Raw genomic sequence first — 520171 nt, forward strand, 5'->3', positions numbered from 1 at the left:
AAAAGAGGTGTAGTTTGGCAGGAAGATGTGACCTGCAAAAGCCTCTCTAGGTGATTCTGGTATCAGAAGAGTAGACATAACTCCATTAAGTGTCACTATTGTAAATGAGATCTAAACTTAACCTAATGTAATATATTTTTTTTAAAAATCAAATATCATACAGTATGTAGTCAGCATTTGTTTTAAAAAAATGCATGTGCAATTGGATATACCCTGACACCTACCCACATATAGATATATTTTAGGGTTACATAAAAATCTGAAGGAAGGACACCAAAATATTGAGTGATTTCATTTTGAAGGCCAGATTATGGGTGATTTTATTTGATTTGTATCCTGTGTATTTCCCGCATCTTGCCTACAAATGTACTACTTTAAGAGGAAACAACACATTCTTGAATTTAAAAGAATGCAAAGAACTATGCAAAGGTGTGTGTGCCTGTGATCCCAGCTACCTATCTGGGAAGATTGGGTAGGAGGACTGCTGGAGCCCAGGAGTTTGAAGTCAGCCTGGGCAACATAGTGAGACCCTAGCTTAATAAACAAAAATAAATTTAAAATAGTAGATAATACTTTCTGAAGAGTAATCTTGGCAAAGGGGGGAAAAAAGAAAGAAGAAAATAAAAAGAAATAAATTTGAGTTGTTTATTACATGGCTTTGGTCTGTCAGTTATCCATAGATTGAGGAAAGCCTGCCTGCCTTTTTGTTTAAGATGGAGTCAGTTCTGAACATTATTTGCCCCTTCACAGTTGCTACCTGAATTTCAGGTTCTGTGTTTAAGACAGTCATCTAGAATATGACGACAAACAGTTTTCTTCCAAACAACTTTATATTCTGGTTGAATATTTTTGAAAGTCAAATAGTCCTCTAACAGGCAGGATTCTCTGGAACATTTGCAGGTGACATGTGTACAAATGTCATGGCAGGTGTATATGCCATGACCAGTGTGGAAAATTGGCTTTCCCTCACTTCTCTCTTGGCCTCTCAGACAATTTCCTAGGGACAGGGTTTTCTATGGGGTAGGATTGACAGTTGGAGGATAAGGGGTTGAAGCAGATCACCAGATGCAGAGACCAAATGTGGGGGTTCTAGGCCTGGCCCTAGTATTTGATCTCTTCTCCTTGTTGGTGGAATGAAGGTGGAGTGCCAGCTCTTCTGTTCCAGGATCTCTATAGGAATCGATGAGACAGAATTTGCAAGAGTATCATTAAATCTATAAAATATCACTTCTGAGTGGGGTGTCATTACTTTTCAATGATAAACCAGCCTGGATTTTTAATAGTCTGAGAGTTAATTGGCCTATTGATGGGCCAATACTCCTGTGGCTGACCCCTCTTTTGCCTTCTATGGAGTAATTTCTTCCTTAGTTAAAACCAGAGCTGGCAGGACAGGACAGGTCCAGCCACAGATCTCTCAGAACATGTACTTGGGCTTGTGCTGTTTCTGAGCTTTCACATGGTGCTTCCTGCTGCCAGGAGGACTTACCCCCTCCCTATCCTCATCTGACCCTGGAGCACTGCTTCTTAAAGTGTGGTCTTGCATCACCTGGTAACTTCCTAGGGAAAAAACCTTCCAGGGCCCTAACTTCAACTGATGTCAGAAACCCTGGGTGCAGGCCCCAGCAATCTGTGTTGCACAAGCCCTCCAGGAGAGTCTGATGGGTGCTCAGGTTTGAGGACCACTGCCCTATAGCAATGCTTCTCATTCTTGCTTATCTGGAAGCTTTAAAACTATAGGCCGCAGAACTATACTAAAGACCAATTAAATTGGACTTCTCCAGGGATGGGACCCAGTATTTTAAAATCTTCCCAGGTGGTTCCAATGTGCAGCCAAGTTGGAGAACCACAATGGAGGCTGCATAACCCGTTTGTCCTGGGCTCCCATAGCACCTTGCTTGTGTCTTCTGTAACACTCATGTCATAGACCCCATGGGGACAAAGAGTCCACTTTGTCACTAGGAGCTGCCACACTGTAGGCACCACTGAATGTTGACAGACTGAATCACAATGTGTTTTGATGAGAGGGTGTGTTAGAAGAATTAGTTTAAAAATACTAGTTCCAAAACTATCTCAATAAGGCCTCATCCAAAATAATCAGGGAAATAATGTGGGAATATTGCAATAGTTTTATGGCATTCAAGATGATGGAAGATACACATCCTTTATGTAGAGGGGAGTATAAATGTACAGGAACAAACCCTAGGAAACGTGACCCCTGAAAAACCACAGGCCTTGGTCTGTCTCTCACCCTTCAGCCATTCTTTCTCTGTGTGCCTATCACCCTGTGCATGCATGTGCATACCATAAAACAGGTGAATGAAGATTCACAGATTTGAAAAATCTCATACTGGATACATTGCTTGCTTTGTTTCTCATGGTAACTCTATTTGGGACAGATAATTAATCCAGAGGTCCTCCTCCTACCATTAAGACTTTTTTTTTAATAAAAAAGTCCCAGCTGATGACTTGTTAAGTTCTCATTGGACTTAGAGTGTCGTTTGAAATTGAAGGCTAAAACCCATGAAATGAAAATGTGGATATTAAAAATAGAGCAGAAAATGGATTATTTGGTCCTACTCAAAATGCATCTGTTTAGAGTAAAATGTAATAGGATGTTCTTTGGAAAAATTATTCAGGGAAAGAAACCCAAAAGTTAGCTCTTTCTCACCTTCCTTTGCAATTTTTCAGCCACTAGATGTCTGGTACTACATAAACGGATGAAGAACACTAAAAAGTTGAGCTGTAGTCATTTATTTAAAAATATTATAAAATGATTTACTAGGTTTGAAATTATGACTTTTGGCATAATGAAGAATGGAAAATTAAAGTCATTTCTGGATGTATGCTTACCTTCTGAAGCTCTTTTTATTTTAATTGTGTAGGTATGTGCCTATGCATACAATATGTAGGTATGTAGGCTCTTGGGAAATGACTCTTCTGCATACATTTCTTAGGTGTATTAATTACCTGTGTTATGTGGACAAATCACATTCATTCATTCGTTCATTCACTTATCCAGCCATTTATTTCTTTCAGCCTTTTATAGTCACATACTATGCTTGTTAGGTGTGGAGTATATAATAGTGAACTTGAGAGGTTTGGTCCTGCCTTCACATTGCTGACCATGTTGTGTTCCCCGTACTTGCAAAGGACATCTATGACAACATCCTTTTGCTTCTGGGTTCTTGAATCATTCCTGACTTGTGTGTGTGTGTGTGTATGTGTGTGTGTGTGTGTGTGTGTGTGTGTGTGTGTGCATGCGCTTGTGCACATGCTTGTCTTGTTATTGATATAAATTATCACTTTTTTTCTGCCACTCTTAGATAATCATTCTAAACAAGTTGCTTTCCAACCTTATTGTACACCTTGTGTATTGCTCTGCACAAGTGAACATCTCAGAATAAATAACTTGATGATTCTATAGTAACACAGATTCAGTGTTGTTTCCCCAAAATGTCTCATTAGAGAGAACAAATAATATATGACATGATTCATGAATTTGCAATCTTTATGGTGCTTTGGTAGTTAGCTCCATTAAAGATAGTAGCTTGAGCAAATTTAAAATTATAGATTTGCTTGTTGTTATTGTGAAGCTTGTTACATAAAAGAATTATGCAAATGGCTGTCAGGCTGCTGCTGCTGCTGTCACCCTGAGAATGCATTTTTAACTTCATTCTAACATGGAAATGCTTATTGGGAGCAGATCAGATGCTTAGCCCTTTGCAGGAGCATGTCCCTTTCTTCCCTTTGAGCTAATAAGTACTGTCAAGGTTGAGGAGAGAGGTGGGAAGGTGGTAAAGGAAGGTAGAATAAATTTCTGAGGCTCTATCCTCTGGAAGGGCCCAGGGCCAATCCCTGTAAAGACAATTTAGCCAGCCTAGCACTGCTGGGGCAGCTGGTATTTTTGCCCTACAGCCTAAGCAGGCTGTTAGTGACCTTCCAGATTGTACAGGCTTTAACTCCTTGCTGAAGTGGGATCCCACTGGCTTTCCTGTTCTGTTCTCGTCTGCAAAAACTGCTAGAGCAATCTTTCTTAAAGAAAATTTCCAAAATCACTCCATTCCTGGTGTGGCTTCCTATCACTTTTGAGATAAAATTTCCACCTTGGGGTTTCCTGAAAGCTCTACCATCAACTGACTCTTGCGTACTGATGCAATATGGTCTCTTGATCATGTCTATGATCCTTCTGGAACCAGACTGATCTTTTTAATATCCTGTTTATTTATTCTTTAATTTATTCACTCAGCAAATAGGATGGTCAATAAATTCAGTCCAACTCTAAGAGTCTAGGACATATACTGTACCTGTTGTATATAAACATTGTTGGGAATACTGGGATGTGTTTTTCCTCTTAAGAGTCTTAAAGATAGGGCAGGGGTTGTGGCTCAGTGGTAGAGTGCTCACCTAGCATGCATGAGGCACTGGGTTTGATCCTCAGCACCACATGAAAATAAAATAAAGATATTGTGTCTACTTAAAACTAAAAAACCCAAATATTAAAAGAAAAAGATTCTTAAAGACAGTAAATGGAAACACAAAAGGCCATTATTGACCAGCAGTGGTAATATCTTTGTTCTCTAAATGACATTCTTATTTTCTGCATCTTTTGCATACTCTTTCTTGGCTCTTGATTTCAACTTTTTGACTTTTTTTTTTTTTCAACACCATATCTAGATTCACCTGTTCCAGGAAGTTCTTCAACTAAGGTCTTGATCATGGGTTGAACCAATTCTTTTTCAGAATTCACAGATCTAGTGAATCAGCATTGTTCTGCCCTGGTTGCTGTGTTATAGTCTTCGGCTGTCTCACATGAGCCCATGAGTCATGTCACCCGCCAGAAGGGAAGCTCCCTGCAGACAAGCAGACCCTGCCTCCTGTACCTTGCTTTCCCCACTCCTCACACTCCAGTGCTCTGCACACAGCCTAGGGAGTCTGCTGAAGCTGTGGGACAGTCAGCTTTTCTTTTGTCAGGGATTCAGATCAGAAGCCCAGGTGTTCCCCCGGTGCACCTTCAGTTCAGAAGTGAACCCAAGCACAGTACATGCCATCAAGGAGCACTCCGCTCAGGGAAAAAAAAAAAAAAAAAGATTCACTTTGATAGTGCTGCATCAGAAACAAAGGGCCATTGCAACCTCTAGTTGGAAGAATGCAAAATTGGAACTGTGAAATGACATGCACATGGGACCTATGAGGATGGCTTGGACTGTGCTGCCTGTGCTGATAGGACTCACTAACTAGATCAGGTTCCCTCACTACCAATTAGCATCATGTTAATCTTGGCTAAAAGTGAAGCAAAGCTGCCAAGGATTTGGTGGATTTATCAGTCCCTCCCACATTGGTCATCTGAGACTAGCACCCCCTGGAACCTGGGTGGAGAAGAAAGTCCTTTCGTGACAATGTGGCATACGTTCTGGTCACTGCGCTCCTTAAAGTCACCATTTTTCTGGTCCTGCAGTGTTCTGCTATTTTTTTTTTTTTTGAAGGAATGAAAATTCAATCTCACTTAAGCCGGATTCAGAAAATAGGTCATCGATGTGAGTTGCAGTTATTTTCCTTCCAGCTTTCTTCTATGCTTGCTTTAGATTGCTTTTCTGCAAAGGGCAGATGCAGCTGCCCTGGCTGGTGGGCATTCAAGGGGGGTGGTGACAGGCATCACTCAGATTCCTGGGTCCTCATAGCTAGAGTTTGCTTTTTGTCTGGGCTGTTAAACTCCTGCTAAGGAACAGGAGAAATATCCTCCTTAAGCATTGTTTCTCTCTCTCTCTCTCTCTCTCTCTCTCTCTCTCTCTCTCACACACACACACACACACACACACACACACACACACAGCCCAGTTCATAGCCACTTGATTCACCACCCACAGTTTATAATAGAACCGATCCGTGGGGTTATAAACCACTTTATTTTTGCACAGAATTTCTCAGCTTGAGGCCAAGTTGAAGGGCATTAGTCATCAGTAATTTGCAGTTGCTTTTTTAAATGTATTTCACTTCGAGAAGGTTAAGACAGCTAAAGCTAAGATTTCCCCATGCTTTGGAAGGAAGTGAAAAATCTGATGATTTAGTTAATCATTGTCATAGCTGTGGGCATATGTTGTTCCTTAGCGACTGCCACATCATGGCTGATTTGTGAATGTGGTAACACATTGTTCTGCATTTTCTTTTGATTTCGAAAGAGATTAGATAGATTCCATTATGCCACATTTCTTTCTTTCTCTTAATATTTGTATATGTTTAAGATTTAAAATTCCTAGAACATGGGAGGAGGAAACTTAGAGATCAAGGTAGGGATCATTGGTATCTCTGGAGCTCCCTCAAGTGTCTCCTGGGTGTCTCCCGGGAGATTCAAGGTCAACAACCCTGAGTTGGAACAAACCCTGGGTTTGTCCTTGAGAAACAATGACTAGTTCAACCATCTCACTTTTCAAATGAGAAAACTGAGGCACAAGGAGGAGGTGAAGAGACTAGAAATTTGCCAAGATTGCAGAAGGACAATATTAGGATGCTGGCCTCTCTCTGGCTTCCTTGCCGCCTTGTCACAGGGGGATCCTGCATGCCACTCCCTTTCTCCTCCCCCCAACAGGCTATTCATGATAAACAAGATCGTTCTAGAAACATCCTCTGAGGATGAGATAGATAAGCAGACGTGTTATGACGAGGCTGTGCACCTTTTATGGGGCTATGTCTCCTTATAGTAGGGATGCCTTTCCTTAATTTGCCCAGTTGACTCCTTGAGGGCTTGCCGTGGCGCAGGGTACCAGTGATGACAGGTACTTGGATCAGGAACATATTTTTAGAGTAGAGCTGACAGGACTTACTATCTGCAAGAAGTGTTAATAAATTTGTGAAGTAATTTGGATGGGACTTGTTAGAATTCAGAAATCTTGTACATTTAAAAGAGTCCCCTCCTGTCCTTGCACAGGCTTCTGTGATCAAATCATCGTGCTTTCTCTTTTGATCTATGATATGGCTTGTGACGGTCCCGCCTGGAGCAGATATTTTCTCCACAGAAGATTGAATCGTTTCCCTAACTAGAATCAAGGATTTTGCAGAATGTGTTCTGTTTATTAATGCTTTTTTTTTTCCAATAATTTTTTTTCGGTAAAGTTTAGTCATTTCCACAAATGAAATCTATTTTTAGGTAGCTAAATGAGACTTTTTAATCTATAGAAGCTGTTTTGCAAAAGTTAGAGGCCAACGTGACAAACGGTTTTATTAACAGCCCATGAAAACTATGACTTCTCTCTGATTTTTCTGTTAAGTCTTAAAAAAAAAAATGTTCAGACCATACCCATTTATCTTTCCCTGCCAACTCTGTGAGCCCAGGAGGCCCTGCAGCTCAGGGCTGCACCCCAGGCTGAGCAACATGTGCTGGGGCCAGCCTGGTCTCCACCCACTTCCCTGGAGGCTCCTCAGGGATCTGGCTGCTCATGTTTTAAGCACTTCTTTTGAAGACAAAATTCCAGACTTTTCCTAACCCCTCCTCCTCCTTACCTGCCCAGGGGCATCAAGTCCCAGTGTCTGCTCTCTGTCTACTTGAAGCTCCCTGGCCTCATCCTGTCTGTTCTCTCCCTACCTCCCTGTCGGCCACTCCTCAGCTCCTCTTCCACATTCCTCATCCTCTCTGGATCTAAAGGCCTTGCAAGGTTCTATCCTTGCCAGCCCCTCGAGAGCCCCTCGGGGGCATGGGTAGCTGTGTCCTCTCTGCAGTATTCTTAGCTGGTCCTCCAGGCACCTTCTCCCTTCCAAGTTCCAGTTCTGCTTTCTTATAGCATCTCCTATTTTCCACTGGAACCTCCAACTCAGTGGGTCCCAAATTGAACTTAGAGTCTCCCCCAAGCTGTGCCTCCTCTGTGCCCCCATTTCAGACAGGCATCCAGTCTCAACATTTTGCCATTGATTTTGGTTCTGCATTTTCTTTTGATTTCAAAATTCTGTTTTGAACTGAATCAATAGATTTCACTGTTAATAATTTTTTCTCTGCAATATCACTCTCTCTTCTGAGGACTTGTGCCTTAGTTCAAGCCTTATAACTACCATAATCCCCAGTCTACTTCCTGATTAGTGAGTGGTCCTGAGTCTTGCTGGGGCTCTGCTTGCCAAGCTGTGTACCTTTCTTGGAGCCAAGTCCCCTTGCAGTAGAGATACCTTTTTCTAATTTGCCCAAATGGTTTCTTGAGAGCTTATGGCGGTCCTGGGTGGCCGTGGTGACAGGTGCTTGGATATGGAATGTATTTTTAGCTCATCCTTCTACACTTCTGCCAAGTGTAGGAGTTTCAGAAAAATATAAAAAATAAGAATATCTTCTCTAATACTATTTTCTCCATTTGTTCTATGGGTTGATAGAATAATCATTCAAACTTCTAAGCTTCTAAGACCCTATTCCTGGTTCACAGCAAACTCTCAGTAAATGCCTTGCTACCCTCCTTATGAGACATTTCTTACTTTCTACCTTGCAGAGCAGTGACTTGTATTTGAGTTGTGTCTTTTTGGGGGTGAAGTGAGTTGAATGACATAGGCATGTGACCTAGCACAAGACTACTATATAAGGTTACTTGATATAAACACTGCAATACTGACTGTCCATCTGATAGCTACTGCTAGGGGTGGATAGTGTATACAGTGTGGATACACTGGACAGAGAGATGATTGATGTCCCAAGTGAGATGGAGCAAGATGGCATGAGATTTCATTATGCTACTCAGAGTGGTGAATAGTTTAAAAGTTATTATTTATTTCTGGAATCTTCCATTTAATATTTTTGGACTGTAATTCACCAAGGGTAATTGCAACTGAATAGATAAAAAAAACTATAGATAAGGGAGGATTATTGTTATTTTGGGCAGGAACTTCGGAGAGGAAATAGTGCTGGAGAGAGGAAGTCACCTGTTAAGACATGATGGTGAAAGTCTTAGGTACAGTTGGCTCATTTGGAAGACAAGTGGAGAACTAAAGGCAGGGCTTTGATTGAGTGTCCACATTCATGGGGAGAATGGGGGTTGGCACAGGGGAGGCAGAAGAGGAACTAAGAAAGGAAGATGTAATGGAGACAAAGGTAAAGGAATATTCTGGAAAGATGGAGATAGCGAACAATGGCTAATGCTGTAGGGGCGATGACAAGGCTTGAGTATGTGCACTATGTTTATGATGGATACAAACCTTCAAAACATCAATTTAGTAGCGATTGGGCTGGGAATCAGATCTTCTGCCTTGTGAAACAAACCAACATATATATGACTGTATATGCATGCACACATGCGTGTCTAAAGAGATGTTTATCATTAGTGATTACATTTAGATGGTGAGATTTTATGTGTTGTAATAATTTTCTTATTTCTCTTTTTTTCTTAATATTCTATGAAATCACAACTTTTTTTTTCACTAGAAAACTATCATGGTTTTTAAACTTCTGGGTTTTATTGCTATACTGGACATTTATTGAGCACTTATAGAATGGATTTTGCCTATGAGAAAGAAAAAATTTACTAAGCCATGGCCTCTGTCCTCAGGGAACTCAGTGGTGGAAAAGACCAACATGTGAACAACGGAATGTCAGGCAAGGTGCTCGCTGCTAGGAAAGAGGACCTGTTAAGTGGGAGCATAAAGGAAAGGTCATTTCCAATGGGAACACTGGGAAAGGCTCCTAGGAGAGCTGACATCTGAGCCATACTCTCATCTGGGCCCTGTCTAGCATGCAGACAGCTTGTTTGTGAAGAAGATGGTTCCTACTCTGACCAGTCTTTACCATCACTTGCTTATATGTTGGTTTGGAATTATTCCCCACTTTTTCATAGTCATGTGGTTGTTTTCTTATTTTGTATATCTTTGGATATTTTTTAGTTTTTGTATTTAACATTTGTACAATTTTCCTATGCTTGGTTTTTACGACTTCTTTCTAAGAGCTGTTCTCTAGATTTGGAAGCATTCTTCAATGATTTGTTTACATATATACACACACATACACACATATATGTGTGTATACACACACACACACACGATTCATACTATATTATCTAAAAGAAACATTCTCAAAAAGCATCCTCAGAAATGGAAGTCTTGGTCATGAATTTTCTCCTGAGTATAAAATGTTGCTGGACAAGTTTCTATTTAAATCACACTTGATGGGCTTGACTGACTACAGGAGCTCTCAGAGTGCCGGCTACAGGTTGCTTCACTTTCAGCAAGGTAAGGCTGTTCCTCCATTAAGGACTAATTTAGGGAATTTAACAAGGCTGGGCCCATTTGGAGTTGTTGAGGAACTGATACAGGCTTGTGAGAAACCCAAATCAGCTTGTGATCAGGGGGCTTCTGAGAAGAGCACAGTAGGAAATCTTGTGGGATCCAAGGACTGACAAGAAAGCTCAGCAGACCTGAGAGGGCCAAAGAGAGAACTGGTTGTTGGTCTGCTCACCAGTCCTCTGTCTTGCTCCTTGCTATTTCTTGCTGTTTCTTCTAAGGATGGGCTTCTACTGTTTCATGTGTTTTCTGCTCTTCTACGACTTAACTTCTGTAGGCATCTGGCCAAAATAATCTCCTCCATAGAAGTCTCTTACTCACACGAAAGAAAAAACGATTTATCCTTTAAAGTAGAATAATGGCACATCATCAAAAATATGACCAGTACAGAAACATACACAAATTTTAATAATTATTTTATTTTTCCTGTTTCCAATGTCTCTGACTCCTGGTAACTCTCTCTAAAGTTTAAGAATTTCTCTGGGGGCTTGGGATGTAGTTCAGTGGTAGGGCATGTGCTTAGCATGCATGAGGTTCGATCCTCAGTACCAAAAAGACCAAAACAAAATAACAGAGTTTCCATGTAGCCTTCTGCAAATACATACACACACACACACACACACACACACACACACACAAATGGCTATGAATGCAAATTTTGTTTTGTTGGTTTTTGGCACTGGGGATTAAAACAGAGGTACTTAACCACTGAGCCACACCCCTAGCCCTTTTTATGTTTTATTTAGAGACAGGGCTTTGCTGAGTTGCTTAGGGTCTCTCTAAGTTGCTGAGGGTGATTTTGAACTTGCAATCCTGCTGCCTCAGTCTCTCTAGCTGCCGGGATTACAGGTGTGCATCACTGCGCCTGACACAAATATTCTTTTATTTACACAAAAGTTATCCTTATACACTATTCAACACTTAAAAAAAAGCTTTAATTGTATGTTTGGCATTCTTTCCAGACTGACACAACATTTTCCTTCTTTCCATTTAGTGGTTATGTGTGGCTAGATAGTATTTCCTTTTATGTAATTATTATAACTTGTTGGATAATTTAAGTTGTATCCAGTTTTCTATTGGAAAGAATGTTATAATAAGTATCCTTGTATATCTATTTCCTAGAAGTTCAAAGTTTTAGTTCTTACACTTGTTCTATTAACTTCAAGTTAATTTTTATATGTGGCATAAGGACATATTCTCATATTTCTATACAAGCTTCAGCATTGCTGAAAAGTTTCCTTTGTAAGATATATAAATATAATTGATTTTTAAATTTTAACTTTGTACCCTCTACTCATGATGAACTCATTAAATAGTTCCAGTAGTTTTTCAAATATATTGCATCAGATTTTTAAGACATATGTCATCTGCAAATAAAGTCAATTTTAATTTTTCCTCTTCACTCTGGATGCTTTTAATTTCCTTTTCTTGTTTGATTGCACTGGCTCCCACAATACTGAATAAAACCATGAGAGCAGGCATCCTCACTTTGTTCCTGATCTTAAAATGAATCATTCAGTTTTTCACCATTAAGTGTGGTGTTAACTCTAGGCTTTTCCTGGATGCTTGTGTTGGGTTAAAGAAATCCCTTCTATTTCTAGTGGATTGAGAGTGTTTTTTTTTTTTTTTTTTTTTTTTTTAACAATCCTGAGTGAACATTAAAGTTTTTCCAAGTGTTCTTGTTGCATTTATTGAGATGATCGAATGTTTTGTTTTGGTGTTTTTACAGTCTGTTTATATGTTGAATCTAGTGTGCTTTTTTTTGGTTGTGTGCATAGGGTAAACAACCATAGAATTGTGGAATTGCATAAGACAGAGGATATGGGCATTTGACAGATTTTGACCAGTTAATCCTCCAGGAAAGATAATGCCAATTTACAGTCTCCTTTATGTTGTTCTAGGGTGCTTATTTCTCCAGATTCTTCCCAATACTGATTATTATCAACTTTAAATATCTTGTCAGTTTGCTACAAGATAAATGGTTATCTCAATATTTTCATTTGCATTTTAACATTTCTGAGTAAGATTTGGCATCTTTTATACTTTACATTCCAATTTCTTATTCTATTAAGTTGTTCTTATTGTATGTACTTTTGATAAAATAAGAAAATTAACTTCTGATGCAGATATTTTTTCTTACTTTATTTTTCGCAAAGTTTTAGTACTTACACATTTTTTCCTTATGGCCTTTGGGTTTTATATTCTGCTTGGAAAGATCTTTTGCCTATGCCAATATTATAATATACTTACCCATTTATTTAAAATATACATTGTTTGATCCATTCTAATCTATTTGGGTGAAAGGAGTCAGGTAGGGTTCTGGCCTAACTACTTTCTAAATAGTTGGCCAGCAAATGAAGTCAGCACTATTTAGTGAATGGTTATTATTTAGTTCATTTTTTGCCCATTGATTCAAAATGTCATCCTCATCATAAACCTTCTCCCTGATGTATTGGAGTCTTCCTTTAGATTATATTCTGTTCTGTCGAATCTATTCCTGTAGCATAATGCTTTGAGCATTGCTGCAGTATAGTATGTCTTGATATCTGTTCAGATTATGCTGCCTGACCCCAGACTTTTTTCCAAATTTTTCATGTCTTCATGTATTGAATTTTCCAAATGAACTTTAATATCATTTTGTCAAACGATTGAATAGAATGTTTATTGATTTTATTTCTATTATTATTTGCTGGATAAAATGTTTAATGGTATGATTTTGCCTTGAGTCCAGCTTCCCAAAATTTTTTGTGAGGGTGTTAGTATGTTTATTATTGTCATTTAAAAAATATACAGATACTTTATAATTTCAGCTTTTACTTTTTCTTTTGCATCAAGATCTGAGAGTTAAAAGGTTTTTAGGTGGCTAGGTTTTTTCCTGTTAATGTTTATTTTTATTATAGTGTGGTCAGGGAAGATCATTATAATTCCATCTTCCTGGATGTTTTGAGGCTTTACTTTGTAGACTAATGTATTCTCTTTTTTTTTTTAAGAGAGAGAGAGAAATTTTTAATATTTATTTTTATGTGGTGCTGAGGATGGAACCCAGTGACCCGAGCATGCCATGTGAGTGCGCTACCACTTGAGCCACATCCCCAGCCAGCCTAATGTATTCTTTATTTTTTTAAATTAAAATATCCCACCAGTGCTTGAAAATGTGTTTTATGTTAGATAAGTATTTTGATATAGATTTACTGGGTTTAGTGATTATATTATATTTCTTAATACTTTGTCATCTTGTTCTATCCTAGCTAACAATGCCTGTTAGTATTATTACGTTTTGTTGACTTCTTCTAGAATTTTATATTTTTATGGATTTTGACAGTTTGGGGTGCTGAAAGATTTATAATACTTATAAACTCATTTTTGATGTAAACTCAGATCATTCTAACTGTGTAGAATAGTACTTGGGGCCTGGTAATTGCTATTATTGTTGAATATAAAACAACTCTTTTTTGTTGTTGTTGTTGACAGTTTTTTATTTGATTTTACTCTTTTCAGATATTATGATTCTTTCTGTTTTGTTACCATTTATTTGATGTGTATCATCTATCTATCCAACTATCTACATATACATACATACATACATATATTTTTAATCTTTCTGAGTCATAAGGAGACTATTGGACAGTTTTTAAAAATATTTTTATTAGTTGTTGATGAACCTTTATTTTATTTACTTATTTGCAGTGCTGAGAATTGAACCCAGTGCCTCACACATGCTAGGCAAGTGCTCTACCACTGAGGCACAACTCTGGCCCTTGGACAGTTGGTTTTAGCTTTGGAATCTAAAGATTAGTTTTTCTTTTATATTTTGGCCTTCTAAAAGAATCCTATATTTATTAATATAATATATATTTCCAATCTTAATGATTTTAATTTGTGTTTTCTGGTTTTAATGCTTTCTCCCTTTTCTCCTCCCAGCCCCTGCCATCTCCTGCCCTATGGGTTATCTTTTCTTTGGTTATGTCTGTATGCTTCCAGGGGTAAGCATGATTTTTCTTGTAATAATATCAAAGATTTATAATCTATTTTTAGGTCTTCTAGAGATTTCTTTAACAACTCTATATAGTGGCTTTAGCTTCTATTTATTAATTATCTATTGACTACTTATTGAGATGGAAAAGAAGATTGACACATATATTTTATTAATACCATCATTTTGCTTTGCTAACTTAATAATTTCAAGTAAGATAATAATTAAATCTCACTTTCTTTTTTAAATGTTTTTTTTAGATGTACAGTCCTTTATTTTATTCACTTACTTATATGTGGTGCTGAGAATCGAACCCAGTGCCTCACAAATGCTAGACAAGCGCTCTACCACTGAGCCACAGCCTCAGCCCCAAATCTCACTTTCTTAATTTCTTATCGTTAACAAGTCTAGAAATGTGAGAAAATTTCATCCTTATTTTCCCTTCTATCTTGCCTCAAATTGTTGGATGTGGTATGTTATTTTTTTTATTGTTGAAATGTATAACATTTCCCTTTTATAAACAATACTTCACACTGGTGATTGGCTTTATTTGTAAATATAAAAAGGTTTAGTTCTTTCTGTCAGGCTTTCTACTAGAACTCCACTTTAATATCTTGGTTTGCTAGATTTTAGACTTATGTGGTTCTTTAGGAAGGACCAATGGAGTCACTGAGCTTTTGCATGCCTGGGGGTGTCTGTTGTTTTTGTTCTTGAACAATTTGGGTAAATATAAAACTATTTGTCCATGCTCTCCCCACACAACATTATATGCATGGCTTACATAGTTTTCTGCTATTGTTAGTGTGGAAAGAAATCTGAGTTTTTGATCCTTTTTTCTTTTTTTTTGTGTGTGTGTGTTTGGTTTTGAGGTGTGTGTGTGTGTGTGTGTGTGTTCTACATAACTGAAAATTTCTTTTTCTGCCTTGACACTCAGTGGTTTTACAAGGAACTGCCTGTCTTCTGAAAACTGTTCATCCTCCCCTGAGATCTATGAGTTCTGGACATTAGTGGCAGCGTTAGTTGATAAGTATCAACTGTGCTCTTCTTTCTGAAATGTTGTTTAAAGTGCTGGGGTCATTCCACCCGGTGAGCGTGGCTTTGGAAATGTTCCTTGTTGTAGAAGTCAGCCTAGTTATTTCTTTAACTTACCTTTTAAGAGCTTAGTGTTGAGTAATGAATATAAAAGATTCTTATTGAATATGTAAATGAATGAGCCTGTACTTTTGCCAATGTCTTGGCTGGGCACAAAATCACGAGCCACTCACAGATTTGTAGATTCAAACAGCAATTCTTTATTCCCGAACTCACACCGGCCTCCACACACGTTCCGGGGAAATCTCAGTTCTGCAGCCGCCCAATTCACCTACTCCACAAGGCTTTTTTCCAAATACTTTTTGAATCTCACGAGAACTCAACGGGAACTCAACAGGAACTCAAGCAGCAGGAACACCCTATTCCCAGCAGCAATAATCTTCAACCTCGAACTTCCCTAAAACCCATATTGTCTTAAACCCGGAAAGCCTTAAACTTGTCTTAAACTGGGAACGCCCTAAACCCAAGGACGGGATACTCCCTAAAACCTGATCAGCTCTAAACCCGATCCGCCCTGGTCCTTGAGCAAGGTCACCTTACAAAAGCATACATGCAATGTCCCAGCGAATGTCCTCTAAGCAACATGGGGTACGCTGGCAAGGAAATTTCGATGCGTCAATCCTACTTGGCAATGGCCCTCAGCATACTTTTTCCCCTGCTGCTAACTCATCCTCTCTGCTTCTAAGTAGGGAAAGTTGCTGGGACTTTTTTCCACCCCTTTACTCTCTCCCAAACTCCACCACATTCTGGGACAAGAGAGAGAGCTGGTTTGGGCATAACAGTGACTCCTGGGATCTTCTAATCTCTCACTTCCCCTAAATGTTACTTTTTAAAGATTAGGGCATGACCTTATGTCCCTTCTTGTGATTGGTACCGCTAGTGCACTTTGTTTGTGTTGTTTGCTGGATTTCAAGTTTTTGTTACTAATGTTGTTCATTTATTTGGTTTTATGGAAAGGAGATTCCTGGCTTCACTTTGCTATCTTGCCCCAGAAGTCATAAGGATTTTCTAAACAAATTTGGAACCTTGGAAGCAGAACTTGCATTCTTCTTTCTAGTTATATTTCTTGTAAAACCCAGTAAAACTGAAGACAACTGATTTTTTTTTTGCCTTCTTACTGAATGCATAAATAATATTTGATGTTAATATTGGCTGATTTATAACCTGCTGTTGAAAGGATGGGAGAGGAAGTACCATCACCTTGGAGCAAGTATAGTTTTTGAGTCACTTGAAGAGGTGACAGGCAAAGCAGGAAGGAAACATCAGATTGTTGAAGAATAGGCCACACATCTGAAGGAGTGTGGTAATGCTCCCTGCAACCCTGGAAGAATTGGGCTCATGTACTGCTTTAGATCCAGTGTGGGAGATCAGCTCCCAGGGACTCTGAAGGGGCACAAGTAAACCAGTAGGGATTTATCAGGAGTACCTTCCTCCTTTGGGTTGATTTTCTTCCTTCATCACTAAGCAAATCAATTTTAAGGGTACTGTGTGAAATGTGTTTCTTAGATTCCTTTCATTGTTAAAGTGAAGGCTCATCTTAGACTATCCATTTTCTTCTTGAGCCTTTCACGGTCTGCTTAGAGGCTCTCCACCAGCTAGGTTCTCTTAAGTGGCTCTTGTTCAGCTTTGAGCACATTCACCTTCGGGCCCTTGGGCAGTTTCTTTTCAGGAACAAGATGAAAATGATTACAGTGCTTGGCGGTGATGAGTCTTTTTGATCTTCTCAGTTTCTGTGTATTGATGTTCTTTCTCTTTTCCTCCTTCAGGAAGAAAGAACAGGAGTCCAAAGGCAGAAGAAGGTCGCTTGCATTCTTCTCATTATTGATTTTCCTTGTGCCATTCAGCGGTTCATTAGTTTTTCCTAACTACAGCTCTGCATTTATCTGAGACATCAGGCCCAGTGAGGGACTGACGTACCCCAGTAGGCGAGGGGTGGAGAGGGAAGGTGACACTCTGACAGAAGGAGTGTGGGTGCTGGAACAGTCTTTCTTTTCCTTCTCATTCCCTAATACAGACTGAGGGTGAAAAAGAAGAGCAGAAATAGAAGCCCTGTGCCTGGGTGCTCTTTGTTGATATTCTTAGTGGCTTACTGTTCCCTGTGTGTAAGGTGCTTGCCCATACCAACTTTGACCCTTCTTGGAATTGTGCTGGGTGGTGGTGGGAAATACTTCAGGGAGATGGGATTTACCATGTGTATGAAAACCAGAATTGATGTATGTTACCTACACAGATTAAAAAAAACCTTTTTATTATAGAAATTATAAACCCCACAGAAGTAAACAGAATATCATCATGCATCCCCATGTATGCAACGTAATACTTATTGGCCCCTGTAACCAACCAGATTTCACATATGCCCCTCAGTATTTTCTCTTCTATATTATTCCAGACATAGAATTATTTCATTCATAAATATTTCAGAGTGTGTTACTAAAAGATAAGGAAGCTTTTTACATACACCACCACAAAAATAAAGATAACAACTAGAATATAATTAACACTGCTCCCCAACATTGTCAATTAGCTGGTCAGAGTTCTATGGACCTCATAAACATTACAGTTTTTTTTTTTAGCTTTTTGTATGAACCCACACTTTATTTCCCATTTGAAATGTATTTTAAACTTCTTTAATCCTAGAATTAATTTTCAATATATTTATTTTTATTTGCAACTCATTCGTTGAAGAAATGGGGTTTCCTTCATTCGTTGAAGAAATTGGGTTGTCTTGGAAAGTTTTTCACAATCTGGAACCAGCTTATCGTGCCTCTGTGGAGTTATTTAACATGCTCCCTGTCTTCTGTTATTTCTGTAAATTGGTCATCTGAAGCTTTGAAGCTTTGTCAGATTCAGGTTTACTTGTTCTGGCAACACGGTTTCTTAGGTAGTGGGTGTTCTTCCATCCCATAGCATAATGCTTTAACTTTCTTTTTGCAATGCTCAAAGTTTAGGAAATGGAAATTTTTATGGCATAATGTTTGTCAAAAGCTAACCATAGAATATATATTTTTTCATGTTTGTTTTTTAAAGGTATGTCCCCGGCTGATAATTGAAACCAAAACTCCCAGGAAGTCTTTAAACATTCAATCTTGATAAGATAAAGCAGTAGCTGTGCTGTTAGTTTATAGCCCTCTCCCAGTCCCATCATTGACACCCACTGTAAATGAATCCCTCCAGGTGGGTTCTGTTTGTTTCAGTGGAACAGAATTTTCTGGTTTTTTTTTTTTTTTTGGGGGGGGGGTCTGAGAGGTCACTTAGTCTCCATGGGACTGGGATATTTTCTCCAGTGTATTTTTCACATGTGGGCAAGTCACCGGTCTCTTGTGAGCTAGGTCTTGGTAGCCCAAGACTGACCTCCTTGCTGAGAGTTACAAACAGAGGTGTTTAATGCTTGTATTCTTTTCAATGGGAAGAATATTATTGAGTCTACTTTCTCAAATATCTTAAAAAGATATAATCTCTGCCTTTTAAGTTTGCTTTCTAAAAAGAAAAAAAAAGATAAGAAAAAAACAATTGTTCTTAATCTCCAAGGAACTCTGTTAGTCTTTTACTAAGTAAACAGCTGTCTATCTTTTTACACAATGGCTTAGGTAGTGAGAAGTTTGGCTATTTCCTAGGTATTTGGTTGATAATGATGTGTGGGAAAAGATTAAAAAAATATCATGCATTAATATCTATTTTATCCTTATTTACTGAACAGGAATAGCTTTCCTAGGTGAGGTCTTTTTGCCTTGCTGATACCTTGGCTGCTCCTGATAGTTCAAGGATGTGGATGCTACAGAAATGTGGGGAACAATGGAATATTTCTGAGTAATGACTTTGGTAAAAACCATTTGTGGTGTGGACTTACATCATCTTACTACATGCAAAAGCTAGACATGTTCATCAAGTTTTCACTTGGGAGCAGCTGCACACAGAGACACATCCAGGCCAATAAGGCTTCTGATTGGCTTGCAGGCTGTCTCCCCAAACCCCTACGTGGACAAATACCATCTTCTACTCTTCCTAGATAGACCTAAGTCCTTTATTTGTCTGTCAATGAATGTGACTTGTGTAACTTGAGTTTTCTAGCCTCCCAAGGTCACTCTTCCATATCATGTCCAAATAAATGCATGCAACCCCTATTTCTAGGACTGGTGTGGGGCCCTGCCTTTCAGGGTTCTGCAGAGGCCTGAAGTCCCAGGGGCATCCTTCTTACTACCCTTCCTTTGATCAAACCTGGCTACTTCCATGTTACCCTCGAGACTAGACAGCACTTTTGGCCCTAACTCTGCCATGCCCCAAACACAGATGTAGGCAAAGTGCAGTCTATCCTCAAGGTTAACATTCTGACCAGGAGTAGCTTTTGAGCTGTCAAAAGGGCTGCTCCAGCTACTCCTGGACCAGGGGATCAGTACCTTACAGGGGTGTATGAACTGCTGCTGTTTGGGCTGTTTAATCAGTAGCGTGAGAGTTTATAGAGTCAGGTATTGATTTTAAAAAGAGAAGACAGGTACTGCTGTCAGAATGCACTTGTACTGTTGCACCTTCATTTAGCCCTGTCTGTGAATGCTGAACAGGGAATGGAACTCAAGTCCTCTGCCTTCTGCTTCCCTAGCACTGGCGTTCACTGTAAATGAATCCTTCTGGGTGAGTTGTGCTTATTTTCAGGGAGCAGAATTTGCTGCTCATTAGGACCGTGAGGCACTTAGAGTCCAAGGTGATTGGAATATTTCCCTCACAGAATTTTTCAATATTTGGCACAGTGGGACAGAAAGAATGATCATTGTTAACCAGCTGAGTCCCTTCTATTCTGTGGAACAAAGGTCAGAGGATTGGACCTAGGGAAGCCTGGAATCCCATTCCTGCGCTGCCTCTGAACAGGGCACATCACCAAATGAGCTTCAATTTCTTCATTTGTAAAATAGGGGAACATTGGTTTGCTAGGGCTGCCAAAACCAAGTACCAGAGGCTGGTACTTGGCTTAAAAAACAGAATTATTTAACCAAGTGTCATGGTTCTGGAGGCTACCCAAGATCAAGGTGTCAGCAGAGTTCATCTCCTTGGAGGCCTCTCTCCTTGGCGTGTAGAGGTGTGTCTTCTCCCTGTGTCTTCCCTCTCTACTTGTCTGATCCCCAATCTCTTCATATGAGTCCACAGTCCTATTGTTCCCCTTTAAAGTTTCTATTTCCAAATACAATCACAATCGGAGGCACTAGGGGTTAGGACTCATTAATTGGGAGGGGTACAGTTCAGCCATCAGGTGGGTAAGATGATGAGGGCCTTAATCAATGGTTTTTCTATTAATTCTCTCAGGAGGTGAATGCTCTCAGAAGACTCTAGGGGCTGGGGTAACAAATTGTACTGGTTGCTCTGTTTTGAGAGATTTCCCAGGTTGTGGGACTTTACATACTAAAAACAGAGGCAGGGCTGGGGTTGTGGTTCAGATGGTAGAGTGCTTGCCTGGCATGTGTGAGGCACTGGGTTCGATTCTCAGCACCACGTATTAGTAAATAAATAAAGGTCAATCAACAACTAAAAAAAAATAATAATAATTAAAAAAAAGAAAAAGAAAAATAGAGGCAGCCCCAGTCCCTCAGGACAGTTGATCACCCTGTCAATTCCCATGAAGGGCACAGGGCAGGCACTTGGTTCTCCAGCTCACCTCAGTCAGAGCTATGCCCCTTCTCTCCGCCTCTGCATCAGCATCGTAAGTGAGACGAATTTCACACAAGTGTTTTGTAGCCAAAAATCATTAGAAAAGCACCTGTGTTGATGGCCCTAGTGCTTCTCTCTTGTTGCCACATTCTAATTCAAGGTCATTTGCCCACACCCAATTCCAGTCATTTGTCTGAAAACTAATAACGGATGGGAGCAAAAATTTATTTTGTTCTCATTTAGTTTGTGGTTGAAAATGAAATAAAACCGACTTGCAGGTTCTGAGGCAGACCGTGGTACTCTGCCATTGTGGTGACAGTGGACTCTTACTCAGCCTTCCAGATGCTCACTGCCTTCTGTTCTCATCTCCTAACTGGAACAGCAGCTCTGTGAGGTAGTTCGCCTCACACACCACAATGGCCACTGCCCCATAAGGCAGGTGAAGAAGCTGAGGTGCAAAGACGAGTCACTAGTTCATGTCTCACAGCTGGTCAGGGTCAGGATTGTGCCAGCTGTTGGGCTTGAGCATTCCTGGGTCCTAGTACTGAGCCCAGACACAGGTGTCTGTGCTTATGAGGAACAGAGACTTCTAGTTAGTGCAAGGAATGACATCTCTGCTGTTGGAATCTTATCTGGGCACCCTCCCCAGCCTGCCAGGCCACCCTCACCTGTTCCTTTTGTAGAAACCCACCCTAGAGCAATGTTTTCAGGTATCAGGGGTATGAAGATCTTTTAATAAAGAACATTGAATCACATAATAACAGAGTTATTTCCTTGCTAATGAATTCTCCTTCAGCTTTTCTGATGACATCAAGGGAAGTTTGTGCCAACCTTTAATTTCTCTCCATCCTTCAATGATCTCCCTTTTTAATGATCAGCCTTCAGCAGAAGCCCAGGGGCAGTGGCATTTGGCTACACTTAAACATCTATTGTTTTTATTGGAATCATCTTTTTGCAGTTAACTTGGATATGTGGCACATGATATTCGTTTTCTGTTTAGGGTAATGCTATAAAGTGCCTTTAGAGACATTCAAGGGAAAAAGCAAGTAATTTAAAAGTGTTTAGTAACTACAAGCACAGATGACGGACAGATATTGCAAAAATTGTGAACATCTGGTGAGAAAGATTGATTTTGTGAAACACTGGAAGGGAGGAGAGGTTGCAGTTTCCAAGAGTCTTGAAACCAGCACATGAAAGGCTTGTTTGAACAGTGGACCTTTCAGGGTCAGTGCCTCAGCCCAGGGAGGCTTAGTCTGGGCCCTTGCAGTATTGCTTGTGGGTACCTTGGAAAGGAGTGTGCTCTTTTTTTTTCCCCTAATTTTTATTTTTATTTTTTTAAGTTGGTTGTAGATGGACACAATACCTTTATTTTATTTGTTTTTTATGTGGTGCTGAGAATCGAACCCAGGGCCTTGCACAAGCTAAGTGATTGCTCTACCTCTGAGCCACAACCCCAGCCCTAGTGTGCCTTTTTAAAAAATGTTTTTTATTATTTTTGAAAATCCCCCATTAGACAAGGTGGGGAAAAGAAAAAACAAGCAAACAAACAAATAAACAAAAAACTCTGGTACCAGATGGAAGTTCTCAGTTTCTGGAAAATGCAGTCTAGAAAATCAAAGTTGGAAATCCATATGCAACAAAATGAAGTTAAGCCCCTATCTTTCACCAAGCACAAAACTGAACTCAAAATGGATCAAGGACTTAGTAATACAACCAGAGACTCTGCATCTAATAGGAGAAAAAATAGGCCCTAATCTTCATCATGTAGGATTAGGCCCCAACTTCCTTAATAAGACTCCTGTGGCACAAGAATTAAAACCAAGAATCAGTAAATGGGATGGAATCAAACTAAAAAGTTTCTTCTCAGCAAAAGAAACAATCTGTGAGATGAATAGAGAGCCTGCATCTTGGGAGCAAATCTTTACCCCTCACACATCAGATAGAGCACCAATCACTAGGCTATATAAAGAACTCAAAAAGCTAAACACCAAAAAATCAAATAACCCAATCAATAAATGGGCCAAGGACCTGAAGAGACACTTCAGAAGATGATGTACAATCAATCAACAAACAAATGAAAAAATGTTCATCATCACTAGCAATTAGAAAAATGCAAATCAAAACCACTCTAAGATTTCATCTCACTCCAGTCAGAATGGCAGCTATTATCCATACAAACAACAATAAGTGTTGGCGAGGATGTGGGGGGAAAAGCACACTCTTTCATTGCTGGTGGGACTGCAAATTGGTGCAGCCAATATGGAAAGCAGTATGGAGATTTCTTGGAAAATTGGGAATGGAACCACCATTTGACCCAGCTATCCCTCTCCTCGGTCTATACTCAAAGGACTTAAAAACAGCATACTGCAGTGATGCAGCCACATCAATGTTTATAGCAGCACAATTCACAATAGCTAAACTATGGAACCAATGCCCTTCTATAGATGAATAGATTTAAAAAATGTGGCATATGTACACAATGGAATATTACTCAGCAATAAAAGAGAATAAAATCATGGCATTTGATTAGAAAGAGAATAAAATCATGGCATTTGAGTTAGAAAAGATAATGCTAAGTGAAGTCAGCCAATCCCAAAAAACCAAATGCTGAGTGTTTTCTTTGATATAAGGAAGCTGATTCATAGTGGGATACGGAGAGGGAGCATGGGAGGAATAGACAAACTCTAGATAGGGCAGAGGGGTGGGAGGGGAAGGGAGGGGGCATGGGGTAATTAATGATGGTAGAATGTGATGATCATTATTATCCAAAGTACATAGGTGAAGACATGAATTGATGTGAATATACTATGTATACAACCAGAGATATGAAAAATTGAGCTCTATATATGTAATAAGAATTGTAATGCATACGGCTTTTATGTATAAATAAAAAATAAATTTAAAAAAGAGTTTGAAAGCAAAAAAAGAAAAGAAAAGAAAATCAAAGAAAAGTGGGGGTTGGTTGCCATGGCTCTTGCTATTGGAGCCTGGGGATCCTGCCCATGGGATCTAAAGGCAGACCAGACTTAAGACCCTCACCCAGCCTTAGAGCAAGAAAACTTGAAGGGTTTTTTCCACAGGCTATGTCTTGGGTGACTTTGCCTGTTGAGCTTGCTGTCGGTACTTAACTCTATGGAGCTATGTCCTTGGTAAACAGGGCACTGTCAACTAAGGCAGAGTGAATTGACATGCCCTGTGAACCCCTCCCTGTGATTCATACATGAGGCTCTTGCTGTATGAATGGGATCTGAGATTGGCTCATGTTCATAGGCCCAAAGACCTACCAGCAATGGGTGTTATGCGTGGATGTGTCTGGTACATCCAATAATTTTCTTTGACGTTGCACACAGAGGTTAGGCATTGGTTTCCAGTGGCCACCAGGGAACCCTGGTCAAGTTTACTGTATCCTCAGGACAAAGGTTTTTAGACTTGCAATTTTTACCTACTTTCCCGGGCAGCAGCCACCACTCACTGCCTAGCCAGACGACTGCCCGGTCGTGATCAGCACCTCCTCGTTGGAACTTTTACTCTCTTCTGTAGCAGGTAGATCATCTCTCCACTTTGAGAGCTGTATTTTTAGGGTGTGTCAGAGCATTCTTAAGAATGCTTCCTATTGTGCTTTCAGTCTACTTAAAATAGGAAAGGGAAATAGAAAAGAAAAAGTAACAAAAATCACTGGTTAAGAAACAAATACTAGTATTTTCAAAGCCCACTGGCTCTGATCCTGTAATCAATTGTCGGACATAACAAACTTTCTCTCCACCAGGAAACATCTATATGGATTATTTCATTACAACTCCATGATGCTTGGTCTTGAATCGCTTCCGGATCCCACAGACACCTGGGAAATTATAGAGACCATTGGTAAAGGCACATATGGCAAGGTCTACAAGGTCACTAATAAGAGAGATGGGAGCCTGGCTGCAGTGAAAATTCTGGACCCCATCAGTGTAAGTCACTGTACTAAGCTATAACCACAGTCTCGTGTTTCAGGCGTATAGAGCTTTCTACTGATTTTAGCGATAGTTTTCATGAAAGCTGACAGGAAATCTTAAAATGGGTCATGATTTGTCAGCTCTTCTGAAGGAAGGGACTCTTCTTGGAGTTAAACTTTACTTGACTTTTGTTTCTTTCTGTTTGACCATTGGTTTGGTTTTGGCCCTCTGGGCTCTTCAAAAATTACTCTCTTTGGAAAGAGTGGTGTATTTCACTCCTAGTTTCCCTGTAGGTGCCAAAGTGACCTGCCTGGACTTGTGATATTCGATCATCCTAGGTTGACATCTTATTTCAGAGCACTGGAGTTAGAATGCTCCATGCCTTTTTGCACATTGAACTTGTGTGTGACCTATCCTGTGTCAGGTCCCTTCAAGATACTTCTGCTTAACTGCTTTAAAAATTTAGACGTTTTTCAATAAAAAAGATATTTATAATAGTATCGTTAAGAAAAAGAGAATGTCATAAAGAAATATTAATGAATTAATAACTGCAAGATTTAAATCAGGATCTGAATCTCTGTTAGGTTTTTTGAAGATAAGATAATGATGACATTAAAAGTATATGTGTTTTATTAATCAATTCAGCATAATGCCGTACGTGGGCCTTTCTCTGCACTTTTGTCTTTATCCAATGTGTGTGTTTTTCTTACTTTGTTTAGGATATGGATGAAGAAATTGAGGCAGAATACAACATTCTGCGGTTTCTTCCGAATCACCCCAATGTTGTAAAGTTTTATGGGATGTATTACAAGGCGGATCACTGTGTGGGAGGACAGCTATGGCTGGTCCTGGAGGTAAGAGGCTCCTGTTGGGTAACCATTGATTCAAACAGAATGCCAGGGGCAAGCAGATACTTCAATAGTGTTTTACACACAGGAGCAGGTCTCTCCTGTGTGACACAGATACCTTACCTGATATGGAATTCTCTCCTGTTCTCACAGGTAGGCTGCATACTGAGAAAATTTTTATTCTTGTTTCTCTCCTCAAAAGTTTAATCATCTTTTCATCTGCTAGAGAGCAAATACAGGAATCCAATTGGAAAAGATTATTTTTGTCCCCTAGACTACAAACAATTCTTAGAATATTGTCCAATTAATTGCAACTCATTTTTAAAACTTATAAACCCAAGAGGTTCTTGGCTTACCATATTTGGATTGGCTCATCCGCATTCATTAGTCCTCCTCATAGATTGGATTTCCTGCAAAGTGACTCTGAGAGTTGCATATAGAAGGCTTACTTGGAGAGTTCTGGAAGAGGGATAGGTTTGGAAGAAATCGTGGAAAGCAGATGTGGCAAGATAGACATTGAACTGTGATGTGGTTGTAACTAAGGCCTCAGCAGATCCTCTGAGGAAGTGGAGAGCTGGGCCTTCGAAGAGTTGTCCTGAACTGTTATCTCTATGTTGGCCCGTCATTGGCTGCACCCTGCCCCTGGGAGGGAGCATGACCTTGGGGGAGGCAGTTAACTATACTTGGGGAGAATTTCTAGGAGGGGTGCATCTGGGAGCTGAGAGCAGGGAGCAGGAGATACTCCTACCAGCATCTGCTGTCAAGAGGGAATTTGAAGGGACAGCACTATAGCCCTCCATTTTCTCTCTTTTGTAGGCAGGAATGAATGTGTGTATCTGGATGCAAAAGGGTCAATTCCTCAAACTCCAATTCTCCATGGGACTAAAATAACAAGGACAATGGGACAGGCCTCTACCTCATTCTCACCAGGCCCACCCTGATTTGATATGTTGCAGTCATAGCACCTCAGGTGTGGCCAAAGTAGCCAGGAAGGACCTTGGCAGATGAGAAGGCACCGTGAGAGAGTGCCCTGTGCCGGTGCCTCCCTGCCAGCTTCCTCTTGTTTTTTTCAGGGTGACCACAGGCAGATAATGAGGCTGCCCTGAGACACTGAATTCGTTATACCTTAACAATATGGCATGCTGACATTTATGACTTTTGCTGGTTGTTTTGGCTCATCCCAGAGCTGATAGATGGGATGCTGAATGTCTTCAGTCTTTTCTGTCCCGTGATGGGCCCTATAATCAGGTTGCTGGATGGTTGGGTATACCCAGAACCTCTGAGTCTTATACAAACACAAGATTTCTGGACTTCCAACACAGGCAGGAGCCTCAGATTTTCTTCAGTTCAGTCCTTTGGTGTTCAGTTCAGGGACAGAGGCCCAGGGAGCAGAGCAACATGCCTACAGTCACATAACCAGTTAGATGCCAGAACTGGAGGGAAAGCCTCTGTGTTAGTCAGTTTTTTGTTACTATAACAAAAGACCTCAGATACAGAAGCTTAAAAGAGGATAGGTTTATTTGGTCCACAGTTGTAGAGGTTTTAGTCTATGGCTGATCGGCCAGTTGCTTTTGGGCCTGTGAAGAGGCAGTACCTCATGGTAGGAGCACATGGTGGAGGACGCTGCTCACCTATGGTTGCTGGGAAGAAAAAGAGAAAGAGGAAGGGCCATGGCCCCCAGTATCCCTTTGAGGGCATGCCTCCAACTAGGTCCCAGCTCCTACGGGTCCCACCAGCTCCAATAACACCAGCTGGTGACCAAGCTGTCAACATGTGGTTCTTTGGGGAAGGCTTCTCAGAACCATAGCACCACGCTCCAGCCTGCTCTGTCATCATACCCTGTGCTGTGTGTGATGTTGGGGGGTATGGAAACACAGAATTGGGGTCTTCAGTTGGGATCGTGACATTTCCTGACCACACACAGAGCTGCGTGACAGTGACAGGCCACAGAGAGCACCCTTGCTTGCTGTGTTGCTTCATTGCAGCTTTTTAAGGTGTGCTTTAGAAAATGCACACAACAAAATCACCATCTGTTAGTATTGTTCTTCTCATCCTGTGTATTGAGATTAAATTTATGTTGCCTTTGCTCTTTCCTTGCTGAATGTGGTGAAAGGACAGGTGAGAAGCTATTCTACACGGCAATTTTAGAGGATAGGAAAATGTTATTAATAACTCCCTTAAATCACCTTTACTCTGAAAACAAAAGCAAATAAAAATGTCATTTCTGAAATTCATTCCTAATTTGTTAGTAGAAAGCAAACAAAAGCTCCCTTTCATGATAGACATCATATATTAGAAAGGTATGGAGAGAAAACATACATAATGCTGTGGAAAATTTGCGAGTGTTTTATGTTAAGTGAATATTAAATTCTTAAACGTCTGCAAGTCCTATTGTCTCTCACCTTAATAAAATGTAATAAGGAATTAAACCTTTAAGCAAAACACAATACTCAGAAAGAATATCTAATATGTGCAAAGACATAAACTATATTTTCTCTTTCTCCTTTTAGAGTAATGCCTTGACAGGTAGAAGCTATTCATTTTAGCATGAATCAAATGTTTAACTTAAAAGGTTGAGAGTGCTGTAAATAAGACTGGAAAGAAAGAAAAGAAAAACTTTGTTTTTAAGCCTGGTTAAATAAATTAGTTCATAAAAATCTGCCCCCCTTTCCTGAAATATAAGTATAACCTCAGTATCTAGGTATGTAGAGTCAAAGCGGGGGTCTGTGTCTGTTCAGTGTTTGTTTTTACATATGGCCCTAGAAAGTCCAGTCTAGGCCTGAATATCATTGGAAGTGTTAGAAATCAAACCATTGTCACCCACTGATACAGTGACCTGGAAAGTCCAGAAGGTTAACAAATCAGGGTTTCAGCAGGATTCGAATGGGGGGAACAGAACTGGTAGGTTCTGATGGGCCAGAGACAGGAAGAACTAAAGTATTGAACCCCGACTTAGACAGTAGCTTCTGGCAAGTCTGGAATGAGAGTCATTGGAGATGGGGAGTCAAGATGATGGACAGAACACTTGGATGGATGAAATGCGACAGAGCAGCATCCTGCATGCATTTTCTCTATGTGCTCATAAAAGATGGCTAAGAAGCTGAGGTGTGGCAGTGATCCTGCTCACCCATGACTGTACCCTACGTGTGCCAATGGAGGCTGAGATGGGAGGTGGGAGCTTCAGAGCCAACCTACCTCTTGTGGTATGAGCATCTCCCTCTGATGCAACTCTGATGCAACTCTAGGGTGTCAAGTGACATGGTTTTCATTTGTCTGTTTGCAAGCCAGTGACTGGTACTCATGATCTATTCCCTCACAGGGGGAAAATGTGCTGCTCTGGACTGAGATCGAGATTGTGTCCAACATGACACTTCCTGAGTTATCTTCTAGGGTAGTTTTGACTCTGACGTTTGCTTTATGTTCTCTGTAGAACCTAATAGTCCTGAAAGACCTTGATCTTGACAGCCTAGTGAACAAAATAGCACTGAAAAGAAATTCTTTTTTTTTTTTCTGCCATCTGACTGAGTCACATCAAATGGGTAGGCACAGAAGCTGCTTGACAGTTGGAGCCTGGGCTGGGACACAAGTCTGGAGATTGTGTGCAAAAGAGAGTTGATGGCTTATTGAGCAAGGAATATTTTATTGCTTGAAATTATGACTGTCCTAACAAATGCATATACTGTGATTGAATCAATATTCAACGTGTTTTGGAAAATAGATGTGGAATGTAAATGATTTTTCTGTTTTTCTTGGTTTGGAGTAAAATGCTCATTAAATTCTAAATGCATCCAGCAGCCACATTTCTGAATGCTGAGGGTGTAGGGAGGAACCGCAGGGATGGAGACACACCTCTGTACTTGAATCTGATAGCTGGCAAAGTGGGTGGGAATGAAGGGCTTATGTGCCAACCCTCTGGGCTGGGGCAGGAGGCTTGGTTGCCTTCTTCCAACTCTAAAGGGATTTTTTTTTTATTTGGTGCATTTAAATATAATTCTTGTCATGTCCATTTCACTGAACACCTACTCTGGATAGATAATTATGAGTATGTACCTGCATACCTGCATTCTTTTTTTTTTTTTTTTTTAAATATCCAATTGGCCCAAGTGTTTTTTCTATAACCCGCAGGCTGCACTTTAAAAACCTTGCTGGTGGGCTTGTCAACTTCACAGGACAGCTTCCTTTAAAGGTGCCCTGAGCAGTTTAATTATACGTTTCTGTGGATTCTGGGAAGTCAGATAGCTCTTAAACTCTGACATTTAGTGAACAAAAGGCACTGCCTGAGTAAGATCCCTTTGTTGTTTTGAAATCCACAGCTGAGTTTTGATCCTGCTGACAAATAACTGCTCTGAATCCCTTCATGGGTTCTGAGGCTCTGAAGAAAGTTTGTAAGTTGGCGACCACCTAAAATATGGCTCAAAAGGCCCTAAGTGGCAAATTCAGCCACACATAGGGTAGGGAAGGAGAAAGGAGGTACAAGGGAAGATTATAGGCCTGTATTTAGCTTGGGTCTTTACCTAGCATTGAATTCAAATTTTCTCTTGGTAAAATTTCAAAAGTGCATTTGTAATTCAAGGAAGTGTGTGCCTCCCGGAGGTGGGAGTCAGGCTGGGGAGTGTCCTGACAAGGGCACTGTCCTGTCTTGCATTCCTGTTACTCCTTTGCCCTGGAGGAGGAAAGGGTGTTGAGATTTCTCTCAGTCTCGCAGCATCTGCAGACTCTTGTCTCTTCTTCACCTTCCACATCCAGTGGATCAGGAGTTTCTGTTCATTCCATCTCATAAGAGCCTCCCAAACCTGCCCTGTCCTTGTCATCCTCCTGACTTGACTTTTTGACCCTTCCTCCCTCGATGGCTTCAGCATCTCCTGATGGATACCCAGGTCTTTCTTCTTCCATCCATGCTCCAATCTACTGCCTGAGTCGTCTTTCTAGAATACAGATCTGAACATTAAGACCCTCTACCTAAAAGCTTAGTTTCCTTATCTAATGATATGTCATGCTATTAAAAATAGATCTAGAATAATAAAGCCCATAATCCTTAGAAGGGCATATCTGTCATTCATTCCTTTCCCCAACTTCTTTCCCTATCTCCCTAACCCAGGATCCTTGCACCCTTTGTCCCAAGAATAGCAGTGTTTAGAATTCATGAGCACATGCATGCACACGCACGCACCCCCACCCTCACCTCTTTCCTGTTTCCTTTATTTGTACGGGATGTTCCCAGACTTCTTTTCCTAGGGTACTCTTCTCTTTCTTACCCTTCTGCTCCAAATTCATTTGTCCTTCAGACTTACAAATGTTATGGCCTTCAGAAGAATTTCCCAGGCCAACCCCTTGTGGTCACCCCCTATCAGAGTTCAGTCTTCCCTCTTTGGTGCCAATACACTCCTACACTCCTAGGCACACCCTCAGCCCATACCCAGTTTCTCAGGTGTCCATTCCTAGGTGTCAAACCCTTTGAGGCTAGGGATTGTGTTGTATTTGTGATTGAGTAATAGTTTATAAACTGGCCAAACTATTGGGAATAAAGAGGTGCACATTGAATATTATTTGTCCTTTCAGAGTCATGGAAGGCAACTAGAATTGAAAGAATACAGAGTTCCTCAGAAGGTGGCGTTACACTGTATTTTTTTTTTGCCATTATAATAAAATACTTGAGAAAACTAACTTATAAAGAAAAAAGGTTTATTTGGGCTCACAGTTTTAGACGTTCCCGTCCATGATTAGCTAGACCCATTGCCTTTAGGTTTCTGGTGGGGATGCAGGTTAGCAATGTGAGGAGCAGGTGACAGAGCACACACCTCAAGTCATGGCTAAGGAAGCAAATGAGAAAGAGGAATGGAAAGGATCCTACAACCCCCCCCCCCCCCCGCACTTTCTCTGTGTGTGTGTGTGTGTGTATCTTTATCTTCACTGACCTTAGGGCCCTTCCTCCTAAAGGTTCCCAGCACCTCCCAATAGCACCACCCTGGGGACCAACCTTTAACATATGGGCTTTTGGGGGACATTCAACTTCTGTACGAATAGAGCAAAGATATGATGCAGGCACTCAACATTAGGGACATTAGAGGCATCCTGTTAGTCTGACATTGCTAGACAGTAGATTCTAAGATCACTTCCTCTAATCCCAAACTGGACTATCATAGTCTTTAATGCATTTCATTGCTTTTAGGATCCCTCCTAAATAATTCCCAAGAGATGATAATTTTATGTTTGTTTTAAAGATTCCCTAATTCTATATGAGATTTGTAGTCACGATATGTCACTTATGAGCAATTTATGATGGCTTGTGCCAAACCCAAACCTGCACATTGACTTCTAGGGTTAGCAAAAATTATCCTTGAAAAACTCTTAAATTGCTGAGAAAGTACAAGATACCTGCTTTCTGTACTCATACTTCACTGATATAAAACAAAGTCACAAAGTGAAATCTTATAGTGTTTTAAATTATAGGGACAGAGAGATGCTTAAAGTTGCTGGAAAAGCTAAAGTTGAATACGAGAAGGCCAAGCACCTATGACATAACTCTGCCCCCATAAACCTGACACGCATTGATTGGCACATCTAGAAAGAGCTACTGATCAGGCTTCTGATGTCTGCAGTGAATCACTGAAAATCACTGAAATTTATTTCCTGTTGGTTATCAAGGGCATCTATCTTGCCTCTTCCAGTCCTTCCTTATCCTCAAAATGCACATTTGAACAAAAAAAGAAAAAAGAATAATAGGCACGTCAGATGAAAAATATCCAGTAAGCCACCATGATTTCTTAATAAGCTTTGCCCGCAAAAATTCTAAATCATAATTTGTGCTTTCATGTTTTACTTGACAATTAAAAAAGTCAGCTTTTTTGGGTGAACACTTTGGCTCATAAATCCTTACCTTGAATAAAGAACACAAGTGCACACAGAGCTAGATTTGACTGGCTATTGAAAATTTGAAGTCTAATTACTCCAGGATGGAGTTTGTGATCGGCAATTTTACTATGTTGAGTGAGTAACCAGTGGGATTCCTTCCTAATTGACATTTCTTTCTTTCTTTTTTTTTCTACTCCTCCTTTCTGCCTGGCACCTCTCATCACAGCTGTGTAACGGGGGCTCTGTCACTGAGCTGGTCAAAGGCCTTCTCAGGTGCGGCCAGCGACTGGATGAAGCCATGATCTCCTACATCTTGTACGGGGCTCTCTTGGTAAGAATGTTCTTTGAGCTGGGGATGGCAGCTGATGGGACAAGTGGTCCATCATGGGGGGCCTCATTGTATCTTAATGACAGGGAAAGTGCCATTTAATATGCAAGGGATATTGACAAAAAGAAAGTGGAGTCAAATGTGGACTTTGATTAGACTTTGTAATAGTGGGGTAATTGCTTTAAAATAAGCGTGTAAATCTCCCCTTCCTCTCTCCTGGTGGCCTTGCAGGGCCTTCAGCATTTGCACAACAACCAGATCATCCACCGGGATGTGAAGGGGAACAACATTCTTCTGACGGCAGAAGGAGGAGTCAAGCTCGTTGACTTTGGTAATGACTGTGTGTCATTTGTTTTCTTGATGTGTGCAGTTTAGCCAAAGGGGACAATTTACTGCAATCTCAGAAGACTGACGCCTCTCTGCTACACCACAGGCTGAAGGACTTCTCCAGTCAAACGCAGGCTGGGGAGTGGGGGGCTTACCAGATGGATCACCCTAGGAGATGCTGTTTGTTAATCGATTTTCAGCTTTAGTAGCAATTTTATTAAAGATAGAAAATAAAAGTGTTGCAAAAAAATAAATAAAAAGAACTTGCTGGGATAGTTTTTGGTTTTCTGCTAAGAATTTCACATCTCAGGGCAATTGTTTATAATTTGCATTTTTTGTCCTCTCTTCTTTTGCATATGAAAAGAGAAAGCAGTTTGGTTTTTCAAAGGACTTTCACTAGCCTTAGGCATACTTATTCCCTGTGAGCAGAAGGTAGGATAGTCCTTTGGGCCTCAGAGCTAACATCTCTTTAAATTGTGATTATTGCTGCGACACATAAGGATGGTAGAACTGAAAACATTAAGGGGAAATGGAAGGATGGGAGGAAATGCAGACAATGTCACCTGAGGCCAGAGAACTGAAATATCTTTTCACAACATTTAGATGTTGATATTGGCAAACCAACAAACCATTTGGTTTTCCATTTTAGGTTTATGGGCTGGTTTATTCTTATAAATGAGTTCAATACTAGTTAGTTCCTTAGGGTCATTGCTACAAATGATGAAAAAAACATTTAGATAACATTTCAAAATGTTATCAATATCATCATAATAAAAACAAGACTAACAATTTTGAGTATTCATCATTTTATTGGTAAGAAAGAATTTGGCATAAAAATATGTCAGCGAATCATTTGCTTTTCAGAAGAAATTACTTAAAAGCAAATGAAGTTCTTCCAGGTGTATTCATCTGTTTACAAAACAAATAAGCAAAGAAAAATAGCAGGGGAATACTTTGTTCTTATGCTCCTCTTTGAATTGGAGGAATCGAGTTTCAACATTGCGCTGTGTGTGTAGCAGAGATATATTTTCCACGTGGTCCAGAGGGCAGTGCATATGTTGGGAGGGAAGTAGCCTGCAAGGAGGCAGTTAAGGATGAATACTGATTTATCCACTCACAGAACTTTGCGATTTGCCCAAGGGTAACTCTTCTCAGTTTCTCCAGTAGAAGGTTTTTAATGTCCAATTGTGGCAAAACAAATTTCTAGAAATTGAAACCAGAAAGCCATAGTGGTTACTACCAAAATTGTTGTGGCAGTCTTAGTAAAGTGGGAAATTATCTGTCACAAATAGAGTTAAAAGAGCCTTCTTGCTGGGAGCACTGGTGCATGCCTGGAGGCCCAGCTTCTTAGAGGCTGAAGCCAGAGGAAAAGGTGAGCCCAGGATTTCCAAGACCAACCTGGGCAATAAAGCAAGACCCCATCTTTTGGATATAGCAAGCAGCTATAAAAACAAACACCCACGGGTCCTTGGAAAATCTAGGCCTCCCCCTCAGGGCTGTATCCTTCACTAATGAATACAGTCCACGTTCTGTCAGTGGCATCCCTTGTCGTTCTGTTTAGGGCTGTGTTAGACGTCTGCTGGTATAAAATAATACCTGACCATTGTGAACACACTGCACAATGGTCCTCTTATTTGGTCTTAAGAAGAACATTCTACGTCAGGTGTATCTGTTTGTTGTCATTATCCTGCTTAAGGTTGAGACAACTGAGACTCAAGCTGAGGCAGTCACACCTCAGTAAAAGGCATAATTGGGATAGAAAACGGGTCTCCCAACTCCTGACTCGGTGTACCTTTAATTTCTACCTTATGGTGTAGAGAAGAGAGTTAGAGGACATTGGAATTATATTAAAATTCAGGTCCTCAGCATTGAGCTTCAGAAAATAATGTTACTGTCAATTTCTCTTTCCATTTGAAAAACATAACTTTCTTGCCAAGTTTCCAGGCTTCTAGGCAAGATAAAGCTCTGAAATCTTTTTATGTCTACACTGATGCTCTATTATAGATAATATATGCCAATCTTCTTCTTCCATAAAGTGAAGCACCTTATTAAGAAAGAAATCACCTGAACTGGGAAATATAATAGGAAGATATTTTGGGTTGATCCTAGATATTGATATTTTTCTTTTGATTCCAAATTTGCAATGATATGGTAGGAATATTCATTAGAAAAATGTCTGATGATTCTACCTAATGATAGTATGATAAATGCTCTAACCCAGGGCTTAGCAAACTATAGTTCATGGACAAATAGGACCTACCTCCTATTTTTTTGTATGGCCCATGAGCTAAGAATGACTTTTTATATTTTTAACTAATTGGAAAAAACCAAAAGAATATATTGAGATATAAAAATTTTTGAAATTCAATTTTCAGCATCCATAAATAAAATTTTATTGGAGTGAAGCCAAACTCACCCAGCTACGTGTTTTGTGTGGCTCTTTAGCCTTCTAACAGCAGAACTGAATAGTAGTGATAGAGGTCAGATGGCCCATCGAACCTAAAATATTTACTATCTGGTCCTTCAAGAAACAATTGTCAATGCCTAATCTGGAATCATCATCTACTCACTGCCAAATTCTGATACCCGTTTCTTTTAGGTGTCTCAGCTCAACTCACCAGCACACGATTAAGGAGAAACACATCAGTGGGCACCCCGTTCTGGATGGCCCCTGAGGTAAGCAAGGTGGATCTAGTTCTTTATGTTGTTGAGTGCCTGGATACTGTGGGTTTTTATGGGTGAGTTATATGTTCTCCAAAATTTTCAGGAAGAAGGAATTCATGTATCTTCATAAAGAGTTGTAGTAAGTTCTAGTATTTCTGGTAAGATTTCTGTTTTTGGTGAGTGATGCTGATAAGGCTTGATCTCAGAAGCAAGATTAAGTCACAGCTAGCTCACAAGGGACCTTCATGCAGTTAGAAGAAGGTGCCCCCTCCAGGAGATGCAGCCCGCTCCAGGGTCATTGCTGGGCAAGTCCATCTAATCTTTGTCTAAGAAAAGGTCACCTTCCCTGGATGGGAGCAGCCCCAGTGACCCATGGCTTGACAACAAGCCTCATTTCAGTGTCAACTAGTCTACGGAGCCCTAAGTAGTGGCCCTGGTTGTTTTCTGTTGCCAAGTACGTAGCAAATTCTCCTGTACTTTGTTAGTTCTCTGCACTAAAACATGGGATTTGGTCCTATCTCAGTTCTGGCCTCATCACAAAACTCTCTGGGAAATGACACAGGTGGAAGTTTGGGGAACCTTTGAGCTAGATAAGACACACCTTGAAATGCCGGTGCATTCTGCTTATGAGGTCAGTGTTTGATTCTAAAGTCCCCAGGCCTCCTCTGTGGAAGGAAGCAAAGGCTCTCTAAATACGAAGGTGCAGGCAGCCACCTCCCTAGATGTTTTTCCATCTCCTCTGTGCATTTGGACAGCCTTCTGTGTCACTGCCAAGGTGGTCTCCTCACTCAGGGATTGCTTCACACTGATCTCTGCTCAGATTCCTTCAGTGGTTCCCACTTGTCAGTGGCCTGTTTCAGGAGTGAGTAATGGGTCCAACCACCTGAAAAAGAAAACCCTGACATATTGCAGTGTTTATTACAATCTTCCATGTTTCTCAGATAGGCTAGCTTCTTGTCACATACCTACAGAACTATAAAACCCAAAGAAAAAAAGTATATTATGAAAAAACTACAAAGCCAGTGACATGACATTAATGAGACAAATGACACTGTTTGTAAATCTCTATTGTCTTTGACCATGTGATCGCCTTTCAGAGCAGGACCACATGGGCTGAGTCTGGCAGACCTACTGTGGTGACCAGCTGTGTTTAGCCAGTGTGATCTCTTTGTTCAAACTGCACCTCCTCTGACCTCCAACTGTTGCCAGATTAATAATAAACAATACAGGCACCAGAATTAAATGGCAAAGGATCTGGAGTGTGTTTTAACTCCTCCTCCCATTATCATTGTCAGTAGTAGTAGTAACATAATGACTACTAAAATAGAAGTGGAGTTTTCATAGGGACTTGTGGATTCCACTTGGAGACACACTGTGCAATGAAGTCCAAGACTGAGGCAGGAGGATCACAAGTTCAAAGCTAGCCTCAGCAATTTAGCGAGGCACCTAGCAACTCAGCAAGACCCTGTTTCTAAAGAAAAAAAAAAAAAAAATATATATATATATATAGGCTGGGAATGTGGCTCAGTGGTTAAGTGTTCCTGGGTTCAATCTCTGGTACCAAAACAATAATAACAACAACAAAACTTATTGGGATAGTAAACAAAGTCCTTCCTTCATATTCCAGCTCCTCTCTCTCTGTCCAGCTTCATGCTGAATTACTTTTCCCCAACTTATTTGTTCTTAATACTTCAGTAGCAGTGAACAACAGGCAATTCTCCAAATCCGTACTGATAAGTCATTCAGTTGAGCCCTGGTGTACTGTTACATCATCACCCAGAATGACCCTCAGAGCTCTGGAAAATTCTTCCTTAATCTCCAAGTCTCAACTCAAGTGCCAATTTTCCTAGGAAATCTCCCCTAATCCCTGGATAGGAGCCAACACTAAAGCCTTCCACCCTCCATTAGTACACTGTTACCATGGCCCATAGCAGCAGGTGGGTGGACTGTCCATCTGGACTTTAAGCTCTGGCAGAGATTTGGGATGCCCAATTCTCCACACAGAGTAGATGCTCATGTGAGGAGGGTTCCTCAGCTAGAGCATTAGTAAATTTCTCTGTAGATTTTGGTTGATTTGTTCTGAAAGGAAAGCTTAGCCGAGGTCACTCAGCTCATATTCAGATGGCATAACATGACAGACAGTTCTTATCCATAGCAGACTGGTTCTCAGGAACATAAGATGTAATCAAGAAAGGCCTGAGTCTAGCTTCATACATTTATGAGGAGGTCTTTGTGACTTTCTAGCTTCAGCTGGGTTGAACAACATGTGGAGTGCTTCTGTGAGGGGAAGTTGGGTGGTCCTCTGTGAGCTCCTGTTGCCCAGACTGCATGGAAGCAGTTCCCTTCTTGGCAGGGGAGAGCCAGCCACATCCTGCCTGCTGCAGTGAAGAGGAGGCAGTTCATGGTGTGGGGACCTTGCAGCACCTTTCAGAAGCAGGTGTCTGATCTCTTCCAGCAGGGTTCCGACAGGATGCATGCTCCTGTCCACTATGTTCAGGGACCCAGGCTTATATCATCCTCAGGTTTTTATTTTCCAAATGAAGAATTGCTCTTTCCAACAAAGTCTCTTTTTGCTCCATAATCCTCTGTTAGTCAGCATTCCGTATTGTGATACAATATTCTGAGAAAAACAGCTTAAAGGAGGAAAGATTTACTTTGGCTCACAGTTTCAGAGGTCTTAGTCTATGGTATGCTGCCTCTGACGTTTTGGGGCTATGGTGAGGCAGGACAACATGGTGGCAGGGTGTGGGGGGAGCAAAGCTGCTCACCTCATGGCAGCCAGGAAGCTGAAAGAGGGAGGGAGAGAGAGTGAGAGAGAGAAGGAGGGGGTCAGAGACAAGATAAAACCCTTCAAGGACATGTCCTCAGTGACCTACTTTCTCCAACTAGGTCCTACCTCCCAGTCTCTAGGACCTTCCAGTAGTCCACTCAGCTGTCAATGGATTTATCCACTGATGATGTCAGAGCCCCCATGATCCAATCACTCCCCAGAAGTCCCACCTCTGAACACTGCTGTATTGGGCAGCAAGCCTTCAACACATGAGGTTTTGGCAGACATTCCAGATCAAAACATCCACCATAGGAATGTCCACAGGAGAACCTTCCATTGGTCAGTGCAATTCAACAAATGTTCCATTGTGAGCCATGCTTGGGATCAAATGCAATCCTAGAAAGTATAATTCAAAATGGTTGAAATTAACTTTGTTTTCCTATGACAGCCTGCATAGTACATTGATCCGTAATACACATTCCCTTCTGTTTGTGTGAATAAGTGGATTTAGATTAAATGTAACAACAATGCATTAAATACCAATGCCAGTGGAATAAGCCCATTGCAGATGACCTGAGATTTTATTTTTAAGATGGAACTGAAAGATCCTTGATCTTGTTTTATTTTTGAGAAATTGAGCCACGTTTTTCTTTTTCCATTTTTATCCCCATTTTTATTTCACAAGCTTGAGTAGCCACAACAGTTAATTCAAATAGGCTGTACTACAACCCAGGTAGCTAATGAAATGTGACCACACCACAATCAAATGTTGACGAGCAGTCAAGATGCACAGTTCACTGGGGCAGCTCGAAGCTGCTGCACTAATCAACTGTCACATCCACATTCCCCACTCGTTTCCTCTCCCTGCCTGATTTGGACATTACTAAAGTTGAAAAATACTGGTGGAACAGTATCACCCTAACAAGGTAGGAGAAGAATAACTATGGGAGACCAACCTTGCACATGACTGAGTCACACTCCCTGGCTGGGTGCTGAGGCGCTCAGTCACAGAAATGTGGCAGAGCTTTCCCCACCCTTCTTGGGTTTAAGGAACGGTGTCTCGTGCATGGGTGTGTCTTCCTACAGCCCCATGGGTGAAGCTATGCTCACCTGTTCCTTTGTAATATAACCCCTTGCCCTGTTTAGGATAGAATCTTCCATGGAAGTGCCTTGTGTCTGTCCCCTTCTCTTACTGTGCCCTTGGGTGTGGCCTACCCAGGTGTCAGTCAACCTGTTGACAGTGGACATCATGAAGATAGACTCAGCCCCCTGAAACCTGACCCCTTGCCTCAGTTGAATAGCTTCTCCTCAATAAAAGGGGTCAGCGCGTGCTCTCCCTCTCTCTCTTTCTTCGGACCCTTAAGGTCAGAGGAGCCGTCACAGCGACCCCAAAGAAAAAGGTATTTGTGTCTCTTGTGTGGTTATTTCATGCAGCCCAGTTAGCCCAGTTTAACTGGAGTGACCCCTGAGCCTTTTAGTCTCGAGAGCAGAAACCTGGCAAATAACTATGGGGTACCCTTAGCATCTAGTATTTTGAAATGATATTATTGGGGAAATCAATTGTGTGGTAATCTAAAAATCAAGACCAGTACAATGTTTTATAAACGAAATATCTCAGCAACATACTGTGACGACAGGGAAAAATGTCTTAAAAAGGAAAGAAAGAAGTTCAACATAGAAACTAGGGTTTTAGCTGGGTGTGGTGGCACACACCTGTAATCTCAGTGGCTCAGAAGATTGAGACAGGAGGATTGAAAGTTTGAGGCCAGCCTGGGTGACTTAGTGAGACACTGTTTCAAAATAAAAAAAAATTAAAAGGGGTGTAGCTCAGTGATAAAGGGCACTTGAGTTCCATCCCTAGGACCAAAACAAAACAAAACTATGTGTTGAGAATATTACTATGAGAAAATATTTAAATAATAGAAAATTATGTTTCATATAATAGGAGCAGAGGGAGGTAGATCCAGAGGCTGTTGATTAAGCAGCCCAATAAAGTCTTCAAAAACTCAATTCTTGACCAGCTGCGGTGGTGCACACCCATAATCCCAGAAGCTTGGGAGGCTGAGACAGAATTGCGAGTTCAAAGCCAGCCTCAGCAATGGTGTGGCCCTAAGCAACTCTGTGAGACCCTGTCTTTAAATAAAAATATAAAAATAAAATAGGGCTGGGAATGGTTCAGTGACTGAGTGCCCCTAAATTTAATCCCTGGTATCCCTCTCAAAAAACCCTTCAAATTCTTAAATCAGAACCCAGATTCTTTTTTTAAAAAAATATTTATTTTTCATTTGTAGCTGGATACGATATCTTTAATTAATTAATTTATTTTTATGTGGTGCTGTGGATGGAACCCAGGGCCTCACCCATGCTAGGCTAGTACTCTACTGCTGACCACAACCCCAGCCCCCAGAACCCAGATTCTTCAACCTCTCTGGCTGTGACTGCTGAGAGTTGTGTGTTCATTGCTTAGGGACTATCTTAGGGACTATTGTGACCATGCTACCTGTGAATATCTGAGTGGCAGTAGTGGCTCTAGCATTCCAACAGCCACAGGAGGAAACGTTCAGGGTGTGATCACACAGAAGAAACCCGCCCACTGTTCCCACGGGACTGCTCTTGCAGCCAGTCACCATGTTAAATTGGAGTCTTCTCTTGTCCTGATCTGAAGCCTTGTCCACCCCTGTAACTTCCTTTGGATGCTCTAACCCAGTAGTAGAAACCTGGTGGCTTTAAACACAGAGATTCATCATCTCACAGTTCTGCAGGCTGGACATCAGGAGCAGGATGTTGGCAGGTCCTGCTTCCTCTGCAGGTCCCAGGGTCTTTCCTTGTCTCTTGCTGGCTGCTGGAGGTTTGCTGGCAGTCCTGGTGCTTGTTGGTGTGCAGCTGCCCAACTCCAGCCTCTGCCTGCCTAGTGTCTTGGTGTTCTGCCTGTGTGTCTCCATCCTCACATGGCCATCTTCTTAGAAGGAGTCCAGTCACGTTGGGTGAGGCATCCTTATAAGACTCCATTTTAACTAGTTTCAACAGCAACAACCCTATTTCCAGATAGGTTGACACACTGAGGTCCTGGGAAATAGGACTTCAACTTAATTCAACACAGAGTGACCCCCCAATACCTTCCTTTGTAGTAAATCATTCAACTTTCCAAGGTAATCAGTCAGCCACTTGGTACCTGCAGGGCTGCTGGTTACTGGTCCTCACTTAGAGTTCAGCTTTGCCTGTGCACATGAACGTATGTACATACTCTCTCTCTCTCTCTCTCTCTCTCTCTCTCTCTCACACACACACACACACACACACACACACACACACACACACACACACACACAGCTCACTCACTCTCTGCCTTAGGTGTTTGAGGCAAACACAGTTCTTTCTGGATGTGCCAGGCATACCAAATAGCTTTCCCATGTTGATTTCTCCACCTTCAGAGTTTTGTTCAGTCTACCTACATATTCTCATGGAGTATGTAGGTCATAGAGTGGCCAGTTTTATTTTTTTTTAATTATCTGCTTTCATGTTTTCCAAGTCATAGCCACTTCCTTCAACCTTCTGTTTATTTTCTGGAGCTGGGGACATAGCTCAGTGGTAGAGCATGTGCTTAGCATGTGGGAGGCCCTGGGTTTCAACCCTAGCAACACATACACACACACACACACACACACACCCACACACACACACATCCCTCTGGACTCCTGGCCTGTAGTGTTAACCTGTATCTTTTTTTTCAAAATAATCTTTCTGTTAACTATGTTTGTTTTCTTTTATCTCCTCCACTCTTTCTTGTAATAAATAATATGAATAATACTATCCCACATATGCATCGACTTTTTACATATATTATTTTGTAAGTACTCACAATTACCTGTGAGCATGCCAATTAGGATGATTACATCAATATTACAGATGAAGAATGCAAAAGGCGGCCAGTCTAAGTGTCCATGGACATGGAGTGGCTAGGTGGGCCATGGTGACTGGAATCCATATTTTGTGACTTACTGAACTAAAGCATTTCCAACATAACCTATGCCCACTGTCAATATTAGCATTGCTCCACTAATATTTGCATCAAGAATATGTCAGGTAATGCCCCAGTTGATAGCCAAAAGCAGCAGATGCCTATTTTGTGTTTATTAATGGTGATAATGAGGGTTAAGGAGAGTTGATACCTGATCTATCATTCCCACTATCACATAAGTGGTGGCCTCTGAGTGTCCATCATCGGGGAGGGGACAGATGAAATGAAGTTGGTCCCCACCTGGAATATTATCCCACCATGAGAAGCTCCAGATTACCAGGTGCACACACTTAAAGACAGCAGGCTGAAGGTTCAAACCCTTGAGAACACTGAAGTACTTTAGAAACACATGTGTGCCGAGCAGGAAGAGTCAAGGAGTATATATGTAGACTCTTAAAAAAATGCCTATATTTAGCTGGCATGTGCTGGTGAGTCCATGCTAATTATAAACATATAAACATTTCCCCATTCTGGATGGTAAATGGCTGCCTTCCAGAGCCCCTTGAGTGTTCCTTAGCCACCAGAAGTGCCTTGTCTCTTTATCCAGGACATCCCTGACCTCCTAATGGCCCAGCAACTTCAGGGGGTGAAGTCTGTCTGGCAGGCAGAGAGCCTTCAGGGCCAGCTCCAGTGGAGTTCCAAAGCCCAGTGGCCACATGCCTGCTGATGGTTAGATGTTTTGAATATGGTGGTTGCTAAGCAAATGTGCAGTGGACAGGAAGCCTGCACTTCCCGAGGACGGGCTCATCTACCAGGATAGGTGCCTTTTCATTTCATTCTTTTATTTCATTCTTAATAGTAGCTACCATTTCACCTTTTTGCCACTGAGAAAAGTGGGGCTTTCAGAAGAGTCAATTTCCTTACCTAATAGGTGTTAAAGCTGTTTGGCTTTTCAGAGAGCATGAGAATGCAAACCCCATTTTGCAGGTGAAGAAACAGAGAGAGGCAGGGAAAGATTTCTTGTACTTGTTCTCTTTACAGTGCATCCATGTAGGGTGCTCATGGTGGAAGGTGCGCTCCAGGCAGGTGTGTTAGCTCATACAACAGAGGCATCCAAAGATATGGTGGAAGGGTGCCCTGAAATTGGAATGAGAGGCTCATCATTTAAAAAGATATACATGAAGGAACTATCACCTATAATTTACAGCCTGACTACACTTTGCAATTCCAGCAATGCAAGAAAGCAGCTCTTGTAGTAAGGACCCTGTATACTTGAATCTTTTTAAAACAGCTAAAGGTCTGTTTCTGTACTGGAAAACAGACTTGTGGATAAAATAAACATTTGCTTCTTTTTAGAAAAATTTTTTTTTTCCCTTTTTACTTCCATCTGCTCGTTGTTGCAAACAACAGCTAATCAGTTGAGCAGAGAAACAGATGTGCTGTGACGGCTCCCAAAATTGGTCTCTCTCTGTCTGGCAAAGGGTCGTTGACAGGGGATGGTTGCCATAACAACCAGCTTACACCAATGCAGAAATATCGCAAGCTTTTTGCAACCACTCTTGAGTTCATTAATTATGCCATTCTTAGCTAAATGATATGATAATGCTATTTCTTTTGGCACTGACAGGAATAGAGATGAAAAATGAGATTTTTTTTGTTGATGAAGTGTTGAAAAAGCCAGAGAAACACTACCGTATTGAAATAGTATCATTGTCATTATTACCATTTATTCCCTGAGCTTTAGCTAATGAGTTTGATTCCCAATTAGGAGTTGGCATTTATTGAGCGCTTACTATGTGTCTGGCACTGAGTGCTTAAATGTAGTAACTGATCCATAATTCTCAAAAAATCCTCATAAAGTCAGTGATATTACTAATCCAATGTTTTAGGTTAAGTACGTAAGTCATAGACAGTACCTATTCCTGTCTTTGGACAAGTTATTAGGTGATGCCTCAGAATTTGAACTCAGATAATATAATTGGTTCTAAGATCCTCACTCTAAACCACTGTACTATAGCAAATTGTTGTTGTAACTACCCACATACTGGGTAAGCTGTGAATCTGTCTTCATTTTTTAAAAATTTATTTTTGATAAGAAATTATCCTTCCTAGTGTCAGTCTAAAATGAGTAATAGAGAAATGAGTCTTTGTAGAGTTTGTGCCAGAATATCAGATAACTTAAATTACAGATATGCATGTGTTTGAATGGGAGGGGTCCCCCTAAAGCTCATGTGTGAGAACATGCGAGAAAGTTCAGAGGAGAAATAATTGGGTTGTGAAAGTCTTAACCTAATCAGTGAATTAATCCCCTGATAGGTATGAACTGAGTGGTAACTGAAGTGGTAGGTTGTGGCTGAAGGAGGTGGGAGTTGGGGAGTGGCTTTGGATATATATATTTGTTTCTGGCAAGTAGAGCACTCTCTGCTTCTTGATCACGATGTGAGCTGCTTCCCTCTGCTACATTCTTCCGCCGTGTTGTTCAGCCTCACCTCGAGGCCCGAGGAATGGAGTCTCCTGTCTAAAGATGGAGACCTCTGAAATCATGAGTCCTCAAATAAACTTTTCTTCCCTAAAGTTGTTCTGGTCAGATCCTTTAGTCACAGCAGTGAAAAAGATGATGAAAACAGCAGCTACAGCAAATTATAGGCACAGCCAAAGAGTTTGGTACTAGGGGAAGCTTTACAGACAAAAGAAAAAAAAGTACACATAAAATGTTTTGAAACTATGAGACAGGGGCTTATCCCAGGAAGTGATGTCAGTCATTGGTGGAGATGGTGTGTGTCAGGCAAGTGTTCTTGTGCAAGTGACTCATTGTCCTTGTGTTAGCTGTCTCTGTGACTCATGTAGCAAGCTGCAGTTTGGAGAAAATGTCCTTTGGTGTCTGTGGGTCCAGGCATAATGCTGAGTGCCTCTTCTTCATGGCTCCATCTTACCGGGGTTAGACATAAGTGAGTTTGTTCTGGTATTGATAACCTTCACACTAGTATGTGGAGGAAAATGCAATATTTCAACACAGCACTGAAAGTCGGCACAAGTAAGGGCCAAGAGAAAAATCTAGAAAAAGAACATTCTTCAGGATTGAAATTAGGAGGCTTCAGTTTTTGTCTTAGCGCTGCCACTCATCTTTAAAGCACAGTTGTATGGCTCAGTTATTTTACTTTTGTCTTTTTAAATTGATTTTTATTTGTGCATTATAATTGTATATAATAGTGGGATTCATTATGACTTATTCATACATGCACAGAACATAATTTGGTCAGTTTCATTCCCCAGTGTTTCCCCTTCCCCTCCTCCCTCCCTCCCTCTGCTCCCCTTCCTCTACTTCTCTGTCTCCCTTCTAATTTCATGAGCTGCCCCCCGCCTTTTGTTCCCTTTTTTTTTCTTTAGTTTCTACATGAGAGAAAATAGATGACCCTTGACTTTCTGAGTCTGGCTTTTTTCACTTAACGTAATAATATGGATTCAGTTTAGATAAAAATACTTAAGTGTACAAATTGTGGAGCTTGATACATCTGGAAGCAAATTGTAGATACCTGCCTAGCCTTTTATTTTAACTTTTTTGGTACTGGGGATTGAATTCAGGGGCACTTAACCACTGAGGCACATCCCTATCCCAGCCTCATTTTGTATTTTATTTAGAGACAGGCTCTCACTGAGTTGCTTGGGGGCCTCACTAAGTTGCTGAGGCTGGCTTTGAACTCGTGATCCTCCTGTCTCAGCCTCCTGAGCCACTGGAATTTACAGGCATGCACTCTGATACCTGGCACTACTTAGCCTCTTAACCATTGACCAAGTTACTGAGTATTCCTAACCAGTTAAATGGAGAGACATTAAAAGGTAAAATGGGAATGGGGGACAATTGCCTCAAAACAAAGTAAAATAATGTATTAAAATCATTTGGGGCAGTACCTGGCCTAGTGCATGCTTTTAAAAAATGATGGCATTATTGCCCTAACTCTCACCCCTGCTGAACCTGTTCTTATCTTTTAAAAAAAGGGACTGACTTGGGTAGTTCTGCTCCAAGTTACCTTCTATTGGCAGTTTTTAGGGGAAAAGCCTTTTCCAGCTCTCATGTCCTGTGGCCCGGGAGTTCCTTGAATAATTAGGGTGGACCTCACCACGCTCTTGGGAAGATGAACCAGAGGCCAATGGCTCAATTTTGGGGTCCATGGTACCTGGTCCTTATATATTTTATTTAATTTAGTTGATTTTTCAGTGACAGAGATTAAACCCAGGACTTTGCACATGTTAGGCAAGTGCTCAACTACTGAGCTACACCCCACCCACCTGGTCCTCTTTAAAAAGAGTGGGCAGGGCTGGGGCGTAGCTCAGGGGTAGATCTGCCAGGTCCTGGGAGCTCAAGAGATTCAAGTGAGAGATCTTGAGATCTTTGAGACAGGGGTAGCGGCACACAGGCCTGTAATCCCAGCAGCTCTGGAGGCTGAAGCAGGAGGATTGCAAGATTAAGGCCAGCCTCAGCAATTTAGAGTGGCCCCAAGAAACTTAATGACACCCTGTCTCCAAATAAAAACTAAAAAAAAAAAAAAAAAAAAGTCTGGGGATGTGGCTTAGTGGTTAAGCATCCCTAGGTTCAATCCCCAGTAACAAAACAAAAACAAAAATAAAAAATCTTTAGATCTTTGGCCAAAACCCCTGTGGTTTCTCCAGCAGAATTCATCTCTAAGAACAGCTTTTGCTGTTCCCTGGTTCCCTCCAGGTGTCTTTTGACAGCCTGAGAGACAGATTCTTTCCCTTCTTGTTCTGGATCACAGAGCAGAAATCTCTGTCCTAAGAAACAGACAGATTCCCTCGCTTCTAGCTCTGAGGCTGGCCCTGCCTGCACTCACAGAGTGGCTCTGCCTTCTAAGGCCCAAGGTGCCACTTAGCACTGGTGTCCGGCTGGTGAAGGGCCCATGGCAGGTGTGGATGATGGGATGCAGCCCACCTTCCCTCCCCAGCTCCAGCGATGGCTTCCCTACGGCTGCAGCTCTACGGGGAAGTTGAGTCATAAATCACATGTCAGGGAGCGTGGAGGTGGGGGGCGGCCCTGTAGGCGGTGGTGACATGCCACCACCCTACTCCTGGCAGGTCTAAGTATAGGACCCCAGCTGAAGGCTTCAGGTCCCAGCTGGGCAGAAGCACGTGAGGCCCAGAGCAGAGGCCTGGCATCCTCTCCACCCTGGGCTTAGCAGGAGGAGCAGCTTCCATGAGCCCTTGGAACTTTCCAGGCGGTCCTCCCACTCTCTTCTGGGGAGGCAGGAGGGCCAAGGCATCTGCTGTTTACCTTTCTTCATTTTTTTTTTGTTTCCTTCAGAAGCAGAAGCATTTGCTGAAGGAACATCAGAGCTGGCCTCCACTGTCCCTGGGCTTTGAGTCCCAAATTACCTGGTCTAGTCCCTGGCTGCCCAGAGACTTCATGCCCAAGCAAACAGCGCCTCTGCTTCCTTGCCCAGTGATCTGTCAGGGGAAAGCCAAGGGGGGTGGCAGTCAGCGTTAGGAAGGGGACTCCAGAGCAGCCTTGGAGGAGGGCGACTCAGGAGCAGGTGGAGGTGGGGAGATGAGTGTGTGTGTGATGTTCTCCTCCTCTGTCCCAGGGATTTTCCACACCGTTTTTAGTTTTAGAAAATTAAACAGAATCACTCTCTGAGAGGAAAGAGCGACATTCCCAAGGGCATCTTTATTTGGTGAGGACAGGAATAAGAGACTACTTGCAGATGGAGAGGCATGCCCCAGCAGGGACATTCAGATATTCCGTCTAATTTGCTTTCCTTCCTGTTTTTCAGATGCATCATGGAGGACAAAAACAGAACAAAACATTTTTTTTTCCTTCTCACTAGCTTCTTGTCGTGAGCTCATGCTTCAGGTGTATTTGTCTCTCTGCTGTGTGACCTTGGACAGGTTCTCAACCTTTCTGAATCTGTCTTTTCACCTAAAGTAATAGTACCTGACCTAATAGGCCACACCGTGGCCTGAACTGGAGAGCCCCTCCTCACCCTGTCCTTGATGGTGTTTGGGTGGAGCTGGGCCATAACTGGCAGAGTCAGAGGGGGAGCAAAGAAGGAGGAGGGAAGGGCCAGAAAGTGAGCAGCAGCAGGAAATCCCTCTGCATAATGCTTACATGGACAGGCTCACAAGCTTGGAGTGTGGGAATTACTATGGCTGCATTTACCAAGGATTCAGTCTCTTTGGAGGTGGCTCCTGTGTTCATGATATAAGAATTCCAAGGACCAGGCTCTCTCCAGAAGGCCATGGGGAGCCATGGAATTTGCTTCTGCTCTGGTCTTGAATCAGCCGTGTGACTTTGCAACCAACTTTCCACTAAGAACCTCTGTCTCCTTTTCCTTAAAATAAAGGGATTGAATGAGTGAGTCCTGAGGTCTCTTCAGCATCCAATGAGGAGCTAATGGACCAGGGGAGGGCAGGGGAGGCACTGAGCCTCCAAGTGAATGTGCTACTTCTGGAGTCCATTAAGTCTCAGGGCAGGACACAAGTTTTGAGCCTGCTGGCTTACTTTTCACAGGGGAGGGTAGGGAGGATGGGAGTGAGTGTTGTCATAATTCTGAGAAGGACTTACCACACAAGGAAGGATGAATACTGTGTCCTCAGAGTTTTGGGGAATTTAGGTGCAGACATCAGCTGTATACTGGCCTCAAATCCAGAAAGAGTCCCCTGTACCCTCCCTTTGCTGCGGTGGGGGTCTGTGCTATGTGAGCTCACACCCTGTGTTTTTAATTTGAACCTGGGTTTATTTCTCTAAAGGCTTAAGCTGAATACTATGATCCTGGGGAAAAGACTTGTAGAACAGCACATTTTAATTAGAGACCCTTCATAAGAACACTCTAGTTTAAATTATTTCTGGCAATTTCTCTGTGTTCAGAATATAGATTCAATCCTATTCTTAATTTAAGTTTTATGAAAGAAACAACAACAAAAAAATCAATTCCAGTTCATTTAGTCCTCCTCCTTTTTGCAAAACAAACAAACAAACCCCCAAAGCTCGGATATATCCTCCCTTGAAGTTACATTTTGTTCTAGGGAAGAGATTTGGCTTGTTTATTCAAGTATCTTGGCTTATAGCAGTTGAAGATGTTTGCATCTAAAACTATGAAATATTTTTACCACTGGAATATTTATCACTGCAATTTTCGATTCCAGAGAAGTTCTATTTTAGAAATCTTTGCAATCAATAATATTTATCAATTATGCTGGGTGAATGGTGTAAGCAAAATTAAGAATCCCATTTACCTACCTACCTCAGCCCATCTTATTTGCCAGTCTATTGCCTGCACGTTGGGGCTCAAGGTCAGCCAAGGATTAATAGCATTAGGTCTATTTGCCTGGCCTCTTATTTAGCTGAATTTAGCTCTTGAGATAACAGCATTTTGCCTGTGTACTTGAATGAAATTTTAATCTCTATCTTTGGTTATTATTTTGCACTGCACAATCAATTCTAGTAAGGAGAGGAACAAGAATATAGAAGCCAAACTTAATTACATTTTAAATGACCTTTAGTAATATTAGTGGCAAAATAATAATATCTGAAAAGACCTTTTCTATTTTAAATTTGGTAAATTATTTTTTTAGGAGAGCAAAATGTATTATAATGTTATTTGTTTTGAAACATTGGTTAAAATCACATTATTGAAAGAGATTTTGGCCCAGCAGCTATTTGATATATAATTCGATGAATGATTTAAGTTAAATATCTTGGAGAAATCTAGGTTTCTGAACCCAGGACTATTTCTATTCCTTTTATTCCTAGTCAAAACCAGATGTCCATTTCAGATAGAGAGACCTTGAGATGACAGAGGCTCACGTCCTGAGAGCCCAAGGCTTTCTGTAAGAGGCAGAGGACACCTCGCACCCTGTCTTGGGGGGGCCTTGTTAGTAAGTCCTACTCTTGGTCAAGATTGAAATGCACAGCTAGGCACGGTGGTGCACGCCTGTAATACCAGCAGCTTGAGAGGCTGAGGCAGGAGGATTGGGAGTTCAAAACCAGCCTCAGCAAATATGAGGCCTTAAGTAACTCAGTGAGTCCCTGTCTCTAAATCAAATGCAAAACAGGGCTGGGGATGTGGCTCAGTGGTTGAGAGCCCCTGAGTTCAGTCCCCAGAACCCACCCACCCCCCGCCCCACAAAAATTGCTCCCTAAGCCTGTTTCGTGCAATAGAAAGTGTTCTCCCTGGGAAGGAAATTTCCAGCATTCTTCTTTTATCAATATCATGGGAACTTACTTTTATATCCACGGCACTTTAACCTGACAACTTATAAAGAATTTCAACAGTCAACAAATACCCCCAAAGAAGGAAACCCACCCTTGAAAGTCAAAGCAAACTTTTCAATATTTATACCCTTAAGATGAAAAATGAATGAAAACAAAACAACAAAAACAAAAAAAAAAACCAAACTTGCCCCTTTTTATCACTGAAATAGTTCATACTCCCTATAGACATTTTGGAAAATCCCAAAGATCCTCAAGAAGTAAATAAAATAAATATAATCCAGACACAAATGACCCCTGGATAAGGGGATACTTCAGACGAGGCTCATGAGAAGGGAGCTCTTAGTTGACATGAGAAGAGGAGGGACAGAGAGATGAAATATTTGGCCAAAAATCTCCCTGTGAGGAAAGCAGCAGAATCAAAAGGGAGTTGCATGGCTTCAGAATTTTCCTCCTCTGGCAGAGGAGCAAGTCTCTCTAGGCCCCAAGGGCTGCTGACAACTGGTGACTCAGGACAGAGCTCAGCTGACCATGCTGAGGGAGACAAGATGGTTTGTTTCAGCAGCTTTTATCCGTTGGTGCATCCCCCACCCCCATAAGTCCCTGCAGGAGGAACGAGAGGGGTCCCATCTGTGAGCAGTACAGAGCCACTGGGGGTGCATTCAGGAGTCTGCAGCATGGAGATCGTTAGAAGGCTGGAAAGAACGGTTCCCACCATCCGCGGAGAGGGACAGCTAGCCCTTGCTCCAAAGACCAGTTTGAGCTCAGTCATCAGGGAAAACTTGTTTCTTTCGTCCTCATTCCTCACCAGAAAGAAAAGTTTGGGGAAGCCAAAGTGGTTACGACCAACATTTGGGGAACCTAAGCCCACCTCTGGGGTAAAATAGCTATTGGCATTGGGCTTGAAGGCTGCCCACTGCATAGATATTGCTAGTAATCTCGGCTTTAGTGTCTTTTCTCTTCCTAAAATAAGCAACAGGGAAGTCTAAGTGCACCAGAAGAGCCATAAGTTCGAATTTTAAGGTAGGAGCTTGGACATGCTCCATTAAGCAGCATCTAAACAATTGCTCTGTCCCTGACGCTTGTCGTCTTTAACGGAGGCATTAGCACAGCAGCCGGCATCTTTTCATAGACCTTAAGACCTTCTGCAAAATATTGCACTAAAATCCCCTCGAGTGTCCATCCACCATTCGCTGTAGCTCATTTGCATGGAGATGTTAGCCTCTCGGTTTGAGATCCTTCCCCAAGATCTCTTACTTGGAAATTGTGAAGTCACTGAGTGTTTGTTAGAGCCCGAAGGGATGGCGGAGACCCTTGGTTCCCACCTTGCCATTCTGCAGATCAGGAGAGGTCCTGAGAACACAAGTGGTTTGTTTACACCTGCTTAGGGGGAGGTTCAGATCTTATCTGAACTACCTGGAAAACTGACTTTTTTTTTCCAACTTCCTTTTTGTAAATGGCACCATCATTGTCCTGGTCACCCAGGATTGACGTGTCCTCGCCTAACCTCCCCTGTTAAGTCACACTCCAGGTCCTGCTGGTCTTCTCTCAAACTCCCTCTCATGCCCTTTCTCTCCTTGCATCCCACGGCTGCCACCCCCTGTCACACTGCTGGGGTGGCAGCAAAGTCTCCAGGTCAGGGGCCTTGGGGGTGGAGGGAGAGAAAGGATGAGGTGTTTGGGTCCTGGCCTGGTGTCAACTCTATCTCAACCCATTTCTTTCCATCCCCCTAGTATGACTTCAGGGACCCGCAAAGTCTGGTCTCAAGGGAATGCCCCCGCATGCCGTCACTGCTTTCCTTTCTCCATGGAATCAAACGCCACTGGATGATCTCAGCATCCTTAACTCAGCTTTCCTTTACCTAGAGACCAAGAGGATGCTGAGCTAAGACGAACGATTATACTCTTCTCTGAAAGAGATAATTGCACTCTGTGGTGTTAGATTGACGGGGAATACAAATTCAGGATGTGCTGGCCGTCAGTCCCAGGTACTGACCTTCAGTCAGATGCATCCTCTTAAGAGTGCTTCTTCTAACCCCATCACACATGCTCCTTTGTCTACTCCTGGAAAGGAGCAGTCCTGACGGAGGAGTCTCCTCTGAGGAGATGACAAAATGTAGGTGACAAAACCCTCAAAAAAATGGCGTTAGATTAGTCAAAATATGAAAGCAAAGCTGATAATTTTAATGGAATAGCCCTTATGAGGTATATCACTTAATGCACAGTGATGACTTGCTCCTTAGTCCCTCGCCCTGCCTGGGTTCCAATCCCAGCATGACGATTCCTAGCTGCATGACTCTGGGTAAGCTGCTCAACATGGCTGTGCCTCAGTTTCCATAGTGACTAAAGGAGATAATAGCATCTCCTTCGTGAAATTATGATGGAGATTAAATTGCATGTGAGACTTCTCCCCTCAGGACTTACTACCATGCCTGCATGGTTACAAAAGAATTATTTGTGAATTATTCTATCAGTGTGATTTTCTGTAAACTTCCTTGGAAGGCTGAGCTTAAAGGATACATGATGAGCTGAGTTTTGGGAGAAGAATTTGCCTGACAAGTACTTTTCTATTAATCAGACTGAGCTGAAGATGGTGTTTTATTTGTACAGGGAAGTTGAAACCAGATAAATGCTTTGAATATTTTATGACAACATTCAAAGAGTGTTAGGATGTCTCCAGCCCCACATTTAATGTGTTCTTGGAATGCCCAACATGGCTAGATGTGGATTTGAACTTCTCCCTGGGAGTCGTACTGTGGATATTGGACATTTTCATTGGGGGTGCTTATCTGGAAGTGTCTCCCTTTAATTTCATGAGCATTTGAAGTCTGAATCCTTTATTGGACATGTTAGTACACACTGAGGACATTTATGGTTGTCATGGTCTGTCATTTAATTATTAGAGGTGCACTGTACATTCCAACTGGATGTAATGCCTGTTAGGAGAGGGGTAGAGTCTATTTCTCTTTCTCTCACAGGGCCCAATACAGTGTCATGAATGAGGACAGTGAACTGTCTGCTGATTGATAGCTCTAAAATGATGTTTGTCTCACACTTCTGAAAATGTCATTTCTGAAAGGGAAGGTGTTGAATAGCCTTATCTTGAGCTCTTTATAAATAGTGTAGGTTGTCACCTGATTGGGGTGAGAAAAGTAAGGTCTTTGGGGGCAATGAAATGGCCTCTGTTTCCAAAATTGGAATTACTTGAACTTTAGTTGGAATGCACACTTGAAAATTATGTGTTGAAAGTATGACAGGATATTCTATGATAGGGCGTTCTATTTGAACAGAGGGGTTGGGGCCAAGCCAAGAATGCCTGGATATGGAAAAACATTTTCCAGTTGAGAAGCCAGAAGAGAAGAAGAGTAGAGGGCAGTTGTGAGAGCAAGAGAACAAAGTCTAGGGCAAGATGGCCAACACGTTGCCCCAGGCCTTGCAAGTCCAAAGAACTGGATGGAAGACAGAAGGTGCACTAGTTTTCTCTCATTAACAATTCCCAAAATTTAGTGGCTTAAAACAACACACATCCCTTATTGTCTTAGTCCATTTTGTGCTGCATACCTATAAAGCAGAAAACTGTATTCCCACAGTCGGGAAATCCAAGATCAAGGTTCTGGCATATGCTTGGGCCTTTTTACTGTGTCTACACGTGGAGGAAAATGGAAGAGAGCTTTCCATTGCTGCAAGAGCTCTGTGTTTCATATTAATCCATTTATGAATGGAGCTTTGTCACCTAAACATTCCCCCAAAGGCCCTGCCTCCCAACTCTATTGCATGGGGACTGTTCCTAAAACATGAAGTTTTGGGTACACCTTTAGACCATAGGACTTATCTTCCAGTTCTCCAAGTCAGAAGTCCAGTATGAATCTTAACATCAACTTCTCCATTTGGACGTCTCCCATCTGGGAGACTCAGGCTTAAAGCTCCAGCTTTGCACCCCAAACCTGCTTCCTCTTTTCCCTTCCCCATCTCAGGAAAAGCCAATTCTGGAAGTTGCTCAGGTCAAACGCCTTGGAGTCATCCTCAACTCCTCTTTCTTATATGCCCCATTCTACCAATCCAGTTGGCTCTACCTTCAAAATTGCATCCCCAATCTGATAATTTGTCACCATGTCACACCTGGATTCCCGCAGCAGTCTTTTTAACTGGTTCTCATCTTCCTCTCATGTCCCACTTCAATCCACCTCCAACACAGCAGCCAGGGAAATCCCGCTGTCACATCTACGAGATCTGCCACTTCTCTGCTCACCATAGTCAACTGTCCGATCTCATTCAGAGCAAACGTCAAAGACATTTCAATGGGCTGAGAGGGAAGCCCTACCACCCTGGTCTACCAGATCACCACAATCAGTTGTGGGAAACTATAGTAAAGGGGGATTCTGGAAAGCAGATTTCTGGTCAAATGGGGGCACCCAGTCCCTCCATGTCCCTTGGTCAATCTCACTTTCTCCTAACCCTGCTGTAATAGTCTGAGTGTAGGGACTTTCTCTGTCTGACTCAGAGAGTTGAGAGAAACAGATTCCTCCACAGGAGGTCCATGCTCCCCAACCTAGTGATGATCTCAGGATCATTTTTTGGGTCTGCTACTTCTGTACCCAGTCAGACCCATAACTGCAGAGGCAGTTGCAAACCAGATGCTGGGGTTTGAAGAGGGGGCAGATATTTCTAGATAAAGGGAACAGGAACAGCGGGTTTGTTTCTGCTTTATATTAACCGTATCAGACACCCAGCATCTTCCCCTGAATGGTTTACCCTGCTGCAGATGTTGTACAGTAGTCAAGCATATTTGAGGACAACTGCTCCTTGTTGAATTCAGTAGCTGGTAAGGAAGTGGACATATTTCCCTTGAAGGATAACAGTGTGGCCATCCTGTGGAATCCATTCAGTGCTTCCCCTTGCACTGCTTTTTAGTACTTGGATGGTTCAATGCATGTTTCTTGAATTAAACTGATACATTTGAAAAGTTGACGGACATATCAGTTGACAAATCAGTCACAAAAATAAGCCTTAGAATACATACATCTTATTTTCACTGGAATTTAATGTCTGCAGCTAAGGAAACCAAGAAGGGAGCTGAACTAGCCAAGGGACATTTTAGGACATTGGAGGTGGCAGGGGTTGATCTATTTTTCCCTGATTTTGTCTTTTAGGTCATTGCTTGTGAGCAGCAGTATGACTCTTCCTATGATGCTCGCTGTGACGTCTGGTCCTTAGGGATCACAGCCATTGAACTGGGGGATGGAGACCCTCCCCTCTTTGACATGCATCCTGTGAAAACTCTCTTTAAGATTCCGAGGTAGGACACAAGATGGCGCTCTTGACTCATTAGTGCTTTGTGAAAGCATCATTAGAGGGATAATAAAGAGTTTTTACGCAATTTCTCTCCAAACCTGAGAAAGCCTGATTGCAAAATATATTTCCTTTTGGGAGAGAAGAAACCAGCGGGGGAGGGGGACACAGAGAGGATGTTTTTGAAAGATAACATAACCCAAGGAATGACAGGACCTTGTAACAATTGCGTTATTTTCAGCACTCTGATGTTTCTGAGATGTTCGTTTTTTTGTGTTTTGCTTGAGAAGAATACAAATGCAATTTAGGATTAAGTAATCTGTTGAAACTCTGGTGTTTTCTTTTTAATTTCATGCTTTTTATTTTTTTTTAATTTTAGAAATTTGGGGGGCTAAAAATGCATATTATATTGCTGTATCCACTCAGGTCAGCAATGAAATGCATCAGAAAAAAATGTTCTATCAGTCATATGTTTTATTATTCATCCCTTAATTTCTGACTCAGTGGGAAGTCATGCTGAAAGGAGGTCTGTTTAGAGGGTATTTAAATGCAAGTATATTTTCTCTTCTGTGTATTCATTAGGAGGTTTGGACAAGAGGTTTTGTTGTCTTTCACTGGATTGGGACTGATGGATGGCCACCTCAAGGTTCTAGTTAGGGAAAACTAAGTTATCCAGGGCTCCATCCGGGTCAGGGGGCAGATTAATAGATAATTTGTACTTTGCACATGTCCCATTCAAAGGCAGGCTCTGGGCAGGCTGGGGGGCATTAACTGATGTAACAATACAAGCATTGACCTTCCCTTATCTGCACAATCACACAGCTATCACAGCCTTTAAAAATTTCTCTTGATTGCAATTTGCATTTCTGATTAGTCCTATTTATATGCAGATGAGGCTCTCTGGCGTTCATCATCATAATGTTATCATTTTTAAACCTAATCCAGATGTGAACAAGCACCAACCACTATTCCAAAAATGGTTCCCACCCAAGTCCCGGTTAGTGTTTTTGTGTTTTCCAACATACAAAAACAGGTTATGATGACATGAGGAGCAGATGAAGCTCCCGACTTTTTAAATTAATAGTCTGGTGAGCATTCAAAGGGGTGTAAGAATGCAGGACCCAACGGCAGCATTGTGTACAGTAATATGTCAGGAAACCAGAAACAGGGTCTGAAATTATTTGTGTGTGGCTTGATTTGTTGCAAATGGATTACCTCTTGCTGTTTATTTACTGTGGCAACATAATTGCCCAAGTATCAGGGTTAAGGTGTGGCTTCTGATTAGCAAGATACGTATATGTGTATTTTTAATAAACGATCATTTACTTTGGTGTATATTTTTCTTTCCTGTTTTTAGTATGCATTTGTATACAGACCGACCATTCAAACGTTTTACAAGATGTTAAATGTGTGCACCGCGCATGTTTAAATAGACCCTTTATTTCTAATGACTCCACTTAGCTTGCTTCTGTGCCCAGCTAAGCCTCTGATCTCTAATCATCTCTATTCTTTTGCTCCACTCCTCTCTTCCGTTTTGGGAGAAGCCTCTAAATCTGGACACAAATAACTAAGCCCTTGCTCTCCTCCTCTGGTGGGAGGGTCCCAAGAGCAGGGCAATTTAGGCAGAAAAGGGTCCTTATCCCAATTTAGGCAGAGGCTGCTTTTCTCCTGGTGAACTCCTGCCCTTTTTCCACCTTTTGATTTCTGTGCAAAGTGATGGATCTGATGAAACCAGGGAATGTCGGCAATAATTGGTCAGCAGATTCTCAGTGCGATTGTGTGTGCTCAACATTTGCCATTGTCACAACCCTAATGGGCTGGCTTGACATTCTTGGACAGGAAGGAGGAAGATTTTTATATTTTTAGTTAGCATATTTGTACATACTGTTTATAGTGTCCCCTCACCCCAACAAGGGGAAAACATGTTGGGCTCACCAAGTAATTTGCTTAAAAATTATCCTGTCAATTAGATTTGCATGGTTCTCTTTGAAGGTTGTGAATTGTCCAAGTATGTGTGTGCACAAATATGTGTGTGATTGAGTGTGCATTCGTGAGTGTATTATTTTAATTTTGAATGCTAAAAATGTATCCCTCAGAAAAGCGCTTTGATGGAAAATGGAGATAATTAAGCATTTACATATTTTTAAAAGCCTCTCAGATGATTTATGCCGGGACACTCTCTCTCTCTCTCTCTCTCTCTCTCTCTCTCTCTCTCTCTCTCTCTCTCTCTCTCTCTCTCCCCTCTGTCCCCTCTTCCTCTTTTTTGTTTCCTAGTAGAGAAAAACAAATGACAAATAACGACAGAAATCTTTTGGTTTCATTTGGCTTCAGAATTATTTCTTTTCGTTTTGAATGTATTTTCAGTATTCTAGAATTCTTTTCAGTTAAACAATGGGGTCCATTTGGGGATATTCTGGGATCCAGAATCTGTGGTTTCCTTTTCTGGGTTTCCTCACTGGTCTCTTCACTGCAACCCTTTTCTTACAGGAAAAAAAAAATTGAGTATCACTTAAGGAGAAAAAAGAAAACCCTGATTGAGATAGGCAAGAAGTGACTTTCACAAGTTACAAAGGACTTAGGGGCTAATGAGGTGCCGGTTACCTGCAAGGCGAGAGCCTCAGATGTCAACAAAGCCAGCAATTACACAGTTCCCTGGGCAGTGCTGGGAAATAGGAAGCAAGACCTGCCTGGTTAATTTGCCTGCACACGGTCTCCTTGCTCATCCCCTCCCGCCTCCACCCGCCTCTCCTCTCCCCTGACCTTCACATTAGAAGATGACACACGAAGTAATCGTGACCTGTCTTTGAAATACTGTGTGACTCGCAATCTTTCCTCCGTTGCAAACACTCAGAAAGGATCTGCTGATTGGCACAGCCTTCAGTATTTGCTGAACCTGTCAGGATGTGTCATCTTGTCTAACGCCTTTGCTCCAAAAAAGTCACCCTCTCTGACTGCTGCTGCTCTGTCTGCTGCTGGTTTTCTCCAGGAGTTAGAAGAGAGGAAGAGAATGAAAACCATTTCTCTGAACATCAGTGGATTCGACTCTCTCATGACTCTGTTAAAATTCCAAAGGCTTAGGAGGGTCCTGCAATGACCCATGTACATTTTAATTTTTTATTTAAAAGGAGATATGTTTTATAGATAGATTTCTAGAACCTGTAGAGTTAGGAAAATATACAATTATGTGGGTCCCTTAACAACTAGGCATATTTCCTTCTCTTAGTCTTGGATAATGACTCCTCCTCCCTCACAGAGGGGTGCAGGAAGGCCGTGTGGACCATGTGGTTATGCATCCTGGATGGGCACTGAGCGCCTCCTGGCCTGCCCATTTTTTTAGTGCCAGATTGCAGCCAGGTTCTCATGGCACAATTACTGTTTCCCCTTCGTTCTTGGTGGGAAGATGCAGGCTATTTTCAAGATCCCCAGCAGACGCTCTTGGCTGGAACTGGATGGGATGGGCTCGCCTGACCTTTGCAGTCCCTAAAGTCAGCCATTGCACCTTGCTGAGCAGAACTTTCCCTGCAGTGCACAATCTAAGAAAAGGAGACGCGTGATGATCACCACTTCACATTTTGGCTTGTTTCCCCTCACTAAATCTAGGTTGTTCAGAGTCATCTGTCCCTGACTTGGTAATTTTCTTGCAGATTACCAAAAACCAGGAGTCTTAACACAACAGTTCTCTAGGCCAGAAGTCACAGTGCAGGGGTCAGCAGGGCCACACTCCCTCCAAAGCCTCTGAGGAAGAACCCTCCCTTCCTCACCCCTGCACCCTCCTGTGGCTCCTGGTGTTCCTGGGCCTGTGGCTCTGTTTTCACATGGCCTTCTTCCCTGGGTCTCTGGCTTTTCGTTTTTGTCTATTCTATGACTTTGGGTTTAGGGCCCATCCTAATCCAGAATGAATCATCTCCAAGGTCTTGCCTTAATCAATGACATCTGCAGGAGCCCTCATTCCACATGTGTGCAAATTCTCAGCTTCTGGGTAGATGTGTCTTCTGGGAGTTCCAATTCAAGTCACTATACCAACCAACTTTCATGCATGCCAGGTTCCCTGAGGAACTAATTTGGGGGCAAAATACTAGACAACTAGCTAAATGATGGTGGGGATACTAATAATAGTGCTACCTATGGCAGGTACAGTGCTCCGTGTTTCACTGATGGGAAAGCATTTCATCCCCACAGCATCTAGGAGGGAGGTGCTGTCCGTGGCCACTTTTCTAGGTGAGAGAACCTGAAGCCAATGGAGGTTCAGCAGCTGGCCCCTAGCCCTGCATCTAGGGAGGAAAAAATGATTTGGATCTGAGCAGTTTGACTCCAAAGCCCATACATTTTGATTCTATACTGAAAAGTTAAAACCCTTCCTTAAATTGTATTTATTAATTGGTGAATTATGTGCTGAGTACCGAGGGGACTGGAGTATATAGAGATGAATAGAACATAGACTGGCCTTGAGCAGCTACTCTCCTGTATCCTTCCCTGCTCCCCACTCTAAACTGCCACTGTCAATCTGAAGTTGGAATTTTTATTAGTATCAGTGGTTGTATCAGTCAGGGAACTGAGGCACAAAAATCAAGAGGGCCATCGTAGGTGAACATAGGATGTCCTTAGCTCAATTTATGACCCAGAACCCAGAAATTGTTTCCTTTTCCAAGTTCCCCTTCAAGCAACTGCCTTTTATTTCCTAATTTAGAACACTTAGGACAAGTGTTTGAATTAGAGATTTGCAGAACCTGTTACGTAAAAGCAGAGAGGTACTTCAGGGTAGTATTCTCAGACTCTAGACATTTCTGTCCATCTCATTCTCCTTGCAAACCCCTCCCTGCCAGGCCAGGGCTATTTCTCATCTTTCCAGCATTGACTCCCCCTTTGCCTTCCTCTGTTTGTTCAAGGCCAACACTCTGGGTGTTGGGGGAGGTGGAAGGCTGTTTCTGCCATCCTGAATGGGAATGCATTTTCTCAAGAAATAGCAATTTAATTGGCTGTTTAGGAGGAAGTGATATAATAGCTGATGTTCTCTACTTTGGGCGCATTATTGGATTTTTTTTTCTAGTCTAAAGTTTTGTAGCCCAGTCTGAGAATTTAAACTGTATTGGAACTTTATGCATATGGGAAAAAAGTAGCTTGGTAGCTTCCCAAGTTTTTAAGCTACCCATCTACAAAGTGCTCCGGAACACAATCCATTGGGAATTTGGGAGTGTCCACATTCTTTACTCTAGGACATCCTTAACTTTGCTTATCCTAACTCAGGCTTTGGTGAGGTGTGTGAGTTACAAAGATGAACAAGATAGGGTTTTTGCACATATGAGCACATAGTTCTACTGTACCTGCCCTCCTCCCCCATTCATGGCAAAGGTGAAAGGGGCAGGATTTGGATGGAGAAAAAGAGAGTAAATCAGACTTTGGGAATCCTCTTGGATTGCCTGGGTCCTGTGGGTGGGAGCTCAGATAGGCAAGTCACCCCTTGGAACATTTCTGAGCCTGTTTGAAAGGTCTCCTTAGGGATTCATGCCTATGATTAGCTCGCATTCGGAAGCAGGATCCTTGAGCTGAATTTCCATCTGAAGTAGGCTTTTTTTTTTTTTTTTTAAGGTAAAGATTCCTTTTGATTTTGATTTTCTTAATTCACAAACCAAATCATTCCTACATGGGAAGCGCAACCCTGCCTGCTCCTCAGCTGTAGAGCATGGAGAGGCAGCAGGGAGCCCTGAGTCACCAGTAATTGTCTTACTATTACAGGACATTTTCCCTCCAGGCTATGAAATACAAGGAAAAGAAATTAAAACTAAACTATTGTTGTGGAAGTGTAATGAGTGAGGGGTGGTGGGTGTTTAATGGCACAGTAAGGCTGGATCTGCCCTGGGGACTTTTGGTTTCTCTTCACCAACCTAGGTCACTTAGCTATTGGCCTTTTAAGCAATGAACCTACACAATCCCAGCTTCACTCATAAAGTAAGGAGTGCTAGGAGAATTAGCATCATTTAGCATTTATTGAGTGCCTAATAGCAAAAAAAAAAAGTTTTGAAATACTCTGATAGAAAAACAATTATCTTTTATGAGTCTTTTTCTTTGGGAGGAAGATTTCTAATTCCATTGTTAGCAGATTGTGGTCCACCTCCCTCAGGATGCCTTCAGAGTGAGTTTCTGCCCCCACCCCTTGAGCCCCCTTAGGATATATTCTGCACCAGGCCTTGACACTCCAATTCCTTGGGAGTTCCACTGATGGACTCCCCTGGCAGGAGTGCCCCGGAAGGCTTCCACTCTGTGGAACATGTTTCCAAATTCCTTTTTAATTTGAGTGGAGCATTTGGGGCTGTTAGTTCCTGTGGAGGTACAGCTTGCTGCCCCCCTGAGTCCTGACAGGCAGGGGCAGTTCAGTTTTGCATTTGGGGATCAGGTGGCAAAGCAGGAGCATGCCCTCAGGGACAGCCGGTCCCCATTGTTCTGAGCTAGAAGCCCAGCCTGCAAGAGGGGAAAGACCAAAGTTGCGAGGTGCTGACTTCCAGCACAATCCTGTTTCTCCCTCATTACCCTGTTTCCATTAGGTTGGCACCATGCACTTTGGCTAATTCCAGTTTAGCTTCTAGATGATGGAGAGATAGGCAAAGAGGATAGGCAAGGAAACAGAGCTCAAAAAGGACGAACGAGTTGAAGCACTCTGGTTTCTTTTCAAATCCAAAGTAAAAACTGAGGACTCAAGGTGAGGAATAGTTTGAATGCCTTTATGAGCTGATAGGGCTGGGGCAAGACAGTGATGGAGAGAAATGGGGTGGTACCCTCTAGAAAAGCCCTACACAGCAGGATCTGTCTATTCCTGGAGAATCCTGGAGTGTAGCGAAGCCAGTTGTCATCACAAGGAAAACAGGGTAGTGACCCAGCTTGTGTTTATACCAGTTTTCTATGGGTGCGTAACAAATTGCCCCCAAACTCAGTTGCTTGAAGCAGCAATCGTTGATGATTCCTCGTGGATCTGTGGGTTCTCTGGGTGGTTCTGAAGCTCTTGGCTGGGCTTGCTTGTACGTCTGTGGTCTGCTGGGGATTTGGCGGGGGCTGGCTGGGGTAGGTTGGCCTTGGATGGCATGACTTGGCTGCATTCCCTTGGTTTCTCATCTCCCAGCAGGCTAGCCAGGGTTGTTCTCATATTGGTGACAGGGTTCTGAGCATAGATAAAGGAAGGGGTAGGAAATTGGGCCAGTTTCATAATCGCTTTACTGCTGAGTTCCACAGTTGATCTGCCTGGGTTCAATCAGCAGCATTATATCTTCTAGCTGTGTGAGTTCAACCAAGTGACTTCATATCTCTGGGTCCCAGTGTCCTCCCCTAGGCAATGGGGATGTGAATAGTGTCAGCTTCATCGACTTGTTTTTTTTTTTTTTTTTTTTTTTTTAGTTTCTTTTTTTTTTTTTAAAGAGAGAGTGAGAGAGGAGAGAGAGAGAATTTTTAATATTTAATTTTTAGTTCTCGGCGGACACAACATCTTTGTTGGTATGTGGTGCTGTTGTGAAGAGTTAATGATCGTAAAGTTCCCAGAATAGCACAGAGGAAGCAGTTTTTGCTGGGAGATACCAAAGAAAAGAGCTCTAGGGTATATTTATGTTATAAGGAATTTTTGTATCTTAAGAATTGAAAGCTTCCATTCAAAAAGAGCCACCCATGAGATCAATCATTTGAAATTTCAGCTAATTGACTGATTGATGATCATATGGGGGAATTATGAAGGAGTGAGGTGGATTTTTCAATAAATCTTTACAACGTATCCTCCATCTGTCTGAAGGACTCTGCCATTAATATCCATGGTATCCAGAGAGATGGACACCTCCCTGCCCCCCACTTTCCACACTTGAATGTTGGGTCAGGTACTGTTCATTGGGAAGCAGGGCTGGCCTTAGTCCCCATCACATGCCTATAATATTATTCTCTGAAGGGGGGGTTCCTCTCAATTCTCTTCCGTGGTGGCTGTAGGCTTGGTTGATGAGTTATGTGATGAGCACTTGGCTCCCTCCTTCTACAGGGTCCTTTCTGGCCCCTTGGTAGGTTCAACCTCCTCCAGAGTTCTAGAAATTTCTCATCCCCGGGTAAAGGGGTAGGAGCAAGAGTCCTAGATACCACATTGCCGAGGAGGACACAGAAACCCTAGCCAGGTGAGAGGGTTGTAAGTCCTAGATACCACATTGCCGAGGAGGTCACAGAAACCCTAGCCAGGTGAGAGGGTTGTAAGATTGTTCCATTTGAGTTTAGGTTTCTTGTCTGGGAGGAGCAGCGCCCAGATGCTGAGGGAACACACAGGTGAGAACACTGACCTGCTGCTAGTGATCTTAGAAGAATTCTGGAGAATAGGACCAGAATTAGAGGAGGGGAGAAGGGAGAAGGTGTTCCAGTTCTTCGGAAGAGGGAAGAAGGCAGAATCTGCCAAGTACCATCTGGTGAGCTTAACTTTTATCCTGAGACAAGTACTAAGATCTCCCCTTAAATGGTTCGTAAATTCTCAGAAGAAAAACCTATGATCACTAGGAGTTATCATGGGTTCACAATAGAAACAAGCCATCTCAGACTCATTTTCTTATTGGGTGTGATTGTAAGACTGGTATGAATGGAGACTGTTTTTAAACATAATATATTTGGATTTTTAGCCTTATGTAAATTCTACTGTGACATCTTGATGGCCAAGATGGAGAAATGTGGACAGGAGAATGGTAGCTGTGAAAGATTCATATCCCAGGAGGATTGTATGAAGGCGGGCTAGGTGTTGGTGTCAACACACCAGGTGGGCAGCATCCTGGAGGCCTGAGTCAGGACACTATTGACTGCTCTGCCTGCTGAACATTTTCAAATATCTAATGAATTAGAGGACTTTGGTAGCCTGTCGGTCACTTTCATGGGAGGGGTAGTTGGTATTCTGGATGTCAGTCTTGGCATCCCAAAAGGTTGTAGTTGTCAAAGACAACGGGATTCTAACAAGCAAGTAGAACCCTCAGAAACTCTAGCAAACTGCACAGGCTTAGAGAACTAGGAGTTAATAGTCCACAGATGAAAAAAATGAGTTTAATTGTGGCTGTAGGCTCCATAGAGGTCAAACAGAAAGACAACTTTGCATGGTTAATAAGAGGTTTGAAAGAGCAAATATCTACCCCAACCCCAAACTGGCTATCTTAGTCACGGAGTACGATGACTTTGTCCTGGCGCCACACTCAAAATGCCATAAAGGGGCCTTCCTCCAGCAGAGCTCTACTGGATTCCAGCAGAATTGGCAGATATCAAACTGGGATTCAGACACCTAGGTACTGGTTCTGCTCCTGCTATGTCACTTCTTAGAGAACAAAAATGGCCACCACCACACACCTCCTGTATTAGTTTCCCATTGCTCTTGTAACAAAATTACCCCCAAATTTAGTGGTTATCTTATAGTTATGAAAGTCAGGTTTCCTTGAGCTGAAATCAAGGGGTTGCAGGGTTTTATGTTCCTTTCTGCACTTTCTGGGGAGAATCTCTTTTTTTTTTTTTCCTGATCCACCTTCTAGAGGCAGCCTGCATGCCCTGGTGCATGGCCCCTTCCGTCTTCAAAGCCAGCAATGGTGGGTAGAGTCTTTCTCACATTGCATCACTCTGACACTGACTCTTCAGACCAACCCAGGCAATCCAGTATAATATTCCTATTTTTAAGGTCAGTGGATTAATGACCATAACTCTTTGCTCTCTTGCTATGAAACATAACTTATTCACAGATGCTGGGGATTCAGATGCGGGCATCTTTGGACATCTTCCTATGATGGTGCCTCAAGTATTTCCCAGGAATCTTTAGAAATCAAGGATGTGTTCCTCATATGCCCATAGCCATTATGAGCCACCATCATTATATGACCTCTCTCCTGTTATTTCTCTCACATCTGACCCTTCTTCATCTGTATTTTCTGCCCATTCATTTACCCTCAGAATACTCTTCCGATGCCTGCTGGGGCTGCTGGTTCTAAGTACCCCCAAGCCTTCCAGTCCTAGGTGCCATGGTACTGAGTTCCAGTCAGAGGAAGGGAAGCAAACCTTCCCCTGAGCTCTGGGCTGTACTATACCACTGGGTCCCTAAACAATTTTTGTCCCCAAAGTCTCCCCATTATAGTCAGTTTCTGGCCTCTTCTCTTGATGGAGTAGCATCAATTCCTCTAGAAAAATAGGCTTTTCCATTTTAATGCCCATTCTTTAAATGACTCGGAGAGGAGGAAAACCTACCCTACTTCTTCTAGCCTCCTCCCTATTTCTTCTGCCCAGAACCTGACGCTTTGGGCCACCGTAGTTACTAAACAGGTGCTCTTATCATATCAACATACATTGAAGAGAGGAGAGGAATAAGAGCGGTGCTGATGGTTCCTATGGTCTCCAAAGTGGAAACATGAAACAATCCCTCAGAGGGCAGAGAGAAAATACTAGGACTTCTATAGTCATGTATAGGTCATCTAAAAAACCAGAGGCAAAATAGGCAAATATAAAGATGAGCCCTCCACGGCAGTGTTGGACGGTCCTGCCTGGGTTGGTTTACAGGTGGGTCACAGATCGGCAGCAGAGGGGGCTGAAGAAGGCCTGTGGATGGGTTTGGTTGTCAAGCCTTGGAAAACACTTTCACTTAAGTGTGCCTCTCCAAGTGACTCTATGGAAAATTCTGCTGAGTTTGAACTAAATAGATCTTGGCAAAATGGACAGGTGACTTTAAAAGGTTTCTACAAAGACTAAATCTAATTCTAATGTGAGCATCAGTAAGCAACCCCCAAAATGGCTGAGATAAGGACACTTCTCCTAGGACAAAGCTCTTCATATGCCACATGAGTTTGAGAGCAAAGGCAAACTAATCATATCTGCCAGGACATCATTAAAAATACAAATTACCATGAAGACAATTTGAGATGTGGATTTACATTCACTATTGTTAATGATGAGCCCTTTTCTCTTCCTGAGTGTACTTTGTGCGTGAAGTTATTCATATGACATCATCAAGATTCATCAGCATTCAGAAGATAAACCTGCACAAATGCAAAACATACTGTTTATTTCACTTTATTCAATTTTAAAATTTAGTCACACATTTATACAACCAATAAGGAAGGAAGTAGATTGTACATTCAAAAATTTCTTACAGGTAAAGTGTCACAATAGAAAATAAAACTCCTGTTCTACACCATGAGCTTTGGGCCCTAGTTCAGCCTGAATAGCTCTTTTACAATTGTTGGTCCCCTTACAATTTACAGTTACTGCTTTATACACAATGTCTTTGGGTCTCCACAGGAGACTTCACTTCATGTTAGAGTTGAGGACTCTACTCGGAGTCATGGTTTGCTCAAAGACACATCGTTAATAAAAGCTAGTGTCAGAGGGCAAGTTTCCAAGGGTCTATAAATTCCCCAAGATTGAATGCAAAACATACCATTAAAAAAAAGTAGCTGTTATAGGTTGAATTGTGTTTCTCAAGAATGATGTTGAACCACCAGAAACTCAGAATGTGACCTTGTTTGGAAATAAGGGTTTTGTAGAAGTGATCAAGTTAAAATGAGGCCATTTTGTCTGTGCCTTATGAAAGGGGTTTAATTTGGATACTGAGACAGACACATACAGAGGGAAGACAAGGACTCCATGGGCTGAGGGACACCTGGGCCACCAGAAGCTGGGGGAGGCAAGGAAGGTTTCAGAAGATGAGACCAGCCTCCGGAACTGTGAGACTACACATTTCTTCAGTTCAAAGCCCTCCAGGTTTTGGTACTTTATACAGTAGCCTGGGAAACAAGGGTCCATAGCTTTGTAAGGGGCCTATGACCTGAAGACATTTAAAACCACTGATATAATCCAGGGAAGCCCAGAGACTGGGAGTGAGGTGGGTTTTTTTTTTTTTTTTATCATTCCCATACATCCTGGCCCCCAAGTTCAAGGTCAAGGCAGGGGGAGTGAATGTGAGGAAACTGATGGGTCCCCCTCCTCACTGGATTTGGTGTTGGTCCTGCTGGGTGGTCCTCTTTGACCTGGCAGAGCTCACCACTTTTCCAGGGAATTCAAAGGAACAAATGGAAAATGTGTTGCATCTTCACCTTGATGAGATGCATAGGTACCTGGAGATCACGGTCCTCCTCCCGGCTCCGCCCTTCCTTCCAAAGTTCATTGGTTGGCAGTTCCGTGACTATTTAAATGGAAAGAAAACTACCCAAATTTAACTAAATATGTCTACCAACAGAGAAATAGTTCAGTGGCTTGATAATAATACGTTTTCCAAATGGAACTAGATTTTAAAAAATCAGTGCACCTGGTATAAAATTACAAGTAAGGAATGAATAACCCCAGGGACAAAAGTTTGCCAAATGAATTTGGCAAAAAGCAAGAACTTCCTAATTAAAATTATTTCAGTCCTTTAGGAGCATATGTGTGAATAGTGACCTACTTACAAATGGACTGTAGGTTGATGCTGGGAAGTAATTTTTTCCCAATCATCTGATAAATGTTTATCGGCATTTATTATGATCAGGCATTGTATCAGGTGCACAGTGAGCAAAACAAGGTCCCTGCCCTCATAGAGCTTATACTCCCGAGGGAGAGAAAAATAACATTTAAACATACAAACAAAAATCATAGGTGTTGTTAGGTGACTGAAGGAAAAGAAGGTGGGACATAGAGGAAACAGGGAAATAGTGGCTAATTTGCCCAGGCTTTGGTGTTGTATAAGGTTCTGAGGGAAGGCTTTGCTCACAAAGAGAGACTTCTCCTGGGGGGTGGGGGGGGTAAAGGATCAAGCCATTGTCTAGGGAAAAAGAACGTGTAAAGGCCCTGGGGTGGGAGTGAAGTGGGCCCATGGTGAGATTGTTTTAGAAATATCAAGGAAAGCAGGGTGGCTAGAGCACAGTGAGAGCCGGGGAGAGTGGTAGGAGATGATGCCAAAAGGGAGTGGGGGCAGATCATGTCGGGGCTTATAGGTCACTGTAATGATTTTGGATTTTTCGATGAATAAGATGGGAAGCTGGTTTGAAACAGAAAAAGTAACATGAAGTGATGTCTGTTTAAGGGAATTGTCTGGATGCTGGGTGGAAAATGGAATGCTAGAGAAGGTGCTGGTAAGAGTGGAAGCAGAGAGGCCTGTTGTAAGTGAGGAAGAATGGCCTCAGGGACTAAGGTGGAAGGGGTGAGAGGTAGTAGGATTATGGCTGTCATCGAAGAGCTGACTGGATTGCTTATGGATGAGATGTAGGGTATGAGAGGAGGAGGGGACCTGCTGAAAATCTCAGTTTTTGGCTCTAGTAACTGAGTTGGCCTTTTCCAAGTTGGGGCTGGTGGTGGGTGGCACTGACTTGGTAGGGTGCTCCAGGAATCAAGGGCTCCACTTTAGACAATGAGTTTGAGATGCAAATTTGTCATCAGAGTAGACTGAGTAGGCAGTTGACCCAGGAGTCTAGAGTTCAGCAGAGACATCTAGACTTGAGACGTAAGTGTGGGAGTCATCAGAGTCTAGGTGATATCGGCATCACGGATGAGTAGACTTCGCCTGTATCGTGGGTATAGAGAAAGAAGACAAAGTCTATTGAGGGCAACTCAGGCAAGAAAGGTGAAAGAAGGAAAAAAAGGAGTTTAAGGAATGGCCAAAGAGAAGAATTTAAAGAGGATCCTATTCTAGAAGCCAAGGAAGAAAGGGCTGAGGGCAAGACAATAATCAGGTGTATCCAATGCTGCTAATCGAGTAAGGAGACGACTGAGATCTGATGAGATACAGGAAACTAGTGACCTGGCCAGAGCTGTTTTGATGGAGCTACTGGGATAAAAACCAAATTGGAGAGAGTTCCAGGGTGCTGGCAAGATCTCATGCTCTAATCTCAGCTATTGAGAAGAACTGAAGCAGGAGGATGGCATGTTGCAGCCTGGGCAGCAAGACCCTGTCTGAAAATAAGACAGGCTAGGGATGGAGCTCAGTGGCATAGTACTTGTCTAGAATGTTCTAAGGCTAGGGCGAGCAGAGGTTCAATCCCCAGAACTTCCTAAAAAATAACTCTATTTCTTTTCCAGAGGAGTGGTTATCCTAGTGTTAGATGGTATGTGATACATTTTATAATAAAAAGGTTGAGGGATAAAACCAGGAACTTTGGATAGTGAGTGGAGACATGCTTATTAGGGAAGAAAAAGGGAATTGTAGCTGGAGGAGAAGATCAAGTATACATTTTCTAAGTTTCTGTGTGTATGAGTGTTTGTGTGTGTGTGTGTGTGTGTGTGTGTGTGTGTGTGTGTGTGTATGTGTGGTACAAGTAGAGGAGCCGCCAGCACATATTTATAATACCATGCTGTGTTGGGTGTGCACACACATGCAGTCTTATTATGAGGTGTCTGCAGGATAAAGATATTCTAGAGAAGCCTGCACGGTTGTGGCAGGTGCTGTGTTTGGTATTGTTCCATGCCACACAGGATGATTTGAAGCTGGTTCTTTTGGACCAAGTGTACAAATGTCTAAGACCAATACAGAATAGGCATGCTTCAGAAATGGTTCAAGGCAGATATATAAAGGGATAGGATGGGGTGTGTGTGTCTGGGCACCTGCAGTGTATGTATGCAGGGTGGCTCGAAGCTGGGGAGATGTAGAGATGGGTCAAGCAGAGCTTCTATCCTCTGGAGATCAGTTTATTTAAAATGCCATCATGTAACCAAGTGTACATAGAGGGCAGGTGCAAAGAAAGGGCGGGTGTAAAAGCAAAGGGAAAGTGGTTAATTTTGACCAAGGAGGTCCGGGAAGGCCTTGTACCTCATTGGAGCCCAATCTCCAAGGGTGTGGAATTTCCTAGCATGGAGGGGGATGGTAAGTGACCCCCCTCCAGAGCTGAAGCTGGGCCAAGGCGAGTCCAGGCCTGGTGTTGCTGGGGTGTGTGACAGGGTGGAAAATTCCCTGGAGAACAGGATGCTGAGTGTTTTGGTGGCCACCAGGAGCCATTGGTTGAGATTCTAGGAAACTGAAAGTCATTAGCCGCTTTTGAGAAAAATGACGAAAAATTTTACCTTTTAGAAAGGTCTCTCCAGAGACCGTGTGAGGGTAAATTGGAGGAAATGGAGGCAGGAGGCCAGGCGAGAGGGAGGAGGTCGGGGCAGGGGGAGGTGGTTGGGTGGACTTGGCCTCCAGTTGTGGGGCAGGGTCTGTGGGAGAAATTGAGGCAGAACTTGCTGTCATTAGGACGGGCAGGTTCCACCAACCATGCATTGAAGCCACTCTCTAAACCTGGGGTCTGGGTCAGGACCCCAGGCTGCACTCTTCCTGTTGGGGTTCCTACCCCAGTTTCCACTTTCGTGGGTCTGGGGCGTTTCTTATTTGATTTTCCCACCCCTAAGCGCAAAGGCCTCTGAGTGCTAGGACTAGATCTTTCTGAATCTTTTAATCTGTCATGACACCTAGTTAATGAATACTGTGTGGTCAGAATGTTTTTAAACTTAATGGATGATTTCGAGGTGATTGAGGATGGTTGTGTCCTTAAATAGGTGTTAAAATAGAGCTGTTAAGTTGGCTTATTGGAAATTAGTGAGGAGATGGTAAAAATCAGAGAGGCCAAGGGGTACCTGCTTTAAGCCTCAGACTTTGGAGGGCTAGCATGCACCCAGCCTTGGGTTCAATCTCCAGTATCGCAAATAATAATAGTAATTAAAAAAGAATTTTGGTTACTTCTTGATATGTAGCAAGCAACCCAAGTAGGGGCTGGAATGACAAACTGATTTTTGTGAGTTGTGGGTCAAGAATTGAGGCAGGCAGGGCTGGAGGGTTTTTCTGAACCTACATGAATATTAGTTGCATTCATCATCTCCTCGGCATTCATTAGCCAGTAATTAGGCTGGGCTGGAAGGTCCAAGAGGGTCTCATTACATGCCCAGGTGCTCATCTGTGGGCCTTCTCCTGGGCTGGGCTTCCTCACAGCACCTTGGGCTCTGGTAGGTAGTTGGACTTTGTTCCAGAGGCTGCTTCCAGGAGGGAGCTGCCCAGGGCAGAGTTGCGGATCTCTAAGGCCCAGCCTTGGAAATCACACACACCACTTCTGCCTCATCCCACTGATCGGAACCATCACAGGTTCAAGGGGGAAGAACGTGGACTCCACCTTTTCACCTGAGGAGTGGAGGACATTTGCCATCATCTTGCATCTACAGCCCTGGTATTCCTGAACTGGAATCCTGAATCCACCACATGCTGGGGGTGTGATTTGGAGCAAGTTATGTGAACTTTCCAAGTTGACCTAATATTATTGGGTGCTGTGAGGGAGAGACATGGCAAAGCAAAGTACCCTGGCATGTAGTAGGTGCTCAATAAATAATTGCTATGATTATTGCTACTGTCAAATGCACTGTAAGGATAAATGCAATGAAAATTGGAAAGAAGATGCTTTTTGGATTTGCATGTAAGAGACCTTTGATGACGGGCAACCTTTGGGACACAGTAATAGCAGAGTAAAGAGCAAGAGCTCAAGGCAAAAGTTAAGCTGTAAGTGGATTTGAGGGCAATGAGTGCAGGTTGGCCATGGAAGGGGGGAAACTGGCTGTCATGTAGGAAAGTCAGGTTAAGCAGAAGAGGCAAGTGGAAAATGAAGATGGGTGAGAAGAGATAATTGCTGAGGCTAGACCCCCACCCCTAAGGACTTGTTAAGATTTTATAGAATTCATGCTTTTATTATGGGACTTTTCTTACTTCCTGGTGATAAGCTTTCTGTTCCTCACTTCCCAGAGTCTTTCCCTGTCTCCCTTGGCTAGAGATGGACACTTTCAGCACATGTATCTCCTCTAGATTTGCAAGTCATGCTTGCTTTCAGGGCACCATGAATGCTCAGCTGCGAATCATGTGGCTGAGTGGAAGCAAGAGGTTGTGAAAGGATTTGGACATTTTTAGAATTTAAGAATTTAAAGATTCTTAAAGAAAGCACTTTTCTGTAGAACTTGGAGATAAATGTAAGTACCTAATCATCTGTGAATGTGGGGGGTAATCCTAACATGGCTAGGCCAACACCAGCACATCAGGGTTATGAGGAACACAGCCAGGGACCCAGTTCTCTTGCCAAGGTGTGGGTAGACATGGAGACGGAGGCAGTCAGTGTCAGGACAGCCAGGGGCCCAGGCCCCTGGCAGGCATGAGCCCTTGACAACAGTAAAGGAGCTGTCATGTCAGAGGGACTCAAAACCAGGAACTTCAAGATAGGCAGAGATAATGAAGTTGAAGGATGTTAGTTTCCAGGTTGAATTATAGTCCAGGTAAAACCAGATTCGCTGCTTGAAGCGGCTCTGTGGTCCTACAGAGAGTGTACTATTAGCATCCAATCCTACACCTTGATCTTCTCTTCTCTCTAGTTAGATATGTATCTCTCGTCACTTGGCTCATTCCTGAAAGTATTTAAAGCCACTTATAAAAGCACAGACTATAAACAAGGTGAAAACACACAAGGGAAGGAATTTTGCGTGTATAGAAAACAAAGCTGGAGAAAATTAAGTGAAAGGGAGGATGCCAAACCAAATGGACACCATGCTTTCCTATTCACTTGCTCCTGAGCTTTCTAGCTTCCAAGGCAAAAAGAAGAATATCCTGCAGTGTTCAGAGGATTAGCAACAAGCAGAATGCTCAGAATGGGTAACATAGTAAATGATGTGTTCAGTAGCATCTTTAAGTCAATCCAACAGTTTTTTCATATACTTTAATACTGTGACGACAAAGAAAAATTCAGTTCAACTTAATAAGATACTGTGGTCCTCAGGTGGAGCTCTCTGGTGGCTTGGCCTAACCTAAGATTAATATTTGGATTTTGTAGCGTAATAAAGTGAGTGCCCACCTTGGTCATAAAATAGAGCACATCTAAACTCAACAGAGCATCTCATTTTAATTTTAAAGCTAACTTCTTATCATTTCCTGGTATGCTTCCTAAGTTAAAAAGAAATGAATTTCAAGGTTACCTATCAAGGTGGTAGTTGTTGGTTTTAAGCTAATTATATTTTTGTAGGATATCTGACAGAAATTATACCTTTGGTTTTGGAAGACTCTGAAGTCGTCCTTTCTCTGGCTCATCTATTCCTTAACAGTTTGTGTTGAAAAGCTCAGAGCTCTGCGTACAGAAATGTGCCCATCAGCCTCTCCCTCTCAAGCCTGGGAGCAGGAGGATTCTGATACACTGAGAAGGAAATCCCAGCTTCTGTGTAGGTGTCAGAACCAGGAGTCTGTAATGAATCCCTGCCTCTTCATTCACCACCAATGCATGTCCATGGAGTCAGGAGTTGGTGGAAAGTCCAAAAACGCTGTAGACAGTCCTGTGTCATTGCTAACAGGTTCCTCTGAAAGTAGATGGCGGAGAAATGACTGTGCCTAGGCCCTCTGCTCTGCTTGGGGGATATCAGCTAAAAATGACTAAACTTGCAATTTTCCAGAATGGATATTGTTGTATATTTTATCATTTTAAAAACCTTTAAAAAGTGTACAATTCAAATGTATAAATAGATCAAATGGAGAAAAACCAAATACAACATCTGGTTAGTATCTTGGTATGTATTTCCTCAGATATTTTTCTAGGGATATATTTCTGTATCAGTTAGAGTCAGGAAAGCTGGTTCGAAATCCCCCAGTTCTCAGTGGTTCATCCGATCAAAGTTTCCTTTTTGTTCACAGAAAGCTCACACAGCAGCAGGGAGGGCAGGCTCTGTCTAACACAGTCTTCAGGGGACCCAGGCAGAGGAGGTGCTGGCATATTTCACAAGTGAACCTTCGCCTCCTAGGGCCTCCTAGTCCTCTCCTGATGCTCTGCATTGGACTAACAGACATAGGGAGAAAAAAAAATGAAGCATTCCACAACAATAGCATCCATTCCTTGCTGCAGTCTAGCTGGGCACAAATAACCGGGAGGTCACGAGCCACTTGTAGATTCAAGCAGGAACGAACTTTATTCCAGAACCCACTCGAACTCAATGGGAACTCAACGGGAACTCCGAGAGAACTCAAAAGTAACAGGCACCCGAGGTAGCAGGAACCGCCTATTGCCGGACAGCAGAGGTTTATATACACAACTGAATACACAGCTTGTTTCAATTTAGCATCATCCAGTTACAGCAATCAGTCATTATCTTAATAATTATACACAGCTTAACTTAATTATCGTCATCTTAATGGCTCACTGGCGCTACCCTTCAACCACTCCTTCTGGCAAAATGCCAGGCACCATCTTGACTTGGTTGTGGCTCTCAACAATTCCTGATGCTCAAATTCCATTGGTTAACAGTCTCAGGGTAACATCTACTTCTAAGGCTGGGAGACCAAACCCAGCTCTATGGGCAGGAGGAAAGGGAATTGGTTTGGTGAACAACAAGTTGGTCTTTTCCACTCCAACACACATCTGATCTTCAAAAAAAAAAAAAAATAGTAATTGTGCAGTAGATACAGTTATGTATCTGTTCTTACCATGGGGACAAGAGGTAGAGGTTGGATCCTTTCGCAGGCCTTGAACTCTGTAAAATTATCCATTTCAAAGGTTGGTGCTGACTTGAAGTGGGAATTCCAAGAAAATCTAATTATCTGTGCCTTTAATTATGTTTAAGAACACAGATGATGAAATTTGAAGGCTTGGCGTGGAGACCCAGAGTGAGAAGTCAGAGCCACGGAAAATCTTGTATTTAGATACCTAGTTGTGTAGGAGTTTAGGCTTCAAGAGAACCCAAGTTGGGGAGAAATGAATAAAGAAACTGCAGGATGCATAAAGAACTTTAAGGGAAAAAGAAAAACTCCAGAGAAAAAGGAAAACTCTGTAAGATTATCATCTTGTTGGTTGTGATGAAAACAAGCTGAAATGATTGAGAAAAATGTCAGATTGATTAGACTTAGCTTTTGTGTTGGCTGTGGTAGTCTGTGTACAAGAAAGGATGGGCTAAAGTGCAGGAGTAGTCTGATACCAGGAACCTAATTTTTTTATTAGTTTTTTATTTGTTCTTTTTAGATATACATGACAGGGGAGTATATTTTGACATATTATACATCCACGGAGCATAACTTATTCTAATTAGGATCCCATTCTTGCGGTTGTACATGATGTGGAGCTCCACTGGTCATCTATTCATATGTGAACACAGAAAAGTTATGTCTGGTTCATTCTACTGTCTTTCTTATTCCCATCTCTTCTCCCTTCCCTTCATTCCCCTTTGTCTAATCCAATGAACTTCTATTCTTCCCTCTCTACCCCTTTATTGTGTGTTAGCATCCACATATCAGAGAGAGAATTTGGCCTTTGTTTTTTTTTTTTTTTGAGATTGGTGTATTTTGCTTAGCATGATAGTCTCTAGTTCCATCCATTTATCAGCAAATGCCATAATTCCATTCTTTATGGCTGAGTAATATTCCATTGTATATATGTATCACTTTTTAAAAATCCATTCATCTCTTGAAGGGCACCTAGGTTGAAGAACCCGATTTAAAAATCTTAGAGGACAGAGTGATTGAAAGAAGGAATCCTAGTGGGAACGTGTCAAATTGTTAAATATTAAGTTATCTAGGCTTATGTGCTTACAACTTTGCTTTTCTATATAATTATTCAATTTATTGAACATTTTTGTCTGCATATAACTCTACTACAAACCTGTTGTCAGGAGGGGATGAGGAGATACATGTATACATGTGACCATCTTCATTGACTGTTAGTCTTCTAGTTGGAAAGATTATATAAAACAGGTCAATAACACAACTAATGATGTGAGTATAAAAAGGAGTACCCAGGAGCTACAGTACGACGGGAAGAACAAATTTGCAACACATGATAGAAAATTAGTATCCATGCTATATAAAGAGCTCATCAAATAAAAGATAGTCCTACTGAGAACAGGGCAAAGGAAAGAAATGAGTACTCAACAGAACTTACAAGGCCATTCAAAACATGAAAAATTGCTTAAACTGGTCAAATCGCTATATATAGAAATCAAGAAAATGTGAAAGAAAATAAAAGGACAAGCTTAAGCTGCATGATAGGTGCCTTCCAGTTATCTGAATTCAGACTAGTAGGGGGCCCAGGTGGGGAACCCTCTCAAACCTGAGCTGTGCCTCTCAGAATCCTCTCCTTAACCTGAGGGAGCCTGCCACACACAGGATGAGCCTGGTGGTTAAAGATGTGCACTGTTCATCAGTCAGTGCGCCTAAACATTTCATCCAGAGCTCCAGAGACAGCCTAGGGTTGTCCTTATTTGGAGTGGGAGTGTTGGTCACTGAAACAGCCTGTTTCTAAGGAATCTTCAAAGATGAGTTTTACTCTATGCGGTTTTCACCTTACCACTTTAGAATGTCCTAGGAGCATGAAATTATAATCCACCTTTTATTATTAGGCGTGGAAAGATTTCAAAAAAAACAGAGGTCCTCAAACTTTAGTGTGCCTCAGAATCATAGGCTGGGCTTGTTAAAACCCAGATTGCTGGACTCTACCGCCAGAGTGTCTGATTCAGTAGATGGGGGTGGAGGGTGGGGGGAGGGAGGGCAGAAAGAATTTGTAATTCTGAACAGGTCTCAGGTGATAATGATGCTGCTGGTCTGGGGTCCACGCATGGAGGACAATTGCTCCAAAACATGAAGCTCAATGAAAAAGAACAAGTTGCAGGTCGTTATATGCAGTATGGTCCTAGATTGTTATAAATCTCTGCAAATTTTAATAGACATAAACCCCTGGGAAAGTGCTCCAAAGGTGTGCACCAAACTGTTCACAGTGCTCCCCTTTGAGTGGGCAGGGCTTTTGCTTTTTTTGTACAGTGGTATCATTTACATCTTTTAAAACTGAGGGTGTATTTACATATTACTTGTGTTAAAAAGAGAAATGATGTTGGGTGTAGCGGCACACAATTGGAATCCCAGTGACGTGGGAGGATGAGGCAGGAGGATCTCAAGTTCAAGTCTGGGTTACTGAGCAAGACCCTGTCTCAAAATACAAAATCAAAAAGCCTGGGGATGCAGTTCAGTGGGAAAACATCTCTGGGTGCAATCCCTCATAATGCCAAAGTAAATCAATAAGTCAAAGTAAAAGAGAAATGGCAAAAAGAGAACAGAAAAATTGCAAATACCTTTCTCTGCGTCTCAGAACCCGTCTGTTTGGCAGTTGTAAGAGACACTGGACTGGAGAGTGCATTAGAAGAACTGAGCATGACAGGATGGTAAAACAACAGAATTTAATGTTTTCACTTAGAAATGTGTTCGTCTCTCAGACTCTGCACGCATAGCTGGCTTAGATCCAAGGTGGTCTTTATTTTTCTCTGAGTCTGTTCTCTCGGGTTTTGGGTTTGATTTTTTTAGCCTTAGCCCAAGGCTTTTAACCTTGTCCCATCCACCTCCTTGCAAGGTTCAGGCTCCTATCCTTGCTGGCCTGCCTTCTGGAAGCCCTCTATAGCAGGACAGCCACTGCTAGAGCCAGGCTGTGCTCTCACCTCCAATTGCTGCAAGGACCTCACAAAGGGGGGGGGGAGCTATGACCCCAGGGAAGGAGAGTACTTACTACCTGGGGAGTTGTAAGTCAAGGCTAGCCATCCCCCATCTTAGACCCTTGGTACAAGTCGTTGTTGATTTCATCAGCCATTCTGTGGATGAATTTGGTAAATGTGAGAGAAGAAAAAGAAAAATATTTTACTCCATCTACCACCCCTGCCAGTTTCTTGGCCATGGGCTGTGTAAGCCTTCCCCATTTACATGGTGTATCCATGCATAGTATCTCAGAGAATTCTCAGCCCCTGCAAGGAAATGATATACCCATTTCTCACACAGGGAAACTGAAGTCCATAAAGATGGCTACCAAGCAGCAACTTGAGCCTTCCCATCTGGGTTTTTAGCCTCAAAGGCAGTTGCCAAGATTCAGAAATGAGAAAGATTTCTTTCTTCTGTCTTCGGGGTGTTGCTTCAGTATTTGTTAATGGGGTAGAAAAATGGGCACAGGCAATGTAAAAGTGGTGAGCATGTTTTAGCTCTAAAACCTCTAATTGGAAAGTGGCATAATCTTAAAATAAATGTTATCATTTTGTTTCTCAATAATGCATACATTTCCTCTCCACAAAATGGAATCCTATAGGTAGCTCATAAATCTCTTGAATAGGGCCCTCTGGGGTCTCCAGATACAGATAAATCACACTGGGAGGACGCTGAAGCATGAAATGATTCTGTTAACATGTCATCTGTCTAGAATATATTTTCAAATCTCCAACAGAAGGGTCTAAATTATGAAGGGAGGTGGCCTACCAAAGTTGATGCCTGGATACCTGATATTCTAACCCCCTCCATCTGCTGCCTCTGCCTCAGTGTAGTGCCGGGCCCAGGACAAAGAGCGACGTGGCCTGAGGCTGAGAGTCTTGTAATTAGCCATTCTAGCAAATGCAGAACTTCCTTAAGCTGGATGATCATGGGAGAGGTGGTGTATCAGCACTGCTTGCCTGGTCTTATGAAGAGGTTTTGAAAATTGCAAATAGTCATAATGAGAATTTTAACTACAGAGAAGCCAAATTTAATGAGTTCTTGTTTTATGCCCAGTGCTGACTCTGAGACTACAATGAGACTTGGAAATTTTCCCTAAAATGGCTTTTGAACATAATCTCAGAATTTCAGGTAGAACCCGTAGGTTTCGTGGCCTGTTTGAACCTAAGTTTTAGTAGAAAGCAAGGTGAAAATAGCTTCCTGTGTCTAGTAATCTTGCAGACACCAGCCAATAGGTGAGGGGCTATTATTTTTCTACATTTTATCTTAGATCCTTAGTATAAGTGACATCACAAAATGGGGCAGGAGAGAAACGCGTGCGTCCTTTTTGACTTGGCCCATGGGGAAGGCTAGCCAATGGATCTCAAAAGCTAGGACCAGTAGAATTAGCGTGACTTAGGAACGTGCTAGAAATAATTCTCAGGCCCTACCACAAATTTACCGAGTTAGAAGTGCTGTGAGCAGGACCCAGTGTTCTGTGTTTGAATAGTCCTGTGGGTGATTCTGAGGCTCAATTAGGCTTGAGGACACTGGGCAGCTGACTCGTCCCTCATCAGCCCCTCACCAGGGCCATGGAAACAGCCCCCCACCTAGTCTCCTCTCTCCAGAATCGACCTCTCGGGTCCATTCTCCATAGCACTGTTGTCCTTCTTAACGAAACTTCAACTTCTAGTCACACCACCCTCTGAAGGAAGCCCACGTCCCCCCTTCACCTGGCTCACCCACAGAGCGTAGGCTGAGGCACCAGGTGCAGCGGCCTATAGTGGTGATTGGGGTGGGGTGGTAACCGTGAGGGGAAGGAGCACTGGGGGCACTGCTTGCTCTCTTTCTTTGATTCAGGGGTGGTGTGACTGTGTTTCCCTTGGGATTGGTTTTAAGATAAGAGGGCCAAGATTCAAACTTGGGTCTCCAGGAAGGATCCAAGGAGGGCACTGAGCCTGCTCTGGTAAGCCTGAGGGCTACCTGGAGTCAAGCTGAAAGGGACCTTCTGGGCCCAGTCTGGCCCACTTCACCCAAAGGCTGTGTGAGGGGCCGAATTCAAAACCTCAGCTGACCAGAGCGATTTCGCTGGGGACCACCCTTCTGTCCCTCTCTTACGAACTGGAGACAAAGGTGGCACCTGAGGATTCTGGGACCTGAGCTCTTGCTCTCTATTTTCCCAATAAGTCTAGCCCCTTCCTTTTTCCTCAAGTCCCTGAATGACCCACAGCTGTCCATAGAATGAAGTCCAGGTCTCTTGCTGCAGCCGACAGGCATTTCATGCTCTGGTTCCTACCGGTTTTCTCTGGACATTGCCCAGATGTCCTGCTCTCCAGCCGTGTCAAATGAAGTTCCCTTCACAAGACAAGTCTTCGTTGGTTCTTTCTAGTTTTCACATAGTCTCCTCAGCCTGAAATGCTCATCTTCTCTGCTCTCCCGAATTCCATCTTCTTCCTGGACCCCGTCACTCTCTACATGACGAAGGTCCTTCAAAACTCAGCTCATATGTCACTTCCTCTGTGAAACCTTCTTCAAACCCATGAAGCAGGATTGGACCCTTGTGTACATTTCATAAATCCGTTTCCTGCCTTATTCCTGGATTCAGACATCACCGGGTTCAAAAAGATCCCGATTTCCTAGGTCGTAACTGTTAACAGAGGCCTGGAGAGTCTACTTAAAATAGAAAGACAGGACAGCTAGGGATGCCATATATTATGGTGCTGGGCCAATATGATTTCCTCTCTTGGAAATTTTAGCTGAAACACAGAAGTTCAGCCAATTGGTAGTATGCATGTTAGCTGAGAGGTTGGAAAAAAAACTGGAGTTGAGATGGTCATGTTGGACCTATATCAGCATGGATACAAGCAATGTATGTGTGTGTGTGTGTGTGTGAGAGAGAGAGAGAGAGAGAGAGAGAGAGAGAGAGAGAGAGAGAGAGAGAGAGAGAGAGAATGAGAGATGAACTGAGACCAAGTTGACTTTAGAAGCTGGTGAGCCCATATGGTCCAGGCTATGATCAGTTTCCTGACTTGGTCCTTCCCTTCCCAGCCTGTTTCCTGAGGCCTGTTTGGATTTAATTTCGTGTTCTTAGATTCATCAAGGTTTGTTTCCTTAAAGAAAACTCCTTTTACTCCAGCTATTTGAAGCGAGTTTCTTTTCAATGCAACCAGGAGAGCTTTACCTAACATACCTTTGGGAGCCTTCCGAGAGAAGCCACAAGGCTTCTCTTTGTATCCCAGTGCCTGGTTTTAGTACACATTCAATAAATACTGGATGAGTGAACTGCAGAGGCACTAAGAATGCTGTAGAGGGAATTATCCTGCAGAATCAAGACCTGAAAGGCAGGGGGTGGGTGGGGGCTGACTACAAAGGAACAGGGGCAACTGCTTAGTGTAAGGGACACGTTCTATTTCTTGATTCTGGCAGTGATTACATGACTTCATATGTTTATCAAAATACATGGAATTAAACACCTCAAAAGGGTGAGTTTTACTGTATATAAGTGATAATTAAACAAACTTGACCTAAAAAAGAATCAATTAAAAAGGAGAAAAGCAAAGCAAATAAGATTTCTCTTCACAACATATTAATTACCTAAAAAAAAAGAATCTCAGCACTATTTTGTTGTTGTTTTTGTTGTGCTAGGGATCGAACCCAGGGCCTTGTGTTTGCTAGGCACATCCCTAGCCACTCAACATTTTTATAATGTATAGTTTTACCTAATTCTCTTTTTGAAAATTCTGACCTTAAGATTCAGGTAGTAGGATTCTGATCGTGGAACAGATTGCTTTTTGCCAAGCTCACCAAGAGAAGCCACTATTTCTCTACTTTCTAGTTTTAAAAAGTGATAGAAACATATTGTTCAAAGAGAAGTAAGTTCATACTCCTGAGCTCCAACTTCTACTAGGCTCTCATCTGATATTATTGCCTATTAACTATTTGATTTGGGAACTTTAAACAGTATTGATTATGCCGTCCTTAACAGGCTTCTCCCAGACTTAAACCCTGGTTTGCAGGATGTTTAAAGAGGCTCATTGAAAACCACACAACAACTTAAGAAGGTTGCAGGATCAAATGCATTTGGGAAATTCTGATTTTAACAAAGGAAACAGGCCTCTTTATTTCAGAACTTCCTGATATCTTAGAATAGACCCTGAGTTTCATCCACAATTTCCAGAGTTACCATTTTCTTTCCCATACCTTTGCTTTGGAACTTGATTTCATGAAATCATTACTGTTACTATGACATATTCCATACATACTATGTCCTGAATACTGGGTGGTTGGATTCATTTTATTTAATTTTATTTCAGAAAGACATGAAGCAAGGGCCTTTTGAACTTCTTATTTGTGTTTATGCCAAATACCACATACATTAGCTGCCCACCAGCTTACTTTAAAAATAAGTCTCTGGAACCTGTAAGAAAAACTCATTGTCAGAGCATGAATGGTTTCCCTGCCTTTTGTTTTGACTTCTAAGTCATGTTCCTTTATTAAGAAATTGTTTTATGCTTTGCAGAGAATACATAGTACCATAAAACCAGTAAAATCCATGCAGAAAAAAAAATTGAAGCAAAATAAATAGTTTAAATTACTTCCTTGGCATCCTGTGGGGTAAAGGAAGAATTTTTCACCTTAAATAATAGTGGCTTTGCTTTGTGTATGCAGGGGGGAACAAAGAAAAATCAGGCATCTCCAAGTGCTTCTGCATATAGTTACAGTGGTTGTGGACCTTTAAATCCTCTCTATCAGTTATGATTTTTTTTAACAGCAGAATTTTGTAAACTTTACTAAATCTGAGCTGCCCTTCTCTCTACAATGACCTTGGAGGTGCAGTTCTGTACTTTTCCATGCCAGCAAATGTCATTTCTTAGAAGGGATCATTCATAGATCATTTGTGAGGTTTACTTCTGGAATAGTGACAGTCACTCTAGACAAATGGAATCATGTAAAGGGCTGGTATAGATCTCCCACCTATACCTGCTGTCACTGAAAGAGACTTTCACCCAGGTCAGCAGTGGGTGATGTGGAAAGTGGGTTCCAATCCTGAGTGAATTATTCTTACAATGGCCCATTGAGATGGCAAATCAATGGGTCACTTAGGGAACCTTGGAGCAATATGAATGGATTCTCTGTTATTTATAGATTACTTATTCATAAACCTGATCCATATTCACCCTGATCTTGTGATGCTCTAAAGAATTTCCTAGTATAAAACCCATATGCTTAATTATTATCCAAGAGCTTCCAAAATCCACCTTGGTAAAATGAGGAAATATTCTATGCAGCAGGCAAACCTGTGGCTTAACAATCCTGTCATCTTAATTGTACACTTTGCTGCTATAATGAGGTTGTAAATTTGTGGTTAGGCACCATCTGACCAATTATTGGAAGCACAAAAATAAACCACTGGAACCTAAAACGATGTCCATCATGGAGGCCCGTAGGAATATTAAGTACTCTGTTCTTCACAGGTGGATAACGAAATGCCTGCCCAATAGAACCAATTGCCTTTCTTGTAAACATGATTCTTTGATCTCCATCATCTTTTGTAGCAGCAATTTCCAATGTAAATGTCACCAGCAGAAAAAGAATCAGGACCCTGTGGGACAAAGGGGGACTGTCTTTTGGCTTTAGAGTTTACTTATTTAGATTATAATTCTCATTTCTGGTCCCTGTGTATTCTAGTCTTCAAAGTTGAGGTGAGACTCCTCCAGATGTGGGCCATTTGTGGATTAGTGAGTGGCCTCCAAAGTTAAATTGTTATCATTCAAAACCAGCTGGTCAGGTGTGCAACGGGGCTGAGACACAGTGAGCATCGGCCCTGTTTTGCTACAGTGGAAAAGGTCGGGCTGACAAGGTCAATGGGGGGAGCCAGGGTCATCAAGCCGCACACCTGCACACCTGGGCAGGGCTGTCTGGAGGCGCCTGCGCGGTCTGCCCTCGGTCAAGTGTAGTATGAGATGAAGGGCTCCAGCTGCACCCAGAAGCCCAGTTTTGCAGTAGGAGTTCACAGACTCCATTCTAAAGACTGTTATTGTTAATCACATCATTACCACTTGTTTTTAGAGCATATTATGCTTTAAATAGAATTTCCCGAGCAGCTGAAATGCAGTGGTGGTTTTTTTTTTTTTTTTCATTGACCGCAGCTGTCTGGCAGCAATCTCTTGGGCAGTCAACATTCTACAGCTGATACAAGAGGTCATTAGATCAAAATACACCAATGGCTGGTTTGCAAAAAGCATCTTGCTTTTTGCATAATGTAACTTACGTAAGGACAACTGTATCGTAGCCCAGTGTGACTACACAAAGAACTTACTGGGCACTATTTTTGTGCACAAAGCAGGTCAGAGGGAAATGTGTCCTTAATCAATGGCTTCATCTGTGCATTTAGCTTCAGAAACCATTTCTCTTCTGATGATTTAAGGATAGTGCTGCTGAGGACAGGGATTTGTTTTTATCTGAACAATTTATTTGATTGCAAATTAACACAGACTGCAAAAAAGTCAAATATCATACAAATGTGTGTCTTCTGGAGAACGAAAACCCATGGAAACCCTCCTCCTCAGAGAGGACCACGGTCAACAGTTTGCTGCATGTTTATTTTCCATGCAGAATACATAAATGTAGGTTTCTGCAATTTGCTTCCCTCCCCCTAGCATTTTAGGGGAAATGCATTTTAGAAGGAAATTTTCTGATATATGATAGAAACTAACTTTTCTATATATTAGCTTTTTCAAATTATGTTTGTGTGCTTGGAATAGGTTGAGATAGAAGCATTTTCAGTGCCTATTTATCTTCATAATTATCCAAAGTCCCTGAGAGGCCATGGATGGTTTATTAGATAGATTTAGAAAGAATAACTGCAGTACTAAGCTCTTTGCTACAGAGTGGGCTTCCAATGCACAGAGCATTACAATTATTTGGAGACAATCTGTAGCCTTGGAAACAATATGGCAGTAGTGACATCAGCAGCAATTATGTGTAATTTTTATCCCCAGTTTATCACCAAGGTAACCAGAGCAGGTTTCCCTGCTTGAAATGTTAAGAATGCCCTAGTCCTATATACAGCAAGGATGTAGAGAAAGATTATTCTCAGAATCCCTTCTATAATTCATTCCATTTCCTTTATGAAACAGACTTTTGGAATTCAAATAGCACACATCTATTTTTGGAGAAAGCTGCCGGTTTTTGAAGCTATTAAAGACGGTTCCAAATACCCTCAATATGAAAAAGAATTTATTGTAGTGTTTACAAAATTTTATGATGCTCTTCCCTGTTAGCATATCTCCCTTTGCTTTGGAAAGTGATTATGGTACATACCCCTGTACAGAAAGGAAAGAAGGGAGACAAGTAGAACACTTGGGTCCTAGTAACACACTGTGGCTCATTCCTGCAACCAGCTAACCTAAAGCTACAATCCACCAACAATAACCTTTTTTTTTTTGTCTTATTATTCTTCCTGAGGTACTGGGGACTGAACCCAGGACCTTGCTCATGCTAGGCAAGTGCTCTACCACTGAGCCATGTCCCCAGCCCCCCACTAATGACAACCTTAATGGCCTCTTCTTGAATTGAAAGGTCTGGGGCAGTTCTGTGTGCAGGGTGAGATGTCAGAAGGCTGAAGGTAGGCAGTGGCACCTCCAGGTGGCACCCTGCCATTTTCACCTGGAGGTGCCACTGCCTACTTGTCTCCCTTCTTTCCTTTCTGTGAATCCACGGGTTGTTCCTGTTAAGGTGCATATTGATTCTGAGTGAATAAGTGGGTGAAGGAAATAAATGATGCAAAGACACACACCATTGTGCTCCTCAGATGTCCAAGCATCCTGTTTGCAGCTGAGCAGTTTTTGTGAGTTCTTCACTTACGTGTGCTACTTCTAGTCCCTTCTACAAGCAGAACTCTAAGAAACAAAGACAATAGCAATGACCACAGCACAGTTCTTTGCTGATCTGGGGTAGAGAAATACCTATGCCATTTATCTATCCTTTAAATCCATGAGAAAGAGACAAGAAAAGGTGCAGATGAAATTTCCATCTTCATGGGATCAGTTCTTCTCAATTCAGATGACCACTGAGCACCTATGAGTGCCAACCCTCTATAAGTGACTCAGATGGAAACACTTGGAGCACCCAGAGCCTGGGAGGAAAGACAGACATGTAAATGTGATTATTGGTTGAACTGTATGGCATCCCTGGGTTCAACTATTTTGACCTGCAAAAAAGCAGAGCTCTCTTGTGGGTGAGCCCCTTAGAGGTCAGTATAATAGCTGTGGTGACAGAGGCACACACATCCGATAGGTGCTCAGAGAAGGGAGGAGAAATAGGTAGAGTGAGGAGTCCAGGAATTTTTTTTTTTTCAGAGTAATTGGGGCTTGCAAAGAATTCTGTGAATGCTTGGAAAGATAGGGAAAATAGAAAAGAGAGAAAAAGAGACCCTGGGGAAGATGTTTGTGATAAAAGAATTCCCTGAAGAGAAGGACCCACTTTGTTAAATTGACTTTACTGTTTAATGCTGAATAGTTAAAACATATTGAAAGACTTAAAAAAATAAAATGACCTCTGTTGTGGTTTAGATATGAGATGTCCCCCAAAAGTTTATGTGTGAGAAAATGCAAGAAAGTTTAGAGGTGAAATAATTGGGCTAAGAGAGTCTTAACTCAATCAGTGCATTAATCCCCTGGTGGGGATTAAACTGGGTGGAAACTGTAGGCAGGTAGAGTGTGGCTGGAGGAGGTGGGCCATTGGGGCGTGTCTTTGGGGTTTATATTTTGTCTGAGGTATGGGGGAGTTTTCTTTTTCTCTGCTTCCTGATTGTCATGTCCTGAGCGGTTTTCTTCTTCTACACACTCTCACCATGATGCCCTTACCTGACCTCAGGTGCTGAAGAATGGAGTCAGACATCTGTGGACTGAGACCTTTGAAATCATGAGCCCCATATAAAGATCTCCTCCTCTAAAATTGTTCTTGTCAAGTCTTTGGTCACAGTAGTAGAAAAGCTGACTAAAACAACTTTCCATATATTCAAAATAATGTTTGGACTTCCACATTTGCTTCAATTTCTTTTTCATCCCCCACTCCAAAATATAATAATGGCAAAGCGCCTCTACCCATTTCATTTGTCTCTCTCCATTCATTGGAACAAAGTTTGTTCATTTTACCTGCTGGGTAAGTATTCCATTGTTGGACTATACACTACCTTATCTATCTATGTCCATATTGATAAGCATTTACATTGTTATTATTTGCCTTATTATGGATTTGTATGAGGATTTCTCTGGAGGACATACTTAAAACTACTATATCAGTTTAATCAGATATTACAAAATGATTCTAAACAGGATTTTGTTTTTGTCTTTTTAAATTTATAGGCACATTTATGTATTCTGGACACTAATTTTTAATTTTTTTAACTTGTTGCAAATATCTTCTCTTAGACTGTGCCATATCTTTTTCACTTGTTTAAAAGTAAAATCTTTTAATTTTAGTGTAATCAAGTTTCATTTTGGCTTTGGTTGTGCTTTTTTTTTAATGATTTAATGATTTTTTATTTATTCTATTTTGCTCAAAAATATTTTCTTTTCTTTTTTTATTGGTTGTTCAAAACATTACAAAGCTCATGACATATCATCTTCCATACATTTGATTCAAGTGGGTTATGAACTCCCATTTTTTACCCCAAATACAAGTTGTAGAATCACATCGGTTACACATCCACATTTTTACATAATACCATATTAATGACTGGGTTGCGCTTTTTGTATTGTAGAAATCATTACCTACTTAGAAGTTGTGAAGTTATTCTTCACTTTTTAAAAAATAAGTATTAAAGTTTTATTTTTCTTATTTAAGGTTTGATAATTCATCTATAATTAAAATTTGTGTATATGATATAAGGGAGAAATCATTCTTTTTTATATTTTTATAAAGCCAATTATTACAATATCATTTATCAATTAGTGTCTTACCTATTGTATCTACCATATAATTTAGATCTCATCTACATGTAGATCTATTTCTGATTCTGTTTTTGGTTTCATTGATTTATTTCAAAACTCCAGTGTGAATATCACTCAATTTGTCATTACACTTATTAATTTTTTTTTTTATACTGGGATTCAACCCAAGTGTGCTTACCTACTGAGCCACATCCCCAGCTCTTTTTATTTTTTATTTTGGACAGGGTCTTGCTAAGTTGCTCAGAGCCTCACTAAATTGCTGAAGCTGGCTTGAACTTGTGATCCTCCTGCCTCAGCCTCCCAATCTGGTGGTGTTACAGGCATGTGCCACCATGCCCAGCTGACTCATTATACTTTGAAATAATTCTTGATGTTGTAAAGCAAGCCCCCATTAATCAGCCAAATCATGGAGTCTGGACAGATGTGAGAATGGGTGAATTGAACTTTTGAAGCAGCTAATAAGTAATGCAAAAGAAATGGCTGGGCTCTTCAAATCTCAGTGAACTACATCTGAAGGTCGAAGTTCTTGGTAGCCCCTGCAGAGTTAGATGCTTTCTAGATCCGATGAACCTAAAACCATGGGTATGAATAAATGTCAGTAATTTTTCTACACCAGCCCTGGGGTCTTGCTGGTTCAGTACTGGGGCAATTGGTGTCCACCTATAAATGTACTGTGTGACCTATAACTGTACTATGTGCTCTCAGACATTTCCCGTTTGCTTTTACTTAGAGATTTTCCCAGATTGATCTAGTCATAACCATTATATTCTTTCTCTTTTTTCCTCCTCTTTCTCAAAAATTATCATGGCTATTCTTGGCCTTTTACTTTTTAATATGAAATGTAGGACAGTATGTCCAGTTTTATCCTATTGGGAATTTATTTGGACTTGCATAAAGAATAATCAGGAAGAATCAACTTCTTGAATATGTGAGTTTTACCATACATCAAAATGGCATAGCATTCCTTTAGTTTAGGTCTTTTATGTTCTCCAGTTAAATTTTATGCTTTTTCCATAAAAGTTTTACACATTAGAAAAAAAAAGATTTATTTTAGATGCTTATTTTTTGCTGTTACTATTACAATTGGTATATTTGCTTGTTAGTTCTAATACTTATTTTTATTAGTTCTTGTACTTATTTCTTGTGTTATGCTGAACAAAGCAGTGCTTGCCATTGTAAGAGAATGCTTTCCTATATTTGAGGGAGTAATATTCTATTAGGCTGTAGATCTTCATGTCCCACACCCCATCTCCATGAGCTGGTTTCCTGAAGTCCCCCCCTTTCAGCCTTCCAGCAAAAAAATTGGGGATTCATTTACCCAGCTCCATTACACACTTTCTATGACTGCACTTGTTATGTCAGGGGCCAAGTAGCTGCAGGATAGAGAAACCAGTGGGGGTTTACCCCACTGTTAGGGACACAGATCCTCCCGTCGCCTCCTTTAGAGTTTTAGGTGCCTATGGCTGCCAGGAAGCTCCTCTCAGTCTGAACTAAGGCATTCTCCTGGAGATTTCTGGGCTCAGGTTACCTTAAGGCCAGACTAGGGGATGTGGAAGAAAAAAATAATCACTATTGACTGGGCAGTACTCAGGATTTTGGTCTTTTGCTCTCATCTGTCTGTTCCCACTTACTTTTCAGAGTTCTCCATAATTGTTCTGTGCAATCTGTCCAGACTGAGCAGGTGCATTCAGTGGGAGAGAGGAAGCAGAGTGCATTTCCTTCATCTTGCCTAGAACTAGAACCTTCTGATTTTTTCAAGGAAACAACTTTTGGTTTGATCAATTTTATTCTTTCTTCGCCTCTACTTAACTGATATCTGTGCTTAAAAAACAAAAATCCATACATACTATTTTCTTGGGCTTATTTTGTGATTCCCCCACTTCACCCCCAATCTTAAATTGAAGACAGCCTAGTCTTTCTCTCCTTGTTCCATATATACATAGAAATAATGTTATAAAAATTTGAAACATTGGGGCTGGGGTTGTGGCTCAGCAGTAGAGTGCTCGCCTAGCATGTGTGAGGTGCTGGGTTCGATCCTCAGCACCACATTAAAAAAATAAATAAAATAAAGGTATAGTGTCCAACTACAACTAAAAAAATATTTTTAAAAAATATTAAAACATTCATTTTGGACAGGTTTATTTTCATGGTAAGTCCATTCTAAGTAGTTCCTAGTTTCTATGTTTATAATTTTCTTTGACTCAAATTAATTTATTTATTAGTTTCACTCTTTCAAGCAAATAGATTGCTATATTTTGGAAAATTGATTTCTAGTTGTTTTTCATTGATTGTACACTGTATAATTTTATAGATACAATTTAATATTATTTATCAAAAAACCTGTGATTCAGTTTATATTCAACTTTTAGATTCAAGGATCCTTAAAAGGAATGTGTGTTATTTAATTATGAGTGGCAAAATCCTACATATCATCATCAAATTAATCTTGCTAAACCTCTCACACTTGGTCAAACTACCCTGTGTAATAACATAAGGGTAGACACATTTCACTATAAGTTTGTCCAAACCCATAGAACATATGCCACCAAGAGTTAACTCTAAGTTAAACTTTGGGTAATAATGAAGCATCCTCGGTTCAATTGCACCTCTTTGGTTGGAGATATGTATATTGGGAGTAGAAGGTATTAGGAAATCTCCATATCTTCTCCCTAATTTTTTTGTGAAAATAAAATTACTGTAAAATATAAATTTATGAAATATTTTCATCACACTTATTATAGACTGATTACTTTCTTCTTATAATTGTTTATATTTTAACAATACAGAACTGGTATTTATTCCTGATTAATAGTTCCCTTTGTTGCTATGTGATCTCTTAGTTGTACCATAACAAATTTTTGCTAGTATCATCTTATATCTTATTAAGTCCTTTCAATTTTGTTGTGCCTTTATGCTTCAAGAATGTAAATAACATATAATTGAATTTTTAAAAAATTCAACCTGAGGCTTTTTAGTTGGCTAGGTTTTTTTTTTTCCTGTTATATCATGATTTCTGGTCTCTTTGGATTTATTTCTAACATTTCATTTTTTTATTTCTAGTGCTTTTTTTGTACATTGTATTGGTTGAATTTCTTTATTGCTTCCTTTTTCCCCTATCATTTGGAAATTGTACATTAGGTTTATATTATTTAGTGGATACCCTTAAATTCTTAATATACTATATTGATTTAACAAGGTCTAAATATATCTTATATCTTTACATATTTTGAATATAAAGAACTTAAAAGGCTTTAACTCTGTAAATCTCTTAATTCTTCCATATGTTCTGATTGCATCTTGTTTTTAACATCTTCTGCCCCCCAATTAGTCTTTACTATGATCATTAAAAAAAACACTCCATATTTGTCAAACATCTTTGTTCAATATAGCCTCTGGTATTCAATTTTTTTCATTCAGAATGAAAGGGATGAAAGTACAACTTTTAAAATTTCTTTCAGAGTCCTTGAGTGATAAATTCTCTATCTTTGACTTTCTGAAAATATTATTTCTTCTTCATTATAAAACGCCTTCACTTTTGATGAATAACTTAGCTGTTATAGAATTCTACACTCAGTTATTTTCTCTCAACGTGTTGAAGATGTGATTCTATGAAATGCTGGCATCCGCTTCAGATCTCCCCTATCTGAAGCCCACTCTGGATCTGCTAAGGCAGTTCACTTCATTTTCCCCCCCAAAGGAACCACAGGAGCCTGATGAAAATCATATAACTTTCTTCTAGAAAAATGGATAAAATGAATTTGGAGGCTCTGATACTCACTAAGGATTCCAGGTGACAAATAGTTATAATAGGACTTCCAAAGGTAGAAGGTCTTTCCAAGAAAGAGACAGGCCCTACATTTTTTTGGTGCAGAATTTGGCTCTAATGCTCTTTCTCTGATGAGCAGAGGACTAGACCATACATGGGCTGAGGGAGTTTCTTTTATCTCTCCAGCCTATGGCATGGCTAAAAGAGGTAGTAATAGAGAAAAGAAGCTGATTGAATGAAAAATGGATTGTGAAAGGGCTAACCATGTAGAAGCTGGAAACGAAATACAAGTTGCTAGGATGTTATTAGTCTGTATAAACGCTGGTGGCTAATGGTTAGCTATGCCCAATGGTACGTCATAAGAAGGGTGTCAGGGTGGATTCTCCACTCCAATAGGAACAAATTAGATTTATCCAAGTCAGTGCGGTCAATAGAAGGTTCTTATCATCTAGACATTGGAAACTACAAAATGACATGATGTGGGGTTAGAAGGAGGCTATAGAACTGAGCAAAGTCCTGCCATGGAGAGGCCATGAGCCTATTCTTTGTAGTCCAAAGGAGAACAAAATCTTTTTACCAGTTGATTCTTTCACATATTGAATAAGATATTTCTAGAAGAGAGTCAAGTGGAGTGGTGGTGGGGGATGGATTTGCAAGAAGATGCATAATTTCTTCTTTATCTTCATCTTCAACAAACTGTATGTAACCTCCATTGTGACTGAGGCATGTCGCTAGGTGCTGAAATGTAGAAATTCACTGCAGGAAAAGATTCTTTTTCCTACTCCCCCTGCCGCATTTTATAGGCCTGAGAAACAAAAATCCCCACTGCCACACACATCACATTGTTGCCACAGACTGTTAAGAATGTGTGGGTGTTCTCCTTCTACCTTTTTAAATGAATTGAGCTAAATTATAGCTTCCCATTTATGAAACAGTGGTAAGTCTAAAGCTGAAGAGTACAGAATTCAGACATTGCCATAGTAACTCTGCTTTTCTCAGGAAGTAATTGAAAAAAGGCACTTTTTATAAAAATAGAATATTGATGTTCATATCTATAAAGGAATTAATTTACTGACTGATAGAGGGGAAAGAAGAAAGATGAGCCATCGAGCTGCATTTTAATGTGATTGTGATTATCCCCAGGGTGGCAGGCAGCTTAAACTTGCTCTTTTATTTTTGCAGCAAAGAGCACTTTTCTTTTCAGCTTGGTTTGTGTATGGAAATAGTTTCCAGAAATATATAGAGTAATAAGGAATTAGAGAGCACATTTAGTAAAACATTGAAAGGCTCCAATTTGTTTCTTGCCATTATCAATTTGATGAATGTTAAAATTGCTTGCAGGATATTTAATCGCTGTTCGTGATTAGGACAGCAGCAATACTATAGGAATTGCTGTGAATGTACCATTAGTAATTAGGGAACACTTGCCTATCACAGGTGCTGTCGTGAGACCAAAGACACAAATATATATGAAGGAAAAAATGATTAGGCTAAGAAATAATAATGATGATAATCATATTCCAGAAGCACTACTTGGGGGGTTGTTAGAATTTTGATGAAGGCTTATATATGTGTATATTTATATATGTGCATATAAATATGTCATATTCTAGGGCTGCTTCTCTGGGAATTTTCTTCCAGAGAACCAGAATTATTCTCAACGTCATTTGTTTTATTTCCAAATAAGGTCCCAGCTGTCTAAGGAATGATCAAAATAAAGAAACATCAGATGTGAAATATTAGGCCCCATGGCAGGAACCAGGAGGAGAGCTGAAAGATATGGACCTCTCAAGGCACAAGACAGATCAGACCCCGGACCATGGGTCCTAGCTGGAAGTGATGAGAATAATGTGGTTCTTCTCTCAGGGCTATTTTAACAAGAGAGAGAAATTCTTAAATTAGAGGATTAGACCTTGAGAGTCTTAAGTCCAGACAAACTGGCATGGAGGTTTGGGATGGGTGGTGACTGGGGACTACCTTGGGCTCTCCTTTGGATTTATATCTATGATGATGTTCCTTATCCTTGGGATCACCATACTATTATGCCTGTGTCTCCCCTACTTGAATATGAGCTCATGGAGAAAGGTAGGGATCTTATCTTAATTATCTCTGGGTCATAGAGCTGGCCCAGTTCCTGGAAAAGGCAGAGAGTGGTAAATGAATGCCCAATTGATTGATTGATTAAATGAATGAATCTACTGAGGGAGGCTTACATCTCATTTTCTACAGTTATCCCTGCTCCCTAGATATTGCCATTGGCTTGGCTGACATCACAGTTATTTTCTCTGCTATCATAGCCCTTAAAATAATTTTCTAGTAAATTTCTTCTTTTTTTTTCCTGATAAGAAAAAAGCCAAAATTTGTTGGTACTTTCTATGACCTAGTATATTACTCTCTATATTTAATCTCTTCAAACACCCTGGGAAGGTAAATATTATTTATACCCCCACTTTGCAGAGAAGAAAACGGAGGTCCATAAAGAATAAGTAACTTGGCTGTGATTTTGAAACTCTCAAATGGAAAAGCCAGAATTAGAAACCAAACAATCTAGTTTCCTTTTTCCCCCTTTGTTTCCAGACATTGAGTACAAATGGAAATAAACCCAATTCTTGAGTCTCCGAAATTGGGACAAAGATCTTTTAATTGTGAGCAAAGATGGTAAGGGGAAAAGATTGCATTCCTAGGTCACAGAAAGAGTTATATGGGATCTTTGATGAGATTGACAAATCTGACATTTTCTGAGTATCAAGAAATGTTCATGCTTCTGTTGGGATGAGATTAAAACATCTTTGTGGGAAAGATTTTGAATATTCTCATTATTACTGTGGCATCTAGTAAAATAACTCAATATTGTCTAGGTCTTATAAAGAACTGTCACATTTGATCCTCACATCCTGAGGTAGGCAGGGACACTGTGACAATCAATAGAGCTGGTTAGCATTCTGGGTCCCTTCTTTGGGCACAGGGTGGATTGCACTTACCAGGTCCTTTGCATGGGTCTGACCTGTGAGCTGCTTTGGACAAGAAAATGAGAGCAGAGATAACAGGACGCTTTTGGGTAGAAGCCTTTGAAGATAATTCACCATGGCTAGCAAGATTGTTATTTTCTAAATCCTTGTCATGTGTGCATTTTCCTCTAGTCCCTGCCCCTAAATGTCCCTTTAAGAAGTAATGTGGAGTAGGTTGAAGTTGGTGTTGTAGCTCAGTGGTAGACTGCTTCCCTAGCATGTGAAAGGAACTAGGTTTAATTCTTAGCACCACATATAAAATACCATAAAGGTCCACTGACAACTAAAGAAACATAGAAGGAGAGGAGGAGAAGGAGAAGAAGAAATGTGGATAGCACTGGTCTCCCCGGGAAACTGGCAATCAGGTATAAGGGCACTTGGAGGCTGGAACAAGGTAGCAGAATAAAGAGTTTACTGATACAGATGCAAGAAAACCTACTTCTCTTTTTCTCTTCAAGTTTGGGATTTAAAATGAGAAGGGTCAAGGATGGAGAGCAAACCACAGCAGTGTCCAACCTAGAATCCTGGTGACTATCTTCATCTTAGCATATCCAGCCTACAAGTAGCTTCAACCACTCACTACTCATGAAATAGACATCAGTTCCTTCCTTCCTTCCTTCCTTCCTTCCTTCCTTCCTTCCTTCCTTCCTTCCTTCCTTCCTTCCTTCCTTCCTTCCTTCCTTCCTTCCTTCCTTCCTTCCTTCCTTCCTTCCTCTACCGGATTACATTACAAGTGACTTATTTAGTAAGCCTTACATTTAGGGTTTTAGGGTTTGTTTTATTATTCCCCATCTAAAAATTAGCTAAGCATGAAGATGAAAAAGATTTCTATGTACCAGATCTCTTGGAAGGTCTCTTGGAGATTAAAAGCAATCTCAGGAAGAGGTGCTGAATGATAAAGAGAGTTCTTTCAGTAAGTTGATGAATCACGGTGGGTGCCGGCTTGTGGACATTCCTGATTTTACAGGCTACAGCTGTGGAGGCCTCCGGGCTGGGGAAAGCTCCTCCACCAGAAGGAGGAGCCAAGCTCTGGCTGGGTGGCAGTGGGAGTCATTTCCTTGACTGTTAACCCAATCTACTAGTCCAGTGTGCTGATCATCCATTGAACAGGGAAGGCCGCAAGCTCCTTAGTTATCTGTACCAGCTGCCCAACCAGGTTTTATTTGGGTGTTCAAATCCTGGTTAAAAGTATCCTACATGATTAATGAAGATATTCTACACTGACATAAATAACTGTATCACAACAAATATATTCGTATGTTAAACCTGGAGAAGTTGATCATATTTTTGCTTACTTAGTACATCAAATGATTTACCTGAAATCAGGAAACAGCTACTTAGAATCATAGTACCTCAAATTGAATTAATGGTTATAGATCATTCTACTTTTACTTTTATTTCTGGGCACAGAACACAGTCAAAATAAGACAGGATGTTATAAAGATCTTTCTCTGCATTCAAACTCTTCTACTAAATTCAATTTTTGCTTAAAATAGCCGGAAGAGGACACAGGTAGAATCCTTTAAGGAGGATGCCCTTAGCCACACACCAGCATCCACCAGGTAAAACAAAACAATGATCAGGAGATGCTGAGGTGGCTTAATGACTAATTCTCCATAGCATATGTACAATGACAAATGATAGTTATTGTGAGTAATCATTTCCTGATGGTGACATAGGCAGGAGTGGGGACATGCTGGCCTCGTGTGCCAGGGCCTTTTTGTGTGCAGGGGCTGGTAAGATGAGAAAGCCCACAGGACATGGACATCCTAGAGCTGCCACAGAGGCAGAGTGGAGGTAGGCTGCCGGATTTCCCCTGTCAGGCACTGGCAAGATAATTAGAGCCAGCAGCAGGAGGCAGATTAAAGCTTCACTGGGAAATTCCAAATAGATAGGTGTTTGTGGGTTTTGGAGACTTCTCCAAAGCCTTGAAGCAAGACTGAAGTGCCGGAGCAGGCATCATCAAGTCTTCCCACCAAGCTGGGATGTATCCCTGAGAAGCTCTCAAAGTCCCTAAAATCCCTAATTCTGCCATAGGGAATGAGGTCTGCGTGACTTCTGGTTTTAGAAGGGGAGGGACGAAGTGAGTAATAACAGTTGAGTTGAAATTCCATGACTCAGATTTTAACCTTGTGTGTGATCTTGTATTTCTTTAACCCTTACTCCACAAGGCCCTTAGAATTAACACATAAATCAACCTAATTAATTACCTACTTATCGGGATTAGGAATTTTAAAGATAGAAACAAACCCACAACATTGAATGGAAGTATTTTTGTTAAAAATTTTGAGTGTATTTTTCTCTCTTCCAAAGTTGGGATGGATTTGGCTGGTGTTGAACTGTGCAAGCTAACTAAAGCATCATTGCCTACTTGTGATGTATTAGTCATCTTTGAATCTCTGTCACCAACATACCCCACAAGAACAACTTAGAGGAGAAAGAGTTTATTTTGGCTCATAGTTTCAGAGGTTCAGCCCATGATTGGCCAACTCCATAAATCTTGGTCCAAGGTGAAGCAGAACATCATGGTGGAGGAGAGCTGCTCAGTTCATGACAGCCAGGAAGCAGAGAGAGAAGGCTTGAGTGAAAGAAGTCAGGGATAATATAATCCCCAAGGGCATTCCCCCAGTGGCCTACTTCCTCCAGCCATGCCCTACCTGCCTAGAGTCACCACCCGTTAATCCATTCAAATGACCAATCCATCAACTGGATGAATTCACTCACTGATTAAGTTACAGCTCTCATAATTTAATCATTTCCCCTCTGAACACTCCTGCATTGTCTCACACATGAGCGTTCAGGGTATACCTTACATCCAAACCATAACAAGTGACAATGGCCTCCTCCTCATTTCCTCCTGCAGAGGCAATCCATTTCTGGATGAAGGAGCAACTAACTAGCCAGTTGTTAGAGCTGTGGGTCCAGCCTTCTTCATGTCAATAAACTCCTGAGGGCTATAACATATTCCTGTTAGAAGGAGAGACTTCCTGGATTTGGGAAGTTCATGCTAATTAATAAAAGCCTCCCTGTACCATTGAGGAGTGGGAGGGGAAGGAGCAGGTATGGCTTGACAAGTTTCACCTTCCTGCAATGAGATCACTGCTTTAGAGACTTGGTCCTGCAAAAACAACACACACGCTGGCTAATCTCTCTGGAGTTGAACATTTATTAGGAGAAAGAGCTGAAACATGGCGAGGATGTGGGGAAAAGGGTACACTTGTACATTGTTGGTGGGACTGCAAATTGGTGCAGCCAATTTGGAAAGCAGTATGGAGATTTCTTGGAAAGCTGGGAATGGAACCACCATTTGACCCAGCTATTCCCCTTCTGGGTCTATTCCCTAAAGACCTAAAAAGAGCATGCTACAGGGACAATGCTACATCTATGTTCATAGCAACACAATTCACAATAGCAAGACTGTGGAACCAACCTAGATGCCCTTCAATAGAAGAATGGATAAAAAAAATGTGGCATTTATACACAATGGAGTATTACTCTGCATTAAAAAATGACAAAATCATAGAATTTGGAGGGAAATGGATGGCATTAGAGCAGATTATGCTAAGTGAAGCTAGCCAATCCCTAAAAAACAAATGCCAAATGTCTTCTTTGAAATAAGGAGAGTAACTAAGAACAGAGTAGGGAAGAAGAGCATGAGAAGAAGACTAACATTAAACAGGGATGAGAGGTGGGAGGGAAAGGGAGAGAGAAGGGAAATTGCATGGAAATGGAAGGAGACCCTCAGGGTTATACAAAATTACATACAAGAGGAAGTGAGGGGAAAGGGAAAAATAATACAAGGGGGAGAAATGAATTACAGTAGAGGGGGCAGAGAGAGAAGAGGGAAGGGGAGGGGAGGGGAGGGGGGATAGTAGAGGATAGGAAAGGCAGCAGAATATAACAGACATGAGTATGTCAATATGTAAATCAATGGAAGTGTAACTGATGTGATTCTGCAATCTGTATACGGGGTAAAAATGGGAGTTCATAACCCATCTGAATCAAAGTGTGAAATATGATATATCAAGAACTATGTAATGTTTTGAACAACCAATAAAAAAAAAGAAAAAAAAAAGAGCTGAAACATGGAGGTATTGGCCATGAGGAAAGGTTACAGCTGCACAGAGAAGATGGTGTTTGGCTTGTCACTATTTCTTTTATGCCACTTTATGCTTTGACTAGTTTTTCTACTATAAAAGGACTGTGATAAGTTCTTGTTAGAAAAAAAAAAAAGATCACCCAATGCAAAATACTTTTAATCTCTCTTCATTACATGAAGCCAATAACTACAACTTGGTTTATATTTTCCCAGGCATTTTCTCTATTCTGGTATATGAATATATGGGTTTATGTACATTGTTTTTTCTTATGCACAGACTGACTTATGAATGCACGTACACACTCATTTGTAAATTTGCTCTTTTACCAAAATGTGATCATACCATCCATGTTTTGCTAATTCTCTTTATGTAGCAATTTTATTGAAGATATTGTTAATCATCAGTAATTATGCAGACCTACTTTATTCTTTTAAAAAGTATCTGGGCTATATTCTATTATAGACATTTCATGATGTACTTGACTATTCCCTTTTAGATGGGCCTTTGTTCTATCTCTTCATAGCTATTCTAAACAAAGCTCCATTGTGTGTATATTTATTTGTATCCCCATGTATTGGTGTGAATGTTTCTATAGTACAATTAGTAGAAAATTGGATTTATGAGTCAAAAGATATACTTATTTTTAATATTGACTCATATTGATAAGTTGTTCTAAAAAATACTTGTGCCATTTATATTTTCCTCCAACAGTGTAAGAGAGAACACCTGTTTCTCTACATTTTTTTCCCAATATTGGATATTAGTAATTTTAAAAAAGTAAATTTTAATGAGGCGGGTAAAACTGCATCTCATCTCCATCACTTTGATGTTGTTGGAGTAGAGCATTATTCTTTATCATTGTTGCAATTGCACCTCATCTAAGCAAATTGCTTGTTCATCTAGGGATGTTTTAATCTACTTTTCTCTTGGAATTTTTATACTTTCTTAGTAAGATATTTTGATTCTTAGCTCTTTGACTATATATATATATGTTCAAGTATTTTTTTTTCTGGCTTTCTTTTCACCTTCAATTTTGTTTAATGTATTATTTTCTGTATAGAATATGAAATTTTCATGCATTTAAACCTATCACCTTTTCCCTTTGATGTTTTTTGGGTTTGTATCATGCATACGAATCTCTTTCCACTCTCAAGGTTTCAAAAGTATCTTTTATTTTATCATTTGAAGATTTGTATTTACATAATAAAAATACTTAAAGATTTTTGTGGCTGGGCATGGTGGCTCACACCTGTAATCCCAGCTTCTCAGGAGGTTGAGGCAGGAGGATTGCAGTTTGAGATTAGCCTCAGCAACTTATCAAGACCCTGTCTCAAAATAAAAAATAAAAAGGGACTGAGGATGTAGTTCAGTGGTAAAATACATCTGGGTTCAATCGCCAGTATGGGAAACAAACAAACAACATCAATAATAACAAAACCCAACAAGAAACAACTAAAAATATTTTGGGTATTTAGATTTTTAGTCTATCTGGAACTTATTTTTCTGATTGATTCGAGGAGGAATATAATTAGACATTAAATTTGAATAACTTTTTATCCCAGTATCATAGGACACATCCTCCATTCTCCATCGCTGTAAGGGATAGTTCTTCCTTGTCTGGGGATTTGAATATCTATTAACCACACACTAAAATCTCACATATATGTGGGTACGTGGGTCTGTTTCTGCCCTTTTTGTTCTATTCTGATTAAAACAGATGGATGCTTTTCTTTGTTACTTTAAGGTGCATTTTCTTATCTGGAAGGATGAATCTTTTTTTTTTTTTAAATGTCTCTGGTTTTCCCTCATTTCCTCCTGCAGAGGCAATCCATTTCTGGTAGACAGTGATGGTCTCAGAGGTAGTTTCTCTGTGACTAGAAATAAACATTATTTAGTTGTGATGCAACCCTTACATGTCCAGTTTCCTGACCTGTTCCTAAGCATTTAAATCTTGAATAATAACAAGGAGAAAGAGATACAGGCTTTTCTTTGCTATAATTAATGCCTTTTCAGGACACTTCCCCCTGTGCTCATCACTCAAGTAGTCCTGAGACTCTGTAAATTTTGTTCTATGCGCCTATGGCTGCATGACAAACGATCCCAAAAGGTAGAGGGTTAAAACAACAAGAATTTGATCACATTTCATGATTTGGGGGTTGGGAATGTGAGCACTGCTTAGCCAGGTGATTCTTTTCTCTTATGTGATATGACCTGGGTCACCCAAAGCTAATCTTCTGGAAACCAACTGGACCAGTCTGCAGCACCCAGGTTGGCTTCTCTCCCATGCCTGGTGCCTCGGTGGGAATGATGAGAGGCCTGGGTTCAGGGGACACCCCTCTCTCTGCAGGTGGTTGTCCCCCGCAGGATAGTTGGATTCATGGTTGTTCAGGGCTCTAAGGGCAGGCCTTCCCAGAGGTGGAGGGTAGAGGCTGCCATTCTTCTAAGGTCAGAATTTCCCAGCTGGTGCCATTTTGCTTCTGCAAGATTCTGTTGCTCAGAACAGTCCCAGAACTGCCAAGATTCAAGGGGTGAGGGCATAAGCTCCACCTCTTAATGAGGAGTGTGTCAAATTTGCATGTGGCAGATTTTAGTGATTATTTTGAATCTGCTTCCCTAGCATGTAAAACCTAAAGTCTGAACCATGTGCAGTCTTTCTACATTGTTTAATGAGCTCTATAAAATGATGAGAGTGGTAGGGGTGGACATATGAGGAAATTTGAATTCAAACAACCTGATCCTTGAATGTAATTGGTCATCAGACAGTGACTGGCAACTGGTCATTAGTTTGACTTGTGGCTTTCAAAATGTTCTTTTCAAGTAGAGATTTCCATTGGTGGGAGCACTGTGTGTGAGAGCCCAAATCTAGAGCAACAGCTCCCATGCAAGACAGGAAGACTCCTGTAATTCTGGTCCCAGTTAGCCTGTCTACCATTACCTGTGTGGGTTCCAAATGACAACATATACAGATGAGTATTTTGAGGAAAAACAAAGCCAAGTCCTTCTGAAGCTGGGTCTGAGATGCCATTTTGGTGCATTAAAATCATTAGGTATGGATTATGCATATGAGTATTTTGTATAATTGAATACTCTAGTAGAAATCTGTTTTTTATTATTAATATCATTTACAAGCAGCTTTGTGTATTCTCTGGCAAATGGAAATGGGAGAAAACATTTCTTTCGCATGTTTTGCTCTTGTTCATCCAAAAGTGATAAAAATCTTTCTTTCATTTGAAAAATCTGTGATTCATCGGGTCTTTTATTTTAGGTTGATCACAAGATTCTCTTTTTGTCTCTACCATCGACTTAAAATGTACTTTCACCACAGAAAAGGTTCTCAGAAACAGATAGTGAACTGTACCTTTAACCTAAGAAAATTAAATTGCTCTACTCAGGGAGTCAAAGGTTTTCCGTGCACTTTTTTCACTATCGCAGTGTGACAGAAAATCTGCTGCCCGTCAGTCATGTATGTGACCCTGTTAAGCTGTTAAATTGCATCTTAGCTGAGCTTCCCCAGCCTCCCACATGGCCTTTAAAACAAAGGCAAGACCCTTTGTGGCACCCATGGAAGGGATGGTTTGTCTTGGCTGAGCATGGGAAGTCACTCTTTTTTGTGTCCCCCGTGTCTGGCCTGCTCTGGCTCACAGTCATCGCTCGATGCATATTTAGCCAGTGGATGGCAGGGCAATGATTTGAACGTGCAGCCTCCTACTTTCAGCCTTTTGTTTGCCTTGTTGAACCCCATTGTCTCAGAACACACTGTGATAATAGTCTGCTCTGGGTTTCTGAGCTGATGTGAATGCTTAGTTCTAGCGACTTTGCAAGCTGCTGTTGTAATTGCCCCACGCAGTGCCCTTTGGAGACCTTCCTGGCCCACAGAAGCCTGAAAGCAAAAATTAAAGACATCACTGTCTCGGGTGATTATTTTTGTAGCCACATTGCTGAGAGATTGTGACACATGCAAATCCTTTCCCTTTCTTGGCACAAGGGCACCCTGTGGGTCTGGAGGAAATAGATGGCAATATCCCCGAGGATTTTATCAATGAATATGAAAGTCACTGGTCCTCTGTACCAATCTCGATTTATAGGAGGATGCTGCTGCCACCTCTTCCATCTCAGAGTATCTAGTGCTGGGCACACTATTGGTGGCTGTGGGTCTCTGTGCTTTAAAATCCAAGAGGCTGGTTCCCTACTCATGTAGATTTCACTTCCCACCCTTCTCTCAGGAATTCTTTCATTTCTTGATATATTGAAAATACTAGCTGCATTCTGTATTACCAGAAAGATCCTTTCTCACATTCCTAAAGACATTCACCATTGAACTCAGCTCTTCTTATTCCCAGGCTCAAGAAAGATCACACCCTCTAACATGCTTGTTTTTTTTTTTTTTTTTTTTTTTTTTTTTTTTTTTGAGAAGGGAGCACAGAAATAAATGTAGTCAGAGGACAAACAGTAAAGAAAATGAGGGGAACATCTGAGTGAGAAATAAGACAATAGGAAGAGAAAGGGCCCAGGATTGGACTGAAGAGGTCAAGCCCTCTCTTTAAAGGCATTTGAGATTTTTTTTTTAATGCCATGTAGACTAAATATATACTACATATATCTTCTGCTAGATTTGAAGATGCACACTTAAATATATCCATCCCCCTACTCCCCCCCACCACCAGTTATTTATTTGACCATAATGGGGATTAAACCTAGGGGCAGTTTACCACTGAGCTACATTCCCAGCCCTTTTTATTCTTTATTTTGAGACAGCATCTTTTTTCATGCCCCAATGTGACAGACACAGCTGCAGTCTTCTGGAAAACTGAGGCAGCATGAAGATCCCCCCTCTTCAAACCCTGATTCTTGTGATCAAGTCAGAGAGATTTCAGACATGTCACTCCAGAGTAAAAATTATGAGTTTATTGAAGGGGGGATAGGAAAAGGGAAAGGGGACACTTTCAAGGGAGAGTGGGTCCTCTCAGAGAGGAGAGAGACAACGTGCCTCTCCTGCACTCCAGTTTTATTGGGGGTCCCAGGGAAGTCTTCCGAGAGTCCCGCCCAGGTCCATCTTTTGACTTTTGACTGACAGCAGGATGACATCAGACTTTCAGGTACCTATTGCCATCACAATGCTAGGTTCCCTTGGCCCTTGCTGAGCAGTTCTAATTGGATTCTTCATCATTTTTACAAGTTTTGTGGTTAGGGGGAATGATCCTTATCTTCCAAAATCTGATCTGTGAAAAGACCAAATATCTCTCTTTTCAAAATAACTTGGATTCCTCCTATCAATGTTATTTTCTGCCTGCATTTCCTTGCAGATGACAGGTAGTTTGCTGAGGAATGTGACATATCCTGTTCATTTAGCCCAAGCAGGGCTTGCAGGTAAATTGCTTTTTTGGCAAAGAAAGCATGTGGGGGTGAAGAAAGCAGATGAGAGTCAGCACAGTGGACCCATTTTATAGAATTATTCTCTTAACCTCATTTTCCCACCAGCCTCATCTGTCTGTGCCCTAACACCGAGGCCACCTCGAATTTATAATCTCCCTGCCTCATCCTCCCAAATTGCTGGGATTACAGGTGTGCACACTGCACCAGGCTCAGATTCATTCTATCTAGTTCATAATGAAGTAGGACAGAGGAGGCCAGATACCTGAGGGATTTTCAGGAAGCAGGTATACTGACTTCAGGGTCCAGAGAGGTCTAGCGCCTAAAATCCTCTGAACAAAGATTCTGGAAATTCTTTGAACTTTAGTGGGAGGAGGGGCTTACATGACAAACGCTTCTTGTTCCATCCTCTAGACCAGAGGTTTTACAAGTTTTCTTTCTGCAAACCTGGCATTTACAAAAAGAGTCAACTACCAACCACAATGCTCTCTGCAGAGGATTTTGCCGACAGCTGATATCCTATATCTGACAAGATGAGGAACTTATATGTTACAAATATGGTGGGGGTTTCTGATTAATTATGGAAAGGGTCTTCTGGGTGGGGGTCTCTGGCCTGCTTCAATAGGACACCAGATATTCTCACAGGGGACCCCTCTGAGAGCTTAACAATCATGCATACCACCATGGCATGTAATTTCCACCATAGAGACCACAAAGTGGGTGAAAATTTTAAGTGGCCCTTTGAACACTAAATGAAAATATGATAGTGAAAACAGCAATGTTAGGTAGGCCCACTGAGTTTATCAATTTGAATGAGTGTCTCTACATATTATAAAATACTGGGCATGAAAAATCAGGGATCTGCATGCAATAGTCCAAAGTACTACTGAAAAATCTTCCAAATGCCAAAGACAGCTGGCTTCTTTTTTTTTTTTTTTTTTTTTTGCCTCTGCCATTAGATATTTGCACACATTTCCATTCTCTTCCCACTGTCCTGAACCCTCTTTGCCCTCTTCACTTATTGCTCTAACTTCTCTTTTCTATTTAAGCTCTTATATCTAGTCTGTTGATGATTGATTTTGAATTAATTTTATATATGGCGTAAGTTATGGTTCCAACTTTATCTTTGGCCTGTGTATATCCAGTTTTCCTAGCATCATTTGTTACAGAGACTGTTCCTTCTCAGTTGGATGGTCTTGGCACCCTTGTTGAAAATCTATCTGTTACAGATAAATGGAGTTATTTCTAGAGTCTTAATTCTACTCCATGGATCTACATGTCTGTTCTTCAGCCAGTTCCATACTGCTTTGATTGTTATTGCTTTGTAGTAAGTTTTAGAATCAGGAAGTGTGAGTCTTTTACCTGTGTTCTTATTTGCCAATGCTGTTTTGGCTCTTGGGCACTTTCCTCTGTAGCTCACATTACCTTGTGCCCTCTGATGTGCTTTCTACTACTCAAGCAGTCACGTTTCCTGAGATGCATATTTCTTCAGTTTTTTTTTTTCCACAGTCACAAATGTTTTCAGAGAATAGTTGAGGTTTGCTGAGATTGCATATGGATTTCTCCAAGACAGCTCTGGGATAGGATGAACCAAAGGGGGTGCCAAAATCTGACACAAGCATCCTTTTGACCCATCCAGCTGAGACTCTAGACAGCATTTTTTTTTTTTACAGGTGCATTTACTGATCCATGAGCAATTAGAGTATGAGGAGGGCACCCTGAGTATTTAATACAGCCCTTGGCCGTCAGGAGGGTCTTACTCTGCATAGTTAGTATAGTACTCAACAAAGAGAGCCCTGACTAAATGTGGTAAAAAATTGTCTCATGCCTGTGGAAGGGAAGGGACTGGAATTGCTGCTGGTGATTAACAAACCAGTTCTTAGACTGTGAACAAAGTTTGACCTAAACCAATCATTAAATGCCATAGTGATCTCTGTGTGGAAGAGTAGTGGGAAGCAGTGGAAATGTTTATTTAGCTACAGATAAGGAAGACTTTTGCTTGGCCCTGGGCATCATGCTGCTAACCACTGTCTCAGGAGGTGAGAGGCATGTGTAAACACTTCCATCTGTTCACCAGGAAAAATGACACCTACTGCAACTTAGAGGTGGTGGTGCATTTACCTACAATTGTTCTGGCTGCATTTAATATAGTGAGCTTCTCACATGGAGTGGGGATTTTCCACCACATACCTGCAAATGTCTCCAGGTTACAAAGAGAGGAGCTCTATATTCCATTGATGATGTCACCCTTGCGTTTTCTTAACCACTATGGACATGCAGGATCTAGACCACTGTTTTAGACAAGAGTAACCCATATGTTGGCATTTCCCTTTCCTCCACTCTCAGCAATTGGCATTCTTGATTTCCAAATTTGTAGTTCTTCAGTTGTGTTAGGAAGGGAAACATTAAAAGACATTTTGTAAATTCATTAAAAATAAAATCTCTCATTGCACTTCAGCATCTTTGATGCCTAATTTGCTCCACCTCTCTTGCTTTGACATGCCATTTAGGAATGACTGGAGGAGACCTTAGGGACATACTGCATTTAGCTTGGCAAAGGGCCATTAGCCAGGGAAGAGGCATTGCCTTTCCCCTCTGCTGTGATTTGCAATTTCAATGTTTCCTAAAGGTCCACATGTCAAAGGCTTAGTCTCCCAGGTGGTATTATTGAGTGGTAGAACCTTTAGGAAGTGGTGTCCAGTGCGCGGCCTTTAGGTCATTAGGGCTGTGCCCCTGAAGGGGGTTGTAGGACCCACATCTCTTCCTCTTTCCATTTGCTTTCTGTTTCATGATGTACGTTCTTTTGTTCCACCACATGCTCCCACCAGGATATGCTGCCTTGCCATAGGCCTATAGTGATGGGATCAACCATGGTCTGCAACCTCTACACCTGTAAGCCAAAATAAACCTTTTCTCTTTATAAGTTAATTATCTCATGTATTTTGTCATAGTAATGGAAAACTGACTAACATATCTATTTTACCTGTAAGTTTGTGGTGATATAGATCTACTTGGACTATTTAAGGGAAGCTGGAAACAGGATAGAAATAAGGGGTTCTTGGTCAGGCCCCAGTGAACATGTGCTGGTTAGTCCCATAACTGGTAACTTACATACACACATACCAATTTGCCAGTTGAGCCAGCAGTTCCAAAGCAGGTGTTTTTTTTTTTTTTTTTTTAATCACTCTATTATCTATTTTCATGAGTAGAAGGCTAAAATACAGTTCTGTTAGGAGATATTCCAGGGAGTTTTAAGGGAGTTTGTGAGGTTAAACATGATTGGAGGAGTGTACGCCAATTTCTTACTCCTGTGCCCTGGTTTGTTAGAGACTGGAGACTCTCTGACTCTTTAAATAAATGTCACCTGAAAATATGTGTATGATATTTGTGTATTACATGACACTGTGGCTTAGACCGTGGAGCACACTCATGCTGTGCAGACAGGGTGCCCTTGCCCACCTTCTTTAAAAGTGTTTAAGCCATTGGGGCAGAATTGCTGGGGTCTAAAATGAATGTGTTTGAGACTAGGACAATAGCTGAGTTAGGGCTGGTGGAGGCAAGTCAGGAAGCTGATTTGCAGCTCAGCATTGCTGTTTTTTTTTTTTTTTTTTCTGGAGAGCTGTGCCCCCGTGACTCTCCCACTTGTGACTGTCCCCTGACCTCCTCATGCAGCTTCTGCCTCCCATCTTTCTGGGCCCTTCCCAGGCCATTCTCCAAGAACAATACCTGTGCACTGGGCCTCCCTTGTTCTCCTTGTTCCCAGGCAGGTGCCTGTTCTTGTGTCTCACACTGAGGCCAACTAATCCTTGATAATGGGATAATAGGTTTAACAATGGTTTTCAACGGCCTGTGAAGTCATAATTCAGAGTACCCTGTGACCAGATGGAGGCACAGCATGGCACTGTGGGTGGGACACTTTGACGGCCTGCCTGGGTTACTCACCCTGACACTTTACATCCTTGAGCTAGTTATTTCACCTCTCTGAACTTTGCTTTCCTCCTCTGTAAACTGAGGGTTCTGATCTTTCCCTTGTGATGTGTGTGTGTGTGTGTGTGTGTGTGTGTGTGTGTGTGTGTGTGTATGACAGTTATGGCCTAGGGCCAAGCATGTAGTGCTCAGTAAGTGAATGAGAGCCCTCTTCCTTTCCACCTGGGCAGAGTAGAAGGGAATTTAGAAATCATCTTATCTAACTGGTTAAAAAACATAATAACTTTAACATAGCAAAAGGATTCCAGATGAAGGAAGAAGAACATTGCAACTGAAAACCCTTTGCTTCAGGGCTGTGGGCTGTGCTCCTCCTCAAGGTCAGCCTTGGTCCAGTCTGATCTTGCTGCTGTCTGAGGCAGTGACCCTATCTTTGGACCTGAGCACCCAGGGTGTTCCTAAAAGGAACAGCTATGCAACCAGCTGCCTGGACCTGATTTAGTTTTGCCATCAGCAACTCTGGCCTTTTAGAAATACCCCTTTGAGAATATACTGAATCCATTTTGATGGTTTCCCTCTCCTGATAGAACCTCTCTTCCTCTCTCCACGCCCACCCCTTGGCCACCCTCTTATCCCAGCAGCTGCAAGAAGATTTCTCTCCAGCTGCCCATCAAGTCTTCAAAAGCCAGCCGCAATGTGATTGTCGTCTATTTTGCATCCCTCAATAGTGGTGGGTGAAGCACACACACACATACACACACACATGCACACACTCTGCTCAAAATTGCAGGGAGACAGGAGCCAGAGCTGCCTTGTGACTCACACAGAGCCCCACGTGGATAATTACGGCCATTCATTACTTGCCCAGGAAAGAAAACAAGGGTCTGGTTGGGTTTCAGTGAACCAGAAGCCTGACGAGTAAGGGGGGAGCGGGGGGAGCTGTGCTCCCCCCCTTCCTCACATGCCATTTCCAGAAAAATAGCATCCTGCTGGCTACTCTACCCCCAGCTCACATCTTCATTAGGCTTATGTAGTGTGCAGTTTAGAATCCTGGTGTGGTCGGATTTTGCCAAGCACCTCTTTCCAGAAAGCCTCTGTGACCTTGAACTTGATTTTCCTGCTTTCCTGGATGAGGGCAAAGAGGCTCAGTGGCATTGGTTCATGCATGTATTCAACCAGCAGCTATTGTGAGGTCACAGCAAGGAGCCATCTGTAGGAGATCCTGAAGGTGTTGTCACCCACAGGAAGGATATGCTTCCTGCCTAGTGTAACCCCTGCCTAGTGACACTTCTTGCAGGCAGGTTAAGGTGCCATTTATTGGCTTATCCCACTCAAGCATTCTCTCTCCCTCCTGGGCATTATCTTGGTTGTGTTGGTGTGTCATATTACCTTTCATTAGATCTTTAACTTGGTTAAGAAAGGGAGAATATATATATATATATATATATATATATATATATATATATATATATATATATATATATAAAACATGGTTAAGAAACGGGGAGTATATATAAAAACACATTGATATCAGTTCTCAGCACAGAGGTTTTTTTTTTAAATTATTGTTTGTAGCAAATTCAATTAAGTATTAGTGAGTGAATGTATTTTGAACCAATGTCTTAGGATGGCTGGTGGGGATGGGTTGACAAGTCCTAATGGAAGAGTAAGATTTGGATGCGTCCATAGAGATGGGTGGTCCTTCTAGATTGGGAATTGTCTGAAAAAAAGCATCTCTTGCTGGTGCTGGGATTTTCTCTCTGGAGTTAGAATATATAAAAGAATTCATTAAAGGTACGTTACCCAACATTGTGTTACTCGGCCTTATTCAAGTTTGTCCCCCCTGTGTTCCTCGAGGGTAGTTCTTCAATTAGGGCATTGGCCATTCTTTGCAGAAGCTCATTAACTGTATAGAAATTGTAATTAAGACCTTTACTGATACTTTGGAGACTGTCAAGTTTTGCTTCAGAATCACATGCATCTTATTCTTGGTTTTATTCTGTTATTTGGGGGTTCTCAAAAAGAAGAAAACCCCCCCTTTTCTTTTGCTTCTGAAAAGATAAACCTTCAGGAATTAAAAGTAGCATATAACTTATGATTCTGGTGAGTTTGCTTTATTTTGAAGACTGATTCCTTATAAAGTTTTCATACATTGTCAGGGATGACCTGGAGAATTAATGAAAGCGAAGAGACTCGTGATCTACTTACAGTTCTTGATAACAGGGACGATTTTAACTTATCCAATGTGTATTTCATGCTTGACATTGTGTTTAATGTTTTACACAAATCATTTTATTTAACATTCATTTGCTTTCTGTAAAAAAAATAGGTATCATTGTGATCCCATTTTATATACGATGAAACTGAGGCTTAAAGGAAGTAAGAAATGGTGTAGGCTTATGCAGATAGCAAGCAGTAGAACTGGGGACTGAACACAGGCAGTCTGAGCTCACATTCTCAGGCTCTTCCAGTGGTTGCTTCTTTCTGTGCCTAGGACCTTGATCTTAAGAGACAGCTGGAAAGACTGAATTCTTTTTCTCCTAGGATCTAAGCAGGTCAATGCAAATGTGATCTCAAAATGACAGATGATTCCAAAGCTTGCTTAGTGGGTTGTTTATAGGGTTACCACTGATTGTTACTGCATTTTTAGGTAAAATAATTTGCCAAGTACTCCATATTCATTATTCCTCAAGTGTTATTTTCTAAACTTCAGTCACATATGCAAATGTGTATGCACATCTATATATTCATATCGATCTCTTGAACTTTCTCCAAGGTACTCTGAAACCAAGTTATTCCTAGGAAAATCAATTGAAGTTCTTCAAATGATTTCTAAATGGATCATTGGCTCTTCCTGAACTTTTTTGTTGTTCCCAAGAAAAATCTTCCCTAAGTGCCTCTTTTGAAGACTCGGAAAATCTTCCTTCTGAAAGCTGTAAAGGTCATTTTTTGCCTACCCACCTGTGCCTGGGCAGGAAATCGTGGAGGGTCATATTTCTGTTTTGAATGGCCCATGGAGGATGCTGCACCACCTATTGGCAGCTTGCCTTTCCTAATAATCTAGATCCTCAGTAATTACTTCCTGGTGTGCAACCCAAAAGTCCCCCATGCTGCCTTGGCTCATTCCATTTGATTGTCATGGTACCGATGTTATCTTGCTCATGGTCTTTTTTCAAGACCAGGAAATCACAGCATTTATAACTGAGTCAATAGTTATGGTCACATTTCAATTTCCTTAAGTGCCTCCATCTTGAGCCACCCTCTGAATCCCAATTTCTGTAATGTGACCGAGGAGCTGTGAGAATACCATCTGTTTGCACGAATGGGGCCATTGGTCGCTGAACACTTGACTCTGAAGATGGAACTATTTGCTCAAATCAAGATCGGAGACCTATAAAAGCTGGCCCTGGACACCTAGATTAACTTTGACTTTGTAGGGAGAAGTGGCCATTTGAGGGTACTTGGATGGAAACGTAATCCTGGAGTGGCATTTGTGTGGCATTTTTGTTTATTGAGTATAACTGCTGTACTCAGCTGTGTATAAAGCATGGGAGTAATAGGATCAAATTAAGAAAAGCTACTTAGAAGGAATAGCAGGGAAGTTTCCCTAATGAAGAGATCTGATAGACCATGGAATAGTCTTCCCCAGGAAAGCTGGTCTCATTGAGATGTGGTTATTTACCGAGGAACCAAATAGTCCCCCACTGGATGCATCTTGGACCATTTTCATTTGAGTTTGAGACTTTGATTTAATTGGAAAAGTATCTCACATCTGTTGTTGACTACCTTAGGCTATGTTCCTCAAATTCTAGTCATATCAGAATCACTTAGTGAGATTGTTAAAGTGCAGATTCCCTGGTCCTATCCCCAGAGATTCTGTTTCCTTAGATCTGGCCATTGAGGCTGGTCATCTTCATGTTCTCCAAATTTCTTGAACATTATTCTGATGCAAATGTGCTGTAAACTCTGTACTGAAAAACACTATTAGAGCTACTTTGAGAAGGTTCCAGATCTTATAGTAAAGATATCTGTGTATTTTGATTTGTTCCTGCTTTGATCCATCACAAGTCCCTTTCTACCTGCATGCAGGAGGAGGTGTTTGGTGAAAAGCTGGAGGTTATCAGGAGAAGAGTTCTCCTCCAAGGAGCCTCTTCTTTATTCAACCTGGCATTCCTGGTGCATCCTATGAGGCGGTGTGATGTAGGACAGTGTTTTCCAAAATTCGAAGGCATGCTAACAGTTATTTTAAAAGGGGCAGGGGGTTCCGCGGTCAGATAAGCGTGGAAGACAAAGGCGACCAGGTTTATTTACTCCATGGGTCCTCAGAGTCTTCATCATGACAAAATCCTCACCATTTCCTGAATTCTTTGGTTATAGAATTTCTCATGAGACTACTGATTTGTGGAACACACGGAGAAACTCAGTGACTTGAAAGCAAGAAACATTTGTTTGCAAACTTAGCTCTTCACCAAATAGCTGAGTGACTTGGTTGTATTTCTTGTTCCTTGAATTTATTCCCCGTCTTTTAAATAGGAGTGATCCTGTCACCTAACCTAGGTCACAAGGTCATTTTGAGAATCATATGAAATACATTTGTGACATTGCTTTGTGAAGCAATGTTAGTTGTCATTGGAAAACTTATGAGTTGCATGCAAGTTTGAAGAATGGAGAGTGAGAGCTAGACAGTTTGTCTTCATCTTTGCTTAGACTTTCCTTAAATGGGACTGAAAAATCTGGTCTGCTTGGTTCACAAGGGTTTGTCTTAATCCCATGTTAATGGTTAACTGTGAATTCTCAAAACACCACTTTGTAAATCATTGCCAGGACACACTGATTTTACCGAATGTTATAGTCCTAGATTCTTTGCAGTCAATGCAGAACCAGGATTAGGAAGGCAAAACTGGCTCACAGTGAAGGAGACATTCAGAATCATGGGTCAATAGAAATGAATGACTGGGACTGGGAAGAACTAGGACCCAGGGTGCTGATGTGGTTGTACCCACAGGACAAGTGATTCCAGACAAAATTTCATTGTCTCAAGGAGTTTGGACAAAATTTAGCTCAAGGTAAGAGCCACATACAAGAAATTCAAGGTAGTGGATGGCAAGGGCAGAGCCACCCACTAACTTGTTTCAACGCAGAGAATGTGTTTATCATTCAGTAGGCAGAGTGTTGTGATTCTGAGTTGCTAGTGTGGGTTAGAGCTTAAGGATCACTAGCACCTACAGGCATGAGAATCAAGGTCCACATCTTCCAGGGAGGAGGTATATTAGCTTTCCATCATTATAATACATTCTGGAGATAAATCAGCTAATAAAGAGGAAAGGTTCATTTTGGCTCATAGTTTTGGAGGTTTCAGTCCATCATCAATTGACGTCATTGCCTTGGGCCTGTTGTAGCGTATCATGATGGGATCATGTGGCAGAGCAAAGCCATTCACCTCATGTCTTGGGCGTTAAAGAGAGAGAGAAAGGGAGGAGGCTGGTAATCTCTCTGTACCCTTCTAGGATATACCCCCAGTGACCAAGGACTTCCCACTAGGCACCACCTCCTGAAAGTCCCACTACCTCCCAATAGCGCCACAGGCTAGGACCAAACCTTTAACACATGGGCCTCTGGGGAACATTGTAGATCCAAACTCTGGCAAGAAGCTAGGAAAATCTACATCATGTGTCAAAAGCCCTCACCAAGTCAGCTTAGCATAGCCCTAGTGGTGTGGCTGGAGTATAATTTAGAGACAGCCAACGATACCAATGGAACAATGCAATTTGAGAAGAGAGGCTGGAAGGGTCACATTTGTGGGTCTTTTACACCAGTATTCAGATACAGGGTACAAAACCAACTCTAGTCCATATCTGCTAGTGATGACAAAATTTCTCTATCACCAGTCTTAATAGTATCAAAGAGTTATTGATTAGCTTGCTTGCTTTATGGAACTTTATTTTAAACACTTGACATATTACCTCAATTCTCAAGCTACCCATTGAATTAGGCACTATTGGTATTCCCATTTTATGGATGAGGAATTTAAGGTAGAGAGAAGCCAAGTAAATTGTTTCAGTGTGTGCAGTTGATAAATGGTGGTTGCAGACTTGAATTCATGAAGCTAAATTTCATGAGCTATGCCCTTTTCAGATGCTATGCTTTCTCCATCCCACCACAATAACAGTTAAAAGTACAATAATTAAAATGAAAAAAAAAAATTCACTCAAGAGCTCAGCAGATTTGAGGTGTTAAAAGAAAGACTTAAAGAACCTGAAAATAGATCTGTGGAAATTAACCAATCTGAAGAACATGGAGGAGAAAACAACAACAACAATACATTGAAGTGAAATGATCAGAGCTACAAAGACACATGAAACACAATCATGCATTCCAACACACAAATAAAGGGCCTCCCAGAGGAGATAAGAGGAAACACACACACACACACACATACACACACACACACAATGGGTGAAAACCACCCAAATTTGATTAAAAAAAAATCAGTCTATACAACTGAGAAGATCAACAAACCTAAAGTAGGATATGTATAAAGAGATTGACACCTGAACATATTATAGTCAACTGTTGAAAGAAGAAAAGAAAAACTTGAAATTGGCAAGGGAAAAGTACCTGGCCATGTATAAGGAGCATAAGTATGATTAATAGCCAACTTTTCATTTGAAAGATGGAAGTCAGAAGGCAGTGCAATGACATATTCAAACTGCTTGGGGGGGGTGGAGATTGTTAACTGAGAATTTTCCATCTAGCAAAACTATCCCTCAAAAAATGAAGGTACAATAAAGGCAATGTCAGATAAAGCAAATATGAATATGTTTTGTTGTTAGCTCAACTGTTGTACAAGAAATGCTAATGGTTTTCCATCAGGCTAAAAGGAAATGATGACAAAAGGTAACTTGAAGTCTATAGTAAAAAATCAAGAGAACAGGAAATGAGAAGCTTGTGGGTTAAGATAGTCCTTTAATACAGTCTTCTCATTTTTTTCTCAATTTCTTTAAAATATCCTGATTTTTTTTTTTTTTTTTTTTTTTTTTTTTTTTTATTGGTCGTTCATAACATTACATAGTTCTTAATACATCATATTACACGGTTTGATTCAAGTGGATTATGAACTCCCGCTTTTACCCCGTATACAAATTGCTGTATCACATCAGTTACCCTTCCATTGATTGACATATTGCCTTTCTAGTGTCTGATGTATTCTGCTGTCTGTCCTATTGTCTACTATCCCCCCTCCCCTCCCCTCCCCTCCCCTCCCCTTTTCTCTCTCTACCCTTTCTACTGTAAATCATGTCTTCCATTTGCATTCTCTTGACTTACCCCTCCTTACCTCTTATATGACATTTTGTATAACCCTGAGGATCGCCTTCCATTTCCATGCAATTTCCCTTCTCACTCCCTTTCCCTCCCACCTCTCATCCCTGTTTACTGTAAATATTCTTCTCAAGCTCTTCGTCCCTACCCTGTCCTTGTTTACACCACTTATATCAAAGGAGTCATTTGGTATTTGTTTTTTAAAGATTGACTAGCTTCACTTAGCATAATCTGCTCTAATGCCATCCATTTCCCTCCAAATTCTATAATTTTGTCATTTTTTAATGCAGAGTAATACTCCATAGTGTATAAATGCCACATTTTTTTTATCCATTCATCTATTGAAGGGCATCTAGGCTGGTTCCACAGTCTTGCTATCGTGAATTGAGCTGCTATGAACATCGATGTAGCAGTGTCCCTGTAGCATGCTCTTGTTAGGGCTTTAGGGAATAGACCGAGAAGGGGAATAGCTGGGTCAAATGGTGGTTCCATTCCCAGCTTTCCGAGAAATCTCCATACTGCTTTCCAAATTGGCTGCACCAATTTGCAGTCCCACCAGCAATGAACAAGAGTGCCCTTTTCCCCGCATCCTCTCCAGCACTTATTGTTGTTTGACTTCCTAAAGGCTGCCAGTCTTACTGGAGTGAGATGGTATCTTAGGGTAGTTTTGATTTGCATTTCTCTGACTGCTAGCGATGGTGAGCATTTTTTCATGTACTTGTTGATTGATTGTATGTCCTCCTCTGAGAAGTGTCTGTTCAGGTCCTTGGCCCATTTATTGATTGGGTTATTTGTTATCTTATTGTCTAATTTTTTGAGTTCTTTGTATATTCTGGTTATTAGGGCTCTATCTGAAGTGTGTGGAGTAAAGATTTGTTCCCAGGATGTAGGCTCCCTATTTATCTCTCTTATTGTTTCTTTTGCTGAGAAAAAACTTTTTAGTTTGAGTAAGTCCCATTTGTTGATTCTATTTGTTAACTCTAGCGCTATGGGTGTCCTATTGAGGAATTTGGAGCCCGATCCCACAGCGTGTAGATCATAACCAACTTTTTCTTCTATCAGATGCCGTGTCTCAGATTTAATATCAAGCTCCTTGATCCATTTTGAGTTAACTTTTGTGCAAGGCGAGAGATAGGGATTCAGATTCATTTTGGTGCAAATGGATTTCCAATTTTCCCAGCACCATTTGTTGAAGATGCTATCCTTCCTCCATTGCATGCTTTTAGCCCCTTTATCAAAAATAAGATAGTTGTAGTTTTGTGGATTGGTTGCTGTGTCCTCTATTCTGTACCATTGGTCCACCCGCCTGTTTTGGTACCAGTACCATGCTGTTTTTGTTACTATTGCTCTGTAGTATAGTTTGAAGTCTGGTATAGCTATACCGCCTGATTCACACTTCCTGCTTAGTATTGTTTTTGCTATTCTGGGTCTTTTATTATTCCATATGAATTTCATGATTCTTTTATCTATTTCTACAAGATATGCTGTTGGGATTTTGATTGGCATTGCATTGAACTTATAGAGAACTTTTGGTAATATCGCCATTTTGATGATGTTAGTTCTGCCTATCCATGAGCAGGGTATGTTTTTCCATCTTCTAAGGTCTTCTTCTATGTCTTTCTTTAGGGTTCTGTAATTTTCATTGTATAAATCTTTCACCTCTTTTGTTAGGTTGATTCCCAAGTATTTTATTTTTTGGGGGGATATTGTGAATGGAGTAGTTGTCCTCATTTCCGTTTCAGAGGATTTGTCGCTCATATACAGGAACGCCTTTGATTTATGCGTGTTGATCTTATATCCTGCCACTTTGCTGAATTCATTTATTAGCTCTAATAGCTTCTTTGTAGACCCTTTTGGGTCTGCTAGGTATAGAATCATATCATCTGCAAATAGTGATAATTTAAGTTCTTCTTTTCCTATTTTTATGCCTTTAATTTCTTTTGACTGTCTAATTGCTCTGGCCAGTGTTTCGAGGACTATGTTGAACAGAAGTGGTGAGAGAGGGCATCCCTGTCTTGTACCAGATCTTAGAGGGAATGCCTTCAATTTTTCTCCATTCAGAATGATGCTGGCCTGTGGCTTATCATATATTGCTTTTACAATGTTGAGGTATGATCCTGTTATCCCTAATTTTTCTAGCGTTTTGAACATAAAGGGATGCTGAACTTTGTCAAATGCTTTTTCTGCATCTATTGAGATGATCATATGGTTCTTATTTTTAAGTCTATTGATGTGGTGAATAACATTTATTGATTTCCGTATATTAAACCAGCCTTGCATCCCAGGGATGAATCCTACTTGATCATGATGTATAATTTTTTTGATATGTATTTGAATCCGATTCGCCAGAATCTTATTGAGGATTTTTGCGTCAAGGTTCATTAGAGATATTGGTCTGTAGTTTTCCTTCTTTGATGTGTCTTTGTCTGGTTTCGGAATCAGGGTGATGTTGGCCTCGTAGAATGAATTTGGAAGTTCTCCCTCTTTTTCTATTTCCTGAAATAGCTTGAAAAGTATTGGTGTTAGTTCCTCTTTAAAGGTTTTGTAAAACTCTGCTGTATACCCATCCGGTCCTGGGCTTTTCTTAGTTGGTAGTCTTTTGATGGTTTCTTCTATTTCCTCTATTGTTATTGGTCTGTTTAGGTTGTCTATATCCTCCTGGCTCAATCTGGGCAGATCATAGGACTCAAGGAATTTATCTATGCCTTCACTATCTTCTATTTTATTGGAGTATAAGGATTCAAAGTAATTTCTGATTATCTTCTGTATTTCTGAAGTGTCTGTTGTGATATTGTCTTTTTCATCCCGTATGCTAGTAATTTGGGTTCTCTCTCTTCTTCTCTTCGTTAGCATGGCTAAGGGTCTGTCAATTTTATTTATTTTTTCAAAGAACCAGCTTTTAGTTTTGTCAATTTTTTCAATTGTTTCTTTTGTTTCAATTTCATTAATTTCAGCTCTGATTTTAATTATTTCTTGCCTTCTACTTCTTTTGCTGTTGTTTTGCTCTTCTTTTTCTAGGATTTTGAGATGAAGTATGAGATCATTTATTTGTTGGTTTTTTCTTTTTTTGAGGAATGAACTCCAAGCAATGAATTTTCCTCTTAGAACTGCTTTCAATGTGTCCCATAGATTCCGATATGTTGTGTCTGTGTTTTCATTTAACTCTAGGAATTTTTTAATTTCCTCCTTGATGTCTTCTAAAACCCATTGATCACTCAGCAACCTATTGTTCATTCTCCAGGTGATGCTTGCTTTTTCCTTTCTTCTTTTATCATTGATTTTCAGTTTCATTCCATTATGATCAGATAAGATGCATGGTATTATCTCTACCCCTTTGTATTGTCTAAGAGTTGCCCTGTGACATAGTATATGGTCTATTTTTGAGAAGGTTCCATGTGCTGCTGAGAAAAAAGTGTAGCTACTTGATGTTGGGTGGTATAGTCTGTATATGTCAATTAAGTCTAGGTTGTTAATTGTGTTATTGAGTTCTATAGTTTCCTTATTTAACTTTTGTTTGGAAGATCTGTCCAGTGGTGAGAGAGGTGTGTTGAAGTCTCCCATGATTATTGTATGTTGGTCTATTAGACTCTTGAACTTGAGAAGAGTTTGCTTGATGAATACAGCTGCACCATTATTTGGGGCATATATATTTATGATTGTTATGTCTTGTTGGTGTATGGTTCCCTTGAGCAGTATGAAGTGTCCTTCTATATCCCTTTTGATTAGCTTTGGCTTGAAATCTATTTTATTAGATATGAGTATGGACACTCCTGCTTGTTTCCGCGGTCCATATGAGTGATATGATTTTTCCCAACCTTTCACCTTCAGTCTATGTATATCTTTTCCTATCAAATGCGTCTCCTGTAGACAGCATATTGTTGGGTCTTGTTTTTTGATCCATTCTACTAGCCTATGTCTCTTAATTGGTGAGTTTAAGCCATTAACATTTAGGGTTATTATTGAGATATGGTTTGTTCTTCTATCCATATTTGTTTATTGATGTTACTAAACCTGATTTGTTATCCTCTTTGACTACTTTCCCCCCTTTACTGTCCTACCTCCCATTGTTGGTTTTCAATGTTGTTTTCCATTTCCTCTTCCTGTAATGTTTTGCCAAGGATTTTTTGAAGAGATGGTTTTCTAGCTGCGAATTCTTTTAACTTTTGTTTATTGTGGAAGGTTTTAATTTCATCTTCTAACCTGAAGCTTAATTTCGCTGGATACACGATTCTTGGTTGGAGCCCATTGTCTTTCAGTGTTTGAAATATGTTATTCCAGGATCTTCTAGCTTTCAGAGTCTGTGTTGAGAGATCAGCTGTTATCCTGATTGGTTTACCCCTAAATGTAATCTGCTTTCTTTCTCTTGCAGCTTTTAAAATTCTCTCCTTATTCTGTATGTTGGACATCTTCATTATAATGTGTCTAGGTGTGGATCTCTTATGATTTTGCACATTCGGCGTCCTGTAGGCTTCTAGGATTTGGGATTCTGTCTCAATCTTCAATTCTGGGAAGTTTTCTCGTATTATTTCACTGAATAGACTGTTTATTCCTTTGGAATGGAGCTCTGTGCCTTCCTGTATCCCAATGACTCTTAAATTTGGTCTTTTGATATTGTCCCATAATTCTTGGATGTTCTGCTCATGGTTTCTTAGCAGACTTGCTGAGCTGTCTATGTTCTTTTCCAGTTGAAATACTTTGTCTTCATTGTCTGATGTTCTCTCTTCTAAGTGATCTACTCTGCTGGTAGTATTCTCAATTGAGTTTTTAAGTTGGTTTATTGTTTCCTGCATTTCTAGAATTTCAATTTGTTTGTTTTTTATTACCTCTATCTCCCTGTGAAATTGATCTTTTACTTCCTGGATTTGTTTGTCAATGTGATCTTTCATTGTCTGATTTTGCTGTCTCATGTCTTCCTTGAGACTCCAGATCATCTGAAGCATATATATCCTGAACTCTTTATCTGATATTCCATCTGTTGCAGCTATTACCTCTTCTAAAGTTGAGTTGACCTGCATTGCTTGTGGACCTTTCTTTCCTTGTCTTTTCATACTGCTCGCGTTTCTTTCTGCTTGGTGCAACTGTTGTGTTTTGAAATTTACCCCCTATTTATTTATGTTGCTCTTGTATACTTGAAAAGTCTCCCTTGCAGGTGCGGGCAGCGGCTGTGCCCCTACTCCAATTGGGGTGACGTGTCTACCACGCTGGCGGCTCTCTGGGCCTGTTCCGGGAGTGGAAGGCGGCTCTGCTCTGTCCCTATTCCAATTGGGGTATCGTGACTACAATGCTGGCAGATCGCTGGGCCTGTTCCGGGCGTGGGCGGTGGGCTTGGCTGGCGGGATTCCACCTAATGGCAGTCCCTAACCTCCCTGCTTGCTAATTAATGGCTTCTCTGAGGCGCCACGCCTTCTGTAGCTGCAGGGCAGGCCGCGCGAATCAGTTGGCCTGGATCTCCGGGGTCCTGCTGCTGGCTGTTTTGATGTTGCAAGCTGTTGGAGAGTGGTGGTGTATTCTTCAGCTTTCCCGGATGGTGTCCACTGACTGCCTGGATGGAGTGTCCGCTGTTTTGATGTTGCACTCTGAAGGAGAGTGGCGGTGTATCCTTCAGCTTTCCCGGATGCTGGCCGCTGACTGCCTCGGTGGAGTGTCCGCTGTGGGGGATGGGACTGTACCGCTTCCTTCCCCTTCTGAGAACCCGTGCTCGGCCCAAGGGTCCGTGTGGGCTTGGCTGGTGGGATTCCACCTAATGGCCTTCCCTACCCTCCCTGCTTGCCAATTAATGGCTTCACTGAGGCGCCACGCCTTCTGTAGCCGCAGGGCAGGCCACGCGAATCAGTTGGCCTGGCTCTCCGGGCCCTGCTGCAGGCTGCTGGGATCCCTGGCACTCTATCACTTTGATTTTTTCTGCTTGCCCCTCCCCCAGCGCTGGCTAGCCAGGTTTCCTTTTGGCTGCTACTGGGAGGAGGGGTTGGAGGTCAGGTGTCTCTGGATTCCCCCTGGCCTGTATGGAGGCTCAGCTTGATACTCCCTCTCCCGGCAAGCCTAGGAGAGATTTTATGCGAATTCCCGCTGTCTGTGGGGTGAGCTGAATGACACCGACCTGTTTTGATGTCGCACTCTGAAGGAGAGTGGCGGTGTATCCTTCAGCTTTCCCGGATGCTGGCCGCTGACTGTCTCGGCGGGGTGTCCGCTGTGGGGGATGGGACTGTACCGCTTCCTTCCCCTTCTGAGAACCCGTGCTCGGCCCAAGGGTCCGTGTGGGCTTGGCTGGTGGGATTCCACCTAATGGCCTTCCCTACCCTCCCTGCTTGCCAATTAATGGCTTCACTGAGGCGCCACGCCTTCTGTAGCCGCAGGGCAGGCCACGCGAATCAGTTGGCCTGGCTCTCCGGGCCCTGCTGCAGGCTGCTGGGATCCCTGGCACTCTATCACTTTGATTTTTTCTGCTTGCCCCTCCCCCAGCGCTGGCTAGCCAGGTTTCCTTTTGGCTGCTACTGGGAGGAGGGGTTGGAGGTCAGGTGTCTCTGGATTCCCCCTGGCCTGTATGGAGGCTCAGCTTGATACTCCCTCTCCCGGCAAGCCTAGGAGAGATTTTATGCGAATTCCCGCTGTCTGTGGGGTGAGCTGAATGACACCGACCTGTTTTGATGTCGCACTCTGAAGGAGAGTGGCGGTGTATCCTTCAGCTTTCCCGGATGCTGGCCGCTGACTGTCTCGGCGGGGTGTCCGCTGTGGGGGATGGGACTGTACCGCTTCCTTCCCCTTCTGAGAACCCGTGCTCGGCCCAAGGGTCCGTGTGGGCTTGGCTGGTGGGATTCCACCTAATGGCCTTCCCTACCCTCCCTGCTTGCCAATTAATGGCTTCACTGAGGCGCCACGCCTTCTGTAGCCGCAGGGCAGGCCACGCGAATCAGTTGGCCTGGCTCTCCGGGCCCTGCTGCAGGCTGCTGGGATCCCTGGCACTCTATCACTTTGATTTTTTCTGCTTGCCCCTCCCCCAGCGCTGGCTAGCCAGGTTTCCTTTTGGCTGCTACTGGGAGGAGGGGTTGGAGGTCAGGTGTCTCTGGATTCCCCCTGGCCTGTATGGAGGCTCAGCTTGATACTCCCTCTCCCGGCAAGCCTAGGAGAGATTTTATGCGAATTCCCGCTGTCTGTGGGGTGAGCTGAATGACACCGACCTGTTTTGATGTCGCACTCTGAAGGAGAGTGGCGGTGTATCCTTCAGCTTTCCCGGATGCTGGCCGCTGACTGTCTCGGCGGGGTGTCCGCTGTGGGGGATGGGACTGTACCGCTTCCTTCCCCTTCTGAGAACCCGTGCTCGGCCCAAGGGTCCGTGTGGGCTTGGCTGGTGGGATTCCACCTAATGGCCTTCCCTACCCTCCCTGCTTGTCAATTAATGGCTTCACTGAGGCGCCACGCCTTCTGTAGCCGCAGGGCAGGCCACGCGAATCAGTTGGCCTGGCTCTCCGGGCCCTGCTGCAGGCTGCTGGGATCCCTGGCACTCTATCACTTTGATTTTTTCTGCTTGCCCCTCCCCCAGCGCTGGCTAGCCAGGTTTCCTTTTGGCTGCTACTGGGAGGAGGGGTTGGAGGTCAGGTGTCTCTGGATTCCCCCTGGCCTGTATGGAGGCTCAGCTTGATACTCCCTCTCCCGGCAAGCCTAGGAGAGATTTTATGCGAATTCCCGCTGTCTGTGGGGTGAGCTGAATGACACCGACCTGTTTTGATGTCGCACTCTGATGGAGAGTGGCGGTGTATCCTTCAGCTTTCCCGGATGCTGGCCGCTGACTGTCTCGGCGGGGTGTCCGCTGTGGGGGATGGGACTGTACCGCTTCCTTCCCCTTCTGAGAACCCGTGCTCGGCCCAAGGGTCCGTGTGGGCTTGGCTGGTGGGATTCCACCTAATGGCCTTCCCTAACCTCCCTGCTTGCCAATTAATGGCTTCACTGAGGCGCCACGCCTTCTGTAGCCGCAGGGCAGGCCACGCGAATCAGTTGGCCTGGCTCTCCGGGCCCTGCTGCAGGCTGCTGGGATCCCTGGCACTCTATCACTTTGATTTTTTCTGCTTGCCCCTCCCCCAGCGCTGGCTAGCCAGGTTTCCTTTTGGCTGCTACTGGGAGGAGGGGTTGGAGGTCAGGTGTCTCTGGTTTCCCCCTGGCCTGTATGGAGGCTCAGCTTGATACTCCCTCTCCCGGCAAGCCTAGGAGAGATTTTATGCGAATTCCCGCTGTCTGTGGGGTGAGCTGAATGACACCGACCTGTTTTGATGTCGCACTCTGAAGGAGAGTGGCGGTGTATCCTTCAGCTTTCCCGGATGCTGGCCGCTGACTGCCTCGGCGGGGTGTCCGCTGTGGGGGATGGGACTGTACCGCTTCCTTCCCCTTCTGAGAACCCGTGCTCGGCCCAAGGGTCCGTGTGGGCTTGGCTGGTGGGATTCCACCTAATGGCCTTCCCTAACCTCCCTGCTTGCCAATTAATGGCTTCACTGAGGCGCCACGCCTTCTGTAGCCACAGGGCAGGCCACGCGAATCAGTTGGCCTGGCTCTCCGGGCCCTGCTGCAGGCTGCTGGGATCCCTGGCACTCTATCACTTTGATTTTTTCTGCTTGCCCCTCCCCCAGCGCTGGCTAGCCAGGTTTCCTTTTGGCTGCTACTGGGAGGAGGGGTTGGAGGTCAGGTGTCTCTGGATTCCCCCTGGCCTGTATGGAGTCTCAGCTTGATACTCCCTCTCCCGGCAAGCCTAGGAGAGATTTTATGCGAATTCCCGCTGTCTGGGGGGTGAGCTGAATGACACCGACCTGTTTTGATGTCGCACTCTGATGGAGAGTGGCGGTGTATCCTTCAGCTTTCCCGGATGCTGGCCGCTGACTGTCTCGGCGGGGTGTCCGCTGTGGGGGATGGGACTGTACCACTTCCTTCCCCTTCTGAGAACCCGTGCTCGGCCCAAGGGTCCGTGTGGGCTTGGCTGGTGGGATTCCACCTAATGGCCTTCCCTAACCTCCCTGCTTGCCAATTAATGGCTTCACTGAGGCGCCACGCCTTCTGTAGCCGCAGGGCAGGCCACGCGAATCAGTTGGCCTGGCTCTCCGGGCCCTGCTGCAGGCTGCTGGGCTATCCTGATTTTTATAAAGCAAAAATAGACAAATTTTTAACTAACCTAGTCCAGAAAAAAGGAGTAAATCTAAACATACAAAATAAGAAGAGGAAAGGAACGACAGTCAGGGGAAATTAAAAGAATTATAGAGGACCACTTAGTTTAATAGGTAATATTGAACTCATGACAAAAACATTTAGTCCAAGAAGATACTTTTTTATAGATGTTATTTTAAAATAAAGATGATGTCAGATGCATATCTGTTTGTGGTATCACATTCATAAAACAGAAATTTCAGAAAGTATGAAGAGATTCACATTGGCCGCAGAGTTCATTTAATGAACATATCACATTCCATGAGAGAGATATTTTAAACAATAGATTAAGAAAAGCAACAGTGTATGTTTTTGTTACTGTTTCATGGACACTTGGGAAGCACATTCTCTATTTTTAAGGGATAGAGTTTGTGATATCTATGTATCTATTATACTTGTTTTTATATAATTATATATTTACAAAGTATATTTACTATATATTACATATGAATATATTGCTTATGTTTAAATATGTTTTAAAGATCCGTGTAACTTATATACGTAAATATACATACAAGAGCTACAAAGCCTATAAAAACATTCTCAAATTCCAAATTTATACGTAGTGCCAACAAGATTCTCTGACCATAATGCAACAAAAATACAAACCAAAAATCCCACAGAAAGCAAAAAGTTCAGGCTAAGAAAATCTCAATGGAAACTGAGGTAGATAAATAGAAAATAGTAATGTTCAAAATATTGCATATCAGAATCAATACTGCACATTCAATTAATGGGAAATAGTTAAAGCAGAGATTAGAGGTAAATTCATAGTCCCAAACACTTGTATCAATAATCAATAACAAACAAGCATAAATGAATTAAGCTTCCAACTCAAGAAATTAGTTTTTTTTAAAGTAAAGCAAAATGAACAATTTAATAAAGTACAAGTGGAGATTAGTGAAACAATATAGAAAAAAACAAAACAGTAGAACCAACGTGTAAATCACGAACTTTTTTGGATAAAGATAATAAAATAGATAAAATTTTAACTAACCTAGCCCAGGGAGGAAAAGAGAGAGAGAGAGAGAGAGAGAGAGAGAGAGAGAGAGAGAGAGAGAGAGTTTAAACATATAAAATAAGAAGAGGAAAGGAACCACAATCATGGGAAATTAAAAGATTTGTAGAGGACCACTTAGCTTAATTCCTTGCAAATGAACTTGAACAACTGAATTGAAATGTCCTTTTTGCCGGACATGTAATTTACTGAAAGGAGTGGTGTCAGGCAGACAGGATGAAGGATGCAGTGGGAGAGCCTATAGGACTCCCTCAAGGCTGGTCTGAGACTTTCTTGACAGAGGATGATGAAATGGGCACTTCTTATACTCAACATGTTTCTCACAACTTGATGTTTATGTAGCTGACTAATATGCAATATCCCCTATGCTGAACCCGCTTGTGTAGCTGCACTTTCTGGCATTGTATATTCTTGCTATATTACAGCACAGCCCTGCCTTGCCTACCCTACTCCTGCCCTAGGAGAAGGCAACAGATTGATTTTTGGAATAGGAATCTAGGAAATAAATACAAATTCACTCATCTGTAAGTCTCCAGCATCCCTCTCCCATATTTCTGTCCCTTTAAAGGGTTGCTAGGCAACCAGGCAGAAAAATGGCCGAAACCCTTGTAAAGAGAAGACATGCTTATAATGTCAGAAAAATAAATGTGGGCTTCCTCACTTGGGTCCCCTTTGAAAATTGCCAGGGCTTGTGGAATAATCTATTCAGTAGCAATTATTGCAATTGACCTCATTGAGGCTGGGGAAAACAATCGGCCGGTAATCCGGCTCAGTGGAGTCATGACCCAAGCCACCCAGGGGTGAGAAGGGGTGCTGCTGGGGCATCTTTTGCCCTTGAAAGGAGATGAACATTCAGTGGTTCCTGCCAGGGCTGGTTTCTCTGCCCAAGTCTGCAATCCCATTCTTACATAGTTAGCACTGTTTCTACGAAGCCTTTTTAGAGCTCACTTTTGTTCATGCCCAGTCTTTCTTAGGAATTGCTGCTACATCTCCCCTGGCATTTCCTACATCCACCTAATTTTAAATGGAGCCTGCCTGCCTATGCTTCTGTGGGCATTGGCATGTGTGCTGTCTCTGGTGGCCCAGGCTCAGATTGCTCTAAGGAACTGCACAGCCGTCCTACCTGGTGTGTGTGCCAGGGTCTGCTCATGGTGACAGGTGTTGATGTTCAGCTGCTAATTTTCCCCATTAGAGACAATGTGGTAGGATCTGATGATACAATCTGTTCATCTGAGGTCTGCCCTGATTTTTCCTGCCTAGAATCTATTGCTAACTTTATGGAAACAATAAAAGAAGGAATAGACGTGCAATCTGCCCTTTAAATGGTTTTGCTTTGCTAGGGAAAAAAATCCATAGCAGTCGATTCCTTTTTGTCTATTATAAATTTATTAACAGGGTGTTATAATTAGGTGCATGGCTTTGCCTTAGAGGACAAATGGTGCTTGGTGAACTGTGACGTTGGTCTGATTGTGGTAAAATGATCCATTTGGTTTTACCAGCTGTGACTTTGGAGGGAGTTGAATGACAGAAAGCACATAAAACTTGACAGATGAAAATGTTCTTAGCTTATACTCCCTATTACTGATCATTCTGCATCCCAAATAAAATATGTGTTGGTGATCGAAGCGGATTACGAAATGTAACTTGATAGGAGGCCAGGAAGCTGACTGGCGTCCCACATCACATTCCTATTCCCATTTATATAGCACGAATTGCTCAATCTGAATCATGAATGGCATAATTTAAAGATGCTGTGCTATCTTGTTAACCAAGTGGGTGGGCTGGTGAGGTGGTTGCAAGTGAAGAGTTAGAGTTGGGTTGCCTGTATTTGAAGCCTGGCCATGATGTCACCAGACTCAGAATTTCTTGGATCTTGGTTTCCTTATCTATAAAATGGGGATTTTAAAAAACTGCTTCATAGAGTTCATTCTTCATGCAGTATTTACACAGAGTAAGCTCTCAAGACATGTTAACCAATGCTATTATCATCTCTCAGTCTCCAGAAATAATATTAAACTCTGCAGAGAAATGGTCCAGTATATAGGGAAGTCTTGGGTTCCTGATTGGCCTGAGAGAGTAGGAGAAAGAACCATGATCTGCTTCCCTCAGCCTACTTCCTGTCAACCCAGCACTCCACTGATGTGATGGGGAATTGGGGCCCAGAAGAAAGAGGAGTTCCCTTTCTGTGGCCACAATCCTATTGCAAGAGTTTTGAATCACAGATCTTTTTTTTTTCTTTTTGGTACCAGGGATTGCACTCAGAGATATTCAACCACCAAGCCACATCCCCAGCCCTATTTTGTATTTTATTTAGAGACAGGGACTCACAGAGTTGCTTAGCACCTTGCTGTTGTTTAGGCTTTGAACTCGAGATCCTCCTGCCTCAGCCTCAAGGTGCTGGGATTACAGGCATGTGCTATTGCGCCCGGCCTACTCAGACTTTCATTGACTTCTTTTGTCTTCCTATGATGGGATAAGTCTTAGAAACAGAGGAACGGAAAGAGTAAAAAGAGGTGCCATGCCACCTGACCCTTCTTTTTTTGGTGGGGGTAGGTACTGGGGACCAAACCTGGGGCAAAGGGGTTTACCACTGAACTACATTCCCAGCCCTTTATATTCTTGAATTTTGAGATAGGGTCTTGCTAATTTACCTAGACTGACCTGGGACTTGTGGTTCTTCTGCCTCACCCTCCCAATTAGCTGGGATGACAGGTGTGTGCCAATGTGCCTGACTCTAAGCCCCTTTTTTCTAAGTCCCTTTTTTCTTTTTTTTAATTTATTTTTTATTTGTTCTAATCAGTTATACATGACAGCAGAATGCTCTTCGATTCATTGTACACAAATGGAGCACAATTTTTCACTTCTCTGGTAAGTCTTCATTCTTGACTGTAATTTATCCCCAGGGACAGTTTTGGCCAGTAAAAGTTTATAATATGATACCTCCCAGAACATTCCCAATTGAATAAGGAACTTCCCAGATGGAAAGCAAGGAGTCATATTGAGGGCATTTCATGCTCCATGGCAGACACACTTCTTAGGTAGAAGAGGAGGGTTTTCACCATCTCCTCAATACCTCTCACAGATCTCCAGCAATTGTTCTTACGATGTCACAGGAGACTGGACTCATTCAATGGGTAACTTGAAGTTGTCAGCCTGAAATTGAAATTTCTTAAAATCTGATGTTTCATCTCTTAAAATAAAAAAAAAAGAGGGAGCATCACGACACCCCTGCCTCTGTCTTCTCAGTCACATCATTCCTGTGCCAGCCATCAGCCTTTGGATGCCACATCTACCCTTAGCTCTGCTCTGTGGGCTTGGTGAATCTGTCTCCTTTGCCCCGTGACAGATGCTAAATTTTGCCAGTAGAGGGCACTGGAAGGCCACTGTAGGAGGAAGGGACACTGGTGTTGGTGTGCTTTTTCCTTCTTGCTTCAGTGGCCTTTGTCTCCCAGTGGCATTTGGGACACACAAGGCACTTGCCCTGCTGCGTCCCCTCCCCTCCGGCTGGTTTTACTAGCTCAAAAGGTGGGCTTCCCAGTGAGTCTCAAAAAATATCCCAGCAGGTGATCTCCTGCTCCCCAGCCCTCCCAAGGGTTTTTCACCACCAAGTGACATTATTATTACATTCTTTCCAGTGAAGTCTGACTCTCAGCCTTGTGTTTGGGGGTAGGCGTGCTTTGATGTGCTGCCTCTTGGGGACTGTATCTCAGCTCATATCTGTTATTCCTGATTTCTTTAGTTCTCTTTATTCCTCAGTTTCTAATCCTCTGTCACAAGCTAATAATTTTTATATCAAATTTTCCCTACTATAATTACTGGTGTGGTATCTATCTTCTGATTGTACACACACTGACTGAATCCTAGTGTTACTGAAAGTTCGGTCCTTGTCCCTGATGCCAATTCATACCAAATTAATAATGAGGACATGATTTTGAGAAAGAGGAAAGAGAAGGTTTATTGCTTTGCTAGTTAAGGAGAAGCACAGGGGACTCCAGGCCCAGAGGCCTTGGTTCTGCCCATCAGGAAGAACTGGGGGATTTTCTAAAGAAACTCCTCCAATGTTGCATTCCTGGTGTGCTCTGTCCGGCAGGGGTCCCAGGGCGCCCAGTGGTGTGTTAGGATTCACTGGTTAATTTGGGAGATATTCACTTCCCAGATCCTCCAGCCACCTCCTTCCTGTGGTGGGTGTGTTCAAGGACAATTAACTAGGGGAAGAAAAGACAACACTGTCTCCCTAATCTTGTTAGGGAGAGGGAGAGGGGAGAAGAGAGAGAAAAAAAAAAAAAAAAAACAACATGTCTTTTAAAAACAAGCCTCAGAGCAATAGGGGCTATATTCAGAAGGTAAAGTGGACTCTAGAGGTTCAGAAGTGAGTTTGGGGAAGAAAAGCACAGGCACAGCCCAGCTGGTCCCCTTCTCCTTTTTCTGGGGAGTCCGACTGCGGCTTGATTGCTCTCGGCATAGGAAACTCAGTGGCCAAAGCTCTGCCCTTCATGAGGGGCCTGTGGTGGTCCAGGGTATTATTTTAGACCCTATCTGCTGACTATTTAATCTTGTTTCCAAATTACTGCAGGACCCAGGCAAAGAGAAGTTTGGATTTTTATTGTCAACGATGGCCCCTGCCTTCCCTAGTGATTTTCGTATAAAAATACTCTAAATCACTTATCACCAGAGGAAAGTGATGGAAGCTCCAGGAAATCACAGCCGTTCAACCCCTGCCTTTGCTGTCCTCTGATCATCTACTGTATCATTGTGATTTTCATACGCTACCTATAATTATTTTTTCCTTCATGATTTTTTTCCTTTATAATTAAAAAAAATTTTTCCTTTATAATTTTAAAATGCTAATCCAGGGCTGGGGTTGTGGCTCAGTGGTAGAGTGCTCGCCTAGCACGTGCGAGGCCCTGGGTTCGATTCTCAGCACCACATATAAATAAAAATATTGTGGTCAACTACAACTGAAAAATAAATATTGAGGAAAAAATGCTAATCCAGTTGCAGTGTTATTCTGTATCTCCCCAATGTTCAGACAAGCTAGAGTGATCATCCTAAAAGAGTACAATCCCAAAGATCTTGCATAAACGGTAATTTGATGATGGAGAAATATTTACAGAACATGATCTACTTGAAACATAGCTCTTTAAAGCCATGAAGTAAAGAAAAAAAAATCATGCATTTAAAAATGTGTGAAAAAGACAGGTTTGTAGTCTCCTCTCTGTGTGTGGAGGACCACAAAGGAAAAAGGTCATTAGTCAGCCCTGGGGCAAGGTCTACATCTTTGTCACATTAGACATTAACAGTTGGATTTGATGGTGCTTGTTCTTGTCAAGGGAGGGGATTAAGGAATGGCGCAGGGAGATGACCCTGTGGCTCAGGCAGAGAGCCACACATCCACTCATTCCTCCATCATCTCCACTGGCATGGCACCTTTTCTTGCCCTTGACTTTCTCCTGCACTCTGCATGCGTGGCTGAGCTGCTTATGAATCCTGCATGTTTGCATAAGGAGAGGACAGTGCAGGAAAGGTGCCCCTGTGCTGTAGAGACTTGAGGGAGTGTGACTCTTGCCTTTTGTGAACATTGAAGTGGTAGTGGCCAAGGATTGATGGTGCTTGATGACCCTCCCATCTTAGGTACAGGCCTGGGTAATAATAGCTGACATGGGGACACATGAGTTTGAGATCCTGCAATGACCTTTGAAGCTGATTCCTGCTGAGCTGAAAAGTCAGAGGAAGCGGAATACTTTGTCACTTACTGACTGTAAATGGTTAAGGATGGGTTTATTATGAGCCATGTCATTTGATGTAGTGACTTTACATCTTAATGATTAGAGACTGACATCGCAGGTGGCATTATATAAGTGACAGGATCAGAAAGATTAATCAGAATTAGAATCAAAAGAATCAACAAGCTTGAAGCTTAAGTATAAATCTTTGCTTTCTTCCTTATTGCCTTCTGTAATTTCTTCAGTTGTTGTGGAATAAAGTTCCCTAGGTATTGATCACAACCCTTTCCTTTCTTAGTGGCCATCAAAGGCTGAGATGTGACTTAGGTGCGTTTTGTTCTTGCATCCTTCCAGATACTTCCCTGTCTAGTGTCCTCCTTACAAATTTCTTCCTTTCCTGCTTTCCCCTACTTCAAAGGATTGACTCTGTTTGGAAGAAGCCTTTCTAATGGATGGAGCACGTAGCACAGGGTGCCTTTTACATGAAACAAGGGTGCAGTGAATAGCATCATGAAAGTGATTTCTATATTATTTTCATTTCATCTATTTTAGGATTTTAAAGAAATGTCTTCAGCTATTTCTTTGACTTTTTGAGATGTTTCCTCTTTGGCAGAATTGCGACATGTGTGTTCTGAATAGATCTTGGTCTGCATCATATATGTAAAGGTGATTGCTCCAAGATACCCACCACTGGGGCCAGATTCTTGCAAGTGGCTGAATGGGACCCAGCAGTGGGGTTCCATGCTTGACATGGGTGGAGTTGAACAACTCAAGGTCGCCATTCACAGTGTGTTCAGTGGAATTGTGGCCCAGGGATGCTATTCACAGCCCTGTGGGGCCATTTGCTATTCCTTCACTTCCTCCTGGGCTTCTCTCTGGGGTCCCCTCTGCTCTGAAATTGCTCAGGGAGCCATTTCAATCAATGGCCTGCTCTAGCTTTTAGGTTATTTGATAGAATCTGAAATGTTCTCTGGCAAGAGCTGTTTGACACCAAAGAAATCTTTTAAAAGTTAAAAATCACATATGATTTCTAGACATGTAGTCTGAAAAATAGAAACAACTGAATGCCTACCAATAGATGAATGGAAAAAAATAAGTACCAGGGTGCTAATGTGTGGTGTGGGATCTCACTTCTACTGCCCTAAACTGGAAAAGTTATATAAATTAATATGTTATAAAATTTATGTCTTACTTATTATATACTTAACAGCACAGAAAAACAGTATATGTATTATATGTTAATAGCAATTGGAACAAATGGGTATAAAAGGTCTGAAAGCACACATGCCATACTGACCTGGGAGGAGACCTGGGTTAGGTGTTGGAGTGAAGAGGAATCTTGCTTTTTACTCTGTGTTCCTGTACTGGGAAATTTTTTACACCAAAATGGAATCCCATATTACTAATAAATATAAACATGTCTTAAATGATTGAACAAGTAAGCTGTGACTTAGGAGAAAAGCCACTTTGGCTAGGCTGGGGCATGATACTAAGGGACAGGACACAAGCACATGCCTGTTCAACTTCATTAATGTGATCCACTAATTGCAATCAGAATGGCAGCTCTGTGGCTGTGGTTAATACTTTCCAAACAGATAATTACACTCAAATGTCTTGCTTTATTGCTTTTATGAGTAAATAAGTAGAATTTCTGTTGAACACACTCCGAAGTGTTAAACTGTAGTATGTTAATGGTTACTAATGAGTAGGCTTTGGTCTCTATATCTTCCTCTCAGTTTTCTTCCTCTCCTTCCCCCACACCCTCCTCCCCTTACCAACTGGTTTGTGTCCCCTCTGTTCAGGACCTGTCCCAGAGGCACAGCTTCCAGGGAGTCTCTCTTAATTAACTTAGAGTCCTGGAGAAAGCTTTGCTCACATCCCTTTGGTGAGTGCTGGCATGTTTGAAGACTTCATTTTGCACCTTCTTAAGGTGTTGCTTGCTAATTGGTTTCTGTTGTTTTTTATACAAAAGTGTTGTCTTAATTCATCTTCCAAAGAAATAGACTCTTCATGAGATTAACATAGAAAACAGGGACATGGGTGGAGATTGGAGAATGAAATATCTGAATTCAAAACCTGACTCTTCCACTTTTTGCTGGATGTTTTTGAGAATTTTTTTTCTTTTTAAGTTGCATTTTCACCATTCATGAAACTGGATTAAGTTCTTTAAAAAAAAAAAAAAATATATATATATATATATATATATATATATATAAAGCTATAGTTGGACACAATACCTTAATTTTATTTATTTATTTTTATGTGGTACTGAGGATCGAAACCAGTGCCTTGTACATGCTAGGCAAGCGCTCTACCACTGAACCACAACCCTAGCCCCAGGACTGAGTTCTTATTCCATAGGATTTCATAGGACTGTTGTGTGGGTTTTTGTTTTGTTTTGTTTTGTTTTGTACCAGGTATTAAACCCAGAGGTGCTTAACCACTGAGCCATGCTGCTGAGATGACAGGTGTGTTCCACTGTGCCCAGCTGTTGTGGGGTTTGGCCTGTATGTGAAGCACTTGGCATGGGGTTTGTGTAGGTAGTAAGTGCTCAACCTGTGACAGTTGTTGGTCTTCACCCCCTTCTATATCCAGCCTACCACATGTATATAATGTCCTGATTTCCAAGAAGGTCTATAATGAGGCTTAAATCATGATTTGTTTGCTTCTTTAACTATATACATTTTGGGGACATTTGGGCTTTCTAAGTAGAAGGATGAGGGTTATATTATCAAATCCAACCCAAGTCACCATTCCTTTGTTCCTCAAACCCTGCTTACTATGAATAATTTAGTTGGGATATACTCATATCCAAAAGAGCTATTCCATTTTTTATCTAATTTTTATGTTACATAGGAAGCCAAGTCATACTTGGTCCAGGCAACCTTTCTGACTTCCAACATGTTGTATGCTTCTGTGCATTAATTCATGTAGTCACTCAATTCAGCCAAAATTACTGAGTGCTGCCGTGCTTGGCACTATAGGTACAAGAAGCAGTAGCAGGAGTAGGAGCCTTCCCAGTGGATAAAGTGGGAAGAACACTCTAAACTGAAGGCATGTCATGTGCAAATACCTGAAACAAAAAGAGCAGAACAGTTTTAGGAACTACACTTTCTGTGCACTGTGGCTTTGGGTGAGCATGGGATATTGGGTGGACAGGTGGGCAAGACCATTCATATACCATGCAAAGGAGTTGGCATGTTATACAGATAGTATGGATCTGCTGAATTTTGAGCGAGGAAACAACAAGGTCATATTTGGTCATATATGTATGTTATAAAGAGCAGAGCAGGGAGGAAGAGCAGGAAGAAAAGATTAACATTAAACAGAGACATAAGATGGGAGGGAAAGGGAGAGAAAAGGGAAATTGCGTGGAAATGAAGGGAGACCCTCATTGCTATACAAAATTACATATAAGAGGTTGTGAGGGGAATGGGAAAATAAACAAGGAGAAAAATGAATTACAGTAGATGGGGTAGAGAGGGAAGATGTGAGGGAAGGGGAGGGGGGATAGTGGGGGATAGGAAAGGTAGCAGAATACAACAATTACTAATAGGGCATTATGCAAAATTGTGGATGTGTAACCGACGTGATTCTGCAATCTGCATTTGGGGTAAAATTGGGAGTTCATAACCCACTTCAATCTAATGTATGAAATATGATATGTCAAGAGCTTTGTAATGTTGTAAACAACCAATTAAAAAAAAAGAAATTCTAGCTAACCAGTGCAAAATGGATTGGGGGAGGGAGAAGAGGTGTAGAGAAGGAGAAAAATAAGGAGGCTGGGATGTGACAGTGTAATGACAGAGGGATTTAGGAAGTAGAATTGAGAGCACTTGGCCTTGATTGATGTATTTGCTCTCTATCATTGTCATAACAAATTGCCATGATTAGGGACTTAAAATAATACAAATTTCTCATCTTACATTTCTCTAGGTTAGAAATCTGACATGGCCTCACTGGGTAAAATCAAGGGGTTATCTGGGCTGTGCTCCTTTTTTAAGGCTTAATGGAGAATTTGTTCAATGCTCTTTCAGGTCCTTAGCAGAATGCAGTCCCACATGTTTGTAGAATTGAGGTCCCATTGTTGTTTGGTACACTTGAGGCTCAGCATCTTCCAGGTGCTGCCTGCATTCCTTGGCTCATGGCCCACCTCCATCTTCAAAGGCAGTGATGGAGGGTCCTGTTTTATTCATACTTTGAATCTTTCCTGCCTCTTGTGTTTTCTTTCTGCTCCCCTCTTCCACTTGAAAAGACTCAAGTGATTAAATCAGACCCATCCAGATCCCAGGATAACCTCTCCATCTCTAGGTCTTCCACCTTGACAGGTCAGCAAGGTCCCTGCTACCATGGACAGTAGCACAGTAACTGGTGCTGTGGGTTAGAAGGTGTATACCTTCAGGGCAGCCATTATATTTTCTCCAGTTGGTTGTGGGGTAAAAAGAGAATGTAGAATCCAGGTTTCTGACTTTGAGAACCAGGTTGAATGCAGTTTTAAGGAAGGAGATGACTCTTGGCCTTTTCTTGGACATTGTGAAGTGTGTACTTGATTTGGTTTCTCACTGTGTCTTCTCACAAGACTTTCAGGGTCAAAAACAAAAACTGGGCCAAAAACAAAAGCAAAATTGTCCCATTCCCCAGTGATTCAAATGAAAATTAGTAATAAAATCAGATACAACTCCAAGGGGAGGAACATCAAGCTGGCTCTAGAAGGATTTACACATTTATGCTGTATCAAGGTTATGCTCATCTTGTCATGTCAAGCTTAAAATGTCACCACTATCTGAACAGTTGAGAATATTTAACTAGGGATGTGATATTTCTTTAGTTATGAAGGTGCTATAGCACTGGTTTTGGTTGGTTGTGTATTAAATATGTAAAACTTCCAGAAAAAAATATTAGGGCTGGGGATCTACAGCTCAGTGGTAGAGGGCCTGCCTTGCATGCATGAGACCCTGGGTTTGATTCCCAGTACCTAGAAAGGAAGGAGTTGAGATTGTGAATATGTTGACTTTAAGATGTGCCCCAGGAACCAGCTAGGAAGTAGTCAGATGTACCACCTAGAAGACAGACAAGAAATCAAGGAGGGAGATGCTGGTCCGGCAGCTGTTAACATACAGCGAACCCTTGGTGAATGTGTGAAATGGGAAGAGAACAGGGCCACCAAAAGAACCCTGGGGCTGCTAATATCAGGTACACCAGAGGGAGAAGCACCTACCTGGTGTCTGTGCATTTGGGCAGGTTTCTTGCCTCCCCTTTACCCAGCCTGTTTTCTCCCCATGACTTGCGTCCAGCCTATGCATCATTTCTGCTGGATGCTGTGGCCTCTCTGTCTGCCTCTTCGGGGATATTTCGGTTTCCATTTATAAATAGCCTTATTCTGTCAGTATTTAAGGTTACTATATATATATATATATATATATATATATATATATATATATATATGAAAAAAAAAACCTTTGGAAGAGAATTGAGTGGTCCCAGCTTATCATACAGAGTCACACTGTGGCACAAGTCATCAGATTCAGTTAAATGACCTGAGACCAGGTGCCCTCTATGGTCCAATGGGCTATTTCTCTATTTCAGGGACTAGGATGAATCCAGACTGTTCCGGCTTTGGGGACAGGAGGGTTGACTTTACCTGCATTGTATTTGGGGAACACAGGATTATGTCAAAATGGAAAGATTATAGGTTCACCTCTCACTGCTAGCCTCACATGGCCCTGATGCTGTCTTGGGCAGGGGACCATCTTAATAGGAACTGAATTTTGGATCCCAACCACAGTTTTCCAGTCCAGGGGGGCAAAACTCACATGACTATAGTCGTCTTCCCTTAGGCTGACTGGCAGTCTCTGTGGTCTTGTGTTGCTCAACATGAGAGTTGGTCATTGGGCTGCGTGGGCCTTCCAGCCACTCATCCATCTGAAGGCCACCCTCATGCATGAGGAGTCCCTGGGTCACAGTCACTGGCTCTGGAAGTCAAGTCCGGCCTTCTCTTAAAGACAGACCCTCTGGGCAGGGCTGCACCTGCAGGGTTGGCAGAGCCAAGGAGGTGCCAGCATTACTACCTGGGGACCATCCTGGATTGTGAGAGAACTAGAAAGCACTGTCAAGTCTCCAAATTCCTATTGGGTTTCCTTATACACAGACAAGAATCTTTCACAAGATTGTGTTTTAAGAGCCACAGTGGGCTCCAGGAGAGGCAGGAATCCACAAGAGCCAATGGGCTTCTCTAACCCAAATCCAACGAAGCTCAGCTTCAGTGGAGATGTTTCCTTGTGTGGGTTCAGGAGAAGCCATGAGGGTGGGTGGGCTGAGTGGTGACCTGCTGCCGCTCTCCTGAAGCCAACACCTAGGTAGTGGCCCCTGTCCACCTTCCCTGCTGGGGAACAGGCAGAAAGCAGATAGGCGCGGTATTCCTGCGCCACAGTGGACCCTTGCCATTTACTGCTCACTGGACCCCTGCCAGGGCGTTCTCAGCTGTGGCTGAGAGATGCCCCTCCTTGCGTAACTGGACAAAGCAAAACAGCCAGAACAATGCCCCAAACACCAAGAGGCTCCTGAACAGAAAGGGAGACAGGCACATACTTGACCTAATTATTGGGAGACCCAGAGGGCGGCTGGCATTGAGCCCATAACGTTGTTGCAGTTGAGTCTGTCCAGTCTGCCCAGAAAGGACTTCGTGGTCATGTGAGATGCTTGGGGGTAGGTGAAGCTCTGAGCAGTGGGCTGCTCCTGCATCTCTCACCTGCAGAACTGACCTAGATGAGGATGGAGGGAGCAGAAGCCTGGAGACGATCGAGCAAACTACAAGTCTAACCTCAAAATTACTCATCTTCTTCAAACCTGCCAGACTCCTTAAATACCTGTGACTTGGTGCATGCTGCATTCTAACCCTGGAATGGCTTCCTTTGCCTTCTCTAACTTGAAAAATCCAACATAATCTTCAGGGTCCAGCTCAGGTTCATCTTTATAAAGTCTCTGGAACTCCCCACATTGCATAAGCAGCCCTTTGTTTTGCTTCTACACACCTTTGCACTTGTGCTTTTGTTACATGACTTCTCAAATTGTATTCTCAAATTGTATTCTAATCTTATGTAGGATAATATCCTGAAATAATATTTGGCTCAAAATTAGGCTCAGCCCTACAGAATGGGAGCAAATTTTTACCACACACATATCTGATAGAGCACTAATCTCTGGATGTACAAAGAACTCAAAAATCTTAACACCAAAAATAATAATCACTTAAAAACCAAATAATCCAACCAATAAATGGGCCAAGGGCCTGAACAGACACTTCTCAGAAGAGGATATAAAATCAATCAGCAAATATATGAAACTATGTTCAACATCTCTAGCAATTAGAGAAATGCAAATCAAAACTACTCTAAGATTTCATCTCTAGTCAGAATGGCAGTTATTAGAATACAAACAACAATAAGTGTTGGTGAGGATGTGGGGAGAAAGACACACTCATACACTGCTGGTGGGACTGCAAATTGGTGCAGCCAATATGGAAAGCAGTATGGAGATTCTTTGAAAGCTGGGAATGGAACCACCATTTGACCCAGCTATTGCCCTTCTCGGACTATACCCAAAAGACCTAAAAAGAGCATACTACAGGGACACAGCCACATCAATGTTTATAGCAGCACAATTCACAATAGCTAAACTGTGGAACCAACCTAGATGCCCTTCAGTAGATGAATGGATAAAGAAAATGTGAGATACACACACACACACACACACACATGCACGCACACACAATGGAATATTACTTAGCATTAAAGAGAAAATAAAATCATGGCACTTGCAGGTAAATGGATGGAGTTGGAAAATATAATGCTAAGTGAAGTAAGCCAATCCCCCAAACCCAAATGCTGAATGTCTTCTCTGACATAGGATGCTGATTCATAATGGGGATGGGGGCAGAGCATGGGAGGATTAGATGAACTCTAGATAGGGCAAAGGGGAGGGAGGGAAAGGGAGGGGGCATGGGGTAGGAAAGACGGTGGAATGAGACAGACATCATTACCCTAAGTACACGTATGAAAACACAAACGGTGTGACTCTACTTTGTGTACAACCAGAGACATGAAGAATTGTGCTCTATTTGTGTAATATGAATTGAATTACATTCTAGTTGTCATATATAACAAATTAGAATAAATAAAATTTAAAAATTAAAAAATATTAGGCTCAACTGTATATAACAACAGCTTAAAGAAGATAAAAGTTTATTCTTTCTCCTATTTAAGGAGGTAAAAGCAATCAAGAGCTGGTATGGAAACTTTGTAATGACATCATGAATCCAGTTTCCTCCCTATCTTCTCTGCCAAACTCAGCTCAGAGCTTTTATTTTCAAGTTTGTCTCATGTCTACAATGACTGCTGTAGCTCCAGCCATCACTTCCTTGCTCCAGAATGCAAGAAGAGGGAAGAAAAAGAATGAAATGTCTCTTTTCTTTTAAGGAGAGTTTCTGGAAATACTGCACAATAATTTTACTTCTATATTAGTCAGAACTCAGGTAGCCACATTTAGGGGCAAGCAACTAAAGAAATTATAGTCTTTATTATGACAGCAATGTGTCAAAAATAAAAACTGTGCCATAAAGAGACTCCAGGCATGGTGGTACATGCCTATAATTCCCGCTACTCAGAAGACTGAGGCAGAAGGATCACAAGTTTGAGCCAGCCTCAGCAACTTAGCAAGACTCTGTCTCAGAATGAAAAAAGGGCTGGGGATATAACTCAGTGGTAAAGTTCTCCTGGAATAAATTCCATCAACACACACACACACACACACACACACACACACACAAACACACACATACACAATATGAGAAGAAACTAGATTCTGAGAGGCAAATCGGAATCACACTATTCTGATGCAGTTTTTTTTTTTTCTTTTTTCTTTTTTGGTACTGAGCACATCCCTAGTCCTTTTTTGTATCTTATTTAGAGACAGGGTCTCATGAGTCGCTTACCGCCTCATTAAGTTGCTGAGGCTGGCTTTGAACTTGCGATCCTCTTGCCTCAGTCTCCTGAACCTCTGGGATTACAGGCGTGCACCACCATACCCGGCCTGATACAGATTTTGTTCTGGCAATTCTTGGTGCTAACCATTCCTTTGCCTGCTGAAGCTGAGCACTCTGAAGCTTTGGGAAGCAGTTAGAATCCAGGAGAAAACACAGATTACACATATAATGGTTTAAAACTTGCAGTCATAATTTAAGTGTGCAGAAATTTTCCTTTCTTTATTTACTGAACTTGACTTGTCCACAAGCTCCTATTTCCATTAATGGCTAGAAAAAAATATTATCAGTTAAAAGTCATGCAGTCACTTGTATTTTAAAATTAAATCTCTTTGGGGTAAATATTCAGCTATGTTCTGGGCTCTTCCTGTTTTCTGCTTTCTCACCAGGAGGTGGTCTGGTTACCTGAGGGTCTTCCTGCGGTCCTCTCATTCTCTGGGATCTCCAATAATTAGAAAAAGAATATGTCAGTCTCCCTTTCTACCCAGGAGCCTCTTGGAATCTGGGATGTTCTTTTAACTGATCTGCTTTCTCCAGGGCCTACTGCAGAAGTTGGCACAAGGAAATGGTTAAAAATGTGATGGATACATTTATGAGTATACTTTAGATGCATCCTATAATTAATTCAAATGGTTACCATAATGATCTGGAAATCCTGTACAATTAAAAGTCTATTTCTCTAAAGCCCCTAGCACTATGTTTATAGCTTTCTCGTGGCCCTGGTAATCCTCTCCGTTCTAATGGCTGGTGCGTCTGCCTCACCCCTCATTAGAGCGTCCGCTGCTGAAGAATGTTCCTGAGCTGTGTAACTCTCACAGGTGCCGAAAAAGAGGGGGACATGGAAATGAGTGACCACAGGAGCAGGTGCTGGTACTTGATATGTTACCGCTAATGAGTGACTCCCACCAGGGAAGAAACAGAAGATTTTATTGCAGCCATTTAGAAGGACATCAGTAAAGACAAGTTGACATCTTGCCTTTTGCTGAACTTTAACTTTTTAAAAATTGCTTTTGTTTTTCAGAAATCCTCCACCTACCTTACTGCATCCAGAAAAATGGTGTGAGGAATTCAACCACTTTATTTCACAGTGAGTATTTCTTCCTCTGAACATTGCTTATTTAGCAAGGCCTTGGACGGTGATTGGGGAAATCCAAGCTGTGGAATTTACTGAGTGCTAGAAGTGGCTATGCCTAAGAGCACATTGGGATGTAGGATTTGTTCCAGTGAGTGACAGAGGATGCCTCTGCAGGATCTGAAAAATAAGGAGCTCCATTTGACTCGGTTATAATCAGTCCCTTTGATGACATGGGTCACATCTATCTGAGAACCTGCTCTGTCATGAACCAAATATTATCACCATGTCATGTCCACTGAGGGAGGAGACTCAGCATCTAAAAATCTGATGTTCACCCTGGGACCAGGACCAGAGAGAAGACAGAGGTGACAGTCTCTAGCAAGTGTTGCTGCTTGGGTGTTGGGCTTGGCTCTAGGGTCTTGGACATCTAGTTTCCAAGATGATGGGGGGACAAAGTAGGAACTTGGGCCTGGGACAGCATAGTGAGTCTCTCCAATCCAGGCTCAGGTTATAGAGAGAGAACAGGATGAGAATTGATCCAATGGTGTGATATCAGCTATGCCACCAGGCAGGACTTCCTGAATCTAAGACACAGAACCTACAGTGACACCAGCAGGGTGACTCAATGCTGGGATCCTGGGCCTGGACTTAGAAGAGGACCACACTGGTTCCAAGTCTGCAGAAGATCCTAGGTCTGCTGAAGAGGTCCTAAGGTCCCAAGGTGGGGCCTGATGAATCGTGGGGTAGGAATCTGACCAATCTACTGCAAGCCATGCCCAGGTGCCCCCTGCTGGGAAGAGGCGCCCCAGAGCTTAGTGTATCAAGCAAGCTCTTCAGAGGTCATGGAGGAGGACAGAAGTGACCAAATAACTGATAAACATGAAGTAGGGAAGGCCAACACACATTTTTCTCATTGATGCCGACGTGCAGACTTAGCTTCCGTCAAGAATCTGGGCAACAAAACAAACTGGGTGTCTTCATCATCTTCCTTAATCACAGTGTAGGTCTGTAATCCCTTCTCCACAATCCCCAAATCCAAAGAGCTCCGAGAAACCAAATCGCTTTCACAGTTGAGTCATTTAGCAATAAAACCTGACCTTGTATGAACCGATTTGGTGGCAACACATGACCTGAACTGATGTGAGGCTATTTATAGTCATTATTTGTCTTACTTAGTGTGAATATTCATGTGTTTTGCTGCAGATATATTAGTATTTGATTACAGTGTGCTGCCCCAGATCCTGCTGGGGGTGTTATGTAATATACAGTAAAATGTACCCGTTTACTTATCTAAACTTTGATAAAATTTATTTGGCCCCAAAGGGTTTGGATAAGAGCTGTGGACCTGTATTTCATTTTCATTCCAAATGCAATACAGATCAGGGTCCCTGAAATTGTTGATTGTCTAATCCCTCCTGGATTTGGGCCACATTCTTCAGGAGAGGCGAGTGGAAAAGAACTCTACCAAGAGAGGCTCTGTGGGAATGTGACTGTGAAGGTCAAGGCCAGGGGTGGAGGACGTGCTCTTGTCCTCTAACCCCGCTCTGACATTTTTGCTCTGACTGCAGAAGGTACAGCCACAGTCAGGGTGGGAATACCAGGCCAGGGTGGGAGGGACATCAGATACCTGCAGTGGGGATGATGCTCTCCAGGAATAGAGGAAGGACACCTTCCTGAAGTTTGGGAGCCACAAGAGGAAGAGGGAATAGAGAGCTGAGGATATGCCCTGGGCTTGGGGGCCACATTTTTAGACCACCCCAAAGAAAGAAATCTGGGAGCTAAGGTTCCAATGATTTTGTTGGCAAGGACCGATCCAAACATTTTTCCTTTTCATTCCGTTGCTGTACACAGATACCCTTGATTGACCTTCCTAAGGTGTTGGCCTAGAAAAATCCATTACCCATTCACTGATGCACCTTCTCATTCCAAGTTTTCCTGATGCTTCTAAAATGTGATTTGACTCATAGAAATTTGGCTTCCGTATACTTTTTCAAGTGTAAGTTTGTGTTCTTAAAACAACCGTGGTATTGCTTGGATGGATTTGACAATAAAAGTACATCATTGACGACAGGGTTGGGGGCTTTTAGGGCTATACACAACATAGAAATTCTTCCCCACCCTGACATTTCCTTACGGCAAATCAAAATCTCCCTCTCCCTTTCCCTCTCTCCCTCCCCACTTCCCCCGCTCTTTCTCTCCTGTAGTATGGGGACTGAATTCAGGGGCACTCTAACACTGAGGTCCATCCTTTTTATTTATTATTTTGAGTTAGTCACTCAGGCTAGCTTTGAACCTGTGATCCTCCTGCCTTAGCCTCCTGAGTCACTGGGATAACAGGTGTGCACCACCATGCCTGGCTCAATCTTCTCTTTCTTGAATAAGTTGTTTTCATTTTTTTTTTATTAGTGAATATGTTATATATTTATAGATGTTCAGCTGCACAATCCTCTTTTTCCTATTAACATTTTAGATTTTTCAACCATGAATTCTCCTTCTAACAATATTTTTAGGAATTTTCAAGACTGGGGACTGATCATGACGTTTCATATCTTTAAGTCAAAAACCTGCCCACTATTTCCAAACAGTTATCCTTTGGTTTTGTAAATGAGGTGGCCTACCCTAAGCTGTAGTCACTCAACCTACCAAAAGTGATTTCGCTGTATTTATTCAATCCCCTAATTAAATATAAACAATGGCACTTCCTGGGTTTGAAATGTCTATTTAAAGAGAGAGCTTTGGTTTGCTTTTCTACTTACCTTGCTTGTACTGGAAAAGAAGGGTGGAGGATTAAGGTCTTCAGATTGTAAGCTTTCAATTATTGGAGGGACTCGGGCGGAGAAGATGATTGATTAACTGGTAATTTTAGGAAAATTGTTTCTAGCCCAAATTATTCAGATAATTGCTTCAGTTCCCTTTGTAGACCAAGTCACAGAGCATTGGATTCAGGTCAACAAAACTGATTGTCTCTAAAGAACAAATAGGACTGGAAATTTCTTAACAGTTTTAAAAACCTTGATACCTTGTCACCATGTAAACTGCAGACCCATTATCCATTTGGTCATTTAGGGCTTTCTCAATTCATGCTGGTCACTCCTCTCCAAAGGACCTGTGTGACATCTCATTGGCTGCAGGGGTCTGAATGGGTCAGGCTGGCTGCAGCCTAGTGATCACAGCAGTGTGGACAGGGGATAGGCTATGTGAGTGCAGGCGCACAGGCATCCAGGAGGGCCAGCAAGGCAAGGCGGCAGCAACCCTGGATGTGGCCAAGTGTTGTTCCGATTTGCTTCTCGCCTCCTTATTTGGAGACAGGAGATATATTTTTAAAGTCTAAAATCCTATTAGCAAACCTGTCTTGGGGTTTAAAAGGAAAGAAAAAAAAAGTTACCCTGTTTGGTTCTGAACCTTTGGTTGTTAGTGATAATTGACTCATTTATATGTGTTAGTTATGCATTTGTCAAAGCATGACTCCTGACAGCTTAGTTATGATAAATTAAACACGATGCTCACATAAATTCTGCACTGCTTTTATCCCTATGCTAGGACCCTGCCTGATGTTTTGTCACCTCTATAAATGTGCAGTTGGCTTTGTAGCAATTTCATTATCAGCCCTTTCCCCTATGGCTAAAGCTATTTGCATAACAAGTTTATCTGGTTCAAGTACCAGCCAGACTTCTGCTTCGTCTGGGGGCTCCATTCAGAAGTGGCCTTTTGATAAGATAACAATAATTTTCATTTGTAAACTCCAACTTGGTCCCAATTGCCCACCTGCCCCCAACCCCTTTGTTAACTTCAAACTCATTTTAGGCCTTTGGACTAAACTATAAAAATACTTTCCTAATCATTGGTCCAAAGGCAATGTGAGCTACACTCTGTTTTGCCTCCGAAACTTTTGGGGTTTTATTGAGAATTAGATTTAGGACTTCATCATCAATGGCTTTTGAGCTGATTATGGAGACAATAAAGATGGATTTCCCTTGGTCAAGGGCAAATCCAGCAAGAGCATCACTCCAGCTCAGCTTTGGATTTAAGGATGACACTATATGATCATCCACACATAAACTGCTTTCTTGGGCAGTGTAGAGGAGAAAAAGTGGTATCTTTTCCTCACCCCTTACAAGGTTCATGACTGATACCCCTATAACAAAAGACAGATTAACAAGAGAAAAGCCTAACAAATTTATTTATTGTAAGTTGGGTGACAAGGGAGCCTTCAGAAATGAGGGCCCAAGGACTTGGGGGGGGTGAGGGGGAACCTGTGTTATCATAGTCAGGTGTGATGAAGATTAGACAGTAGCACAGAGTATGACATAAAAAGGCTAATATACTGGGGAGAACTTGGCACGACCTGCCTGTTCAGTTGTCTCTGGAACTCACAGTTAAGATTAAGGGCACAACTTGTGTCACATGAGGCTCTTCCTCAGACAGCAGGTGGGAGGTCAGAGGGGTCTGCCTCTGCAGTTTTCTTGATTTCCTTCATCTTGAAGTACTCAGAGGAGCCCTGTGTGGGGGTAGTGTTCCCTGTGCTCTGTCTATGGCTGGTGCACAGGTCTCTCTGTCCCAGAGGGAGTTAGGTGAGTGCTGCAGTTAGTCACAAGATGTTGGGGCAGGCGTTCCTGTCCCTCCAGGTGACAACCACATGGGCCTAGACTTTGTGCTGAATTGTTAACCCAATGAGACCACTCTGAGCTGCAAACTTATGACATTTGCATGTGTTTATTCCTTAAAAATCCAAACCCAGCTCAGGCTGGAGCACTCGGGTTCTCTGTAGGACTGGTGCACCATTTGGGGCAACTATTTCTTTGACAAGGATTGTATTTCCCTCAAGGCAACACTCCTCAGCTCTGCTCCCCACTCTGTGTTTCAAGGCTGCTTGATGCCACGTGGGTCTATAAGGTCAGCAAACAACGGATTTGCACTGGTAAAAAAATCCTCACCCAGTCATTTATGAAGTCCCACAGATATTCTTGGCTTTTACGTCCTTCTGGGTTCTCAGGAGGCCATGCAAAGGGTTAATCCCTCCTGGAGTAGAAGAACACAATAACCTTTATTTACATTACCTCACAAATTGGTAATTTTAATTAAAATGAGCCGTGGTATCTCCAGTGACACACTCTCCATTTTAGATTTATTTAGCCAATGATTAGCTATTATGGCTTCTTGAATTAATTAGCATCTCTTGAGCTACAGGGAATTCGTGAATTAATAAAAACTCACAGAGAAGCTCAAAATTAAAAAAAAAAATCCTAAGTTCAAAACCCCCCAATTCTTCTTTCCCCTATGAACAGATATCGATCAGTACACTTATAAATGTAACTTGTCTCCTTTTTCATTTTTAAAAATTAGGATTTTTTTTCTCTCTCTTCATGAGGACAAATAAAGCAATGAGTTTCAAGGTTACACCTCCCAGAAGAGCATCTAATTTAGATGAACTCATGGATCATCTGACCCACTGAGGGCTGGGCATGATTTGATCTCATTTATACAGTCAAGAGAGTACGATGTGCTTTTCTCAGGGTGTAAACCAAGAAGTGACTCAGTACTACTTGAAGCTTATAATGGTGCAGTGTCCACATATTTCTAGAACATTCTGTCCTTTAAGGAACTGTAACATTGCCAGAGAAACAAGAGTTTTGGCCTCATCCAGAATACCTAAAAGAGTAAAATGAGGGCTTCGGACACCAGTCAGCACATTATTTGTTTCCTGGCAGGTGCTGGGTGGGGTCTTGTGAGAACCAGATCTGCAGCCCACGCAGATTTCACAGTAGTGTTCGCTGCTTGTTATGGTAGCTGACTTCTGTGGCTGTGCCGTGGGATCTGAAATGACATCGTGGACCATTTCCCCATACTGGTTTTTCTTTCTTCTTTTTTAAAAAATTGCACTTGATTTTTATAACGCACATCAGAAAGAGTCTGCATGGATATGAACAGTAGTGACCCGTGACCTCTGCACTGTCTGTGTTTGCACACACAGGCCTGGTGGTACATGTGCGGCCCTCGATAGAGTGCCACCTGGGTCACCATCAGGGAGAGGCCTCTGTGCAAGGGTGGAGCTGTGGCGTGTGGATCCTCCGTGCCTCTTTCCGGCTGTGCAACCCCGGGAGGGCTACTCAACCTCCTGATCCTCCAGTCCTCATTTGTCAACTTGGGGCTGAGAACAGGGTTGCTGTGGGGATTAAATGATATCAGAACCTGGCAACTAGCAATAGCATAAGTAACTTCCTGATGCCTGGTGCTGTTCTCTCCAGCCCCTACAAGTCACTGGGTTCTTACAAGTCCATGAGGTCCTTCTAATATTATCCCCATATGATATTAACTGTATCCCAAGCTCAGATCAAGTCTGTATGTGATAGAAAACCTCAAATAACAGTGGCATAAAATAGATTGGGTTTTATTTTTCTCTCACATAAAGTAAATAAGGTGTTAGGCCACATGTGGCCCACATAGCAGCCACTGGGCTCCTTCCGTCATGCTACAACACTCTAAATCTCCTTACTTGAAGACCCTCTGACAGTTTCACATAATGCATTATTGGCTACAACCTATCACTTACAGATGTGATCTTAATCCCAAGTGGCTATTACTATACATTTATTATTAGCCCCATTTTACAGATGAGAAAACTGAAGCTCAGAAAAGTTATGTAACTTGTTCAATGTCAAATATCTAAGAAGCACCAGGAGTGGTGGCACGTGCCTATAAACCCAGCTACTCATGAGGCTGAGGTAGGGGAATAGCAAGTTTGAGGCCAGCCTCAGCAACTTAGTGAGACCCTGTCTCAAAACAAAACATACGAAAGGCTTTTGGATGTAGCTCAGTAGTAGAGCACCCCTGGGTTTGATCCCTAGTACCATTAAAAAGAAATCTAAGTGACAGTCTAGAATACAGTCTGCTTCAGATCCTGTGCTCTGAATCTCTGCAGCATATATTCTCTGAAGAGCCTGAAATTGCTGGAGTTGGGTCTCACTCTTCCTCCTGGACCTCCCGTCTCTTTCCACAGTTCCCAGCTCTGGGTGACCTCCCTCCCAGGGTCCTGGCACCGTTTCCTTCCCCACTGCTGCAGACAGACAGCATTCTGATTCATGCCACTTGATGGGCGGGGTGGAGGGGCAAGAATTAAGTAAGTGACAGAGTAAGGGTCCAACAGATGTTCCGATGAACATTTTTTATGAAGTGGACATTCTCAAATGGTGATAATGACCAGCTCCCGATGGTGGAGCTATCCAAAAGAGACACGAGTAGGAAGGACAGCCTGGAGGGCCCACAGGGCGAAGAAGAGGGTCCTAATGAGGGGCCGTCATGATCCCCGCCAAGGATGACCCGTGGCCTGGGAGAGACTGGCAGTAAGGACAAGGTGGAGTGTCTGTGTAGACTTCTCTCCTGGGCTTCTCCCGAGAGCTATGATGTTCTCCTGTTTTCATGGGACACCCCAGTCCTCTGCTCCCTGACTGCTGGAGTTTCCCAGGCTGCTTCCACAGATTGTGGTGCAGAAGGAAATCTGGCCTTGGGTCAGTTAGAATTTCAATTAAAAATGAAAATGTTGGGCTGGGGTTGTGGCTCAGTGGTAGAGTGCTCACCTAGCATGCAAGAGGCACTGGGTTCAATCCTCAGCACCACGTAAATGTAAAATAAAGATATTGTGTCCACCTAAAACTAAAAAATAAATATTTAAAAAAAAATGAAAGTGTCAGCCCACATCACCAGTACTACATTCTTTCAGCCCACTGATCATTTATGGTAGAGATAAAAATATCAGTTATAACCCTTTGGCTCTAATAAAGAAAGGAGTGTGTGTGTGTGTGTGTGTGTGTGTGTGTGTGTGTGTGTGTGTTAGATTCAAAATTTACAACAGCAGTTTTAAAAATAATAAGATGACATAGAATCTCTTGGTCTTCCACTGACTTTTGGGTACGTGTGTGGTTTCTGTTCATTTCTTAGTCTTTTAATTCAGAATTTCATGAGGTCATTCAATGCATGATATTTTGCTCCCATGTCAGGTTAATGCATGGGAAAATCATCATTGATATTTTTTTATATGAAGGCTATAAATTTTTTTAAAAAAATTTTTGCTAAAAGGCAATATTTGAGTGAGTAATGGGAAATTCTTGCCTTTAAGAGAGTCTAGCAGTTTGAACCCTCAGGCTAAAACAATGTTTCACAAACAGTAAAGCATAGAAAGCCTGGTTTTGATCACCCAAGTTATGGTTTGAACTGGGGCCTCTTAAAAATTCATATCTGAAGATTTAATCCTCAGTCTCTCAGACTGTGACCTTATCTGGAAACAGGACCCTTGCAGATATAATTAGTTAAGATGATACTGGTGTAGGGTGGGTTCCAATCCTATATGACCGGTGTCCTGATAAAAGGGGAAATTTGGTGCAGAAACACAGAGAGAACATCATGTGATGACTATTGTCAGGATGTATCCATCCAAGGGACCACAAGCAGCTAGGAGAGAGGCCTTGGCAGACCTTCCCCACTGCTTTCAGAGGGAACATGCCCTGCTGACACCTAGATCTTGGACCTCCGGCCTCCAAACGCTCAGGTTGTGATAGATGATATGGCAGCCTAGGATCTCAGTACACGCATGACTGGGTGGTACAGCACCTTAAGTCATTAACTATTCCAAATCTTCTGTTTCCTCCACTGTAGGTGAGGATAATACCCACCTATCAGGGAGGCTCATACATACCTGTGAATGCTGTAGAGCTTCGGGGGAATATTAGGTAGTAGTATTGTACCTAAGGCCATTGTGTTCCTTCTTCCCATCCTTCTTTTCTTTTTTGTTTAAATATGTATACAATTTTAAAGGTTTATGCTAAATTCTCCCTTCAAAACATATTGCTCAATACTAAAATTGGGAAATTTCTGTCATGGCCAAAGATTTGCTGGCTTTAGAGAGGCTTCTATATGCTCACTACTGAGATTTATTGGTCATGTGTACCAATAAATATTCCAAGAGGAACAAATTATTATGGGGAGGTGGCAGATGGGTGTCATCTTGCAACCCCACTCTGACCATCAGACCCCCTTCCTGGAACGCTGTGTGGAGGATTCTGAATCTGTGTCTAAGGTAGAGTCCATGAGTTCCTGTGCTATTTGCGGTGGGCATAGTCTAGTGTCACTCAGTGATACCTGCCATGGACTAATGTAGCTCATGCTTTTGTGGATGTAGACTTCACATTTCTTTTTAATATTGACCAAGTTCTCTGAAATGTGAAAATTTATGACAAAACTCACTTAGCTAAAGAAAGCCAATTAGCTGAGATTCATCTAAATCAGGCATATCCTAAAAAATACTTGAGAGTTAAAATAAAAGTAGTTGAATAAATTTAGAGTTGTCTGTGAGGAGAATACAGATAATAATTTTAACAAGAAGCTTTTATTTTCCCCTCATGGCTCTGAGAATGGATCCAGGGCCTCATGCATGCTAGGTGAGCACTCTACCAGGCAGCTACATCGCAGATCTAACAATATGCCTTACTTAGAGCTGGTTGTTGGAGGTTGTGCATCTGACATAGTGAAATGCACTTTACTTGCATGATTTCAGTGAATTCAAGTCATATAAGGCAGGTTATTCCTCAGGATACTAAACTTATTAAAGGTTAGGTGACAGAGAGGCTTTAGGTCTCATAGCTGCATCCTGGCAGAGCTGGGATTCAAACCCAGGTCTGTGTCATATTGCAATATCTTTTCTTAGGCTCATGATGCTAGAATGTGTGTATGTGGGCTTAATTGAGGTGAAATTCACATAACATAATATTAACCTCTTTTTTTTTGGTACTGGGGATTGAACTCAGGGGCACTCACCCACTGAGCCACACCCCCAGCCCTGTTTTGTATTTTATTTAGAGACAGGATCTCACTGGGTTGCTTAGAGCCTTGCTTTTGCTGAGGCTGGCTTTGAACTTGCCATCTTCCAGTCTCAGCCTCCCATGCTGCTGGGATTACAGGTATGCACCATGGCTCCTGGCTAATATTAGCCTTTTAAAATGAACAATTCAGTGGCATTTCAACATTCACTATGTTATGCAACTGCCATTTCTGTCCAGTTCCAAAATATTTTCATCATTCCACACAGAAACCCCATACCTACCTAGGCAGTTTCTCTCCATTTCCCGTTCCCCTCTGGTCCCTGATCACCAGCCGATCTTCTTTCTGTCTCTTGAACTTCCCTGTTCTGTATATTTTATATAAATGGAGTAATACAATAGGAGACCTTTCATGTTTGACTCCTTTCATTTAGTACACAGTGTCCTGGTGATTTCAGGTAAAACTTCAGCTCTCTGCTCCAACTAGAGTAACAACTTCTATAATATCCCCCCAGCTCTGCAACTGCAGTCATTGCAAACCATCCTGCAAAACAGTCAGCATGATCTTTATTCCCAAACTGATCAAGTCCTCCTGGCTTGTAATCATTCTGTGGCTTTGTACTACTTATAGGATGTGCTAGGACTCAAACCACACAAGGTCATAAAGGATCTGGTCTCTGTGTCTATGCAGTGTCATGCTCTCCTCCAGGCTGCCTGCCCATCCCAGCAAACTGAACAGGTAGTGCTTCCTTTGACTGCCCCAGGAAGACTCAGGGGACCCTTCCCTCATGCTTTCATATCTGCATGGTGCCTTTTACAGGAGAGGAGAGGAGAGCAAACCATCCTGAAGCTGCTTGTTTGTGTCTCCCCACTCAAACTGTGATGTCCTTGAGAGCAGAGAATGCACCTGTTCTGCTTTGTACCTAGTACCTAGTTCCAGCATGTGGCAGAAGCTCAATAAACATCAGTGTCTTTTGAAGAACTGGAATTCTAGGAGGAAGTGACATCTTGCAACTTACGTACAGCATTTAATGGACCTGGTTAGAAATTGAATGTTAGAACATATGATTTTTGGACAATGACTCCTAACCACAAATACAAAATTGAAGAAGAGGAGGAGCTTTGCATACCCTGCCCCTCACCACCTTCCCAGAGCAAAAATGAACATAGAACTCCCAGAATCATCATAGGATTTAAAAAAAATGATTGATAAAAGCTGCAAGATTAGCTGTGGATTCTGTTTTAGTTCTTTGAATACATGGAAATGATGTCCAAACAATCCCCCCACCTCCCACCCCCCACCAATCTCCACGGTCATTCCTTTTTAACAACTCTGCCCACTTCTTTCCAATCCCCCACCTCCCACTTCCCTATTTTCGCCTTCCCCATCACCTTGTTTGGAGAGGGGCCACTTCTGAACTCAGGATTAAGAGAAACAGTTGTTCTCATGGCTCATGGTGTTTTAGGACCATGGTCACTGCCAGGACTCTACAAGATTGGTGTTTCCTTCTACCTTAATCATTGCCAGGCCAAGCCTGCTTTAGGATGGTGTGTAGTGTGATAGGTGGAAATCGAGGCGTGGAGAAGTTGGAGGTCATGACAAACTCTGCTTCCTTGCTATAGAAGGTCAACAGCACTTCTCATGGGTGCTAATCTTGGCCATATATATTAATAGTTTAAACACTCTTCATACCAACGGATGAAGAAACATACCAAAGAAAAATAATTTAGGATGATAGTAAGCAGACAAAATGACAAGATTGATTTTGAAGGAGTTTTGCCTTTATGTGCTTCCATACAGGAAATTCTCTGTCGAAAGGGCTTTTGGATGTATACTTTTCTGAACATATAACATTGACAAGCTCCTAGGTGAAAAGAAAAGGCAAAAATCATATTGCTAAGGAAGGAAGAAAGGAGAAAAACAAGGAAGGAATGGAGGAAAGGGACAGAGGGAAGGAACCTAAACTCTATGATGGATCAGAATGGAACAAAAACACAAAGTGCTCAACTAGACTGAGGCTGCCCGCAGGAGGAGGAGCAGGGCTGGGAGTTTAGCTTCATTTGATAAATGGGACGAGGGGCTCCAAGCAAGGCAGGGTCTGGAGCTGGACTCTGCTCAAGAGTCTGGGGTTGGTCTCCTGGGCTGATAAAAGAGGCTGGAGGAAAAAATAGGGTGGGGGAGGGGTCACATGAGCCCATGTTCTAAGCACCGAGGTTTCTTCCACTTTGTTCTCCATCACCTAGGCCAGTGCTGACCATCATCTGGGACTATGGCTTTGGGCTGCCTTCTGGATAGAAGGATTGATAAGCAACCAGAACTTTTGTTGTCACAGTGATGGGCTTGTCCATATACCTAAGAGAATAGGATTTTAAAAAATGCTATTCTAATACCTGGCTCTGTGCTAGAGCCCCAGAGAGCTGAGCAGACATAACTTTAAAATTATTACACTAGGAGAGTGGACACAGAGGAAGAGAGAGGAGAAGGAAAAAGACCCCTTCTTCCCCAAATGAGCCTGCCAAATGAAGTTTTGAAACACATTGAAGCTTCTAAGAAACTACCAAAAATAACAAGTGAAATATAAATTCATTTGAAATGAAGTTAATTTCATGGAACAGCCCGAAGGAGTGAAATAAGTAACTATTAATTGTAAAGAAGGAAAACAATTTGGGATAAGATATGTAAAAGCTAACACTAATCTTAAGCTTGGGGGAAAGGCACTGTTCAAGATGTGGTTTAAGCATGCATAGATTTCTGTGCTCATAAAAGGACAGAATCCAAAAAGGAAGTCCTCATTCTACAGCGATACACGCATACCCACGTTGATAGCAGTGCAATTCACAAAAGCCATGTTATGAAATCAGCCTAGGTGTCCATCCACAGATGAATGCATAAAGAAAATTGTATATATAAAATCAATGGAGTTTTACTCCGCCATAAAGAAGAACAAAATCATGTCATTTGCTGAAAACAGACGAGAGCATCATGCTGAGTGAGGTAATCCAGATTCAGAAGATCAAGGTTCATATATTTTCTTTCATATGGGGGAGCTAGAGAGAAAAAAGGAAAGACAAGGGACTTCATGAAAATAGAAAAGAGACCAGTAGAAAAAAGGCAATCAGAGGAGAGAGAAAGGAAGGAAGAAGGAAGATATAGGGAAATGAAGTAGAGCAATTGATACCAGGAGCATGTACAAATATATCACAAAGAATCCCAAGATTATGTATAATCATAATGCACCAATACAATAATTTATAAAAAGAAAGAGGGTAGAACTACTGGCAAATTTATAGTTCAGCATACATGTTAAGCCTGTAGGGCAATCCCCAACACTATAAAAAGCAATATGTAGGGCGCTGAGGCCTGGCCCAGCCCAGCCAAGATAGGGCGTGGGGCCGTGCGTAGGGTGGGGCTGGGTAGTGTGGCCTCATTGTTCCCCAGAGTCTCAGGGACAGGACTCAGGCCTCCGGCACCATGAAGATCTGGACCTCGGAGCTCCTCTTCGACCACCCAGGGGAAACTGTTACAACAGCTGCAATGCAGAAATACCCAAACCCTATGAACCCGAGTGTGGTTGGAGTTGATGTGCTGGACAGGCATACAGATCCCTCTGGAAAGCTGCACAGCCACAGACTTCTTAGCACAGAGTGGGGACTGCCTTCCATCATGAAGTCTCTTATTGGTTCAGCAAGCACCAAAACAAATGTGCAAGAACATTCTGTAGTTGATCCTGTAGAGAAAACAATGGAACTTAAATCATTAAAAACTTAATATTTCCTTTACAAATATGGATTCAGGGGATGAGAGACTTATCTACAAACCACATCTTCAAGACCCAGAAAAGACTATTTTGACTCAGGAAGCCATCATCTCTGTGCAAGGAGTCAGCCTTCGCAGTTACCTGGAAGGACTGATGGCCACCACGATATCTTCTAATGCTAGTAAAGGCCGAGAAGCAATGGAATGGGTAATGCATAAATTAAAGGCTGAGATTGAAGAGTTGGCGGCTTCAGCAAGAGGAAACATGAGGACACCCATGGCGGTGGCGGCATTTGTAGAAAAATGATGAAGCATTGGAACTGTACCTGACTTTGGTCCAACCCTAGAGCCAAGCAAGCTGAGCCTCTCCTCATACACACACACTCACCTTGCTAATACAGACTAGCACAGCCTGCATGGGGGAACTGACTCTAAAATGAGAATTTGTGTAGTTTTAAAAGACATTAAATTGTATAAAATAACTTGCTCTGCTAAAAGCCACAGTGTTTTGATTTGGTATTTAAATGATATTTTTGGAGTAAAAATCATCACTAAGTCTAATATATGACTCCAACATAAATAATATTTTATTGTATTATAGAGTACTGTGTTGATTTGCCAAAGTTTTGTAACTTAGTAAAGGTAATACCTTCCTTGGACTTGTACTTTATGATTTAGCATGCTGTACCGTGGGCTGGTTATGTTAACTAAAAAAATAAAGTCATTACCTGAGGGAAAAGAAAAAAAAAGAAAAACAATGTATAGTTTTTAAACCAACAGAAAGAAAAAAGGTCTGTGGAAAATTTTCATCCTTCCAACAGAAGGCAGAAAGTGAAAAAGGAAAAAAGAATTAGAGGTAATTGGTAGTAAAAGGAGATTTGTACTCCTATGGCTGTGCTTTGGAATGACCAAGCAGTCAGTTTTCCCTGAGATTTCCAGTACCCAAGCAGTGGTGTGCTCTGTAATATCCTCCTGGGCAGAGGCGGGGTGGGGTTGATTTATAGTGTTTACTGATTTCTGTGGTTTAAATATGCCCACCATGACCACCTTCCAGCTACCAATGTGATATCAGCTATTTCACAAAATTCCTGGAAAGGTAACAATGATACCCAGTGAGCTCGTGGCTGCTGGCTCTAACACATCACTGTTTGTTTGTTTGGGATGAACAGACCTTCCTCCATGGTCTTCATACTACCTGTAACTTTTTGGCAATAAAATTAAAATTAAACCAATGCAACAGCAGGGAGATATTACCATGAGAATGATCAAAATCTGAGACACTGACAATACCAGCTGCTGGCCAGGATGTGGAACAGCAGGAGCTCTTACTTATGGCTGGACAGAATGCAAAATGGTTCAGCCACTTAGGAAGATAGTTTGCAGTTTCTTACAAAATTAAATACGCTCTTACCATCCAACCCAGCAATCATACTCCTGGGCATTCCACTCAAAGGATGTGTGTTGGGGAAAAAAATCTACACACAGATGTTTATGAAATCTTTATAATTGCCAAAACTTGGAATCAAGAGACTGTGAATGAATAAGTAAACTGTAATACATCCATGCAATGGAATATTATTTAGCACTCAAAAGAAGAGGAGCTATCAAGCTGCAAAAAGACATGCGAGGACCTCAAATGCACATTGTTGAATGAAGGAAGCCAATGTGAAAAGGCTCCATATAGGATGATTACCATGTCAGAAGATAAAGAAGAAATTAGAGATGGCAGAAAGATCTGCAGTTGTCAGCAGGTGGGGTGGGGGTAGGGATGACTAGGCATAACAGGATTTAGGGCAGTGAAAATATGCAGATGATAACATAGTAGTAGATACATGTCATTATAAATTTTTCCAAACCTATAAAATGGATGACACCAAGAGTGAGCCGGTAAGCTGTGGACTTCAGATAGTTCTGATTTCTGATCTGACAGTGTAGGTTCACCAATTGTAATCAATGTCCTGCTGGGGGAGGTGATAATGGAGGAGCCTATGCCTGAGCAGGAGCTGGGGGTGGGAGGGGGCTCTCTGTCTCTTCCTCCTAATTTTGCTGTGAACCCAAAACTGCTCTAAAAATTAAAGTCTTTAATAAAATAAAATAAACACTGCATGTTTCTAACTGAAAAAATAAGGGAATTTATTGGGAAAACAGTCAGTGGCATTGTGTTATTAGAGTATTTATCATACGATTGTGGAAGGCTAGTAATTTATGATCCTTGCTAGCAAAGCCAGATCAATACAGAGATAAATGTCCTCAGCACAATAGAATTTATATCCTCCACATGATAATTGACTGTCGTGTCATACATTCAATCATTCATCTCATTATCTGATTCAACCAGCAGAAAGGCTGATGTGTATGTGATTTATTAAAGCACACCAAGGGAAACCCTCCACCCAGCTTACCTGTTACCTGTCCTTGGCAACATAGCATCCAGTTGTCTACCTCTAGCAGCAGAATCCCATAAAAGAATCAACCTGGTTCCATGCTAGGCATCTCTTGTTGAGTTAGAAGTGATCCCATTCACGCCCAAGCTAGCGACCCACACCCCCTCTTTTTACCCAGCTGTGGATTCTGCCTCCTTTTCTATTTTCACCAGAACACATGTGACCTGCCCTAGAGCAGATGTAGGTGTGTAAATGTTCTTTTTTTTAAAATTTATTTCTGTGTTCTCAATTCTATTGCCTATGTGTCTGTTGCTATACCAATAACTGATTATCTTGATTACATTTGCTTTTTAATAAGTTTTGTGCTTTGGAAGCATTAATTATCAAACTTTTTCTCATGTAGTTTTGTTTAATATTGTAGCTCTCATGAAGAAAGAGTATTGTCAAAGGTTAACTAATTCCTTACTGTGTCATGATGAACTTCTTGAGTACTTCTAATGTTTATTTCTTTTTGAGAAAGCTTTCTGTTCCCATTTTTTCCTATTCCTATTTTAAGACAGCAGAATAGTTGCAATATATTATTTTGGAGATAGAACTGATTTTTGACTTTTTTAAAAATATTTTTTTAGTTGTCCATGGTTTTTTTTTTATCATTTATTTATTTATTTATGTGCAGTGTTGAGGATCAAACCCAGGGCCTCACACATGCCAGGCAAGGGCTCCACTGTTGAGCCACAACTCCAGTCCTGGGTAAATGTTCTTAAAAGAGTCTTTATTGTCACTGATTTGCAGCTGTGGGTCTATTCTGTGACATGGAAGTTTCCACATCACCTATCTAAGCACGTCACCGAGTATGTGGCTGGCTTGAAGCTCAGGACACACTACAGTACCAGGGAAGGGAATCAGCATGCTGTAGGGAGAGAGAATGGGGAAATGGGGAAGGAAAGCAGAAAGCTAACCATTCAGAAAACCTAGGCTTAGCACTGGTTCCCTAACACTGCAGTGGAAACTGTTCCAAAGGCCTCCGCCTGCATTCTCAGCCCCTGGGAACATTTGTTGCCTGCAGTGCCTGTGCTTTGCTTTTCAAGGGTTAATCAGATGGCCTATTATTCAGCAAATTAATAGCTTGGCTGCCTGAGAGTTCCTTTCAGAGAGGATTAGGGCCTCTGATGAGGCTTTGATGTAATAGATGGAGCTGTACTGCTCCATCATGCTAATGGAGGAGTTTTAAGGACTCCCCAGACTCTCTTTGGCAGTCTGTGTCTTTATTCATTCCCTTGCCTAAAAAAGAAAAATATTGTATCTTACAAAATTTAGTGCTTGGACAAGGCACTGGATTGACATCCCTGGGGGGTGACGTATTCATTTCTCGGTCTAAAATCACACACAGAAGCAATACTCACAGGCTTCCTTGGGTGGCCACTTCCTCAGGAAGAGTTCTCCTTCCAAGGGGCAGCAGCAGTACCAATCTGGGCCTTGTAGTTCATTGTCCTTTGAAACTTTCTGACTCAGAAGGGGGATAACGAGTGACAAACACTGTGACAGTTTGTGTCCTCAGGAACATGAACCAAGACAGTCAGTCAGTAGCCGTGTATGATCCTGAGTTGCATAAAACATTCACAACTCCATGTGATCTGATGAGATTTTTTTTCCAGGTTTTTCAGGAGTGGTGAGATTGTTAGGAAAGTCTGGCTTGATTCATTGCCCCAGTTTGATGTTCATACCATCAACAATAGGCATGGAATTGGTGACCCACAGGGGAATGTTGAATCCACTTACATCTGTATCCAAAGAACACACATTGAGGGAAGGACACAAAGTGTGGGTGATAGCGACCCCAGGACACTTGTGAATCCCCTATCCCCACCATGGATTCCAGCTTGAAATTCTTGCTGGAACCATTATCAGCATCATTTAGGAGGCAAACTGACTGCCCTGTTGTTTCCACACCCACTTGGGATGCTCAGTCCTCTCCCCCTCCCCCAGCTCCCACAGTAGGAATAAAATTGCTCCTTCCTCTGGGCTGCTCTCAATTCAAGGAATAAACTTTCCCTGTAATCTTCTTCTTGGACTTTGTATGATCAGCACGTGTGCCTTGGCACCTGCCTTTCCTTCACTTGATGGTTGCCAGCGTGAGTGTTGCTTTCCACGCTATTAGGAATCAAGGGGCCTGAGCCTGAAAAGTTCACCACGTCTCTTGTAGGGTTAGCCCTGGATTAAGATCAGAGGTCTGTGCCTCTTTGTATTGGCCACCCAGGATGAATTTTTTGCTAGATGATTCTTTGGTATTAGGCATTAGTTAGGATTGAAGAGCACTCTAAGAAACAGCCCTATGAAAGGGACCAGGGGGAGGGAGGAGGAAAAGGAAAGGGGGAATACTGCAAAATGATATTGACCAAATTACACTGTTATATTGTGTGCATGTATGAATATGTAGCAACAAATCCCATCATCATGTACAACGACAATGCACCAATTTTAAAGGAGGAAAAAAAAATAGCTCTCTGACTGGAGATGTGGCTCAGTGGTTAGAGTGTTTGCCTAGAATGCGTGATGACCTGGGTTCAATCCCCAGCACTGCTGGAAAGAAAGAAAAAAAGAAAGAAAGGAAGGAAGAAAGAAAAAAAATACTCTATGGAACTCATGGCCATGTTTACTAGAGAGAAACAGTATCCATTACATTACTTGCAGTCCTTTCTGTGAAAACCCAGGAGAGCTTATCTTTAGTCTCATTATCAATTATCACTGTTCTCTAAGCAGCTAGTCTGTTTGTCTAGAATGGATTTTAAGAAATAAAGACAGACATTTTTCCTTCCACATTGTTTGCTTAGAAGACTAGAGCCAAATTTGTGGACCTCTCTGACAAAGTCATTTATTTAGCATTCCAAATTCTATTTTTCTTCCCAAATTTACCCTTTGCTTTATTTTTGTGTCATTACATATACCTTCATTGAAACACCTGTTATTGTAAGATGCCTGGAATTATTTCTGGAAAAGTTCAAAGTATTAAAAATCAATTGCATACCCTACTAGTTGGAATGTAAGACAACACAGCTGCTCTGGAAAACAGTCTGGTAGTTCTTCAAAAAGTAAACATAAAGCTATTCCACTCCTAGGAGTACATTCAGGAGAAATGAAAATATGTGCACACAAAAACACTGAAATGGGTATAACATTAATTTGTAATAGCTTAATAATAATCCCCCAAACCTATCAACTGATCAATGGATGAATAAAATGTGGTCTATCCATACAATGGAACATTTTTTAGTATTATAGAGGAATGAAATATTAACACATGCTCTGATAGAGATGAACCTTGAAAACATGCTAAGTGAAAAAAACCAGTCACAGAAATGCCCATATAAGAAATGTCCAAATTAGGCAAATCTATAAAAATAGAAAAATAGATTAGTAGTTTCCTGAGATGGAGAAGGTCAAAGGGACATGGGGTGGAGAGTGAGTGCAAAGAGGTACGGAGTTTCTTTTTGGAGTGATGAAAATGTTCTTAAGCTGATTGTGGTAAAGGTTGCACAACTGTGTAAATGGACAATGTGGAAGGAAAAATGTCTGTTCTTTATTTCTTAAAAAAGGGCTGTGAGCCAGCCTCAGCAAAAAGAGAGGCACTAAGCAACTCAGTGAGCTCCTGTTTCTAAATAAAATACCAAATCGGGCTGTGGATGTGGCTCAGTGGTCGAGTGCCCCTGAGTTCAATCAATCCCCAGTACCAAAAAAAAAAAAAAAAAGGCTTTGAATTTACATTTTAAATGGGTGAACTGTATGGTATGTGAATTAATATCGCATTAAAACTGTTATAAAGATCATTTGCAATAATTAATCAGTTGTGTTTACTCATTTTCTTACACTTGTAATTTTTACTTAGTGCCAAATACGCACTTTGAGTTAAACTCACTGGTTTTCAGTAGAATCTTCAGACTTGTTTGGGATTGTGAGTCCCCAAGGCTAGGGATGGCCTTCCCGGTGATATGCAAATTTCTTGAAGATTGGTTAGCATATTTGATCCATTGGGCAAATTGAGTGGTGGCCCAGAAGCACGTTCCAAGCCTGTGGACACAAACACTTTCTATTCTATGCTCACTGCTCCTTGTCTCTGCATACTGCATCTCCTCTGCCCTTGTCCTTTGCTCTACCCAGCAATGAAAATAAATGAGCAAGAGCGGTCAAGAAGTAAGAGAATGACTGAGAGATGGAGCATTGCTGCCGTCTAGGAAAGAAAATGTTCAAGAAAGCAGGGCAGCTCAACAGCGGCCATGAGCCAGGCCTGAGCAGAGCGCTTGAGCACAAAGAGAACTAAAAAGAGATCCTGGAATTGGTAACTTCAAGGTTTTGGGGTCCTTTGAGAGATGTTCCTGTGGATAGTGAAAGTGGAAGATGCATGTATACAAAGATGTAGCTGCAGGTTCATCTATTAAATTGAAATTTGCCTCAGATTCCATCAGCAACTTTTTCCTCTTCTCTTTCTGTGCTTTTGGCTTGTCTTCAGTTTCCAGAGCTACACCATCATCTTTCCCTCCCGGATCCTCTGTGCTGAATGGGTGTTTCCTAAAAGGACTCCCTCCCTTCCTCCATTTGACTCTGTAATTGGATGCCAGTTTTTTTAAAAAAACATTTATTTTTTAGTTGTAGGTGGACACAATGTCTTTATTTCATTTATATGGTGGTGCTGAGGATCGAACTCAGTGCCCCACACGTGCTAGGTGAACGCTCTACCACTGAGCCACAACCCCAGCCCCACCAGTTTGTTTTAAAGGAAGATCTAATTGTGTAATCTTTCTGCTTAAAAACTCCCTTTCAGTATGGCTAAGATTAAGAAAGCAAACCCAAGCTCATTGCATAAGGCCTTCTAGGTTCCAGAAAAAAGTTCCAAGGCAGATTCTTACTCTTATCTATTACATCTGCAGGATTCTGTTCTATTCTGTTCCCAGATTGAGTCTTGCATTTTATACCAATGGGCCTCCCCAAAAGTCTTCTGTACCCTTCACTTGAATGCTTCTCCCTGCACTTTCGATGTACCCTTTGTCCTTTAAGACCCAAGTATCATCTTTCCCATAAAATACTTGTTCTCCTAGCTAGTATACTTTACTTTGCCTGAATTATTCTAGTGCTTATTCATTTTATCCTTGAATTATGGTTATTTATGTCTGTGTCCGTTCTGCTACTTTTTCTAAATTCTGCGAGAGCCAGTGTCTTACTTCAGGCGTGTTTCTCCCAAGCACTTGGTATAGTGCCATTCACAGCAAATACCTAAGGTGTTTTTGAATGAATCAATAATTTCAATATCACCTTGTTCTCTAGATATTTTATATGTGTAAGTTCAGTATTACCCCATAAGATGCTAAGTTTCTCATGGCATGAGCCATTCCACTGAGCTGAGGCAGCCCCTGCTGTCCTGTCTCACTTGCCGTCATGTTGGAGAGCTTTTAGACGAGTCACTTAGAGTAGCGGCAAGAGTTTATTGAAGAGATAGGAAAGGGAAAAGGGGACACTCTTAAAAGAGAGGGTGGGTCATCTAAGAGAGATGAAAGATGCATACCCCTCCTGCCCTCCAGTTTTATTGGGGGGGTTTCTCAAGGAAGTTTCCAGAGTCCAACACATATCTACCTCTTATCTTTTGATTGACAGTAGGATGACATCAGACTTTCAAGTCCCCCCAGGCACGTGACAACTCGAGACCTGTTTTTACAGATTTTATGATTAGTAGAAATTATCCTTATGTTCTTGAGTTCTGGGATCAGGTCTGCGTAAGGGTCACAAAAGTCCCCCCACTTTAGGGTAACCTGTGTTCTTTTTGTCTGCATTTCGGGCCTATATTTCTCCTGCAGATAACAGATTGTTTGCTAAGGAATGTTACCTATCCTATTGAATTATGTCAGGCAGAGCTGCAGGTTATATATGTGTGTATGTGTGTAAAAACACACACACACACACATTTATAGTTTAAGAAAGCATATGGAGTAGCAAAGTGGGCCTAGTTTATAGAATTGTTCCCTTAACCTCATGTTCCCACCACTCGTGTCTGTGTGTTCCCTATCAATATCTTTGTTTGTTTTGCACTCTCCTGGCCCCCACCCCAGTCCTGGGGTGGTCTTGAGCATGTAACAGTCATGCACTGTGGAACTGGTTGTTCAGTTCTTATGAGGAATGGCTGGGTACCATCCATTTCTTCCCTCTGTAAGGAGAAAATGCATACAAATGAAAATTATGGATTTAATTCAGGGCAGAGTGGCAAGCAGGATCAAGGGGAAAGAATACAATTCGTATGTCCCTGGGCACTTAAGCCTGGACTAAGAAGCAGACCATGACTGTTTGTCAAAATGGAAATTGATTTTTGAATCAAAGAAATTAGCCAGACATTCAAAAACAAGAGTATCCAAAGGCTTGAACTTGAAAATTCTCAAGGTCTTTGTTTTTGCTGAATTGTCAGACCCCTCAAAGCCCCCCTCCCCAGACTCCCAGAACTTTGCAGAGTTTGATTAGGACATCTGTCAAACAGGAATTTTGTCCTTAGAGGTACGGATCCCACTGAGAGAAAGTGAATAATTTTTAAAATATTTTATTAGTTGTTGGTTGTCCTTTATTTATTTTTATGTGATGCTGAAAATCGAGCCCAGTGCCTCATACATGCTAGGCAAGTGCTCTACCACTGAGCCACAACCCCAGCCCCGAGAAAGTGAATAATTAACAGGTATAGTGTTATTCAAATCTAACTCAGGGAGCCATTGCATCTTTGTGTGTGTGTGTGTGTTAGTTATCAGTACTTTATTTATTTATTTATTTATTGAGCCATTGCATCTTGACATTGCTTTGTTGTGGTCTGACTGACCCCTCAGAAGTTCAGGTGCTGCCCATGTGCTATATTAGGCATATGGGCTATATTAGGAGGTGGGGCCTGCACAGAGCATTTAGTCAGGAGGGCTTCTCTCTCTCTCTCTCTCTCTCTCTCTCTCTCTCTCTGATTAGGTCCTCCTTTAACAGGGCTTAATGGAAGGAGTTCATTTCCTTTGTTCTTCCCCTCTCACCCAGTGAGGGCCCAACTTCCCCCCCTCAGGAAAAACCATTTTGGAAGCAGAGAACAGTCCTTACCACACAACTGCACCTGCTGGTATTTGATCTTGGGCTTCACAGTCTCTGCAACTGAGAAATTAATTTCTGCTCATTTAAAATGACCCAGTTCCAGATATTCTGTTATAGCCACACCAATGGACTAAGACCCTTGTATGGTTCTCATCCTGCTCACTGGGTTACGCCACAACTGTCTTCCTCTCAGGAGTTGATTTCTTGTATCCCCAGCACCTGATGCAGGGTTTGCCCATATAGTTGGCATTAGTAAGTGGTCACTATGTACCAAGTGATGTATGTAGATTACCTTATTAACTCCTTATAACAACCTTTATGACCATTTTATAGATAAGTTTGACGCTCAGTGAATTTAGGTAAAACTTGCCTTTCATCACATATGTCTAAGAGGAACTGCATTAGATATGTCTATAATTCTTTGCTCTTTTAAAAAAAATTTTTTTAGTTGTAGTTGGACATAATACATTTTATTTATTTATTTATTTATTTATGCGGTGCTGAGGATTGGACCCAGTGCCTCACATGTGCTAGGCGAGCACTCTACTGCTGAGCCACAACCCCAGTACTCCCCCCATACCTTGCTCTTACTTCCTGTGTATTATTGCCCCAATATTTTTAAAAATGAATGACTACATGTGTCATTTTTAGGAGAATAATGGTTTTGGTGATTGCTTATATTATTTAAATACATCAACAGACTATTTTAAGGATGATGTTTCTACAAAACAATTGTATCTTTAAAAAATGAATCTGCCACGGGGTGCTGTGGTACATGCCTGTAGTCCCAGTGGCTCAGGAGTCTGAGGCAGGAGGATCATGAGTTCAAAGCCAGCCTCAACAAATTAGCAAGGCCCTAAGCAACTTAGTGAGACGCTGTCTCAAAATAAGAAGTAAAAAGGCTGGGGATGTGACTTGGTGGTTAAGCATCCCTGAATTCACTTCCTGGTACCAAAAAAAAAAAAAAAAAAAAAAAAAAAAAGGATCTGCTAACTTCTGAATTATCTTGCCCCAACTCACACACATTTTCCATAACCACCATCCTCTGGATGCACCTATCACTTTGCCCTTTGGTGCTCCTTATCTTCCTGGGCTGCTTCATGCAAATATTTCTTTAATCTTTACCTTAAACAAAGATCTTTAAAAGAAGTCAAGGCTGATCTATGACCGATCTCATCCCTTGGAGAGGCCCAGGAGACAGTGGCTGGGGTGCTGCAGGAGATGCCTAGCTATGCCGGCAGTGGCAGTGCCTACCAGCTTCTGGGAAGCTGCCATACTGTGGACTGAGAGATCCAGCAATTGGCAGGATTCTGAGCTGCAATAATCACACCTTCCCCAGCCCTTGGAACTACAGGGTGGAACTTGATCAGACCAACATCTCGTAACCCAGCTGCTGGGGCTCCATCTTGAAGTACTGACACATGCTGTCTGGTGCCTTGACTGTTCCACGTGCCTGGAGTTGCCTTGGAGAAATACCTGTTTAACAGCCAAGTTGCTTTTCACAAAAACCCAACTAAGGAAGAGAAAAATGAAGAAAACAGGGGAAGTGTGAATCGGTGACTGGGGGCCACCAAGTACCATCCTGAAGACTGCCTAAGTACTAGGACACAAAAATCAGGATGTCCCTGGGCTGCTATCATGTCCAGCAGAAGGCATGCTTGTAACCAGTCTTACAAATGCCATGGGACACTTGGGAAGAACAGCTTAAGTCCCAACAACAAATGATAAAGCAATACCTCCACCCTCAGGTCTTCCCCTGGCTTCTCTTTGGACTTGCCTTGGACTCTCCCTGAACCTGTGCTTCATCTTCATCTTCACCTGCTGCTTGACTCAGAGCTATAGCATGTGAACTCTTCATCTCATTTGACTAACACTTCTACCTGGTCCCCTGTTTTCTCCAGACTGATGTCTGTGTATACTCTCCTTCCCATCTGTGGCCCTCAGGCTGTCCCCAGACAGGCGGTGCTTCAGGACCTAGAATTTGTATCACAGCTCCTTCTCTAGGGACACAACCAGTTAATCTGGGCTTTTCTAATTATTTACCATGGCCCAAGGGATCAGAAACAGTGTGAAAGGAGTGTCGCTAGGTTTCACTCAATCAGTACCACTGGGGCATTCTGGGGATACACAGTGCAGCTGTCTGCCTCAGCCAGGCCTCTAGCCCCTTCTAAGAATTCCAGCTCCATTGGTGCACATTTCTTTACTCTCAAGGGAGATTCTGTGCTATTTGCTCATAGATTTGGTTGTTGGGCTTCAAACCACACCACATTTTTTCTCTCCTACCTGCTTCACCTTCTTTGAGTCTTCTTTACTGGGTGTGAAAAATGGTTCTTGTCCATCTCCCAGTTTCTTCCTTTTCCATTTCCTTTTCATCTGAGCTCACTTTGGACCCACGGTGCCGACAGCTCTGCCTGCAGGTACTAAGTACTAAGTACCTAGTACTAAGCTGAGTTGCTCTTCTTCCCAACCCTGCATTCAGGCCTCCCTCCTTGGGATCTCAGGCAAAATGGTAACTACCCTTCCTCTCTCTCCTATTTTGCAGGACAGAAGCTGTTCCTATTACCACTTCAAAGGCAGGCTGAGTTTTCTGTTCTAAAAATTTTCCTCCTACCTTCTCAGGCCTTTTGTTGTTGTTGTTTTAAAGTAAGTAGCGTCTGTTCTTCTCTGATAACTGTAAAATTGCCTCATTGAGTATGTGCTCCAGATCTCATTTACCTGTTCCAGGTGAGGACCCCTACCCTGCCAACTCCCCACCCCAGGTGTGAAGTTACCATGGAATTTCAGACCTTAATACACCACTTCCAAATACCATATTTGTAAGTTTCAGGAAAACTGAAACATAGTTGCCTATTCCACCAGAGAAGTGGTGGTTTACTGAAATAACATAGGCAATGTCAAGATTCTCCGTCTGCCTTTTTATTTTCTTAAATTAAGGCATTAGTCATTTTGGGGGAAATGCCTGTGTTTGTCATAGTCTTGTCTTTCAGAATGGAAATTTTCTTCCAAGACAAAGTACCCCGGGCTCTGCTATTTAGCCTATAATTAGTCTATTCTCTGGAGGATTTTCTCCTCTTGATGTGAAGGCCTCTTTGTCAGTCAGGCTGCTGTTTGAGGATGATAGGAACCGCAGGGCAGCATGGTGAATCACAGGGCAGGGAAATGTTTGCTCAGATCAAAAACCATTTAGCTATTCTGTACCGATAGGGAACACTTAACTATCGGAGTAGCAAGCCTACAAGAAAATTGCAGAAAGTATGAAAGACAGAATGTTGATAAAGAAATGAGAAGAGACATAAATCCCAAGTTTTGATCTAGTGTTGCCCCGCTGTGTGGGACGAGATTGCCTTTCCTCACGCTTTTCTCATCAAGTTCACCAGTATTTTTAGTTTTTGCTTTTTCAGCTGCTCTATATCAAGAGCATTTATTCACGGGTAAACATCAGCCTGTGACTCTTGATAAATAGCTCCCCCTTGCAGCATCCGGATTTTTGGTTATGAAATGGCAGTTTATACAGCGACAGCGCATTATGGTCTGGAAGGAGGGGGGCCCTCAGGCGCCTTCAGCTCCACAGCCCAACCTTGCTTCTTGCTAAAAAAAATGTCCCTTTTGCCTGTTTTGGGCATAAGCCAGGCTGGGAGATAACTGCAAATGGTTGCAACAACCTGTGTTTAATGTGGTGACACTAATGAATTCTGAGAATTAATCTTCAGCCAAGAAAGCATGATGGAAAGTACTAGAATTTCAAATTAGGTAATGGATTGATTTCCTTCAAGGCTGAAATTTGCTCCTTTTTTCTTGTGGTGGATTTTTCTATCATATTCAAACCACCCACCATGGCCTTGTAAATGCAGGGTCTCTTACCTATGTCTGATAGCATAATGTGTTTTTCTATTCTGTTGTTTTGTCTCTTAGCACATAGAAACTGATCTAGACCTAAATTTTATAAAAAGAGATAAAAAATTCAGCAAATGAAAGATTTACTTATGATTTAGGGGGACAAAAGCAATTTCCCTAAAGATAGTTCCTGTTTAATTTTCTATTTAGAATGAAAAAACTCTGGGAGGAATTGAGCTTGAGGATGTGCTTCCCTGTTTGAGACATTGTCTCAAATAACCGACAAGATGTACCAATAACTAAGGGCTCTGTGCCTCTCCCCTTCTTCCACTGAACTGAAGGCTCATTTCTACCCCCATTCTAAAAGTACTCTACTAACTCTGGCTGCAGAGCTTCTAAGGATGTCATTTGCTAAACCCATTGATGAAAAAATAAAAAACAAGGTTCTGTGGTGGTCAAGTTTGAAACATGGTCTCAATCAAAATTAAGAGGCTTTTTTAACCTCAGTACTTGTGAGAACTTTTAAGATGCTTGTGTACATTATGAAACTCCAAACTCACTTTTTTCTTTTTCTTTTCTTTCTTTCTTTCTTTCTTTCTTTCTTTCTTTCTTTCTTTCTTTCTTTCTTTCTTTCTTTCTTTCTTTCTTTCTTTCTTTTCTTTCTTTCTTTCTTTCTTTCGAGGATCACCAATGTTTCTCAAACCCGTTTCCTGGTCTGTTTCTTTCTGTCTCTCTTTTTCTTTTGCTGAATGCCTTGTCCAGCTCGACTCACATGGGTTGGCACCCATTCCCACAACTTTTATTCGCCCTTTATTTTATTCATCCTTTTGTAAAAATTTGCTCAGCCCCTGGTTGGGGAAGATATTCTGCATCTGAAATTTGCAATTCGTGGCTTAATTAGCAATTTTGAAATGAATACACACACTCCACTTTGTTTCTTTTGCGTTTGTTCTCCAAATCAGGTGAGCGGTTTCTATCTTGTTTTTAAAAAATACAAGGAGGCTGTCCAGAGTTCTGATGATGCTGGTAGTCAGTTCTATCTTCATTCACTAAATCCCTGCCTGGAAGGAGAGTTAGATGCAAAGATGAACTGACACACTTAAACAGTAAGAGTTTGGGGCATCAAATTGCATAGTATTAAGCAATAAAGCAATAAAAAGTTGATAGAGGGACTAAAGCCAGTGATTACTCCTCGATGTTCCTAGGTGGCTGCATTGCTTTGTGCGATTCCTCCACTCTGACATGTCTTCTACCTTTTTTCCACCAATCTAATTTACATCAGTCCCCCGAGTCCTGGTTCCATTTTTTCCAGCCTGACTGGAGCTCCCCCGACACAGCTCCACCCCCATATTGCTTTGCAGAGCAAGAGGGGGTTCTCCCATGGGATTTGGAGCATTGGCTTCATCACTATCAGGACTTGACCTCAGTTCCTCACCTCTTGAAACAGAGGATTAGAATAGAATATCTTGGTCCCTGTGTCTCTGAAATCCTGTTTTCATGTTATTAGTTCTCATCCTAAATATGTAAGCAAACACTGGCTTTTTCTGTTTCCTATGCTTCTCTGATTCTTCTGTCTTTCCAATAAGATTATAGTTCCTTGAGGAAAAGGGTCATAATTTTTTTTAATGAATTAGTTTATTTTGACTAATTCTGGTGCTGTGGAATAAGTGTTTGCGGAGTAAATGAAGTAAAACAATGCTGTTATCTAGTATGACTTTCAGCCATATCTGCTCCAAGAGGAGAACTTTCCTCTGTTAGTACAATAGTAATTCCACTTCAGTCTGGCTCTTTGCCCCCAGGCGGAAAAAGTACTCAGGAGTGTCCTACCCTCAAGGCCTTCTTGCCCTTCCCCTAAAACCCTCCAGTGCAGTTGGATTGTCATACACTGCTTAGCGTTTGTCCCCCCACACACCAAGTTTCAGTTTTGCTGATTCCACGGTGTGACATTCAGCCCACTCTGTGCTTAGTAAGTAAGCATGGAGAACTGACAAATCCTCTTGATCATCCCTTCCAGTTTTTGGATCTCCACGAGACAACAGATTCACGTGTGGGTTTCTTCCTTGTCTGATTCTCTTTTCATTATTCACACATTTCTCTTTCTCTGTGATCCAGAGTTTCTCCAACAAGCCAAATGACCTGGCAACAGCATTGGAAGCCTTGCTTCTCCAGTGGGTGCTAATATTGTGAAACAAGATACACTACCTGCAGCTGCATCCCCAACCCAGCAGAGACCTATTCTCATAAGGCTGGGTGGAGTAGGGGATTCCTAGGTGCTCTCAAATTCTATTTAAGGAGTTTTCCTTATCAAAGTGCCTGGAAGGACCCGTCTTCAGTCCTCTCCTTGATGCTCCCAGGATGCCTGTCTCTGGAGGCTGCTTTGGTCCACTGTCCCCTTCACATGCTATGAATTTTTAAAAAAATGGCTACTTGTCTCCCCTTCAGCCCCAGCTCTCTGAGTTTGTTCATTTGAAATGCTGGACTAGGCACAGGGAAGGAGGCTGCCCCAGTCCTTTTGCTCTTTTTTCCCTTTTCAACAAGTACCTGCTGGTAGTTAGATGAAGCATCAAAGCTGATGCAGAAAGAAAGCAAAACCAGAAGTGTGAGTGAATGCTGTTATGAGAGCTTTCTGTCCCTGCCCATGGGGATACTCCAGTCTGGGAACCTGTTTGATGTGACCTGCCCACTGTCCCTGGCAGTTATAGCTGGGGATTCAGCAGATCCTGGGCTCCAGTTGTTCCTGCTGAGGCTCCAGGGGGTGTTGTGTAACCCCAGGTCTCTCTTCAGCAGAAACCCTCGGAGGACATGTGACCATTCTTATTTTAGAAGTTTTCATACACCATCTCTCCAGCCACGGAAACCAGCCATCATCCTTATCACTGATCAACTAGCTACCCCTGGGGTTCCTTCTCAGGAAACAGTGATTCACATTTATTTTCCTTCAGTGGTCACATAGACAGATGAATAGACATGGCATCAAGGGAAGACTGCTGATAAAAAAAGACAGGACCAGTCTTTTTTTAGGCCTGTGCATTGATTTTGTATTGTTGATAGGGAAAATAATAGGTTATTCAAAAGACTCTGAACCTATAAAAGTCAAATGATTGATTTTCTCTGATGGCAAGGTAGAGGTGGCATTTATAGTCCTGGAGGCAGAGGATGGGGATCCTCTAGGTGCTGTTTGCTCTTCTAGCTGCAAGCTCCAGCTGCAAGAGGCAGGGGGTCCTTGAGCCAATCCTCAGCCTGCTGGGAAAGTCACTGAATATCCTCCAGGACTAGAAGGTGAGGAATGTGAAAGAGTTTTGAAGTGAAAACTGCACAGATTAAAGTTCTTATTGTAAATCCCACGGTTGAGGATGGTTTTAGGAATCCTGCTTAAATGTTCTGAAAGGTGCTAGAGGGGATGCTGGACTTTTTGACCATTTGTGGATGCATTTAATTATTTAAAATATGTAGTGTTTTTAGATGTCACTGGCATGCCACATTTGGGTAAACTGAAGCTGTTTATTTCAAGGAGTAGGCAGAATGGCCTCCAGTATTTATCCTAAGCCTTCAAGGTGAGCTAAAGACTGTTAGCTTAACAGGGCGAATGTTGAAATTTCTTCTGCTCACCAAGGGCAGCTCCTCAGAATAGAAATGCGATGGTAATTGGAGAGGTATTCATCAGATTCCATTTCACGAGGAATTTTCTTGTGTCAAAATCATTTTCAGTAACAAAGAACACACAGCAAAATGCACTAAGTCATTGTTTTCTTTGAAAAGGGCACTGAGTCTGAAACAGAAAGTGGTCACACTGGTGCGGTTTTAACCAATTAACCGCAGAGTTCAAATGCAACCCAATTTTTACCATTTTGAATGGATGTTTTGTTCCCTGTTTGCACAATCCCATCCCAATTCATCTGAAGGATATGGTGGTCACTTCCTGTTCTGAGGTTGTTCTGCTTTTCAGAAGACGTTTGAAATCAAGCTGCTGGATTTTCTGTGTTTTAAGAGTCGTTCCCTGCCTTACAAAGCCCTTGATGCATTTCCCTATCACCGAATAATGGATGTTTCATGTTTTAAAATTTAATTGAGGTGATGGTATTTAATTCTATATGCTTCTAAAATAAAATATATAGATTAATCAACTTGACTCCATCGAAAACACTTTTCTATAATGAAAAATCAGACAGAATATTGTCTGACCAGTCTATTTTTTTTAATGTTTTGAACACTTCAAAGCAAATTGATGGCAAAATTTGTGCTTTTGATACGAATTTTAAACAATCTAAAATAGATTTCTGATATATCAATTAACTCAACTAATATGAGAATATTAGCTGTTTTTTTCTACTTTCTGGTCTACATTAATAAAGAAGGAGCTAGGTAAGGTCAGGGATTGACTTGTATAAATAAGGCCTTCTTGCCCCTTCCCTGCCACATTCACAGAGGAACAGAGTGTCTAACATTGTACTTTGGATTGTTTGTTGATTTTTACAAACAGGTGTCTTATTAAGGATTTTGAAAAGAGACCTTCCGTCACGCATCTCCTCGACCATCCATTTATTAAGGGAGCTCATGGGAAGGTTTTATTCCTGCAAAAACGGCTGGCCAGGGTGCTCCAGGAGCAGAAGCAGCTAAACTCTGCTGTTAAAATCAGGTATGGTACTTCATGTCATTCTGCATCCTCCCTCCCGTTATTTAGAAAAACGGCATGTGTTTTGATTTGCCCAGTGTTGTTATTGGTAATGATCACATCCCTGCATTTTGGAAAGTTTCATTTATGTGGCATTAAGCACTCCACGCCCAGTGGATGAGCAGGCAGGCTTGTGCTTTTGTGCTTGTGCTTTTGTGGCTAATTTCTCTCAAATAGCTGAAATCTCACTGCCCTCATGTTTGGTTTGCTCTCGCTAAAAACCAATAGATACATGTATATATTTGTATTTAATAAAAAGGCAAATTTTTCTTTTGACCAATAAAGGAAAGCAGCCATGTCTGAGATTATGTGGAAAAATCTTTACTTGGCTGTCATAGACTTGGGAACAGAAATATAGGCTATAAAGTGATTTTTGGAAATTTTACTCTTTAAATTCTAAACATTTTTTTCTTTAATGTGTTCTGAGACCTTTTCCCCTTTTGTTAAAGATCTCTTGGAGTGAATTGAGCATTTTAAAGTGATTTTTTAGCTAATGTTTATGTTATCAAAGTAACTGTGGTTCTCACCCCTCTTTCCCTCCCTTTTTTAAAGGGTAGATTTTTTTTTTAAATGTTATTTTCTGGGGCAAGTGCATAAAACAGTGTTCTTGGTGAGTCACTCAGAAATAGATCTTTAGTTTCTGTCCAGAGGGTGGCAGAATTTCTCTTTAAGGAAAAAAAAAATGCAAATAAACCTACTTCCTCTGCTCAGCAATTATTTGATTTTATAAAACCAGCCAGGGTACAGATAAGGTTCAATCCATTATTATTAAAAGACATCCGAAGTACTGGAGGTGAAGAAAATGAAATAGCATCAGTCACAAGTTCTAGAAATATTCATATATTCTGCAGAAAACTGTTTACAAATCGAAAAGTCAAACATTGGCAACAGCTAGCCAGAGGCAGAGTTTCAAGGTAACTATATTTTGCTGATTTCCTCCAGCTAACACCAGATTCCATTTTGGATAAATTTTTCCTACTCTTTCCTCTTTTCTCTGCCATTTCTATTTCTGTGGCTTGCCTCTGGATAGAGAAACACAGAACAATTCTTGTGCTTGGTGCCTTTTTGAAGCACTGGGAACTTGTGTTTAAGCCCCGGGGAACTGAAATCCTCTTTCTTCCCTCGCTTTTGTTCCTATACACCAGGAATGGCCCCCTACCACCCACCTTCACAGACACAGCACAACCACCCCAAAGGAAAATGAAATACAATAAAACATAAACCAAGCCCCAAACAAACCTAACACTTAAATACGGTAAGTCAAATCCAGGGTCTCCTCCTTGGCTTCCTGTTCTGAGATCTGCTGCAGAATAGTTTCTAAGACTCCTTTGGAAAGTTAACCAGTGTTGTGTGTTTGGGTGACTTGACCTGACCAGATCTATGTTCGCTTTTTAAAAACTCTTCTCCTTTCACCATAGAGAATTGTATCTCTCTCGTGCTCTCTCGTTTGCTTCCTCTAATTTATCTTTGTTAACTCCCTTTGATGTCCAAAGCCTCATAGGTGGCAGAAGCTTCTCATGGGGTCTTTATAATCTTGAGTTTCAGTCAGTAGTTTGGGTTTCTTTGAACAGTCACTTAAAAAAAATTACAACCTCACAAATAGGCATCAATACCTTAAACAGCCCTTTCCTTAGGAGGTAGAAAAATTAATTAATTCCACAGGAAGCACTATATGTGTAATTGACACTTACCCCGGCCACCTTTCCCACATGGTGACTTCCTTTTAGCAACTGGCAAGGAGTTAGCCAAATAGATGTTTTTATGAGTTCACCAGGAAAAAATGTCAGGCATCATTTAATGTTGATAAATTGATATATTTAAAGTTGTGAGTTTCCAGTAAAGGAGGAAAAACAAAGAATAATTAAGGTAACAGAATAATTAAGGAGAAAACAAAGAATAATTGCTGAGTGAAGCAAATGCCCATTAATTTTTTTTTTTTTTCTGCAAAAAGAGGGCCGTGCAGTAGGAAGATGTAGGAATCAAAACCACTAAGTCTGCCAGGCTTGAATCCCTGCTCACCCACTTCCTGGATAAGTTAATTTTTCTTTTCTGAAGTTTCTTCTATAAAATGGGGATTATTTTAAGGGTTGAATCTTCATGTAAAATGCTTAGAATATTGCTCAGAATAGAGTTAAATGTCAACAAATGTTAGTAGTAGGAGTAGTGCACATGGTCTATTTAATTCTTTTTAACACTAATTACCTCTTGCCCTTAATCCATGAAAAATTCATCTTTTTACCATATAAAATCATGACAATATATAGAACTCAGGTGTATCAAATGTTAAAGATATCAATTTCTATCTCTTATTCAAAATCTAATTTATTCATTTATTCTTTATAGAGACATTTATGTGTGTAGGCCCTGTGCTAAACATGGGTACTACAAAGGGAAATTTGATGCAGTTCCTGATAAAAAGCTAATAGCTGGTGTGTGATATGGATAGGAATCAGATAAGAGCAGCTTACATGAAAAATACCTGGATAAAGAATGCCTGGGGTGCCCCTAGAGCACCTGGGAAAAGACACCTAGCCAACCTGGGATAGGGATGCTTGGGGAAGGCCCCTGGAACCAGGGGAAGATGGTGCTTGCATTGTCCTGGAGAATGAATGGAAGGAAATTGGGGGAGGAGGTTTTTCTGGATTGAGGGGAAAGGATGAGCAAAGGGCAAAGAGCAAAGGAGAGAGAGCTGGAGAGAGGTTGGGCTTGGGGAATTTGGTGAACAATTGGTTGACATCACTGGATCTCAGTGTGGAACAGGTAGAAGGGGGAGCAGGTGGACCTCAGGACCTTGGACCTGTTCCTGAGGCAGGGGAGCCCCTGAAGAGTTCGAGCAAGGTTGTGTTTCAGAAGGGCGTTCTGACAGCAGCGTGCAGCAGGGACCAGGTGACTGGGTGAGCTGGCATGGTGGGTGTAAGTGGCAGAAGGTGTTAAGGTGACAGTATTATCAGGACTTCATGATGATTGGTTAAGGGAGAGTAGGGACTGAGGAAAGTACATCAGAGCCTATCCAAATGGAGCTGCTTTCCTGTCCTCGTTCACACTGCAATCAAATACAAATGGCCCAACACTAAGAGATAAGTCAAAAAGATTGCTCCCTCTCCCTATCCCATCAAAGGCAATGCCTAGTACTTACAGACATTACACACAGCTTCCAGCTCTCTGCCCACTGCAGGATTCCCCAAAGGTTCAAACAACCCTTCCCACGGCCCCTCTGCCAGAGTGAGTTAGATTTTGAGAAGGGATCCAGTGGAGTGAAACCTACAGCCCCATGGAAGGCTGCTCCCCCAAAGGCAAAGAAGGTCCTGACCACTTTTTGCACTTTCTCTAGGGGAGAGAAAAGCCTATAACTACAGGGAAGAAGGCAGGTTTAAAGGATGGGGAAGACTGCACAGGGGAAGGAAAAGGATCTTATGTAGACGGAGACACTGAGACAGAAGAGAGGAGATAACAGAGGAAGCAAGAGGGAGTGGATCAAGGGTCCAAGAGGAAGGTTGGTTGGCCTTAGAGAGAAAAACCTGTAAGTTGGGAACAATGAATAAAGGTTAGATAAAAAATTCTCGGAAAATTTGAGGAGATAAAGGAGATACTATGAGAAAGCTCAAGTTGTAAGGTCTTTATCTTTCCCAAACATGAAGCAAGGTGATCTCAGAATTGGGAGTGGGCTTTGGATTCCAGAAAGGTGTTAAACCTTTGAAATAGACATTATGAGGAATATAATAAAGAGTTCATTAATGATAGAGATAACGATTGCTCAGAGGTATAGAAACACAGGTGTGGTTGTGTGTGCTTGTAATCCTAACAGCTCAGGGAGCTCAGCAGGAGAATTGCAAGTTTGAGGCCAGCCTGGACAACTTAGTGAGACCCTGTCTCAGAATTAAAAAAAAATAAATCTAGAGGTGTAAACTCTGGTAAAGTGCCCCTAGGTTCAATCCCTAGTACTGAAAGAAAACAAGAACCAATGTGGAAGGCAATTGAATAGCATTCCAGTATAGTGAAGTTATCAGTGTTTAAGATGATGCATGCAGGACAGTATCGGACACTAGAAACTCTAAGAAAATGTACCATCGCCAACACCACCATTCCCCTCTGTCATCTGGGGTGACTTTTAGCAACAAGGAACAGGAATAGAGAAAGGGGTACTGCCTACATCCCGCAGGGGCGGTGGAATCGGGATCCCTCTGCAAGGTGTGGGCTGGCAACAAAAAGACCACACAGACATGGAAGTATTTTTTTCACAAAACGGGGGTGGTGGGTGGTGTGGTGAGATGGCTCTGTGACCTTGAGCTTCCTCATAGTATTTCCTTTATTTCCTCAAATTTTGTGAGTATTTTTTTTAATCTAACTTTTATGCATCTTTCCCAACTTACAGGTTTTTTCTCTCTAAGGCCAACCAACCTTCCTCTTGGACCCTTGATCCACTCCCTCTTGCTTCCTCTGTTATCTCCTCTCTTCTGTCTCAGTGTCTCCTTCTACATAAGATCTTTTTCCTTCCCCTGTGCAGTCTTCCCCATCCTGCTATCATGCTAGAAGGCAAGAGAGCAAAGATAAAGCATACACCGGGAATCCCTTTATTTATACGGAAATTAACAAAGAATTCTTAATAGAATGTTATTCACCAAATTAGGAAGGGAATGGGCTGGTCTAGCCCCAGTGGGTAATGCGTAGGTCCAGAGCCATGAAAAAGCAGACTTCTTTGTCAAGCAGAGGTGGAGGCCACCTGCATCATGCAGCCCACAGCATGCAATGCCAGACCAATACCCCCTTGGCTCAAGGCTGAGAGAGAATGCTTAGCATGGCTTATGGGTGGTCACCCACAAAGGGGATTGTGTGGTCTTCTCCAGGGTGGAGCTTGGCTTCAATGGACCTGATGGGTGGACAAAAGAAAGGCAGTCAAGCTGTTGTGGGGCAGGTCACTTAGAAAACACATCAAGTGCCAGTTTTGTCCACATTGAAGAGTCTTTATTTAGCCAGCCTGGGGGAGACTACTCCCTGCAGGACGCATAACTATCTCTGCAAGGAACAGCCCTGAGCCTTGAGCATTTTAGGATATTTAAAGGCAAATCTGCAAAAACCACATCCGGGTTGACATAGCTGCAAGCAAGCAGATACAGAAGCTAAAAAATCTGTTAGCAGAACAACTCAGTCAACTACATCTTGGGTCCGAGCAGGTGCTAGACCACCATCCAGCAGGTGGTCTGTGGGGGCGAGAATCTACTTCAAAGACATATAGGTCACCAAGACCACCATATCCTGGGATGAGTACATTTTATGGGGTACAAAGTACAGAAGACAATATATATATTTTTTTAATTTAGCGGAAAACAGCTTTCATTTTGTTTTCTCAGAAGTGGGTCCCCCAGCTGTCTCTTCACGGGAACAGTAACAGAAATATTAAGGTGGAGACTAGAACAGTTGAGATGGAGTCCCTACTGCCATACCTGCTTGCTTGTATGGCCATACATGCTTGCTCATGTAGCCATAGTGACTCTATTCTTGCTACTTCAGCAAGGAGGGAACTATTACAAGTGATCAGGAAGTTTTACCACAGCAATTGCTATTTTGTGTTGCCAAGTATGCTATGCTTGGTAACTATTAATGGGTACAGAGGTGTGGCTTTCCCATGGGAGAAGCATTTCTTACATGATATGGAGTCTCAGGGTAAAATGGAGTCTGTTTTGGTAACTACTCATATAGTCTGGCCCATAACAAAGCAAGGTTAGCAAACAATCCTTGTGGTCTCTAGAAGAACTTCGAAGAAGGCGAAGACAGGCTTATTGACTTTGAGGCCGAGCCCTGTCCTGGTACTTATGATTACCATGGAGACAAAGAGCCAAATCAGAGGTGGACGGTGAGAAATGGGAGAGTAGAACTGAGATCTTGGAAACTTTTGAGAGATACTTAGGAACTCGGCAAAGATGAATTTATAGACAGCTTCAGTATAGAAGAAATAAAAGTTTTTCAGGTGTTGACAAGTTGAGGAACCCTGAGATCAGAATGTGAGAAGAATGAACAAAGCTATTGGTGGGAGATGAGAAAACCAAGGGTTGGAGCAGGGGAGGGGTAGAGAAGGGAAACTTGGGGCCAGGTGCCAAAGAGGATGACCTCAGAGGGTGATGGGAACGTTTTAAAAGGGAGAGACTGGATAGGGAGGACAGTGGTAGGCAGCCAGAGCAGGAAATGTATGCCCCCTCAGTGAGCAAATGGGAGATAGTGCTAGACAGAAGCCAGATGGGAGATGGTGCTGGACAGTGTGGCCAATGAAATGCCATGAAATGGCACTCAAGAATACTCCAGACAGGGCTTGGAATCATGGGGAGTTTGAGCATGATACAGTAGAAGGTGCACCATGCCTGAAGGAAGGAGGGCTTGTCCTAAGGCCCCAGCTCACCTCTTCTCTGTCTAGGCTTTTCTGAGTATAGCAGCTTTTTGGAAAATCTGGCTGAGATTCATTCCTGTTTCACTACATGTGTATTATAGGTGTGTGTGTGTGTGTGTGTGTGTGTGTGTGTGTGTGTGTGTGACTCTATCTATGTAGCTCTATAGAGGCACCTATGGAAAAGTGATATTTGGCCATTCTCTGATGCTGATGATGGTATATGCATAACCCCACTGGAATTTAAATTTTTCTGGTAAATTTCATTTATTTGGTTTAGGTACAAGAAAGCAGTTATGGATCCAAGGCTTACTCTCTTCAAGGAGGTTAAAAAGCTTTAAAATTCTGTGAACAATACTTGGAGGTTACCTTGTTACTTAATCTGTTAGAGATGCTTTTAAACAATTTGGTCATTTCCTTGATGTCAGTTCCTATTTCCTTGACCTTCAAAAGGACTTCTTCCCCAAACTAGTTTTGCAAAACCCTGAATTCATTAATATTACCTGCTATATCATCTAACCATTAAAGTTTAGAGAAGCCGACTTGGAAACATGCATTTTATCATTTCATAAGAGTTCTTGAGAGAAGAGAAACCACTCTGTGGAATATGAATGGAGGCAGGGAAGGCCTGATTGGTTGTCATGACCATGAACTCAGCTGTGAGTCTCAGTAAAATGACAAGCATGTCATGCCCCTGCAGGTGACTTGGGGCTTGCTGGGACTGCAAATATTAAACCCTCAAATGCCAAGGGTCTACTGTAAGAATTACTTGGTAGAAGAATTGGTGCTTTTTTTTTTTTCCCCTGCTCTGTTTAATGGATTTTTGGTTCTGCCCTTGTAATTTGCCTGAGGCTGATTAAAACAATGACTTCAGTTATTTCTTTTCAACCTGCAGCAGTGACCTTTAAAAACAGATTTCTGACTGCTTACTTGCTGAGCTTTCCCCAATCAGTCTTGCTCACTCACTTGCGTCTACCTGCAAATGTGTGCACATGCACAGGGACACCCATGCATACATACACAAACATGCTATATTCTGTATGCTGAGGGTTACTGGGTTCCCATGTACATGAATGACTCCCAGATGATCGCTTCACGATGTGCTGAAGTTCAACACATAGGAAGTTAAAGATCCTCCTGTTGCCCCAACAGAGAAGAAATAAGTCTGTATCCTGATATGATTAGGATCTGCTCTTGCCGTCTTTAACTGAGAGAATTAATTGATATTTAATTTTCTTCTTGTCACTGACTTTTGCTTCCTAGAGAAGGTGGGTATATTATCAAATCCTGTTTAATATAATTGATGATAAAATGCTGATTTATCATAATTCTGGCTACAAATGTGCTTAGATGAAAAATGGTGTTACTATAATGATTTCTATTTTTATATCTCTGTATTATAATGTTTGAGAGATATGATCTTAAGTTTGGGGTTAAGATATAGCTATTGTAGTTAAAGATATCAGGGTGGTATTTCTGTCCATAGTTGACTGTCAGTAGCATAGTTACATGTAGATGGTCTGTCATTGTCATTTTCTTCCTAGGTCCACAAATAATTTGGAAGAAGTATTCAACATCACTTACTGGGGTAGCAACTTTCCTCTATGCTCATTTTTGGTGTTCTCCTTCTGTATGCTGGGATTACAGGGTTAAGGGAATGGTCCCTGGGCTCTGTCCATGGCCATGAGCCTTTGTCTTAGAATCTTGAGGGCTATCCCCACTGAGCCCGAACCTTCTTCCTCGTTTCCTCTCTTCTTTATGCCCCTTTTTGCTCCAGCCTCCATAGAGGTTACTTCTTCTGTATCTGTCATGTGGTGGGAGTATTAGTCATTGTATTAGTCAGCTTTCCTCACTGTGACCAAAATATTTCACTGAGTGGTTTGAAGGAGGGAAGGCTGATTTTGACTTAGGGTTTCAGAGGTTTTAGTTCATGTTCAGCCAGCTCCACTGCTCTGGGATGAGGCAGAGCATCATGGCGGAAGTGTGTGGTGGAGGAAATGCTCAGCTCATGGCAGCCAGGAAGTCGGGAGTTGGGGGGCAGGGGAGAGCAAAGGTCCAGAGAGAAGACAAACCCTTCCAGAGCACCCTTCTTCCTCTAACTAGGTCCCTGCCCCTAGTCCATTCAGCCATCCATGAATTAATCCACGGATGAGGTCAGAGCCCCCATGATTCCTTCACTTCCCCACAGGACCACCTCTGGACACGTGAGACTTGGGGACATTTCAGATCCAAACCATAACGGTCATTCTCCAGTCCTTCCAGTTCCACCTTTGGATGGAGGGGAGGGCTCTGAACCTGATTTGGAGCTTAGGCAGAGGTGACCTTCATGATCCTGCCACAGAGTGACTGCCTAAAAGACCACAGTGCGAAGAACAACTTCTCACTAGCATATGGCTTAGGTTGGAAGAATTTGTTTCCTTCCCCTTGTTGAGTAATGATTTAGAGCACTTCCTCCGTTGCTTTCTCCTCCATCATTGTTGGGGAAGGAGAATACCATGTCCTGTCTGCCCTGTGTGGAACTCTTGCAGCCCTGTTTGTTCCTGCCTATAAGGGCATCTCCACATAGGTGGCAGACAGGGAGAAGCTAAGGGGTAAGGAGTCACTTGGGAGCAAAATCATTTATAGGACCAGCAGCTGGAAAAAAATACTGCTGGGCCCTCTGATGGGTTGTTGGAGACATTCACATAGTATTGGTTTAACCATAGTGCAGGTGTAGAGATTGATCAATAGGGAAAGCTGCTGCACTTCAGGAATTCATTGCATGGAGTAGCTCCTCCAGTATTTGAACTAGTATGCTGCCCTCCAAAGCTCCTTTCCCACACATGGGCTGGGTCAAAGGCATTTTAGGAAAGACCCCCATCTCCTATGCCTGCTGTTATCTTAAGGGAACTCCAACTCTGGCTCTTTCTTCCCATTCTGTTCTTGCTCTCCACTCACTTCTTTGGATTTGATGTTTCATACTCACTTAGGCCATGGACTCAGACACCAGTTCCCCTTTTACTTGAGTCCTGAAACCTAAGTCAACCCCACTTTATACCCTGACCCGCCACTATTACAACAAACCCAAACTCCAGGTAACAGTCCAAGCCAGAGCTTACCCCCTAAGCTTCGACCCCCAAACTCCATTTATTCTAGAAGCTGGGATTGACAGTCAGTAGGACCTCATAAACACAAGTAGGAAAAGGCTATTGCCTGGAAATTGAAAATAACTTCGGAGCCATTAAAACTATAATGCCTTACCATATACTCTTGATTTAACAGAATGTCTTTTGATATTTATTTATCCATTTGTATATCCCTCTACATTTCTCCAAACTTTGAAATATTTAATCTAAGTATTTTTTTTTTTGTTGGTGCTCTATAATTTTTGCAATTTAAAGGAATTTCAGCAAAAGTCAGCAATAGATGCTATTCTCAAATAAGGCACTAGGTGGCGCATGTGAATTTTAAGGAAGATTTAAGTTTGTAGTTACCAGTGACAATACTAATGCAGGAAAAATTTTAAAATCTTTCAACTAAAAATAGAGAAATATAAGCAACATAACAGCTTTATAAATATATGTAAAGTACAAGATAAGGTTTTCCAAAAGAGATAAAAATTGGAATCAATAATGTTTTTTTCTTTTCTGTAGACCCTCCAAATCATAGAAGAAGGAAGAAAATTAAAGCTGGCAACAATTTTAGTGGGGACATCAGTTGTTGGTAAAGGCAGATAGGGATATATCTATATAGCTATATATATCTTTATATTTTATATGTATGTGTTCATATAGAGATAGATGAATTTTTTTTTTTCTGGTTGGAAAAGTAGTTGTCTGTCAGTCTGAAAATATCTTGCATCCTATATCAGTGTCTAGATTACCAGCTTCAACTTGGGGAACAAATAAGACTGAAGAATTTAACTTCCCATAAGCAGGGAAAGAGATCACACACTACTAAATCTGTGGGTAAAATATTTTAAATGCTATCTTTTATTTATAAAATATCATTGAGGAAGATTTTGGTGAGCATTGAGCTCAGATTTACAAAAAAGCATCTGCATGATTCTTGTAGTTATATTTGGCAGACAGACATAAAGATTGCTGTGGCACACAAATAATCTGCTATGGGCCTCAAGGAGACCAATTTTGATCATGGTGATATTGGATTGTGTATGTTCACACTGAAAATCAACTTTCTACTAGAGTATTTTTATCTGCAAGATTTCAGATGAGATTTTGTTAGTGCTTCCACTTTAGTTGGCTATAAAAATATCTTTCAACATGAAGCCTGACCTTCCTGCATGCAGTTCAGGCTGCCTTTAAGTACAGGTCAGTAGTGATGGGAGTGTTTTCCAAAACCCAGGGGTGTTTTCCAATGGTTCAGTGATATTTTGAATTTTGATTTCCTTTCTCAATCTGCCTGTTACTGTTTACCTCTGAGCAACCTGAGATGGCTGCTTCTTTATATTCCATCCAGGGTATTTATTTGCTCTTAGTGGAGAGATACATTAAGAGTGCCTACTCCATCTTGACTGGAACCAGATCTGTGGGCAATCTTTAAATTCCTATTTTTTTGGTCAAATTATATGCAAAATAAACTCTAACTTATTTCATATTTCTTAGCTTATTTCATATAATTATAAGATAAGAATTTATGAAGGAGATTAGCTAGCTGAATTTAATTTAATGCAAATTTAATCACTTCATTAATAAATATTGCATTATTTTGCTTTATGATGAAATTTATGCAAAAAAAGAACTCAAATTTATGTGGAGGAGAGTTTGGACAGAAATGTGCACTCTCCTGTTGTCCTGTTTAGCAAAATGGCTAGCTAGCTAGCAGCAGGAAGCAGCTCTGAATAATAGTGAAAATCTGTATTTAAAACCAATTTCGTTTCTCTTTATGTCACCAATATGCAAGGACATAGATCAATAAATTGTTCTGTTGATAATTTGAAAAATGCTTAGGTTATAAATTTGGTTTTATTAAACAAAATTGTCATTCTAATTTGTACCTTATATGAATTAGCAGTAAAAACGGTTCTAATAATAGAAGTGACTAATAGCATGATTCAAATATGCCTTCTTTAAATGTATCAGTAATGGGGATTGGAAATTAAGATTTAATTTAAGAGGCTAGAAAAGAAAAAATTCAATGTTCTATTTGCCCATTTTTATTGTGTTATAAGCCCAAGAGTCAATATGTAGAACTGATGAGTCTGCTTCTTCCTTTTTATTTTTTCCACCTACTTTTGTGAAATGCATGTAGCCAAGGGTGAGGTATATGTTCCCATTCCATGATTTCCATGTGGCACTTACAGTGAAACAAAGCCAGCTTCTGGGATCTGGCTAGATAAGATCATGTCCAAGGGTGACATCTTCTTATGCTGTGATGATGATGGGCATGAAAGTTGGTTGGAAAGAACCCGGCCATGATCCTTCTCTACTGGTGGGACATGGAAGTTATTTTACATGTAATTTTGCTTAATTAATGGTGTTCTGAGTAATGTGTGGAGTTATGCAAATTTATTCCATATTTTTGACAAGGATGTAAGAATAGGACTTGGTGCATTTTTTCAGCCTTTGTGCATCTTTTATATCCATGACTGGCTGTAACTGTTTTTACAGGAGAGAGAGAGAGAGAGAGAGAGAGAGAGAGAGAGAGAGAGAGAGAGAGAAGAGAAGAGAAACAAGTCATTAAGGGATTTGCTGAATATCCCACACTCGATTACTCTCAAGCCTGAGACTAGGACCCAGAGTTCTTAACCTCTAGGCCAGTGCTCCCCCCAACACCACATGGAGTAGTGATAAGTTTATGAAGGGAATTATGGGAAGGCCCAATTTAACACTGAATTAATTTTAAACCCTGAAAAACTATATTTTGATATGCCAGAGGCAATTGTTATTTATTACCAACCAAGTTTTTTAAATGCATGATGAACAATGGCCCCAAGAGAAAAATCCCAACATATACACAAAAGGACATATTTAAGGAACAAAACAAAACATATTTTGTTTCTGGTAGGAAACAAAACAAAACAAACAAAAAAACCTGGAATCAGCCTAAATATCGACTAATATAGGACTAGGTAAATGAGTTGGTATATATTTATATGATTAATGTGACTGACTAGGTAGATAGTTTTAAAAATCATCATGTTAAGTGAAAACAAGCCTGCAGAATGAAATCCACAATATGATATCATTTTTATAATGGAATAACAGAACCTATATATTACTCATGAGTACATATATAAATTTTACCAATATTTAGAAATAGACTGGGAAGATGTCTACCAAACAGTGGCCACCTCACTGCAATGGGACAAAGGTCATAAAGGGGTCTCAAATAAGCGAATAAGATAAAATGTAAACTGATCAATTCTTTGGTTTTTACTGTATTCTCAGAAGTTTGCTTTAGAAATATCTAAGTTGGGGGTGGTGGTGGCAGAACAGATGAAGGGACCTGGAAGGAAGGGAAGACTTATGATTGTACCCCAGTGAAACTCGATGCCTGAAATGAAAACAGGATGCAGAATGCCATTCGTGAAATTCCTTCCTATTAGCATCTCAGGATTTTCCATGACTTGGCTCTTTTTCTATGAAATATTGCACATGGGTTGATAGTGATCTTACCACACCAACCAGGAAAGGCATGTAGGAGTGGTTTATTCCTGGAAGTGCTGTGGTTAGATTTTAAGGAAAGTAAATATATGTGATGGGCGGCCATTTGGTAATGCTCCCCACTTAGCAGGAGCGAGACCCAGCTTAGGTGCTCACCTCCCACTGGTAGCTCCACCGGGAGAGCCTGGGCATCTGCACTTGGCTTGCATTTACTCTCTCCATCTCTGAAGTCTCTTCACGTGTCATGTGACAACATTGGGAACGAGCCATCCTCATTAAAACCTTCTGCTATGTTATTTACTGCCTGAATGCCAATACTCTCTTGATACATTTCTAGGCATGAGAGGATGCATACCAGGGGACCCTATCATGTGCAGGATGCTGAAAAATACTGCCTCGAGGATGATTTGGTCAATCTCGAGGTCCTGGATGAGGTACTGAATATTTAGTAGACAGTTCTCATTGGAAGTGTTTGTTGTATGTGAATGGTTTGACCTTTCTGTCGTAGACCATGTTCTTCTAAGGTCATTTGACAATTTAATTGTATAGCCATGGGGTGAAATTCAGGGAGCATTCGGTTGCTGTGACTATGTTCCTGTTTGTTTTCATTTAGAGCCCCTATAGTGATGAAGAGAAAGAATTTAGATTTTTCCTATAAAGCCCATTATATGATAGGGCTAAATGATGGATTCTATCCCTGAAATTATTTTCTGCCTAATAAAAAATGGCAATTAACCCTCAAGATAGTTGTTTGTTCTTCATTAAGAGGCGCTTCATTTAGGGAAATAGTGAAGTTAATATAGCTCACATTCTAAAGCTGAATACTGTGATAATCCTCATTTAAAATATGCACATTTAATAGAGCCATTAATTGTGCTGGACCTGCTTCTGCTGAGTCTAACTCTTGGGAGATTTAATTTCAACGACTGAATCACTAATGCATAATGTCAAAGTGTTCAATTCCATATTCCTACCACCTAGATTTTAAGTGCAATGCTTTGAGAAATGAAATTACTATTTTGTCTGTACTTTACCATAGGAGTAGCCTAACTAAATTCTAAGTAGAACATTTTGATTGGGTAAGACAAGTTTTTTTCCCAATAACAAATAAAATTTTTGTTGACTATTTCAATATCCTTTAACAAGTCCTAATTTTTTTCAGTATATCCCTATTTTTCTTCTTTGAAGACAAATATCTGTGCCATTTTAGTGACTTGAGATCAGTAGGATCATTGTATAATTTCAGTGAACTACTTCAATCTTTTAGAGAATAATATTCTTATAGGAATAAATTCGTTGTTATTTTTAGAATCTCTGGCTTGGTTGAATATAATGTCTACTGCTCTCAATACCTCTTTTTCGTTTCTCAGGAAACAATTATTCATCACTTGCAGAAGCGTTATGCAGACTCACTGATTTACACATATGTTGGAGATATTCTAATTGCCTTAAACCCCTTCCAGAATCTAAGCATCTACTCTCCACAGGTAAGGAATACTTTGAGAGCATGTGTTAGTCAGTTTTTTTTTTTTTTTCTGCTGTGACTAGAAGACCCACCAGAGCAATTGTAAAGGAGAAGATGTTTATTTGAGGGCTCACATTTTTTAGAGGTCTTGTTCCATAGACAGCAGGCTCCATTCCTTAGGGCTCAAGGTGAGACCAAATATGATGGCGGAAGAGTGTAGTGGAGGGAAACAACTCATATGATGATCAGAGAGCAGAGAGAGAAAGAGACTCTACTTGCCAGATACAAATATATGCCCCAAAGGCATACCCCTGGGACTCACTTTCTCTAGCCACATCCTACTGGTTTTCAGTTACCACTCAGTTAATCCATCAGGGGATTAATTTATTTATTCTATCAATTGGTCAATCAATCAAATTAATAATAAATAAAAATCACACAAGCAAATGGAAAGAAAGATGATGTGGTAATAAAATCAAGCCACCCTAGAGGTATATATACTCCAAACTGCAAATAATAATGCAACATACTAGAAAGGTATGGAGGGTAACTTTTTAAAGCAAGCTACAACAATAGCTAACAATTATCAAGTGCTTGTGACATGCCAGGCACTGGGTTGTGATCATTTCCCACAACTCTGTGACATAGGTGCTATTAGTAAGCCTGTCTGGCAGATGAGGAGACTTAGCACAAAGAAGTTAATGCCCTGGCATAGGCTCCCAAGAGCTGGAATTTGAACTCGGACCTGCAGACTGCAGAGCCTTCCTGAGACAGCAAGTTCCTACTTAAGTAATACAATCTTGGTTTCCTGGGCAGCAGATGGTGAAAGCATTAGATGGTCCACTGGACCCTTAGAAGTTTCCTTTAAATTAGTTACCGTTTTCTTCAGTTTTCCAGGCTCTATCACGGGGTGAAGCGCATCTCAAATCCCCCCCACATATTTGCATCAGCAGATGCTGCTTACCAGTGCTTGGTTACTTTCAGCAAAGACCAGGTAGGGACCCACCTTTCTTTCCTACCAGGTACGCTTCAGCTCCTGAGTCTTCCCGGAACCTTTCCCTTCTGCTGCAGGAAATGGGAAATGAAATCGCAGCTCAGGGCAGATGCAACACTGATAAGGCCACAATAGCAGGAGAAAGCAGAGCCCACTTGGAGAAATGTGAAGCATTCACACCAAGAGCACTCACCTCTCATAATAAGTAATAAAGTTTCTAATACAAATACTATATTTCACCACATAATCATTGAAGATTTATGCCAAGGTGTGTGTGTGTGTGTGTGTGTGTGTGTTATGTATGTGTGTTTTTCAAAAAGTTAGGATACAACCATTATGTGATTCTTTTTTTTAAAAAAAATTATGCCAGTATTACTCTAAATATAATTTATTATTAAACTGTCTTTCGTTTAAGATTAGGATGCACAGAATACTTGCAAATATACATTAAAATGGAATAGTCCAAATGGGTCATTTTTTCATGACAGTTTAATGAACATTTTTTTGTGTCTGGAAACAAAAGTTAACATTAATTGTTATTGATTTGTGCATTACAGTTGAAATATTACACTTGAGAAAATTTACTACAGCATTGCAGAATATAAACTTAGAAAATTTAATTATCTGTGTCTGAAGATTCTGCACCGCTATCACTGGTTAATCTGATACCTCAGCTTTGATATTGTTCATATAAGATGTGTTTACTGTGAGTACTGCAGTGCTCTAAACCAACCACACAAGTTGAAAGTCACCTTTCAGAAATATACTGACAATGTGCATGCACTGCCCCGAGAATCCCAGGCTTCAGGCTCGCAGTGCATGAGAAGACAAACATGCACCCATACACCACTGGTGAACACATTGCTCTCTTTACCTTTTAAACAACATGAGAAATAGAATTGTACCTCATGATGATTATGGAATGAAAGGTTCTAAAGCAGTTTTTTTTTTTTTTTTTTTTTTTTTTTTTGTACCAGGGATTGAGTTCAGGGGCATTCAAGCACTGAGCCACATCCCCAGCCCTATTTTGTAATTTATTTAGAGACAGGGTCTCACTGAGTTGCTTAGCTCCTCACCATTGCTGAGCCTGGCTTTGAACTCAAGATCCTCCTGCCTCAGCCTCCTGAACCATTGGGATTACAGGCACGTACCACCCATAAAACAGTTTTTAGACTGAAAAAATAGGTGCAACAGTTATGTGGTAGTGATGATCATGTGGTGAAAAATGGTATAGTGAGAACATGATTACATGACAACCATAATAATAGTATGTAGAAGGGCATAAATGAAATTCCTTCCTGTTCAGGTCTCAGAATTTTCATGACTTGGACCTTTTCACATGACATTTTGCACTTGGTTTGCCAGTGATCTTGCATCACACTGTTTAGCTGCTGAGAAATTGTGATGGGCTGGGCTAAGACTGAATGAGCTTTAAACTCAATGCCAGTTCACCACAGATTTTACTCACCCTTTAACCCTCCAGACTTCCCATTCATCGTAGTGATACATCCTACATTTGACCACTCCTTTACTCTCAACAGGTGTATTTTCTTTATTCTGTGTGAGATGTGATCTAATTTGGAGTGCAGATTTTATGAGAAAAATCACCATGTGTATATTTCCTAAGACCTGCAAAATCCGAACTTGGGGTTGTTGAGAAATAAATAAAATTACAACAACACAGGTTATAAAATGGAATGCATGGATTCACTGTAGGTTAGAAACTTGGTTTCTCCAGGTTCTTACTGCTCTCAGAGATTTGTGAAATGCCCATAGACTTGATGGAGAGGAAGTAAATGGAATGAGATAATGTAGTTTTCAAGTTAAGAAAAGTTATGCCCACTATTCTGTCTTTTTTTTCTTTTTTCCTGACACCAAATGTGTGTTTTCCAAACTAATCAGTTTTCCAGTTCTCTGATATCAACTGGGCATCCTACAATTCAATTCAATTCAATTCAATTCAGTTCTGACATTATCTGGATTTAGACTCTACAAGTTAAGGGCTCAATCTAACAAAACTGCCCTGATTCAGAAGCCAGCCACAAATGGAGTAAGTAGCCAGGCATCTTACAGTTCTACCAAACCAAATGCAAATTCAGGGGTCACCAGGACCCCCCTCAGGTTTGCTGATTCACTAGAACAATTCACAAGATTCAGGAAAATACTTAAGTTTACTGCTATATTATAAAGGGTACGACCTAGTACCAGACACATGGGAGAGATGCAGAGGGCAAGCTACCGGGGAGGCGCATCTGTTCTGGACAGCCCTCCCTATACTCCATGTGTTCACCATCTTAGAAGCTCATTGAAATCGTTGTTCAAGAGTCTTCATAACTCAATTTCCAACCTCGTTCCCCTTCCCGGAGTTTGGGAGGTAGGGCTGATGGTTCCCACCCTCTAATCACCTGCTTGGTCTTTCTGGTGACCAGTCCCCTCTAGAAGCAGCCTAGGTCCCTCACCTTGAACCACTTCATTAGTAAACTGAGGTGTGATTCAAAGGAGCTCCTTGTGAATAACAAAAATGCTCCTATCATTCCGGCCACTCAAGAGATTCCAAGGGTTTACGCCAGAAACCAGGGATGAAACCCAAACTTTTTATTATGCCACAGCCACTCATTTCCTTTATGCATGAAGAGTTCCTAGAAATGAATTATAAAAAGGTCAACAATGCAATAAAAAATAGGCAAAGGATATGGATAGGTTGTATAAGAAAAATACAAATGACCTTAAGCATATGGAGAGATGCCCAACATTAACTCTAATAAAAGAAATGCAGATTAAAATTGCACTGAGATTTCATTTTTTAACCTATCAGGATGGCAAAGATCCAATCTACTGTGTTAGTGAGGCTGTAGGAGGGCAGGCATTTTGATACATTGGTACAGTCCTTAAGAAAGCAATTTGGCAGTATCTATCAAATTTATAACGAATAACCCCACTTCTCAGCATTTATTCTGTAGATGAACCTGCATATAAATATAATGACCTGTGTATAGCATTAGTCATTGAAACATTGTTTGTAATGACAGAAGGAAAAAAAAAAACCCTCAAGTATATCAAGAAACAGATTAACGTATGTCTGTACATTGAAATGACAAGTAGCTGTGCCCAAGGTTGAAGAAGCTCTCCATGTACTGAAATGGAAAGATTTGTAGGATAGATTTATTGCTTGGTGAAAAATCGAAGTATACAACAGAGGATGTAATATGAAGACCACGGCTGAATGTACAAGTTGTTTCATGGCCCTGAATTCTTCTCTCTATACTCCATTTCCCATGTCAGTGCATTGTCATCAGTGGAGAAAGTGGCTCAGGGAAGACGGAAAGCGCCCACCTGATTGTTCAGCATCTGACTTTCTTGGGAAAGGTATTGACTGACCTGATTTGTGTATCATGGCTAGGAGTTCCTGCAGAGCAGCTGCCTGTTTCATAAGTGATGGTAGTACTGCTTTTTATTAGGGGTTACCTAAAAACATTCCATCTTTGTTACATTTGCCTCTTGGGAGCTCATCCTCTTAAGATGTCAGCATGCCAACCTTGTTTCACATTGGGAGGAAAATAATGAGAGTGCGAACTCGCCAGATTATTGGCCATTAATTTTTCATGTTTTCAGTGTAATAGAAACATGGAGCTATTAAATTGTAAAAGTGATTAAACACTATGAACAGATCAGGGAGAGCTGCTACGGGAATGGGAGGGATGGAAAATGAACATCTTTGGCAAAAGTTAAGGGAAATGAACGTTTAAGTTTGGTGAAGTGGACATTGAAGAAACAATTGCAGAATTAGCCTAGTGGTTGCTGATACTCAGAATTAATGTGTTATATAACTAAAGAATTTCAGGAATTTCAGGAATATATATATATATATTTAGTAGAAGAGGCTAAGTGAAGACTATAATGAATGACTGAGAAAAATTATGGCATATATCTATTTAAAGTTCTGTTTAAACTGTTTTGCATTTTACCTATCAAAGATTTTAAATGAGATACAGCAAGATTTAAAAGCTGCTGTCCTCACCTAGCCTAATCTGATTCATACCCACCTGGTGAGTTGCTCATTGGAGAAAGTGATGCAGGCAGTTGTTGCTAATCCCCCCAAATAGTGCTCTTTGGAAATAGTGTGAACTTTAGCAGCAAGAGAGGGCCCCCAGCAACTTTGCTGGAGTAATGTTTCTGAAGGCTTCTCTTGACTGTCCTCTGTCTGGCCCAGGCCAATAATCAGACCTTGCGAGAAAAAATTCTACAAGTCAACTCCCTGGTGGAAGCCTTTGGGAATGCATGCACGGCCATCAATGACAACTCAAGCCGTTTTGGAAAATATCTGGAAATGATGTTTACACCAACTGGAGCTGTGATGGGGGCAAGAATCTCTGAATATCTCCTTGAGAAATCCAGAGTTATAAAACAGGCAACGTGAGTGCACTACTTATCACTGTTTTCATTCTGCCATATAAATTTGGAGGCTTTGGGATTTTGTGTGTGTGTGTGTGTGTGTGTGTGTGTGTGTGTGTGCACATGTGTGCTGGGGATTGAACCCAGGGGCACTGTACCACTGAACTGCATCCCCAGCTCCTTTTTCTTTTTCCCCCCTCCCTTCCCTTCCTCCCTCCCTCCCTCCCTCCCTCCCTCCCTCCCTCCCTTCCTTCCTTCCTTCCTTCCTTCCTTCCTTCCTTCCTTCCTTCCTTCCTTCCTTCCTTCCTTCCTTCCTTCCCCTCCCTCCCTCCCTTCCCTCTCTCCCTCCTTCCTTCTTTTCCCTCCCCTCCCTCCACTCCCTCCCTCCCTTCTCTGTCTTTCTTTCTTTTGAGACAGGGTCTCACTAAGTTGCTGAGAGCTCCAGTTGCTGAGGTCAGCCTTAGATTTGTGATTCTCAGGCCTCAGCCACTTGAGTTGTTGGGATTATAGGATTACAGTGTGAGCCATAGTGCCCAGTAGCTTTGAGAATTTTAATGGTTCCATCTTCATCCTTGCTCTTTCCCATTTCCCAGCCTCCACAAGAGCAAGGAATTAATTGTTTAAGTAAAGGATCAGTGGTAATTTTTGACCAAAAATATACGAAGGGGCACAATACAAAGGGTTGGCGTTAAAGTGCTTTTGGAATAGGTGTACTTGCTTTTCCTAAGCTGGCTGTATCAGTAGAATTTAAGAGTATTGCAGACACTTTTAAAATTCATTAGATCTGGGCTGGAGATGTGGCTCAATGGTAGAGAGCTTGCCTTGCATGTGTGAGGTCCTGTGTTTAATTCTTGACACCACAAACATAATTTAAAAAAATCATTAGATCCCTTAAAGTTGAATTTGTCTATTTAAAAAAAAAAGCAGAGGATATTCCATATGTTCATTTTTTTCCTCTCCATGAGAGAAAAATATTCACAATTATTATGTCTTAATAAAAACAGTATTAATAGGTAATCGTAATTAGGGGCTGCGGTTATGGCTCAGTGGCAGAGGGCTTGCCGAGCATGTGTGAGCAACTGGGTTCAATTATTAGCATTGCATATAAAGAAATAAAATAAAAGTTCATTGACAACTAAAAAACATTTTAAAAAATGGGTAATTGTAATGGATAGCATGGGCTTTGTTCTGGGTTCAAATGCTAGTCCTGATACTGTGAGATCTTGGGCAAATCACAACCCTTTCTGTGCCTAATCTGTCAAATGAAGTTGCTATTACTGCCAACCTTAGGGTTTGCTGGGAGGATTAATGAGTTCATTTATATAAATTACTTTAAAGAATGTCTGATATGGTACATGCTCTCAGAGTGTTAGCCACTCTTGCCATTATTATCACTGCAGGACACCAGAGTTCCTCAGGAGTATAGCTTCATCTGGACATAGACATACACTATTGAATGCCTGCTGTATACCAGTGCTGTGTTCTTTCCTGGGGCTGTAAGAGTCAACAAGACAGACAAGATTGCTGAATTTATAGAGCTTGAAGTACTTAGAAGAGATGGGCAGATCTTGGTTCTTAAACAAATAAATGCAAATGTAGAGCAAATGTGATAATTGCCAGAAAGCAATGTAAGGTTCTGGGAAAGTGAAACAGGAGAAAGGAAGAACACATCAGCTAGTCCTGGAGGAAAGAAGAGCTCCCCATACCAGACATTGAATATGAGATCTGAGGATCACTAGGAGTTAGCCAACAAGGTGGGGATGGGAGCAGGAATCTAGAGAGTGGCAAAGATGAGACTGAGAGCAGTTTGTGCAGGGCTTTGGAGGCAGGCTGAGGACTTTGAACCTTTTTTGAAAACCACTCTTAGGCTGTGGAACATTTCCAAGAAGGGACTCACAAAACCCAACTTGCATCTTGAAATGCTAACGCTAGTTTCAATGAATCAATGGAGATGAGAGAAGGCTTGTGCTGAAGAGTCAGGGCTGTTGCTAAATCTACATAGAGAATGTCAGCCTGGATGAGGTGTAGAGAGAGGGACCTTCCCAGGGCTGCTAGGCAAGAAGAACCCACAGGCCTGGGTTTAGCCTAAGAACCCAAGCACAGGGGTGGGGGTGGGGTGGGGGTGGGGTGGGGGTGGGGTGGGGGGGTGCAGTGCTGGAGCACTTATCTGGCCTGGGCGGAGCCTGAGTAAATCCCTGGCACCATGGAAGACCAAAGCAAAACCTCAAGCGTCTTCCTCTACCATGCTCTTAGTTTCCTCACACAATGGAGGCTGGCGTGCACATTATTAAACAAGTGAACAGGAAATGGAGTGAGAAGCATTTATGTTTCTCTGTGGCTTCTTGATTTATTTTTATAAGGTTCCCTGCTTCTTTCTTTGTCCCCAAATTAGAATGATTTTAACCTGTAGGGAGCTACCTCTGACAGGATGGAGATTATCTTGTTCTGTGTTCACATGTAAAGTGCTCTTTTACAAAGCTAATGTGTGGAGTGTTCCTCTCACACCTGCATGGATTTCTGGGGAGTGTGGCTCCTCACTCTCCTCACCTGCAGCAAGGGCTTAATAATGCCAACTCCACAAGGCTCTTAGGAGAATTGAATGAGGTGAAGAGAAGGAAGAGCCTTACAAGTCCTGTTCATCCATGGTGGTTCTTATCACTTGTGGGCACTCTGTAGGATTCCCCTTCCTGGTCCCCGGGTTGCTGAGTGTAGTCTTATAGTCAGTTCTGGAAAATGGGCATTTACTGGTAACTCTCCAGAGGCTGGCAAAGAGTAAGATGGTGGCTGCCCCATGGGCTGGGCCACTCATAACTACAATGAACACAGCTTGACTGCTGATCCCCCATGGACAGGGACTCTGAGCAGAAAATAAGCCTTAGCTGAGATTAGGCACTAAGATCTCATGGTATTTACAATGGTGGCAAGACCTAGCCAATCCTGATAGATAAAGGGATGGAGATCAAACCGAATTAATGCTAGGGATGGATTTTGAGGGGAAACTTGAAAGAATTGAGAATCAGAGGTGTTTGCTAAACAACTGTAGGAAAATATAATCAAGATGGGTCAGCCAAAGCCTTCACATTTAATGGAAGGTTAAGGAACAAGTGGTATTTGTGCCAGGTGTACCTCCTCCAGACCCAGTGCAGCCCCCATCCCTCCATGCTCAAGGTAGAAACCAGGAGGCAGACCCCAGCTCCCATCCTCATTCCATCTATTAGGCTGTTCTTTTGGTTGTTTCTCCAAAGCATGTATTTAAGCCCACCCTCTCCATCACCTCTGCCATTCCTCTATCTAGGCCACATTGCTTTCTCACCTGGACCTCCCAATGCGTCTCTCTATATGCATTGTGGTTTCTTACAATCTAGTCCCATGCTGTGGCTGGACAGTACTTTCACTACGGATCTGTTCACGTCACGTACTTCTAGTGCCTCCCAAGTCCCTGTGTGGGCTGGTGCTGCCTGCCTGTCCACTCCTTCTCACTGGCACCCTTTTCAACCTTCATGGGTGTTGTGCTCAGAGCCCTTGTGTATGTGTTGCTCCCTGTTTAGAAGCCTTCTTTCCCCTTCTCTTTGTAGCTCCTTCCAGCCCCTCTCCAGACATTAGGGCTTCACGTTACCATGGTTTCCTCAGATAGGCCCTCCCCTGACTTGACACAGGTCATCCCTTTTCCCAGCACTCAACTCAGCCCCCTGCTCATTTCTTCCAAAGCCCTCATCTGGTGGGCATTTCTATTTGTTTCATCTAACCCATCTCTAGAAGGAATGCTCCAAAAGGCCATGAAGCTTCTTAGTCCTGTGTCCCTGACACCCCACAGCACGGTACCTGCCTTGATCAGTACTCAATACATTTATTAGTTGAATAGAAGCCTTTTTATTATGTGTCCATATCCCATAACATCATATCGTATACCTTAAATATACACAATACAATTTATTTTAAAAGATAAAGATTGATTTTTAAAATTATTGAGTGAACAAATGAGTGAGGAACGGCAGATAGGGACATCTGGGATACAGAGCAGTGATAAGAACATTTCTCCCATCATAAACTGACTCCAGCTCCCAGGCTGTGCACATATCTAAAAAGGCCCTGACCAAAGTGGCCTAAAAGGGGTAGACAGCAGAAGACCAGAGAGACTGAGGAATGACATTTCCAGTCGTACCTGAGAGTACACCAACTTGGGAGCCTGCAGACCTCAGTTCTGGGACTAATCCTTCTCTGTAGGACCTGCAAGGGACTTCCTGCCCGAGGTTCCAGGAAAGGAGGAGTTTGACTGATCTAAGTTGAACCTCACTGTCTCTGAAACAACAGGGGTTACTAACAGAAGGCATGTGACAGATGAATAGGTGTGGGGCTAGAAGTGAAAGAACTCTAAATATGTGTAACCTGAGCACCTACCTGTTCCCTTCTGTAAAACCTCCCTCTGCTCATAGTAAAGTGTGTTTAAATATGTAACATTGTGAGGATTACAGTATGAATCCTAACTCTATTACTATTCAGCAATTGGAGTGAAGTATATTTAATTAGCTAAGAATGAAAAATTACCATAGAATATTTTGCAACGAGAGAAAAATGATATAAATGACTTAGGATGGGGAATCCCAGAATATGGTATTAATAAAGTCTCTTTCTCTTTGTTTTAGGGGAGAGAAAAATTTTCACATATTTTACTATATTTATGCTGGTCTTTATCACCAAAAGAAACTTTCTGAGTTCAAACTTCCTGAGGAAAAACCTCCTAGGTAAGTATCAGGGATTTGGCTTGTTAATTTTGCATGAATGTACAATTAGCAACTGACAAATTCAGAAGTAAATGGATCTTCTTTCCTAACTGGAAACTCACAGCCTTTTTAACTTAAATACATAGGAGGAAGTGGCCATTTGCATTTTCTAGAATATTCAAAAGCTCAACTGCAGCCATTTTACTCAGCCTTGTACACCATTATTCCCCCACAGTGTTAGATGGTAAAGGAAATGATTTCCAAAGGAGCCAAAGTGGCACTTGTCCTGGAACCTGAGGTACCATTTTCCAAGTCAGTGCTCATGGTGTTTGGCCATATTCCATTTCATTTAGGTACATAGCTGATGAAACTGGAAGAGTCATGTATGACATAATTTCCAAGGAGTCTTACAGAAGCCAGTTTGAAGCAATTCAGCATTGTTTCAGGATTATTGGATTCTCTGAAAAGGTAAGTGATTGTCAGGAGAGAAACTCAAGTGTTACTATTCTTCAGTGACCATGAGTGAAGACATGGACGTTCTAGCTTGGGGCAGGATACTTTCCACATGCCACAGTGGTCATCTGAGAAGGTCTTGCTACTCCAAGTGTGGTCTGAGGAGCCAAACTGTCATCTCCTGAGAACTTATTCAAAATGCAGACTCTTGGGTCCATCCAAGAATGACTGAATCAGAATCTGCATTGTAGCAAGACACCCAGTGGACATAAAGAAGAGAAGCAGGATCATGTATCTATGAATTCTTATCACTATCATCAATTCACAATAGCTGAATAACAAGCACCAAGGCAAGAGTGTCCCTTTTTGAGTTGGAGTCATTCACCATGAAAGTGAATTGTGTCTAGAGTATAGGCATGCACCCATTACACCCAAGCTACAGAATTATTTTGATGAAGCGACTCTTTGTGCATGGAGACAAATTAATTAAAACCCTTTTAACTTTTTTGCTGTCATTTCCCTCTCCACGGCACACAGCTGTACATTTTTAACTAGAGTTTTAAGTATTGCACTACTCTTATCACACAGATAAAGGTTGTCTCTATTAAATACATGCTAGGAGTGATAGACAATATTTATAACCGTAGGCTCAAATATTATTCAGAGATACATTATGTCATAGCATCAATTTTGCAAAACATATAGTTTCTTTTGCTTTTCTAACAAAGGGAGTAAATGACTAGAAGGTAGGTAAGAGTGTTACATCTTAAGGAAATAGGTTACAAAACATTCCAGTCACCTTGGGACAGCCACTCGGAATAGATTGCTTCTATAATCCAGTGAGTTTGGCTAGCCCTTCCCTCCTCCCCAGCATGGTTGATTTTAGTCATAATAATACCTTTCTTTTTTCCATCCAGCTGCTAATTTTCTCTGTTGGCCTCCCACTGACTTTAAACTGACAGACAGTGGAAAATCCCAAAGGTCAGATAAAAATAGAAATATATTTCCCTTGGCTCCTTAGAGGAGAGCAATTAAACAGGTTTCAACATTGTTAAAGGAGCTTTATGTTATTAATTTAAAGAGCTGGTTTTTATCCAATAAGCATCACCAGAACACTCAAAGTGGAGTGGAGATGACAGCAGAGTCATTTCAAGTCACCTGGGTCATTCCAAAGTGTTTGGGGGCATATGTCCTTAAAAGCTACAGGAGCCATAGCAAAGTCAGCCCCTAAGGTTGATAGTATTTTACTCCTAGGGAATATACAGATGATTATAGAATGCTATGAAGAGACTGGCCCCAGCTCTAATAGAATGCATACAATAATGCTATTATAATAATCCTTTAAATACCCCTGATAATAATCAAACAGACGATGTTTTAAGGTAACAAAATTAAAAACAGAAGAAATTAAGTATATGTCCTTGAAGTAAGCCATCCCTAGCCCCTGTGTAAAGAAAAGTCCAGTAGAAATGAATCAATGAATGAATGTATAAATAAATATGAAAAGAATTTTAAAATATGTGAAAATTCTTAATTTGTGCCTGGTCTACACTGTTAAATGAATAACTGGAGTGTGATGGCATGTCTCTGTATCTTTCCCATGTTCAATATTAATTCATACTTGAAATAAACTAAATTATGTCAGTTAGTAACTGTGGAAATTTGAAGAAGAGGCTGGATCTTCTCTACCTGACATTAGATTTTGTGTTTATGTTTGTGCAGGCAACCTGTTTTGTTGGATTAACTCAGTTCACTTTGTGTTTATAAACTTACAGTAATGTGACTAAATTCAGAAAGATTCAGTTCAATGAAGTCAGGCAGCAGATGCCAAATGGCTGATGTAACAGAACTTTCTCTGAAGTTTTTTTGGCAGACATTTCTAGGCAGAACTTAAGTGAACTGGTCAATTCAATAAAAATTATGTTTCCTGTCCTTCTTGGAAGGTCATTAGTCCCCTGCAGAAATCCCTGAAGTTTTTCTCAAACCCTTAACAGCAAAATTATGAATAGCAAACCTTGGTGTGGACTCAGGAAGATGAATTTTAATTCTGGGACACTGGCCAAAAGTATTGCAAGGAACACTTGACTATGAGTTTATTGTAAAGAAACTTCTCTGGTGGAAGGAACTGTGTACTAATGATGATGGTGTCTTGCAAGGGTCTCAAGGGATTATTCCTAAAACCCTATCGTGAATACCAGTGCTTTCCAACTTTTACGTCTAGAGCCAAACCATACTGTTTTATGTTTAATATTATGCTTGTTTTGCTGGTATGGGAATTATCATAACATATTAAACACATGGAGTTTTAAAATATGTTTATATTTAATACCACATGAAAACTTTTGGGGCTGATGGACTAGGTGATGGTCAAGGTTAGATACATCCTGCTGATCCCTGGATGCAGAGGGTTAAGGAGAAGTCTTTGAGTTCAGAGCAGAATTTCTTCCCTTTATTCAAAATAGATACAAATCCAAAGAGTATTGATGAAGAGAGATTGAAGGGCTTTATGTTAAAATATAACTTGGGGGTCTTGAGATGGCCAATGTCTTAACTTAGACAATAGGGTACCATTGACTTTTAAGATGCCCACTTGTGAACCTCTGCCTAGGAGATGAGTAAGGTGCTGATAGAGCTTGTAGGGAGATGGCCCTGCAATGGTCCTAAGGCAGGGCTTGGTGCAGAACTGGTGAAAAACTAAAGGATTTATAGAAAAGAAAGAAGGCAAAGGAAGACTGATAGGAGGAATAAATTCCTAAGGAGGCACAGGAGGACAATTGCCTGAGAAGCCTGGGAGCCAGGTTGAGGGAGAGTCCAGTAAATCAGCGCTAGGTTCTTCTCAACTTTCAGCCTGGCCTCAGCTCTTTCCGGGGAATGCTTACATCAGTAAAGAAATGCCTTCTGAGAAAAAGGGAGAGGCAGCAGAGACCGTGCATCCACAGTGGGGCCTTGACTGAGGACACTGTCCCCACTTTGGCCAGCTGATTGATGGAGAGGCTGAGTTCACACTCATCCACAGTCCAGGAAGATGACCCAACTGGAGGACTTCTTAGTCTTCCTGATAACATTGCTTGTTCTCAGTGAAGTCATTTCATTTTTTTTTTCATATAGAAAGTTGGAACCTGATGGGAAATAAAAGAGAGAGCAGCGAGATAGAGACAGAAAAGACAGAGGTTCCAGAAAAAAGTGACATAGTTGGAGATGAGGCAAGAGAAAATGACATGAGAGAGGTGCAAAGGCTTCCCCAGGATGTCTGTGAGCAGAAATGAAGAGAACTCTGAACAAAGAGTGTGGGGGAAGGTGAAGTCATTTCACAGATGGACATACAACAGAATGAGCTTGCCATGACTGTATATGGGTGATGTTTGACGCAGATACAGTGGTGGATGTAGGTTCCTAGGTCATAAAGGAAGCATTGATTAATCCGCATGTAGGGCTAAAGGAGCCAAGAAGGGGAATAGCCCAGAAATGTGCATAGCGAGCACCCTAAGGCTAATAACCCCTTAGTAAGGGAGCCTTGGATACTCCTTCCCCACTTCCTTGAACCAAGGGAGGAGACTCAAGCTACCATTAACTCTGGTGAGTCACACACTGTTTGAACTTAAAAGTTTTCACTCAAGGTCATGGTAGCTTTCCACTTTTCTTGGCTGCCTGGGCATTGTGTCGAAGAGATGCTTGCCAGAGAAGCAACAGGGCGGGATGCTGGTGTCAAGGGCATGATCTTTGATAACCATTTTCTTTGGGAATCATCATCCCAGGGGTGAAACACCTAGAAGCTTTATTTGGGGAGGTTTTGAGCCTTGTACTACAACATATAAAAGGTAATAATGTTTAATTAGAGGAAGTACATTTTTCCTCTAAGAGTATTCCAAGTTTTAGATACCCTCCTGAGGTAACTGGATATAGAATAGCAGATGTAGTAGAATTCACTGCCTGAGACTCCTTCACCCCCTTGGATCTGCCTCTGAGGGAGTCAGGAGTCGCCTGATGCACTCAGCAAGCCTCACACTGTATTGATCAAGGTAATGAGGTGCTGTCATGTTAAATCCAAGCGAGTCCCAGAAAACCTATTTGGTAGGTGTTCTCCTTAGCCACTTTTAAGTCGTGTGATTAAACAGTGATTCTTGAAGTCAGAAACATGACATCTTGCCTTTGATTTAGAAGTTAGAAGAACAATATTTATCTGCGGGAGAAGCCAGCTTAGAGTCCTCATTTGTCTTTGTAGCATTATCAGGTATCCAGCAGATGTCACTGTTAAAGCCTGTGTTCAGTTTTTTTGGCTTTACTGAGTAATGTTTACAGGAAAGCTCAATTTGGGGGGCAATGCTTTATCAATGATGTAATGACAGTTTCTATTAGTTTGCTACTGTGTATAGTACTAAATCAAGTAACCTGCCTGCGTATTTTTGTGGAAGCATTTTTCTCCATCTATCAGCATAAAATGCAGAAATTTCCTAAGCATTTCATTGCTTCATATACAGAAAATGTAAATTCTAAAGTAAATAAATAAACTTTATTTTTAAAAACAAATAGTGCTACATAAATATTCAATTTTTAATATAAAAGATGACTGAAATCATCTGAATTGTTTTTACTCACATTTCTGACATCAAATATGTGAGGTCTTTCCCCCTACACACACACCAACTAATTCTCTGGCACCAGCTGCATGGCCTACAATTCAATTCAATTCTATGTACCTGAAATTACCATCAGATCCCTTAAGACTGCCCCCACTTCAGGCAACAATTGCAAGTCCCAGGATTCCCGTGGTTTTGACGGACTGGTTATAAATTAGGGGTTACCATGAACCTCTCCCATGTTTGATTTGCTGCAATGATTTTTAGAACTCAGGAAAACACTTTGCTTACTGTTACAGATTTAGAAGAAAGGATAAAACCCAGGAATAGCCAAAGGAAAAATGCAAAGGGAAACACTGGTATTAAAGGGCTCAGAGCTTCTGTGCCCTCTGGGCATGCCACTGTCCCTCACCTCCACGTAGTCACCAACTTGGAAGCTCTCAGAAGTCCATTTTTTAGGGGTTTCAATGGAAGTCCATTGCATATGCTTGATTGATGAAGTATTGGCCACTGTTGATAAACTCAATTTCTGGCCTTGCTCTCCTCCACAGTTTGGTGGGGTAGGGACTGAAAGTTCTAGCCTCTAGGCACATTCCTTGGCCAACCAGCCTCTACCCTGAGTCTATCTAGAGACAAACTAAGTCACCTTATTAGCATAAACTCAGGTATGGTGCCAAAAACAAGATTTCTGTCACCCAGTGTAAAGGATTCTAACAGCTCTTGTGCCAATAACTGGTGACAAGGGCCAACTATTTATTTATTATTATATTACAATAACAGATAATTCTAGTGAGTCCCAAAGTATTTCTTGATTTCACTCATAACCATATGCTACATCATGTAACTTTGAGATATTCTAGTGAGCTATCATGATGTGCTCCCAACTCTGTCATAAAAGCTACACTCAAAAGAAGTGAAAGGAACATCTCTTTTGATTTGATGACAGGACCATACCTGAATTTGGGAGCTGGCATTGGTTAGGGTACAAAGCTAAAAAGTGGCTTAAAGAACAAAGAAGGCAGTTCCCTCTTACACCACTATTCCAGGGAAAGAGGGTCAGGTTGCAGAGCAATTCTGTTCCACGTGATCCATCATTGGTCTAAAAGTGTTCTCAGTGGCATGGTTGAGGCTGGTTGCTGGGTGTTCCAGTCAGCAATAATGAGGAAGAAAGTGTGGAAGGTGCATGCTCACCCCTAGAGAGCCTGGTCCTAGAAGAGGGTCTCATGATTCTGCCCATTCCATTGTTACCATTTAGTTAATTTCACCTCTAACTGCAAAGGAGGTCTGGAAATTTGTGTCTGCCTAGGAAAGGGGTGGGGGATGATGGAAAACTAGCAGTTTCCACCAGAGAGCTAGTGACTCATTGGTTTGATTGGCAATGACCTTCAAATGCGATTCTCCATGTCCTTTTCAGGAGGTGCACTCCGTGTACAGAATTCTGGCTGGGATTTTGAATATCGGGAACATTGAATTTGCAGCTATTTCCTCTCAACACCAAACTGATAAAAGTGAGGTGCCCAATCCTGAAGCTTTGGAAAATGGTAATTATTTGATGCTTCTGTGCTATGTTGCCAAGCAATATTTCTTTCACTGTGGTAGTTTTCCAAAATCTGTAGAATAAAATGCAGCTGTAGCTGATTCTACTGGCTCTGGATGTTTTCACTAAGCAGCATTTCCCTAAGGATATCCTATGGAGTATCAGTGCTCCTTCCATAGACTGCAAATAGGTATTCCACAGAAAAAAATTCCATGGCCAGTAACTTTGGGCAGTGGTTCTCAACCTTGGCAGCATTTGAAAATTATCTACAAATGTTTTGGGGAAAAAAATGCAGGAATAATTTTTGGGAAAAAAAATGATACTTCTGAGTAAGGGCTTATGGGATTCTACTGCCTAAAACAAGGAGGAGATTAGTCCTTACTGTGAACCTACTGAATCAGCATCTGCAGGAGAGAAAGCAGGTACCAATTTATTTTTAAAGATCTGTGGGTAATTACGGTGGCACAAAGAATGAGAATTCTCAGTCATAAATAAGTGAGCTGATTTAAATACAGTTAAAAAAACTTTCTGTGTTAAACTGCAGCATTTTTTAGGGCCTTTAATATACTAGAGTACTTTGTGACTCTCTAAGAGAAGAGAATACAGTCTATGACATTCCCTCCAACCACACCCTCCCTATCCCCCTTTTTTCCATCAAAAACCTATTTAAAATTAAAAAAATATATATATTGTTGTCTAGATAAAAAAAATAAAATATAAAAACACCTTACTTTAGGTCTGGGAATGTAGCTCAGTGGTAGAGTGCTTGCCTACTATGCACCAAAAACAAACAAATAAACAAACAAAAAAAACGACATTAGTGTTACAGGTGATAACTGGAGTCCAAAGAAAGTGGCTCTCCCAGACACACAGGGAAGCCAGTGAAAGAGCTGAGAATATTATTCAAAAGTTCTAATTCCTGGCTGAGCTCTCTTTAAGTACACAGCCAGGCATCATTCCTCAGTGATACCATCAAGTATCCAACTTCTAGGCTTCGAGGTGGGTGGGCCCTCTCCTATCTCCAAATCAGTGTATCAGAGTAAAAGACTTGGGGTCTGCCTCTAGGGTTCATTAGCTGTTCAGTTTTAGTGTCATGAAAAGTATGGGTCCAGAGAAGGCTCAGAAAACCTCTGGATGTGTGCGCACATGCACCTGCCAGCCCTGAGGAGTGCAGAATCCTGACTATCAGGCTAACAGCAGCTGATAGACAGGTGGACCCTTTCTATCCCTTGAGAAATCTAGGAGCGTCCTCACATTTCCATTATTTTAAAAGTAGCATGGTGTTTTATGCATGAATATGAATTAGTAATTTGTCAGAGACTTCTCTGGTGCTGGCTGTCTGCCTTTTTCTTCTGAAACTGTATTCTCTACTGAAATGTTCTATTCCCCCTTTGCACATGCCTTGTCCACTCCGATTTAACACAAGACAATTCTTTGTGATGCTATGTCTTTGGAAGCCATGTGGAATTCTTCTCAGATAATCCGAAATAAAAACTCACAATGCAAAAACAAAACAACAACAAAATACTTATAAAGAGCCTTCAGATCAGTTTGAGAGCCACTGTATTCGTCTAAATGCTTCGTGGGGCTAGGGTCCCAGCTTGTTGATCTTGAACTACCTAGGATTCAGGCTTGTACCTAGAAGGTGTTGAATAAATGCTGACCGATCGACTGAATGAAGGGATGGCCACATTCCCCCGTGTCATCCTTACTTTTTGTTCCAGCTGCTTCTATTCTCTGCATCAGCCCCAAAGAGCTGCTGAAGGCCCTCACATCCCACTGTGTGGTCACAAGGGGCGAGACCATCGTCCGCGCCAACCCTGTGGACAGGGCCGCGGATGTTCGGGATGCCATGTCGAAAGCTCTGTATGGGAGGCTCTTCAGCTGGATTGTGAATCGCATCAATACACTCCTGCAGCCAGAGAAAAACATATGGCAAGTGCCCCCAGAACAAGCGAAGGCCTGGGAGAGCAGTCCTCAACCTGGTGGCTCTTGGGGTCTACAAGAGGAAGCATTTTGCCCTCTCTGGGGTTTTCTTTAGCAGAGCGTTCAGGCTTTCTCCTTTAAAAGACAAAATAGAATCCAAAAGAATCAGAGTGTTTATACCAGGGAGGTGAATGATTGATGGAGCCATTCAAGTGAGTAGGCTTGGCTGGGAGCTGGACAAACTGAGTTCACACAAGAGGTCTACAGCTTAATCAGCTCCATGTTCAAAGTCACAGTTTTCCCATCTGTAAGATGAGAATGATATATCCATCCTCCACACTATGTTTTTGGAATCACATGGACATTTACGAAAAGTTTTAACGTACAGCACCTTCCATTATTACTATGACAACCCCCTGCCCCCAAAGCATTGGCTATTAATTGGTTTCTTATATTGTGCCTCCACTGTCATTGTTTCCTCAATGACAATTTTGAATTCTGAACAGCACTCTTCTGAACAAGCTTTGTATAATGCATATGCAGAGGCTATAGCCCCTGCATTTATGTAATAGATGGAGCTTCTGAGTAGGGGCTTAAAGGATTCTAGTACCTAAAAAAAATTAAAAATAAAAAATACTGCTGAAAAACCTAATGAACCGATGGTTGATGACATAAACTGTCCCTGCCTTGGAGGTGGCAGCATGCAGCTTCTATCTGCATGTGGGTGGGCCCATGTGTTGATGGAAACTCGGGCACACATGTTCTCATGGTCATGAGATGAATGTTTCCTCCCTTGAAGGATTTTATTCATCTTTCTTGTGCAGTCATTCAGGTAATGGAATGAACGTGGGAATCTTGGACATTTTTGGATTTGAGAACTTTCAGAGAAATTCATTTGAGCAGCTCTGCATAAACATCGCCAATGAGCAAATCCAGTACTATTTCAATCAGCACGTCTTTGCTCTTGAGCAGGTAAGAGTGAACTCTGAAGTTACTAAACTCGATGGGAAAGGTATCTCCAAACTTCCCATGATTTGAAGCAAAAACCCTATTAGGCTAAATGGTAAAAGACTTAAAATCACTGATGAGATGGTCTTGTCAAAACAAACTACCTACATTTAGTATGAAAAAAAGAGATATTGATTTCTGTGGACACTCACATTTTCTCACTTGACTGGAGCTGGTGATAAGCCAATTACTTAAGTCTTGCTTCAAAATTCTTTCATGCATATTGCCTGAAATACTTTACTCTCTTCTGTTTGAACCCCAAATCTCTGATTGTGTCCAAAATGACATAAGGTGATCTTGAATTCAGGTCATAGGTTTTTTTAAAAAATATTTTTTATTTTTTAGTTGTGGGTGGATACAGTGTCTTTATTTTGCTTTATGTGGTGCTGAGAATTGAACCCAGTGTTCACGCATACTAAGCGTGTGCTCTACCTTTGAGCCAGCCCCAGGTCATAGGTTTTTAATAACTGCACTAGCCATCCTTATCTTCCATCTCCTCTGTACCAGATGCCTCAGTAACTGGAGGGAATTAAGGTCTGTTTGTGGATTTCTAGAAATAGAAGTCTTTCCTTTCTGAGCTCAGTGATAAGTTCCATAGGGTGAGAATCTTGTGGACCCAAGGGGTGCCCTTCTCCTGTAGCAACAGCCTGCATAGCAAAGCCTACTCCACACCAACCCTTACTTAAACCTCAAGCTTTCCTTTTGCATAAAAGAGACACAATAACAAATATTCTAAACAAGCCCTGTAAGTGCAGGGACAATTATTTTAATGCAACTATATGAGGACACATGAACTCTGCTGTAATTAGATAAATACAGAGACACCAAGTGAAAATACTGTGCCAATATTGGTTTTATCACAGCAGCTGGATAAATCTGCAGAGCATGCCTCACCAGCTCATCCTGCACACAAGTCAACTTGGCTTCCATCCATTTATCTCCCTGGGAAATCTGGAGTTTTTCTAGTTTTCTAGCCCAGAATGATTCCTTTTGTGTAGAATGTAGAAGTCTTCTTTCTTCCTGTTTTAAACCATATTTATCACCAAAATATTTTTTTTCCGGTTTTACTTTGTGCATAAGTATCTAAATTAGGAGCCCCCAAGTCTGTGTTTGAGAGACAACTTTTGCTGGCTTGAGCTGCCTGCCACAGGCCACCTATAAGCCACACATAAATGCACAGCTGCAACAGGCCGGTATTCAGAAGATTCCTTTACTGTACACATCCAACACATCCTGTTTTCCATATGCATTTAAGTTTGCCAAATCTGGAAAGTTCAGGCCAAAGTATCCTGGTGGTATTGAGACAAGTTTCTGGCTAGAGAGATTCACAGTCCGATTCCCTCCAGATGGAGTACAAGAATGAGGGCATTGATGCCATGCCTGTGGAGTATGAGGACAATCGCCCACTCCTGGACATGTTCCTCCAGAAGCCCCTGGGCCTGCTTGCACTTTTAGATGAGGAGAGTCGGTTTCCCCAAGCAAGGGACCAGACCCTGGTTGGTAGGTATCTTGTGGAAAAAAAATGGGCACATCTACTTCTAACAGAAATTGGTTTCATGACATCAAGTGAATGTGGGTTTTAAATTTTTTTTAAAATTTGCTTTAATTAGTTATACATGACAGTAGAATGCATTTATGCACTTTGATATATCATACATAGATGAGATATAATTTCTCATTTTTTCTGAGTGTACATGTTGCAGAATCATATTGGTCATGCAGTCACACACACACACACATACCACACACACATACACACACACACACACAGAGTAATAATATCTGTTTCATTCTGCTATCTTTCCTATCCCCACATTCCCTCCTCTTCCCTCCCATTACTTCCCTGTACTTAATCTAAGATAACACTATCCTTTTCTACTGCCTAGCCACCTTATTGTGAATTAGCATCCGCATACATTCAGTCTTTGGTTTTGTGGGATTGGCTTATTTTTCTTAGCATGATATTCTCCAGCTCCAACCATTGACTGGCAAATGCCATAATTTTACTCTTCTTTAAAGTTGAGTAATATTCCATTGAGTATATATACCACATTTTCTTTATCCATTCATCTATTGACTGACATCTAGGTTGATTCCATAGTCTAGCTATTGTGAATTGAGCTGCTACAAACATTGATGTGGCTACATCACTATAGTATGCTGATTTTAAGTCCTTTGGGTATAAACCAAGGAGTGGGATAGCTGGATCAAATGGTGATTCCATTTTCAATTTTCTGAGAATCGCCATACTGCTTTCTATAGTAGATGCACGAATTTTCAGTCCCACCAGCAGTGTACCTTTTCATCAGATCCTCACCGACATTTATTGTTGCTTGCATTCTTTTTTTTTATTGGTTGTTCAAAACCTTACAAAGCTCTTGACATATCATATTTCAAACATTAGTTTCAAGTGAGTTATGAACCCCCATTTTTACCCCAAAGTTGCTTGCATTCTTGATGATTGCCATTCTGAAGCTATATATGCTAAACTCAAGGCCAGCATCATTCTAAATGGAGAAAAATTGACAGCCTTCCCACTAAAAACTGGAACAAGATAAGGATGCCCTCTTTTACCACTTCTATTCAACATCAACCTTGAAACTCTAGCCAGAGCAATTAGACAAAAGAAAGAAATTCAAGGAATACAAATAGGTAGAGAAGATCTCAAACTATTACTATTTGCTGAGACATAATTCTGTATCTAGATAAAAAAATTCCATCAGGAAACTTCTAAAACTAATAAATGAATTCAGCAAAGTAGTAGGATATAAAATCAACTCCCATAAATCAAACGCATTCTTATACATCAGTGAAGAATCCACTGAAAGAGAAATTAGGAAAACTACTCCATTCACAATAGCTTAAAAAAATAAAATAAAATACCTGGGAACCAATCTAACAAAAGAGGTGAAAGACCTCTACAATGAAAACTACAGAACACTAAAGAAAGAAATTGAAGAAAACCTCAGAAGATGAAAGATCTCCCATGCTCCTGGATAGGCAGAATTAATACTGTCAAAATGGCCATACTACCAATGACATTCTTCATAGAAACAGAAAAAGCAATCGTGAAATTTATTTGGAAAAATAAGAGACCCAGAATAGCTAAAGCAATCTTTAGCAAGAAGAGTGAAGCAGGAGACATTACAATACAGACCTTAAACTCTATTACAGAGATATAGTACCAAAAACAGCATTTTGATATTGGCACCAAAATAAACTTGTAGACCAATGGGTATAGAATAAAGGACACAGAGAAAAACCCACATAAATATGGTATGTCATACTAGACAAAGGTGCCAAAAACATTCACTGGAGAAAAGGTAGCCTATTCAACAAATGGTGCTGGGAAAACTGGAAATCCGTATGTAGCAAAATGAAATTAAACCTCTATCTCTCACCCTGCACAAAAATCAACTCAAAATGGATCAAAGACTTAGGTACTAGAACAGAGGCCCTGTGCCTAACAGAAAAAAAAATAGGCCCAAATCTTCACCACATAGACCTAGGATCTGACTTCTTAACAAGATTCCTAGAGCGTAAGAAGTCAAATCAAGAATTAATAAATGGGATGGATTCAAATTAAAGAGTTTCTTCTCAGCAAAAGAAACAATAAAATGAGAAGAAAGCCTACAGATTGGGAGAAAATCTTTACCACATGCACCTCCGATAAAGTATTAATCTCTAGGACATATAAAACATATAAAGAACTCAAAAAACTTGACGCCAAAAAAACCCAAACAATCTAATCAATAAATGGGCTAAGGAACTGAACAGACACTTCACAGAAGAAGATATACAATCAATCAACAAATTTATGAATGTGCTTTAATGTGTATACCCTATGTATTTTGGCTACCTGGTGAGTTGTTAAAGTATTAACTCCATTTTTAATTGAGTTGTGATGTCCTGGTAGAATTTGTGTCTTAAAGGAAACTCATCACCATCCCTATACCCTCCTGCCTTCCTATTTCCCACCAACACAAATGCCATTACCTTTGCCCTCACTTACTCCCCTTCCTTTTTGTACCCCCATCTCATAGGTAGCACAGAAGCTTGTTCCAGACTCACACTTTCCCCTCCTGCCAGACAACCCGGCTCATTTCTAAAACCCCAGTTCCTTAAGCTGCTGGTGCCTACAGGTTGAAGATGGGGGCACTTCTTCCTGACAGCTAAGACCCTCTATTCTTTCAGCCTTTTCCTTTTGACCTCTTCCTTCTTCTGGAATCTTTGGTTTCACATGAGCTTCACTCCTCACTAGATGGTGAGATGCCTGGGGCCCCAGGCCCCCGGTGCCTGTGTGCCTTTGGTCCTGAGCACGCATCCTCCCACAGAGCAGGCTCCCAGCTGCAACCACACAATGCAAAGGTGCTTGTGAGGGAGGAACAGGAAGTTCAAGCCTTTTCCCCAGATGGAAAATTGATTTATGGGAGAGATTCACATCTAGAGGTTGAAATTTTCACCTCAGTGGTTTTCTTTTTTTTTTTCCCATAATACTGTCATAATTTGCCAAGATGAGTCTACCTGCCTTCCGTGGGCTATCTGCAGGGCTGACAGGCCTGGGATATCCTCAGCATGCATGCCAGAGCTCTTAGGGACTGCAGGAAAACATGCCATCTTAGGGCAGAGCCTGACACTAAACACAACACTAATCAAATAAGCAAGGGCAAGGCAGGAAATGCCCCTCATGTGGGTGATCCTTCTGCAGTCTTGTATATACAGTGGTAATATTGGGCTTGTCTGAAAGCCATTATTCTGGGTCTCTCGTGGCTTGGGGAACATGTTTTTGTTTGAAAGAACAAATAGTTCATATTGTGATTTTTCTACATGAAAATCCATGCAGATAAATTCGAAAATAATTTACGATGCAAGTATTTCTGGAGGCCCAAAGGAGCGGCGTTGTGCTTCGGCATTTGGCATTATGCTGGAAAGGTGAGTCTATACCTGAGTGTCACGGAAGGTAAGTGCCCATGTTACCCTGTCAGTGCCACTGCTGAAATTGCTTGCAGATTTCATCCTGCTTTTAATTCTTGAACCCCAAATTGTCATTCTCAGACTCTCCCAGTGGTGCCACTAACAGAAAGTTGCCTCTTGGCATAGAAGCAGTTTCTCGCTGGGGTGGCCCACAGAGCTGCCATCTGCTTCTCACCTGAAGGCTGGCCTAGGACTGACAGCTCTCCAGAGAGCAAACACATTACAGATTTCACAGTGTTTTGTAGTGAATGTTCACATTCTAAAGTCATTTGGAGACGCGTAGGTAGCGCAGGAGGGTTTATATCACAGTGGGGCTCAATTTTTAGCACTTTAAACATATGTCTACAGGCCACCAAAAAAGGTCCAGATGAAAGGGGAAATATTTCACTTCATCATCCAGATGTTAAGCTTTTACAACATTAACTGAAGTTTCCATTTCTCATATATTATGCCTGAGTCTCAATGTCAAGTTCCCGAAACAGATCAGTGACTGATTCGGGAAATTCTCCAGTCACGTAGCCAACAACTCATTGCTCATGTTACTTCCAAAGGAGCCAACTGAATTATGGCTAATTGGTTCCTGTGGGCTTCGTTGAGGCCCTGGATCCAGAAAATGGGTAGGAGTTCAATAAAAGGCATTTGGGATTATTTAGTTGATATAAAATGAATCAAAATTATCTTTCATATTCATATCATGACACTGAAACTAATTTTCCTGATTGGATATCGACCAAAAGGCAATTCTAATGCTAGGAGAGAGGACTGTGCTTTTCTCTATGTGGTCTTTTTATGCTGTCTTCTTTGGAACTCTGTTAGAAATTGTGGTTCAGTCTTTGCCCTTGAGTACTTCATTTACCTCCACACTGATGTCTGACTGCATATTAATGTCCTCTGAGTCTGAGATGCCAGCGTCAACCCAGATCCTCCTCCCCATCCTCTCTACCTCCTGTTCCTGTCCTCTTCCTGTCACCTCTTCTTTTTATCCACCTTTTCCATTTTCCCACTCTCCTTCCCCCTTTTTCCTCCTTTCCTTTCTAGGATCCTTTTCTCTCTGGGCTCTGTGTCCTTTGCTGAATTCAGTTACCATTCAAAGCTCATTCATAGACTAGGGATGCTCTGGAATATTCCTTAAAATTTCTCTGGCCTGGATCCCCTTTCCTCTGAAACCCAAGAACTGCTCAGTGTCCTTGAGTGACGACTCCTGTGAGTGCCTTGGGAGTCGGTGAGTGTGGTGGTTGTGAGCATGGAGACAAACTGCCCTAGTTTTTTTTTTGTTTCTGTATGTTTGGTACAAGGGGTTGAACTCAAGGCCTCACACATGCCAAGCAAGTGCTCTACCACTGAGCTGCAACCTGGCCTGCCTGGGTTCAGTGCCCGTCCCTTACTCATGTTATCCAACTACTTCACTCTCTGCTTGCTTACCAGTAGAATGCAGATAACAATAGTGTTTACCTCATAAGGTGGATGCTTTGCACAGTGACCAATATATTTTCATTTTTATTCTGATGTGATATATCTTTGATAGGACCTGTCTTTGGTCTTCAAAGTCACTGGACAAGAAGCTAGGATAAATTGACCTATCAAAATCACAACTTCCCCCCTTTATCTGGTGCTTAGGATTTAAAAGCCTGACTGTGTCAACAAGAGTTTCTATACGGAGGTCAATAAGGACTGACCAGACAGCTCATCCGTGTCTCCAGAGATGGACAGTGGCCTCGGCTAACTTCCCATTTGCTGTTGGTGTTGCAGGTACTATATGATGCTTCTGGGGTTCTTGAGAAAAACAGAGACACCCTCCCTGCTGACGTGGTTATAGTCCTGAGAACGTCAGAAAACAAGCTTCTTCAGCAACTCTTCTCCATCCCTTTGACCAAAACAGGTACCTGACACTCCCTGACAGCCCCAGTCCTTACACAAACCCAGACGTCATTTTCTAGTTAGTGTTCAAACACTGCCATGTCTACACAACTAACACTGAACCTCTTCAAACAGGGTTTATTGAAATTCAAGAAAAGAACATTGATTTTTTTCTTCCATAATTTAACCATATAGCAAAAGAATACATGTTCTCTCTCTCTCTTTCCCTCTCTCTCTCTCTCTTCTCTCTCTCTCTCTCTCTCTCTCTCTCTCTCTCTCTCTCTCTCTCTCTCTCTCTTCCATAACATCAACTCTTAGACTTCTCATTTTCTCTGCCTATCTTTTCTTGTTTGTGTGTTTGCAGTGCTGAGCATTGAACCCAGGGTCTTGCACGTGGCAAGTGAGTCCTGCTTCTTTTTAGTCTTCAAATCATAAAGCCATATATTACCATTCACTCATGTTAAGCTTTCTAGGATAGTCTCTGTTGACCTAGAATTATTGGGAAGATGATTGCAGTTCATGAGTGATTCTAGGTGAAAGGAGTGTGTTATATCAAAATCACTGATCATAGGATCCTCAGGGTTACACAGCCTAACTTGTAGCTCAGTCATCAATCCCACTCCACCATCCTCCTAATCAACTGGAAAGTACACGGCCTTGCTGACTGACAGTCAACTTCTGTTTAGTCTCTCAGTCAGCGCTCATGCCAAGAAGCAGGAAACCAGGGCCAAAGACAGGAACTCCCAGGTCTTTGCTGTTTTGCCAAATGGATTCTAACTGGATCAATTTGCTGGACCAATTTGATTTACCTGGGGTTTTCTGCCTTTGGCTGGGCAGCCAACAATCTTCTCACAGCTCTATTCTCAAGGGCTTTATGTTTATGAGGCTATGGAAATAGCTGAGGATATGCTTTTAAGAAAGAGAGGGAGAGACCTCTTAATCATTGCTCATCATTTCCTCTTCTTTCCATGTCCCTCTTAAAACTGTTGGCACTGTGTCTAGCTTGGGATGTTTATATGCTGAAAGAGAGTCGCTGCCAGGTCTGGGAAGGAAAAGCCTGGCTAAGGAGGAAAAAAAAAATGCTGCAGTAGTCTACAAAGTTTGCTTTATCTTCTCCATCTTAACTTGGGAGGAAAGTTGAAATCAGGCTTTTTCTTCAGACATTCTCCTATAATCAAAACTAGTAGCAGGGCGCCCTTCAGAAAGCTGCTCTCCAGCGTCCTCTGCAGAGCCTCCTTGAGTACAGCCAGGATTTAATTTATTGTAGGCTCCTGGGAACTCAGGGCAGGTGTGTGCAGGGCTGGCTAGACACAGTGGTGTAGCTTCCTTCTAAGGCGATTTCTCTGTAGAATCAAGGACATGGCCATTATTAATAGGGGACATATTCTCTGAAACAAAATCTATCCCAATGACTCTCAAATGTGAGTAACGACTTGTCAAATCTGTTCACAACTTTGGAATTTCTGATTTCTTAAACGTTTGGAAAAATGAAAACAAGTTCGCAGCCCTGGACGCTAGGGGGCGCTATTCAGAAAGTAAGGCTCCGCAGAGAGCCTCCTGCTCTTGCCTGGAATCCTTTAAATGTCGGGAGGCAAAGGAACAAAGAGACAGCCTTAATTATTGCTTTTCTTTTTTTTTTTTTTTTTCCTTTTCTTTTCTCCCAAAGAGCTTGTAGCATTTTCTGAATCTTGAATCTGCTTTCCTCATCACCTGGATGAAACAAAAATAGAAGAAAAAAAAAAGATTGGAAACAAACGTGATATTCTTTCAAGCGTCTTTGTATTCCTGACTTGCATATTATGCATAATAATTTCTTTTGAAATCCTAAGTTTGATTTTTCTCCATACTTTGAACATAATTAGGAAGCCACATACGAACATCACATCTAATAAGCATGATTCTATGTTCCTTTTCTGGAATTATTCATGTTAAAATGCATTCAACTAAACTCTGAACAACTTTTGGTGACAAGGCACTGATGGTCAACAAAGGGGGCTTCAGAGATAATATCACTGTGCCATAAAGCATATAAAACTTTCTTTTACCTTCACTTTCTGCCTAGAATTGGACCCTAAGTTATCACCTTATGAAATAGTTTTCCTTACATCTTAGTTCCCAAGTGATTGTGCACCCTCTATTGAATGCTAGCATGTTACGCTTTTGCACTTATAGCATCTATGGCTAAGTTTTTTGGTTTTATTATATTACAGACTTTGAAGGTGGGAAAAACTCACGAGACCAAAATAGGTTGTCCTGTTTTTGCTAAAATTGCAGATATCTGTTTCAGGCATATGCCTGCCCCTTATGAAGGGGAAAGTAGTTGTACATTCCTGCTGGAAGTAAGATCCCACACATCCTAGTGTTTTGAAAAGAAATATGCTAACATTGTCCATGCATGAGAAACCAACTTTTGGTCATTTTTATTTTATCATCCTGCTTCAGAATCTGAATTGTATTATTAAAAGTAAACTGGGCCAGGTGTGGTGGCTCATGCCTGTCATCCAGCAACTCCGGAGGCTGAGGCAGGAGGACCAAAAGTCTGAGGCCAGCTTCAGCAATTTAGCAAGACCCTATCTTAAAATAAAAAGGATTCAGGATGTAGCTCCGTGGTTAAGCACCCCTGGATTCAATCCCCAGGACCAAAAAGAAGTAAATTGAGCACTAGTTCAGTGAGCATAGATATTATGGGGAGTTAACTTTATAAGCCCCTTTGGAGAAGGAAAATATCAAAGTTGGAAGCTTTGGGGACTACTATCCCCAAACATAAAAAGAGGACAGTATTGGATTTCTCAATGTTGAGAGGAGAGATATCTGGTAAAAAGACTCATAAGGGATGTTGACAATGCTCTGATGCTCTGGCTCCTGATCTCAACAGTGTTTTCAAGGACATTTGCATTATAATAGTTATTATGCAGTATATTTATGCTTTGCATACTCTTTTGTGTGTGCATTCTGTTTCACAAAATCATGGGTGTTTTTCCACAAAATGAAAGGAAGGCCCCTTAAAATATAAACAATAACTTTAATTTCTTTATCAAAATTTTCCAGTTGAGATCTCCTAATATCTAGACTACTGCTGTCCTTTACTTTAAGCAGAGGCATCAGAGAACACTGGATTGACATTTCTACCTCTTCAAGTTAGCATCCTGCCTGGGCTACTAGGTGGGAAACACTCCTTTCATTAGTAGATATAAAAAAGTATTGAGGCTTGCTTTAATTTCTTATCAAGATTGAGACAATCAACTTGTATGTCATGTGCAATTTTATTAGTTAGCTTTCCTTTACTGTCACAACTACCTGAGATCATCAACTTATAAGGAGAAAAGATTTGTCTTATAGTTTTAGAGATTTCAGTCCATGAACAGTTGGCCTGTGGCGGCATATCATGGCAGGAGTGTGTGGCAGAGCAAAACCATTGACCTCAGTGCTGGAAAGTGAAAGAAAGAGGAAGAGACCAGGGTTCTCACTGTGAGGCCAAGCCCATGCCCCGAAGAGCTCCAACAGGCTCCAACTCTTAAAGGTTCTATCATCTCCCAGTAGTGCCAAGCTGGGGACCAATTCTTTAGCACATGGGCCTTTGGGGAACATTCCAGATCTAAACTGTAGCAGGAAGCATAATAGAAAATCAAAGAGAGTAATCTGTGTGGCTTTTCCTATTTCCTACCCACTCTTTCCTGCTTATGCTCTACATTCTAGATACTGAAATACTGCAGAGATTGAACATGTGAAGTGGCATTTGAGGCCCAGGTTTATAGGTTCCTGCAGCTCCCTCCCAGTGGCCCCTTCTGCTGGTACAAGCTACATCTAGTGTAGACATGCCAGAGCCTGAAGGGCACTCTCATTCCAAGGCTCTTGGTGACAACTGGGTAAATGGGGACAACTATTTAATATGGATGCTCTCTTTCTTCCCCTCCCATGCCAGCCCAACCATGCTTGTGCCTGCAGATAGGCCATTTCAGATTGATGAAGTTTTCTTTGCAATCCTTCCTATTGAGCAACAATTTTCAAGAGATTTTATGAATGAAAATTCAATATGGCACCATCACTACCATCTAACCCTGCAGCTGTGACTTTTCAATCTGAATGATGTAGATGTTACACCAAGGTTTCATGGCATATTTTCCTGTTTGAAGAATGTTCTACTTGCTCCTAGTAAGCTAAAGTAGTATTCAAAATGCTCAGGTGAGGGAGAAGAAGTTTCAAAAAGAACTTGGAAAATTCATCTCTGTCTTTGAATCATGAATTCTGACTTCCAAATAGTAGTTTGGCGGGGCCCGAGGATGGGCAGGGTAAAGGAGTTAGGAACTTGGGAGAAACTAGAAGGACTACATACAAGTAGCACCAGAGGGAATGTTCTCTGAACTTCCAAGTCTGGTTTCACTTTGAATCTAGAGCTGAGTTTTACCTCTGTTGCTTTGTGTCCAAGGACTCTCAGGTTTTTCCCTTGGAATTTGATTTGCAGTGAAAATCAATAGTAATGTCTCTCTTGACTTCCATTGTCTCCCCTTCTTATTTAGGGTAGGGGTGACAAGATGACACTGTATCTTATAATATCTTTAAAGCACTTTAACACCATCTCTGCTAAAGTCCTTGATGTCAGTGACCCCATTCCTGATTAATGTTCCTTAAGGGCATTAAGCCCTCAAAAGGGTATCTTTTGGTAATTATCTCTGAGAGTTTCCATTTTCTCTTTATGATTGTTCCAGTGTCCTGGCAATGTAGCAGAAGGGTCTGGTAGATGACATGAATCCAAGTGACAAAGTTTAGGGCTACAGACATGGACAGTACCCAGCTCTTTCTGAAATGAAGACTCAGATAACTCAATACCATCAGGGATCCTTGGAGAGTGAGTTTCTCTCCATATGAATCCTGCTTCTTTCTGTGTAAGAGTGTATCTCACTCAACAGATAATTATGTATTTGGTATCTGCTGAGATATGGTGCTGTGCATAGGTGTTTTATAGGAGCATAGAAGAAAGTCCTATCCAGAATGTTCAGAGACAAATATTGCCAAATCCAAAAACGCATAAAGGATAACAAAAAAACATAAATTCTGAATAAGTATATAAACTGATAGTGGGTCAATATAAACATTAGGTTTATGCAAGTAAAAATAGAAGGTAGTCAAGGAAATGTGATGGGTGAACACGGGGAAAGGCTTCTTGTAATGAAGAAAGCCTTCTTGGGGAATTTTTTGTTTCCTTTTAAGTAGGAGAGTAAAGACAATTGGGCATCCTAGAGTAATGCAGCATTCTAAGCCAGGATCTAAGCACTAGAAGGGAGGGGGAGGGGGAGGATGGAATGGAGAGGACACTAAGGAAGGGATTTCCAAAGCAGAGGGAGGGTGTGAGGAGGAAGCAAGATGGGAAGGAAATGGCAGGCTGTAGGCAGTCAGGTGGGCCTCTGAACAGAACAGCTTCAGGATAAGACAGGAACATTTGAGCAGGGGTGTTAAAGACCACCTAATGAGAGCCAGGGTGAACACAGGCCTCTGTGTGTATAGTTGCATGTGAATAGATGCTCAACAAATTTTTTACCTTCTAGATTTAGATATAGGGTCCAGTTTGAGTTAATTTTAGTATACAATGTGAGGTAGAGGGTCACTTCTTTCTCCATGTCTAGTTATTCCAAAATCATTTGTTGAAACAACTATTGCATTGGATTTGTACCTTTGTGAAAAAAGTAATTATTATATGTGATTATTATATGTTTCATTATCTATGTATCTGTCTCTTCACCAAAACTACACTTCCTTGGCAATTTTAGTTTTGTAGTAGGTCTTATAATCAAGTAGTATGATTCCCCCCCTCCTTTATTCTTTTTCAAAATTGTTTGGGTTATTCCTTTGCCCTTCCATGTAAATTTTAAATTCAGCTTATCTATATCTACAAAAATTTCTGCTTGGATTTGACTAAAATTACGTGGGATATATAGATCAATTTGGGAAGAATTGACATCATTGCCATGTTGAGTCTTTCAAGTCATGAACATGGTATATCTATTTATTTGGCTCTTCTTTGATTTCTTTAATCAGCATTTTGTATTTGCACATAAAAATTCATGTCTTCTTCAGTTCATATCTAAGTATACCAATTTTCAGAACCAGCATTCTTTTTTTTTTTTAATTTTATTTTTGCTGGACATGGTGGTGTAGGCCTGTAATCCTAGCAGCTTGGGAGGCTGAGGCAGGAGGATCATGAGTTCAAAGCCAGCCTCAGCAACAGTGAGGTGCAAAGCAACTCAGTGAGACGCTGTCTCTAAATAAAAAATACAAAATTGTGCTGGGGATGTGGCTCAGTGGTCAAGTGTCCCTATGTCTAATCCCCAGTATCCCCCTTAAAAAAATTATTTTCTATTGTTCATTGCTGGTATATAAAAATGTAATTGATTTCTGTGTGTTGACCTTATTTCCCACAATCTTGCTAAATTCACTTATTTGCTCTAGGAAAGGCTTATTTTATTTTTTTTGTTTTCATTTTTGTAGATTCTTTGGGTTTTATTTTGTTTGTTTGTTTGTTTTGTACCAGGGATTGAACTTAGAGGTACTTAACCACTGAGAATTCGGCATTTGGAATTTCCCTTGAGTCATATCCTCAGCCCTATTTTGTATTTTATTTAGATACAGAGTCTCACTGAATTCCTTAGCACCTCGCTTGTGCTGAGGCTGGCTTTGAACTTGCAGTCCTCTTGCTGCCTCAGTCTCCCGAGTGGCTGGGATTACAGGCGTGCACCACCACACCTGGCTCTTTGGGATTTTTTTTTTTTTATGTTGAACAATCATGTTGTCTGTAAATAAGGACTCTTTCATTTCTTCCTCTCCAATTTTATGCTTTATATGCCTTTATTCACTGTCTAGAATTTCAGTTACAATGTCAAATAGGTGGCACCAGACATACCTGCTTTGTTCCTGAACTTACTTGGAGGGTAGGGGGAACTTTCCATCTTTCAACACTAAGTAAGATGTTAGCTGTGGGTTTTTTAAACCTTCCTTTGCACTTGCTGTTTCCTCTATCTGGAACATTTCCCCTTAAAACATACCCATCGCTAATTTCTTTTTTTCCTTCAGGTTTTTTCTCAGTCTTTACCTTACCTGGCTACCCCCAAAATTTCAACTTTCTCAATATTTTATATCCCTGATGCTGTTAGTCTTAGTCCTTATTTTCCTAGTATTCTTCTCCTTAGCACTTATCACTACTTAATCTACTATCTGCATTTTACTTGTTTATTTTCAGTCAGTCTTTGCTATAATGGGAACTCCAAAAGGGTAGGGGATTTTTATCTGGTTTATCCATTATGAGTCCTTGCAACCTTGAACAATGCCTGGCATGTAGCAGGATCACCATTTGCTGAATAAATAAATAGAGGGGTAAATGAAATCTACCCATATCTGGATCAATTTCTTTTTTTCTCTCTCCCTTCTCATCTGAAGGACTGAACTGTCTCTGCTCTTACTACAGGACCGCTCTGTACTTATCTTCTTCATTCCTTCCTTTCACCTTCACATGGACTTTGATCCTGCAGTTCTCTTTTCTCTGGGCATAGTTATTTATTTCTCTCAAAGTGGTCATTCTCATCAATATAGAATCTTCCATCTTTTTTTTTTTAGCTTTGTTGGAGTTGAATTGTGTCCCCGCTATAAAAGGTATATTGAAGTTCTAACCCCCAGTAAGTCAGAATGTAGTCTCATTTGAAAATAGGGTATTTATAGAGGTAGGAAAGTTAAAATGAGGTCATTAGGTTGGTCCCATAATCCAATTTGATTAGTGTCCTTATAAAAAATGAAAATTTGGATCCACCCCCCACACACACACATACACACAGGAAAACCATGTGAAGGTGAAGATATAGTTCAGATGGTTAACCTACAGCCTCTCTCACCTGTACCTCCTCACTGGGCTCTGGTTGTCCTCTTGCCTCTGATAGTCTAACAACTAAACTGTAGTCTTTTTAAAACTACAAATCAGGTCAGGTCTCTCACCTATATAAAACTTCCAGTGGATCTTCATCACACCTAGAAGAGAATCTAACTCCTTCCTTGTCTCCAACTCCTGCATGGTCTGTCCCAGTCTCTCTGTTCTCCTTGAACTCTTCCAATTACTCTTTGTCCTCATTCTGCTCCTCAGATATTCCAAGCGCTTTCATGACTCTTGCCCAGCTACTTGCTCTGTCTGGAACATTCTTTCTCCAGATCCTTCTTTATCTTGTTATTCCGAATTTAGTTCAAATATCACCTCCAAAGAGGACCTTCTCTGTTTACCCAGTGGAAAGAAGCCCTGCACTTCCCCACTCTATCATATTACTTGTGTGTCTCCATCAGGATCTGACATGTGTCTCTCTCCATTGCTTATCTGCAGTATATATGCTAGTCTGCAGGCAACTTGATGGTAGAGTCCTTATGAGTCCTGTTTACTACTGTACATATTGAACTCAGAGCAGTGCCCACTGCATAAAAGTACTCAATAAATCACTGTTAAAGAACTCAATAATTTCTGTAAGATGAAAACCCACTCTTCACTCCTAATCTAAGGCCTGTATTAGTTTTCTAGGGCTGCCTTATCAAAGCACCACCAACCAAGGTTCAACAGCATGAACATATTTTCTTAGTCCAAGGGGAAGGCAGAGTTGGTTCCCTCTGGAGGGCTCTCAGGTTTGTTCCAGGCCGCTCTCCTAGCTTCCAGTGGTTTTCTGACAATCTTTAGCATTCCTTGGCTTCTGTACAACCCTTATATCTGCCTTCATCTTCTCGTGGTGGTCTTCCTATGAGTCTGTATCCAAGTTTCCCCTATTTATAAGGACATTAGTCATTATTGGATTAGAGGCCCACTTATTTCAACATGACCTCAACTAAATTATTGATCTGTAAAACCCCTCTTTCCAAATAAGGTCACATTCTGAAGTACTTGGGGCTAGGACTTCAACATATGAATCTTGGGGTAGCAGGGACACAATTCACCCCACTCATTCTGAGTAGTGGGTAGGAGGCTCAGAGAGTTTAGAGTCTTGGGTGCTAATGTTAGCAATCCAAGCCCCTTGTGCACCCTCTACCCCACAGAGTATTCCAATCACTGAAACAATAAATTCTCTAAAAAGTTAATTCACAAGGCAGTCAAGAGTAAAGAAATCTGCCCTGCTGGGTACAGGGTTTGGGTTTTTTATGGAGTTAGGCATGGGGAAGGGTGATTGGAGGTTAACTAAGAGCAGGTGAGGTGGGGTAAGTCTAGAGGGGTTTTTCAGAAACTAGCAGCAGGGTGTTGTTCAGGTCTTCCCATGGGTTTCACAGAGGCATCACCATGAAGGGAAGAGGGCAGCCAGTGGGCCTGGGTGGGCAAAGAAGCTCATGGGTTTGAATGGCTCAGCTGTGTGGGGGTGTGGCGGCTTTCATGAGGTCAGACCTTGGACCTTTATATCACAAGCAGGGTTTTACCCTGAGAGAATCCGGGTTGCCCTCACTTGGGCCAAAAGAGACAAGAGAGCCCTCTGTCCTTGACTGGGCATGGGGACTGTGTTCCTTTTCTACAGGGCAGAGGGGGCTTCCCTGCCCCACCACCAATATCTCTTTGGCCTCATATGTTATTTTCGGGTCTGGTAATGAAGCATGGTTGGTTGGTTTTTAAATAACTGTGCTATTGGGACACATCTTTTCATCACTAGAGGCATTACTGTATTAATATTCTCACCACGCACAGGCTTGGTCTGCCCACTGCTGCATGGCAGAAGCCGACTGGTTAAGAGGCCAGGCAGAGGTAGAGAAAGAACCTTATTACAATCAGTTAGCTGACGGGAAGATGAAGGACCATCTTGTTCTGAAGGGCCCTCTTGCTAGGAGGTTGATTTGGGGTGGTTTGTGTAGGACAGAGGTGATCGCAGACTGATGGGCACCTTCAAAGAGGCGAGGTTTGTGGCCAGATGACACACATCTTAATCGCCTAGTCATGAGATGTTTCTCAGTTCTGCAAATCTCAAGAACAAAGATCATTATTTTCTCAGGGCTTCTTGTCATGGATTTGCCTACTCAATGGGCAGGATAGAGGAGCTCACTGACCAAGCACCAAACTGAAAAACTCAGGTGTTCTCTCCAGAGTGAGTGTGAGCAGCAGGATAGAAACAGGGGCTTGACCACCTAGAAATAAAGTCCATGGGTGAAACGAGAAGTCCCTGCATCCTACATTCTCAGTTCTGAGAAGGGTTGTTGCAAGTTACCTTCATCCCCTGGCTCTCATGGGGGCAGAAGAAGACATGTTTTTCTCTCTCTCCGAATAGTGGTAAAAGGAATTCCCAAAAGAGTCATTAGGGAAACTTGGAGTCAATTATATATATATATATATATATATATATATATATATATATATATATAGAGAGAGAGAGAGAGAGAGAGAGAGAGAGAGAGAGAGAGAGTAAAATCTCATTCCTTTGCTGTGCACCTACTTGGCTAATAAAATGCAATTAGCCCTTTGTTGGGGGAAAAGCTAAGTGGAGAATGAATTAAATGATAATAGAAACTGCTCACCTTTGGGTTTTCCAGTTTTTCAGGAAAAAAAAAAACAACAGAAGGATTTTTCATGAACCCATGGGACGTGGGAGAAATTGAGATCAGAGAGCAGAAAGGCTAAGAGATACACATGTGATGTGAATGCAGTGTGAGTGTCCAGCTCAGGGTGGGCTGGGAGACGTGGTCTCATCTGGCAAGGGACCATGTACTAGTCAGGGCTGCCATAACAAGTTCACATTGATGGCTGGTTTAAGCAATAGATGTTTCTCCACAGTTCCAGGAAGTCCAGGATCAGGGTGTAGCAGACTTGGTTTCTTCGGTGGCCTCTTTCCTTGGCTTGCAGATAGCCCTCCTCACTGTGTTCTCACATGGTCACCCCTTGGCCATGTCATCTGTGTCCTAATCTCCTCTTTTAACAACAATCACATTGGATTAGGGTTCACTCTAACAGACTTATTTTAATTTTAAAGACCCTTTAAAATTAAAATAATTTCATTTCAATTTTAAAGACCCTTCATCCAAGTTGAGTCACAGTCTGAGGTACTCGGGGTTATAGAACTAAGACTTTTGAGAGGATACAACTCAGTCCTTAAAAGGTCACAAAGAGCTAGGTTAGCTGTTGAGTGTGAGTTCCTTAACTCTGGGCGGGGGGGGGGGGGTGTGCTACCAGCTCTCCATATGAAGCACAAGGATCCTGGTGAGGAGCCAGAAAGGGCCTGTAGGGTCCCCTATCAGGGAAGGAGAGTTCTGCCCTCTCCTCCCTCCTCTGTTCCCCACACCCCAGGAGCTGGTCCATAGAAGAGCCAGTCTACAAGCCACTAAAGCCAGTACATCCAGCCTAGGGGAGGGGAGAGTAGGAAAAAGAGCTTTAAAGACAAATACAGTGGCTCATGCCTATAATCTCAGTGACTTGGGTGGCTGAGATAGGAGGATCTCAAGTTCAAGGCCAGCTTGTGCAACTTACTGATAGCAACTTGTACAACTTGGTGTACATTTATATATAGTCTCTTGATGAAAAGGGGAGGGGATATAGCTCAGTGGTTGAGTGTCCTTGGGTTCAATCCCCAGTACAAAACAAAACAAAACAACAACAAAAACACCTTTGTGCTGATATATTAAAGGTTAAAAATAAGCAACAAGCCAGGTACAGTGGTGCACACCTGTAATCCCAGAAGCTCAGGAGGCTGAGGCAGGAGGATCAAAAGTTCAAAGTCAGCCTCAACAATTTAGCAAGTCCCTGAGCAACCTAGGGAGACCCTGTCTCAAAATAAAAAATAAAAAGGGCTGGGGACGTGTCTCAGTGATTATACCTGTAAATCTATGAAATGGGCCTGAGATATAGTTAAGGAGCTGCTCTTCTCACGGAAGTGGGAGAAATCAGAAACAACAGTGAAGCTGTTTCTTGTTTCTGTATTCTGATACCTGGGGATAAGCGTAGGTATCTGCAGTCACTGAGTTCATGTCCAAAGCACAGGCTGAGAACCAAAAAGTTTTCTGGGAGACTGGCAGTTTCCATCATTAGCTGAGGATTGTTTTTTTTTTTTTTTTTTTTTTTTTTTTTTTTTTTTTTTTTTTTTTTTTAGCACCTAGTCTACAGTGAGTAACAGTAAGATTCTTGTTTCAGGAAACAGGCAATGACACTGAGGGTCAGGTCACTTGTGAATAATGAAACAGCATATGTTAATTACACAGTATCCTCCTCTAAAACAATCTACAGCTGAACTTGTGCACCTCAGCACCTTGGTCTGCCCTGAGGTGCTGCGGTCTCATGTAACCATCTTATTTTCTGTCTGCTAAAATGGCAAGCTCTGATGGGAATAGAGGTGGTGTCTTCTACTGCATTTATACAGTACATCTGGCCAGTACTATCACATTGCTTCACAACTCCATACTAATTCTGTTCTCCAGAGTGACTTCTGCTACTCCCCTCCACATCACCACACTTTCCATACCTGTCCACTCCCTCAAAACTCAGCCCCAGCACCACCTCCTCCAAGAATTCTGGGTGGGGTGAAACTCCTGGCGCCTCTTCAATCTAAGTCCTGGAGCACAAGGATTTCATGACTGTAGTGGGCTCCTGTTTTCAGCTCCTAGAGAGGAGCTGGCATGTCGGAGGTGGTCCGTGGAGCCTGAGAGTGGTTTGTGAACAGAATCTCCCTGTAGTCCGGAGAGTTGCTTGAAGCACATCAGACATGTGGGCTGCAAGCCCTGCGGAGCCCGAGGTCTATTTTAACAAGCTGTGAACTTCAGAAGGAGCTCCAGACAGAACTCTGTATTCTGAATCTAGAGAGAGGAGGATGAGGTCCTCATTGGGACTCCTGCGGGGGACTGCAGCTGTGGCTTGCAGTGACTGCTGCCATCTGAAAGTGATTGCCGTCGCCTTCCCCAGGCGAGTGGGCGGGGTGGGCTTTCCCAGAAACAGCGTTACATTCTTCTGATTAAAGGACAGAAGGTGCGGGGAGCAGCTTCTCCCGCAGCCCTGAACCGGTGGACTCGGGGTGCATCCCGCCTCACTGCTCCAGCTGTGGGGCCCAAGTGGCTGGGGCTGGGGCTCCGTGGCTTCTGTAAATAGACCGAAGGAGCAGCAGCCCTGGCAGAAACCATGCTTTACTGGCTCCTTGGCCTCTTGTTAATGATTTTTGGCCCTTGTCCTTGAGACTCCCATTATCTTGACTAACTTGGTTAGGCTTGCTGAGGGCAGGATGATTGTGTGGGGTGGCACAGAGTGAAGAGGGCATCTTTTGAAATTTTCCTTGCTCCCCAACCCAAGACACACTCCAGGATGCCTTTAGGTTTTGAATTTGTACTCTACAAGTGCCGTTTTCTTTTTGGTCAGATAGAAGCAGTTGAAATGCTTCTTTGTTTGTAGAAGTTCTGTCTGCAGTTTCTCCTACCCCACCAGCTGGGGTGGAATACAGAGATCGCAGGCTGAGATCTACCTGAACTTGGCTCTGACCACCTTCTCCACCTTCCCCATCTATAGAGATCTATCTGAACTTGGCTCTGACCACCTTCCCCATCTATAAAGAAGGGTTTTAAGAAGAGTCTCCAGATAAGGGACCCCTAATAATCTCTAACTGAAATGTTGTTTTGAGTTGCAATGGTTTGAAATTTCTCAATTGGCTCTTTTTGAAGAACCTTAGAGTATAATGCTGCCCAGTTACCTACTGGCCATATTTTAAAAAGTGAAAAGAAACAGGTGAAATCAATGTCAATATTACATCTTTAACTCATCAAATATATTATAGTTTTTTGGGTTTTTTTCTTTTGGAACCGGGGATTGAACTCAAGAGCACTCAACCACTGAGCTACATCCCCAGCCCTATTTTGTATTTGATTTAGAGACAGGGTCTCACTGAGTTGCTTAGCTCCTTGCCATTGATGAGGCTGGCTTTTAACTCAAGATCCTACTGACTCAGTCTCCTGAGCCACTGGGATTATAGATGTGGGCCAGCTAAAATTTATTATCATTTAACATGTAGTTAACATAAAATTATTGAGATATTTTACATCTTCCGTACTGTCTTCAAAATCTGGTGTGTGCTTTATATTTAGGGAACTTCTCAATTCAGACGAGCCACGTTTCACTTACTAGTTGCTATATTGACCACTATGCAGAAATGTCATTATGCCCCTCATGATGGTCAACCCAAAGAGAATAACGCCAGGTGATAGGTGGATTCATCTCTTTCTTTCTTTTTTTTTCCTTTTTCTTTCTCTTCCTTCCTCCTTTCCTCTCTCATTGAACACTTGAGATTGAACCCAAGACAGCACTTTTTTGTCAATTTTATTTTGAAACCAGTTCCCACTAAGTTGTCCAGACTGACTTCAAACTTGCCATCCTCCTGCCTCAGCCTCTGGAGTAGCTGGGTTTAGAGTTGTGTCTCACCTTCTTAAACTAATGTTTTGTTACACGCAGGCTTAACTTCAGACTCTTCTCAGTGTGTGAGAGAAGTTGTTGTTCTAATGTTGCACAGCCCCAACACAAGCTTTTCTTCGGTTCCCTTGGCTCTTTGCAGCCACAGAAAAGCCTAGTATTTTCAGTATAGAACCATGTTTTCCACCATGTGTTTCAGGAAACACTAGTCTTGTGGGATGTGAAGAGATGTGAGGTGAATCATATTCTCATAATTGTCAAAAGGTAGGAGAATATTGATTCCGAAAGTCCAATAGATATCTTTACTGCAGAAATGCTAAGACATGGCTTTCATGTTCAGGCTTATGAAACTAGTGTAAGATCCTTTTTGTGAAAAACATCTTGAGGGTGGAGGATCATATGGGCCTCACGGAGGCACTGCAAATCCCAGGATTTTTCTCCTCAAGTCTTTCTCATCCAGAGAACCCTTCCAGGGTGGGGCTCAAATCCATTTCTCAAAGTTCCTCCTATTTTCCTAGCTCTAGGAGCTCTCTTGCTGCTTTGGCTTCAGGGAAAAAGAAAATAGATTTCAATAATGAGTTGTGGTAAAGAGTCTCATATTGGAAAAATTAGTATCTTGTAAATCAGATTCACTATCTCCCTCCAGCACATCTTAATAGTTCCTGCATAGCTCCTAAATATGATAACGACTGTGCATTTTATTTTTAAGTGGCAGTTCAGCTCTTTTGTTTTATTTCTTTAGTGATCCTGTCAAGTGTAGCAAATATAGCAGCTTTGATTTTCCCAATGGTCAGAAATGCAAGAAAATAGAGTCTACTTTTCTTTACCAGTATCCTTCTCATTTGTAGAAAAAGAAAATGTTCCTGTTTAAAATTAAAGGTTTTTTCATTCCCATATCATTTCATATTTCAATAGTTTCTATTGGAGAACTCTCAAAGCCATTTACAGTTTATTAATTTATGCCACTATGAAATCTATAATGGAATTTTCAGGTCATTCATACCCATTCTCTCTCTCTCTCTCTCTCTCTCTCTCTCTCTCTCTCTCTCTCTCGATAACTCTAGGAACTTTAAATCAAATAAATTAGAAACAAAGCCATTATAATTATGATCACTTTATTTAGAAGTGATCCAAACTTAATACTATTTTTCCCCCAGGAATTTGGATCATGTTAATAGAAACTATATTTTTCTCTTTAGAACAGCTCCTAATAGTCTGGTGCATATGTTTGAAGTATATAATAATCATTTGTTTTTGTGCCAACATGTTGTGCAAAGAGACACTGTAAACCACAGCTATGTGGAGCAACAATTTTGAACTTTATCCCACTGCACATGTGAGACATCAGTAAACTAAATTAAATATTGCCTAACTGAGCTGGAGAATTGGAGGTTGACAGACAGGACTGCTAAGATTTTATTAAGGTTTAATCTTAGTATAAGTTGTTTCATTCTTTGCTCTTCATAAGAGTAGTTCAAGTTATATAAAAACCACATCAACTGTTTTCCAGATTATTAGGTTTGGCTTAGCCCTAGCAATAGTGACAGCTGAGTAGTCAATGGGACCCCTATTCTGTTGACTTGCTTTGGTGTATAAATGATGAAAAAAAATCAGACCTCGTATAAAATCAATGGGGTTCAATCAGCTTGGTCAGTCAGCAACCTCATCAATCACTCAATGGTCTGCCTTGGGTAGTCTAAACATCTCTGAAACAACCACAGTTTAATTAGGGCATCTTGATGAGCTCTCTCAGCATATCTGCTTAGTGCTCTGACCTTGGGGAAGGGGCTTGAACATCATTTGCCTCAGTTTCCTTTCTTTGTGGACAGATGGCATGGCTCACAGTGTTGTTATATTAAGTAAGTAATTTTAAACACTTAGCATAGTATCTACTATATCATACATATTCAACAAATGTTAGTATCTATTCTGACCTGGAGCAGAGGAACAGATATGGGACAAAATAAATGGATTTCTACATTTATTTTCTTGATCTCTGATTTTTTTTAAAAGCAATAGATAAAATTATACATTACTATGGGTCACCTTCCCCCTTTTCTCTCACTCTTTGTTGAGATTTTATAATTTTCATGTCTTAATACCTTAAAAAGTCAGATATGGGGAGGTGCATACCTGTAATCCCAGCAACTCTGGAGGCTGAGGCAGGAGAATCAAAAGTTTGAGGCCAGCCTCAGCAACTTAGTAAACCTTTGTCTCAAAATAAAATTAAACAACAAAAATGGTGGGGGTTGGCTATGCAGCTTAGTGGCAAAGGATCACTGGGTTCAAAATCCCCAGGATCACAGTTTATTAATTTATTAATATCTTAAGAAGATAACCAGGAAAAAATAAAACAAACCCTCAAGCCTTAAATCCTCAAATTTATTTACTTTTCCCTCTAGTCATCCAAATCAACATTTAATGAGACTCTAGGCAATAGAAAATTGGATAAATCTGTAAAATCTCTGATTAACCAGAAACTTTAATCAATAGCAGTTTTTGTAAAGCCCAAAATATATGATGAAGGGATGGTCAGTAAGCAGAGTCAAGTGACTTAGCTTCAACTAGAATTCCTCCCAATCAAGAACTCCAGAGGTTCCACATGGCTCCAGGTAAATTCCCTGCACCATCAGCACCTGCATCTCCACTGCCACTGAAACTCTCTAACTATCAATTTAACAGAAACACTTGATTCCCCAAACTCAGTAAATATTCACCCAGCTCTCTGTGTCTGGGTGATGGAACCCAGTCAGTAAGAAGGCAAATAAGTTGTCCAGGACTTCCTAACAAGTGACAGAACTGAGACAAATCCAAGGTGTTTTGACTTCAAAATTCAAATTCTTTTTTTTTTAAATTTTTATTGTTGGTTGTTCAAAACATTACATAGTTCTTGATATATCATATTTCACACTTTGATTCAAGTGGGTTATGAACTCCCATTTTTACCCCGTATACAGATTGCAGAATCACATCGGCTACACATCCACTGATTTACATGTTGCTATACTAGTGTCTGATGTATTCTGCTGCCTTTCCTATCCTCTACTATCCCCCCTCTCCTCCCCTCCCCTCCCCTCCCCTCCCATCTTCTCTCTCTGCCCCATCTACTGTAATTCATTTCTCCCCCTTGTTTTTTTCCCTTTCCCCTCTCTTAGTCTTGTATGTAATTTTGTATAACCCTGAGGGTCTCCTTCCATTTCCATGCAATTTCCCTTCTCTCTCCCTTTCCCTCCCACCTCTTGTCCCTATTTAATGTTAATCTTCTTCTCATGCTCTTCCTCCCTACTCTGTTCTTAGTTACTCTGCTTATATCAAAGAAGACATTTGGCATTTGTTTTTTAGGGATTGGCTAGCTTCACTTAGCATAATCTGCTCTAATGCCATCCATTTCCCTCCAAATTCTATGATTTTGTCATTTTTTAATGCAGAGTAATACTCCATTGTGTATAAATACCACATTTTTTTATCCATTCGTCTATTGAAGGGCATCTAGGTTGGTTCCACAGTCTTGCTATTGTGAATTGTGCTGCTATGAACATCGATGTAGCAGTGTCCCTGTAGTATGCTCTTTTTAGGTTTTAAGGGAATAGACCCAGAAGGGGAATAGCTGGTCAAATGGTGGTTCCATTCCCAGCTTTCCAAGAAATCTCCATACTGCTTTCCAAATTGGCCGCACCAATTTGCAGTCCCACCAGCAATGTACAAGTGTACCCTTTTTCCCACATCCTCACCAGCACTTGTTGTTTGACTTCATAATGGCTGCCAATCTTACTGGAGTGAGATGGTATCTTAGGGTGGTTTTGATTTGCATTTCTCTGACTGCTAGAGATGGTGAGCATTTTTTTCATGTACTTGTTGATTGATTGTATGTCCTCCTCTGAGAAGTGTCTGTTCAGGTCCTTGGCCCATTTGTTGATTGGGTTATTTGTTTTCTTATTGCTTAATTTTTTGAGTTCTTTGTATACTCTGGATATTAAGGCTCTATCTGAAGTGTGAGGAGTAAAGATTTGTTCCCAGGATGTAGGCTCCCTATTTACCTCTCTTATTGTTTCTCTTGCTGAGAAAAAAACTTTTTAGTTTAAGTAAGTCCCATTTGTTGATTCTTGTTATTAACTCTTGTGCTATGGGTGTCCTATTGAGGAATTTGGAGCCTGACCCCACAGTATGTAGATCGTAGCCAACTTTTTCTTCTATCAGACGCCGTGTCTCTGATTTGATATCAAGCTCCTTGATCCATTTTGATTTAACTTTTGTGCATGGTGAGAGAAAGGGATTCAGTTTCATTTTGTTGCATAAGGATTTCCAGTTTTCCCAGCACCATTTGTTGAAGATGCTATCCTTCCTCCATTGAATGCTTTTAGCCCCTTTATCAAATATAAGAAAGTTGTAATTTTGTGGATTGGTTTCTGTGTCCTCTATTCTGTACCATTGGTCCACCTGCCTGTTTTGGTACCAGTACCACTCTGTTTTTATTACTATTGCTTTGTAGTACAGTTTGAACTCTGGTATCGCTATACCGCCTAATTCATACTTCCTGCTTAGAGTTGTTTTTGCTATTCTGGGTCTTTTATTTTTCCATTTGAATTTCATGATTGCTTTCTCTATTTCTACAAGAAATGCTGTTGGGATTTTGATTGGCATTGCATTAAACCTATAGAGAACTTTTGGTAATATCACCATTTTGATGATGTTAGTTCTGCCTATCTATGAACAGGGTATATTTTTCCATCTTCTAAGATCTTCTTCTATTTCTCTCTTTAGGGTTCTGTAGTTTTCATTGTATAAGTCTTTCACCTCTTTTGTTAGGTTGATTCCCAAGTATTTTATTTTTTTTTGAGGATATTGTGAATGAAGTGGTTGTCCTCATTTCCATTTCAGAGGATTTGTCACTGATATACAGGAATGCCTTTGATTTATGTGTGTTGATTTTATATCCTGCCACTTTGCTGAATTCATTTATTAGCTCTAATAGTTTCTTTGTAGACCCTTTTGGGTCTTCTAGGTAAAGGATCATATCATCCGCAAATAGTGATAATTTAAGTTCTTGTTTTCCTATTTTTATGCCTTTAATTTCTTTCGTCTGTCTAATTGCTCTGGCCCATGTTTCGAGAACAATGTTGAACAGAAGTGGTGAGAGAGGGCATCCCTGTCTTGTTCCAGATTTTAGAGGGAATGCCTTCAGTTTTTCTCCATTCAGAATGATGCTAGCCTGAGGCTTAGCATAGATAGCTTTTACAATATTGAGGTATGTTCCTGTTATCCCTAGTTTTTCTAGAGTTTTGAACATAAAGGGATGCTATACTTTGTCAAATGCTTTTTCTGCGACTATCGAGATGATCATATGGTTCTTATCTTTAAGTCTATTGATGTGGTGAATAACATTTATTGATTTCCATATATTGAACCAGCCTTGCATCCCAGGGATGAATCCTACTTGATCATGATGCACTATCTTTTTGATATGTTTTTGTATCCAAGTCGCCAGAATTTTATTGAGGATTTTTGCATCTAGGTTCATTAGAGATATTGTTCTGTATTTTTCTTTCTTTGAATGTCTTTGTCTGGTTTAGGAATCAGGGTGATGTTGGCCTCGTAGAATGAATTTGGAAGTTCTCCCTCTTTTTCTATTTCCTGAAATAGCTTGAAAAGTATTGGTATTAGTTCTTCTTTAAAGGTTTTGAAAAACTCTGCTGTATACCCATCTGGTCCTGGGCTTTTCTTAGTTGGTAATCTTTTGATGGCTTCTTCTATTTCCTCAATTGATATTGGTCTGTTTAGGTTGTGTATATCCTCCTGACTCAATCTGGGCAGATCATATGACTTAAGAAATTTATCGATGCCTTCACTATCTTCTATTTTAATGGAATATAAGGATTCAAAATAATTTCTAATTATCTTCTGTATTTCTGAAGTGTCTGTTGTGATATTGCCTTTTTCATCCCGTGTGCTAGTAATTTGAGTTCTCTCTCTTCTTCTCTTTGTTAGCGTGGCTAGTGGTCTATCAATCTTATTTATTTTTTCAAAGAACCAACTTTTAGTTTTGTCAATTTTTTCAATTGTTTCTTTTGTTTTGATTTCATTGATTTCAGCTCTGGTTTTAATTATTTCTTGCCTTCTACTTCTTTTGCTGTTGTTTTGCTCTTCTTTTTCTAGGATTTTGAGATGAAGTGTGAAATCATTTATTTGTTGTTTTCTTCTTTTTTTAAGGAATGAACTCCAAGCAATGAATTTTCCTCTTAGAACTACTTTCATTGTGTCCCATAGATTCTGATATGTTGTGTCTGTGTTTTCATTTATCTCTAAGAATTTTTTAATTTCCTCCTTGGTGTCTTATATAACCCATTGATCATTCAGTAACCTATTGTTTCATTCTCCAAGTGATGCATGATTTTTCCTTCCTTCTTTTATTGTTGATTTCCAGTTTTATTCCATTATGATCAGATTGGATGCATGGTATTATCTCTACTCCTTTATAATTTCTAAGAGTTGCCCTATGACATAATATATGATCTATTTTTGAGAAGGATCCATGTGCTGCTGAGAAAAAAATGTAACTGCTTGATGTTGTGTGGTATATTCTATATATGTCAATTAAGTCTAGGTTATTAATTGTATTATTGAGTTCTATAGTTTCTTTATTCAACTTTTGTTTGAAAGATGTGTCCAGTGGTGAGAGAGGTGTGATGAAGTCTCCCATAATTATTGTATGGTGGTCCATTAGACTCTTGAACTTGAGAAGAGTTTGTTTGATGAACATAGCTGCACCATTGTTTGGGGCATATATATTTATGATTGTTATATCTTGTTGGTGTATGGTTCCCTTGAGCAGTATGTAGTGTCCCTCTTTATCCCTTTTGATTAACTTTGGCTTGAAATCTGTTTTATTTGATATGAATACGGATACTCCTGCTTGTTTCTGAAATCTATATGAGTGATATGATTTATCCCAACCTTTCACCTTCAGTCTATGTATGTCTTTTCCTATCAAATGTGTGTCCCGTAGGCAGCATATTGTTGGTTCCTTTTTTTTGATCCATTCTACTAGCCTGTGTCTCTTAATTGGTGAGTTTAAGGCATTAACATTTAGGGTTATTATTGGGATATGGATTGTTCTTCCAGCCATATTTGTTTATTTATGTTACTTAACATGGTTTGTTTTTCCTCTTTGATTATTTTTTCCCTTTACTGTACTACCTCCCACTGTTGGTTTTCATTGTTATTTTCCATTTCCTCTTCCTGTAATGTTTTGCCGAGGATGTTTTGAAGAGATGGTTTTCTAGCTGCAAATTCTTTTAACTTTTGTTTATCGTGGAAGGTTTTAATTTCATCTTCTATCCTGAAGCTTAATTTTGCTGGATACACAATTCTTGATTGGAACCCATTTTCTTTCAGTGTTTGAAATATGTTGTTCCAGGATCTTCTAGCTTTCAGAGTCTGTGTTGAGAGATCAGCTGTTATCCTGATTGGTTTACCCCTAAATGTAATCTGCTTCCTTTCTCTTGTAGCTTTTAAAATTCTCTCCTTATTATGTATGTTGGGCATCTTCATTATAATGTGTCTAGGTGTGGATCTCTTATGATTTTGCACATTCCGCGTCCTATAGGCTTCTAGGATTTGGGATTCTGTCTCATTTTTCAAGTCTGGGAAGTTTTCTTGTATTATTTTGTTGAACAGATTGCTCATTCCTTTGGTTTGGACCTCTATACCTTCCTGTATCCCAATGACTCTTTATGTTATCCCATATTTCTTGGATGTTCTGCTCATGGTTTCTTAACAGTCTCGCTGAGCTCTCTATGTTCTTTTCAAGTTGAAATACTTTGTCTTCATTGTCTGATGTTCTGTCTTCTAAGTGTTCTACTCTGCTGGTAGTATTCTCATTTAAGTTTTTAAGTTGGTTTATTGCTTCCTGCATTTCTAGAATTTCTGTTTGTTTGTTTTTTTATAACCTCTATCTCCCTGTATAGTTGATCTTTTGCTTCTTGGATTTGTTTATGTAATTTATTGTCGAAGTGATCTTTCATTGTCTGATTTCGCTGTCTAATGTCTTCCTTGAGACTCCAGATCATCTGAAGCATGTATATCCTGAATTCTTTATCTGACATTCCATCTGCTGCAGATATTACCTCTTCTATAGTTGAGTTGACCTGCATTGCTGTGGTCCTTTCTTTCCTTGTCTTTTCATACTGCTCGCGTTTCTTTCTGCTTGGTGAAACTGTTGTGTTATTGAATTTCCCCCCTATATATTTATATTGCTCTTGTATAGTTGCAAAGTCTCCCTTGCAGGCGCGGGTGGCATCTGTGCTCCTCCTCCAATTGGGGTGATCTGTCTATCATGCCAGTGGGCCGCTGGGCCCCTTCTCAGGGTCTCACGATCTGCCTACCTTGCGGGCAACGGCTGGGCCCCTCCTCCAATAGGGGTGATCTATCTGCCGTGCTGGGCCCCTTCTCCAGGATGCGCGGTCTGCCTACCTTGCAGGCAGCAGCTGGGCCCTTCCTCCAATTGGGGTGATGTGTGTACCACTCCGGTGGGCCTCTGGGCCTGTTCTGCTGGTTGGTCGCAGGTCTGCCTACCTTGCAGGCACGGGCGGCGGCTCTCAAAATTCAAATTCTTAATCACTCACTGCCCCTCTGCAATGTAGGCATCAAATACCTTGAGCCAAGAGTCTGAACTATGAAAGAATCAGAGCATGCCTAGAGATCAACTAAGAATTTAGGAAACATGAAGAAAAATGAGGTAAGCTAGTGCCTGGTCCTAGAGAGCTTTGGATGTCATGTTAAATAAAAATATATTGCAACACAATTCATTGACTCTTATTTCTTGAATGCTTAGTACTAGGGACAGGTAAATAGAGTAGACTTAGTTCCTGTCCTTGGGACACTTAAGATCCAAGGGGGAGTCAAAGGCACAGTGTTAATAAGATTCATGGGTAGCTTTCAGTGTTGCATCATTTGGCTTTGATGAGACATTCTCTAGAAATATTTAAACCAGAAATGTATTACTCATCATGGTGTTGCACTAACTTTGCAAAATGGCTCACGATTGCTTAGCTTCTTGGAATAATGAGCCATAAGTGTTCTTGGATGACTGAACGAAGAATCTGTCATACTGAAGTTTGTGAAGAGCTGGTGGATATGATCCATTTCTAGGAGGCAAAGGTAGAAATAATTTTAAAGATTCTTGAGCATCATAGTGTCTTCAATGAACTTTTTATTCTTTAGTGTCATGTGTAGTGCACACTGCAAGTCTTATAGCAGGTGCTGAAAGTTTGTTTGTTTTTGGTGGTGCTAGAGATTGAACCCAGGGCCTCAAGGATATTAGGCAAGTGCTTTACCACTAAGCTACATTCCCAGCCCTGAAGAAATATTTTTTTAATTAATAAATGGGAAAATAAATAGATACTTGGTGCCTGGCTTCAAAGAGCTTGTGACTTCTAAAAGGAATCCATGTACCATTTAGAGGTGAATACCAATATAAGGTAGCTTGACTTGATAGGATCCAGACATTCGTGCATAGAGCTGCAGCTGGAGAATTATCAGACAGTTGTGGTGCTTGTAGAATACCTTCTTCAGATAAATAATTTTTGCTGGCCTCAATAGGTTCTAATCAGAGACCCATGCAGTGACATACACCTATAGTCCCAGCTACTTGGGAGGCTGAGACAGCAGGATCATTAAATTCATGGTCAGCCTATGCGTGATGTAAGATCCTGTCCCAAAATAAAATGGACTGGGGATATAGCTCAGAGGTGGAACACTTGCCTAGCATGCACAAGGCCCGAGGGGTGGAGGGAGGGGCAGAGACAGTAATTAATTACATCCTAAATCTGTAAGGTAAGACTTTAGGAAGTTTTAAAAATCGGCACCTGCTGTAAGACTTGTGCTCTATACATCCTACACTGCCAGAGGTTTTCTGGACAGCCATGCACACACATTTCTCATACCTTATAGATAAGGAGGGACAGAAGATAAGTTTTCTCGTATACTATATATATGTACAGAGTGCATGTGTGTATCTATTTATCGATATATCACCCAGAAAGAGAGGGAAAGAGAGAGAGAGAAGTGTGTGTTTGGGTTTTTTTGTTTGTTTACCAATTCACAAAGTACCCAGAAAGTCTTCTTTCACTGAATCTTGTAGGTATGTTAGTGAATGAAGTGCAAGCAATGGTGTAAGACTGTAAACCCAGCAACTTTGAGGCTGGAGCCAGAGGTTCACAAATTTGGGGCCAGCCTCAGCAACTTAGCAAGACTTAGTGAGACCTGTCTCAAAATGAAAAATAAAAAAGGACTGGGAATGTAGCTCAGTGATAAAATGCCCCTGGGTTCAATTCTCAGTACCCTATCTGTGCCCCCCCCACCAAAAAAAAGAAGAAGAAGAAAAAAAAAGGAAACCAAGTTAATGCAACTTTTTAAAAATATTTATTTTTATTTGTAGTTGGACACAATACTTTTCTTTTTATTTATTTATATGTGGTGCTGAGGATCGAACCCAGGGCCTCGCATGTGCTAGGCAAATGCTCTACCGCTGAGCTACAACCCTCAGCCCAAGTTAATGTAACTTTTAAAAAATAAAAGTTACATTATTTCTCAAGTATGGGCTCACTTTTTTGAGAACTTGGTTTTATAGAATTGTGATATAGTATTCAGAATAACTGTGTTTTAAAACTTTCTAAAGTCTTATCTTATGGACTTAGGTTGTAATAGATTTTTTTTTCCTCCTGGGCTTTGTGTATGCTAGACAAGTGTTCTAACTCTGAGCTATATCCCCAACCCTTTTTATTTTGAGACAGGGTCTTGCTAAGTTGCCTAGGCTGGCTATGAATTTAAAGATTCTCCTGCCTTAGCCTCCCAAGTAAATGGGAAAACCTCTGGCTTTGTAGCTATGAATGATGCTGTTAATTAGGCATGTTGCCAGTTTTGTTTTCCGTGGAATGCTGCCTTTCTCAGTATGCTACTTCTGACTTCTGGATTCTCAAGTTGCTGTAGTTTTTCTCAAGGATATATACCTGTATCTCATACTAGGCACTTTTATAAAGGAGTTAATGATAAGGAGTTGTCTTTCCTAGGTATGAAGCAGAAAAACTGATAAATGTTAAAATTCAACTTGATCTACAGATCAAAAGCTAATTTGGGCTGCTTTCAGGGATTCAGTAGAAAAAAGGGTCATATAATTGGCAGTTATCTTTGCATAAGTACCCAATTTTTAAAAATGGCTAATATTTGCTAATATCCAAATTGAAAGAGGCATAATTTTTACTAGGAGAATAGATACTATGAAGTATCTATTGTTGAAGATGCAAACCTTGAATTCATTTATCTTAAAAACATTTTTAAGAGGAAGCAAAAACTAAGCCTGTGTCCCCTTCCTCATGTGCTAAGGAACAGGAAAGACATAAAAATTAGAAAGCTGAATAAATTCATTTTAGTCACCATAGCAAAGTGAGGGACGAGGTATAATAGCCGGAGAGACCATAGAAACAGCATTACTGCTTGCTCCTGGTCAGCTGTGACGAGACCATTGACAAATCAAATATCCAGGCTTTGGTAAAACCATCTACATTTTCTCAGCAAAACCATTATCTAAGTTTTCTCAATTTATATAAGCCCCTCCCCTTCTGTCACCTATCTAAAGGCTAAGAAATAATACATTCTGCAGATTTTAGTTTAATTTTCTCTATTTTTTCTTATTACCCTCATCTCAGGGGTCTTTCAGAATATTTTTCACAACCATAGATAGAATTTCAGAGCTGAATAGAAGCCTATCATTACTCCATTACTCAACTTTTTTTTTTTTTAATTCCAATTTGCATCCACAATATTTGGGTTTTGTTAGTACTGGGGATGGAACCCCGGGTACTCTACCACTGAGCTACATATGCAGCCTCTTTTATTTTTATTTTTTTTTTTTTGTTTTGAGACAGGCTCTCACTAAATTGCCCAGGCTGGCCTTGAACTGTCAATCCCCGGTCTCAGCCTTGCTGGGATTATGCATGCACCACCGTGCCCTGCGGCACCAACAGTTATTACCCTCACTAGTTTGCTTGTTGTTCAGCATGTTGTTGCTTTTTAAGAAGTACTGTTTACTGCTCTAACTAACCCTCTCATTTACAACCAAGTAAAGCTCCCACATGTCCTGGCCTCAGATGTTACAAAATCTTTGTTTGGCAGCAGAATGACCTTATGTTGTCCCTTGAAGTTCCCGCTCACAGATTCCACCCTTCTGGACACCATACCCCCCAACCTTGATCTAGATGAATTTGTGCAGACCCAAAATGTGTGCACTCCGGCCACAAGGCAGAATGCTATGGTACATGAGCAGAAAACATTGATTTACTCAAACTCCCCTGTGACATGTTATACAAGCGGGACCTTAAGACGATGGCAGGACTGAGATAAGAATCTGTTTCTCAGTTTCAAGTCTAGGGTTCTTTCCATTGCTTCCATGCTAAAGATGGAGGTCCAAGATAGTGTTTACATTTCCAGGCACTGAATTGCCAACCTGCATAATGGGAAGCTAACACTATCTTGTTTTATGAAGCTTCATGTAGCTCTTGGTGTCTTAATTGAAAACATAGGATGCATAGGTGTTTGGGGGAGTCGTGGTATTCACCCCCCTCCCCCTATCAATAGGTAAGGTGAGTTAAGCAGAATTTTTAGGGATAGTTTTTTTTAATATATATATATATATATATATATATATCTTCAGTAATATTTATTCTCTCCTGCCTGGACATTTTATTTAGGATGCTAGTCTTAGGATATGAAATGTCGCTTTCTTTACGTTTAACTACCTAACTCACAAGATTCGACTGAAGACTTTAAAATCATTAGCACTGTATACAAATTAACTGGCACGAGTGCCCTAGTAGCTTGTAGACAAACCGCTTACCTCTAAATACACAATGAATGGACATTCTGCTTAAAGGCCACTGGAAGAGTGAAGCAAAGCTTTTGTTCATGGTTCCACAAGTGATTTATGATGCCTAAGCAAACTCTTCCTTTTCTGTGATTTCTTCCCCCGAAAACTGCCCACTATTTTCATTGATAAGGAATTGCTTGTGTTTATGCTTACCAGGGTAAAATAATGAATGTTTTAATGTTATTATTAAATGTCTAGTTTTAAAATGAGATGCTTCCTGGGATTTTGCCATACAACCTCTCTGGAACCTTCTGGAACTTCCAGATTGTCACTCTGCATCTTTCTTGCTCAGGTCTTTCAAATAAAATCTATTCCCTCTCCTGTCAAACTCCTGTTAAGTCTTCAAAGTGTAGCTTTGTAGTCCACTGCCAACTCTTCAAGGTCTTTTCTCATTCTCTCAGGAAATCTTACCTTCTGTTGTGTCATTTTATTTAGAGTTTTATTAGAATACTTTCTGCTCCAAATTGCAATGAATTGTTTTAAAGTCCTGTCTCCTTCCCTTAACAGTTTCTCTAGGCTATCTCTCCCTGGGAGGCGGGGGGGAACTATTTTATTCATCTTTGTAAGATCCACAGAAACAGCTGGGTGTGGTGATACACACTTATAATTCCAGCTTCTCAGGAGACTGAGACATGAGGATTGCAAGTTTGAGGCCAGCCTGGGCAACTTAGCAAGGATCTGTCTTAAGATTAAAAACAAAAACAAAAACAAAAAAAATTTAACTCAGTGGTAGAGTACCCCTAGGTTCAATTTCAGGAAAAAGAAGGACTCATAGGAGACCCTTAATATATTTTTTACAAATATTGTTGCTCTGACATTGGAATATGCCATTTGTGTACCTCAGTGACACGTGGATGCTGACAGATATGGATATATGGATTTCTTTTCATTTGTTGGAATGAGTCAGGTCTTCTGGGTAGATGTTAGGCAGATGTCAGCAGTCTAGGCTATAGTACATTTGTGATCATCCATTCTGTCCTGTGGCAGCCATGTTTTCCCAAGCAAACACCACCAAAATCAATCAATCAAGGGGATGATCTAGGCATGGTGGTGCATGCCTGTAATTCCATTGATTTGGGAGACTGAGGCAGGAGGATTTTAAGTTCAAGGCCAGCCTTAGCGATTAATAAAGTCCCAGTAAGACCCTAGCTCAAAACAAAAAATAAAAAGACTGGAAATGTAGCTCAGTGGTAAAATAACCCTGGTTCCAATAATAGATTAAAACTAAAAGTAAAATAAAACAAAACAATAAAATTAAAGAAGGGGATGAACATCCTTCATTTGGTTCTAAGAGGAAATTCTTGTCATTAAGGCAGACTGAACTGGCAACTTCTGCTGTTGTAGCAAAAAGATACAGAAAACAGCAATTCACTATTTACTGTGTCAGGAAAGAAAACCTGCTTACCTCCTGGTAACAGTCTGGGACTAGACCAATTGTTTGCTGGGCTGACATCCTATTTATAAGTTTTAAGGCTTAAGGAGGGAGGAAAAAAAATCACTAGTTTTTTTCCAGCTTTGTAATTTGAGATTTCTGGGTCTCAAATCTTTTAAGATATTATTTATTTTCTTAATAATAATAATAATCCTTCAAGCAGATAGTTTGGATGTGGTAATTACGCAGCAATTCCTTACAACTGCCAATTAGAAAGCAATACCAAAATGGAGAAGGTGTTTCTTTGGTCTTTAAATTTCCCACGTGCATGATAAAAGCAAAGTTATGTATTTAGAAAAGAATGGACTTGTTATCTGTGCATTTCTTCCTTTAATAGAACAGATGGGAGAAAGGGTTATTCCCCCTCCCCCACTGTGCTGAAGCTAGACCCCAGGACCCCTGGAACATGCCAGGCAAGCCTTCTACCACCAAGCTATATCACCAGCCCTCTTATGTATTCTTGATTCCTTCCTTCACAAAACCACAGCCCCCTTTTCTCTGTATAAATCATCCTTGTTCTTGTCATGAGAGATTAGGCTGTGTCCATGTGGACTGGGAACTCTTCCACCCGGCTCTGCCCACTTATTAATATTAACCCTTAGAGCCACAGATAAGTGTCAGGAGGAAAAGTAAACACGGCAAGACAGAACATACATTTTCTTCTAGTTGGCCTCCTGCAGCTCTGTCATATTTTATGGCTATCTTAAGTTTCTTTAATATCAAATCTGAGCAAGTCCTTGTTATAGATTTAGGATAGATGGTTATGTAAAGATGAACTAAAAATTTTTTTTAGCATGCAAAATTCTATAGGGTGATTTTGGTTTTTTTGGTTTTTTTTTTTTGGTACGGGAAATTGAACCAAGGGACACTTAACCCCTGAGCCACATCTCCAAGTCCTTTTAATATTTTATTTACAGACAGGGCTTTGCTAAATTGCTAAGGCTGGCTTTGAGCTCATGATCCTCCTGCCTTAGCTTCTGAGCTGCTGGGAACTGCCTGGCTCTATAATGTGTTTTAATAGAGCTATTGAATTAAACACCTTGCATTTTGCTAGCCACAATATTTCAACCACTGCAAGTATTATTATGGCATAGGTCTGTCCTAACCCAACCTCTCTATGAGACAAAGCACAGTTTTTTGCTTACAGAGGCGAGGGAGACCACCTCTCAGACTTTTGCCAGTGCCTTGGAGAAAGGAAGCCAAAGTCAGAATTTTTTGAGAAATAAAACTACATTACCAACTCTCTCATATTTTCTTGATTCCTTCCCTTCACAGCCCCTTTTGATTTAGGCAGGTCTTTCATAGTGAGCGCCTTTGATTAGGATTGGGTAAGGATCACACTATTGCAGTCCAGGATTGCTGGAATCAGGAAGGCAAGGGGTTTGAAAGAAGGATTCGTAGAACCACAGTGCATCAACTAACAGTTGACACTTTTTTTTTTTTTAATTTTAAGTCATAGATGACACTTTCTATGAAAGAGTTGTTGAGTCTTTCAGGAAGTGAATAATCATTGTTTGCCTGGGCAGGACACTCTCCCCCACCCCACGACGCACCCCCCCCCCCAAAAAAAAAGTTCATGCTAATGATGCTAATGGAGGCAGGAATAGTATTATAGTTATTATAATGTGGACAATAAGATATGATGTCCATTCTTGGTATCTAAGCTAACTGTGAGGTAAAAGTTTTAATCTTCCAGTCTACTTAGATGACTTAATCTTATAACATGACCTGAAGATTTGAATTTTTTTTACAACTCCTTGTATTTGTAGAAATTTGAAACATCTTTTTTTTGACATTTCAGCATTACTGTGCAATCATAAATTAGTATTTCTTGTTTGGAGAGAGAATAGGACTATTTCCCAAATGAATGTCTATCTACTCACCAGTGCCCTGCACCGAGTCAGGTCAGCCCAGAGGGGGCAGCAGAGGGAGACTAAAGTCAACCCTAGATTATTTAAAACAACAGTCCAACATTTGGGGGCAATTTTTAAGAAACAACTAAAGATGAAATGACGGTGCCAAGTGTTTCCCCAGAGATGAAAATCTTAGGAAGAAGGTGGGAAATTGCCATCTTTTAGAAGCACCAGCTCTGTCTTCAGATCCCCTATCTCTTTCCCTTTAAGATGGAAGCAGGGAAATCATGTGGGGTTGCCTGTAAGCTCCCTTTCAGATTCTCTCTTAACCCAGTTCCTTGCATAGGATGTAAATTCCACCAGAGGCCTCTGACTTCCGTGTTCTCTTTCCACAGATACAGTCACAATTTCTGAGAATTGTAGGAGGAGGGGGTTCTGGGCCAGGAGGAGTGCTTAGCCAGGAAGAGGCTATCTGGGGGTGAAGCAGGGAGGATGCTTAACATTTGAAAGGAGTGTGAACACTGTATTTACATTTAAATTAAAATGGAAACTTCTTATAGGTTATGTTTCTGGAAGGTGTGTGTGGCGCATCTGCTGAGGTCTATTGTTTATTCATGCTGTAAATCCTTTGAAATGTGTTAAAATGCTTCCCACTCATTATAGAGCTCCTGCCACCCCTGGATTACGACTTTGATGTCACCAATCCCGCTTCAAAGGGTTCTTTCTGGGCTATTAATCACAGTTTAGCCTCTGAAGATATCGCCAGAGAAAACATTTGGACATCTTTGTGCTAGACTCGCTAAAACTTTGTGCATCTTGCATATGCACAAATTGCAGCATTTCCTTTCTTTGACAACTTTTTATTTTGCTTCAGAATCAAATGACACTGTGGGTAAAAATGCAAACAAATCTCTTCACACACTTGGTCTGATAAAGGGTAGGTGGTAGCCAGGAGGGGAGAAGAGAGTCTGAGGACACTCTGAGCCTTCAAAGGTAAAAGCAGCAGCACCCTTCATTTATCTCTCTCTCTCTCTCTCTCTCTCTCTCTCTCTCTCTCTCTCTCTCTCTCTCTCTTCTTTTTTATTTGACTACTCGGTGAGATTCTCTGGCCTTCTCTTGCTTTCTATTCTTGCTTTGAGATCTATGTCAATTGTTCACAACAAATAGTTGTATATAGATTGAATATCCCTTATCCAAAATGCTTGGGACCAGACATGTTTAAGATTTTGAATGTTTATTTTTTAAATTTGTGAATATTTGCATATGCATAACGAGATACCTTGGGCATGGGACCCAAGTCTAAAGACAAAATTCATTCATGTTTCACAAAAACCTCATTCAAATGGTGTGGAGGTAATTTTATATTATGTATGTATATTTGTATGTCACATATACTTATATAATAATAAATTTATACTGATATATATGTAGGTATTAATATGAATGATATAAATATAGTGATCTATATGTATTCATGTCAATATACACATGATATAAATATTATAATGTAGAATATGTTTATATGTTTATGATAAATATTTTACATATGTATATGTATTTGTGTGTGTGTGTGAGTGTGTGTATGTGTGTGTGTGTGAGTGTATGGTACAAGGGATTGAACCCAGAGTCTTGCACATGCTAGGCAAACACTCTACCTTTTGAACTCCAACCCCACCCTCTTTTTTACACAATAAATTTAAATAATTTTGTGAATGGGGCTCAGTGGTAGAACCCATGCTTAACATTTGCCAGGCCCTGGTCTCAATCCCTAGCATCAGTAACAATAATAATAATCTCAACAACAACTTTGTGCATGGAACAAAGTTTAAGGGGGCAGATTCTCAACTTGTAGCATCAGATCAGTCTCAAAAATTTCAGGTTTAGGAGCATTTGAATTTTGGAATTTCAGATTAGGGATGTTTGACCTACACTATTAGAGCATATTCTTTTTTCTAGCATATTTCTTCACACTTTCTATTTCACTTCTTTATTAAGTCTCCCAGTGTTTTATAAAACTTATGTTACTTACATTTGCATGTTTGTCTTTTGTTCTGAGGGCCTCAGCCATGAAACTAGGATGGCTGAGGAGAAAAGTCTTTTTTCCTTCCCTACAGGACCCTTACTACTTCATCTGAGAATCAGTGCCCCTGTCTCAAATCTTCACAGTGGCCTTCCCTGTCAGTTTCTTAATGGGAAAATTCCCACCAGCATCTTTTTTCTCCATATTCATATTCATATTCATATTCATATGAGTAGCCAGGCTCTGTTTTTTTTTTTTGGTAGTAAAAATCACATAGCATGAAATCTCCCTTCCTAGAGTATTATTAAGTGTGCAATATCCTTAGCCACATGTGTGTTGTTGTAAGCAGGTCTCTAAAGCCTGCATGACTGTACTCTGTACTCAGCACACATCAATTCCCATTTCCTCTCGCCCTAGCCCCTGGCAGTCAGCATTCTATTCTCAGTTTTTGCGAGTTTGACGACCTCACATACCTCATCTGAGTGGAGTCATGAAATATTTGTTCTTCTGTGATGGGTTTATTTCACTGAAATAAATCTAAAGCTTTCAGATTTATCCATGTTTAACAGATGACAGTATTTCCTTCTTTTTTAAGGCTGAATAATATGCCATTGTATGTATATGCCACATTCATCTGATAAGGAACACTTATTTGTTTCCACCTCTGCATAATAGTGAATAATGGTGCAATGCATATGGAGTGTGAATCTGTCTTCAAGATCCTGTTCTCAATGATTTGAGATAAATATTCAAGTGAGGTTTCTGGATGATTTGGTAGATCTCTTATTAAATTTTGAAAAACTGCCATAGTATGTTTTCTAAACCAATAGTGTAAAAGGTTCATTTTTTTCCCACACCTTCAACATTTGTAATTTTCTACTTTTTAAGCTTTATTTTTATAACTGGCTATCTTAACAGCCACAATGTAATATTTCATTGTGAATTGATTTTAATTTCCCTAGTATTCAGATATTGAACATCTTTTCACATACCTTTGAGGCCATATATGCTTTCTGTGGAGATATGTCTATGCAATTCCTTTGCCCATATTTTAATTGGGTTACCTTTTTTTTTTGCTATTGAATTGTAGGTGTGCCTATGTCTTTTGAATATTTACCCCAATCTGATATGTGGCTTGCAAATGTTTTCTCCCACCCTGTAGATTTTGCTTTGGCTGCACAAAAGCATTGCTTTCATGTAGCCTAACTCGTCTATTGTTGCTTGCGCTGTTAGTGTCATACCCAAAATCTCATCGCCAAGATCAGTGTCATGAGGCCTCTCTTCTTTGTTTTCTTCTAGGAGTTTTATTGTGTCCAGCCTCATGCTTAAGTCTTTAATTCATTTTTAATTTATTTCTGTGTATAATATAAGAATTCATTTTCATTCCTTAGCATGCAGACTACAGTCTCAGCACCCTTGTCAAGGATCATAGATATGTGGTCATAGATATGTGAGTTTATTTCTGGGCACTCTGTTTCATTGGTCTATGTGTCTGTCTTTATGCTAGTACCATACTGTGTTGATTACTATAGCTTTGTAATGTGTTTTGAAGTCAGGAAATGTGAAGCCTCCAGTTTTTATCTTTCTCAAGATCATTTCAGCTTTTGAGACCCTTTGTGGTTCCAAACAAATTTTGGGATTTTTTTTCTCTATTTCTGCAAAAATATCATTGAAGTTTTGATAGGGATCATATTGAATTTGCAGTTTGATTAAATTTATGCTTAAGTATTATATTCTTTTTTATGTTATTGTAAATTTAATTATTTTCTTAATTTTTTCATTTAGTCTATTGTTATTGTAGAGCAATATGACTGATTTTTGTAGGCTGATTTTCTATAAAGCATATTTGTTAAATTCATTTATTAGTGCTGACATTATCTTCTTTTTTTTAAAGGTATTTCTGTCTCTGTTTTTTTTTTAATATCTTTATTTTATTTTTATGTGGTGTTGAGGACCGAACCCAGCACCCTGCGCATGCCAGGCGAGTGTGCTATACCGCGGGAGCCACATCCCCAGCCACATTATCTTCTTAATGTGGACTCTTCAGGGTTTCCATAAGATTATGTCATCTATGATGACATAATCTTGAATAATTTTACTTATTTTCTGATTTAGGTGATTTTCTTTCTTTTTCTTGCGTAATTCTTCTAGTTAGGACTTCTAGTATTTTGTTAAATAGAAGTAGTGAGTGTACTACTTAGACCTTCCTGATCTTAGAAGAAAAGCTGGCACTTTTTCACTGTTGAGCATGATATTAGGTGTAGGCTTTTCGTATTCTTTATTATGTTGAAGTAATTTCCTTCTATGTTTGTAAATTAGATACTTTTTGTTGCTTGTAAAACTCATGTAAATGCAATTTATTTTATAAATTATTTAAAATTACTTACAGTCTAAAGGTAATTATTGTAATTGATATAATTGATGTTACAAAATTCAAATTTTTTCAAATAGATCATTTGAAAAGTTTTTTTTTAATATTTATTTTTTAGTTCTCGGCGGACACAACATCTTTGTTGGTATGTGGTGCTGAGGATCGAACCCGGGCCGCACGCATGCCAGGCGAGCGCGCTACCGCTGAGCCACATCTCCAGCCCTGAAAAGTTTTTTTAAAAAGATAAAAACGCAAAGGGAGAATTCACTCATGATCAAGTTTTCTTAACTTTTCCTTTAATTTAAGTTTTTTATCTTTTTTTTTGCTCAGGTAATTTGGCCCAGTCAAGAGCCAAGATAATAGCAGCCTCAAGATCTTTGCCTCCACATTTCAGTTCTGGAAGAGCTAAGGTGAGCAGAAAATTCACACCAATGATGTGTGGGTGTGGGGGAGAGCGCTTGTTCCTACCCTGCAGAGAAAGCTGCTGTGGATGGCGTTAGTTCCCTTCATTCAGCCCACGGTCTGGGCGGTCTGGTTGTATGGTAGAGAGTTTGAATCTATATGGGAAATCAGGTATTAGGAAATTTGAAAAAAAAAAAAAAAAAAAAAAAGAACCTCATAGAATCTATACGATTCTGATTCTCAGAAAGACCACTTAAGATACAAGATAATCACAGTTGAAAATAAAATCCACCTTGAAAGAGATAAAACACATGTCCTTGAGACTATCATCAGCCTGCAGAGGAGGATCACAGAGATAAAATAAAATTGGCATGGAGGAAAAAAATCTAACTCCTTCCTATTGTTCTACTCTGCTCTCTGAAACATGAGTTGTATACTTTGGGTGTGTGTGTGTGTAAGGGGTTAGAGGGTTCATAAATATCCAGCTGTAAAGTATGTTTTTTTTTTTTTTTAACAATTCTGCCCTACCAGCTAATGGTTAGCCAGGATATCCAGGGCTGCCTGGTTGATATTCATTGCATATACAGTAATCCCCCTGATTTATGGTTTAGCTTTCCATGATTTCAGTTACTTTTAGTTAACCATGGTCAAAAAACATGAAATGGAGTATTCAGAAATGAACAATTCATAAGTGTTAAATTGTGCACCATTCTAAGCAGTAGGCCATCCCTCTTGGTTCTGCTCAGGATGTGAATCATCCCTTGGTCCAATGTTTCCATACAGTATATTCTACTTGCACATTAGGTACTTGGTAGTTACCTCGGTTGTCAGATCAACTGTCATGGTATCACAGTAATTGAATCAGGATTTGTGTTCAAGTAACCTTTATTTTAACCTAATAGCTCCAAAGCATGAGTAGTGGGATGTTTGTAATTTGAATATGCCCAGGAGAAGCTGTAAAATACTTCCTTTAAGTGAAAAGACAGGAGTAATCATTTTTTAAAGTATATTGTCATAATTACTCAATTTTATTATTAATTATGGGTTTGTTATGGTTTGGATATGAGGTATCCCCCCAAAGCTCATGTGTGAGACAATGCAAGAAGGTTCAGAGGAGAAATGGTTGGGTTATGAGAGCCTCAACCAATTAGTGAATTAATCACCTAATGGGATTAATTGGGTGGTAATTGAAAGCAGGTAGGGTGTGGCTGGAGGAGGTGAGCATTGGGGTCCTGGCTTTGGGGTATATATTTGTGTCTGGCAAATGGAGCTCTGGCTCTGCTTTCTGATCATCATGTGAGCTGCTTCCCTCTGCCACACTCTTCCACCATGATGTTCAGCTTCACCTTGAATCCTGAGGAATGGAGCCTGCTGTCCATGGACTGTGACTTCTGAAACTGTGAGCCCCTAATAAAACTTTTCCTCCTCTACAGTTATGCTGGTCAGATCTTTTAGTCACAGCAATGAAAAAGCCGACTAAAACAGGTTTAAATCTCTAAATGTGCCTAATAAATAAATTAAACTTAATCATAGTTTTGTATGTATAGGAAAAAGCATGATATATGGGTTGTGGTAATATCCACAGTTTCAGGCATTCATTGGGGGGGTCTTTGGATACATCCCCCAATGATCAGAGAAGACTATGTATTAGCCCCCAAAATAGTTACCTTGATAGAGAAATATACAGGTCACATCTCTGAATTTCCTTATTTTTCACATAAAATATTAATTTTAATAAAGAATAAGCAATTCAACCACACATAATACTGTTGAATATTCTCCCTAAATTAATATAGATATATTTACATATGTATATATTTATCCTTACTTTTCCTGAGAATAAAAGACTTACTTGCACATAGTAGAAAATCAAGAGATTTTTGTTAATAATAATTTTTGTACCCACATTGCTATTCTGATCCATTTTTATGTTCTACTTTTCAACCTTGCTACTTCATGAAAGAATATTATGTAACAGGGATTATGTGGACCCCTAGAAGGGACTTTCATAATTTGAGTCATATCCTGTGCAGGACCAAGAAGGATGGCAATCTATTTATAATGGTGCACAATTGAAAACTTGTGAATTGTTTATTTCTGGAACTTTCTATTTCATATTTTTGAAACATGGAGGGGTTCTCAGAGTCTCCTGATCTTACACTTAAACTTTTGTTTATATTAAATGCAGCCAATTCTTTGTATTTCTGAAAGTCTTAGTCTGTAAGTCACTGCAGTCACTGAATCAGCAAACACTGACCCCATTGCTCCTTGGAAAAATAGAGGGTGAGGTTCCTGAGAGACACTGGTCAGAGTCAACAGGTCAATGCATAATCTCATTTTCTATGTTTTGGTTTAATGCTACCTTCTTTACTATATATTTCTGGTAAATAATTAATCATATCCAGCATTTCTTTATGTAAAAGAGCACTTCTATTGCAGCATTTGTGTCATGGAACTCAGCCAACCGCACAAAAACTCATGCCCAAGTAAAGCTCAAGGAACGTGTACCTTCTCCATGAGGCAACGTGAAACCTTATTGGATTTAGGAATGATGAACAGGTGCTTCCGCATTATACCTGGGGGCCATTTCAAACAGCACCAACAAAACACAAATAAGTGCAAAAGTGAGGCAGTTAAATAGACATCAAAAATAGACATTTATAGGAGCAGAGCTGAAACATCACCCTCTTTGACTTTAGTTGGAAACTTGTGCATCTGGAGACTCAAAGTTTTCACTGCTTTGTGAGCATTGACTTATGGGGGTTACAAATAAATGTTAGCAAGGGGGAAAACTTGCAATTATAGAATGCACGAGAGATGAAGATGGACTGAAATGGGGTGGTTTTGTTTGTATGTTTATTTTGGAGTTATTGGCTGCCACCAGATTTTTAAAGAGATCATGACGCAAAAAGATTAAAGACTCCTGTACAGTATTTCTCTAGCCCAGATTCCCCTCTTTTCCCTTATTTGATTTTTGACTACAGGAGCCTGCCAGGACATTTCCCCTACCTTCCAAACCATCCAACTGTTGTTTTCTCTCTTCCTGCACTATCCGATGCTCTTCAGGCCCTGCCCAGATGAGAAACATGCCTTCTAGTATATTTACATCATTAAAATAATAATAACATGATTATTATGTATAGGTAAGATGAAAATGACCATAGATTCTTTTTTACTTGGAAAGGAAGTAAGTTGGAAGTTTAAATGAAGGCATCCCAAAATATGAAGGGCAACAATAATTTTGAAAACAACCTCCAATCGTCTTTGTCTTATCCTTATCCAAGATAAAAGAGCAAAAAGCAGCCCTCGATGAAGCTGTGCTCTGTAAGGGAGAAAAAGTAATATCTTTTCCTCATTCGTCATAAGGTACATAACTGAGACCCTCATGACAAAGACAGATTGCTGAGAAAAAAGCATGCGCATTTATTTAATGTGAGTTTTACATGACAGAGAGCCTTCAGAAATGAAGTCCCAAAGCAACAATCTGTGTGTTTTTACGGAAGTTGTGCAGAGGTATCATTGGAAGGCAAAAAGGTTGACTTGTGCTAATATACTAGGGGCAATTTATTTAGATCCTTCTTGGTGTCCCTGTGTGACATTGTTTCCTTCTGGTATAAGATGAGACACTGGTCATATGAAGGTCTTAGGGAAGACCTTGAGAGAGTGACCTTTATGGACTGCTTCAGAAAAGAAAAGCAAAAAACAAGGGGTAGCCTTCCTGTTTCTGCTCTTCCAAAGGCCAAGGTGCCATGTCCTGGTGGGGGAAGGGGTGTCCTGAGCCCAGCCAGCTCCAACACAGGCAGCATGACTGCTCAGGCCTGTTTGCAATACCAGGCTTGCTTTCCTGTTCAGGGCCACAGGGGCTTTTGAGAGGGGTGATGCTGTAGGCACCCTTCTTAAGGGATGAATATATCACTTGGTAGCAGTAAAAATTCTTGACAAAAGGCCTTGTCAGGAAGATAATAAGTCTAAGCACTTCTGAGGTTTCAGAATGCAAATAGTGAGCACTTACTGAGACCTGGAGAAATTTTTTCAGGTTTTCTTTTTTTTCTTTCTTTTTTTTTTTTTTTTTTTGCTGAGATCTGGATGATTTACGGGACATTTGGAGTCTATGTCTTTATCCTAGAGTAAATTCAGTTGACAGATGAGGCAAATCTTTTTAATAATACTATGCTTTAGACTTTGATTTTATAAGTTATATCAAACCACATAACTTGGTGGTATATAATGTTTAATGTTTGAGAAGTCACATTTAGGAATCAGAACTGCTAGGCTGCAAGACTCTGGAAAACTTACCCCAAATCTTGGAAATCTCTCAGTCTTCATTTTCTCATATGTAGAATGGGACTAATAGTAGAACTTACTTCAGATTTTCATTTTGAGAGTTCACTGACGTAATGTAGGTAAAGCGTTTAGTACAGGACAATGATCTCACACAGGGTTCACTCAATGCATGTTTTATTTCTCAAGTTTTGGTTGGCATCCCTGGAAACCTGCTCAGCTGTCATGGCTGGGGACCTGCAACACAATGTGCAAAGCTTATTCGTGGAACTTGAAGGCCAACGAGCTCCACTCACAAGGACTAGGCAGGACATTTGCCATCTGGGCTAAAAAGTGAGCTTGCTCAGTCAGCTCCAAATGATTTATGTTATTGTGTAAATCAGTTTTATAGGAGGAAAGTGTCCTGAGTTAGGCAGACAGTGGTTTTATCTAGAATATCCCTTCTACTGATTGTTTTAAGATTGGTTCCCTCTTTTGGATCCACTCTGTGTTCAGGAGAACCTTATGACTATGTAAGTATACGAGAGACCTTTCATCAACCCGAGACTTGTCTGAATTCTTAAATTAGAAAATATCTCAACGACTTATTATTTCTTCAGTAAAATACAGTGCTGAGTATGTAGGTGATGAATTACAGACAAACATTAGCATTTCCAGGTTGTAGGTAACCAAGAACAGGTTTTCCTTTCCTTTCCAAGAGTTACTCTATATGCGAAAGCAAGGACTGTCCTTTTGAAACAGAGTGCTGGGTGGTGAGACTCAGATCCTACTTGCTGGGGCTTCCCTCCTGTCCACACCAACAGTTTTACAACTTTAGAAGTGCAAATTGGTGCTGCATTCTGTTTTTTTCTTCCCCCCCCCTCCCCATTTTGCCTTAGGTTACAAATCTGTGCTGAGCTAGAAAATAATATCTGCAATTCCTTTTAAACTGTGTCCCAGTAGCTGGGCCTGGTGGCATACATCTGTAGTCCCAGTTAATCTGGAGGCTGAGGCAAGAGGATCACTTGAACCCACAAGTTCAAGGCCAGCCTGCTGGCCCAAACAAACAAGCTAACAAAATTGTGACTCGGCCATCAAGCATTTCTGGTCACTAAGCTCTTAAATTCTTGAATGCCAACCGGTCTGTTGTACCTTCTGAAGGGGGTAACAGGTCCACCCCTCACCACCTACGCAGGTTCAGGGAGGATCTCTAAATAAAAGGAAGTGGTTGGGGGCTGGGGATATAGCTCAGTAGATAGAGTGCCTGCTTCACATGCACAGGCCCTGGGTTCAATCCCCAGCACTACACAAACACACACACACACACACACACACACACACACACACACACACACACACGAAGTGGTTGGGGGAAATTCTAGAGAGAGAGAGAAAGAAAGAGAGAGAAAGGAAGAAATAGAGTGTGTGTAGGTCCGGTGACTGTCCTTAAATTCTCATACAGAATAACTCTTGGAAAGGAAATGAAAACCTGTTCTTGTGTGTAAGCAGGGTGAGGGGAGAAAATACAGAGGAAAAAATGTTGGAAAAAAATCTCTCTGAATTTACCATTCAGCAAAAGGCTGATCCCAGCCAAAATCTTCCCGTTTGTCCTAATTAGCTTACCCCAAACCTCACCAGCTCTGAGCTCTGTGCTCCAGTGGGGGTTGAGAGAGGGAAGAAACCCACAGTGTAGACCCACCAGTGTAGACCCATCTGAGCATGGTAGCATCTCCACAGGGGGCCCTGTGCCTTCCCTTTTTAGTATAGAGCATCCTCCCTTCCAAACACAGATGTTTTCCTTTCCTCCTTTTTTTCATTACAAATTTAAAAAGAAGACAGGCAGGTGAGTCGCTGTTACAGCTGCATGTGGATGGACTGCTGGCACCCAGAATGCAGCCCATAAAAGAGAAAGCTGCACAGCCCAGATGTGTCTTCACCTGGGTCATATTCCTGCTCCCTGTTTGGGTTGCTCTTCTAGTTTTTGATTACTCGTCCCTGTTTTTCCCCCTTCTTAAACAGACCTGTTTTCTTTTTCCAACCCAATTGAAGTGTTTCCTTCCATTTTTTCTCAGTGGCCTGAACACCCCTCCAGGTGTACCTCATTATTCTCCCCTCCTAGCGCCCCCCCCCCCCCGACTGCTTTTAGCATCCATTTGTTGATTTCCTTGAACAAGGCTGCAGATGTCCTCACCCCATGGCACGGGGAGGTGGCTGCCTGGACAGCGGTCCACCTTGCAGACCGTGCTGACATTTCCGCCTCATACCCTGGCCACCTGATCAGGGTAGATGGGAAACTGCCACTCATGGACTCCACCCACCAAAGAAGGATTTTTGTTGTTGAGTTACAGTAACGAAACACAGATGGCTTGTCATCCATTCCTTTTTTTTTTTCCATCCAGAAATTCCTTCCATCAACCCAGGTAGTTGAAGAGATAATTGGGAACATGTGTCACCCACTGGGTTCCCTGGTGATTTGGTTACCCAAGCTCCTGCCTGCAGTGAGCACTTGGGTACTGTGGGAGGCAGGAGCATGTTGGGCATCAGTGTCTGATGGCCTGGAGGGTGACTGGTGCTGGCCTCATTCCCTATGGTTGGGATCTGTGTCCTTATAATCACCCAGCCTCAGGGGTCTTTCCAGTATTCTTGAAAAATGCATGTCCTTTTTCTTCTTTTAAAGTTCTCCCCACAGTGTACGCTGTTGTATCTTAAATATCAGGTCCCTCAGGTATTTATCAAATAGCCTTTCAGATTTGGGAAAACCTGGAGAATGAAGGAAGTATCTGTATTCTCAAACCACTTCCCTCTCTCTGTGCTTCTAGGTGGACACCCTGGAGATGATGCGGCATCCGGAAGAAAGCACCAACATGAAGAGGCAAACCATGGCTTCTTACTTCCGGGTATGGGGTCTCGTTGATCTCTAGGAAGACTTTTTCCAGAAAGACCTTGCCAAGCCTTCCTACAAGAGGTTCAAAGTCATTGGAACAGGGCAAAGCTCAAAAGCCAGTTAAGAAAGTGGGGTGGTGGGAGTGGGGGCTGGGTAAGAGTGGAAGTGGCAGCAGAGAGAACATTGGCACTCAGCCCTGTACATTGGGCACCCTGATTCTGCTAGCCTTCTTGGCTTTGCAACTACAAGAGTCAGCCATTTCTTCAGCAAACAGTCATAGTTAATAAAATCCTCGAAGATAGCTTACCAAGTTCAGATACTGAGAAAAGTATGAGATTTATTGACCCATTGCAAAATCCATTTTCCTGAGCCTTATTATTTCCCACATCTGCCTCTTTTGGGTAAAAACATTTGTCTCTAGAAGGGCTCTGTTAAATGCCCATTATATAGCAAAGATAAGACACATGATCTCTTCCACCACTTTGCACAGATTCATTCATCTTCAAATTATTATAAAGCATTAGAACTGGAAGCCTGTTAGAGATCAAGAGTCCTCGGGAGCTAAGGTGGGTAGACATCTGGGTAGCTTCATGGTGGAGGTGCTCTTATGACAAAGTAGGAACCTGTCTCAGTGGGAGAAGAATAAGGTGGTATAACGGGGTTGACAGTGGAAGGGGTTCTACAGGGTTGGATGGTCAGGGATAGGATCTGGCTCAAGAGCTGAAGGTGCAGGTGGGCTGAAGGGCAGGACCTTCAGTGCTGAGAATGAGCTCTGTGGATAGAAGACTCCATGGAAGGCCAGTGGGTGCAAAAGGATCTAAGGCCACAAAGTCCAGCTGAAGCACTTGGGTTTCAGAGGCAGACTAAATTGAGCTCATGGTATGATCTTTCTCTCCAACACTCAACCCATGTGGTGATTCCTACATCTCTGGCAGATGGCTTTCAGTACCTGCTTGATCACTCTGGTGTTTGGACATTTCTAATTGTTACTTATTTCTTATCTTGAAACCCCACTCTGGTCCTGTCCTCTCTAGCAGCCATATAATCATTCCCCTCCTAACCCTTGCTATGTGTGTACATGCACGTGTACACGTGTGTATGTTTGCATGGGATCTGGAGGCTCTTTGACCATGGGAAATCACCCTCAGGATCCCAAGCAACCCACCCCCCGTTATTGGAGAAGCCTCTGGCTTATAGTTTTTCAGAATTATACCATGACAACAAGTTTGATGTCCTTAAAATATGGTCCCTCAAAACTAAACTTATCATGATACCTTGATAAGCTAGACACGACCAATTTTCATCAGTAATGGGTGATCATAAAAGCACAGAACTGATTTCCCATGTGGTTCTAATTGCCCCTGAAGGGTTGCCTGGAAGAGGAGTTCCAGCAGTGCTTGGCCTGAGGGACAGTGGCAGCCTCCTGGCACAAGTACCCCTCTGGTTTCACATCTCCTTTCCTCCTCTCTCTACCAAGTATATGTTAGTTGATCATCATAATCTTCTTTTTCTACAATTTTTCTTTGTGTGTGTTTTGTCTTTCTCTATTCTTTTTTGTTCCTCTTCCTTACTGCCATAAGGAATAGGTAGGATTCACTTAGACTCTCTGGTGGTTCTTAGGCTAAAGAAACAAACCTTTCCTTCAAAGTTGGGTATTTTATTTTATTTTTTGGTGGGGGAGGGAGTGCCAGGGATTGAACTCAGAGATACTTGACCACTGAGCCACAACCCCAGCCCTATCTTTGTATTTTATTTAGAGACAGGGTCTCACTGAATTGCTTAGTGCCTTGCTTTTGCTGAGACTGGATTTGAACGTGTGATCCTTCTGTCTCAGTCTCCTGAGCTGCTGGGATTACAGGCATGCACCACCCTTGGGTAATTTTTTTAGTATTTATTTTTTAGTTGAAGTTGGACATAATACCTTTATTTTATTTATTTTTATGTGGTGCTAAGGATCAAACCCAGGGCCTCCCACTTCCTAGTCGAGTGCTCTACCGCTGAGCTACAATCCCAGCTGCACCCCTGGGTATTTTAACTTATGGTTTATGGACATTCATTTTGGATACCTGAGGGTATTCCAACTAGAGCGTGTTCTTAGATAGGTTTCTGCCAGCGGGGATATTGCTTGGCACTAGGAGATGATTAAAGAATGCTTTTGAATCTTCAGTTAGCTCTAAGGAGAACTTATATTGCCATCTGCTATTATTGATTTCATGTTCTGCTTCAAAGGTCTGTGAGTCATTCACAAATCCCAGACTGCTCTTAGAGGCCCCTCTGGGTCCACGCTGGTGCTAACCTCATTTTGTGTGTGGTTTTCTCCCTGGTAGTATTCTCTGATGGACTTGCTCTCCAAAATGGTGATTGGACAGCCCCACTTTGTGCGTTGCATTAAACCCAATGATGACCGAGAGGCCCTGAAGTTCTCCCGAGAGAGGGTCCTCACCCAGCTCCGATCCACAGGCATCCTGGAGACCGTCAACATCAGAAGGCAGGGTTATTCCCACCGCATCCTCTTCGAGGAGTTTGTGAAAAGGTCAGTATGACATCTTTGGAAATGCATGTTATAGGGCTTGGGTGTAGCTCCGTGGTGGAGTGCTTGCCTAGCATGCATGAAGCCCTGGGTTCCACCCCCAGTCCTAGGGAGGGGAGGAGGAAATGTGTTTTGCAAATAAAGCTGTCCCTTGGTCATTCCTGTCCCCTGTGGTTGCTCCTCCTGCCCACTTCCCTCCAAACAGGTTACTGAATGGTTACCAGCTGACATGTACTTGCTGAAATGTTGTATTTTTATTGTGTTCCAACTAAGCGGCAGTGATCCAGAGGACAGAATAAGCTTCCTTCTGATCACATTAAAAATAAATATACATAAGCATTTTTCATGTTATAAATTCTTAGGTCTCTAATTATGCAGATATTTATGATGGATGTATCCCTTCATACATGGGCCATGATTCTGGAGGATATGAATGTACCCAAGCAGCCATTCCTCTTCTAGGGTCTGACGTGATATAGCAGTGATAATGAACACTTACCTGGCACCTAAAAGTTCCTAAGAGTACAGGACATTTTAGGGCACTATTCTCAACTGTAAAATCTCATTTGATCCACAGAACAATACTAGAAGCTAGGCTCTATTATTATTCTCATTTTACAGGTGAGGACATCAGCTCACACAAAGAATTTATTTTTTATTTGTTCTTTTTAGGTATATGTGACAGTAGAGTGTATTTTGACATATGATACATACATGGTATATAACTTATTCTAATTAGGATCCTATGCTTGTGGTTGTACATGATGTGGAGTTACATATTCATGAATTCATATATGAACATAGGAGAGTTATGTCTGACTCATTCTACTGTCTCTCCGGTTCCCATCCCCACTTCCATCCCTTCATTTGCCTTTGACTAATCCACTGAATTTCTCTTCCCCTCACCCGATTGTTGTGTGTTAGCATCCGCATATCAGAGAGAACATTTGACTTTTGGTTTTATGGGATTGGCTTATTTCACTTAGCATGATAGTCTCCAGTTCCATCCATTTGCCGGAAAAAGTCATAAAGTCATTCTTTTTTTATGCCTGAGTAATATGCCATTGAGGTGATACAAAGAATTTAAATGATTTTCCAAGGTCCCATGGTATAAACGATAGAGCCAGAACTTGAACCCAGTCTATTTTCAGCATCCACATAGTTAATCTGCATTTAATTGATGTTTATTGAACACATAAATTGCATAAATAGCTTTCTAAACCTAGAAACTGCCTTTGGATGCAGGGCTGCTCTTTTCTGGACAATTGCCACAGGGATGCCTTGTGTGTGCATATGGTTTCAGGTCGGATTTACAGAATGTTCTGTGAAGAAATAAGGAACAACAGTAATCGAAAATCACCTCTGAGAAAGAAGCACTACACTCTGAGCATGCCCAGAGGAGAATATTATAATCCATTTTAAAATCTGCTTGCTGGCCACCATTAGTGCTTTTTCACTCCCATTCTAAAACAGGTGCCCAAGGTCATTTTTTTTACCTTATTCTCAGGAGAGAATGGATTTTAAATATGGCAGCGCTTGCTTCATCAAGTCTTCCAAATTCTGCTAAATTCCATGGGGATGGGAGAAGGAAGGATGAAAGAGTTTCTTACATCAAGAGCTTTTAAATTAAAAATAAGAATGAGATGGCTTAAATGTCTTTAAGCCTCTGTTTTCTCTCTCTCTTAAATTTGGAGGTGGAGCAACAAAAAAAAATTAGCTCATAAATGTAACTAGTCAAGTATTTTTAGCCACAAAGTGTTAAATACAGAAAAATATTTAAGAAAACAGGTCAAATGCTAAACAGATTGGCACTTCTTTGTTCATAATCAGAAAGCCATTAGGCAAGTATGAACAAGAGTTTCAAAATGTCAGTAAATCTGAGGGTATCAAAGATTTCTGAGCCAGCAAGTTAATTGGTATTTTGATCCTTTTGAGCAACTTAACAACAAAATGGATGAGCGAGCAGTTTTCCCCCTTGATGTTATTCAACAAATAGGTGCTTCTTATCTTCCTGCTCAAGAGTGCTGTTTTGTAAACTCTTAGCAAGAAATATGCAGACAAAACAATCAAAGGCAGGGAACAAGCCATAGAGCCATTCAGGGTTTACCAAGCAGAGGCAAGTGCAAGGTAAAAGGCTGGTATGAGGTTGCTCTTTACCTTTTCCTGGTTTGTGGCATTCAGGACTGAAACCTGTAAGGTCGTGTTCTTGGGATTATATTGTCTCATCCAGAGTAGGGAAGAATTTCTCCAGTCCCCTGAGTCTGCAAACTTGACCACACCTCAAATGCTTCCTTGTTCTATTATCCTAGAATTTTCTTGCAAAATGACTTGGAAGTGCCCTTTCTTATGCTCTAGTCATGGGCCTTTGAGGAAAGGGGTGTCCTTTTGTCCCTTGCTCATCAACCATCAACACCTTCTCAATCAATGGGGCCAGGTGAACTAGAAGTCTTTTTCTGTTCACTAGTGCAAAAGAGGAACCCTGGTATGGCTGAGCAGGTATCGGAACCTCACCAAAGTCAGACTGTTGAGGGACATGATAAGAAAACCACTGTGAACATTCACTGTCTTCCTGGTCATTGGACTCTGAAGCAGGGTCCCTCGGAAAGTCTACACTAGGACTTCACGTATAACTGCATGTGTTGGGGTGTGTCCTAGCAAATGCCTAAAGGACAAGGACAAGGCTAATGTTTTGTTTAACTTTTATAGTCAATTGTGCAATTTAATAAGGAGACCTGGGTTCTAGTATCTTTTAGACTTAGTATTTGGCAAGTAACCCAATATTTCTGTAAAAGATGTTTCTGATCTGCATGACAAGAAGTCAGGCATGCACAGAGCCCACATCTTGAAAAATGTCAGTGATTTCATGCAGATTTCTGGACCTTACCTAGCCTCTAAGACTTCCAGAGATGCTTGCGGACTCCTAGTTGAGCTCATAGGATGTGAAACCTGCACCCAGTAGGACCCCATTCATCACAGTTGTTAAATCAGCCTCAGTTGATGGAAATGAAACTCTTCCCTCTTTTTTCCATCAGCATCTTCCATTCTTCTCATGATGGCCTGGAGAGCCATGGTGCTTTGGTATCGCCTGCATCGCATTCTCCCTTCTATTCCTCCACTTCCTCCCCATCAGAAATGAGGAGTCACTTTGACTTCTCTCTCCTTCACTTCCTTTAAACAGTACATGACGAGGCCCTGATGCTTGGACCTGTGAAAAGTTTCTCCAGAAAGTTTTCTTGAGATTCTCCCACCCTTTCTCCCAAGGCTTTAGTTCAGGCCTGTGTTATTGGGGTGGTTGTAATCAGCCTAATAAGTTATAACCAGGGTTCATGAGAGTCTACAGTTCGATGGTCTTTAGTATATTCATAAAGTTGTACACCACCAATATCACCTAATCGTAGGATATTTTATTACCTAAAAAGAAACCATAAACCCATTAGCAATCCTTCCCTTACCCTTCACCCCACCAGCCCTAGGAAACCAGTAATCATCTAACTTCTGTCTCCCTAGACCTACCTATTCTGAAAATTTCATATAAATGAATCATACAACATGTGGTCTTTTGTGTCTGGCATTTTTCCTTTGGCATAATGTTTTCAACCATCATTCATGATGTACAATGTATCAGTATTTTTCTTCCTTTTTATGGATGACTATTCCATTGTGTGGACATGCCATATTTTGTTTATTAACTCAGTTGGCAGCCTTTTGTATCACTTCTACTTCTCAGATAATGCTGTTGTGTATATTCATGTATAACTTTTGATGTAAACACTTTTTTTTCCACTTAATTTTGGGTATTACCTGTAGGTAGAATTTCTGGGTATGGTAGCCCTAGGTTCAAAGTGGCAATATCAGTTTATACTCTGATAAGTGATGTTATTTTTTTTTTTACTGGAAAATAGTAAAACAGTTTTTATTTATTTATTTAAATTTTATTTATTTTTTATTTATTTTTATTGGTTGTTCAAAGCATTACAAAGCTCTTGATATATCATATTTCATACATTTGATTCAAGTGGGTTATAAACTCCCATTTTTACCCCGTATACAGATTGCAGAATCACATCGGTTACACATCCATGTTTTTACATATTGCCCTATTAGTGACTGTTGTATTCTGCTACCTTTCCTATCCTCTACTATCCCCGCTCTCCTCCCCTCCCATCTTCTCTCTCTACCCCATCTACTGTAATTCATTTCTCTCCTTGTTTTTTTCCCCTTTCCCCTTACTTACTTTTATATGTAATTTTGTGTAACAATGAGGATCTCCTTCCATTTCCATGCAATTTCCCTTCTCTCTCCCTTTCCCTCCCACCTCTCAGCCCTGTTTAATGTTAATCTTTTTCTCATGCTCTTCCTCCCTGCTCTGTTCTTAGTTGCTCTCCTTATATCAAAGAAGACATTTGGCATTTGTTTTTTAGGGATTGGCTAGCTTCACTTAGCATAATCTGCTCTAATGCATCCATTTACCTGCAAATTCCATGATTTTGTCATTTTTTTAGTGCTGAGTAATACTCCATCATGTATAAATGCCACATTTTTTAAATCCATTCATCTATTGAAGGGCATCTGGGTTGATTCCACAGTCTAGCTATTGTGAATTATGCTGCTATAAACATCGATGTAGCAGTGTCCCTATAGTACGCTCTTTTAAGGTCCTCAGGGAATAGTCCGAGAAGGGCAATACCTGGGTCAAATGGTGGTTCCATTCCCAGCTTTCCCAGGAATCTCCATACTGCTTTCCAAATTGGCCGCACCAATTTGCAGCCCCACCAACAATGTACAAGAGTACCCTTTTCCCCACATCCTCGCCAGCACTTGTAGTTGTTTGACTTCATAGTGGCTGCCAATCTTACTGGAGTGAGATGGTATCTTAGGGTGGTTTTGATTTGCATTTCTCTGACTGCTAGAGATGGTGAGCATTTTTTCATGTACTTGTTGATTGATTGTATATCCTCCTCTGAGAAGTGTTTGTTCAGGTCCTTGGCCCATTTGTTGATTGGGTTATTTGTTTTCTTATTGCTTAATTTTTTGAGTTCTTTGTATACTCTGGATATTAGGGCTCTATCTGAAGTGTGAGGAGTAAAGATTTGTTCCCAGGATGTAGGCTCCCTATTTACCTCTCTTATTGTTTCTCTTGCTGAGAAAAAACCTTTTTAGTTTGAGTAAGTCCCATTTGTTGATTCTTGTTTTTAACTCTTGTGCTATGGTGTCCTATTAAGGAATTTGGAGCCCAACCCCACAATATGTAGATCATAGCCAACTTTTTCTTCTATCAGACGCAGAGTCTCTGATTTGATATCAAGCTCCTTGATCCATTTTGAGTTAACTTTTGTGCATGGTGAGAGAAAGGGATTCAGTTTCATTTTGTTGCATAAGGATTTCCAGTTTTCCCAGCACCATTTGTTGAAGATGCTATCCTTCTTCCAGTGAATGCTTTTAGCCCCTTTATCGAATATAAGATAGTTGTAATTTTGTGGATTGGTCTCTGTGTCCTCTATTCTGTACCATTGGTCCACCCGCCTGTTTTGGTACCAGTACCATGCTGTTTTTATTACTATTGCTCTGTAGTACAGTTTGAAATCTGGTGTCGCTAAACCTCCTGATTCACACTTCCTGCTTAGAATTGCTCTTCCTATTCTGGGTCTTTTATTTTTCCATATGAATTTCATGATTGCTTTATTTATTTCTACAAGAAATGCCGTTGGGATTTTGATTGGCATTGCATTGAACCTATATAGAACTTTTGGTAATATCGCCATTTTGATGATGTTAGTTCTGCCTATCCATGAACAAGATATATTTTTCCATCTTCTAAGATCTTCTTCTATTTCTCTCTTTAGGGTTCTGTAGTTTTCATTGTATAAATCTTTCACCTCTTTTGTTAGGTTGATTCCCAAGTATTTTATTTTTTTTGAGGATATTGTGAATGGGGTGGTTTTCCTCATTTCCAGTTTAGAAGATTTGTCGCTGATATACAGGAATGCCTTTGATTTATGTGTGTTGATTTTATATCCTGCTACTTTGCAGAATTCATTTATTAGTTCTAGTAGTTTCTTTGTAGACCCTTTTGTGTCTTCTAGGTAAAGGATCATATCATCCGCAAATAGTGATAATTTAAGTTCTTCTTTTCCTATCTTAATACCTTTAATTTCTTTTGTCTGTCTAATTGCTCTGGCCAGTATTTCGAGAACTATATTGAATAGAAGTGGTGAGAAAGGGCATCCCTGTCTTGTTCCAGATTTTAGAGGGAATGCCTTCAGTTTTTCTCCATTTAGAATGATGCTAGCCTGAGGCTTAGCATAGATAGCTTTTACAATGTTGAGGTAAGTTCCTGTTATCCCTAGTTTTTCTAGTGTTTTGAACATAAAGGGATGCTGTACTTTGTTGAATGCTTTTTCTGCATCTATGGAGATGATTATATGGTTCTTATCTTTAAGTCTATTGATGTGTTGAGTAACGTTTATTGATTTGTGTATATTGAACCAGCCTTGCATCCCAGGGATGAATCCTACTTGATCATGGACTATCTTTTTGATATGTTTTTGTATCTGATTTGCCAGAATTTTATAGAGGATTTTTGCATCTAAATTCATTAGGGATATTGATCTGTAGTTTTCTTTCTTTGAGGTGTCTTTATCTGGTTTGGGAATCAGGGTGATATTGGCCTCATAGAATGAATTTGGAAGTTCTCCCTCTTTTTCTATCTCCTGAAATAGATTGTGGAGTATTGGTATTAGTTCTTCTTTAAAGTTCTTGTAAAACTCTACTGTATATCCATCCGGTCCTGGGCTTTTCTTGGTTGATAGTCTCTTGATGGCTTCTTCTATTTCTTCACTTGATATTGGTCTGTTTAGGTTGTTTATATCATCCTGACTCAATCTGGGTAGTTCATGTGTTTTAAAGAATTTATCAATGCCTTCTATTTTATTAGAGTATAGGGTTTTAAAATAATTTCTGATTATCTTCTGGATTTCTGAATTGTCTATTGTGATGTTGCCTTTTTCATCCCATAAGCTAGTAATTTGGGTTCTCTCTCTTCTTCTCTTTGTTAGCGTGGCTAGTGGTCTATCAATCTTATTTATTTTTTCAAAGAACCAACTTTTAGTTTTGTCAATTTTTTTCGATTGTTTCTTTTGTTTCGATTTCATTGATTTCAGCTCTAATTTTAATTATTTCTTGCCTTCTACTGTATTTGCTGCTGATTTGTTCTTCTTTTTCTAAGGCTTCGAGGTATAGTGTGAGGTCATTTATTTGTTGGCTTTTCCTTCTTTTAAGGAATGAACTCCATGAAATGAATTTTCCTCTTAGTACTGCTTTCATAGTGTCCCAGAGATTTCGATATGTTGTGTCTGAGTTTTCATTTACCTCTAAGAATTTTTTAATTTCCTCTTTGATGTCTTCTGTAACCCTTTGTTCATTCAGTAGCATGTTGTTTAATCTCCATGTAATGTAGGATTTTTCCTTTCTCATTTTATTATTATTATTTTTTTTATTTTTAGTCCACGTTTACTTCTTTTTTTTTTATTGGTCGTTCATAACATTACATAGTTCTTAATACATCATATTACACGGTTTGATTCAAGTGGATTATGAACTCCCGCTTTTACCCCGTATACAAATTGCTGTATCACATCAGTTACCCTTCCATTGATTGACATATTGCCTTTCTAGTGTCTGATGTATTCTGCTGTCTGTCCTATTCTCTACTATCCCCCCTCCCCTCCCCTCCCCTCCCCTCCCCTTTTCTCTCTCTACCCCTTCTACTGTAAATCATTTCTTCCATTTGTATTATCTTGTCTTACCCCTCCTTTCCTCTTATATGACATTTTGTATAACCCTGAGGATCGCCTTCCATTTCCATGCAATTTCCCTTCTCACTCCCTTTCCCTCCCACCTCTCATACCTGTTTAATGTAAATATTCTTCTCAAGCTCTTCGTCCCTACCCTGTCCTTGTTAACTCCCCTTATATCAAAGGAGTCATTTGGTATTTGTTTTTTAAAGATTGACTAGCTTCACTTAGCATAATCTGCTCTAATGCCATCCATTTCCCTCCAAATTCTATGATTTTGTCATTTTTTAATGCAGAATAATACTCCATTGTATATAAATGCCACATTTTTTTTATCCATTCATCTATTGAAGGGCATCTAGGCTGGTTCCACAGTCTTGCTATCGTGAATTGAGCTGCTATGAACATCGATGTAGCAGTGTCCCTGTAGCATGCTCTTGTTAGGGCTTTAGGGAATAGACCAAGAAGGGGAATAGCTGGGTCAAATGGTGGTTCCATTCCCAGCTTTCCAAGAAATCTCCACACTGCTTTCCAAATTGGCTGCACCAATTTGCAGTCCCACCAGCAATGAACAAGAGTGCCCTTTTCCCTGCATCCTCTCCAGCACTTATTGTTGTTTGACTTCCTAATGGCTGCCAGTCTTACTGGAGTGAGATGGTATCTTAGGGTAGTTTTGATTTGCATTTCTCTGACTGCTAGCGATGGTGAGCATTTTTTCATGTACTTGTTGATTGATTGTATGTCCTCCTCTGAGAAGTGTCTGTTCAGGTCCTTGGCCCATTTATTGATTGGGTTATTTGTTATCTTATTGTCTAATTTTTTGAGTTCTTTGTATATTCTGGTTATTAGGGCTCTATCTGAAGTGTGTGGAGTAAAGATTTGTTCCCAGGATGTAGGCTCCCTGTTTATCTCTCTTATTGTTTCTTTTGCTGAGAAAAAACTTTTTAGTTTGAGTAAGTCCCATTTGTTGATTCTATTTGTTAACTCTAGCGCTATGGGTGTCCTATTGAGGAATTTGGAGCCTGATCCCACAGCGTGTAGATCATAACCAACTTTTTCTTCTATCAGATGCCGTGTCTCTGATTTAATATCAAGCTCCTTGATCCATTTTGAGTTAACTTTTGTGCACGGCGAGAGATAGGGATTCAGATTCATTTTGGTGCAAATGGATTTCCAGTTTTCCCAGCACCATTTGTTGAAGATGCTATCCTTCCTCCATTGCATGCTTTTAGCCCCTTTATCAAATATAAGATAATTGTAGTTTTGTGGATTGGTTACTGTGTCCTCTATTCTGTACCATTGGTCCACCCGCCTGTTTTGGTACCAGTACCATGCTGTTTTTGTTACTATTGCTCTGTAGTATAGTTTGAAGTCTGGTATCGCTATACCGCCTGATTCACACTTCCTGCTTAGTATTGTTTTTGCTATTCTGGGTCTTTTATTATTCCATATGAATTTCATGATTCTTTTATCTATTTCTACAAGATATGCTGTTGGGATTTTGATTGGCATTGCATTGAACTTATAGAGAACTTTTGGTAATATCGCCATTTTGATGATGTTAGTTCTGCCTATCCATGAACAAGATATATTTTTCCATCTTCTAAGGTCTTCTTCAATGTCTTTCTTTAGGGTTCTGTAATTTTCATTGTATAAATCTTTCACCTCTTTTGTTAGGTTGATTCCCAAGTATTTTATTTTTTGGGGGGATATTGTGAATGGAGTAGTTGTCCTCATTTCCGTTTCAGAGGATTTGTCGCTGATATACAGGAATGCCTTTGATTTATGCGTGTTGATCTTATATCCTGCCACTTTGCTGAATTCATTTATTAGCTCTAATAGCTTCTTTGTAGACCCTTTTGGGTCTGCTAGGTATAGAATCATATCATCTGCAAATAGTGATAATTTAAGTTCTTCTTTTCCTATTTTTATGCCTTTAATTTCTTTTGTCTGTCTAATTGCTCTAGCCAGTGTTTCGAGGACTATGTTGAACAGAAGTGGTGAGAGAGGGCATCCCTGTCTTGTACCAGATCTTAGAGGGAATGCCTTCAATTTTTCTCCATTCAGAATGATGCTGGCCTGTGGCTTATCATAGATAGCTTTTACAATGTTGAGGTATGATCCTGTTATCCCTAGTTTTTCTAGCTTTTTGAACATAAAGGGATGCTGTACTTTGTCGAATGCTTTTTCTGCATCTATTGAGATGATCATATGGTTCTTATTTTTAAGTCTATTGATGTGGTGAATAACATTTATTGATTTCCGTATATTAAACCAGCCTTGCATCCCAGGGATGAATCCTACTTGATCATGATGTATAATTTTTTTGATATGTATTTGAATCCGATTCGCCAGAATTTTATTGAGGATTTTTGCGTCAAGGTTCATTAGAGATATTGGTCTGTAGTTTTCCTTCTTTGAAGTGTCTTTGTCTGGTTTCAGAATCAGGGTGATGTTGGCCTCATAGAATGAATTTGGAAGTTCTCCCTCTTTTTCTATTTCCTGAAATAGCTTGAAAAGTATTGGTGTTAGTTCCTCTTTAAAGGTTTTGTAAAACTCTGCTGTAAACCCATCCGGTCCTGGGCTTTTCTTAGTTGGTAGTCTTTTGATGGTTTCTTCTATTTCCTCTATTGTTATTGGTCTGTTTAGGTTGTCTATATCCTCCTGGCTCAATCTGGGCAGATCATAGGACTCAAGGAATTTATCTATGCCTTCACTATCTTCTATTTTATTGGAGTATAAGGATTCAAAGTAATTTCTGATTATCTTCTGTATTTCTGAAGTGTCTGTTGTGATATTGCCTTTTTCATCCCGTATGCTAGTAATTTGGGTTCTCTCTCTTCTTCTCTTTGTTAGCATGGCTAAGGGTCTGTCAATTTTATTTATTTTTTCAAAGAACCAGCTTTTAGTTTTGTCAATTTTTTCAATTGTTTCTTTTGTTTCAATTTCATTAATTTCAGCTCTGATTTTAATTATTTCTTGCCTTCTACTTCTTTTGCTGTTGTTTTGCTCTTCTTTTTCTAGGATTTTGAGATGAAGTATGAGATCATTTATTTGTTGGTTTTTTCTTTTTTTGAGGAATGAACTGCAAGCAATGAATTTTCCTCTTAGAACTGCTTTCAATGTGTCCCATAGATTCCGATATGTTGTGTCTGTGTTTTCATTTAACTCTAGGAATTTTTTAATTTCCTCCTTGATGTCTTCTAAAACCCATTGATCACTCAGCAACCTATTGTTCATTCTCCAGGTGATGCTTGATTTTTCCTTTCTTCTTTTATCATTGATTTTCAGTTTCATTCCATTATGATCAGATAAGATGCATAGTATTATCTCTACCCCTTTGTATTGTCTAAGAGTTGCCCTGTGACATAGTATATGGTCTATTTTTGAGAAGGTTCCATGTGCTGCTGAGAAAAAAGTGTAGCTACTTGATGTTGGGTGGTATAGTCTATATATGTCAATTAAGTCTAGGTTGTTAATTGTGTTATTGAGTTCTATAGTTTCCTTATTTAACTTTTGTTTGGAAGATCTGTCCAGTGGTGAGAGAGGTGTGTTGAAGTCTCCCATGATTATTGTATGGTGGTCTATTAGACTCTTGAACTTGAGAAGAGTTTGCTTGATGAACACAGCTGCACCATTATTTGGGGCATATATATTTATGATTGTTATGTCTTGTTGGTGTATGGTTCCCTTGAGCAGTATGAAGTGTCCTTCTATATCCCTTTTGATTAGCTTTGGCTTGAAATCTATTTTATTAGATATGAGTATGGACACTCCTGCTTGTTTCCGCGGTCCATATGAGTGATATGATTTTTCCCAACCTTTCACCTTCAGTCTATGTATATCTTTTCCTATCAAATGCGTCTCCTGTAGACAGCATATTGTTGGGTCTTGTTTTTTGATCCATTCTACTAGCCTGTGTCTCTTAATTGGTGAGTTTAAGCCATTAACATTTAGGGTTATTATTGAGATATGGTTTGTTCTTCTATCCATATTTGTTTATTGATGTTACTAAACCTGATTTGTTATCCTCTTTGACTACTTTCCCCCCTTTACTGTCCTACCTCCCATTGTTGGTTTTCAATGTTATTTTCCATTTCCTCTTCCTGTAATGTTTTGCCAAGGATTTTTTGAAGAGATGGTTTTCTAGCTGCGAATTCTTTTAACTTTTGTTTATCGTGGAAGGTTTTAATTTCATCTTCTAATCTGAAGCTTAATTTCGCCGGATACACGATTCTTGGTTGGAACCCATTTTCTTTTAGTGTTTGAAATATGTTATTCCAGGATCTTCTAGCTTTCAGAGTCTGTGTTGAGAGATCAGCTGTTATCCTGATTGGTTTACCCCTAAATGTAATCTGCTTTCTTTCTCTTGCAGCTTTTAAAATTCTCTCCTTATTCTGTATGTTGGACATTTTCATTATAATGTGTCTAGGTGTGGATCTCTTAAGATTTTGCACATTCGGCGTCCTGTAGGCTTCTAGGATTTGGGATTCTGTCTCATTCTTCAAGTCTGGGAAGTTTTCTCGTATTATTTCACTGAAAAGACTTTTTATTCCTTTGGTTTGGAGCTCTGTGCCTTCCTGTATCCCAATGACTCTTAAATTTGGTCTTTTGATATTATCCCATAATTCTTGGATGTTCTGCTCATGGTTTCTTAGCAGACTTGCTGAGCTGTCTATGTTCTTTTCCAGTTGAAATACTTTGTCTTCATTGTCTGATGTTCTCTCTTCTAAGTGATCTACTCTGCTGGTAGTATTCTCAATTGAGTTTTTAAGTTGGTTTATAGCTTCCTGCATTTCTAGAATTTCTATTTGTTTGTTTTTTATTACCTCTATCTCCCTGTGAAATTGATCTTTTACTTCCTGGATTTGTTTGTCAATGTGATCTTTCATTGTCTGATTTTGCTGTCTCATGTCTTCCTTGAGACTCCAGATCATCTGAAGCATATAAATCCTGATGTCTTTATCTGACATTCCATCTGTTGCAGCTATTACCTCTTCTAAAGTTGAGTTGACCTGCATTGCTTGTGGTCCTTTCTTTCCTTGTCTTTTCATACTGCTGACGTTTCTTTCTGCTTGGTGCCACTGTTGTGTTTTTGAAATTTACCCCCTATTTATTTATGTTGCTCTTGTATAGTTGGGAAGTCTCCCTTGCAGGGCGGGTATTGGCTGTGCTCCTCCTCTAATTATGGTGGTCTGTCTACCCCGCTGATCGGTCGCAGGTCTGCCCCCGCTGCGGGCACGGGTGGTGGCTTTGCTCTGCCCCCACTCCAATTGTGGTAACGTAACTACCACGCCCTGGGATCGTTGGTCCCCCGCTCCAATTGGTGTGACGAGTCTACCACGCTGGCAGACCTCTAGGCCGGTGGGTCGCAGTTCTGCACGGCCCCCACTCCCAATGGGGGTACCTAACTACCTCTCCAACGGGTCGCTGAGCCCCCTCCGGACCCGGGCGACGACCCTGCTCCACCCCCACTCCAACCAGTGTGACGTGACTGCCTCGGTGTTACGTGTCCACCCCGCTGGCAAGCTACCTGGCCTGTCTTGCCAGTTGGCGGCAGGTCTGCCTGCCCTGCTTGCTCGGATGTCAGCTCCGCACAGCCCCTACTCCAAATGAGGTTACTTGGCTACTGCGCCGCGGAATCGCTGGTCCTATTCTAGGCGTGGGCGGCTGCTGTCTTCAGCCCCAGCTGCGTTTGGGGTGTCATGGCACCACGCCGGCGGGTCACTTGGCCTGCTCTGGGCGCAGGAGGAAGATCCACTCTGTCCCTACAACACCCCGCCGGACCCTGATTGAGAAGCAGTCACCGCCGGTTCCCTAGCCTTGGGCCAAAGCAGCTTAGGTAGCCGGAACCCCGCCTCTCCGATCTGATACACTCTCCGCTGGGAGCTGGCTCCAAGGAGCGACCCCCACGGGTTCCCCAGCCCCAGGCCAAAACTGTTCCAGGAGTTAGAACCCAGTCGCCCCAAGCTCAGCGCACGCTCCACTTGGAGCTGGCCTCTGCCGGCAGTCTCCGCAGTTTCCTCAGACCTGGGCCAGGTTAGCCCCGGGAACCCGAATCCAGCTGCTCAGTGCCCGGCGCACACCTTGCCAGGCATGAGCCTCTAGGAGTATTCTCCATAAGAACCCCCGCCCCGAGCCTGAGCAAGAAATCTGACTGCTAGACGCAGGCAAATACCAGCCTGATATCACCTGTTCGTAGTTGAATGGGCTGAGATCAGTAGAACACGGGGATGATTACATCATCTCTCCGAAATGGCGGCTGCTGTTCTCCACTGTGGTCCGACCGGTGTCTGGAGCCAAACTGGGCCTCTTCTCTCCTCTGTTTCAAAGCCGGAACTCAGCGCTAAGGGCTCCGATGTACCACTGGCGGGAGCCCCCCTGGATCCGTATCGCTGTTCCCCCGCTCCTGCACCCTGCCGCTCCCCGGCGCGCGCCACAGACTCCAGCCTCCGGGCGATCGCCTGTCAGGCTATGCGACCCTCCGTGCTGGGAAATGGAGCTCTCAGAGCCGAACTTCGCACGATGGAAATCTGTCCACTAGATTCTGGAGCACCTCAATTTCACTTGAACTTCCCAAAGATATCCTTCAGCCGTTTTGCATCGTCTTTCTCCCACTTAGTGACGCGGCGCCCTGGGGTGATGCAGTCCCTTCGCCGCCATCTTCTTTCCTCAGATCCCTCATTTTATTATTGATTTCCAATTTCATTCCATTATGATCAGGTAAAATTCATGGTAGTATCTCTACTCCTTTGTAATTGCTAAGATTTTCCCTGTGACATAATATATGGTCTATTTTTGAGAAGGATCCATGTGCTGCAGAGAAGAAAGTGTATCCGCTTGATGTTGGGTGGTATATTCTGTATATATCAATTAAGTCTAAATTATTAATTGTATTATTGTGCTCTATGGTTTCTTTATTCAACTTTTGTTTGGAGGATCTGTCCAGTGGTGAGAGAGGTGTGTTAAACTCTCCTATGATTATTGTGTTGTTGTCTATTTGACTCTTGAACTTGAGAAGAGTTTGTTTGATGAATGTAGCTGCACCATTGTTTGGGGCATATATATTAATGATCGTCAAGTCTTGTTGGTGTATGGTTCCCTTGAGCAGTATGTAGTGTCCTTGTTTATCCCTTTTGATTAACTTTGGCTTGAAGTCTATTTTATTTGATACAAGTATGAACACCCCTGCTTGCTTCTGGGGTCCGTATGAGTGATATGATTTTTCCCAACCTTTCACCTTCAGTCTGTGTATGTCTTTTCCTATCAGATGAGTCTCCTGTAGGCAGCATATTGTTGGATCTTTTTTTTTTTAATCCATTCTACTAGCCTATGTCTTTTGATTGGTGCATTTAAGCCATTAACATTTAGGGTTACTATTGAGATATGGTTTGTATTTCTAGCCAAATTTGATTATGTATGTTACTTAACATGATTTGTTTTTCCTCTATGATTAGTTTTTCCTTTACTGTACTAGTGATAAGTGATGTTATGAGAGTTCTAATTTTTCTACACCCTCATCAACACTTGTTATTGTCAGTCTTTTTATTTTAGCTAATCTAGTGGGTATGAAGTAGTATTTTATTGTAGTTTTGATTTGCATTTCTCCAATGACTAATAATGTTAGACAACTTTTCATGTATTTATTGGGCATTAGTGTATCTTAGAGAAATGTGTTTCTAAACTCTGACTACTTTTATTGTTGATTTTTATGTATTCTGGATACTAGTGCCTTATTGCAAATACTTTCTCTCATTCTGTGAGTTATTTTTTCAGTTTCTTGGTGGTGTTTTTTGAAGCACAACATTTTTAATTCTTCTGAAGCCCTAGGTTTTCTTTCATTGATTGTGCTTTGGATGTCCTATCTAAGCAAACATCACTTGATCCAAGGTCACAAAGATTTACTCCTATGTGTGTTGTATAATTATAGCTTTTGTATTTTACATCTATGATCCATTTTGCATTCATTTTTGTGTATGGTAGGTAGGAGTCTAGCTTCATTCCTTCCTACGTGGATATCCAGATGTCCCAGCACCATTTATTGAAAACATTTTCCCCATTGGACTGTCTTCGCATCTTTGGGAAAAATCACTTGACCATTGTAAGGGTTTATTTTGGATTCTGCATTTTATTCTATTCCATTGATCTATGACTGTTCTAGGCCTTTTAAAGCTATTTTGTCCACCTTCATGCCACAGCTTTTTTATTGGACTCAGTGACTGGGTAGGATTTATCTAAAATTCCCATCTGAGCCTGTTGCTTCCTTGATTAAAATAAGCATCCAAATGTGCACTGAGTAGGTTTCGGCCCCAGTAGGGGAGCTTCTTGATTTGGTCCTGTCTCCTTTTTCAGTCTCTTCTCTTATCTCCCACTTCTCAGGTCACACTTCAGCCAAAACTGAGCTAGCTCCAGCTCCCTAAACACCTCAGACTGTTCCAGTCTTCTGTGTCTTTGCTCACACTATGTTGTTTGGATCCCCCTTCTCTCACCTCAGTCTGCTGACTTAATCAAGCCAACCCCTGCCCATTTCCTTAGGACTTTGAATAGGCAGAATCTTCTCTGATGCCCTCTTTGACTTCCCCAGACTGGGCAAGGATCCCTCTGATGAGCTGCATTCTATAACACTGTATTGTACAGGAATGCTCTGCTTTTCACCTCAGCCTGAACTGTCTGGGAGGTGGGTTATTTTTCAGCCTATTTTATATCTATGTTGTCCAGGGCAGTGCCTGCTACAAGTGAGGGGGTGCTTAATAAACAGTGGTTGAGTTGAATCAACTCTTACCCTTTCTCCTTCATCTCCCTTTTCTTTTACCATCTCCTGACTCTGGTCCTTGCTCTTTTGAAGCTTATGACTGATCTTTGGAGCTGACTTTGTTGAGGTTAAGGTTCACTTGCACTATAATGGGCAACGTAGATTGACGGAGAGTAAGATTTCAGATAAGTCATGGTAACTCTTTATTAAGAAGAGGTGAAACAAATTTACCTTCCTTCTCTCTATAACTAAGAACAATTTTTCTGGGAATCCAATTTTTAAAAAGGCAAACTCAATAGGACAAGGGGCTCTGTTCTGGCTCCCATTGTAGCCTCTTCTCTTTCCTTTTCCCACCTCTCAGCTCACACTCCACAAAAAAAGGAATCTTGGAGCTCCCTCACATAGCATGGCTACCCCTTGTGAAGGCACTGTTCTGTGAAATAGGCTGCGTACTTGGCATACTTAAGTCAACTCAAACTAGTTGAAACAAAAATGAAAAGGGAGTGATGTCTTGGTTTATAAAGCTAGGAAGTCCAAACACTTGCTTGGATCCAGGACATCACACAAGTTCACCAAATCACTGGCTTTTTCCTTTGGTCTTCCTTGTTTTTCTCTCTTCTAATGAATTTCTTATCACTGGGCAGGCCTCCTTACGTATTGACAAAGACCACCTTGGGAAGTTTGCCACAGAGGGTTTCTGAGAGTTCTCACACCATGAACTCTCTGTTCCAGTGTGGATTACATGCCCACTCTTGAACCAATCATAGTGCCCAAGGTCATGACCTTGCATCAATTGCTAGGGGTAGAGTCAGAGCCACTTGGACCATTGGCCCCAAGAGCTCCAAGGAGTGGGTGTAGATAGGTTAAAACATCAGGCAGCTGCCTTTTATTTTGACCATTCTGTGCCCTAGAACCAACTGTAACTATAGAAAGGTCCTCCCTACCCAGGTATCTACCTACCTATAGGAGCCTTTTTTAAAAAAACATAGAAACATTTATTAAAAAGATGCAAAGAAAATTTAGCAAAAATCACTGTGAGACACATTAACCTACCTATATTAGCCCTGATGACTCAATTAACAAAAATACAAATTAGTATGTAAGAAATACACAGAACACAAAATAGGGGGTATAGGGATAGGAAAGATGGTGGAACGAGATGGACATCACTTCCCTAAGTACATGTATGAAGATACAAATTGTGTGACTCTATTTTGTGTACAACAAGAGATATGAAAAACTGTGCTCCATATGTATACTATAAATTGTAATGTATTCTGCTGTCACATATAACAAATCAGAATTTTTAAAAAGGAAATACATAAAATATAAAAATGAATCAGCTGGACATGGTGCTGCACACCTATAATCCTGCTCAGGATGCTGAGGTAGGAGGATTGCAACTTCAAAGTTGGCCTCAGCCACATAATGAGACTCTTTCTCAAAATAAAAAATAAAAAAGGCTGGGAAAGTAGCTCAGTGGTAAAACACACCTGGGTGCAATTTCCTAGTACACTAAATAAATAAGTATATATATATATATATATATATATATATATATATATATGTAAAAGTGCAAATTATTTGATCTCAATATAAAAAGTAAAAATCTTAGTAAGAAATGTTGGTCAAAAAGAACAACTTAAACTTCAAAAAAATTACCTCCCAACTAAGAAGTGGCTAAAGAGAAACAAACATCATAATTACAATTTAGAAAAAAAGTAAGGAAAAATGTAAGAAAACATTGAGAATCACCAAATCTTGGCAGCAGACTTCAAATTGACTAAAATCTATTAATCAGCTTCATCTTCATCTTTGGACATATGGAAATCCAAATAGCTGATTTATATCTCATTTTTTAAATATTTAATTGATTTTATTTTTAAAATACATGACAGTGGAATGCATTACATTTGTTATTACACATAAAGAGCACAACTTTTCATATCTGTACACAAAGTATGTTCACACCAATTTGTGTCTTTATACATGTACTTTGGATAATGATGTCTATCACATTCCACCATCAATGCTAACCCCCTGTCCTCCCTTCCCTATCTAGAATTCATCTATTCCTCCCATGCTCCCCCTCCCTACTCCATTTTGGGTCAGTCACCTTATATCACAGAAAACATTCAGCATTTGTTTTTTTTGGTGGGGGGGATTGACTAACTTCACTTAGCATTATTTTCTCCAACACCATCCATTTACCTGCAAATGCCATGATTTTATTCTCTTTTATTGCTGAGTAAAATTCCGTTGTGTATATATGCCATATTTTTAATCCATTCATCTACTGAAGGGCATCTAGGTTGGTAACTAGTTTAGCTATTGTGAATTGTGCTGCTATAAACATTGATGTGGCTGTGTCCCTGTAGTATGCTGTTTTTAAGTTCTTTGGGTATAGACCAAGGTGTGGGATAGCTGGATCAAATGATGGTTCCATTCCCAGTTTTCCAAGGAATCTCCATACTACTTTCCATATTGGTTGCACCAATTTGCAATCCCACAAGGAATGTATGAGTGTACCTTTTTCCCCACATCCTTGCCAACACTTATTATTGTTTGTGTTCATAATAGCTGCCATTCTGACTGGAGTGAGATGATATCTTAGAGTAGTTATGATTTCCATTTCTCTAATTGCGAGAGATGATGAACATTTTTTCATATATTTGTTAATGGATATAGGAGCCTTTTAATTTGGAATTTTCTAAGAACAAAAAAATTATTGATAACGATTGAATGTTAATTCCAGAAAGTAGTATATACAGTTTACTATATTATAACCTAATCATTGGTTTCTTACATACTATACAATGGGTTCTTGAAAACAGTTTCCAAATCTACTTAACTAAGGGGTTAGGGAAAACCCAGTCTGGCTGGGTTTTGAATTCTGTCCCTGTTTGAATTCATCGTCTTATAGTGGACATAATTCTCTGATCCTCTCAATGCAGTCCACGATGTTCCTGACCCATGATGTTCAAAAAACTTAAACTTCCACATGGGACTGTGTTGGATGTCACTTTCCTTTGTCAGGGTTTCTTTCCCAGACTCTGTTTGTGCTCTAAGCATAGTCTTTAATGGTTGCTATAGTCAAGGAGACATCTTTTTCCTGTTTATACTACAAATTTCTTACCATTACTTATAACGTGCTCCACAGAGCCTTCTTTTTGTTTCTGTGGGTCTGTAGTTTTTTCTTCTTCTTATACAATATCTGCATTAAGTTGTCGACCTGCTGTCTCTGGGTTCGGAATTCACCACCAGCTTTCTCCCCATTCCCTTTCACTTCATTGAGTCCTAAATGGGGTCCAAGTTGAATCATATTCTTCCTTTCGGCAGAGTTATAACCGTGTGGCACTCCTATGGCCACATCTTCCCTGGGTGTAGAAGCTCAAATAGAGCATCTGATGGCCAGCTTCTCAAATGAATGCAAAGTTCTCTCATGTTGATTCAATTCATGGACTGGTGTTTCCCTTCAGAAAATTCTGATAAACTAGTCTTCCACCTAGATCAGCTTCCAGAATTCTAGAGTCCAGTGAAAAAAGAAAGCTGGGAGTTTCAACGCTCAGTATGTAGAAGCATTCATCCACCCACTGTTTGGGTTTAGTATCACTCACCTCTGAGTGACTATAAACAGAAACCTTCTGTTCTAGAAAATCTTCCTCTATAACTGGGGAGGAAAATCTGGTGATAAGGCTGCTTCTTCATTACTTGTACTTATTTATCTATTTTTGATACTAGGGATTGAACTCAGGGGCACTTTGCCTCTGAGCTAGGCCTAGTCTGTTTTTGTTTTGTGGTTTTTTTTTTTTTTTTTAAGTACTAGGGATTGATCCCAGGGGTGCTTGATCACTGAGCCACATCTCCAGTCCCCCCAACCCTGTTTTTTAATTTTTATTTTGAGACAGGTTCTCACTAAGTTGCTTAGGACCTTTCTAAGTTGCTGAGGCTAGCCTTGAACTTTCAATCCTCCTGCCTCAGCCTCCCAAGTCACTAGGATTATAGGCACGCAACACTACGCCTGACCTTCTTCATTAATTTAAAAGAAATTTTCCTGTTTTAGATACTTCTTCTCCCAGACTTCCAGAGGTGTCTGGGTCTATAAATTTCTAAGTCTCTGCAAAGAGGGTGTGTGTGTGTGTGTTGCGGGGGATTCCTTTGGTACAAACCAGGTTGCCCTACAGCTGTCCTTGCTGCAGTTTAGGATTAATTTTCTTGCTAAATCTGTTACCGTTTCCCCATCTGCTTTCTTGTTACTAAAATCTTGTGATTATCTTTGCCCTCCCCCACCTTTGTCTTGAGGTATTGGGGCTTGAACCCAGAGGTGCTTTACCATAGAGCTACAACTCCAGACCTTTATAGTTTTTATTTGAAGACAGGGTCTCACTGAGTGGTCCAGCCTGGCCGTGAGCTTGCCATCCTCCTGCCTCAGCCTCCCAAGTTGCTGGGATTACAAGCAAGTGCCACTGTGGCTGCTTCTCACCCTTTTTAAACTTAACTTTTCTCTTTCTGCTCACAAAGGACTTATGCCTTTAAAATATCCCTTACTGTCATTTTTATTGGTATTTCAGGAGTAAGAAGAATAAATGTATGTACTCAATCCACCATTTTTACCTAGTCATGTTCTGAGTGTATTAGCTGTCTAAAATATGAATGAATAAAATTAAGCAGTAAGAAAAATAAATACAAAAATAAGTTATTCAATATATGCCTTCTTTCTTGCAACTCATGTGCAATTTTTTTAAGGTTTATTTTTACTTCCCTGACCCAGGACATCATAGTTTTACATATCACAATGTAGGAAATTTCTGAGAAAGATCACTTCTCCTTTATGTGAGTTTTTTTTTTAATCTGTAATTCTGAGACTAAATTGATATCTACTGAAGTGAATATGACCTTGATTTTTTTTTTCTTTTCAGTGGTTTAATATTTCTATTGTTCTTTTCCTATATCTTCCCTTTATGACTAAAAGGAAGTTAAGGAGGGTTATTATAGGCATGTACCACCATACCCGGCTCCAGTCCTATTATTATTGTTGTTGTTGTTATTATTATTATTATTATTATTATTTTATTTGTATTCCCTAGCAACATAAGGCCACATGCGATATAAAAGAGAAACTGCAAGTCTTTAGAGAAACTAGAGTCTAATTGTGTGGCTCCATGGAATGAACAGGAGTTTCTCATATTCTTTTGGTGGAGTAATTATCTCAGCAACTTCAGAAACCATACTTTTCTTCCAGTGGTCCTGCTGTCATTCAAAATATTTTTTTATTGTTTACTTGGATCTTTCTTCAGACCTATGCATACAATCATTTTATTTGACTCACAGAAATACTTGGTTTTACCATATTGTCTGTTAGAGTCAGCTCCAAATTTATTGTGGCTATTTAAAAGAATTAACACAAGATCCCCACAGTTGACCAACTGGTTTTCTTGGATTCTAGAATAATCCTTTGAGACCCAGATATTCTTGCCAGTAGAGGGTCTGGAATCACTTTGGACATCAGACATTTTTTCAAGCTATTATTTTTATTATTTATTTATTTATTTATTTTGGTATCAGTGATTGAACTCAGGGACACTGAACCACTGAGCCACATCCCTGGCCCTATCTTGTATTTTATTTAGAGACAGGGTCTCACTGAGTTTCTTAGCACCTTGCTGTTGCTGAGGCTGGCTTTGAACTTGCAATCTTCCTGCCTCAGCCTCCCAAGCTGCTAGGATTACAGGCGTGTGCCACTGTGCCTGGCTTGAGCTGACTATTATTTTTAAGGCCCTCATATTTGGACTTTTGATTGTTGGCTTTAACCTTCAGGCTTATCCCAGAGATGTCCCTATGGATGAATCCAAGATGCAGATGTAGGTATCTCACTACCAGATCAAGCCACCAACCTCAGGCCTTTTCGGTTCTTGATCATTGACACATCCTCCCTGTTAACAAGACAAAGTGTATAATGAGGCTCTGTCAATAAGGCAAGCCCTGTACTGAGGTGCTGAGAACACAAGGAGAGAGAAGCACATTCTTGCCTTTAATATCACTCAGCCAATAGAAAATCATATAGGAAGGACTATAGAGGAACCTGACAAAGAACATCCTAAACATTTTTTTCTCTTTTGACTATTCCCTACCATACCTTTGGAACACTAATATGTCTCTCAGTGGAATTTTTGCCTGGCCTTCAGGTGTACTTGGCATTCCTAACTCACTCATCTTTGCCCTGCCACGTGACTCTTTACACTGCCATCAGAGTGATGTTTATAAAACTTGTGGTTCTATCATCAACACAGAGCTGTGCCTATTCCTCATCACCTAGATGATAAGATCAGGGGGCAGGGCTTTCCATAACTGACCCCAATCTACTATTCTCATTTTTTCCCCTACTGCTTTCCCTCACCCACCCTAGACTAGTGCCTGCCTGACCTTGGGCCCTCCAGGCCATGCTCGATGGCCGTGCTTTGTCTTCTCCCTGGGAAGCCTTCTGCATATGGAGGTCTCCCTTCCTCTCCATCTCTAGCCCAGCACCTTCCTGTGAAGGCTGCCTGGACACCAAGCTGGAGGCTGCTCCATCCTCTGCGTCCACACTGAACCAACGTTGATCTGCCTGCAGTTGGAATGTTCTCTTATTTTTATCCTAACATGTCTGTCTGCCCCACTAGACTATAAACTTTGGAGGAAATAGTAGGCGTTACTTGTTGTTGTATTTCTAACATCTCAGATGCATGGTATCTGGCCCATAGGGTGTGTACCTTGTTTTCTAAATGAAGGACTCTATTAGCCAGAAATGCATTTAAATGTGAGTAGCAGAGAAAGAAAGATTTTTAGTGGCTTCAACCAGAATCTCTCAACCTTGCAACCTGATACTTGGATATTTTGGACCAGAGAATTCTTTATTTCTGGGACACTGTCCTACATCTTATAAGATATTTAGCAGCTTCTTGCCTGGCTTCTACCTGCTAGACAACAATACCCACCGCTCCTCACTGCCAGCTGTTGTGACAATCAAAAAATGTCTCTAGGGGGTTGGGGATAAAGCTCAGTGGTAGAATGCTTGCCTAGCATGTGTGATGCCCTGGTTTGATCCCTAACTCTGGAAAAAAAAAACTCTAGATCTTCAAATATCTTCTTGGGGACAACATTTTCCAAATTGATAACCACTGGCAAATGGGCTCATTGGTTTATTCTTTCATAACAAGGAATTTAGAGGTAAGCATGAGTTCAAGTACTAGCTAGAGATGGGAAGTCAACAGGGAATAAGGAATTAGGAAACTAATCCTTTGGGATAACCTGGGTCTTATTTCACCTGAAACTACATGGGTGAGAGTCTCACATAAACAGACCTCAATGTGCCATTTGGATAAGCTAGGATTTCTGTGGCAAGGTGAACAAAACCCTCAGTTCCCTGGAAATTGACTTCGATGGTAGTGAGGGACATGTTAAGAGACAGTACTTCAGGGGAAAATGGACAGCTGGAACACTGTGAGGAAATTTTGTCCATGCTTAAGTAAATAGTCCACAGGACCTTCTGGGGCAGCAGTCTCATGGTGGCCGGCTCTGGGATGAGAACTCTAACTGCTGTCCTTGCAGGCTGCTCTTCCTGCCTGCCTCCCTTTGGTTGTTAACCTCTCCAACTGTGTGTGTGTGTGTGTGGTGTGTGTGTGTGTGTGTGTGTGTGTGTGTGTGTGTGTTTTGATACCTTTTGGGTAGTTTATGTATTGAGTATCAGGGAGGTAGGACTTCAGATGACTTCTTTTAACAGTTATGTCACCATTATTCTAATCTTGCAATAAACAAGCAAAAAAATTTTTTATAAGTGCCTTCTAGAATCATCAAAAGACTCTGAGGGATGGTCTGGTATAACCTCACTGACAGATAGTCTGAGGCCAGAGAAGTGAAGTAGCTTTCCTGAGGTCCCATCTCTAGGAGGTGGTGATTTATCCGCCTCTCCAGGTTACTAAAGACTGAAGAGAATTTTTGTGACTACCTCCAGCCATTCTTTGGGGGCAGGATGAGTTCAAAGTGTCCTTGCTACTGCTGAAAGCTTCTCAGCTTACCTCAGGGTATAGACAATTCAAAACCCAAAACAAATCATTTTGCTCTGGTTGCTGACAGCTGCCTTCACTTATTCAATTATCAGCAAAATCATCTTTGTCATTGATAGCTCTGCAAATTTAGCCAGGAATTTGTAGTGGTAATTTGAAAAGTGGATGCAAGAAGTGATATCAATCACATAGTTCTTCAAAGATCCTGAGTGGTGGCGGTCAAAATACATTCAGGCTATCTTTCCTGATTTCCCTTATGTTCTGCATTATGAGCAGCTTCAGAAACTAACTCAGTCACAGAGAACAATCCACTTATCCAAAGAAACACAAGGACTCACTGCCCAGCTATGCAGTCAGTGTAAGAAGAAATATCAAAGGGGGGAAAAAAAGAAAAGATGTTGTGAAGGTATTGAACACTATCTATTCAGTTGAGAAGACTCACTCAGGACATTCAAATCAAATTTCCAGGCTACCCTATAAAAATCCATGACTGAACAGGCATGATGATCCACATCTGTAATCCTAGTGACTCCTGAGACTAAGTCAGGAGAATCACAAATTTGAGGCCAGCCTGAGCAACTTAGCAAGACCCTGTCTCAAAAATACAGCATCCCTGGATTTAACACCCAGTACTCACCCCATAGCAAAAAAATCAAAAGCAAAAGCTGAGTTCAAACTCTCTTTCCATTCCTGGGGATTCCTTAAGATAAATTTCAGTGAGACTAATATATGGTAGGTAGTGATAATAATGAAGCAGAAAAATGAATGAAGATAATAATGAACAAAAGGAAGAAAAGCGGGGAGAGGAGAAAGAATAAAAGGAAACCTTCCAGCCCAGGGAAGATAAATACCTGGCCTGTGGCAGCACTTTGCTGTCTAGACCCAGCTGTGCACCAGGCTCCTCAATCAAGGCCTTTTTCCTTCAGAACTTGAATGTGACTTTGGAATTCTTCCCAACGCCAGGCTCTGGGAAACTGCTGCCCAGACCATCAGCTGACCTGCATTGACCTCTACATTGACCTCTGCCTTATAGCTGAGCACCATGCTTTCAGGTTGACTCAAAGGAAAGATGCCTAGCTACTTTTCCTTACACATTTGGAAGAGGGAAGAGAAAAATGGATATTTGTCAAAGAAAGGAAGAGAAGAAGGGAGAGATGAATATTATATTGAGTATCTGCTTATGACAGGCTTCATGCTAGGGTTTTACATATATCATTGCAACTTTGGTATTAACCCTCCAAATAGATTAATATTATTCTGATTTTACAATTGAAGACAGTGGCTCAAAGTCACAGACAGTATGTGGTGGAGTCAAAAAGTGAAATGAGTTATTGAATTTCAAAGCCCATCTTCAAAGTAAATAGGACAGTTGTTGAAGTCAGTTTTTTCACATTTCCTCTAAAAATTTTAAGTATTATATAAAGACTATGATTTTTCCCACATTCTTAAAAAGACCCAAAAAGAATAATTTTAAAAGAGGAAAAGTTTATTTGGGGCACATGGTTTCAGACGTCTCAGTCCATATATGGCTGACTCCATTGCTTTGGGCCCAAGGTAAGGCAGAACATCATGGCAGAAGGGTGCAGCAGAGGAAAGCTGTTCAGGACATGGCAACAAAGAAGCAGCAAGCGAACTCAGCTCACCAGGGACAAAATGTATATCTCCAGTGGTCCACATCCTTTAGCTACACCATACCTCCTCTAACGACCCAGTGAATCCATTCAAATGGATTAATGCACTGGTTAGGTTAAGGGTATCAAAACCCAATCATTTCACCTCTAAACTTCCTTGCATTGTCTTACATATGAGCTTCTGGGGGACACCTTGTATCTAAACCATAACAACAATTGAACTCATCTGAATATTCACCGCCAAAGCAGTCTAAGGAACTCAGTCAGAAAACATGTCCATTGATAATTTTCTAATTGTAAAATAGAGTCAGCAGTTTGAAGTTTAGCTTTTTATTACAAATTGATTGGTGAATAAACCCAGCCTCAATTTCCAATTCCCAGTTTAATTGTGGTTTTCTTCCCTTTATGTTATTAAACTTATAATGCAATAGCAACAGAAATATTTATTAAATGCCTATTGTATACAAAATGCTGTAGTGAGTTGTACTGTATCAGAAGGAGTTTATAATCTCAGGACTTCCGCAATCTAATAGCACAGATCAGTGTGACTTCTTGTCCTAAGGCCCAAATTTAGGAGTCTTCCTAAGGGTACAATGAATATAATGGCTTTTTTCCTCCCTGGCAACAGATGGTGGCCAGCTGTTGTCTTTTTACTCAAGGCCAAACATGAAGGGAAAAAATTAAAATAAAAGGGCTTATGGTAAATATAAGAACTTAATAAACTAAATCTGGAATCTTAAATACATGAAGGGAAATGGGCAATTGGGTGTAATTATCAAATTATCCAGACCAAAATAGCTCTGCTACTTCCATTTTCTAAACAAGAGAAAATTATTTATATTGATTGAATTATTCAGATAATTGTCCAGTATTTGGGGTTTCTGAACAGACAGTCTGGGTGGTCACTGATGGAGAGTGCAAATCCCTCAATGAATATTTAAAACAGGAAAACAGTTAAAGCTCTTTACCACATGATAAGGGATATTCCTACTTAGATGCAAGTGATATTGGTTGAATTTTTTAAATCTATGCTTCTTTTGGCCAGGATTTGGGCCCATTATAATTAAACCATAATGATTTTTACCTAGTGTTTGAAATTAATTTTTATTTTTATTTTTATTTATTTTTTATTTATTTATTTTTATTTTTCGGCGGACACAACATCTCTGTTTGTATGTGGTGCTGAGGATCGAACCCGGGCTGCACGCATGCCAGGCGAGTGCGCTACCGCTTGAGCCACATCCCCAGTCCCCCAAGAAATTAATTTTTAAATACAAAAATAATGTATGAACACATTTCCTCTAAAAATTTTAAGTATTATATAAAGACTAGGAATTTTTTTCCCACATTCTTAAATTTATTTCCCAGCCTCTGCCCAATCACTGCCCCTCATTAGAGTTGCCACTGTTAGCTCTTTCAGGAGTTTTACTTTCAGAATACACACACACGGAACTAGAGAGAGAGAAAGGGAAAATAAAGCTCTATATTTTTTAGCTCAACTTGAATCACACGTCTTGTACCATTTGGCAACTTGTTTTTCTATTTAACAATGTGTATTAGATACAAATCCATGTTGTTCCATCACTCTCACATGTTCTTCTCAACTCTTTCATTGAAATCCATGATATGCTTTTAGCTATTCCTCTATTGGTGGACGCTGAAATTGTTTCCAATTGTTTGTCAGCGATGCTCAATGACAAATCCTAAATATTATACACATGTGAGAATTTCTTCAGGGTAGATTCTGAGCAATCAACCTTTTCCAAGGGAAAATGATGTTCTCCAGACACCCCATGTCATTGGAGTCTAACAAATAGAAAATATGACAGAGACCAGGCAGCCATTTTCTTTCTTGGCACCTGAGTGCCAGGGTTCTGTTTCTCTCAGTGGTTCTCCAGCTTTCTCACAGAGTCTCCTGAGGAGCTTATTAAAATGATTCCTGGGCCCAACCCCCACAGGTTCTGATTCAGTAGGGGTTGGGGAAAGAGTGAGAGAGAGAGAGAGAGAGGAGAAAATTTGCATTTTTCCCAAATTTCCAGTTGGTGGTGCTGCTGCTGACTGGGAGACTAGGCTGAGAACCAGGATTCTAGGTGGATGATGAGACTATCCTGTGAAAGACAGACCGTAGGTGAGCTTCTAAGAGCCCCTAACAGACAATCTAGGGAAACTAGGAATATTCCAATTTATTGTTCAAGTATAAAGCAGTAACTCAAGATTTGTTACCATAATAATATTGCATCAATGATAAACATCAGTTTTAAAATCACAGAAGCAATTCTTTGAGCCCAGGAAGAAGTCAACACAATGTCTTTGTTAGAAGGAATTTCAAAAGGTCATCAGGTCCAATTGCCTTACTAAAATACCTAGAAATCCTTTGGTAACGTTCTTAATCTTATGAACTTCCCACTGAATTTACTCCTTGGCCCCAAGACAGCCCATTCCATGTTTATAGATGTCTGATCACCACATGTCCTCCCTGCACCTGAACAAAATCATCCTGCAGAAGCTTCTAAACTTCCATCCCAGTTCTTTCCTCTGGGCTTTACTGAACAGATCGTCTCCCTTCTCCACTTGATGGCAGTCAATTATCATGTTCCCCTAAGCCAGAAGTTCTCAAACTAGAGTTGAATCTCCATATGAGCTTATTAAATTATAGATTCTTGAGGTCAACTCCAGAGACTCTGATTCTAAGAATCCTGTTTGGCTTAGGAATCCTCATCTTCTGTGAAGCCTCCAGGTGAATCTGATGCAGGTGGTGTGCACATGACTGTTGAAGAGCTCCTTCAGCAGCTCCACAGATGGCATGACTTGAATTCCCTTACTGTCCCGGTTGCTTATGGCTGCCTGTCAGAATACCACGAAATATACTGATTGAGTTTTCCCACCCCAATTTGTTATTCTTCACAGCACTTACCCCTACCTAAAATGATGTCCTTCATATTTTTGTTTAGTGTTTGTCTCCCCACTGGTATATAAGCTTCATGAGGAGAGGGAAATTGTCTACATTGCTCATTCACGTCATGTAGCACTTCTGCTCGTGCTTGGTACATTAGTAGGTCCTACATTGCATTAGTCAGCTTTTTCATTGCTATAGCAAAATACTTGAGGCACGTATGAAGAAAGGAGCTCATTTAGTTCACAGCTTTGGAAGTTCAAGGGCATGGTATGGCATTGGCTCAACTCTGGTGAGTGTTCTCTTTGGATGGGTCACATCCTGGCCATTGGACAATGGCGGGAACTTATATGTGAGAAAGAGATCATCTCCTGAAATAGGAAGACAGAGAGAGACTCAGGGGTCAGTTCTGGACTTTCATAACCACTCACTTTTCTAAGAACTCACTTCAGGAGACCAGAACTCCCTTCCAAGGGTAGTGACCCTAGGAAGATCCAAGGCCCTCTTGCCAATCTACCCCACTTAAAGTTTCCACACCTCCCAAAACACCAGCTTAGGGTTAAAGCCTCCAACACACAAACCTATGGGATAAAAACAACGACTAAGCCAGAGTATAAACTTTTATTTAAAGAACAAATGAATGGAGGTGAAAAGCCAGTTTAATATGGAAAGTAGTCAGGGGGGACAACATGGTTATACTCAAGCTCTTAAACTACCCAGAATGTATAATCCATCCTGAAAGAAGATGTTTGTTTAAAGATTTTAGAAATATGAAAATAAAAATGTTTTAGTCTATATAACAATCCTTGGAAAAAAATTCTTAACTTAGGCCTCTGCGAATCTTCATTTAGAGGTACAGATGTTTTATATGCACTCAAATTGGAGGTATGAAATCCAAGCAGAGCTCCTTCATTGTGGGTTAGAATTTCAAAAGCATTTTTAAAAGATACAAATCTTTCCCAAACAACGTAAAAATGCAGATGTAGAAGGATCAAGGTGAGAGGTGCAATTGAAAAGTGAGAGGGGTTCTAAAAAGTCAGTGCTCACCCATGTTAATTTTTTTATTTAAAATGAGTGATTCTTCTTTCTTTCCCTTCAGAAGTAAAAATAATCATTAGGAAAAAGTAGAGAAATTAATTTTTTGTGTGTGTGTATTGTTCATTGTCAGAGAATGCCATTGAGAACAAAAAGCCCAGCCTCACCAGTAATTAAGGAAATGCAAATTCAAACCACAATTCAGTAGTCAGCCTCTGAATCCATGGACTCTGCATAACCAAACTTGGACTGAAAATTTGAAAAACAAAACTGCAGTGATACTGAACATGCACAGACTTTTTAGTTGTCATGATTCCCTACAATACAATATTTATACAATAATTATTTATATGATATTTATTTTGCACTAGGTATTATAAGTAATGTAGAGTTAATTTAAAGTATATGGGAGGAAGTATGTAAGTTATATGCAAATACTACACCATTTTAAATAAGGAACTCATGTATCTGTGGAGTTTGATATCAATGAGGGTCCAGTGGATACCAAGGGACTACTCTACCATTTTACATCTTGCCTTTTTGGCAGTCAGTAAGTCTGATAATTCCTTAGACTCTCATGAACAGAGAGCAATCTCAGACTCTAGTGGTGAAGTTATGTCACTGGAAAATGGTTTGACTTTCTAAGTTCAACATGAACATATTCCATTAATAGTATTTTCCCTTCAAAAGTTGTAAGTAGAAAAGGGGCCCTATTTCTGAGCCCAGCAGGCCCTTTAGAACTGCTCGATAGGATCAGGTCTACCCTGGTAAGAAGACTTCTGCCTCCAGTGTGTATGCGTGCTCCTCTGGCCTGGATATTTGTACTTCTTTCTTTCTTTTGTTAAAAGATAACGTGCAGAAGCCAGACATGGTGGCCCATACCTGTGATCCCAGCAACTTGGGAGTCTGAAGACTACCAAGTTTGAGGCCAGCCTGGGCACCTTAGAGAAACCCTGACTCAAAATAAAAAAGTCTGAGGATGTAGGCTCAGTAGGGTTCTCCCCTAGTACCAAAACCCCAGTAAGGTTCTCTCCTAGTACCAAAAAGAAAAAAAAAAGTACAGAAGAAGATAAAAATCATGACTGGGAAACGGAATAAAGATTTATGTGGTATACATTAAAATAATTTATTCATGTGATATGAGAGAACCAGGCAGATGTTATAATCAGTTCAAAGGAAAAATCAAAACAGCACAGCTACAGCTTATATGAAACAAAGGAATGTTGAGATGCATAGTAAATGAAGACAAAACTGGTTTTCCACAGTGGGGAAGAAGTCAATTAAAATCATCACCAGGCTGGACAGAATTTATTTTTCTACCAGTTAACTTGTGTTTAGAAAGAGTTGCAAAACAGCTCAAAGAGGATGAACAGCACTAGAATGTGATCACCCAGAGTGTGCGCTAAAGACGGAGCATGTGGCTTTCCACTGAAAAACAAATGCCTACAGATGCCCCAGTCGGAGCAGAATGTTGGTTGGGTCCATCACACATGGTCAAGAAGATCGTGACAGCTGGTGCTCACATATAGGAAACCAACACTCCTAAGCCCAAAGCCTGAGATTCCAGATCCCTATAGACAATTGCAAGTTCCAATGAGGCGAGAAGGGGTGCGGCATCAAAGTCCCCCGTTAGGGAGGCAGGAGTACTACACGTGCCATGCTGGGGGGACAGCAAGAGTCCAGGGGTGAGGAGCCCAGAGGAGCCTGGCCTTGGAGCTGGAAGACTGGGTGAACCTCTCATCTTCCATTTACAAAATTCTAGACTTGAGCCAGATTTCTCTCTTCCTCCTCTGTTCAAAACTATATAAATAAACATATATGTGTGTATATATGTATATATGTACATAGGAGTGTGTGTGTGTGTGTGTGTGTGTGTGTGTGTGTATTTTTTTTTTTTAATCAATGATTCTAAGTTTCCTTCCAGACCTAAGTGTTTCTTAGAGGGACCAGCTGGTCTCTTGAGCAGAAAGCCTCGTGAGAATGCTCAGGTATGGAGTTTTGAAACTGGACAAGGAAGACATATTTACAAGCATGTAGAGGGATCAAGGTTCCTAGACCCCAAGTAGGTAAAACATCTGTGGGGAACCCCAAGGGAGAAGAAATGACAGAGGCGGGAGGAAGTTACCCAAAACAACCTTATGCCATCCCCTGGTTTTCACAGGACTTGCCTATTAACTCTCAGTGGTATTTTAAGAACTTCATCACCAAGGTTGTCTCTGTCTCCATTTGATGTCTAAACAACAGCAAAAGGGACCAGAGCTATATTAATCAGTGTTTTCTAGAGAACAGATAAGGGGTGTGTGTGTGTGTGTAAAGAAACTTCTGTTAATTGATACTGAAATCTACTTTGCCTTGTGTTGACACAGGTAGTCAGATTTTCATCTGACTAGTGTTGGCATGGTATATATCTTTTACTTTTAAATTATTTGTATCTGGGGCTGGGGATGTGGCTCAGGCGGTAGCGCGCTCGCCTGGCATGCGTGCGGCCTGGGTTCAATCCTCAGCACCACATACCAACAAAGATGATGTGTCCGCCGAAAACTAAAAAATAAATATTAAAATTCTCTCTCTCTCTCTCCCTCTCTCTCTCTCTCTCTCTCAAAAAAAAAAAAAGTTAAAAAAAATAAATAAATTTTTTGTATCTTTGTTCATTTTTTTTGTCAGCAGCATATTGATGTTTTACTCTTTCATGTAATCTGAAATTTTCTGTCTTTAAACTGGAGGTGTTTTGACCATTTACATTTAACATTGTTATTCTTATGGCTAGGTTTAATCTATTAATTTACTATTTGTTTTTTATTGGTTTCATGTGATCTTTTCCTCCTTTAAGATTTTTTGAGGATTTTCTATTTCATTTTACCTTTATTGACCTTCATTGACATAGGAATAGCGCTTTGTTTTGTTATTTTAGGAGTCACATTATGATTTATAGTATACATCTTTTACTTCTCCTAGCCTACCTTCAAATGATATTACACCCCTTTAGCTATAGTTAAGAATCTTAAAATAGTTCATTTCAATTAATTTTCTCCTGATCTTTCTGCTATTGTGGTACATTTAATTTCTCCATGAATTATAAACCCCATAATCAACTGCTGTTATTTTTGTTCAGTCAAGTGTATCTTGAAGATATTTAAATAACAACAACAACAACAACAACAACAACAAACATTTTGGCTGATGCAGTGGCACATCTATAATCTGAGCTATCTGGGAAGCTGAGGCAGGAGGATGGCAAGTTCCAGGCCAGCTTGGGCAACTTGGAAAGACACTGTCTGGGGATGTAGCTCAGAGGTAGAGTACCCTCAGATTCAATCACTAGTACTGCAAAAAAGAAAAAAAAAATTAAATATTTACTAACCAGTTCCCAGAAAGCATTCTTCATTCCTTCTTAGAAATACCTATTACCACCTTGTGTTATTGTCCTTCTGTGTGAAAGACTTCCTTGAACATTTCTTTTGGTATGAGTCTTCTGGTGAAAAATCCAGTTTTTGTGTATCTAGAAGTCTTTATTTTGCCTTTGTCTTTGAAAGGTATTTTCACTGGGTATAGAATTTACTTCTTTTAGTAGATTAAAGATTTTATTCTATTGTCTTCCCACTTACTTTGTTTCTATTGAGAAATCTGCTATCATATTTATCTTTGCTTCTCTGAATGTAACTTATTCCCATACCCCCCTTAGTTGTCTTCAAGGTTTTCTCTTTATCACTGTTTCTTGTTGTTGTTTGTTTGTTTGGTACCAGGGTACTTAACCACCAAGCCACATCTCTAGTCCCTTTTTATATTTTATTTTGAGACAGGGTCTCACTAAGTTGCTTAGGGCCTCACTAAGTTGCTGAGGCTGGCTTTGAACTTATGATCCTCCTGACTCAGGAGGCTGAGTCGCTGGGATTACATTGCATACCAGATTTTTATCCAGGTTTTAAGAAATTTGGATTAATTCCCTTTGGTGTGGTTATCTTTAACTTTTTTTGTGGTTGGAACTTTTTGAATCTGTTGTTTACAGTTTTCATCAAATTTGGAAACGTTTTAGTCACTAATTCTTTGAATATTTTTTTTCTACTCCCTTTATTCTTCCTCCCCTCTAAGGACTCCAGTTACATGTATTAAGGCCACTTGAAATTGCCCTACTGTTCACCAATGCTGTTTTTATTTTTTAAATTATTTTTCTATTTTATTTTTTGTAATTTTTTCTGTTGTCATGTCTTCAAGTTCACAAATCCTTGTTTCTGCAATCCCTCATCTGTTGCTGATTCTGTTATGTATATTTTTCATCTCAGACATCATGTAATTTTTATTTCTGAAAGTTCTTTTTAGATTTTTTTATACCTTCTGTTGTACACTTAACTTTTTAAATATTTGGAATATAGTTAAAATAGCTATGTTAATGTCCTTATCTATAAATTTTAATACCTGTGTCTCTTCTGGATCCATTTCAATTGGTTGATTTTTCTTCTCACAATGGGTCATGTTTTCTTGCAGGTCAGGAATCTTGATTTGATGCCAAAAATTGCCAATTTTATCTTTTTTGTATCCTTACAAATATCTTTGTGCTTTATTCTGGGATGCAATTAAATTGCGTGGAAATAATATTATTTGTTTTTTTTTCTTGCTTTTTAGATTTGTTAGGTGAAAACAGAGCTATGTTTATCACTAATATTTTCTCATTATTAAAGCAAAACCCTCCTGAGTACTTTCCGCATTGTCCTGTGAATTATGAGGTTAACTAAACTGGCAGGTAGAACAGGCACTATTGCCAGCCCTGTGTGAGCATTAGGCACAATTCCCTGTAATCCTTACTAATGGTTCTTTCCTCAGATTTGGTAGTTCCCTCCTGTGCCAATCAATAGTCTGATGAATACTTGAGGAGATCCTCCACAGATCTCCAGGGTTTTCTCTCTCTCTAGTTCTCTCTTAGTATTCTGTCCTGCAAATTCTAGGTGCCTTGGTTTTAGCACTAAATGCATGGAGGTAGAGGCTGAAGTCTGATCAGTTAAGTTTAAGTTCAATTCTGCCCACATTTCATCTAGAAGAGCTCAGGTCCAGCTCTTATAAGAAAAAAATAACCTTGTTGATAACTGATCAGAAACACCCAAAGATTCCAAAATTTCCAAACATTTCTCTTCCTTTGTAATTTAAGTTTCTTTTCAGTAGATATAGAGTCCATCTTGAATAGAGTCCAAGTCCAAGGGCACCTTCCCTCTTGGCTCCTTCTCCATGGCCCCTCAGTCTTTTCAACCTCCACCCAATCTTTAAAGTTCTATTCCCTCTAGGGGAAAGCTTAGAAGTTCTTGGGAACCTGATATTCTTTGTTCTGTCTCCATTCTGGAAGGTCAGTGTTTGGACATTAGAGGTTTTTATGTTCCTCACATTCTTATGAGTGGAACCATGATGAAGACCAAGAAGTCTTCCTCTTGCTGAGATGGACCAGGTCTCAGAGGACAACTTCAGAGAGTTTAACACAGTCTCTTTTTCTTTCCTCTGTCGTACCAAGGACTTTCTCCATTTGTACTAACTAACACAAGAAGGGAAAATGAGAAATAAAAGTTTCTTTCTCCTCAAAGGAAATATTCAAATTGATTAAATAGGCTTTGAAGTTTGGCCAAGAAATTTACCACCATTGATTTGGTAAGAGATGTCTACATTCCAAACAATTGCATTTTGTTGGGGCCTCTTTATAGACTGCATAATAAAATGTAATAGGATAAACAATGAAACTTTAAAAAATACCTCTTCTTTCCAAATTTTCCATTTTTTTTTCAATGTAGACAAATTTATCAGTCTTTTCTGGTGAGAAGCAGCATTTAATTTTACCTTTTTTTTTTTTTTGTATCTTTCCTTTGCATCAAGAATCAAACTTCAGTAGTCAGATTCATGTCAGTTCTTTTAAAAACTTAATACCTTAGAAGTCAGGCAACTTCAATAATAATTTAGCCTTTGTCATTTATTTTCTGTCACTTTGGGTAAGTTACTTCACTTAACTGAAGGTGATTTTTATCATCAATAGAAAGAAGACTTGACATTCTTGAGATCCTTTGTGGTAGTTTAAAAAATATGTTCACAAATTATTTGATTCTCCTCCCTTTAAATGGTAGAATTTAAATTCTCATTGAGTATAAGTTGCACTTAGTGACTCACTTGTGGTGAATAGAAGCATATGGAAGAACCGGGTTCTTATAACCAGGTTATAAACCTGGATTATAAAAGGCATTCCAAATTCCTCTTTGGGTCCCCTGTCTCTCCCATGGATCCCCTGATCTGAGGAAAGCCATATTCTATGCGGTGAAGGTACTCAGGAAGCCTTCTGGAGAGGCCCATGTGGCCAGGAACTGAGGCCTCCTACCAACAGCCAGTGAGGAACTGAGTTCTAACAACAAGCACAGAAGTGAGTCATCCTGGAAATGAATGCTCAAGTGCCAATCAAGCCTTTAGATGACTGCAGCCCTATGCAACATCCTGACTAAAATCTCATCAGAGACCCTGAGCCAAAATTACCTGATAAGCTACTGCTGAATTGTTGACTCTCGGAAATTGTGAGATCGGTTTTTAAAACAATGTTTTTTTGAAGCATTAAGTTTGAGGTAATTTGTTATGTAGTAATAGAACCTTGAACCTTACCAAACCTTCCAGTTTGTTTCCATAATTTTAACACAGGAGGATACATTACTCATATTTCACATGTTGCTTTGCCTATTATATTTTAAAACATTTCCTTGAACAGCTTGCATTTCATATAACAAAACATTTTAGAAAACTAAACAACATTTTGAATAGCAACATTTTTTTAGCTGAATAATTACTCTTTTGATGGCTTATATGTTTTAATAAAATGAGATGCTATGAAATTTATCACCTGCCAAAGGGTTCTAGAGCAGGAAGAACTCTTAGGTCCTTAGAGGGCCATCAAAAGGGATGTGAAGCTCTTGACATTATATACAATGTGTTATGTTAAGAGCATTTTCTAAGATAGATATCTGTATCTTGTCCCAGATATTCATAGTTTTAAGCCCCTCACTCACCATCTTAAAAAAAAAAAAGAATTAAGAACCACTAATTTGGTTCAGGAACACAAGTGAGTGATTTGCTCTTAGAAGTTGTCTGACTCTTAACTCAGTGCTCAGACTCCAGCCTATGAGGTCAATTCTACCTACAAGAGGCATCTTAGGGAAGAACTAGTTTTTATCAATGCTGTCATGTGTCAAGACCCTCAAAATAGACATGTACACTTAGTGTTTTCGCTACTGCCTACCCTCCTGCTTGTTCACTTGATCAACTGCTTCAGAAAGAAGGTGGAATGGATCTCCCCCAAAAGACCCTCTTCCTGGCAGGCCTCATAGATTGGTTCCTTTTGTGTAGCCTTGACATTGAAGCCCTCAGGAGCTCAAAGTACTGCTTCACCATGCTGGAATCTGAACTCACTCCATGGAAGAAACACATTATGCTTCTCTAACTTGATTACTGTACGTAAATCAGTTGTATCTACATTGGTTTTTGAAACTTCACCTCTTCGTAGTGTCGTTACTCATCTCTTTCTAAACTAAGTCAGATGTAAATATTATCAGCATAATAAATTAATAGATTTGATTTCAACAACTGAAAAATCCCAAAGTTAAGTCTATTTATGTTACTTCAGGATACATTCTCCCTGTTTAAAAATTAGCAGTTGCTAAGTAACATTCACAGATGCCTGAAAACTAAGTATAAATCCTTGGTTGGAGAACAGGAACATAACTTGCATTCCTCTTGCATGTTTCACAGTGCTAGTTATTCTTTAGTTTCTCTTTATTTTATTTTTTATCTTGTACCGAGCATTGAACTCAGAGGCACTCGACCACTGAGCCACATCCCCAGCCCTATTTTTGTATTTTATTTAGAGATAGGGTCTCACTGAGTTGCTTAGGGCCCTGCCATTACTGAGGCTGGCTTTGAACTAGTAATCCTCCTGTCACTGGGATTACAGGCATGTGCCACCATGCCCAGCTCATTAGGTTCTCTTTAAATACCTCATCACCAATGGCGCTGAGTACTCACAGTGCCCAAAACTGGGCTGCTAGAAGCTGAGGGAGCCCATGTGACAAGTGGCCAGGGAGGGAAGTGCAGGAAATCCTGGTTTTACCACCGTCTGTTACAGCTTAAGCGCTCTGTACATCAGCTTTACCACGACCTCATACAAACCTTCCATCCATCCCATCAGCCTCATGAACACCAGGACAATCTTTTTGCTATGACCAAAGATAAGCCAGAGAAACCATGATGAAATTACAGTCCTGGAGAGAGTCAGGCTGAGGAATCTGTGCCATTGTCGTGAGCTGCCCACTTAGGCCCAGGCTGGGCTCCTCCCACTGAGCTCTGGAGGACATCAGCTGTTAGCAGATCCTGGGCCAAAGGATCCACCAGCATTATCCGCTCCAGCCACTATCCTGGGTCTAAGGACACTTCTCCGACTCAAAGGGTGGGAACCCAAACTCAGAGCCATGGAAACGGTCCCAGGATCTCTGAACGCAGAAGTATCCAGCAAATCCAGCCCTGTAGCCTAACTTATAAAACAATTTGTAGCACAAAAATAAAATTGACTCAAGTACTGGTCAGGTATATTGATTTTTCCATAAACCAAAAGATATGAGTCCTTTTGACAAGAAGAGGGGACATGTTTCCTATGTTGATGTTATTTTTTACGAAAATAAAAACAGTCATATATTTAAAAGTGATTTCAAACTAGCAGATTAACCTTGTCAGATGAAGAAGGAAAAAAAATCCTTTGACAAAGGAATAAAGTTTAAGCTTTCAGGAGGTTGAATTTAATAATAGATGGCAGCAAAGAGCAGAAAAAAGATCCTTGAAAGTTTTCTAAAGAAAAACTAAGGTAAGATTTTCTAAAGGGATAGTATATATAGCAGGTTATTTATTTTTAAAAACAGGGAGACTGAAGAAGAAAGGAGGGGCTAGGGGGATATAGCTCTGTCGTAGAGTATGTGCTTAGCATGTGCAAGGGCCTGGGTTCAATCCTCAGCACCACCATGCCCTTAATCACCACCCCCTACCCCCAAAACAAAAAGTGATGTCATTCAGGACATGCCACCCTAAAGCATGGTACCTTGTCATCTGAGAAAACCTCAGAGGCAGGAAGGTCACTCTGACCTTGTGTCCTGAGGCAGGTCACAAAACCTTGGGGGGATTTTCTGACTTTCCCTGAAACAAGTCATAGACTCTTATGTGAGAGAGATCTTCCCTATGCCCAGAGAAAAGGAAGGCTCTCATCTCTAAGAATGCTGGAACATACAGAAGAATCTGAAGAAATCCATAGGCCTTGGCAAATGCACCCCATTCACTGCCTCCCCAGTTCACTACCATTTGTCCATACCCTTTGGTCCAATCATAATATCCACTTCTTCATCAAACCTGCATAAAAATACACCAGAATAACTATTTCTGAGGGTCTTTGTGTCCTTATGAAGGAAAGCTTCTTTGTCACATAAAACTTACTTTAAATAAAATTTGAATTCTTTTCTCTTGTTAATCTGTCTTCTGTTATAAGGACCTCAGCCGTGAACTTAGGATGGGCTAGGAAAAGATCTTTTTCCTCCTCTACCGTGGTGTTCTTTGAATCTACCCAGAAACCCTTTCATCTGAAAGTTTAGAAGTTCACTAAAATGATGTCATTTAAGAAAACAAATGTGGTTTTGGTGATCACATCAAGAAAACATGCCTACTTTAGTCCTTGATCAACACATGCAGCTCTGCCCAGAATTGGTTGTGTCAGGCTATGATCATTTGCTCGCCACAGATCACTTTAGAGGGGACTTTTTAAAGCAGAATCAAAATATGTACAATGGGATTTAAATTGTTTTTATAATAGGAATGCCAATGTTTAAAATTCTGAATTTCAATAGGAGATCCAAATGTCAGCTTTCTTAAATGATTAAGTATCTTGATTTTGCATGCAAAACACACCAAGTATTCATTGAATGTGAATTAACAAAGCAAAATTAAAAGGAAAATCTACACCACAGAAAATGTGAAAGAGCCAAGTTAGCAAATATAAATAGTGCATCTTTCACTATTGACTTTGCTATTCTTGTTCTCAAGACATAGTTACTATTAAAAAAACACTGCTGGCCAGTGAGTCCACAGCAACTCTACTAAATCAAATAATGACTAAAAATGCTTCATTTTCCTCTTTTATTCGGTAGGTATTATTACTTGGCATTCAGAGCACATCAAACGCCTCCTGCTAGTAAAGAGAGCTGTGCTGCTATCTTGGAAAAGTCCAAATTGGATCACTGGGTACTGGGGAAAACAAAGGTAGTTCTTTCTTTATTGTTCACATCATCCCTGTGTGCTGCTTTCCGGTGTGCCTGTATTTCTTGTTGCTGGTATCTCTGGCAAGAAGAGCTGTGTAAGAGGTGTAGCTTAGCAGGCAAAACCCCAACCTAAAAAGGGTCTTTGCTGCTCTTGAGTCAGGAGCCCAGGCACCCTAGAGGCCAGAGGAGGAAAGTTGCCTCCTCTGTTCTGCATGTAATTTGAGAGTCACTTAGCATTTCTAGACTGACATCTTTGAGCTCCCTTTCAAATGTCCCCTTTTCAAGACTTTGTATTCTAGCACACGTGCAAATATACAAATCATATTAATGGCAGTGATGAGTTTCCTTTGGAGTTCTGTTCATTTTTTCATTAGACTCATGTTGTGCTATTTATTGCCTACCCTGTTTATTAGTTTCATCGTGTGTAGGTTTTCATTTGGGAGAACATCACGCCCTTGCAGGACCCCAGGATTTTATGGCCCATCCAGAATTGCCCTTCAAAGCCAGCTTTAGCCCAAGAGATCATAGCAGCACCGTGGTCCTCAGCAGAAATTAGATCAGTGTGGGTCATGCAGGTCCCTCTCCCTCTGACTTCCTCCATGGGCCAATGGTCGGTCCTGTTGGTGGTACCTCCACTAGAGGCTGTGGGGAACAAGGAGAGAGAGCTCAGGCTGAGAAAGTGGAACTTCTGACTGACACAGGGCAGGCTGGTGAGCACCTGGGACCCATGACACCTTATAACATCATCATCTGTTTATATCAAGAACCAAGGCTTGGCTCAGCTTGAGAAGGAGACTTGTATTTGCCCCCAAGAAGTCAGTGACGTGAGAATGTGTCAAATCACTGTAAACGTTAATTTACAGTGATTACCTTAGTAATCACCTTAAGAATATATTGGGGTACAGTGGATTTCTGTTGGAAAGCCCATATGTAATGCTAAAATTAATATATCCTTTCAGGTTTTTCTCAAATACTACCATGTCGAGCAATTAAATCTGCTACTGCAAGAAGTCATAGGCAGAGTGGTGATCCTACAGGCATATACCAAGGGGTGGCTTGGAGCCAGGAGATACAAAAGAGTCAGAGAGAAGAGAGAGAAGGGTGCCATCACCATCCAGTCAGGTAAATGACTTGTTTTCATACAGTCTTCCGAGTGCTCACCTTCTATTAGTACTGGGGCTTACCACCTGTACCAGGTGATAGGGATGTAGCCTTGAGAAAAATGCCACAGTTCCTGAGTTTGCAGATGAGCACACAAGTCATTGTGACAAGACAGAGGCCGTATGAGGGGCCCAATGGTGTCACATCCCAACACACCCACACGTGCCCCGTCTCCCAGAATGACTAGTGCGACATACACTCAGGACCATGCATTCACATCACCCCATCAGAGGCTGGCTGGCTTTGCTAGCCCACCTGGAATGTGTAGACTAAGAAAACCGACCATCAGGCTCCTTCCCCTCTGCCTGGCCCTGTGAGTGTCTCCATGCACTTGTAGGAGTCACTGTACTATTAACAGCAGCTGAGCTTCTGTGCTATGGACAAGTGGTTGTAAAAACACCAGATCTTTTTCTTTTTCCTTTTTAAAAATTTGTTCTTTTTAGATATACATAACAGTAGAATGTATTTTGACATATTATACATACATAGAGTATGATTTATTCTAATTAGGATCCCACTCTTATGGTTGTATATGTTGTGGAGTTACACTGGTTATGTGGTCATATATAAAGATAGGAAATTACGTCCAATTCATTCTACTGTCTTTCCTATTCCCATTCCCCCTCCCTCTCCTTCATTCCCCTTTGTAATGAACTCTATTCTTCCCGCCCTGACCTTCCCTTGTTACAGATTAGCATCCACAGAGAGAATATTCAGCCTTTGGATTTGGGGGACTGGCTTATTTCACTTAGCATGATATTCTCCAGTTTCATCCATTTACCAGCAGATGCCATAATTTCATTCTTCTCTATGGCTGAGTAATATTCCATTGTGGATATATACCATATTTTCTTTATCCATTCATCTGTTTTAGGGCACCTAGGTTGGTTCCCTAGCTTGGCTTTTGTGAATTGAGCTGCTACAAACATTGATGTGGCTGTGTCACTGTAGTATGCTGATTTTAAGTCCTTTGGGTATAGACCAAGGAGTGGGATAGCTGGGTCAAATGGTGGTTCCATTCCAAGTTTTCTAAGGAATTTGCTGCCTTCCATAGTAGTTGCACCAATTTGCAGTCCCACCAGCAATGTAAGAGTGTGCCTTTTCCCCCAACATCCTTGCCAACATTTATTGTTACTTGTATTCTTGATAATTGCCATTCTGACTAGAGTGAGATGGAATTTCACTGTTGTTTTAATCTGCATTTCTCCTATTGCTAGAGATGTTGAACATTTTTTCGTATTTTTTTGGACCATTTGTATTTCTTCTGTGAAGTGCCTGTTCAGTTTCTTTGCCTATTTATTGATTGTTGTTTTGTTGTTGTTGTTGTTGTTTTGTTTTGGTATTAAGTTTTTTGAGTTCTTTGTATATCCTGGAGAGTAATGCTCTATCTGAGGTAAAGGCGGTAAAGATTTTTTCCTATTCTGTAGGCTCTCTCTTCACATTGTTGATTGTTTCCTTTCCTGTGAAAAAGCTTTTTAGTGTGATACCATCCCATTTATTGATTCTTGATTTTACTTCTTACGTTTCAGGAGTCTTGTTGAGGAAGTTGGTTCCTAAGCCAACATGGTGGAGAGTTGGACCTACTTTTTCTTCCAGTAGGAGCAGGGTCTCTGGTCTAATGCCTAGGTCCTTGATCCACTTTGAGTTGAGTTTTTGTGCAGGGGTGAGAGATAGGGGTTCATCTTCATTCTACTACCTATGGATTTCCAGTTTTCCCAGCACCATTGGTTGAAGAAGCTATCTTTTCTCCATTATATGTTTTTGGCGCCTTTGTCTAGTAGGAGATCACTGTATGTAAGTGGGTTTGTCTCTGGGTCTTTTATTCTGTTCCATTGGTCTTCATGTCTGCTTTTGAAAGCACCAGATCTTGACCATGGTGGATGACCTCCTGCCTGCTCTCAGAACCCAGGACCACCATGTACAGAAGAGTTACGATGCTCAGGCTGAGGTCGGGTAACAAAGAAGAGCTACTGCTGCTGCTATTGCTGGGTGGCTTCCTGCTTCAGTCTGCATCGGAAAGACTCACCCAGCCCCTTCCTCTGTCCTGTCCTCTTCAGCTGTCTTCCTTGCCTTTCCCCTTCCATGGCCACTTCCCCTCCCTGAGCACCCTCTTGCAGAGTGCTCATTATTTCCCTGGACTCCCCTCTTTTCTCTCTCTCTCTCTCTCTCTCTCTCTCTCTGACTTTCATGTTTATATCTTTCTCCTAAATACAAAATATTAAAAGGACCACTCTATTTCAGTTCTTCCACCACCCCTCCAGCCCCAGTTTCCCACCATCCTCTCCATGACCCCAAGTCCCGAAGACAGGTTTTCCCCATGGATTGGAATGACAGGGAACCATCGCACCTGGTGTAGCTGACCCAAGTGATTCCTAAGCAGAACTCAGTATGCTGCGGAAACTCACTGATTAAACAAACCAAAAATAAATGCCTCCTCAGAAGCATCTTGGAAGCCAAGCTGCCAGCACAGAGAGGTCCCGCTTCCCCACCAGAGCTCACGTAGCTCTACTCATTTTGTTCAGTGAGAAAGCAAGAGGGAGGAGGAGAGGCATAATAGATTGGAGGGGGAAACAGCTTATATCAATTCTCTGGCACATTCTTAAATTAATGTCATTCCTAGCACATGGTTTTATATTTTTAGCCTGGAGAGGATATGAAGCTCGGAGCAAATTTAAGAAAATAAGCAACAGAAGGAGTGAGTCTGCTGCTCATATTCAAGCAGGTAATTCAAACATCATTTTAACAGTGTCCACTTGAAAATATTCACATGCAAATATGTGTAGAAAGGCTGGAAAGCTAATAATAGAAGCCCTGGGGTAAACCAATGGTTCCAGTAGTGGGGGGGTCCTCATGTTTGTTCCGACACCCCCACCCTCATGGGTCACAGTGAGCATTTGTAAGTGCCAGGCTTGACTAAGGAGGCTCTGATAGTCCTGATTTTCTAGAGGAAGAAACTGAGGCACAGAGAGGTGAAGTTACTTGTCCACCATCTCACAGCTGGTAGATGGCATTTGAACCCAGGCATACTGCCAGCTGGACAAATCTCTTTCCCTCTTGGAGTCACAAGTCCCTCATCTGTGCAACCCTAACACTGGTTTTGAAGGCCTCTGATTATTTGCAAGACCTGTCTGTCTCTCAGCATTGCAGAGAAAGAATTTCACTCAGCCAACTTTCCCAGCCATCAGAGTTTCCCCAATCCAGGCCTGTATATAGCTCGTGTGGTCCTCTGGGCCCCACGGGGTGAGCACATGGTGGCTCTTATGGCTCAGCTGGCCCTTGGCAGCCTGAGAACCACGTGCTCTGGTTACTGGCTCATCTGTCCCCTCCCTGGCTCTCAGGTCACTCTGCTCTTCTGCAAATGGCATGTCCACTGTGGCTGCTGGGCCAATCTCCCTTCCTCATTTGAAGCTGGAAAATTTATTCCTAATTGAGGATCTGGAAGAAACAAGCTCCTATGTGTGCCAGGAGCTTCAAGAGCACAAGAAATTGGAGATGGAGTGAGAGAGTCAAGGCCAGTGAGCTCAGCAATGGGGAGCGAGATAGGGTTTCAGAAAAATGCCAAGCTGGAAGCAAATTCTTGAATAAGACAGCTGCAACCTTTCAAATAGGTCCCTACACAGAACTCAGCTCCCAGGATACTTCTCCAAACTGTCTTAGACCCCAGTGGAGGCCTGAAATCTTCATTCAGAATGAAAATATTTTGGAAGCCATTTAAATGCAAATGTATAACTTTTTAATATCATCCAGTACAATTCTAAGCTCAAGAACCTCAAAGTCTCAGGAAGAGAACAATTCACCTTGCAGCTTTTGTCTGCTTCCCCAACACACATCACACAACACACACATACGCACACACACACACACACACAGTCTCCCATCAAAAGAGGATACCAGGCTGATTTCAGATCTTATGCTTTGGCCCAAATCTCGACACATTTAAAAATATAAACTTGGAGCTTGTACATTGGTTAACACAGAGTCCAGTATGTAAAGATCATAAATCCAGTTTTCCTTCTCTGAATATCATCTTGAGAGGCTCGCTGTTTTGCACTGTGTAATGCCAAATGAATGCTGCATCAAAGCAGAGACAGTTCTGCTGCATCATCATGGTCTCAGGAAAGTGACCATCACATCCGCTCCGTGTAGCACCGGCAGGCTGGGTGCCTTGTGGAACTGGACAGGACTCATTTCTTTAAAGTGCCTCCTCTTTTTTTTATTCCCCAAAGCTTTGCAAACACCCCTCTTCCTTAGCCTCAGAGCCAGTGATCCCAACTATCCAGTGATGTGGGGACACACAGTAACCAACTCTGCAGGGTCTTAGGCAGGCATGAAGGTGGCACCAATGCCACCACTTCCCTGGTGGCAGCCAAAGGGAAAGCAAACAATGTCTCTGCCCTTCAGCCAATTCCACAACAGGACCGGTGTGCTGGTTTTGCATTCCAGAAATAGGATGGCAACATTTGCGATTTCATAGGCAGAATATTTGACTTAAGAATGTTTTCCTCAATAAGCTTAGATTCGAAGGCATTGTTATATTTACCTGAAAAGCAAAGCAACACATTTGGACTTTGTTTGGGGTCCGGATTTCCCAAAGCACGATCTTCTCATTACAAGCCCCTCCTGTTGCCACTAGGACATTTCCAAGTGGAACAAGACCCCAACACAGCAGTCGCCTCAGTTTTGAAACCTACAGGGAAAGGCTCAGGAATACCTTAGCATAGCCACCTCTCATTATTTTCTAAGATTAACCTCTAATTGATTATTTTTTCAATAAATCATTTTATTTGGAATTTAAATTCTGTGAAATGCATTTGTTGGTATTTCTAGTTCTGGATCATATAGTCATTTTTTAAAAAATGTTGTCACTAAGATATATTTTTTTTAAAAGAGCAGCCCTTGAAATTTAGGAAGCATTTGGCCTACATGTTGCTGCAGAGCAGCGCATATTGAAATTTGTTTTCCTTTCATCTCCTTCCCAATAAAGCAGCCGCGTGGCTGATCCCTTCAGCTTCCTCAGAACTTCCTCTCAGAATTCCCGATCTATTACTGCACATTCACATACCAGCAACAAGCTGCCTTTTCATGCTGTCAACCTTTTTCATCTGAAATGTAAATTAATTCTTTCTGGTATGCCTTGACAGAGATCAAAGTCCGTATTAACCTTCCCGGGCTTTCTCCCTGTGAGGACTGGGCAGCCACTGGTAGGAGCCAGTGTCCCCACCATGGGGCCCTCCTCCAGGCAGCCCTCAGAGGAGGAACCTCTGTTTCAAAGGCTCAGGGTCCTTTTGTAAGTGGCTTCTTCAGGGCTTTAAATTGGGGGTAAAACGATCCGCCTGGCTGATTCTTGAGAGATGAGCCTGCTCGGTTTAATTGTGGGCCCTTCCCTCGGATTCCCAGGCTTAGGTTAAGTGGAGTGATCTTGGTGTGATGGAGGGAGGGTCCGGGCTTCAGTCTGGAAGCCTCTCCCCGAGCTCAGTGGGTCACTTCTTGCCTGTCAGTCTTTGAGGTAGGCCGTATTTGCATTTTCAAAATAAACAGATGCCTTTTAAATACATGAGCTGGTGGTCTGGAGATCTCTGTGGGCCCAAACAGTTCACCAGCCGGTGATCAAATGCTGGAAGAGAAAACATGTGGATAAAACACCCCGGGTACATGAGGGCACATTTCCTATGTGTCTAACCGTGCAGGTCATGAAGGGCCTTTGTGAGCTGTGGGGAGACCTGGGGTGAGGGAGCGTGGGCTCCTGTGCCACTGGGTTGTTCACCAGTTTCCTTGGGGGGCTGGGGGAACGACTTTGAATGTCACCTTGGCAAAAGTGGTATTTTTTTTTTAATTATCGGTGAAGTTTGATAATACTCTCTTGTCATAGGAAAATGCATTCCTTTTAAATGCCAAAGAATTAAAAGAATGTCCTTTTTAAAAATTGGTAAATAGATGAGTTATTCTAAGTAAAAATTAAGTTGTATTTACTCCATTACTAATCTATTATTTTTTAAAATCAGCTGTTACGTTTCACAGAGTGAATTTAACTACATTCATCTAACTAAAAAAAAGTGCATATTCCTCAGTGAATACTATCAAAACAAACTACCTACAGGGAATTTCTAAAAGATCTATATTGTCTCATTCTTTGATTTTTTTTTAATACCACTGACTTTAAAATCGCCCTCTAATTCAGGATTCATTCTTTTTAAAGAGCAAAGTAGTGGACAATGCCCTCTGAGTAGGTGACCGTGGAGCCCTAAGAGCTGGGAACAGAATTTCAAAGAGTGTCTCCCAGAAGGAGACACACACACACACACACACACACACACACACACACAGGCAGGAGAGCCACTGGTTTACAGCACCTTTTCATCTCCTTGCTTCTGTAGAAACTGTTCTCCTCTCTCCGATTGCTCACTGCCTACCCCCCTCCTGGGCCCTGCCAACAATACAGCCCTCACCAGAAAATAACAATAGTGCCCACATCAATGGCATTTCTCCTCTGATGCCCTCTGGAGGAATGCTTTTCTGGGTGTCAGCAGTGACACTGCAGAGGCCAAGGGGGCGCCTTGAGTCTGTGGTCAGGCATTTTTAAACGGCCTGTGATTGGAACCCTGAGTGCTTTCAATGCTGCTTCTGGGAGGGAAAGCAAGCTCCACATGGAGATGGCCTGACTCTGCCAAAGTTTTTTTTTTTTTTTTTTTTTTTGTATTTGTAACTGTCTCAATGTTTAAGCTCTTTCAGGGTAGGGCTTTCTGCTAGCCTTTTCTAGCTTTAAAGTTAGCTTATTTCCTTCAGCATGTTTGGTGGATTGGTAAAAACTAGGTGAACGCAACAATTTCCTGGAATCAGATTTCTGCAAGTATCTGTAGGCGTCCTGGACAACTTCATTTTAATCTGGGCATTTCTTTCATTCATTCATTTATTCAACTGGGCTTCATTTAAGCATAAGCTGTATGCTGGGGCCATTATGGTAAACAATAGGATTTGTTTGGGGGCTTCAAATTTTCTAACTCCAATGTAGAGAACTCTAAAATATGCTCTCCCTCAAGGGACCCTGTTTGAATAAATGAGAAATCTCTATTGTGTCAATAGACATTTTAAAGAAGTTCTATAAAATCTAAAACAATGCAAAGGCAAGACCCATTTTATAACACAGCCCTGGTTATGCATTGAGATCGCTCATGCAGGTCGGAGATGATCATGTAGATATTTTTCCATTTTGATGAAGTTGTGCATATGTGGGTTGTTGATCACAAACCAAACAGGAGGAGTGCAAGAGGGACGTTGAGAGAAAGGTCCACATGGAACAAACCAGGGGCACAAGCATGGCTCTGTCCCTTCTTTCTGTGTCTCCTTTTGTTGTTCTACATCCACTCTGTTTTTTCTTTACTCCATTTCTCTTTCTTAGAAAGATTCTTATTCAATTTTCACAAAAACTTAATTCTTCAAGCTTGAGTCCTTGTCAGAGGAAGCACAGGTGTGGGCGAAGACAAGTTCCAAATGCTTCTTGGCCACAGGGCAGGAGGCGGCCACCTCCCCTTTCCTGGCATTTCTGGCTAGAATTCTCACATTAGCAAAGAAACATCTGGAGGAAAAAATTATGTAGTACACCTGGGCTTGAGAGGAGTTGCGAATTGCAAACTAGCTCCCCTGTATTAAAACCTTTGCTTCCCCGATGATAAGGTGCCCTTCAGGCTGAGGCCAGGGGTCCTGCTCAGTCCACTGTCATGCTGTTTTTGTCTCTCCAGCTCTTAGTCAGTGAAGAGCTGGGGCTGATTTCTGACAGCTGTAGGCTTAACATTTTGGAGGGGGAAATGTCTGGAGGGGGGGCAAGCATCATGATTCACTTTGAGAAAACGTGCCTGCTGTGAGCATGGGCAGGACCCACAAAGAGCCACCAGAAGTGTGGCTCATAGCGAGTGGTTTACAGCAGGGAAAAGACCAGGCCTGTGGCTTCAGGGTATCTGTCAAGAAATGAGCCTTGCCAAATCTCTCTTTGGCACAAACAACAGAATTCTTTTCATGGCTTGGTTTGGAATGCAGAAGAATGTCCTTTACTGTGTAACAAAATTATTGCTATGTTAGGATGGCACAAGCCAGAGGATAGACAGGGTGTTTCCCATCCACCTAGTATATACACAGAAAGCTGCAAAGTCAATGTGGGCTGGAGGCTTCATATGCTTGTCATTGACATGGCAGGGAAATGTGCTTACCATGGAACTCTGGTGTAGCATCTGGCATCCCCAGGATTTGAGATTAAAAGTTCAGGATGGGCCGACCTGTAAACTCAGCTACTCAGGAAACTGAGGCAGGAGGATTACAAGTTGGAGGCCAACTTCAGAACCTTTTGAGACCCTGTCTCAAAATAAAAATTTTTTTAAAAAGGAGGGAGAAGCTGGAGGATGTAGCCCAGAGGGAGAGTACTCTTGGGTTCAATCCTAAGTACCTATACCCAAACACAAAACAAACAAAACTTCAGAGGAAGTCAGTGGTCAGAGCCTCTTTAGTTCAGAATCTGTTCTCTCTGTTATGACCCTCAGATAGAAGGTCTTTGGGGGATAAAAAGACCGTGCCCAGATGCTACCCACCTATTGCCATATTATATCCGAGTTGGGTTCACAAACTCTGGACTACTTCAATAACTGAAGAAAATGGTGAAAAAAAAGCACACAACACACAGAAGTACCCTTACAAAATCCAGGCACGGCTCTCGACCTTAGGGGTCCGTTGGAAAGAGAGTCACTTGAATCATTTATTCTTATATAGGGGACACACAAGGGGAAGTTCCATGGAACATTCTATCCATAAAAGGTCAGGGGTAGTATTACAAAGGAACAAGAAAGCAGCCCACTCCATTGGGTGATGCCCACTCCCAAAGCTTTGCTCCTCTGCTGAGTGGAGATGGGGATTCACCTGCTTCCTGGTCAGGAAAGCCAGTCTCCACATTTCCATCACTCAAAGCTAGGGGGCGCTCAGCTCCTATGTGGCAGCTCCAGACACCCACACCCCCCACACCCCACCCCAGGGCATGGAATGGCAGGCAGCACTGCAAACTTTAAGCCATGCCTTCCATTTGTTACAGGAGAAGAATAAAACATGTTATTATATTTTGTAGCTTATTAGTTCTCTAAGCTTCAACCACACAATAGTGAAGAAACACCTAGAGGAAAAATTAACTGTTCTGTGGCAATAAAGATCAGCCTTCTCTTCAAAAGACTCTTGTGAATAGAAGACATCGCGCCTTCACAGAGGAGACAGAAACACAGAGTTCCAATATATTATCTCCCCTTATGTATCCTGTGAGTTTAAGCATTCATTCAGAGACTTTTTCCAGTAGACCAGACTGTGCCATTGGTGGTCATCTTGGGCACGGACATAAGATACCAATCAAAGCTTTGGGAGGAGTTAATATTGCTATCCCACGCATGTGGAGTTTGAAGTCAAAATAATGGGCTTTCAATCCTGGCTATGCCACCATTTGCCATATAGTTTTAGGGGAAACTGCTTAACTTCTCAGCCTAAGTCTTGACAGCTGATTCAATTGTGTGGATAATTTTTTTTTTTTTAAATTCAAAGCTGCTAAGACTTAAATGATAAATGATTGACACCATTTCCCCCCTCACTAGTTGGAGGCCCTTTTGCAACTTGTTCTGGAAGATAGCAAGTCTGTTCCTTTGCCCACGAAGCCAGAAATTCTAAAGTCCAGGAACTAAATATCACCCAGAGTTGTTGCTTGCTGGTGTGGAAAGAAAGTGGCCTTTTAGATTTCTGAGAAGTCTTTCTTCCATGGCCTTTTAGATTTCTGAGAAGTTGGAAGATCTTGGTGTGCCTATCAAGTTTAACCCACAGTGACGGGTGATTGGCAGCATAACAGCTGAGCTGCAGCCATTTGGCCAAGAGTTCAAACCCCAACACGAAGAGCCATAGCAGGATCTCAGTTTGATTTGCTGTGGCCATGAAGTCTGAATGGCCAAGTACAGAGGAGGAGGCAAGGGTGACAGCTGGTAGCCATTCTCGTCAATAAAGTTGTGACGGTTGAAAGGTGCAAGCAACCAGAGCCTGCTAATTTCATAGACTCTGAGCCAAGTGCTTAGTGTCAAAACCAGCTAGGGTCACTGCTGCAAATGGTTGTGAAGGGTCCCCATCCACAGCAAGGCCCTCCCTTCATACCCTCTCCTGATGGGTGAGAGGCAGATTGGCCCTGCTTCCCAGGAATAGGCCCAGTTTGAAGAGAAGGAACCCTTTTTGTTATATTTTTTCAAATTCAAGTAACTTTTTAAAAGTCAGGTTTAAAGGTATGATTTGCATACAATACAATTCAGGTACTTTGATCAGATTGGTCCAACAGGTTCTACCAGGTAACCTCCCTTCACAACTTTCCAAAAAGTTCCCTTATGGACCTCCTCCCTTACCCTCAGCCCCTAGTGACCACTGATGGGTTTTCTGTACCTATAGTTTTGGCTTTTCCAGAGAGTTCTATAAATGGAGTCATACAGTAGGTAGTCTGGCTCCTTGCACTTAGCATAATGCTTTGGAGATTCATCTGCATTGCTGTGTTTATCAGTAATTCATTCCTTTTCATTACTTAGCAGAATTCCAGTGTATGGATATACCATAATTTTATCATTTGGGTTGTTTTTCTTTCTTGGTGATTATGAATAAAGCCACTATAAACAATCATAACTTTATCTTTTTAAGTAAAAGTTATAGGAAAATAAGTGACTTGCTTGGTAGGAAACCAGAACTCTCTGAGCAACAACAATTATAGAGAGTCAGGGATGTAGCTCAGTAGTACAGTACTTGCCTAGCATATGTGAGGATCTGGGTTCAATTCCTAGCACCAGAAAAAATAAAAATGATCCAACAGGTAGGAGTTCTTTCTTGGTTAGTTGTTACTTTCCTACATCTTATACTTTTCCTAACATCTTATACTCTGCAATTTACAGTGAAAGCTCTTTTATACAAAGAGCTTTCCCTTGATTTGCTTGCAATAATTATCATCATAGTAACCTTGAGAAGTAGGCTAGGAATTCTACCATTTTACTTATGGTAACAGGAACCTTCCTGTAATCAAGATTTCCTAACTCCCAATCTGCTGTTCTCCTCCCCATTTTCTCAACATTCTGTCGGTGCAAAACATTCTGCTAGGTGCTTTTGGGGTGGTCACAAAAACAACATTAAAATTGTTTCCCCATCAAATGGGTACAGTTTCATGTGGAACCAACTGCCATCTGTGCCCCAGGCTTGCAAGGGGTACTGTAATGGCCAATGAACAGAGCCTCAAGGAGCACAGGCTGTACGAAGCTACCTCTAATCCCATTTTGGAAGCAGGCAGGGCATAAATTACAAAAAAATAAATCCAGCTGGAGGCTGAATGAGAACACAGTGAATGGAATGACAGCCCCTAAATGTTCAGAGTGAAGGAACTTCCGCAGACAAGCAAGAAACTGATTCCTAGGATAAGGGGAAACCTCTCTCCTTCACTTCCAAATTGGGGAAAGCAATTATCAGGCAAGATTTTCTTTGAACTCTGTGAAAGTTTAACTGGGATAATAACTGGAATTAAGTACTAGAGAATCAAAGTGGAAAATGCTCTCCTCAGCCTGAAAATTATTGCACTTGCCCTGTGTGTTGGAGATAGAGGCCAGGATTTTAAATACGGTGTAGGAAGAAAAAAAAAATTGTTCACGAGACCCTATTCTTCAAGAAAAGAATTTGACTTTCTCGGTGTTGCTTTTGGTGGCATTTGCTTGTCAGACCTCCCACGAGTTGGGCTCTTCATGTTCTGATAGGATGGCTGCTGACCAGCTGTCACTTCGGCCAGAAACCACCCTGGCTCCTTATGAAATCTGCCAGCGGTGGTTAGAAGGGGAAGGCTGGGCTTTGGAGCCTCATCTTTATGCACTTTCTCTGCCAGGGCCATTAGGGGGACAGGAAAGTTTACTCAGCCCAGATCACCAACTGGGAACCCTACCAAGACTCTGTCCCAGCTGAAACAGTGCTTGAGTCTTATCCTCTGGGTGGTCACCAAGCACTAGGCCAGGCCAGAAGTTCTGCCTGCAGCCGCTGACCTGTGGGAACTTCAGAGCTCCAGGAACATGAAAGAATTTGGGAAAGCCATATATAAAGGGGAAGGAGAGGGTGGGGGAGGGGAAGGAGGGAGAAAGAGAGAGAGAGAGAGAGAGGATTAAGTAGGGATTATAATTTTAAATGTTTAAGTAAGTGGGGCTGCACTATATAATATTTAGGGATTCAGACTTTGGGGCAAAAGTATGTGAGTTTGAACCCTCATTCTGCCATTTTCCAGCTATGTGGCACTGGGCAAGTCATTTAATCCGCCTTTGCCTCAATTTTCTCAGCTGCAAAATGCGAATAATAATGGTCTGTACCTTTTAGGGTTACTTTGAGGCTTAAATGAGTTAACTTTTGTTAAGGGTTAAGGCAACACGCAGAACATAATCATCCATACATTAATGTTTGTTTTAAAAAAAATGGAGCTTTCCCTATGTCTAATTTTTCTTCCCCAGCAGCCAAATCAAGTTGAATGTAGATTCCTGATCTTTTTTTTCTGTTTCTTTCTTCTAGTAATTTTAGTCCTTAACACCTGTCATGCCACCCCAATCCCCACACTAGTTTCCTAGGGCAGCCATAGCAAATCATCACAGACTCTATAGCTTCAAACAACAGAAAGTTATTCTCTCACAGTTCTGGAGACCAGAAGTCCAAAATCAAGGTGTCGATGAGGCTGGTTTTAATGGACGCTCTGGGGACCTTCTGTCCCGTGTCTCTCTTTTAGCTTCCTGAGGTTCTGCCCAGGTCCTCTGCAGGTGTTGTGAGGATCTTTAAGTGGGAAGGGCATTCTCTCATTCACTGCAGGCCTCCCCATTCCCCATCCTCCACCTGGTTTCCTGGGTGGATCCCAAAGCATTTGAATTTGCAACCCCCACTAAGGGAGTTTTCTTTTCTTCCCCTGACCACCAAGCAAACACTGGCCCATCTTATTTCAAAACAGTCTAGTGAAGACTCAGCTCATTTTTTTTTTTCTGGAAAATATGAATAGCTTCTATTCTATAAGCTCTAAGATATAATATATATCTCTATAGTCAGATATGGGAAGGGCTCCAACTCCTCTGGAGAACTCTACACCCCATTTTGCTTTACTTCTTGAAACCAGAAATCTTAGCCATCAACCTTCCCATCTCTGGAGAAGCCTCTATGGCCCCTGCTGGACATTCCCCAAGTTTGGCATTTTATGGGCATTTCTGCCATTTAAGGTTAGAGTTTTATTTTTTAATCATGTGGCTGGCCTAAGTCCTTGAACCCCACCCATTCACTTAAAAGGAGTGACCTTGTTTCTTTTGTTTCGTTCTCCATATCTCTCTTTCTCTAATCTCCTTGTGCAGTGATTAATTTCCCTAGAGGGACGCTAGGTGATTCCAACTGTCACCAGGACACACTTACAAGTACTTGACAATTTTTGGATCCTGCTTTGAACTCAATGGATTGATAATCTCAATTTACTTAAGTTTATCTTTTTAGTCTGACCTAAATCCCTCTCCCTGCTCTTCAGGCAAAGCTGGGGGATGGAGGCACAGACTTCCTCTAAGCTTTATGAAGAATATTCTGTAAGTTTTCTGTTTGGTTTTTGTACTTCAAATAACTCTTAAAAATCAATATTTTGATGACTGAAGTGTAAATGAATAAGAAACATGGAATAAGTTTTCCCTTCAATTACATGAACAGAAATCCTATGTGTTTTTATTGGAAATGAAAACCAAGTAACTGGGGGTATTCTCTGAGCTCCAGGTAAAGATGTTGCTCCTTCCTCTTTTTCTGGTCTTGAATTCTCCCTCATACGGAGAGTCCCATACCAAAAAGGGCTTTCTTTGTGCTTTTTACCTGTTTGGATTGCCATTGAACACTATTTTTCTTTTCTTTTTAAACTAAGGGTCTTGGAGTAGGTACAGACAAAAGCCTGCAGTCTCAGCCTTCCACAGGGGCAGTACCATTTGGGCTTTGATCAGTGGTAGCTCTTGGTGCTGCTGAATTGGGCCAGAAAACTAGGTTACAAATTAGTTGTGGCAATTTTCCTTCTTAATAAGGAAACAAAAATATTTGTGTCCCTGGAGTGGGCTCTTCTTCTTTTCCTCTTCTATCAGCTTTTGCTTTTATGTTGCTTATCACAACAACAAGTGAGCTGAGGCCGAACAATCAAGAGGGAGAAAGAAGACCGGCCTGGTGCTTTAACTGGAGTTTATCAATCATTAGACGGCAGGAGGGGGAGGTAGGGAATCAGCTAATGATATTCTGAAAGGCTGAGGCTGCCTTTCTAGCCTTTTCTTTCTTTTTTTTTTCCAATTTTGTTTTCATTGCTGGTTATAATGCTTTTGGTATAATAATAAAAACATAATAATGTTCCATTAACATTTTTTCTTTATCCTTTTGGTGTCTAAAGCAATAATAGCAACAACAGATGGCTTGATCTACCACTAATAGCTTAAGGGATTACATTTCTTCTACACAGAGATATTTAGGTTTAAGGAACCAAAATAACACTTCAAAATCAGAGTATACGTTTCCCAAAACAGACAACCTCAAACCATTGATTGCTACATTTTTTTCTTCTGCTATACTTCTTTTCATATGTTCTATCATGATAATATTCAACTTTTTACATTACGAATTATGTCACAGTCGCCAAGTCTATAGATTATCTTTGTAGCTTATACTTTGGTTTAGTCAATTCTAGACTATCTAAAATTAGGATGGTGAATAGGTGTGGACTCTCTTTCCTACCCCAACTAACTGGTAGTGACTACTTAGAACTATGGTTCTAATCTCAGTGACTTGGGAGGCAGAGGAAGATTGCAAGTTCAAGGACAGGCTGGGCAAATTAGATCTTGCCTTAAAAAGAGCACCATTGGGGGCTGGGGATGTGGCTCAGCGGTAGCGCGCTCGCCTGGCATGCGTGCGGCCCGGGTTCGATCCTCAGCACCACATACCAACAAAGATGTTGTGTCCGCCGAGAACTAAAAAATAAATATTAAAATTTCTCTCTCTCTGTCTCTCCTCTCTCACTAAAAAAAAAAAAAAAAAAAAAAAGAGCACCATTGGGTTTAACCCCCAGTACTGCCCCCCCAAAAAAAATCACCTGGGGAGCTTTTACTAATATCAATTAGCAAAAGCCAGGTCAATTTAAGAATCTCTAGTGGTTGGGCTCAGGCATGTTAAAAATCATCCTGGGTGATTTTGATGTGATATCAGGATTAAGAATCATTGATCTGAGAACACTGTCTCTTACACTTCAACAGGGATGGGGTCACCTGGAAAACTTATTAAAAACAGGGATCCAACTAGAGGTATGAAAAGTTGTGCTCTATATGTGTAATAGGAATTGTAATGCATTCTGCTGTCATATATAACAAATTAGAATAAAAACTAGTAGGTCGAATGCTCTAGAAAAAAATGAACATGCCTGACAGAACAAATTAATAAACAAATACATCATTTTACTTTATTAAATTGAGAAAAAAAAAAAAAACAGGGATAGCCAGGCTCACCCCCAGGGTTTCTTCTCATGCACTAGGTCCAGTGTAGGTCTCAAAAATTTGCATTTCCAACAAGTTTCCTGGTGATGCCGATGCTGCTAGCTGAGGGTCCATGCTTTGACAACCATTGATGTGTCATGTTGAGGAACTTGAAGCTGAATTAAGATTCAGAGGACAAGAGGGCCATGATTAATTAGTCATGGCAGACATAGTCGCCCAAAGAAACAATTGTATTTGTTGCCATCTCTCTTGAAAAGCTCATCAGTAAATTACCCTCAGTAACAATTTAGAAGCCAGGTACAGTGGCACACGCCTGTAATCCCAGCTACTCAGAAGGCTGAGGCAAGTTGGAGACTAGCTTCAGCAACTTAGCAAGACTCTGTCACATAATAAAATTCAAAAAGGACTAGGGATGTAGCTCAGTGGCAGAGTGCAATCCCCAATACAAAAAAGAAAAATATGTAGAAATGGGTTACTTCTGAGATGATGATGCCCTACTACAGCTAATCCTACCACATTGTGAGAATTCATTCCTCCACCTCCTGCCCACATCAGTAGGCAGCCCAGACAGGACTAGCAGTGCTCTTCCAACTATTGCATGCTGCTTCTGCTGGGCCTGCCTCACCTAGAGGTCTCTAATCTCTGTCCACTATTTATATCCATCACCAGAGAGAAGTCGCATGAGTTATTTTATCCAACATGCTAGCTGGGACCTGGCATTGAGCAAGACCTGGAGTTCCAGCATAGGTCAGGATTTGTTTGTTTTTTTTTTTTTTTTTTTTTGGTTTGTTTTGTTTTTGCAGTCCTGGGGATTGAACACAGGTCAATTTTGATGACATATCCTAGAAAAAAGGTTCCAGATGGTCAGGGAGTGGCATGAGAGCAGGGAGAGAGGAGCTTTAAGGTGCAGATGGCAATGAAATATAAACTCTCTGCTTCTGAACTTAGCTTTAAACCTCTAAGCACTCATTTGTTTTCTCTCAGGTCTGAGGGTTGCTCCTGATCTGAAAAGCCACCCAGAAGTAGACTATGACTATTCAGAGACTTCAAGCTACTTTCCTGATGTCACTAAGAAAACTTGGTGAGTACTCTCCATCCACACCAGTTTCCTGTTGTGAACTCAGGTGATCCACTCTAACTCTTTACATTTTAGTGTCTCCCATATTATGTCACAATTGCCAAGTCTATGGATTATCTTTGTCGTTATACTTTGGTTGGGTCACTTCTAGATTTTCTAAAAATTAGGATGGTGAACACTAACTGGCAGTACAGCATTCCTACCCCTGTCCTGTTGGTGAATTGAAGAGAGTAGAGTCAAAACGTGTTTCCCATCCGATTCTCACATATCATTATCCTGTGAGCACAAGTCTTGATTCTACAAGGGCAACCTGAACACTGTCCTGTTTGGGGGGTTCTTGTCTAGTACTTGACTGCATTAGATCACAGCAGTGCTTTTCAATTGGGGGCAACCCATCCCTTGGTCCCACCACCAGCCATCTGGTACTGTCTGAAGCCATTGTTGGTGGTTAGTCACACCTGTGAAAGGAAGGGTCGTGGTAGAGGCATCTAGAAGGTAGCGACACTGCTAAGCATCCTGCAGCACATGTCAACAAACCTGGCATGGACTCTAGCTTCCTATTTACCCACAAGTATTTGTTAAAGCTAACTCAAAAGGAGTGGAGCCAGCCTGCCCAGGGCTCTAGTGCACTATTTTCAGCACTCGTCTGAGCCACTAAGGTTACAGAAGTAACCTAATGGTTACTGTGAGCTCAGGTCATGACACCAAGCCTTGGAAACCTAAGGAACTCTTAGGCCTGTTCTTCTGGGAAAAGAGCTAACTGACCTTCTCCCAGAAGAGGTTCCCAGGTCACCAGGAGGAGGACACAGCTTCAGGAAAAGAGTGGACTATGGAAAAGGGAAGGTCCAAAGGGAGAAGGAAGCTTGTCTTTTGTATTTTGCCCCAAATTGATTGTGGGAAACTTGATGAAGAGTTTAGTAAAGGATTTGTTGAAAGAAGTAGGTCATTACAGAGTTCTTTGCTTCTTTTCACAATGGAAAGAGAAGCTGTCATGGGTCACTTTTTTTTTTAAGAGAGAGAGAGAGAGAGAGAATTTTTTAATATTTATTTTTCAGTTTTCGGTGGACACAACATCTTTATTTTTATATTTATATGGTGCTGAGGATCGAACCCAGCGCTCCATGCATGCCAGGTGAGCTCACTACCGCTTGAGCCATGTCCCCAGCCCGGTTCACATTTTTTTTTAAAAAAAAATCTTAATTTTTGGAGACTTTTTAGTAGTTTAGAGACTTGAAAAGTTAAACTCTCAACCCAGTCCTTCCCTAGTGGTCTCAAATTGCCATTGGACTACTTTTTGAAGTAGACTACTCTAGCTACTTGTCCAAATAGAATGGCTCAATCAAGGGTAGTTGAGGAAAACACTTAACAGTACCTATTAGAATAACAAAATTTAGAATTCCCATGTGGCAGAATGATCACTGAATTTGGTAGGTGGAAGACTTGGGTTCTGATCTTAGTGCTAACATTTTTGCATTTGTTTGACCTTGGACGAGTCAGTGAACCAATTTTGAAAACAACTTCAACCCCAGCTTAACTCCCCTCAGGCTGATAACAGATAACTTCACTGAGCATATCTGAGCTCTTTGCACTGCCCTTGCCTGCACCGTATGATCTTTCCTTTCCTTCAGCCATCCTTTGTTCCCATTTCCCAGACCACAAATCTTTCTGGCACTGTGTCCCTGCCCTTGAGATCAGCACTATAGGAAAATTCAGACCTGCCCTCTGAATGTACAATAACAGTCTAATGCAAATAAATGGGCAACAGACAGATAACCAGGAGAAAAGGCATACAAATTTATTAACATGCATGTGTGTGGGGGAGCCACACAAAATACGAAATGCAAAGAAAGCACAGATGCTTGAGACTTAAATACCCTCTTTGTGCAGGAGAGGGGACAGGGTCATTGGGCTGTGGGCAATTTTAGAAGAAGAATAAAGGATTCTTAGGGGAGAGGATAAGCCCAGAGTACAGACAGCGGCCTGAGTTGAAGTTCTTCTGGGTTCTAGGTGGGATATTTGAATTATCCATCTCTCCCTCTGATATATACGACTAATGAAATTTCAAGAAGATTGGAGGCAATTGTGTTCCTCTTTGGTGGGTCCAGTCTTTAGGCAGATAGGCAACTGCAGAGAAATCTCTTATTGCATTTGCAGCTTCCCAGGTACTCCCAGTTAGAAGTCTAAGAGACATATTTGGGGTCCTGTTTGCTGAGCTCCAGCTGCACTCACCTTGCTTCTGGATCTTTCTGCTCTACTAGCTCTTTCCCTTTTGCTTAGGTCTGCTCCCACTCTAACAAAACCTCCTCTCAGCCCCGCCCCTCCCTTTTCCTACTTTTACCAGTGGACTTCAGGAGACTGACACCCAGATCTGCTGCATCATCCTTCACCAAACGGAGCCCTTGTTCCTTAATCCTGAAATCTGATTGGTGCCCCCACATCCCTGAAACCAGCCTCGGGAAGCTCTGCTCCCAGTTGCTAGAGCTTCATCTTCACTGACCCCTTGCAGCATTTAGCTCCATGAGCCAGATTTGCTTTGAATTGTCCTCTTCCACGTGAGTCTGCAGTATCGTATTCTTCAGGTTCTTCCTCAGAGACATCCCCAGTCTCTGCTTTCTCTGGCTCCATCCTCCTTCTTCTACCTACCATTGGAAGGCAGGCAGTTCTCCAGGTCCTGGGATCTCCTGTTTCTCTACTTGTCACCTGAGTGATGTCATCTCTTGATGCTATATTGTAGTATCAGGTCTCAGCTATGTGAGTTTGAGTCCCAGATCTCTATTCTCACCTCCACAGTGCCACACCCCACTCCTGCCAGACATGTATTCTTTTTAGTTGTAGATGGACACATACCTTTATTTTATTTTTATGTGGTGCTGAGGGTCAAACCCCATGCCTCACATGTACTAGGCAAGTGCTCTCCCATTGAGCCACAACCCCAGCCCAGACGTGTATTCTTAATTCCTGCACACCAGGCCTCAGTAGAAAGCCCCCACAAAAGCACCTACTCCTCCAGACCTTCCCACTTCTATGAGAGGCAAAAACACTGTCTTGTGATCTGGCCTTGAAACTTGACACTGTTTTCTTTTTGATCCCTACCTCTTACTTTACCCCACCTCCAACATCTTCTAAGCATCCTTCCCTGGTTCAGGTCTGCTATTACCTCTCATTCTTCCCTCTTTATGGACAAGCTTTCATTTCTGACATCTGATCAATTGTCCTACAACATATCCTGATTTGTTCAAAGAACTTTAATGGCTTCCCATTTTAGACCAAAAGAGGTTCAGACTTCCCAGTCTGTGGTGCCACACCTCTCACTTCCGACTCCAATTCATCCTCTGGGCTCACCTCCAATTTCTCCTCACATCCACTCTAGGGCTAACTGGAGTCAGTCTTACTGTTCTATCAACGCACCTGCTTCATTTCTCTCTGCCCATTCTTTTCTGTTCAACTCTTACCTTCTCATCCAAGTACATTGTCATGTCCTTTTTTCTTCCATGAAGACCTTACTTCTCTTTAATACTCCTTGAACTATAGCCAGCCTTTGGCTGAACTTGTGCCAAGTTAAATCAATCCACTGCCTTCTCCACCAACAAACCTTTGCTACAAAAAAAATCAGCTCAACTAAACAATAAACTTAGTGATGAATTGATTTATGTTGGGCATGAGCTCCTTACGTCATTGTGAGTGGCGGCAGTTCAAAGACCGGCTTCAGAACACTTTGGTTTGTCTCTCTCTCTGGCGCTGTTCATATTTTGTCCAGCGTTGTGATTAACCATGTGATAAAAATTTAACTTTTCAAGGGCAATGATTGAATTTTATCCTTCCTTATATCCAATATCAGTATACACAGTAGGTACTCAGTAAGTTTATTGAATTGACTTCCAAGGCCATTCCTTATTTATTAGGAAAATGTTCTTCTTGCTCAATACAAGGGTGGTGGCAGCGACAAGAAGGTCCAGAATAGTTCATCGGATAGTGTGTTATGGCATCCCCACCCCAGGGGCAGGGTCCCCTCTGTTTGATCACTAACTCAGTGTTCTGTGGATCAACGTGAGAGTTAATGGGAAGGAATTCTTAGGCCAGGATAGAGGGCTCAGAGGGTAGGTAGGATAAGACAGCTGACTTATCCTAATGATGATGTCCTCGGTGGCAAGTAACACACTTCCAACCAAAGATTTAAGGACATGATCTCTGAAGACAGAAGTTCTGGGGCTGGCTTGCTTGGCCACTCAGGGATGTCGTCTAGGACACACGCCCCTTGCATCTCTGTTTTGCTGCTCTCTGCATGTCAGCAGTGCCCCTACTTACATCCACAAGGTGACTGAACCAACACTAAGCAGACTTCCTCACATGTCAGTGTCTGACAAGGGGAGGAAAAGCTGAATGGGAAAGAGGCTCTCCTCAGGAGCCTCTTTCTGGACTTTTCTACAAGTCCCCCAGGAGACTCTCATTGCATGTCACTAGCCAGAATTTGCAATGGTGGCCTTGCAGGGAGCTGCAGTGGAGTCCAGGAAAGAGAGTATTGGCATTTTCAGTGTCTACAGGAGAGAGTAGGCAAAGAGGAAGGGGATTAGAGAAGCAACGAACGATATGTGTTGTCAGAGTCCTGAGGGTACAGTGATGGGGCTGGACAGGTACCAGGGTAAGATGGAGGGAAGGGAAATCAGAGGAAGACTCAGCAAGGCAGACCCAGATATGACGAGGACTGCTGAGAATAGGAACAGGGGAGTGCTGAGGCCAACATTCAGATTCACCCAACCTTTATGGCTAGGCCAGGTCTTTTTCCAAGTTACCTCACATAATTCCTACACCAGTCTTTGGGTTGGCATTACCCACTCCATGTTATAGATGTGGAAACTGAACTTGGGGAGCTAACTAGCTCCCAGGTGCCCAGCAACAGAATGTGCGTGGCCTTATGTTCATTCAACACTCAGGATGCAACAAAAGGAAGGAAGGAAGGAAGGAAATGGGGTAGTGCTGGGTTGGATGTGTCAGGTTTACCAAGTGCTGCCTCCCGATCAGCTAGTCTGTACCTCCCGGGATCATACAGTATCATGCAGAGATAAATGGCAGGTCTGGGGTTTGAATCCAGATCTTCCCTCTCCAACAATAATAACAGGAGCTAATACTTGATGTCCGTTAACAACTTCCTGGGCCCTGTGATAAGCATCGTATGTGCATTAAAGTATCTCATCTGTGGGAGATGAACCCGTTCTATAATTACTGACATTCAGAGATTACAAGTAACTTTCTAATGTCATTTAGTAAAGCGACAAGAGTTAGGATATGGGTACAGGCCTTTCTGCTCCAGCACCCACGCTTTTAACTGGGACATTCTGCTGCTTCTGTAGGCTCCACATGGTTAGTGCAGGCCTGTTTCTGCTCCATCCGTGTGGTCCCCATCATAACTTAAATCTTAAGTCATAATCAGCTAAGAAATGTGCCCCCATTGGCATAAAATTGTTTCCCTGTGATTGATGGAGGACAGTCCAGCATGCAGTCCTTGGGAGAAAGCCTACAGCCTCATAGGAGAGCTGCTCCCATCTGTGTGTGATGAAGTGGGGTCACTTGGCTGGGGGGACGCCAGCCTCAGGATGAAAGCAGAAGGCAGTGGTTGGGGTGACTGGTGCCCACTTCAATTCCTACGTGAGCCTGTGACCATGTACAGTGGGTGACGGCATGGAAATAGTCTTTTTGTGTTGTGGGGCTTTGCTTCCATGATGGTAATCCTCCATTTTAATGCTGATAAGTACAATGGTGAGGATTAGGCCCCTTAATTTAATTTGGCCTGCATATGGCAAAGCTCTCGCCAGGCTTTTTATGTGACATTCTCTAGCACAGCCAGCCTGTTGTTGTAAAAGGAGCCCATACGAAGGAGGCAAGAGATTGATAATCCTGGTGCAGATGTTTTCACACAGCAGTTTATAACCCATCCCCAGAGAAGCTACTTCCTAGGGGCTTGGTCAGTGAGGGTTCAGCCTCAGAGGGATGGGGACATGCATGACTCAGGTGACTTGAGGAGAGCTGGCACCTCACAAGAGGGGAAAGTGAGCACATATTTCTCCTGTGTGTCACCCTTGTGGCTGTGGGGCTTGGAGCCAATTGGGCTAACCTCAGAATTGATGAGCCAGAGAAACAATCTCCCAGTCAGCAGGGCCGACTGTGGGCCAGATTTTCATGTGGGCTGTGAAGTACAGATTGCCACGTATCTCGACAGACACTCTGTGGAGAGGCACTGCCGAAACACGTGGTGGTGCTGAGATGACACAACAGAACAAATCCTCTAGAAAACTCCCTACTTTGTGGTCCTGGGGATCGAATCCAGGGCTTCATGTTTGCTAGGCAAGTACTCTACTACTGAGCTACATCCCCAGCCCTTTTTATTTTCTTTTGAGGCAGGGTCTCATTAAGTTGCCCAGGCTATCCTTAAACTTGTGATCCTCCTGTCTCCTGAGGAGCTAGGACTGCAGGCCAGGTGCTTATGAGATGGTAGACACTCCGTGTGTTATCTCACTGGGGTGGAAAAGGGATGGACTTTGGAGACAGACCTGGGTTTAAATCTTAGTTCAACTGCTTACAGATTGAAATATTGGGCAAGTTCCTCCCTCTGCTGAACCCTAGTATCCTAGACTGCAAAAAGGGAATAATTTGGATGATTGGAGATAATCTATACCAATGAGCTAGCATAGTTCCCAACATATAATAAGTGCTCAATGAGAGACAATGGGGAGTTGTTGTCATGGTGTGCATCAGTCAGCTTTGCTTCACTGTGATTAAAATACCTGGCAAGAACAACTTAGAGGAGGAGAAGGTCATTTTGGCTTACCATTTCAGAGGTCTCATATCCATTGCTCTGAGCCTGAGGTGAGGCAGAACATCATGGCAGAAGGTCAGGCAGAGGACAGCTGCTCACCTATGGTGGCCAGAATATGGGGCAGGATGGGGGGGGGGAGGATCCAGGGGACAAGATATAATCTACAAAGGCATGTCCCCTGTGCACATTTCCTCCGGCCATTCCCCACCTGCCTATGTTTAGTCTCTTCAAATTATTAATCTATCATATGAATTAAGCTATTGCTTAGGTTACAGCTCTCATAATATAATCATTTCACCTCCTGCATTAACACAGGAGCTTTTTGGAGACACCTAATATCCAAAGTATAAAATGGTAATAAAAGTAGTAGTAGTTACGTTAGTCATGGGTAGTGGTATCTAAAAGTTTCCTATAAACCAACCTAGGTGCCCTTCAACAGATGAATGGATAAAGAAAATGTGGTATATATACACAATATTACTCAGCCATAAAGAAGAATGAAATTATGGCATTTGCTGATAAATGGATGGAACTGGAGAATATCACGCTAAGCGAAATAAGCCAATCCCAAGGAACCAAAGGCTGAATGTTTTCTCTGATATGCAGATGCTAATTCACAAGAAAGGAGGGGGACTAGAGAAAAATAGAAGAACTTTGGATTAGACAGAGGGGAGTAAAAGAAGCAGAGGGGGTGTTGGGTTAGGAAGGATAGTAAAATGAATCAGACATTATTACCCTATATGTATATATGATTACAGGACCAGTATAACTCTCCATCATGTACAACTAGAAGAATGAGAAGTTATACTCCATTTATGTATGATGTGTCAAAATGAATTCTACTGTCATGTATGACTAATTAGAACAAATAAAATAAAATAAAAAGTTCCTAAAAAGCTAAATTCATAGTAAAGATCCAGATCTCTCTAGTTTAGGTCTAGAAATGTACACTAGAATAAATATTTTTGAAAACTTAGAAATGCTGCATAATGTTAAGTCTCTGCTTTAACATGAGAGCTGAATTTTCCCTTGTGTTTCTGGCTCTTATCTTGGGTAAGTCTGAGGTGGGCTTTGGGCCCCAGACTCACCATTACCAACGTCTCCAGGGTGCCACCAGCATACCCTCAGAGGACCACCTTCAGAGCTCAGTTGGTTGTTAGAGACTTCTTAGACTTCCTAGATTTTTAGACTATTAATTGGTCACATTTATTTTCAAGACCTTTTTGAAGCCAGAAACCTTATCACCAGTTAAAAGGAGCTTCAAGGAAAAATCTGTTTTGAGTTACAGTTTTCCTTGTGGATTTGCTTATGGCTGTACATAAATATTTATCTGAACTATTTCAACAAACCTTAAATCATCAGTGATCCTTATGCAAAGGACCCTTTTAGAAGATTTGTGTGTGTCAAGAATGTCAGCAATCTCTTTATAGTACCAGATTCTAAGGACCAGAGTTCTCTTTTCAAGTACTTGAAGCTGTTTGGTGGTTTTCAACATGTCTTTTGTTTTCCAATTTCTATATATCTCTTCCTTCTGTTCCTTCTGGATAAAATTCCCTGACCAGTCCTTTCTTGACCTGCTGATGTTCTACCCACCCTTCCAGGTCCCACTCCTGTGGTGTCTCCCATAGAGCCCTGAGGCAGACAGGGCAGGAGGAGTGCTGCATCCCAGACTGAGCTGCACCCTGCAGTGAGATGTACAGGGACCAGTCTGTGGAGGGGGAGCTGCCCAGGAGGAGGAAGGCCAAGGGGGAAAGAAGTGAGGAAGGATAAAGCAGATGGGAGCCATGATATGGGAGACCCTAAGAACTGCATGAAATGTTTTAGATATTTTCTATAGACCAAAAGATGAAAAAAAATTTTTTTTTGGTATAATATGGTCTGCAGACAAATTCTGTTTGGCCTGTACACTATTTTTTTTTAACATTTCTTGATTGGTTTTTTAATTAATTAAAATAAAAAGATTCCACATGACAACTGAAATTCTGGTAGCTCTTGAAAAATTCCAGTATCTGGTAGCCATATCCTAGACTAAGTAGGAGCCATCCTCCAAAGATCCCTGCTGGCTCACCTGCTTAAATCATGGGCCTGGGCCTGCCAGCATCTGGGTTTGAATCCTGCTGTCTCTGTGTGCAGGGGTAACATCCAGTCTACAGTCTGTAGACTCTGGAGCCAGACTTTCTCTGTTCTAGGCTCAGGTCTCTGTCCAATCCGCTCAATGATCTGAGGCAAGTATGTTTCTCATAATGGTAACTACTTGATATGGCAATAGTGAGAATAAACCATAAAAAAAAATGAAGACTACCGACCATGTAGTTAAGTGAACAAAAATGTTAGCTGTTGGGATAATAAACTTGAGGGCTGAAACTGGTACTCATTTCTATATCACCCACAGAACCTAGAATCTAGAATCTTTGGCCCATTATAATACAAAATAGTTAATGAGTGAATACTATCCTTGTGACTCTTGAATTTTCATTTCTGTCCAAATGAAATGCTTTCTATTTTTCTTGGGTTTGATTTGGGTTTAATTTTCCATAAAGTTAGGAAGCTGCTGACTTTCTCAGAAAGCAAGGGATAACTAATGAAGTAAGCAAAGGGAGGGAGATGCGTTGACACTGTCATTTTCCCATCACAGATCTAATCCTTTCTAAAAAATAAATCCCATACTTGGGAAGATGCTTGACTGTCTCCTTTAGGAAATTCAGTTATTGGCCAGTAGTGTCTATCCTTAGTATTTCAGTTAAGGGTCAGTTGCCAGGAAGTAGGACCCAGAAAACTTCAGCAGAAATGATGCTGGACTGCATATTTGACTTTCTAATCCCCTATTCCCCCATGATATCCACACTTCAGGACAGTGTTTTTGCCTGGTTCCTAAGACAAAGATGATCCATTAGCACAAGAACCAATTTTAGATTTTCCAACACATGTTATAAAGCTGAAGTCACAGCACCATCCCTCCAAGACCTGGTTATGTTAATCTATCACCAAACACCTTTACTATTGGCAGAGTTGCTCAGCAAAGTTGACCTGCAGGATTAGATTCACTTTCTTTCTAAAATATGTACACATTTACATAGCCACATTTAATTCTACGTAGATGAACAGCACCTAAAACTGAAAGATGTTTTGAAGATTCAAAAAATTTGCTCTTTCATTTTGTTTAAGATGTCAGATGGCCCTATTCTTTTTTATAAAAAAAATCATTTTAAGGTAAAAGTACCTCTACATTTTCTAAAGAAATCTCAATCTCTCTTTAGCCCTCTTCTCTTCCTGTCTTCTTCTCTCTCTCTTTAGCCCTCTTCTCTTCCTGTCTTCTTCTCTCTCCTCTCCCTCTCTCTCTCCTTACACAATTAATTCCCTATGTCTCTAAAATTCTGGTCTGTAATTTAAAAGGCAAATTTAAAATAATGACAAAATCTGTTAAGTTCTTGGACCATTTCTCCATCTCTTATCATGTTCCTCCATTACCCATTTCATAAGTGTAGGAAATTCTAGAAAGATAGCACATTGCTGATGTCTGATTTATCTGTCTTCGTCAAGACCTTTACAGTATTCAGGCTCAGAATAAATTTCTGCCCCAAATACCATTGCATATTGAGTCAGTCTATTTTGAAGAGTTCAAGAAAAGAAAACATATTCAAGTGGACAGTATTACAGGAAACAATATTTTTCCCTTGTGTAAATACGAATTTTATATAAGAGTGTTCAACACTTCAATATATCTATAGGATAACCTTATAGGTTGAAAAAAGATTGACTTCATACATTCCCACAATTTTACTAACTTTATTTCATTTTCTTTTTTGGACTATCAGAAAAGAATATCAATACTTTATTACCGGGTCTGTTTTGTGAATTAAATAGCAGCTGACTCCTACCTGTAGGATGCAAATACATCAATATATTTTCTATTAGCATTGCCTTAGTCACTTTAAATTAAGGAGGAATCCGAGCAAGTGTTTGCTATCAAAGCTGTTAACAGCAGCAATGTCACCGTCTCTGTGTGTGCATCACAGTAACTTCTCAGACTTGTCTCCTTGATCAGTAGACAAAACAGGGGGAGGAGTGGATTTGTTCCTTTCATCTGAGTGATAGAGGTTGGGAAGACAGAGCAATAGAGAACTCTGGCCAAACAGAGCTCTCACGACTGCTGGGATTGGGAAATTAGATAATAAACACTCCCTGATACCAAGATTCTAGTGGCCCAAGATCAACACAGTCTGGAGACACAGACAGGAGTGGCCTTCCGTGCTCCACTCCCGGGCCCTCCCCAGAGAGCCCTTTGTGTCAACAAGAACAGCCAGCGCTCCTGGCAGGCTCCCAGGACTCAGAGTGGGGCTATCATTTTTGTTTGCTTTGCAAATATCTTAATGGGAAGTGGCTCAACACCACCTATGGGTTAATCTGAAGGGCTCTGCCTGGCAGCTGTTGGCTCTGGGAACCACATGGCCACTCTCGCGGAGGGAGTCAGTCTGGCGTTAACTACCCAGCGCCAGGCGGAGGCATCCTCTTTGCTTATTGGATTTACCAACTGACAGGAAGCACCTTGTTGTCTTATTTTTAGTTTGTTCCTCCTGGGAGGGTAAGGATGTTCTTAGCAGATCCAACTGAGCTTTTTCCTTTAAGGCAGGGCACTTGTTTAAATTATTTTCACCAGCATGAAGCATCCTCTTCCACCTAAACTCATTTTTGGAGAAGCTGAAATTTGGTATTAAGGTGCAGTGATGGTGTGGGTGATGCTCTTGCTGGAGGAAGGTTCTAGTCTGTTAGCTTGCAGAGAGGACAATGGGAGCTACAGCCCTGTCTTCACCTGGGCTCTCAAGAGTTGAGTGGATGGAGTTTCTTCAGAGTTCTTAATCTTCTCTTCTCTTAGTGTCCCCTTTCCACCACCACCATGGCTACCCAAATGTGGCTTTCACGTGTCCTGACCCTGAGTCAAGAATGCTCCCTGGGTGATGTGACCATGTCGTGCCTTTCTGGATCTGTCTGTGGACACTGACACAGATGATCTCGTGATCTGGGCTTTCCTCACTGGATTTTTGGGAAGGGCTGGACAGTTTCCACAAAGCAGGTTAGGGACATCTCTGGAGTGATGTCAAGCTTGCAGGTCCCTTCCAAATGCTGCGTTTGTAAGAATGCAAAAAGTTCAGATTGGGAAAAATGACCAGCTACTCTCAGGAACAGTGCAGCCCTGTTTCCAAAGCCTTGGGGTTTTGTTGGTTTTTTGTTTGTTCTGTTTTTATTTTATGGTACTAGGGATTGAACCCAGGGATGCTCTACCACTGAGCTCTATCCCCCAGGTCTTTTTATTTTTTGTTTTGACATAAGATCTTGCTAAATTGTCCAGACTGGCCTTGAACTTGAGATCCTCCTGCTTCAGCCTCCTGAATAGCTGGGATTACAGGAGTGTGCTACCATACCCAGCAAGCCTTGTTCTTTCCTGTTCTTCTCATGGTTGAGAGCAGGGGTCCTGGAGGCCACTTAGACTAGCTATTAGTAAGGGTAAGAACTTCCTGAACCCAGTCTTTTTCTCAGGGCCTCAGTTTTCTTCATGTTTAAATGAAAGATCAAATGGCATAATATCTTTCTCACCAAGTCCTGAAGGTTAAATGAGATAGCAGAGTACATAGCATCTCATCTGACACATTAAAAACACCCTTGAATAGCAGTAATAAGAACAGTTATTGTCATCTCAGAGCCACCTACTTTTCTTTATGTAATCCTTACCATTGTGTATTTTTCTCAAGTGCTTTTCTGGAGTACATTATTTCCAGCCTTTTAAAATTAAGTCAGTGCCAAATTGAGAACAATTTGAGTATCAAAGTAAATAATGATGACAAAATTCAATTCATTGACTAACCTAAGAATTCATGAGTCCACATTAATGGTAGGAAAGAAGGGATCGAGGAAGAGAGGAAGGAATGAAGGAGGAAAGAAAGGAAGACCTTTCTTGAAATTAAAGTGTTAAATATTAAATGCAGATGAAATGATGGAAACAGAAAAATCACCTGATCCCTTTCCATACACACCTGAGCATCTATCCACATGTAATCCACTAATAATTGTTTCAGGCAAGAATAGTAGTCAAAAATTTAAGAATTAAGAAGTTCTTTTCTTTATTTATTTTTTGGTACTGAGGATTGAACCCAGGGGCACATAACCACTGCGCTACATCCCCAGTCCTTTTTTTTTTTTTTGGATTTTATTTAGAGACAGGATCTCACTGAATTGCTTAGGGCCTCAGTAAGTTGCTGAGGCTGGGTTCGAACTCGAAATCCTCCTGCCTCATCCTCCTATGCTGCTGCGATTACAGGCATGAGCCACCGTGTCCACCTAAGAAGTAATTTTCACAGTCTCAGAGTAAATACCCATAGGAAACTTATTAATTATGGAAAGCATGGAGGAACCTGGCAGAAGTTCTAAGAACCAAGGTCATCACCTTATCCAAGTGATGACCATCAGCATCACCAGTCACTGAGCGGACAGGCAGCACATGCCTCCTGAGGTGATACACCGGGAAGAAAGCAACCTTGCTTCTGTGCATTTCCTGCCAAATGTGCGTATCCTGAAATTAACTTGAGGAAACAGCAGACAAACCCAAAAGGAGGGGTCTTTTGCAAAATGACTGGCCTGTAGGCTTTAAAGTGAAACAGTGGAGGGCCAAGAAACATGATAGCAATGACAGCTGAATGCCATGTGTGATCCAGGGTTTCTTCTGCTACAGAAGGCATCACTGAAACATTAGGCAGAATCAGATACAGTCTTTAAACTGGAAAATATTTACACTAATACTATTAATTCTTGATTTTGATCATGAACAAAAATGCCCTTCCATTTAAGAAACAGATCCTGAAGTACTTAGAGGTAAAGGTGTATCAGGTTTGCAATAACTCTCAAATGGTCCAGAGGGGGAAAAAATGTGTGTTTGTGTGCATAGATACATACTTATGTATGTCAGTACCTAGAGAAAGAGAGAGGACAAAGCATATATGTAAAATGTTAAGAGTTAGAGAGTCTGTGGAGAAACAAACGGAATTTCTTAGGCTCTTCTTGCATCTTATCTATAAATATGAATTAAATCAAAGTAAAAATTACAACAAAAATATAAAGTCAGTCCCACGTGCTGTCCTTGGCACAGGACAATCAAGCTGCCACTTTCTCTTTAGATTCCTGATCCCTTTCCATACACACCTGAGCATCTATCCACATCATCTTTGCCCTACTTGTTGACTGTCCTAAAGTTTCTCTGCTGTGACATTGCTGAATAGTCACCAGCCATTGCACACAACCTTGTTTAGGCTTTTCATGTTTATAAATTCCCTGAAACATCCCTCTGTGCTCTCACACCCCTTCCTCACCTGTTTTTGGGCCCTGTCATTGAAGGCCACATCATTGAAGGCCACGCACATGATACACTTCATTTTAGCATCTCTTCACTTTCCTTTCCCCAAACTGAGCACAGCTTGCAGAATTAAAGGAGGAAAATTAGGTTCGATGCTATCTTTGGGGGGTGTGGTTTTTTAAAAGATCATCACCCAAGGAAGGTGGATGTTAGATTCATCTTTCTCTGGCTCATTCAGACAAGCCACATGACCCCTCTGGGCCTCAGTTTCTCCAGTTATAGCAAGACAAAGATATAGTAAATGGTCTCTGAAGTCTTCTTAGCTCCACAGTCTATGCCATGGTCTGATTCAGTCTTAAGCTGAGTGTTAAAACTATAACTAAAAAGCGGCTTGACCCACAAGTTACCTTAAGAGCCCTCCCAGGTTGGGCTCAGTGGCATGACCCTGTGGTCCCAGCTACTCAGGTGCCTAAAACATGAGGATCACTTGAGGATCACTTGAGGAGTTTGAAGCCAACCTGGGCAATATAGTGAGATCCTGGCTCAAAAAAAAAAAAAAAAAAAAAAGAAAGAAAAGAAAAAGCCCAACCAAAGAGAAAAACAGAGATTATAGAAAGGAAGCCACTTGGACACCTCGTCACTGTCTTCTAAAGTCTCCATGTTTAGGGATTTGTCTTTTGGAAGTGCAAAGTCTTAATAAGTCTCATACTTTTGTTAAGTTTTTATTTTATTTCTAACCCTGACCCATTTACATCTCTTGATTTAATCCTTTTAGAATCCAATTTTTATTTTGTTCCGTCTGAAAGAACAAATGTTATCCTTTTCTACTAGCTCAGAAGTGGAGGTACTGATTTGCCCAAGTTAGAGTTATCCTAGTTGGTAAGTAAAAATGCAGGATACCCACTTAGATTTGAATTTTATATGAACAACAAATAAGATTTTTCATGTGTATCCTGTGAAATATTTGAAAATTCTTTTTTTTTAATTTTCTATTTTATTTTATTTTGGTACCAGGGATTGAACCCAGAGACACTTAACCACTGAGCTACATCCCCAACCCTTTTTTAAAAAATATTTTTTTTTAGTTGTAGATAGACACAATACCTTTATTTATATTTATGTGGTGCTGAGGATCAAACCCAGTGCTTCACACATTCAAGGTACATGCCCTTCCACTGAGCCACAACCTCAGCCCCCAGCCCCAGCCCTTTTTTATATTTTATTTAGAGACAGGGTTTTGCTGAGTTGCTTAGGGCTTCTCTAAGTTGCTGAGGCTGGCTTTGAACTCATGATCCTCTTGCTTCAGCCTCCATAGTTGCTAGCATTATAGGCATGCGCCATGGTACCTAGCTGAAAATTCTTGTACAGAAGAATTATTTGTTGTTTATCTGAAATTCAAATTTTACTGAGCATCCTGTGTTTTATCTGACAACTCTAGCCCAAGTTCTTTGGAACTAACATAACATAAATATGTATGTTTATAGCATCTTTCAACATTTTACAAAGCGTTTACAGTGCTCCTCTGACCTCTACCTGCCATAACTGCTCGTTTTGACCTTTAGGAACTTTTGAAAACACATTCAAAAATATCAATTATTGATTTAGTAAGGCAAGATCACTTTCTATAGCTCCTTAATCTAAAACTTTTTAGATCCTGCTTTGAACACTTTTTTTTATCAGCTTTCTCTGCTTTAACTTTCTTCTTTGTCACTTCCTCTATTTAATATGCTAAATTTTAACATATTTGTTTCAATTATTGTGGGCCACTAGAGTGGAGTTCCCTAGCAGAAGACTCTCAGTCTCCTTGTTCACTGCTCTAATCTGATGCCTCTAAGACAAATTTAAAGTTGTGGGAAGAATGAATGATATTTGGGAGGCTATAGGGGAACTTAGATTGCACATTTCATACACATTGTTCTTATAATCATTCAGAATTTTAAGAAATCTTGCCACTAAATTAGAACTTGGAATGTGTTGCAGTGTGTGAATCTTCATATTGATCCGTAGACACAAGGTAGTCACAGATCAGCAGGGATCTAGAGTACCTTGAGATGTAGTAGGACTTCATTCAATCTTCCTCCTGCAAATTTTCTAGAACTAAATATTTGTCACCCCAGGTGTCATACATTAAGATCCCAGCTATGATTGTGTGATTAACTGGAAGAGTTGGTGGAAAATGGCTCTGGAGGTGAGAGCACAGCCCAGTGTCAGTCAGATTGAGTTGGATCTGGGTGTGACCTGCCAGGGCTACTCAAACAGCCCAAGCTTCTGCTTCCTGGTCTATGAAATGGGGACACGCGGGGGACCTAGCATACTAGACTGAGATTAAATAGGATGATCTGGCCATGTCCTCAGCTCAGTGCTTGGCACTAAGGAAGCCGTTTCCACTGCTGCCCCCAGGGACACTCCACCCAATTCCACTGAAGCCAAGATGCCACTGTGTCCTTTGTCATTGCTGTTTCTTTCATCCCATCCTGGGCCTGAAGCCAGACTTTCTATCAGCTCTCTAGGTTACTGACAAAGAGCTGAAGGAAGCTTCGTAAGTGGCTCTCAGTGGAGTGTCCCTTTTTCTAATAATATGGCAAGCATTCTCAGCAGAATGAGAAAAAGCCTTCTGCTCCTCAGATTTTCCCAGGGACGGCTGCCTGCAGTAAAGCAGTGAGGGAGGGGGAAAGTGAAGTGAAATGAAAATGCAAGATCTGGCAAATTAAGACTGGGCTCTCGGTTGGGGAAAAGCAATGAGGCAAACAAATATGATCAAATTTAAAGGGCTCCGTGGGATTTGGGAAATTAACATAAGTACATAAATCTAGTACTAACTTAGAGCAATGGCCTTATGAAACATTTATCAGCCTTTTTGAGCCCTTCTGATGAATTTGACCTTGAGCCATGTTCTAAAACTTAAAATAATTGTGTGTTTTAGAGGAAACATATATCCATCTATTTAAGTATAACTCGCATATGCAACTCATTTAGCCACGATACTGATTGGGGTGGGACATGGGATCTGCATTCAAAATTGTTATAAAGGTTACCAAGTATCTAAAACTAACAAGGAAAAACATTAAAGCTGTGATGCTCGCTCTTGCTCATTTCCCCTTTTTCTGCAATAATGGTGAACTTCTTTTGCACTCTTCTTGGTTTTTCTTCTCCTGTGTTCTTTGTATTTCCTTCATACCATACATTACAGCCCAGGAATAATGTGGGCCCTCTTTTGAAATCAAGAGATGCCAATTAAAAAAAAAAATGAAACCCTACAGTTTTTTTTTTGGCCAAAGATTAAAAAGATTGATAATACCCAGTGTATATTTTAGGAAATAGATCTTTTTATATGTTTGTGGCTATGACTATTCCTTTTTGTTCATTTTAGAGGAGAATTTAATGATATAATTTAAAAACTTTTAAATAGGAAAAAGATTTTCCTCCTTTTTAACCTAACAGCCTTACCCCAATGAGATACATTATGGAAATAACTAGATAAGTATCCATAAGGATACACACTAAATATTTAAGGATCCCTTATTTATGGTGTGAAAAAATTGAAAATAATTTAAATATTAAAAAATAAGTGATTATTGAAATCACAATAATCACTCAATGAAATACTATATGGCCATAAATATGATAATATACGTATACACTTGCATATGTATGTATTACACACTCACTTGCATATATGAAAAGATCCTCATATAAGGGAAGGTTAAAATGATAAACATGTCATGGGTCATTATTTTTTAAATGTATGTTATATCTGGGCACTGTGGTGCATGCCTGTAATCCCAGTGACTCTAGAGGCTAAGGCAGGAGAATCACAAGTTTGAGGCCAGTCTCAGCAGATGAGCAAGACCCTACCTCAAAACAAAAAAGTAAAAAGGGCTATGGATTATAGTGCAGCATAGAATGCTTGCCTAGCATGTGCAAGGTTCTGGGTTCGACCCCCAGTACCACAAAAAGAAAGTAAAAATAATTTGTGCACAGAGAAGTGTCTGAAAAGACGTACATCAAGATAACTAATTATATCTGGGTGTGGAAGTTATTCCTGACCTATGTAGTGAATATATATTATTTTTATAAAAAATAATTTGAATTGGGGAAAAAAAAAGAGAAAGGGGGCAAATTTGCTGCCAGGTATTTTAAACACTTATTTTGGAGATAAAGGATGGTATTACATTTTCATTGATTAGTAACTGGTGAATATTTAGATGACTTGAGAATTTGGAGCATGTTCATCTTCTGAAAAATAAAGAAAACCAATGAGCACAGCAATAAGGGCTCTGATGCTTCAAAACTTGAGCTTTTCCCTTTGATTGAAATTCCACAAAGCTCACCTGCAGCAGGTGATGTGCAGACACTTAATTGATCAGTATGTGGCACCAGAAAAATCCATTGCAGAATCAAATTTTCTGTGTGCTTATTCTCAGTCTATTGTGTGAATGAGGCAGACTTCCTCCAACTCTGTGTAGAGTGGAAGAGGTAGAGGATGAATATAGAGGCTGGGGCTTGAAAGACTTTTCAGAAGAGTTGATGCCTGAGCCAATGGATAAGAATGCAGTGGTCAGGTGGACAAGACAGGAGACAGCATGCAAAAGCATCTGGGAGACTTGGTGGATGCTTGACAAATGTTCATTGGCTGTGGCTGTGGTGATAGTGAATTGGAAACAAAGCATTATGGAAATGCTAGATTTCTGGGTTTTGTAATAAATGATTCATTAACATACATTTTGGGTGCCTTTGAACTTAACACGAAAATTTGTGTTCTTCTGAAACCATTTTAATACCTTCTACTTCTGTGTCTTCAAAGCTACTTACATAAATACATCAGTAAGGAGAATATGCAGTAACAGCTAGCTGATGCAAATCAGGGACATGCTGGGGGATTCAGGTCTGGCCTTCTCCACATTTGTACTCTCAGCCTTAAAATGTTCCGATTTCACGTAAGAACTAATAGGAATGCTGGTGTTGCCAACGAGGGCTCAACCTGTAGCCAGTTCACTTGGAAATAAGGTTAATGCTAGAGTCAGCACAAGTTCTTCAACAAAGTGCAGGCTTTTGTCTGATGTTGTTCCCTGAACATCTTCATTTACCTTTGAGTTTGTATATCTTAAAACTATTTCTCTCATGGCAATAACTTCCATAAGGAAAGTTAAGATGGATTTTTTTTTTTTGTCTGAAACTTGCCTCCCTCAAGGTTCTTGGGGCCCTACTATGTTCAAATATTCTGGTCTCAGCACATCTTCTGCAAGACAGTTTGAATGCTACTTCTAGAGAAGCAAGAAATGGACCTCTTATTAAGAGCTCTAGGTATAAAAGATTATTTGCTCAAAGTTACTGAAGAAGCAGAAACAAATTTAATTGGTCATGCTGATTAGCCTTTCTTCCAGGGCTACCAAGTGAGGCATAAACTTATGACAAGAAATACTCCCAAAATTTAGAAACAGCAGGACACTAAGGAAAAAAAAATCAAACCATGATGAATTTACTACATATTCTAATTTGAAATTAGAATATGCTTTCAAGTGTGAAGTGCTAATGGCTTTCTCGGTTTGTCTGGAAGTCATTCTAAGTTGTAATTGATAAAAGATAAGACATAATCTTAGAAACATAATCAAAATTAATAAAAAGTACACAAAGAAGGTAATTTACATGAAGCTTAGAAAATGGTGAATTGGAGGACAGCGGTGTGTCTCCACTCCTCACCTAAGAAAAAAGTTACCAATTCTACCCCCAGTTACCAGAACAGACCAGTTACCAGACAAGCTTGATAGATCAGATACATCCTCAAAGAGCACCCTTCTTCCTCTGCTCTAACTCTATATGACATTTGGTCTCCAGAGTATATCAGCCACCTAGAGAGAGAACAGGAATGGTACAGATCATACGGCTCCTTTTAACTCCAACACTAGCATTCTGGTTTTCAAACGTGACTCTTCTGAGTTTGGTTAGTATAACTCAACTCCCCCCCAAATTATCCTTCCTCAGTGAACTGACAAATTGAATTTTGGAGCCTGTGAAGCTGAGGCCCAGTCTCTGGACCACAGCAACTTCACCCAGTGCTGCCAGCACCGCATGACAGAGCCAGCTGGCCTGGGGTCCTCTGCTGCAGAAGAAGGGAGGTGCTGGCCAGCACTCAGAGGCAGCCTGAACCCTGCCCCTTGACCCGTCACATGGGGATGATAGTTTATGAGGGAATTAGGTGCAAGTTTTCCTTGCAGATTTTTTCAAGGCAGATGCCTAGCATAAGGGTTCTCAATGGTGACCGAGAGTTTCCGGCTCCCCTAGAAGGCACAATTCAGTGAACTGGCTGCCGTGGAGCAGCTGAGCCCTGGAGGCAATCTGCTTGAGACTTTAGTTATGCTTTGGAGACACCAGTGAGCCCTAGAAATGTGCAATGAATTATACAGAGAGCGACAGCTACCTCCTATTCTCCTCCCTTTGATAACCAGATTCACTGCTTCTGCCATTTAGCATGTGATTCCTCACAGAGGCTCAGGACAGTGCTATTTCTTAAAGATTTCCTGCATATTTCAAAAACTATGTCACACTTTATAGAGAGGGAGGACATCTTAATATCTAATACCAATTCACAGTCAAATTTTCCCAGTTTTTCTAAGAATATCCTTCGCACCATTGACCAACCTAGGATGTTATATTGTACCAGGTTGTTATGGCCCTAAATCTCTTATTATAGAAGAATCCTTGTTTTTTTAAAAGATCCAGCCAATTACCCCATAAAATAACTCACCTTCTGTATTGATGTACCTGCTTACTTAAGGTCCCATTTATCTTGTGGCTTGTGTTTTGTGTTTTGTGCACACCCTAAAGCCTCAATTAGATTCAAGTCCAAAGGGGGGAAAAATATATATATATATATATATAGGGAGCGATGTTGAATACTTTGTGTTGTCTTGCATCCCAAGACAATGTTGTCCTGGCATCAATGGTACTAAGTCTGAGCACTGGATTAAAATGGTGATCTTCTGATTTCCCCCATGGACACTGCTCCTCTTGTGACCTGCAATAAGGAGTCTGTATGGTAGTGCCCTGGTCCCCATCAAGAATTCATCTATTTTATCAGCAGTCGCTAATCCTTGCCCCAATCAGAAATTTCCCTCTAGCATCTCCTTTCCCACAGTCAGCAGGTCTTATGCTGCATGCTCTCCAGTTATGATATGAAGCAAGACATTAGCTTCTTGATCCTAATTTCCTCGTCAGTAAAAACGAGGCTGGTCATGGCACCATCACACAGGATAACTCTGTATACAGGTTTTGCCTGGAGCCTGGTACCACAGATGCTTAAATCAGCATTTCCCAAGGTGTGCTCTAAGAATTAATGGTCCCTCAGTGTTCTCTACAGAAGAAAGGTCCACTGTTAAAATGATGTCTAGGAAACATTTGTGCATATTATCTGATTAAAGTTTCTGGAAGTTTTCTCAGGAAAGAAATCTGCTTCCCTTTGTTTAATCAAGTGCTTTCTAATTTATTTTGTACTCCTTCTCCCCAACCCTGCTTTTTAAAGCCAAGTAATACATATGAACTTTACATTAAATTGCCTTAAATTCTTCCAAAAGCTTCAACGGGGAGAGCGTCAAACTGATGAGCCAGCCACCTGTGGAGTGTTGAAAAGTGACTATACTGGCCTTTGAGTCCTGAAAAGCCACTCAAGTTAGAAGAGTTCTTAGGAGATTTAAATTTCTTTGTTGTGGCAAGAAAGGCAGAAATTGGGAACTGGGCAGTAATTCCAGAGACAAGATGTTTTCCCTAGATTTCCGCCAAAGCTCACCAGGACTTCTACAGGAGCTCAGAATGCTCCTGTCTTATAAGTGTCCCATAGCCACTAGGACTTGCCTAGGCTAACCATGAGTGAGTCCCTTGGACCAATACCCAGAGACTGGAGTGCAAAGAGGGCATCTTGGTTCAGTGGAAGAGCAGAGGATCTGGAGCCAGAACAAGTGTAAATGGTCTTAGATCTTCCAGGTATTCACCATGAAACCTGGGAAAATCCCTTAATCTCCCTGAACCTCAGTTTCTTCATCTATGTAATTGGTGCAATTAAACTGTTTAGCTTAATGGTTATGAAGCTGTCATTAGATACCATTAGCATTTTTAAAACTATGAAGTGCTAGTAAGTCGAATTTCAATGTTGAGATTATTCTTACTGATCCATTTTCTGGGTCCTCTCACCTCATCTAATATTTTTTGAACACTTACTATATACCAAGCACTGGGGTAGGTGCCTATACAGAATATAGAATAAAGCAGCTCTAGACCCTGAATTCATGGAGCTCACACTTCATGATGGGAGTCAGAGGATAAATACACACACAAATGTTTCAATAATTATAGTCCCTTCCTCCCAGTTACTGATGTGATATTTTTTGAATGTGCATCTCACTTACAATCCACTGTAAGTAGATGCATTTCAAAGGTAATATTCACAGACAGTTCTCATATATTAAATGAATTTGTCAGTTTCAGTAAAGAATAAGGAATTTACCCATAATGATATTGTGTGTTTGTGTGTGTGTGTGTGGGTGGGTGGGTGTGTGTGTGCAGTGTGTGACCAGAGGTATTGAGGCAGGGTCAGAAAGCAGACTTCTCTTCCCTGTTCAGAGCCTCCCTCTTGCTGGGTTCCATCTGAAAAGCATCATCAGAGTGCTCCTGTTTTAATCATGTGTTATAATCACATATGTAATGGAGCACAATTGATTCTCCCAAACTTTGTTCCATGAAAAATTAAAATTTCACTAGATGTCAATAAGTCATCACTTTAAGCTTCTTGGTCTGATTACTTTAGGAACCCTGCACCAGCCCCCGTCTCCACTTTAGAGATCCAAAAATATATATTGTGATTGTTAAAACATTATTCCTACAGTGAGGAAACCCTGTGAACTCATACCACCTGGCATTTCCCAAACTACAGAATTCTTTTAAATTCTTGAACAGTGAATGTGAATGTGCTGAATGGAAAGTGCAGCCTTACCATTAACTTGATTTTCTTCTTGCTAAAGTTTGTGAAAGCCTGGTAGTGCTCATTAACCCAAATTCAACCATGCAACTTTTTTAAAAAGCAGCTTCCTGGGCTTTAGGGCCTCAGGCAGACCCTGGATGTGTTGTGTTGTTTTGTGTAGGGGCAACAGCTAGTGGGATGTGTTTCCTTAAGCTGACCATGTCCTTTTAACCAGGGACCAGCATGGAAACAATAGAAGCTTAACGAATATGTTTCCATACCTCTTTGGAGGAAAACAATCCTCTTTATTTTTTTTATGATCATTTTTCAAACCTTCTAAAAATTATTGTTGTTTTTATTTCTTTAGGCATTCACAGGCCCAGAGTTCTCCAAACGGGTATGATGTCTTCCAAAGACCTGCGAATAAGGTAGCTGGACATTTTGATTCTGCAATAACTGCATGTCCTTCCTTCAGACTCGACCAAGTCCATGGGCAGGAGACCTGTCCGAGGCTGCTTGGCTGGGCCATCCAAACATGAAACTCTTAATGATATTTTGAAGTCTTTGAGACAAAAGCCCAGCCTGCTAAAGAACTTTGGTTCAGTAGAGAGACAGGGAGGTACAGGCAAGAGAGAATCAAAAGCCTGGAAATTCGCTGCTGAGAATAAATGCTCACTGCTCCCTGAGGTGATTTGTCTGAGCACTCCACTCTACAGATGGTAGAGCCTCTTTCTGAGTAAGGACCCGAGGTTCTTTGGTAGCACTTTGATATCCTGCTCGAATTCAATATGTGAAATGGAGGCGTCTCTCTGTGACTTGGAGCCCACAGCAGGCTTTGAAGTCTGATCCAATTTTTGCTGCCTACTATTTGATGTTGAAAGGATGAAATGAAGAAAATGTACAGTTTTTGCCAGTAACTCTGCTGAGCATATGTAAGATTAAAAAAACAAAATCCTTTGGATGATGTACTTAGAAATGTTAAGTAGATTAATACCTTCCTATAGGTTTTCTTGTTTCTTTCTTAAGGATAAAAATTAAGTAAAGGTGAAAATCAGCACATAGCTGTTTTTCTGTTCTGGACTATAATTAATTTAAGAAGGGGGCTAGGTTGACTTGTGCAGAAGACACACTAAATTAATGAAGAAAAAGCATTGAGACTTTGCTTCTAATTGCCCCTAGGAGGGGACCTTCACTCAATTCTGTGCAAGACAGGGACAGCTTACAAATAGCACCAATATACTTAGTTTCTTCCCACGACGGTCAGGGTTAAGGGTCCCTTAGTTTAATGGAAGCCATGTCCTTTATCAGAAGATTAAAAAATAATGTTTCTCTCACTGGGTCTTTCTGAAGAATTCAATGGCTGGGACTAATGCACTGACTTCTTGGACACATCGTGCTACCCCAGATCACCAAGAACTGAGTCCCTGTGAAGCTCCTTGGAAACCTGGTAAGAAGGATATTTCAACTGCATGTTTCTCCTACCATCTGCATGTTTGTGTACTTCTTAGTGAGTTGTTTGTGCAGGACTTTCTACAAGGCAGGACTCGATTGGATGTTCTAATGACCTATTGTTAGAAAGTTCAGGTTTGGGAGGCTGTAAAGTCTGAAGTCAAAAACCCTATTAAAGGTGGAAGTTTAGTGCCTCCTCCTGCCACCCTACAGTTACATTTCCCAGGGAAGATAATGAATATCTAAGGCCATACTTTTCCCTTTACTTGCAAGAATCTCAAATTAGGAAACTTCCCCAACTTCACCTTGTTCAAGGAAAGAAACTAACAGCCTTCAGTGGAGTAGGTAGGTCCTTCAGGGTCACAATCTGGAGCCTGGGAAAGGATGTGGATTTCGGCAGCACTTCTACACTTTGGGGAAACACAACCATTCTTTCAGCAAGAAGACAGACATCTTGTCACATGCCTTTGAGAAATGACATATGTGATCCCTTTTCTAAATTCCTTGCTACTCAATACAGTAGAAGTCAGTTTTAGGCTTGTAGGTGAGTATGATCAGTACTTCTGGAAGATAAAATATAGAAATCAATTATAAAGAACATCTCTGAAACAGAAAATACGTACTCAGGATAATATGGGTCCTTCCAAATGAAAAACCTTTGTCAACTTAAGATATCCATGTTACTTAATGTCAGCCTCATCCATGTTTTGGAAAGATCCAGTAATTTCTCAGGACTCTCCAAATTTTTTCTTACTCTGTTTTTCTGTGACAAAACAGTGCAACGTGAAGTAGGAAATACATAATAAATGTGCTATGAACTTCAGTCCAAATGGAATTTAGACTCTTATAGAGAGACAAGAGAAGATGAGTCCATTATAGCAGAAACTTTTACAGGAAGTGATAAACCTGTCAAAGGCAATGTTACCCTAATAGTCAGATGGTGTTCAGGAATAAGGCCACAGTGAGGTAGGAGCAGGGCAACACAAAGAGGAGGATTTAGAGGAAAGACAGTGTGGTGGAGCAGAATCCCTTATGCAAGAATTTGGTTGATATTTTTTCTCTATCCACATTGACAATCTCTACCTTTTAATTGGGGTGTGTAGCCCATTTATACTTAATGCAATGATTGACACATTTTGGCTTAAATCTATCACCCTCTGTGTATTTCTATTTGTCCCATCTGGTCTTTGTTCTATTTTGACATCATAAAACAAAAATTAAAGTATGGTTGGATAGCTAAAGGCACAGGTCTGGAGCCTCATGTGTGCAGGACCCTAGGTTTGGTACCCAGCACTGGACTCAAATCTCAGCCCTCCTGTGTAGCATCAGAGAAGTTACATAACAGCTTCCTGCCTGAGTACCAGTACTTAGAAACTACAGGAAACAGTAGTTTTCTCTGGGAGGGTTGTATCAGGATCAAGTGAACTAATACAGAGAAGGACACAGACTGGTACCTGCTTCATCAAAAGGGCTCAATAAATGTTGGCTGCTGCTGTGGTGGTTATTGTTAGTGCATATTATCACAAAATTAATCTATGAGTATGAACAGGTCAAGAAATAATGCCCTTATTTGTTGTAAGGCACTGGGTTGTGGTAGAAGAGTTCAGGGGGGTAAAAAAATATACTGTGTTTTGAATTAATGGAATTAATTTGAATTAATTGAATTAAACAGAAAGACTTCTGGATCACAATCATTTTTTTTTCAGTCTTTGGAAAAATATCCCCCAGATCAAACTTAGTATGAATTACAAATCTGTTTTTGTTTTTTGATACCAGGGATTGAACCCAGGGGTGCTTAACCACTGAGCCACATCCAGCCCTTTGTTGTATTTTATTAGAGACAGGGTCTCACTGAGTTGCTTAGGGCCTCGATAAGTTGCTGAGGCTGGGTTTGAACTTGTGATCCTCCTGCCTCAGCCTCCTGAGTGGCTTGGATTACAGGAGTGCACCACCTTGCCTGGCTATGAGTTACAAATCTGTTTGGCTGTAAATGGCTCTTATGTGTTTTCCTTTCAAAACTGTCCCTTTTAATCTGAATAACCTTCTAGGGTGTCTATCACTCTTGCAGTCTTATAAGCCACCCTAAGTGGTTTCCCTGCCTCCATTCGTTTCCTCCTTCATCCTCACTTATGCACAGAAGCCTAAGGAGCTTTTCTAAAGCACAACCCTCATTGCAAGCTCCCTTCCTCCATACTCTTCAATGGCTCTCCAGGACCCCAGCACCAACTAGAAGCCTTTTGACATGACATTCAGGCTTTCTCTGCTCTATGGTCTCAATCTTCCTTTCTAGCTCTAATTTCCACTGATGACTCTCATTCTATGTTCGGCATCTAAACTGAACATGCCCGATGTATTCTTTCCCTCCTTTGTGATTTTTGTCATGCTGTCCCCTCTATGTTCCTTTCCCCTCCCTCTCCATCCTCCAAGGTCCCAGACTCCCAATCCTGTGCCCTTTGTACTTATTTTCAAGCATTTAGATTTAAACTCCCTGGGATCGTGTCTATGCCTTTAAAGATTCTCTCTGCATAACTCAGCCTCACATTTGCCTGTGCCCCACCACTGGGCTATACCCCAGCCCCTGCTCTGGTTCTTGAATTAAATTCTCCATCATCCAAAATCATAATGAAATATAGTGGAAGTGGAAATGAAATGAAACTCTACTTGAGTAAGTGAGAAATAAGTGCTTAAAGATATTTTTAATAATCCTGGAATAAATTTAATGTCTTCCAGTTATCGCCAAACAGAAATGACATACTGGGAAAACAAGTTAAAATCATCCAAGTTGTTTCACTTTGCTGCTAATATTTTAGACAGGGCAAGAATGTTCTGGCTAGAAAAAGCATTATATATAAATCAAATTTCCCTTATCCTTAGCAAGCAATAAGGATGAATCAAAGAACAAAAAATTTACAGTTTTGTTTATAGTAGCAGTTGCAGGAATGAGAGCATATCTTCAAAAGGCAGTTTAACAAATTATACCTACATATTTAAATATACCTTTATATTCTTTGCCTTAAATGACTTACTCTTTCAACCCATGTTTTTGTGGTTGGCTGAATAAAAATACTGTAACCTTTTTAGTTTAAAAAGTAGCATTCAACAGCATCCAACTTGCATCAAGGACAGACTTCATTGCTCTGACAGGCTGGGGGTCCATCTAAAGCTCCTGATCCCAAGCTCTGCCACACAGAGAAGCCTGTAAAGGTGGGTCTAGGCCAAAGCTGTCCCTTAGTGAGAGAATCTAAGAAATGTCACCAACTGGCCCATGTGCTCACATGGACAGAAAATCACAACACACCCAGAAAACATATAATACAAATCACTTTGCCACTAATCCAAACAGTTAAATTATTTAATGGGACCTACAGGAATGTATACAGACTTAATCTGATTTTCCTACATAAACATTTATTAAATATTCCTTAGGAATAAATGTTCTCCTCTTTGTTTATTCATTTATTTATTAAAAAATAATTATTAATACTCATTAAATGCCAGAGACTGTCCTTAGCCAGTACTTCTCAAATTGTTTTGAAAGACCACTTTTCCCAATCATTTTCCAATTTGCAGTCTGATACTTTTATGAGACACAACAAAAATAAATCACCAGAAAAACAGTCATGCACTTGGATATTGTGCCAACAGCAAATTGGTCTCAACTTCTCTAAATCTCTGACTCTACACCAATTCGCTCTTTACTGAACTTTCTTTACTAATCTTGGTGGGGACCAGTAACAGGAGCCAGCCTGCCGACCACATGACCACAAGTCAGTGAGCAACACAGGCACATTCCTGTTCACAAGATGCCATAGGCTAGCAGAGAGAAACAGGAAACAGCAAGCAGGATTAAAAAATGAAATAAAATAAAGAAGTCAGTGGAGTACTGGGGTAAGCACAGCAAGGGTGGCGAGGAGAAGCCCAAGTATGCAGGGTGGGGCTGGGGGTGGTTGGGCCTTAAATAGATGGTCTGGGTGGCTTCACTGCAGATTCCAGGTTTGAAGGCTTGAAGCTGGCAAGCCAGTGGCCTCTAGAAGAGCTCCAGGCAGGGAAACAGCCCAGGCAAAGCCCTGAGAGAGCAGGCAGGAGGGGTAGAGAGGCGCCTCTGTGATTGGAGCTGAGAGAGGAGAGGAGAGGAGAGTTGTAGGAAATGAGGAGCCAGACCACAGAGGGCAGCTCTTCAGAATCTTAGCCCCACCCTGGGAATCTGGTTAAAATGAAGTCTCTGAATCTGCAGCTCTGCGGGGCCTCTGACATTCTGTAACTCTCAGGAGCTTCTGTGGGCTGCCTTTTTGGTCCCTGGCCCACATTTTGAGTTGTGAGGGTGTCATCTCAGGGAAGGGGCTAGGCAGCACTTCCAGCACAGGAGGAGAATCGTCTCAATTGTGTTTTGCTTTTGTTTTTGTTTAACTTAAAAAACAAACAAAAAAAAACCCTTCTTCTTCTTCTTAGTTATATACACCAGGATCACAAAAGCGGGGAACAGAACCTGCTCCAATTCCAACCCCAGCACCCACCCTTCCCACTCCTCCACTGATCCCTCTTGAATCCATTTACAGTTTACTTTTTTTTTTTTTTAAATTAGCGTTCTGTGCACACACCTGATCCAGGACCCACCACACCACATCCACGCATGCTCATGAGAAAACTTGCTCAGATTCATTCCACTGTTTTCCCTGTCTCTTCTTTGTCCCCTTCAAATCCAATACTGATCTTTCCTCTCCTTTGATGAAATTCCCTCTCTCTTTTTTGTCCGGTCTCTCTTTCTTTATTTTTGTTGTTGTTTTCTGGTTTTGTTTTGTTTTAAGCAAGCCCTCCAGCTTTGGGCTTAAGGATCAGTGGTAGATGTCATCAAGGAATGAGACAGTCTGCATGAGAGCCTTTTCCAGACAAAGAAACTTTCTAAAACCTGTAACGGCTTTCACACTGAGTGTACCAAACACCATTCTCAGTGTCTCAGGACCTGATTATTAACAATTATCACACTGGGCCGTGATGCAGAGAGTTGGCCAGAGACCATCATGAAATGGGGCCACCTGCCCTTAAATTAAATGACCCTCAGTCCTTATGATTTTTAGTTAATGTGCTGATTCCATCTTTTCTTTCTTCTCTCTCAACACAAAGCCGATTGTTAATGTGCTTTTCTTCCCTTCTTTCTTCTTTGAGTTTCTTTGCTGTGGTCTAAAAAACAGGGTTGAACCATTTTGTTTTTCCTTCTGCAGTAAGATAAATGGGTGTGAGTGGAGGATCTGAGGAAATCCGGCAGGAGTAGGGCCTCCCACACAGGAGGGACCTGCTGCAGGCACTAGGGACTTTGCTCCCATTTGCAGGCTTTAGTTTAATTCTGGGGACTCTGCCCACCCAGGTTCCCTGTGTACCTCACTTGTGGAAAATGTTCTCTTGCTATCTTCTCATCTACAGGGAATCTATTTTAATTGTAGTTCTTTTTAAGGTCACAAGATCATTGTACCTGTTAGGAGTAACTGCAATGCCATCACACCTTCAATTTTATTATTATTTTTTAATTTTTAGTTGTAGATAGACACTTCCTTTGTTTGTTTTTATGTGATTGAACCCAGTGCCTCACATGTGCTAGGCAAGCACTCAGCCACTGAGCCATAACTCCAGCCCACACCTTCAATTTTTAGGGTGCTGAGGAGCACATGGCACTGTGCCAGCCTACAGGGGTGTAGGTGGCAGTGTGCAGCCTTGAGTTCTAGTAGAGCTACCAGAGAGCATCCAGGGCCTGGCCTCGGTCTTTGGTGATCTGATTTCAGAGCTTCCCTGGCCTGTCCACTGAACAGCTGCCAAGGAAATCACTCACGTTATTTCCCCAGCTTCTCCCTTAGCACCAGCTACTTCATTATTTTTCTTTACCTTTCTGGTTGCTTAACACTGAATATTTCTCACCCTTGGCAGCATTTCAGCTACCAGGAAGCAAAAAAGCAAACTTGAGCTTCATTTTATCCCTAAAGCCCTTAATCCTTAGGGTAATCAAACATCTCAATTTTCCTGGGACTGAAGGATTCTAAGATACGGAGTCCCAGGTAAGGGACAGCGCCAGGCAAACTGGGACAAGTTGGTCACGCTATGATGATACTGGAAATTAAGCTTGGTTTGGGCAGGAACTTTTTTCTAAAATTAGATCCTCCTATCTGCCTTAGATCCACACTACAGAGTCACCCACCCTGGCTCCTATGCATGGAAGGGGCTGCGAGCAGCTTGCTAGACAACACTGTACTCATCAAAGGCTCAGATGTCTCTGTTTGACAGGGAGAGTATGTCCCCACGACTTTGTCTCAGAGACCACATAATCTCTCTCGGGAAAGCACAAAGAAACCAGACCCCGAGTGAGGAAAGCCTTCTGGACCTTTCTGTCCCATACCCACTTCCATTCCTGAATGCCACACACAAGTCAGCAAGCCCACTGTGTCTTCAGTTATGGGTCATCGATGCAGTTCTGAATTCTTGTTCTTTTTGGCATTGTTGGGCTAAGAACATCTTTTCTTTTTACCAGAACAACATTGAATTCACCTTAAACCCTCATCAGTAAGACTTGGTAATATTGGAGTGAGGCTCAGTGGTAGAGTGTGTGTGTTTGAGTGGATAAGGCCCTGGGTTCCCTCCCCAGCACCAAAAAGAAAACATATACACGTGCATATGTGTGCACACACATATATTAAACAAACAAACACATCAAATTTGGTAAAGTCTCAGTGTCAGAGTTTTCTCAGTGAGATGGCAAAGGAAGGACAGGAATTGGATTCTGACTTTTAGCATGCACAGTGGGAAAAATGTCCCTTCTAAAAGGATCTTTTAAGACCAGTGTTTCTCAACCATCAGCAGAAACCGTAATCACCCAAAGGATGTGTTTGATTGCTGAATTCAGCTCATAGTTTCTGACCTGCAGGGTTGGGGAGGGATCTGCATTTTTGTCAAGTTCCACAGAGACTTTCCGTTGAGAACTCTGAGTGTTCCATCTGTATGAGACTACATTGACTCAAAGTAGGCATTACACATGTGGTTTTCTACTCAATCATTCAACAAACATTTATCGAGCACCTACTCTATATGTCAACCACAGAGCCAGAAAGTGAAAGAAGACACTTAGGAGACAAATGGTATTCAAATATGTTGTCTTTGCCACTGTTATTTTCTAGACCAGGTTTGAAGACTCACTGAGTATCTTCACTTATTTTAAGAGGTCACATTAAATTCTCAGGAAGTTGTCAAGGATAGGGTTACATTTACTTATAACTTTACATACTGGAGGCAGAATGGAGTATTCTTCATTCCCTTCTAAGAAGTTGATATTCAATTTCTAAAACTATTAGAAATTATCACCTTTAAAGGTTATTTTGAGTTTATAAACTGTAGCATCTGTGCTAACCTGGCCACTGTGTCTTCTCCTGCATGGCAAAATTCCTCTAAAACTCACCTCTCTGAATTTTTTCATGAACCTCTAACATAGGCATCATTGCCATGATGCTTGTGCTCTGGATATTTTGCAAAAGAAAGGAACAAGGCTAGCATAGGGAAGTACACTTCAGAGCTCATGGCCATGAGGGGAAAGGATGGAAGGAGGAGGAAGAGAGGGGAGTTCTACAAGTACCAGATTCAATTTAGCCCCATTTCTATTAATCATGCACCTTTCCTATTTTGCTTAAGACTTTTCTCATTTTTACTAGATCCGGGGTTTTTCATTTGTCTGATTCTGTTTTGCTTTATTTTGTAATAGTGAGGGACACCAGCAGAATGCTTGGGACATCAGTTGTCATCCTGGTAGCTAATTCCAACCTAGGACACTGCCTAAAACTAGGGCTCTTTAGATGCCCACCAAGAGGAAAAGATTCATCATGTGTTTTTGTAGTCTTTGAAATTTGAGGGGCATTTTCTGTGAAGGTTGGGGCTGCACCCACCGGCTCCTCAGTCAGCTGAGCTGATAGGGAGATGCTAACTCTGGAGAAGGAATTGGAGGCTAGAAGGAGAAGTGTCCACAGCTGTGGCAGTTAGAAGGCACAGAGGAAAGTCCTATGCCAGGCCACTATTCCTGAGGCCACATACCTCGGGAAAATCCGTTTGCAGCCTGTTCTCATTCCTGCAACTCATTAAAGCACATGACAGAGTTGGTTTTTTTGTGACATCATCTCTGCTTAGATTGTTCCCGCAAACATGTCAAAGAGAAGTTCCTGCTGAACTTTTCCAGGGCTTTCCTGCATACATTAGGTTGAGATGCACTTTTTGCTGCCTCCAAGTTAGGTTCTGGCAGGGACCCAGGACATCAGGAGCGCAGCTGCCGGACAACACTAGGCGGGGCTGTGTGAGCCAAGTTATGTATTTGGCTTCCAGAATAGGATGTCGATGGCATGACTGTAAAATGTGCCTAGGGAAACTTTATTTTTAAATTATTTTCTTATTTGAAGTAATTGAAACAGTATCTGCTCTAGAGACTGCCCTGTTAACCTTAGTGGTCCAGTTCACTTCATTTTAAAGGATTCTTTCAACTTTAAAAATAAACATACTGTTATTTCATGAGAAGAGTGGAGTGCTTTTTTTTCCTTCTTTTGACTTTTATTTGTTTTCCAAGATTGAGCATATTAAAATTTATTTTTATTTTTTTCCATTAGACTTTGAGTAGATTTGGGTTCCCAGAAATATTGAGAGGAAAGTATAGAATTCTCATATTATTAATATCATGCAGGGGATGAGTTTCAGCTCCATGTAGTGTGGGCTCAGCATGCAGGAGGCCCCGTGTTCAATCCCCTGCACAAAAGAAGAAAAAATCTTGCATTCCTGTGGCCCATTTGTTAGAATTGATAAGCCAATATTGATCCATTATTATTAACCAAAGCTCCTATTTTACTTTACTGTTGTGCAGTCTATGAGTTTTGACAAATATGTAATAACATGCATCCTCCAATGTAGTATGAAATAGAACCGTTTAATCGACCTAAAACCCCCCTCTGTCCCCACCTATTCCCTCCTCCCTTTTCCCCAAGATTCTAGCAACCACTTATTTTTACATTTTTTTTTACTGTCTCTGTCATTTTGCCTTTTGCAGAATGTCATATTGTTGGAATCACATAGGATATGGCTTTTTAAATTGGCTTCTTTCACTTAATAATATATATTTAAGATGCCTCCGTGTCTTTTCATGGCTTAATAGCTCATTTCCTTTTAGAGTTGAATAATATTGCATTGTATGGATGTATCACAGTTTGTTTATCCATTCATCTATTGAAAGACATCTTGAATGTTTCCAAGTTTGGGCAATTATGAACAAAGATGTTATAAATGTTTGTGGACAGGTTTTGGTATAGATGTAGGTTTTCATCTCATTTGGGTTAATATGCCTGATTGTGTCTTAAGAGTCTATTTTGTAAGAAACTACCAAATTGTCTTCCAAAGGGACTTATTTCAGCAATGAATTGGAGTTCCTGTTGCTCCACATTCTCTCCAGCATTTGATGCTTGTTGATGTTTAGGATTTTTGTCATTTTAACAGGTGCATAGTAGCATCTCATGATTACAAGTCCCTGATGACATATGATATTGGAGATTTTATCATTTACTCATTTGCCGTCAACATATCAGCTTTGGTGAGGTGTCTATTCAGAGCTGCTGATTTTTAAAATTGTGTTGTTTTCTTATTCTTGAATTTTAAGGGTTCTTGATATATTTTGGATACCAATCCATGTCAGATATGTGTTTTGTGTATATTTTCTTTCAGTCTCTGGTTTTTAATTCTCTCTTCTTTTTGGGGGATGGAGAGAGGGTACTGGGGAATGAACTCAGGGACACTCAGCCATCACCAGCCCTATATTGCATTTTATTTAGAGACAGGGTCTCACTGAACTGCTAAGCACCTCGCTATTGCTGAGTCTGGCTTTGAACTCACAATTCTCCTGTCTCAGCCACCCAAGCCTCTGGGATTACAGGCGTGCACCACCATACCTGACTCTTTTCATCTTTTAACTGTCTTTTGCAGAGCGATAATGATTTTTTTCATGAATGTAATTAATCAGGGAAAAAATGTTTTTAAATAAACCAGACTCCCACTTTGGCTTGGCACCTACTACCTACCCAAGAAAATAAGAACAGCTGAGAGGATCAGGGTAGTTAGTTGGCTGCATGGTAGCTGATAGATGAGAACCATGGCATAAGCAGGATTTCTCAATTGGATGTAAGCATTTTAACTGATGTAGGGAGAGCAAATAGATGTGACCCACAAATTAAATAATTTTTTAAAAAAGAAACTTGATTGTAGAGCTATGTGTAGAACCCTAGAAAGATTTTTCTTTCAATTTTTAATTTTTTTTAATCCTCTTGCTGTCCTGTCTATTTATGCCTCTTAAGTAAGAAGAAATCCCTGGGATGACTGGGAATCTCTGGTGTTGATTTCTTCCACTAAATACAAGATTTAGCAAGAGAGAAATTATTGCTTTAAATTCAAGGAGGGTTGGCAGTGTTTGATGACTGACTCACTTGGGTATCCATCCCACAGGTGTTTATTGAGCATGACAAGCTCTGTGTTTATTGCAGGTGATACACAGGGAACAAATCCAGGCTTGCTCTTGTGAAGTTTATATTTCAAGGGAGAAATGGACAAATAAGTCTGAAATCAAATCTCTTTGACCAGGGTATCACAGAGCTCTAGGAAATACATAATGTATTTGGTGCTCCAGGGAGAAGAGTAGAGTCCCCAAAGCTTATTCCAGAGCTAAGACCTGCAAGAGAAGGGTCAGGAATTGGCCAGGCAAAGAGTAAATAAAGAAAGATGTTTCCAGCCCTCTGCATATTGCCTTTCCATACTGGGAAAATCTCACATGTGAGAGATACCAGGTAAAGATTGTTTCTGACTTTTAAAAAAAATTCTTAAAATGTAACATGCCTACAGGAAAAAAAATGTTTAAAAGAGAGATGGACAGCATAATGAATTATCATAATATAAGTACCCAGGCAAGCACAACCAAGATGTCCAGACAGAACTCACCCACAGCAGGAGCCTCATGTGCCCCGTTAGGATTGGGACTCTCATTCTTCTTCCTGCAGTAGCCACCTAGGCATACAGCCCTAAATACCATAATTTAATTTTGATTCTTCTTCTGTTTTTTCCCCCTTTAGTATTATATTGTTAAGATTTTTCAGGCTGAAGTTGTGGTTCAGTGGTGGAGTGCTCACCTAGCACTTGTGAGGCCCTGGGTTCAATCCTCAGTACTACGTAAAAATAAATAAAATAAAGGTATTAACAACTACAAGTAAAAAATAAATATTTTTTAAAGATTTTTCACCATCCCATTTTAGAAACAGACCACCCTTCACAAATCCATCCTTCTCTTGATGGGCATCTGTTTTGTTCTCTTCTGTTGATGGGCCGCTGGAGCTCTTGAAAAGAACAAATGGTCCCATACCCTTGGCAGTGTGGCATAGCAGTCTTTGGAGTCAAGCTTAATTTATGCCCCCAGCGTGCCACTCTAACAGCTTTGTGACTTTGGGTAAGTTGCTTAACTTTCCTGTGCCTCTCTTTCTTAATGTCTGAAATAGGAATGATAAAAAGCACCTCCATTACAGGCTGTGCATAGAAAATGCTTAACACAGTACTCTTCATTTATAGTAAGCATTTGACAAAAAAAATTGGTGACTGTGGGCTTCTGTTTATTACTCATGGGAATATTTCATTGTTCTTTGAGTAAATTCTTCTCTACCAAGTACATATGGCCTAGCCTTCCAGATTTTAGATCATAGACTTTGAGATCCTTTGGTTCAACTCATTTGGTAAATGAGGAAATTCCATCCTAGTAGGTCACCCAAGAGCTAACTGAATCCAGGCTGGGTTCTCAGGAGACCTAGAGGAAGGGATGCCTCTGGACTGGCCCAGGCTATTCTTGTGAGTCCTTTGGAAGGTCATCTTAGCTTGTTAAGTGTATTTTCCTCTTTGCTTTATAAAGGAACTGGGAGAATAAAGGCCTCAACGTGTTGACCTGCTAGTTCTATGTTTATCTGTAGACTGTGAATTCTGCTATATTTGTATCCAAGTTATTTGATTGCTTCTTCATTGGTCACAAGATTTCAGGTGCTCTATCCCAATAAGGCTCCAAGGTGAGAGAACAAAATAAGGGACATAAAGCCATTGGGGGTGGGTCAGATTATTGGCTTTAGGTAGAAGCATGTGTTTAGTTTGGATTGTGGTTAGATTTAGAGTAACATTAATTGCAATGTTAAAAACCATATATTTCTGTGCATATTATTGGGGCAAAGGCAGGAGGGAGAAATCCAGTGTAAACAAAGGGTATTAAATGAGCCTATATTTTTTCTCCCAACCAAGAGCAATTCACAGGCTAGGGATATAGCTCATCGGTAGGGTGTTTGCTTAGTAAGCACTAAGCTCTGGGTTTAATTCTCATTACTATCAATATATATATATATATATATATATATATGTATGTATATATATATATATATATATATATATATATATATATATATATATATATATATATGTATATATATATATCATGCTGACTTCCTGGAATTCCACTTCAAGTCACACACTCAGTCCCAGGCCCAAGCTTTGCTTAAGCCTTTCCCACTACTGCCATCCACAAATCCCTCCAGTGCCACATCTTCCTTCTTTGTATTACAGTAAAATTCTCTGTTCCTGGATCTATGTTCCTAGGTTGAGAGAGAGAGAGAGAGAGAGAGAGAGAGAGTGTTAGTTTATGTGCATGTGTGATGTTGTAGCATCTCCAAGAGGGCACTGGGTCAGGACTGTCCTTCAAAACTAAGGCTCCAGATGAGGGCTCACTGCAAGTTGATTAGAACCTGGTCCACAGTGAGCATCTAATAATGTTCAGCTGCTGCCTCTGCTATTTCTCACTCCTCTAATGAGAATCACATTTGTTTGGTTTTTGTTTTTCTTTTTGGTACCAAGGATTGAACCCAGGGGCCCTTAACATCCGCAGCCCTTTTTCATATTTTATTTAGAGATAGGGTCTCACTGAGTTTCCTTAGGGCCTCGCAAAGTTGCTGAGGCTGGTTTTGAACTTGTGATCCTCCTGCCTCAGCCTCCCAAGCCGCTGGGATTAAAGGCATGCTCTATCACGCCCCTTGAGAATCACTTTGGAGAGTAGCTAATTTCTAAATTAGCAGCCCCTTCTTCATTCCATCCAAATGGCCAAGCGTTCTGGCGTGTGCTAGGATTTCTTTCTACTTGATTTTGCCTCCATGTCCCCACGGGTGTCACCTTAAACCTTTTCTACACTGAAGAGTGGGATTGATTTGTGTAAGGGAAGGAGTTGTGTCGTATTAATCCACCTAAATGGCACAGGGTACATTTAGAGCCTCCACCGACTCCATCCCCATTCGAACTCACAGCAAGCAGTTGGAACAGCCAGCCTAACCAGCCGTCAGGCCAGAGCGTCTGACCTAATATACATGAAGACACAGCGTTCCCAGGGGGACTCTCCCTTTTTAAAAGGAAGAAACCAGTGATATCCCTTTTCATTCCATTGGTGCCAGGTATTTTCCCTAAGCAGCCTCTTTAAAAGAACAAATTCAAACAGGCCCGAGAAATAAATGCAAGAGATCTACAAAGCTCTTGGTGGATGAGTTTACACAGTATCCTAATTTCAGAGGAGACGTTTTTATGCCAGGGCACAATGGCTGGGTTCTCCCAGTGGGCACGCATCCACTTTAAATGTCCAGTTCTGCATTTGTGCAGAAATCAGATAAATGCAAAGAGCTCTAGGTTAGTTTCTGCTCTTAACTGATTGGTCCTCCAAAGGACAGTTTCCATGCTAACTCACTCCACAAGGTTGGAATGTTTGGGGTACCAGTGGGGGACAGAGCAAGCAAGGATCTATTCCAAATCTCCAAGGGTCGAATTACAAAGTGTCCCTTCTCTTTGTTCTTCACAGCTGCATTTACCGATGCACAGGGCAGTTCAGCTCAGAGCACCACACTATACTCTGCCTTCTGATTTTCATCTTGGCTGGCCATTTGGGGACCAGGGGACTTCCCATCTCTTGTAGTCTGCTCATTCTTTGCTCCAGACTTGCATCCTTTCATTTACTCCATTAGTGGAGGCCTCACTTCAAGGAGCAGTTTCTGTTTAACGCTGTGGGAAAGCACTGGGGGAAAAAGGACATCACATTTCCTCTCCCCTTGAGAGGGGAGTTAGCATAGATATCCCCTCTAACCCACGGCCCCGAGCAAATTGCCCATCGGAACCTAGTTGACAACTGGAAATAACTCCTAAGTTAGAGGATTGGAGGATCGAACACATACAACATAAAGGTTTTGCTCATGAGGGATCTTGACCTGGAGAATTCTAAACATTGACCTTAGGTGATTATCTTCCCTTGGGCACCCTGACGGAAAGGTCAGCCAGGCTGATTTCACACCTCCTTTTGCAAACCATCTCACACCAGGAGCCCCTCTAGGAAGCCAGTGGCATCCATGCATGCACGAATATTCACCAGCAACCTGCTGATAGTGATGCCAAGGACTTCCTTAGCACTTCGCCTTCCCATCTGGGTCTGCATCCCGGTTAGGACTCCCAAGACCAATGAGAGGAACTGATTATTTTGAAGATGTTTAGTTTCATGGTTAGAAAGCTTGATGGATGGATAGATATTTCTTCCTGCTTCCCACAGCTGAACAATTTTAAAATGGCTGTTTCTTTTTTCATGTGGAAAATCTTCAAATATTTGTACATTGCTATGGCTTTTTCAGGTAGATTCTTCTTTGGGGGCTTTGTCTCTAAAAGTCATCAAATGACATGTAAGATGTGCCCAATCACCAAAGCATCAGATACACAGCTTCTCAAAAGTGCCAAGACAGGCAGGTGGCTTCGGTATTTTTCTTCATTAAAAAAAAAAAAAAAGGAGGAGGAGGAGAGGAGGAGGAGGAGGAGGAGGAGGGAGAGGAGGGAGAGGAGGAGGAGGAGGGAGAGGAGGAGGAGGGAGGGGAGGAGGAGGAGCAGGAGGAGGAGGAGGAAGAAAGAAAGAAAGTTAGTTGTCCCTTACCAAAAAAAAAAAACAAACCCAGGAGTCTTCAAAAGACTAAAACATTGAGGAGGAGGAGGAGGAGGAGGAGGAGGGGAGGGAGGGAAGGAGGAGGGAGGGGAGAAGAAGAAGGAGGAGGAGGAGGGGGAGGGAAGGGGAGGAGGAGAGAGGGGAGGAGGAGAGGAGGAGAGAGGGGAGGAGGAGAGAGGGGAGGAGGAGGGAGAGAAGAAGGAGGAGGAGGAGGGGGAGGGGAGGGGAGGAGGAGGAAGAAGGAGGAGCAGGAGGAGGAGGAGGAAGAAAGAAAGAAAGTTAGTTAGTTGTCCCTTACCAAAAAAAAAAAAAAAACAGGAGTCTTCAAAAGACTAAAACATTGAGGAGGAGGAGGAGGAGGAAGAGGAGGAGGAGGAGGAGGAGGAGGGGAGGGAGGGAAGGAGGAGGGAGGGGAGAAGAAGGAGGAGGGGGAGGGAAGGGGAGGAGGAGAGAGGGGAGGAGGAGAGAGGGGAGGAGGAGAGAGGGGAGGAGGAGAGAGGGGAGGAGGAGGGAGAGAAGAAGAAGGAGGAGGAGGAGGGGGAGGGGAGGGGAGGGGAGGAGGAGGGGGAGGGGGAGGGGAGGGGAGGAGGAGGGGGAGGGGAGGAGGAGGAGGAGGAAGAAGGAGAAGCAGGAGGAGGAGGAGGAAGAAAGAAAGTAAATAAGTTAGTTGTCCCTTACAAAAAAACAAAAAACAAAACAGGAGTCTTCAAAAGACTAAAACATGGAGCCCTATGTTTATTTTTTTCATCACTTTTTTTTTGTTGTTGTTGTTCTAGGGATTAAACCTGGGGGGCACTTAACCACTGAGCCAACCCTTTTTTAATGATTTTTATCATTAAAAAATTTAATGTGCACATTGTGCACATCTTATCCCCAACCCTTTTTTAATGATTTTTAATTTTGAGACAGGGTCTTACTGAGTTGCTTAGGACCTCACTTAGTTGGTGAGGCCTCAAACTTGATCCTCCTGCTTCAGCTTCCCAAGTCATTGGGATTAAGGGTATGCACCACCCCATCTAGCATCGCTCCTTTTTTAATTCAAATTGTTGCTTAACTCTTGCTCAGTTTTCCATATTCAAATAAAGAAGGAGAATTCTTAGTGGAATTCTAGACTGAAAGTTAGAACATAAAGCTTGAGATAATGTCACTTTACATTTTACTTTGAACTCCCTACAAAGTGGGGTTAATGTTTTCTGAGCCACTTTTATATGCTAAGATAATATATGCACAACATAAATTAGTGTTGTTGCTGTCCTTGAAAGCAGTTTTTCCCTGGTTCTCATTACTATCAGTTAGATGTTAACCCTATTTTGACTTCATAGGCCACTAATTTTATCAGAGTAATAATGGTCCTGGAGATCTCATATTTGGTGTTTTGGAGTTTTGACACTGTCTGTAGGTTTTCTTTCATTAAATTACCATGAGGTAAAATATAGAGAAGAATCAAGCTATAGGGAAAAAAACTCACAAAAAATAAAATAACAAAAGCTATATTAAAAGTCTAGAGGTGAGGTGTTTACACTTGGTTTGAGGTAGTCAGTTAACTCTCCATGAAAACCAGGTAGATGGACCCCAGAGTTCCCTGGAGTTCCATGACTTTTTCTGGGAAAGATGCTGGGGTCAGGACCGAAGTCCTGTGTTTCAACAGATACTTAGTCATCCTTCTGTCTTCTGAAAAATGACTACAGTTTCTGTACTTACAAAAGCCACATCTGGAACCCAGAAGGAAAGAGTATGTGGGAACAGGAGTCTTAAGAAGAGAGATGACCTTCAGGCAAGGACACAGTCAACTCAAGACGACTCCAAGGGAAGGAGAATATCATTCCTCCTTCTGTTCTTACTCTCTTCCTTTCCTCTGATCTGCTCAGGCTCTCCATTGGCCCAAATCGTGGAAAGTCAGAGTAGCCCATACAAGTCAGCCTCTGGGTCCAGAGGGAGGTAAAAAATGGATGAAGAGAGGACGTAGAAAGAAGGAACGCTACTTCTTTTAAAAGGACTCCATTTAACCCCAGTTACTCGTACAAGGCTCTCATCCTCTCCCCCAAAGTTGAAAAACACATCTTTGGAAGAAATTTTTTAAACTAGTGCTTTAGGTAGTAGGAATTGTTCTCTGCTTCAGGAAGCATGTTTTGACGGGGCTTGGTGACATACACCAAGAAATGTGCAATCCCAGTGGCTTGGGAGGCTGAGGGAGGAGGTGCTCAAGTTCCAAGCTAGCCTCCGCAACTTAGCAAGGACCTAAGCAACTTAGGGAGACCCTGTCTCAAAATAAAAAATAAAAAGCGTCTGGGGATATGGCTCAGTGGTTTAACGCCCCTGAATTCAATCCCTGGTGCAAAGAAAAGAAACTTGTACTAGAATACCACTTTAACAGATAAATATTTATTTTTCTCATGTCACCAGAAGTCCAGGGATGGGCAATTTTCTGGCACTGGTTTAAAAGATCAAAAAATAACAAGCAAGGCCAATTCCTGCAATTTTCTTTATTTTCCTTGCATGCTCCCAAGACCAATAAAAATAGCGACTGCTAAATCTCCAGCTAACAAGGCTAGATATGTGTATGTGTATATATATCTTTTTTTTTTTCCAAAAGAGCTAGAACAATTTTCCTGGAAGTCCCACCCAGTGAATTCTGTTCACATTTCAAGGGTTTCTTTTATCTGAGAAGCTGGGAGACATATCTGAGTTGATTACATTTGCTGCCTTCCGCGTTGCGTGGACAGGCAGTGATGTCTACTCAAGGTAGCGTTTAACCAGTGGAGGTACATGGGCTCAGGGCATGGCACTGTTTCATGTCCATTTCCAAACTTGAGAATTTCCAAGTCATATGAATCAGACCTTCCCTCTTGAATCATCAGATTTCCCATCAGGACCTCTTTCATGGAATATTGAGAATTGCAGGCAAGAAAAAGTCCACTTATATGCAAAAATCATAAAATCCCAAGGCAAATATTTAAGGCCTTGTGGAAACAGTTTGTGCCAATAAAATGCAGCTACTTCTGGTATAGTCTAGAAATAGAGCAAAAGAAAAAAATAGAAAAGACTTATTTTGGGAGTATGCTGGCAGAAGTGTAAAGGATATGATTTGTTGCTCAAGAATATTTCACAGTATGTATTGAGAATCTTTAAAAAAAAGTTTAGATCCTTTATCCTGATAATTTACTCAGAATCTCTTTTTTTAAAGTCTAGAAAAAATTAAGAAAGCAATAAAAGGAATTTGGTACTGCCACATGTTAGAATAAGATGTAACTATTAAAATTGACATTCATGAAGCATTTCAGGTAGTAAGGGAGAACTGTTTTATTTTCACAATAACCTTAGGTTCTGCTACAGCATTACATGAATAGTCCATTTCTCTAATGTCTCCCTCTCCTTAAATACCCAAATGATATTTGGCTTGAGCCTCCATCCCACTCAACAGTAGGACTTCTACTCTATTCTTTGAGGTACTGTCACCCTCTTTCAGGAAAAAAACCCAAACACTTTTTTAGAAAGGCATGGACAAAGAACTTTAAAGAATGATTCATAAAAGGAAATACAAATTGGCCTATGACTGCATGCAAAAATGTTAAATCTCAAAATTTAATGAGAAATGAAAATCATGGTTTTGTATATTTTAGACAAGAACAGAGCAAAAAGATAAATATGTAGGCTGTCAAAAATATAAGGAAATCATATGGTAGGCACACCGTAATCCCAGCCTCTTAGGAGGCTGAGGCAGGAGGATGGCAAATTTGAGACTATCTTGGGCAATTTAGCAAGAACTTCTTTTAAAAAATAAAAAAAAATAAAAAGGGCTAGGGATGTGACTCAGTGATAGAGCACTTGCATAACATGCAGAAGGCCCCAGGTTCAATCCCCAATACTGTTTTTTTGTTTTTAAGAAAATGTGCATTTGTAATACTGTTTGTGGTGGAGCAGCAAAGATTTTGGAAAACAGTCTGTCAGTCTATCATTCGACCCAGCAATCTCTGCTGTATAAATTTATCTTCCACACATAATTAGATTAAGTTGTGCATGATATTTTTATTACTGGTTGTTTTGAAGTATGGAAAGAACTCAATGGTGTTAATTATAGGTCACTGAGAATGATGGTTGATAAACAGAGAAACAAGGAAGTGCTTGACATGGTACCTAGTACACAGTAGGCACTACATAAGTATTTACTGAGTGATGAACTAATGAACTAATTCAGGGAGGTAGTGCAATGGTTTGAACTAGTGTCAATAAAAGACCAATTTGTTAAAAGCTTGGTCTACAGAGTGATGCTAATGGGAATGCAATGAGCTTCTAATTGGAGGTCTTAAGTCCTTGGGGGTGTGAACAATTTTCTCTGCCATGCGCTCCCTGCTATTGCTATCTGCTATCCTCACCAGAGACCCAAAGCAATGGGGCTACCCAATCCCAATCTTGGACTGGAATCTCCAATACATGAGTTAAAAAAATTTTTTTCTCTTTATAAGTTAATTGCCTCAGGTACTTCATTATAGTAATGAGAAGCTGACTACTACAGGTAGTCCAAATGGTAAAATCAATTTCATTTCAAACATCATTTGCCAGATGTGAGATACTGTTTGAAATTAAACATTTGTGGTCACTGGTTGTAGTCATGGGAGTGGAGCTTAGGAAATGGGTCACATTCATCTACTTGAATAGTAGGAGACTCTAAGGAATGGCATTTCTATTTGTCAGTTTGTTTGTTTTGTACACATCCTTTATGAAAATGAATGAGGTCTCTAAGAAAGAATGGAAAAGGAGATTAACAGTGGGCCTTGGAAAAGTTTGTAAGGGTCAGGTTTGCTCTGTGGTTTATTTTGCTATATACAATTATTTGGTTGAGAAAAAGTAAGTGGGTTATCTGATTAAGCATAACCATTTTAGATACATTTGCATAGTCTAGAGGGAAGGTCTCAAGACCTTCTGAAAGGGGAGTGTAGTTTGCTTTCAAGTCTTTTCTCCTCCTCTCCTTACACTTCCCATAACACACCTCAAAAAATCCCCAAACCTGTATTGCAAAAGAGTCTGGCACACAGTGAGATGACAACTTCAAATATTGGTCTTGATATCAGCGGGGAATAACATATTAAAATGCACTTGGATTTTAAAGATGAAGATATGTTGAATTTAAAATGATTATTATTTTCTTAGTAATTCCCAATAGATTGTATTCAAATCACTTAATGTAAGAAAAGATCTAAAACAGGAGCTGAAGAGACTTATTCCTAACCCTGTACCTTATAAAGGGAAGGATGAAGTCATATTGAAGGTCTCTTTGAGTTGAAAGTGAAGATTAGGTACATGGTGACATAGAGGAACAATGAGTTCTAAAATATGACTAACCCATTATGATTCATTGATAGTAACCCCTCAGACTTTTTACCATGTGAACTGTGTAGGTGATAATGTTAAAATGGAGTCTATACTTAAGTCTCACTTTGAACATGCATTGCAGCTAGAATTCTGTCACCTGAGTTTCTCTGTGTTCCACTCACCCTAGCAACTAACAGGTATTTTTGATCTTGTACAGGGAGTTATGAGTGGCCAGTGGGAAAAATTCTAATTTTTTCAACAGCATTTTCACTGATCAACTTATTAAAATTATCCACACTAAACTTATTAAAATATTGAAATCTCTGGTTATGAGATCATGCTGGTAGAAGATAGTTCAAATTATGCAGCAAGTGTGAAAGCCTTCTGCAGTTTGAAGAGGGCGTCACTCTCAGTAAGTAAATCTTCTCTGCATAAATCTGAAGTTCAAATGTTTCTGATTAGTGCCCTGCTGTCTTCTGGTACCTCCTGCAAGGCAACAAGATTAGTGGAGTGTGTGAGTTCCTCATATCTTGTCATGATTGGGTCCAGGTTTAAGAACAGAGCAAGAGCACTAAGAAAGAACCACCATATTTTATGCCCAAGTCATAGACTCGACCCTTAGGGCTTGAACATCGGTGTTTGTCAATCATCTAACCTAGAAAAATTTTCACATTTTTAAATAAGACAACTAACAAAAGTGGCATGTGAGAAACAGGTTGTAGAATTTTTATAAGCAATCTCTAGTTTAAACAATAACTTGAGCTATATCAATTGCAAACATTGTCACAAAGATCATTTCCTCTTGTCTTGCCAGTCTATGCCCTAAGAGCAAAAATCAAATAATACAGTAGAAGAAAAGGAGGAAGTGATTGAGTCATAAACTTGATGCCTAAAGTAATAATGTGTTTGACTGAAACTGTCCTTCTCATCCAAAATTATAACTAGATGAATGTTAATGAAATGAACAAGGACATCAATGAGGTCTTTGTGAGCGTAAGATTCCCAACTGACTGGTATGAATTTTACCCTAAAATTTTAAGGGATGCTAATGAAAGTTGTGAGAGATCCAAAACAAAGGACTTACAGAATATTCAAAGCTCCCTTTGGACCTGAGAGTATGACATTACTTTCTATTATTATTCTTAAAAAAAAAACTATAATGAAATGTTTAAGAAGTTAATAGGAACAGTTCCAACCAGAGCAGCAAAGAACAAAACTCTGCTTTGCATCCAGTCTACAGGAGATGGTTTGTTTGGCCTTTGGCTGAGGTTTGAAAAAGAGATGACCAATGAGAAGCTCTTCCCAAAATGTTGAGGCTCCAGGCAGGAGGCCCAATGGGGAAAAATAAAACACAGTGAGAATGACAAACTGAACATCACCTTGAGGAAAGCCACACCTCCTGTCGCTTCTCACAAGGACCAGAAATAACTACAAGTGTTTGGAAAGTTGCATCTCTAGTGATCTTAACACAGTCCCCCTCCCACCTGCCAAAAAACAGCTTGATGAGAATTAGGGTGGGGTGACCAAGAGTCATGCATATTTTTTGATGTCCTTTTAAGTAAAATTTCCGTCTAGCAACTTTTTAAGGAAGTAATAGTTTTAACATCACCAAGGAAACACATGCATTTTACCATGAGCTTCACATGGTTACCAAGGACCAATGATGAATTGTGGCTAGGTTATGGGTTGTGCCGAAGTATTGATGCTCTGGGCTCTCAGAGCAGCCAAGCAAGACAGGCATCAAACAGGCATCAGGAACAGCCTGTTTACCTGGTGTCTGTTTACCAGTTCATATACATAGCATCACTTCTCTGTGTGCCATGACATGGCAAAGCCTGAAAAACCCTACTCTGTGGTCATACTTTGCAAAATATCTGAATTCCATAGGAAGGGATGTGTAAAATTATGAGTAAATAAATGAAGGCAGAAGAACGTGGAAGGAGGCCAGGACTTCAGGTCTGGGTACTGCTGCCTCCTTTGTTTGACCACACTGACTCTCTAACAATAAATAACTCAGAAATGTTCTAGCAAATGTTCAAGAGAAAGGGCATATGGAGCGTTTGATTTTGTTTGTGTTTAAAATATGATTTCCACGCAGATGGCATTGGTTTAGCTATTGCATGACTTTGTTTGGATCTTCTTTTGCTCAAGTAAGAGACGAGAAGCATAGCTCTTTGAAACCCAAGCTCCCAGGGTTGAATCCTGCAGTTTGCCTTATTATGTTCTACAGAGGTGCTGGTTCTTGTGCCTAAGATACTTTGCTTATCAGTGACAGCCCAGTGACTTTCCATAGTGGTTTCAGTTGGCTCTTGGAATATTAAAGTTAAGATGTAAAAAAAAAAGCCATGGAAATTGGACAGACATTCATTGCAGGTGTTGAGATATTTATATTCCTGAGTGTGGTTACTGTAGCAGGAATTGGGCCACAATTCTAGGATTGACAAGCATTTTTTTTAAAGGCTGAATAATCTTCTTTAAAAATGTTCAAGGACAAAGTCTACAAAAATGAAGCTGGGGACATATGCCCTATTAGATAAATTGGTATTTCTTATCCAAAGATATCTAGACATCCAGTCTCCCATTTTCCCCTTCTAACCTTGTTGGCTAGGGTGAGTGGGAAGAGAGAAAAACAAAGCGAAGTAACACCTGAAAATTCATAAGACTGGGACTGGGGCTGGGTTTGTAGCTCAGTGGTAGAACGCTTGCCTAATATGATGGGGCACTGGGTTTGATTCTCACATATAAATAAATAAATAAATGTCCATTAACAACTAAAAAAAATTTTTTTTAAATCATAAGACCGTGAAGGTCTTATTTTTTTTTTTAATTTTAATTTTTTTGGTTTATCATCCTGCCTTACCTTTACCTGCAGCCCCAGTACTTCTCCGGGGACCACCAGAGTGCCAGCTTTGTTTCTTCTTCACTGTATTGGTCTTTTCTTAGGTGCATGCTTCATTCCTTGTCCCAAAAGTTAGCGGAAGTCAGTGTCTCACTCTTGCATTTCCCTAGGGCAAGGGGATACAGGCGACTTCCAAAGCGACTCAAGCGTCATGGTCTTCTCTTCACGCTAGTGTGGTATCCTCAGTTATAACTAGAGTAAGATGCCTGATCAGTCACCAACAACCTCAGGAATCCATGAACCTTCCCTTGAATTGTGTCCTCATCCAAAGACAGAAGAGTCATTTCCTTCCTGGAACCTTATGTGAGAGAGAGACTGTGAAATCAGACAGTTATCTTCTCAAGCTTTATGTTTTGAGCTGCGATCCCTAGAAAACTGGGAATCCTGTTTAATAGGAGTTGCTCTCTTATTCCCTAAATCCTAGAATTCAGATATTCTTTGCTGGCGCCTTCTGCAGGACCCGGTTCTTTCCACAAGGTCCTCATTATAAGGCAATATGGATTATTTGAACATGAAGGCATTTTCTCTACCTAAACCTAATTTAACTAGTTTGGAAGATGATTAAGGAGACTCAGACACTGGTATGGTTCTGGGGGAAGATCCAAGATTAAACTACCAACTTGCCAAAATTGTCATTTCAAATGTTGTGAAATCAGATTTAGATCTTATACAAAAGTTCCTGACTAAAGAAAAAGAATTTCCAATTTGGAGAGAAAACCAACCTCTCCCAGCAGCTGTAACAGGGTCAGGCAAGTGGTGTTTAAAGGAAAAAAAGAACTGAATATAAATCACCATCAGGATTGGATGGGGTTGGGCTGTTTGGTCTATTTTTTATTTAGGTCCTTCTCTTAAGTTAGTCTTATGTGGGCTGGGGATGTGGCTCAAGCGGTAGCGCGCTTGCCTGGCATGCGTGCGACCCGGGTTCGATCCTCAGCACCACATACCAACAAAGATGTTGTGTCCGCCGAGAACTAAAAAAAATAAATATTAAAAATTCTCTCTCTCTCTCTCTCTCTCTCTCTCTCTCTCTCTCTCTCTCTCCTCTCTCACTCTCTCTTAAAAAAAAAGTTAGTCTTATGTTACAAAACATATAATTAATTTTTTTTTTAATATTGGATCTTTGTGAACAAAATATCTCTATTTCGCATTGTCCACACTTATCTAGCCAGAAAGTGTCAAGGTGAGATTCAACCCAGGCTTTCCTTGCTCCATAGCCTGGGCTCTGGACCACTGTGTTGTTATTTTCCATGCAAACACATGCTACTCTTCTCAGTGGTATTAGACACCTAACCCTGCTTTTGGATGGTTTTCCTTAATCATTGTAAGACTCAGAGGGCTGATTTTATTTAGCAAATAACCATTCTGATTATTTGTTCTTGGAAAATGGCCATTTGTAGATTATTCCACTCTTGTTTTTGGATTTGGCTGAACTTTTTCTCAGTGTGTTGTTGATCTCCAGGTTATTTTCAATTGCACAAATATCAAAATACTTATTCTACCAATTAATGTGATCCCACCAACCCCATCTGCAAATGTTAGGCAGAGCCTTTGAAATTCCTCTGGCCTTTTCCTTGGCCCTCTTGCTATCATTGTTGCTTGTGTGGTGTAGAAATAAAGGTAGGTGCCCTGGTTTAGATAAGTATCCCCCAGAGGTCCTCTGTGTTAATAAAGACTTGGTCCCCTGGGTGGTGCTAGTGGGGAAATGGTAGAACTCTTAGGAGATGGGACTTAGTGGGAAGTCCTTTCCTCTTTCTCTTTGTCCCCTGACCATGAAGTGAGCAGTTTGCTGTGCCACACACTCCCTGCCATTTCCATCTGGCTAACCTACCACAGAGGCTTAAAGCAATGGGCCTGCCCAGCCACAGACCTTCAAAACTGTGATCCAAAATAAACCTTTTATCTTTGTAAGTTATTCTCAGGTATTTTGTTACAGTGGCAGAAAGCTAACCAGCACAATGGGATTCATTCTTTATGAGATAAATTAATCTATTCCATCATTCTAAAAGACTCAACAATAGTATCTCTTGGTGATTTAAGAATTACTTCTTCAAAGCACGCTGTTAAAAAACTTATGTTTCCTGAGTTAGACAGCATTTATGTAGATTTAATTCATCAGACTTGCTGGCTTTTACCTAGCAATGAGTGATTTCTGAAGGAGTAGGAGATATTAGTGGATGTTTTTGAGCAATAGCAACTAAAGTGGTTCTTTTTTATTCTTTGAATAGACATTCATTTGTTATTTGCTATGATGTATGACACTGAAATAGAAATGTGAATATGGTTCTGTACCTGTCCTCAGGTAGGATGATTGTTATTATGTTGTTATACACAAGATCAAACGGGAGCCCAACATAAGGACATTTAATGTGGACTCAGGACTTAGGGAAAACTTCCAGGAGAAGATGGGCCTATGATGGTTCTTACAGGATTAGAGGACTGGGAGTTTGTGGTGTTGGAGCAGAGGCCGAGCTCTGAGTAGATGATAAGCTGAAGTGGTAAGGGATGTCAGATCAGGAAGGGCCTTGTGTGCCGAGCTGGACTGCCATCTGTCCTGAACATTATGGAGAGCCCTTGAAGATGTTAAGCAGAGGAATGACATGCTCATCTAGACAGTGACCTCTGAGTTCCTTGGGGAGAGTAGGGATGATAGAGGCAAAACTAGAGATGAGATTGGCAGAGAGGTCATCAATCCAGTCCAGGCCAGAGGATAAAAGTGGGGCATGCCAGACGTGGGGACTGATGTCTGGTGGGAAGGGCAGAAGCAGGGATCTAGAATGAGGTGCTCATGTTTCTGATGTGAGTTCTCCCTAAACAGAATTCAGAAAAGCAATGCCTTCTCAACAATTTTTCAAGGCCCTGAGTCTCCATGATAGCTGTGAGAATTATGATGGAATGACCCTAGAGACATAAGTGTGAAAACCAGGGTCAGCCTTTCAACGTGCTGATTGAAATATCAGTGGTTGGGCAGAAGAGGCGGCCTAAGGTCAGCAGCTCTTCCTCCTGCCCACCACACAGCCCCATCCTCAAGGCCAAGGCTGGCCCCTTTGGATATGATGCATGTCTTGTTCAACGTGGCAGGTGTTCTGCTGGGCTCTACTCTTTTTGAAATGATTTCAACAACAAAATATATATATTTATAAATATATTTCACTTAATTTGAGAAACAAACTCACAATGCAAAATGTGTCACAAATCTATACCTGGTTTCTCATTTATTCTAGTCCAATCTATTATGAGAAATAACCTATGTCATGCCTGTTTTTCCTCTGGGTATTCCTGAACCTCTTATCACTTCAGTAACCTGTCATATAAACTCCAATCTCCCGTGCTTGATATTTTGGCTGGGCCTTATAGTTTGTCTCTGTTTTAGTAATTGGGGTAGGGCTCCAATAATAGATATGTTTGTGTATATACACACACACACACATATTCACACATACACACACATATTCACACACACACACACACATATATATCTTTTTAAAATACATATACATATATTTTAATTACATGTAATCTCTCTATGGGAGAATTCTGTTATTCTAGAAATTGGACTGCTTCCAAGAGACACTCTCTATTCTATGTTGTGTCAGCAAATTTAACTGAATTTAAAATCAGACTGCATCGAATCTAGTAATGAGTAGGATGTAAGGTGCTTGTGAGTCAAAGCATAAGAAGACAGTAGAGTGGCTACCTATATGAATTAAAAATGAGTTCTCTCCAAAAGAACTGTATGTAGGTGTAAGAGCATAAGCCTATGGTCCAAAGATGGCTATTAACCTCATTGGAAAGTCTGGGTAGCTGTTTATTTTCCAAAGTAGAATGTATAACTGACAAAATACAAGTACTCTTATAAATAAAAGGAATAATTGTGGCATTTAGTGGCATGCAAATGCTACTTTAATTGACTAAAAATTTTCCTAAAATTTTGTACCATTATCGGAAAAGCTCTAATGGGAGGGAATGACTATTCCAGCACAAACTTGAAGAATTTCAAATTAAGAGGTAAAAACATAATGCTAATAAAAATTTCACAATACAATTTTAAGAAAAAGAGAAAAGAGTTTTTTATAAGACTGAATTGGGTTGTAAATAGAACATATAAATGGTCCAGTTCAAGATTAATTTTTATCAATCAATCATAGCTGCTCTTTTCCTTGTCTATTCACTCCTGAGTTGATTATTAACTAAAATCCCTGTTAATAAAGTTCCCTAAAAAGGTGTTCTCGTTATTCTTTCTTGTTAGTGCTTGGAACTACAATATCACCTGCTTAATCTACCCATTTTGTAGGTAAGAAAGCTAAGGAACAAGAATGCACAATGACTTGCACCATCTCAAAGTAAATAAAAAAGACAACCCTCCTCCGGCCCACCATACACGCACACCCTGCTCCCACCACTGAAGTGTTTCTTCTGAATTGTTGGCATTCACCAATCAGAAAAGCTTAATGTGTCCTATTTACACAAGTTGAGTGGATCACAAAGTCTTAGCTAGTTTTGCCCAGAAATGTGCCTATGACACAACATGGGCACATTATTTTGCAGGCATGGTGGGCCCTGCTGAACCTCTGTCAGGTTTAAGAAATACTGCATTCTAATTGGCTTTATTTGCAGCTGGCCATTATTTTATTTGTTGAGATTGACCAGTGTAATATATGGTTTTCAGGATTTCCACACATTTGGGGGATTTTTTGCAATGCAGATATTTTCCTTTTGCCCAAGGCAATAATAGACAGGGATGCAAACACTGCTTTAAAGAGGGTGTCTGCTGATTTACATATTTTAAAAGTATTAAGATCAAAGGTAATGAGAATCTAATCCATATGGCATGTAGAAGATAAATAAGAATATTAATACTGTATCAAATACTAATTAAAAGAAACACATGGATCTAATTTTAAGAATGTAACTCAAGGGTGAAATACTCTTTGTGAAGTTAAGACCTGATTCTCTTGTAAAAAGGACAGTTACAGTACAACTGGATTTTCCCCCCACAGGGGTGAGAACTGGCTGATATATACACACACACCACACATAAACACACACACACACACACACACACACGCACACACACACACACATATTCACACAGAGAGGGAGAACGTGTACTTTTACAGAATCAGGATAATTATGAGCACAGTTACTATACTGTAATAGTCAAGAGGTGCTTTTATATCTTTTTTTTTTTGATACTCAAAGCAAACCTGCTGTTTTGTTATTTATTTATTTTGCAGTACTGAGGATCAAACCCAGCACCTTGAGCATGCACTTGAGCAAGTCCTCCACCACTGAGTTACATCCCCCAGCCCCAAATCACTTAGTTCCTAGAACTCTTACCCCCATTTCATTGAAAAGGAAATACACTCATAGAAGCAAACGAACATGCACTTAATCAGCCTCAATCTTAGTCTCCTTCTCCTTCTTCCTCTCTTCTTTCTCTCCTTCCCCTCCCCATCCCCTTAATCATAATTACTCATATGGGTACAGGGAGATGAATACTGTCATTCACTTCGAATAATGGGAGTGCAAATTGGTGCAGTATTTTTAGTGTATCTATAGCTGTTCATATACTTTCTGATATTATCTCACTTCTAGGAATCTTAAGAAATAACCAAATATATAAATACTTATTCCTAAAGATTTTTGCAGCATTTCTAAGTGAAAACTTTTAATAAACCAAATACCTAACAAAAGAAGAATGTTTAAGTTATAACATATCTTAAAGGACATTACATTAGGGCACTATTGAAGCATAATTTTAAAAAATTTACAGTTACCATCAAGTGTTTGTACTTAAATGTTAAGAGAAAATAGTAGAATAAAAAATATATAATGTAATTTTTCATACATACTCATTTTTATTTATTTTATCAGGGGTCAACAAAAACTTTTAGTAAGGAATCAGGTATAAGTAGTTCAGGCTTTGTGGCCCTAAGGTTTCTGGTGCCATTGGAGGGTAAAGAGGCACAGGCAGATGTAAATAAATAAGCATGACTGTGTTCCAATAAAACTTTATTGATGCACATTGAACTTTGAATTTAGGTAATTTTTATGGGCCACAAAATATTATTTTTATTTTGGATTTTTTTCAACCATTTAAAAATGTAAAAACCATTCCCAGATCATAGGCTTTATGAAAAAAAAAAAAACAGTTGTATAGTTGTCTGTCAACCCCTGATCTGTATTATGAACAGAAATACACTGAAATAATCAGTAACCTCTGGATGATAGGAATGAGCAGTCCTTATCTTCTTCCTTAATATGCTTACCTATATTTTCTACATTTTCTCTCATATACATTATATTCTTTAAAAACAGGAAGAAAATACTAAGCTTGTCTAAGATACGGTAAATGGCAGGACCAGGAGCAGGTTTTGAGTAGAAAAGTCCCTTTGGACCACGCCCATTGCCACCTGGGTCTCACAGCTGGAATGGTCTTTCCAGATCTCTGAAAATTCTGATGCTTTGTTTTACAAAAGGAAATGAAAACTTCAAAACAAGTTACTTACCCCCAAATCACCCCCAATTAGGGACAGAGTCCCAGCCAGCCCCAGTGCCCCCAATTCTCTGTCTAGTGCCCTTGTCACTTTCTCCCAGGGCTTCATTACATACATATAAGATCCACAGAGCTCACCTTTTCTTTTTTTTTTTTTTAACTCCAAATTAATTCTATTTTATATGTTCCCTTCCATTCGTGGTTTCCTTCTTTGTGTCCCCACAGCCAATTTCCTTAGGCTCATGTATGAAAACACCAGAAGCCTAGAGAGGGTCCCCTGTGTGGCTGGAAGGGGAGAAAAATGGCAGGATAGTCAGCTTTGAAAGGAAGAGTCCACTTGTGAAGGTGTAGTTAGGTGGCAAACTGTCCCTGAGCAGCCCTCTCCCGGCAAACGTCCCTGCTCCCTGATGCCTTCCGGGACCTTCTAGCCTCCTCTCACAGCCTCCCCCTGCAGCTTTATATCAGGGAAAGAGCACGGAACGGGAGTCACAAATTCTTAGTTCCTGTCCTAACTTCTGTCCCTCAGGTCTAAAGCCCCAGCAATGTTGGAAAGTCACTCTGCTGGCGAGCTCTCGTCTTTCACTTTTCTTCATTAACCAACATCTACTGAGTATTAATAATGATGTTAACAGCACATTGCTAGGCTGGTCTGGGGACAGTGACAGCCCTAACCCTCTGGGAGTGTCACTAAATGGCCATACCTCCCTTGCCTATGTCCCAGGGGGCTGGGTATCCAATTTAAACCATCTGTGTAAATTATTTTGAAAAATCTACAAATGTGAGAAGGGATTTTTGTTATTGGTCTCTTTGTTCCTTGCTACAAAATCAAAGGAGAAAAGCATGGGCATTCACGCCATTCAGTTGGAGAACAGGCAGAGGCAGCCTCTGTGAGGGTCTCTGGATATAAAACAGTCCACCCACCAGTCCATTGCTCCTGCCTGGCCTACCCCCTACCAGCATAAGGAGGGCAAGGTAAAGTTGAGGGAAGTCAAGTCGCGTACAAACCCTAATTAATCTGAACTTAACGTGTGCTAGATGGATCTGAATTCATATTTTCAGGATATTAAAACTACCAATTGAAAAATGTAAAACAGACAGATGCCTATATCCTTATGATTGCAAAGAACAAATTTAGGAAAACTGTTCCTATTCAGATAAAGGATTCTGGCCTTTTCAAGGCACAGAGGAGAAACTGTGTAAAAGGTGAATCTAGCTGAAGGGTCCAAAGTGAGGGAACTAGTCCTTTCCCCATCCTCATGGTGCACACCTCACATGGGAGATGCATTGTAGAGGAGGAAAGGTAGGACCTACCTGGTCCTCACCTGTTGCCCAGCTCATGGCCTGAGGCCCCTATAACAAAAGACACGTTACCCAGAGAAAGTCATGAATTTATTTAATATAGATTTTAGGTGACACAGAACCTTCTAAATGAAGAACCAAAGAAACAGGAAAACCTGTGTGTTTTATGCTAGGTCTAATGAAGAAGTGAACAGTTATAGAAAAGCATGATTTGACAAAAATGTGTGTGATTTAATGGCAATAAGCTGGAGGAACTTAGCTGGGCCTGTTTAAGATGCTTCTCTGTGTCTCCGAGTCTTTAGCTCCTTTTCTCCTGGTCTAGGCATCTGTTTCAAGGGAAGGTCAGAGAATTCTTTCATGTTCTGCTTCAGGGGAGAATGGCAGAGAAGGTCAGAGAGACCTTCCTGCTTCTGCTGTTTCCAAACACCACGGTGCCATATTTTGAGATAGTGTGTCCTGAACCCCATCAATGTTCTATGACTGATTAATTTACGTGTACAATAATGCTGTCTCTTAATATAAAACAGCATGGCCTTTATAATAAGTTTGGTGACTTTATTATAAGTCTTTTGCTGGCAAGTAATTGCACACCCAACTCAAACCAGCTAAAACAATAAAGAAGATTTATTGACTCACTTAATTGCAATGTCCTGAGTACATGAGGCATGACTTCATCAGGACTTCACACTCTGTCCTTTACAATTCCCACAACTCTGTCATCCTGCAGGATTAGCTTCACCCTCATTTTGGTTCCCCATTTAGTGGCTAAATGGCTGGAGCAGTTCTAGACTTTATATCTAAGCAAAACACTGTTCACAAGGAGCTGGAGCTTCCATGTCTCAGAACTGAATTAGACCTCCCCTAATTGAGCCTTCCAGCCAGGGGGATTCTATGGGCCATTTCAATGATGCCTGGGTTATCTGAACCAATCCCTTGTAAGAAAAGGAATGGAGTTACCCTGACTTAGGCCTACCAAGATCCATCTCTGGATCTGCCGGTGGACTCGATCTCTTCAAATGCATGACTGCTATGCACTGTGGAAGGAATAAGATGGGTAGTGGGAAGACAAGTGTTCATTTTATCAGTCAAGACCCAAATCAAGAAACAGAAACCATGCCAATTATTTTCGCAGAGAGAATTTAACAATTCCTTTTTTTGTTTTGGTTTTTGATACCAGAGATTGAACCCAGGAGTGCTTAACCACTGAGCCACATCCCCAGCCCTTTTTATTGCTGAAGATGGCTTTGAACCATCCTTCTGCTTCAGCCTCCCGAGATGCTGGGATTTCAGGCATGCACCCCAGACCTGGCAAGATTTTAATAATTCTTTAACTATTAATCAATATTAAACAATTGAGCTGGGTATGGTGGCTCAGACCTATAATCCCAGCAGTTCTGGAGGCTGAGGCAGGAGGATTGCAAGTTCAAAGCCAGCCTCAGCAAAAGCAAGGCACTAAGCAACTCAGTGAGACCCTGTCTCTAAATAAAATACAATGTTGGGCTGGGGATATGGCTCAGTGTTTGAGTGCCCCCGAGTTCAATCCCCAGTTACCACCCCCACCCCCACACCACCACCACCAACACCCCCCCCAAAAAAAAAAAAAACAATTGAAAGGGCAAAAGGGAGACAGAGCAATGTCCCAGAGACACACTTTAAGAAGTGTCTACCACTCCTAAAACTTGAAGAACAAAAAGATGTGATTGTTAGCTTGTAGCCTTGAAAGGGGCCTTATAAAATTGAAACTCAGACTTCTCAGTAATGTCACTGTCCAGCAAGTGATCTGAGGGGACCAATGTGGCTGGTTCTCATAGTGTGGGGACACTGAAAACTGGAACTCACTGCTACTGCTATAATCACCTGTTGCTGTAAGGAAGAAGACCTGCTATCATGTGACATATAAAAGACGCAGCAGCCCCTCCTTCCCTATGCTGCCTTGCAATCTCCCCCTAGCTCCCCCTGTTGACAGAGTCTAGCAGGGTGTCATGCGGCAAAGGAGATAAAGGATTTGCAAGATCCTATTCCATCATCACAGAGTGTGAAGCTGAGAGTAATAGTAATAACATTAGGACAAGAATGGAAGAATAAAGAAGTTAGCGTGCCTGTGTATACATGCTTGTGCATTTTTTAAAAAGCAAGAAGAAAATGTGCATGGCTGCTGTAATCCTTGTGAGTGGAAATGAAATGGTCACAAAGCCATAAAGTAGATGGTTATGGTTTCCTCATTCCACACTCTATGATCTCTCAGCAAGAACCTCAGCTGGCTGAGCTGCTTTTCCTGACAAGGCAACCCAAACCTCATAAGGATCTGATTCTTCAGTGGTTCTGCATATTTCTGCTGTTGTAGTTTTCATTAACTTTTACCATTAAACTTACAAGTGTTGAGAGATACCCAGAGAATCCTCTGGGTTGCAGACACACTCCTCTTTTCTCCCATTGTGTAAGTCCAGCTCCTAGCTGAAAGGGACCAATACGTCCTGTAGAGCAATCTCTTTTCTTTGCCTCTTGGTTCAGTAGCATGAAGAGCCCCAAAATGCCAACTGGCAATCTTGTTTTCTAATTCGTGCAACCATTGTTGTGTCCCCTGTTGGAAGCATTCTTTTCTTGAATACCAAAACCTTCACTTGAACTCAAAACTATGGGAACAAAGTGCAAAATTTCTATATAAAACTATTTTAATTATTCAAACCAATAAAATTTCAGAGTAAACCCATTATCTTTGATTTATCACTTTCCTGAAAATATATTTTTACCTTTGACTTGAATCTCCTTCGGGGCAAAGTCTGAAGCTACCCATCTACCTGCCCAGTGGGCCTTATTATAGCACCTGTTACCTACCTGGCAGATGAATGTTGGTAGAATGTACCCAGTAACCCCTAGGTTGATGGGTAGCTAGATATGGGCTAACTGGTTAGGATTGGAAGGCATCTATATTAGAAAAATATCTGTTTTTATTTTCATTTTCCTTGGTATCTCACACATGAAAGCTGGGTTTCTTTGGTCTCTTGCCTTAGGAATAAACTCTAGTAATCTGTGACTCAGCAATTCCATTGATGAGCCTTTGGTTGATGATTTCAAGTATATAAATTCCTTGGAGGAGCTGGTGGGTCCCTACTTCCCTTTAGAGTATTCTAGCTTTGGGGTAGTGTTTAATCTTACTGTGCACTTTAAAATAGAATATCTCCCACTTTAGAAGATTCATTTTCCCATGACTTTAACCAGGGAAACATTTCATTAGCTGCTCTTCCCACATCCCGAGGAGCTTCTAAAATGGAAGCCAACTTGTCTTGCACTGCCTGGAGCTCCTTCCCAACATCAAACGCCTAATGAAAGTGTTTTCCTCTGACCTCAAGCACTTCCAAATATTAAATGTGAAGAGGAAAGATTTTGCTTAAACTGCAAAGTGTTCTAGAAATTCAGGGGATGTAAGATTATGTGTGTACGTGTGCTTGCGTGTGTCTGCCCACACATGTGTGTTTTTCCTGTTTAATATTTTGGAAATAAATATAATAGTATGCCAAACCTCTCTAAATGAGGTTGTATTAATAAACTTATACCATTTTGACTTTATTGGTCCCCAGTTTTTAACCTCCATGTTCATTAGGAAGAAGTAGGAGGGGCATAGGCTCATTCCACAACTCAGAAGAGCTGTCGGCCTGAGGGAAACAGGGCTCCCACAGACACCCAGTGGCAGACCCGGGCTCTGGGCATTGTGATGTCTGGGGACATGAAACTTAAGGAGGGTTGCTTGGAGGGAAGAGGCAGGGGTAGACAAAAGAGGGACAAGGCACATTAATTGTGATTATATCCTGGTACTGAAGTAGTTTTAGGGATGACCTGGACTTAAAACCAAGCAGCTGTTCCATATTAGAAGTGTTCCCCTCTCCTGAGCAGCCGTGAAGAATCTTTGTTTTTAAATAAATATCAAAAGTAGTTCCCAGGGAAGAGGTATTAGAAACTTAGTGTTTGCTTTCTGGTGAAACATTTTAAAATCATCCTCAGATAAACACATGGGCATTCTTAACTATTGCTCAAATTTGCATTTTGCATAATTTACGCTTTGTTAAAAGTGTGTTAAGTATCCTAGGCTGTTAATATATTCATTATATTATCCACAATTTGCAATCATTTCTCTGAGCTAACACCTAGTTTATGTGTGAACCTTGCTGAGATGAGTAGATACTGTGTTCTGTGTGACCAGAGCCCCCAGGAATCCTGCCATTTCCAGCCCGTGACAGCCTTACGTGGCAGGCCTGAGCCCCTCACCCAAGCTTAACTTTTCAGCAGTTGCCCAAAAATGCTCAGCATTGTCTTAGAGAAATTAGTTGGTTTCCAAAAATTCTATACAGTGTGGGAATCAACAAGTTATTGTTTTTAAGAAATCCACGTTCTAATTAGTCTCTAGATCCCAGGCAAAGTAAAAGTCATGAATTGGATTTAATTTCAAAGCATGTTTGTGGAACACATCACTACCTATAGTTGCTTCTAAGTAACCATTCATATAAAGGTATAAAAATATACTTCTTGATTCTATAACTAGTAAAATGGAAAACTATGGCCCGAAAAGAACTGGGGAATCAGATTTACCACATGTAAAGATTCATGTTCTGTAAACAATATACTTCTTTGGATGAGACCTTTTAACATGAACAGTGCTATCAGTTAGACTTTGTTTTTATTTTTAAAAATAATGATAAAATATTTCAATAACACATTAGAAAAGAAAAAATACAAAAATTACCCACAAATTTTAAAATTAAAATTTTACATTTTAAATTGGACATTTCAGATTTCTGACCTCAAGAATTATAACATAGGGGTGTTAGTGTTAAGGTTCTGGGATCAATCCCCATCACAGGGGGTGGGGGAGGATTGTCATAAATCTTTTGTTGCTTTTAGCTACTAAGTTAGTGGTCATTCGTTGCAGCAGCACTCAGAAACTAGAACAATCTATAATAGAGATGGTTTAGAGATCAGGAGGGAAAGGATACAATAAGCAGAGTGGGACCAATCGGTTATCCATAGAGAAAGAAAAAAGAAAATTAGATCACACACACACACACACACACACACACACACACATATATATCATATACACAAAAAATTTTAAAAATTCCAAATCCCATCTTACCCTCTTAAAATCCCATCTTAACTTGTCCCAACCCTGTTTTTCTCTGAACCCTGTAGTAATCACTGTCCTGAATTCTCTTTTCATTCCCTTGTATTTACTTTTACTAAAAGTGTTGGTGGAGCCAGTTTTTCCTGAAGATAAGGAACCTTGGGCTGCATGGCTCAGAAACTGCAAAGCCAGTGGCCAGGTAGGAGCCCTCACCATGGGTTGCAGCCTCAAGTGCCACTCTAGTTGGGGGGCAGTTCCAGGCCTGGAGTGGATGGCCCAGGCACTGCCAGCTCTACCTCCACAACCTTCCAGTACCTAAGGAGAACTACCCCTGGTAGATGCTCTGTGCCTCGATTCCCAAGCTCAACCATTCGAGAAGGATCCGCTCCTTGCTCAGAGCCTACAGCCCAGCTGCCCTGAGAGGTCAGACAACCAACCTGTAGTGAAAGAAGGGCAGAACTTACAGAGTTTTGATGCTTCAAGGTTCTTTTCTAAAGACCCATTTTCCCATTTTCTTGATTAATCATGCTAGAGAAAAGAGAGACGTCTCCTTTAACTCTCTATAGAAAAGTTTATTACAACACTGGAATCAAAAGGAATGCAGCCAACAAATGTAAGAACCATGGTGTTATAAAGGTATGTCTAATCATTAATCAGAGTATTACATTGTTTTTCTGGATTTTATTTTTTGTGGCATTTGTCAGCTTTAATTTATAATGTGTTGTGATTATTTTCTTATTCAAAATTAATATTCACATTTGCACTCAATTTAAAAATATAGCTTTATATTCTTTTTCTTAGTACCTGAAATTGTATAAGCTTTGGTCCTACAAAACCCTACATACATGAAAGCACAAACAGTATGTTTTAAAACTTTGTATAGATGCAGAATGTATTTGTCATTCTGTAGACCTACTTTTTTTTTCCTTAAAATATTTTCAATATTTATACATTTTGATGCAAGTAGAACTTGCTCATCAACTGTAAGAGCACAACACAATTCTGCTTTTCCATTGACGTATAGGTTTTTCAAGATTTACAGTATTATAAATGATGCTGAGGGGCTGGGGTTGTAGCTCAGCAGTAGAGCACTTGCCTCATATGTGTGAGGCATTGCGTTCAATTGCCAGCACCACATATAAATAAGCAAAATAAAATAAAGGTCCATCTACAACTAAAAAAGTTATTTAAAATAAATGAGGTTCTTATACTTGCTTCCTCGTATATAAGGGCAAGAGATTCCTAGAAAGGAATTGCTCAGCCACCAGAATGTACACCTTCCACTGTTCAGAATATTCCTCTTTACAAAGACAATAAGGATTTGTACCCTCACCTGCAGACTAAGAGCCTTTTATTCCCTCTGTGTTCTCACCAACTCCTGGAATGTTCAGATTTAAAAAAAAAAAGTCAGAAACATAATGATATAGCAAAAACAAGTGATAAGAGAGATAAGTACTTTATAATATGCTAACTATTTGAATTTCTTCATATATAATATATATTGTAATATATATTAATATATAATATATAATTTCTTCATATATTATATATAATATAATTTTTTTTCTATGGATAACCAATTGGCCTACTCTGCTTATTGCATCCTTTCCCTCCTGATTTGTAAACCATCTCTATTGCAGATTGTTCTTGTTTCTGATTGCTGCTGTAACAAATGACCGCTAACTTAGTAGCTAAAAGCAACACAAATTTACGACAATTCTCCTCCCCACATACCCCTTCCTCTGGTGCTGAGAATTGAACCCAGAACCTTAAACTAACACCCCTATGTTATAATTCTTGAGATCAGAAATCTGAAATGTCCAAAAAGGTGTTTTTAGGGCTGCATTCCTTCCAGAAGCCCTAGCAGAGAATCATTTCTTTGCTTTCTCCAGTTTTTAGACGCCTCCTGCATTCCTTGGCTCCATCTTCAAAATCAGCAGTGGTAGGCTAAGTCCTTCTCCCGAGGCTGTATTTTCAACACTTCTATCTCCATTTCCTATTTTAAGGGCTCATTGATTCCATTGATCCCACCTGGGTTACTTGGGCCCACCACCCTCCAGGCGAGGCTCCATATTCTAAGGTTAAGTCAGCTGACTGGCAACAGACATTCCATCTGGAACATCAATTCCCTTTCACTGTGTAACCTAACATACTCATAGATCCTAAGGGCAAGGATGTGAATGTCTTTCCAGGGAAGAGGGAAGTGGCCTTATTCTGCCCACCACATGGATGAAGATTCTTAATCCACTACTGGACTTCCTTCTTATTATATTCCATTGATTTGTCTGTCTATCTCTGTGCCAATGTCACACTGTCTTAATTATAGTAGCTGCATAATGAATTTTATATCTGGAAGACAAATCTCATCCCTTTCCACGTATGTGGCATTCTTCATTTTTTTCCCCTCAATATCCCTGCTCTTGTGACCTTCCATATGAATTTTAGGATTCACTCATCAAGTTGCATAGGAAGTAGGTTTGGATTTTGCCCTAGATGTGTAGTTTAAATTGTTAATGTTTTTTTAAATGTTTTTCTTATGTCTTTCATAAATCTTTATTAATTTCTGTTAAAATTATTTATTTATTGCTGCAATACCACCCCCAAAACTTCGTGGTTAAGAAAAACAGACATTTATTATTTCTCAGTTTCTAAGGGCCAGAAGTTCAGAAGCAGCTGAACTGTGTGATCCTAGCTTGGGATCCTTCCTGAGACAACCAGGGCTGCAGTCATCTGAAGGCCCAACTACAGTCAGGGGACCCAATTCCAATTCAACTATTGGAAGGAAGCCTCAGTTCCTAACTAGCCGTTGGCAAGAGGCCTCAGTTCTTCACCCTGTGGGCCTCTGCTTCAGGTTGCTTCTGTGTCCTCATGACATGGTGGCTGCTTCTACCCACAAGATCCAAGAGAGAGACCAAAGCCATAATATCTTATATGACCCAACCTTGTAAATCACACACAGTTATTTCTGTGATCCCATTGATTACACATATCCGTCATATCAAATACAGGAGAGGAGTACAGAAGTACTCCAGTGCCAAGAAGGTGGTGGGAGTAGGAGCGTCATTGGGGATCACCTTGGAGACTAGTTACTCTGCTTACATTTTCTAGTGTGATTATAAATGGTTTTTTATTATATATTTAAACTGGTCATTGCTGGGATATAGAAACATTATTGGGTTTTGTATGCTTTTTTTTTCCCCTGGGGATTGAACCCAGGAATGCTTTACTGTTTATACCCTTGAGTTACATCCCCACCCCTTTGTTATTTTTGTATTGAGACAGGGTCTTGCTAAGTTACTTAGGCCTCACTAAGATGCTGAGACTGGCTTCAAGTTTGCCATTCTTGTGCTTCAGCCTCCCAGGTCACTGGGATTGTAGGCATGCACCACCATGCCCATTATTGTATGTTGATTTTATTTTTTAACATCAACTTTCTAGACTCTTAGTTTCATTGTAGATTGTCTCAGATTTCCTATATAGCCTATCATACTGTTACATAGAAATATGTATTTCTTTGTTTCCAATTATGCTCTTCTTATTTCTTGCTTTATCACATTGTCTAGAAGTATCAATACAACATTGAATATAAGCAAAATTAATGAGAATGGCTATTCAGCTCCTGATCTTAATTTAAAAAAAAAAGACTTTAAATTTTCACCATTAAATATGATTTTTTTCTTGTAAAGCTTCAACAAATTAATTGTATAAGATAAAGTATGTTATCCTCTATTTCTTGTTTGATAATTCTTAAGAGCATTATATAATGTCAGAAGCTATTTCTGCATCTATTTAGATGAATGAACCACAAGACTAAAGTTTTACTTTAGACCTTATGGTTTTTTCTTTAACTTTCCAGTAGTGTGGCATATTAGTATTTATACATTAGTAGACTTTTTAATATTTATTTTTTAGTTCTCGGCGGACACAACATCTTTGTTGGTATGTGGTGCTGAGGATCGAACCCGGGCCGCACGCATGCCAGGCGAGTGCACTACCGCTTGAGCCACATCCCCAGCCCTTAGTAGACTTTTTAAAACATATATTTCTACATTTCCATCTGTCTCTCCCTGTTTGTACTTTTGTATTTCCCTATGAGATTGCTGCCTTTTTTTCTCTATTGAGCAGAGTCAGTCATCTGACTTTCCTGCAAGGAGTTCTGGAATTTTCCAGGAATGGCCAGACCTCCCTTTCTCTGCCTATTAGAGCTGTAGCACCAGTATGAGGGACTCTGGGCACAGTTATAAGGCCTTGATTATTGATGAGGACTTGAGCGAGCTTCAGTATGTGGAACCTACTTTACAGGAAGTAGGATTTCCTCATAGAAGACCTTAGCAGGTGGAGGTCTGAACCCAGAGAGGGAAGCAGACTGGCAAGGGAGGTTAGATGCCAGTCTTTGGTTCCTCTACCCTTTCTTTTTTAGGTATTTTGTGATACTGGAGATTGAATCCAGGGACACTCTACTACTGAGCTACATTCCCAGCCCTTTTTATTTTACTTTGACACAGGTTCTCACTAAGTTGCTGAGGCTGGCCTTGAACTTGCAATCCTCCTCCTTCCTGAGTCGCTGGGACTACAGGCGTGGCTACCATCCCCACATCAGTAGACTTTTTTTTTAAAAAGTTGAACCATCCTTTATATTCTGAAATAAATTCTACTGAATCAAAATGTATTTTTTAGACCCTTCTGAATTTTACTTACGAATGATTTCCATAGTTTCTTTCCCCAGAGCTCAGCACAGTTCTGTAGCATCAGAGACTTCAGTAAATATTTTACAGATTTTGTCTGTAGAACCCTGGCGGGCAGAGCTCTTGGGTTCTCTTTCACTCTGGTGCTTTCTTTCTGCCACAGCTAATGTTACTACTTCACTTAGTTATAACACCTTGAATAATTTGTCTATGCAGGAAAAACTGAAAAATAAAAAGTAAGCTTGATCTATGTATTAGTCAGCTCTGTATCACTGTGAACAAAATACCCCCCCCCCAAAAAAAAAAAAAAAAAACAACAACTTAGAGGGGGAAAAGTTTATTTTGGCTCACAGTTTCAGAAGTTCAGTCCATCATGGTCCATTGCTTTGTACCCAAGAGGAGGCAGAACACCATGGTGGAAGGGTGTGGTGGAGGAACACGGAGGCCAGAACGCAGAGAGACAGGAAGGGGCAACCCACCTCCTCCAGCCACACCCCACCTGCCTACAGTTACCACCCAGTTAGTCCATTCAAATTAGGATGGACTAATTAGCTTGCATTTCTCATCAACCAATCGTTTTACCTCAGAATATTCCTGCATTGACACAGGAACTTGTGAGGAACACCTCATATTCAAAGGATAACAAGCTATATAGTGTAACCAGTAGCAAGTACTCAGAGACTGTGATTTTTTTACTCCTTCTCAGGGACAGGGGCTAAATATCTGCAACAGTAGCAATTAACATGACTAGAGATTTAAACCCACATGATATTCAGTATTAGGAAAATCAAAAACTGGCAAGTCTTGGTTTGAGGGGTGTGTGTGTTGTTTGGTTTAAATTTGGGGTACTTACATATGCACACATGCCAAATGCCAATGTCTTGGCTTGGCACAGAATCACGAGCCACCACACAGCTTTGTAGGTTCAAACAGCAATTCTTTATTCCGGATCTCACACCGGCCTCCACACACGTTCAGGGGCAATCCACAATCTGCCCGTCCCCAAATCCTACTCCACGAGGCTTTTTCCAAATCCCATCTTAATCTCAGGAGAACTCCACGGGAACAAGCAGCAGGAACACCCTAATCCCAGCAGCCATAATCTTCAACCTCTAACTTCCCTAAAACTCCTATTGTCACTCCCTAAACCCAAGGACGGGGATACTTCCTGCAGGAATACACCCTAATCCTGGATCCACCCTGGTGATTGAGCAGAGTCACCTTTCTCAAACACACAAACAAGGTCACAGCAGATTTCCAAGGCAAGTCCATTTAACATGGGGTACACTGGCAAGGATTACGATGCGTCAATACCTACTTGGTAATGGCCCTCAGCACACACACAGCTATTCAGTGGTCTCTATTATAAGATAATAGAGTGCCCTCCTACTATAGGATACATTATAGATCATTCTAAAAACTAAAAAGGAAACAAATATTATGTTAGGCATGAAGTATTAGGCTATTTGAGACATACTCTGTAAATGAGATAGAAATAGTCTCTGCTCTCATGAAATGAGGAAAGGCTTTTAAGCCATGGTAATCATGAAAGGAGTGGCTTAAAAGGGGAAGTTTAGATTGCTACAGGAACATATAGCAAGGGAACATAGCCTGATCCCAGGACTCAGGAAGAGTGTCCTAGGAAAATCATAATGAAGTTCTATTATAATGAAGACTTGAAGGATGATTAGAAATTATTCTTATTCTTTACAGTGGGAAGTGTGTTCCAGGTTGAGGGATAGGTCCAGAAGCTATAACAAAAAAGCCAGTAGGGAATATACAAGGAAGTAGAAGTCCATCTGATATATAGTGTACCATATGCTTAGGAAGATAGGCTAGGGACAGAACTACCAACAGGCTAAGGATTTTGGATCTCATACTAAAGGCATTTTCCATGACACCTTAAAAGAACTTGTTAAAGTAAATATATTCAGTGATACTTGTTAAAGCATGGTAAATAAGACTTTATTCAGGATTATCACAATAGATATAGATACCACTGCAACAGGGTCATGCAATGAGGGAGAGAGAAAGGGCTCCACCCTGAATACAGCATAGGTGAGTGAGAATTTATAGCCAAGGAGCTGAGTGGGGTCAGTGGAGGGAAATTACTAAGGGGAAATATCAGGGGTGAGGGGGATTCTGGCTCAAGACAGGTCAGATGATCAGAAATCATCTGAAGATGAGGAACCAGGGCAGATGTCAGGATGGGAGGGTCTGGCTAAACTGACTTATCAGGGTTCTTTTCCTTTAACTGGATGTTTTTAAAGGAAGCACACAAATGGGCCTCGTAGAAGGATTGGAAGCCCAAATTCGGACAAGCAAAGAATCCTTGTCAGGCTCCTTGCTCACGGGTGGAAACCAATGTTTATTGAATGATTCCAAACAAAAGTCAAATGGAGGTCTTTCTCTCTTATGTGTCTCCTCAGTCAGTGGAAAACTCCAAACACTGCTTCTCTACTAGCTGTGGGTGGTACCGACTCCAGAATCCCCACACAAACAGATGTTGGGGACTATGGCCTGGGGGGAAAAGTGCAGGAAGGCTGTCCTCGGAGCTGACACCACAGGCCACTGCTTTTCCTGAGACTGTGTGTTTATTTGGGGGGCCATGGAAGGGGTGCGGGTACTGATTATGAGAAGAGGTCCCAACAGTTTGGTATAGCTGCACCGAACCCACTGTGCCTTTTTCCTGGCTGCAGCCTTTTGTGCAAATTTGGCTCTTGCTCAACCCTCCCAGCTAATCAACTTCCTCTATCTAATCTATTACAAAAGGTAATATTTACAATAATGCATACAACAGTAATGTTATCCTTATGGTGATGGTAATGTAGACTAATGAGCTATCTTTTCAGGTAAGAATATTTTATGGCAGTTTTAACAAAATGTTTTTTTTAAAGTGCAATGGAAAAGAACCAAAAAGTGTGTGTTACTTTTCTTAATTTTTTGATTTGTTCTAATTAGTTATACATAACAGTAGAATATATTTTAACACATTGTACACAAATGAAGCACAACTTCTCATTCCCCGGGCAGAACATGGTGCAGAGTCACACTGGTCATGTAATCATACACATACGTAGGGTAATAAGGTTTGTCTCTTTCCACGATCTTTCCCACCCCCACACCCCCTTCCCTCCCTTCACTCCCCTCTGCCTGATCCAAAGTTCCTCTATTCTTCCCTACCCCCTTCCATTATGGATCAACATCTGCTCATCACAGAAAACATTCAAACTTTGTTTTGGGGGGTTTGGCTTATTTTGCTTAGCATGTTATTCTCTAGAACCATCTGTTTACCTGCAAATGCCATAATTTCATTCTTCTTTTAGGCTGAGTAATATTCAATTGTGTATATACACCACTTATTTTTTATCCATTCATCTGTTGAAGGAGTTTGTTATTATTAACAAATAAAAACCACCCCAAAAGTTGAGGGTCATCTTAATCTAATGTAAACTATACCCCAAGATTGGACAGGCCAATAATTGGAATGCAGCATGTTAATTAATCTATTACTTTCTACCCATTTTTCAAGAAAAGGTAAAATCTTTGCAGGGGCAAATAATTTTCCTTTAATATAACTCTGTGAAGAAGTAGTTCTAGGATCATTATTAGATTCAAGTTCATGATAGATGAAGATGCCTTACCAGTAGGTCTAGAAAATTCCCTGGAAATGGGGGACTAGAGCTTCTGGGTTTTGATGTCACTCTGAGAAGCAGTTTGGGAAGGGTTTCAGGTGGAGAGATGAAGTTCTTGTGAAGAAAACAGAATATAGACATTAGGGGCAAATGTGTGGAGGTAGAGTCAGGCTGTAGAGGAGCAGCACAGATTTTGAGGGAAGATGACCTCTGCCCTCCTGTCCTATTCTGAGCTCAGTGCCAGTATTGCACATCCAACCTTACGTCTCTAGTGAGGGGCAGGCATCCTGCATGGTCACCAAGGAGGAAGCTCTGATGGGGCAGCCCCAATCTACCAGTACCCAGAAAGGACTTGCTCTCCCTCAAGCCCAGGAAGAAACCCAGTTTCCTTAAGTGACCCCTAATTTCCCCTCCCTCACTTTGCCCCCTGCCTTCCTCTGCCCCCCCCACCCTGCTTTTTCTTTCAAAGTGAAAAAAAAAAAAATCCCAGCAGGACTTATGGCTCCTTGGTTCCCCTGAATAGTGAAATAAGTACTCAGCAACAGGCATTAAGTATTTAAACCTTTGTTAATTGGTTAAGAAAAACAATTGTCACCGTGGCCTTGCTCCTCTAGAGGCTAGGGAGAGAAACAATGGGGTGTTCTCTCACCCTCCCACAGAAGCCCCTCAGGAGACCTCTTTGGGGAGCGTAAGATTCTTTCCAACAAGGTCACTTCAAAGGGTGTAAAATCAGCAGCTGGGCTCAAGAGACACCACAGAACCTAGCCAAGTGCCCCTTGCCTCTGCTTTGGCCGCCCCTGTCCCTGGATTACTGCCACACTGAGTCCAGGCCCTGTATCCTCAGAGAACTCCATTGGACTTTAATTTTTTTAAGGGTATGGGTTGTATGTGTACATGTGCCTCACACCTGCATCCCTTAACACACTGAGTCACCTAGAGAGCAGGGACCTACACTAGTTCCACCTCTGACCTGAGTGCTGATGCAGAGCAGGTGCTCAGGGAAGAGATCTCAACCTCCCTCACCTGCTCTCTAGGCAGAGGTTGGGCCTCTTCTGGCTGAGCCTTCTCCTCCAGGCCTTTGGGAGCACTTTTTCATTTCTGAGTTTGTCTCCGCCATTCCATTGGCCACAGAGTCTCCATGAGAGATGGGGATGTCAGGTCAAGGCCAGAGTAGTTTTTCTAAATTTCCATTTTGCCTGAGGCCACTTGTCTCAATGCAGCTGTGAGCCCAAGCCTTTGCACTAAGGGACTCATTTACACTAGCATTGTGTTTCTCAGTAGAAAAATCCATACTGGGGCTAGAATTGTCCATGCATAGTAAATAACAGCAATAATCACACATATTTCTTGAGCATTTTACTCTGTTCCTGCATCTGGGTTAAGTTGGGTTTTGTTGTTATTATTATTATTTTTGTTTTGTTTTGTTTTATACAATATGGTATTTAATCCTAACAACCTCCTAGTAAGTAGGTACCATTCGTATTCCTTGATGAGGACACAGGTTTAGCACCTTGCCCACACATAGCTGACCTGCAGATCAGCTGACTTCATGATGATGTTGGAGGCAGAAATAAGTTTTCTATACTGAAGATGTTGTTTTTCATATCTAGCAGTAATCTTTGGAAAAAACTAATTCTCAGCAATCAAAATAATTTACAAAAGACCTTTTCTATTTTCGAGGTATCCTGGCAAAGAGCTGGGATTTGACCTCTCCTGTCTTGTTTTCTTCTCCTCTTCCTATGGTTATGCCAAACTAATGGATCAAAACAAAAACCTGGTAACACACAAATTTAGAACATCTTATGTACATGCTACTAGGCATCTAGCTAATTAAATGAATCTGAATTTTTTATTTGATTTTAAACTTTTCATCCAAGATTGTGGTCTCTCTGTAGGGCTCTATGTGTATGGCTTATCTCCCTCCAAAAAAAAAAAAAGTAATATATTTTAAAATCGAACTGGATGAAGTATAAGCATCTGTACTAAAGCTATTTATCTAGCTTCCCCTCACCCCCTGCCTCCCATCCCCCCACCCCACTTTAAAAAGAAAAACAGAATCTGTACACCCGTCACCATTTTCATAAAGTATTTATTTACCAATTAGTCAGCACTGTGAACTGGTTGATTTAATGATCTCTCATATGATTTATGCATAACTTTTATTAATTGAGCCTGTGGAGATGAAGGGCAGATATAAATTAAAGTGGAAAATGTATCACTTGTGGTTCCTTTAAGGAAATTCAGTTCTCTTCAACCATCTGTGCCCTTTTGGTGGCGGTGGTAGATTTTTTCCCCCATTAAAGGGTTTCTTGGATTTCAGGTAACAGGGTTAAGTAAGTACCAGAGAATACCCACACAGGGTGGGCATTGGTTTGGACATTTCCCACTTGTTAATATAATTAAAAAGAACTTTCATTGACCTGTAACTTGATTCTTGATAGTTACAGTATTTTAAAGAGAGAAGGCAATAAGCTTAAAAGGCAGCTTAGACTCTCCAGCCTTACAATCAGCCAGGCAAACTGCTGCTATTTTTAGGCCATATCTGCCTTTGATTCAGACCCTTAGGAGGAAAACTGAAATAAGTTCTCGGCAGACATTAGGTCGTTACCCTACATACCTAGAACTCTTTTCAATAAATGCTCGTACCTGAAACTGCTTCCACCCTTCTGCACTCAGCTCCTGAGACCAAGGTCTGTAGTACTGACAAATTAGTCCTCCATGCTGTGGTTCTTTACCTTGGCTGGCTGCACATTGAAGTTTCCAAGGGAGCTGTAAAAAAGAAAAAAAAAAAAAGTTGATCTGCTTGGGTCTCACCTCCAGAGATCCTGAGTAATTGTTCTGGGCTGTGGCCTGGCCATTGGGATTATTTTAAGGTTTCCCAGATGACTCTAATGTATAGCCAAGGTTAAAAATGACTGCTCTAGGGACATGCACAAAAAAGAAAACTGGTAATAAGTCACACAAATAAATTCCAACATCTCCTCCATTTTCAAATATTTCTACTAGCCTGAATAATGTATCCCAGGTGAATAATGTATTCCTAGTGCTTCTTTGTTTCAAGAATCCCTTGAGCTGTGTTTCTCTTATGGGGGGTGGGGGTGGGGGCAAAAGAATATCTGTTTCTACCCTGGCTCACGTCTGAAAAACCAGAACATTGTGGGAGGCTGAGTCCTATCACCTCTGAGCCCTGCCTACAGGATGAAGCCTGAGATCTCACAGAGCAATGTTCACGTTTTAGTCAGCTTTTTCCCAGCTCTGATTAAAAGACCCAACTAGAACAGCTGTAGAAGAGTAAAAGTTTATTTGAGGGCTCACAATTTCAGAGGTCTTAGTCCACAGAAAGCTGGCTCCATTCCTTGGGGCTCAAAGTGAGGCAGAACATCATGGTGGAAGAGTGTGGCAGAGGGAAGCAGCTCACATGGTGATCAGCAAAGAGAGAGAGAGACTCCATTCTCCAGATAACAAAAAATATATCCCATAGCCACGTCCCCAATGAACCACTTTCTCCAACCACATCCCACCTGCTTCCAGTCACCTTTCAATTAATCCCATCAGGGAATTAACCACTGATTAGATTAAAGCTATTACCCAATCATTTCTCCTCCAAATCATCTGGCATTCTCTCACACCTGAGCTTTTGGGGGCCACCACAACCAAACCACAACACCTCAGTAGTGCATACCCCTTTGTGATTTTCCAGGAATTAACATGGAATCACACTGGTACTTCTCAGGCTAACCCCCTTGTAACATCTGTGAGATAACCAGCCAGCAACAGGGGCACCATTTGTGGGCAATGGAACAGTCCAGGTGCCACAGTTTGAGTGTGTCCCCCCAGTGTTCATGTGCTGGAAACTTAATCCCCTAATTCCTGTGTATTTGGAGATAGAACTTATGGGAGGTTATTACAAACAGATAAAGTCATAAGGGAGGGACCCAGTGGTGACTTTATAAGAAATGGAAGCTTTATAACTAAAGAAAGCAACTCCTGAGCTTAGAATTCTTTCTCTGTCTCACTATGTGATACCTCATCAGGTGCCAAGCAGAAGCGGCACCACACTTTGACTTCCCAGCCTCTAGGACTGTGAGCCAAATAAACTATCTTTATATATTACCCTGCCTCGAGTACTTTGTTATAGCAACAGACAACAGACTAAGACACCAGGGGATCAGAAAAATTTGGAGCTGAAAGAAATAAGTAGTCACACCTCTTGGAGTTGGGAATCACGTCAAGAAACTACACAGTGTTTGTTCAAGAAGAAAAGGTTTTATTGTCTTCAGTTAGATAAGTGGCTCCTTTGGGGAATGAGTTTTCTAACCTGTGAACTGAAAACTAGGAACTAGAATACAAGTCATCCTCTAGTAAAGGCTCTATTTTTACCCAGGGGCACATCTCTACTCCTGTGTTTGGACTTAGGTTGTGGCCTGTAGTCACTTGTGTTGCTTGCCTTACCTTGTGACCTAAAGTTCACAGACCTAGTCCTTTTGCAATTCCTCTACACCAGACTCAACAGAAACATGAGGCTGAGAGCAGTAATTTTCACAGCAGCCTGGGCCTCACCAACGTGATTTATGTGTTTTGACTTGAAGACTATATTTTAATGCTGAGATTTTTCTGATTATCTTTTTGTGTGCACCCGCTCACCACATGGGCTCTTAATTTAGAAAATATTCAGCAATTACATGTGGAATTGATACTTTACATAAAAGCAAAAATGGTGCCTCTTATGTATGTTACTGAAAAAATTTTGATGTCTTTTATTTTTCTGGCAACAGAGATACATGACCCAAAGAAATGGCTCGTTATTTTTCCTTTTCTGTGAGATGAAATGTTCTTAATTCAAAAGTGGATCTGCCCCCTGAATGAAGGGCACATGGTGAAAGTTTGGGGTTCACGCTGTCCTGAAACCTTAATTGATGAACTTCCATTACTGACGGCTCTGAATCAAATCTGAATCAGACTTAAACTAAATCTAAAATTTTGTGAAATTAATTTGGATGTCAAAATCAGATATCTTGGCAGCTTCATAGAGCATGATTCTTCCAGGAATCACTACTTTGACAATTGATTACCTAAATATTTAGCAGTTTGTATAAACAACACTCTAGTAAAAGCTTTGGAACTCAATTTGGATGGATTTTAAAAAAAATGAATGGGTATGTTGATTTCTTCTCTTGCCAAGTTTGTCTGATGCCAACAAAGCAAGAATTTTGGCATTTTTGCTAAACGGCCACTTTGTGATACAGAAAAGTAATGTCAACCAACTATAACAGAAAGGGTCGATATAACTTTTTACATCTGCCTTTGCAACTCTATGCACCCTGGGTTTTTAGGAGTGTTTTGTTGAATTCACACTAACACAGGTACAGGAAGGAAAACAATATTCTAAAACATGAAACCATGGGGGATTTACATCTTTATGATCTTGGTGAAAATATATCTCAAACTTGTCACTTTCAATAGTTAATTTTTTTATTACAACCATTGTCCAAATTATGTACATACACATGTTCATATATAATAGGTATATATTCAAAGTCATTTATTTCCAATGTCCTTTGTGTGTGTATATTTTATGTGTGCTTAACAAAAATTAGAAATATATGTGTATGTGTGAACGTATATACAGATATATACGCACTGTTTTATGGGCTGCTAGAAGAAAAAAGGTCATGACACCACATTTGTTCTCCACATTTAAAAGTGAACTCTATCAAACTGGGCCTTTGGATACTTTATTACTTCTCCCTCCCTATTTGGAATCTTTTTTTTTCCAGTAGCCTCAGGCATAGATAATTTTTTCTTTCTTTAGGAAAATCTATTGACATAATTATTAATTTAGGTTTTTGATTGCTCTCCTTTGAGCACCACCAGACTCCTGTGGACTTAAGAGCTTGTACAGTATCAATATGTGCCTGCAATTTTAGACCTTCACAGAGGCTCATCTCATTCCCAGGAAGCCTAGAACTCTTGAGTCCTGTGTTAAAGGTACAGAGGGCTTGTATCTCTCATGATTGTGCTAAATGAGTTCAAACCACTTTCTCTGAGATCAAAAATTTTAAAAATCAAAGCAATGCCGGGTTGTAAACCACGCCCTTTCATATTTCAGTGGACGAAAGAGATTTTCTATGAAAACATGAGGTTAGTTATAACAAAGGGTGGATAACATATTTGTCATTTGGCAGGCCTGATGTGGCACTGGAAGGAGAGGCAGAGCATAACAAAGACATTCTCTCTCTCTCTCTCTCTCTCTGTGTGTATGTGTGTGTGTGTGTGTGTGTGTATCATGGGGAATTGAACCCAGTGACTTGCACATGCTAGGCAAGCTTTCCACCACTAAGCCAAAAATCTAACCCCATTTTTTTTCTTTTGGCAAATTCTCCCACAGATATTCTGACCCAGAATCATAGAACTTGAGGATTTAAAAAGATGTCTTAGAGACCATTTAGTTCAGCCCTCTTGTTCTGCAGGTGAGCAACTAAAGCCCAGAGCATGCATTTGGCCCTAGGCCATCATACTTGCAGGTTAACTTTCTTCAGGTCTCTTCCCCAGCGTTCGGCTAGAATAGTAACATAACTACAAATTGCACTAATGGTTATGTGTTGGAGTTTTTAAAAATACTTGAGTCTGATGGTAGAAATCTGGAACCAGCTGCAGGTGATTTCCTTCCTCACGTCTACTATTTGCAATGAGCATGCAGTTATCTTTCAACTCAAGGCATATGATCTCTAATGTATGTGGTAAAACTGCCCTTATATGTGTCCTTCTGTTGGTAGAAGTGCTTTCTGAAGATATTTCAGGTGGAACAAGGGAACTATCCCTAATATGCTTCATAATGGATTGATGGTGCAGGGTCAGCTTGGCAGGAATACTGAGATTCTCTTTAACAAGCCCATTCCCCATGCCCTAGGTGACAAGGGGTGGGAACCAAAAATCTGCAGAATTTTAGACAAAGAGGGAACATTAAAAAGTCTCTCCAAACCCCTAAATCAACCCACAAGAACAATGAGGTTCAGAGGAATGAAAAGGCAGACCATCGTTTCTGCAATTTTAGAATTGCAGAAAATTTATAATTTTAGGTCAAGGTGAGTGTTTCAGTTCATTTAAGCTGTTATCACAGAGTATCTTGGACTTGGTATAATTACTTGGTAATTTATAATAGACAGTAATTTATTGTTCACAGTTCTGGAGGCCAGGAAGTCCAAGATAAGGCATCAGCAGATCTGGTATCCCATGATAACCTGTTTGTTATAGATGGCAGCTTCTGTGTGTTAAAGGGGGTGGGGTGGGGACAGTCCTCAAGATCTTTCAGGGCACTAATCCTGTTTTCATGATATCATCACCTCCTGACCTAATCACCTCCCAAGAGTTCCTCTCTTGACATCATCACCTTGGGCATTAGGTGTCAAAGGGACACAAACATTCAGATTATAGAAATGAGTGAATGAATTGGCAGAGAAAGAAAAGAGAAGGCAAGGGCTGGGGTTGTGGCTCAGTGGTAGAGCACTTGCCTCACGTGTGTGAGGCAAAGGTTCAATTCTCAGCACCACATGTAAATAAATGAATAAGATTAAGATCCATCAACAACTAAAAAAATTTTAAAGAAAGAAAAGGGAAGGCAATTTATATTCATTGAGCACTTCCTGAGTACTTGGCTCTGGGCCAGGTGCTTTTTGAATATCTTATCCTTTCACCGGTCTCCCTCACAGACCATAAGGGTCACAAGGGTAGGATCATGTCCACACTGTTTCATGTTGCATCCTTGGCGGGTGTCCCACCGCCGTGGCAGATGCTCAGTAAATATGTCTGACTGTTTGAATACATTGAATGAGTGAATCCCTCACCAGCTTTAGGAGAGTTAGCATCTTAGCATCTCCACTTTGGAAATGATAAAACTGAGGTGCAGTGACCCAAAGAGCTTAATCAGGATCACAGAGTTGACCAAAGTCATCTGACTCCAAACCCCACAACCCTTTGTACCCATTAGTACAGAAAAGGTATTTCACTAATCAGATCCTGAATTCTGACTTTTACTGACTCGTTCTCATCATCTCTTTGCAAGAACTGGAAAACAGTGACTTGAGTGAGATCTGTTATTCCTAACACATTATTATTCTCACAGAACACACTGAGATCCACTTACAGTATGCTGTGAAGTATCATAAGTAATTAAAAGAGAACTGCACATCTTAAAATAAATGAGCTCCATACACTTGAACGTGATGCACCCTTGGCTTTCCCTTGCTTTGTCTCCAGCTGTCTCTGATGTGCACCCTGGTAGTCATTAGTCAAGAGCATCTGTAAGATTTTCCTCTATCGTGAAACATCTGACCCTTTTTCGATGAGAATCCTTATTGTTTCATGAAGCTAAGTGATGCTGTACAACCTGATGTGCATGGTGATACTGCCATGAGATTCTGATAGAGCTCGCAGGCAAATTACACTGAACCCTGGCCTGCTCCATCAGAATCATTTATTCCCCTGGTCTCTGTGGTCGGGGGTGGAGTAAATACCTCATGTGGCCTATCTGAGGTTTATATATGACTCCCTCTCATCCTATCCCCACGCAAACCACATCCTCCTGCCCTACCACAGCCACGGCCACCTCCACAGCCAGAGAGAGAGAAAAGCTGTAGAGAGCACACTGTGCAGGGAAGGAAGAGCTGAGAGATGGGGAGAGGAGAGATGGTGGGGTACAGGGATGAAGGAGAAGGGAAACCCAGGCTAAATGGTTTTAGTCCCTAGAATACCTGAGGCCAGATTCGCAGATTGCTGAACCAGATTTGCACACCTTCATGTGTCACTTTGTTGTCTACTTTCCTGAAGGCCACGTAGTACTGGGCAGTGATGGTGATTATTAAATCCTTATTGGCTGCACATGGCCTAACTAAGAGGGTGCTGTGGAGCCAGCCTAAAGACAGGGTCGTATTGCAGGTTCCACAGAACCTGTACAGGAGAACAAGCCAGAAAGGACATAGGCTCTGTCGTAGACTAGCCATGAGATGTTAGGCAAGTCCCTTATCCTCCCAGAATCTAAGTTTCAGTCTCTGCAAAGTAGGAAAAATAACCATCATTTTGTGGTTGTGGTGCAGAGTAAAGATAGTGTATGCCATTCATAAGGACAGTCCTTTACAAGCAGAACACGTCCAAAAACAGTACTAGTTCTTTCCTGATAGCCTTAACTAAAGATGGCCAGATGGTTAGAGGGGAAAATCTTACGGCCACTAGGGAGATGAATTGCCTGGTACAACTTTGGGACAGGCAAGACTAAATTATGATGAGGTAGAAGCCACTACATCTCTGCCACCTCTTAATTTTGTCCCTCTGCTCCTTATGTATCATTCCTAAGTGTTAAGGGTGTTCCCAGATATCCAGGGCCCCCATTGCCAAAGAACATGCCATCTGAGCCTTTGTAGGGTTCCCTTCTTACTCTTATCTTAACACATCCTGTAAATCACTCCACTAATCCAGATAATAAATGAGGCTTCTATAGTAATTTTTGCTTTGAATCCATTTCTAATACAACTACATAATTATTAGGGGACTTTTGCAGTCAAAATGCCTGAATCTAGATGTTTCCCACATTTTTGCCACCTATAAGACCTTTATTCTTCTTGCAGATGCTGCATTTTGACACTTAAATCTTTTCCCAAGATTATAATTATTTTGTTCTAATTAGCCTGACTGTGATTCTGGCTGGATTTGTTGGGATATTACAAATAATCCCAGAAGCCTTATCACAATCTTTTGGAAGGGCAACCCTCCACTAAGCACTCCAAATGCTGTCATTTCCGGTACCAGGCCTGAGAGAGGGATGGCCCATGAGCCCCTCACATCTCATTCTGTAGGGCCTTCTGTTCACATTTACCATTTCCAGTCCCTCTGCCTTCTCTTACTCCAGCAGGCATTTACCTAAGTTCAGCTGGCCTCTGAGTGCAACATAAATCGTGCAGAACGGCGTTTTTAAGTGTTCCACATACCTAAGCATTACCACACATTCCTAATTGGACTTGATTTGGCCATGAAATTCCTTAATTCTGACTGTATGTTTTCTCCTACCCATAGGGTTCATAGGGGGAAGAACACTTTTAAATAAGCATCTGTTTCTCTATTTTTTTTCCATCTTCTGCCCCCACCACCACTACCCCACACACCTCACTACCTTCCAGGGTCCAGAGCAGGCCCTGGGAAGGCGTAAGGCCAACTGTATGCTGATTAGGCTTGAGAAGCCATCGATCTCACTGCACACAGGCCTACAAGCTTTGAGTCCTTCAGAACCAAGTCCCTTCTCTTGGTGGTTCCTGCTAACTAGGTGCTGGGCACTACTTCACCTCCCTTTGACCTGCCTGGGGTTGGTTTACTGTCTGCATATTTTTCTGCTTAGTCAGGAAAACATGGCTGAGCCAGGGGCTCTATTTTAAGAGTATGGCAGAGGATCTTTGGCATTCCCGTGATTCACTTTCAGCCATCCCATCTCTCTCAGAGGGATCTCCTCACTGTCCAGGCAGGATGTAGAGGCCATCCATCCCTCTTCTACTGCAGAGTCACCTCTGCCATGCTGCTTCTCCTCCCAGATTCATGAGCCAAACCAGGAAGGATATGAGGAGGTTAGAGCACAGCAGTGGGCAGGCCTGTCTTGGTTACCTGACCTTCCAGAGTGCCCCTGGATCCGGCCTATTGTCCAAACTGGGTTCTCTACCATCAATCCTGTGAGTCCCTGATTCCCTCCCTTGAGTTCCCTTATTATTTAAGATGATCCCAGTTGGTTTCTGGTGACTACAACCAAGAACCTTCCCTGATTCTAGTATCAACCTCCAGGTGAATGAATCTTCTGGCCAAGTAGATATAATAGCATCTATTACTGGTGGTTCACTGGCCAACACTTCCAGTTCTGTTGTTCAGCTGTTTGTAGCTCGTGTAACTAAAAGGTTGCATTCTAACACAGTGAATTAGAATAAGATGGCCAGAGAAATATCAGGACAACATTGGATCAGGGAACAAACAATTCTAAACGGGTCCAGTTGTGCAACCTATTTCTTAACATAGCATCTAAAATTCGTAATCGTAACATTTGGGGACATCTAAAATGACTGATTTTGCAGAAAATATTCGTTGTTTAATTACAGGATCATATGGGTCTTTTGGCAACCAACAGATGCCAAAACAGACTTTAAGCACCATCTTGGGAAACTTGTGATTTGCTTAGTGTGCTTTTAATTTAAAGCATATGGTTCCACATTCAACTGCAGTGTCCAAAATGAAGACATTAGCAATGAATCACTCTATTGGAGAAAACGCAGCGCTCCTGGACCAGGTCTTCTGGTCTGTGTACTCAAATGGTTCTGTTTAGAGGGATAAACACAAAGCTGCCTCTCCCTGCCTCCACCCCGTGTTCCTGGGATGCATGTGACATCAAAGGGCCTCACGAATAAATTCCCCGGCAATGTACAGTGCTTGGCACCACGGCCCCCTCCATCTGAATAAACAGAGCGCAGTCTGGTCACTGGAAAGTAGGATTAGAGTGATCAGAAGGCTGAAAACATCATTTATTTTGTGGCAGCTCTTCCTTTTTCAGTCTCTTGGTCCCCTAGTCTAGCCTGATGCTTCACGGCCCCAGGAGAACCAGCCATCCTATGTGGAAACTCTGAACTGCAGTCTTTTGGCTAAGCCACACTCGTGGCTGCAAGCTGTGGGCCTGGGCCCCTCAAGGCCACATGCAGTGTGCCTGCTGGCAAGGGATGTCCAGTGGGTACAGCGGTGTGGTTAAGGATATGAGCCCTGGAGTTAAATGGCCCAAATTTTAATCACCCAGCCATTTCCTAGCTATGTAAACCTGGGTAAAGCGGTCTTGAGCCTCAGTTTCTGGATGTATAAAATGGGGATTATACAACTCTTCCAGCATTACTGTGGGAATTCAATGAAATTACCAATGTCCAGAGGGGAACTGAGACTCTGGTACCTGATAAGCTAGCTATGCTGCTCCATTTTACTATTGTGTTATTAAATACAGGACCCATTCCACCTCCACCTCTTGGCCTCAAGTGCTTTCATGCCTCTTAAACTCAGTGACATTTACTCAAGTGCCAACTGTAGTTTGGGTTCTAGATGGTAAATGCTTTTAAGCCCCTGTGTGTTGAGGGACTACAAAAATACTTTCTTATTTCTCTCTTCCTTTTCTTCTACATCCTGCCTGTACAAGATCACTGTAAAGACATTTCCCCTCACACCCTGGTCATGTCTTAGCCACCTCTGTCTCCTCACTACCCAGGAGACTGGCCTAGATCAAGCGAAGGCACAGAATTCTATAAGGACTGGTACCACCTGTTTGGCCATTCTCTGGGCAGCTACATCAAAGGAGACAAGAATTCCAGAAAAGAGCTCTGGTAGAAAATCTCCTCTCCTCTCAATGATTTGTGAGCTCTTTACATATTAGACATGGTGTTCTGTTGTTTCATGTGACTCTTACAAATATTTTTTTCACTCCATCACTTGCCTTTTAACATTGCTTTTAGGTTCTTTTTGTTGTTGTTTGCCTGCTTGTTGGCACTGTTAAAGGGGTGTTTGGGTTTGGCATGTGGGTTTTTTTTTATTTTAATGTAGTCAGCTCCACATTTTAAAGTGCCTACCTTTGGTCTCATGCTTAGAGAGTTCATTCCTGCCCCTACGATTTTATATACAACTGTATTTCTTTTCTATTTATTTATTTTTGCAACGCTGGGGATCAAATCTTTTTTATCATTTCAAAACTGTTTTTCATGTTGAAATTGAAGAATCCTTGAAATGTTAATCATGAAGTGATTTAGAATGTCCTTGCTCATATTATAAAGTTCGTAAGTCAAGAATCATTGTTGATCATTGTCCCCACTTGGAGGTCTTGCAGTGCCGCTTTGCCACAGGCATGGCTCATGGAAGTCACCAGTGACCATGCGTGAAGACTGTTCCTTGAACGCAAGCCACCAGAGAGTCCTGAAGACAATCTCTTGGTTATATATAGTTGAATGACTTGTTGCGATTCACTTTAATGGTTTAGTCTTTTAATTTGGCTTTTCTGTTGCATTGCTAACAAAGTTTGGATAGAGTGGATCACTGCTGGTTAATGGGATTTGTCTTACTTCTCAAGGGCGTTAGGGCAGAAGAAAGGTCAAATTCACTCTCGGGTCCTTTTCACTGTCTCTGCTGTTCCTACTCCAGCCAGCAATTTCATCATCTCAACCTGGACCACGGCAATGTCCTTTCTGGTCCTCTCCCTTTTACAGCTTCTCTAATTTATTCTAGATGCCACTGTCAATTTCTATATGCCATTCTTCTGATCAGAGGCCTCAATGACTCCCCAGGGCCCCTGGGATAAAAGACAATATCTTTAAAAATTCACATTCACATTTTATTTCATCTTCAGCATAACATCACCACCTCCCCAGGTATACACGTACCTGTGGCTAGCCAGCGCTCAAGCCTCTGATTTTTATGGGTAGCTTCTAGGGAAACTTAGTCACCTCCAGGATTTTTCATCGTCTCTCCTTAATAATTAATTCAGGCTTCTCCTTTTTTCCTCCTCTTCTCTTAGCCTCTTCTTTGCCATATTTTAAAGCACTTTGAGACTGTACCTACTGTCTGTATTTCCTCTCCTGCAGAATCTTCTTAGCACCCCTCACACCTGAAACACATTGTCAGGGTCACTATAGATCCACCAGGCCTTCTCTATCCTTTTCTTATTCCACCTGTCAGCAAGCAGCATGTGAGGAGGCTGACCTCTGTGGTCTTTTTAAACTGCATTCTTTTCTCATCTTCTGTGGAGACTCACCCTGCTGGCTCCCCACAAAATATCATAGCTTCTCCCTATTTTCTATCAAATCCTCTAAACCCTGGAATGGAATTCTCCAGACATGAGAGAACCCCCACCCTCACCCCATCCACTCCCCAAACTAAAGTTCCCTTGATGTGCTGATAACTCCCCAGTGCATGCACGCAGCCAGCTGGGTTCCCTGAATTCCAGAACTGCCCAGGGAATGTCCCACCCCACATCTCTTCTCAGATGTTTCCCAGGCATCCATACTTTGCTTGTCCAGAACTGAACACGATCTCCTCACATCTCAGGAACCTCAATCCTCCCTTGGTCTCCCCTGTTTCAGTAAATGGCATCACCACCAACCAAGAATCCAAGACAGAATTCTGGAAGTCATTCTTCTTATTTTTTAATCTTTTTTTAAAATTCGTTCTTTTTAGATATACATGACAGTAGAGTGTATTTTGACTAACACGTAGGTATACTTTGACACATGTATTTTATATATACATGGAGTATAACTTATACCTTCTAATTAGGATCCCATTCTTGTGGTTGTGCATGATGTGGAGTTACACTATTCATGCGTTCATATATGAATATAGGATAGTTATGTCCAATTCATTCTACTATCTTTCCTATTCCCATTCCCCATCTCTCTCTCCTCCATTCCCCTTTGTCTAATCAATAAACTTCTATTCTCCCCACCCCCAACTTGTTGTGTGTTAACATCCATAAATCATTTGGCCTTTGGTTTTTTGAAATTGGCTTATTTCACGTAGCCTGATAGTCTCCAGATCCATCCATTTACTAGCAAAAGTCATAAAGTCATTCTTTTTTTGGCTGAGTAATACTCCATTGTGTATATGTACCATATTTTCTGTATCCATTCATCTGTGAAGGGCACCTAGGTTGGTTCCATAGCTTAGCTATTATGAGTTGAGCTTCTATAAACATTGATGTGGCTGTGTCACTGTAGTATTCCTATTTTAAGTCCTTTAGGAATATGCCAAGGAGTGGGATAACTGGGTCAAATGACAGTTCCATTCCAAGTTTTCTGAGGAATCTCCATACTGCTTTCCAGAGTGGTAGTACCAATTTGCAGCCCCACCAGCAATGAATGAGCATACTTTTCCCCAACATCCTCGCCAACATTTATTGTTACTTGTATTCTTGATAATTGCCATTCTGGAGTGAGATGGAATCTCAATTTAACCCCTAACTCTCACACTGCACAAAACTCAACTCAAAGAGGATCAAGGTCCTAGACATTAGACCAGAGACCCTGAGCTCACTAGAAGAAAATGTAGGCCCAAATTCCCATCATGTTAGCTTAGGAACCTACTTCCTCAACACAACTCCTAAAGCACAAGAAGTAAAATCAAGAATCAATAAATGGGATAGAATATAACTAAAAAGCTTCTTCACAGCAACGGAAACGATCAAGCACACAAAGAGAGAGCCTACAGAATGGGAGAAAATTTTTGCCACCTGCACCTCAGAGCATTAATCTCCAGGATAGATAAAGAACTCAAAAAACTTAACACCAAAAAATAAAAAAATAAAAAATAACGTAATCAATAAATGGACAAAGGAACTTAACAGGCACTTCACAGAAGAAGAAATACAATCAATCAACAAATACATGAAGAAATGTTCAATATCTCTAGCTGTTAGAGAAATGGAAATCATTCTTAATCGTTCCTTTCCCCTCACATTGCACATCCATTCCATCAAGTTCTGTTTTGACCTTCTGCACACATCTTGATTTTGTTCACCTCTCTGCACTGCCACCACCCTGGTCCAGATGACCATCACCTCTAAATTGCAGTCACCTCCTCACTCAACTCACTTCTGTTCTTGTTCACTGCATCTGTGGGATTCCCATCAGACAGAGTGATCTGTGTTTTTAAAAAAATTAATTCCTTAATGGCTTATTTTTCCTATTCTCCTTCAATAGCTTCCCATTGACTTAAAATAAAATCCAAAGCCAGGCACAGTGGTGCATGCCTGTAATCCCAGCAGCTTGGGAGGCTGAGACAGGAGAATCACAAGTTCAAATCGAGCAAAAGCAGGATGCTAAGTCACTCAGTGAGACCCTGTCTCTAAATAAAATACAAACTAGGGCTGGGGATATGGCTCAGTGGTAGAGTGTTCCTGAATTCAATCCCCAGTACCACCCCCAAAAAATAAATAATTAATTAATTAAATCTAAACTTCCTATGTGGCTATTAGAGCCCTAAGTGACATGTCCACAACCTTTCTCATGACTTCCTTGTTCACTACAGCCCAGCGACACTGCTCAGGCCTGATCTTCCTCAATGTCATAGAAGTGCTATGTGCATACTCGGTTCCCTCAGCCTGGAATGCACCTATATGCCCATGTCTGCCTCTCTTTATGTGACCAGATTCATCTCCTACCAACATTTCCTTTAGTTCCCTTTGCTCTATAATTCTGACTTAAAACAACCTATTTGTTTCCTTTTCTGTGTAAATGTCATAATTTGTAATGATTGACCTGCTTATCGTTGAACTCCATTCAACACTAGGATGATTGAAATCTCTATGAAAGTCTGAGTCACGTGTGTCTTGCTCCCAGAGCAGCCCTAGAAACTGACTCATGGAAGACAAGCTATGATGAGTATGGCTCCGGGCTTAGTAGTGTGGGGCTGAGGTTGGGGGGTGTTTTCCAACCTAACTCTTCTGTAATCTTCCTTTAAAAAAAAGAAAAGTCATAGTAAGTATTCTTTTCTCTTAATAAGCAATTATAGCTGGAAAGGAAAAGTATTCGTGAGTAGAAATTTATATTCCTACTTTTCTAAATTATAATAAGTTGAATTATATGATATTGTTGCTTTTAGTTTGTTAATATCCAATAATAATTTCTAGGTGCAAAGTAAAAACTAGTTCAAGAAAGTCTAAACATATAGTTGAAGCTACTGTCTCAGAATAAATACAATGATAATGCAGAAGCAATGCCCACAACTCACTGGCTTAAAACCATAGAGGTCTCTTTCTTCCTAGTGCTAGAGTTCATGGGCTGGCTATGGCTCTGCTCTGTCGCCTTCCCTCCCGGTCCCAGCTCTGTTGGAGCAGTTTCTAGCCATATCCTCACTATGGCCAAGACTTGGCTAATAATATTCTAGTTTTAGCTTAGAAACGCCTACACCCTTTCACTGACTAAAGGAAGTCACATGAGCTCAGAGCTCAACAGGGTGGGGATATGAATTTTTCTTCTGGGAGAAGCACTTGGGGAGTAGAACAGATATATTTAGCATAGCCAAGTATGGTAGTGGTGCATACCTGTAATCCCAGCAACTCAGGAACCTGAGGCAGGAGGATCTAAGTTCTAAATTCAAGGTCACCTAGGCAACTTAGCAATACCCTTAACTGTCTCAAAATAAAAATAAAAAGGGCTGGGGATGTAGCTCAGTGCTAAAGCACCCGTGGGTTCAATCTCCCAAAAAAGGAAGGAAGAAATATTTAGTGTAAAAGGAAGAATAAAGTCTATCCTAGTTATCTTGAACAGCTACTGCTTTCACTGGATAGTAGTAGCAATGTACATTTTAAATCTGTATCCCAGCATACATGGGACTAGGCTTATGCCATTTAGCCTATTTATATGTGCAATATTATAAAAATATCAACATATGGGCTGGGGATGTGGCTCAAGTGGTAGCGCGCTCGCCTGGCATGCATGCAGCCCGGGTTCGATCCTCAGCACCACATACAAACAAAGATGTTGTGTCCGCCGAAAACTAAAAAATAAATATTAAAATTCTCTCTCTCTCTCTCTCTCTCTCTCTCTCTCTCTCTCTCTTTCTTTAAAAAAATATATCAACATATGTTCTGACCTGTATTTAACATTTTACAAGTAATTGTAGGCTTTTAAAAAATTTATTAGAACCTCTAGTAAACAAAAATTATAGAAATCAGGAATTCTAAAAAGTGACATATTTCTCTACTTTGCTGATTCAAAATACTTGTTTTGTAAAGAGTAAATAATATCTTTAGAGTTCACTGACTTTTGGTGTTCTGATTCAAACCTGTTTACTTTTAAAGTTACCTAAAGTTAAAATTCAAGGATGATTTAGGTTGCCTAAAATTTAGGCATCAGGGCATTTCTAGAGGATTACTATTCTACTAAGCTAATCTCATGAGGTAAAGAATAGTCACAGACATTAGGGAGGTTTGGGTACATATGGGTTCTGGGCTAATTTCATCATTTATTTACTTAACGTACTTTATCTTTCTATGAGATACTGATACTTATAATGTGCAAGCGTCATAGACTTCTCAGTACAGTTAGAGACCACAAAAGAATTGGCAATCAGTTAATAGATAGGAAAAGGGGGGCATTTTGTAAATTTTACTTTGACTTTCTAATGGAATCCAAAACCCACCAAGAGAATCGTCCATCACTGCTAAACAGCATTTCTCATACCATCTCCTTTGCTTCTCCAGAATCAGTACTTCAGATTCTTATTGTCAAAATGTCCTTTAAGTGGAAGCTTTCAGGACATAACTCACAGTGAACAGCACAAAACTTTCCTTTTGGTCCCAGTGTGTTCCAACTGGCCCATTCAAGCCTGAAGACTGTGTGTGTGTGTGTGTGTGTGTGTGTGTGTGTGTGTGAGAGAGAGAGAGAGAGAGAGAGAGAGAGAGAGAGAGAGAGAGAGATTTTTTCAAGCATTGCTAAGGCTCTCATGAAATTAACCATTGATCTGAAAGTCAGAGATGCAAATCCTGAGAAAACTGGAAGCATTCCAGGGCCCACAATGAAAAGTTAATTACCTAAGGAAAACTACAAGAAAGACTTTTGTTTTCCACCAAAATCTCCTCCCCAGGCTGTTAGCTATGTCGTACATGGGCCCAATCGATATATAAGCGCTTGAGAACCAAAGTCCCTTGGAATAAATTAATCTGTCAGGGAAAGAAATAAACAAAGAACAAATTAACATGTTTTAAGACATTGCTTAAATTTTCATAAATATAGACCTTGAGATGGGATGATGAGTTCCCAGGAGCCAGAGCTAATATTTGGTTGTAATTAAGAGTTGCTCTTTCATGTTTCCTCTGATGTAGGTGGGAAATCACCCACGTGTTTGCTGAGTTCCTGGCTCATGCTTCCTCACAAATGCCACTGTTTACTTCCTTAATATTAAAACAATAAAACGCTACACACATACACATACCGTACAAACAGATCCTCCTTCAGGAACCTCATTCCTTACCTTATTAGTGGCTCAAAAGGACCAAATGACCTAATATGTTATAGACTAGCCCACTCTAAGGGGCATTGCTGACAAAGGTCTCTGGCATGCCCCATACCACACTCCACAGTGTGCATATATGGAGTGTCATCGCTGATGATTAGCAAGAAGGGCAATAATGATGGAAGTTACTCATTTTGTAAGGATGCATTTAGAAACAAGAACCAGAAACCCATTTCAAACTAGCTTAAGCCAAAATGCAATTGGGGAGGGCTCCAGCAACATTGCTAGGCTGCCATCTTGCTCTCCTCGTCACTCAGCACTGACTCTCAGCACCTGGCATCTTGAATGCTTATCAAGTGGCCCCCAAGAGCTCTGAGCCCAAACCACAAGGTAGAACTCAAGATCCCAAAGAACAAGGGGTCCTCTCTATTTTAATATGCTGGGCCCTCTGCCTACTCCTGAGCTAACCACTTGCAGGCTAGGAACAGGGCCAGGCCTGGGGCTGTGTTAAGACTGACTTGTGGGGAGCAGAGGGAAGGATCGGCCATATCCAAATACCAAATCCCTTTGGTAAACAGGAGACTCTCTTACAATAGCCAAGGGATGGAGAGGTTAGGCCAAAACAGCAACATCCACCTGAAAAACTTATTTCCAGCATATTCATTGTGCTCAACTGCTGAGTGCAGCTAATTCATGGAAGGGGAGGCCGAGACAGTGGCCTGGTGCACACAGTCAATCCAACTTGGTTGACAAAACTGATCCCCTCTACCAGGTGGTCGAGTAATTTTCTATTAAGGTCTAAACATACACTCCCTGTGGGTCTTGAATAGCAAAACTAAGAGGCCTAGTACATTCCTTCCCCCAGCTTTGGTAGCACTCTCAAATCCAAACAACTTCCTTCCTACTTCCCACTACTTTCTACTTTGTGGAATGCATTTGTGCTCAATATCTTATCACTTGCTATTACTAAGACATACTCAGGAAAAATAAACAGAGCACAGTACTTCTTATCAGTTGAGAACTTTTAAAATGCTAATTTCTGTGTTTGAACAATTTCATCACTCAGCACTCTGGAGGACGGTGCATTTGGGTAGTGGATAAAATCTGAATTGCATATTTTGATGTGAGATGCATGTTCTAATTAATGAGCAATTTATATATTGTGGAGTGAGGTTATAGATCTTTCACTATGTGAGACAGAGCTGAAAACACACACTCTGAAGCTATATTATCACAGAAAAGAGACTCAAGTCTCTGAACCAAATAGGGGTGGATCTGGGAGGCCCAAGGAGTTCCTGAGTCTCGTAGCTTTGTGGGGTAGCCCATACAACCATGGCTTGTGCTTTATAAACCTCCATGGAAGATTGCAGATCCACCCCAAGTAACAGCATGGCAAATTCATCAGGACTACAAACAAACCATGTTCTGGAATGGATAGAATTAGCAGGCTAGCCTGAGGCAACTGGAAGGGTACCACCTAGATCCTTAGCAGGCAGAGATCTGGCTGATTAAAAACACTCCACTCATAATTACTTACATGACACTGCATAGAAGAAGTGCATTTAACCCACGGCTGGGATAGCCTGTTTCAATAGAGATTCTGTCAGCAAGTGATAAGTCTTGAATGATTCGAGGGGTTCATTCATTTATTTGTTTTAGAGCAAGGACCAGAGTCATTTAGCAAACTGATATCCCCAACAATGTGCCCCTAAAATAATGCTTATTGCAGCAATTTATAAGAAATGTATGTGAAAATAAAAACTGCACAAAACAGGGGTATTGGGGAACAGTGGAACCTCTGGGAACTTTACATGGGATTAGGAATTAGGAATAGTTCTCTATTTTTTTACTTAAAGGTTACATTCCTGGGGATAGGAGAGGACAAGGCAGGAGAATTCAAAAGCCTCCTCCTGCTGCATTTGATAAAATAAATAAAAGACAGCATGTGGAAGAGACTAGCAATAACATGAGACAAATCTTTGAAAATCGCAATTACAGGTATAGCACAATTAATATCCATAACCCACCCCTTGTTCATAGGATGTCAAGTCCTCCCTCCCTGCAGCTTCAAGAAGGGTTTACAGATTTATTTTCCTGTGCTACAGAGAACATGCAGACCGAATTGGGGCTTCCCTCCTGTGTGTGGATCCCCAATCAAATGTGTGAATTTCATAAGTCAATTTTTGAATCCACTACCTCCTTGGCCCAAGAATTCTTTTGGAAAAGTCTAAAATATGCTTAGCATCCTAGTGGGTCTCTAGGCCAGCTTTTAAGGACACTGGGTCTCACTGGTGCAGCAGCAGAGGGCTGCTGGGTCTCACCACCACTCTACACCTGGGCAGGACAGGAGAGCCTGGGATGGGCCCTTTTCCCTACGAAGCTGCACTTGTGCCCATCAGCATGAAGAAATGCATTGTCTTGTCTGCCGCCCACTTTGATCCAGCCCCCATGAACCTAAATGTTTTCCAGAGAAGAACATAGGACTGTCCAGGCCCAGCTGGTGGAGCAAGGGCCATACCTGGCATATGTTTGCAGCAAAGGGTTTGTGTTAGTGTCCCCAGGCCTTGAGAAGGAAATCCAGCAGTGCTGGTGCTCAGCACCTTAGGGACAGTGGGGCTAGTCCTGGTGCCCTGCCCTACTCTTCTTCCTTTTTTATTTATTTTTTTTATTTTTTCAATCATCTCCATCGATTTCTAATTTATTAAATTTCACATGCATTTTCCTTGTTGCTTATTGTATCTCGCCCCAGTGGCTGGTAAAGTTGTTAAGGGCAGAGACCTTTGCTCACTGCCACATCCCCAGTGTGTAGAATGAGGCCTGGTTCAGAGGAGCACTGAATAAAATCCAATACACAATAAGGGACAGATTGTACCATCAGAAAGAAAAGGAGTCTGTGGCGCTGACCCATACACTGCCATGGAGCCAGGGAGGCTCTGTTCTGGGTACCATGGGCTGGTCCCATGTCACCCAGCCTGGGGTAGATCGGGGGTAGCAGGGGAGGAAGAGCCATGTTGGTGAAGCAGGCAAGAGGCCTTGTTAACCTCCTCAACCCCCCAGGCCACCAGCAGCCTTCCTCAGCAGAGCAGGACACAAGGCAGAATTCTTCTCACTTAAGAGAGAGAACTCAAATTACCAGCATACGGGATGAAAGAGGCAATATCACAACAGACACTTCAGAAATACAGAAGATAATCAGAAATTATTTTGAATCCTTATACTCCAATAAAATAGAAGATAGTGAAGGCATCGATAAATTTCTTAAGTCATATAATCTGCCCAGATTGAGTCAGGAGGATATAGACAACCTAAACAGACCAATATCAATTGAGGAAATAGAAGAAACCATCAAAAGACTACCATCTAAGAAAAGCCCAGGACCGGACGGGTATACAGCAGAGTTTTACAAAACCTTTAAAGAGGAACTAATACCAATACTTTTCAAGCTATTTAAGGAAATAGAAAAAGAGGGAGAACTACCAAATTCATTCTACGAGGCTAACATCACCCTGATTCCGAAACCAGACAAAGACACTTCAAAGAAAGAAAACTACAGACCAATATCTCTAATGAACCTAGATGCAAAAATCCTCAATAAAATTCTGGCGAATCGGATACAAAAACATATCAAAAAAATTGTGCACCATGATCAAGTAGGATTCATCCCTGGTATGCAAGGTTGGTTCAATATACGGAAATCAATAAATGTTATTCACCACATCAATAGACTTAAAAATAAGAACCATATGATCATCTCGATAGATGCGGAAAAAGCATTCGACAAAGTACAGCATCCCTTTATGTTCAAAACTCTTGAAAAACTAGGGATAACAGGAACATACCTCAACATTGTAAAAGCAATTTATGCTAAGCCTCAGGCTAGCATCATTCTGAATGGAGAAAAATTGAAGGCATTCCCACTAAGATCGGGTACAAGACAGGGATGCCCTCTCTCACCACTTCTGTTCAACATAGTCCTCGAAACACTGGCCAGAGCAATTAGACAGACGAAAGAAATTAAAGGCATAAAAATAGGAAAAGAAGAACTTAAATTATCACTATTTGCAGATGACATGATTCTATACCTAGCAGACCCAAAAGGGTTTACAAAGAAACTATTAGAGATAATAAATGAATTCAGCAAAGTGGCAGGTTATAAAATCAACACGCATAAATCAAAGGCATTCCTGTATATCAGCGACAAATCCTCTGAAATGGAAACGAGGACAATCACGCCGTTCACAATATCCTCAAAAAGAATAAAATACTTGGGAATCAACCTAACAAAAGAGGTGAAAGACTTATACAATGAAAACTACAGAACCCTAAAAAGAGAAATTGAAGAAGACCTTAGAAGATGGAAAAACATACCCTGTTCATGGATAGGCAGAACTAACATCATCAAAATGGCGATATTACCAAAAGTTCTCTATAGGTTTAATGCAATGCCAATCAAAATCCCAACGGCATTTCTTGTAGAAATGGAGAAAGCAATCATGAAATTCATATGGAAGAATAAAAGACCCAGAATAGCAAAAACAATACTAAGCAGGAAGTGTGAATCAAGTGGTATAGCGATTCCAGATCTCAAACTATACTACAGAGCAATAGTAACAAAAACAGCATGGTACTGGTACCAAAACAGGCGGGTGGACCAATGGTACAGAATAGAGGACACAGAAACCAACCCACAAAACTACAACTTTCTTATATTTGATAAAGGGGCTAAAAGCATGCAATGGAGGAAGGATAGCATCTTCAACAAATGGTGCTGGGAAAACTGGAAATCCATATGCAACAAAATGAATCTGAATCCCTTTCTCTCGCCAAGCACAAAAGTTAACTCAAAATGGATCAAGGAGCTTGATATCAAATCAGAGACAAGGCATCTGATAGAAGAAAAAGTTGGCTACGACCTACATGCTGTGGGGTCGGGCTCCAAATTCCTCAATAGGACACCCATAGCACAAGAGTTAACATCTAGAATCAACAAATGGGACTTACTTAAACTAAAAAGTTTTTTCTCAGCAAAAGAAACAATAAGAGAGGTAAATAGGGAGCCTACATCATGGGAACAAATCTTTACTCCTCACACTTCAGATAGAGCCCTAATATCCAGAATATATAAAGAACTCAGAAAATTAGACAATAAGATAACAAATAACCCAATCAACAAATGGGCCAAGGACTTGAATAGACACTTCTCAGAGGAGGACATACAATCAATCAATAAGTACATGAAAAAATGCTCACCATCTCTAGCAGTCAGAGAAATGCAAATCAAAACCACCCTAAGATACCATCTCACTCCAGTAAGATTGGCAGCCATTATGAAGTCGAACAACAATAAGTGCTGGCGAGGTTGTGGGGAAAAGGGTACACTTGTACATTGTTGGTGGGACTGCAAATTGGTGCAGCCAATTTGGAAAGCGGTATGGAGATTTCTTGGAAAGCTGGGAATGGAACCACCATTTGACCCAGCCATTCCCCTTCTCGGTCTATTCCCTAAAGACCTAAAAAGAGCATGCTACAGGGACATTGCTACATCAATGTTCATAGCAGCACAATTCACAATAGCAAGACTGTGGAATCAACCTAGATGCCCTTCAATAGACGAATGGATTAAAAAAATGTGGCATTTATACACAATGGAGTATTACTCTGCAGTAAAAAATGACAAAATCATAGAATTTGGAGGGAAATGGATGGCATTAGAGCAGATTATGCTAAGCGAAGCTAGCCAAGCCCTAAAAAACAAATGCCAAATGTCTCCTTTGATATAAGGAGAGTAACTAAGAACAGACTAGGGAAGAAGAGCACGAGAAGAAGACCAACATTAAACAAGGATGAGAGGTGGGAGGGAAAGGGAGAGAGAAGGGAAATTGCATGGAAATGGAAGGAGACCCTCAGGGTTATACAAAATTACATACAAGAGGAAGTGAGGGGAAAGGGAAAAACAGTACAAGGGGGAGGAATGAATTACAGTAGTGGGGGTAGAGAGAGAAGAGGGGAGGGGAGGGGAGGGGAGGGGGGATAGTAGAGGATAGGAAAGGCAGCAGAATACAACAGACATGAGTTTATCAATATGTAAAGCAATGAAGTGTAACTGATGTGATTCTGCAAGCTGTATACGGGGTAAAATGGGAGTTCATAACCCGCTTGAATCAAAATGTGAAATATGATATATCAAGAACTATGTAATGTTTTGAACAACCAACATTAAAAAAATAAATTAAAAAAAATAAAATAAAATCTGTCTTTCCCAATTAAAAAAAAAAAAGAATTCTTCTCACTTTAACAAAAAACTCAAACACAATCTTTTTAAGGACAGCTAGCCTCCATGGGCTGGAGCATCAGAAGGGATGTATCCTCTGGATGGGGAGAGGCCCAGGCAGAGCAGTTGGGACGAGGTCAGTTCTAGCCTAGTGGACTGACCAGCAGAGCAGGTGACTCTGGCAAAGGGGGAAAAAAGGCTACAAACCAGCATCTGCCCTTCTACCTGGACCCCTTCAGTCACTTCCCAGCTGCCCTCCAACTCTCAGTACTAGTCTAGACACCAACACCAGAGGGTCTCTATTAACCCCGCCCCACCTTTAGTTTGGAGCACTGAACACCATCCAGCCCACTAGCCCCTGGCTCCCACACCTGCTGGGGATCTGAGTTCACACTGGCTCAGAGGGTCTCCCAGCAGAGGTGGTTCCACTGGATACTTTAAGCAACCTTCAACTCCGCCACCCACCTCAGGCCTTCCACCTGCTACCCAGAACACCAAGCTCAGGTTAATCCTTCCTCCTCTCCTCCTGCCCCTGAGCTCCCACAAGCTGTGGCTAAAAAGCACGTCAGTGCAGGGCAGGGGCCGGGGCTCAGTGGTAGAGCACTTGCCTGGTATGTGTGAGGCACTGAGTTCGATTATCAGCACCTCATATAAATAAATAAAATAAAGGTCTATCAACAACTAAATATATATATGTATATATACACATACACATATATATGTATGTTATGTATATACATACATAATAGTATATATGCATTATATATACATATATTATATATACATTATATACATATGTATATATGCATATGTGTGTATATATATGTATATTTTTATACATATGTTGTTAAAAATGCCTATTTCACCAACATATGTGTATATATATATACACACACACATATATATATATACGTATATTATGTGTATATGTGTGTGTGTGTGTGTGTGTATAGCACATCAGTGCAGATGGATACCCTCAAAATGATCACCTCCCATCCCAGATGGGCCTGTAGCATCCTCCCAATAGCTAGTCCCAAGTACCTCCCCCATTCCCTTTGGCATTGATTTTAATCTTCTTCATCCTCTTCAGTCCTCTTTCTCTTCCACTTCTCCTACCCTTGTTGTGCAAGGGAAATAATAGAGCATAACAGAAAGGGGGTGGGCTTGGGTAGCAAATGAATCATGGCTTCTGCTCTGTGCTTCTTAGTTGAGTAAACCTGAGTGGTTTATCCTCTCTACAAAATGAGGATAATCATTCTCACCTTGTTGGAGGACTAAATGAGATCATTTGCACAAGACAGGGTACCCCACCTGAGATGGCAGCTCGGTACCCAACAGCTGTGTACTTGGTGCTCTTCATCAGAGCCAGCTGACTCACTGCCCTCCTGTATTCTCTTTGGAGTGAAGAGAGGTCACTAGGCAGGATCTCCCCTTGCTTCCTGCAGGGATTTCTAGCTGTTGGGTCCAGCTGCACCCATCATGAGCTGCCCCTCCCATTTTCACAGAGGAGTTGCACCTCCTCATCCCACCAGCACTTCTCTGGGCTCTAGACCAGAGTTTCTCAAAAACAAGCTAGAACCTTAATATTCAGATTCTGGTTCAGGGTGTGCCAGACAGGGTATGCCAGGCCGAGATTCCCTATTCCCAACAAGCTTCCAGGTAATGCCGATGCTTCTGATTCACGGCTCACGTTTTAAGTAGAAGATTCCACATTGTATTCCCTCCTGGTGCACAGGGGAGACTCGGGCTCAGTCTCATACCTTTACAAGGTCCCCTCCCAACACCAACCCTTCACCTCTTTGTTCTTGTCCCTGCTCCTCAAAGCCAACCTCCTTGGCAGAGTTGCTCATGCTCCTGGCCCTCGTTCACCTCCTACTCACTCCTTTTCTCACCCATTTGGCTCTGTCTCCCACACATTCTTGAAACTGCTGTTAGTAAATATCACAGTCCCTTTCTGGTTCTCGACTTGCCTCTGCCTCTCTATAGCATTCATGGCTGTGGAGCTGTTCTTTGATTTTGAAACCCACCCTCCCCTCACCACGTTTTTCTGTACTCCCACCTCAAAGATCCCATTCGCACTTGTTTCTGAACTTGCAACTCCCACAGGAACCCAAATCCAGAAATCCTGTTCCTGACTCATCTCCTTCCCTTCCCCACACATAAATGTTTACTCAGTGCTTGCAAGATGCCACACACAGTTCTAGACAATGTGGGGGCGAGTTGTGAACCAAACAGGCAAAAATCCCTGCCCCTGGGGAGCTGACAGTGGAGGGAGAGAGACAGAAAATAAAATAACTTGTATATGAGAAGGTGGAAAATTATGCCACAAATCAGGAACACCAGACAGGGTGTGCCAGAAGCACAAAGATCTCTGAGGGAAGAGCTTTCTATGAAGAGGGAATAGCCAGTGCAAAGGTCCTGAGGTGAGAACAAAGCTATTACATTCAAGAAACAGCAGGGGAGTCAGTATAGACTGAGGGAAGTGAATAAGGAGAGGAATAGTGAATAAGTTATACCAAACCTTACTGGCTTAAAACAGAACATATTTATTATATCAGTTTCTGTTTTGAGAATCTGGGAAAAGCCTAGCTGGGTACTTCTGGCTCATGGTCATGAGGTTGCAGCCAAGCTGCTGGCCACAGCTGAAGTCTTATCTAAAGTCTCAGGAGAGGAGCTGGGACCCCCTCCAAAGCTCACTCCCAATGCATCCTCTCACCACCACGGGCCTCTTCACAGCTGATTTACAAAATGGCAACTGTCCTTCCCCAGAGAGAGAGAGAGAGAAAGCACACAAGGCAGAAACCACAGTCTTTTTGAAACCTAATCTCTGCCCATCACTTCTGCCATATCCTATTCATTAGAAATAGGGTGCTGGGCCCAAGGAGAGAGAATTTGTATGACACTAGGAGGTGGAACTCATTAGAGGGCCTCCTTAAAGGCTGTCCCCAGAATAGGAGGTGAGGCTTGTAAGGACTCTGTTATTTTCTCCAAGTGAAATGAGAAATCTCTGGAGAGCTTCAAACAACCACACAATATGGTTTCTTTTGCTTTTGCCAAACCAAAGAGCAATTCTTCATAAGAATTTCGTACCAACACCTCATTCTAACATTCAGGCAAGACTCCAGTTTGCTTCTTTGGACTGTACGTCTGTGATCCCACCACACATAACTCAGGCGGAGGCTGATTCATTGTAACTCATTCTAGAGCTAGCATCTGAGTTGGAGTCTCAGCTCCTCTTCCCTTCATGAACTCTGTTAGGCAAGCCACCAAACTTCTCTCTGCCCGTTTCTCACTCTGTAAGATGGGAACTGCAAAGGGTCCCAGATTTGTCCTGCTTACAGGCTAACAAATCAGCCTGCCATATTTTCTTAGAAATTGGCAAATGCCATGAAACTCTTAGGTCAGACACCAAGGACTTTATTACTAAGGACACCAGAGCATCACCACTTCATGATCACGCTCATTCTCCTTGTCCCAAGTCCCATGTAGTAGATGGGAAATGGCCCAGGCGGATGTCATGCACACACAGGTGGATTTTGTCACGGGGAAGGCACTCTGAGCTTCAAAATGCCCAAGCTCATAAAGAGATGCTGGCACACCTCCCCTACCTTTGGCCTAGAGGGACACACTTTCTTGATTTCCCTAGTCAAGAAATAACTCTGCACTAGAGGAAACACATCTCTGTTCTTGCAGGGTGTTTGCCATACAAATAGTTTTGAAAAGATAATCACCAAATGTTGTCACCAATGGGTAGAAAGTCAAGGAGAACTGCTCCCAGGTAAGTTATTTCAATAAGGGGGCTGGGGTGGAGCTCAGTAGTAGAACATGTGCTTAGCATGCCTGAAGCCCTGGGTTTGTTCCCTAGCACACACACAAAGAAGCAGTACATAAGTTAATCTGTGTTGAGTATCTGGTACCTAATAAGAGTTCAATATTCATTTTTTTTCTTATACTGGGGATTAAATCCAAAGGTTCTTTGCCACTGAGCCACATCCCCAGCCTTTTATTATTTTCATTTTGAGACAGTGCCTCACTAAGTTGCTTAGGGCTTCGCTAAACTGCTGTGGCTAGCCTTGAACTTACCATCCTCATTCCTCAGCCTCCCGAGTTGCCAGGATTACAGGTGTGTGCCCTTCTGGTATAACACCTTCTCTCAGTCGAGGGTTTGACTTATAAGTTGCCTATTTCTCCCACCTTGTACATATCCTCCAGGCTCCATCTTAAAATCACCTTTTATGTGAAACCTTTACTGATTCACTTACTAGAATTGACCTTTCTCACCTGAATCTTGTACCTGTCTTGAGGTGCACACCACATTATGCCTTCTATTATTTATTTACTTATGCCACCCATTCCCTAGATGTCAAATTCCTTGTATTTGCATTCAGGTGACCCTCAGGAAGTAGTCTTGGAACTTGAAATGGATAGACCTTGGTCTTAATTCCAAAAACCAACTAGGCCAATATTTCTAACTTTAAATTGGTCCTATACTTTTGAATACCCATAATCTGATTTTCATTTTCTTTCCTGGCATAGTTCTCAAAAGAAAATGCCCACATTTCAACATGCATATAAGAAAGCTTGTTCAGAAAATCAGTAATTTTTAGTGTTTCAGTGATAACTGATAAGGTTTCTGATCCTAATCTATCCTTATAATCCAGAGGCTAAAGATGATGCCTTAGTCCTTATAAAGTGACTTACTTTAAAATATCCTCAATCAATGTTTAATTGAATTAGAAAAGAATCAACATGCCTTTTTTGGCCTGAAAAGAATCATTTTTTAAACATATAATTAACTTATTTTTATCATGTAATTATTTTATTAGTACTATAATTAATGTTTTTTTCTTTTATTTTAATTTTTAATTTTTTATTGTTATTTTTAGTTATACATGACAGTAGGCTTCATTTTGATATATTTGTACAAGCATGGAACATAGAATCACTTTTAAGTATCATGTACAGTGTGGCTGGGGACATAGCTCAGGGGTAGAGCCCTTGGTCAGCATGTGCAAGGACCTGGGTTTGATCCCCAGCACTGCAGAGGGCAAAAAAGTCAGTATCATGTACAGAGATACATGTACATGTGTAAAAAGCAAACAAAAATCTCAAATTTAACAAAAAAAAGGAATACAGTGAAAACTACAATTCTTTCACAAGCCTTCCCCAAGTCCCTATTAACAGTTTCTTGTACTATTAATACACAAGAAAATACACATCTATATTCATATATTCCTGTAAATCACATCCAAAGATTATAAAATCTATAGTCACTGCAGGTATTAAAGCCATCCTAGAAGTTCCTTTTACCAATGATCATCCACACTAACAGAAATCTTCAAATTTGAATATTTTTATTAAACAGCATAGTGAATGCAAAATAAACAAGGAACCCCTTAACTCTAATCATTGATGAGTTTCCATTTTACTTAAAACTCATGTTCATATAGTCCTATTTATATCCCAGGGTAACTGAAAGTTTCCATGAGAACCACGAAAATGAGAGGAAACCTCAAGGACAGAATCTGTGCCTTTTATTATGGCCACAGTGTTCCCTCTCTGAGACTTGGCATGTCTCTTTAAACAAGCTCTGTTCTTTATAACTGGACCTTTAATTAATATGCTATCTCTGACAGGCTGCCCAATTATGGATATAAATTGGGAAACAGTTAGCATAGGATGATTAAAAATGATCCAACTTCAACCCTCAGAATCTTGGGTTTCTGCTGGTTTGCAGCTACCTTGAGCATTCTGCCAAGCAGGGGCCCCAGTACCAGTGGATCAGCAGCCAGTAGCGCCTGACCCAACCTCTCTGGGATCCTGTATCTCAGAATAGTGTCCATAGCCTTTCCTGTTACTCCTCCCCTATCCCAGCCATCTAGAACCTTCCTAAAGCTTCCTAAGGGTAATCACAGCAATAGCAGAAAAGTACTTTCCCATCTAAAAACAAATACAACCTGGAGTCCTCTCCCTTACTCTGGCTGCTTTAACATCAGAACAAAAGATACACTGAGGACTAATGTTAAACCACGCTACAAGGAATTGGAATGCAAATTCTTTTTTATGAATTCAGCTATAATATTAGTTATTCTCACAATGAGGTTAGAAGCTTGTCTAAATAAGCTGTGTGATATTAGCTTAAGGATCACCTTATAAGTCATTTCCATTCTCTGTCTATGACAAAGAAATAAAATCCTGTATTCTAATACCTTTTTTGCTTTCCTACATGTTTATAGATAATAGGAATGGGAGAGGAGACCCAAAAGTCTAAAAGAAAAAAGAGAAAGCACTGGGGGTGATGGCACATGCTTATAATCCCAGTGACCTGGGAGGCTGAGGCAGGAAGATTGCAAGTTCAAGGCCAGCCTCAGCAACTTAAGTGAAGCTTTAAGAAATTTAGCAAGACCCCATTTCAAAATAAAAAATAAAAAGGACAAGGGATGTGGTTCAGTGGTAATGGTAAAGCAGCTCTGGGTTCGATCACCAGTGCCAAAAAGAAAAGAGAAGAAAAGAAAAAAGAGAAAGCAATTTAATCAGTAATGTAAACCAAGCCCATGATCAGATACACGTGACATGCGACACCCTGACTACCATCTCCTCATACAGATCACCTTGGATTTACCTGAGGAAATGAACAGCCTCTTACTTGTTTTGAAATTTTCAATGCATCAAAAATGATCCACTTAGACACAGCCTAAGTAAAGTTGTCTGGCTTTTTTCTTTTTGGTCCCAATGGTATTGTTGTGTGGGGTATAGTTAAGTATGTTTCTTTGTAGGAGCCCTGCCCACACTTCAGTCCTCACACATGCAGGTTACCTGGGTATTCAGTATGTGTGTTATGACCACTAACTACCAACACTAGCCACTGGCAAAGACTTAGGAGTTTCCTGACCAAACACTTGGTCCTGGGCTGGTCCTAACCCAGTAACTGGTTTATCATGGCCTGGGACTGACTTGAACATGTGGCTGATTGTCCCTACTCTCAAAAATAGACAACTCACTGGGCATAGTGGCACACACCTGTAATCCCAGCAGCTTGGGAGTCTGAGGCAGGAGGATAGGGAGTTCAAAGCCAGCCTCAGCAAAAGTGAGACCCTGTCTCTAAATAAAATACAAAGTAGGGCTGAGGATGTGGCTCAGTGATCGAGTGTCCCTGAGTTCAATTCCCGGTACCTCCCTCCCCCCAAAAACAGACCACTCTGAAAATAATATAACTTTCAGTGAGGGACTTGTATTGGAAATGACAAGTGCTCATGTTTATATCTCTACACAGGGGCTTCCTTGAAGTCCTTTTTATGTTTTTTTTTTTTTTTTCCTCTCTCTCTCTTAAGCCAGTGTCCATCCTCCAGATGGTGCCTGGAATTGAGCCTGTCAGAGACCCTTAGTCTCCTGCTGCCTTTTAATGCTGGTCCTTGATTGCTAGTGACCCCTGGCTGGACTGGCTCCTCAACCCACTTAACCCCTCCCTGCTGGGTCCCTCTCTCACACAGGATGAGGCTGTAAGAACTGGAGGTGAGACACTGCCAAGTCAGCCAGGGCTTCCCACCCCGTCAGAGCTGGTGGCCCATTTCCCAGTGTTGTCACTGATGTCCAAGATCACTCCAGTGGAGAGCTCTTGTGAATACAATTTTCTCTTTATTGTCAGATAAATGATACCAGGCTTCTGGTTGTTAATATTTTACTTGACGAAGTCAAGACAAACAAGTCCCTAAGAGAATGTTTCCTTTGGAATCAGAGCCACTCTTTGGAACCTCCTGAAATAGGTTCCTTTGGAAACCTTAAATTGCACTGGAACTGTCTTTGAGTCTGGTCAAACTTAGCGACCAGAGCATTTCATGGAGTGTCCATATACAAAGTCAGGGCAAAGAAGCCTGAGGGAAGGCAATGATTAATGTCCTTGTCAAGGGCTACATGACTTGTCTAACACAGAAGATACCCAAGTATCCAAGTACACAGAGACTGGTAACAGCTGCAGTATTCCCTATGGTTAAGCTTGGCTTGTTTTGGGAAACAAAAACAGTGGAACATGCTTATCACTATATTGATCAGGTAAATGACTCAGAGAAAAAGGCTGATGACATTCATTTGTTGAGAATATTGAGTCGAGGGGAGAGGCTCAGGACTCACTAACTTCCTCAGTACACGGAGGTCAGGGAGGCCAGGTTTTTGTGCGTTGCTTCCATCATGATTTTCATTAACTTCCTATCAGATGGTGAGAGAAAGATGCAAAGGAATTTAGGAGGTCAGTGTGACCCTGAAGAAATGAAGTCTAAATTCTTTGTTGGAGCAGAGAACTAAATGATCTGTACCCACTCTTTAAATGTTTACCAGAGAGTTGGACAAAATTGAATTTTATAATGTACTGAGGAAATTTGTCCCAACAGTCAGCCCAAGATAGGAAAATAATCCAATAACTATTTTCTATTTAACTCCCCCACCACCCAAAGACTATTTTCTTGGCTTTGAGATTAAGACTGAAAGAAGTACAATAATGGGACTTTTCACTCCCAATTTTTTTTAATGATTTCACTTGTGCATCTCATTTATGCAAAATGAAAAGCACACCTGTGATTCCATTTGGGTCTATCAGTCACATTCTTTTCTATTTCAGATCAAGCGCTCTTTCTCTCTCTCTCTTTTTCACACACACACACACACACACACACACACACACACACCTGCTAGTCATTTGTGTGCATAACCTCCCCCAAGCCCTCATTCATACTAATGACTGCCCTTCCTTATGTGTGAAATAGTTAAGAATTTATGGACCTGGGTGGGTGTTTGTACAGCTGTGAGGTATTAACCTGTACACAGCAGTCTTTGCTCACAGCTGGGCAAAGGCTGAGTAGGTAAGATTATCATGAGGACTTTTAGTCCATCAGTAACCAAATGACCTGGAAAGGGGTTCAGAGGAGCCCACTTTGTGCAGCGTGCTTGTTGAATGAGTGACTCATGTTAGAAGGATATTCTGTTGTATTTGTGAAGAACATTTCCTTCTGAAGCCTGAACAAAGTTTGATTCATTGTCTTTAAATTCCAGCAAGCTGAGGGTCAAAAACATTGATGTCCGTTTCACAGATGGGGCCCCACGAGGTTAAGTAGCTATTACTGTGCAATTACAGCAACCTAAAATTGGAAGGGACTTTTTAAAAGCCTCTCGGCTAATGGTTCTCTCCCTTTTCCCACCTTCACACACTTCTAGCAACAGATCTCCACCAGACGTGCCTCTCATAGCTCACAGACCTCACACACCAAAAAGGAGCAAGACTCCAATGAGAACAGCTTAGGATCTCCAGATGAGAATGTGTAATTTGCCACATCACCATCCTTTGTTAAAAAAAAAAAAAAATCACTATACCACCAGTTCAACTCCCCTTGTTTTGCAGGCAACCCATGAGGAATAAGGGATTTGCCTGAAGTCATATACCAGTAAATGCCAAAACTTGAACTTGTATACTCAGGTCTTCTGACCACCCCCTCCACCCTGCCACCATGGCCTATGCTTTCACAACAGCTGACCAGGCTTTGCACACTATCAGCAGGAACCCAAACCAGGACAGTGAGGCAGAGCTGGGGATGAGGGCCCCAGAGTCCCCAGCCTTGGGGAATCAAAGACCCAGGCACAATTAGTTTAGTAAAACCAGCACTATCTAGTGTTCCATACCCTCAAGCATTTAAAATGTCATTCCAGCCTTCAAAGAGATTCTTTCATTCCATTTTTATCAGCTTTTACCCAGGACATTGTTTCTCAGCTCCTCCATAGTTCACTAGGTGATTTGCATCTCATTAGGAGATCTAGAAATGACACCTCCCAGATTGCTGCCTATTATGGGTCCACTAAGCATCAGACTCAGGTCTCAGAGTTTTCATGTTGACATTTTTCAAAAAGCTGAGTTAATGCTCTTTTCTTGCTGGGCACAGTTCGGGCTCCTTTTTCTCCTTAAATCCTGCCCTTCCTGTGACTGAGGTTAGGGAACAACCATCATCAAAGAAGGCACAGATGATGTGGGTCATCACCAAGTGGAAGCACCTGATATAAGGGAACGTGGCAAGGAAGGTCTCAGAATAAGCAATTTTAAAACTCCTAAAATAAAAGGTGTGACATGATGCAAATATTCTGAGTGCTATGCAAAAACAAAACAAAAAAAGAGGACCCAAAGCAAAACATGGCTGGCACCTGATTCTGATTGTCTTTTAAAACTTAGCTGGTTCTAACCTTCCTGAGACCCTCGACTTTTGCCCTAAATTTATATTTCACTGTGAAGAGTCTTTCTAAGTCAGAATGACTTTTCAGCTTTGTTCTGATTCACTACTACAACTTCCAGAAGAGCCCCCTGGGAGGGGGAACAGATAAGGAAAATGTCCATTGAAACCTAATCAAGCAAAACTAATACGGTAATCTGAGATGAGGAAATAAGGGAAGAGGATACAGATCTTGCCTTGAAAGGTACTGCTGATTCTCCTCAGCACCCACCCCACCACATCTCTTTGCTTTTGAAACTATAATGGGTGTTAAGTCCCACAGGCTCCAAAAGCAAGGTTTAAAGCGCGACCTTAAAGGAATTGAGCTGCACTTCAAAATAACTACAATATTTTTCCAATTTATACCAACAGAAATCCAGAGAACATGTGTGGAAATGGACAATAAGGATGTGGCATAATTGTGGAAGGAATATAGAGTTGGCTTGGGTTGAATTTATTGATATGGGGCCATGAAGCAGAGATTCTAGATTCAAGGCTGTAACTCAAAAGATTAGAAAGGGCTCTAACAGTCAGGCTGGTTGGCTGAAACATGGGCAAAATGGTAGACTAAATAAAGGTGAAATGCCAGCAGTACTTTGGTGTACTATGGAGAAAAGTATCCATAGATGTTAAGCTGGATTTATCACATGAAGCCTGTGAGAAATAGACAAATTTGTCTATTTCTGTGAGAAATAGACAAACCAGCATCCTTGAAGAGCTCTGTGGTCTGTCTCTATAGATCAGGGACTACAGTGGAAACTGCTGTCATCAAACTGAGATTCGGAAGAGAATCAGATAATTAGATCCCAGGGGGCAAGACCAAGTGATAGCATTTAATCATCAAAGACACAATGGGTGTGGTTACCATGAGACTGAAGAGTCAAACAGTACTAAGAATAGTCTGACTCAGAGATCTGGAACACTGGCTAGAATGATCAAGGTGTCCCTAGATCTTCTTTAAGAAGCACAGAACCACCAGGCATGGTGGCACACTTCTGTAATCCCAGTAGCTCTGGAAGCTAAGGCAGGAGAATTGCCAGGTTTGAAGCTAGCCTCAACAAGTTAGCGAGGCTATAGGCAATTTAGTTAGACCTTTTCTCAAAATTAAAAACAAAAAAGGCTAGAAATATGGCTAAGTGATAAAGTGCCCCTGGGTTCATTCCCTAGTACCCCCCCCCCACACACACACACACAAAAAAAAAAAAAAAAAAAAAAAAGGAAGAAGAAGCCCAGAACTTTCTACAGGAATATTACATAGGCACAGTGATATTGTTTTGTTTTCATTTTATTTACTATGTGCTTGACTTCTAACTATGGCAAATAACTGAGGTGAATTTATAGAGATTCATAAAGTTTCATTTTAAAAGAAGCATATTTAACTAAAGAGGAAATTAGCTGGTATCAAAAATAATAATAATAATAATACAGGGAATGTTGAATAAAGTAAAAAACTGTTTGAGAGGTAGATTGATGACAGTGTACTCACCTACAACATGCTAATTTTTAAAATATCAATACCAGTTAGCCAAGGAGGCCACTCATCTATCATCCCACCACATAGGCAATGACCTGTTCCACCCACAGCCAACACTTATGAAGTTTGCTGCTGCTTGCTCCTAGCTTCAGAGGAACCCTAGATCACAAATGGTTAATAAATGTGATGGGCAGGGAATATTCAGCCTCTCAAGTCATCAATGAAAAGCAAATAAAAATATAAACATGTTGCTATTTTTGTAGCTACTGAATTACTAGATTTCTTTATATAGATCTGTCCCATGCTGGTGAGGACTGTCAAAACAGGTCATCTTAAAAGCAAGAGGCAGAATAATATTTTGCTACATACTTTCTGGATGACAAATGGAAAAACAAATCAAAAGTTTTAAATATATGCATCTTTCTTGGTCAATAGTTTTGCTTTTAGAAATTTATCTTAAGAAAGAATGTAGGTTTGTCAAAGATCAAACTATAAATACATTCCTCAAAGCATTATTTATTTTAGAAAAATATTGGAAACAACTTCTATACCCAAAACAGGAAATTATATAAATCAATTATGATTCATCCATTAAACGAAATACCAATGAACCATTAGAAATTATGACATTTAAACTCTTTCTAGAAGACGTGAGAAACTTGTCCCAGCAGTTGCTACTATTTTGAAAAGAGAATCAGAGGGTCAAAAACATTGGACTTTTCATACTTCATTTATTTGAACATCATGTTCATTTATTATGGTAAAAAATAAAATTCTAAAAGATACTATTTTTAAAGAAGGCTAATAGCATGGAAAAATATTCATGACTTTATCATTAAGTGGGGGCAAAAGTTGTAACCCAGATTAAATGGATGGCTGATTTTTTTAGTTCAAAATTGAATACATAGTCCAGAAAAATACCAAATAGACCCTTTAAAAAAAAACTAAATATCTTTGCTTTTAAAAGGCTGATTTTATTTCCCTCTTTGGTATACTGCAAGTTCCTAAGGTGTCCCAGGATAGGAAAGGCCCTTTTCCTAATAGAAGCCTTGACAACAACATCCTGAGTCTGAGAATCAAAGGGTAGGCTGCAATAAATGGAAGAGATCTAAAGAAAAACGGGGAATAGTCACCATTCATTCATTTATTCATTCAATCATTCTTTGTTGAATGGGTACCAAGCCCTGAGCTATGAAACGGTTTTCTGAGAAAGTTCTTGCCACCTCCCTAACTAATAAGTAGAAAATTCCACATTGACAGTTTATAACTCCAGCATCTTCCACAGGCACTAATTTAACTCAGGATTGTTTTCTTTGTAGCAATGCTGCAATTTTGAAGAAGATTGTTCATGACATAACATGGCAACTGGGAAAATTTGTAGCTTTCCTTTCATCTTAGAAAGCAAGATCTGAATTACATGCACCCCAAGAGAAAATCTGTCTTTCTGGTTGTGTGTGTATGTTTGTGTGTGTGTGTGTGTTTTCCAGAAGCCCATTGAACAAACTCCTTAGTCCCCTGTGAAGTTAGACTTGGTGAGGTGAAAACTTCTGAGAAAGTCTCAGTAAAACAATATGCATTATAACAGAGGCATAGATCAGAGTTTTGAATCAGGAATCATGAGCTCTAGCCCTGTCTTTGATGGGAGAAATGGAGGGACCTAAGCTTCCTAGTCCTCTTGTCCCTCCACAATGAAAGCAAGGGGCCAAACCCCAGAGGCTTATTCTCCCTATGTCATGACTTAAATTTAGAAATCTGATAATTCCCCCTCATCCTCCCTGTGAGGGCTCTGAAATAGCCCATGCCTCAAGGCCTATCAGAAACAAGTCGTGTTGCAACACATTGGAAAGATCCTTCCTTAGACTGCATTTGTAAAGTAGTATAGATTAGCACTGACTTTCTGCCAATGTGGTACTTATTGAGAAGGAAAGATTTAATATGGTCAACTACCATCATTCTCAACTCTGGTTGCCCATGAGAAGCACCTAAAGAGATTTTTTTAATATAAAAATGTTGTTGTCCAAGCTTTGATCTGGGCATTGGTATGTTAAAAGTTGAGTAACTGGTATAGTATAAAAGAAATCCTCCATTCAGATATTGAGAAACCTGAATTCCTAGTTGAGCTTTGCCTCTAACTTCTGTGTAATCTCTCAATCTCCTTATGCCTCTGTTATCTCAGGTTATTTGCCCTTCCCAAAATGAGATGAAGTAAAGAAAAAGATTCTTTACAAAACATGATTTGCTACCTCAAGACAAAATGATAGGGGAAAGAGGTACAGAGCCAGAAAAGACAGATCATCTGGAAGCTACTGGTGGAATCCTCTGGAGAACCATGTAGCATGGGCTGCTTTTAGGGGGTGCAGGGGGGAGCCCAGCTGACAGCTGGGTTATTGTCACCTTCAAATGCCCTGAGAACCAGGGTCAGAGAAATTATGCACCTCCCTTTATGCAGAATCGGCAGAGCTCTGTGAATCAATTGTGTAACACTAATCTCATTTAATGCCCCAGGAGTATATCTGGTAACCCCTTATGGGATTTGCCATATGTAAATCTAGAACACTGAACACTCTGTTTGCTTCAAGGAGATGTTTTGCTTGGCAGGTGACCCTGGGAATGCCTCATCCACAAAGTGGCAATCAGATCAGCAGTTACACTATCCAGAAGATATGCATGCCGATTGAGGACCCACAGCGGGTGCTAGGGATGGTGGCCCTCCCAGGGGTTCTCTCCTGCATCCCAGGACTCCTACTCACTACCTACTCATTTCTCAGAGACCAAGAACCCATACCGTCCCACCAAGCCAGGGAATGTTGGGCTGCATGTCCCATCCTGCTCGTCCTTATGACCTCTTGTACCTGCAATCTTGCTAGGAAACTTACCAAAACTGGTATATCTGTGCCAAGTAAAACATTCAGTTTTAGAGGACAGTGTAGGGGAGAGTACCTGTAGCCAAAATAGCTGTAACTCAGCAGTCAAAATGGAGCAGTGGAAGTCATTTTCTTAGGATCGTAGGAGAGAACAAAAAGCCTGATTTGTGGCTTAAAATTGTGCCTTTCAAGGTGCCAAATTTCTAGGTCTGAACCTTAGAAAAACAACCAATCCTTTTTTTTTTAACATAAGTATATCTCAAATATGGCATGGGACATATTAAGACTATTTAAAAAGCATTGTTTGCTACCAAATTTAACTGGGTGACCTGTGTTTTAAGTGGCAACTCTAGCTTGGATCTACCTGCATGTCCAATACAGAGAAAAGAAATATGGAAGTTCCAAACCCATTGCTTGAAGTTATATAACAAATTGACTGAATTCAGTTATTTATCTCTCACCAAGGCTTAGACAAGAGTGCAGTCACACAGTGTGAGGATTTGGGGTTTGGGAGTAGGGAGTATGAGTTACTCAGTGCTCTGAAATGCTGTTCAGGATTTTTTTGCTTTTCTGGCAGTTTAGCTTTAGTTTTATTGTAAAAATCTATAACTCAGAAAAGAAGGATATGTTGAAGATTTCAAATATGAATTCAAAAGGCACAGGGATTCTTGAAAAAAAATAGACCTATATTAAGTACAAACTGAGATTCATGACATAATAAACTTTAAAAAGCTCAGTAGGGATGCAGCTACCTATGTATTACAAACTGGAGAGTTTGTTTTGGCTGAAAGACACTTATGAGAGATGGACAAGTTGCTTAGCTCTTGATATTTGTTGTGAAGTGTCACTTGAGGAGGGATGAAATCTGTGAATTCATGACTCACTGTTTACTGAGACCCCTACCCCATTGTCTTTTGAACTTTGGAGTCATTAATAGAGAAGTAGTTGTAATTGTTTTCATTCAGTTCTTTTTGGGGTCACTGAACATCATTCAGTATCTCATTTCCTAACTATAACTCAACATACAGTTATCCCTTGGCATCTGTGGGGGACTTCACTAAGACCCAACAAAAACTAAGTTCTGAGGATGCTCAAGTCATTTATATAAAATGCCATAGTATTTGCATATAACCTATGCAAGTCTTCCCGTACACCTTAAAGCATCTCTAGATTACTTATAACACCTAATCCAACATTAACTGCTTCTTAAATAGTTGTTATGCTATTTAGAGATTACTGCCAAGAAAAAAGTCTGTAAATGTTTAGTAGAGACATAATCTTTTTTTTTCAAATGTTTTTGAGGTTTTGGGTATAGCTAAGTGGTAGAGCCTATGGACAAGTGTGTGCTTAGCATAAGATCCTGGATTCAATCTCCAGTACCAAATATATGTCATATTATGTATATGGTATGTATTATATATTTCATATTTATATATATATATATATATAATATATTATGTGTAGAACATATTATATTTGGTTCTGGGAATTGAACCCAGGGCTTCTCACACACACACACACACACACACACACACAAAACAAACACATATATTTGTGATTCATGTTTATGAAATCTGCAGATACAGAGATGATTATAAATGTTTCTCTGTCTCTTTTTTCAGACCATCTATATTATGGATTTAGACTTTTCTGTGTATTTATTTTAATTGTTTTTATCTTTCTGTTGCATTTCCTTTTATTTTGGTTGTACAACTGTTCATCATCTGGAATATTTGACTTTATATAATTGAACCCATCCTTTTCACTAATATCTCCTTCCACAGTGGAAATAAATAGTCTTTCTTTCTTTCTAAAGTTTATATGGGAATGTCTGAAATGTTTAACTGTGGAGCTCATCTGAAATTTTTTGCAGCATGTAAAAATCAAGAGGTTCGTTGAGAAAAATAAAGATTTAGAATTTTTTAAACAACTAATGTGGGTTCAGCAGCACTAGCTGCTACCTTCTCAAGACTCGAGGTCCTCTACTAGAGTGAAAGCAGGGACTTTGTCTTATTTCCCTTTGTCTTCCCCCACGACATTCAGCAAAGTACCTTGCATATAGGATTAAGTGTTATCATATCTGAATTTAATTTATGTATTTTTCATACCAATATCAAATTGTTCCAAAAGTATTTACTCTTTTAATTAATTTATTTTAATTTTATTTATTTATCTATTTATTTTTGGTACAGGGAATTGAACCCAGAGGCACTTTAATCTACTGAGCCACATCCCCAGCACTTTTTATATTTTTATTTTGAGACAGGGTCTCACTAAGTTACGTAGGACTTCATTGAGTTGCTGAGGCTGGCCTTAAGCTTGCAATCCTCCTGCCTCAACCTCCCAGGTTGCTGGGATTATAGGTGTGCACCACCAAGCCAAGCCCAACAGTATTTATTACATAATAACTTTTTTCCAATTATTTATTTGGTTGCTTAAAATTGGTCATGTATCAATGACACTTAGATTTTTTTTTCCCAATGGCAAAGCACCTAGAAGTTGCAGCACTCCTTGCAGAATGTCGTGCCATGGAGATATTGAACTTAAAAAAAATTAAAATTAAAATCCAGTGCTAAACTAGGCAATCAGTTTTGCCAGATTCTAGTATAGTGTAAATGCCATATGATCACAATAGTTCTTTTTAATATATGTGAGATGTCTTAGAATTGATAAAATTCTAGCCAATAACTTAATTCCTTCCAACAATCAGGAGAATACTAGCCCATGGGAAGAGTAAAGTCATCCAGAGCAAAAGTTGAGAACCACATCTTATATTCAACTTTGCCACTTGAAAGAATATAAATAAAAACCTCTGATCAAGTGTAAACATTATATAAAGTCCAGCTGAACTGGGCTGAACTCCAGCTGAACCCAAAAACTATTTTGGATCAGTCTTTTGAATTGCCATGGATAGAATTCCAGCAATATTGGAAGGTCTAAGAAAGAGCAGATGTCAGACCTCTAGTGCCTGTTCACACCAGCAACCCGACCTCTGGAGACTTCTGTTCATTAATCTATAAATCAGAAAGGAGACGACACAAGGGTTCTCACACCTATTCCCACACTACCACCCTTCAGAATATGAATGTTGCAAAGCTAACAGGAAATAGATGTGTTGGAACCATTAAAAGGAACCCATATTAGTTCTGACAAAGACTTCAACAGACCGGGCTCTGCATCGTGTTCCTGAAATGTTTGTGAAAGCTGTGGAAACTCTGGGAAAGCAAGGGGGGTTTGCTATGTTAATTAATATGTTTTCATGGAGCTTCTGTTTAGACTTTTGGCTTTAAAAGTTTCTTGTAAGACAATAGGCTGAGGTTAAACACACACACACACACACACACACACACACACACACACACACAAACACATACATGAGGTGTAAGAGATCTAGGGTTGGGTCTTCACCTTGCCACTTGATCTAAAATGAGTCATTCAACATTTATGAGCCTCAGTCTTTCTGTCGAAAAAGAAAATGAGTAGTCAGATGAACAGCTTTTAAAATCTGTTGTCTTTTCCAGACACAGATATGTTCAAATTCAAGAAAATCAAGGATTAATGTTGTCCAAATATATATATAATTATGTATATTATATATAATTGTATGTTCCTTACACACACACACACACACACTCTTATACAATTCAAGAAAAATCAAGATACAAAACTTTATACTAACCTGGCATGGTAGTGCATGTCTGTAATCCCTGTGGCTTGGGAGGCTGAGGCAGGAGATCACAAGTTCAAAGCCTACCTCAGCAACAGCAAGGTGCTAAGCAACTCAGTGAGACCCTGTCTCTAAATAAAATACAAAATAGGGCTGGGGATGTGGCTCATACTCAGTGATTGAGTGCCTCTGAGTTTAATCTCCATACCCCCCCCAAAAAAAAACTTCACTTAGAAAATAGATAATTTGCTATTTCCTATGGTCCTTGCCTAATAGCTCTCTATTTAAAAAATTCCCCCAAACATGAAAACAATGCTTCAGGACAGTGGAATGTGCAATGATTTTTTGAATAAAACTCTAGGAAGAAAAAAAAGCAAAAATAGACAAATGAGATTAAGCAAACTAAAAAGCTACAGTTCAACAAAGGAAACAATCAGCCAAGCAAAGATACCACCTACCGAATGGGAAAAAATACTGGCAAACTATACATCTGACAAGGGATTAGTGTCTGAAATATATAAGGAACTCAAAACACTCAATAGCAAAAAAAAAAAAAAAAAAAAAAAAAAAAAAAAAAAAAAAAAAACCACCTCACAAACCCGATTTTAAAATGGGCAATAGACTCAAATAGACATTTCTCAAAAGAAGATATAGAAAAGGTCACCAGGTATATAAAAAACTAAATCAACATTACCAATCATAAGAGAAATGCAAATTAAAACCACAATGAGATATCACTTCATTCAAGTAAGAATGGTTATTCTTTGAGATTTTTATTATGTTTTGGTTTTGGGTTTGGGTTTTTTGGCAATACTGAGATTGAGCCCAGGGGTGCTCTAACACTGAGTACACATCCACAGCCCTTTTTATTTATTTATTTTTTATTTTTTAAGCAAGGTCTCACTAAGTTGCTGAAACTGGCCTTGAACTTGTGATCCTCCTGCTTCAAGCCTCCCCAAACTCTAGGATTACAAGCATGTGTTTCTGCCCTGCCAAGAATGGCTCTTCCTAAAAAGATAACAAGTGCTGTTGAGGATGTGGGAAGAAAGAAACACTAATACATTATTTGTAGGAATATAAATTAATGTGGTCATTTTGGAAAAGAGTATGGAGGTTCCTCAAAAAATTAAAAATAGAACTACCATGTGATTCAGTAATCCTATTATTTACCCAAAAGAAGTGGAATGAGTATGTGGAAGAGACATCTACCCTCCCATGTTCATGGTAACACTATTCATTAAGCCAAGAAACGGAAACAACCTGAGCATCTCACCAACTGATGATTAGATAAAGAAGATGTGGAGGCCAGGTACCAGGGCTCATAATTGTAATCCCAGCAACTCAGGAGGCCGAGGCAGGAGGATTGCAAATTCAAGATCAGAGAACAACTTAGACCCTGTCTCAAAATAAAAAAGGGCTGCAGATGTAGCTCGGTAGTAGAGCAGTTATCTAGTATGTGAAAGGTCCTTTTTTCAATCTCCAAGAAAAGAAGGGATAAAAGGAAGAGGAAGGAGAGGTACATAGTCACCTTGGAATACTGTTTAGTCATAACAAAGAATGAAATTCTGTCATTTGCAACAACACAGATGCAACTGGAGATGATTGTGCTAAGTGAAATAAGTCAGGAAGAGAAAGACAGGTACTGCATGATCTCACTCATATGCAGAATATAAAAATGTTGATCTCATTGAAGCTGAGAGTAGAATCTTGGTTACCAGAGGCTGGGAAGAATAGCAGGGAGTCAAAGATGGTAAAAGGTTGATCAATGGGTACTGAGTTATAGTTAGGAGTAAGATGTTCTGATTTGCCATCCCACAGTTGGAGGACTATAGGTAACAGTAATCTACTGTACATTTCATAAAGCTAGAAGAAACAAAGTTGACTCTTTACACCATAAAGAAAAAGAAATGATAAATGAAGAGATAGATATGTTTAACCAGATGGAAACATTACATGGTGTATATGCAAGTACGGAAACAGCCCATGGTACCCCATTAATATATAAATTTTAATGGTTTTTTTGTAACTATTAAAAATAAATTTAAATTCCAAAACAGAGTATGTAAAATGTACAGGGAAAAGAATCCCCCAGAATTTCCTTCAGGAATGAAAATCTCTATTGAAGCTTAAAAGAAGATTCAAAATACAGATCTCTAACTCTTTTTGATGAACAATTAGTTCATCATAAACACCCTGTTCAGGAAACACTCTCTTCCTTACCGCGCTAGGATGCCCGCAGACAATGTTCTGTGACAGTAGCTGTGAGTGTGAGTGTTGCTGGATCTGGATTCAGATATACGACCAAAAGGGCAGCAGAGTCCACAAAACTCATTCCCTTGGGAGGGGAATAAATCAGAAGTTCATCTGACACGTGGTTTCCTAATCTCCAGTGCACTCTTGGTCCAGGGTTCTTAAATCAAGACTAACAGGGAGAGGCTGCTCCATGACATGGGATCACCCTCCTTCCCCTCCTAGACACATTCTACAGAAACTGCATGGATCAGTGGTAGTGTTCAAAGCACTTTGGTAAATACTAGCTCAAGCTATTTTCCCCCAAAGTGTATCCCACCAAAAGATTTGCTTCTCATCTTCCCAAGAGTATGTGTGCTCCAGATGTCTTTGAACTCTCACTGTAGGATGTGTTGCAAACAATCCCAGATTGCCTTGGTCGTCCTAATGGAGTTATCGCACCCAAGGCGCTCTCCTTGGCAGAGGCTGACCACCAACCTCTCCCTCACCAGTAAGGACACACCAATTTGCTTTCTGTCACGCCAGACTGCTGATTCAGATCAGAAATATGAAGGCAAAGTTACAGACTGCAGCCCGTGTTTACACTTAGCGATTCCTGAGCGTGTGCTTTTCAGATGACATTTCTCCTAGTTGTTGCAAAGCTCCCCGCACCCATTAAAACAGGTCTCGGCTCCTCCTGAGTGCATTTGTCTGAAAAGCCATTTTTCACTTAATTCTCCCCACACCTGGGACGGCTTACAGTCAAATGTTGCTGTCTGATTGCAGGTTCAGAAGATGGTCTTGCACAGAAGCAGCGAACACCTCGCCGACGCTATCAGCAGCCCAAAATGTTGAGTAGCCCTGAGGACACCATGTACTATAACCAGTTAAATGTGAGTTCAAAGTGGCCATAAAGCTGCTTCGCTGGCTTTGTTTCCAGTTAATAATTCTGTTATTAATACCTGTTCCAGCCCCTCCAGCCCCACCCCCACTCTCTTATGCTCTCCTCGTGAACATGTGCTTAGGCTCTTTATCTGTTGCTTTCATGTCAGGATGTCTGCCTTCACGGTGAATAATTGATGTGGTTTATCAAAGACGAGCAAGATGCATGCTTCATCAGGCTCACTTGAGCCCTTTGATCAAAAAAATTATGCTGTGACTTCTGATATTATCAGCATCTGCTTGCATTCAACACAAAATCACTTTGAATTAAAAATTAACGACTTGCTGCTTTGCTTTGACTGTGTGTTCTTGGCCCTCTCCACAGGGAACTCTAGAATATCAAGGGAGCAAGAGGAAGCCAAGAAAACTTGGGTAAATATCTGTCTTCTTAGTTCTAAGCAACTGTAAACAGAAGGGGTCCTTTGTGATATTACAGAAAAGGCAAAACTTTCCAGAGAGGCTTCTAAAAATATTCAATCCGGATATTGCCACTGTTATTGACATTGGAAATGACTTTTCACAGTAGCAAGTATACAAAACTTGAATCTATTTTGTCCGGAAAGGCTGAGATTGTCACCTAAGGGCAAATGTTATTTCTCCTAATTATTCTAGGGAATTGTGCTTTCTTCATAATTGAAGACAGGTAGCGGGTTGTATTAAATTCTCTTTCCACAAATAAGAGGATTCTTCTGAGTGCAAATGGGCTGCTTCCTGCTCGCATTATCCTACCCTGGGCCTTAAAACATGCACAAAAGAAAATTTCCCCCAATGGAGAAAGAGAGGACAGTAAGAAGTTAGCTTGTAGCTCATCTGTTGTTAGCATCTCTACTGAGAATCGCAGGGAAGTAGATAACCGGTACTGTTTTGAGAACTGGGTGAGATCAGGAGGAGAATTTTTTCATCTAGAAGAAACCAGATGAAAATAAGCAATTTAATTACATAAATCAAGTTTCAAGATGATCACAACATCTAGATAATACTAAAATGGACCCCTTGTCAGTATGTGACCCAGAAACAGAGCCCCCTACCTCTGTGCTGTGAGACCTTGTGATACCTAAGTGCCCTCCCCTCCAGTGTCGGAACCCAATCCCATTCCAACTTCTCACACAACTTTGCTGCCCCCAGGAAGACTATGCCATTTGTTTGCTTTTTCTGATGAAAAATCCTCTTCATTTCTTTGTTGCAGCCATCTCAAAGTGCTGGATGGGGAAGACGAATACTACAAGTCTCTGTCCCCAGTGGCTGGTATCCCTGAGAACATCGCAGCCCACCTTTTCTTTTTTTCTTCATCCTCAAAGGGAAATTATTTTGCTCAACACTGAGTTGCACTTCCTGGCCCCAAATCTGCCCAAGGTAAAAAGAGTCGATAATTTATTGTTACCGAACGTGAAGGCTTCTTTGGATGCACAGTCTGTGCTGAGCCTCGCTGAACCATTCGCATTCCTAAATATCTCCTTCTGTCTTTATGGTTCTCTCACATCTGTTGTGCAGCCTGAGCTGGGCAGTCCCTCCTTTTCTCATCCCGTGGGTCCCTGTGGGATGCTGTGAACACTTGCACCACAGTAATGACAGTTCATGTCCCCAGCATCTAAGAAGGTAGCAAAGTCTTAAAGTAGGCCGATCATGCAGATAAGCTGCCTTTGATTTTTTCCCACCAAGTCACCTTTCAATCCATGTAGAATCCACCCCTATAGAGGTCTAGGAGTCCCCTTCCTGCTCCTGTCTCTGCCCGCCGCCCCCACGGGGCTTTTCCACTCCTCGTGCCTCCCCTGGGGTCAGCGCTCCACTTCTGAGGGCCCCACATCCTGGAGGAGTTCCCTGAGGTCTCCTAGCACAGAATGATTTTCTGTGTTTCAGCACAAAGGCCTAAATCAGATTCTTTCTACGAGGTAAATGAACACCTCTCTTGCTAATTGTTGTGTTGAAAAGCCTTCAACTCTATTCCTCAATGCCAAGACACCCCCAACACTCAAATAGTGAAAGGGAAAGAAAACTTAGACCTGTCCAAGTCCGGGGCACATCATTTTGTAACTCCACTCACTGGTCAGCTGTCTCCACTTGGCTGGAGTGGCTTCGGGGGGGAGGGATCTTGTCCATCTTTGTGGGCATAGGAACCCAGCACAGTGTGTGGCAGAATAGACACCAGTGCATACAGAATAGATGGAAAGACTTCATTTGGTCACACAAACACATCTGACAGAACAGTTACTTTTAATTATATGGTATATGTGATTGATCAGTCTTACATCATAAGCTGTTCTTTTCACTCAGGGTTGAGCTACTCCTATTATAATGATATCATATGATATATTCTAATACTTAATATGATTCAGTATGACATGCTTTTTTGACCTCCTCTATGTGAAATAATATATAAGATTGCTGTGTGATAAAAAAAAAAAACCTATAGGATCCTTTCTCAGAGGTTCTTAGCTCTAAAATACTTAGCAGATAGTATGCATTGGGGTATCTAGATTTTGAGGGGAAAAAAAGAAACCCTGAAAGATATAGAAAAATTGTTTTCAGAGTTTTTTAAAGAGAGGGTATTAATAAACATTTTATGAACAGAAATAGTGAAATGCCTTTTAAAGATCTCAGAAATTATAGTTTTAAAAGGAAAAGAAGTTATAGTCAATTTTTCAATAGCTAAATTTTACATTTAAAAGATGACTCTTGGATTTTTTTTTTCAGCTCTTCACCCAAAAGGCAATGTTTATAAGAAACAAAGCTACCTTTATTTCATTGTTTAAGAAATAATGCCTCAGGCAGGGTAATAAATGAATGCTTTTAGAAATTTCACTTTTAGCATTGAGTAGTCTATTTGTGGGGGATACTGGAGATTGAACTCAGGGCACTTAACCACCGAACCACAGCCCCAGGCTCCTCCCCTGCCCCTTCATTTTTTTGTATTTTATTTAGAGATAGGGTCTCACCAAGTTGCTTAGGGCCCCACTAAAGTGGTGAGGCTGACTTTGAACTTGCAATCCTCCTGCGTCAGCCTCCCAAGCCACTGGGATAAAGTGTGCACCACCATGCCTGGTGACTGATTAGTCTACTTTCAATTTGATAAAACTAGTTGTTTTTCAGATGTTCATAACTTTCCACTTGTCCGTGGAATGTACAATGTAACTGTAAACCTGCTTGTTTCTAATTAAAATGTCTCTATAAATAAAGTTAAGAAGAAAGTAATTATAAGAAAGTAATTATAAAATCATAATTGAGAAGCTCTGTAATAATTAAGCAGTGATACAGCTATAATTCCTGTGAGTAATTTGGAAACAGTGGTCACTATCAGCTGCAGCATAGATAAGACAGACTGTAGACATTATTCTTGGGTTATTCATAATGCCACAAACTCAAAAAGCAATTCCTAATTCAAGTAGATGAGAATAATACATCCTGGAAGCTCATAACTGTCTTACTAGATTTTTCAAAGTAATTCACACAAAAAGCAAAGGAACTAGTGGAAAGCAGTCTTCTCCACATTCCTCACCAGAAGCCCCCATTTAAAAGATCATTTCTAATTTTTCTAATGGTTTCCACCATATCTCTAAATGCAGTTATGTGCCACGTAATGACATTTTGGTCAACAATGGACTGTGCGCACCCCTGTGGGACAATAGGCTATACCATAGAGCCTGGGTGTGCAGTAGGCTAGACCATCTAGGTTTGTATAAACACACTCAATGACATTCACACAACAAAATCAACTTATGACACATTTCTAAGAATATATCCCATTGTTAAATGACATGCAACTATAATTTGCTTCTACTTTCTTGTTTCATCATTAAATAACATTAATTCTCCCTCTTATGAATAATGTAGATTTTATTTCAGCCTCCCCTTATTTCTCCCAGTACTAATAATTTTAAATTGTTTTTGACTTTGACCTCTTAAACTTTAACTATATAATTAATATTTATGTTTTTGTGCTGTCAACTTTCAATGGTATCTCTGTGAGGATACCTAACATGAAGAAAGTCAGCAGGCTGCAAGACCACTCAGCTCACACAAATAATTCTGGACATAGAACATTTTTTAAAAGCTTCACTGCAGACCCTTTGGTGCTCATGTTCTGAGCTACCCTTTTGTCCATTTGGCTCATCTGCAGATACACTTCCATCCACTTTCATCTAAGTTTCTTTTAAAATATAATAAATATACCAAAAAAAGGGTGGGGGGCACAAATCCTAAGATTCGGCTCCATGAATTATTACAGAGTGAGCATCTGTGTAACAGCCCCTCCAGTCTAGAATAGACCACTCTGAGCACGCTAGAAGTCTTCCTGCTGATTTTTCCCAAACATTATTCCACACCTCCCTCAAGGTAACCATTCTCCTGGCTTTAAGTGTAAACACTTCCTTGATTTTTCACACATACGTGCAGCTCTAAACACTATTTAGGTTTTGCCTCTTATAGTTAGGTTTTCAGGACTTCAGACAAATGAAATCATGCAGTGAAAGATTTTGTTAGTTCTTCTTTCTTTCATTCAATGTACTATTGGTGAAGTCCATCTATGTTGTGAAATGTAAATGTATTTCTTGTATTGTTCTAGACTATGAATATGAAAATTGATTTAGCTATTCTGCTTTTTTAAATAATTTTACCTCTTTTTCTTTGGTTTTTAATGCAGATCTCTGCAGTACAGCGTAATTTTTCTTTTTCTTTATTTTGTTCTCTTTTTAATTAGCTATTCTGCTTTTAATGAGGAAATGGTAATTGGTAATTGGTAATTGGTAATTTGGGGCTATTTTGGAAATTACTTCCATAAGCATTATGTTTGTCTCTTAGTATTGGCATGGTTTTCTGTTGGCTACATACCTGGAATTAGAATTGCAGAATATAAGGTATGTGTTTCCCTACTTCAGTAGATAATGTCAAACTGTGTTCCAAAGTAACCCCACCAATGTATAATCCCACCAGTTCTGTAAGAGTCCAATCACTGATCCGCATTCTCCCCAGTTCTTGCTATGACAAGTCCTTTTTATCAAAGCACTCCGATGAGTATTTAGTCAAATCTCACTGATTCTAGCTTACATATCCCTCATTAAGAGTGATATTGAGGGCATTTCATGGCCAGTTCAGATTACTTCTTTTGTCACATGTCTATTTTTAATTGGATTGACAATTATTTTTAATTAGAAGCAAGTATTTTATATTCTCAGTTATGCATATTGCAAATATTGTCTCTACTAGATAGACTGCCCTTTCAGTTTCTTAAAAAGTGTCATTGATTTAAAAAAAGTGTGTGTGATTTTAAAATAATGCAGTTTATCAATCATCTCCTTTTTGATTCGTGCTTTTTTATGGCCAGTTAAGAAATCTTACTCTACCCCAATATCACAAAGATATTTTCCAATTCCAGAAGATCCTAAAGCAAAATATCTTTGGGATCTTCAACTTACCTAGATTGATTTTGTGAATGGTGTGCAATAAGGGTCAATTTTCATATTTTCTATATTCAACTATTCAGCCCCATTTAATGAGATTAATGTGATTCTATTCTACTGTTTTAAAATTCCATCATTAAATAAATCAAGTGTTCATTCTCTTCTTTTTTTTAATATTTATTTTTTAGTTTTCGGCGGACACAACATCTTTGTTTGTATGTGGTGCTGAGGATCCAACCCGGGCCGCACGCATGCCAGGCGAGCGCACTACCGCTTGAGCCACATCCCCAGCCCCAAGTGTTCATTCTCAATTCTCTATTTTATTCTGTTCTCAATTTAGTCTGTTCTCAATTCTCCATTTTATTCCACTGATTTCTTTTTTATCCTTGACTTAATTTCTATGCTCTTGTAATATAGGCCTCAGAATATGGCCCAGCAAGTGCCCCATCATTTTTGTTTTTGTTTTCTTCTCTAAGAAAGAGACTTTAAATATTATAGAATCAAAATAATGAAAAAAAAAAAGCTGTTGGAATTTCTTTGGTATTATCTTTCCAGTAATGCCTGGAAAGTCCATGAATATGGTATATCCTTCCATTTGTTTACTCCTTCTCTTCTCCCAAAAATGATTTATAAATTGAAGAGATTCTGTTAGTTTCATTCCATGTACCACATGTAACTTGATATTATTTAAAATGTTTTTAAAAGACTTTTATTTTCTCTTTTTTGCTGTTAATATGGAAATGCAATTGATATTTTCCATTTGAGATCCAGCAATTTTGCTAAATTAATTAATTCAAATAATATATCCATAGATAATGTTAGATTTATATATACAATTATGCCATATTTAATAACTATGGGTTTTTTCTTCCTTTCCAATCTTTATACCTGTTTCTTCTTCTTCTTCTTCTTCTTCTTCTTCTTCTTCTTCTTCTTCTTCTTCTTCTTCTTCTTCTTCTTCTTCTTCTTCTGTAATGGGGATCTAACTCAGGGCCTTGTGTATACAATGCAAGCACTCTACCAACTGAGCTATAACCCCAGACTATACCTGTTTCTTCTTGACTTACTGCCTGTATCAGTTAGCTATTGTTGCTAGGTTGGATGAATATTTCTGCTAATTTTAGCTAATATAGCCAAGGCTCACTTTTGTGTCTGCAATTAGGTCAGCTCTGCTGCTTTGATGACTCTAGCTGATTCCTCTCATGTCTGGGGCCATAGCAGAGATAACTTAGCTAACTTGATTCTATTCTACTTGGTCTTATCCTCCAACTTGCTCTTTTACCCATGGCAGTGGCAGAATCTCCTCAAGAAAAGGGGTGGCGTGGAGAGGGAGAGAAGAGTTGTCTCTTGAGGATCAGAGCTAATACATTGTCAATTCTAGTACATTCTTTATTTAACTTTTTAAATTTTTTTTAGATGTTGATGGGCCTTATTTATTTGACTGATTTATTTTTATGTGGTGCTGAGAATCTAACCCAGTGCCTGACACATTCTAGGCAAGTGCTCTACCACTGAGCCACAACTCCAGCCCTCTAGTACATTCTTTAATCAAAGCAAATCACAAAGCCAGCCCAGATTCAAGAGGTGGACAAATAGAATTCATTTCTTGAGGGGAGGAAATGCAAAATCAGTTATATTGCAAAGAGCAGGAATACAGGGAAAGACAGAGCATTGGGACCATCATTGTAATCAATCTTGCACACCTACCTGGGTATGATTTCCAGTACACAGTTGATTGGGAAGGTTGATAGAAGACACTTTTGTCTTTTTCCCAGTCTCAAAGGTAAAACTTTCAATATTGTACTAATAATTATGATATTTGGTTTTGTTTTCTATTCTTAAAAGGGTTTTCTCCTTAAGAGTCATTGAATTTTATGAAATACTGTTCTCTATATACTCAAATAATCCTATTATTTTCTCATTTATTTTGTTATTGTAGTGAGTTACATTGAACTAACCTTGCATTCTTGCAATAAATCCAACTTTTTCATGTTTTATTATCCCTTTATAAATCATTGGAGTTATCTATGCTCATGATGAGATTAACATATAAATTTATTTAATCTCTTATCTCAACTCATATCCCAATTTGTCTTTTGCTGGAAAAGTTTGTATAAAAATGACATTAATCCTTTCTTGAATTTTTTTAATTACTTGGGGAGTGATATGTGACTTCCTTTTTAAAAGGCAGTGTTTTAATTATGATTAACAAATAACATTTAATAAGTTAAGATTTAATGTTCAGATTTCATCTTACTAAGATTTCATGTTTACTATTTCTTCTTCTATTTGTTTTGATAAGTTTAATTTTTCCAGAAATATTTCCATTTTGTCTACATTTTCAAGTTTGTTTAGAATTATTTGAAATATCTCTTATGATATTTTTAACATTGTAGAACCTGTAGTGAGGTGCCCTTTTTAATTTGTGATACTGATTATCTCTTATCTTTTTGTTGTTCAGGTCTACCTTAAATGTCTATGGCCAGAAAACAAATTCAGTATGATTTTAAGCATTTGAAATTTGTTGAGATGACAGAGCAAATCATATAATAAACTTTGTATACCCTACATAGTTAAAAATTAATTGTATTCTTCAGTCATCTACTACTAATATGTAGTAGGTTTATTGGCATCTCTATGCTTACTAGTTTTTGATTGCTTTTTCTATAAATCTCTTATTAAGAGAAGCATTTTGTTGTTGTTTGTATGTTTTGTAGTCCTGAGGATCAAAACCAGGGTCTCACACAGGCTAAACAGGTGCTTCACTGCTTAGCTAAATCCCCAGCCCAAGAGAGGTTGTTTAAATTTCTAATAGTGATTATAAATATGTCTATTTCTCCTTTTGTTCTGTCAGTTTTTCTTTCATGTATTTTAAGGCTACATTATTAGATTTATACTTGTATCATTCTCTCACGGCTATGTGTATGCTTGAAAATTTAATATTAGTTGGTACTTCTACTATCTTGCTAAACAATTAAAGAATCAGCACTATTTCTATGTTTTCGTGTGTGTGTGTGTGTGTGTTTGTGTGTGTGTGTGTGGTGCTGGGGATTGAATCCAGGGCCTTGCACATGTGAGGCAAGCACTCTACCAACTGAGCAATATCCGTAGCCCAATTGTGTTATATTTTAATTTTAAACAGATTTAAAATTTTACAAGAAATTATGATTACCATTTTCATTGTTCTCATTTCTTCTCACATCTCTGACTCCTATTCTGGGATCTGTTTTCTTCTGCCTACAGAGTGCTCTTTAGTGTTTCCTTTAGCATGGGTATGCTGCTCTAAATTTTTGTTTAATGAAAATATCTTTATTCAACCTTCATTCTTGAAAGATATTTTTGATTTTTCAGAATTCTATATTGGCAGTTATTTCTCTTAGAAAGTCAAAGGTAGTACTTCATTATCTACTGGTTCTCATTATTTCTGTTGAAAGATGAGTTGTAAATCAACTTGTTATGTCTTTGAATATAATTTGTCTTTTTCCCTACCTTTTAAGGTTTTGTTTTTAGTAGTTTGACTACACTGTTGCGCTCTCTCGCGCGCTCTCTCTCTCTCTCTCTCTCTCTCTCTCTCTCTCTCTCTCTCGTCTTTTCATTCCCTTGGTTATTTATTTATTGCATGTGGCAATTATATCTGCAAAATTATTTGTAAAAAAAAAATAATTGGAGGCCCAGGATAACGGTCCTTTTCTCCATAAAACAGTTATATATGCCAGGGGAATAAGTAAGTGGGACCACTTTCATCCAGTGTCAGAGCTGGTGATGGGTTGAAATTGGCCTGCAGGGGCTGGGGGTGGGGCTCAGTGGTAGAGCACTTGCCTAGCATATGTGAGGTACTGGGTTCAATTCTCAGCACCACATACATACGTACATACATGCATACATACATAATATTGTGTCCATCTATAGCTAAAAAATATAAGAAAGGAAGGAAGGAAGGGAGGGAAGAAGGAGGAGGGAGGGAGGGAGGAAGAGAGGAAGGAAGGAAGGAAGGAAGGAAGGAAGGAAGCAAGCAAGCAAGCAAGCAATTGGCCTGCAGTACCTGTTAGGGCAGTCTGTGTTTGGTTCACTCTCTCCCAGAAAGCAGCACTTCATGATCCCTAGTCAAAATGTGTGTGTGTGTGTGTGTGTGTGTGTGTGTGTGTGTTAAGAGACAGGTGTGTAAAACTCACAATATTTGTTCCCTCAGCCCCACATGTCTCAGCCTCACAGCTTCTCCATGACCTCTTAGTTTTGGCTGGATGAAAAGTTGTTGCAAATGCTAAATTCTCCTCTCTGAATTCAGTCCTTCTCTTTGACCTTGGTCTAGAGTGTTTCTTTACTCTCTCATAGCTCTCCAGTGCCTTCAATCAGGCAAGTTTAATTTTTATCCTAATTTCCTATTTTAGCATAAGGGGAGGGCAGTTTGAATTACCCAAAGCGATTATCTTCTTCCATCGTATTTTATCTTCCAGAAATATGTTAAAATCTCTCCTTCCTTATTGATTCCCTCTTGTAGTTTCATTGCCACTGAGCCTACTCTCTTTAATCTTTTTTTACTGTCATTTAAATAAGGTTTTAGGAAATAGTAGAAACAAATGCGAGTGAGTGTGTCATATCTTGTCTTTGTAGCAGGTCCTGCCTAAAATTATTTTTAAATAAATCATTTACAAATACAAGCATTTGAACTATTTATAATAGTTTTATTGAGATATAATTCACATACCATACAATTCCCCTTTTTAAACTGAATAAGTCAATGTACTTGAACTATAATAAAGAGTAAATTATTTGTGCCACACCTGATGACAAATCTCCAGATACCACTGGTTTAAGATACTATTGTTGGGCTCCTCTTGAGCTGACAACATTGAAGGGGAGAAGTGAGACACAGGTAGATTTTTACTATAGGAAATGCAAAGTAAGATTAGAGGAGGGCACGGGAAGGAATATTTCATGAAAACATTAGTGTTTAACCAAAATCTTGAGTGGTCAGTAGAGTGGAAATGGACTGAGATAGGACAAACTGACAGCCTACCATGTGGGTGACAGAACTGTTGGTGTCATGCTAGACACAGGGCCCTTGGTATGGTTTAGAGATGGTGCCCCTTCCCCCACATTTCAAGCACCCTGGTGCAACCAGGCAACCAAAAGTGTTCTGATGGGCCCAATCAGACTGAAGCAGAAAATTCTGGCCCTGTTCTGGTTTGATTGAAGTTCATACCTTAAATAAAAGGTAAAACTGGAGAAGTAGATTGTGGAGGAGTTTTAATTCTGTGCTAAGGAGTTGGGACTCTGCAGTAGGCAATGAGAAATCTCTAGGATTTTGTACAGAGGCTTACCATGAACAGAGCTGGGATTCGGAAAGAGCCTGTTGGCAGTAGTGTAAAGGAGAGTAGCAAGAGGCCAGGAGATTCACTGGAAGATTCACGTGATAGTTAAGCAAAAGGTAAGGAAAGGCTGAACTGGAGTGAAAGAACAGAGAGGGCACAAAGCCAATGCATCCTGGGAAAATATTCTTTACACATCAGGGTGCCAGGGCTGGGGAAGGGAGGTGGATGAACGACACATTAGGGTTGTCCCAGGCAAAAGATACGGGTTAAGATCTGGCTCCACATTTTATTAACTAGGTGTTTGGCTCAGTCACTTCAGTTTCCTACAGCAGAAGACTACTGCTCCAGAAATTTGGAGGTAAAAGAAAGGAAAGGGGTAGAAAGGCAATCCAAGGGGGTTGCAGGATTGGCCAAATTTTTAGGATGGAAATGAACAGAGATTAAATAAAAGGATCAGGATTAAGATTTAAACTGCAATCTGGGTGCCGTAGTGCACACCTGTAATCCCAGCAGCTCTGGAAGCTGAGGCAGGAGGATCACAAGTGCCAGGCCAGCCTCTGCCACTTAGTAAAGGCCCCATCTCAAGATAAAAAAGACTTTGAGAATGAGAGGAACTAGGTTTTTTTTTCTATTTTTAATGAAGTAGATAGCATTCAAAAGTGAAAAATTAGTCTACTAGCTGGGCATTGGATTCTTGTTAATCATTAGTCATTGAAAGGTGGCTTGCTCAGGGCCATGTTTGCTAATGTTGATTCGTGCTAATGTTGATTCGTGGGATATCGTAAGGTATTTATTACCAGTTTCCTAGTGACCGTTAACATAACCTCCAATATAAAAGGATTGTCCTATCACCTACACCATTTTATAGACATTTCAAAGTTCAGAGACTATTTCTAAAGTAAATGTTTGGGGACTTCTTTTTTGTATTTATATAGGGTGCCCCCTTTCTGTGTAGAATAGACAGAATTGTATTCGTTTTTTATCCCAAATTAAATTCTATGTAAAGTGGAAATGTTAAAAGGTTGTTGAGATTTTCTCCTAATTTTTTTTCTTGTTTGTATCATGACTCACACACCATACCATATCTACTCACACCCAGTAGTTTGAGTCATTTGATTCATTGAGGACCTCTCAATAATGCCACAGAGTAGTTATTGACCAAGTCAATTGGTTGAATGACTGAAAAGGTCATCAGCTCAAGATTGTCAATGTGTCAAAACCTTGGGACTGTTTGTCCTGTAGGCCCAGCCAGCTCAGGGGTTTGGGATGCTCATGTTGAAAATAGAGAAGAGTTTCTATGCATATAACATGTCTGTGTGATTTAATAACTTTTCTTAGCCAATTCACATCTTTTCCCCAATACTAACACATACAAGTTATGATAAGAAACCATTTTCTCAAGCACCACAGGATCCCCAACTTCTCAAAGACCTCAGCAGATATTCTTAACAACTAACACAGACACTTGTATGGTTTTGGCGCAGCCAACCATTGTGCTTGCAACTCAGTGCTTATAGATTCTTTCCAATCATGTGACTAAATATCAATCCAACTGAGAGTTTAAAAACTGTCAGAGCTCTCTTAAAAAGTGTGATAGACATTATCTGTGTATCTCATATTTTATATTATATAGCTTGAAATGGAGCTTGGATCTGTTAAAAAAATTCATTTACTCAATAAGTATGTATAGAATGCCTATGTCTATGCCAGAGATTGGATTAAACTCATATCTCCACTATACATGGAACCCTTATATTATTTTATGTTTCTTTTCTTTCTGCATTCTTGCTATAAATAAGCCACACTAGACAATTCTCCGATTCTGCTGATAAATGCTGAGCTGTCCACTTGATAAGGTTTTCACACAAAGATCACAGGGAAAAAATCACTTCCTGCAAGGACCTCAGGGGTATTACCCACTTTCTCTTGATGGTTTTGGCTCCAGGGGGTCATATTGTCACATCACATTTAACCAATCCCATTATCTCAGTGATAGTGCCCACTTTTTCCCATTCCATTTTTAGCTGGAAAGGAGCCTGCTATTTTCAGCTTTTAGGATATACAGGAAAGAACCAAAGGGGTTGAGGTCACAGAAGTCTGTCTGTCCCACTCAATTCCATAGGGCTGAGAGAGGTCTTGCGGGCAAGAGCCACCTCCTCTTCTTCAAAAGATGAGACAGGTGAAACAAGATTCTGAGGCCTGCCCCAGCCCAGGACAGGTCAAGATAGTGACAGCTAAACCAGTGTTTGTCCAAGAGCCTCCTCATGGTGTACCAGAGCCACCAGTCCTGCTTGGTGGAGACCTTTGCCCAGCCTACCATACGTCGTTGGCAATCAGAGCTCAGGAGGTAGGTAAGGGATCACCCCTCTCTTAGTGATTCCCTTGCACAACAGGTTTGAGAATTTCTGTTGCAAATCTTCATGGATAAATTTACACATCTTTAACTTTTAATGGACTAAAACATTGATTTAAGTACTGTGGGAAACACTGGGGTGGAGTTTATTAAAACTCAAGACCTTAAACTATCATGTTGAGTGCCAAAAATTTACCTTGGAGTGGGTCTCTGAATTTCTCTCTTCCCAAATTCTTCTCTCCAGCTCCCCTTTCTCTGGACAAAGGAATGGTCCCTTAGGGCTAAAAATTAATAGCAGCAGCAGTAAAGACTGCGGGTTAGATGCAGAGCAGGACTAGGCATTCGATCTAAGAAACTGTCCTTGAAAAGATCAAAGCAGAAGGCAAAATATTGAAGTTTCTGTTGTAAACATTTCCTCTCTATCTATCTATCTAAATCACCTATAATCTGTAGAGATTAACAAAACTGGAAAATTTAGCCCTGAAATAAGAATTTCCTTCTAAATTGTTCTGAAGTTAAGCTTCTTTATTTTTACTTATTTATTTTTATACTACTAGAGATTGAATCCTTTTAATTTTTTTTATTTATTATTTTGAGACAGGGTCTCACTAAATTGCCCAGGTTGGCCTTGAACTTGCAGTCCTTCTGCCTCAGCCTCCCAAATCACTGAGATTACACGGTTGCATCACTGCACACTCCTAAACATCTTGAGGAGACTACAGATATGGCTGCTGTTTTCCCTATTACAAGAAGTAGGATTTTTCCTCAGTCTCTCTCTGCCACTTCTGGGAGCTGCCTAAACAGAGAACTCTGTGTTATCTTTTCTCCTCCTCCTGACTTTTGTCCCATATTAGCGACCCCACCATCATTGGCCAGGCTTACTAGCTTACCTCTGATCCCTACGCTCCTTCCATACGCTCTGCCTGGATCTAGACACAGAGATGAATGTCCTTGCCCTCCAGCTTCGTGCCATCTGCAGGGGACAGCAGTTAAAGACATCTAAACCCCCTGTCTATTTCCAGCGGGATCCTCTTGGCCATGCCTCAGTGCCTTCTCTTTCTCCTCTCTGCCCACCGTGAACTCTGCAGTTTTTCTCCTGGGCCCTTTACTGTTTTCTGGGCACTGTTTTTCCCCACACATTACTGAAAACATTTTGCAAAGGAGAAAGAGCTTCTTTGGTGGGGCATTAGATTAAAGAAAAGACATTTGATGAAGAAATCCTTTTAAATAAATTTTTAAACTATGTACAAGTTTTACTTCGACTTTGAAGAAAAAATATTGTTGGCTTCATGGTATTATTTTGAAGTAACTAAGGTAGCTTTTAATTACACAAAAATAAAGGGAGGACTAGGTGCGGTAGCACATGCCTGTAATCCCAGTGGCTCCAGAGGCTGAGGCAGGAGGATTTCGAGTTCAAATCCAGCCTCAGCAAAAATGAGACACTAAGTAATTCAGTGAGACCCTGTCTCTAAATAAAATACAGAATAGGGCTGGGGATGTGGCTCAGTGGCCAAGTACCCCTGAGTTGAATTCCTGGTACCAAAAAACTAAAAATACAAAAGGGGAGAGATAAATAAGAGAACAATGTTAGAGTAGATATTTACCTGTCTCTGTTTTCTGGCACCAAACAGCTAAAGCACAGTCTTACCTAGTTCCCTCCTGTACTAGAAAATACATGTTTGTGTTAAACCAGTTATATACATGTATATATAACTGTATAGTAAAGTGAGAAAATTAAGTAGAGATTATGTAGGAACTAATTGAGCATGAACTATTGGTTAATATCTGAGAGGGGAAATATTAGGAAGAAAATGAAATTAGACCATGCAGGAAAGCTGTCTTTAATTAATGTTTTAACTCATTCCCACCTCCAAAAAAACTACATGAAAAAATATTAAAATGTAAATAGAAAATTTTGCCTACTGAAAAGAGAAAACAGCCCTCCAGATGGACAGAAAGGACATACAAAGCCTAAACATGGAATATTACTCCAGAGTAAATCAGTCCCCTTTTACTATCCTTGTGAAGGAAAATAGCAACACCATTTCTGCTAATATGGCCAGAGTGGCCACACCAAAAAAAAAAAAAAATAGTCTTAGTGTGAGACCTTGGAATATATGTGAGTCATTTATTTTATTTATTTGGTACTAGGGATTGAACCCAGGGGCACTTTACCACTGAACTAAATCTATAGTCCTTTTTATTTTTATTCTAAGACAGGGTCTTACTAAACTCCATAGGGCCTTGCTAAGTTGCTGAGGCTGGCCTCAAACTTGCCATCCTTCTGCCTTAGCCTCCTGAGTCACTGAAATTACACATGTTGCTAAATCATTCATTTTAACAAGGATAGGTGATCTGTCCTGGAAATTCCCCAGATTTTAAACCAGATCATCAATTAACCAGGAAATATTTAACATGTTGTTGCTATGTGTGGAACATGTAACACAGTGCCTTGGCATGGCAAAGACTTGGCACTGTACGTGTAATTTAGAACATTCCATCACATTTATCATCTTTTCCAAAATGATTTTTTTCCTCTTAGTCATTCAATGTCATACATTTTTTAGGGTATCTAGTCCTACAACAACAGTAGATTTTATGTCCAATCTATCAGCAGGCACTGGTTTTAAAAAGCCATAGCACTAAGACATTTATAGAATCAGGTTGCAAATGAGTCAAATTCAGTATGCCCTAGTCTTGAGCTTTCCCTTTGATTGCTTTATTATTATAGCGAAGACATAGAGGCACATACTAGGTGTTCAGGACTTCAAAAGTATCAGAATGAAAAGTAAAATATTTAACCCATTATTGTCTCTTGTACTCCAGACTGGCTTTTTCCAAATGATGTCCACAGGTCCACCAAGTATTGGGAGGACAGAGGAAGCAGACAGATCTCTACCTGTTATTCTTATGTGTCATAACTTAACACCATAACTCAGAGAAAAGAGGAAAAAGCCTTTAGTAAATAAGATAAAACCTGCTAAACTAGAATTCTTTAATTAGACAGAGCACATAAGACTTTCAGTGGTTTTTAAATAAAATTCCCTCTGAATCGTCTTGATCAATTCATGTGGTGATGGGCGGGGGGGTAGCTCGTTGGTAGAGTGCTTGCCTAGCAAAAGCAAGGCCTGGTCCTCAGCAACACACACACACACACACACACACACACACACACACAAAATCTTATTCATGAAGTCTGATAAACTTTCTCAGTTTTTCCAAATTAAGTTATCAGGAAAAACAAGACCTGACCTCAGAGGCTGAGTCTAGCAATTCATTCTCATAAAGGGGTATATTTACTAGTTTGTAATTTAAGTCTACTATGAACTAAAACATTTTTATTAATCACTTAACTTCTTACTAGTGTTCATTTTATATCAGATGATATAATTTTGATTAAATAAAGTATGCTTTTCTTTTTAAAAATTATTTGCCAGGTGCTGTGGCACATACCTGTAATCTCAGCAACTCAGGAAACTGAGGCAGGAGGACTGCAAATTCAAAGCCAGCCCTAAGGGCCTTAGTGAGGTCCTAAGCCACTCACTGAGACCCTGAGTTCAATCTCTAGTATCAAAAAAATAAAACATAAAAATAAAAAGTATATTACTTAGGCCTTAAACAATGTCAGACTAACTGTCTACAGAGCACATACACACATTCTAAAATAATGGACTTCAACTAACCAGCATCGTTATAAAAGGTAGTACAAAATAACACAGGTGTTTTAGCAAGTATTTCATTAAAATCTGTCCATGGAAAATCTGAGAAAAAAAAAGAAAATGGGTGTCTGTCCCTAATTCCCAACAGTGAGTGTCCTTCCTTTTGGATCTGTCTGTGTTATTAGATGAGAAGAGAGAGTACAAGGTGAAAATAACAAGGAATAGTACCATCAAGGATGAAATGACAGAAAGTTTGCCAACCACCTGCCAGGTGGGAAAATCCTGACAGTTCATCCACTTCCGAAATGCCCAAGGTATTCTTTGCACAAAGACATACACAGAAGTTGTACATAGATGATAAATTGCCCGAGTCTCTGATTCACAAAATCTCTACGACCACCTAATGTTATTTTTAAAAATGTGTGAATACATACATCTCCATTTTTACTTTATAATCTGAGCTAGAGAAAATTTACTGCAGCATTATCATCCAGGCCTCATTACCTCATGGTTAATTAGCTAACATTTGTAAAGCGCTTTGAAGATGAAAAGCATCATATAAATGCTAAGAATTATTAAATAATATGAGAGGAAAATCATAAAATAGATACATTGTTAACATTAATTTGTATTTTATCTTTGCTTATTATCTTTCCCCTAGTATCTGTCATTTAGGGCTGAACTATATATAAAGGCCGGGGGAAGTTTCCCTGTCTACCTCAATTGTGACTCAGTATTGTGCTGGCCCCAAATTAATACTTGCCAAAAAACAAGTTCTCAGACTGAAACGAATTAACTGTCCACAGAGATCCTCACTTATACTAGGAAAAATGTTAAACTAGTTAAACAATTCACTCCCCCCACACACACACACACACATACAGATAAAAGATGTATCAATTCAGAAGCAATTAACAAGCATTTCTGTTTTGTTCAAGACAATGCAAAATACACTAGCAAGATTAGCTGAATCATTTGGGTGAGAAACATATGATTCTACTTTGCTCCCACAGTATGGTTGCAGATCCAGCTGCTGAATAGGTTAGGACAGTATATTATGTGGTGTTGACTGTTCCCTACATTTTGCTGTCATCAAAGCAAGTTAAACAAACTTTTCTGAAGCCCTGTCATCCCGCCTCCTCCTCCCCCAATCCTAAGTGGACAGAAGGACAGACAAGCAAACCTGCTTAAAAAAAAAAAAAAAAATCTTTGGCAGCTTGCCAGGGATGACACAGGGAAGAGAAGAAAAGGCAGTGGTAAAATATTCTTAAAATAAGTTCATGATGAAGGCTTTCAATGAAACAGGAAATAACAGATCAAGTGCATTCAAAGTATTTGCAAACTGTTTAATTGGGTAAAGGCAAGTCACCCTTTTCTGATCACAGCAATGTCTTTATTGTGAAGCGCTCTTCAGCGATACTAAAGTTAATCCCAAGTCCTGTTACAGGAAACTCATCCTTATTAAAGTAACATTAAGTGCTCCTTTTTTATTGATCTTCCCCTTCAGCTTAATGATAGAAACTTACTGATGTTTTAATAATAACCTCACAAGCTTTATCTCATTTTACTTTGCCTTGGTACTAAAAGATGCAGTGGAAACTAACTTAGCATAAACATTTTGCAGATGTCTTTAAAGGCCAGGGGGAGGTGGGGGGAAAAGATTCAATTGAGCTGCGTGTTAACAAAGATGGCTGAAAAACTAAAAGATAAAAGGGAGGCTCCAGTGTGAACATCAAAGAATTGTTAATGACAAGAAATACCATTAGGGTTAGCATCTCTTTTGTTTCAACCCTTTCACACCTGCAGCGTGTGGTGAGCTAAGCCTTTGTTCCAAAATCTGAATTACCTCCATTAGCACTTATAGAAAAAAATGGTTGCAAAACAACAGAAACGTACTTTTGGCTCTCCCCTTTGGCTTGAAAAGTCAGAAATTAGTTAGGTATCTGTGGATTTCCTTCTAGTCACTGGTGTAACTATAGAGATTATAGAAGGGTAAGGTAATAGGTTGCAAATGAGTCGGGTTGAAATGTGAGAATAGCTTTGTAACTCAAAAAAGAGAGGTAATGTAAGCAATGTGGAGAAGCACGCATAAGAAGCTCCAACATTAGCAATAGCAAAATCAGAGCGTGAAATTCAGATTAGCCCTCCCCAGGCTGTGAGAGGAAGGGGGTATCACAAGACTTGGCATGGCGAAAGGTGTAACCTGTTTTATTTGGCCCCTGAAAAATTTTAACAGATGGTAGGACCAGCTGTCTTTTTCAGCCATTTAATAAACTCTTCGGTGGTAACAGTTTGGAAAGTGGGGGTTTTTCGTTTTAGGCCAGAGGAGAAAATAAAGAAATCTGTCCCAAGTTGTGTTTGCCAAGTAGTAAGGCCTGGAAACGGAAACGTTAGGAAAAGTTAAAAGTGGGAAGAATCTAGTCGACCATATTATAATTGTGTCTTTTTAGAGAGCAGCAACAAAAACAAATCCCTCCCTGCCAAATGAGGTGACTAACTACTGGCAAAACGTGTTTTGTCTCACCATCTTTATCTGGGATTTTAATTTTGGTCTTTCAAAAAGAGATGCCTGGTTATTTGTTTAATGCTCATTGACAAAGCACTGTAAGGCAGCAGTTACAAAAGGAAACAAACTAAAGCTTCATTAGAATTTAGTACTCACAGAAGGGAAATACTTTGTTATAAAGAATGAAAGGGTAAATTCCTTCCAATTTACATAATTAGTCTAAAATGGCATAGAACCTTCCTAATCATGTCCTGTAAATTACAGAGCTCTGCTCCAGACCTCAGGGAATGGGAGAAATGCTCATGTCAAGTTATTTTCAGAAGAGGATCTAAGAGGTTTTGCTTTTGTGCCTAAAATGTTTCATAAAATTGGCAATGTTTTCCCACCAGTAAAATGGCAACCCTTGGTTATGGGAGAAAGAGAAAGAATTTATTTGCAAAAATTCTCCCCATGGCTACAAACACAACTCTTCCTTTTGAAAATGCCCTTAATTCCTGGTTGAGTGACAGCCACTTTCCTTTGACAAAGCTTTGTTCTGTCCACAGGCCCATTGTAGATATCAGATCTGTATCACTGCAAGTAAATTACAATACTAATATGTAAACTCTTTTTAAATTAGATTAGACCATCTTTTTAGAGAACTAAAGCATATGCAGCTTTCATTATATCTCGTGAATCCCTTTTTTTTCTTAGTTCTAGCCTCCCTCCTTTCTGGACTGTTGGTAATGTTTTGGCTCCTTAAAAAGGTAGCAAAGAAACCAGGCAAGGTGTCGCATGCCTGTAATCCCAACAACTCAAAAGGATTGTAGGTTCAAAGTCAGCCTCTGCAACCTGGGAAGCCCCTGAACAGCTTAGCAAGACCCGGTCTCAAAATAAAATATATATTTTTAAAAAGGGCTGGGGATGGGACTCAGTGGTTCAGAACCCCAGGGTTAAATCCCTGGTACCAGAAAAATAAAAATAAAAAAGATAGCAAAGTGTAGGTGGTCATAGAAGCATAAGGAATAATTCTACCTGGATTAAGTTAGTTCAGTCATCAAGGCTAGTTACCAAAATTAACAGAATGCCATTTCTAATTCTTTAATTACTATGATTTGTGACATGCCTTAGACAAATTACAGTCCTTCCTTCAGGGTATTTTTTCCAGTCTGTAACGAGGGAACACCATTCATTCAACACGTCCTTAATGAGTACCTACTCCACTCCAAGTACTGTGCCAAGAGCTGGAATAGCAAAGGGATAAAGATCCCTATTCCTTTGGAGCTTATATAGCCTCACATTGTCACTGGATAAACATTAGAGAAAGTTTACAAACATAAAACATCCACAGCAGAATGTTTAAGCTCCATCTATGCAACTTCAAAATTACCCACATGATGCAGATGGCTTTGACAATTAAATCTGGGGCAAGGGGACTTCCACGCTCAAGAATAAGGAAGCAACTTCAAAATTCATCCTGGCAACCCTTGGCAAAGAGTTGGTTTTTTGATGTGAATGTTTCTTTTCCAGTCACTGGTTTCAGAGATCACAAGCTCCTCACTAAAATGTGATTATCTAGAAGTTATATGTATCTAGAAATTACATGTATTTTTTATCACACATGACAAAGTACTTTACTAAATTTGGAGAATAAATAGTTTCGATTAGAAAAAATAAAGACATGGAGCCTTTATAGAAAGACTTTATAGAAAGAGAAGTATTAAAACTACCTGAAAACTTGGTTTATCTTGTGCCTGGAAGATAGAAACTTTCAACTAAGTCTAGTCCCACCTCCAATATTTCAATACCTTCATTTCTGTATGAAGCACTTTCAGATTACCCGAGTCAAATTAAATACTGACACAAATTCTATCCAATTTCCCAGAATGTGAAAGTACAGTTCACCCTGAATACAAGAGAGAAATTAGAAATTCATGCAAAACCCAGATGAAACTGGCCAGGTAATTCATTGTTTCTCTACAGAATAGTAGGCCACTCTCAAGGGTGGCTGGCCATTTCACCTTCCCAGCCAAGGCCCCTGCCCAAGCTAAATAGCTCTCAGGGAAGGGCACCAAAAGCAGAAGCCCCTAGGAATAAAGTCAGTGATACTTAAGTACAGTTGTGGCAGTAGACTAGGTCCAAACACTTATGCTGCTTCCTAATGCACTCTCATAAAAAAAAAAAATGCTATATTTGACTTTTTGTTGTTGTTTTACTAGACTCCCCTTAGACAGTGAACTGCAACATTCCTAGCAAAGACAAAACACTAGTTTACACTCATGAAAATAAGGAGTGATAAAATAGTAAAGACCATAAAAAGGTGACAAATATTGACCTGTAACTCACCTTAGGATTGTTGGGAAATATTACTTTCAGAATTCTCCAAATATCCAGGAAACTCTGAAATAAGAGAAATGATATAAGAACCCTCATATCAGGCATTTTCTAATAGGATAAAATAATTTTTTTGATCCAAGTGTATTTTATCTCTGAGCTATATCCCAGCCCTTTTTTTTTTTTTTTTTTTTTTTTTTGAGAGACAGCTTGCTAAGTTGCTAAGGCTAGCCTCTGACTTGCAATTCTCCTACCTCAACCTCCCCAGTCACTGGAATTGTAGGCATGTGCCATCATACCTGACTAAATTATTTTCTTAAATTCGTAGCTCATGAGAAATCAAATTATTTCCAGTTTCATTGCTATAATGAATATAATTGCAAACATCGAAAAGGAACTATTTCTCAATCTCATTAATATCACTCAAAGAATATTTATTGAATGTTCACTATGTGCCAGATACCTTTCTTCTGATGCAAAGAGCCCCAAAATATTACAGGGACAGGAAGAGGGAAAAAAGAAGAAATAAGGTGAAGGAAAATAAAGAAGAAACTATTTACTGGATGTTAAAATGTACTATAAAATTTATATATATATATATATATATATATATATATATATATATATTACTATCTCCAGAGTAGACAAATAGAATAACAAAATAGATACAAAATAACCACAAGTATATCTAAATTATTCTCTTAATTTTTATTTTAAATTGTAATTTTGTCTTTTTTCAAAATACCTTCATTTTGTTTATTTATTTATTTGGTGTTGAGTATAAAATCCAGTGTCTCACATGTGCTAGGCAAGCACTCAACTACTGAGTTATACCCCCAGCCCTCATATCTAAGTGTTTCTTTATGATCCAGGTGAAATTTCAAATCAGTCAAGAAATGATTTGAAAATTAATTGAATTTTTGGAAAAAAAAATTCAGTGTCATTCTTAAGATCTATGAACTACCTGCTTGCAAACCCCCAAGTTTGTCTGCCATTGGCTCACAGCAGAAGGCACAAAGTTCCCGGGTCTCAGACCACCGCAGCAGCAGTAGTAGCCAGAGAGTCAGCATTTGCACCTTTCTTCCAATCTTCCATTCCCACAGACTGAAGCTGGGGGCCAGCTGCTGCCTGCATGCAGTGCCGGGGATACAGGAGAGGTACCCCAAGCTTAAGAAATCTAGTCTTTTTGTAATGGGCAGTAAGCCTGCCTGATCTTTGCCCCAGATGGAGGTATTATCTTTATTAATATTGCACAACCAAAAACCTGCCCCCTGCTCTTAAGGGGACATTGTCTCTACTTTCCAAGTCTGTTCACCACATAAACATCCTTGAAAAGTTAGCGGAGGATAATGGCAGTCTGCTCATGAGACATGCAGCAACATGACAGATATAGGAGAATGGTCTCCCAACAGGCATTAACTTTTGCTTGATTTTTAAAGAAATCTGGATAAAGAAAGGGATCAACGTAAAAAAAAAAAAGAAAGAAAGAAAAGAAAAAAGAAAACAAGAAGAAATTATAACAAAGTAGGAGAAAATATATACGAATGTTTTCATACTTTTTAGGTAGGGAGACCTTTCCACACATAATGTTAAAGACAACCTAATGGAAAAAGAATAATGGATTTACAATTTTTGTAGTTTTACGTATCAGTTAAAAATTACATTTAATTTTTAAAAGATGGGTGTCACTACTTATGATTTTAAATTATAATCAAATTGCACTGGGGAAATAAAGCTATTTTCCATATGTACTGAATTTCTGTTTGGGAAGATGGTAAAGTTCTGGAGGTGGATTGTGGCAATGGTTACACAACAACGTAAATGTATTGAATGCCAATGAATTGTACAGCTAAAAATGTTTAAATGGTAAATTTTGTGATGTATATTTTAAAATATTAGGTTGCAAATATAATCTGAAAGATGACATTTGTGGCATAAAAACAATATTTTCACTTAATCCGTATGTATTGATTTCTATGATGCACTAAGAATATATGAAGATCAAAATGTTACAGTCTTATCTTCATGGAGAGTAGTGAGTTCCTACAAACTATTAAGAAAAAGAAAATCATCCCAATAAAGACAGACAGCTCACACAAGTTGATAAATTATGAAAAAGTGTTAGACCTCACTAAAAATAAACTAGAAATTATAAATAGAGTATCATTTTTTACTTTCAGAATGGCAATGTTTTCTTAATTGAAGTGTTATTTGTGAGCATATTAGAAAATGGGTACTCTCAAACTCTACTCTTAGGGATATACATTGGCATCAAATCCCTGCCTGCAACTCCAGATATATCAGGAGCCTTAAAATTATGCTTACTTTTTGCTCAGCTGTTCCCCCAAAAGGGATATATCCTGAGAGACCAGTCTGAGATATGTACAAAATATTGTTCTTTGCAGCATTGTATGTAATAGCAAAAACAATGAAACAAAACCCCATTGGAAGTCATTTAAATATTCACAAGTAGGGCATTGTAGTGTAACCATATAATGGAATACAATTAGTCTTAAAATAGCTCAAAAAGGAGGAAAAAGAAGCCTGGTTATTAAAACTGCAAAAAAAATTATAGCATACTCTTAAAAACAGTATAAATACTATTTTCAATTTTCAAACAGGCCTATGTAACCATGAAAACTATTAGGAAGACTTATACTAAAAGGTTGGCAATGTTGGTATTCCAGCACTGAATATTTAGTAGTCATTATTAGTCATTATTAGGTAAGAAATATTAAAGGGAAGAGAGTAGCTGACCCTTTTCCCTTCATTAGAGGTATATTATTTATATTTGAAGAAACCTAACTATAATTTAATTCATTCTTGAATGTAGAATACTTTTCCATGTAATCTTTTTAACAGTATCTAATCCTGTTTTAAATCTTTCTGTTTCTTGTTAAAAGGTTCTAGGAATGGACTTGCCACCAATCCTCCTGAGGAAAGGCCTTACAAACTGCATTTTTAGTCAATGAATAAATTTTGGCACATCATAATAATGGATTATTGAATAACTGTTAGAAATTAGGATTTCATTAACTGTGTAAAACCAGGGAGAAATCTTTATGGTAAAAGAATATAAAAGGCTGTGCATGATGTACACTCTGGTTTCCATAGTTCAAGGACAGGTGTGGAGCGTGGCAGGTAATGAATCGACTTCCCACGGCGAGAAGATGGATTCCAACTCTTCTGTTTTCATTGGAACTTCTGAAAATTACAAAAAACAAGGGCTGTGTGAGACTTGAGAGTGGACTGATGTGAGAGAGAAGCAAGAAGATTTAGACCAGAACACGTGGGGGCCTGTGCCTTTGTAGGGTGACCACCTTACCCACAGCACAGCCTCAGCCTGGCACGCTTCAGGACTCAATTTCTTCAGCCTATCATGTGATATTCTGGCTCTGGAGGATTGATCAGTGCAATCTAAAAGTTTTCATCATGTTTTAAGTCAAAATCTTTTTCTTACTGTGCATTGTGAGGAAAGCTCGGGAGAAAGTCTGTGAAACAGTTCTGCAGGGCCGAGCTGCTCCCATGGATTCTTCAACCCCTGATCCCTGAGACACCTCTGCTGCCCTCCTGAGTTTTTAGGAGAGCTGAAACCTTTCTTTCTAATCTTTCAGATGATGAATGAATAAAACAGAAAGGGAATTTATTGTCAGTAGGAAAATCTAACCACACTCCAAGTTAGGATGAGTGTTTGGAGAGGCTGAAGTCCATGAGGTAGAGGAGCCATAGGAAGGTTCTCAAAGTGCTGGCTGGAGGCTCTGCATTACAGCCACCCAGGCCATGCATCGAAATGTTGAGTCCCAAGCCATTAGCCATGCTGACTGATCAGTGTTCAAGGTGGGCGCAGGCCTCTGCACTCTCAAGGGGCCCTGTCTGAAGTGAGCCAGTGTGCAGTTAGGATAACTGGGCATCATCTCCATTGACAGCTCTCTGCCCAGGGGAGTTTTCCTGAAGACAGAGAAAACCCTGCCTCAGTCAGGCCAGCTGAGCATCATCTGCCGGTGACTGACAAATACTCCATCCTTCAAAATTCTTGCCCATTCTCTACCTCCATCACCACAATCCTCTGACCTTACAACAGTGTCTTAGGAAAAGCAAAACACCACTAATTAGAATCCTGTTCATCCTAGTTAGTCTTATCAGTCACATTTGCAAATCATTTCTTATGGCAGTTTGAGAAATTTCCAAAGATACAACCATTTCATAAATATTTATATTTCAATTTCAGAGGAACTTACTTTCTTATTATGTTCCCAATTTTGCCTATATGCTCTACTTGAGTTCTGAAAAATCTCTATATATTAATAAAAATCAATAAAGTCAAAATTGAACTGCTCCTGGGCATGGTGACACATGCTTGTAGTCCCAGCAGCTTGGGAGGATCACAAGTTCAAAGCCAGCCTCAGCAACGGAAGGTGCTAAGCAACTCAGTGAGACCCTGTCTCTAAATAAAATACAAAATAGAGCTGGGGATGTGGCCCAGTGGTCAAATGCCCCTGAGTTCAATCCCTAGTACTCCGCCCTCCCCCCAAAAAAAGAGATTGAATTCCTAATAGAAAACAAGAATAAAATACTTCAAAATTCCTTTCTTTTCTGGTATTCTCTTTTCTAACTCACATCAAAACTTCTAAGGAAAGGTAATGACCATGGTACTGATTTTTTATTTTGCTTCTGACAGTTAAATTCAGGGCCTAAAATTTTGCATTAATTACATTATTCTTTTGATAATAAGAGAGATGCGGCTGATTCTTTGAAACAGTTGTGGCCAGATGGAAGTATAACGCGAATATGACAGTATTTATGAAAGTCGTTGGATTGACTGCTCTGGGGACCAGAACTTGAGATTTCTCTGCAGAACAGAACATAAGCAAATGAAGGTTTTAGCTGTGGTTGCCCACACTCTGTCACTGAGCCTCAGCCCTGTCCTGCTGGGGCCACCAGCACCAGGTGGAAGAGCAATTTGGTCTCCTCTCGACTTAATCCGCGCCTGTCTGTGGAGACCTCACCGAGGTGCCAACTGTAAGATGGCTCTGGGTTTCAAACACCTGTCCACTAGGAGCTGGACTTCTACCCCCAACTTCCTTTCAAGCAGCCACAAGGCAGACATCAGATGGTGGCAACTTCTGGTCCCTCCTGAGAGGATTGGTTCCATGGTGTCCCACGGCTCCTTGCTACAGCTTCACCATTTTCTGGGTATTTATTCGAGTGTGTAATTTTGAATGTAGACTAAAAGCGCGAGCGAAATCTTCTTCGGAAAGCCATACAGAATCATATGGACAACAGGGCTGCGCTTTCCTTCTCTCTGATCCCCACAGCCATCCTTTAACCTCTTGTATTTGGGTGGGTTTTTTCTTTAATTTGATTAATATTAATTCTGTGCATCATCCTAAATATTTATGAACTATTTTAATCCTCATAACCGTAGAAAGTAAGTACTGTGATAACACACATCTTAAGAGATGAAAAAATGAGGCATGGGGAGGTTAAGTGTCCAAAGTCATAAAGTAGTTAAGTGGAGCAGCTGGCAGCCAGGCATTCTGACCCCAGAGTCTGGGCCGAAGGTATTCTTTTCCACATTTTCCAGATAAATACTCCAAGGGGCGAGAAAGTACTTGGTCTACCACTTCACACTCTTGTCTCTTCTAATTGTGAGTCCTAATTTATTCGCTTTTACAGACTTCAGGATGACATGTGGCTGCCCTTGTTTGCATCCTCCCAGCCTGTGGTGTCTTACTCAGATAGAGCTGAGCAAGCTCCTGAGGAAACTAAGGGCCTTGCAACTCCCAGCAGGAGCAAGTCAGGGACTGACCCTGGGCTCCGCCTTCTGCAGAGGCTTCCTGAGCTTCACCACCCTGAATAAGCAGCAGATCAGGACCTCCCCCGGGACTCACCAGGCTTTAAATCCTTTCCTGCTACACACACTAACAGGACTCTGGTTTATTCATTTGTTCAACATATATTTAATGAAGACCAAAAAGTACCATGCTAGGTACTAGAGATGCAGCGGCAAGCAAGACACCAAGCCCCTGCCTTTAAGGAGCTCTCAAGTATAAACAGATGGAGGCAAACATATAAAAAGGCAATTCCATGTCCAGGAGAACTGGCATAACAGCAATGGGCATAACAGGCAAGCTAGCGTGTTGAGAAGCATAGGGAAGGGGCAAAACCAGTAGAATGTTTTCAGGAGAAAGTGCCACCCATCCTTAGACCTTAGCACCATAGTAAGTCATCAACACAAGTTCATGTAGGCTTATGTGTAGGATCTAGACATCCATTGTAATAGTCATTGAGGAGTTTTAAGCCAAGAATTGGCAATATCCAGTGTGATAATAAGCACCAATTTATTGAGCTGTGTATTAATCCTCTACGTGTCTTATGCATTCATTACATAATACATGTTAAAACACTGTGAGGTTGGTGTCACTGCCCCATTTTATAGATGAGATACTGAGGCATAGTAAGGTTAAGCCATTAAGTGGCAGGGCCAGGATTTGAGGCCAGGCAGCCTGACTCTGGCATCTGTGTTCTTATGCATTCTGATACACAACCAACCTTGTCACAAAGAGGATTTAATAAATAGTTGAGACATTTGGTAGCCACTTTTTTATTTTCCCCTAGTCCAAGGGTTGCTAGCCTTGATTCTCATGGGAGTCACCTAGGAAGCTCTTATAAAAGTGAAATAAATGAAAAAATACACACACACACACACACACACACAAAGTACAAATATTTATAGAGACCTAATTTGTAATAGCCCCAAACTGGAAATAATCAAAAAGTCCTTTATTGGGTGAATCAATAAATAATGGTGTGTCCATACAATGGAATGCTAAGCAGCAATAAAAAGGAGCAACTAATACACACAACAATTTGAATGGCTCTCAAGGGGATTATTTTTAGTGGAAAAAAAAAGCCGGTGTCAAAAGGTTACATATTATACAATTTCATTTCCATAACATTCTCAAAATGATAAAATTGGAGAGATGAACAGATTAATGATTGCCAGGGGTTGGTGATAGAATGTGAAGTGTAGATTTGACTATAAAGGGGTAATAGGAAGGAATCTTGCAATAAAGCAATATTTCTGTGTCTTTATTTCAGCAGTGGTTACAAAAATCTACACATGTGATAAAATGACCTAGACTATCCACATATATTAATGTCAATTTCCTGATTTTGATATTCACCTATAGTTAGATGTGATCATTGGGGGAGGTTGGATGAGGGTACTTGGGACATGTCTGTATTTTATAACTTCCTGTGTATCTGTAATCACTTTAATGTAAGAGGTTGTTTTTGTGTGGGTGGTGCTGGGGATCAAACCCAGGGTCTTTGCATATTAAACTTACACTCTACCACGAAGGAAACCTCCCAGACCTTCAATGTAAAAGTTTTAAAAGAAAAGAAAAAAAAAAAGCAGTGCCTAGGCCTCACAGATTGTGATTTTCTTAGTATAAATGAAGCCTGGATTATTGATACGTTTGAAATCTCCCCAGTGATTTTCACCTGCAGCCAGATCTAAGCACCTCTGAGCCAGTGCCCAGAACCCTTAGGGTTGGAGGCACTCTTGGAGAGTCCTAGCTGCCAACTGGCAGAGGACAGGTCCCTGAGAGGCCAGGACACCAGACATATCCTCTACTTATGGACAGTGGGGACTGATCTTAGGTATTCGTTCAACAAACAGCAGCCTAAATTCTCAAGTTGCTTGCTTCATTGGGCTCCTCGCAGGTTTTACTTCTGGAATGCTGGGCCCATTTGCCCACAGATGGATTCCAGCTCCTGCCTGAGGACATATTTCCCTTCTGGAGGGCCGAGTTACTACGTCCAGTTTCAGGGCATATTTATTTCATCTTTTACCATGGCCTCATTGGAAGGGGACTGAATCCCAGATGGTCAACAACAATTTACCCTGGCTGGATAAACTGTCCCCAGGACAGGTCTCATATAGAAAGGTGCCAAGAATGTTTTTAACACCTTGCACCCCAGTGTACATTTCCAAGCGAGTTATTAAATCGATATCAATTAAGAGCAGGTCGAGAGTATTCTGCTCATACCTAGCAGTTGGCAGGCTCATGTTTCAGCTGAGAGTCTCCAAAACCTACAGAAAGGTTTCAGATCAAGGAAGGAAATAGCAATTGGGTGACTGAAGCCCCCCAGTTTCCCTGGGACCACTAGCGAGATGGGTGCCATGTGTGCCCCTAAGTTAACTCAGTGGCCACCCATGGAGCCTCTGGGCAGGCAGGGAGCAAGCCCTGGAATGTATTTTCTAGTAGCTGCGCGGGCTAAGTGGCAGACTTCCTGGTTGCGCCTCCCTCTCCCCCCCCCTCTCTCTCTGTAGCTTTCTGGCTGTCAGTATGCAGAGATGTTCAGGCAGCTGGGGACCTGCCTTTGGGGTCAGAGTCCTGAGGAACAGCTTTGTTCTCTTAAACACTATTGTCATCTGACTCACCTATTTCTGTGAATAATTTGCTAATTTTGGCCATAAAAACAAGTTCTTAGACAATCTGCAGTAATGTGTCTTTTTATGTGGATCAGGGGAGTATTTTTCTGCCTCCTCTTTGTTTGATATGGAAATGAGGCTGATAGCTTTATAGCCAGCCAGGAATTGGAGCATGGGAGAAAAAGAAAATTGTGTCCACCATAAAGGTGGCTTAGCTCTCTTCGATAAGTCTTTGAAGAATTAGTTCTTGGAAAACAGAGTCTCTTGAAATAAATGAACATCAAATTAGAGTTCCCGTGGGTGGCAGGAATACATTCTGGGTGCCTATAAAACATACACATTATGTAATGTTTTGCCTGATACCACTATTAATGAATCATCTGAGACAAAACTTCTGGTGTAAGAAAAAATTAACTGGGTTGAGAAAGAAAAATCATCATAAATCAGGAGACTGTAGGAATTCACAGTCAGACTGTTCTGGTCAAGGCAGATTAAACACCAAATACCCAAGTCCACAACTGCAGACAAATGAGGCCAAGATCAAGCAGAGGAGCACATGCATGAATCCCTCTTCTGGGTTTCCTTCCTGCTTCTGTTCTCTTCTGAGTATCACCCCTTACAGCCACCCCAGCAACCCAAGTGTTCTATCCCAAACAGGAAAGTTCCTGATGAAATGGCATCACACTTGTCAGAGTGTTGATTATGGTTTAATGGGCCAGAGTGTCAATCTGTTTCCCCAAGGAGGCATTTGCAAGCTAGGATTTTTCTCCGGGTGGCCTTAATGTCTTTGTCCTATTTTCAGGTATGCCAAGCATCTGTGGACAGGTGAGGGGGATCACTGAGAACTCCATGATTTCTTCACTAAACTTAGTGGAGGAGGTAGGCAAGAAAAATACTTGATTTAGCTCCTAAAGGGTGGAGTTATTTGCATGTTTTTATTCGCTAGCACCTTTCAAAGCCTGGTTCCTCCACCAAGGCTCAGTTCTCAGTGCCTGACCTGCCTTTCTCCTCCTGTGTTGCCTTCCCCTTCCCCATACTATTCTTCCATCCCTCCACCCCCACCTCAACATCCCACACCCCAACCCCAGCTGGGTCTGCCCTGCATTCCAGGTCCCTGTGTCCTGCAGCCATAGCTGTTTCCCATCTACCTCTTGTTATTTAAACCTGGTGACTCTTCTTAGAATTCTCCTGATGCAGCCCCAGCACTTCCTGTGGTAGAGGACTTGCATTTCCCAGAACCTGGGCTCTGACCCAAATTCCTCACCAACCTGCAGGATGAGCTCCTGTGAGTCACTTACCTTCTTTGGGCTTCAACCTCCACTGTGAAAATAATAGATTGGATTTCAAGGCCTGTTCTATCCTAAAACGTTACAATCCTAGCTACCTTCAGAAATAAGTTTTCTTTTCCTTTTCCTTTGTTTTCCTTTCTCTTTTCTTCCTTCCTTCCTTCCTTCCTTCCTTCCTTCCTTCCTTCCTTCCTTCCTTCCTTAGGGTCATCACTTCAGCCTTAAAAAGGAAGGAGATTCTTACTTATGCTACTTCGTGGATGAACCTTGAAGACATTATGGTCTGTGAAAGTAAGCCAGACAGAAAAGAATAAATACACATGATTCCATGTATATGAGAGATCTGGCAAAATGTTGCCTGTCAGGGGCTGGGGTTGAGGGGAAAATAGGGAGATATGATTTAATGAGAGTTTCAGTTTTGCAAGATGTGAAGATTATGCAATACTCTGAATATACTTAACCACTACTCAAATGGTTAAGATGGTCAATTTCATTCTTTACCAAAATTAAAATTTTTTAAAAGGGGAAAAAATCTTCTCCAATGTAACATATCAAAAACAAACAAAAAAGCAGTGTTACTGTGTTGTTGGAATACAGAAAGGAAAAAAAAAAGAGTGAGAATTAGTTCCTTGAGTGAAGAAAATTAGGCCCAGAATGGTTAAGAACCTTGCCTATAGACCACACAGCTATGACTGTGTACATGCACAGACTGGGTTCCTTAATGTTTGGATAGTTAAAAATAGGAACATGAGTAGGTGGTGAACTCAGTAGTAGAACACAAGTTTAACATGTGCCAGGCCTTGGGTTCAATCCCCAGCATCAAAAAAGAGGTAAATAAATAAATAGGGGAGAGTAATTGTAAAACTCTGTAGTTTCCCTATACTGCTTGTAGAATAAAATTGTGTAACCCTTCATGTTTTGCCCAGAGAGCAGAGCAACTTATATTTTTGTCAATTATTAATTAGACTAATAAAGAATAATATACATAGATATTTTACATAGATTTATATTGTAAGCCATCATATTCAAGTTGTTGGAGTCTGAAGAGTGATGTTGTCATTAAGGCATATGACACTCATCCTGGGATGAGTGTCCAGGGCACCACTGACTTGGCAGAGACTCCCAGGTAAAGACAGACAATGAAGGCACCCTGAGAAGGCACAAGGGGGCCTGGAGGTAGATTGGGGGCTATGGCTGACCTGCTTGAGCTACACTGAGATGCCCCAGGCTCAGACTTTGCCTCAGCCCCAAAAGCATTTCACTAAAATGCTTCATAATAATGATGAGACTTGAAAAGACCTTTCTAAAATATCAAGAAAAGTTCATGCTATCTGCATCTTAAAACTCATTCTAGGGTTGGGTTTGTAGCTCAGTGGTAGAGTGCTTGCCTAGAATGTGTGAGGCACTGTGTTCTACTCTCAGCAGCACATATAAATAATAAATAAATAAAATAAAGGTCCATCAGTGTCTAATATATATATATATATATATATATATATATATATATATATATATATATATATAAAACTCATTCTAACTAAATAAGGACCAGATGTTGCCCTTGTGATTGAAATGATAATTATTCTAAAGGGATAGCTGGGCTGAGGATGTAGCTCGGTGGTAGAGCTTGGCTTAGCATGCTTGAGGCCCTGGGTTCAATCCCCAGCACTCCAAAAAGAAAAAAAAAAAAAGTATCTAAAGGGACAGCTAAGTTAGGCATGTAGCCCAAAATTATTCAAAAGTCATTGACTCTAAACCCAAAGTGCAATGCCCTAATTTTCAGCATTTCTTCCAGAAAAAGGTAAACAGATTCCCATTTATCATTGTCAAAACTGTCAAATAAGAGCAAAGTTATTGAGTAACTGAAAAGGGGCTTTTGGTACAGAGTCCAGGATTTATGTTTAAAATAGAATGTTTAGATTAAATAAATATTAACCTCAAAAATGTCTCATTTTAATAGGAGTTTCACTCAGTGGTTAAGAGTGAAGGGAAATGATAACAATAAACACTGTAACAGGAATATGGTGTCATGTAGAAACATCATCAAAGGGCACCTCTTTTATGAGGCTTGTAGAAGGCTGTGTCTGTGATTTACATGTCTAATAACTGTGCTTTACTATACAAGTAAAATTTAGATGGTTAACGTTAGAATGATTAATTTTCCCTCTTTCATCCCTCTCTCTGTATACACACACACACACACACACACACACACACACACACCAAAGTAGTCTTGTAACATACTACATGATTTTAGAGCTTAGTTTCATGTTCTTTATTTACATAAACTTAATAATTTAAAGATAAATAATACCCTTTTCTTAAACTGGACATTTAAGAAAATGTCAGTTCAATAATGGACTATCCCCATGTCCTGCTTGGTCAGAGGAGGGACAGTGAGGATAGTGGACAGTGAGAAGAAAATTCCTCCTTAGCTTGATGCCACGTCAAGTTGGCAGGTGTTAAGATGTCATGACAACTAGGCAAAACTTGGCCTACTTTGAGAGTCTCTCTCTCTCTCTCTCTCTCTCTCTCTCTCTCTCTCTCTCTCTCTCTCTCCCCTAAAACAGGAAAGGCTACACTGGATGCCCTTCTCCAAAGACCCTCCTCCCAAATCATTAGTCAGCTCAGACCTAGCTTTCCTGGGAGAATATATTTTAGTGGAAAGATTCTAAGAGGTCATTTAATTCCTTAATACAGAGACTCCTCATTGCTTCCCAGCAACTTAATAAGTGTTGGAGCCACCTACAATTTACCAAGCAACACTCCAAGAGAATAGAAAGCCAAGATGCAGCTGTAATTTTACGACATTGGGTTATTATGAATTTCAACTTATCATTCAGATCAAAATTGATAAAAAGGCATTTTTAAAGTTGTGTGGAAGAGATTGGTTGAAAAGGGAAAGCACAAAAGACAGTGCTGTCCAGGGTGATGTGACTTCTGAGTCTGGTAATGTGGCCAGTGACACTGAGGAACTAAATTTTCGATTTAAATAGCCACATGTGGATCCTGGCTACTGGCTACCACACCCTCATTAAGGGGTACTAGCTGGCTACTTGCAGAGTCTTGGAGTGTTTGTGGAAGTTCATGGAGGTAGGAAAGTGTCACTTATCACCAGGTAAAAATCTAATAACTCATAAGATTGAAATGAAAGGTGAGTAGTGGGTGGAAGTGAAAGATAAGGTAGAAGGATTCAAGATGAGGCATCTTGAATGAAAATCTGAAGAAGATACAACTAATTCCATGCTCCCTGGGGAGCCATTTAAGGTTTCTGAGCAGGGTGAAAATATGAGTTGCTTGGGTTTTGGGAAGAGAGTCATTAGATAATGGGCAACATAAGTGTGGGGGCTGTTTTGATTCCCTCTGGCTATATAACAAACCATCCTACACTTAGTGTAGGAAAATCAGAGTTCTTTTACTGTACTCATGGATGTTCTGGGTCAAGGGTTTGGACACAGCATAGAGAGGATGGCTCATCTCAGCTCCATGATGTCTGGCACCTCAGCCAGAGTGTCTCAATCAGCTGGAAGTAGAATCACTTAAAGGCTTCTTTGCTCACATGTTGGCTCCTGGGCTAGGATAGCTTGAAGGTTGAGTTCTGTTGGGACTCTTGGCCAAAGCACTGACAGATAGCCTCTTATGTGGTTTGGGTTTCTCCCACTAGATTCCAAGACAGAGTGTCCCTGGGAGAGCATCTGGAGAGTAAGCATTCCAGGAACACCAGGTAGAGAAGCCACTTGCCTTTACTGCCTCCAAAGTCACCTCTGTTGCATTGTATTAATTAGAAATGAGTCACTGAAGCTAGGCTAATTATGGGATGGGAGATACTATGGTCATCCCTGGGAAATACAGTCTGCCACAAGGACCTTGAAATGGGAGCTGAGAGATAACGAAGGTTTCCACCACGATAATGGAAGTGGGGGAACAAAGAAGCAAGAACTGAACAATCAAATGGAAGTAGAATTAGCAGTGATGGAAGTAGAGAGGGAAGAAGGAGGAAGCTCAGAGGAGTTTAACCTGAGCCAAGTTAAAATATCAATCAGAAACCTGGAGGAAATGAGGTGGTTTGGGAAATGGGAAGAGGGAACATGTTTCCTGGGATTGTACATGTTTTGTTTTGTTTCTTTGGGTTTGTGTTTGTTTGGAGGATACTGGGGATTGAACCCCAGGGGCACTTTACCACTGAGCTACATCCCACTTCCTATTTATTAATTGATTAATTAATTTTATTTTGAGATGGGAACTAGCTAAGTTGCTGAGGGTCTCACTGAATTGCTGAGGATGGCCTCAAACTTTCAATCCTCCTGCCTCAGTCTTCTGACTGGGATTACAGTTATGCGCCACTGTACCTGCTGGGATGTACATATTTTGAAGATTTGATGCGGGTGTCCTGAGGCCATATCAGAGAGCTAGTAATTCAAGGCTGAAACTCTAGAGAAGGGTCAAGGTTAAAACCAGAAGCAACCTATGACCAAGGGGATGCACATGGTAGAAACTCAATAAAACATTGATTGGGTGGCACAACCCCACTGAGGCTAGGTATATTAGAGTGTTATCACTGCAACCAAAATACCTGACTGCAACCAAAATACCTGGGGTTGTAGCTCAATGGTAGAGCACTTGCCTAGCACATGTGAGGCACTAGGTTTGATCCTTAGCATCACATAAAAATAAATAAATAAAATAAAGGCATACAGTCCATCTATAACTACAAAAAAAAATTTTTTAAATACCTGACAAGAACAACTTATAGAAAAAAATATTTACTTTGGCTCACAGTTTCAGAGATTCAGACCATGGTGGTTCAACTCCACTGCAGAAACATCATGGCAGAAGGATATGGTGAAGGAAAGCTGTTTAGCCAGCTCATGGCAACCAGGAAGGAAAGAGAGAGACTAGGAAAAGATACACTCTTCCAGGACATGCCCCCAGTGACCTACTTCCTCCAACGAGGTCACAACTCCCAGTACTCTGTTGAATGAATTAATCCACTGAGAAGGTCAGATCTAATCACCTTACCTCCTAATATTGCTGCATTGCCCAACACATGAGTTTTGTGGGAATATTCCAGATCTAAACCATAACACTGAACCATGATTTTTGTAATGAAAAGAAAGAACAGTTGGTTCTGGGGCAACTCCTTGGAGGAGAAGTAAGGGTCTAGGAATGGAAGCTAGGAATTAAAGTGAGCAACTGCATAGTCAGAAAACATAGCAGATACTTGGATTGGCTCATTTAATCACTATTTCAATCTCTAGGGCTTTTCTCTTTCTTTTCTAGAAAGCTAAAAATTATTTCCCAGATTCACTTGCAGCTAGCAAGGATTCCAGATATATGATTAGATTGTCTCGACCAGACATAGCATACCAAGTCTGGAAGGCAGAAGTAAATGCAGGAGTTCTTCATTTGCTGTTCCTACTAGTCATCATGGTAGTGGTACTCTTTGTATGACCACTATAACAGAAGTCCAAGTTCCTGCCCAATAGTCAGAGTTATCAAGAGACAAGATACAGATCATGGTAGAGGTGGCATGATTCTGAAGTTGGGCAGCTGTCAATGTGGCTTTCCAACAGGCAGGCAGCTCTGTTACTCCACAGCTCCTGATCTTGGCAGGAGCAGTGGCCCCTTGTCAACCTAGGTCTGTGGCATGACTTGGGCAATCATTTCCAAAAGCTCAGTTGAGACTGTGTTTCTTCAGTCATTCGCCAGGAGATTGAATACCTTGTAATGGATCCCTTTTTTACTTCAATTGGGTAGGGTGAATCCTGTTCACTGTAACTGAATGCTAATGGAGATCCTGATCTAGATCTTGGGGACTTTTGCATCAGCCACATAGAATAACTTTTAAAAAATTACAAATGAGCAAGATGTCAAGAGGGAGAACAATTAAAGAAGGGGGATGGATGGTGGTACCCTGAAAGGGAGGACAAAATCTGAGTGATTTTGCAGAGAAAGACACAGGCTAAAGAAAACAGGTCTAACTCGAAACTAAACCCAATACTGGACCCAAATAAAAGGATAATGGCTTCCTCAAGACCAAAAGGCCCAAGGGTGAACTCTTGCCCATTCTAGAGGAAGGAAAGATTAACTTTTAAATGGAAAAGGGGACAGATAAAGACCTGATGCTTATATTAATCTGTCCCCAGTGTACCCCTAAAAGTACTGAACTAATACTTACCTATCTCCTTAAAATTGGTACCTTAAAACTTTCAAGGTAAATACTGTAGCTGATTCTGTGTGCCCCCTGGTGGCATGGGGCAGGGGTAAAGAGGAAAAAGAAGACTCCAGAAATGAAAGGAAAAGTCATGGATTGAGACTATAATATTTGAGGTCAAGACCCATATTTCCCCTTAGGTAAATCCAGACAACTCACATAGGGTTGACATTTTTACCACCCAGCAAATAATAACCTGTAACGTGGCCAATTCATTATCCCAGACTCCCTATTTAATAGTGTTGCATCACACACGTGAAATTGTTTTTCCCATAATAGGAAGAAATTTGCATTCACCCAGGGAGGCATTCTACTGTGATGGTTAAAAAGTGCCTCTGGAGTAACATTACCTGGACTTGATCCAAATAACACAATGTGGGACCTTGACAAATTTACATAACCACTCTGTGCTACACTTTCCCCCAACTACAACACAGGGTAGAAGAGAAGATTCTGCAAGATCCCACATTGTTGTGATGGGCAGTAACATCATGGCCCTCCAGCCACATGGTCACATAAGCACATTATGTGTGAAAGTTCCTGTGTGCGAACACGGAGAGTATTAAGTGTGGCCACCCAGCGGATTACTACCAGAAACCAGAGAAAACCATGACATCACCAGCACCCCTTTCCCCAACCTGATTTAGCCAACTCCACCCCTCCCACCCAGGGGTGCTCAGCTTAAAGGGTTACAAACGGAAGACTCGGAATTTATTTGTATTTCTTGACACATGGACAGAATGTTTTTCATTAAAGGTTTATTAGGCTTGTACCCAAAGTAATTTTCCTACATATTAATGCATGTTTTTATTTTATTGCTATATCCAGACCAAGTTTCAAGAAAAAATTTTTTTTATCTTTAAAGTCATTACTTAGCTTCAAAGAACGACTAATCACTTTCAACTCTTTTCAGGGAATAAATGCCACCACAAATGGGTAATAGGACATGGAGAATCTTTTCCTTGATAAGGAACAAGATTTCCTTTATCATCATTTATTTATTTATCAAGATTTCCTTTATCAGAAAAACATTGTATTTATACCTCAGTTCTTTGTGCTTGGTAATTTCAGGAAGCCTCCTCACTTCTTTGGGTCTCAGTTTGTTCCTCAATCAAAGATGATTGACAAGGCCCTTCCCGCCCTCAGTATTCTACCCATGATCCTAGGACCCAATGGCTCCCTACAACCTCAATTTTCCTCAGGACTGGATTATCAATTCTGAAGCCAGGGTGTGTCCCCCTTTTATCATGGTCTCTGCAATGCTCAATGGGCATATCCACACTGTACCCAGTAAAGATTTGGTTCCTTGCGCCAAGAAAGACAGACAGAAGAGAGAACCACACAGTGATGACACTTTGAGCTTCTGCAGTCTCCTGCCATGACCTCCAGTCTGTGGATTTCTCAGTGCCTTTATTTCTTCTGGCATCACATGACACTTTGCACAAGGTTACTTTACTTACATGGTAATGGTTGACTAAACTAAGTAGAAAATGATATGCTTAACATAAGAACTTTGGTACCATCTTTTCCTGAGGTACGTCTTTTGGAACATGGCCTTAGCAGTGCTGTTGAAAGTACTTTCAACACCTGCATCGGGAGGGAGGTAGCACCCCAGGGCTCTTCTCCCTGCCACACTGCACTGCCTCACAGCAGAACATTAATGCTGCCCCTCTCCTTGCCTTTCTGTCTAAGGGAACCAAATGGGAGCAAAGTGGAATAGAAGACAGGACTTACCTGCAAATGCCATCGACTTCAACGGCAAGGACAAAATTAACTTAAGTAGGCATAAGCATCCTCATCTGCCACCAGCTTCCTACCTTTTACTTTTTTTTCTTTATCTCTCTCTCCCTTTCCCTCTTTCTTTTTCTTTTGAGACTGAGTGTCCCTAAATTGCAGTGCCTTGAACTTGCAGCCTCCTGCCTCAGCCTCCTCAAGAGTAGTGGGGATTACAGCTGATGTGCTTCTCCTTTTAATATGTGGCCACCTGTTTCACTCTCAGCAGTGACTGTACCTCATACTTTCAAAGAAAGTTCCCCCTGAGCTTTGTTTGGCATTCCCCAAGTCAGAAGTTCCCTCCTGCAGAGACTCCCCTCCTCACCGAAGAAAACTCACACCTCCACTGCAAATTCCCCTTATCTAGAATCTCACCTACAACTGCCCCCTTTCTTAAAAAATATATATATTTGGAATCATGTAGCTTCCAGTGATTAGAATTTAGTCGTGTCTCCGAAGGAAGACAGTGACTAGCAAGTTCCAGCCTTATAAGAGACATCTAAGTACTACACTTAGGATGACTAATGTTAAGGATTTATATATAATACAGTGTTCCTTAGAGGAAACAATTTTACTTCCTAAGAAACATTCACTGATTTTAATGGCTGTACACTGTGTACCTCTGTGCCATACTTAGGACAAGTAAAGTACATTTCAAGTAAGAAACTACTCTTAACACAGTAATAACAGAAGATGTGTTCACATCCTTTGCTGTGAGGCATGGTAGGCCACTCTCCCCATAGAGAACATTCTTTGCCACTGGTAGCTAATGTACTGTCACTATTAGAAGCACCAGTAAGAGGGATATACCTTGAAGACAACTTGGCTTTCAATTTTTGGATATTGATAAGTGGCAAGAGAAAAATTAGAAACTCAGCAAAACAACATGGGAGAAGCTGCCTATTCAGGTACTCAAAGCCAACTTCATGGGTATTTTGGCGCCTGCAAAATACAGAATGAATCAACTGCCCTCTTTCTGACATTTCCTTTTTACTTCAGCCTAAAACACAACAAAACTTTCTTCCTTTCCCCTGCTATCTGTTCTTGCTTCTGCTTAAACTCAGGACTCGCCTTCTGTTCCCACCTCGCTTCTGAAGGTGGCTGCTCAAAGCTCCCTGCAGAGGCAAACTTACTCTTCCTGTTTGTCACAGCCTGAGACCTCTCACCCTGAGACCCTCCCCAGCCCTGGACATGCCAGTGGCCTTGTTTGCTCTCCCCTACTTCTACTTTGTTTCTTCCTGCCTCTCTTTTCCTTTTGTTGTTTTGATGGCTCATCTTCCTCTGTTTATCTTCTACTTGTGGTTTTCCTGTAAATTCTGTTGGAGCTTTTCTCTACCTGCATGATCTCCACTCACTCCTAGGAGCCCACTTATTATTCAGCATCCCTACTTAGTGAAAGTTCAGAATTCTTCTCTCTAGCCCTATCCTTTGCATGCATTGCCTACTCCCCCACATTCTCAGCTTTCTGCAGGCATCTCCCCATAAGCAGCAAGGCAAAATCTCTGACTCAAGAGCCCAAACCCAATTCAGCCTTCTCTTTAATGTTAAACAGTCTCCTTTCCTTATTCTCCCACTTTTAAATATATATATATATATATATATATATATATATATATATATATATATATATATATATATTTAGTTATAGGTGGTCACAATATCCTTATTTCATTTTTTAAAATTTTTTATTTGTTTTAATTAGTTATACTCTTTATTTCATTTTTATGTGGTGCTGAGGATCGAACCCAGTGCCTCAAGCGTGCTAGGCAAGCACTCTACCTCTGAGCCACAACCTCAGCCCCGTGTTCTCCCACTTTTGTCAGCAACTGAGTTGTTTATTCTTGTGCCTTGGGCCAAAACCTAAGGGTCCTTTTGATATTTTAAATAACAGCTTTATTGAGATATAATCACATATCATACAATTAATGTATTCCAAGTGTATGTTTCAGTGTTTTTTAGTACATTCACAGTTATGCAACTATCATCCCAATTTGAGAAAATGTTTCTCTCTACCAAAAAGCCTTTGAAGGTCAATTGGTTTTACTCTCCGCAGTGACTATGCCTTATACTTTTCAATGCATAAAGAGCTTCCCCTTGAGCTTTGTTTGGCATCTTCCAAGTCAGAAGTTCTCTCTGAAAGAGACTCCCCTCCTCACTAAATACCCACAGCTCCTTGCCCCCGTGTCACAAATAGGTATGAGCATTCTCATCTGCCCTCTTTTTTCAGACATTTTTAAGTAGCTGGTAACCACTAATGTGCTTTGTCTCTGGATCTTTCCATGCTCAACATTTTATGTAAATAGAAACACATGTGATCTTTTGTGATGAGCTTCCTTCACTTAGCACAGGGTTTTAAGGGCTCCTCATGTTATAGTTGTATTTAAGACTTTATTCTTTTTTATGGATGAATAATATTTCATTGCATAGAAATATCACATTTGATCTGTTCATCATTTGATGGACATTTAGGTTGTTTCTATCCTTTGGCTATTATGAATAATGCTGCTATTGAACATTCATGTAAAAACTTTTGTGCAGATGTATGTTTTCACTGTTCTTTGGTATACACCTCGGAATGGAATTATAATTCTATGTTTAAATATCATTTTGAGGAATTGCCAAATTGTTTTCCAAAAAGGCTATACCATTTTACTTTCCCACCAGCACTGCATGAGGGTTTCCATTTCTCCACATTCTATCCAATGCTTGTTATTATCTTTTTTTCTAATCTAGCCATCCTAGTAGGTATGAAGTCTTTCCTCATTGTGCATTTCAGGGGTACCTAATGATGTGGAGCATTTTCTCATATGCCTATTGGCCACCTACATATCTTCTTTAGAGAAATGAAATCCTTTGTCCCTTTTTAAATTGAGTACTTTGTCTATTGTTGAGCTGTAAGACTTCTTTATGTACATGAATACAAGTCCCTTGTTAGTAATTTGCAAATTATTTCTCCCATTCTGTGAATTGTGTTTTTCTGTTTTCTTAATGTCATCCCTTGAAACACAAAAGTTGTAAATTTTGGCAAAATTCAATGTATGTATTTTTCTTCTGTCATTCAAGCTTTTGGTGTCTGGTTTAGTCAGCTTTTTCTGTTGCTGTGACATAAAGACCCAACCAGTACAATTGTAGAGGAAGAAAAGTTTATTCAAGGGCTTACAGTTTCAGAGGCCTTAGTTCATAGAAAGGGGCTGCATTCTTCAGGGCCCAAGGTGAGGTTGAGCATCACGGTGGGAGAGTGTAGTGGAGGCAAGCAGCTCACATCAAGAAGCAGAGAGAGAGAGACTCTACTTGCCAGATACAAATATATACCCCAAAGCCATGCCTCAATTTCCACCCCTCCAGCCACACCCTACCACTTCAGTTACCATTCAATTAATCCCATCAGAGATCTGATCGCTGATTAGGTTAAGACTCACAACTCTCCTCTGAACCTTCTAGCATTGTCTCACACCTGAGCTTTTGGGGGACACCTCATATCCAAATCATAACAGTGTCATACCTAAGGAGTCTTTGTATAATCTAAGGTCCTAAAGATTGACTTCTAAGAGTTTTAGAGTTTGACTCATATTAAGAACTATGATCAACTTGTGGTTAATTTTTCCTGTAAGGAAAAGGTCTCACCTTATCCTTTCTTTAAGCTTATAAATGATAGAAAATTTTAAATTGATAGTCATTGTATTTATTTAGGTACTGGGCATTGAACCCAGGGCCACTTTACCACTGAATTACTGAGTTACATTCAGCCCTTTTTTTTTTTTTTCTTGAGATAGGGTCTCACTAAATTGTTGAGGGTTTTGCTAAATTGATGAGGCTGGCTTTGAACTTGTGACCTTCCTCCCTCAGTCTCCCAAGTCCCTGGGATTACAGGCATGTGTAAATTATGAGGTACAGTGTGATATTTTGATATATGTATATGGTATGTAGTGATCAAGCCAGAATAAGTAACATATTCATCATCTCACTTATTATTTCTTTGTTTTGGGAACATCCAAAGTCTTCGAGGTATTTTGAGATATACAATAAATTATTGTTGACTATAGTCTCTCTACTGTGCTACAGAACAGGGCTTATTCCTTCTCTAACTGTAATTTTATACCCATTATTCAACCTCTCTTTATTCTTCCTCCACCCTACCCTTCACAGCTTCTGATAACTCTCTGAATCTATGAAATCCACTTTTTAGCTTCCACAGATGGGAAAGGACATGAGGTATTAGCTCTGTGGCACCAATCGTGATACAAGTGACATTGGAACACACAATTCCACTCTACCACCCACTACCAATAAGCATTTATTGAATATCAACTGAAGTTCACAGCACAAAATCATGCAAATGCTTTTCCCCCTTGCCATCAAATGAAGTAGAATTAGACGAGATAATGCAGCACTCCTAGTTTTATGTCACTTACATAGTGATTATTTCAGCTTAAGCTTACAGTGAACTCAAGGTTTCTGGTTGGGGAAATATACCCCTTTCCTTGGAAGAAAAAGTTTCCAAGGGAAAACTTGATTGCCAAGCCAGGTTCCCAGTGTGACAACTGCCTGCCACTGAATTCTCCATCGTATTAATGTTAAAGAGCCCCCACGTCAGTCAGAGGCTTTGGGGCATCTGTGATTTGGTCTGCAGCTTAAACAGGGAGACAGCTCTAAATCCTCCAAGTTAACTTAGTATCAGATTGCAATCCCTCCACCCAACCGCCATTTAAAAGAAAAAAAAAAATCTTTCAAATTGAAGAGGCAAAGTTTGATCCCTTCCATGTTGAGAGCTGAGAACAATAGAAGCTTTCTGCTATAGCACGACTTCAAAAGGCTGCCGAGGGACTGCTCTGAGAACGCTTGGTTGTAGATGACTAAAGAACGTATAGGCATCCCCCGGCGGCTCAGAGCCCCATTAATGCACGAAGAAAAATCTTTCCCCTTCCCTCCCAGCACCTTTAATAAAGCAAGGACTGGTACTAACTAGGCAGATACAGGCAATTGGAAAGCTGGCAGGAGGGGGCCAGAACACTGCTCTCTGTAAAAGGCCAGTGAGTGAAGACTTTGTTGAGATAACCTAAATAATGTACAGATTTAAAAAAAAAAAATTAAGTAGAGTGTATGGTTGGAGGTGTGGGTGTCCAGTTGCTGAAAGGAAACGCTCGAGGCAAAGTACCAGGCTTGGGCGCGAAGTAGCACCCACAGAGGTGATCCCACAGGGGATCCTACAGCGAGCAGAGCAGGGCCGCCCCTTACACAAGTGCCCTGGCACCAGCGCCCCTGCAGGTTCACCTACCCGCCTCTTTTCCCAGATTGCACCTGGTCGGCTCTTGCCGCCTGCCTGCCTGCGGAGAAACTGAGATGCAAACTTCCCAGCCTCGGAACCCCGCTGCTTGGAGAGCTGCTTGGAGAGCCACTCTGCTGTGCCCGAGGCCGCCGGGAGACTGGTATTCAACCTCCCCGCCCCCGCCGCCGCGAAAGTTTGCTCCGGATTCGCCGCTCCCCCACCTCCGCCCCTAGGCGGGAGGACCGCATAGGAGTTCCTGGGTCCGCGGTGCACAAATACACCCACCAACAAAGGAAAGCCCATTAAATCTTCCCTCCTGTGAACTCACGCCCCAGCGGATACCTCTTTGAACTGACCCCCGCCCCCGCAGCCTCCGCGCTGTTTGGGGCTCTCCTAGCCCTCCCGGGCTCGCTCCCTCCCTCCCGGCTGCGCACTTTTGCAGCGCGCTTGGTCTTTGATGTCTCTTTACATTATGGCAGAGCAGCCACACTCTCTTCCCCTGCGCCGGGCTTTGTGTAACGGAACTGACATTTGGCCTTGATACCTGCATCTCTTGGTGATTGCAACAAATTTCTAAAATAAATATTGTACTTTGATCTCCCAGCATTGCATTTTTAATGGACGCTCCAAACATTACTTCATTAGGAAGAAGTTTTTCTGGAGCTCCGGGTGCGAAGGGAGGGAGGTTAAACAAGCAGTTCAGCAAAATCTCTCTTCAAACTTCAGTTAGGGCCTGGGAGGGCGGGACTCCCCCGAGAGTTTTCACGAAGAAGAGCAACGACTGCGAACGCTCCAGAATGGTCCTACTGTGAGCCTGGGCACTGTCCTAAAGATACAGTGGCTCTTTTAAGCTCAAAATTACTCTACAGAGGCAGCACATTTACAGATGGGTAAACTGAGGCACTATAAGACTTATTAACATTAAGATCCCCAACTAGAAAGTGGCAAGGTGGGGAAAACCTGGCTTCAGACTGAGCTTTCAATCATCTAGCCACCGCTCTTTCGCCACTAATGGTGACTTAATTGTCTAATGGGGTATCTTGGAAGAAAAGTTAACAGCTATAACTAAGGAGATGTGAGTTGGTTCTTCTAGCCTTTTTGGTAAAATAGCTAACAGAAAGGAGGATGTTCTCAAGCCTGTTTAGCCCAACCTACCCACTTCCTGGATAAGGTGAACAGTTCCAAGGAGCAAGAGAAAAAAAAAAAAAAACAACTAAAGAATCAAACCGACTTCAAGGGTGTGGGCAATTGGAAAGCTGTCAGGAGGGGGCCAGAACACTGCTGTCTGTAAAAGGCCAGTGAGTGAAGACTTTGTTGAGATAACCTAAATAATATACGGATTTGGAAAAAAAAAAAAAAGTAGAGTGTATGGTTGGACGTGTGGGTGTCCAGTTGCTGAAAGGAAACACTCCAGGCAAAATACCAGGCTTGGGCGGGAAGAAGCAACCACAGAGTGCCAGTGTGGGTGCGCATCACAGGGCTCCCTGACCTCTGGCTTGCAGCCTATAAAGGGCTCCCACGGGTACCAGGTTTCTCAGGGACTCGATACCTTTCTTGGCCTGACTTGTGAAGGAAGGGGAAGGCCTGCCAAGCCCCAGGGCAAAACCACTAAGCCCTCTCCCCTTCCGTTTCCAGAACACCCAGACATCATGTTCAGGAGGAGCAAGGCCGTGTTTCCGAGCTTAGAGTGATTGCTCACAGTTTCAGAAATGAGGTCTCCTTGGGGAAAAGGAAAAGAGGGTTCATCGTATTCGGGCCACAAAAGGCAGTAAGATCTTTCTAGTTCCCTGGCTCTCTGGGCGTGGGGGAATGTGGCTTTCCCGATGGCAAAGAGTCTACACACTTGATGGAATTGTGAAGGGTACCAATATACAGTCCAGACTTGGAGTTAAGCTAACCTCTGGCACTGCACGGGGAGTAAGGCTAGTTGGTCCTCGAAGGCCAGTCCTGGTGGCACTGTGGTCCCCAGAGGACAACACGCCGAAAGGCCGAGTGCCAGCTGCTCTGGTTCGGGTTTTCCCCAGGAGCTGGAGACTTTGGGGAGAGGAAACTGTCCTCCAGCTGGAGGATCAGGATATGCCAAAGCCCAGGCGGCCCACGTTGTTGTACAGGCACGTGAAACGTGGTTCCGAGGCCTCAGAGGCGGTTCCTGGCGCCCAATAACACCGCTGCGGCGAGAACCCCGCAGGACCCCGCCAGCCTCTCCCTCTTTTGGCTTTCCGAGACCCCAGTGTGTCGGATCTGGGTGTCCACCCCAGGAAGATGCACCCTGCGCCTCAAGGGAGGCAGGCAGCCCGCCAATTGTACCTCCCTTGCTGGACCTCGGTAGGTAGAAACGTTGCGGGGGGGGGGGGGGGGGAGATGTCCCAAAGAGCGCTTCTCTGCACCAGGGAGGGAGAAGCACGCCCCGCACCTGAAAAACTTTCTTTTTTCCCACAAATGGAAGGAACAAGAGTTTGTATTGACTTTTCTTTCCCCTCCAGGGGTGTCCCTTGTATGATTTGTGATTTTTTGAACCACCACCACCACAACAAAAAGGCTTTCTTGGCTGTGCCTTTTTCCGAGTACTTGATCTCCTTAGTCTGCCCAGCTTTCAACAACGTGTACTCTCTTGGAGAAGCACGGGGAGAAATTGCTAGCATTGCTGTGGACTCACGGTGGGGCCTAATAACGGTCCGAAGCAGCCCAGACCTCCTCAGCATCCAGGGCAGCCTGCCTGGAGAGAGCGGGATGGTAAAGCGGAGTTGGTCTGGAGTCCTGCCAAACCCAGCTCTGCTAGTAAAGCGCGGCGCGGATTTTTTTTTCCCAAGCTCACTCTTTGCAAAAGTTGTGGCCTGAGGAAAACTTCCAGGTCGCCAGCAGTAACGTCATGAGAGAGCAAGTCTGGCTGGCGGCCCTGGAGCGTGCGCGCCACCCACTGCCGCCCTCGGCAGCTGCCTGGCCCCGCCCCGGGTCACGGCCCTGCCTGCGGCGGTCGCGGGGACACGCGGCCGACCGAGTGCGGTCGGTCCCACGCCCTGCCCCGGGAGTTCGCTCCGGTCCGCGGCAGGCGCGGGCGGGTGAGTGTGTTGTGCTGGTTCGGGCTAATTACCAGGAAGAGTTATCCTCATCCCGGTCTCAGAGTCCCGCGCCTGAAAGTTGAAGGCAGATTTTTCTAGAGATAACAAAGACACTTTGTCACTTTGGGCGCTGCCTCGGTGCAAATCTTTAATTGCAAGTGGGGGGCGGGGTGATCGAGTGTCTAGAGCAACCCAAGCGCGAGTCTCCAGGCGGCAAGGCCCCCTTTGATCAGGAAAATCCAATTATTTGTGTATATACATTTCCCACATAGTGATTACTTCATTAATTGTCCCGCCTTTATCTCCTCCCTTCCCATCCCCCCTAATAATCAGTTCTTTTATCCAGACCAACAAACACACCATAGGAGCTTTGTGGATTCAAAGGATTTGCTTTCGCTTCTGAAAGAGCCGCTATTCTTTGATGATTGGGTAGCGGCAAACTTCAAAGCCATAAATCTTCCCTCTGACTGGCTGGCGGCCCAGCAAAGTCCTTATCAAATTCTTGGAGGTGATCCTGAAGCGCTCAGACCGCGCGCGGGGCGAGCGAGCTGGCGCGGGCGGGGAGGGCCCCGGCACGCAAAGCGGACGCCGGGGAGGCACGCTGGGCGGCCGTTCGTCCTCGCCTTCGGGTGTCCATGCCTCGGCGGTGGCGCCCCGCTCCACAGCGAGCGGCCTCCAAGCTGTAGCCATGGCCGCCGTGGCTGTCCTCCGGAACGACTCGCTGCAGGCCTTCCTCCAGGTCAGGGACGGGCCGGGAGAGCGCGGGGACAGGTGGGAAGTGCCTTGCCCACCTTTCGGGATATTCTGTGCACCCTGAATCTCAAAGGGAGTCCCATCGGAGGGTGCACCTGGAGTCAGACCTAGAGATGCCCACATCAACTTCACACCTAACCTGGTGTCAAGAATGTGGCTGGTGGGGGGGAGGCACGTGAATCTAGGGGTCCGGAGGTGCGCGAGTGACTGAGAACTGGGCCTCAGTTCACCCTGCTGGGCCCTCCTGCTGATTTCAGCCTAGGGCGGGCAGAGGAGGAGCGCCAGGGTAGCGCCAAAAAGAAAGCTCAAAAGATGCGAGAGCGGGAGGATGGGCCGCGGGACTGTGGGTGTTCCCAGACTCTTACTGACCCAGGAGCCGGGAGCCGCCCGTCGGATCCCTCCGCCTCCTTATTTGCGCCTTCCTTAAAGGCTGGATGGCGTCTCTTTGCACCAAGTAGTTTAGCAGGAAGCGCTCGCGAGCCCCGCGTTCAGGTAGCGCAGGTACTAAAAGTTTCCCGGGACCGGTGGGTGTGCGCGTAAGGTACGGGGGAGGGTCGGCCGGACGGAGGAGGGGCGGAGGTATAATAGCCCGGGTGGGGGTGGCGGGCCGGCCCAGAGTCCAGCGCTAAGAGCGCTAACCTTTTGTCTCTTCTCTGCCCTCCCCCGCCACCGCCGCCCATGCAGGACCGCACCCCCAGCGCCTCCCCGGACCTGGGCAAGCACTCGCCCCTGGCGCTGCTGGCCGCCACCTGTAGCCGGATCGGCCAGCCAGGCACGGCAGCGGCCCCGGACTTCCTGCAGGTGCCCTACGACCCAGCGCTGGGCTCACCCTCCAGGCTCTTCCACCCCTGGACCGCGGACATGCCGGCGCATTCACCGGGAGCGCTGCCTCCCCCGCATCCCAGCCTGGGGCTGACGCCACAGAAAACGCACCTGCAGCCTTCTTTTGGGGCTGCACACGAGCTACCACTCACACCCCCAGCTGACCCCTCGTATCCCTACGAGTTCTCGCCGGTCAAGATGCTGCCCTCGAGCATGGCAGGTCTGCCTGCCAGCTGTGCACCGGCCTACGTGCCCTACGCTACGCAGGCTGCCCTACCGCCGGGGTACTCCAACCTCCTACCCCCGCCGCCGCCACCGCCTCCGCCGCCCACCTGCCGCCAGTTGTCCCCCAACCCGGCCCCCGACGACCTCCCGTGGTGGAGCATTCCTCAGTCGGGCGCTGGGCCAGGGGCCTCCGCGGTTCCGGGGGGCGGCCTCTCCAGCGCCTGTGCCGGGCCCCCCCATGCTCCGCGCTTCCCTTCCTCTGCTGCCGCTGCCGCTGCTGCGGCCGCCGCCTTGCAAAGGGGCCTGGTGTTAGGCCCGTCGGACTTTGCGCAATACCAGAGCCAGATCGCCGCGTTGTTGCAGACCAAGGCCCCCCTGGCGGCCACGGCCAGGAGGTGCCGCCGCTGCCGTTGCCCCAACTGCCAGGCGGCGGGCGGCGCCCCTGAGGCGGAGCCGGGCAAAAAGAAGCAACACGTGTGCCACGTGCCGGGCTGCGGCAAGGTGTACGGGAAGACGTCGCACCTGAAAGCGCATCTGCGTTGGCACACGGGTGAGCGGCCCTTCGTGTGCAACTGGCTTTTTTGCGGCAAGAGCTTTACGCGCTCAGACGAGTTGCAGCGGCACCTGCGGACTCACACCGGCGAGAAACGCTTCGCCTGTCCCGAGTGTGGCAAGCGCTTCATGCGGAGCGACCACCTTGCCAAGCACGTCAAGACGCACCAAAATAAGAAGCTCAAAGTTGCTGAGACCGGGGTTAAGCGGGAGAACCCGCGGGACCTGTGAGCCCATCCTGGGGTGCCCCGAGGTCACTCCCGCCTCAGACCCCCTTCCCAGTACCTCTTACGGAGGTCCCGGGGTCTGTGGGCAGCAGGCGCAAGAGACTTAGTAGATGAACTTCAGTTGTCCGCCTCCCAAAGTAGAGCCGGGCTCCCACTTTCCTTAGCCCTAGAATAGAGGGACGGTTGGGATCTGGGACTTGTTGGGTCATGGTTGGGATCTTGAGATACCCCAGGAGTGGTTCTAAACTTTGAATCATTTCCACCATCTGGGAGACCTACAGTTGGGACGTAACACCCAGAGCTGGCCTTGTATATAGGAAACGCTGCTGAATGAAAGCGAAAGGCCCTTGGGAGATTTTAAATATTGCTCGGGTTTTCGCTAGGACCCATTCGGGCTTTGTACAGATTATTTAATAGCTTTGTTAAAGAATAATTATAATAATTATAACATTAATAAAATGTTTTCTTTGTCCTCAGCTACACGCAGAGCTACAGCATGATATGTCTCTGTAAAGCGACCATCAGTTGCAGCGTGAAAATAAATACGTTAGGGTCACCTTAGGAAGACCCCGCAGAGTAGATCTCATTTGATCTTTTCTTCTTCCGGGAGGCTTTACAAAGTGGTCAGGTTTCACTGGGAATTTGATGGCTCCTGTGTGCTGCATGTGTCGGCGGCTTCTTTGGCTTGCGAAGTCATGGCAAGCATTGGGTGCATGGATAGAAGTAGGGCAAGGTCAGATTTGTAGTAGAGGCTAGGGTAAGATTTTCCCGTCAGTTTGAGTTTGTCCTGCGGCTTTAGGATTTCGCTGTCAGGGTTGTGTTTGCAGAAACCTGCGCAAATAACAATAACCATTCTTTTTCTTAAGTGGCGAATTCCCTGAGGCTTTCCATTTGTTGGTACTCTCAGGACAGGTCACACACAGGTGCTCTATCTCCCTGGAGTTTGGTTGTACTGGGGTCAGGGAGACAGATTGTAAGAATAGATAGATGTAAGAATCTGTTCACAGGGTGAGATTTTTGGAGTTAAAGGGAACAGAGAAACTGGGGACCCTAGTTATGGTTGTTCCTTGCCTGGAAGAGAACCAAAAATATAACCATTCCCAGGTGTCACTTCCATATTTCAGCCCAGTCAACATTTACAACTACTGTCTTGCTTGCTTCTTAATCTTTTTGCTATGGAAATATTAACAAGTCTTGTATCAAAGTAACTAACTAGAAATATCTGGTTAGGCCAGGACATTTAATTCCATTTTGTATCTTGGGATTTTATTTTGTTTTTTAATCATCAGAGTAGACTAAGATTATTCTCAGGGAGGACCTTACAGCTTGGAAATGTGGAAACAGGATATTTTTTATCTCAACTTCTCATCTTTCTCTGAAATTTGAAATTTTAAAGTTTATAGTGTGTTTTTCAAGCGTCTCAACTAACTTACTGGTGTTTGCTAATATTTGAACTTTTATGCCTGAAACTTGAATCTTAATGAGCAGTTAAACCTTTTGGTTTAGAATTAGCAAGAAGAGATAAAACAGAAAGGAAATGGCTTAAATTTTTTTAATATTTTAACATCATAAATGACAAATTTCAATAGACAATCTTTTCATAATAGAGGTGTACGTAAATGGATAATATTTCACAACTTACAAATTACTGCTACCTTTGTATTTTGTTTGAAATCAAAGAGTAAATGCTTAAAAGTTAACAGGGTTGGTCTTAAGACTTGCATTAAATAATGTTCCAACATGAACATAATTGAAAATTACTTTGATACTCCTAAGAAATAGAATTTTACTATATAATGGACAAGATAACAAATGAATATTAGATTCTTTGTGGAAGTATGCCTTGGAGCCATTTACTTTCATTTTAGATTTTGGAACTATTTAATGACAGGAATGTGAGTGGTTCTGTTTCTTCACCTAGGAGAGGCAATTTAAGCTTAATTTTCAAGGGTGTGGCAGTTTTGCAAGCAATAAGAATAAAGTTGCTGAATAGTAATAGTAATATACATGTAAATGTGTATTCTTCATCTAGACCTATCCTAGTTAATCAGTTTAATCTTGATTTAGATGGAGAGTACACATTTACTTGTACAACTCAATGTGAGGAGTTACAGAAACTCCCATTCCATGAAGTTACAGAAATTCTCACACCTGAAACATGCCCTAAGATCAACTTCAGAATCAGAAAAGGTTTCTTGGCAGGTGATGGGGAAAGGAATCCTTGTGAGAGAGTGAAAAGACCAAGGGCTTTGAACTCAGGAAATTTGAAGTGATTATCACATATGAGAGAATGCCTTTGGTAGAAAAGAAAAACAGCAATTTTGAAATGAGTCTAATGGCTATTACTGACAGGTATGATTTATATAGTGAATACTTTGAATAAAGGGATGAAGTGTTGAAAATAAAGTTCAGTGAAAATAGCTATAAAGTGTGGAATTTAAAATCTAAACCGATGAGGTATTGAAGATAGTTTTCTTATAACCATGTGTTTGTTTAAAGGACAAGGTAAAAGGTATGGAATTTACCAAAAATAAGGCACATACAATTTTAAAGCAAAACAAAGTCATTTATGGCAATAACTTTTTTTCTTATGGTTGAGCTTAATAGAACCTACAAATATTTTTAACTACAGTAAAATTCGTCTTTAACTTGATATAGCTAAAAACATGTTGCTCATTTACCACTGCAAATCTATGCTCTAGTTACTTCAGAAAAAATTATGCCATTTTCCAAGTGGAAATCAAGAAGCCATAATAATGTGATATTACTATCCAAGCATAGTAAGGAATTTCATGTTGATACTGAAAATAAGCTATTAAATGCTCAAATGCAAGTTTGAAATGTATTAGTTTACAAGCTGTTAAAATTTGAACTGCTGCTGTATACTTTTTCAGAAAACTGCAATCAGAGTACAATTTAAGGCATGAAAATTATTTTTAAACATACCAGTATGCAAGAATTAATACTATACATAACATGCATAAGTATCATTGGAGCAGAAAAATTTAATGAAATTTAAATGAGAATTTTGGTAGCAAGCTACTATTAAATACGACTAAATTTTTAAAATTGGGGTTTGCCAGCATCCAAAAACCAAGTTTAATTCACCAACTTTATTTGAGGCTTCACATAAAGATAGCACACAATTCAATTAAGTGTTAAAAATTAATTGAATATGCTAATGATTGCCTAAAATGTCACTAGACTTTTTAGATTTTTAAAAGCAACTGTTTTGGTAGCATGCCAAATAAAATATAGAATGCCATATTTTAGAAAAATCTAAAAGTGGTGATATATTATTTTAAACTTTACACTCGTGAACCAGTGAAATCTTTTGGTCAACAACATGGAAACAGAAATTGAGTTGCCAGCAAATTAGCTAATTTGGAATGGTGTATTTATGAGCTTAACAGAGTTTTTTGCTTTTCTCAAGGGAAAATTATGTAAATATACCTTTCGCTAACCACTAATTTTTAGTAGTTCTGGTAATGAATGAAAGTAAATTATGTTAAGGAAAATATAACTGTTATTCACCTCTATGTTAATCTTTTCTAGATTTATCTAGAGTTTAAATCTTTTTTGAGATGCTGAAGGTCAAACCCAGAGCCACGAGCATGCTAGGTAAGCACCAAGCTACATCCCCAACCCCTAGAGTTTAAATCTATAACTATGTGGCTTATATTGTTTGTTTGCCTTAAGTTAAACAAGACATGTCAATTAAAATATTAATCTTGCTGAAGCATGATTCTTGCAGAAACCTATTTCAAACAATGGCATTTATAGAAAAAGCAGTTTCGACCTCAGATTGCACTGTTTTGTAATACTATAGGTTTTTAAATCATCATTTTAAAGCAGCAGCATTTTTCATTTATTTTGGTTCTGTTGTGAGAGTTTCACAGAATGTTACAACAGAAGTAGCTAAGACTTCAAATTCACGCAAATACCTACCAAGTTATATAGGTTCTAAAATTGCAAATCTCTTTAACTTGCTTTAGCTCATCACATTACATAATGGCAAAGTTGACAGTGTCTCCTTAAGAAATGGTTTGTATTAAGGAATTAAATTCATACTTTAAGTAAATGTAACTATAGTTTAATTCCCAATTAAATATCATTACCTTCCTCCAGCTTAAATGACCCCCCTCCCCCATTACTGGGAATTGAACCCAAGGGTACTCTACCACTAAGCTACATCCCAAGTTCTTTTTTAGTGTGATACAGTGTCTTGCTCAGTTGCCAAAGGTGCTCTTGAACTGTGAACCTCCTACCTCAGCTCCCAAGTAACGAGTAGAGGAGAATTTTAAAGGAATTATGATAAAAAAGGAAAAAAGAGAAAGAACATAAGAACTAGGGCAGTTTTTAAAGTCTACAGGCCCATCATGGTTTGATAAAGTAGGAAAAATAAGGAAAATATCTGCATAGTTGCATGTTGGTAATGAGATATATATGTGTATGTGTGTATGTGTGGGTGTATGTATAAAAATACACATATACAAAATAAATTTTTTTAAAATTGGGGTTTTCCAGCATCCAAAAACCATAAATATTTTATATATTTGTGTGTGTATATATACATATACATATATATGTGTGTGTGTTTAGATTAGTACAGCAAAAGGACATGTTTCATTACTAGGTCACTATAACCATGACCTGATTAAGGTAGCATTCAATATATGTAATTTAAACAGCAAATTCTTCTCTAGTGTTGTTCAGACTCTCTTTTCATAAAGATCTTGATGTGAATTGCTTATCCCCTGATTTTTCTTAAAGAATCTGATGTTAGCAGAGACAACAATCTTTCAAGTCAATTTAGACTTTGTAAAATAATTTATATGATGTCCCTATTATAAAATCATATTTGTTCAACAAAGATAAGTCACATAGCTATGGACCATGACAACTTTTTTGGTTTGTCTCATAGTTGTTTTACTATTACAACTTATTACCGATTTGCACATTTATGATTGATATAGTATAATTCCATGCTGACATTTTAATTATTTCCCTTTCTAGACTTTTCCTTCTATATCTTTAATGATTATATAAAGCATTATTTTCATTGACGATTCATAATTCAGCCCATGCACATGAACTGCAGTAGTTTCTACACAATACGTAATAAACTACATTAACTATTTTTTTTTTTTTTTGGTGCTGGGGATTGAACCCAGGGTCTTGTGCATGCTAGGCAAGCACTCTACCAACTGAGCTATATCCCCAGCCCAACTAATATTTTTTATTGTTTACCTAATACCAACATTCACCCCAAGGAAAATAAGTCTTTTGTTAAGTTTGATATCATATGGGAAATCTGCAGTTTTTACCCTTCAGAAAGTTGTTTCTGGGTTATGAAGGTTGAGTTTGCATATTATAAAATAAAAAATTTATTTTACAGTAAAACTTTTTTACTAGTTAAAATTTTGACATAAAAAATACATTAAAATTTTCTAAAGTCTAAGATGGTAGGTTATCTTCATGTCATCTGATTCTTTAAATATGTTAAACTGCTTCATCATCTAGGTGTTTTCTAATGATTTTGTATTCAACATAATCTAAAATATAGATGGAAAACATCTGGTTCTCAGCTTAATGTCATCCAATTCACAAGGCAAGTATCTAGAGCTAACTCTTCATTTTTGCTTATGGTTGGAAAAATATGTCCTAATTTTAAAAGTATTTGGCAACAGTTTTATAAGAGGCTACATAAGATACTATGAAAACTTATTTTTATGTGAATTTTGTGTTTGTATTCTGTGTACTGCTTTTCCCATTCGGTGTGTCTCTTGTGGATGTCATATTCTATCTGTCCATGTCCATCTCTTGAATGAGAATTGTTTCGTGTGCCTTTCTTTCTCAAAGTACTTATGCCTGTTATTTGATGTGGCTCCCTGTGATACAGAACTCCATAGGCTTCTGAACTGCAGTTAGGGGTGGGGATATAGCTTGCCTTGTGTGCATGAGACCCTAACCACTCACATACACACACATACACACACACACATACATATCATTATTTTAAATCTGATGTATTTTTTACATTTGTATTTCTTGGTCTTAATTTTAGAATGGGGTAAATTCAATGTATAATTTGTAGATTCAAGTCATGTTTTACTTATGTTCTTGCCTGATGTTTCCTGTGGATTTATGAACATTAACAGTTAGAATCACCATTGAAATGGGAGAATACCACAATTGAAAGTAAAATTGTAACTAAGACTTTGGTTTCAGATAATCCCAGCTTGGATAGATTTTAATTAATAAAAACTATACTAAAGGAAGTAGATTACCCAAATCTATAAATATAGCCCTTTACATGTTGAGCGGAAATTTTAATGAGGGAGATGTGGACTAACTAATATTTAGCTATTTTTTGGTCTTATAGAGTTTATTATATTTGATGGAGACGTTTCTCTCACAGCCTTTATTCTCCTGTTGATCCTTAAGGAAATCCATCCCACTTCTTGATAGTACACAGACAACTGCTAAGAAAGTCATCATTGGTAACAAATTTTGTACTGAGCCTGGGTTTGAAGTATGAAGTTGCTATGCTGTTCTCTGAGGAGAAAGCAGTCCCTCAATTACAGTTCAGACTTGTCGAGAGCAAGCATGTACGTCTGTCTGGAACGGCCAGGAACCGGAAGTTGTGAGGCTTGAGCCACCCCATTTCTTCTCTTCCAGGTAGATCTAAAAATGAGGGAAAGGAAAACAAATCCTTGGGAATAAGAGACATGGGGAATATTCTGTCTACACAGAATATTGAAAGGGATTCATATAAAACCATTAGGTAGAAAACTGAAAGGCAAGGTTTGAACACCTTCTCAAACTTAGAATGGACCCCTAGGGAGGAAGGTGCTTCCCTCACCCCCAAGTTTAAGGGTTGTTTTATTTGTTTACTTTCTGTTTTGTTTTAAACCAAAGGTGAGTATGACTGGGCTGTAGAGGAGCTGTGGGCTTTGACTGAGGACCTTTGGACCTGCATGATCTTTATGGTCTCCTCCAAAGCTGAAATGCTTCAAACCTAAAATCTGTAAATGAGAAAGTTCAAAATAAATGATGACAGCTACTCACAATGCAACAGCTTGGCACTCTGGCATCTGATTTCAGAAGTCTCGTTTTTAAAAAGTATAGTTCTTAGTCAAAGGCATTAAATGGGAACAAAAGTAATTTAGGATAAATCAGTGTCTCACAAGTATATTGAGAGTTACCTATACTTTACTGACAAGTAGGTTTAATTAGCACAGTGAGTGCCACCAGGATGGCTGAGTAGAGGTGTGAGACCTTGCCACAGAGAACAATTAGGGCAACAAAGAAAAACTATTTTGAGAGTGATTAAGGGAGAACTCTGGAAATCAGCAAGATGGGGATCAGAATCCTAAACAGCAAGGAGAGAAGGAAAGAACTGTTACCAAGCAAGGGCTTCTTGCTGTCCACTGATAACACCATGGTATCAGGTTTTGCAAAAGGAAAAGACTTTATTACACAATCAACAAACAAGGTGACCAGGAGTTCAGATCTGCCTCCCTGATCAGTCCTCGGTAGCAGGGGAATATATGGGTAAGAGGGAGAAGCTGCTTGTTGTTTGGGTGCTTGCTTCTTTATAGTCATGTGCTTTTCAGGAGTGAGTTATATTCTGCCTGGGGGTTTGAGCTTGTGATGTCATTGACAGACAGTTGGCTGCTACTACTTTTGTCCATACTTGAAAAACTGGTTCCAAACTATAAGAATTGTTAGTGGACAATCTGGATGCTTTTCCTGAAAGAGAAGTTTACTATTTAAGGAATTTATGTCTGGGTGTGACCAGCCCCCCCCCTTCTTTGGGGGCCAGGGAATATTTGCTTTAAATGTTTCTTGTTAAACCATGTAATATGGGGTCTAAGTTTTGAAATGAGGAATGAGTCCCTTGGTTAGAGGAAGAATCATTAGTGGAAGGCCACCATCATATCTGGGCTATCAGTTACCTAGACTAAGAAACATTATAAACTAGGACTGAACATAGAAAGAAACTCAGCCCAATGGGAAGCTAAGATATCTGAAAATGGAAAGAGGGCCCAATCTAAAGTGCCAGGGAATGGGGATTCCCTTCAGTGACTTTGCGAGCTTTAAAATCTTGTATATTTCTAATTCTACCTGTGGATGTGTTAATACATATGCAACAGCTAGTATTTACTATAGCATAGTCTCCACTTGAGGGGCCAGTTAAAAAATAATAATAAAGCAAGTCTAGGGCAATTCTATTCAAGGATACACAGACCAGAGGTTCCATCATGACCTTGCGGGCCTTTTTATTTTCAGGACTGTTATGCCAACTGCATATTGGACCTCACTTTTGCCAGTTGTCAGGCTCAGTAGTCAGTGTGGATCAAGACTTTCCAGAAAATATGGACAGAGTGGGAAGCTTGTTCTTATTTTTCCTAAAATTTGCCTAAAAAGTAACTTAAGATCAGTTAACAGTTCACAAGAATATTTAAAATGAGATCACTTTCCATTTTCCATAACTATCAGCCAGGTTTTACTTTTCCCCAAGTGTTAATGTAAGTACAGTAAGTAGTACATATGACTGTGCGTATTCTTCCTTGCTTGGTTAGTAGGTAGTTGAGAATAACCTGGTTATTCAAGAACTACATGGAGAAAGGAAGACTTTACAGACAAAAGTGAGGATTATATCAGATATTCCAAACAATAATCCCTGGCCCAGTGATTCATGAATGGTGTCAATCCAAGGTCGAACAATTACTGAGCAGATATACCTGTAGAATAATTTTCTGCATAAGGTTGTAGTGGCCTCTGCAAACTTGTGGTCTTGCAGAATCTTTCATGATAGTTATTATCAGATAATCACATGTAAGAACCTTCCTTCGTCACTTTCTGGATTTATTTACTTTTTGGTAGGGATACATAAGCAACTCCATTTTGATTCTGACAACTTTCACATACTGCCTCTTTTGTTCTCTTAAAGGTTTGCTGATTGACCATCCTATAGTTAGATTTTGATTGTCCCTCGGTGCTGGGATGGACCTGTCCCTCCTATGGTTCCATGTAAGAGGGAAAATGGTTGATGACTGGGAGTTAGTGTCATGACTCTTAGCCACACTGGAGCAGCAAAGAGTAAAGGCATGATCCTCAGGCTTAGCTTACCTGGAATTCATTATGAACTATCTATTCTGTAGATAATGCACTTCATTTCAAAGCACTGGGCCAGTACAAATTTATTAGAAATTATACTTCTACAGGATTTTGACAGGCAATAACTACAAAAGTCTGAAAAGGAAAATATAAAACAAAAGAGGACAAGCAAAACAAATCCAGTTTGTATTACAGTTAACAAGCATAATTTTCTACAGTCATGCCGTTTTATCAAAGACAATCAAAGAAAAATTTGATTATGAAATGAATTTTATCAGAAAACTATATTTACAAGTACCTGATCACCCATCATAGTGGCACAGACCTGCAGTCCCAGCAACTTAGGAGACTTAGGCAGGAGGATTGCAGGTTCCAGGACATCCTGGGCAACTTAGCACTGCCCTATTTCAAAACAAACAGACTTTGGTGTAGTTTAGTGGTAAAGAACCTTTGGGCTCAATCCCTGGGACCAATAACAAACCATAAATCTGATTGCATATGCTTTAGAGAAAAAAATGGATAACAGTTTCAGATAGCCATGCTGAAATTTTTTTAAATTATTTTAAGTTGTAGATGGACACAATACCTTTATTTATTTTTATTTAGCACTGAGGATCAAACCCAGCATCTCACCTGTGCTAGGCAAGCACTCTACCACTGAGCTTCAACCCAAACCCCATGCTGAGAATTTTGATGAGACTTCAGCAGTTCTCTCATACACACACACACAAACAACCCCGCATACAGCATTTTAAGCTAACAATCATTAACTGATAACATTATACAAGAATCATCAGACTTTTACAAATTTTATTAAGAACAGGTCAATATTTTTAAGAAATCCTTGTTGCCTTAAATGTAGAAAATTGGATTCTGATTTTATATCCACATATAATGTGCAAATTTTTAAAAATATAATTTTTAAATTATATTTTCTGTGTGTTACTTGGAGTACATGATAGTGTCCATATGATAAAATATCCCAAGGAATTCTATTCAGGTTGGTTTATGATAGATGAGCACAAACTACTACCATACATTTCTAACTTGGTCACACACATTTTCTAAGATTTGCCTTTTATAAACCTCTGACCTGCTCAGGTTCTCTATGATTTGCTTAAACCTCTAGTCTTGCCTTTTCATTTTCTTTCCATCTGAAACAATCCAGTCATTTTATTTTAAAAATATTTTTAATTGTAGACGGACACAGTACCTTTATTTTATTTATTTATTTTTAGTTGGTGCTGAGGATTGAACCCCAGTGCCTCACACATGCTAGGCAAGAGCTCTACCACTGAGTTCAACCAGTCATTTAATTCTAAGATAAAAATTTTTATGCCACACCAAATCCCTTTTCATCTTAAATAATTTTTTATTCAACAAAATAATATATTTTATTCTTTCTTAGTTTATTATTAAAACACATTATTTGTGTGTCCTTTGCATATAGAATTACATATGTTAATTAGAATTAAACTCTTAGTAACTTTCATTAAGTCCTATGAAGAAAACAATCTTTCTTTGCCATTCACCAAAAACTTATGAAAACACATTTATGGTCCATATGTATTATCCTGTTTTATAAAACTTAAGCAGTGAGGAAATGCTTAAACTTATATCTAATAATTGGTATTTCAGTACATTAACTTATTTAGAAGTGATTCAAATGTTTTATATTTATTAATATCTAACCAAGATAAATATAACACTATCCCACTAGCAAACCCAGGTAAAAATGTATGCTAATAACTTTGAACTAAAGACATTTGGATAATAGTTGTTTATGTACATTCACTTATCTAAAAACCTGTTTGAATACAGGGAGATTTTAATCATGTAGACACTATATAACATGTACTCAAAGGTAACACACAGAAACATATATACAAATAAAAGTTTTACAGCTTTCATTTTAGTCATGAGATAAATGTAGTAACAAATTTACCAGTTTATAAAAAGAGGTGAATCTAAATTATATTCATGACAAAATGAAACAAGTTCTTATGGCAAAAATTTAAGTTAGCTTTGACCAAATTGTTCAGGTAAATAAATACCCCTAGCTTCTTATTTAAAACAACAGCAGCAAAAAGAACTTTACCTTTTCTTCCTCTTCTCAGTCCTCAAATGAGTCTAGAAGTTAACTCTTAGATGTTTACGTTTTAGGTAGGACTGGCTGAAACTTCCAGACAACCTTGAATAATCAACACATTTAAAATAGGCAGAGAGGTGCTGGGGTTGTGGCTCAGTGGTAGAGCGTTTGCCTAGCATGCAAGAGGCACTGGGTTTGATCCTCAGCACCACATAAAGGTAAAATAAAGATATTGTGTCCACCTAAAACTAAAAAATAAGCATTTTTTTAAAAAATAGGCAGAGAAAAAGAAAATGCTAAAAGCCTTTACATATTTAACATTACAATTGCAGTTTAAAAATGATCTTCAATTTTTTATCCATGAGATTTACCATGAGCTCAGTGAATTTAAAAGTACAAGAGAGTTTTCAATTAGGCATGCCACTCAAAACATTAGACTAGGTGTGCAGAACCGAAAGTGAATTCACTTTTTTATAAAAAGGCCATAAGATTTACCATGGGCTCAATGATGTTAAAAATACAAGAGAAAACTCTGCCAAAAAGAAGAGAGCCACCATGAGAACCCCTGCAAAAGCTATTCCCAAGAATTCTGGGGAAGTTTACCTTGAAGTATTTGAGTTAAATTCTGCCCAGTACCATCTCAGTGTCTCAGGACCCTTTTGTGAGAGGCTTCCAAGAGCCAGTGCTCAGGCAATGTTTTGGGTTGGTAATGTGCTGCTTCAGGGTCTTCCTTCCTAGAGTCATCAATGGGCTGGATATTCTTTTTTATGCATCTTTTTAAAAATACTTTTATTTTATTTATTTTTTATCTGAGGATCCAACCCAGGGCCTCACACCTGCTAGGCGAGCGCTCAATCACTGAGCCACAACCCCAGTCCCCTTTTATGCATCTTAGCCCCAAACACTAAGGGGTGTAGGGTAGCACAAGGTACAGGATGACCACTCCCTTATTGTACCTCCTAGATGGGATGTTCTTCTGAGATGGTTTCTTGTAAGACCACTTCACATCCTAGATAAGTTACTGACATCTTTGTAGAGTTTCTGGACACCTAAGGGATCCCAGATGGGATGGAGGGGACATTTGTCTCTTTTTTAGTGTCCAAAAGACCCACCTGCAGATAGATTTCTAATAGGACTATTGCCAAAGCCACCAAATTTCTTAGCTTCTATCAATCCAATTATAAACAGACCAAGAAAACAGATTAACTATAGACAAAAGAATGCATAAAATAATAATTATATTAAATAAGAGTGCACTCCCAGATCAGAGCATATGACAGGTGAGCAGCCCCTGGGTGAAACATTCTGCCTCAAAACCCAAATCCCAGAGACCAGAATATAGCTGGTTTCCTAAAGGGATTATTTTACCCCCAAAATCAAAACCAGAGAGGCAGTTCAAGCAAAATCACCCTTAATAGGCTCACCCAAAGACATTTTGTTCTTGCGGCAGTGTCTTGTAGCAGTTTCTTTTTACAAAAAAGAAGTTGGAGCCAAGGGCCAGCAGCACAGCAGCAGGTTCAGAGTAACATCAGTCCAGGTAGCCACTGAAGGTCAGCATCCAGAGCCACTTCCTGCCAAGGGTGTCACAGAGAAACCAAGGACTCAAAATCCCATCTGAGTTGCCAGAGTTGATACTGTGCAATCATTTGGTGCCCAATGCACATAGAAGCCAATACACATGGCATCAGGATTTTGCAAAAACAAGAGGTTTGGGGCTAGGGTTGTGGCTCAGTAGCAGAATGCTTGCCTCACACATGTGAGGCACTGGGTTCAATCCTCAGCACCACATAAAAATAAATAAAATAAAGATATTGTGTCTATCTATAACTAAAAAATTTTTAAAAATAAGAGGCTTTATTGCACAGCCAACCAGTAAGCAGACCAGGAGCTAGAAGCTCAGATCTGCCTCGCCAATCAGTTGATACCAGGGGAATTTATGGGAAGGGAGAGGGGAGGAGAAGTTACTTGCTTGGATGGCATACCTCTGCACAGTTACTTTTTTTCCTCATGAGAAGTTATGTTCTGTGCTCAGAGGTTTGAGCTTATGATGTCATTGACCAGATGATCTGACTTCTCATGTCCACTCTTGAAAAACTGGTTCCAAACTGTAAGAATCATTAGCAAGGCCTGGATGCTTTTCCTGAAAGACTATTTAAGGAATTTATGTCTGGGTGTATCCAAACCTTGACTGATTTCACAACTTAGAGAAATGAGCAAAGCAAATTCCAATTTCAACCCAGGTCCCTGGCTAGAAGTGAGGTACTCCACATTTCCAGCTTGCTCCACATGATGGAGGGACATTTCCAGCCATATCCTGCAGGTAAGCAGGTAAGTGACAGCAACTCCCATCATGGCAGCAGATTGGCAGTCCTTACTGCTGAGAACACCACAGGTCCTTACTGACTTTAAATTCAGTTTGGGGAGAGGGCTGATCTGAGTGATTGCTGTACTCCAAAAGAGGAAATCACTTTGGGCCTTCTGAGCTCCCAGAATCAAAATTCCTACAACAGCCACTACTAGTTGCCCAATTGCTTTAGGGTTCAAGAGATGGTCTGATGCTGCCAGAGCCTTACACTGGTATGTGCCGCCCTGGATAGAAGACACCCCACTAGGAATTCTACAGCTTCAGAACCAATGTCTGTAACAGTCACAAGTCCAAATCCTACCAGTATCTGTCCATTGGGAACTAGGGAAGATCTTGTCCCCAGTCCACAACCTTGGGACTGTAGTTACTATTGCAGTCTCAGCTTTACCTACACCTGTTCTTTAGGAGCTGGGAAAGATCTTCAGATTGCTCCAGGAGTATGGCTACTGATAGCCCCAACCACCACCACCACCACCATCTGCACTTGCCCTTTGGGAAGTAAGGAAGGTCTCTTCCTCATTCCATAGCCCCAAGACTACAGGTGCAAAGTAGGAAAAGTCTCCTCCCTAATGCACAGCCTTGGGGCTATATCTCTTGGTGTGAAAACCCTGGCATCACCCAGGTTTGTACCTGGGAGCCTGGGAAAGGACTCATCTGTGTCCTGCAACTCCAGGACTGGGGCTGCGAAGGCCACAAGCTTTGCCCCCAAGGTGCAGCTTGCTCCACATGATCGAGGGACATTTCCAGCCATACCCTGCACCTCCAAAACCATAAGATATCAAAGCCACAAGACCTAGCATCATCCTTGCCCAACTCATGAAGGTCTCCTCCATTTCTTTCACCTCCAGCAGCATGAACACCAGCACCATAAGCCCAAGCATTGCATGCATAAGCCCTAGGGGACTCAAGGAAGGTATTTTACACAGCCTTTGGACTTGGAACCTTATCTATTGGTGTCAAAAGCCCTGTTACCATTTGTACTTATCACCTGGGTCACACAGCTCCACAACAGCTGCTAATAGCATTACAAGTAGGAGTAACAACTGCAATCACCCATGGGACCTAAGGAAGACCTGCTTTGTTCTACAACTCTGAGTCTGTGATTACCAATGCCATAGTCCCCAGAACACCTGTGTTCAACCCATGGGACCTGGGGAAGGCCCCATCCCACCCTGTGGTTCTAGAACTGTGGCTGCTCATGCCACAGGCCCAGGTATCTCCCACATTCATCCTGAGAGTCTGGAGTAAGGTCTTCTTTACATCCTGCAGCTTGGGGACTATGGCTGCTAATGCCACTATCCTTGATGGGGTCTAGGGACAGTTCTCTCTTTGTCCTACACCAAGAGTGTGACAACAGCCACCAGTGTCATTACTGCTCAACTCTGTTGAGCTTGAAGACACATACCTTTGGGGGCCTACTCCCTCTGCAAAGTCATCCAAGTACCTTCCTGAACCTCCGTGTCTCCTTGTTGGAGGCACCAGACACTGCTGACATGAACAATGAAAGGCATCATGGTACCCTTTTGAGCTCCCCATAACCAAACCCAGCTGCTTCAGGTAACAGTGATGAACTGTTTCATTCCACAAATGGGCATTCTGCTTTCAAAAACAATCCACAAACTGCATCTGCAGTATTCAGAATCCAATTGGATTTTCACACAGAGCTGATGGTAAAGGAAAGCAGGTCCTCAGATCAGCAGCATCAGCATCACTTGAGATCACTTGTTAGAAATCCAAATTGTGAGCTCAACCCCTAGACTGACTGAGAAACTCAGGGGGCCTAGAAGTCTGTCTTAGGTCTTCCAGGTATTCCAAGACACCCTACAGTTTGAGAACCACTGGCTTAAGACATTGCTTATTCTGATCATGTGTGAGATGGAAAATAAGCAAATCTAGCCTGAAACATTTCTTACAAGTTACTTTGGGGAAATAGAAATGGAGAAGCCATTTAACCAACATGCCCTCCAAATAAGAAAATTGGGCTCTAACTCCCAATAAGAAGACAATAATCATCTTATTAAAGATTTATTTTATTTATTTTTTGTGGTTCTGCATATGAAACCCGAAGCCTTGCACATGCTAGGCAAGTGCTCTACCATGAGCCATATCCCTGGCCCTTACAAAGTGATTCGTAACATGGATGTTATACAATAATGGAGACAGTGTCCTTTTATAGTATTTAATAGCAATGGAAGATTTACATTTTAAACAAAAATTTTAGTTGTAGATAGACACAATACCTTTATTTTTATGTGGTGCTAAAGATCGAACCCAGGCCTTACATAGGCTAGGCAAGTGCTCTACCACTGAGCCATAACCCCAGCCCAAAGATTTACATTTTTTAATTATAAATCACATTTTTCTCTTTATTTTTAAAAATAAATCACATTTTACATGTTAGTGGATTTTTTTCTCATAAATTAGAACAGTGACTTCTTAGCAACATCTGTTTTCTTAAAAGAAATATTTGGCTAACTCATCCAGCTCAGTGTCACTGGATGATTAATAACTAAATATCATAGGGCACGTATAAACTCCACCAGTAAAATATACAAGTACACCCTGTGCTGCAGAAATGCCACAGTGGCACTTCTAAAAGACAAGCACAGTTACAACAACCTCTCCTTTGCTTTTTAAAAACCTTTGTAAAACTCCCCAAGGGAGCTGCTGAGGCCTGGGGCTTTTCGGGAGCACGGCAAAAACTTAGGAGGTTGTAGATATTGATCTAATTTCAGACTTTTCCTTTGGTTTCATCTCAGTCATTAGCCTACTCTCCACTCTTTTCCATGAGACATTTCTTGTTCAAGATGCATCTCAGATGTTTCTCAGAAAAGAATGTGATTTGAGTAAAATAGGCTGTTGAAAAACAGCTTCTGATCTTGGGAGTTATAGAAAGCTGCTGAGGAATTATCAGGCCTAGGGAAGTTTCTAACAAATAACACCAAAGGTTTTTTTGTTTGTTTGTTTTGTAAATGGGCCCCTCTCTCTGTGTTCCTAAGTTAAAACTATCCAATCACCATTGCTCAGGGGTCCTTTAGGAGGATCCCTAGTGAATAATAAGAAGGTAGGTTGATGCTGTCTATAGCATTTTCCCAAAATGTCCTGGAAACATTGGGAGATCAAAGGTGTTCTTGAAGACTAGATAAGTTCTATTACTATAAATTCTAGTTGGGAAGATTTAACATGCAGGAGTTAGAGAACTTAAAAACCATCTAGAGTGATCCCTCATTTTACAGAGGAGAAAACAGAGAGCATCCTGGATCAAATGAAACAAGTATCATTACAATGCACTAAAGAACAAGCACACCCATAGAACCCCAGCAGCCTAGAAAAGGGAGAAGTGGTTGGAGATCCTGGAGACCTGAAGAAGACTCATGGAAGCAGTATTAAGTTTGGCTTCCTTAGTAGCTGAAGGACTGCAAACAGAGGCTCTCAACTTTTTATGTGTATGGATTTTTTTTTTTGTACCAGGGATTGAACCCAGGGACACTTAACCACTGAGCCACATCCTCATCCCTTTTTTTAAATTTTATTTAGAGATAGAGTTTCACTGAGTTGCTTAGGGCCTTCACTAAGTTGCTAAGGCTGGCTTTGGAACTCGCAATCCTCCTGCCTTGCTGAAAGCCATAGCCAAGTAGGAATGACGCATGGCAATTTCCTTGTCAGCCTACCCAATGTTGCTTAGAGAGAGGACTCTCCATTGTGGAAATGGGCTTGCCTTGGACGCAGGTCATTTGCAGTGACATTGCATGAAAGGTGACCTTGCTCAGGGATTAGGGCAGATCCGGGTTTAGGGCAATCCGGGTTTAGGGTGGATCCTGCTGGGAATAGGGCGTATCCTGCTGCCTCAGGCACCCACTCCTTGAGTTCCCTTGAGTTCCCGGGGGATTCAGAGGGTATTTGGTATGCAGAACCCGGTGGAGGGTGTGTATTTTCCCCAGAACGTGCGTGTAGAGTGCCGGTGAGAGTTCAGGAATAAAGAATTGCTGTTGGAATCTACAAGGCTTGTGTGGTGGCTCAGTGATTTTGTGCCCAGCCAGACTGCGGCATTTGGTGGCCCGTACGGGGAACGTCTGAAGCTTGGAGACAGACTGTGGCATTGCCTCAGCCTCTGTGCCTCTGGGATTACAAGCATGCGCCACCACACCCAGCTTGGGATGCTTATTTAAATGCAGAATCCTGAGTTACATCCCTAGAACTGCTGATTCATTAAGTCCAGAGTGAGGCTCAGGAAGCTACCTTCATTATAACCATTTCTGCAATCTCCATAAAATAGGTGATTAGAAGACCATTATAAGAGAAACACTTCCTTACAAGAAAAAAATCCAAGTGGGTGGAGAAATTTCTGAGCATTTTGATGATGGCAAGTCCTCAAAAAATAAAACTATATCTTGCTGTGACAATTCAGAATCAAAGACTCATAAAAGTTTACAACCAAATGATCTTGGTTTACCCAATCAACCTCTTCATTGTACATATGAAGCAACCAATACCAATATCTGCAAAAGATAAACCAGCCAAGAGCCAGCAGCCCAGGGTTCTCAGATGGAGCCTGCCACCTGTGTAATCCCACTGGTCTCCCAGCCGTGATGATTTACTTATTTTAATAGCAACATAGAACTCTTTTTAAAAATATTTTGGTAGCTATAGATGGACACAATGTCTTTATTTTATTTGTTTATATTTAGGTGGTGCTGGAGATCAAACCCAGTGCCTCACACATACTAGGCAAGCGCTCTGCCACTGAGCTACAGCCCCAGCCCACATAGAACTCTTTTTTTTTTTTTAAAGAGAGAGTGAGAGAGGAGAGAAAGAGAGAGATAATTTTTAATATTTATTTTTTAGTTCTCGGCGGACACAACATCTTTGTTGGTATGTGGTGCTGAGGATCGAACCCGGGCCGCACGCATGCCAGGCGAGCGCACTACCGCTTGAGCCACATCCCCAGCCCCCCACATAGAACTCTTAAAGGAAGAAATAATATAAGCATTTTAGGTTACCTTTGGAAATCTACTCTCTGAAAGTGGATATTTGCTTCTTCAGCATCAATCTGTGGAGTGCCTCCTAGGTGCCAGGCACTGTTTTGGACATAGGAGATATATAGTAGTCAACAAAACAAAACTCCAGTCCTCATAGAATTTGCACCCTAATGATACCACAATATTGTAATGCTTACTCTCTCCCTTGATGTGTTAGCTCCTTATTCTCATTTCCATTCATGTTCATTTATTCCATAAATATCTATTAAATTTCTACAGATGGCAAAGATAATGACCATCTACAATGAAAGTTACACAAAGTCCTTGTCCTCATGGGACCTACAATCTAGTAGAAGGTACATAAAGTCAATAGGGAGTGCCCTGGAGCACAAAGACAGCAGAGGCTATTCACTACTGCTTACCAGAGCCTAATATAGTACCTGGTATATAGTATATACTCAATAAATAATTTTGTGTGAATGTAAGATTGTATGGTAAGTAAGGTCAGAATAGTAAGGATGCCATAGGTTTAACTGATATTATCTCTTCCTATCAGCACTTAACAATAAAAGTCTTAGGGTTAAAGATCAATGTCTCTTTCTGCCTTTGGCTGTTTGGGTTGGGGTACCATGGTGGTTCTAGGAAGCTGCTAATTATGTTCCTTTACCCTTTCCCTAATCCTGGGTTTGATGGCTTCTCTGAGGCAATCTCTACTTCCCAGTTATTAGTTACTCCCTCGCATTCCCCAAGTCACATTACTGCAGCTTTTAGAGACATCCCCTATCACCTCGTTCCAATTGTTATCAAAATCTAATTTACTTAGAAGATTATAGGATATGACCATTCAGAGGCAAAATTCCACAAAAGCAGGAGGATTTGGGGAATAAACTAGAGCTAAGGAGAGAATCTTTGGGGAGGTATGGTGCTATGGAGGGTATCGTGTGGAAGATGGAAGACCATATCTCAGAAAGGACAGGTATGGTTCTCCTAAAAAGGGTACACTCAAAGCACTTAGCAGGTCCCCACAAAACTCCTATGTATCATTTATTTTTTGTTGAACAAATTACCACAAACTTATAGGCTCATAACAACAACCAAAAAAAAAAAAAAAAAACTACCATCACCACCACCACCACCAAAAAAAAAAACAGTACCTCACGAGTACTGTGCATCAGCAATCCAGTCACAACTCAGTTGTAACCTCTGCTTCTGGGTCAAGGTGTTGCAGGGATGAGGTGTAATCTAACAGCCTGACTGGTGAAGTATCCATTTCCAAATTCAGTGAATGTTGGCAGGATGCAGTTCTTTGTGGGCTATTGGACTGCGAGCCTCCGTTCTTTCCTGAGTGTTGTCTGGAGACTGACCTCAGTTTCTTGCCATGTGAGCCTCTCCAACATGGCTGCTTCATCAAAGCATGCAAGCTGGGAAGGCAACAGAGTCAGCTAGCAAGATGGGAGGATGTTTTTAATAATCCAATAACAAGTGACAGCCTACCAACATTCTATTCACTTGAAGGAAGTTGTTCAAGAAGACGACGCAAGGGCTTGAATACCTGGAGGCAGGAGTTATTATGAAGCTTTCAGTGGCTGCCTCCCACAGCCTGTGACACAGGTTGTCAAAAATAATGAGTCATATGTAGACCAGAAAGGCCTGGACAAAGTTTCTCAGCATCAGCCATGATGCTTCCTCACTGGTGAGAGACTACCAATTATCTGTCTTTCCCTTCTTCAGTTTAATAGTAGTAATCCCCAAGTTCAGAGATGCACCTGGATATATATCCATCTACAGACATGTCCCAGTCTCCCTGTGGTTAGGTGTGGCCACATGACTTCATTATCACCACTGGGATGTGAGCCTAAGATGAATGTCACTTCTATGTAACATCCTCAAACGAAAGTTTAAGAGACAGGGCTATGGCTCAGGGGTGGAGCACTTGCCTAGCATGTGCAAAACCCTGAGTTTGACTCCTAGCACTATGAAGAAAGAGAAAGATAAAGTCACATGCATTCTTTTTTTTTCCTCCTTTGAGGCTGAAATGAAGATGTGATAGTAGCCTCCAACTCAACCATGAGAATGACAATGCCCTGGAAGACTACAGAACAGCAAAACAGATGCTCTGCCCAAGCTTCTGCCTGAAGCAGAGCAGCCCAATATTCCTGGGCGATCAGTTAGACTTTTACATATGCCTGCCTTGTTTAAGTCATTATTCGGTGTCTATAATAGTTACTAGATAAATATCCTGATAGATCACATAATACTTCTGAGACACTTATTAGCAGTGCTCCTGTGTGAATTGCATTCCTTTCAGAGTCCCTGAGAAAGCAAGCCTGTGTGACATCACCTGGTATCACCTTTTTAGCTCTTCCTAGGCTGCATCTGATGGTGTCCTAAAATTAGCTCTCACCTCATGGACTACGCCTTCCTAGGATGCTGCTTTCTACCTTTGCCATGCTTGAGTACTCAGAGAACTTCATTCAACTCTTCACTTCTTTGGCTATTTATGGGGCTCTTATATAGTGGTTACTGTTTTAGGCACCAGGGAAACAGCAAACATAAGCTAAATGTTTGCAGGAAGCTGATATTGTAGGGCAGGAAAGTCACAGTAAACAAAATAAATTCAGGGGATTAAAAAAAAAAAGCAAACAGGTGTTGGGAGTACAGCTCAGTGGCAAAGTACATGCTCAGGCATAGGCCCTGGATTCAATCCCCAGCACTATCCCCCCAGCAAAAAAAGTTCATCTCCATATGTCCTACATAACCACACAAACTGAGTCTTTTTTTTTTTTTTTTTTTTGGTACCAGGGATTGAACTCAGGGGCACTCTACCACTGAGTCACATCCCCAGCTCTTTTTTTTTATTATTTTATTTAGAGACAGGGGCTCACTAAGTTGCTTAGTGTGTCACTTTGAACTGGCTTTGAACTCGAGATCCTCCTGCTTTCACCTCCAGAGCTGCTGGGATTACAGGTATGCACCCCTGCATCCAGCCTAATTTTTAAATCCTTTCAATAATATTCTGTTTCCATTACAAAATGTAAATAAAGTTCATCACTTTAACTGTTTTATCCATTATCTGGATTTATCCTATATTTAGCCCAGAGATTCACAGATATGAGGTTCATGAATGAGCACTGGATGCTGTTACAGACTGAATGTTTGTATTCCCCTAAAATTCCTTTGTTGAAACCTTGTGCCCAGTGATGGGAGGAAAAGGAACTCTTAGGAGATAATAAGATCACGAAAGTACAGCTCTCAAAAATGGGATTAGCTTCTGGGTTAGGAGACCCAGAGAGCTCTCTCTTGCCCTCTTTCCACTATGTCAGGCTATAACAAGTAGTTGGCAGTCTGAAACCCAGAAGTACACCCTCACTAAAACCCAACCATATTGTTACCCTGATCTTGACTTGCAGCTCCAAGCCTGGAAGGAATAAATTTGTTTATAAACCCAATTTATTGTATTTTGCTATTGCAGCCCAAGACTGATTAGGAAATATGAAAATTCTTTAATGTATGCATTTTTAAAAGTCTTTTTAGTTGTAAATGGACACATATCTTTTTATGTATTTATTTTTTAATGTGGGGCTGAGGATCGAACCCAGTGCCTCGCACTTTACCACTGAGCTACAGCCTTAGCCCTAACGTATGTATTTTTCTGGATCTAAAATGTAATTGAATTCTAAAAGAATTTACAATCCAAAGGTAGTTAAGAAAATGATTTAAATGAACTAATCCTTGATCTTAATCAGATTAATTAATTTCACCTTCGTTCTCTTATGTCTTCATCTCTGTGTTAGTTATATCATCTCTTTGTCTGTTCTGAAAGTTTTCTATAAAACAAACAAAAACAGAAACATAGAACTCCAACAAACAGTATTACTGGGTTTAGAATGAAAGGCTCCAGCTTTGTTCCAGAATGTACCTCCAGCTCCTCAGTGGAACAGGGCTGTCAAACATCTTAGGCACACTTGAGTACAAACAATCCCTAGTACCTTCCCAGCTTGGTCTTTAAAGTCTTAGTTTCTGTATTCCTTCCTCATGAAGCTTATTCCTTTTTCTTTGCAGAGTATGTCCTCATTTAGATTCCTCCCGCTTCATGTCTGTTCTAGATCCCTGCTCTTGAGAAGATACATATGCTCTGTTAAACACTTTAAGAAAACCCTTCACACACTCTCAATCCTACAATTTATAGTTGTTATCTAGGTACTCTAAATTTGTGATTTGAAAATATATTCTTTATATTTTTTTTTACTTTATTGTGCATTACAATTATATATAATTGAGGGATTCATTGTGATATATTTGTATATGCATATAATTTGGTCAATTTCATTCCTCAGTCTCTCCCAACTCCCCCTTTTCCTCCCTAATCCTCTTCCTCTACTGATTTTCTTTATAGAAAAAGTATATTCTTTGAATATCAGTGATTTTTAAATGAAATTGTTATAGATAAGATCTTTAAAAGGGAAATTGCAACTGCCTATTTTGATTCTTGGGGATTTGGGTTCTGAGATCCATAGGAACAAAAAGACCATGTAGGAAATCTAGGAGGTGGGGGGAGATCAATTCACTTTTCTGAGATTAATTTCCTCATCTATAATTGGGAAAGAGAGTAAGGAGATTTCCAAATGTAATTCCTTAGAAGCCCTGGTGACTGATGAGATGCCTCAGAAGTCTCCCAGTAGAGGGGGTGTTTTGCATCCCCATCTTCTCTGAAAACTACTGAACAGCTAGATGATTCCTTTCACTTCTGCTGAGTCTATATCCCATGAAGTACCAGCACAACTCATGTCTTTGGGGCCATGGGTTGATGTATAACATTTCAATGCACAGTACTAAGGAAGGAAAAGTGGAAGAAAACAATGGAGAGGAGAAGTCACATAGAAGGAAGGAATAGAGACCAGGCAAGGCTAGGCAAAGAAAAAAAGAAGTTGGGCAGCCTAGTAATGTGAGGGCTGACTCTTCAGATGGGTTTTAGGGAAGCTTCAGTTTAAAGATTTACTCAAAACCAGACCCTTATCTTTGCAGACAGATGGAACTGTAGTGAAGGATCTATTCCTGCCAGAGCAATTGATGCCACTCCAGTTCATAGGAGTCTGCATGGTAGGCCTATTTGTACTGTAATGGCATAGTTTGGTCTGCTGCCAGGAATTTGCACACGTTAGGCAAGTCATGTAACTCTATGAAGTTCAGTTTCTTTATCTGAAAATTTGGAGAACAGGACTGAGTGATCTCTTGTGGTCCTTTTCTGCTTGAAAATAGTATGATTTTTATGAACATTTGTATACATAACGGTTCTGATTTATCTATTGCCAAATGGAACCATCCAACCTTCTATGGCATAAAATAACAATTACTGTATTATGCTCCTGTATTCTGCAGGACAGGATTTCCCAAAGGGCACAGTGGTGGTGACTTGTGTCTGGGGCCTCAATTGGGAGTGATTTAGTTAAGGGCTGATTGGGCTTCATATAACATGGCAGCTGGATTCTAAGAGGGACTGTCTAGGGCCTGAACGTTGGAAGACTAGACATTCCAAAGCAGGCAAAAGCTACATGGTCTTTTTATACTTAGCCAAAGACATCACTTAGTGACAACCCTGGCATATTTTATTGATTAAAAGCAAATTACTAAAGCTAGCCCAGATTCAAGAAAATGAGTGGCAAGCTCATGCTGCAAACAAATCATCTTTATTGCCACCATTCTTTGGAAAAGTACTATCTGCCACAGTCTGCACTATTGCAACAATTCACACACATACAAAATATACTCATTCCTCTTTCAAGATCCCTAGAGTCTCATCCCACTACTGCATCAGCTCAAATTTCAAAATCCTGACATCTAATCAGATGACAGTACTGATGAGATTTCTTGGATACAGCCCTGCATTAGTCAGCTTTTCACCGCTATGACCAAAATGTCTGACAAAATGTCTGATAAGATTAGAAGAGGAAAAAATGTATTTTTGGTTCATAGTTTCAGAAGTCTCGACCCATGTTGCACCAATTCCATTGCTCTGAGCCTGAAGTAAGGCAGAGCATCATGGCAGAAGGGCATAGCACAGGAAAGGTACTCAGCTCATGGCAGCCAGTAAGTGGAGAGTAACCGAGGAGCCAGGAACAAATATAATCCCAAAGCCAGGACCCCAGGGATCTACTTCCTCCAGCCATGCCCCAGCTGCCCACAGCTGCCATCCAGTTATCCATTCACATTATTAATCCATAAAATGGATTAACCCATTAATTATGTTACAGCTCTCAAAATCTAGACATTTCACCTCTGAACAATCCTACATTAACTAATGTGAGTTTTTTTTGAGGGCGAGACACCTTATATCTAAACCATAATAATCCCCTTTAGTACGGTTCCTGGAAATCTCAAGACCTGTGAACTAAAATGACAAAAGGTTTCTTAAGATTCTTGAGCTAGGACAAGATGACTGAATAGAGGTACCTAGCACTCACTTCCTTTTCCAGAAAGAAGAGCTATAGTAACAGGTATTTACTGTATTTAGCTGCATTTTCAGATGAGTGATGGTAGGAAAGCACTGGAAATCAACAGTTCCCATTATTACTATCCCCATACCTTTTCTGACAACTGTACTACTATCAGGACTGGATGTGAACACCAGAGAAGATTCTGCAGTTACTTCCACCTCCTTTCCCTGTGCAGAATCTGGACCTACACAACTAGAGAACAAGTGTTTCAGGCCCCTTACAATTGCTGATGCTACCAATACCAGAGACCCTTGTTAGTAGCTGAGCCAGCATCAATAGTGTCTGAGGAAACTCCATTGACTGACAAAGGCCACCATCCCGTCATGAGAATAGCTATACAGTGAGCACCCTGCACCTACTGCTGTTTACCCACCTGCCTGAACTGCTAATGTGTCCCCGTCTTGCACTGCCCTTAGAGACAGTTGACACAGTATACACTGTGCCCAAACTCACTAATCATAGCCAAAGAAACAACAGGGAAACTATACTATAGCACCCAGCTGGAATCAAAGCCAACACTGCATAACAACCAATACTCTAAGGTGTACCTTCAGGAGAAAGCTGCTTACTAAGAAGGCTACTCCATAAAAGTGGTAGGGATAGCTAATCCAAGAGATGCACAAACCTCAGCATAGGAACACAAGAAATATGAAAAACTAAATTAATATCATTCCTCCAAAGAACATAATAACTCTCTAGCAACAGATACTAAAGAAATCCAAGAGAATGAAATGCCTATAAAGAATTTAAAAGAGTGATTATTAAAAAGCTGAATGAGATCCAAGAGGATAAAGGTAAACAGATAAATGAAATTAAGAATACGGGGGGAAAAGAATATGACTGAGGAATTCAGCAAAGAGATTTTCAAAAAGAACAAAACAGAAATGTTCAAAATGAAAAGAGCTCAATAAGTCAAAAGGTAGAGTTAAAAGCCCCAACAACAGACTAGATCAAGCAATAGAAAAAAAAATTATCTGAATTTAAAGATAGGTCTTCTGAAATATCCTATTCAGGCAAAAAGAAAAAAGAGGGGGAAAACATAAAGAGAAAGAAATGAAGCAAGCAAGGAAAAAGTGGGTGGGGGGACAAACACCTACATTTTTGGAATAACTGAAAGTGATGAGATGAAAGTTAGGGCACACTTATTCAATGAAATAATAGCAGAAATTTTCCCTGACCTTGGGAAATATATGGATACCCATGTACAGAAGGCTTGTAGAACTTCAAATAAACATAACCAGGAAAAAATTTCACCATGGCATATTACAGTCAAATTGTCAAAAGTATCTCATAAATAAATAAATATATAAATAAATAGGGAGAGGTGGGGAGGTTTAGTGGGACTTGAACCCAGGAGCACTCTACCATTGCACTGAATCCTCAGCCTCCCATTTCTTTTAATTTTTGAGATAGGGTCTCACTGAGGACAGCCTTGAATGCACCATATTCCTGCCTCTGCCTCTCAAGTAGCCAGGATTATGGGCATGTACCACCACACCCAACCAAGTGTTCTTAAATCTGCAGGTGAAAACCAGCAACTCACATTTAAGCATATCTCTCAGAAGAAACCCTATGGGCCAGGAGGGAATGGAACTATATATTCCAAGTCCTAAAAGAAAATAACCCTCCGTCAAGATAACTATCCACCCCCAACGCTATCTTCAGAAACAAAGAAGAAATAAAGAACAGCAAAAACTGAGGGAATTCATGACCACTAGCCTAGCCTTATAAAAGATGCTTAAGGGAGTCCTCCAGAAGTGAAAGATAAAGAACTACTATCATGAAAGCATGTGAGTATAAATCCTAAGAGCAGATACACAAAAGAGAAAAAGAATGAAATATTGTCAGTACAGTAAACCAACAAGCCACACAGAAGAGGAGGAACAAAGAATATTTAAAACAACTAGAAGGAAAAAACCCAAAATAGTCCTTAATAACCTTGACTAAATTCTCCAATTAAAATACACAGACCAGGCTGGGGATGTGACTCAGTGATAGAGTGCTTTGCTAGCATGCTCAAAGCTCTGGGTCCCATCCCCAGGACTGCAAATAAATAAATAAATAATACAGCCTGACCAAATGGATAAAAAAAAAAAAAAAACAACCAAGGGCTCAGTGGAAGAGCACTTGCCTTGCACATGTGAGATGTGAGGCACTGAGTTGGATCCTCAGCACCACATAAAAATAAAGGTACTATATCCATCTACAACTAAAACAATATTAAACAACAACAACAACAATATGCTATCAATAAGAAACTCACTTTGCAAGCAAAGATGCACACAGACTGCAAAGGGATCAATTCAAGAAAATAATAAACATATGTACCTAATGTCAGAGCACCCAATTTTAGTAAACAAACACTATTATATCTAAAGGGAGAAAGAGAGACTCCAATACAGTAATAGTAGGGGCTATCAACACCCATTTTCATCAATGATCATCCAGACAAAAATAAAACAAGAAGCATCATTTAAATTATACTGTAGATCAAAAAGACTTAACAGACATTTATAGTACATTTCATCCAACTGCTGCAGAATGAATACACATTCCCTTCCTCAGCACATGAAATTATCTGTAGGATAGAATATCTACCGGACCACAAAACAAGCCTTAAACGCAAAGCCATTGAAATCTTATCCTGTTATCTTTTCTGATGAAAACGGATGAAACTAGAAGTCAACATTTAGAAATGATACAAATATAGAGAGACTGAACAACACACTTTAAAATAGTGGATCATCAAGAAAGAAGAGGTTTTAAACTTTCTCAAAACAAAAACGGAAACACAATATAGCAAAACTTGTGAGATATAGTAAAAGCAATACTACAAGGGAAGTTCATGAAGCAATGGGTTTCTGTTGCCAAAAGCTTGATCCCTTGTCCCCGATGCCAATTCAATAATGAGGACATGGCTTTGAGAAAAACGAAAAAGAAGGTTTATTGCTTTGCTAGCAAAGGAGAAACACAGGAGACTCCAGTCCCAAAGGCTGTGATTCTGCCCATTAGCAGGAACAGGGGGCTTTTAAAGGGGTGAGTCAAAAGTTATATTCCAGTGTTCTCTGTGGGAGTTGTCATTCACTTGTTAATTTGGAAGATGGTCATTTCTGAGATCTTCTGGTGCCATCAATGTCCACCAGTCCTGCATCCTTCAGATTGCCTGCTTTGCCGAAACTTTCTCACAAATAACCTTTTGATGAAACCTATATAATAAATGTGCTGAGCTAGCTCTGAGTCAAACTCCATTAGAGTTTGGCTCCCCACCTGGCCCTACCTTCTTCTCTCAGTGTGTGTGTGTGTTTCTTTTCTTCATCCCTCATTGCCCTCATTCGATTTCTGAATTAACTGCCCAAGGCATGAGGCATAGGCACTAACAAATTGTAAAACTTAGAATAAATGGACAAATTTATAGACATATAGCATCTACCAGAAGTGAATCGTGGTGCTTACCTAGCATGTGGTCCTGGATTCAATCCCCAGCACCACACACAGACACACACACAGAACCATGAGAACATAAAATACCTGAATAGATCAATTAAAAAGTAATGAGATTGAATCAGCAATAAAAAGTTTCCCAACAAAGAAAAGTCCAGAGCCAGATACTTAACTACTGAATTTTACGAAAAGAAATATTGTCAATTTTCTGTAGAATTCAAAGGGAAGAACCTTTTCAAACATATTCTATGAGACCAGAATTACTGGGTTATCAAAACTAGACAAGTATATAAGAAAACTGTAGAACAATATCCCTGATGAACATAGATGCAAAAATGCTCAATAAAATGCTAGCAAATAGAACTCAATAGCACATCAAAAAGACTTTTACCATGATCAAATTGGTTTCCCAAGGATGCAAGGGGGCTCAACATATGCAAATTCAAAAACCTAATATATCACATCAACAGAATGAAGGATAAAAAATACATGATCATCTCAGTAGAGGCAGAAAAAGCATTTGGTAAAATTCATCATCTCCTTCATGATAAAAGCCTTGAATAAATTAGGTATAGAAGGATTGTACCTCAATATAACAAAAGCTATATATCATCAGTATATTGAACAGGAAAAGCTAAAAGCATTTCTTCTAAGATCAGGAGCAAGACAAGGTGTTTTAGTCAGCTTTTTTTTTACCACCATGACCAAAAGGCCTGACAAGAACAATTTTAGATGAGGAAAAGTTTATTTGCTGCTCACAGCACCAAAAAGTTTATTTGATGCTCTGAGTTCTCAGTCCATAGATGGCCACTCCATTGCTCTGTGCCAGAGGTGAGGCAGACCATCATCAGGGCAGAGGGTGTGACAGAGGAAAGCAGCTCAGGACATGACAATCAGGAAGGAGAGAGGGAGAGAGGGAGGGAGGAGAGAGGAAGGAAGGGAGAGAGGGAGGGAGTGTCCTCTGCTCACCAGGGACAAAATATGAGATGGAAGAAAGACTCAGGGTCCAAGAAATAAAGGTCCAATATGAGCTGAAAGCAAGAGAAAGCAGCTCGAAGGAAGCCAGCACAGCCCTGATATTCAGGGACCTTAGTTCAGATCTGAAACCCCCCAAATCAAAATGGGTATGAGGATAGAGTTGAATAGGAAGAATAACTTTTAATGTTCTATAGCACAGTAGGGAAATTACAGTTGACAACAATGATTGAATATTTCAAAATAGCTAGTAAAAAAGAGTTTGTTCCTCATCCCCACCAAAAAAAGAAAAAGAAAAATGTGTGAGATGATGGATATGCCAATTACCCTGATCTGATCTAATACATTGTTGAAATGTCATACTGTACCCCATAAATTACTGTACAATTACCATGTGTCAGTTAACTGTGCCTTTTCCCTCAAATATTACATTCGTAGCAATTTCTTACAAAAAAATACCATTATTTCACTGGTATTTGAATAGTAAATTTTTTAAAGATTTTTTTTAGTTGTTGATGGACTTTTCTTTTCTTTCTTTCTTTATATGTGATGCTGAGAATTGAACCCAGTGCCTCACACATGCTAAGCAAGCATTCGGCCACTGAGCTATAGCCCCTACCCCTTGAATAGTAATTTTTTTTTTTAAGAAATTGATGTTTATTTTCTGTAACCTTATTTCCATCCTGCTTATTATTAATACGTTTCTGCAGAACAGCTCAAGACCTCTCTGTAGTTGTTCCTACCCACTCAGTGGCCTAAGCAGTGGGAGCTGCAGACCAGTCTTCAGTAGGGAACTGCTGGATAGGCACAGAGGACACCTGCACATCTTCAGACCAGTCTGCAACCTCAGGTTGAGTAGCAGTGAATTCAGGAGCTGGAGCAGTCCATTCACCCTGAAATGCCTCCTTGGTCACAGCTTTTTCAGCAGCAGCCTGCTCTTACTTTTCAATCTCTACAGGATCTCTGTAGAAGTACAGATTAGGCATAACCTCCCATGGGTGCTCACAGGAAATGGTGCCATGCATGCGCAGAACTTCTCGGGCCAGCATCCACTACATCAGACCCACAGAATGAGCTCCCTTGTTGTTGCATGGAATGGCAATGTCCACACAGTGCAGAGGAGAATCTGTGTTACAATGGTAGGCAGATTGACATAGGACGCTTCTGTAAGAGGCTGGTGGTCAGCCCTGGGATCAGTAACCACCGGAAAATGTGGCTCCGGGAAAGCTGCCTGGATCTGGTTAGTTAAAGTTCAAGGAGTGAAGCCATCAGCAATAGGGGTGGCTCCAGTGGCAGCAGCAAACTTCAGCACAGCCCGCTGGCCAGTATTCCTAGAGGATATGACACTGACATCAGCAGGATTTTCAATGGCAACAATGGCACGAGCTGCCAGCAGAAGCTTCTCCTGGTCCTCTTCAGATTTATGATGTAGATGCAATCGCTTTTCCTTTTGTAGATATACTTTTCCATCTGGAAATCAAGGTTGGTGCCACCTAAGTCGGTTCCTGCTGCAAGGAATTTGAGGACATCCTCCTCCTTCATTTGCAGGACATCAAGGGCTCTGGACATTGTGACAGTTTCCCTTTAAAGTTATGATGGGAATCAAGAACAATGCTGTATGGATCCCTCCCTGGGTAGCATGGGAAAAAGCTTGAATAGTAAATTTTTAATAGCAAAAAATTCAGTCTAAACCGGGCAAGGTGGCATACACCTATAATCCCAGCGGCTCAGGAGGATCACGAGTTCAAAGCCTAAATAATGGTGAGGTGCTAAGCAACTCAGTGAGCCCCTGTCTCTAAATAAAACACAAAACAGGGCTTGGCATGTGGCTCAGTGATTGAGTGCTCCTGAGTTTAATCCCCAGTACCAAAAAAAAAAAAAAAAAATTTAGTCTAAATAGAAAGCAACACTATTAACTTGCAGCATCTGAGAGCTAATATTCCCACTGGAAGTTGTGTGGTTTAACACATTTTAACTATCCTAAAAGCCATGGACATTGCTGAAGGATTTGAAGGATTAAAATCTAGTGTTTTTAAAGCAGTTTTTAATATACTTATGTGCTTAAAAAATCATAAAGAAAAGCTAACAATAAACATTCTGATCTCCAACCTCTTTCCCATCCCCAGAGGCAACTATAACATTTTATTCTGCTAGTGGTTTTCTTCTTATCTCATATATGTGAGGTACACATGTATACACGCCTATGCACGCACATCCTATCTCTGTTTCTTGACTTATCAAGTTTGCACATTATAGTGGACCCATCTGAACTGCTTGTTTAGATTCCCTCAGGCTTGCCTGTGTCCCTGCCTATCAACTTGCCAATCCCAGTGGGGATCAGATGCACCAAGTCTGAGAATATGGTCCCACTGGAGGAGTCTTCAGGCCCCATGTCCAGATCCAACTTCCCCCATGGTTACCAAAGGGGCTAGGGGACATGACCTGGATGCTTGAGGGAGCCAGCTCCCCAGTGTCACATTTTGACACTGGAAGATAAAGTCAAGGGGAGCTTGTGGATACATTTTCTTTTGCCCTCTGATTGAGGAAGCAACAGCCAGAGACCATTGCCTTCAAACAGGTATGTGGGACAATGGAAAGTATTATGAGAATAAGGCAAAACGGGAGAACAGGAAGAGTCTGATGATCTGGGGCACGCACGATACTGCCACTCAGCCTGTCCAGAGAGGTCCCTTATTTCTGAGAGTCACTTATGAGGAACCAGCTTGGCTTTTTCCTGGCTCTCTGAGACAATGGCCAGTCCAGTAACTCACCCCTTTGTATTTGCCTGCAGTCCTCTGCCTCTCTTCTTGAGAGTCTTGGTGAGCTGAAATTGCATTAGCACTCCAGCCTCACCTTGGGCTCTGTTCTTAGGAGACTCTCAGACAGACGTTGCCACTATTATTTATGGATTTCCAGATACCACATATAATATCACTCTCATTTACCCCCATCTTCCCCCCATGTTCCTCTAGTTGACTGGTAATTTCTAGTTCTATTAGTTATGCTTGGAACATTAATTTCATATTTATAGCCATTTCATTCTCATGTTACCAGAAATAGTATCCCTTGCCTCTGATATTTTTTTATTTATATATAACAGTGGAATGCATTACAATTCTTATTACACATATAGAGCACAATTTTTCATATCTCTGGTTGTATACATAGTATATTCATGCCAATTCGTGTCTTCATACATGTACTTTGGATAATAATGATCATCACATTCCACCATCATTAATTACCCTAGGTCTCCTCTCTTCCCCTCCCACCCCTCTGCCCTTATCTAGAGTTCGTCTATTCCTCCCATGCTCTCTCTCCCTATCCCACTATGAATCACCTCCTTACATCAAAGAAAACATTCTGCATTTGGTTTTTTGGGATTTTGCCTCTGATATTTTGCAGGAAGAAGATACTGGTGTCCCTTCCCTCTTTCCTTCTCTCCTCCTTTCATCCCAAACCTCTGTCATCATAAGTCAATGTCACGTGCAATTCTCTTCTGTGATCATAATTGTCTTTCATTATTTTCCTGAGTATTGATTCTAAATTTGAAAATTAATAAATAGCATCTTTACTATGATGACCATTCATTGAACAATAGACATTTACTACGAGTTTGCTGTGTTTGGGGTGCTGTCCTCCAAACTTAGAGGTAAAACAGGGACAAGAAAAAACTCCCACCCCCATGGAGCTTTCATTTCAGTAGGGAGACAAACATTAAGAAGACAAAGATGTAAAATATGAAGCATGCTAGACAATGGGAAGTACTAAGAGGAAACTAAAGCAAAGACTGAGAATAGGAAGACCCAGGCCAAGGGGCTGACATTTCGTGTAAGCTGAGCAGGGAAAGCTTTACTGGATATATTTTAAAGGTAGAACCAAAATGAATAGTTGGATGTGGGAGAAAAAGTGAGGTGCAGAATATCTACAAGTGTTTGTTTTTAATAGTGTTGGGGGTTGAACCCAGGGCCTTGTGTGTTCCAAAAGATTTTTGACCCCAACAACTGGAAGAATGGAGTTAATCACCCAACAAAATGGAAAAGACTATGGGAAGAACAGTGTTTCTGGGAAAAATCCAGGAACATCAGTCAAAAATAAAGAAAGGATGATCAGCAAAGGGAGGAAAATAGGGGGGGGGGAGAAAGAGATGGAAAGAGGGGAAAATGGGACTGAAATGGAGTTAATGAAATTCCATGCATATATGATTTTGTCAAAATGAACACAATTATTATAACTATAATGATCTTTAAAAAAAAAACCCAACTAAGTTTCTAGCCATCTTGAGTTGCTGTTTTAGTTATCTATTATTACATATCACTGGAAAACTTAGCATCTCAAAACATCAATGCTTAATTATCATCCCTCATGCTTTCTGTTGGTGAGGAATTGGGATAGGATTCAGCTGAGCAGGTGTCCCTTAATAGTGTATCACTGAAACAACCCCAGTTGAGTACTAAAAGTCTTGTGTCCCAGAAAATCTTCCCAAGAACATGGAAAATTCTAGGTTTGGGTGATGCTGTGGAAGATGGAAGAGAAAGTACAAAACCCATACAGTTACTCCCTCCCATTATAGGGCTGAAAGCAGTGCTATTTTTTTATTATTTGTTTTAGTTATACATGACAGTAGATATATCATACGTAGATGGGATATAATTTCTCATTTTTCTGAGTGTACATGTTGCAGAATCAATCATATTGGTCATGTAGTCATATATGTGTGTGTGTGTGTGTGTTTAATGTCTGTTTCATTCTACTGTCTTTCCTATCCCCACATCCCCTCCCCTCCCCTCCCATCACTTCCCTCTACCTATTCTAAGGTAATGCTATTCTTCCCTAGTATCCCCACCTTATTGTGAATTAGCATCCGCATATTAGAGAAAACATTCGGCCTTTGGTTTTTCTGGGATTGGCTTATTTTGCTTAGTGTGATATCCTCCAACTCCAGCCATTGACTGGCAAATGCCATAATTTTAGTCTTCTTTAAAGCTGAGTAATATTCCATTGAGTATATATACCTCATTTTCTTAATCCATTCATCTATTGAGGGACACCTAGTGTTATTTTTAATGTCCAGTTGATACAACATAGACTATCTGCCTTTGGTGGTCACTGTTGCCAATATAACCCTTGACCATTGATATTGGCAACTGAGGCTTGTGTTTAAAGTCATGGATCACCTATGTGGCATCATTTCAAGCGATGTATGCAACTTGAGTTACAACCCTGGATATCCAGTCTGTGTTTGACTGGATTTATGAATTAACTCTTTTGCATTGTACTACAATTTCAGTGACCACCCTCGAGAATCAAGGAAGATTCCCTCCCGGAATTTGTTCAGATGTCAAGACTGATGACATTGCACACACCAAGAGATAAAAGAAAGTTTGGTTACTCACATATCTAAGGTCTCTGGAGAGAACAGGACAGGGCTGGCAGGAGCTCCGAAACAGCTTGAGAGAACAGGGGATGGAGACCAGTTTGGTGTTTTTATGGTGCTTACGGGTGAGGTCGGGGTGAGAGTTCCCCCTTGTGGAGAGGAGCTCAGGTGATGGGACTCTCTCACCAAACAAGAGTGCACCCATGGGGTGAGGAGGAGAGGGATGAGGAGAGGGGTGAGGCTTGCTGCTGTCAGTAGTCAAACATCAAAAAATGGAGTCAGATTCCTCGCTATAGAGCTACTGCTAGTTTAATTTTTAAATCGCTAATATTGTGACAATGTTTTCTGAAAGTTCATATCATGACAAAAAAGAACAACTGCAAAATCACCAGAATGACCCAGATATCACTGGTAAGGTGGACTGAATGACTGTTCCCCTAATGGAAAGAGGAGGACATGAGCAACTGAATTAGGAAGGTAAATAACCAAAAGAGCCTGCTCTACCATGTGCAGAACACAATTTGGGATTGGCCATGGTGAAGGAGATGGTGAAGAGACATATGGAGAATGGATCTCACAAGTCTGGGATTAGACAGTGAAGTACTTTTAATTCAATCAAGTTTGTTTTGTCTCCCAAAGATACAATTTCAGTTGAAAATAGCTTGGGCTATAAATTAGCTTGGGCATACCCTATGAATAAATACAGTTTTTTTCTCTACCACTGAGCTACATCCTCAGCCTTTTTGTTTTGAGGCCTGACCTAGAACTTGCAATCCTCCTGCCTCAGCCTCCCAAGCAGCTGAGATAACGGATGCCTGGCCTGAATGAACACATCGTTTTTTTCACTCTAATGATGGCTCTGTGGAACTCAGTAAAGTTGCACTTCCTGATTCACATGTTGGAATTCAAATACCCTCTGGGCAAACAAAAGGGAGAACTTTGGTAACAGATATGTTGGCTCCTGTGTTAGGTTACCATAACCAAATACTACCAACCTGGTTCTTAACACAGCAGAAATCTCTACTCTCACAGTTCTGAAAGCAGAAGTCTGAAATCAAAGTGTCAGCATTCTCCTTTTGTGGTTCCAGGGAAGAACTTGTTCTATGCCTCTTCTCCTAGCTTCTGAAGGCTCTGGTACTTTGCATGATGTAGATGCCTCACTCCACTATCTGCCTCCATCTGCAGATGGCCATCTTTCCTCATGGGTATATCTGTCTTTGTCCAAATTTCCCTCTTCTCAGAAGGACACCAAACACATCGAATTTAGGGTCCACCCTAACCCAGCATGATCTCAGCTTGATTACACCTGCAATGATCTATTTCTGAATAAGGTTATATTCACAGGTTCCCAGTGAAGGTAATGGAGGTGGGGGATGCTCTTCAACCCAATAGAGTCATTATAATGCAGAATTCATGCTATCAAATCTTACTCATAATCGTGCTTTCTCAATTAAATCAAATAATGCATTGAATTATAGCACTAAAACAATGTTCCCCTACTCTCAGATACTTAATTTTTAAAATAGAACTTCAAATAACTTTCTTGATTTCTGTGACAATTTTAGTGAAATTGCAGAAAACAAAACATTGTTGATATTTTATTCAAATAAGAAATAGATTTTGATGTATATTTGGTAGAGTACAAATGTAAATCTAGGAAATCCTATTCAGTCTATAAACTTCTTTGAAATAAACTTGATAATAACAGAGCTCCAAATCAAAGTGAATTTGCATCTCACTGTGTTCAGTTTTACCAC

General features: G+C 40.9%; 3 protein-coding genes and 1 pseudogene across 3 annotated transcripts; 3 read left to right on the top strand and 1 right to left on the bottom strand.

Moving 5' to 3' along the window:
- Nucleotides 1-8992: 8992 nt before the first annotated feature.
- Nucleotides 8993-458144, top strand: Myo3b (myosin IIIB). Its single transcript, XM_077794873.1, has 39 exons — nucleotides 8993-9055; nucleotides 10142-10185; nucleotides 24702-24885; nucleotides 25590-25724; nucleotides 32797-32901; nucleotides 33130-33229; nucleotides 35825-35901; nucleotides 55988-56133; nucleotides 141955-142020; nucleotides 173368-173523; nucleotides 186878-186974; nucleotides 187911-188027; nucleotides 188895-188999; nucleotides 192282-192365; nucleotides 193210-193412; nucleotides 198035-198133; nucleotides 198466-198580; nucleotides 204557-204683; nucleotides 206404-206614; nucleotides 207430-207577; nucleotides 208960-209113; nucleotides 212457-212545; nucleotides 214337-214466; nucleotides 249735-249814; nucleotides 256886-256963; nucleotides 259278-259483; nucleotides 299817-299928; nucleotides 300887-301049; nucleotides 303730-303833; nucleotides 312834-312937; nucleotides 313384-313457; nucleotides 317294-317371; nucleotides 317609-317705; nucleotides 341173-341233; nucleotides 342156-342252; nucleotides 433260-433366; nucleotides 433741-433787; nucleotides 434602-434768; nucleotides 457855-458144. The coding sequence occupies exons 1-38, from the start codon at nucleotides 8993-8995 to the stop codon at nucleotides 434735-434737; spliced, it is 4299 nt and encodes a 1432-aa protein (XP_077650999.1). The 3' UTR covers nucleotides 434738-434768; nucleotides 457855-458144.
- LOC113183276 (PRELI domain containing protein 3B-like) lies at nucleotides 155290-155881 on the top strand. The gene is made up of 2 exons (XM_026389550.2): nucleotides 155290-155489; nucleotides 155587-155881. The coding sequence occupies exons 1-2, from the start codon at nucleotides 155290-155292 to the stop codon at nucleotides 155879-155881; spliced, it is 495 nt and encodes a 164-aa protein (XP_026245335.2).
- A 22809-nt stretch (nucleotides 458145-480953) lies between the features above and the next one.
- Nucleotides 480954-484090, top strand: Sp5 (Sp5 transcription factor). Its single transcript, XM_026389563.2, has 3 exons — nucleotides 480954-480989; nucleotides 481336-481728; nucleotides 482427-484090. Exons 2-3 carry the CDS (start codon nucleotides 481678-481680, stop codon nucleotides 483570-483572), a joined length of 1197 nt encoding a protein of 398 aa, XP_026245348.1. The 5' UTR covers nucleotides 480954-480989; nucleotides 481336-481677; the 3' UTR covers nucleotides 483573-484090.
- Nucleotides 484091-513753: 29663 nt separating this feature from the next.
- LOC113183297 (small ribosomal subunit protein uS2 pseudogene) lies at nucleotides 513754-514606 on the bottom strand (annotated as a pseudogene).
- Between the last annotated feature and the right edge of the window lie 5565 nt (nucleotides 514607-520171).

This window comes from Urocitellus parryii, chromosome 1 (genome assembly GCF_045843805.1).
Source record: "Urocitellus parryii isolate mUroPar1 chromosome 1, mUroPar1.hap1, whole genome shotgun sequence".
Lineage (NCBI taxonomy): Eukaryota > Metazoa > Chordata > Mammalia > Rodentia > Sciuridae > Urocitellus > Urocitellus parryii.

Excerpts from the sequence above, each read along its gene's own strand:
- Myo3b (XM_077794873.1), top strand. The coding sequence starts at position 8,993 with ATGGGGGTTGGCACAGGGGAGGCAGAAGAGGAACTAAGAAAGGAAGAT. Across the intron at positions 206,615-207,429 it reads CAGCCAGAGAAAAACATATG|TCATTCAGGTAATGGAATGA; the intron begins GCAAGTGCCCCC and ends TTTCTTGTGCAG. Across the intron at positions 212,546-214,336 it reads TTTGGCATTATGCTGGAAAG|GTACTATATGATGCTTCTGG; the intron begins GTGAGTCTATAC and ends TTGGTGTTGCAG.
- LOC113183276 (XM_026389550.2), top strand. The coding sequence starts at position 155,290 with ATGAAGATCTGGACCTCGGAGCTCCTCTTCGACCACCCAGGGGAAACT. Across the intron at positions 155,490-155,586 it reads CTGCCTTCCATCATGAAGTC|TATTTCCTTTACAAATATGG; the intron begins TCTTATTGGTTC and ends TTAAAAACTTAA.
- Sp5 (XM_026389563.2), top strand. The coding sequence starts at position 481,678 with ATGGCCGCCGTGGCTGTCCTCCGGAACGACTCGCTGCAGGCCTTCCTC. Across the intron at positions 481,729-482,426 it reads CGCTGCAGGCCTTCCTCCAG|GACCGCACCCCCAGCGCCTC; the intron begins GTCAGGGACGGG and ends CCGCCCATGCAG.